Consider the following 514685-nt stretch of genomic DNA (forward strand, 5'->3'; position numbering starts at 1 on the left):
CGAAAGAACGGCCACCCTACTACGGATATAAAGGTAAAGTCACGCGTGAATGAAACGCCGCCTCTTGTGGTAATAATAATACCTAACATTGCATGCAGGCAAGATTAAATTGGTGGGGGAAAGTAGCGATTGCAAGCGGTAAAGCATATTTAGAGGGGTACCACCGCATGCTTTCGCGCCAGTTGCTGAAGAACTGTTGCTACAGTTCGTTACAGGCCTAACGAAACTACATTTAACAAATTAAATACATTTCACACACGGTTCCGAATACCTTACTTGTAATAATAACAATAAAAATATCAATCATAATAATAATAAAACAATAATACTGACAACGATGACAAAGTTCCTGCTTCAATTCTGTAGCACCGTAAAATTGTAACACAAATAATAAAAATATTCTATTTTATTTGTATCCTAAAAAATTCAGTTCCGTGTACTTCCGAGTGTCAAGTTTTGTCTTTTTTTTTTTTTTTTGGTAATTTTTTATTTATTTATTTTTTTTTGTTCTACTTCTTCTCGTCCTTCTCTTACTTATCCGTTCTCATTCGTTACCACGGACGTTAAAGCGGTAAGTCTGAGTCTTTTCGAATTTATCAAGTGACGATATAATGTAACGTAATATAATATATGTATATATATATGCAAGTTCTAATTTATTAATATGATAGATAGATACTATATGTATAATTGTATACAGTGAATTGAAGAAAGTGCTTCCGCAACAGGTTGCATATTTGTGGGTGTGATCGCGAGGTGCAGATGTGATGCAGTTTTCACTTGTGCAACACGTACGATTTCTAATGTACCTTTGGATCAATTATATGCATACCCGTCGCATAAATAACGTGTGTCTAATTAATGCGCACATTTGCTGTGCCAGGAAGTGCATTAATTATCGCGCGGCTACGTGCCAATTTCACTCAATAATCTATTTATTTATTTATTTCTCGAGTTTTATTTATTCTGAAAAATCCCCCGATGACCGGCCATAATTTAGTTCGCAAATCGTGCAATTCTTCCGCACGCCCTGCAGTAACGTAAACGTATGCGTAGAACTGAAGTAAAAAATGAACATGGAAATAACGGATAAGCGGGAAGTAGTCCAATAGATTTTTAAATCGGTCAAGAAGTAGGCGTGCGCCTAGAGAAAATGCGAAAGCTGCTGCTGCTGCGAGAGCAGTAGATGATCAATGACCTGTATAGTCGATAGATACGGACGATCGACCCAATCTGAAATCTCCGGTTATCGCGTGAATTCCATGCAGTTAACGGTGAATTTTGTATTTGTAAAAAAAGTGTCGACACCATTCGAAGCAGTCGAAAAGTTTGCGAATTTATTTTACCGAGAGATTTCTCTAATCGAAGTGATGGATAACGAATGAGGGAAGGAGAGAGGAAAAAATAATTCATTGCATTCGTGTAAGTAGAACGGTTTGGAATGATAATCGTTAAACGCGTATCTTGACGCTCTGAAATTCCAAGCGAGAATGTTTTATTAACGAGTATAAAAACCGGATGAGCAATAAAATGGAATAATCTGTTTGCGAGGTGAATGAACGTTGTTTTGACTACTCACGATATATCAACGTGGTCAGTGTACGGATAACTTTTATTTTTTTCATCTAACTTTCATTCGGCAAAACACTAATTTTAATACTGCACTCGACGGCGGGAAGATTGTTCTTAATTCGCGATGCTATGTTTTATATTAATATACATTACCAATGCCGTTTCTAGCAACTTTCCGTTGTCGAGTTTTGCGAGCGAGTATAACAATTACTGTTCTTAAAAATTCGACAATCGTAATCGCGGTCAAGCGGCGCGAAAAAAAATTTTAATTAAAAAGAATATCACCTTTTAATTAAGTTAAAAAAATATAATTAAAGAAACGAAAAGAGTAGGTTAAATTTTTTCACCTAATTAGATAAAAACTTGAGGAGAAATTCTTTTTTATTTTCTTCATCCGCAACGATAAGTCGACAGATTTCCGTGCACAATTTAATTCGGCAAACGCGTTAACTTGAAAAATTTCAGTCTCCAACACTTTTCGTCCCACTTCATTCTCTACGTTATACCTTTCCCAATTCCATTGAGATCCGTGTTGCATTTTGCGAAGGTTATAAATATGAGAAACTAATTGATTTCACGATCGTATCGACGACGAATGCACCATGCAAACGTCGATCGAGCGAACGTGCGAGCAAACGAAAGGATTCTCGTGCATGCTTTACGCTATGGTGTAGAAATGTAAACGCACGTGCACACATATACATGCATGAAATGTGTATTAAGCAGCCGGTGAATGCGAGTGGAAGCAATTAAATTTATCAGCAGTTCCGTTCATTAAAACTCAAGACGAGCTCAAGAGCGGATCGTTTCGACTGTGAAAAAAAAGTAACACCTACGTGCAAGCGTTTGATAGCGAATTATTTGCATGGTCGAAATTATAGAAAAAATTCATTAATTATAACAGCAATAATTATAGGGATAAAATGTTGAAATCCTATATAATATATATATATATATATATATATACACACACACTACACAGGAAATAGGAAATTGTACGTAATATCAGAGTATCAAACTCCCTGCGGTAAAATATACCAGATATAAAGATTTATGTATATTATTGGTGAGGAAAAAAAAAAATGTACGCCAATGGATATCTCGGTTCCCGCCCAGAAAAAGTAGTACGAATTGAAAAAACGACGTGGAAGAAAATATCGTATGCCTTGCTATACTGTAACATTTCGAAAATTGACGTAATTGGTAATGATTTTGGTGACTATTTTTGAAAAAAAGAATAATCAATGTGTCGATTCGGTAGTTGTACACGTTAAGAAATGATACAATTTATGAGGATGAAGAATGCGGTATGTATTATAAAACAGCCTAACGAGTGCGATAAAACCACTATTACAGGCAAGTAGAGTGTTGAGTTTAAAAATAAACCGGTGGGTCAGGTGATCAAAATTATGTAACGCGGTAACAATGTATGTGCGGTTTTTCTTTTATTTTTACCTTTTTCCGTCTTTCGTCATATCATTCATAATAGAAATTTGACCGTTTAACATCATCGTCGTATATTCTCTCTGTTTTTTTTTTCAATCCTTCTTCCACGTTGACACGATGTGTCAAAACTACCTAGAGGCATGACGAATGGCTGTTTAGGATTATACACAAGAATAAGAAAAAAAATAATGCGAGGAGAAAACGAACTTGAGCAGAGGCTGCATCGTTTAAACGGCAATGAAGAGACTCGAAATGATAATAACAGCAACAGCGATTCGTATAATGAGGACACAAAACGTTAAGTGAAAATACACGGTAGCTCCGGCTATAATTGCTGTAAATATTTGCAAACTCCCGGCGTGCATTAGAAACGGTTCGTTTGACTCGCGCCTAGACTACCGAAAAAAAAAACGCTACTTTTTTCACACAACAAACCATGTAAGGCTGTGCGACTGCAGATAATATCATATTTAATAAGGTGAAATAGTGGCATGATAGGATAATGGAATTTCATTGTTACTTATCACTGTTGCATTATCTCATACGTATATTACACGTATATTACATACGTATTATTACAACTGTCGTCAGGAGGTTTGGAGGAGAATATTTATCGTTAATCTTTGCAGCGGTGTACATACATGGCCTTGTCACTGCATACGTACGGCAGTGAGAAATTTGACGAAACTTTTAATGATTCGCCTGCAGAATTATGAAATAGCAAAGCATATACTTAACCCTTTGAGTCAAAGTGTCCGTTTTTTTGTATATTTAAAGAACTTTTCAACATACTTCTTTGCGGTCTTTTCCTATTTCTGATGGTGTAATAATGGGTTTTCAATACTCGAGAGTAATTATGGCAATGTAATGTAAATTATTATTGTTAGAAACAAATTGATTGATAAAAGTCGTGAAAATTGAAGTAATGAGAATAAAGAAAGTTACCTTTCTACACTTATACATGTTTTACAGAAATTACAAATTTTTGGAGCCGCTGATTTGGATTCTGAAATCTTGTTTTCAAAATTCAAGATGGCGGACCAAAATTTCACATTTAATCGAAGCCAGAAAAAAAACTCTATCCAATGGTTTTTCGGTTCGCTGATTACGAATCTGACATCAGATTTGGAAAACCTAGTGTGACGAATCAAATTAGTAGCCCCGAAAATCTCTGCGTAAGGTTTTTTGACCGTATTCGATCAAGTTTGAAATTTTCATCCACCATATTGAATTTTGGTAAAACAAGATTTCAGATTTCAAATCAACGACTCCAAAAATCACGCAAAATACTATCTCGTTATAAAAGTTGACTCAAAGGATTAAAAGTGTTTCAAATTCCTAGTTACTTTTTTCTCCCGTGTAATTATTGCTAAAAAATGAAAACTTGTGGTGAAATAATGAAAAGCCGAAAATAAGTTATAAAATGAGAACCGCGGGCCGATAATTGACTCCTGTAAATACAGCGTATAATAATGGATAAAACTGATCGTCACGATTTCAAAATCGACTGCAAATGCCTAAATTATACAAAGTGCACGAAATCTCGACGGTTTGTAAAATATTTAAAGAGAAAAGAGTAGGGTTAGTAAAATACGAAATAAATAAATAAGGCGTCTCTTCGGTCGGAATAAAAGGAAGTCCGCCGGTAAAAACACCCCTGCGCGTATGGTGCAACCCTTGCCAACGGTGCCATCTGGCGGTAGAAACGATCGATAGGAAAAAAAGCGAGCGTGCACCTGCCGGAGCCGACAAAGGAGGGCAAAGGAAGGCAAAGGAAGGAACGAACCCCACCCCTCGGCAACAAAATTTCTACCCCCTATTCGACAGGCAGTGAGTGTACCGGGGGCCGTTGGAGCCGCGTGTGACGGTCGGACTCGAATTGACTAGAGCGTAAAGTAGGCAAATTTTACGCCAAAGAAACGATCGCTCGGAGTAAGTAATAGATTGCAATCGTAATTCGGTGGCTCAGTCGAATTTCACGTACGTAAGGGAGTGAACTCGGGGGTGGACAAGCCGATACATAAGGGGCAGAGAATGTCGGAGCGAAAGACCGACGAAGAAAGGCTCGAGTGTGGAAGGGAGGGTAAAAACTGATCCGTACTATCGTGAGTATGATTTATACGTGTTACACGGCGGGGATAAAGAAAGGTAGAAAAATAAGGGACGGAGAGTGTGATGAATTTTCAAACCAACTTCATACAGACACTTTGCGGAATCGGGATTAATTCTTCGCGCCAATGTTTAACCGCGGCGTGGTAAAACGTGCGGATAGAACGGTTAATTCGTGCAAGTTGAAGAGACCGAGAGAGGAAATACCTGTAGAGCTTTGTCGCTTCGGATGCAGTCTATCAAGTGTTGCAAAACTTTGTCGTTGCGTTGCGTAACGTATCCGATTCGTTTTGTTTGCTTGTTTTGCTTTGACGAAACTTTGGCGTTTGGTGAAATTATTATTGCAGTTGGATAAAAAGAATATCGCCCAGTCTGATCGTTATTTTGCATCGTAAGATTGATAAAAAGAATCGTCCTACTCGGCAGTTACCGAATTTCATGCCTAACAATATTTCCTATGTTTCGTTCGAGTACATAACAATTGAGTCTGCAATCGCTTCGCGAGACGCGAAGAAGCTCGGCATCAGCTGATTTATAAGATACTTACTGACGTATATTGCAGATCGTCCGGTGTTTCAAATTCTGCATGGATATTCAATGCACGAGTCTTACGTCGCGGACCAAATAGCCGCAATTAGGACAAAAATAATCGAGTAGGGCTAACTTTTGCGATTCGTTGAAGCAGGAGAAACAGTTTCATTCGCGTGTATAACGTGTGCCTACTTGTTAGTGGGAAAATCTGTTTTCAAACCAAACGGCCAGTTGCTGCAACGGCGCGATTATCGAGCAAACAAAACCGACCATCCTTCACAACCGACGTGGTAACAAAATTTCGGAGATAAGCTGGAAACATGAGACCAACGCGGGTGGGACGAACTCGACTTATCGAAGGATTGATCCGCTATTTCGTTTGGTAGACATTTATTTTTAAAAATCTGCTCTAAAACTTGGACTACGCAGAGTGTAAAAGTAAGGCGACGAGCCTCCAGAGAAATGTCAACGATTCGTTTGGGATGAGAAATCTTAGAACTGGTTCAATTTAAGGAAATAACGAAAAATCTAGTCGTCAAGTTTCGATAATTTAGAATAACGATCTTCCTTCTCTTCGTCCGCACTTTCAGTTCGGCACGAACGTTTCGTCGAGTATCCGTACACGTGTGTATCGATATACCTCTAATCTGCATCTGTAACAAGACGGATGAAAAACGGAATTAAAGAAGAGCTACACATTTGGCAACTCTGTAAGCGCTTTAGAAAACTCAAGTTAAATTTTCCTTCTTAAAAATAATTCCATCCCGACGTAATCCGGATCGACCCGTGACCTTATTGTCGTGTAGTTCCTCCTCGTGTCCTTATAAAATGAAGAAAAATCTCCAACCGCGTCTAACATTATCATCAGGCATGTAATACGGAGTGAAGACGATAACGCGGAAATTGAACGATCCAGTCCAGAATAGCGGTTTAAAATGAAATATGTAGGTCTGCACTTTGTCAAGGAATATACCGCATCGTTTACATTTTAAAACAGTTACTTAAATCGAATTTCTATCATGTATACCTCGGCACGCATGCGTATTAAAAATCCGTTCAACTTATTAGCTGCGTAATATCTGCGCAAATTGTACCGCGCGTATTAAAATTGTAGTAGAAAAAGAACACGCGTGCTCGTATTACGAACCCTGCAATATATCTTTGTCAACGACCGTACTTACGTATATAATACACGTATATAGGCACCTTACAATACACGAGGGAGACGGAACGAGGCGTAAGTCTATGGAAATTGAAATATACATTATAAAAAAAAAAAAAAAACAAATCATAAATTCCACCAAACCGTATTACCCTGATAGGTATACATTAGATCTCCAATTTTACAATCAACGTATCAATATTGTCTGGTAGGTAATTTAACGCACAGTTCAAATCGATTTTTATTCACTTTAATTGACCCCGAGTTTTCATGCACGTTCAAATCACATAAGAATCCTCTTTTTTATATTACAGTAAGTATTATTTTGGTTTATTTTATTTAACATTACAGCCTCTGCAGAATCATAATTTTCACGTCACATGGTATAAAAATGTTCGACGATATTTTTGGTTCGATATTCTTGTACACGTGCGATAATAAATACACTGACAAACAAACACACACACACACACACACACGCGCGCGTGATACACTTTCGCAAGCACGCCTATTTACCCAGCTGTGGCCATGCTTTTTACGACGATATTATACGATCTGCTCTTATTCCTCATATATATGTATACAATATACATATATACACGTACATACGTACATATACGTACGACGAACTTTACGAGAGCGTAATTTCGCCGTTATACATATCACTTATGTAATGATACATTGGTACGGGTCGGTTTGTTGGCTCTACGTGTTACTACAATCGAAAACACTCGCTTTGATAGCCTGACCGAGAAAATTCAACGAACTTTATGATGTGGATATACCTAGGATATAAATGTGCAGTGATCGTAAATCGCAATTCGAAGGCGATGATTACCGTATTACGAGAAACGATACACATAGCGATTGTGCGAGCGATGAATAAAAAGATTTATGGAGAACCGAACCGTGCGTGCAGTGCAGAAATTAACGATCTTGTTTGTTTGTTTTTCTTTTTTATGAATTTATTAATTTTTTTTTTTTTTTTTTTTATTCACACATTTCTCATTCGTATTACAAGAAGATCATTGCTCGTACGATGAAACGTTGACTTTCAAACGAACTCGTACAAATTCTTTCACGAGAATTATACACGACAGAAATTCTAATAGGGTGTAATTGAACCACCCGTCCGATTCAGCCTTGTACTTATTATAACTTGTTGAAACTGATTGTGAGCTATGAGAAACGTGCGGTCATGATTTTATGTATTTGAGAAACGAATAGCAAGTCTTTTTATATACACAATTACACATTGACGCTCAACGACTAACACTCGAGTGGTTGTATACATATTTATACACATAATCACGATGTTAATGAGGGTGAAATTCGGACATTACAAGCCTGCGTATCGGTTAAATTGTTCGATTCGGTAATTGTTAGAAATATATTCCAATCCTAAAATAGTCACAATTGATACGAATCGTTTACCAAGGTGACAATATATACATGTATACGACGATTATGCAACTATTTTTGGCAATAGGTATAGTATAACAAATTCCCGTTACAACACTGTTCTATAAACCTAATGTAGATGTATAGATGAAATGTGTATTTGTAGCAGCGCGAATCGTGGCAACCCAAGGTATAATTCTCAATTTATTGTAAACAACATAATATCGTCATTTTCACAAACAGCTCGCCAGGACGATAAAATATATTATATTACGAACTGAATAAATTTTGTTTTTGTTCCTCAGTCTTTGAATCCCGAGCAACGAAGGATAAAATTAATTTTTTTTAAATATCGTCATCACACGTAGAGGAATGATTGCACACACAGACATATGTTGTACAGGATTTTGCGTCACAGAAATTTCGGGCGAAATTTACTTATCCTCCGCGTTTCTGTTTCTGTAACTGTGAGAATTCAAAGACCTGAATTGGATTCCCTAAATTCGTCGCAAGTCGTTAATTACGCAGATCAGCAGCTGGAATAAAATAAACTAAAAATTCATTGCGTTCGTTATCAAATTTTCATCCGCGTAGCTATCGCAACAGCCGTTACTAAGATACGAAAAATAGTTAGGTGGTATAAAGTAAAAAATACAAAGTGAAGCAGTCGTATAATGCGAGCCGTCTAGTGTTAAGACTTTAACGGATAGACCAAGGTTTTCTCTATTCCTAATCGATACAGGCTTATACTTCAGGTATATTGTAATACACATACGTCGCGTGTATAATACTGCGCGAGTTTAAATTCATACGAACACACTTATGCTCGAGTTTAGTGATCTCTCGATAACGCTGATGTGAAATAGGTGTGTTTCCACGATGGATCAAAGGATAAAAATATGATAAGAATCATCACATTTGCTGTAAAATTTTGTTTCAACCGTTCAACGCGAATAAGTTTAATCGTTGCAGTTATTATAAAGGTATAATATGAACGTTGGGTACCCAATTTACTGATAATTCTCACGTTATTATAATCAGCGTCATCATCAACATCGTTCGCTATAAAAGTTTACAGCAATTGCAGCAAACTTCGTCCTGTAACACGATTCATTGAAACAAATGTCTGTATATTTTTTCTGCCAATGATCCAATGATCCAGATCCATATCGTTGAAGATTTCATCCAAAATCTATGAAACATAAATTCGTCGAAAAGACGTCTAAAAGATATCTTATGCGGCATTTTCTGACGCCTAACATGAAAGATGTCCTTGGGGCCTTACGGACGTTAGAAAATGAGGCTTAGGACATCCTTTAGACGTCTTTTCGACGAATTTGACTTTGGTGCTGCCTGGGTACCTACGTGTATATGTAAATAAACAATGGCGATCCGAAGTACCGCACAGATCCGTTTACATCGTGATAGCCAAAGAAACGTCCTCCAGCTCAAACGTCCTCCAGCAAGCAATGCGCGATGAAAAAAAAACGTTCAGTTAACGTGGGATATAAGAAAGAATAAAGTCATTAGGGTAAGGTTCAGGGAAAAACGGTGATTTCGCATTTTGTTGCGGCGTTATAGAGTGCGTTCCTGACAATTGACGTACACGTGGATAAAACTGAGCACACCAAAGCAGCCGCAGATAACTTATCTTTGTGATTTCATACGATTACGCGAGAAAATTAACAACCGCGACGTTGTTACCGACACAAGATTTACAACGAGAAAAAAAAGGTAGAGGAAAAAAAAAGAAAAAAATGGCACGAGAATGTTGACGAACCAAATTATAACTTGCATTTCATGTATACGTGTATTTTACCGCGTGTTTATAAAGCTCTGTTCTTCTTTTGTATCCTCAATTTTATCAAACCTACGCTACAGGCATGTATAGCTATAGCTGATCATCGGATTTTCTTTAAAGCCAGAGTTTCTCTCGAAAAGTTAAAACGAGCTGAAAAACGAAGGTGTAAGTAGTCGTTTGAAAATTCAATACGCCGCAATCTTCAGCCCCCGACTTTTCCTCCTTTGTATTGCTATGTATTAAATATTGAGATGATTTCTCTCTCGGACTCGATTCTGCAATCAAGGAATAAAATATTTCGTAAGAGTTTCGAACGGAAAGATAAAAAAAGAAAAAAAAACGAATAAAGATTCGCAAGCTCATTTCATTATGCATACGACGAGTCTTCGATTCGTCGTCTAAGACGTTCTTACATACACATTGACGTATCGTGAAACTTTTATCCATCCATAAATAATAAGCCGATTGAATTTCATTTCTTTCATCATAAACAAAAAAAAAAAACCAGTTCTCTGAACAAAATGAAAATGAGTTTATTGCGGTAGCTATTATTAGAAAACTTAGTACACATATATTACTTTTCCATTCAATTACGGCTATACCCGTGATGAATATATTTTATGGAACAATTGCGACAATTTGATGCAATAATGAAATAATAAACCAACGTTAAGGCCTTGTTTGACTGAAAAAATTTGGTAAACCAAACGAATATATTCAAGATTGAAATAGTCACCAGAAACTCTAATATCGACGACTAAGTGTGTAATTACAGGAAATAGTTAGTCTCGTACACACTTCCAACTAATATTTAGACAGTCACTGAAACAGCGTCGATTTAGCAAAAAACCTACCAACTATACAACAAATGAAATTTCTCTTTCGATATAAAAATCCAACTCCGATTATTATTTAATGCTGCAACGCGCGACTCTTCGCCGAGTCTATCGCACGCGTGTAAGTTTATCGCTCGTGACGAATTCTGTACACAAGGGAAATTTGTGCCGATATCGAAGTAACGAAAAGGTTTTCAAAACGGGTTTAAGGCGAGCTAGTCCCACGACATAGACTCGCAGACCATGCCTAGTTCGCGTCGTTAGCGAGAAACGAAGTCACCCACTTGCAGGATTGGAGCAACGGGGTATCGCCGAGTTGCCGCTCGTGCTATCATTTATATTAACGGACGGATCGATTCTCTTATGCCTATCTATCAGGTTTTACCCACCACGGCGCGAAGGCTACGTAGATAGATAGACATGCGAAGGCTGGTGGCAGCCTACGCTGTATGAATAGTGAATACGTATTATTATTTCACATATATCCCCCGAACTTCGCAATGCCGCGTGACGATTCCACGATGAGAAGTACAGACTGTTCTTCACATCGACCGACGTCCAAATTTCTCTGTTTTGCAAAAATTAGGTCAACCCCTCGCGTTATTGCGAGATTGAAAAATTAGTAACGTTAGCGTCTGTCGATGCAGGTTTATGGAAAATGTTGTGTTTTCGCGTAATAAAGCAGAACGTGCTCGTACGTTGCCAATTTCTATTTTTCTATTCTTCTTGATGGAAACAGACGACGCTAACAAACGACGGTAAAAAGGATGAGTAATAAAAAAGGGGAAGAAAATATAAAAAGCCAACTTCAGCCCACACAATCTACCCCCCTGTTACACATACGAATGATAACAAATGCCGGTGTAAATATCGCGTCGATTAGACGTTATTTATAATGCATGCCTGTAATCTTGACATTTCTTCGAGATCGTTGAAAGAAGAGGTTAAAAGCGTCGAGAAAAAGAGAGACTGACACGAGAGTAAAGAGAATTTGTAAGGTGCAGCTTTCTTCCGCCTTACTGTACTCGTTACACGTACGTATTCGCATATCTACGTACAGCTGACAATGACACGTAGCTCGAGGTGTTCGACCAGCAGCATTCTTACGTTCATCCCGTTCCTCCGCATCTTCCCTGCATGTAACTAAACTCGGTCAATGCACCGTTGCGTTACAGCGGTTGCGGCAGTGACCGGCATCTGCTGAACGGTACATTGGAGAGTGAAAATAAGATGGGAACGACAAACGCGGACACCGAGACGGGGCATCAAAACGACGAGGCGAGCGTGGCGGGAGGCTCGATCGAGTCCTTCTTCGCAAACGCGGTGATCCTTGTAACCGGAGCGACCGGCTTCCTGGGCAAAGCGCTGCTCGAGAAGCTGCTGAGATCCTGTCCTCGACTCGGCACAATTTACGTCCTTATACGCGCGAAGAAAGGACAATCCGTCGAACAGAGGCACCAGGAGCTCATGGACAACCCGGTAAGAATTATCCTGTATATTCCTGTTTTTTCCCCTTTTTTCCTTTCCTTCTTTTTTACTCTTTTTTTTTTTTTATTCCTGCAGCAAACAGAGATCGTCGTCGTGCACCGTTGTGGGTAATTTTACGTTTATAGATAGAAATGAAAAACTGATAATTTTCTAACCGTTATATTACACCTCGGCCTCAAGGTTTATTCTTTACACAGGTATACATGTAATTATTTGCAAGTAATCTAAGGTGTACGCGCAGAAAAACAAACGTACATATTTTATACACTACTACGTATGACTAATCGATAATTATACGTCGTATTAAAAGAAATTAAAAGACAAAAATAAAAACATAAATAATTATAATTCCACGTACCGTAACACGACTTTTCTCGGCTACAGAATTCCTCGTTAGCTGGGCGGGGGTGAAATTTTTCCCGGGGACGAATCAAGTATTTGCGAAATTTTCAATTCGACGAATTTACCATTCTTTCAACGTTGGCGAAATTTTTAAGAACGAGTCGAATTTCGCCATACATTTTCAATGTATCCTACCAATTGCCACATTATACCTGTATCTTATAACATACATAAGATAAATAAATTGGCAAAGTTTCACTTTTCCATGGCAATTTGTAAAATCATAAAAATTTCTTAAAAGGTTACAACGCGATGTATGAAGAAATTCTTGGAAAGAATGGCGTTTTAAGTGAAAATAACGAGTAAATTTGCATTTGAAAAAATCCCTTCCACATAAATCGTCCCGTGATTTGCATATACGTTCTTTGGAAAGTAGTTCATCAAGAATGAAACCGCATGGAATGCAAAGTTTCTTGGTTAGTAATAACGAAAAGAATTGTATGTGTGATTTGCATAGTCGCGAAGGAAAAAGAATAAGCAATAAAAAAAAAAAAAAAAAAAACTTGTTTAGTGAACGAATATCTTTAGCGAACGCGTTTATTTTATTGCCGCGAGAGTATTTAGATTCCAAATGAAAGCGGTACTGACAAAATGCCGATCGTGTAACATCTATACTATACGTCGTACAATGAAACTTTGTGTACATTATACTTTTTAAACCGGCTGTACAAGGTAGGCGAAGAGTCGAACCCACTGATGACTGGGTGTAATAATTGATCAATTGAGGGAGAGAGAGAGAGAGAGAGAGAGGGGGGAGAGAAAGATAAAATGAGAGAAAGAAACGAATAAAAGTGGAAATATAGGTATGTCTTTCACTTCGATTACGAGGAGGAGTGTGGAACGTCGCTCAAGGACGAAATCCACACGCGTCATCGTTGAAGAATTATTACACTGTTACAATTTATTGCGTGCAGCTATATTGTTGAATAAAATTAAGATTCAACAAGTTATATAACATTGAGCAACGTTGCAACTTTCCCCCAATAATTTTGACACACGCGCGTACCACCAGGTATAATACACGTATGTGTATATTATTTTTTAACAAATTGTACACGGGCACCTATGTACGTATAAAAATGTACCGTAACGATCGGGACACGTGATCGATACGACGGGATAAAAGGAACTTGATGTCGTGAACGACGGCTGATCTTCCTCCATAGGTGTACAATATATCGAGATTCCAAAATCGTACTTCAGATTATTCGCTCTCTTAAGACGATAAAAATTCTTTCCATCTTACATGTCTAATTCCGACTCCACGTGGTGGCAACCTACTTATTCGTGTTATAAATATTACGTCCGTTGCCGATCACTCTCGTAGCGCGCGTGTGATAATCATCGACCTGAATTCATTGCAGTAAGGAAAAGCAATATTATACGTAGAGTGAAAGATCGTCCTAGAGTCGAGGAGTCCTGAGGTTTCCAATGACAAATATCGATAAACGATCCTGCCTCGACGATTTGAAAAATTGAATAAACGAAAACCGATAAAATCAGAAGAAACTACTAACTTCTTCTCTTTCCTCGACGTGACCGACAGGTTTTCAACAGAATACGATGGGAGTATCCCGGCAACATCGGCAAAGTGATACCGGTCAAGGGTGACGTCGCAATGCCGGATCTCGGTCTCAGCCCCGAAGACAGAGCGATGCTGACCCAGAGGGTGACCATAGTTTTTCACAGCGCGGCTACGGTCAGATTTGACGAGCCCTTAAAAGTAGCCGTCAACCTCAATACGCGAGGCACCGAGCGAATGGTAGAGCTCTGCAAGTCCATGGAGAATTTGGTCAGCTTCGTCCACGTCAGTACCGCCTACAGTAACGCTGATCAAAAGCGTATCCGAGAAGCGGTTTACACGTAAGTTTCACCGAGGAGAAGACGAGGAGTGGAGAGATGAGTAAAAGGAAAAATATTGGGAATGAAAATATGGCGTTGCGACATGAGAATGTGATCCGAGTCAATCTCTACGATTTAATTTTGTTTCTTTTTTTTTTTTTTGTAATATGTTATATTAGATTAAAAACTAAGCGACACGTATTTTTTTTTTCGTACGCCATTGAATAATTTAAGAAGATGAAAACATCCTGCAAAGTCAGGCATGTCAAGGGGCGATTTGGTAATTTTTTTTTTTTTTTCTTAATTGAGAAAATTATATTTTTCATGTCTCGTTACGAGAAAACTTTTCCAGCTGGATTGGTTAAAAAAATATTACGTTCTTGTGGTTGAAACTGCCAAATCACCCCTTGACATGGCTTAGTTTGGAAGTTTCACCCATTTAAAGTGTTTAATGGCAGCTGAAAAAAAATACGTATCGCTTAGCTTTTAGTCTACTATAACATATTGCAAAAGAAATCAAATTGGAGAGATCGAGCTGAGATACCTTCCTTGCGAGTGTCCCGTATTTAATTTTTAGATACCTTTTTCGTCGTATTTTTTTCGGGGAATTTGTTGAACAACTCAAGCTTCACAGCTTGCACCAGACTTCTCGTACTTTCGTATTCGCGTACAAGTGACCTAAAACAATTTGCTAATAGCCCAGTTCTCGCGGCAATATTGCTCAGCCACGCCCCCGACCTTCATATACAGCAGAACCTCCGTTATCCGAACTAATTTGTGACTAAGTCTCGTTCGGATAATCAAAAGATTGGGTAACCGAAATGCAGTTTTTACCTTAAGGTATAACGATATTTACAACACAAATTTAAATCGACAAACAGTCCGTACTTGGCGTTCGGATAAATCAAGTCACGTGTCGGATAATTGAGGTTTCGGATAATCGAGGTTCTACGTTACCCAGGGAATCGATCTCCCAATAAAAAACCGTCTTTTACACTCCAGCACGAGAATTCTACCCCAGGCGATGATCGAGATGTGCGAAAACCTCGACGACGAGACGTTGGCGCTCCTGGAGAAGAGGCTAATCGGCAAGCATCCGAACACGTACACACTGACGAAAGGACTCGCCGAACAAATCGTCTCGACGAAGGGCGTCGGCTTGCCAATAGCCATAGTCAGGCCCAGCATAGTGTGCGCGGCTTATCAGGAACCGTTTCCCGGATGGGTCGACAACGTCTGCGGAATCACGGGTGAGCGCGACACCTCTCGACCCCTCGACCATTCGTCTCAACCTTCATCTTTCCGCACGCACCTTCAAAGGTGGAAATTCGCGAGTATTCTTCTCATTCGGATTCGAACGAATCTTCGCATCGATCGATCATTTCGAGTCAGATCTGCACGTGTACGTCATAGCCCGTCCTAAAATAAATTTCCGGCAAAAGGGTGCGGGAACCCTGGAGGAGTTCCACCCTCGATTCATCCGATTCTTCATCGGGGCTACATAAAGGGATCGTAGGGTGAGACACGCGTCCTTGAAATTGAGAAAACTTCTTGGTGCTGCTGTAGTATACGATTATCTCTTTCCTCTACGTGACCGGCAGCGAAACTGGGTTACAAAATTGGGTGAAAGTACTTATACCGCGTGCCTACATCGGCTCTAGCCATGAAAAGCTATAAGGATCTCAAGATATCACGTTTCAAACTATCGACGGCTTAGCCGACTCAAGCGAGCGACGTATCGTTGGAAACCTTTCAATGACAGTCGGTTGAGGGGCTGCGAGATAATCACGAAAGATGCTCGTCCCAGTGTACGGATACGATTAGCAACCTCTTACCGTGCGTCGTCTCAAATCCGTGTAAAACGATAGGTTCCTTTCCAGCGATCGGTATGTAATAAAATCCCGTATTGTGAGTAATAATAAAAAATAATAACAATAGTAGTAATAACAGAATCTCGCGTCCTTCGCCAAGCCGCGATTATCGCGTTAATTACTTGTCCGAGACCCGTTTATACCCGTTTCACCAAAGTATCGAGGTTGTGAAAAAAATTCACGAAACTCTGCTTAGATCATGCAGTTGCGCAAGTCGATAGTTATTATATTACACCTAGGCATTGCACACACTTGGAATATATGCAAATTCTAACAAGCGAAACCGCATAATCGCACACAGGAATAATGATGGAAATTGGCCGAGGAACGATACGGAGTATCGTTTGCAACGCTGATCTGATCGTCGATGTCGTCCCGGTCGATCAAGTCGTCAACACCCTGATATCAGCAGCTTGGCACAACGTCATGTGCAGACCGAAATCACTTCAGATCTACAACTGTACGAGCGGATCGTTAAATCCGATCAGGTACCAAACCAAATCTCCCCCCCACCCCCCCCCCCCCCCTCTCCCTTTTTCCGATTCCCCGTGATTTCGAGGGAGAAAAAAAGCTCGTTTTTTATCGTCTTTCCACGTGTTCCGAATCGCTGTACGTTTCTCCCGTACGCACGATCAATGTTCGATGGTTTTGGCGGACGTTGTATATAATTTATCGTTTCAGGTGGTCGGAATTTGGAAGTCTGACGAGGAAGCACGCTATCGATTCACCGACGAAATACGTCATGTGGTATCCGGGATTTACCTTCAGGACAAATAAATTCATCCACAAGCTATTGGTCGGAATTTTACACTTTTTACCAGCGTTTATAATCGACCTTGTCCTCAGATGCCAAGGTGGAAAGCCCATGTGAGTAATGCGACAAAAATATACTTATATATTGTATTTTACCAATAGATCACCGATTCCTCAACCTAATCAGATTAACTTGTGATTCTTTATCATATTTTTATCCGAAGTTCATTCAACCTGAGACAGATGTTTTCATTGATAGTTTCGCCAAATCGATACACGCGATAACGACTATCGGATATACATTGATGTAATACTATTATACGCAATGCCAGATCGGCAACTTATGGGACAAATTGTTCGATCATAAACCTCGTTGTAAACTTATTGTAATCGTACATTGACATTCGACAACGTTCAAGGAGATATCAATAGAAATTCATTTCGTACCGCAATGAATCATCATTGAATCAAAGATACCGTCCCTCTATTTCGGTTGTTCAAAATATCTTTGATCGTTACTTTTCCCCTTCAACAAATTTCTCACTTCATCCTGTATAAGTTGTGATAAAACAACAACTTGCAAATCCTCTGGAATGATTTGCAATTTTTCGTCTATACACAGAATGATGAAGATAACGCGAAGGTTTGAGAAAGCGGCGAAAACCGGTGAATTTTTTGCTGTAAACGAATGGCTATTCGAGGCTGATAATATGAAGAATTTAGTCAAAGACGTGAAAATGACGAGTGACGCGAACGAGTTCAACGTCGACATGACCTACATGGATTGGGATGCCTACGTTCATCAGTACATGCTTGGAATTAGAAAATACATATTAAAAGACAGTCCGGACACCCTAACCAAGGCTAGAAGCCGGCTTCTGAAGTGAGTATACGAGTGCTTTGTTTTATAAATCATTTTCTTGTTGCGTGTAACGTCAGTGGTGATATTGATTTTCTTTCGTGTTATTTTATTCATTTATGCATTTATCTTTTCTTCTTTTTTCAGACTCTACTGGGCTCACAGAATAACGCAGGCGTTCAGTGTCATCGTTGTCATAAAAATGATAGCTAGTTTTGGTCGGTGATGTTTGTGAAACGGAGCAAAACGAGAGAAAAAAAGGGGGAAAAAATTATTCTTATTTCGGTCTGTCGATGTTCTGTGAAAAAAATATTTATTCGCTTTTTTTTTTTTTTTTCTTTCGATTTCATTTTTTCATATAATCATCATTACGCACCTCAACTATTGCCACGTGAGGTTTCCGAACGAGGAATCTGACGGAAAAAAGGGAGGGGGGCAAAGAATGAAAGAAGTAAAAAAAGGAACAAAAGTACTTTATAAGATAGCGTTATCATACTAAGATAGCCTTGTAGATGTACATACATTACGATGCCGTTTACTGTTTTATTATATTTACTGTTCCACAATGTATTATCTACGATAATGTGAGGAAGTTACATTCGGAGACCGGACGATGTATTATACGACACGTAACATGCAGTTATACGCGAAAATATTATTTAATTATACGGATTGATGTGGAGATTAAAAAGTAACGTGTTTAATTTAATTTTTGCATATTTTTTTCCTTTACTTTCTCTTTCTCACTCTCAACTTTAATCTATTCCTCACGTGTTTTCTCTTTTAACCTCTGATTCGTCATTCAATTCTACCGTTAACATTACAGGCATTTCAGTATACCTAAATGCTTATACGTGCTTAAACGCCACGCGACAAAGGACCAAGTGCATACCAAAGAATATTTTCCAATAACGAAGAGAAAGATACGAAAATACCGTCACTATTGAAGAATTGTCTGTAGTAATTCGAGTGTTTTTTATTCAATTTATTTGAGGACAGTGTTAATTAAACGCGGCGTTACTAACGCGATAAGAATCGTAAAAATGATCACGAAAATGACGATGGTATGATTATACTGGTACAACTCTCAAGTATACATGTATAAATATTTTATACTACTTTTTTGAAAGTCAAAAAAAAATGTGGAAGATTAATATTACTCTTGGAATACGGATGAATGTTTCATCAATTCTCATGTGGATCGTGGCTTTTCGACTGCGTGATAAATTATTAATTGTACATAAACATATACATAATAGGTAAATGTATGCCGTTGAATTATACAGTTTTATTACTTATACGGCGCGCGCTGTGCGTGTGATGTAGAAAATGATCAACTTCGTGTATAATTTTGCATTTTTTATTTTAATTTTTATATGGTAATTTTTCTTTGTCTTACTAGGACCAAAACCTAACTGTTCCATTATAGATATAATAATAAACATAAATATACATTACATATTTAGGGTAATCAAACATTTGTAAAAAATAGTTTTTTAACGACACAATGAGTAATAAACATTTATTCTTAGCTCAAGCATTCCGTGAGGTGCTGCGTTACACTCGGAGTATTAAAATTAATCACGCGATTTTTTATTCATAATTTATAAACAAGTAACGTATTATTTGAAAAAGAAAAAACAATTAGAAAGCAGAAAAAAAAATCAAAACCCGTATTTTATCATATTATTTATTATAGAAATATGAATAGCCAAAATACGACAACGATCATCAATATGCACACGATACATTCGGTAGGCCCAGTTTTCGTATTTTCAAATACGGCTGTACGTGCTAAGGATCTTGTACTGCGTCGGTAAATTCGAATTCGGGTTGCTAAAATAAGTGGCACGTGTTTAAATATCGTACACAGGAGTAACATACGATGTAAAGACGACTCTTTAATGTAATGCTAATATTCCACGTGAAGATCACGTATAATTTTCGAAATACCTACATATCTAAAACCTGGCCATATTCAACATTGAAATAAAATAGACATATCCAACGAAAGATGGTGAATAGGACCAATTGAAAAAAAATGATCTATTTGCATTTATATGCATAACGTTGTTTACAGATATCGATCTGGACCATTATCGCGCTTCATGTATACACGTAACTTGTCATAGTTGTGCATATTTTTTCAGTATGTACAGCAATGAGGCCTTTTGACGTTATATAGTAATAGACGAATACTAACATATTGAATACAATATAGATATATGGCATCTACATTCCGCGCCCAAATAGTTTTCTTACTTATGCATTAGTGATATGTTATACATTGTTTCATTGTGAATAATATTTTTGTGTAATATATTCGGAAAATGTGAATATCGTGTAATTTTTAATCATGTTATAAGCTTTAAATATATAAATTTACACACAAGTTATATCTCTCAATTTCTTTAACCCATGCAATATCCTACTTTACCATAGAAAATTTTACACGGCAAAGAAATATTGAAAAAGTATGTACTTCAAAGAAGAAATGTCAATAAGGCTTTCGGTAGCGAGAGCAGATGTCGCTAATTTTCTCCGTTAAGTCAATCCTTTTGATTGAATTCCTTCAAACCGACATGAGAAAGTTTGTTCCTAGCAATAAAATATTTTACTGTCCCATCGATGACGAATTGTTGGAAAATTTTGGATAACACTCAGACAATCAATATTGAAGCAAATAAGCGCGTCCCTTCCTTTCCAAAAATCAAAGATAAAAACGCCTGTTGGCATGCACGCAAAAATCGTTGATATATCACCGGTTGTCTACTAAACGGGCGTTTTATACAGCCGAGTCGGCAAATCCTTCAAATTTCACACACGGGTGGAAATCGAAGTCATTTATCTGCGATATGTCGTTGTTATCAAAGGTTTGCTGCATCGGAGAAAGTAAAATTCAAAAACCGTTCAATTACAGTAATAAAATAATACCAATTTAGGTATTTCAAATTTATCCGACAAATACGTTTGAAAGACAAACGTATGATCTGAAGCGTTTCATAGTTCACAGAATGAGAACCCCTGCACTTGTCAATTTGTTCTCATTCAAGAATGACGTGCAGCGGCCGACGAACGGTACTTTGCGTATTTTTCTATTGAAAAAGCAATGCTCGCGGCTATTGGGATTCCATAAATATAATGAGCACATGGAAATTAGTGCAGAGGCGGTGTTATGACCTCCTATCCAATAAATATTCACTCCTCGTTATTTTAGTCGCATTCACCTGTATTTTCATCGGCATCGTACACTTCGGAGAGGTTAGAAAATTATTACCAAATGTTTATTTATTCACCATATGTCTGTCTCTCTATCCACTCAATTTTAATACCAGAACTATTCACTACGAAAAAATTTCACACATGCTATTCAGAGTACAGTCACGCTATTTAATCCAGTCAAACATGTCTCGTAAGATATTCCGCATCACTTAATTTTTTATTTTTTTTATGAGATATGTGTATTTTACAATGAGGGATAAAATGTTAGACATGATATTTGATGAGGAAAGATTTTCAGCCCCTCTATTATTAACTTCGTCTCATGAAACGCTATTTAGGTCTGGCTGGAATGGAGTAAAGAAAAGTACGAAGCGGTATTTCACTCGTTCAATGACAATATACTCGGCACGTCGTTTCAAAAGAAGTTATGCCAGCACGTTCCCATTGACGTTGTTTACACGTGGGTGAACGGCTCAGATCCGACATTTCTTAAAAACCTTGAAAAATATGTCCCAGTGACAGATGTCAACATAGCAACGTCGCGGTTCGACGACAAAGATGAACTACGATATTCTCTCAGATCTTTAGAGATGTATGCTCCGTGGGTGCGGCACGTCTACGTCGTTACCAACGGCCAAATACCGAGCTGGCTAGACATGGATAATCCAAGACTCACCCTAATTGCCCACGAAGATATATTTGTAAACCGTGACGATTTACCGACCTTCTCTAGTCCAGCTATCGAAAGCCATATTCATAGGTATTTAACAACAGAAATGAAAAAAGTTTCCCAAGACATTATTCACTTTGTTACTTTTTTCCCTTTAAAGAATTCCTGGACTGTCCGACAAATTTTTGTACTTCAACGATGACGTTTTACTTGGTGCCGACGTTTGGCCCGAAGACTTTGTGACCAAGGCAGGTGGACAGAAGGTCTATCTCGCCTGGTGGGTTCCAGATTGTTCGGATATTTGCCCCTGGGCTTGGGTAGGTGATGGAGCATGCGATCCGGCGTGTAATACAACAATGTGTGAATTTGACGGTATGTTTTATTTTAAAACTTTAAATATGTGATTATCGAACAAAAAGAAAGGAAACTCTGTCTGCCTTTTTCCAAAAAAATTTTGTGTACACATTAAAGAGATAAAATTGAATTTCAATGATTATTGTAACAGGTGGCGATTGTGAACCATCTCTTACGCCAACTGAGAGCGAACAGATGGATGAAGGGAACGACTACCCTTATAAATTTCTACCAGAAAATCAGATAAGAAATAGAGATGCTGTTAAAATTTTAAATATTTTAAAGAGGAGAAGTAACGAACCAGGTGAAATCTTGGTGAACAGAACGATGACTAGATCTCTGAAGTACTATGATTACAATGTAGAAAATAATAAGGCAGAAATGTTAAAAAGTAACAATGAACATTTATTCACTAGCAATGAGGCTTTAAGTGACCCAAAAAATGTGCTCACACAAAGACTGTATAAACCAAAGAGTAATGAAAGAAGATTAATTGAGTCTTCGAGCAGAACTGTATTTCCTGTGTCACATTCTACTACCAAAGCACATATAGAAAGTTCAAATTCAACGACTAACTCTATGATGAGTTTAGAAACTGTTGGTTCTGGGCCATTGCAATCAGCCCGATATGTTGACAGAATAAATCTACGTAGGCTTTTGTCAGGAAATATTGGAAACATGAGCACAGCAACTGATAGAATTGCACCAAAAAACTCTAGTCATGTAAATATAAGCTCAACCAAAAATTTGAATCAATTGGAGCGACGAAACCAATTACAACGTTACCTGAACGACAATATAATAAATTTGGTTCATTTCAATAATTCAAATAAGTCATATCAAAACAGAAACATGGAGTCCGAAACTGAATACGAGGATAGTGACACCCAAGCAATGCAATGGAAACACAAATCGAGGAAGTTGGATACATACGCTGAATCATTGTTATATGTAAATAGAATATATAATTCGGTGTATGGTTTCGAAAGGCGGAGAGTGCCGGCGCACATGCCTCATTTATTCGATAAGTTCATCATTCAAGATATGCAAGTGAAATTTGATAAGGAATTCAAAAAAACCTCTAGTCACAGAGTGAGAGACCGGGAAGATATGCAGTTCGCGTTTTCCTACTTTTACTTCCTCACAAGTGAAAAATTCAATGTCTCTATCGAAACAATATTCGATATGTACGACACAGATAAATCGGGGTAATAAAAATTAGATGTTTTTCTGCATGAAAGTTTATTTCTTAATTCTTGGACAGCGATAACAATAAAATGAAAATAATGTTTTTACTCTCATTGCAGAACCTGGTCTGATCGAGAAATCAGAACCCTCCTATCACGGATATATCCATTGCCGTTGGACTACGGTTTGGTTATGGAGTTTGAAAATCAAATTTCGAATTGTTCAAAATACGTAGACGTTTCGAATGCTCCACAACCACCACCCGGAGAAAGATATCTCGACTCGACTCTTGTAAGCAGACTCTTAATCTTCAATTATTGCCAGCTAAATATCCTCTAAAATAAAAACTCTTACGTATCTCCATAACTTTCACGCAATGTACCACAACTATGATTTTCAGCCAGTCGTCACGAAAAAGTTAATCGCTAAATGCGACTCGATAGCTAAAAAACTTCTTGCCAAGTTCGGCACAAGAAAGCGCTATAAACATGAGCACTTCAAAGGCGATAGGAGTGAGGTTTTTAAAATGTTGACTAGTAACATTTCAGTGACCGTCCAATTTCTGGACGAACTTCGAAAGGAACCCAAGTAAGTTTTCAAATATTATTCTATGCAAGTATGTACTTTTCTTCATTTTTTTTGAAACTTGAATAACGAAGATTATTAATCATAAAATCACACGGTTATTTCAGAAAATTTGTGTGCCTAAATGACAATATGGATTCAGCTCGACAGCCGGAAAACGAAGTGGTTAAAGCTTTACTTGGAGATTTTTATCGCTCACTGTATCCTTTGAGAAGTAGCTTTGAATTACCTGCTCAATATCGTAATCGTTTTTCTCATCGCCATGAACTTGTAGAATGGAGAGAACGTCGAACTAAAGCTAGAAATCTGCTACTCTGTTTTTTGACTTTATTGCTAGTTTTAACAGTCTATAATTTGTTTTACCATCAAGCAAGAAGGTTGTTACGCTTTCGATCAACGTCGATACTTCTTGTGTAAAACGGTATTGTTAGAAAACTTTTATCTACGTATATTTTTTTTTCGAGAATTGTTCGGGAACACAATTTTTTTATTTGTATCCAATTTATCATATCACCGTATTCTCAAGACCGTAACATTCGTACATGATACGTATCCCCAGGTATAAAAACGATTGTCTAAATGAGGCTCAGTTGAAAAGAATTATACAGACACATGTATAATAATGTATTGTAATTTTGTATTTATACAAGTGTGTACATCAGGCGTATCGCGCGTAATTTTTATCATTACTAGTCAAATAGATATCATTCACGTATACTTATTAACATAGCAGCACAAAGTGCAGTAAGTTACCTTCTTCATATAGCAAGAATGCGTGGGAGTCAGATTAGAAATATCTAAAGAAATCACCAGTCCTACAGTAAATCAGTATATATTTTATGTACACGCTTTTAGTTGAGTCTTTGTAAGCAGTTCCCATCCATGAATTTTTTTCGATATTACAATTGAGAGTATTATTTACAAAAGATTGGCATAGCAAGAATATCGATTGAATTACGTAGAATATTATTTTGGTGCCTTTACTAGTTTATAATGAAGTAAAAAATTAAGTACGACTTGCAATCAAAGATTTTTCAAGCATCAAAGCTTTGATTTATTTGTCCTGAAGAGACAGCTGGTTTTTAATTACTGATATAAAGTACCCATATCAAGTGACACCGTAAATACTCTAAAACAAATGAATGAGCAAACTTTATATTACTCCAGATGAAAGAATAAACTTTCCTATCAAATTAAACTGGTTTATCAGTGATATTTAGTGGCATAAGTTATTTAGACCTACACAATGTATATCTATGCTATGGATGATATTTAACCACTAGATTTACAAACAATGAATTACTGCAAAAATTTCTCATTATACGTATGTACAGAACAGTTGAAGCTCGATAGTATAACTCGACATTTTTCTAAGAGTTAGTCATATGGTGTGTAATATATTTTTTCTTTTACCCAATACTTACTTTTTGCGTGGGTACGTCGTACAATAAATGAAATTGTATAGATATCTGAATAAAATTCATTTGAATAACAATGCAAATCATCTTTCAGATCGTTTCGCAATTCCTCAAGAAAAATGGTCGAACTATCATGTAGTAATTCAAGCCCGTTTCAAACGAGGCTAAAATTATAATACCTACGCAGCTCAGACAATTCCCTACTCATTACCTACGAAAAGAGAATTTCGACCAACAAACTAAAAGTCTCATTCAATTCGTAACCGAAAGTAGATCGTGTAGTTAGGATATTCACCGATGCGTGGGCAGGCTTATGAATTATGACAATTGGCAAGGATTTATTTTTTTGGCTGCAGTTCAGGATAATCGAGAGACGGACATTGAAAGTGGCGAAGATTTCGCGGACCTACCATACCTTCCTGGAGTCTGGCACATTCGCTCAACCATATACTCACAGTTGCTACATGCTCTGATGTCAAATAAGGTCCGATACCTAGAGCGAATAAAGATTAAATGATTTCCCTAAGATATGACAAAATATTCCCAGTTTTTCTAAACCAAATTACATTCTGATGAAGAAGTATACTGGCCTGGTACTTTCAGATGCCGTGATAACGAAGGTTTACGTTTTCCTTCTTTTGGTTTCAAATCCGATTTTGTTTCTAATTTCTCCAAAACAACCGGGGCAGCTATATCACTCTTACCGGAATCGTCTTCGCTATCCTTATGGCGGGATTCTATCGAGGAGCTTTCATTGTCTACATTGTCAATGTGATTGAGGAATAAATTCATCAGCACTCCATCGTGCCATAATTAACCAACAAAGAAATGATCAAACTAATCAGGGCGACCGTTAATCAACTTACCCTGTTTCATTATTTCTGACGAATGTACATTGAAAGAAATTTCATCCGCGCCATCGCACTGTAGAGCAGCGAGATAACTGAAATAATGGAACAACGAATTTTTGTAGATGATTACGAGTCCATATTGTAACTAGCTGAGCACTTAAGACCTTTGCAGTAAAACAATTTGTTATGTTTTACCTATAAATTTCCATGAACAATTTTAGCGGTATCATTGCTGAGCCCCCTTCTGGCTCATGTGTAAACAGTTCACAAATCATTATCATAGTTTCGTGCAAACTATTTCCCAGGAGCCCGACGCCGATACTAAGAAATTTTTTCACCTGACACTTGTTGTGAAATTCTCCGACGGACATAATTAATTCCAGATCTTTATGATCCAAGCAAAGTCCATCCCAACGCCGAGTAATCGACTCGATGGTCAAGCTTTTATTGTAATCTGAGATCGTGGATAAAAAGATTTTTCAATGATAAAATGAGACAAGTACTTTATCAGAAGTATGAAAATGATGTACCTCCGAATTGGCGAAGCAAAACTTTTAAAAATCCTAGAGTCAGTCCAGATTCGGTACTAGGTGGCGGGTATTCTAGCCTCAGCTTGATCGGTGGCTCTTCGCCATCGGCTAAGGCTCGAAAATATGTACTGGACCACTTTAGTAAATCGTAAGGCTGTGTGCGTATCGCAGCTTTGCAAAATTGTTTTAAGATGGTCGGTAACGTTGGCGGAATGTTTATTTGCTGAGTGCAATATAATTGCTCCGCGAGAGGCATGATTATATATGATTTGTTATTTACCACATAGGTGGAATACTTTATTCAATCACTTAGAGAAACAAAGAGAATGTTGCAAGAATATTTTTGCAACAATCGCCCATGCATTGATCAAATTTTGCAGAGCTGGTCAAAGCACAAAGTCTGTCTAACTGCTTCAATGTCAGGCTTCTATTGTTTATGCTGGTGTCTCTATGGCGACGACATTGAACGTACCAAGTACTGTACTATACTGTTATGTGTACTACGATATAATACACGTATTGGGTCTATCAAACATGTTTTATTTGGTAATTGGTGAACAAATTTGAAACCCAAATACCAAATGTGCACGAAGTGATCAATAATGAAAAATTATAGGACCAATGGCGTATCAATAGTCTGATACAGAAAACCTCGATCAAAACCTACAAGTGCTTTCTAACAAATTGCTACCCGTGGTATTTTCTGGAAAGCGACATATTCAGTTCTATATTATTGTTGTTGGATTAAAAAATTATGGCGATTTCAATAAACTTGTTAAAATGCGAAAATCATCAATTTATGTACAAAGTCCTTGATTAATCTCATTGAGATTCCTCGTTATTTATTGAGACATTCATTATTCCCGTAATCCTCGATAAATGCCTTGAACAACGATATTTGACAAAGAGAGGGAAAATATGGGTACTTGTGATATTTCCAAGCACAGCGTCCCATCTTATCGAAACATTTTGTGGAACATTTAGCCCAATCGGGCCGTTGAACGATAGCTTTGCACAATACATTTCAGAAGTTTCACAATGAACTAGCAATATAGAGAATATGATATTAATTCCACAATCAAATACCGAATGAAATTGCCCAATATAATTAAATTATATTATGATGCATGAGATCATTTCTTAATATTATTTGTATCACATGCGCTTGACTACAATGTAATCTTCAGCATTCACTATAACTGGCATATTTGGCTAACCAACTAATATTTGAGTAAATGAAAACAATCGAGGCGCACATGCCGCGTTGTTTCATTCGTTTGTAAGCGCCCTATAATTAAACTCTACTTATACTAAAACCCAAATTTCACAAACTTCCAAAAACTTTCAAGCAATTTTAATAAGTCATGGAACGACGCTTAAGGTTAATCCGTCGCTGAAAAGAAATGGGAGGAACGCAGACATGTAAGTACAAAATTCCGAGAACTTACAGTGCCGGTGATACACAAGGGTTGTTTACGATCTGTACTGCAGATGTGGGCCTCGACCTTGATTGAATTGTATCACACTTCGTACCGGTCCGAGAGCCTTGAAAAAACTGGCTAGTAGGTCACGAATGTTTTCGACAGAACTCGATAATCTTACGCCGGAAAATCACATAAAATAAACTACCATCGTAGGCGAATAAATTCTCGAATATTAAAGTTATGTAAATACGACAAACACATCTTTGTCGCGATATTTGTGATTTCCTGCAGCCACAGTAACTCGTTTTTCACTGCACCAATTATTCACTGCACAAACTTTAGTTACCGAGTATTTCGATAGAAAAGCACTCATCATATCACACATGAATATTCTTCAGTCAACGGATCACACGTTACATTCACCGCGAATAACAAGATTTTAAACACCGCGATGTTCTACCGCAAGTGATGCTGGGACCTCGAACACGGCAGGCGTGAAAAATTTGCGCATGCGCAGTGACGGATTAGTGTAAACCAAGTTGCCAGTTCTCAACGCGACAGGCGGAAGTTTGAATTCGTATCTTTGGGAAGAATAAAATAATTTGAAGATAAAATTTATGAGCTAGAGTTTGCTGCTTATAATTTGCAATAAACTCTTTCCCTCCGCGGATAAATCCGTCGTACTCCTTGTTTCTTTTTCTATACATCATAACATTCGGTCGATAAGTTATCTTTCTCTGTAAATGTGTTACGGGTTACCATCAAATTGTTATTCAAAAGGTATTGACGAAAAATAGAAACACCGATAACCGAAACAACAGTTCTTTTCTTCAAATATACCGAGACCGGTGAGACTGGTACGCTTAATCGGTAAAGAAGAAACGCGATGGTAAGGTGAAAAAATTGATCGCGAGCCCGATGATGTGTACGATTTTTTTCATTTCTCATACTTGCTCGACAGCCCCACCATCCAGGCAAAGATTTCTTTCACCGTAGGTAGCGACCGGTGAGAATGCGATCCGACCGATTAAAGAGTTCCCTGCACACATGCTGATGACATCTAACCAGTTGCTGTTCCAACTAGCATTTTTTATTCGACACACGGGCTTCCGCAAGTGAACTAGTGTGGGATCGAGAAGCAAAGAAGGTTTATTCCCTGCGTTCGAGCGAAGATCGACACGCACATGACCATCCAAATAAACTTCCGAGGTCACGTGACTCGACGGTGACGGACAAGTGTGTTTGCCGCAGGAGGCTTTAGTTTTGGCCCGTGTTGGGATAAGTCGCGCGCGCTGCTGCAACGTTTACCTTTTCATTCATTCTCTCCGCTGTTATTGTTGTCGCCGCGGTTATTGTTTCCCGTATTCCGACCCTTTTTGGGCCCGAGAGGTGACGTATTATAATGGTTTTTCCCGCGGCGCTTCGCGTCCACATCGCGCAACGTTGGTAGTGAAACAGTGTGCCAGTTTCGAGGGAATCTGGGGACTCGACAAAGATGTGGAACGCAGCGGACGTCGTCGCGACGAGGCAAAATGGGGCCTGGTGAACCTCGAACGCAAGCTGGGGCCCGATCGCAGGAGGCATGGACGTCATCGGGGACGAGCAGACCCTCCAGGCGATTCTTGGTAAGTGATCGCGGGGCCTGCGCGGACCGCCGTTTGCTTCTTCTCTCCGTCGCTAAATTCGAAAACCACTCGAGAGCGTCGCGCTTTCGACGATATTGCGTGCGGTTTGAAAATATTATACTCCGCGTCTCGATTTCGTTGTTCCGTTCTCATTATCCGCCTTTCCTGCTCCTTCGCGATTCCGTTTACGGTGTGGGTGCCAAAGAAGGCGATATGTGCGTACATTGACCTTATTCAGATCCAACTGTTCTTTCGCGTCGTTGAAATACTCATTCTCGCCAATGGTGTAGAGTGTACAAGCCGTGTGAATGCGATACCTACGTATAGGTACTCTTCGATGTTATTATAACCGTATTCATTATATTCGCATTACCGTCTATCTATATTACAGTGTATATGCGGTAAATGCGCACGAATCTAGGCTCCCGGTTTTCTTTCACACATTGTACATACCTGCCTTTCTGCCTCGAGCGCCGTGTTACAACAGAATAGGTAATTTTACCACGATTGTTACACCACGGCTTTCAGCTACCGGCCCATAAACTCAAGTACAGTAGTTTCAAATCGCCTAATCATACGGAGCCTGCGTAATTACCACGTTCAATTGTCATTCCGTTGGATCGTATCGACGTTGAAAAAGAAAAAAGAAGATCGCGCTGTGAAAAAACAAAACAGCAACGATATATTTATCGCCGTTAGACCCAACGGGAAAGCGACCCCGCCGTGATTTTCTTTCGCCTATAAACTTTGGTGTAAAGAAGTTGTTACATTGTCTGTACTTACACCGGCGATAACCACACCATGTAACCCACATTATCCAGTTAGTACCGCAGTGCAGCACCGAAATTGGATAATTTCAACGCACACAGTTCCGACGTGTCTGTACCCAGCTGGGACAACCCAGCAGCTAATTGATCGTACTAAAATGTTCACGTTAAGACAGCGTGGTTGGGGGTGAGATTTGATCATGAGGTGAAACAAACGCGTTTGCGCGCGCGTCCGTTATTGCTTTTGTTTTCACTTGCGAATCGTTAGCGAGATTCCTAACTTAACGACCGAGGACCAAAATTGAAATTTTTCTATGCCGTCAAATTGCGAGAAAATGCACGGCGAATAAAACCGCTATGCACGCCACCGTATTATATACGCGTACCTCATGATTCGTTGTAGGTAAATACCTCCAACTTTCTAACTCCGCTGGATGATGTTTAGCGACTAAAGTCGCAGCAAGCGTATTACATGCGTATAATAATAATTGTTTCGTGCTCGTGGCACGAAAAGAAGGAACTACAGGCCGGCCAAAGTTGAACGTCGGAAATATTCGTGGAGAATTATAAATCGTTCTTTTTATACGTCGTCAGTGATCAGGGAATTAGGGGCGCATTTCTACCGGCATCGATGGCGTAAGCTCAAGGATACCGATTCCTGCCTATTATAACCGGTGTTATTATCCTTGACGAAGCGAGTCGTCAACGGCCCTCGAATAACATTCGCGTACGCATGGCGTTAGACGTACAGGAAATCGTAAGTTACGAAAGTAATTACGAACGTCTCGTAAACGATGACGAGGAGAGAAGAAGCTCAAGTGTCAAAGTAAACATCGAAGTCGACAATCGTCCATCCAGTTCTGCCGCGTCTGAAATCGAAAATATGTAATACAAAAAAAAAAAAAAAAAACACAACGCGTATCACTACGTATTGACTGAAATTCATCTAGCCTGCATCTCTGGGCGAATCTTCTTCTTCTTTGCAGTGACATCATTATGTATGTCATATGTAATATTATGCGTTAAACTGGCTGTGAGATGCTAGATTTTTATCAGAAGTAATATATCCATACCGCGTACTTGAACATTAGACATGCAGTTGTTGAAATAGCGAACTTACATGTTCATCCGTACCAAATACCGACGATATGAGCGTCGGAGAAGTGGAACAGGAACTCTGGAACGCTGCAAGTTGCGATGTACGCGGATAATTTTTAAAGAAATTAGCGAACGGTCGGTGGTAGAGATGGTGTGAAAAGGATATTTGATTGTTTCAGCAAACTTTGGTGCGTTTGTTTGAGAGACTTTGGAGCGACGAGTCTCTGCAAAACTGTATCTACGAAACTATGTTGGATTATACAAGCGTCCCGACGACCCCCGATGATGATTTTAAGATAAATCATCGAATACCGCCTCAATCACGTAAAACGCACAATACGTCTATGACCGTTGACTGAACTGTTCGCGCGTCGCTGATCGCGAGACGCAGGTAAATACAAGGTGTTGTAACGACGATAATAAATACGGGCGAAAAAGAAGATTGTTAGATAAAAAATCCGGAAAGCAATTATTGAGTATAAAACTTTAGCCCATTATCGATGATGCAAAGATATTTAACACAGCTGCGATGTGTTGTTTTGAATTCATCCGTCCTGCATCTGCAAACGGGATTTAAATCTTGTAGAATACGTTGTATATTATTTAAAATGCGAAATAGCAATATCGTGGCTCAAAGATATATCGAGTCGCCGTCGAGCTATGATGCATTTCAGATAAAAACAACCGGCGATCATCCCTACCTCATAAATAATAACAAACAACATTATCGCGATTGCACGGGACACGTGTGTGCGTGTGTCTGTGTGTTCGTGTACATGAGTTAAAGATATGATATACGTGCCTCACACACACACACACGTGTATTTATACAAAAACCCCGCGCTCTCGGAGAAGCTCGCATATTACTTATCGGCGATCATTCGAGTCGCAATAATAGCCCCGAGGGGTAGATTCAAAATGGCCGATTCGAATCGCGAGGCGCATGCGAGGACCGCGTCTAAATCCACCCTTGAAGCCTTACTGGCTGTTGGCCACCCTCCTGAACGTAAACCCGCCTCTCCTTCTCCTCCAAGAAGGCGTCCGTCCCTCCAGTGATACGATATCACGATCGGAATCCGCGAGACATGCGCCAACGATTACTTCCTGCTAGTTATACAAACTTCGCCGCCCCCCCCCCCCCCCCCCCCCCCCCCCGCCCCCAGCCCCTGTACCAAAAGCTAAGACGAATAAACGATGAAGAAAAAGAAGCGAAAGTAGGAGAAGAAGAAAATTTACACATAGATGTACGTACGTACATAGACGGAGCCACGCATATCTACACGATTATTGTGAGTATAGTTACTATATAACAGAGTTTATAGGTATAATATAAAACACGTGCATCGGTGCTGAGCTCCTCTTATATCATAGAAATTTATCACCCTTCAAGTCGCGTTGACGTATCGTTTTATTTTCTTTGGCATCGAACCAGTTTTTGTCCTCTTTTTTGGCATACGCAACGCATACTTTTATTTATTTTGACTGAACAGGTAGGTATCACGTAGGTATACCTTGTAGCTTTACACCTGTGTATATTTTATTTTTCCGCGACGTTGCGACCTGTTTCGATGATGATAAAACGTATGTTGTATGTTATATACATATACAGCGATCCCAAATGCAATTTTATCACACATTGATAATCGTGACAAATAATTGGAACGATCAAATTTCGCGGTTTCCCAAATTAGAAATTAGCTTACGTTCTAAATCGTTTATTGTACATATATACGGTTACAGTCGACGTTTCAGTATCCATTGTATACCAAACCGTGTATGCATGAAACCAGATGAGAAGTTTTATCGCTGGAATGTCGTGAAAAGTGAAAAATCGAAGAATGTTATAGTCCTCGATGCAGAAAATCTTCTTTTTTTTTTTCAAAAATTAATCGCAGAGTTCAAAACTCTGGACGTAAAATATCCGAGAAAAGAAACAGTCAGTCCAGCACTTAACAGTAAAATATACCCACAGCCTCGCCTGTATAATTTAAACGTTTTATACCTTTCTCCAGCTGGAGATGAAGCGACGCGGTGAACGCAATATTCGCATGTTTGGGATTTGACACCTGACCCTCGATCAGGGGCGGTCACAAACCCACCTGCGTGAGAATCGACACCACGCAGGGTGCACATTACGCGTCCGATGTCCACAAACCGCCCCCAATATTTTCCCAACCGAACCCCCATAAAACGCCGACTGCATCAGCGGCCGCAGCTTTGACGAATAACATTCCCCCTGCAGCGAGAGGACGGGGAGGGGTTTGTTTAATCGATGACGACCCTGTGATCCCGATATAATATTGTACTAAACCTAACTGCAGGACCTTCGTCCTTCCGACCTCTGCAGCGTCGAATTAACGCCTTTATTATCAATGATGCAGACGAGTTTCTGAAGACGATTTCGCGACGCTTGAATTCAGGCCGATCAAGAATTGCGTCAAGAATTTATGCATACTCCCGAAACTGATTTCTTTCAAGTTGGAAAGGTTTTCACATCCGAAGTTCTTCGTGTTCTATTTTTCGGTCAGTAAGTAAGCAACATCTTTCAGCAGGTATCGGTGTAATCTGACCTAATCGTCGTGTTTATATCCGGGCGTTTATTTTCCTACCCAAATTAACGCCTATCAGCTGCACCAATTAATTCCGAGAATATGCTTTAGCATTAGGTACAAGGTATACCAGATATAATATCTAGTCTGGTTTTTGTAGAACCGCCGGCGACTTAAGTATGGTCAGTACGGAGTGATTCGTACCTACTTTATGTATGCCGAGCATGGAGTTTCCATATCTGGGAGAAGTAACGAAACACATCTACGAATTGGACATTGTTGGCAGGCGAAGACTCGAATGAAATGAAATTAAAAACTTTCGAAGATTATCATTGAGTCAGTGCTTCATTGCCTCGAACTTTCCGCGTATCTTATACGTCTACAAAATACTTTACCCACTTGCATTGCATCCAAAATTGATCACTTTTTTGTAGAATTATTCCATTCGTTCCAGCATCGTCTTGCCCTGCGGTACGGACATTTTTTCATTTTACAGAGGTTGAAAACTCACATCTTAGATTAATTGTGATATCGACATTGATTAACACAGCGATCCTTTACATGCGGGCAAAAATGGTAACGGAAATCATCATGAATAATTGATGTGTCGAACTTCAAGCTACTTTTGGTTGTATTGAATAATTACGTATAAACGGGGTTAATATGGGTCGACAGTGCGAAGATATAAACTATAGGTAAGAAAACTATGAGTAAATAAACGACCCCCTTCCGTTTCCACTTCTATAATGAACTCCGGTCTCTAGCCATAAGGAATAAGTTGTAAAATCAAGCACCGAGAGATATTTTTAGTTCCGGTTACCGCTCAGTCCTTAACTATTTTCATTTTCTACCGCAATCGAAAAATATAGTTCCAGATACAAAATGAAAATTAGTTTTCATTACTTAGATATAGTAACCGGAAAGTCTAGTATCCGTTACGATTCTTTCTCATTACGATCACTGTTGCTATATTTTCTCGTAACTGTTGCCGAAAATTAACGCTTGTGCAACAATAAATTGACGTTAAAGCCTTGTTTAACTAAAAAAGTGCAGTAAACCTCACAAACTGATTTTGCGTTGCAATTGCCAAAAAAGGATCGACAATAACGCAAAATGGTTAGGCGTACCTTGTTTTTTGTAATTCCAACAATATTCGTATAGTATTTGTTGAATAGAAAACTCAAGGTAAAAATCTCTGGGGCTCTTTCCAGAGAATTCTCTGCCTCTGCTGGGGTTCCACAGGGCTCCCATTTGGGGCCACTTCTGTTCTTATTATTCATCAACGATATAGTTTTTACCTCTTTGTCTAGCAATATCCTTTCATTCGCCGATGACATTAAACTTTTTATGAAAACTTGTAACCTATCTGACTCCATCAAGCTGCAAGACGATCTTAGTGCAATAATGAGCTGGTGCAATATGAATAAATTAGGGCTAAACCTTAGTAAATGTAAATCAATGTCCTTAGCCCGAGGCTCTTATATTGTTCATGAGTACACACTAGGTGGCTCTCATCTTTGTTCACGGGTTGATTCAATTAAGGATCTTGGGATCCTATTTGATTCTGGTCTGCCTTTTGCACCTCATATTGCTAAGATCATACGTAGGGCCGAACAGTTGTGGTTTTTTATTGTTCGCAACACACTATGTTTTAAGGACTGGGAAACCATCCGTTAGCTGTATATGACTCTCGTTAAATCTGTCCTAATGTACGGCTCCACAGTTTGGCGCCCTTACTACAAAAATGGCATTTATGTGATGGAACGTCTTCAGGTCCCCTATGCATAAGTTTGATCACGACTCCCATCGAGTTGCTGCTAAATTTAGTGTTCCTTCCATCCTCTCATCTGTGGAGATTGTTGACTTGCTGTTCGTTTTTAAGGTTATGTCCGGGAATATTCTATCTGTTGAGTTGCGAGGGCTCACACCTACTCGGTCTCAAACTTACGCGACTCGGAGTCCTGACCTTTTCTACCCTAGAGTGGGACGTGCTCGCTTTTTCGACTGTGAGCCCGTCTTTCCTATGTGTACTCTGTACAATAATTGTTCTTTCATTTTGCCCGACTTGTATGATTTTTCGTTAAGCGTTCGTCGTGTGGCGTCGTTATTGAAATCTAAGTTTTGGAATTTTTAATCTTAAGTTTTGGTTCATTCTTTTATCAAGGTTAAAATTGGTTGTAACAGCGGATATTGATCGGATTTGATTACTTATAAGTGTAATGCATATGTATCTTTTTTTTTTTCTTCTTCAAAAAGGCTGCGGCCGTATAAGAAACAAATAAATAAATAAATAAATGAATAAACAAATAAATAAATATTCAGACAGTTTTTTTAACGATACCCGTTTTACTGAATTTTCCTAGTTACTGTAGTACGCCGGTAGGTAAAGGTGTATCTGTATCCGTAATTGCATGGGTAATCTGGGCGATCGTACAGGAGGTATACCTCGTACGAGCATGGCGATGACGCGACGACGGACGCGGGTCCAATTTGCGAAATTATAGTTGCCGGAAACACGCGGTTGGTCACTTCCGCGAAAATTTTACTACCGCGTTAGATGAGGTTTAGGGGGGTCGGTGAGACCGCCTCGATTTCCCATCAAAAGCTGATATGCACGCCGAATATTTTCAACCGCTGCGGAAAAATCACCGACAAACAAAAAAAAACAACTCCATCCGGTTTCCGGCTCGTAGTTACACGAACGATGATCATTTCTGGAAATGATTGTGAACGTGAAATGCAGAGCTTGTGATCTGGACCATGACGAAGTGGAAAAAGGGAGGACAGAGATCGCGGAAAGTCCGATTGTCAGTTCGGTGTTTTTCACCAAATTAAAATTACAATGCGTGACTGACGACTCGGCTGTATAATAATAATAACAACAGTACTTTTCCACGTGTCACGTTTATAAATCTTCTTCGGTTTATTGGGTACAGCCTTTTTAATCCCGAATTCTGCCCCACCGTGCAACAAAAACCAAAATAAAAGGACAAATGCAGGGAGACAGCGTTGTAACGAAGAGAGAAACAATGAAAAATTTTCTCAAGGTAAACTCGTTCGTCAGAAGGAGAAAAAAAAATTGAAAAAAAAAAAAAAAACTAATAAAGAAGAAAAAAAAAAGAAAAGAAATAAAAAATACAAGACGTGTGCAGAAGAGAAAAGAAGAAAATATGATGAAAAGAAAACAAAAGAATAAGAAACACAAGGTTATCGGTACAAATGTCCTTTGTAACTTCTATATATTATTATCTATTAAGAGTGTATAAACGCGGACGATGTTATGCAATCGTTTTTCTAGAACTATCAACAATCCGTATATCACATACATTCTTCAATCTCTCCGCTTATTTGTGCAGTTTCTCTCTCTTTCTCTCTGTCTCTCTCGCATTCTTCTTCTATTATATTCTCATCCGCGTTGCTAACAACGATCCATACCTTGCGTATAGCGATTTGCTTCCTCATTTTCAAAGTGTCGTCGATAAATCTGCCCACTGTGGTCAATTATATTGTAATATGTTGTACGTATCTAACTTTACTTAAACACCTTGAACTTTACGCCGTGAATCTTCAGCTATAGAAAGTCTTATTAGTGGTAACAACAAGGCTTGAAATTCCGACATATATATATACGACTATCGACGCCATTTATTATACATCCATGAGTAATAATAAGCCTTTCGATTATGAATCAAATTAGATTCACGTCTATGAAATTACGTACCGAGCAAATTATCTTAATAAACGCCGGCTGAATATGTTGGGAGATTGAATCGCTGTGTGTAAAAAAAAAATTATTATGTAAACTGATGAGAAAAATCAGTTCGAGCCGGCGAAATTTCTTTAACAATTTTTACGGAACTCGCATCATTGGAGAAGCGGAATTTTTCGGCAACCTATATCGTCACGATTTCGACGAGATATAATCCGAGAAATTGTCTGGAAATAGCCAGCATAATTAACGCGATATCACGGTCAAAATAACCTCCATTAAGGGGATCATTTCCTTGAAGACGATAAGCGAATGTTCCCATTCACTATTAGTAATTCGTATAAATCTTAAAACATATCGGAACGAAGTTCCAAATAGTTTCAATACGACTAGACGATTTCTGAAAACGTCGTGCCGGTGAAATTGAAATCCAATTAAAAATCGTCTTCTGACAAACATCGCACTGTATGAATAGTACAGGTACACCTAATTGTGTGACGAGAGAAAGATCTCGTTCTATTCTCTTCTATTCATCATAAATTCTTTTCTCAGCTCGGTTCACGGGCGTCGTATGTCGAGAAAAGTGCAACGTATTTGCACACCTTATAGGTGCGTCCAGCGCAAAATGCACGGGGGGGGGGGGGGGGGGATCAAAACCAGATATAATGTACACTAGACAATGCATTCCGTAACGAGTTGTTCGGTATAAGGTTTCGGTGAACTCGTATCGGCGAAAACCGAAAAGGTTTTAGGAATACAATAGAGAGAAATATTTAGCTAACCCGTTAACTTTAAAATGAAAATATTTACTCAAAATGCTTTTTTTTTTTTTTTTTTAGTAGAGAAGCACTTTGTTTTTGTGTCTTTTTTGAAAATTTACATTTCTCTAGCAACGTCAGAATTATAATTATAACAAATGAATACCGGCAGTCATCGATTTGTCGGAAAATTTTACCCCTATTTCATATACTCGACAATTATTTAATTACGTGCAGTGATATCTCGCGAAAATTGTTGAAAAAAAAAACAACTGAAATCAATGTAGCGTACAAGAAAGCGAATGGGTTAAAAGTAGACACCTGGAATAAAATTTCGCGACAACTATGCGTAACAACGCCTTTTTTTCTACGCGTGCTGAGCTCAACTAAGATCAACTGTGCGAGAGAACAGTCAAATGAAACGTTTTTATAGTTGAAATCCGTACTATACGCTAATAGTCATGTGCCGGACATTCTTTCGCTATCAGTGCGCACTTACCGATCGTACATCGCTGAAGTTGCACACACGTTGATGGCAGATTCGTGCGTCAATGTCCGAAGCTCGACGTCACAACGACGAATCATCGTAATCATCGTTGATGGGTTCCCCTCCGGCGGAAGATGGTCGCTTCGCCGGTTGGTCGGTCGGTCGAATCCAGTTTTTCACATTCGAATTAGTTGTTATAACACACAGCTGCTACGGGTGACGGTGATCCGGAGGCTGAGACAAATCCCGGAGAATGAGGTTTAAACTAACGGTAATCGAAGACGAAAAATTTTCCGTTAACGAACTGCCGATATTTTCCTCTATTTTTCTGCATGCGCATCGAATACACGTTTCAATTGCAGAAGGAACGAATCGGTGCATTGTTGGGCGTTGCGAATGCACGCGGTAGATGATTCTATACACTGAGAAAAATTTCATTTGTTATATAGTAACTAGAAAAATTGAGTAAAACAGGTTTCGTTGAAAAAAAAAAACAGTTCGAAATCGTTGGAATTACGAAAAACGAGGTACGCCTAACCATTTTGCGCTATTCTCGATCCTTTTTTGGTAATTGCAACGCAAAATCAGTTTCTTCGGTTTATTGTACTTTTTTTAGTTAAATAAGGCTTTAACGTCAATTTATTGCAGCACAAGCATTAAATTTTTGCAACAGTTACAAGAAAATGAAGTAACAGTGATCGTAAATGAGCAAGAATAGTAACGGATACTAGAGTTTCCGGTTACTATATCTAAGTAATAAAAACTAATTTTCATTTTGTACCTAGAATTGTATCTTTCGATCGTGGTAAAAAATGAAAATAGTCAAGGACTGAGCGGTAACTGAAACTAAAAATTACTCTCGGTGTAATGTTGCACGTATTACTGCGCCTTCACTTCTTTCAGTCAACTTTTCGCTAGCATTATACCTCGTACCTCCGGTAATACGTGTGCGAGGTGTGCGTCAATTTTCAAGAACAACAACGAGGCCGCGGTCGTCTGGTGTTTGACGAGAAGATAATATTTTTTTTATAAATATCGAAATGTTTCACGGACTGTGCACATTTCACGTTGTCTTCATGTCGGAGGGACGCTTTTTTCAAAAGTCTAATACACGTAGATTATACTATATCCAATTATCGTCAGCGCCAGAGACGGTCAAACATCGACGACCGCTTGGCTACCGGTCATTGCCTATTCCCGTTTTCATCAGAAATGTCTCTATCCTCGTTCGTACGCACATCAAATTCACGACTCTAGTATCCGTTTTTATCATTTTTTGCTCTTCCTTTCATGCTCGACGCGACAAAGGCGCAACCTATCGTTTCGATTCGATTTCGTTGGATTAATATGTCATTCGGAGTATTTACAACTACCGCAACTTTATAGCCGATCGTGCAACGGTATACAGGTGTAATAAATTAAACACACTGTTCAAGTCTTGTCGAGAAGTGGGCTTTTTCTTCCTCCGATCTCTGCAGTCGTTGTCGATCCGCTGACGGACGGACGGACGGACAAAGTTTTTCCCCGGTCGTTCGTTCGCACTGGAGAAAGTTCGATATCTGTTTTATCTATGTTTTTTTTTTCGAAAGGTACAAAAGACTATAAACATCGAATTGAAGTCGATCGAAATATCCCACCAGTGCAAAACTTCAGCTTTTTTATACGTGTGTAATAGAAAATGCAGTATAAACGATTATTTTTATCGTTACCAGAGCTCTTATAGCGACAGCACGCTCTGGTTGTTCGTTGAGAAAGTTTGGGAGAAAAAGAAAAGAAAAAAGTAAAAAACACCGATAAAGGGAGAGAAAAAGAAACCTCGAACTGAAAAGAAAACGAATGAAATTAATAAATAAATTTAACAAAAAAAGAAGCAAGAAAAGAAAAAACAGGATAATTCAAATATTTTTACGAGGCGAAATGTTCTTTGTTAACAACGATTAGAGATATTATCGCTCGGTTCGTAAATCTACAGGAAGCGTAGAATCTCATGGAAAATTGTTCGCTCTACCAGATTCATCCGGTGATACTGTAATTGCATATATATATATATATATATATATACACACACACATATATATTATCTCTGCGGAAGATTTACGGCCGCATGCAATCCTTCGTGAGATTTCCATTGAAATCGTCGAGTCTGATGATTTAAAATTTGTATTGTCGGTTACGTGCGGGGTATAATATATGTAACCAGCAAAAAGCAAATTTGGAATTGTGACGCAAGTGGAAAAATAATAACGCGTGATTCCGTTCATACGTTGCCCGCACGAGCAATAAGCCAATCGATCCAAGGCCCAAAGGTGCACACGATTAATCAGTTTCGGATATTTAGCGAGCTAAACGAAGAGAATAAAAAACATCAGCAACACGAAAAGATAAAAAGAAAGAGATTATCGAGGACCGGGCGAAAATCTTGACGAATGACAGAATTTTTTTTCATCGTTGAGAAAACTCCCGTAAATTTTTCCGGATCGTATTTTATGTCTATATCGCAGCATAACGTAAAACGAGCCACTGGCTCCGTTCGCGTGTTCTCGACTTGTCGAAACGACGACGAGACGACGATGATAATAATAATTGCACTTTTCTGACTTGTTCAACCTGGTACTTTCACAGTCGTCCGGTTGGCAAGAGCCGTTTAGACTCTCCTAACCCTTCCCGATCCGAGAACCATGAATCGAGATAAGCCTTCGGATGTCTGCGTTTCGGCAACGTCTACTTTACACTTGTTCCTCGGCTCGTCGTTACGCACGTACACGCTGTGCTTACGCACACTCACACACGGTTGTGCAGGTAGGTAGAGCCATTACGTCAGGTGGGGCGGTACCCAACTACTTCCGGATCGAGAGTCAGGGTTATTGCATTGTCAACCGAGTTACAGACAAGTTTTTCATCTCTAACGCATCATCTTATCGTTTGAAGTCGGATTTTCCAAGAGTAATTGAACGAACACGTTGAGTGATACAATTATTTTCCAACGATCGACGCAATATTCGAATCGCTTGATTCGCGGGATTGAAAAGTTAAGTTTATTCACGCGTTGCGTTTTATACAAGTTGAAAAAATTGTCGGTAAATTGGTATACCGATTGTATAATCTTCTACCTACCAATTGTCATTTATCGTATTGTTTATAATATAATTGTTATTATAATATAAGGACGGGTTTAGAAACATGTCGTATCCAAAAGCAACGTTATCGGAAACCTCGTTGCGTTTTATCCCGAGATAATGACGAGGCGACGAAATTACAGTCTCTGAACAGCGCAGCGTGCGGATCGTGTTCTCGATTGAATCACGTAACCGCGGTTCATGGATCAAGTTTTATTCTTCGTTGCACAGTGTTCATGCTATGATTTGTTACACATCGACCAAATGTGAGTGTAACGCGAATGCCTTCTTGCTCGGTTAATCGCACGACGATGACGCACCTCGCGTCTCTAACAGGTATTCACAGCTTTGCAATGCTCGCCAAGCAAACGCCCGCTAAACGTGCAAATCCACGTGAGACCCAATTTCTCACAGCAAAGATACGACGGATGATAGGAGGTGAGAAACTAGAATTGGAACATCGAATTTTTATAGAGGCGAAAAGTTTATTTAAAAAATTTAAGAAACATGGAAAGTCCAAGTACAGAAAATTAAAAATACAGAAAGTCGAAATGCGAAATGACAAAATATAGGAAGGTCACAACGTAGAACGGCAAAATTGAGAATCCGTGTACGATTCTATATTATCAAGATGAATACTAACGATTTTCTACATTTCGGCATTACATGTTCTAAACTTTCGATTCTTTTACTTCTCTATACTTATACTTCTAAAGATTTTTCAATTCTATATCTTAAACTTTAGCTTCTTTAAAAATTCGACATTGTGGCCCTTCGACTTTTTCATCTTTCCATGTTTTTGCTCCCATCTCGTTGGATTCACCGAAAGTCGACAACGCCGTTTCAACACATCGTCAACTGACATTTCGTCACCACGCGTATATACGCAGCAATAAATCGTACAACTTATACTCAAAGTGCAGGGATCGAGCCGTTAATTCCTCACGCATGGGTACCAAATAAATTCCCACAACTTATAACTTGTCAAATTTGTACACCCGATGCCGTTAGCTATTTATTTGTATTTTTTTTGTAAAAATTTGCATCTCGAGAGGCACGGGCTAATGTTAATGCCGATGGCACAACAATTCTCTGTTGTGCGATTTTGCAATCCGATGGATCGGCGGATCGAGACCCGGCTAGGAATGAGCCGGTCCCGTCTTTTATTGACTAGGAACACGTCGAACCTTTCACCTGCCGCGATCGCCACGGTTCAGCGCCAATGGACGAATGCCGTGTCTGCTGTATGGGGAATGTTCGACTCAAAGTACATGCACGGAGTCGGAATAGACACTCGCCTTTGTTCTTTTCTATTTCTTATCCTACTCCCACGCAACGGAGGCGAGGAGAGAACCTTAACGGGATTCTTGGAACCTCCAACGTAACGTACGCTCTGCGATATTAATCCTACTCTCGATTCTGCTTCACAGCTTATCGATTCAACCGATGCGATGCGATCTTTATTGTCGCCAAATTCACTACTTTTCTTTGAAGACCGAGGAAAGTGACACGCGTAATGCAACGTCAGAAGAGATCGGAGAGTTTTCAGGCTCAAAGACTTTCCTTCTTTTCGAACCATTCGTCTTTGTGACTTGGGACTATCGACACGATGCGATCGATTTCTTGAAACGATTGGTTTTCGATATGATGGATAATTGACACGTAAATACCATCCAATTAAGATATTATAATTTACGGTTGGGTTTGGTCGCACGGTTCTGCCTAATGTTCATCACGTATATAGTAAACTTGCTGCAAAAGAGATAATTCTAAGCTGAGGACAGTCAAGTTGTATGTATTTCATACGTGACAAATGTTGATACAATCCTATTGATAAGAATTCAAAATAACAGGCATCAAGGCTTTGAATCTTTGTATTAAAACTTACGCATGCTGCTGAAAGAGAATAAAAAATCAGCCTGTCCTCGTATAATAAAGTTTCACGAAGTTTGATAGTCGTTCTCGATGCTTCTTTCGTGCCGCATTGTTACACGCGTTTCCAGCTCCTTCGATTCGCGATATATATCACGCATCGCGTATCGTATCTTTATCTCGAACATGACGGCGATAGCAAGACAATTTTCTCGTCTCATCCTTTATACCAGCAGATCGATATTTGCGGCTTTTTTTTCTTGATCCAAGTACATTGTCACAAGGGATACCTGGAAACAGCTATTGACCGACATTCTCAGCCTAATTTTGCAAAATGATCGTTACGTACAAACTGTTGGATTTATTTTTCTTCCAATCGTTACGTTAGTCGTATACGTTTTTCGTTCTCGCGGACTCAAGACGTCCTTCGATATGCCCTCGCTGATGTCTGGATGTCGTGTTTTCCGTTTGGTCACGCCAACATTTCCACCTCCTCTCGTCGTCGTCGTTTTTGCATGACAGGAAACTCGATCAGAGGACGACGACAGCGAAGAAGACCTCCTCGAATCGAATTCTGCATGCAGTCGTAGAAAATATACGAATATTTTATATTATACTTTAACATGCGGATTCCTCCTGTGTAAATTACGCTGCAGATACGCCTATATTTCAAACCACATACTATATACGTGAATACGTACGCATGTTACATGGATACCATGCTACGTATCTCAATTTTTATGCGCTGTCTTTTTTCGTTTCTTTCCCCCCCTCATTCCCATTTCGGCCGCGTGCGATCCTGCACTTATGTATATCTTGTTTGTTTTATCTTAAATTTAAGCCTGTCGTGCAGTATATAAATATGCATACGTGGTGTAGTATTGCGTGTAAATATTTTATAGTGTGTGTAGTTGCGTCGGAAAGTTACCGAGGTTTTCTTGTGCTCGTGGTTCAAGTTTTTTGAAACATATTTTGAAGGAAAAACTTGCATAAGATTATATCAAGAAAGTATATAATTCGAATGTACAGGGATTTTCACTGTTTGTTACAATTTACGGATCTCGGAGATTCACCTCCTAAGAAACCTTCCATCGATCGTGTGTTTGTTCATCGAATTGTATATCGAACGAATAAAAACCGAAGAATAAACTCGATCACAAACAATCATCGTGTCTGGTTATCGCAAAAGTAACGAGTATTTTCGTATCATCGGCTCACGCCTGAGGCATTGAAATTACTCACTCGTGTGACGTCACCCATATTTATAAGCTCTGTTCAAAGAAGCGGGACTTCTTATCGTGCACCTGTAATTAAGAATCGATGAAATGTAAACTTGTCGCAGATTTCCAAACTTCGTTTACGTTCAATAAACACTTGGCTTTTAGAATTTCTTACGGCAGTGCGCGTCGCGATGCCGCCAATTTTTGACCTCGATAATTTAATACCTATCCACATGTAATTTTTCATTATCTCCAGCCACCAGTCTGCCTGCACGTGGGCACAGCGATTGCGCCGCTGAAATTATTCTCCTTCGTTGCAGGGAAACGGATTTTCATATTCGGTACAATTGTCGTTCAATTAAGAGATTAATCTTCGCTATTCTTCGGAGAAGGAACGCAGGTATAATCCATGTACCTGCAACTACGAATTTATCGCAAGTGACTCGATAAAATTATCGTCATCGTCTCTGCTTTGCGTTTATTAATTGTCATTAATCGATCGTTTCTGTATACAATATATTCACTTTCAAGACTTATTAAAACGTCGATCCGATCCTTGCGTTAATTCTTGTAAATATTTTTCAACCGATTCGAAAGCCTTCGATGATAACTTCTGCTGATGCCGCTGCACACGGAAATCCTAGATTATAATATCCGTGGATCCGGGTTTGCGCCGGCGCGTCGCGACGCTGCGGAAGAAACACGCGATATATCAAACGGCGTACAGAATTTCTACTTCTTCCATAAGTTTCCCTCGAATCGATATCAAGCGGCCGGGGAATATTGCCGGTACGTTCTTTATAATTCGCCTAGAATGACGGAGGGTCGGGGGAAGAGGCTTTTGGAGCATGACGTGCAGCTCGGAAAGGATAAGAAAAATGGACGAACGGAGTACCTACCGCGATTTAGGTGCAACGTACACGTCGACAAAAGTCGCGACAGCGATCGCAGCCGCAACAATTTATTACTTCAAGTTCCGATTCTTTGACATGTACTTATAACCACAGCGTTCCAAAATGTTGAAGAAATTTTCTTTTCCATCTTTAGATTCTTTTGACGGGCACTGAGAATATTTGCATTTGTTATAGTTGCGTTAAAAATGTAGAATAACGGTTTGAATATTGTTGGTATATAACGAAAAAATGAGGTAAAATTGTACAGTTGCGAAAACGTTTCATGATTATCGCATCGTTGCAATGAATCTCCGTTTGTTTAGTCTACACTATAGATACTTTTTCATTTAAACAAGGCCTTGAAATTAAATTATCGCAATAGTTAAAAGCAAATGTAGTATCGAGTGACCATGATAAAAGAACAGCGATAATACGTACCAAAAATTTTTTTTGTCACGGCAACGCGAAATTTATTTTAAATTCACACCTATAATATAACTATATTCCATCGGTTATGCAGGTGAAGAATGAAAACAATTCATGTTTCTACGTCGACGCTGCGGTAGCAAGTTGAAGCGAACTCTGTAAGAATAACCAAAAATAATCAATTGCCGATTAAATGGATTGTTTTATCTCACAATCGGTTTTCGTTCTTTACTCCCATCAACGACGCAGTACAATATCAATTTATGTGATTAAAGTATAAATTACTATCATTGTCTTACTTACTATAAGTACCTATTTCATACAACAAGTGAAATATGAATGAATATTTTTACTTGAAATTGAAAAATATTTTGAACGAAACTTTCGTTTCATATGCAGCGTTTCAAAAAAATAGGAAACAAGCGACTAATCGTTGTAATCGATTAATTTACCGATTCAATCGAGTAGCGTTCGATTATTTTTAACTCACGATCAGCGGCCGTAGCTATAACTCTGCATCTTAAATATCATGAGCTCGAAATCGAAGAAGGATAATCGACGTACGGAGCGTGTGTTTCGAGTTCCTACGTCAATTAAAACTGTAACGAACATCGCACACGCGTAGAGTTGGCGCAGATTGATCAAATATTCGAATTACGATCGTACCAGCGAACGGACGGTGCGGCGTGACGTAGCGTACAAGATCATCCGGGCATGTGGAGTCTGTCGATCGGAGCCAGACCAGTGAGATTATCGCTCTTAATTGATCCCCGGGGAGCCTGATTCTCTCCGGGTATCGGAAATCGGCTGTTCAAAAACCTTCCTATTATTTCAATTTCAGACACAGTATATTATTCCTCGGACTCGTTGAAACAGCAGCAGCAACGACGTCGGCGGTGGTGGTGGTGGTCTTGTTGCTTGAACGATTGTCCGAACGTTTCTCCGCGTGTCAGGAGCAAATATAATCGAATATAATGAAATATATTGAAATAATATGATGAATCATCTTCAGCCGCAATGCCAGTTGCGAAAATTATTTGCCACCAAGATGAAGTTGGTAACGTTGCTGTAAACGATGCATGTTTGGGAAAAATCGTTACACTGAGGGAAATTTTTAGTTCCCCTTACCGCTCAGTCCTTGACTATTTTCATTTTTTACCACAATCGAAAAATTTAATTCTAGGTACAAAATGAAAATTAGTTTTTATTACTTAGATATGGTAACCGGAAAGTCTAGCATCCGTTACTATTCTTGCTCATTACGATCACTGTTACTACATTTTCTTGTAACTGTTGCAAAAATTTAATGCTTGTGCTGCAATAAATTGACGTTAAAGCCTTATTTAACTAAAAAAGTAGAGTAAACCGAAGAAACTGATTTGGCGTTGCAATTACCAAAAAGGGATCGACGACAGCGCAGAATGGTTAGGCGTACCTCGTTTTTCGTAATTTCAACAATATTCGAACAGTTTTTCTTAACGATACCTGTTTTACTGAATTTTTCTAGTTACTGTAACAATTGAAAATTTTCTCAGTGTACTTCGCACCTTTAAGAATGTCGAAAATTTAGTAAACCATGATAAAAAAAATAAACACTCATATTTTGCTAAGCCGACACCTCGAAAATCATAAAATTACGTGCAACAATGATTTTTCCATAGTTTTCCTCCCGATGTATAATCGTTACATTATCGTTACTAACTTCATCCTCCTAATTTACTTGCATTGTTCGTTGCATCAATTTTTCTCTATTTTCGTAAAAAATTAACGAGATTGCGAGTTAGTAACTTTCGTAAAGTCGATATGGCGTTGAATGGTTTTAGAATAAAAAAGATAAACACTATTTGGCTACTCAAAAAAATTATTTGAAACGCCGAGCTGATATTGTTTTAAACGTATCCTTTTCGAAGGATCATTCTAAGGTTTCCAAAATATCTAGGTAGGTGTAACGACTTTTTCTTCACGGTTTAGTTTACACAACTTAACAATGTATGTCTCACCTCGTGAAAGTTCAAATATGTTCCCAGATATATTATACATTTCGGTTAATTTTTTACCAACTTTTCGCCGTGTCACTGAACCCGAAATTCCATTCTATATTCAAATTACACATTTCAACCGGATCCTGCAGTTTGGTTTGCGCAAATTTACATAACGCACACGCGTGGCGTTGTAAATATGAAAATAACGAACGCATGGATAAAACTTATGTACGCACATGTGTACGCAACATAACAGCACTGCAGTGCAATGCCTTGGTGCCTCATAATCGCGACGATGAAACTCCAAACCGTTCTGCTTACACAATGCGTAACTTGATCTGTACACGAGAGACGGAGAATTAAACTTTCGAAGTCGTCGATAGTGAAGAAAAATGCCATTATTACTTGCGAAGTTTGCAGAAATATTTTAAACGGTTCATTCGTTACGTGTAATCGTTGATGTGTAAACTGCAGGGTCTGGAAAATTCACTTATAGAAATCGCAAATTACCCTTCAAACTCGTTGTATGTATTTAGAGAATGAATTTACTGCTATTGGAGTAATAAAAAAAAGAAAAAATATATGTTGATTGAGCTTAACAAACGTGACGAAAGAAACGTTTTCTGGATTGAGAAAAATGTACTTCCGCTCAGGTAACCCAGATTTATTATTATTGCGACTACCTTCTTAATCGAAGAAATGACATTTCCCCTAGTCATATTTGATAACTTCGTGTCCTTTCCCTGCGCGATTGTTATGTTAAATAAATATTTCGGTATACTTAACACGGCGTCACCACGCGGGCATTCACTGGTTGTTTTCGTCCGTGGCTAATCGCAGCCTTTATACCGAATTATCTAGGTATATATAATTGACTCGACGGCCACAAGTCTATTCTAATTCATTATGGTAACGAAAAAATATACATATAGCGTCGCGATATACGTCGAATAACTCGTATTAATTATACGTATATTTAATGTTTACTCCGGTTTCAATTGACATTCGCAAGAAACGAACGTTTTGAGAATACCAACTTCTTGGAAATATTTATCTGCAGGCATGCAGCACGGATTTCCTCGAATTACACGTATGATGAACCGAGAAGGTGAAATTTCGCTGCCCGAAATTCAGGCTCAAAAACAAACAAATAAATAAATAAATAAATAAATAAATAAATAAATAAATAAAATCTCATCGCACCTCTCAAATTTGCAGCATCTTACGCGTTGCGGTTAAAAAAAAACACCGTACACACGAACGTATTTCCACGTCTCGAAACGAGGCCTCGAATAAATTCTACCGCATCGCGTGGGGCCGCTTATGCGACATAAAAGTTCTTCGATACAGTCGCGGCAGCAGCAGCAGCAACAGCAGTCGTGTAAATGTCAAAAAATAAGTAATGCGCCGTTTAACTCTCGACCCTTAACCCTCGAGTAAATGGGGGTATTTGTCGGGCGTAAATATTTACATGTTATCATCGAGTCCCCGGAGGATCAGGGGGGCAGAAACGCGTTTACACACCCCCGCCTTTCCACGTTTGCGTGCGGCCTCCGGTTGATCCGACGACGCGCTAATGCCCGTCGATTACACGCACCGTACGTTTCTACGGGCAGGTGGAGAAAAGAGTAGGTGAGGAGGGAGGGAGGGAGGGAGGGAGGAGAACGATTCGGTTTTCGGGTGTTCGTCGCTGCCCTGACGAATTCGAAGGGGGGAGTACTTTTTTTTTTCAAGCCTTTTTTTTTATTTATTACGAGACCTGTTACGTAGAAAGTTCACGGATAAATTGTAATAATTGCGTATTTAGATTAATTAAAGTCGGGGTGCAAGTCACCGTTCAATTTCAAAGGGGTGAAATCACACGTTTTAGCCCCCTATTCTGGTCTAGTTGTCATCGTAGATAAAAGAAGCTTCAGAGCTTTCACGTGTTACCGAGCGAATAAGGTTGCTGCGTCGAAACATGTTGTTTTATTTTAAAAACAGTCTTGTTTCACAGATTTTAAACTGTAAACACGTTTTGACATTGAAACTTTTTCTTCCCCATTTTTCAATTTCGCTGCTTGTTAATTCGATACGTTAGATCATAAACCTGTTCATTTTACTCTGTAAAGCCTAGATTGAATAGTTAGTTTTCAAGTTATTTCAATGGGATACGGTTGAAAATTTTCAATACCTCATTGAAAACCATGTTGAGCGGAGTCTTCGGCGACAACTGCAAGTATTTGCTGCAATTTTGTGTGCGACCCGTGATGCAAATTTGACTTTTACGTATAAAACGAAATTCCCTTCTCTAATTACCCGGCCTTCCTGCAGCAGGTTCATTTTTTCATACCAAGAGCCACTCTGGAAAGGGAATTTCAATATTCATCTCGAATTTGATTTTCTTTAGGCACGGCCCTGAATCGAACTGGCTTTTCAGTCTTGAAACTGAAAATTATTCCCGTACAACGAAACGTTCGTGTTTGATCTATCGATCAGCGTGACTGCTGACTTTGAAAGTCTGCGATTCGTGCCTCCGAAATAATTATCACCTGCGCAAGTGTGGATCACGTGTAGTCGTTATACGTACCCTACAAATCCCGGAATACATGTAAACGAATGTTACTGTATTCAATCTGCTGAACATGTGAGAATATTGGTTACAGAACCACATATATGCGTATGCAGAATGATTTGCGCAGTCGTTTCGTTGCCGAAAGATAGATACTTCATTCGATCCGCGAAATTTGGCACGAATTATCGAAAGTTTTAGGCAAAGGCTTCTTCTCTCGGTGGAACGATGCATGTTTCGGAGTAATCGTTTCTTCCCGTCTTTAGGATCATCTGAAATTTGGTAAACCACGATATACGAAACATACTCACTCCTTAAACCTTTCCGGCGTAATTTTAACGTCATATCGGATAAGCTGATATTATACACTGGTGAAAGGTGCGTTGTTTCTCTTTGTTACCAGTGGTCCAATATTAACAAAAGTTAAAAAAACAAGACACACTTCAGCTATCGAGAAGCGAAGTTGAGGCTCCGATTCTCGCTTGCCGGGACTTATCGAAAGATCCCCTTAAAAAAAAAATAATCAAGTTGACCCGTTTTTACGTATATATGAGAAGATCGTTTCGCGATATCTTTTCTGTTCTGTCAACCGCGAGGAAAGTTTAAACAGACAAATGGCAAGTATGTTATTATGTTTAAAGCGGGATAAATTAAATGCGATTATAAATTGTCGGATAACATCTCTGAAAATTTCTTATTTCGCTCGGAGGAAGCATTCAATTATTTTACGCGGTCGTACAAGTTTTACCGTCTTATACACACATATATAGTATGTACGTACAACAATAGGGTATGAAAACGTCTAATTATAAACCATTGAAGAGAAATTTATACGTCACCAAGATCCCGAGGCATCGTCGAGGCGTCTCGTGACTGCGGAGAAATTTTATAGAAAATCCTTTGACGAACGTGCATCGAACGATTTTCCGTTTTTAATCTAACTGCATCAGATTTACACGTATAATGAGCAAACTCGAGTATGATTCTCGAGGTATTTGAAGAATTTTAAACGGCACGAGCTGCGGAGTCGGAGCACAGATAATTGCAGCAAGAAAACGTACCGGATACGGTATATAATATGGAAGAATACAGATAGGGGGAAGTAAAATTGTATAACCGCATGATAATATATTTAAGCGTTACGGCAGAATTACGCGTGCTGCAATGTTCAATCTTTGATCAGATATCCGATATTCGCAGGATATTCCGGAGGACTTAATTGCTGATTGGCTGCACGGCTTGCTGCGGCGTTTGTTGCGTAATTAAAAAATGGGAAACTCTTCGACACGCGCATACCAGAAGCGATTCTATAGTCTGTCTTCTGCAGAGCCTGCTGATTTTTATATTACACGCATTATGCGGTTGAAAAGATTGCTTGGCAAAATTTTATACTTTTTATTAATTTTCTCTAAAGACAGGCCGTGAATTAAGTATTCGTGAGATTGTCGCGTTCGTGAGCTACGAAGATCTATTTTAAAATACGAAAATACATATGAAATACTGGAATCGTGAGAGTCCGGTAGGTCCTTTAGATTTCAATCCATCATGGTTCATTTAATTCGGAAGATTATTTTTTTTATAGAGTCCTACGGGAATGGATGTGTATGTTATTCAATTCTCAATTCAATATTGCTATTAGTTCACGGTTGTAATTAATATCGCTGCAACGTGTTGCGTGATCAAATATTAAACGATATCAACGTCGTGGTCAAAAAGTCTTTCAGCGAATTCGTAGCTATACTTGAAAAGTTCATTCTGAACGAAATGAATCCTCGTAGCATTGATTTTTGACTTTCTAGAATTTGTGATTTAAGATTAGGCTTCGATGTCTGTAATGCTTTTGTTTCAACGTCCAGTATTTATCATTTTTGTTTATTTAACGAGACCTACGCAACTTATCCGATACATTAAGTAACTTGATAAATCATCGACTCAATCTACGACTATCTCGCAGTGAAAATTAGTAAATAGTATCGACTATTGGCCAACCTGCAAACTCCTCAAACGAACACCGCCGACGTTTTCGTGCTCGAGACAATTGCCTGACGGATAAATAACCGATAAATCGAATCTCGAATGTAACGAACGTTACGTGATGCGCAGCCTGCTTCACAGGGCTCGGAACAACGAGGCAAACGAAACGTCCCGATGCAGCGTTTACTGTTATACAAGTTTGACAATATGCATTGTACATGCTAAATTGCAGTCAAACGAGGTCAATGAGATCTGTCAACTTATATTCATACAGAATCACTATCCATGAGACTTGATAAGTTGCGTGTTAACCCAATTTTTTCATAAACCCGATCAGCGGTCTCATGATTCCCCCGACTCGTTTGTCATTGAGAGAAATTTTTAGTTCCGGTTACCGCTCAGTCCTTAACTATTTTTATTCTTTACCGCAATCGAAAAATATAGTTCTAGGTAGAAAATGAAAATTAGTTTTCTAGCTGTTACCGGAAAGTCTAGTATCCGTTACGATTCTTTCTCATTACGATCACTGTTGCTATATTTTCTTGTAACTGTTGCGAAAATTTAACGCTCGTGCAACAATAAATCGATGTTAAAGCGTTATTTAACTAAAAAAGTAGAGTAAACCTCCGAAACTGATTTTGCGTTGCAATTACCAAAAAAGTATCGACAGTAGCGCAAAATGGTTAGGCGTACCTCGTTTTTCGTAATGTCAACAATATTGAAACAGTTTTTTTTAACGATACCTGTTTTACTCAATTTTTCTAGTTACTGTAAAAAATAAAATTTTTCTCACAATCAGTGTAGAACAGGAATTATGCGATTTTAGCTTCCAATAAGTGCATATATAATCCTCGAATCGCAATTGAAAATACAATTACGTTCAGATCGACACTTGCGGAGGTGATTAATTTACCGAGAAAAATCCAGTAATCACCAATTCGGATAGACTGTGCCAATTGAGTACGTAAAAAATAAAACTACCATATACCTACACGTCCTTAAGCGCGATCGTATTTAGGATTATTCAAGATCGATTTCCGTCCGAATAGAAACACTCGTAAAATTATTCATCGTCGAGTTGCAGTTGCACGGCAATCGTGCGCATCGAAAAAATGGCGCAATCAATATTATAACCTAGGCTTTCTGTATAATCTATTTTTTTTTTCTACGACAAATGGCTGCATTTCACGTTATGCATCGCGGACTGCGGCTCGCACGTTATTTCAAAACTATACATATACACACACCATAAACATCAGTTGATCAACCGTCTTTGAACGCAAAAGGAATGAAATGAAAGATTTTCAGCCATGCATTTGTTACACGTTATATATCAACATTATGTAACCGTGTATGGAAAGAAATATTTTCGAAACACACGAAACGGTGACTGTCGTTAAGGAGAAAAAAAGAACATGGTCGTTGTGCGTTTATTGAAACTGATAAAATCGGTCGGCCACAGATTTTTTTAATACGTTGTACGAACACGGTAAGTTTTTTTTCACGCGACAATTTTTTCCTCCTTCAACCAAGTCTATCGGCTTTCCAATATCTGCAACAAAGATCTACCGTTTGTGATTTAATGAATTTTGATAAATCTATAAAATATTCAAATACTTGTATACATTATAAATATGCATGGATGTAATAGCGTTGTACGCGGATTATATACTCAAATTAATTTCCCCTGCTGATTTATTATATCCTTTATAACTATTCAGGACTATCAGGTTACGATACAAAAATACATTGTTTAATGAGCGCATTAAGAGTTACTACCCGGAGACTGAAATCGGCATTGATTACCAATTACGGTCGGGGTTCTTAATATCAGTCATCCGACGTTTAGAAATGTCCTGCAACGACGATCGTACAAAGGCTAAAACTACTCCTAGACACGACATCTCGTGATAAATTATAACTCGTAGACATTCGTGAAATACGTATATATATATATATATATATATATATACCCAATACCTAATATAATTGACAAGTTATTACAGAGAACGGACGATCTGTACGTATGTACGTACACGTCACACCGCCGCACTTCACACATCATCAATACACATTCAATGCGTACAAGGTGTACAAACCTGCCGCAGCTAAAAAGTTTAAACAAGAAAACAATATATCCGACGAACACTTGAAACAGCCCAAGATTAGCTGTATAAGAGTAAAAAAAAAAGAAAAAACATTCCCACTCCCAGCTTTCGCAAATTCGATCACGCTGCGAGACGCGTAAGGAAAATTAGTAAAAACCTTCAACGACGCGTAGTTTTAGGCAATAAAAAGGGGTATTCCGATAAAACCTTTCGAGTTACTAGCGAGTGATGAAAATTTTTTGAAAAAAGAAGGGGTGGGGATCACCGTCGTCCCCTGGAACGATGCCTGGGGTGTAATTTGGCAACCCCATGTTCGACGACTCGAGGTTAGCGCCGCCCTCGTCGGCTCGACTCCCACCACTTTCTTCTACGTAGGTACGCCGAAGTTGGTCGGTTCCGTTGGTTGCTACAAACACTGTGTTGCACAGGTTTGTAACTGCGCGAAGGAACCGCGGCCAGGCCGACCTCTCCCACCACCTCAACCCTCCCAAGAGCTGGCATTCGATATCACCTACGACTTGAAACTAGCGGAACTTTTCTATCCTATGGTTTGACGCGAGTTATCGCTCTTGTGACGGACGATTCGAGTTCAACTGACGGTACCGTTGCTTCGTTGAAAATCCGTTGAAAATTCGTTTGTCGTTGATTGGTTGGAACGCGGAGCTGCAAAAATTTGAAATAAACATAAAACGAGAAAAACGGACATGTAACATCTCCAGAAACGTGTACGAAGTCAACCGAACACGGAACACCGAGTGCGATGAAAGGGTTTTTCGGGAACGTTCCGGAGTGAAGTGCGACTTTGCAGGACCGGGAAAACAAAACGGTAAAATCGCGCGTGGTGGTAACTTTTTTGGTGAACCTTGAGGGAAGCTTTTCGCCTGTCATTTGGCGATAATTTTCGAATCTGAGATGAACCCTGGGCCGGATGTTTCGCCGGCGGACGCTTACATGCTGCTGGACTGATTTCTTGGTCTAAAACGCTAGACAATCTGCAGCATGTAGCGGACTTTGTGAAGTGTAAAAGTGCTTGACGCGAGACACTCGTTCGTGCGAAGTGCTGAACGCGCCGTTCATCGATTTAACGACTAAAATCGTATCCGCGATGGAGTTTCCCTGGGCGATTCAGCACCATCCCGATTCTTCTCAGAGCACTCCAGGTCATCCCGTTGAACACGAGGACTCGGGCGTCATTCCGCACTCGACGACTCGACGCCTCTTGACCCAAGTTGCAGGTGAGCCGCGAAATTGGCGGGAAATTCAAAACAGACGCCAAGTTTTCGCCGACAGATGCGAAAACGAGCAGACTGATATTCGAACGAAAGAAAACGATTAATTTTCCGGTCCATCCGATTGCTTCCAAACGATTATACAGACAGACCTGATGGTTTATCCTTCCTCCAAAGTTTTCGAAAATTCATCCCAGACTCGAGAAACATCCTGGAAAACAATCTGCACGTGTTTATTGTTCCCGCGTCGTGCGTTTGATTTTGAGAAATTTGTCGGAAGGTTTTTTCTTTTCTTTGCTTTTTTTTCTTGTCATTTTCACAATAACGGCGGAAGCGTGATTATGTTTGCACAACTTGTACTCTGGTTTTTTTTTTTTTTTTCGCGGACGCGCGGAAATACCCGAGGCGTGTCCATTTGTATAGTCGGATCGAATAGGTGGGTTATGATACATTTCGGATCATCTTGTCGTCGCGCTGTGTTTGTCGCTGCATAGCGGCTCGTGCCGTACAAATGAAAGTCTGTTGTTTGTCGGGTGTTTGTATCGAGTGTTTCTGCTTTTTACACACTTTCAGTTGGACAAACACGCTCGATCTGAATATTTCGTTGAGTCTTGAACGGCCAGCCACGGACGGCAAATAAAAGAATCGAAAGCTGAAATCGGGCTAATTGCATGGGTCGTATTGAAGTGTATCTTTTTTAAAGAGAACAAATAAAAAAAAAATAATAAAAAATAAACCCAAACCGTCTAATCGCCTAAAATCGATTTAGATCCTTTTTCGACTAGCCCGTGGCCTTCAACTCCACTTTGCAATGAACTTAGAAATTTGTTTGTCCTCAGTTTACGCGGCGGCTATTTTTAACATTTTTAGTAAACATGTATTGCACGATAAAATTAAACACCCGTGGTAATTCCGCATGGGTGGTAAAATAAATTCGATCCTATAATTGCGGTATAAACGATGCTAATTTTCGAAAGTCGAATATTATGTACATACCTACACGCAAAGTCGCATAGCTATATAATTTACAACCACGTGTCCGCAGGTGTGATACGAAATTCATTTCCCACTATTAATCCGGCACGGGTGTTTCCTGTTTTACACTGTAAATGGGCTCTCGCACGTTCGACGACTGGACGAGAAGGGAAAGAGAAGAAATAAAAAAAAAAGAAAATGAAAATTACGCAATAATCGCAGTGCTAGGCCGACTTCTCGCTAATTTCTTTGCGCAACACGGCTGAATCATCCCGCAAATTCTCAAAAGTTCCGCAGCGGTTCGACGATTTCGGTTAGCCCACATTTTGTATTACATTAGGTACCTACCTACCTATATTACAAACCGCGTGCTGAGCTGCGACCCGTTTGCGATTCGTTACCGAACCATTTAGCGCATCTCGATGAAGTAGGCTTACAAGTTAGGTTGTAACTCGCGATTCGTTCCGCACGGAGTCGCGCTCAGAGAAATTTCGTGTTACATATAGACGCACACGTTTACATACATACGTACGATTCTGTATTTTTAGCAATATTATATGCCAAACACACCGCGGTCCGTGCGTTCCGGTTTTTGCAGTTCCCTCGTTTCTTGGATATTTTTCCCCCGTCACCATCAAGCGGGATCATCGCCTGCAGTATTTAATATTGATGCAGACGCGTGGATTTCATTTTTTTATTTTATTTTCAGCGTAGTACAAATTGTCACCAGGTTCAAGTAATTCGCAACTTATCGTTACTTTTCGCAAATTGAGAGATCCGGTTCGAAACTCAATGAACCGGTATATTATAAAACGAAACTTACTGATATTTTACAAACGCAGTTCTTATTCAAAGTTATTCTAACGTTGTAAAATTGTCGTTGTTTTCAATTTTTTTAATCACTTTCACGTTATACGCCGAGTTCGATCTCGTGAATTTTCATGGTCATGCCGTACATATACATATAATTGATCACTTTCGAGTGTGAGAAAAATGTGAAGATTTTTCTCATTAACTTTAATGTTTTCCGGATCGTCGGTGGCGCGTGATGATTTTTATATATATATTATACATATATCATATATTTTTATATACCCGCGAGTTTCGATGCTAGCATTCCAATTATAATCCTCACAATATCCCGCAGGGTTAAAGCTCCTGATGTTATTCTACCCCGTGCGTGCAACATTATGTATATATATATATATATACATACACACAGTGCGAAATCTAATTTTGACAATATTGAACTCGTGCAATTCAGCGGAACTTGCGTGCGAAATTATTGCGCATTTCGTTTCGTTGCCAAAAAGAACAGCGTGGATGAGTGTATAAGTAAAAGAGAGACACCGTGTCAGGCTGCTTACATTTCCTCTGCGCCTTCGCAGAATATCGCTGCGAATGGGACAATATAATTTTCGCACAGTGGTGATTCATTGACTGGAAGATCGTGATCGGCTGCGATGTAGACGTGGAATTGCGTTTTAAAAAATGATAAAAGTTTTTTCAGAATTTAGGATCGCGGCATTGTTAATTTTTAACACTATTGCAATAAAGTAGGACTGCACGATCAGGAATTCGGGAACTAGCGCGTTCCTTTGGCAGTCGAAGACTATGTCGAATATCTTCTGACCCAGATTCAAACGTTTTCCTCCGCGGTAGTCGAGCGTCTATTGTCAAATTTTTTTCCCTCTCTCTGTTTTTTCTTTATTCACTTATTTATTTATTTATTTATTTCCTCACGATCCGAGGAACGAATCACACTTTTCACACACCCGTATACCTAGGTATACGCTCCACGTTCATAACCCACTTTGAAATCGAGTCGCGTTCAACGAGTTATTCTCTTCTTCGAAACCTGGAAAGAGGAAAAAGTGAAAGAAAAAGCATGATTCTTTGTATCCGCAGCAGCAGCAGCAGCGGCGGCGGCCGGAATGGAACGGTCTCCGAGACTTTACACATTTTCTTTACCCGTTCGATAAATCGTATTGTTGTATAAACCAAGTATTGTATATCGAGTATCCACTGGTGTGACGCAAGAAAACCGCGGGATCTGCGTTTTACACTTTCTTTTGTAAGAATGTTCGAACCGTTTGTAAATATCCCGTGATTTGCGACAAAACTCGCGTCAGGATTGGCAAGGTGAGCCGCATGTCCATTTTTAATCGGGTATTTCCACGCCCGGTCCTGCAGATTCTTACCTCCAAACATTCCTGCCGACGATCACAACAAGCGCGGCGATTAATCATAACTAACGTCGTGTTGTTGTTATTATCACAAGCATAGGTATAATAATATCGGAGGAAAGATGGCAGCTAGGGGTGTTTTTGAGGGGGACAATCGGCACCTGACGCCCCCTGCAACCTGCAGCTCACATCCTTTGAACCCTCTAAATAACGATAATCGTTGAATTAGAGTTTCGTCCCCCCCCCCCCCCCCCCCCTCCCCCCCTCCCCCCACGTTTCTCTTACAATAGCTAATCGTTCGAGCACCCCGCAGACAGCCAACCCCCGGGGGCAGCTGCCGCGACTGCGGGGAGGTTTTAGTCGAACCAGTCGATTAACTTCCCTCGCTTAAATGCCGCACTTCCGGTTGTCAGTAGGTACATGATACCTCGAGGGCAGCTGCCCGGCTTCCGGAACTACGTTTTTCAATTTCAAGTAGGTACGTTACACACACACATTCACCGTCGATTAATGCGGATTGTTTGGCAACAACGTTGTCGTTGATAGGCTGCACTGGGATTAAAAATCCCCTCCGCTTTTCGATGATTTTTTTTAATATCGTTTCAACGAGGAGATCGCAAGTCCAAGATCATAGGTTATCGTTTAATACCTCAACGAATATATACTCGAAACTTTGTGCAATGAAACTTTGCCGTGCGTTTAAACGCTCTTCCTAAATTCTGAATATAATATACATATATACACATAAAACACTTGTTTTATTTCGTTTTAAATCGCAGGATGTTCCGAATATAATTAAGTGGCTAATTAAGACGGTCTGTACGAGTAGACAGGTAAAAAAGTGGTTGCAATTTGGGAATTTATATTATTATTCACTTCGATTGGGGTTTTTTTTTCATTGAAAAGTTTGTATTTCTTGTTTCGTTTAAACATTAATTTATTATTTTTTATCAGAATCACACGACAGGAAGCAATGTTTTTGATTGTTATAACAAGAAGCTTATGTATACAAACGATGCTCGATCTGCAAAAATTTAAATAAAAGAAACTTCAACCGGAATCGTGTATTTAATCGGTTGTCGAGATACATCGTAAAGTTCCAAAATTTACGAACTCTTCCAACCGCCTGTAATATAACTCGCGAGCAGATAGCAAACCTCGATGACGACGTCGACTTATCGCCCAAAAGTTTCCACTCGATGTTGGCGGACCTGCGAGCATTGAAATCTCCTGGGTCTAGGTACGAAGCACGATGCTGAAGCTAGCCGCCGATGGCGAGCCGGAGATTCGCGAAAACTTCGTACACGCAGTGATTGTCAAAGAAAGAAAAAAAAAAAAGAAAAAAAAGAAAAGAAAACCACTCGAATCAATCGCGTCTTAACGTTGCTAATACTCGTCTGCTGATTTAATTAAATAATTTGATCGTGAAAAACAACGTGTATGCCAACTTTCAGTGTGTCGGGTACCTCAGCTTTGGTTTTACGTTATAAACTGCGATTAATGGCACAGCGTTAGAAATGCTCCTAACTACAAGTTTATTAAACCTCTCTCTTACATCTGCAGCAGCGGAAATATGCCGTCAAAGAATGATGAAAGTAAACAGCGTATCGATCATTATTTGTTCATTCACAGTTACTTGTCGCCTCCGCAGCAGCAGCAGCAGCAGCAGCAGCAGCAACGACTTGTGATATCTTCGTACGTTGACTATGTTTAGAGAAAGTATAGCGAGAGTTCACTTTTTTCCTCTAATTCACAACGACACGATTATAGGTGGTACACAGAATATCTTTTAACTCCCGCTTCTTGTCCGTCCGGCCTGTGAAGAATTTTTTGCCTTTCTTTCTTCTATGCAGGTATATTATGTGGTATACGTTATACGTGCGCGGTGGAATTTAACATTGTAACACGTACGTAATAAAATATGTATGCATTATTGCATTACTCACACAATCCATGCAAATTTTATACCAGCTATCAAAACTCCGCGGTTACATTTTAAATCGACTGCACGTACCGATGATATTTTCTTGGCTCTATCGTGCACGCACACGTCGTAAACGACCAGGCCGTCAGATCTTGCTAACAAGAGAGTGAAAGCGACCGTCTAATAAAGTCTTTCCATGCCACTTGACAGCTTTATCTGCTTGATTTTTGTAAATTATATCTCTAAATAAGTCCTTGCAATTTTCGAATCATCGATCTCTGTGATATCCATTCTTATGTTGCGTTTCTGTGACAGTTTCGACGTATTTTTTCGGATGTAGGTGTAATTAATTATACACCGGAATACTTGAACTCGTGAATGGAAAGAAGTTTCAACTTATATGTACACACGATTATACGCGAAAAATTATTATTTGCGTACGATGTATTTTCAACTTGTGCAAACTTGTACGCACGATCAAGGCTGACGTTTACCGTTACGTGTGCAAATTGCTTGTATCCTTTTTTCTCGACTGACATGTGTATGAAACTTGAATGGAATCAGAATTAACGTTAACCACTGGACGAAAGTCGTCGAGTTGAATACTTTTGGATATGTATAATGGGTACGAAAAATTCTAAACATGAGAATCACACACGCGCACGTACAATAAGAATTACAACTTTGTGCATCTAGAGCACATAAGCTTGAGAAATCGCTGCGTACAGTATAAATTATGATAAAATTTTATTTCCCGACCTGCATGTATTGTAAATATAATTACATTAAATCATTCGTTAAGATCAACTTGCAATGCATCGATAGTCGCAATTGAAGCTAATATAAGATTTTATTAACACAACTTTCTCAAAGACGATATTACAAACAAATGAAAAATTATTGATTCAACGCTAAACAATTGCTTCTAACAATAAGCAACTCAATTATATATACAGAGTCGCTTTGTTTCATCAGTCACAATAAAAGTGCCGATACCTGCGTTAAATTTTGTACATAATAAAGGTAGATTTGCACCGTTTTATTATATACACGTAACGTCAAAGTCCCTAACGACGAGATTGATAATTAGCAGGTACCGTTACGCACGATTAGTTTTTCATTCCGTAGAAACGTCACATTTCGTCGTTCAAGTTACGTTATCCCAAATCAGCAAATTAGTATCAGCCATTTCAAATACGCCGATCGGTATATTACTTAAACACGTCGTAAATTTAATTAGGGTATTTGCTTTTCGCTCCGTTGACTTTGACGCACGCAATAAAATTCCAAAGCTCGCTTAACCTTATCCCAACAAACGTCGAATCCACGCGACGTCTGTTCGAAGGAACGACAATTTACGTTGCGGAATACAATTCGTGCGACGATTTCTCGTCGTATGTACCATAAATCACCCGGAAATATATGCGTTCCTGCTCCGTTTTCCGCATGCGATGCGAAGCGATGTGGGATCCGTGCAGGCATACTTTTCCCGCTCACGAATATAACGGATAATCAAACTCCAAAACGTATAGGTGATCACGTGTATTCGCTGCAGCAACGACGGCGCGAGGACGACGAGATATCATGCACGAATAAAATGCCAGGGTATAAATCTAAGGCCCGTAACACATACGGGTACCTGCCCCTCTAAAATCCATCCAATTTCTTCCTTATACCACCGTATCATCGTGTCGCCACACTCGGCTTGTGCCGGTGTCGTTTCTTTGTTTAGCAGACCGTTCTGGATTCGGGAACGCCTGTGTGTCGGAGCGTGTACTTGCAAGCTCAGTTTCGAGGAACATCGTCGTGCCCCTCGAAGAATAGAGCCTCGACCGGGGGCGGTGTTTGGTCGATAGGCCACCCCCGCAGCCTGGCAACACCCCGATTGCCCTTCAGATTTGTCACGGCGATGGCACAATCGCCGAGCCGGGTCTGACGTCAAAAGCTTCCGAACCACCCCCTGGGTGGTTTGTTTGTTTGTTTTTTTTTTGTTTTTTTTTCTCGCTTTGCACCCCGCGGTTTAGACGGCGGGTTGACCCCTCGTCCCCGCCTTGGTCAACCCCTGATTCGGGCCTCCAAGTCCCGGCCAATCGAGGCATTTAGAAGGGAGCCAATCACCAAATGATCGTAGTTTTCGGCGGTCCGGTGAAAGCACCGTTTCAACGTTTTGCGCCTTTGCGATGAACACCGGATATTCGAATGTCATTGTCAATTATTGATAATCACGAATCCATGCACTGAGAGAAATTTTTTGTCCCTGTTACCGCTCGGTCCTTAACTATTTTCGTTTTTTACCACAATTGACAAAATATAGTTCGAGGTAGAAAATGAAAATTAGTTTTCCAGCTGTTACCGAAAAGTCTAGTATCCGTTGCTATACTTTCTCGTTACGATCAATGTTGCTATGTTTTCTCGTAAATTTTGCGAAAATTTAACGCTTGTGCAGCAATAAATTGATGTTAAAGCTTTATTTAACTAAAAGAGTAGAGTAAACCAAACAAACTGATTTTGCGTCGCAATTACCAAAAAAGGATCGACGATAGCGCAAAATGTTTACGCGTACCTCGCTTTTCGCAATGCTAACAATGTTCAAACAGTTTATTTTAACGATACCTGTTTTACTCAATTTTTCTAGTTACTATAAAAAGTGAAATTTTTCTCAGTGTTTGCTTTTGAAATTCGAAGGCTCGGATGAGTCGAGGAATTTTATCTCTAGTATACATGTAAATATCAGCTGTATCCCGCTGAAACGCCTGTTCCTTGATTATGTAGCCGTGAATTATTCGGCGATTATACGTGCCAAAATTTTTGGCGCCTTTTGAAGATTTTAAACGTCTGGGCACCGCATGGTTTCAGGACGATTACGAATCGGAAATACAAACACGGCATCAGTTAGGCTTTTGTGCAAATGTGTGCAGCGGGTATAATGTACAAGGTGTTTCACGGATGGTTAACCGTAACGAATCTTGCAATCGTTATTCTTATACTTACATATTACGTACTTATACGTGTAGTGTAAGCCGCAACGTTTTGCGGCAAAAAATAAGGAGGAAAAAAGAACCTACACCGAAAAATATCATCGCGCATGATTTGCGTCGACTTTATAAGAACTTGTATTTCGGATACGAATTATACGAACGATTCGTGAGGCTTATGTAATTATCGACCCAATCCTTGACTATAATTTTCATGTTTTGTTTCTTTTTTTTTTTTTTTTGACATAACCGAAAACACAGTGATAATTAGTTGTGTATCTGTAATCGAAAAATCTACAAACATGTGTTACCGTTTTATTCCTTTTGTAACTATGATCACGCGCTAATCTTTTTTCTTGAAATTAGGTACGATAATTTGAGGTTGATACAATTACGATAAATTGATATTAAATAGACTTTTTCAGGCGAAAAAAATTTAGCGAAACAAACGAACGGATAACTAACGTTGCAATGATTAGCGGAAAATGTGGTATTGACAACTGTAATCACACTAAACACTTGCTCTCCACATATCACATTATCTCTTAACCTTTACAATACACAAACCATTCTTGTTGCCATACCCTGAATTTTGTTGTAATTTTTTTCATCAAATTTTACAAATACAATTTGCCATTCACGCGCGCCAATCACCAGACACAAGATGAAGATTTTATTTTCTTCAATTATTCCATAAAGAACGCGATAAGCTCGATTCAAAAACGACGTTATCGATACGATTGGGGTTTCGCATTTCCTTTCTTTTCCTCCACGCACGGCATATGTGCGATCCCTTCTATTTATAGAGATGGTGATTTCATGCCGATAAGCATAGAAGTATAGGCGAGCAGGTAGGTAGGGGTAGGTATGTAATGAAATGGCGATCATTGAAGCATGAAAATTGAACGCGGCATAAGAACGTATACCTATACGTATGTACGTAGACGTAAACGAGCCTGGGAACCGAGAGTCGAAGTAAAGTAGGCAGTAAAGATAATTTATTTCCGTCGGGAGTCTCGTGCATATTATTCTACGCCGGATATGCAATACGTACATGCATACGTACCTGCGATATGAATTTCTCGAATTTGAAAACAGATTTAAATTTCACTCACGTATGAATGCGGTGCGAATTGTACCCACACGGCCTTGTCGATCGAATTAAACAACGAATATCACATGCGACTGGAACATCGAAGCTTTGTCTCTGCAATTTCGTCCATTTTTCGACTTCGATCTTTACTCGCGTTTTAAAACACCATTTTCCATATTTTTCAAACATCTCGTTTCGCCCGTCGTTTCGAATGATCTTGAAAAAGTGTTCAAACATCGTTACGTAACCCTTGGTTGGCAAATGTGCAAAATAGTATCTGTGTGCAATATGACGTCAGAAATTACAGCTACGTAGTGTAAATCTATAGTGTTATCACGTCTTCGTAGAAAGAAGCGACCGGGTTTTTTTTTTTTTCTACCAACTTTTTTTCACCGTTCGCATTAGCCGTGCACAGCCTTCACACTTGGCGAACTTGTTAAAGTCCCTGGCTAAATTATCCGAACTTCCACTCTAGCTACATACACCAATGCCTGTTATAATGCGATTCACTGAAAGGTGCGCGCGGGATTTTTATTCGTTTGAAACATGTCACGGATTACATAATGGGTTTATAAATCGTGTAATCGGGCGAACAAACGTTGGAGTAACTTTCTTAATTGAACGCTACAGATTGATGTACCATATCTTTTTGCCGACCGATGTAAGCAACTTCGAATTCTTCGGGTAATCGAGATGAAGCTGCCTTACGGTATATAGTGGCAGATAAAAAGAAAAAGAAGCAAAAACCCTTTTTCCCAGGTATGTCAAACCTGTCTTCCACCTCGTCGAGTTGTTGAATAATTAAACAAGTTTCTATTATCATATAAATGTTGGCTGGGTTATTTTGATTTTTTTTTTTCAACCATATCGAGACGCCTGACAGATTACGATAAAGATGTGCAAATCAAACACTGAGGATAAATTATTCTGAATTACAACGAAACGTCGCGAGATTCGCCGCGGTATTATACATACCTATATATATATTATATATACTGATAAAAATCGTTTAAAAAAAAAATAAATCATTTTCAGCATCAAGCGCGTATATCCCTTCAGGTTTTTGTCCCACAGGCCGTTTCTAAGATCGCTCAGCTCTGCCTCTTCGTAATTATTTATCCTCCTCATAACATTCGTCTGGGTTCATATTATACATGTATTGCCTGCACGAACGGACGAACCACGGGGCGGAAATGACAAGTTATGACACTTGAGTCAGTCGCTTAAGCGTTTAAGAGACTCACCGAGTTTGAGAATAGGTCTACATTGCCTGCGGCTGCGTCGAATAACAACCTCGGGACGAGCTACCTAACAATATTTTCATTACCATTGTTATTGTGCCCTCTCGCTCGAGGAATCGTACTGATTTCTTTGCGTTACATGCCTAGGAATGCAACCGATGTTTGTACGTGAGTGTTCCCATGCATTTCCGATCCCCTGAACGCTCGTTTCGCGATTGAGCGAAAAAATATAATCGGTCTGTTGACTATAGGAACGTGTGTTTCATTGGATTTGCAACAATCATGAATTTGATTACGCCCAAATGTCAAGATAGGTGGATAGGTGATTACACTGATACAAAATTTGGTAATTGCCATGTTTATCGCAACGACTGAGAAAATCCTCTTCGGGTTGAAAAAAAATTATGCAATCTTTATACAGCGAAAAGTCGATCTCTGTCCGAAAATGAACGTTTGTCTTATCGTAGGGAGGATCGGTGCCTTGGTAAGTTCAATTCGGACACGAATCACCTTATCTTCGGAAGCATGCTCGACGCTCTGGCATTCCAAACATGCCGTCACGATCCGCGTCGACGCCTGTATAACGTAACTTTTAAATCTCGTGCGGAGAATGTGGATTTTCTCCGTATTGTTTTTTTTTTTTTCCCCGAGTGTTCGCAACGCCTATGCTTTGCGAGTCTGTATCGTACCAGGTCCGTTTTGTACATTTTATAAACTGGCATGCACCGCAGCTGCGTACAAGGCGATAGAAAAATTGTGATTAATGTTGTTGTTATTATTATTTTTACTGTCAGAGATTTGTGTAACGCCACGCGTTTGTAAAAAACGTGCAGATACGATGGATAATTTCTGCATTGTTGCACGTAAGTAGGTGTATACGTCCAACGTGGCATCTGCAATTTGTTACATTTATATCTGCATGTTTTTCCGGAACCTCGCCGAGTTTTCGCGTTAATTAATGTTCGTAGTCACAGCTTTTGTCTATTATCTAACGCAGGGAATAATTTCATATCATACGTAGGTATTATTAGTCAACAGCGCCTCCTGATCGTTGTTTACTTACCGCACTTGCACGCGCGTACCCGAGGCAATAAAATACTGCTGTACTAGGTATATACCGAATTAGTTTACGCCAATTAGTTCCAAGGAAATGGCCTCGACGGGTATTCATAGGTCACCGAATAATAGATTCGTCCGCTTCTCCAGTCGATGCGAATCTGTGAAAGGTTGTATCTGTGCACTTTATGGCAAGGCTGATCGTTCTTCGGCTCAATGAGATACTCACGATCGGTAGAAAGTGCAAGTTTTTCTTTTTTTTACTTTCGATATAGAAAATTTCACGGAATTTAAACCATGATTTTATGATGAATTATGATGAAGGGCACGCCATATTCTTTGCTAATTTTTAGTCTTCTTTTTTCCGAATTACAGGCGTAACAAAATTTTCGATCTTTTGCCGTGAATCGTTGAGCCGAATGAACAGCGTTTTGTATGTAATTGATAACGTATATTTTGATAGAAAAAAAATTCATACTGTAGAACGGATATTTTTTATCTAATGAAATCACGGTTTTTGTGTAACATGTCAGATAATTATAATGGTTGAAACATCAATCGCCTATAGCTTAATGCGTACGCAGCAATTAATCGACGTGAATTAACAGGAATAGAAATCTCCATATAACATGTATATGTCTTTCTACTTTTTATCAGTCTTCGCACGTTTTTGCAAGTATGGCCCGTCCTTGATCTTTGAAAGTATAAATTGAAGTAGGTTTGCCCGATGGAGATAACCGTTGTGGAAACTTTTTCTCGAATATCGGTATCCGGTTGCGATCAGTTTTAAATTGAAACTTTGATTCACTATTTTAAATTGCCAGCGTTGTTTAAAAGTGGTTACTACAGATCATTCGGTTAACTCGTAATTTTTTCTTTGCTTACAGGAAGGGGTGATTTTGTTGGAGGGATTGACAACGAAGCGCTGGACTTTTCACAGTTAGAGGATTTTATCAATAGCGACAGCGAGCAGACCGCCTCGTGAGTAAAATTCCGTTAAATATACCCATAAACATTTCTAGCAGAAATAACAATCCGTCAAAACTCACGAGAATTCCCGGACCACTGCAGACCAAGGATCACCAAATTCTAAAGGTTAAAGGAAGGCTCCTGTTTAAACGGATTACCAAAAACAGTGTTTTCTTCGCTCAAACCGACAGTCAATCGACACGCGTGTAAAAATCGTTCATTTCATCAGGTTTCACAGAAGTATGGATGAAGAATTACCAACAAGCCGTTGACCTTTGATCAAAGCTTATATGTTATATTATACCGTGAGAATGTGATACCTAGAAAGTCCCCGCCGCGTTTCTACCAAAGACCATTTGTTAAGATCACAGAAATTTAACCAAAATATTTTTCAATTGCAAAAGTTCATCCTATCCTGCAGTAGACATTCAACTAATATCTGATATTATAAATGCAACAAATTGTACATTGATAAAAGAGGACCCTGTAATGTATATAAATATAATCGCCAATTGACCGGGTACGTTTTTTCTTCTTCTCTTTCTACTCGTACACACAAACATTCACGATCTTCGAATATTTATTCAGTTCACGTGACAGCGAGTCCTGTAGCTCGTAGCAAATTGGCATTACACGATTGATCCCGAGCGTGTGCGGACGTTTCGAAGCATTCTAGGTCAAGCCTCCTCAGTCGCGATGGCATGTTTATTGTACGGAATGGATTTATTGGATCTCCAAGTAGTCAATTATATTGTTGTGGTCAAAAGGCAACCAGAGTTAGGTATAATAAAATTAGACCAACAGCTCGGAAGCGTGCCGGGTACAAAAGACGTTCAACCGCGTTACGTAACGGAATGGAAGCAAATGGCAGCTCATTTCTACAATAGCAATTTTTATGCTAATGCATTTTAAAACCAGTTCGCCGAGATCGGCATTTGCGGCTTCGGATAGATACACCGCTGCTGTGCGGGGAAACTCGGAATTCAGTCACGTTGTTCTCACTCGATGTTGTTGCGCTTGGCTTAGTTTGTTATACAGCGGCGATGTTCCGATAGCTCATTAACGGTACCTAAATTATGAATGGCGATTGTTCTATTCACGTATCTACGCGCGAAATTATACATATATACGGAACATTGTGTCCGTCGACTAAAAGGTGTTTTTTCTCCTTTTCTTTTTTTCTTCTTGTATCCCGCAGCCATTGACACAGTCGAGCGGCGAGTTATTCATGCATGAAACGTTTACGCGGACACGCGTTGAGGCAGGACACCCCTGAACCGAGTTCGGGCAATTATGATGATTAACAAATTTGGACAACGTGTTCGGTAGTTTTGCGTCACGGTTCGACGAACAAATTTCCTGCCTCAGACGCGCAGAGCACTGCATCTGTGTATAGCCCGGGATCGGTTGGAAAAAATTAATTATTAATTAATCTCGTGATGCGATTAGTTTTTATCTACGTATACGCCACGATTTCGAGCCTCCGCAGCACTTTAAACACCCCCAAATATCCATGCGACCCTCCTATTTCCGGTCTCGTTACTCCCGGCCTTCTACGAACAATCGCGGTGAGTAAACAAGCTTCCGTTGCAGAAAATGCAGCCCGGATCCGATGTGAAAAATGAAAAAATCACAGGTACGAATTTGGAAGTACCTGCTGCACCGTCTTGCGTGGCATCCACATCCAAGGCTCTGTCGCGTCCTGGGAATTCACTCCAGAGATTAGAAAGTCGAAAGTGTCAGGATGTCCTCTGCGATACCGATCACTGTAGGTCGTCGTAAGCATATGCTCGTGATGAATCTGGATTATACGGATAGATAGAAATAAAAAGTGCAACCGGATGTGCAGATGGAAGATGCGGGATGCTCGGTGTATAATATCGTCTAGCTACAAAAGATTTTCATCCAGCTTAAACTGGTATCGGTAGGCAAATGATGTCAGAATGCGTATCTGTGTGTACCTATGTGTGAGTAGGTTTCAATACACTCCGGTCAGAGTGATGAGGGCGACACGACTAACCACGTAATGACACTTAGTCTGGATGAAATTGATGAAATCACAGCAGGTCTCGGTACAGAGACTCATGCTTGGCGGATTGTCAAGAGAACTTGAACCCCTACGTCTTATGGGTCCTGAAATACTTTGTCCTATGAAGAATGTAACCGTGTAGAAATAAAGTTGATTTTTTTTTCTGAAACAGATTTTTATCATAGATTAGGATTGCACGACGTTTTGTGTAAAGGGTGGGGAAGAAAAATGGTACTCGGCAATATCCACACGAAGAGAAAAATTGTTTTCGAATGCCTGTTATTTAACTGAAACATACCTATAGTTAATTTGAATACGGATTTTTCTCCACCCAAAAGTTTGAAAATAACAGTTAATTTCTTATCGCGATATTCTTGATGCAACTAATATTGACCGCATATTTCGTTAAACTCATTCATTGACAAAAATCTTGTTATATTTTTATTCAGATATTTTGCACACACCCTCGCCCACAATGAGGGTGGTGTTGCACCAAATACGAGCTCCAGGGTGCAGGAAGCGACGGCGACGCAGCAGCAACCATCCAGATTGCCGTCGCCGATTACCCAAAACCCTGTTTCAGTAGCAACAACCGTCACAAACAACGTAACTTCGTCGAATTCTTACAAAGATCCACAAACCTACGTTCATCCGTAAGTACAGGGTTAAGGTTTGATAGATTAATATTTCTAAACATTCGGTGCAATCGATTTCCTCTACCAAACGAGTTGACGTTTCTGATACAATTCAATTTTGCATAACCGGAACAGTGCCTTAATGCCCAAATATAACGGATGTGGTCCTCATGTTTTTTACTCACCCCATCCGCGCATATTTTCATTTGTAATATAATTTGTTCACAGGAATCTGTTCAGAATTGTCCGATAGCTACTGATTTCCTGTGTTTTTTTTTTTAGACACTCACTTCCAGAAAGTCCACCAGATAGTGGAAGTGAACCACCTTACTCACCACCTGGACATCACGAATCTCATGTACATTCTCCACGTAAGTCAGAAAATTTTTCGTTACGAAACAAGTAATGACAATTATGAAATTTCTTTCGAAACAAAAAGTAGGTATACGCTGCCTAACTCTTGAACCATGCAGATTGATTGTGCATAAAAAGGCAATAAGCCCGAAAACCCCTGTCAAACGCTAACCATAATGTTTGAAATATTCTCAGTCCTAGATCAAAAGTCGGTAGCTCTTCAAGAGATCTTGTTACACCACCCAGGAAATGCTACAAATTACGCACCTGGCCCACTGCCACCTTCACCCAGAGCATTGGCTCCGTCCAATGATCAACTTCTTCTGACGCACCCTGTCCTTACGCCTCTCTTGGCTCCTAGCACTCCTACGCTACCTACGCAACCGCAATTAGGAGCTTCTCTCGTATCCTTGCCACATGAACACAGTCCCGGGGGCATAACAACTCTCTATTCCTCGCTGCAGTCTGGACCTAAGAAAAGAAAACTTAGTCAAGATGGACTCATCCACGTTAAGCAGGTAGCGTTGAACAATATTCCAGACTGTATCGATTCTCAATCGAACCAGCATTACAGCGGTAATCATTCGATTCGTTCAAAACAGGAGCCAGAACTTGGAACGGTGGAGCATAGCTGCAGTAGTAGCAACGCAGTATTGGATGGGGATGAAGTTTCAGGGGACAACAATTACGTAGATGCCAGTTACCAGTGCATTCGATTTCATCCGTTCCAACAAACTTCATGGCATGCTCTCTGTGACCACAACCTTAAAGAACTATCTGTACCATATTATAGAGTTGATGCGGATAAGGGGTTCAATTTCAGTAATTCAGATGACGCTTTCGTTTGTCAGAAAAAGAATCATTTCCAGGTTAGTTGGCAATTATTAACTACCTTCTTAATATGCAGTTTTACAGAAAGTATTTAATAAATTAGGAAGCTGTCAATTTTTTAGTGATTTTCGTTAGCAATCATTGTAATCAGAAAAGAGGAATTTATTAATTTCCATGAATAGCGGTATGTTACTTGCGTAACTTTTGTCCAATAATGTCATTGTCATCCATTCAAGATCACATGCCGTGCACAATTGCAAGGAGAGGCAGTATTTGTCAAAACTGGTGAAGGTTTGAAAAAGATCAGCAGTTTTCAACTACACTTTTATGGTGTTAAAGTGGAGTCTCCAACACAAACAATCAGAGTAGAACAGAGTCAAAGCGATAGGAGCAAAAAACCTTTTCATCCAGTGGTGTAAGTATAAAATGAAATCAATTGAGACATAGATATCTTTGCAATAAATGTGGCACATTATTAAAAACGATCGTTCGGTATTTAATGATGCTTGAATTGTATTTATAGCATTTGATATCTGTTACTCTATGACAATAAATGTATTTATATAATTGTTTTTATATTTTCATATAAAAATATAACTTGTGTTCGTAAGCTGGACGCAATCAGTGTGAATAAGAGTATAGGGGGAAAGATTTGATGTATTACGATTATTTAAGTATTTTTTTTTAGTGTTGCCATCAAGATCATTTGAATGGATTTACCTATACTCTTAATACAAACTACGCAATTTAGCAATTGACATTTAGGCCATTTTGTTGCAAAATTTTATTGCCTTTTTCGTTTTACTTTGTTCCCACATTACGCTAAAACAGAGCCGGTTCTAGGGTTGAATTGGGAGGTGAACGTGTCACTAAGGTGACAGTAGGTCGTCTGCACTTTAGTGAAACAACAAGCAATAACATGAGAAAGAAAGGAAAACCAAATCCAGACCAGAGGTATTTCCACTTAGTCGTTGGCTTGCATGCTCATACTGCTGATCACGCAAGCTATCAAGTTGTTGCCCATGCCTCCGAACGGATCATTGTCAGGGTAAGTGGAGTAACTTTAACTATCCCAACAGCACAATATTTTTTATAATATTAGCAACATTTTTGGTGCTCGCATGAATTCATCTTGGAGCATTGAAAATTTTTTTCCACTTCGTAATAATGTATCAATCGGCATTAAGGGACACGTACAGTTTTTGGCTATTGTACCATTTTTAGCCGTTTTTTCAAGAATCAGCTTGATATTAACACTAGTGGACTATGAATTTTGCGATCGAAACGACGAATTTGCAAGTAATAATATGCATCGAAAAAACCCAAAGGTATCGCACTGTTGTATAAAAATATTATATAATTTTCCAAGACCTGGCCAGAAATAGTACTTCTATTCTAAATTTTAAAAACATTTGGTTGACTTTCTGTTAGCACTGAAAAATGTCTTATGTGTTCGTTTCATACCGCCAAGTTGATATGGTAGTAAAATCTTTGAGTGGAACAGCTGTAAAGTCACTAGGCTTTTACGCAGGCGAGCAATCCTGGGCAATTTGAGTCTGAAGGAAGCGGTGTTGGTGCTGAGGGGGGATGGCAACGAGGTGCTGCTCCTGACAGTGTTTATCATGCTGGAAGAGTTGGAATAAACACAGACAGGCCTGACGAAGCTCTCGTAGTTCATGGGAATATGAAGGTATAACAACGACCACCCCTTATTTGGACCTGATTGAAGATTAGAATTATAAAGTTTTTAAATCGATGTTCAAATTATAGTATGAAATTAACAAGATTTACAATATACTCAGTTAACAGGACATATCGTACAACCGAGCGACGTGAGAGCGAAGCAGAATGTTGAAGAGGTTGACACAAGAGAGCAGCTAAGAAATGTCCAGCAACTACGAGTAGTTCGGTATCGTTATGCTCCTGAGTTCGCATTACATTCTGGTCTGGGAATAAAGCCTCAGGAAGATACGGGTGTCATTGCACAAGAAGTCCAACGGATTTTGCCAGAAGCTGTTTTACCCGCAGGAGATATCGTTTTGCCAAATGGGCAGAGGATAGATAATTTTTTGGTAGTTAACAAAGAGAGAATATTTATGGAAAATATCGGTGCTGTGAAAGAACTTTGCAAGGTAAAAGCTATGTCCTTACCATTGTTCAAGTTTTATCTATTTTACAAAACTTGTTACACCAACCTGATGTTATCGCCTGGATGGTTCTGTTTAAAGGTAACGGACAGCTTGGAAACCAGAATTGATCAGCTAGAAAAAATTAACAAGCGGTTAGCAAAATTAAAGAGAGGAGACAGCCTAAAAAGCTCGGTTAGTACAGTTTCGAGCATTTCAAGCAGTAAATACGCACCTTCCATTGGAGCTAAATCTACAATTCCTCGACGGTGCAGCAGGCCTGAAAGAGATGAGGAACTTCTCTGCAGCAACAAATTTATTCAAATCGTTATTGTTATACTCATTCTCATAATGGCCTTCTGGTAATTATTATTCATTAGAAATATATGTCTCATTAAACGCGATAGCGAAGATTAATCTTCACTTAAATTCTTTGTTCACAGTCTTGTAGCAATGGCCACATTATACTTTTTGGAATATCAGAAACGCAATTACAATCCGTCTCCGGCAGCAAGTGATGGCATGTTGTCTGTAGGAGCATCACGTGCACCAACCGTACCAAGTAAACCTGGATACGATCCGCAGTTCAATCCCCTTCTACATAGTACTCTACCGCCATCTCATACATCTCTTGGAATTTATACAAAAGGCTCAAGTGCCCAGACCTTCACGAAAAGCAGCATGATTTCTACGCAAGCTCCGATCACAAAACAACAGCTTTACTCAAAGGAGACTACATGGTATCCGGGACACACAAGGCCTCAACCAAGACCTGAAAAACCAAGGTATCATTTTTTACATAATTTGTATTCCCCGAACCTTGATATGGAAGTGGTTTCTCAATCCTAAAACCGACTTTAAGCTCGTTGTTTAAAATTTGTTTTCACAATTCTTTTGGCACTCTTGATCATTTAGGCCCAATCTTGATTTCTGTTCTGTACAATTATCTATTACAGTGAGTATGATAATAACTGGTTGGATAGAATTGGTCAGGGACAAGTTCCAAGCAGTGTGTATGAGAATTATTCTGCAACTGACGAGGATGCTTCGCAAATAGTCGAAAAACCTGCAGCATTAGGGAAGCCAGCAGAATGTATTTCTCGATACTCTGAACTCGACAGTCGCTGTCAGGTAAAAATATGAAAAAGTAAACATCATCAATCTTGGACACAGAAAAAAAATTTGTTTAATCTGTATCATTATTGGATAATGACAATTTCGACCTTGTATAAAAAACAAACCGTGTATAATTATGAGCTTTATTTAATCACTTTCTCTAATTGCAGGTGTACTGCTGCACATCTGAAATTCCCCAACTAAAAGCACCTGATCTCCAACAACAAAAGAAATCGCTTTGTAAGTTTAATATACTGTTTTGGAATTATCTCTGAAAAGTCATATTACGAAGACTTAGTTAATCAGCATCTACTAAATTTCAATATTGTAGTACTTTTTTGAAATTCGCAAATCGTATAAAAAATCCTGAAGCAAATCAAAAATGGTAAGGGCAAATCATTGGTCGAGTGTACATGGAATGCCCCATAGGTAGATGTAATTTTATTTGAATTTTTGATAAACAATATTTACCTGCTCTCTTTCACTAGAGAGGTTTTATATGCATACGGCTAATCTAATATTAACTTTAATATCGGCCCGACCGATATCTCATGTGAATTCAATACTGAATATCGTATCACTTGTTCTCAGCAAATCATTTAGCGCAGCCGTTGAGTATTATTCCTGAAGACAAACGAAAAAGCGGAAAAAGCTCTCAGAACAGAATTACACCATCGGACCCTGACACCCAGGTACTATTAAAAGAGGTGAAATATTTTGATATTTATAATATGTATAAAAAAAGCATGGTCATGTATGTAATGAAAAGATGACGATACTTATACTTAACGCTCCTATTGCAGAATACCTATAAGTACCTTCATTTGCGTTCGAGACGTGAAGCAGCAGGTGGTGGAGACTGGCGTGAGTTTGCAAGCAATGCTGCCGGATCAATACCACCTGAGCCAAGACCCTCACTTTATCTCATTGGAAATGGATTCAATGCTTCACTTGATCAGAGATATTGCTCTGCATTTTCACTAAACACACCAAACAATTATAGCTGCAACATACCTCTGTCTAAGTATATGCCAGACACCCAGGTCACCCTGCAGTTTGTGTATGTGTAGTCACTACATTATTCATTTTTAAATATTGAGATAATCTTTGGGATGATGTTTAAACTTATCAAAGTAGAATTTAATTACGCAAGATTTTACGAACGTCAACTTAACGTTATTTTTTATGGTAATTTTGCCTAATCTTTGATGATTTTACAACTAACTTACTCTTCATTGATTTTTGATAGCTAATTGCATGATCAAAAATTTGACAGAATTTCAATATACGTTACCAAGCCCATAAATCATTTCCACAGAGGAATTCAGCAGAATGTAGAGCAATGCCCTCCATCAGCAAACTTAGCGACTGATGAGAGTGTTGGATGCAGCTATAACACTCAACAGCAATATCCACCAACCTTAACCAATGTTGATGGTGGAACATTCTCCTTAGATGTTGCCAGCTATTTAAGGAAGACCTTGACATTCAGACTATCCAGTATGAGACCGAAAGAGGTAGAATTAAAATAAAAAATACATTCTAAACGACAGTACTCTACTATAATCAGTTTCTTGTAATATTTGGTTTCTGTTACAGAATTTATGCAACAGCCAGCATGGTGGTGATTATATGGAATTTACTTTAAACTTTTATCGTGACTGTGAAGAATGAAGTTAAAAATTTGTGCATCACATGTTTCGAAAGTGCTACGAGTTATAAATCGAGCTTGATATATTCTACGTTTCAAAGTTCGTCATAAACAAAAGACAAAGTTTTCTACATCTACATTACGTGTGTCCTCTTTCGGTTAATGATACCTAAAAAAAGATACGTAAGTTAATTTACTCAAATCTCAAAATGAGAGAATCCTGATGCAATATATTGTTGTATGTATTATAAATTGACTACGTTGGATTCAAATATATTTTTTAGATCCTACTGATCGAATCTCGAGAAATAAAATACTGACTGATGGGTGTTATTCACATGAAACGTAAAAAGAAAAACTTGATTTCGATATGTTTTATGTATTTGTTATTTTACGAACACACAATATTTTCTGCCGTCCAAGCAGTACCTAAACTGATGATTGAGTATGCAAAAATTTCATAGTTCATTGGTAAGAAAGAAACACGTGTATGTAGATGGACACATCCGTACATAGAGACTATGTAAAAATATTTCTGATATACTTGTTGAAAAATGATGGACATGAAAAATACATATTACTGGGTAGTAAGCTACAATTGATTATTCAAAGTATTTTATAGTATTTAAAAAAATCTGTTATACTATAAAATAATTAAATAGTTCCAAAAGTTATATAGTAGAAATCAAGTGTTACATAATATTATTAGAGGTTTTCATACAAAGTAGTGAAAGAACCGTTTCTCTAAGATTCATCATATTCAGAACAAAGTATATGAGTCTACTTATTCCATTTTTGTATTCTACTGTGTAGTATGAAAATATTAGAACACACATTTGTACATTTTTTCACTGTTATATAAGTTATAAGTCTTTAACTTTTAAGTTGTTTCGTGGTGTATTTATGATTTTGACCTGTGAATTAAAACTGTTCTGTTATTATTTTCATAATTATTATCATTATCATCATCGTCGTCGTCCGCATCGTCGTCATCATCATCATCATCATCATCATCGTTTTTCTATGATAAGCGATAAATATAAGGAAGTACATGTTAATTATATCTCGAACCAAACACAGTGCAAGTGCAAGTACGGTATAATCGCAATCAGTATGAATTGGAAAATTTATAAATCAGTGCTTCAATGTCTGATAGTATTCTTCAGAGACTACATGAATTATAGCCAAAAAGTTATGCAAACTGCAACTCTCAAAATTTTATAAATGCAACATAATACTTATTTGTCAAAAATATGCATTTATACATTTTCTTATTCCAAATAATTCGATATTGAATTAAAATTACCTGTGAAGAATTACAAGATGCAATTTTAGCGGATAGCTTGTTTCAACGAATCAAGTAGACCAGCAAAGCTGTGAATAAATTTGAATTTGCAGTTAGATAATATTTGTACTATTTCTCCATCATTGTGGCCCATATGTAAATTTATTATTCATTAGCAACTGAATTTGCAAACTACAAACTAACCGTAATGATAGAAATGTTTAGTCTTTAAGTTATAGACACTAGTGGTTTGTACATACACGTTAGTAATATATTACATAAATTATATGATTCAAACTGTAATATGAAGTAATTTAACAATAAGTTGAGTTAATTAAGGCTTCTGTTATTGCCTCATGTAGCATTGAAAGTATTGTATCATCTGAATTGTATAATACTTTATTACAATTTCAATATTCATTACTGTGGTAAACGATGTTTGCCCTAAATATACTTAATATACCTTCTCACACATATACTATCTCTGCCAAGATGGAAGTCAAATCCTGAATTGCCTAGTTCGTTATATAATTGGATCTCATTAAAAAATCCACATTGATCTACCTATATTATTTTACACAAACAATCTCGTTGTAAACAAATATTTTCAACCGTTAAACCAAATTAAACCGGTTACCTTTCTAAAATCTTGTACATATATTTGATCAGAGTTGCGATAACTGTAGCAAATTTTGTACCGGAGAAAGTGGATAGTCTTTTAATTGCATACATTGATTAGGTTTGATAAAGTGACATTGAAAGCAAGATACGCGTCCGATATTATTTTTGCGGATTTTTCATTATCGCCGGCTTATTTATAATAGTAATTCCGTACAATGATTCAGAGTGCTAGATTGTCTTGAAATTTGCAATCTCACGCAATTCTGTAGCGTTCTTTAGCTTAAAACTAAGTCTCAAGTGATAAATGTAATATATAAGAACGCCTGTTCCGAATTGAACACATATTTTTCGTCAAAAAAGTTCTATTAAACTTCGCTTATAACAGCACATTTCAGTGTCGTAAATTCTGAACGTTTTTTCTTATGTTCGCCAAATCATATTTACTTTGAGAATTAGTAAAAAGTATTTACCGTTACTTAAGTTGTAGCTGTAAAGTATGGATGGAAAAAATGGTTCAATTTCGTGTTATTTGAATAAGTAACAATGTGTGCTACAATCGTAGAAAGTATACGTATGAATTTATCGAACCTGATAGTTCCAATCGTAATAAACTATTCAATCACTTTCTGTAATGAATATGAATTTAAAGAAATATGTGTGAAAAATTAACGTTGTAATTTCAAAGATATTCACATTCAAGAATTAAAAATAGAAAATCTGTGGTTTGATTTTCACGGTAAATAAGTATACAAGTAAATATTGTTTTGCTCCATAATTTGATAGCACATTTAATAAAGCAACTATTGCCTTGACGCATTCGATATATTTCTAATTGATTCTCTGTAAAAAATGAAGGGTAATTTTGTTAATTTTTATACTAATCCTGTTTTACAGCAAACCGTCATTTTTTTTTATAAAAAACAAATACCTACTTTGCTAGTCTTGAAACTTCCTGTCACAGTAGATATTGAAAGGCTAATATAAATTAATGTTAACTATTATTAAGATATACAGTGTAATGTATATTTCATTATATAAATATGAATTATTATATACACACACATCCAGACATTTATATATGTGTGAGTGTGTATATATATATCTGCAAAGCAAACATATTCAGTAATATAATAATAAACATGTTATCATTACAAATCTATGATACGAAAATTGTATTATTGTACTCATAGCAGAATAAATGATACTGCTCTAGGAGTAAACATTTGTTCATTGGTTATTGCTTAATCAATCTATACTCTCCTCGCCGAATTCCACGTTATTTCCAAAATGATAGGTTAATGCTAATATCTACTACGCATTAACAACAAACTAATCATTCACAAGTCTTACGTGAAGTAAAATAATTAAGAGATCATCAACACATATATAATTTACCTTTCGGTCTAGGGATAATTCAAGCATTGAATGTCCAATACTTCGATCTCAGTATTTGCTACACATATATATATACCTATATATATAATGTGTCCATTTATTATAATTTTGGTATTGTTATCACAAAAATAACAATAAATAATGATGACTTCTATTATATCATACAAATTTATAAATAAGAGAAAATTTACATTTTGTACATAATAAGACAATTATAAAATTAATCTGGAGCATACCACTAGAATACTAAAAAAAAAATACATGAATCTGTACAATGAGTTTATCTTGTTTCATAATTCACGGTCAATGTGTATCCGCTACGTTAACTGATTCGTAAGAAAACAAGTAATAATGGAATTATTACAACTCAAATTCCATTTGTACATGGATGAAATTATCGTCATCGAGTGATGTATAAGCTTCACTCGAATATGTACCTTGCTCTCATTATAATTCTCTACTTTGTATTTCCCCTACTGGTGAATTTTTTTGTATATAGTAGACGTGGAATTAATGGGTTTCTTTTTATTTTCAATTTCGACTATGGGTCTCAAAGCACTGTACTGTTATAACTAAAAAAGTAAAGCACAGTATCAAGATTCGTTGAATTTTCGTTCACATAGGTATTTCGTTTACTTGACTTTGAATGAGTCAAATTTTTGTTCAGTTATCTTATTGCAAGTACTGATACGAGTACGAGTGTGAGAAACAAATATAATAAAAGGGTGAACCCCGGTTGGACGCCGGCATTATTCGATATCAAACCTAATTGGAAGCTGTATTGGACACCAAGATTTATTCGACACAATTCCGATTGAACACCAGCGTAGTTGTGGGTACAGCCTCCTCAGACCTCAAAAATTGAATAAATATATTTGAATGCTCGATTAATAGTGAAATTTTCAGACTTAGAAAATTAATGTTGCAGTCCCATTTTCAGACTTCAGACAGGACCGTCTTTCGTTTTCCGCATCGGTCTAAAAATGGGACGTCAGCATTACTTTTTCACGTCTGACAATTTTGGTTTTAATCAAGCATTTAAATACGTTTATTCAATCTTTGGGGCTTGATGGGGCCCTGCCCGTAACACAGCTGGTGTTCAATTGGGCTGTCTCCAATACATATCGGTATCTAATCGGTCTGTGTCCAATACGGCTTCTGCTTATTTTCGGTTTATTAATTGGAGTCCAAAGTGGCCTTTCCCTAATGGAATCACCGTAAAATATTATCCCCAAATTGAATGGCAAATCTCCATAAATAATATAAATTGCATTATGAAAACTTGCATGGCTTGGATTTCTGAGAAAGCCGTAAAGCCGTGATAGCAGCTGCAGAGATTTGTACTTGATTATGGATTGAAAACCATTCCTCAACATAAGGTTTGTAAGATAGATCAGCTGACATTTTGTGGAATGTAACTAATGTCGAATAAGCTGCTTCTAACTTAATATCAATTTGATTCACGAATCGCATCGTGTCATTTAGTTATTCAAGAGGTACAAAAACTAACAGTACATACTTTAACGGATTTTTTTTTCATTTTATAGCCTATTACAATTACAATAACAAAAGAGAATCTTGAACTTTGAGACTTTGGTTTAGTTGATGTGAATTAATGCATAGTTGTGAACTCTTTAAATAGTGAAGAAATTTGATTCGCGTCATCCTTTTTGCCAAAAATATATGAAATTTATAAATATCAAACCGCTAGCTCGTTTATCTGTAAAGCAATCTGAAATATCTCTCATTATTGAACTCTTCTTTCGGTACAACCCAAACAATAAAACTGTTAATGGTGCCCATAACTGTGACGTCACAAACGTACTCCTACGTTTCGTTTATTTAGAGTAACTGATCGTCTAGGCCAGAATCTCAAAGTACAATCGAAATGTGAGTATAAAAAAACTTGTGTTACAATCTGCAAAGAGATATACATAATCTGACCTATTTGGATATCAGAAAGATTATATAAACCATCAGACATGTATATAACATGAAAAAAAAATACAGATTATTGATCGGTGTACAGCTGCACATAATAAATGATACGCTTAATAATTGTTTTAGAAAACGTCAATTATAATGATCTTAATATTCAAATCTCTACGTATTATATACAACAGCATATGTATAGCAGGTATAGAATTCTAATTCAATTCCATAACTTTGAGTAAAACTACAAATAGGAAAACGTTATGTAATTATCTCTGATACAAACATCCCCATTCTCAACTTACGTTACATTTCACTAAGTCATTTCTGTATTCTACTTCTGACTCATCGTAAATTTGGTATACACACGTTTTAATCAAGTTTTTCGTTGAAGCTATGTCTGTAGAAACGTGAAAGTATTCTACAATATTTGAATTTAATGCTTTCATAACTAGAAGTGTGGATACTGAATTGCAAATTGCAAAAACTTCTTGTTATCGTACTGAACAGTAGTAATAAAAATAATAAAGAGTAATATTTGCTTTATTTGAATCTTATTTTTCTTTTTTACGATCCTTTTCATCGGGTGTGTCTTCACGGACAGCCAAAACCATTCGTATCATCAGTACAGCTAGTACTTTATCCAAGGGATCCATAAATCCGCGCTGAATCCACTTTGGAATTGTTGTTCGTGCATGAGCGAATCCCAGTTTTTGTAATATGTAATCAATACCGTAAGGCTCTATGCTTTTCCCAGCCCATGATAATAGTCTAGAACGTATGGTGAAGTTGAATATAAGCATGAGGTACAAAATTATACTCAGGCTAAAACTCTTTGTTACAAATCAGCTGTGTATGAACAATTGAATTAAGAAAATTGACCCCGATGATACTCACCTAACAGTAGGCTCCAAGTGCCATGTTTTGCATCTGTACGATCTCCAATCCTTAATGAACATTTCGGCAGGGTCAAATTGCTTTCGTTTTCGTTCATCTTCAGTAGTTACAGCCGATGTTGTCGAGGCATTAGAAGTATTTAAATTGGCGTTCCGTCTCTCTTGCGGGTCTGGACTGTATGCTCTGGCGCCCTGCATTGCGTGCTGGAGAAAACAATAAAAGTGGCTCATCTTGTAGATTAGAATTGTAGCTTAATTTTTTTAGACACATGCGTATTCTAATTGATTGAAATAAAATACTTACCACTCTCTCCTTTTCTTTGACGTAAGAGGTAATAAGGTCGTGTAGAAAAAAGAAGGCCTCGGCGTCAACAGTCACGAATATATGATCCTCAAATTCAGTAATGAAACTACATTCCACCAGTGGCTTCTCACCTATAAATAGATCATTCTAAGTAACAATGTTCTCGCTGTACAGTATTAACCTTTGATTTAACATACTAGTAACGCAAAACTCAAAAATGTTATTACTATAAGCAAACTACACGCAAAGCCCATTGTTATTATGCAAAATTTGTCAATTTGGCTATTACAAGATTCTACAACTATTGAATATTTTTAGGTTCTTTTTTTTATGGTTACTATAAGATGAATCTCTAGAGAATGTCAGCTTTATTTTATAGGGTCACCACGATATTAAATATCGAGTACAGCATTGCATAATTTGTATTTGTACTTGTATTTGTTAAATAGTGCTAAAATACAGCAATTTGGACTTCCAGAAAAAGGTTACTATGTAGACTGAGTGATGAAAAATAGATCGATCATTCATAGTAATTGGTATATTCATACTGATGGATGATTGCTTCATGCACAGTATCAGTTTCAAGCAATAGTCCTCGATTTACATCCATTCCAACAGCTTTAGTAATACATACATTATAAGTGGAATTCGCAACCTACTATTCTAATACTATGAATTTACTCTGATTGACACAAAGTACTTACTATACAAAATATGCTTAGGTAGTCCTAAAATATAGAGAAAAGAGAATTATATAAAAATAATATCAATGCGACCGAAAATATTCAACTTTGTTACGTACTTGTATGTACATACGGAAATATATACACAGTATGTAATCCTATTTCCAGAAAAACTTTACTGAGATTTGAAGGAAAAAAAAAATTATTCTAATTACGACATGGAGAAAAGTAATGTATGTGCTTATGCACGGTGCGAAAATTAATTTTGCCACTAAAACAATGGTTGTTCAAGTAAGTTAATTCTCTTTCAAGTTAATCATATTATGTAGAATAATGATATACAATAATGCAAGTTCAGATGCTGAAAATAACAGGATGCAGAAAGAGAAAGCGAGTGTGTCACTTCTGGTAATAGAAAATAGGTCGATTGAAATTAAATGATTCATTCTTATATATGAGCCATAAAGTAATAAGAATTATGAAACACTGATAATAAATAACTTTCATTTACCAATCACATCTGGAGTTCTAGCACTTTGCAAATGCTCAGTTTTCAGATGCAGTTGTAAGGATGGTAAGGCAAATATAACTTCCCTAGTGTGAGAATGTTCTTGCATTTTTCCAGATGTTGTTGAAGTACTTCTACCCCTTGGCGCATTATTACTTTCAGACGTACTATCGGTTCTTTCTCTTTCAACACATGGAAATCTGTCGACTCCTGTGAATAAAAATGAAATTCTCATCAGTTGAAGTAAATCTCCATGAAATAGATAATAATGATAAAATAATACTAATATTCACCATCTATTTCGCTATTGGCAAAGGCATAGTGGAACCACTCTTGTAGTGATTTAAATTGTGGAGGAAATAAAACACTGCGACTTAGTCTGCATACGGTTGCCATAGAATGATGTCTGGCATGTTGTTCTTGCTGTTGTTGGCCAAGACTTATAGTCAGCGTTTGTACAACATGTACATCGCAGGTGTCTGGTGCTGCATTTATAATAGATGTAAATCATGTTTTATCTTCATTGCATGCTATCAAACTACGTCACCTGTTGAATAATCAACTATATACTCACACTCTACATTTGGTATCTCTTGTGCTTCAGTGGCGAAGCTAATACAGGGTTCTTTCAGTGAAAACAACGCCCAACTTTTACTCTTGAAATTGATACCGTGGAAGCAGGCTAAGCTAATGTTACAACCATGTAGTTCCATTGTCCCTCCTAGAACTGTACCATTAAAAGGTAGGGAAAACCTTAAGGTCCCAAGTTGAAGACCGGCAACCTGAGATAACACACGTTGCCAGTGTCTATGATGTCGTGCATCCGATACTGCAGCTTGATTCAATGTCCATGGGCCTAGATAATATTGAAATAATCTCTATTTGTGTAGAAATTATATAAATCATATAAATGATGATCGTACCTTCAAGAGTGGTTCTCTTTTTCTGTTGCTTTCGTTTGAAACTAGTATTATTTATTCTTTGATGCCTCGGTTGCAGTGAGCTAAAAACTCTTTTACTACTCCTAAATTGTTGGCTGAAAAACTCGTCCAATTTATAGAACATTTTCAATAAATCTGCAGTTGTTGATTTACTTATTATAATTTGAAGCTGATCCCAACCCAAATCACCGTGCATGAAAATTATGGCTGGCCTAAAAATAAAACGTCAAGTTTGAGATGTTAGGTAACGTGATAACTGTCGAACTTGTGCCACGTTAAAAAAGTTTATGTATAAATTAACGATTCTCATACAAGTGCAGGTTTTTTTTATACAGAAGAACACTGACCGTCTTGTTGGCATAAAAGCATCTCCACTGTTTGTTCTATTAATCTTCCACTCATCTCTGAGCGTTACATCTAGTGACGATACTCTTGACATTAATACACTGGTCCCCATGTAGTCTAAGCGTAATTCAAGAGCAAATAATTTCAATCCGACTGTATGATCAGGTTCTGTGCCCGGTTCTTCACAAATGTGGACTGAAAATATTTATTTCAGAATTTATTTTTCATCAGTGGTGTACGCACAAATTAATATTGGATAATTTCAAGACAGCACAATTTCTATTCAATATATTACATTATAGTCTCAAAAAATGTCAAGATTCTACCGCAAACTGTGCGATATGATGATGAACTGTGTCTCATGAAAATTACTGTAACTCTAAGTTTGTCAGCTAATTTTTCAAAAAAACAGAGTTTAGAATAATTTTTATTCAAAAAAAAATATTGGCGATGTGCTGAAATTAAATCGCACAGAAAAATAAATAGAACGTTTACTTGATCGTGTCTGATCTACTACTTACTGTAAGTGTCAATTTTACTGAGTTCAATGGTACCACCAACAATTCCACCTTTTGCATCTAAGCTTGATCCTCCTAATCCCACACCAATATACAAATTTTTATGCCCAATGCTACCAATAGAGAGTCTTCCATCGCTTCGAAAATCTTTGGTCATCCACATCACGTTACCCATGACATTTCCCATATTCATATGAACATTTAATCGAGTAAAATTAACTGCAAAAAGAACCAGAGTCTCCCAGGCTGATTCTCGTAATTTAACTTCCGACGGTGTCTGTTTATCTGAATTGAAACTCCAGCCTCTACCAATATCTGAAAATAAAAATAATAATAGACAGATGTTGAAAATAAATACTAAAGTCCATACTGATATTGAACTCGACACATATAATCTGACTTACCTTTCAATCTGGATTGTTTAGGCATGTCAGCCTCTAAGCTCAGTCTTAATTTATCTCTATTCAAAGTAGGGCTTCTTTCAGGTGCTGAACGTGACAAAGTATCTCCAGCAGGCCTGTCATAGTGCCGTAATAAAGAGCTACCCATGGCAGCTTCTTCTTGATTTAGTGGGGGACTGTCGTCACCCTCAGAATATGCAGAGGCTGTACTCAGGTCACCAAGAAAGAGCCGCCTTACAATGCTACGACGATACCACGCTTTAGGGAAGGCAAGAATCTCTGTCAATCGACGCATGTCATATTTAAATGAAGCTGATCCAATGTCAACAATGGCTGTAAAATAAATGGTAGAAAATAAAATAATGGAGCTCTGATCAAGAAGATCAATTAAAATTTCAAATAGCAGTGAAATCAATGATTTCGAGATTTATAACTACTTTTCCAACTCATGTAATACATGATTTTTAGTAGGATTGAAAACATACTTGAAAACCTTATGACTGCCCTACTGGTGTCTGTGCCTTTTTTAATCTGTTCATTCGGAAAATTTAATTTTCGACTCCTGGATAAATGAAACTTCACAAACTCAACATTGATACTCAAAGAATCCTTTCGTTCGCTGTCCGATAATGGCGACCATTGAGCTTCTTTTAGTGCGGATTTTTTCCCACCACCATAAGGATGAAATATATAAACAGAAAAATCTGCAAGACAGCCAGTTACTGACAAACCGCCAATTGCTGAGCCGCTCTCTTTGCCAATTGGTTGAGTGGACGGAGATTTGTACTCTTTAAATTCAGTCAACTCTTCTTCCGCTCGTTTAGAGGAAAACACAATATCCAGAGAAGGTAATTGAAGCATACATTCTACACGAGATACTGGTAAGCATGAAAATCTGGAAAAAAATGTTGCTCAACATATTGTATTCATATTTCTGACAAATAAGTGAAGTGAAAGATATACATTCTACCTAAAAGTGGAGGGTTGCATATGGAAGTAAACGATAACATCAACCGGGAAACTTGCATAAACATAGTTTCCACTTGCAGCTGTTGCAGCCCACGAAGAACTTTCTGTATTTTCCGTAGTGAATACAGTGTTTGTTTGTCCACCTGTATGAAAACTTGTTTTGCTTGGTATAGGTTCCAAAGTTTGCTCCAGAAATTCAAGTATATGCGGGCTAATGATTGTTTCTTCTGGAATACTTTGAAGAGTCATCCATGCAAAAAGGCTGGCTTTTTTAGTACCGGATTTTCGAAGAGTGGTCGCCGATAACGGATTCAACAAGTTGTTATCCGTTGACAATCGAGGGGATATTGATTCTTCAAGAAGTGTTTTGGATTCATAATGAACCTGAAATAATAAGTGATAAAAGCTTAAACATTTTGTTACTTAATCAAACGATTAATTTTTTTTATCACTATAATCATGCTTACGACACCCTACCTTTACATCCAGTCCCGGTATATGGAATATAGTCAGGTCAACTAATGAAACATTGGTGTGTTGTAGATATCTGAGCCTTGATGCACTGGATGCAGATGATTTTTCTTTACTATTAAGATGCCGTCTACTACTGCTAGGGCTGCTTGGCTGAAATTCAAAGGTTCCGCCAGAGCAGGATCTCTCTTTCTTCATTCTGCTTAGCCTGTAATAATTGAGGATTTGTTACCTTATGCTTTGTAGGTAGTTTTTTGACATCAAGGTACAGAGTACTCTACACATATTAACACTTTGCCGTCCGCACGATTCGTAAATATTTATTCGCTTGGCGCCGGCAGCGCTTATTCGGATCACTTGACTTGTCGCCGGCCGTTCTTGACATTATCGGGAGATTATAAATTGTTAAATTTTACTAATCTCTTTGATCACTTGTAACTTATTGTTACTTATTATATTGTAACTTATTGTTACCGAAACAAAACACCAGCAGAAAGCTAAAGACACTATAGTGTTGCCACCGACCCCGAGCGATACTGTGCTCACAACACCACTGTGTTGTCGCCGGCCGTTGGCCAACAGTTGGCGCACGTCACCACTGTGTTGTCGCCGGCCGTTGGCCAACAGTTTGCGCACGTCACCACTGTGGTGTCGCCGGACGGCAAAGTGTTAATCCAATTCGAATTACTGTGCACAAAGACGAAGACATATTGACAATTTTGGCATAGCCATTTCTTCAGTACTCACAACTTTAATTCATCTTCTCTAGCAGAATCTTTGGTATGAAGTACACACTTTCCACTGTTGATAAGCACTTTTACATCAAGTTCAAAATCGATGTTCGGTTCTTGAGGTTTCTGGGATATAATATGTGGTGAGGAAGTTGACGACATTTGTTCTCTCACATATGAATCAAGGAGCGGTGCACTACAAATTGACTAAGATTAAACACAATCTCATAATATATGTCTATTCAGTCGTGTATGTAACAAAGGTGATAACATAAGTACACAGATTTTTTAAATAATATCAACATACAAAAATAAATCAAAATATTTTCAAGGATTGCATAAATAGTCAAGAATATTAGTTTCCTTTTTAGTTTAATCAAACTATATAGCGTATACCTTCCTTCCATGCTATCGTAGCTAGAAGCACAGCTTGTATCTCTGTGTTTCTTTCGTAATTCCACTTGCTCCCCTTCAATATCAATTGAATCTGGCCATTCTAAATTTCCTTCTGGTAAACTCAACTCAGAACCGGCACTTGGTAATGATGACTGTCTATCAAAAGATACAATTCTGTTCATTACACTGTGGTTTTGTTCTTCAGTTGCTGAAATGAAGTGAATAAAAGACATACCTGCACATTGTATGGGTATCACTGAAGGTAACTCTTGGACCACTGAGACCTCTAACCCTCAGCGATGCCGATCTGCGAATGAAATATGATTGTAATTTTCCAACATACACTATAACAAAATAAATGCTGGTGATAAATTAGTATTCAGTGCATTAATGATTTACCGGCTTGGACCACTTCTTGGACTGCTTTCAAAACTTGCAGAGTTAGCAGAGTTCACGTCAGCATTCAAGTCTTCGGGGCTTTCAAGTTGATGCTCAGGTGTTGGTGATGGAACAATAAATGATCGAGAACGATAAGCATTACTTTTGCTACCAAGACCTAACTTTCCTTTTATTCCTGATGCCTTCACAGACTGTCTCCTCAACTTTTGTATCATATCTCTGTGAAAATGTTAATAAGTTGAAGTTGCCTCGTATGAATACTTCGCATCATGAAATGTTTCTGTGAAACTATTTAGAATTTTTTTAGGGTATACCTTCGAAAATCTTTAAATACCATAACTTCTAGTTCCTTGAGTCTTTTCATTTCTTGTTCAATGGTACCGTGGGATGCACCTAGTGACCGTAGATCATTTATTATTTTGGCTTGTTCGTTCATTTCTTTTTCTATCAACTTGGAGCGTTTTTTCGCGTCAAGAGAGGGATCGTATACGAAAGCTGGTAGATTGTCGGTCCAATTCTTTGATTTTTTCATTAGAATGCTTTCCTGTAAATGGGAACAAGTTAAAAAATGAAGTCACCATTATTATCAAAATTGATTTAAAAAAAAAGTGAATAATTGTAACAAAGCATAATGATGAAGTAAGTTAGTTAGGTACAAGTCGTTTTTAGAAATGATATGTGAAATGATTTCAAAAAAGTAGAAACAATAGTAAAATATACTTTGGTACACATTCACATGGCATCAAGTACTCAGCAGTTATAAATTGGTTACTCAGAGAAGATTCCACATACCTAGATTGCCACTGTTAGTACATCACAAATCAAAAATAAGGAAACTAAACAAAACCATACTTTTTTTTTAACCTGGCTAGTACTGTTCTCTTGTTCATCAGCATCGTCACTATCATAATCAACAGTTATATGATTATCGTCCTCTTCCGAGCCAGTCAACATTGTCAAAGTATGACCTAATGCAGATAATTGTTGCCCCACGCTGACATCAAGATGAATATCAACACCTTCCATTTGCCATTGAACATTCAGTAGCCACTTTGCATTGTCTATAAAAATAAATTCCATTTAGCAGAATGTTCAATTACAAGTGAATCACATACATTACTCACCAGACTTATCTTGTTTTTGTGCCACAGTTCTACTGCATACTTCGTATGTTCCTTCTGACACTACGCATAAATTCATTATGCTACTATCTGTCATATCAGGTTTCCAATCATCCAAAGAAGTCTCAAAATCTTCAGCAAATCTCAAACATAAACCAACAAACCTGAACACAAAGATTTTTATTATAATTTATTATATTATACAGTGTTTGGTAATTAATCTTCATCAATGAAATATCCTACCTTCCTTTGCTGACAAGACTGCCACTACTGCATGCAGAAATACTTGTACTTTCGAGTGTTACGACAACAGCTCCACGCGACTCTCCATCATATAAGCCTCTACTCAAACCCCAATTGTTTGGTGGAAGTGAATTTAAAGGTACACAGATTCCCATATCGTCAACAGTGAGTTGTAAGAACAATGTTCCTAAATGAGGAGCACTTAATTGACTCGTCAATTGTCCAAATGGCACCTTTTCAAAAACTTGCTGAGTGGCTGTTAGCACCTCTTTATTCAAATTTGCACGTTTTTCGTTCCAATATTCATAAGCATTTTTATAATTCAACCATACAAGTATCGCTTTATCAACTGCCATTGGCTGAATGTAGATCAATGGTCGTTTTAGCGTAATTAAGACCACTTCCTTGTCTTCTCCTTGGGCCATTTCTTCTTGAAATGCGTTTCGTAAGCCAACTCTAGTATTGAAAAACGCAAACTGCTGAAATTCTGGTTCTGCCTCTTCAAACATGACATTCTTCAGTAGTTGACCCAGACTCAGATTAATATCAACCTGTGCTTTGCCAAACAATTTCATGTAAGGATTTGGCTGGGTAGCCCCAGAGACGTTCTGTACTCTATTCGATAATTGAAATTCTACAGCCCCAGTTTCTAAACGAACTGCAGAATTAGTAGGTGTTGTAGCTGTAAGTTGAATGCGCTGCAAAAGATACAATCTCTAATTTAACTGGGTGCAGACCAATTGTAATATCTTGGAATTGTGGACAAAATTTGGGTGAGCTACGTATGAGATAATAAAATGAAAGAAATAGTAGATTGTGTATCTAGGGCGGAAAGTGAACGATTGACGCGAGTGCGAGCCTCAGCTGAAACTCGCACGAGCGTACATCACTTTCCGCTCATAGTGCACATGATACTTTTTGTCCACAACCTGTACCGAAAGTTTGCTTTTGAGTGCACAAAGAATGCGACGCGTGGCGGTGCTAGGTCGTATTCGTTCGCGCGGTACACCACTTCATTTTGCGCCCGTCATTCGTCGAAGCGGGTGCAAAACATATTCTTGCGCCCGCTTACGATACGTTATTTGCGCCCGCCAGCATTTTGCGCCCGCTCATTTGTCACCGGTTGGGAAAATGGCACTTTGCGCACACTTTACATGCACGGAAAGACATACTTTGGGTGCAGGTTGGACAAAAAGTAAATTATGAAGAATTATTTAGCTGCCTTAAGCTTGCCCAAATATTTGTCCATACAATATACATTAAACTTGTTAATGAGGTATGCTTTAAAATCGAGATTATTATTTCAGAAAGTGTATGTTTGGTACAATCATAAGGTATACCTACCAAGTAACATTCAACAAGGAACATTCGAAATATAACGACTTTACCCTGATAATATTTTTTGTAAACGTGTAATACCTTTATACGAATTACCAACGAGAACAAGATTCTCTTCAAACTAGTGCTCGTCGGTTCTTCATCTTCCAGCCAGATAGGAACAGGCTTTTCACCGCCGTAAACTTTTTGAACCACTTCATTGACTTCCTTCATAAAGACTTTTTGAACAAAGACTAAGTGATTCAACAGATCCGTAGTCAAAGAATGCTCGAATATACCAATATCTGCGGTGGCACTGAGATAGCTGCCTTGTCTTAACACAACACCATCTAAAAAAACAAGAAAATTCACTTAGTCACTAGTAACAAAGCATCTCGTGCTCATTTCTTTTTGACATTATAATTGAAATCAGGACATACCAGCAATTTTACTATCGTTCAAATTGCTACTTCCATCTTGGATATATTCCGCTGATACATGAACTTTGGGTAATTCGATGCTTGCCTCAGAGGGAAGGTTAGCCTCAGTTACCTGTAGCTTTGTTGTAAAACTGAGGCTGTGATGAGGTAAGTCTATTGTAAATTTAGCCTTGCTTCCTGTTATCCCAGAACTGTTGACTTGGTCCATTTTGTACTGAGCTTGTAAAGAAGGCAATAGTGCCGCAGTTATGCTCAAGCTTTGCAAAATTATATTGAATTGCATAACAATGGGCTCCAGTAAACTAGATACTGGACGTGATTTTTCTACATCAACCGGAGGTGCTGGTGGATAATGATGAGGACTACCGGACGCACCATCTGTTTCTTCTGGTTGCTGACCTCGGGACATTCGGGACGAGGTTCTAGTAACTCTGAGTTCCTATTGGTCAAGAGAACTTATTAAGGTTGAGAACGGAGTGAATATAATAAAAAATGAATGTGTGTAATATATGCTTACCTGTAGAGTGGATGAAAGTTGTTTACTACCTCTCGTCATCATACCATGAAGCGCTACAGGGTGTTGAGGTATATCGATATTGACGGCACCAATTGTCAGTAATCCACTATTTTTATCTTTTTGTCGTCTTGTAATACTTGAATACAATGCTTGTGATTTTCCAACAGTGACTTTCACCACAGTTTGTTGATTTGGAGCAACTCCCTCTAACAATACAATCATCGTCCTACCAATTTGGCCAGTTAAACTACATTCTGAGCTAGCTGGTCTAGACTTTTTCCGACGTGTTAAACTTGCATGTAGACTGGTTATTTCTGCTTCCAGTTTCAGACCGCTCAAAGTGGCCAACAATCTGGTCCTATGTATTCTAGCTACGCCAAATATTATCAATCTTGTACGTTCACCTGTGATGAGATCTGGAAATTTTAGGTAAAAACAAGGTCAGACAATTTAAGTATTACTACAGAATCAAAAACAGTATTATTCCTACTACTCAAAGGTCAAACGTACTCAATTCTTTTGGTGGTGGAACAGGTGTAGAGCTAGGGTCTTGACTCAGTCCCTTTTCAACATCAGCATCTTTTGTTTCATTCAAATTATCCATCTTTCTGCCACTCTTCGAATTATCCGACGTATCAGCAGGTATAGAAAACCTGTGTGTGATTGTCTTGGTTTCTGGCCGTGTTGCGTACAAATCCAATAGGTAATAAATGGTCTTCCAACATTTTGGCGTCAAGTTTGAAGTATCTTTACATTTATCTGACAAAACACTGAATTTATCCAAGCCAGATCCACTCGGACTGGCTCCAAAATTAGGGGTGATTACACCCTCACTCAAATTGATATAGCCTTTCACACTTTTGCCAGTGCTCCGCAGTTTTTGTGCAAAACTTTGAGGACGAGACCTCATACTTGCTGATGGAGAAATCACTTTAGGCTGACCAGTAGTATCCAGATTACTTCCAAGTAAATTTTCGTCAGTTTTTTTACCTTGAACTAATAATTGATCTTGTAATTCGAAAGCTGTAAGCATGATAAAAAATCATCATCCGATAAACATATTATTGCATAAAGTTATATCCAGACTGGTATGAGTGATCGTCAGCAAAAATACTAACTTGAAGTAGAGCCATTCTTCGGTGCCCCGTCTATCACGTTTGCATTACCATTCCTCTTTGCTTCGGGTTGTTGCTCTTTCAACTCCATTTGTGTTTCTTTAACATTTTGGTACATGTTACTGATTTGATGCAACAATCTTAACAGCGGCATGTTAACTTGCTGACTAATGTATCTAATGTTCAGACTGAAATTCACTACTTTGCTTGTGTGTTTTTTCAGCTGTCCTCTTGAGATGTATAATACATTTTGTTTCTGAATCATATCGTCGACAGTCATATCAGCCATTTCCTTTATATCAATATCAATGCCAATTTTTTCGCATAAGAATGCAGGAGTCTCTGGAGGTATGTCAAGATAGAATTTTGTACCGGGTATTTTTTTGCCTGAATTTTTATTCCCTACAACAAGGGAATCATTATAGACTTTTACAGTTTCGCTTCCGTATAAAACATCGATCGGTAACATTTTTCTGACATATTCTATATACATAAAGTTTGTTGAAAAAAAATTTAAATCACCTTTCTTTTTATCTGACATTTTTCCGAATTCACTGACAACTATGTCAATGCGCATAGTGTCCATGCTGCCCACTAGCGATAAATTGGATCCAAGTGACTCCAAAGACGAAACATTATTTGTGTTACCAGATCCAATAGCTGAGAGCATTTGTTGGGGCATGACAGACAGAGATGATAAGAGTGGTTCAAAAATCAAATGCGCATCTAAGAGGCGAAGTGAATCTTTCATTGGATAAAGATACGTTCCACTATGGACGTCTGAATCTTCTGTATCCTCTGTTGTCATTGTATTAATTTTAGAGTCCTGAAATCATAAAGTCTAATATGATAATTCAATGATTGCTGTACAAGGTAATAACAGATCAACTGACAATATGCAATTCAACAGCATCTTGAGATATAGTAGGTATATCCTAATATGCTAACATAATACCTTTATAGTTTTTGACTCAGTGCGAAAGACCTGCAGAAATCAGATTTTTACAAGAAATTTATCTTAGTATTAAATTGACAACCTTCCAGTTCTTACAGTGCTCAAAAATTACTGATGTATATTAATGGATAATATCTATGTCTGATACGCACCCAATTTCCTTTAAGATTTCCTTTCTCGTTATCTTTAATAAAATCTTGTTGCTTAGCCATCCAGCTGTACAGGTCTTCTCCAGCACTTACAGGTCTGTTAGCATTATGACCAGAAGGTGAAGTAACTTGATCTAAGCTTCCTATACTGTGGTGACTTCCGTGACCAATGCCACCGGAGTAAATACTTGGGTTTGACCCGAGTTGATGAGAATGGGTAACTTGAATTTGTGGTGACTTTTCTTCACGTAATGCACCGTAACCTGGTAAAACAATCGCTGCCATTCAATAGAAGAAAAAGTTAAAAATATACACTTATAAAGTATATTTGCGCATTTTTAAGCAAGCTATGTATATGCATATTTGATCATTTTCATAAGCCAATACATAATCTTGAAATGATCTTAGATTTATAACGAAACATAACACAATAGTAAAATATAATACAGAATGGACAGAGTAACAAGGACTAATATTTTGAACACGGAATTAACTCATCAATTACTACCGTATGATACAAAGGGGTGTTTTGTTATTGTATTTACATTGTAGTGTTAAGGATCATGTAAGCAATAAAAGTAATCCCCTACAATTATCATTTCGTCAATAAAATTAATAATCCACCTAAGGTATCAGAAGAAACTAAACATTCCTGATATCATGCAAGGATCTACCGCGATGACTTACTAATATTGTTAGTCTCACGCGGCGGATGGAACAGCCCGCCACTTGCAAGTAATGGAAAAACAATACTTGCTCGTGTGCTCGCGGGTACTTGTGTAGGTTGCAATGATCTCCCTCTCCTAGGTGGAGCTAATGGCGGAGAGGGAGAAGTGAGTGAATCCGGACCAGGAACTGGTGTTGGCAAAGGAGTGGTATCTCGTCCCCGAGGAGAGCTTACAGGAACCGTCAAACCATCGCCACACATACCTGGTTATACCACAGCAAACCACACACTATTATTGAGAAACATTATAGGCAAACTACGAGAGCCCATAATTCCATAGAAAAAATTTTGGTCGTACGTCTCACTAGTTTTCTATTTATTCAGCGCCACTAAAGTTCCGATTTTTTTATATGTTGTGAAATAAGCAATGTACTCTACGCATTTCATAGTTATTGCAATAATTATTCACATGATAATAATATTCTGGACACCACAAGATCAACCTATATGAATCAACAAACACATTTTCTAAAATCAATGGTATAAGACATTGCACAAGCACACAGAATAGAAAGATCTTTTTTTTTTACAATATCAAAAGCTGTACATATAATTAGTGGAAGTAAAGGCGAAATCTGCTTCTCATTTTTCTGTATTTAAAGTAACCGCTTGATATGTGTTCCACTATGTCAATCTTCAAGTGTATAAATTAAAAATATTTTATAGGCCAACGATAAAACTCAAAAACACTCTGCAATGAATGGATCGTATAAACATTCACACCCAAAGCAAATGATACATGGCATTCAAAAGCCCGTCTATAAGCATAAGAATTGAAGCAAGAAATATTTGTATCTCTTATCTAAATAAATATTGTACGCTGTTGGAAGTGTAATGCGAAAATAAAAATATGAAATCTGATAAAAAGCTGATCAAGTGCGACAAATCAGTCCATGATATTATCGTCTAGTGTTCATTCAGAGATCGAAATACCTGGGCTTTTATCTTGGCCGCTCTTGATTTGTACATGTTTGTGTATGTGGTCGGCATGGATCAGCATTGCACACTCATCTGTCACTTCCTGATCGTCAACGTCTCCTGCACTACCTTCCCCATCCGTCAGCAAATTTTCCTGCGTATCAGCAAGCCTATTTTTTTTCTATGCTCTAAATTGCCTAAGTGATAATGTTTTCGTGATACCAATGATGCAGACCCTTTTATTTATGGTAACTATGTTTCTACTGTGAAAGCTTCGTTATACCATTTCCTATCATACAGCTTTGAAAAAGAATAATGAATAAGTTGATATCACTCTAACACTCTTGTGCATTGTTGCATAACTATGGTTGGGTTTTGATTACATTATTTTACCGTTTTCCTTTTCTTGTGGCAATGTTAGACTTTCTGAGAACTTTATACTTGGGTGAGGCAAAACTTAACTAAGCAGATGTTTATGGTTGTTCTAAAAGGCATTTGTTCAGCACACGAAACAATGACCGGTTATAATAAATTGTTAGTCAAATAGTGCAGCAGAAATTTTGTATATATACATACAATTATTATACAATATGTATAATGTGTACAGTATATTGAAAGTTCTTTTATATTCCACTATGGTTTTGTTCTGTGTTAACAGGCATAGGCGAAGTGAAGGATTTCTTTAGTGTATTCGTTATTTAAAAAATAACCGGTTTTGTACTGGTTCAGTATATGTGGGAAATTTAGCATATTAGTTTTGTTGAACAGAAAATATACACAATAAACATGAATATATGTAAATTATAAGCAATTAATATTAAAAGAAGCAATCTGAATTTTATTTTACCTTCTGTTTTTCAGGCAAATAAGCTACCAAATGAGAGAAAAATTTTATGTTCAGGGTGTGTTAGTCACACAAGTGGTGCACTTCACATAATAACTTCTGGTTTGAAGTCTCTCAAATATATGCACAGTGCCATATTATTCTATATTTGAATTTGAGGCAACTTGTTAATCTATAAAATGTATATATTTCGTGAATTAGATTTTATGTGAGAAGATTTTGGCAGCTAATGGATTTTCTCTGAGCCTTTTGATATCGATTTACCCCGATGTTAATTATAAGAGATTGGACCATGGTGAATGCATTTTCAATTATACAAATAGAAGTTATGCTTAGATACAATATCTATGATACACAGGGTGTTGTACATGGTAATGTATTACAGGGTGGCGACAATTTTGCTCAAATAAAATTCCCCGACTTTTCCCGTAAAAAAATTGAGAATTCCCTGATCTTTTTCCACGAAACTTAGGTAATGTTGGGTGGTTTTTATGACCAAACGCTCCAGAAATTGTGCACCTTCAATGTATAAATTTGTATTAAAAAACACATAGCATCGCTTCGTTTCATACAAATAATTAGAAATTGAAAAATACCATCTCCGAAAGTCAGCTTGGCTGAATTTACGAAGCTTAGTTGAAGTTTGAAAGCAATTTATAAAAAAAGTACGTTTTTTCTTTGCTTCATCACAATTCCCTGACTTTCCCAATAGACGAAATAATAAAATAATTCCATAACTAATCCCGTTTTTCCCAGTCTGTCGCCATCCTGTATTATGTTGGCTATGCTTCATGTCGTTGAAGGGTAGAGAGGAGTAATCATAGAAATGAAAATTAACAAGAAATTGATTAACATGATATGTAAATGTATTACACATGTACTATTAGATTAAAGATAATATTCTGATGATATTTGCATTTTATATGAAAGGAATTCAACTAAATTGATCAAAAAAGTCTAAGCACAAAGTTTACACCCATTTACATCGGAATGCAATACCTTAACCCATTTAATCAATTTTCTCTATTCAACAACATGAAAACAGCTACTGTAACCATCTCTGACATAACTCCCTATGTATAATAACAAGCAGACAGAAGACATCCCCTGTGGCACATCAATTTTAATAAAAATTAAGATAATGAATTTGGTAAATGAATTCTTACTCCTTTCTCTATCGTTTACAATCTCCTCCAGCTCCGCCTTGTTTACATACTGAACGAAGTATTCCTAAGGGATTACGCATTTTGTTAAATTTTCACTGCCAATTATACTGAATACTTCGATTGCATTAAAACCTCAATTTAAAAACAATTAGTCAATACAGATAGAAACGATGGAGGCTATGAATAATCGTCGCCAATCAATATTCTTGGACGAACCCCTAAAAACATGGAATTTTGTGCAGGGACTTTTGGTGCGTGTACTTTCCAAGTAAAAAGAAAAATCGTTTCAAATCAATATAGATTGAGGAAGCCTAATTATACATAGTTCTCATCACCCTCCATTGTTTTGCCCTTTATTTTGCATAACACAGAACTATTGTTACTTTCTTATAAATAACTACTATCGATACTGAAAAATAAAAAGACCACAAGAAAACACCCACTGATATCTCGTCGTAATGAAATTCAAGGACAAATTTTCAACAGAAGATAAGTCGGTTATTCGATTTCATGAAATAATGTGATAAGTAGACCAAACATATATAATAAAGCATACTACCTCATCAGGATCGGGTACAGCAAATGTGACGTTCAGAGGCTTGACATGCTTCATTTTGTAGTTATGCTCCAAAAGTAAAGGAGTGTAAAGTACATTTTTCCACTGTCTGCTCAACACTATAACACCCTGAAACCGGTTAGATTTATTAGACAAACCATTTAATAACCATTTCAGTTGCAACCATTACCTGACGAAGGGTAGACAGTGGAGGTAGATCTGCTGTTCTTAAGTTTGCCTCAATTGTAGAAAGATCGGACAGTAGAACGTAATTTTGTAATATACTGCCTAATTGACAAGATGGATCTTCTTGTAAAGTTTTGGCTAGTGGTGTTAATCTTCCATATCGACTCTGTGAAGTGTTTGAAATACTCGATTTGCTTGATATGTTCTACGTTCAATGGAATATACTGACATATAGTTTTTGACTAACTTTTGTTGGCATGTGGATACCCTGTACATCCAATGCTTCAGCCATGAGACAGGCCACGATGGCAGTAGACCTTCGATACATGCTTTTAACCATGTGTACAACTCTAATGGCAAATCTGTTGCTGGGATTCATCCAGGCATTTATAGCTGGGGATGCTGTGCTCAATAGATTCCAATCCAATCTAGTGTAATCGATTTTCCTAGTTATCGGAGTTCTTGGTGGAGCAGCAAAATTGAACCACACCGTTTTTAGTTCTATAATGCACGAGCTTGTATTGCCATTAGTCTCTTTGGTGACAAGGCTAGTGCATGTAGCACTGGTATTTATTTGCGTTGCATTAGAAGTATTTGTCGCACCCACATCTGGTTCTGCTGTTGCCGATGTTGAAGCTGAAATCATTTTGACGATCAAAAAATCTGCTATACTTAATTATAATGAGCAGGATACATATCAATTCAACGAAAATAAAGTAAATGAAAACTATTTAATATAAAAAAGTGGGATTAACAGACAGTATATATATACAACAATAGCCATACCAATGGTATTTTCTAGTTCATCACGGCTTTTGATGCTATCTGTACAAAAAATTTCCGTTTCTGATTTCTCATCCTCGTGCCCATTGTCACCTTTCTCAAATTGTGATCTCTTAACACATTTCAATGAAATCCCTTCCAACCCGCATTCAAACATTATAAATCCTAATTTATCCTCTCCACTGCCCACTGTGAATTCTTCAGTTGCCTGGGATGGACCGGTTTGTTTCTAAGATACGATTAGGAGTGATATTGAATTTTTGTAATTATAACATGATTTTATAAATAATACTTGTACATAGAATAACACAAGAATAAACAAGAAAATATTAAAAAGATGGCGCTAGCCACAATGATTGTTCAGTGAAAGGAAATACTTACGCAATATTTATCTTTTTCATCAACAGGTTGATGCAGGTAATAGTCAACACATTTTAAGGGCGAAGTTATCCGTGTACATGTAAACAACACTTTGGAGTAATGTACAGGTATAGCTGTTATTACTGCATCTTTCAATATTGACGATTCATTTCGGAGTCGACGTAATTGTGTATGAACCTTTCCTATGTAATCGAATCAAATAAAAATGTGATTAGACGTGCAAGTTATATTATAGGTGTATCGTTATATGTTGTTATCCAACGATTTTATCAAGTTTCGTAATTTAATTATTTAACAATATTACGTGCCCGAAATGCTGGGCACTAATGCTTCTTACCAATATTTAAAGTGACTATAGTTTCTTCTTGTTGTTTTTCTGATGTTTCAATATAAACTGGTTCTCCACCAATAATGTCAGTGACGGCAGCAGTTTGATGTGCAGGTAAAAAGGCTTTACTAATTTTATTCACCTTCTTCTGATTAGGTTGTACTGCTGGCTTATAAAATGTTTGTACTACTTCTCTTGCTTGTTTGCCAATATAAAATCTTGTCGTAACATTGTCAAAGCAAATGGCAAACAATGAAACGCAAGTCAAGTCTCGAATATTATCCAATGCAGAGAATGAAATAATCTCTTCGACAACTGATGCTTGTAACAATGTTATATTCATCTGTTCAATAAAACAGTATGGATGTTCAGTAAATAGGTATAACATTGTATGATCAAACTTAAATTCATTTCCTATTATTGCCATAATAAGATTTTAGTTACTTTCTGAATTAATCGTGATGAAAACTAGCTTGTTCATTATATTTCTTAAATTACAAAGTAAGTCACTATAAATAAGATCACCTTTGGTAAAATTATAGTACCCTGTACTTGGGTAGTAATACTTTCTTCGTAAACACTGGTTTGTAGTGCAACTTGGACTGTAAAAAAATGAATTAACAACTTTATTAACAAATGTTTGGGTAATAAATTTTATTTCGTATAGTCAATGAAAAAAATTAACAACACAAGCAAAATGGTATTGAAAATGCCAAAATTTGATACTTACCATTTCCGTTTTTTATATTCCTTTCAGCAGTTGATCGTTTGGAACTAGTTTGCACTTGGCTCCAGTAGGATAAACTCTGATCCTGTTTCAAAATATTGGCGTCTTCAACTCTCCCAAGACATTCATTGTGAAGGTGATTTAAGATTGTTAATGGATGCAAAGTAGCCAATGTTGGTATTATGGCATCAATAAAGCGCTGTAACGATTCCAATACCATTGGACTCAACATAATATCAATATCACCTTTAAGTTTCAGAATAACAGTTGTACGAGAACCGGTTTCGTGCTGAACAGTCAATAATTCTTCTTCATCATGTGCGGTATCATTGTTATCACCTGAAAAGTAATATCATTGAATTACAAAACATTTTGCAATCAGAGCGTCATACGAGCCTAAAATTAAAGAAATATCGAAGCTTATTCATATTTGTGCGTATAAAATTGACAAAAGCATCGTCCAATTATAATTTATAAGTTTACCTTCAGACTGAATCAATGCCGAACTATCCCAAATATAAGGATGCGTTGGTGTCTTGGTAGAGGAACTTGCTCTGGGTGATCCGTCAATTCTAGTAATCATCTTCAAAGATGTGAAACCATCAGTGACTGCATCGAATTTCGGCACATAACGTCCACCAATGTATACCAATCTGCCATCTTCAGTCCGTTGAAATAAGGGCGTGGTGAAAGCATCACCACTACAAGGTAATGATGATTGGACCCAGTTTGAACACCGAACCTAATATGGTATAAGCAAAAAAATAAGAGCACTAATTAATTTTCTTTTTTTAACCAACTCTATTATAGCTTTACTGGATGCCACTATAAACATATAAAACGCGAAGAGAAATTGCAGAGGCTTACCTGAGTCAGATGACTAACATAGCTTGACATCAACAGTGGAGAATCAACAATGGGTTTATTAACTTGCATGTGTAGATTCACCAATGTCATGTCCTCTTGTGATGACATAGCTGATATAAAACTTGTTGAGGATACAGAATGACTGTCAGATGTATCAATTAAGATGCCAGCTTCGTTAGTATCGACTACACTTCTGAAACTAGCATTTCTGTTCACCTTCGAACTTTTCTTAGAGTGCAAGTTTTGTGTCTTAGTTCTCTCTAAGGTATGCGCTTTTCCTACTACGGTGCGATTTGCGTTTGTAGAACTTTCAACTATCGACAAATCTGAGGAAAACTTCTTTTTCATGGTTTCACTATGATTCAAGACAGTACCAGAACCAACAATAGACTGTCGAAGGCTGGAGGTTCGGCTTCCACCTAAGCCATGACTGATGTCTTCATCCGCAGAGTAAAATGCTTCAGAATGGTTTTCAGATGACATAGATATTGTTCTCTGTACCTGAGTGTGTGAAACATTGAAAAATTACTTCTCAATACTTTTAAGTTTACTAGGGCCGCACACTTTATCATTTTCGGTTAGCCCAGAATGATGGATTAAATTTATTATCTAAATTTGTAAACATCGCACCTCTTGTCTTAAACGTTCTTCAGAATCCGATCTTGCACATAGTGAATGGTGAGACTCCGAAACATTGACACCATCTTTTTTGCTCGCTAATTTTTGTGTAGTTGGTGGAGTCTGTTCCGTTGGAACAGTTGGTAGGGATTGTGGGCTACTGCTTTGCTGCAAACACTCTCTGGCTGGTGTGTGAAAGTAATCAACAGCTAGTTTTGAATCTGAGGCACTACTTTTTGGTGCAGTTTCAATTTCAGGAACATTTAGTATTGATTTACTTCGTTCTGTATTTAATTTAGAGTCCGAATCAAGCTTTTGCGGCAGTTGTACTGTGGGACTGGCATCAACTAGGCGAGCGTATGGAACATCGTTCATGTTCGTTCCCCTATGTTGGATAAAACATAATTTGCTTCCATGATTCAAAAATTTAATTTTGATATGTAAATTAAAAATTTTTTTAAATATGCTACAACAAATATATTTAACACAGCATTTACGATATGGTACAGTCCTACAAACTCTAGAAAAATTTGACATTGAGCAAATAATAAAGAAACACAATTTTTACTGATAAATTCTGAGCACATAATGAAAATGATCATTAACATGTGATTACCGCATAGATGTGTAAGAAAATCTTCGCCCTAGGGGTTTCCTTTCTGCCACGCCGACCAACGGGCTGACCGAAGCTGTACTTAGTTTAGTACTACTGTTTCCTTCCTTACTCGAGTTTTTACTATGATCGATTGTTGATCTTGACCTCTCGAACCCTGCTTTAGGACTTTTAGCTTCGTCAGGAACAACTGTTACTTTAAGACTTGCATTTGGATAATGAACGTCTTGCAATGATACATCTTGCAGGCTGTAGGGGGGTGTGTGAAACACTAGTTGGCCTTCGTGCAAAATAGATTGTCCAAAGCCCTTTTCTTTCCCAGTTTCATAAATTCTATAATATAATTCCATAATATTACATACAGAAACACACGATGTTTAACAAAAGAGAATTGCAGTATAACATCTATTAATATCTATATCTATGCTTTTACCATGAAATCTGTCAATGTCAAAAATGTCATGTACATTATTTGACCAGTTCCAACAAATTAGATTTAGAAATTTGTACTCATTTTATGTGTTGATTTGATATTTTAAATCACAATTAGTCATGGCTGAAGAAATGGAAATTGAAGAAAATCTTGATCGTGATTTCCTCCTGTTTATGTCTCTGACAAAAACCTATTTCCCTCAAATTGTCGATCAAAGAGATATAACGCTGTGTACTCAATGGCTTTCAAAGTTGTGTGGTGAAAAGGTACAGGGTATATCTCAAAAACGGAATAGAAATTTGTATCTCTTACATTTGCTAATGAATATGCAAGAAGGAAAAATGGCTGGGCCATTCTTAAAAGCACCTGCCGATGGGCCTCTACCTACAGCAACAGGAGTGTTTGGTCCTCCACCGGCGGAGGCATCTATTATAGATGGTGGAGAAAATGTAGTAGGTATGAAAATTGAAAAGAATAGTGTAACAATGTCTTCAAGAAAAAACTTGAGTCAAAGTATCAAATATTACAGAATAGTGAGCAAGGATCAATACAATCGACTTTTTTCCCCGTAGGTAAAATAATTGAGGATTTTCAAGAGCGTTCAGCTGATGGTAGAACATATGTAGCAACACGATGTCTACCTGATAATCGAGGAACGTATGCATTTGTTGCTTTAAATATCGATAAGAAATCAGATCCAGCAGAAGATATGACAATCATACCATGTGCAACGAATAAATCCAAATTACACCATATTAAGGCTTTACATAAACTTTCAACCTTTAGCCTTGGTGATCATCCGACAGAGTCACAAATGGAAGATTTTTACATTCGGAATATTGAAGCGAAGGTTTCTGGTAAGATCTATGTAAAAATTGAAACTATTTTCATTGCGACTCTCGATTAAATAAAACTTTAAATAATAAAGATAATAACGCATGAGTGCAGAAACAGAATCACGCCTGAAAACAGTATACTTAATACCACTTCTTACAGGCGATATCGTACAACTTTATGATCAATTGAAGACTGATATGGGCAAACCATGCGGACGTAATAAGGAAGAAGTGGACTACTTTGATGTGCTTTTGAAACAAATTGACGATGAAATCAGAGGTCCGCCATCTGGAGAAAATGATTTAGTTAATTTTCTTGTCAGCAGACTGAGCCAAGATTTAAAAAAAGTTCCGAAGATGAGTCACCTTTTCAAATTGAAACCAGAACAACAACATTTGAAGATATTAGAAATCCTGAGACAAAAGCTGGTTGTCAGGTGAGAATTACCAGCAATTAATAGTACCGAGTAGTTTCAGATCCGTGTGCAGCGTAGAAAAGTCATGAGAAAATTCACCCAAAAATTTTGATTCGATTTCGGCCCTTATAGGCAAACTAATGCAGGGCATATATTCTCACTCGCTTTGCTGAATAAAAAAGTAAACAGACATACATCATAGTTCATATGGCTTTATGTCAAATTTGAAAATGGTGTTTAAATTAACCAAACTGAAACTTCACTGGCAAAAAAGTAATAATCAACATGTAATAAAAGTTTATAATTGCAACGATTACAAATTGATATCCAAGACCTCAAAATATGGTTGATCAAAAAAATGTACAATGTCCGTTCTTTAATATTTGTGGATGCTGTAAAATCTGTAAAGACAACAAGAGGAAAAACGTCGACATCTTTTGGCTGAAATGGAAGAATGTATGATGGCATCTGCTGTACCATCCGAGTCCTGTATGGGAACTTCAGGGGAAACAACAGAGTCTATGTGGAAATTAGCTGTAACACGACCACCTCCTGAAACTGATATGACCAGACTATCAGGTACATACCCTGAACAGGCCATAGCAGCTTTTCTGGATATTCTAGCAGAAGACAGGCAAGCTATTCTGATGAGAGGTAAACGAAGGGAACAAAACTTAATCGAAAGTATAAGATCAGAAGTCTATAAAGAAGTACAATTTGGAAAGGCAGAGTACAACAAAGCTCGAGCAGTTTACAGGTACATCATAGATATTCGATAATCATGTTAGTTAAAAATATTTGGCGATATGAACATAAAGATGTACATCCCAGATGCACTGGAACTAACGTATTGTACGATACCATTATCAATACAGGGAGTGGAACGAAATCCTCTCAAACGTTGAAGAGATAATGTACCTGACTACCAATGAAGTAATAGAAGATGTGCCAAAACAGAATGAACAACTTTTGGCCGACATGATAACAAATATAAAACAGACTGAGAATTTAGTTGTTGAAGAAGCCCAGCGAGGGGAAATGCTCACTGAAAAAATAGCTGATGCAAATGAATGGAAATTCTCAATCTGCGATGATGATGGAAAAAATGCCTCATGGGACATGAAGACTTTGATCGATAACATGAGGGACGAAGTAGAATCTTATAAACTATTGATTCAAAATCAAAGACAGAGAATTCAACAACTCCGTGATCAATTGGACTATCAATGAATTACAATTATCGATATTGAAAATGGCATTTTAACAACTTTTTGTGGTACTATGAAGAAAAGAAATGCAGATTTATATAGGGAAGTAAATTTTCTGTTCTCGCACTTACTACCTCGGCTACCCCTTTATAAGAAGTTCATGTGTGTCATTATTTTTATCGTTCGCACATAGTAAAATGGGTTTGTATATTCTCAATTGAAAGATCTGATTAGCTCACCTATATGCAGCGACATTGATACCATCCTGCAAATCGTGGTAACTCGGTTTAAAAAATCTTGTGCCATTTTTATTATTGCCAAAAAATGCGCAGCCACCGATGCACCCACATTTTGCTGCTTTTACACCACTTTCTACAGGCCATAAAAACCACAATCGTTTCGTTCTTTCATCGTGTATTTTTAAATATTTATTCTGCACCAAATGTAAATTGTGTTCTGGTGTCGGCAATGAAATAGCTGCTTCTATTATAACTGGACCTAAAGATACTGAGCCCGCCTCAAGCCAAATATCGGATCCATCACCTATTATTACAAGAGAAAATCATTATTTAGGTTCACAAAGCATTGAATGAGAAAATTAATGGTGGTCCATTTTTCATAATATTCTTTAGTAACCATTGCACTGAATTTTTGTTTATCAAGGTTTTGAAGAATAATTTTTTTCACCTGACATACGACTGCTTGTGTTATTATGTGATCGACCGCTTCCAGTTGTGTTTGTGTTAGTGGCATTTGCAAAATGTTCAGCTGCTGACACAAACTGGCGAACTAGTATCGCAGGTAAGACTCCAGTAACACCTGACTTCACTTGCTGGCCATGAAGATTACAAGTTGATACACGAATGGGTGACATCCAAATCTGAATGGCTGTTCCAGCTTCTTGCAGATATAAGTCAATGGCATCTAACGATACTCTTGTCATTCTATACTTTATGTCTTCTGAAGTAGGACACCTGTAGTATTCAATAGTCAATGGTTATCCAAATTAAAAATAATGTGAAAAAATAAATATTTTTGATTCAACAAATCTGTACGCAAATATTAAACATCCTGATTACCTGTAATGGTTATCTGGGTCACTGTCGGCACATTGAAATGGAGGTAGACCGTGATGACAGAAATGTGGTGTTCCAGGAGGTTTCAAATTATTCTCTGTATTTTTCACCATTAACAAAAACGTTTCCAACGTAGTGAAAAGATGATGTAATTGCGGAGAACTTATTTTACCACTCAATTTTCCTAATTGAACTTCTATCAACCAAGCATATTCTAACGTTTCTTGGTCTAAGCTTCTTCCTTCGTCACTAAACATTGCGTGTCCTCTAACTTGCAATGCACTCAGCATAAGGTGTCCTTGATTCAAATGTTTATCCTTTCCAGATCTTATTACGTTATCCGTCAATAACATAATCGCTGGAGAGAGCAATAACTGCAATTCTGTTTCCTTGTAGGTCTTTTTCATTTCAAACCCAAAGCGCTCCAACAGAATAACCGGACACGGAGGATCATTTTCATTACAGTTCTTCACAAGATGAGCTTGAATATCATGCATTGTGATCCCCACAGTGACTTCCATAGGCCTATAATCTCTGGGATCAAAGGGTTTTGATTTTGACTCTTCATCTTCTGCTGACGTCTCGATACTATTATTATGAGCATCTCTTTCTTTGGTGCGCTCATTACTCATAGTTGTAGACGAGCTACGACTTTGTTGCATATCAGTAAAAGATTGATAGTCCCCAAATATGTTTTCTTTTAAATGTACAAAATTCTTGATAAGTGAACCATATGTAATTAAAACTGATGGCCCTATTTCCAATTCTAGACTAACTTTGTCTGGCGAAAGAGATTGTGGATCAAATCTTTGGGAGCCATCCTGTGTCCAATGAAGTCCTGGAGATTTTCTACATCTAGGAATTCGCATTGGCGATAATAAAATTTCTTCTTTTTCTGGGGTAGTTATATTTGCCTGAGGAGTTGGGCCCAAGGGTGGGCAGGGATGATACGTATAATTGATGCTTAATGCAACGATAGGCACAGACCAGCAATCTACCCAACCGAATTCCTTCTGACATGCGTTTCTCCACTTCTTATTTCTATCCAAGTCTGCTAATTGACGAACCGATCCATCTCTTGCCACAATCTTTGCATTTTTATGTAGGGCTAATAGAATGTTCCGATTTGTATTTACTTCAGGTAGATAAAAAGATAAGTCTACACTTTCACCTTGTATCCAAAATCGCAGCGGTATTGTTACTGGGAGAAAATCCACGAATGGTAGATCAAACGAAAGATCGAACAAGTCTCCACAAAATGCAATGTGCGCATTTTCTTGATTCTGAGAAGAACAGTCGATCCAATTGTACTCGTTACTTATAGTTAATAATTCAAATTCTTTCAATAGTAAACTAAACTTCCATGTATATGGTACAAAATGTAAAAGATCTGGCCTCGCTTTACTGGCCCAATCATTAATCATGTCTTGAAAGAATTCTTTGTGTGAATAAACTAAATTAGCAGTTGCTTTGCAGCCAGTAAGATTTAGTACCCATTCCTGATGATCGTTCCATCTTATTGGATAATGACACTTTATTCCAAACTCCAAAGTTTCACTTTCAACTAAGCTTCTATATTGTAAACTGGTCGTCGCCTCGAGATGCAGTAACTGTCCTGTTATTTTTGTAGTATAACCATCTTGCAACACTATCCAAGGCATGGTAACTTCCAAATATGATCCAGGGCCGACGTTTATGTGAATTGCATTGGTTTCCTTGTTCTTGCTGAACAATATATCGACTGTAGCTTCGTTCAGGGTTGACAAACGAATATCAAACGACTGAACTTGTCTTTTCTCGCCAGGAACAGGTGCTTTCGTAATTTTTAATGGCTGATAATCATTGGGGAAAAAAAATCTAAATAAATGTTCTCTTTGTCTATCAGCCCATGGGCCGTAACTGAAGTCTGTACCCTTGCCACACTTTATATCAATTCCCCAAATGGGAGGCATCGCTTCAACCATGTCCCCATTTGCTAACCTAATCATTTCTGGATGCTCTGGAACTACACCTGGCTCATCCATGTAATAATAAAGTTCCATATTATTCGAACTCAGTACAACAAATCCTTCACCCATATATCTCGGCGGCTCATCCACCATTCCAGTATATTTAGGACTAGGAGCCAAAATGACTTTGAAATTTTCAGCCTTGCATTTGGTGAAATGCATGAAATGATCATATCGAGATGCAGCCGGCTTTGTAGAATATACGAAATGTGCTTCTTCAACTGTTATGGATAGAGTTGTAGGAACTAAGCGATTGCCAAACACTACTCTTCCCTGAAATATTGTTAATTGATGAAATAAGAGTTCGAATTTAATTAAGATAATTATCGGAATATAGGTACTGCATAATACAATAAGAATATCAAGTATGTAACATATGTTAAAGACTTACAGTGCAAACGTCCAACTTAATGACAGGAATTAAATCTCTCCAAGTTCTAGCAATTACATGAGCTTCCTGTCTTCTGATATTATTAACCCGCCGGGTGACGTCCATTGCATTTATTTGGTGACGGGCTTCATTTGCTACATTGCTCATAGACTCTCTATCATTATCGTCGATATTTACATTATGATTTTCTTCGTCAGGATAGACTTGGGGAGTTAATCCAAATAGTTTCTCGAGTTGAGCATAAAGCTCACAACGATTATAGACATGCAATTCAAAACCATTCAACATAACAGATAGACGAGTATCAGAATGTGACAAATCTAGAATGAAATAAACATTGTCATTATATCTTTGGCTCATTTCTTTTATAAATTAATTTTCCTTTCAGTATGTGAATAAAAATATGCAAGAACAGTCTGAACAAGTTGGTATCGTGTCAATAACTTATAGTTACCTTCAGAAACATCTTTTGGAACATAACTTCTCCACCATCGAAATATAAGCCATCCATCTTGAATTCTTACGCTGTAATCATTTGTGATGTAAACTATATCTCGGAACATTATTTTCCCACTCAATGCACTAAGAGTAAATGATCCTGAAAATAAGAATAAAAGCACGATAATTTAATCCTTAACACAAAATCAATATGAAAAGTAAACAGGCAAAAAAGTACAATTAAGTATAAACCTTTTGCATTATTATTAGGTATAATCTTCTTTGAAACCATAATTTGTCAATGTAGATAGCTTGGCTTTTCTTAGTTACAGCTTATATGCAGAGATTATTAAATTTAATCAAATGTCTCTTGAAACTTACCAACTTTAACATATCCATCACGGATGACAAATCTATTAAGCAACCTAGTAAGAACATATCCAATAACTCTGCTGTTATAATAGGCGATATAAACAATCCAGGATATAGCAGAAACTAATGAACAGAGTAACCAAATGAATTGATCATTTATTGGCATGTTGTAGATCCTCGGCCCCGGAGATGGGGTCGTACTGCCATAAATGTCTGCATCTGCCATGGTTGTAACGTAATTTTTCTCCCCAAAAGTATCGCAACGTTACATATTTCTACCAAAAAATCTGAAATAACAAATTGAAAATCATGCAATTGTTATCAAGTAATATTGTCATTCACTACAAAATAGCTCAGTGGTTGACCAATTCATATCCTCAAACTATAATTCATATCTACCTGTTGATCAAAGGGCATTGGATTTGTCATTGCTGTTTTTATTTTAGTTACATTGTTTATAACTGAATACAAAGTGCGATGGCACATAAATATAACCTGTTCCGTTAAACTATTAGTCACTAAAAAGCAAGGCAGGCGTGTCGTGGCGTTCAAAGATGTTATCGTAGGATAAGCAGTTATCTTCAATTTGATATGAAAATAAATATTGATAACATTCAATGGAGTTACAAAAGTAAATAACGACTAATAATTAAGAGCGTTTGTGACTCGTACGTAGTGTACAGTCCAATTCACAACTTTGGAACAATAACCTAGTGGAGATGATTTGATGTTAGTGCGTAACTGTCACTAGGCTTAATACAATTAGAAATCATCACGTATAATTGTCAACGTTGAGGCGTAAGCCGATGAGAGAAAAATGAAACGAAAAATTAATGGTTATTCAGCAAATTTTTGTTATTTACATATTTCATGTTTGCAACAAGCTTATAAACAATAGACGATATTTTTAAAAATGTTAGTAGCAGGACAGGCCTCTAATATGAGAGTTAAGACTGTAATATAAACTGCGTGTGCTACACGATTGTTCACTTATAGGTGTACCTTATACGTAAGTTGCATGACTCAATTGTCAGTTGTTTACATTTCGAATGTAACGTTTGTCTCTTGCAACTGATGAAAACAGCTTTTTCGACAGTACCGAAGAACTGTCACTTGATAAAATCGCCATTGATTTCGATTCTGAAGAACTACGTGTAGCCTAACATCAGATTGAGTACCACTGATCTCTGACGCATGTACCGAAGTTCAGCAGAATCGTAGATGCAGTAGTTCTCAAACAGCTGATATATTTTTTTATGTTTGAAAAAAATTTAACAGTTCATCATTTTGATGAAATAAATATATAGATAGGTATGTGCAATGAAAACACCTTCCAATTTCAACGAAATTATTATATATTTGATCATAATTTAACATCACAGTTGTGAATGCAACGCATAGAACAAATGACTGCTCTTTTATTAACCTAGAAACGTGTGAACCACCTCGTACATACAATTACCGAAACATTTACCTCATCTACTGCAATCAAAATGCAGTATGTAAATGATTCAAAATCTATCATTCGGATAAAGAGTAATTTAAAGCAATTGATTTAAAAATTATGCTTTCAGTCGAATGTAAATTCCATCTCAGCACAAGTCTCCGCTATCCATTGAAGAAGCAGTTTCATTTTTTCATTTGCCTCGTTCGTAGACTTAAAATCTTCAATTCCATTGGTCAAGCATATCGATAAATGTTTCAATATATCCTAAAATCAAGATTTTCAAAATTAATTGTTAATCAGATTACACGTAACTGTAGATCAAATAGCATATCCAAACCGTGCACAAAACTATAAGACATTAGCAAGAAATAACTGATTTTCTGGGAAAATGTAATACATAGTACTTGTGTACTTTTAAACTCTCTAGTTTACTTACTATTGGCCAATCATATCTGAACAGCATTGTACATTGATCGCTGAAAGCCTCAACATTTAAAATTTCTTCTTTCAACAGTCTTTTTATAAATTTTCCAAGGGGCAACCATACATCTGGATTTTGTGGGGTTGCCAGAAGCATAATGTTTCTTGGGCTAAGAATTCTAGACAGAATGAATTCTTTTTTCAAAAAATTTACACACTCCATTTTCCATATTCGAATTAGCTTAGCGTGAACTTCCGACACGAAAATATCCGTTCTATGTGCAGCTAAAACACAAATTACATAAACGTATGAGTCCAAATAAAAAAAAAAAAGTTTTAAAAACTGGAATGCCATTTGTTTACCTAAGAATAATGCCAAGTCAACACTCATGGAGCCAATAATTTTTTCCGGACCAAGTAACAAATCTGCTCTTTCTGTTAAAGATTTATATACATTGTCTAAAGATTGTAGAACACTTCGTAAAGTCACAGACTTTCCCTTATTCTCCAACAGTTCCCAAATTATTGACTGCAACAAATCATTCGTAAAAATGTATAATCGGACATTCATTTTCGTAACATGTGTAATAACAACACTTGTAATAATTGAAATTCTAAGGCATCGATACTCAATTTAATGAGTACATTGACTTTTATCAATTCATCATACTACTCACTCGAAGCTCAATTATCACATCAGTAGGAGATGCTGCCTCAGCATTATGAACTTTCTTCTCCAACTGAGTAGGAATACTCTTATTTTTATAAGCTTTGTCAACTTCCATTTCCATATCCTTGAAAAATAAGGATCCATCGGTAATGTGCGACTGAATCCAGTTTTTAACCCTCTCTGTTGCCATTCTAACCGCAATTTGAGAACATATCTGTTTCACAGATGGTAATGTGTCTTCTGCTAAAAGAGAGTCAATAGACTTCATAGTACGAGATTCACACATTGCCAAAATGTCTGCTTCGCAATGTGTCTTCAATTCCAATGACAAATTCGATGCAATTGACTGCATTTCCACTGTGATAGAAGACTGTAATTAAGAGTGCTATGGTTAGAAGAGGCATATTGCATGTAAACAACTGGTCTTATGATTAGTAAGATGTTTTGTTATTCAATCAAAAAAAAGTTGCTATTACAAATAAAAATTAATGATCTTTAGAATATCAACCTTGAATTTATTGATATCATCAGGTAATATACGTTGAGAAAGGACACCCTGAAACTTGACAATATTTTTTTTTCTTGCCCGTGGTAAAGCAGAGTTACAAATGTGTTTTACACAACTGGACGCAACCCGTTCAGACACAAAATCAACCGTTTTTCGTGTAGAGATTGGTTGACCATGAAAAAATGCTTCCTCCAATTGCAACTGTGAAATAAATTATCAATTTAAAGGCATTGCAGAATACGACATTCAAGACAAACTATTTATTAGGGATTCATACCTGTAACTGCTTAGTACTGGTACTACCGAATGGTTTTTCAAAACCACGTGAAACAGGTGTTATATGGCGAATTGTGGCACTGTTATTCAAGTTAGAATGATCTGCTATCAACAGCGTTTTCAGTTCGGCCAAGAATGGGCAACACACGTACAATATCCTTTCATCTATAATATCGAGACTGTCTGTGCAAGGGCCAGAGTTACTAGACTGATTGAGATCACTGCTTGTTCTTTCAATGTCTGTAGCAAGAGTGCTTTGTAAATTCTTAGCACTGAAATTGCTGATTGGTTTGAATTTTCTATGAGTTGAGGATATTCTGCAATTAAAGTATAATCTTTCTGGAAAGTTACAGAGTTCGAAAAGCCATCCAATGCTGAATTTCAACAGAATCTTTACTTTCAATGACAAAGGATTTTCAAGTCTCGAATCGTGTTTTGATTCGCAGTAAATGTAGCACAACATTTCCAACACTGTCTTGTAATATGGCAACCGTAAGGACATGGGATCCAATAAAGCCAAGTATTTGACCACCCACGGTACAGTGAGAGCTAATTTTCCATTAATTATTGCAGTTTGAAGACAATATTGTAGATTTAAAGGCGGGAGAACCTGTAATTAATAATAGATTTTATTGCACAATATTTTAGACAGTTATGTACAAAATTATAGTAATAGTATATTGCAGCAGCTGAATCACACGCCCATTCATTTCAAAATTTCATCATTTAATGTAATACTTACTTGACTTCGTAGCTCGAGTTGCGTAGTCAAGACACTTACAGGCGAGTGTGGCTCACATCTGTACGGCAAAGAAATTAGGAATCCTAATACTTTAGCAAGAAGTCTTAGACTCAAAATGCACGTAATGAAATTCTGTTTCGTCTCCTGGTCAACCATTGTTTCTACAAAATTAAAATTAAGTTATTCATAGAAAAATTTTAATATGCAGAATTGAATATCGAAGCTCTCATATAAAAACCCACCATTAACATCCCTTAATAATCATACAAATTCGAATAAAATATGATTGTATGATGGATCATAATGACAAACAAGTTTCAATAAACTACCTGTATCTTCAATTTCACTTCCCATGAATTGGGTATCATTCAGCTCCATTATCTCATGGACCAAACAATCTTGGAGATGAGCATAGAACATAGGATTTGCAGCATGCAGAATAAAATCTTTATAAAATTCTTGTACTCCAGGAAATGACGGAGGTGGAACAGGTCCTTTGGATGAAAGTGGTGTGACTAATCTTTCACGTAATCGTGTTAATTTCTCTGGGTCAACATGTTTCAATGATTTAAGAAAGTTGAAGCTTTCATCGTTTACAGGCTCCTCCTAAAATATTAGGACCAAATAGTCGTTAAAATGTGAAAACTTGATTTCTATACCTGACAACTATTTCACACGTATTGTTCAAACGATTTCTCACCAAATTACATAATGCTCACCTTAGAGTCATTTCCAATGCAGGATAACAATAACTGAGACTTGAATAGTCTTGCAAAGTGGCAATAATTTACTGCATCATTATGCAAAGATAGTAGTGTCCGAATTTTTCCGGCTAGAGCAATAGAAAACACCCACCCTGGTGCTAGATGGTGGGTTTCCCAAATTCTCAGCACATCATAAAACAAGTCACGCTGTTTTCTGAAGCTTTGAAATCCCACAAGAGAGGGAAAATTTTCACGATTGTCTGTATCGATTTGGAAGCTAACATTTGCTTCAGTGGTACTGTAAAAATAATATGCAATGTTAAAAGTGGGTCATTTGAAAATTCGAAATTTATTCAAATGGTGAATGATTAAGAGAATTCATTTTTTACCAAAGACTAAATATTAAACTTCAAAGATTTCAAATTAATAAAACTTCAACGTTTGCAGAAGAATATAGACGGTTACCTCTGTGTGAATTTTCATGACCAGTACTCAGCGGGTAAGTGAGTCTGGGGCTATAAAAAACAGTGTTAGCAATCCAGTAGTTTCTTTATCAGCAGAAGCCGTTCAACCAATAATCCCATAAGACACACGAAACCCCATTTGGGTAACCGTCTTCAACAGTTTTCAGTCAACGACTCTGACAACGAACAATTAAGAATTTGGCCTTACCTGAAAGTATTGAAGTGTTGCTTGAGTCGACTAGATTCATTCAATTTTCCTCTGTAGCACTGGCTAAGGTATTCTTGTAGATCAGGTGAAAATGTAGCAATTCTGTTATTTTCACATAGCAACTTCAATGTAGTTCTATCTAACAAACTTAACAACACTCTTTGGGTGTTCAAGAAGGAGGTTGAAAAATATATGCAGTTGTGTATGGTTTGAAAATATTCTTCATCTGGAATAGGAATTTTTTCCTTTGAAACATTCAACTGACCTTCGTATGTACAACTACTTTGTTTGCAATCCAGTGAAGACCTTCCTAATTTATCAAATACTTTATCAACTTCGATTTCCCGTTGCAATGAAACATTTTCGTCCATAGTTAAAATATTATCGTCATTTAGAACTCGACATCCAAGTTCTTCATTCAAAAATTCGATGTTTGCACACTTTTTAGAGTTTTCATGCTTATCGATCAGACAGTCATCACTCTCGTCAAGAGAGTTTTCTTTAATAATTGATCTCACTGCATTACTCCTTTCTTTTAAGCTATGATTATCTGAAACTGACCGATACTTATCATTTGCAAACGAATGTTGCAAAGTAATTAAAGATATCACAAAATTCAATTCCGTCATGGGGTTTATAACTAAATTATAATCCAACAAGCTAGAATAAATTTTGACTAATATATCCAAAGCTTGACGATTCTCAACGTATTGTAAGCTTGGAGTCAAAAGCGGTTCAGTTGAAGTTTTCACATTAGGCGTTTTTGACAATATACATGAGTCAATAACATGTTCAGCTGATGTATTGGATGTGCTTTTTTGCTGTTTCTGTCTCTCTAATCGCAACAAATCCCTTTCAATTTCGAATGGTGTTGTGTCAGGCTTATCAGCCTGCAGTATCTCCAAAAATTGAGGGTTTACTATTTGGGGTCTACTTATCGTTCCAAAAGTTTTATTCTCTCTAATTCCTGAAATGGCAAATGATATGACAAAATAGTAGTTAATTTTAGTTTTATTTCCCAAGTCAATACTATTACGAAAAACTCTGTTACCCAATTGGTAAAAACAAGTGTTTAGATTTTTTAATGTTGATCTGAAACCTAATATTCTATCAGTAAGTGAGATGTACCTTTATCATCTGATGTATCTAGTTTTGTTGGCTTGATTCTTCGCTTCCTTCTTCCACAACTCTTTCCTATCTCTGGGAAGCTATCCTCTGTTATGGATAGTTTATCTGTCACCGAGCCGTCACTATCACTACTCTTGCCTGATTGTACTCTTGTATTTGTTTTTCTCAAACTGCTTTTTTTAGAACCTCGTGAATCAATGCTTATAAAATCTCCCAGGCTGGCGTTCTGCCTAGGTGTAGATTTTAAGTTCCTTTGGATATGGTGAAAACCTTGCTTAGGACTATTATCGTTGAAATGTTGTGGACTACTTTTTGAATATTGATATCGCTCTACACTTCTGCTGTACGATAACTTAGAATTTTGCGGTGTCGTTGCATCACTGATATATAAAGGCGAGATTGGAGTTTCACAATTATTGTTAACAATCATGAAATTGTTAAGCACAACAGATTCATTTACTGTCGAATTATTTGACCCCGGAGACATATTTAAACTGTTCAAATGATGCCAGTCTTTATTACTATCGCCGAAGACTGATGTCGTATTTGATGAACTAGAATCGTTAATTCCATTTCTAGAATAACTCGTTAGCTTGTTCGTTGTTTTGAGATTTTTTGATATCGACAAACAATTCGATATATCAAAATTTTCGTTGGAATTAGTCAGATTTTCTAAAATACCAGTATAACTTCCAGGTTTTTTAGTCGATAATGTTTTCATGTCCGGGGTACTACAAAGTTGAAAATTTGCATCAGTAGTTAGACCAAGCACATCTGCTTTAGAAACGTGTTGGCTAAACCCATTGAATATTTTATTAATCTTACTCGGAGGATCAGTCTTAACTAATGGTGTGCTAGTCGTTGTTTTCTGAGGAATATGAGAACAGTCAGATGAATTTATATCAACTCTCATTTTATCTGGTGTTTTTGTACCTGTCGTAATAGACAAGCTTTGATTTTCCCCAGTCCTATGCACAGTAAACATGACCTGCCCTTCACTAATCACATCTGACTCGCGCAACTGAGATTTTTTGTTCAATTTAACAGTGTTAGTCATCGGCGACATTTCCTGTTCTGACACAGCAGAGGCTCCGTTGCGCGCATGGCCTCTCATACTCTGGAGATCCTCATTTATTGAATCGGGGTCTGAGTTCGCATCGGCATTGAATAATGAAACACCTCTATGAGGTCTTTCATTTTTTTTCTGCGATCTGTCGTTTGTTGCACCACAGCATTGAATTTCTTTGTTCGGAGTTTGTCTTGCATTATACGAGCCGTGAAGTATGCTAAGATAAAAAATCAAAAAACTTTTGGTTCTAATATTTGAAAACAAAAAAAATTAATAAATGATATTTGTAACACACAAGATTTTGAAAAATCAATGGAACAAAATAAATCAATGCCCAATTATTGGAAAAATAAAATAAATCTACCAGTGGAGAAAATAAATTAAACACAATAAATATAAATTAATTCTGCTTGGTAATAAAAGTATAATGTTATGTGAAACCTGTTGGTGACAACTTATAGAATTATCAAAAATTTGGCGATCGGAAGTCATTTTCACTGGTTATTAGAGTTCGTTCTACGTTAACTTTTCAACGATAATGTGAATGCGAAGCATATGGTTTCAGCCTGTATTTACATACGAATTTACCTTTTCGTTTGCTGCCGTAGAAAACTTAAAAAGTACAGAAGAAAGTCGCACTGCGTGCATCCAGATTTGTTGAAACTATCCCATTTCGAATTCTAAAATATAAAAGAGCTGATAAGATGCTTGTACAAATATTTACATGATTCTAGTAATCAACATAACCTCCAAAAATCTGAAAGCTTCTGTATGATCCCGTGAACTGACAGGTGTTAAGGTGAAATATAAATTACCTCAACGTCATCAGTTGTCAACCATTCTGTAATATCTTCCACGACTATTCTTCCACTTAATGCATTTGTGAGTAAAATATTCGCCATGCCAATACGTTACCAAATAATACTCTAAATAAAATGCTCCAAGTATCAAATTATGTATACGTTGCTATACGCTAGTGACGCTAATTTCATTAATATGTCATGGATGTAGAGTGGATACTGGATGTGGCGTGTGTATATCCTACCCCACTGATCTCTATGCTTCTTCTCCTTTCGTGGCCCCCCACTCCATGGATTAACCGACAGAGAGGGCGGGAGAATTATTGGGAGCTTTCCAGCAACGACACAGAGCGACACAGAGCGACACTGTGTCGAACATGGTGCTTTCCAACAACGACACAGAACGACACAGTGGACACAGCTGCGGAGCATGGCTGGACACTGTGTCGGATTCATTGCTGCCAATTTTTTAGTTAGAGATTTTATTTTTGACGCATGGTATTGTTTATATTTATTTATTAAATGCAATGATAATCTACACGCGTTTCACAAATGTTTTTTTTTTCGCTGGAGCGCTCAGTGTTTCTAGATTTTTCGTATAATGCATGAGCGGACTCTAGTGACTGAATTAAGAACGCTTATTATTCTTTATATATCCTCAGTCAACGTCTTCGGTTTCTCTGACAAACTGAATAGCGAATTATCAACGTCTATACGAGAATAGCCGGTCAGTGGCATATTTTGCAGTAGTAACCTTTTCAACTAGACATATCGACTGCAGTATTTTGTGCTTTCTTATATGACGCATTGGGTGGCTTTGACCCACTTCTTAACTTCCTACGCTCCAAAGTTTCGACTGCCGGTAGCGGCCGGTGGTCTATTCACTGAACACGATACCTATGTAGAGTTCAGTGTTTCTACGGTATCCTATCATTGACTGCTTGTCTCACGCTTGCCCGATGCAAATGTGGTGCTACATGGTGTGATAATGTCAATACTGAAAATACCTTGGATGCAGCGTTGCGGTTTTAAAAATGACCTGCACAAGCTTGGAGACTTCTTGTCACAATACGTGAAAAATGAGAGTAAAATAATGCCACCCGGTATTCGAAGGTTAAGTTACACCAGAGTAACTTACGCACTACCACCAAATAGTGTAATGAATGTTTTCAACCGTGATCATAAATTAATGCAAAGGGAACGTGCAGCTCGAGCCGAAGATGTCGAGTTATATGACTATGTAAAAGATGAGGTTGGTTACAGACTGTCAGACAGAATCTTTGACATCAAACGCAGATTTAAAAAAGCCCTCGATTTAGGTTGCGGTCGGGGCCATGTATCAAAACACATCCTCAGTGACAGCGTGGAGGAATTAATTTTGGCTGACATGTGCCCCACTTGGTTAAACCAGGCTCAAACGACCGAAGGTGTCAAAGTCGAAAAAAAGATCGTCGATGAAGAAAATATGCCTTTCGACCCCGATAGTTTAGACCTAGTTATAAGCTGTCTTAGTCTACATTGGGTCAATGATCTTCCAGGATGCTTTAGTCAAATAATACGCAGCTTAAGAAACGACGGTGTATTTATGGCTGCTGTTTTTGGTGGCGATACTCTTTACGAGCTGAGGTATTATTCTATAACATTATGACTCGGTCTATGGTTCACGAAAAGATTCAATTCAAGTGCAATGGTTTTTTTAAATATCTACTTGATAGTGTCTTGGTTTTTTCAGGTCTTCATTACAATTAGCAGAATTAGAACGAGAGGGTGGCATATCGCCTCACATCTCACCATTCACCGAGATCAGAGACATAGGCAGCTTATTAAATAGAGCAGGATTCACCATGTTGACCGTTGACACTGATGAAATAGTTGTCGGTTTTCCTACCATGTACGAATTATTGTGGGACTTGAAAGGTATATTATAACACCCTCTTTGCCATTCTAAATTTCACATTACTTAGTAATTGCAGACAACTTTTACATTACTGGCATCAATGTCATTAACTTTTCTTTAACTCCCAGGAATGGGAGAGAATAATGCAGCCCGAAATCGTAAACTTCATTTGAAACGGGATACGACACTAGCAGCAGCATCAATTTATGAAGAATTTTATGGGAAATTGAATGAGAAAGATGGGTCGAAGTATATACCAGCCACATTTCAAATAATCTATATGCTTGGATGGAAGCCTGATGTTTCTCAGCCAAAACCATTGAACAGAGGAACAGGCGAGGTATCTCTTAAGAATTTGCACCGTCTCGATCAAATAATTAAAGAAACTAAGAAAGTCAAACTTAGTGATGAAGACAAATAACTACCTTACAAATTCTATTTATTGTACGTAGGAATATAAATAATGTATAAAACAAACACAAATCTTTCTGTTTACATTTAACGTATTTTTCGATTTAGACTGATAGTCTTTGAAAAAATTTGCTAATCGGCAACCTGTGAAAGTACAAGGTAATACACTCATATTTTTCGAGGCTTAAATAACGAACAATATATGCAATAGATTTGCTGTATTTGCTCAAGCAGGTTTTTCCTCTATAAGTTTATGTTTGCTTGTCAATAACACTCGGTAAAAAAATATGCATTTTAAAATGATCACCTGTATTTACAAAATATCAATCAACGTAGAATTGCAATGTATTTTTCATAATTGTTCACTTTTTATATATTACTCATCTCCTCTGTCCTTGTAACTTATGACACCCTTCTCGATTAGGTCTGGAATTTCTACTGCTAGCCAGGGGCCCAGCTAAAATCACAAAAAATCGATTTTATCATATAAATGTCTGTAGAGCAAATGAGACTTGATAAATTCACAATTACCCCTAAAGCCATTGCGTGGGCAATACCGAACTTGGGAACATTTCTTGCCCAAAGTGGTTTAAAGTGATCCGTCAAACATATTTTGCCGCCTCTGTACATTTTTGCTGTCTTACCATCCAATTCAGGCAGCGCTATCTCTGGTGCTGTTGTAGGATAGGTAACTGGTATCTAAAAATGCATCAAACCATCAGTTGAAAGGTTTCGAGTTCCTTTTGTTCACTAAACAAGTTGTATTACTCACGTCAAATTCAACGTCGAATTCATACTTCAGAAGATTGTGCATGTACCAACATTTTCCAAACCATCGCGTTCCTTCCTTATTAGATTCCAACCGGAACCAATCGTTGTCCGAACCTTTATTGTTCTGAACATACTGTGACAGAAAATACAAATGCAGTATCTATAATTTATGAAAGAAACAATTGCCAACAGAATTTAGTACAACGGAATTTGTCGATTAGCTGTCAAACATATGGCCAGAAGATCGTACATTTGTGCATCAAAATTAGATAGTACATCGGCTGGATTGTTTACCTTTATTAAAGCTTGATATTCTTCCTTCAATCTGTTGACCCATAATTCTTTATCACGCGGCCCTGCCTTCGTACTTAGCAAAGGAATACTGCTAAGAGTTTTTCGCGTAGATTCGTCGACCATAATTACTAACCTCAATTCTGAAACTAAACCAGAATCACGAGAACTGAACAGTCTCATCTGTCTCATCACAGCTTATACCTACATATGTATATAGATATGTCCGTGAAAAGCGGTCAAGGGTAAAGCAGGAACTGATCTCGCCAACGTTCTCCACTCTTTCAAAGTTTGTGATCGGTTGAAGGTAAGGTAGTCACACTGCGGTTATCAATTACGTTCGTGACATTGCTTAGGTCCAGACTATCAACGCTGATAATAAAAACAACAAAAATGGTTCAAAGTTTAACATTGTACCGAATGACTGCATTCACTAATGTAAATGCAGTTCCCCGATGCGTGAAAGAATAATTTCATTCGGGACTTTGGTGAATGAGTAGGAAATTTGACGGTCGTTAACTTTTTTACATCATGGTATTCGAGGTTCTTGACCGGCTACTGAGTAAAAAACCTAACTCTTGAATAAGTTTCGCTATTTGACTACCGGGGAAAAAATTGATAAAATTGCTGAAATTATGATATTGTAAATAGGCGGTCCACGGAAAATCTGAGTGTTTTAAAGCAGTATTTATAATTATAAATTTAATTTCTATGCACGACGAATTGATTCTATTCCCCGTTGAGATTACTTGAGTTGATTGTAGATCAACGTCCGGCGTGCGTCACAATCTTGAAGCGCTACTGCGGCCCCCAATGCCAGGATCAGTGTCAACTGTCTAGTGTCGACGGCGTGAGTTGCTGCAAGATCACCAGAGTTAACCGCGCCTACAAACACCGGCATCCCTCCTCGGCACGCAGTTAGCGGTGAAAAATGTTATCTAAATTAATTTAGCAAAAATTCAACTTACAAGTACAAAATGGGCCAACGAGTATCGCAAACTGATTTTGAATGGGTTTATACGGAGGAGCCTCACGCTAGCAGACGAAAAATAATACTGGGTTAGTTAATATGAATACATACCTATATTGAGATATGCATATTATCATTTCGTACTCCCAGCCATAAAATCGCACCAATTTTCCTATCGCAATTGCGCTCCGCGGAGTTAAACGCGGTATTGCTATTTGCCTTCAACGATATATGGGATACACGTGACAGTTTATCGTCATTTATTCTACCCATATATATCAACCAGTCATGTGTCACCTATGCCATCCAAGTAATTACATGTGTGCTTCTCTATTTCACGTCATGATCAACCCGTCTTACATTCTTTGAGTATCGTCTTGAATATCAATTGGATGTGACACATTCAAATTGTAGTTCATCAGTGCATGTTAATCATTGTCAGTTTTGCACCAGTTCCTACATACTTTTACTGGTGCATAACAATATTCATTCATCACATTGCATTGACAGTGAATGATACAAGTGTCATAAGACGTATCCTGAATTCTTAAAAAATCCGTGCTATGTTAAAGCTTGTATATTCACAATCTTTAATTTTCTTTCACGTTATCTGTTTCAATTTCACCCAGCTAAAATAATTGCAGTAAAATGAAAATTGAATGAATTCAACTGCATCGGAAACGTTTTTGTACATTCATATGACATAATGTTTATATTGAATCACCATTCAACAGTATTTGCATATTCAATTGACCAACTCTGTTCTTTCAGGAAAAAGTCCTGTTATTTTCCCTCCACATTTCTATTAAGAATTGTTTAAATATTTTTTTTACAGAAAAATATCCACAAATAAAGAAACTTTTTGGGTACGATCCAAATTTTAAATGGGTTGTTACTGCCATGGTTCTAGTACAATTTGCATCGATGTTTATCATTAAGGATCTGAGTTACCCGATGATTTTTTTAGTGGCTTACTGTTTCGGCGGAGTAATTAATCATTCGCTTATGCTTGGTAAGTGAAATTATTTTTTTCTACTTTATACTTTTATGAACAAATAAAGGCTAATGTTTTATGTTCTGCAAAATACAATCCGTTGCCTTATATTGCCTTGATCGATCCTACTGTAACTATCTAAAATATATGCCATGTGGTTGCTTATTATCTATGGCCAAGATAATATTCATACGTGACTGTACTCACAGCTTGTTATCAACGACTATTATTTCGTAATCTTTTTCCTATATCTTGTTAGCTGGAACCAAAGTTGAGGTTTTACTGTACTGAAAACTTTGATCCTGAAATAACTGTGTGATACATCATACTTTGCTTGGTTACTAAACGTCAAATCCATTATATAAATTTAGAACCAATCCTTATCATTGTGACTAATGTCTTGCCAGCTGGTCTAGTGTAGATAATTTCTAAAAATGTTAATAAGATATTAATGTATTAAATGAGATGATCATCATGAAAGTTGAGCTTAAAAAATATGATATCGTTTGAAATAACTTCATATAAAGTTGATAGTTTACACTGTATTGATATTGATATTTATCGACTTGCAGCAATGCACATCTAATTGGTAGTGTTAGTCTAACGGTGAGATGCATAGCAATTTTTATTTGCATTAAGATTGATTGGGTTGATTGCCAAGAACACTTGACCATTGTTCAAGTGAAACTCGAGTTGTAACATACAATATTCGTGATTTTTATCGTAGATCGCTCAAACATTCTTTTGTCAGTTTTTTCCTTGCAGTTATAATCTACGTTTCTCTGTTACAGCTATACATGAAATATCACATAATCTTGCTTTTGGTCACGCTAGACCACTAGCAAATAAAATATTTGGCTTCTTTGCCAATTTGCCTATTGGAATCCCAGTCTCTATCAGCTTTAAAAAGTATCATCTTGAACATCATCGGGTGGGTTTTAATTATTGTAGAAATTTTGAATATTTTATCCAACATTGAATTGCAGGATTCTGCTGTATCAATATTTCTTTTATAAGAAAATATTCAGGTTTTCAATGAAAATAGTTTTCAAATATAACGCAACTTTCCAATTGTATAATCATATTTATTATTATTCAATTAAAACGTATTTATTTTATCAGTATCAAGGAGACGAGAAGTTGGATACTGACTTGCCTACTCTCATTGAAGCAAAACTATTCTGCACAACTTTTGGAAAGCTTTGTTGGGTGTTACTGCAACCATTTTTCTATGCCTTCAGGCCTTTGGTAACATATCCTAAGGCTCCGACGACATTGGAATATATTAACTTAGTTATTCAATTGATATTTGATGCGATTGTTTGGTACTTTTTAGGTATGTATGCGCTTTATTAACAACGTTATAATGATATCAAACACGTGAAACGTAACAGCTTTGTTATGGAATTTGCAAATCTTGATTTCTCCTTTCAAAGACTATAAAAATACCAAATTATATCTGGTGAACAAGAACTGATTTTTTTCAGGTGGTAAAGTCTTGGTCTATTTTATATTCGGTTCAGTTATGGCAATGGGGCTGCATCCAGTTGCTGGACATTTCATATCTGAACATTACATGTACAAGAAAGGATTTGAAACATATAGTTACTACGGACCACTAAACTTCATTACATTCAATGTCGGATATCACAATGAGCATCACGATTTTCCTTCAGTTCCTGGCTCTAGATTGCCTGAGGTAAAACTATAACTATGTCTTAAAATGGGGTTCTATATTATATATTAATAAGTACAAACAGTTAAGAAATCGAAGGAAAATATCCTGTAAATTGTTTTTATTATGTAAATTGTAGTCTGTTATACAAATTGTTTTCGGTAGGAGTGAGAGCATTGAAATAGTGTGCCTATATTCTTTCTATACAATTCTAGGTGAAACGCATCGCTCCTGAATTCTATGATGATCTCCCACAGCACAATTCGTGGGTTTCCGTTCTCTACGACTTTGTGATGGATCCAGAAATCGGACCATACGCTCGTATAAAGAGAAAGCATAGGGGTTTAGCGTCCTAGAGCTGAAAACTAATTAGAGGAAACATATTTTTTGAAACTATAATCAAAATCATGTTTAACGTTTATATGTACAGTACATTATACAAGAAAATTGCATACATGAATTTTTTCATAATTGTATGCTAACGACGATATTACACAAATGATTCATTGCCAGTATTAAATGACTGGAATTTCATAATTCACGATTTCCTTTGAGAGAAGGGTGAGTTTTCAAGACCGTAATGAATGAAAATATCCGCGAGATTTAATAAAAGTTGAAAATATCATAGCTCAGATGACAAATCTGTGCCCTCTCACATCATTTAATACTTTATATCAGGAAATGTTGTTAGTTGCTGGGTTTCTTCCAATATTTCGTGTAAATACATCAAGTATTTGGTAATTAGAGTTTTATGGAAAAGTCAGCAGTGTAATTCAATGAAACTAAAGAATAACAAAAAACAATGCCTTCCTATAAAATAATGCAAGATTAGGATGTGCTATAGAATTCATGCAAATCTAATTTTGGCTTATGAAAAATTGCCTAATTGAATATCAGTATCATAGTTTGAGGTCTGAACACATATATTTTCTTTGAATAGATCTAATTTTCTCCATAAATATTGTTTTGTTTATAACCTGCGGTCGAGATTCACAAAAAATTGGAGTAAGAAAAAATAGGCTCCTGGTAGTCAAGACTATATTAATTTTACGGCAACTTTCTGTCGGACGTGTAATAATATAAGCATCTGCGGAGCTTGAAGTATGCCTTGAAGTTGTAATTACAGATATTTCCGCAAATGTGATTAATAATTTAATTTAATATACTTGATAATTGGAAACTGCATGGCAATGGGATTCTTCGGCTTCTGCGCAAGTCAAGGGTGTTGCTAGTGATATTAAGTTGAATAATGCCAAGATAAACACGTGTGAAACTTTTATTTCCATATATCAGTGCCACGGGATGTTTTCCCTAGCACAGTGAGTCAATAAACGCACCAGGTGAACCTGAGGCTATAATAATATACTAATCCTGAATCACTGATATTTGTGTAAATTTATTATCCCTAAAAAATGGATACAAGATTCACTATTCAATTCACTTAATGTTCAACAACTGTTTGAATACTCATTTTTATTTGTGTAATAAATATTTTTAAGCTGGTATAATATAATAACTGACAAGCGAGTTTATAGTTTGCAGTTGAATAATTCCTAATTACCTTCCTGAATTGCTGTGAAATTACCTGTTTAGTTTTCCAGAGTTACTTATAACTAACTGAAAAAATGAATAACCGTAATAACAGATCGTCAATTTGGTGCAATATACAGAATGTTTTCAACAGTTAAAAGTTTAGGTAGGGAAAAAACCAGTGGTCTTATACTTTATTATTGCCATTCTGTTGCACGGTATACCTTTACCGTTCTACCGTCATTAATATCAATATGTTTTTAATGATAAAATAAAGGCCAATGTCTTGTCATTACAATCCATATTTTTTCAATGACAAAATAATGCCCAATAAGTATAAAAAAAAAAAAAAATTCACGGTAAAAATTAGTTTTAATTTTTCTTTAATATGGCGCACCATTACGAATCGATTGAAGTGAAATTACGTTGTATAAGAGAACATAGGACTTCTAAAACAAGAAATTTCTCATAATTTTGCTCGAAACATTATTATGCATATTCGATATTCATTATAGTTGATCTCAAGTCCTTGAGTCAATGCGTTTGTGGTGTCAGATAGCACATGAAGACTAGCTGAAGACTAGCTAGTCTTCATGCTGATAGCTTCAGAAAGCTAAACTAATCAGCGTTGCCAACACTACGCAGTTTGGTCTGATATATTCGGCGGTGCAAATGAGAAAGCGCGCGCTCGTATGGGCGTTCGTATCCAAAAGTACCTGACTTCGGATTGTTTCGTTTTCTCATGTACATGTACTCGCAGTAGATCAGCGAATTTTTTCAATAATAGTGGAAAACTCAGTTACTTAGGTTTGTTGGATCTTCTATCGCAAGTACTATTAAACATTTATAACCTCAAAACTGGTACAGATCAGATGGGCAAGTATAATTTTCAGTTTAAGTTGTGGTAAATACGTTATGCCAGATGGGCAAGTATAAACTGTACTGTGATGAAAAATCGTACCTGCTATTGAAATGTACTTTTACTTTACATCTTGTACCTAATATTTATGTTGTAACTGACTGAATGCCTCTTGTGAGAATAAAAGAAATTTTGTAACCCAAAACTAGATGTGCAGTTACTAATAAGTAGCACCGATCAATGCTACCACATGATGCACTATATCTTCAGTTTGGTATCGTAATTATGGAATGCAAGTTTCAAGTTTATCCAAAATAAGTTTCTATAAAGTATGTCAAAATGCTTTTATGAAAAGTGAAAAATATTACTCCATATAGTTAATCATTCAATACACTTTTAAGTTATGATAATTTGAATGTTTACCAGACAACGGATAAGTTTGAGGATTTCAAATTTTCCGCCCATGATTTCACGGATTTATCGACTCCCCGCTACGGATCAGCGTGAGGTTGAAGTTGGCAACGCTGCAACTAATCCGTGTCATGTTTTTTTCGAGAAGAAACCAGTATTTGATACCAGCGAGCCACATTCATATTTCGTTAGTTATCGCCTTTCATAGCGTTCCTAGTCGTCTGTGAATTTTGAATTGTAATTAAGGTGGTAGATCGTTCCTAAATGCAAGGTCAATCAATGGCCAACGGAGATGCCCAGGTTACAAACGGAAAGCCAGCTGTGCGTGGGTGATAAGTTTGAATATTTTCACGTACCAGCCATCAGCGCACGTAACCTCATACGGTTCGGTTAACATTTTCTCTTTTTCTTGAAACATCATTTTTACAGATATCGGGGCCTAAAATTAAGTACGATTGGTATCAGACCGAAACTCACGTCGTTGTGACGATTCTTGCGAAACATTCACAGGACGTAAAAGTTGAATATGGCGAGAGGACGGTGGGTCATGAATAAACAACACAGGGGGCTGAATCCATCTCAAATCATACAGGCCAGCGGACGTCATACTCCATAATTGCTCGTAACTGAAATATGTTATTCCGCGCCGAAAATAAGCGGACGCGCATATTTTATTATTATATACTAAAATAAATTTTTCACGCCTGATACAGATTTTTAAAGATTATAACGTAAATATGGGTTTTTTTCTGATATTTAACGTATTATTTTCGAAAAATAACCGCCAATTTCCCCATTTCAGAGCTTTTCTGAAAATTCGTGTTTCGGAATACGTAGAATCTCACACTCCGTCGAATCAGATATCAAAATCCACAAAATTTGCAAAAGTGCAAAAAATATAGTGATTTGAAAACAAACATAGTCGTTTTTCTGCAAAAATCCAGTTTCGATTTTTCGAAAGATTTAATAGGTTTTGGTAGGGAGTATACCATGCGAATGGCAATATCGATTTATTAAGATTTGCCGAGATATTAATTTTTTTAATTATTTTCATTTGGCTGTTGTTCTTACATGGTTAGACACTCTCCTGAGTAGTATTAGAAATAAGGAGGACTCCATTGAATATAATTTAATTCTACAGTTCCTTGCAGATGCAAATTTCTGCGAAACTACCACAATATCAGTTTTTGAATTTCGTAGAAGCATTTTTCAATGCAACATAGAACATTGTTATTTATTCTTTTCTTTGCGTTTTGATAACCAGTTTGATAATCAACTTGATAATGAATTTGATTATCAAAACACAAAGAAAATATAAAGTTTTTTATTTTGCAAAATTGGAAAGAATGATAGAATAAAATAATTATAGCAGTGAAATGTAGGCCTCGCGTGTTTGCTCAAAATATTCCGGATGAAAAATAAATTTCACACCCCAAGTAGCAAATCGATTCAAAAATACTTCTACGAAATTCAAGATCTGATATTGTTATTTTTCCAGGAATTCGCATCTACAGGGAAATGAAGAATTGAATTATATTCAATGGAGGAGGCCTTTTTATTTTTTATACTACTCAGGAGCTTATCTAACCATATATCAGAACAAACCCATATTTACCTTATAATTTTAAAAAATCATCATCTGGCGTGAAAAATTTATTTGGGTAATAATTAAATATACATCTCTGCTTATTTTGGGCGAGGCAGAACATACTTCAGTTACGAGTAATTATCGTATATGGCTTCCGCTGGCCCGCATGATTTGAGATGGATTCAACCAGAGTTTGTTTGGTTAATAACTCTGGTTTTAATCTCCCAGCTCAGTGTATCGGCAAAACTTCCATCTGGAAATGAATACAGCTTAGAGCTTGATTTGGCACATCACCTCGTCACTAAGCAATGCTCATACAAAGTTGCCCCCTCAAAAATAGAAATCAAGTTGAAGAAATGTGATGGTCTGAGATGGACAGTCCTTGAAGGTAATCCAGAAATCGAGGACACAGTTCAACCGATACCACGGGGTATGTCCTTTCCATATTTTTCTTCCTTGAATAGGAAAATGTAGGACACACGTTAATTTTATATTCTTGTAGAATTTCTACAGGCTGATCATCCTCCAAAATATCCAAGCTCAAGTAAAAAGTCCAAGGACTGGGACAAAATGGAGAAAGAAATTGCTAAACAAGAGGAGGAGGAAAAGCCTGAAGGGGAGGCTGCTCTGAACACCCTTTTTCAAAAAATTTACGGAGATGGTTCCGATGAAGTTAGACGTGCCATGAACAAGTCCTTTGTAAGTAATTTTTTGCTTCGTATTGCAATAGACGAAAAGATCAGAATATCACCCTACTATTAGTTAATATTACGCAATACTTAATTACTATAAATTTTTTCCTTTCTTCCCAATTAGCAAGAATCTGGTGGAACGGTATTAAGTACAAATTGGGAAGAGGTTGCTAAAAAACAAGTGGAAAGAAAACCTCCTGATGGCATGGAATGGAAAAAGTGGGACGATTAGATAATTCAAAAATATACTTGAAACATAAATTTAATGGACACAAAAAAAAAATACCAATGAAAGATTTCTTTGTTTTACAAAAATGGGTCGCTGCATGAGATGGGCACACAAAAAATTCAAAAATTAACAATTAAACGTATATTTAAAGTGCACATAGTTATATGCACATTTATGTTTTACGTTGCAAAATTATCCGAATTTATTTTCCAAAAGCGAATGAATTTTTATTGTTTCGAATATAAACAAAGGTTTTTTTTTGACGTTAACAGCACCTACCAGAATCGTTTTGGGCTTATACAGGGACCTGTCTAATGTTCAGGTAACTAAGACAACCTGAAATACTGTCTCAGAATTATTGGTAGCCTTATATGCGGAGTCAGCTCATACTCTGAATAATACGGTAAAAATGCTCTCTGACTTCACAAATAAGCAGCAATAATATGAATTATATCCCCTTATCTATCATTCGACTTTGTCTAGAATTATGTCATGCTAATATTTTCATATTTGTTAAAACCTGTATACCAATAACAGTGTGATATTAATAATAATAATACATTATAATACCATAAATCATAGTGAATAATTTGAAAGAAATGAAAATAAATGACTAAAATAACCCTAAACCTGTAAATGCTTATATTTTATCCTGTTCTCATAATTATAAAGTAAAATTTTGACTAGCAAAAATTGCAAGGCTGCTTGGCAATTTTATTAAAGACATGAAGTTGACAACACCATTATCTTTCTTGAACTACTGATAGAAAATCTTCAATCACGTTACTCATGATTTTCGAAAGAATTCGAGCTTATTGAATCTGAACTACGTCAACTGTCGATATAATGAATTTATTGATAATTACGCTTTTTAGGCTGATTCTGCTATAATCCCAGATTATTTTATACCAAACTTATAATAGTTTATACATATTATACAATACAGTTATAAATTAAATGCTTTGAAAATACCATGCAGGTCATTGTTAAATACTAATAAATAATATAGAACAAATTTTACACTTATATTTATTCACTACAGAAAATTTTTATGAATTTCTTGAATTTGGCTTCTGACACTTAACAGCTCATTCAAAACTATCACTTGCAGTTCAAGGTCTCATTTAAGATCTGCCTAATTGTTGCATAATGTATACGGCAAGAGCTATAGCACCAAAATAAATACCGACTGTCTTGTAGCTGTAGCTATTTGAAATTGTTACGGTATCAAAGTTGTCCTTAGTTAATTCAGCACGATTATTAGGTGTTTGAGTAGTGATGTCAGCTGTGGTTTTGGCTTGCAGCATTGACATGATTTGCGAAAATTTTTTATTCGAATCATTTTGCAAGGAATGAAAACATTGTTTGAACGTCTTGTCATTTTTCTCCTGTGCATCAGCAATAACGTTACGAACATCAGCTATTCTCCTGTTGTTATAAATCATCGAACCACTCAGGGACAATATAGCTAAAAACGCAGATGCAAGAATAGATATGTACTTGTATTTCTGAGCATTCATTGCTTGGCTGTCGTGGTATTCTTTAATAGCCGTAGCTAGCTCTGTGAAATGATCTCTTTCCTCATTTTCCAACATGTTCAATTGTAAACCGATTTTGGATTGTTCCTGCAACCCCTTGTTCTCCATTATAGTCAGCTGCACGTATTTTGGATCATCGCGTCTGGTTTGTACCAATTCGCCGTAAGTTTCTTTCAATTTCTCATTTACTATATTTGCCTGATTTGTAAGATTTCTCCGCTTGTCTTGGCACTGAAATAGTCGATTCTGCACTTCGATGACATGATGCTTTGCTATTTCAACTTTATCCATCCCTGTCAATTGCTGATACCATTGCCACCAATTGACAAGACGTTGTGGCAACGGGCTTATTGTTTGTAATTTTTGTGACGAACTTCCATCTTGAATTATCGTTGCTCCATTAACTTGCTGGAATGTAATAAATGAATGAAAGTTGCATATCACATGCATTTATGTAAAATAAATCAAACTGATGAATAAGAATTCTCGACCTCGTATGTAATCTATTATAGAATCTTGGTGATCGGTCAATTAAGAAAACGTATTTTTAGTTAAAGTTTCGACCCGGATATGAGCCCTCCTCAGAACGATTTATTTTTTAACTGTCAAGAATAACAAAAAGATTTTTTATAAAATAAATAATAGTACTAGAAGTAATCAGACTTAAATATTGTAGATGTAATACTCTTAGAGCTATTATATATTGTTGATTAGTAAGAACCTTATGATTAATTGAAAAAAGGATGTCTTACCTTTTGAATTAAGTAAGTGGACTAAGATGTAGTCGAATTCACAATTACAATTGGTGGAGACAGTGTTCTTTTGAGTGACGTTAGACAATGTCAATCTTCAAGTTATTTTATATGTGGAAGTTAATGGTTGGAAGTGATTAATTAAAAAAATTAAAGAACTATGTTTCTATAATAACTATTTTCTTTTTAACTTTTTATATATATATAACTATGTTTTAATAAAGAAGGTCTTTTGAGCAATAAAATTAATTCACAGGTGTCAAAGAAGTGGAGGTAGGCTCTTTATAATTAAGTTCCACATGTCTAACGAAATATTGTTGGTTGAACCAATTGAGTCAACAGGTGAATAACGACTGATGGGAGAAAACAATGTAATCCAGAGTGAAGGTGAACCTATTATAAACAATTATACAGAAAAACAATAAATATTTTGTAAGAAAAGTTATGTAGAAAGGACTGTATAATGGGGACAAAAAATTTTTTTGTATGTAGTTAAGGTTAAACAATATTTGTTGTGTGGGCGGAGATTAGAGGTTTGTAAATATTACTTAAATGTTCAACATCTTGTCTAAGATTAACAGAATTGGTGTGACCTACAATGTTGCACATTTCTAATAACAGTCTTCTATAATAATTGTGTTCTTCACAAAGGATGTTTGTGTTGTCGTAATTAAAAGTGTGTTGTTTATCGATACTATGTTTCGTTAGAGCTGTGTGACGTTCTTCAGTCTCATGTATGTTGCGTTGGTGTTCCCTAATTCTAGTGTTGAGATGTCGACCAGTTTGACCTATGTAGACTTGATTGCAATCATTGCATGGTATTTTATACACGACATTAGATCGTTTGCCCATGGGGATCTTGTCTTTTCCTGTATCAAAAACTAGTTGTAAATCTTTTGAATTTTTTCCAACAAACTTGACATTATATTTGGCGAATAAGCGGTTAAGTGACTCAAATAGACCAGATATATATGGGATGGGGATATATGTAGTAGCGGGTCTATTGTTATCCTCAGCGGGAGTAGAGTCAATATTATTGTCAGGTATGTTGTTGATGTAGGTGCGTCTCTTATTAATTTGTTGGTGTAATAGGCCATGAGGGTAATCATTCCATCTAAGTATATTGTATATGAGCGACAGGTTTTTTTCCTGGAACTCTGTACTGGCTAGTTTGATAGCTCGGTCAACTAGGTTAATGATGGTGCCTATTTTGAAGGACAAAGGATGGTGAGAATTAAAATTCAGGTATCTTTGTGACCAGGTTTTTTTGTGAAACCAATCTGTCTTGATATTATTATTGTTGTGTATCAACAATACGTCTAAGAAACTGATGGCGTTATTTTCTTCTGTTTCGATAGTAAATTGTAATCTTGGATGGTACCGGTTAAAAATATTAAGGGTGTGATCTATTTTTTCGTTTGGAACGGCAGTAAGAATATCATCCACGTGTCGAAAGTAGAACGGTAAATCAAAACCAAGATCATTAATGCAAGACGTTTCCAAGTCTTCCATGACCAGGTCTGACAGGATTGGGGAGAGAGGAGATCCCATAGGCAAACCAAACTGTTGTGCATAAGTATCGTTATTAAATTTAAATATTGCGGAGTCAAGACATACTTTTAAGGCTTTATCAAGTCTCCACCAATTGTAATTGTGAATTCGACTACATCTTAGTCCACTTACTTAATTCAAAAGGTAAGACATCCTTTTTTCAATTAATCATAAGGTTCTTACTAATCAACAATATATAATAGCTCTAAGAGTATTACATCTACAATATTTAAGTCTGATTACTTCTAGTACTATTATTTATTTTATAAAAAATCTTTTTGTTATTCTTGACAGTTAAAAAATAAATCGTTCTGAGGAGGGCTCATATCCGGGTCGAAACGTTAACTAAAAATACGTTTTCTTAATTGACCGATCACCAAGATTCTATAATAGTAAAAATAAATCAAAGATGAGTGTTAAATAAGAATTCATTTGTTTTTGAAAACAATGACTACATAGTTTTAGCAGAGCTGTTTTGTTTTTCCCCAAATCATACCTTAACAATGGTATTGTATTTTTCAGTAGCAATACTCTGTACGCTGGATAGTTTCACTTGGGCCCTTTCAGTAGCGTTTCCGATTGCTGAACTAGCGTTGTTCAGAATTGGCAATTTGTTAATTTTTTTAACAATTGCGTCTAAGAATCGTCGTGAATTACTCATCGTGAGTTGTGATATTTTGTACAAATATTATTTTTCAACGTTGACGTAATCAAACGTTACGTTACATTGCTAAGATCACGAAAATTCTCTCTGCTCACATAGACTCAATTCTAGGTTATATTGATTTAGGTTAGGTTTGAATTTGACTGTTTCGGGCATGGAGACTAGAGTAAAGGAGTGGACACAGCGTGCTTCAGAAATGTACACGAAATCCCGGCCTAAAACGGCGGCGCTGCGATCAAAAAGATCGTAGTCTGTCTACAGTTGAAAAGTCTAATGTAAAAAGAATCCCGGGTGTATAAGTATGTCGACAAGTGTGAAATGTGAAAATATTCAAGATTCGCAAACTATTTTCACACTGTACGTATGTATATAAACGTGAATGCCCCTAGCAAAGACGAGTTTTAATCGTTGAAAAGGATCTAAGAACGCTACAAACTTTGGTAAAACGGCGTATGGTACACGAAAAGTTTCACAGCATTTCATGGGAATAGTCATATATTCCGATTATCAAGTGAAGGTTATAGACATAAAATTTTGTTCAGCTCAACAGGATAACGAAATAGAGATATACGTAGTTATCTGTAAGTTATATTCACACCTCAGTCTTCAATGATGTTTAATCTGTTTATTTTTTGTTAATTTTCATTACAATCAACAAGTTTAGGGTAAAATATGTGAGAAAATGAGTAGAAATTTGCGCCCAAAAACATCCACTGTCATTGTTATCGATGACGAAATAGATTCAGACGATGATCTTGACGTTACCTTTGAAAGAAGAAAAGATGATTCCGATTGTGAAGTTGAATACGTATCTCCTAAGGCGTCCGGAGCATCCAGAGACATAAGAAAGCTTCTCGTGATTGATCTGGATAAACCTGCTCGTAGGGCCGTTACTAGAGACAGAAATGTAGCACCAAATGATAGCACAAATAGAACTGAGGCAAGAGCAAGGTTAGAAAGGATAAAGGAAAAGAGTGAAGTAACAATCGATGTTGAGTACAACGATGACATGAAAGGGGAAAGACAGGTTAGATCTGTCAGAGGTAGAGCAAGTAAAGAATCAAGTAAAATACTCGGTGAGAAAAAAGATCGAATTGAAGCATCTTCGTCTAGAACAAAGTGTATTACCAGTGAGACATTGGATGACGTATTCGAAATAGAAACGGAGACTAGACGCAAACGGAATGAAGCTAAATCCAAAGATTCAGATTTCGAAGTTGAGTGTATGCCTGGTAGGGCAGCGAAAGGATCGAAACATTGCGGTAAAACATCTGTAATTGATACAGATGCATTAAGTGGTAAAGCAACCAGTAAGGACAAAAGTACAGAAGGAAAGAGCATCGCTGGGAATCTGGATTTGAGGAAAAAATTATTAAACAACAAGACTGGTGCAGGACACGAGCAAACCAATGAGGATATGTACAATAATGGAGTTCAGAAGAATGTTGAACTTGAGGCGAGTATTTCTGCTGAAAACAGAAAAAGAAAAGGTTCCGATGTTTCAACTGCTGCAAAAAAGGCAAAAAAAGTTGAAAGAGCTAGCTCGAAAAAACTATCGGCTGTCAACAAGAAGGATGAATTTCTTTCCACAGACGAATCAGAGAGTAAAGGTCCTGGTCAAACTGACAATTTTGGTGAAAATGTACACACCGAATGGTCCGAGCCTGATTATCTTAGTGAGTTTAATCAAATTGACAAACAAATTGCTCAAAATCTGATATCTCTTTTCAAGGACGATAACACAATACCGTTCATAGCGAGGTACAGAAAGGAAATGACCGGTGGAATGGAACCGGAACAATTGAGAAGCATAAAGAACTCGTACGATAGTTTGAAATCAATTAAAAAACGAGGATTGCTTATTCTGAAAACTATTGATAAACTTGGAAAATGGAATCCAGAGATTCACTCTGCTGTTACAGCTGCTAAATCGTTGGCGGAACTTGAGACTATCTATGCACCTTACAAACCTGGGGCGAAACGTTCTTTGGCTGAACGAGCCAAGGAGCTGGGCTTGGCTCCGATAAGCGAGGCTGTTCTGCTGGGCAAAGTGGTGCCTAGTTTGTCTTCGTTGATAGACACGGACAGAAATGGTTTGATAAATGTGAACGAGGTGAGACAGGGCATTATGCATATCATCGCAGAGGTGATAAGTAAGGACAAAACAACCTTTGAGGGAATTCGCGAGCTGCGAAAGAAAGTGGTTATTAACATACAGTCGACAAAGTCAAAATCTGCTGGTACATTGAAAGTGGCTAATGACGTAAAACAGAAGAAAGAGGATCATCACAAATACGAAAAGTACTTTCACTTCGTAGCGTCGGAAAGGAGCATCAGAGATTATCAAATATTAGCAATAAACAGGGGTGAATCACAGAAAATTTTAAGTGTCAAGATAATCATTCCAGATTGGTTCAAGGATAGATTGAGAGAGCGCTGTTTGAGGAAGTATAACTCTATCGGAAAAGTTTCAAGTTTTCATCATGATATACTCAATGAGAGTTTCGACGATGCTTACAATAGGCTCATCAAAAAGTTTGTGACTCGTCAAGTGAGGCATGAGCTGAATGAGAAAGCAGAGAACGCTTCCGTCAACGTTTTTGCCAATAACTTGAAGAAACTACTTCTCACTCCACCTCTCAGAGGAAAAACGGTTCTCGGTATCGATCCAGGTTTTACTCACGGCTGTAAATTGGCCATGGTATCGCAGTGCGGAGACGTGTTGGAAACGGCAACCATATATCCGCATACCAGGTCTCAGAAACACTCAGTCCAGGTCCTTGTTGATCTTGTTAAGAATTACCACTGCACGGTGATAGCTGTTGGTAGTGAGACTGGTTGCAGAGAAACTGAAAAATTTTTAACCGATCTCATTCAGGCTGGAGTGTTTCATCCTATCGATGTTTCGTACACAATTGTCAACGAGTGTGGTGCCTCAATATATAGCTGTAGCACCGAGGCTAAGTCGGAGTTTCCAAACCTGGATCCGAATATAATCTCGGCTGTCTCCATAGCCCGACGATTACAGGATCCGCTCGCTGAACTTGTTAAGGTAGATCCAAAAAATCTGGGCGTTGGAATGTACCAGCACGATTTACCAGAAAAACAGCTGCAGCTCACGTTGGGCGAGGTTTGGTCTTATTCTTAATAATTAGTATCAATATTTATGAAAAAAGTTGGGGGTCATACTTTGGTGTTTGTGAAAAATCAGTGAACAGAAAAGTTAGAGGAAATTTGAGAGATTTCCTGAAAAAATCACAAAATTTTCGGAGAATTTTCCATGATTGTTGAAATATTCGAATTTTTTCTGCACTTCGCATTGTCATTTACATTTGTTCCATTCAAAAGTTTAGGAACGAGGGGCGCGAAAGAAACGTTCTGCTTAAGCTGTACAGTTATGTTATTGCATAGTATATTATTTATTTTCAAAACCAATCTTGTTATGAAATGTAACATAGTTTATTTATCAATGTTACACAAATCACGTGTTTAAGGAATTAAAAAAATATTCTGAATAAATTTTAATTGGGCTTCGAAAAATTAATGATAGTAATGATACTCATTGTCAGGTAATTTCATACCGCTTAGGTGTCAGACATTACTGGGAGTTTTCAGAGTGCATGTGAAGTTTAGATTTTACACAGCTGACTCACACATGTTCACAGACAAAATTTGATGTACAACAGTATCGATCTGTAATTCCGGAGGGAAACCTAAAAATTCATAGATCTGTAATTTTACAATGTTACAGGTGATAATGGAGACGGTGAGTTTTGTGGGTGTTGACATAAACACAGCGTCGCATTGTCTCCTGAGAAGAGTGGCTGGACTGAACGCCGCAAAGGCAACGAACATAATAAATCGTCGTAACATGTGTGGCCCGTATAAAAACCGATCAGAGCTACTGTTAGTCTCTGGTATCGGGAAAAAATCCTACGAGCAATGCGCCGGTTTTATAAGAATTTTACCTGAAACTGCACTGCTGGACGCGTCGTCGAGAAAAGATTCCTTGGTGTATTTGGACCAGACTTGGATTCATCCGGAATCTTACGATGTAGCCAAACAGTTCCTGAAGGGTTGTGGGTGCCACTTGACGGACCTGGGATCGGATGAATTCGTTCAAAAAGTCACGTCGTACGCAAACTGTGACCGGAAAACTTTGGCAAAACAATTGGACACCAACGAAACAACGCTTGATATCATTATAAACGGATTATCGATGAAGAAAGGGGAAGACATCAGAATCAGAGAAGAAGCACCGTTATTCATGAATAATTTTCGATGCATCGACGATTTATGCGTTAACACAAGGGTGAGAGGTACCGTTCGAAACGTAACTAGTTTTGGGACATTCATAGACATAGGTGTAGGCACAAACGGCCTTCTGCCAATTGGAAAGCTGAAAGGTCAAGTTCTTAGTCTGGGGGAAAGAGTCGACGTATTAGTACTATCCATAAATAAAGATCGCGGTAGAATAAGCTTGACGCTTTGATAGATTCAAGACTGGAGGGAGAATTCCTCAATCGATTTTTTTTAAACTATTGCAAATAAGTGCAGTGGCATGAAATTTATCACCTTAGGTTCGACTACTCGTTTTTACATGATTACGTACATACTGACATACCGTTTGGCAAAGCTGCGAGAGATCGCTCGATCTCCTGTTATCGTTTACAATTTTTCATCGGATACTGTCTACTATTACCTTCTTGTGTTACGTGTTAAGCAGAGGGATACGCTCCCGTACCGACGTATAATTTACGGCTAATTGGACGTAGTTGTTACGCTCCAGGCAAGAGACAGTCAAGCATACATCGGATGCGAATAATTCGTCTTTCATACATATAGACGTATTTGTTTTTATCGTATAACGGGCTGACATCGCATAACAGTTTCTCTCTCATTATATCTATAGGTATATACCTGGTATGCAGAAATACCCGACCGGTGATATTCAATCACATTTTTATTTTATTTTCATCCACTACCCCTTCTCGCATCATTTTTCGCGTGCACTCCGGTTTTAACTCGAGTGATTTTCATACATTGTAACATCGCGACTCAGAGATAATAACTATAACGAATTTCAATACAAGGGAAGAAAATACGATCAACTCATACATATTTCGATTAAGAAAGACGCGTGAAATGTTATTATTACTTGTACATTTTTTTTTATTTCTTACGTTATTACACACATATAGCCTTACGTTCATGTCAATAAAGAATATTTTGTTACTTGAACGTCTAAAATTAAGGCCCTCATTTATATCTCGCAATATTGTGTCGACAGGAATACTTATATTAGAATTAAGAAATACAATATGGAAGCCACACAGTTAAGAATAACTGCGAAACGTGACATAACTAATTGGTTTATTTTTTTTGCTATTTCTACTTTACTCTAATTTAACGACCTTTTTTCACCGCGCTTCTCTAATAAACGGCATTGATATAACGCAGCACTCCGTACATGTGATTATTTGTCAACTCGGTTCGTCTCTTGTATCCCGGAAATGACGTCACCACCGGCTCACAGTCAGCTAGTCGATACTGCACGAGGCATCTGCAGGCGATATGGGATACAGTTTTAAATATTTAAGTCGGATTAAGCGTGGAGGGGATACGCATAGTTGAATCTACGACGAGGAACGACGGAAAAATTAATAAAAATACCACAGACGAAACCGATCAGTACTTTCGCATCTGTCCGGTCGATAATCGGGAAAAAAATATTATGTATGAATAAATCGCGGTCTCTCTCTTCCCGACAAAAGTTCCTCTGCTTTATCGCCTTTCTTTTGATACGTCGCATCGCCGCTACTCTAATTAGTCGTTTGATCATAAGCGGAAAGTCCGAGCCACCGCCCGTCACTGATAGGATTATAGATAACGAGTGTATTATACGTCCGATCGTTCCTGCAAAGACCGATATCAGTGATTAATCAACGAATCCGAGTCCACATGAGAAGCTGCTTCGGTTGATTGTCACGTAACGCGTACCACTTTGTTGAATAAAAATAAATTACAGTCCCCCGTTTGAACATCCACCGCTTCACGAATAATAATAATTACTTCTGTAAAAACGTCGCGAGTCTCTTTTTAGTCGAGTTTTACTCCCGGTGTAGAGCGTCGAGCACGATGTGACAACGTAAAATTACCAGAGCTGGAGTTGCGTAACTTTGAGACGTATAACGTACGTCGGAGTTTGCATTCTACTTGTTCACTTTTCAGAGTCGTGCTTATATTTTCCGTCGAGTATCCGTCTCGCTTCCATCGATCGAAATAAGCATCGTCGGGTTACGAGTAGATGTACATACATAAACATAGGTACCGGGCATACGTGTACGAAGTAGGTATGCTTTTTTCCATCACGCTCGAAGAATCGCTGGTACGTGTGCATAAATAATTCCTCTTCGCACGGGGCAGATTGCTTTTCCCATTTCACCCGCAGTCTCATGTGGGTAAATTTTTCACCTCATTCTATAACGTTTTCCGTTTTAATGATCTTTTTTGCCAAGTTGAAGTAGCACGTCGTTTATACCACTCGTCCGCCGGTTCGATCAATGCAAAATCGTGCGAATTGATTGCGCTGCAGAATTCTTCACAGGTACCCGCATTTGTAACGAGTCTACGAGTAATTGTCACGTTCGTCGACCGATTTCGAGGCTGCAGCAGCTATTCGTTATCCGAATACCAGCTTAATTCCCAGACCCCGTCACCCTCTCCTCTGCAGGGCTCGAACTCCGTGATACGGGGTAACTCTATACACCGTAGAGGGGTAAAAAGCACGCGTCCGCACAGAGTTCATACCGGGCTGGTTTACGGTTGCGGTTCTGAATGGGACGTGGAACGTGGGGTGGAGGGAAATGAGTCATAACGCGTGAGAGATCGATAGGATTCATTCACCCTGGGAAATAATTCACGTGCTCTGGCGTCAGTGTCGTGTCATTGTCTGTCGCGGGTCTCGACGACCGCCAAGGCGTGGATTCCTCGCTGAAATGATTCAGTAATTTTTGTATTGCAAGAAATTTTAGAACGTCTATCGGTGTACACGCACAGAAGTTTCTCGTTGCCGATGAAAGGTGATTTATTGGATTGCGTTACACGTCCGTCCGTTGTACCGTAAATTCAATATCAAACCTAGCGTTCGTTACACCTGTCAGTTTAAATTACAGACGCGCTGCATCTATAAGTATAAGGATTTTTTCTCTTTTAGTGGACAGATACTTACCACCGAGACTACGACTTACATCTAAATATAAATCCCTTGGTTTTGCTTTACGTGTATGTTTTTTTTTTATTTCTCTATACCTTCATTTTATGTATACATAGTTTCTGCGCATCGCGTTTTCTCCCTCTTGTAATGACGTTCCAACGGCCGGTGTGGCGTCACGGCGTCGCGACGCTCAGGGATATCTTTATATCGACGCTCAAACTCGTGCAGGTCTGTCGCTTGAAACTGCGGCGTAAACAAAACTTATACCTGGCTGTTTAGATGCGTATAATATTCTATTCGATGTATACAAAGTTCTTGAAAATCGTGCGCAAGAACCAAAAAAACTGTAACTCCGTCTTTCCATAAATATTATAAAGAAAAGAATAATTTCAATTGTTGAGTCGTTCTCAAAAATTATAGAAAGAAATTAATTGCGACGCGTATTCACAGGCCAAGTCGGATTGTTTTTCCGCACCCTTTCGAAATTTCAGGAGTGCTTAACGATACAAATTGGACGAAATATTTACCAGTCGAGTTGAATCAGTCTGTGGCATGCATGATACATATATCTGTATAGTATAACACACGTCGCGTGCACGTTATGAGAGAGAACAAAACCACTGCTGTTAATTAGTAAGAGCTTCCACACCGGCTGTGTATACATATATATATATATATAGTTTTGATCGCGTGACAGATATAAACGGGAAATTTAGACTCGTTCTTTGAAGGGTTTTTGCATTAGCCGCAGGTATGAAGTTGCCTGTTTAAAACGCGCGTGACAAACTATCCGGATCACTGCCCAATTTTACCCTCCTTTCGTTATCGTGTCACCGTGAGCAGACAGTGAATGTTAATTTTCGGAGGAATTCCTGAATCCCGTAATACGCCAGAACTGCTGTACGGAAACAATAATTATCAACCGTCTTCCTACGTAATGATCGGTGTTCAAAATTAAAAGTGTGTATCCGAGGACCTGCTGGACCTCTGATGACGTTTGTGGAGCATAAGGTACGCGCATTTTTGATCGTTGATTGAACGTAGATGCGAGTGCAGCTGCACAATCGAGACGCAGAAAAGAAACGAGGGAATTGTTACCCTGCACTCATCCAGCCGAGAAAAGGGAATTACGCTGCAGTTCTCGACTAAAGACCACTTAAACGATCTCTGGCACAGTTTTAATTAAACAAATTATCGAACGATTACAAACCTTTGTTAGAGTTTCTGTACAGTAGGTACGTTCTACATTCAACTGCCCGAACAAAGTTTTCTATTCCGTGAATTATACACGTTGCTCGATTCAATTCCGCATTATATTTTCCGGCGTCTTTTGTGTAACCTCGAGTGCACGGCTGATTGCGAATGATTTTCAATCGAACACCGTACGATTAAACATTTTTCTACAGCAAGCCGCCCCGTATCATTAACGATGGAATTTCGAGCGCATTCGTTCGGTGATTTTTGTTTCGTTTTCTTTTCTGCATTCATCAACCGGACGAAATGAGTCGGATTTTAATTAGTGGGTATAATTAAAGCGGCTCGTAGGTCAACGCTGCGACGTTCGTGAGTCGGGTTCTATGCGCATCGGGTGTACGATGATGCAGGGTAACGATGCACCGAGTTAAGTAGGAAAGCGCTAGTTAACTTATTTATACGATTAACATTTAATGTGAATTTATCGCTCGACTTTTCAACGCTGCAGCGCGCGGAGTTGCATCTGACTTTGGTTAATATCAATTGGGCCAATGCCTCGGAGCTCAGCAGCCTCGGGGACTAAACCTGTTCGGAGTAAATATATACCAGCTTAACATAATTGGCAAAAGCTTAACCGCGCGCCGATAAAGCTAAACAATTTTCTCTCTCAACGCTGTTAACTGCGGAATATCTGTCAATTAGCCGGCCATTTGGCGTGATCGCTGTATCAGAGATGCAGGTTTAATATCGCAGCAGGGAAAGGTGAACGAGCGTATAGGAAGAGGGGATTATAATTTCGCGATTTAATTACACACGAACGGCGAAATGTGAAAAGGATGAGAATTATCTCTTATAAAATTCGACCAGCGACCAGCTTGCGTTTGGCATTTTCGAATTGCTTTACAATTTTCTCGATCAATTATTTACTTGCAGACGATTTGACCCTTATCACCGTAATGCAATATTAAACGTTAAACGCGTAACCCTGTTTCAACCCCGCGAAGTGATGCGCCGCCAATTTTCGGTCCCAATTTAATTCAATTTCGAGGCAATCATATCAAATTTAATCCCTCCGCCACTTCACTTCTAATAAATGGTTGAGTTTCATTCGAGTTTTATTAGATTAAACGAGTGGTCAATATAATAAAGCGCAACCTCGGTGTATAATTCATCTATACACATCATTTCCAGCCCCCCCCCCATAAGCCCGAATAAATTCACGCCTATACATTCGATATATATTTACACACTACACTTATATAATAAGAAATGCACCGGTAAATTACCCTCGTATCGATAAAAGATATGAAATTTTAGTACCAGGAGAGTTAGCAGCGAAAATTTTTCAAATCTTCTATTCCCGCGATGATTAGAACGTCGCTTAATTATTACAATGACGACTCTATTCAGCTCTGTATTTTAATCATTATCTCCGTGCGGAAACTCGTTCGATAAGATGTATCGATCCGCGATGCGGGTTGAATTTTGTTTGACTTTGCGCTCCGGCTGATCAACGTCTTTGCAGAAGCTGGTCAGAGGCGCAATATATCTATTGATTGGATCATCGAAACGTGAAGCAGCGACGCAGGGGAAATTCGGCTTCGTTCACACCGAGAGCATAGTACGATGGTGAAAAATTTTGCAAGAAGTGAGAGCGAGGAATTCTTATCGGCGATTTTCGTCGATTTGATGAAATATACGCGCGAACTTGCCGACGAATCGTCGCATGCCAATTTTCGCGTGAAAACCGCCCAGTGTCTAAAAAAAAATCGGATATATTCTTCAGTGTGATCGTCTCCTTACCGCCGGCGATATTTCGCTCCTTTGTTCTTATACCCGTAGCTGTTCAATAACTACCTTTATCCTCGTACGTCCGGTTCCTTTAACCAACCTCACGTCTCAACGAATTCGAATTTGATATTTTCTTTGAAGAAAACGTACCTTAGCCCGCAGCAGGCGGCGCAAATAACACGAATATCCTTCAGGCCTGGACGGTGGTTCAATCTATTATCGTCGCTGGTGGACCTGACGATAAATATAATTTAGTACATGATCTGTACGCGCGTTTATGTAGACGAATATACGTGTAACGCGTTTTGGATCATCCGGTAGGTGAATCGACGGAGTTTCGTTCTCGTAGAAGCGAAGCGAAACGCGGCGACGCCGCTGCCGATTATTTATGATTGATAACGCGACGCCGCGATGTGGTAATTCGGGTGAAAATATATGTTCGAGGATATCCTTTTTTTCGCGCTTCCCTTCCCATCTTTTATTATGATTTTTTACTCCCTCTACTTCCTCTCGAGAAGAAAGTTTCTCTCCAAATTTTGCGAAAGATTGCTCAAACGGGGGTCTCGGTGATCCTTATTAATGATGCCGTTTACACCCCGTGACATCCGAAGGCTCGAACACCGCGGCGGTTGGCCCGATCGCATTTCTTCCATAATATACCTATTTTATAAATATCACAGGTTTCGTGTCCCGAATGCGAAACACCCCTTTATGGGGTAATTTCGACCGCCGATACGGTACCTACATATATTCCCCCTGCGTCTGCGAGGACTCCGATTCGTATAAGGATATGTCTTTGTACCGTTTCGACGACGTGCAGGATGTCGCTCTGGGATTTTTTCGGGAGAAAAGTGTAAAAATCGGAAAATAAAAAACCCGCCGTAAACTTTCGATAAGAAGAAAAGAAGTAAAGGAAAAAAGAAAAAAGAAAACTAGCGAAGCGGTGCAAATTCTGTCCGTATCGTGTAATATTAGAATATATTACAAATAACTTGATAATAAAATTAAGGAATTAAAAATTTTTCAATATCGATTGACCAACCCCCCGAATCACCTCCAAATAATTTAAAAATAGTTCCTTCATTTTTACAGATTTCTACCTCAACTCTAACTCCTCCGGCCAACAAGATGGATTGCCCTTTTTGAAACACACGTGTTTCCGACACATTCTCAGTATATATTTTATTGGGAGCGTAATAATGTTCAAAAAAATCTGCAACTGCGAGGTTTTAGCGGACATTAGTGCTACTATTTGATAAAAAATTCACATCAACGTGAGACGCAATCTAGACGAATTGCACACCCTCGAAATCTATCTTTTGTTTTATTTAGAGGAAGTGCAATTCGTCTAGGTTGCCTGGTACGATGATGTGAATTTTATCTCAGATAGTAGCACCAATGCCCACTAAAATTGATATAATATTACTCCTACGATAAAATACATACTAAGATTGTGTCGGAAACACGTGTATTTTAAATGGGGAAATCCATCATGTTGGAGGGAAGGGTTAGAGTTGAGGTGAAAATCTGAAAAAATTAGGCAATTCTTTTTTAATTATTTCAAGTAGATTTGGGGGGGTAGGTCGAAAAAAAATCGTCGACACCATAAATATGATGTGTATATATATATATAACGTTCGTGGAACGTTATGTTATTATTATTAACGTTATTATTAACGTGGAACGTATAATACATATATATATATATATTTTTTTTATTTATTAACGTTCCACGTTGTGTGTATATATATACATATATATACACATATCATCTTGCAATGTTACAAGCGTGTAATATATTATTATGCGTGTGTGACACGTGCGGCGGAGAAATTGGGGCCTAAACATTCAGCGAGAGTGTAACTTGGTATTCCTATTGGCTACGATTGCATCGTTGAGCAAAATATACAATATCGGCGAGAGTAAGGTCGGATCCGGGCCACATATTGATACGCGGACTGAATTTTTCCCCGATATTTTCCCACCCCGTTCCACCGAAACAAACACACGCGCATGCATATGGCGCAAAAACTCTACGGGGCCAAGGCCTTCTTATCGTCTCATCAACGAGGGGATTTTATCATTTTTCGCCCGACTATTTCCTCCCCCGCAAAGTGTAACGCCTTTCAAACCGCAGCGCGCCACCCTTCGTCATATTTTCCGTGTGTTTTTCTCGCTGCTTGTTAATCCGGATTTTCGTCTTTTTCATCGGCTTTTGGCTTCGCGTTAACCAGATCAATCAGTTTTCATTCAGCAGCGACGAATCTTGAAGCAAGGTGAATTCACACCAGATAATGAACAAACAAACCTGCATGCAATAGCTATGCTTTCTCGTGTACTAGTCACCAGTCATCGATCGGGTGATTTTTTTTCCAATTTCAAGGCATTTGCAGCCGTGAAATAATTTCTACCGAATCTGTATTTTTTCCATTTGTCAGAGTTGACTTTTTCCCTTGCCCTTCGCTTCTCGAATCCGGGGGGTGGTTTTCACGTTACAGCTCTTTCTATCCCTTCGGCGTATTACGTTACAGCGCAGGGGTTTTCGCGGTGTGTGGGTGGAAAGGAGGTTGACAACTGGCACGTCGTTTGTCTCGCTTCTCGGCTCTGTTTACTTTTAACAAAACGAGTCCCCCGGGATTGTCTGTGAGAAACGGAGTCGGCATCAAGAGGTTTCGACGAGGAGGGTGTTGCCTTTGCGCGACTCCTCGGAGCCCGAGCAATAATCGCCTGCATTTCCGTTGCACGTTCTATGAACGTGACCAAGAGATAGAATAAATATCAGGTAGGAAAGTCGAAGCAACTTCCTTAAACAAGCTTCTGCTTCGCTGTGCAGCTTGCAAATATTCTTCCTCTTCCGAAACTTGGAGGGCAGTTTCCGTTCGGCCATTGCGAACAAAGTTCGATCGACTCCCAAGTCCTCGCAAGTTTTGCTTGTGAAATATTTCGAGCAGTTGATTCTGTCTTCGACGACAGCAGCGAACAATGATAAGTACGTCGCGGTTCTTCGGTGATCGAAATGATGTCCGGAGTCGCAACCGCGGCTTCATTTCAACCTTACGAGAGACCCGACTTCCAACAAGTCTCTTACACATTCGCTTGCTATAGCTCATCCAGTCCTCCTGGGCTCTGTTCGTTGGTTTCATCAGACTCCGTCTGTTTCTTCAAACAATGGCTCTCCGTGTGCAGAACCGTGGCAGTGATATCTGTCTGACCTTTAATGACTGCACACCGATGCTGGCTGGTATAGGTACAGACATTGGACCCACAGACAATTGGACGCTTTGCATGCGAGCCCCTCACGCAGGGTTTGAAATTCATCAACGTGAAGGCGTGTCGTTGGATTCTCCGTTTCGAAACGTCGCGTGTATAATTTTGAAATTCAAGTATGAAAAAGAGAAGCTACGCGGCACTCGACGCTGCGACGGTGAAGCGTCTTCGCAGGAGTTGGGAATCGGGTGGTATTGCTTTTTCCAAAATTGAGTGACTGCACGGTTCGAGGCGTCCATTAGACTGTAGGTTCTCATTTCCCACGGGGAATCCGAAAGGAAAAGCTTGAGAAAATCACTACGCATTCGTATTATAGGATCGTATCGCCGTACGTCGAGTCGAAAAGGTTTGGGATAAAAATTTATCGGAAAACACCGCGAGTTACATTATTTCATCTTATCGGTCCCTGCCTAGATGTAACTCTTGCATTCCAAGTAAATCGCTGAAAGTTTAACCAAGCAATCTGCGAGTTTTATCGAACTGTCTCAACACCGAGCGTATCCCGCTCGCCTTACGCACCTTGAATCTTGTTCCTAAATTTTTCACGTCCCGTGGTACACTCGGTTGCCCAGCAAGGGCGATTCGCCGGATGAACAAAATAAAAAAAAAAAATAAAAAAAAACGCGCCACCGTATATCTCAATTCGCCCCCCAGCAACGCGGAGAACTGCTTTGTGCCTCCATCCTCATGTATCTCCATACGAAACGTTATTAGAAAAGTGCGCAGCGCAGATTCGAGTCGTCGAGGTGACACCAGACGATTCGTCTCGTTTCACTTATCCCGGTATATCCAAGCACAAGAGAACATCGCAGGTAGAATGCACGATAGAATGCAGAAAATTCTCTCCAAGAACTTGAGACTATCGATTGTCGTACGGAGCTTGACTTGCGGTTGAATCAGGATGAATTTATACGCTTTACGTGTTAAAAGGGAAAAAAAAAATCCCCGTCCCCGTTTACAGACCTCAACTTGAATTATTTCAAGTGTCGCACGTGCCTCGGGACTTTTCACGCGTACAACCTACGTTTTGCGTCGAATTAAGTTAGGAAATGAAGAAATAAAAAAAGCGGCGCACCCCGCTCCGCGCTCTGTCGCCGCTTTGCCGGGGTGAAGTGACCTCTTTGCTCGTACACAGGAGAACATTTGGCACGTGTGTATTAGCACGGGGCGCGAATAATCAAAAGTTTATCTAGAAACTAGCGTGCTAGAGCCTCGCGGGGCCATAAAGTAGGCCGAGGAACGGCGAAATCGCGTTACTGGAAAACACCCGGCCGAGTCGTAACGGCGGGCTTTTACTCACCTCAAACTCGGTGTACAGGAAGATCGGGACGCGGATTTGTCGGCTTGCAGGTAACGCTGCAAGCTCGATACTCGCTGGCGCCTCGGCTCGTCGGGGGTGCGATTCGCGCTTGAAAATTTGCATTAAACTTGATCAAAGGTGTGCGCATGTGGCCGTATAAATTCCACGGCTAATTCGGCGTCCCGTCGCTTTTTCCACTTCTCGAGATAAACTTGGCGCAATTCGTACCGATAATTCCGAGCATGAATTTCTCGGGGCACGTGTAACGTGTTTAAGCAAATTTGTCCTCGATACGTCGACAGTCGAACAGATAACGACCCCCTCACCTCTAATACCCTAGCATCACGCGAACTTTTATGGCTAACGAGGTAATGAGTTATGTAAGACGGTGATTGGCCGTATACTTCCACCGTGACGAGAGGAGGTTACGGAAGGGGGAAGGTTATGGGGCCTGAAATTTTTTTTATATCCTCGTTCATCGTTATTAAGACAGCTCGCGAATAGCAAGTATATATCACGGCTTCGAAGTGACGTGAGACCCTCAGGGGAATTTATCCTGTTTAGCGCGGAGTTTATACGCTTTTTTCACCTTAACGTCTCTCTGTTAATCAGATTGTTACTCGGATTAATGATCGCGTATGCACTATGTATACATCGGTGCAATTAGCAATTAATCTTGAAGAGGTTTCGTTCGCCCTCCGCGAACCAAACGCGATCAATCGCAATTCTCTGGACCACTGGTTGAAACTCGGTGTACAATATGCATAGGCGTGCTCGACAAATATTTTATACCCTTGTAATTGAACCCAATTGCCGAGACGTTGAAGCTTTTTCCACTTCGAGTAACACCCGCTCCGTAAATTCAGCTTCATCAATTCCTTTACCAAAGGAACCCTGCATCGCTGATTGAAAAACCGAGTATGTTGATGTGTAGCTGCACAGGTATTCAGACTGCACGCTTGTTCGTTGACGTATGAAAAAGCTTTTTTCCCGGTGGTTGCGAGTAGTTCGGTATTAAGTCAGCCGAGTCCGTAGACCTAGGTCTGGGTTCGAACCTTGGCATTGAGGTTCGCTCCTTTTCCTTCCATTATTCCGCCATTCTTCCACTCTCTCTCGGCTCGATTTTCGTGCCTCTCCTTTTTCCGCTCTCTCATCTACGCCCGCATTGTCATCACAGACGCTTTGTGACTTTGGTTTCCCAGACTGTGATCATTGCACCTGTATTCGCATGCATGTACGGTGTACGTACATTCACGCGCAGTCTGCAGCATAGACCTAACCTGCCTCAACTTGAGGATCCGCTATCGTCGTATCGTTACATGTATGCATAGCTGTCGCAGCCACAGTAACGGTAACAGACTGACATATTGGAGCGGCGGCTGAAAAAAATCTTTTCATCCAGACTGAGAGCTGACGCATATTACGCGGCTCGGAGGTCGTTGTACAATTTTGAATTTCGTCTTGCGTCGTCCTGGAATCAAAATATGTCGACAAAGGTGAATTTGTTGGGGCGGGGATGAAGTTTCGAAAGAGCTTAATTTCAAATTACTTGGTGGCGAAACTTGAAGCAAAGAAATGAAAAGTTCAAGAAACAACAAAGTTTCGAGTGGTCGTAAAGCTGACGGCTCAAACTTCCGAAATGCAAGATTCCGAAAACTCAAGTTACGATAGAGCAAAGTTACGGAAAGTAAAGTTCCAATGGAGCAAAATTTCGAAAAATAAAGTTTCGAATTTCAATAGAGTGAAATTTCGAAAGTTAAAATACACCCGCACAGCTTAGTTTACTCAACGAGTGGGTGTAAAAAATCAGAATCACCAGAATTCCGAACGTAAAAATATCGAAAATCCAGAACAAAGAAAGCTCAGAGTGGTGAAATTTCACCAAATTGGAAATTCACAGAACTGAAAAACTTCGATCATTCAGAATTCGATGTTTCAGATCTTTAAATTTTCTCATTTTCTCACTTTCGGAACTTTAACCTGTCGCAGCTACGCCCTTTCGGCATTTAGTCCTTTCGGAATTTCGATGTTTCGTCAAAGTTTGATTTTTTTACTCCAAGTTTCGGCACCAAATAATTCGAATATCGGCGCTTTCGGAACTTTTCAAATTCGGAATTTCAATCCCGCCCCAATTTTTTCTTCGTTATTTTTCACACGTATATTACCGTTTCACTATTCATGGGGATATTAATTCCACCACCAGCTTTTTTACGACGTCAAGCATTATTGTATAGCTATACTCCGACACGCGATAAAGAAATTTTATTTTCCACTATCGCTTGAGTAAATATATAAGCTCGATTACTCGCGTAAAAAGTAACCGGCAAAATGCCTGAGTTCACCCTCGTTTTCTCGTACATCGGCCGTAAAGAAAAAATATTCTCCCCCCACTCCCTGTCCAAAGGTTCTTACCGCGCTCGTTAAACTACAAATCCAACCGTAACCGTAACTTTTTACAATGAACGGAAAACCCTTCTTACAGAAAACATCTCCGGCCTTTGAACAGGTTTGCTTCTTTCAACTGCTCGAATCCCATAATTGCATTGTCTAGTTTACAACATCCGTATTCATTTACGACTAATAACTCTTTCCATTCCTTTTTTTACTTCCAGCTCGTAGGCTCGCGACGTTGGAGGAACAACGCTATAATTCGAAGATCTGCAATTTCCGGGACCGCTTTGAGCAAGTGAGAAGGTTCTAAAATCGTATCGATGGCTCTTTTGACATCCGACAATGCGCATGGAAGCGTCCGGCCTAAGCAGCAAATGGGCAAGGTAGGATCCTTCGTGTACTTGATGATACATGTAAGATGATGCTCGGATTGACTAATCGCCAAACTCGTTGGCTGGAAGTCGATCGTCATCGTCGATCGGAACATTTAACCCCGTCGTCTCTCACCGCTTTTCCTTTCCATTTTCAACCGAATTTCGATCGATTTACTCAACTGGATGGGAGAATCTGGCTTATCCGTTCGCCCACTTTCGTTTCCCCGCAACCTTTCCCGAACGAACGCCAGTGACGTGATAAAAGGAAAAGATTACATTTTCGGTAAGTGGCCCGACAGTCGTAAGCTTACACAAAAGCTAACCTCGGTTAAACGACGGTGGTAACAATGCTGAGCCAAATGGTAATAACGAAGACGACGCTTTTGCGGATAAACGATCCCCGTCTCTTTTTCTGATAAAGCGAAAGCATTCCGACAAAACTACAGCGTGTCGCGTTTTTCCTCAAACTAAGACTACGCGTATAACATTCGCAAAATCATTCATTTTTTTACGTTCTGGGAATATCCTTATAATCCAATTGAACTCGACTCCATCGACTTCAGACGCAGCTTTCGAATTGTTTGTTTCGTATTTTTTCTGCTATTGCAATATTCCGCCGGGACCGTATGTCGGATGAATTCTTAATCGGCGAAACGACCCGGACATTCGTCACGGGCGTCGGTTCAATCAGAGAAATTGACAAGGACGCCTATTCCTCGGAGGATCAGTGACAGCTCTGGAGAGCAGGGCGATCCTCTTCCGCAACGCTCTCGTCATCTGAATATCTTTCTTCGCGTCGTTTTTCTACCCCATTATCCCTAAGCTCACGCGGATACGAGCCAGTGGAAGTGAAATGCCTATACCGAATATAAAGGTTCGTACGCACTATTGAAATTCGGTGTATATACTTGGCCGGAAGTGCGTATTGTACCTACACATGCCCATCCGACTTCCTTTCACCATTTAGCGCAAGTCACCAACCGCGTGCGGAGCGAGCTTTTTCCAAGTGTAAACGTCTCTCAGGCCAAAGTAGCTTTTCTCGTCTTTGCTTTCTTTTCACCCTCGAGAGCCTTAAGTCTTTCCACTGGGCGCGAACGTTACGACGCGCAAATAAAAGAGCACCAAAAATGTTTGTAAGTATTTGAGCTAACATTACGCTGCCTGCGTTGGCCCGGTGGCAAAAAAATATGAGCAACGTCTTAATTATACCTATACAAATTTATTTAAGGTTCGTTAAATAAAACAATCGAAATAAAATGGAAAAAATTATCCTGCCTCTATTGCTAATAATTGACGTTGAGTCATGCGCGACGACGCAAAAAGAAAAAAAAAAAAAAGGTACGATAAACACAATGGATTTAGAAAAAGTGATCGCACGAGAATATCGCATTTATTTTGAAAAATTCTTCAGTGCCATGAAAGTGGCCAAATAGTTTGCATCAAATTTTGCATTTCATTGGCATCCGACCGTTCGTAAATTACTACGATAGACTTCCCATTTTAATGTGTCTGCTCAACTCTTTCCTTCGATCTCTTTCTCTCTCTGGCCGGATGCCCAGACTCCTGCCAGCCGTACAATGGGTGGAAATCAAATTGTCCCGATCGGACATTTGCCCAGGGTTCATGTTTCCTGGTAAAAAAGGTCCAACAGTTTTCCAGGCGGCCGATATCGGCGCCGCAAAGTCTCTTGGCGACTGGCCCACAGCCGACTCACGTAATCCTGCTGATTATTAGATTTCAATCTCCGAACGATCAGTGAATGGAGACTGACTGTAGAGGCCGAAAGAAACCACGACTAACGATGTGTGGCGAGGAACGAATTGCCGGTTCCGTGTTGAATTGAAACCTGCGGCGTACGGACTGCGAATCCTTCGCGTTTTCCGCGGCAAAAGCGAAAGCTCCCACCCCCTCATCAGAGCCGATCTACAGGCAAGGGAAATTGCGAATTATGGGTTCCAAATATCTTCCACGTCTCGACTGCCTCTCTCCTCGAGCGATTCGCTGCGATAGGAAGTGCTGGAAAAATGTATCCATCGCGATACGTCGTATCGTCGTAAGCTAAAAGCGCAAAGCTCGAACTTGCCTGCATCATCGAGCGACGTATAAAAGCTTCCCCTTCGACTTTCCGCCGAGGAGCTGAATTTCGCCCTCCGATGCGGTGTTTCCGCATCGAAAGGTCGACCGGATTTGAACTTTTCACATTTTTGTTCGGTATTGTTTCAATTCGTCCATTTCGACTTTTGTCAGACTTGGACGATCCTCTCACGGATAGAGTGAGAAAGCAGATTTTACTCAAAACTGGAGAAAAAGAGAGACGCGTCAAGTTTTTTGGTAAAATATACTTCCACACTATAGATTCACTGAAAACTACTGTTCGCAGAGTAAAATCTGCCAACTTTTATAGTAAAAAATATAGGTGACGTGCAGTTTTCAGTAAAATCTGCTCTTTTTCATCCCTCCGTGTCGGTTAAGAATTAGACAGCGAACTAGCTGTAACTCGTAGTCGGTTGAAACTGCAGTACCACAGAATATACTTGGGGTTTCTGATGAAATTTTTTTATTTCATATTCTTGTAGATTAGAAAAAATATTTTGGACGTGTTTTTTATTTTTTCGATTGAATCAAAATTGCCATTAATCCAACACATTGAAAACTATAACATTATATATATATATATTAAAATCAGTGAAATTTAATCACCTATAACATGAAAAATTATCATTTTTAACGAAAAACAAAAAATACGTCCTCCTTATTTTGGCTTGGACCGCATTATCCACCCCTAAAATTTCATTCACATCCCCAATTACGCAAAATGCACTGAGGTACTTGGCAGATACATCGAGCTTCACACTTTCATACCAAAATTGATGGGATGCGGTACACGACGATATTTTCGCGAGTAGGTACCCGCGGTATTCCGTAACTAACAACCACGTGCGATAGTGGCTCGTGGTGACGTGGGTGCTAAACGAAGTTACGACGCCTGGCCCACGTAACGGTTGCGCCGATGGAACAATGCTACCCCATGCATCGTGCGCGCTATCAGCGCTTGTCCTTTGCTCGTCGCCGCCGTGGCAGATCGTGTCGTTTATCCGGAATCGGTTCACTCCTCGGACTCGAATCGCTTCAACTGTTTCTGGTCAAACACCCCTGCAGACGATCATATTTTGCGCATGGTCATAATTCCGCGGCCGTCCGGAGGATTTATCGCTCGAGAGTATTTTTCCCCAGTTCAATTAGCGGCAGGCCGCGGATTTCACAATCAGTCAGCCGGTATTCGGGCAGCCGACTGATTTGACGGGATTGTTTGGCTAGTCGAATCGAATTATTGAGGCGCACCGCGGCGGCCAAACTGCGCGACCGCAACTGCAACAAGCAGTTGTACTCTGACAGAAATTTACCAAAGAGATTCCTGGAGCTCCGATCAGTCTGCCTTTCGAGATCAAGACGTAATATTCACCGCAGCGTCGATTTCCCTTTATTGAAATACCCTCGTCCACTCGCACCGAATAATCGTCAACCAACGATTGCCTCCGACGTCCGTAGACTCAGAATTTTCGGGAATATCGTTGAAATTTTCATTAGCACACACCGAAAACAGGATTGGCGATTTAATCGTGCCCCGGGTCATGCTGTATTATTATACCGCTCGTGCAGTATCCGGACCCTTATAATCTCCGCGAAAGTTTGCGTTCACTTTCCATCGTCAACCGGAGCGTTACAATTTTCGCAAAAGCTTCCGTCCGTTAAATGGGAAAAAAAATTTCCACCGGTTCTTCGCGCGGCACCGCCTCTCGCGTTATAGTTAGCAGGAAATATTTTCAACCCAGTCGAACGCCATGCCAATTTGTCCAAGGAGTGTCCTAATTGATGGTAAATTATATCGGCCGTCATGCCGGTCGCCTAAATCACTCGTCCGTGTCTCAATTGCCGCAGGCTAAACATCGACGATTCGTCGACTGACCGGATCGAGTTTGCGTCGAAATTTGACCCTCTCGATTTGAGTTTTGGAGGCATCATTGGCCTTCCAATAAGGCTTGCAGATAATTTGCGACGCGATAAATTAGAAGCGTAAGTATGCGCACGGCAACCGAGGCGTTAAATGGCTGGTTACTGCAGGGTAAAAAAGTTTGCCGAGTAGGTGTAACGAAGGCTAAGCACGTAGGTACTGCCTGTTCCATTAACAAATGAAACCGAATGAAATTGCGGAAAGGTACCAAATTCGTTTTTGGTACACCGTCGCGTTTCAAGCGAAACAATAAGGTGCGGTCATTGGAACGCGTTGTTATTATACGGACAGAAGTGATCCGGATAAAAGTAGAGGAGGAAAATCGACCGGAGTGAAAGGACGAGGAACCGGGAGAGAAGCGGGAGCGAGAATGCAACCGGCGCGCCGGCACGTCTTCTGAGAAAACTCTTCAACTGCAATGCGAGTAGGTGCACGAAGCCAAGGGTTACTGGCGGTAGACGTAAGGGTCCTCTTTCCCCTTCGCATACACGCCGCGTCTCCCTTCCCTTCCTTCATCCGCCCTTTATCTTTATCTCTTTCTCTTTGCACCCCGCATTCTCTCCGTCTTTCTCTTTTTCCACCCCCTCGATCAATATGGCGCCCAGTGGCGTAGCGCGAAAAATTAACCCAACGGTCCCGGAATTCGCGCGACGCGTATCTTCGATTCGGTCTGTGCGTGTGTATCCTTTAGCGGGACATCTCCTTCCCCCTTCCTGATCCTCCCCCGATCTCCCTGCGTTTCCATCAGGATCGTCGGCGATCACTAAAATTTTTCGCGACTTGAAATCTGGAAGAATTTACGAAAATGCAAAAGGGGAAACCGGGGATATTAATTGGCAAACAAATTGGCTTAGATTTTTTCTAATTGTAAACAAATTCCTGAAGACTTGCTTTATTTATACCGACAAGTGTGTCGAAATTTTATAAAAATTCACTGGATTTCCACCCAGCGGTTCGTACTTACCGTTCGATCGTGCTTAAAACTTGTGTTATTACCCCCGTCCACGACTAGTATTCGTTCTCCGGAAGGATCGATCGAATCCCTCGGCAAATCCCATTGGATTTACAAAGCCAATGAACTTTTTCCGTTACTCCGGACTTCTCGGTCCGATGCCCGGAATTCCTTTCCTGTACCTCCGCAGAGGTTCAGCCACTAAGAAGCTCCAATATTTGATCATTTATCCATTCGTAATCCTTTAAGATGTACCAGATCGTGATAACATAGATTATGTATACATACATCACTTAAAATTTGAACAGTCAATACTTTTGTGTTTGTTAAATTTCCATTGAGCAGGAAATCGGCAAATTGCTGCGTTTGCATATTATTTCAAAATTCTATTTATTTTTTAGCACAGTATCCCAACGTGAACTGCCTGTGAAATTTTCTTTTTCTTTGGATTCGTAAAACTATAATCGTAACTCAAACTTCAGTCATCCGAATTTCCACCCTCGTGTTATTTTTAAACAACAAATGTCTGCCGGAAATGCCCCCGCGAATCAGACGAATACTTGTCCCAGATTCGAAATAATTGTCCGACCAGCGTCAACGAGAGGAAAAAGAAGTGCCGAGTCCGCGAGTGATCGTTCAGTTTCGATACCTTCTTCCTCTCTCTGTTTCAACCTCTTTTCCCATTCGCGTGGTAATGGAAAACCCGCGACAGTTGATCGGACAGGAAAGATTCCTCGGCTGTTAATCAAGCTGCGGTTTGACCCGTTTCTCTCTTCCGACTTGACATATGGACCTGGTGATACGGACAATCTCTGTTTCCGCGTCGAATCGAAGCGCCGCGGTTTGAATCACGCCGATTATACATCGACGCCCCCAATTATCGTCCCGCCGAACGCTAATTTCCAGTTTGATAACGTTATTTCGCCATTTTAGTCACGTCACTATTGTGTCCGATAATACCTGTACGCACACGATAACGATGAAAATTGCGAAACGTCAAACGAATCCCTGCAATTGTACCACTGTTGGCATTTCACGACATGCGGTGATTGGCATTTGTGCATGGAACCCCTCAATGTTGCTGAATTACACATCACTCGAGGCTAATTTAACTCATCGAATCACGGCTGTCATTCTGTCGAGGAAATTTCTGTCCGCGTTCTAATTAACTCTTGTAAAAAACTCACTCGGTTTTAGGCGTGTTGTTTAATGCAAATCCATTTCTGGATCGTCGTTTGAACGCTTGCATGATCGAGCATCCGGCTTGGCTTCGGACCCCTTAAGTTGGACTGGGATGTTAAATAAACAATACCGATAGGGTGCATTTCGGCACCTCTAGTGAATTATAGCTAAGATCGTAAAACTCCTGATACCCCATTCGTGTTTCACATATTTATACACGACTGATGATTTATTCATGATTTCCGACCGATCCCGGGGAAAGGTTCTTATTTTTCCAGAACATCATCTAGGCCCTGAAAATTTTCGTTATTTTTTGCGAAAAAAAGCAACGGTGTTGGTGGTAAAAAATTTAGGAGGGTTATCCTTGCGCGCATAATCGAATTTTGTTACTCCGTGAGTGAAGAGATGGTTGGATATTTTTAGAAACTTTCATCGACCTCTTGCTGGGACACCGATTGAGGCTTTGTTTATTCTTCTTCACGTATACATCTTCGATCTAATGCGTATGTTGTTTTAATTAGTGATTGTACGACGCACCTGGGACCGTTATCCAAATTACACCCGGGACCTCCGCTTTCAGAGGAGCAGAATTCCATTTAGTTACAATTGTGGACTTGTTATCAGGAAATCTGGAGAGTCCGCAAATACCATTGAGGGAATTTAGAACTTTGAGGGAATTCAGGAAAGCATGTAAAAGAATGCTCGCAATTTTTTGACCGGTTGACTGGTAATGATGCATAGATGGAGAGAAAAAGAAAGTGTCCAAAATGGTAATCATGCGTGTAGGCACGTTTTTTTAAAATAATTCTGTTATTTCTCGATGAATTTGGACGAAAATTGGTACGCTACCATCCTGGGGGTCGTTAAATCCGAATTTCAAAGCAGAATTGAAAAATTCGATACGACGAGTCCAAAATGGCGGCTTCAAATACCGGTAATTACGACCAGGCCTCAGCAATAAGTCTTTTGAAACTTGCTACTCGGGGGTTTTTTGGGTCGCTGATGATGAATCCGTTATCAGAATAGAATAATTGCAAAATGGAGGATTCAAAATGACGACGGCAATTCTTGAAACCCCTACAGGTATACCAAATGTCGAATTTGAATATAACAATAAAATTCCTACTCAAACTGAAGATTTACCCTGATTCAACCCTATTTTAACCTCAGGGGATGGCAAATTCAAGAAATAAGTTCTGAAATGAAATCGGGGACCCAAAAAACCCTTCGGATAGCAATTTTGCTCCAATTTGGTCGGTTGTATGTGGCTACCAGTTTTGGCACAAAAAACTGGAAAAGACTCGTCGCAGTTAGCCGGTTGAACTGCGTATCACAATTCACATACTATGTTTATTATCGTGTAGTAGGAAAATCGAGAAAAAAGAAGAGCGAGGGTCGAATTTCGGTTGTGTAAAACCTGAGAAACTTTGTGGCGGGAAATTCGGAGTCTCTTTTTTATGTCCCGATATTCTGGATAGTTTAGTTTGTTGTTCAGAGAGAACTTTAGCCAGAGTTTAGGTGAATTCCGAAATTCGGGAAAAATGCGAAAACGGTAATTCGTGGCGCATTGAACCGGCGCACGATGCCAGGAATTCGCTCGCCGTTAAATCAGGCATTTACATCGTTCCTATGCTATCCGTAATATCATAGATAAGTATGTATATTGTAATACGCGTTGCACGAACTGACGAAAAATTAACGACAATTCTTGTTTTAAAATATCGTAAATTCCTTATATAATCGCAGGCATATCATCCGAAGTTTTCGCCATTTTATCACGTAGTAAAACCCAAATTTCTCCTACTCGATGATTTACTTCGTAAACCTTAGTCATTTCTCATTTCAGCATGAAAGCCTTTATTGACATAGGAGAAAACCACGTTTCTTGAAAGAAAACAATAAATTACAATCCGCACGTAACTGAAGTTTATTCTCCCTATTTCCGGCCAAATAATCACACGCGAGAAAAGGAGAGAAAAATCATTCGTCGAATTTGCAAAATATTGGCGGAAGATAAATTTATAATACATCTTACGAATCGTTATTCCTTGAATCTGTTTTTACCGCATCAAATGACACTTCGTTGGATCAGAAAAATACTTCTTTCTTCGGCGTATCCATGCCGGAAAAAATATTCATCTCGGAATCCAGCACCAGTGTGAAAAGATGTGTCCTTTTTAAATTGCACTCCGCGTTTTCACATGCAAGGTGTGTTCAGTTGAGAGAAAAGAGACACCGTGATTACAACGCTTTCGTGATTACTTACATTTTACAGAGTGATCATGATTTTTAAGATGTCACACGATTTCTTAAAATTACTAAGAGATTTCTGTAATCCTACATTATTTCTCACAATCACTAATGATTACTAACGTAGAATTTCATTTAAAAATTGCTGATTTCCCTGTGATTTCGGAGATTAGAAAATCATTTCGAACGATATCGATAGCGAGATTCACTCGAGTGAAAGACTCCTCGGCTGACAATAAGCGAAACCACGTCCTTCGTACTCCCGATTGGTTCCATGCACATGGCGCAGGAACCGCGCGACATGTTGATCGATTCGGCCGAGAGAATCCAGTGTCTCGCTTGGGTTCTTGAATTTTCTTCCTAGTTCACGTGTCGGGTCGATGCAGTATCCGCTGCACACGGCTTGACCTCCACGTTTTCGCGGCAGGAACGTTGCGACGTCCGATCCGCGCGTAACGCCAAGATGAATAGCGATGCGGCAAAGCTTTGCAGCGTGTGTACGGGCGAAGGCATGCACTGCAGAACCGACGAAACGTCGATATTATAATCGAGCTTTCCGTCGAGTCGGAATTGCCGGAGGACGGGGAACGATAAGCGATAAATTTGGAAGACGAGCCCCATTAAATTACTTGGAAGTTGGATAGACTCGCCGGCTAGGATGTACCCACCGTTGCGGGTAGTACGTTGGTATTACTTCGAAAAGGAGTCGTCTGCAGACCTTCGGGGAAGACCGTAGAGCTCCTCTGTTATCTGCGAACTAAATTCCAGCATGAATTTATGGCGAATTATAGTACATAAGGTTCTTCTATGGCCTGCGGCTTAACGCTACCGGCTCTCAAAACGCAAACCACTTACCGCCCAGCTCTGTCGCGTTTCCTTTCCTGTCTTAACGTCCTTTACATTGTGTTGTATATTACATGCCTCCGACGCTCGGGAATATGACTCTTTGAAAACTGCTCTCAATTTTAGAGTCACTAATTTTACCCAACGACGTCACTCACCTCGGCGTTTCACCCGCTGTTGGTTCAGCTGGGCGACTCGATCTCACGTTTCCGATTCCGCTAGGTCGAGAATAAGGTCTGGGGGTCGCGGAAGTACGTTGACCGATCTGTGAATGAGAATCAACGCGGAAGAGTGGCGAAAACAGTGCCGATGAAATCAAGTAGCTCATGCGCAATTAACGCTCTCGAGGTGAGAAAACGCTCACCGTATACTATTCTGCTTCTTATTCTCTTATCTCTTTTTTGAAATTGATCTTGAAAGACCGCGGAGGAGTTCAAAGGTTCCACTTCCGCTTCTGGTAGTCTATTTTCCTGCGAGTCATCCCGGCTCTGCAGGCTGCTCGGTTATTTTAAGTAACTTTCAGCCAGCAAAGGGCAGCCTGTACACATGCACAGCGTGTTTGATGTGTACATATGAGCGCGATGTATGTTTACAACGTACGTGATGTAAATTAAGGCACGTATACACCGAGTGGCGCGAGAATATTTAATATGCAAAGTACTGGCCCGGGTGCAGACACGGTCAAAGAGAACCTGGAAAACTTGGAGAACCGGAAATGACAACGAATTTAAAAAATCGGCTAGGGAAATCAGGGAAACGTCAAGGAATTTTGTTACTGGTCATTCAAGGAATTCAACGAATTTTTTTTCTCAGTTTTGTGGTTTTTTGATCACCCTGATGGTCGTAATTTTGTGGGATAATACGATTCCTAATTTTTTTAAATCTGTCGAATAACGGAGAAATATTGTCGTATTTCCTATTTGTCGATGTTGCAATGTTCTGGTTATCTTCTTCGAGTTTCTGCGGTCTCAGTTGGTCGTAAAATCCTACGGAATCGGACTTGACGACAAACAATATTTACATCCCAAAAGTTTCAGAAATACTTGGAACATCCCTTTTTGGTTTTTGAGCAGGTTTTCACCATTTTCGTGTGTTCCACACGTCGTATCTTCGGCGCGTGTAGGTGTCTCTTTTTACCCTTCCTCACTTTTTGTACCGTGAAATAACGAGGCATAGCCATGACGCTTTGCAGCGTAAATACACTCCGTGTTCATGCAGTGCCGCTGGATATGAAAGAAGCTTATATAATCATACGTCGACACGAGTTTGACGCACGTGTTATACACGTGTATACGACATCCTGTACGCGTGGCATGTTCGATCACCACGGATTTACCGCTTGTTTGAAATCAATTATAACTGTAAGAAGTAGGTGTCCGTATCTGTGTGTGAAACTATTTTCATCGTGAAAGACGTCGACAACTTTCTCCGGTAACTAGTGTGTCTTTTTACCGTCAACTTACGGTAGTCGTGATGTTCCAAAAGTCCATGCACGATATCGTGCATAATTCATACCTGCAGGAATTAACCTGAATCGATACACTGGAAGTTGAATCCAGTGAAGGCCCAGCCCCGTCTCTTTAGAGCATTTAATTATTACGTAGCCTTCCAAAGGGCGGACAGAAAGAAGATGGCAAGGGATGAGAAAACGCTTGTGAATTCTACGTACTATGAACAAATTCGATCATTCTTGAGTGCGTAAGTTCCATATCGACCCTCATCCCCGACACGCTTCGAAGTTGCAAATTGATCGGTGAATCTCTCCGTAGTTAATGCTCGGACATGCCCATTGTCCAAGGTACGTAATCTCCCAGAGACACCGTTGTTCGACGATGGGTGACAAGGTTCGGTTTCTTTTTATCCTTCGGCTCTTTCTCCCGGTACATCGACCTGAGCTCCACCCCTGCGTGTCTGCCGAAGAAAGGAGACACAAGGAACGGATTAATTCTTCGAGTAGGAGTAGCAACAATGCCCGATTAGCATCCCGTAGTCGGTTGGCCTTCCTAGGTCGGCTGTTTCGTTCGTGTTCTCGCCTCCTCTCGTTCCCATGCTTCGTGTTCGCAGCCACGCGGTTATGTCACCTCGTTAAAGCGCATCGTTTATAACCCGAATCGGGCGGGGAGGGGTGGGTACTGTTTTTTAATGTCACTCGTTTAAAGTTATCACCACGTGGGCCGATTCCAGTCCGCCTGGCTCTCAATGCAAAGATGGCAATTCGCTTGACACTAGCGGTACGTGTTTTCACGCCCGCTGCTGGTAATTACCGCGAGAATATTCTCCCCAGCCAAGGGTATACTCATTTCCGCTCCAGATGTAAACAGAGGAGGAAATTATTGCCCTGAAATATCGTGCTTACCCGCTGCCTCGTTTTTATTCTTACGCTTTAGGCGCTCCTTTTTAACCGCAAATTATCGCACCCTACCAATTTCACAAAATTATGCAATCACTCGTTATAGAAACTATATACATATTCGTACGACCGTTTTTTACATTGATTTTCACAACGATGTAGAAATAATTTCCTCACACCTTCTTACCTACATTCAAATATAATGTGCGCCGAATCACAATGTCCATAGATTACGTGTACCTACCGTATTATACATGAACGTAGATTTTTACCTATGAAACCCGAATGCCCAGACGAACAGGAATACTTGAATTCACCTGACACGTACGGATATAATGACGTCATTAAAATCACACGCCAGGTTGACTGCGTTAATCACTTAATGGAATCATTGGTGAGTTAAATTTATTACGTTGGTACAGTGCAGCTCCTGTATGATAAACTTGACGACGTCCCCAACCGTGAGATTCTCTAGAAGATTGCTGCAATCAGCGAATGAAATTGAAATTGAAACGAAAACTCAACGTAACTGCGGTGTCTGTATCTAGATGATTCATACGTGCGTTATATTTACTTATCTCATGCGTGATTATGAGGATTTTAATCGTTCTAACAATAAGTATCGAGCCTCGATTGCATTGACCTCAGGAATACGACCGTAGAGACGTCTGACTTTGAAACGTCTTAGAAAAATCGTCGAGCTACCGGCGCGTTCTTTTTGCGATAACTCTCACGTAACGCAGTGATCAGTGAGTGCAAATAGCAGCGAAGAAATCCGCCGTGTCTGCGGTGAGATATTGTGCATCGTCAGCAAAGCTAAGTAATTGTTTTCCTTTTTATTTGTTTTTCCTATATACAGGATTGTCTAACGAGAGTGATAAAACTTGGTGACATATGTGAATGAAGATATAGAAAGAGCAGTCAAGACGAGAAAACGAAGAAGAGAAAAAACGTAAATTCCTATCGAATGAAAAAGTCTAAGAGGAATGAAAAAAAACCCAGTGTATCTCGTCCGTGTCACGGAGGGTTTCAACCGCGCCTTAATATCGATTTCGTATCAGGTTCGAGAGGCTGACGCGCAATCATTGATGCACCGAGTGCTGTTGCCGCATCACCTGAAATATGATACTTTTATAAAACCATGTGCACGGGGATTGAAAATGAAAAATTGAGTTAATTACGAGCTTTCACCTGTAATTCTATACACTCCGATGTTCGTTATAGGTCCCTGAGAAATACCGTTATCAATATTTTAACGACTCCTACACAACTATTTTATGTGAACGATAAATTGCTAAGCGTCGATCTGCACTTATTTGCTTCCACGCTTTGATCAGCAATTAACCTGAATTAATTTGAACAGACTTTCGTAAGTTCAAACTTTGGTATCCGGTAAAATCAGCTCACGCACTCGGTTGTAGGAGTATAATTTTCTGGAAGTATAGTTTTCGGGACAACTGGCATTCACCGGGAATTCGCCAGGGTGTTTGGCGATAAAGATGACGGGAAGAATGATGCCGATACCGAAACAACGAATGGCGGAAAATTGCTCGGATGTGTATAATTGCAAGCGGATGAACGTGCCCCTCGGGATATTTTGCGCGGTTCCGGAGGGTGCCAGGTGTGTTTTATTCCTCCCGAAAAATCCCGAAGGTCGTACGTTTCAATCTACGTATAGAAGCCTCGAAATTCTGGAGGTATAGAGGCGGAAACCCAGCGGCCTCCGATGGGCTCCGACTAATTTTCCAATAATCAATTAGTTAAAATTTCATTTCCATCATGTCGAGCCAAAAGCCCGAAATAATGCAACCCATCGTCCTCCGGAGAGAGAGAAAGAGAGAGAGAGAGAGAGAGAGAGAGAGAGAGAGAGAGAGAGAGAGAAAAGCGTTTATTAAAAATGTCCTGGAGCAATGTGCCCCCTAAGGACAACACAAATGCACTGAACATGTACAGCTCTCGGTGAAAGAAAAACAAAAAATAAAACAAAATAAAATAAAATAAAAATAGAATAAAATGAAATATAAATAAAATAAAGTAAAATAAAATAAAATAAAAATAAAAAATAAACATATAACAATATATAAAAAAAATATTTAAATTAAATCTGCGCTTATTAAATAGAATACACTAATCAGAGAAACCTTACCAAAACTGGTCAGCTAAAAGCTAATCCTACAAAGCATATATATACAATATGTATGAGTTATGCATTAAGTATCAATATATTAAATTATATTAGGCGAAGGTGGTATCAGTTAGCAATTAAACAGTATTACTGGTCAAATATTCCCTAAGTTTTAGCCTAAAGACATTTACGGAAGAGAGAGAGAGAGAGAGAGAGAGAGAGAAAGAATAGAATTTTATTGTACGAGGGCGGTGGCCCCAAAGTACAAATGAGTACGGAGAAAGAGGAAAAGACTATGCCTGTAACTAACTTAACTTGATTCTTTGTAGTGAGACGGATGAGAATTTAACTCACAATCAGCATGATGCGGACGTTGAAGAGCAGGAAAGAGAGAGAAATAGAAGTTTTCATCCCGTTTTCCCGAAATCAATTCTACACAAGTGGCACACGAGTGGGTGTACGAAATGTATTTGAGCGATACGTATCGTCGAGCTCTGCAACATCAGAATCGAATTGAAATTCGGTCGCGGAACGGAGGCAAGGAGGAATAAAAAAGAAAAAGGAACAAAGAAAGGAGAGGAATGGAAAGTGAGGGAAAGGGTGGGGTGGGACGGGAAAATACGTCTCACGCGGACTCCGGTCTCCGAGTCCTTTATGCAAAACGTGATCTTATTCGATTTCACTGCCCCCTTAACCCACCCCCGTCGCCCTCTCCCTGCCGGTGCAACTAAGTAACTTATTGACCCGTACAGGCGAGAATAGCCCGGCTGTCTCGCTTCCCGATGACGTACATAGGCACATAGTGCAAGCCGTTTACCACCCTCTATTACCGGTGAAAATTCAACGTCGAATGGTCCGAATCGCCCCGCGTATTCGTGATAATTTTCGCATTTTGGTCCCAGCCACGCCCTCGACGTTTTCGACCGGGAGAAAAGATATCCGACGATTGTAACCGAAGGTTATAATGGCGGTTGTAAATATAGAATTGGGTCGCGGAACGGGTATATTTCACGTGAAATTTAATAATGGCAAGCTGCGAATCCAAAAGCTCGTTGAATTCATTCGCGAGAAGCGTATAAGGCTCGGCTCGCCCCTTGCACTCTAACATTTGTTAATGCTATCGCGGCCGAGTAAGTGACTTATTTCCTCTGAAAGGAATGCGTTATCGAAAGCTTCGATTCCGACGTTAGAAATTGTTTTGGCACATTAAAGCCACCTCGCAACCGAGGGGGCGAATACTGTTCGCGGCCTCGCTTCCCTCGGGAGAATCGCCCGTAACCGATGAATGTCTTTCGTGTCTCAAGAACCGTTACCAATCCACCTCATTTGTTTTTTGAAAAAATAAAAGCAGCCGGGAAGAATACTAAATTTGTTGCCGTTAAACGCAAAGTACTGTCAAATCAAGATGAAGATCATTGATGATTTGATCACAAGTCAAAATTCATACCTGCCAAGTGAGATGCATGTTATTTTTTATACGTGTGAAAATAAAAGAAAAAAAAAAAAACAACAAGCGTGTGACCGTAGAAAAAGTGAAATTGCAGAGTTAGGGGAAACCGAGGCGTTCGAAAGAGCGTTTTCGACGCGTTCACCCTCCCCCACAGACGTAATTACGAAATGGGTGTCTGAGCGAGCAGTTTGCGTTGTTTTTGATGAAATTTCTCATCATTCTACAGGGAGGGGGATCGGGAACGTAGCGAGGTTGCATGCGGGAGAAATCTATCGAGACTTGAAAGGCTTAAAAGCTTCGAGCGCTGATTAGAAAATAACGGGAAAGCCCGCAGTGAGGGACTACCGGTAAAGCAGGTAAAATAATTTGAGCGCAGAAGGTTTTTCGGGGCCGGTCGTTATACGGCCGAGTCTATGATTCGCGACAGGTCATTTTTTCCCCCGCGTTATTACACCCACACCCCCTTATACATGATATACCTGCGGGCATCGTAGCAGTCTGAGCAAAGAAGGTCCAAGTAAAACAATTCCCCGAGGACGTTGCGCAGATTAAAGGACATAAAACTTCGGAAAGTGTAATAAACTTTTTTCTTCGACGTGGCGCGGTCGTCTTACTTCTTCCTCCTTCCTCGGCTTCGGCTCCAGTTCCGCGTCGCGACGCCACGCTGTCCGGGACGTCTCATTTCTCTCGCCGGAAGGTAAATTATCGCGGTGTCCTCCTCGCGGAAGATCGACGCCACGTTATACCTTATACCACGGGAAAACGAACAGGCGGTTATCGCAGAGCTATAAAAGATACTTTCTCATTTCTCCTTTTCTTTGCTCTGCTCGAGATTTTATCGCCGATTTAAACACACCGCGACGGCCATATTGTTCAACAGGATCAACAGTTGAACTGCCGTAGAATGAAAAATTCTACCAACAAGGGCTGAAGTTTCTAGGGATCTTTCTTGCCGAAAATATCGAACTCCCGAATTTGCACTGGATCAGGTCTTAAAAAATTCACGTCGTATAGATATCGACTCTAGAAGTTTGAGCAGAATCCACCTAATACTTAATACTCCCCTTGTAAGTTTAAGTAGCTTCCGAAAGGGCAAAATTTACCTGCAGGGTTTCACTCGATACTCTTAAGGGAGCTTTCCAGTGTGAAATTTTCAAAAAATCGATTTTTTTTTTTTTGCTTTATCGAATAGTATACACTCTTCCGAATATTCCCTGAAATTTTCATGCCGAAATTCAGATTATTTCGGTTACTGTACAGCATTTCTTGGTAGAAGGCAACGGAGCGCTACAGCTGCCGCGTCGGCCGTCTGCCCGTGCGACTGTTATTTCTATTGTCTCGTTCCTACCTGCACGTACATGAACTTGGCTCGCCAATTGTCGAAAATGTGAATTCGGACTATTGCATAATTTGCCGTTAATTAGTCGTAAATTAGTCGCGCAATTTATTTTTTTGTCGCACTCAATTTTGAAAAAAAAAAAACGGATGGCGTGCTAACTTTTCAAAAACTTAGCGCGCCATCCACCAAAATAACGCACAGCGAGCATCATTCGTAATTCTGACTTGGTTGATAATTTGCCAGAAATAAGCCGCAAATTAGTCGTCGAACTTTTGTTTTTGTCGCACTCAATTTTCAAAAACAAAAGCGGATGGCGTTCTGATTTTTCAAGAATTTAGCCCGCCAACTACCAAAATAACGCACAGCGAGCACCATGAGTGATTCTGATTAGGTTGATAATTTGCCGCAAATAAGCCGCAAATTAGTCGTCGAATTTTTGTTTTTGTCGCACTCAATTTTCAAATACAAAACCGGATGTCTTTAGAATTTAGCACGCCATCCGCTTTTTTTTTTTTAATTGGGTGCGACAAAATAATAAGGCGTGACTAATTTCCGGCTAATTGACGGCAAATTATGCAATAGTCCGATTTCATATTTTCGATAATTAGCGAGCCAAGTTCATGTACGTCCTACCTGCTCGTCGTTCAGTTCGATTTCGACATTCAAAATGGATAGATGTACGAAAGAGGAATGTGCGTGGCAGGATAGAAAAGGCTCGAGAAGCGGACATCCGCGAAATAGACGAAAAAGATCCGGTGGTTTCAAGGGAACAAATCGACACGATATCGAAACGAATCTAACGTTTGCGAGCACTTCGGCAGCAAAAATCTTGAAAAAGAGTCCAGAGTTTGAAGTCCGAATCGATCAAACGTTTAGCTACGTGATTTTGGAGTTCTTTTTGGTTTTCGGCGCTCTTCAGGAACTGTTGAAGTGCAAAAAGTGTAATAGCGACGTGAAGTTTTTTAAAAAATCGATTCGCGGATTGGGCTTTAAAATTTGTGTTCAGTGTTCGTGTCCAGATCCGGCCGAGATAGATTCTTGTCCTTTGATAAAAAATGCTTATGAAATCAATCGTCGTTTCTGCTTTGTCATGCGATTGGTCGGCATCGGCATAAATGGCATTAGAAATTTTATCGCCTTGATGGATTTAACTGCAAACTTCAATAATAACACCTATTATGGAATCGTAAAAATCCTGCAGATTGCAGCGAAATCAATATACGAGGCCGTCGTGAAAAAAGCAGGTACCGAAGAGAAGGAAAAAACTTTGGAAGCAGAAAATCGGGGCGATATTCTGACGGTGTCCGGTGATGGATCGTGGTCGAAACGCGGTTTCACGTCGCGCATGGGTATCGTGTCCGTGATTGGAAAATATACCAACAAAGTTTTGGATGTTGCTGTCAAATCAAGCTTCTGCAAGGCTTGTGTATTCTGGAAAGGACAAGAGGGAACAACCGAGTACGAGGCGTGGTCTGAGACGCATGAATCCGAATGCAACGTCAATCACGAAGGCAGCGCGGGAAAAATGGAAGTCGACGGTATAATCGAAGTATTCAAGAGATCAGAAGAATTGCACAACGCGAAATACGGTTTCTATATAGGAGACGGCGATACAAAAACATTCAAGATGTTATTAGAAGCCAAGCCGTACGGTGACGATTTGACGGTAAAAAAAAAGGAATGCGTTTTGCACGTGAAAAAGCGAGTATATAAAAGGGGAAACGAAGCAAGAAAAAGGTTAGTTCAACTAAAAAAGGCCAAAAATCAAATCGAAGACAAGGCAATGGAGAGTGAACCGAAAAAAAAAGGATCTCGTTCGAGTTCTCCGAAAACTAAAAAAAATCAAACAAAAAACACTGCTGTTGAACCGAAAAGAGCGCAATTGACGTTAAAATTATTGACAAATCTCTCGGAATATTATGGCTTGGCAGTTCGTCGAAATTCCAATTCCGTGGAAAATATGAGGAAAGCCATATGGGCTACATTTCATCACAAAAGCTCAACTGATGAAAATCCTCAGCATGAGTATTGCCCTCCGGGAGAAGATTCGTGGTGCGAATGGCGCAAGGCCGAGGCCACAGGAGAGGAGTACACCCATCCACCAGCACTCGACGAAGACGTACAACAAGTTTTAAAACCGATTTACGATGATCTAACAACGGAGGATCTCTTAGAACGATGTACGGGCGCGAACACTCAAAATAATAACGAGAGCTTCAATCACTGTGTGTGGCAACTAGCCCCAAAGCACGTATTCTGCGGCAAGCAGATAGTAGAAATCGCTACGCAGTGTGCTGTGTGCACCTTCAATGAAGGTTACGACCCAATTTTAAAAATTTTGGAGACGATGGGATGCACGATAGGGCCGAGCGCCGCAGATTTCGCCGCTAAATACAAGAATGCGCGCATCACCCAAGCAAACCGCCGGGCGTCCCTGGATAGCAAAGAGGCGAGGACAGCTCGTCGGATTGAACAATCCATTGAGCACGATCTTTTCGAAGAAGCAGAAGGGATATTGTATGGACCTGGCATCGCTGATTGACCGTAAGTAAACGATTTACCTAAAATTTCCTCACTTGAAACTTTGAACGCGTTTTTCTCGAAACAGCATTTTTCAAAACGGTGGCCAACTTGGAGGGCAGAGTTTTAAAGCTATCGAGTTGAATTTTTTACACAATATTCTTAACGTCATTGTTTATCGTGCTATGGAAGCTTTTTTTTTTTTTTTGACATCTTCCTATTTTTTTGTAAAAAAAACTGCCAAAAAAAAATGCTAAAATCGATACTTTTTGTTCAAACCGGCGCCATTTTTGCAAAAAAAAAAAAAAAGAAAAAAGCTTCCATAGCACGAAAGCCAATTATATACCGATCAATAATCTTTTTGTGTTTTTTGTCTCAGATCAAAATTGTGACCCCCAATGTGGCCACCACATCCAAGTGCATTTTCTGCAACAATTGTTTCATCATTTTTATAGATACTAATTAATAAATAAATCGATCTTTAAAAAATTGTTTTGTATTCTTCAATACCCAATTAATATACAAAAAAAAAACCAGACCGATTAGATTATTTTTTCTTTAAAAAAAAAAATCGCGAAAAACAGCGATTTTTCGGGCTGTCACACTGGAAAGCCCCCTTAATTCTGTAAACAAGGGCACGAGGAGGGTCGGGAGCTTTACGTTATTTCTTTAAAGTCCGAAGCAGCGGGCCGCAATCTCTCGCGGCTTTGATCGTAAAACAAGCAATTTTCTTATAGCGTAGGACACTAAAGTTGAATCTGTGGACGGTGAATCAGCAAATACAGTCTAACCCACTTTAGTCGTACGATGTACCAGTCGCAGTTTGAGTTCTTCGTATCGCCATCCTTAAACATACTTTACGAAGTCGTAATTTCTTGATCAATTACACCAGACTTCTACACGCCAGCTTAAACCTTTTCACTCCCATTTCTGTCTCCTATCAAATATAGATAGTATACATACATGACATGTATCATAATGTATATGTATAGTAGGCAGGATATGAGATACCGATAAAGGGACGTCTTCGATCGTACAGCTTACTCTTGAAAAGAGTAATGAAAATTGACGCAATTTGAGAAATATGGTGAGTTGGCTGATCGGTGATAAACGCAACTGAGAATAATTGTTTTCCAGTACCGCGTACATTCGTCATAAGAAAAAGAAGAAAAAAAAATGCATCGTCGGTGGATTCGAGTTTGATGTTCCAGCCGGAAGAGGGTCGCGTCTAAATGTTGAAGTACATTTTCAATCGGGATCACGTTGCAAAATTTACTGTACAAAAGTAGGTGTGTGTCGTTCGAGTGTATGAATACATCATACCGCTATTCCGAACTATACCGAACTCGATTCCGACCAGTGGCTCTCTTGCATATTAACTTTGCAACAAATTTGCAAACAGTTAGCCGTCAGGTCAGAGGGAAGCCGTGTAACTTATAAACTTGACTCAATTTCCACCTTCCATCTTTGCCCGTTCCATTACCCTCGATTCAACTTCCGATCTTCGGTAATCAGTTGTCCTTTCCCGCAGTGACCAATGCTGGATCTGACGTATTTGACGATTCAGTTTTTTGGTACCTGTAGTTATCAAAGTGCTTTGATCAGTGATCCGAAGTGAGTTTCAGAAGGCCTGAACCTTTGTTGGACTCGTTTTGATTTTTGGTCTTTCAAGCTCTGTGGCAACAATCTTTCTACCGAAACTAATTACAAGCTTACCGAGTTTGTGGATTTACACTGTATTCCTCAGAGTTTTAGCGAACGCTGCAGGCTTATTGTAACATTTAGCCGAGAGCGTGTGCATTTTCTGGCCAACTAAACTTATAACTATACAGCTGTACGAAGCTACGCCCAACCACTGGAGAGCAGGTTCAAAGCGAGTGGGAACACGTATTTGTATCACCGCGTTACACCGAGTACACGTAGCTTTCCTGTGTACACCCGACGTTACCGACCTCCGGCAGACCGGTTTTTGCACACCGGTAGACAAGCGTGGCGGAAAGCGAGTCCGTAAGCTCGGCTCTTGGTTATAACCGTGAGTTTGCGTGTTTTACCTGTGTAACAAAGCGCGCAAACACGTCCGCACTGCAAACCGACATCACCGACCCTTCTCAACGCCGTAAACGCGACCCCTGAATAGCCGTAAACCTATACTGATTATTATTTCCCCGCCTGATGAAAATCTGATCAAAGCCAGTAGCTGTTGTATCGTGAAATGAATCGAAAGTACCTCGAAGATCTTACAGAGCTCGCGGTGAACCTACCTCTGGACCGATCAACTCCGCCCGCACCGACGGTGAGACCAAACTTTGACGAATTCGTTGTTTTGGCGTACTTGTCGAGGCGATGAAACAAAGAAATCGGGCGATCTCTCGCGGCTCGGGCGTCGGACAGTTTTCAATTCAACCCCTGGTCAAGTCGCTTGCTTGGAATTCAATATCCACCCAGACAGCAATATAATAATCCAGCAGGCTTCAGTTCCACGGGTCGATATATCGATAATACGTAGCCGTTGTACGTGCTCGTAAAATCGGGACTGCGACGTGTAATCTGAAAGGGTGGGCAACTCGGGGGGGAAGGGGGTAGGAGAAAAGTCGGTTATAGACGTTCTCCGCGTGGTCCACGGTCCCGTCATCACCGCTGGATAAATATTTTCGAAGGGGGGTGATATAGGGGAGAGGATATACACGCGGCGGGGGTTAAAGAACAGCGAAGGTCGCCGAGCTCGAGGACGAGGACGTGCACTAACCTCGGTGGTGGCTGGCATTTGCCGGGGCGGCGGAGAAGCCCGAAATTCCCGGGATTAGGGGTGCTCGCCCCTCAAGACGTCGGCGCACGTGCGAACCCAACACGGCCCTGGGGACGTCGTCGTATATGTTTCAGGTGTCGCGGACCTACGCGTCTCGGCCTGGTGTGCAGGAGGCAGGTTTTTCCATCGACCGCCGTTGTAACGAATGAATGGTACCTGCCGGCATCGCGGGTATAAGGCGGAATCCGAAGGTGAGGAGAGCCAGGAAAAACGGTTCCACCCTCTGCCACCCCCTCTCTCTCTCTCTCTCTTTCTCTGTTTTTCATGGTTTTTTTTTACGCGACCCCTCGCGTAAATGGAAATTGCACCTTATCCCACAACCCATCCAGCTTCTGCAACCTGGTACATGGAATGTGAAAAAAAGACAAAGAAAGCAGACAAGGCACGGATAATTGCCTGACAATTCTTCCGGATACCGAGTTTCTGTTAGTTATACCCTCGCGAAATCATGTATAGGACAATACGATGTATAATATATAAATATACAATATAGTTTGGTGATCCGTATTTCTGCGTTCGACGAGGTCTCACAATCAGTCAGTTCGCGTTACATAGGTATCTCTGATCTCGAACATTAATTCTAGGTGTGTGTGCATAGTACGAGCGATCTATATTTCTGATATCTTGCCCTTGTTGGTAATAAATCAGGTATGAAATACTCTCCGAGAGTGGAGTGCGGGAACTGTATTCAAGACTGATTTACATCCAGTGGTTAATTCCACCAACTCGGCAAGCTTAAATTATTATTACTGCGGTGTGGGGGGTGAAGGAATCTTCCCGGTGGACTTGTAGAATTCCTGCATGCAAGGTATACGGTATTCTACGTCATTCATGTATGTATACATTGCATATACATAATATATGTATATCGTATTATATACAGACGTACGTACGGACAGGCGACACAAATTGTACGACATTCCGAGGAAGTGCTTTTCTCTGTACTTTCGATAAAAAGAAAAAGAAATCGGAAAGCAAATGGGAATTTTTCCGTCTCCCAACTTCTGTACCATAACGTGTATACCTTTATCTGGTTATCTGGGAAATGCTCAATAATTACTGTCGTGATTTCCGAGATAGGTACTCGAGAATATATCCTACGTACACCTTGATTACTACCACATTTATATAATTATTATTCGTGTAAACTGTAGGGTATACCGATAGTGTGCGTCTTTACGTTGTATATTGACTGAGAGAATTAAGTGCCTGTTGAATCTTGACCCGGGTTTCGCAGTCGCAGTTTGTTTTACTAAACAAACTCTAATTAATTATCATCCGGAGAGGGAAATTAGATATTTTATAGGCAGGGAGAATTTAAATGAAATTCTCTCCTTGAGAATTGGTAATTAAAACGAATTTCGAGTTGAAGCTCGTTCGAGATTTCGCGAGACAGAGCGAAAGAAAGAGAGATCGGAGATGAGAGCGAGGGTGAGAGAGATGCCGGTTTGCTCTGGCAAGTCGATCGATGGATTACGGACGAACGAAACGAAACGAAACGAAACGCAGAGTGAACTTTCGACGGAAGAATAATAGAAGTCGAATCGCTGCTGCGAAATTGGAGCGAATATCACAGATCGTACGTCGTGTACGAGTACCGAGGTAGACGTATACAAGACTACGGTTATAAAACTTGATCCATTTCCTTTCCGGATCCGAGACTCTGCTCTTGCCGGTTTTTATTTCCCGCACCGAGAACACCGTAAAGTTGAAATTTTCAGTCGCGATAAAAATTTTCGTGCTCCAAGAAACTCTGCAATTTCATAGAAATATCTGTAAAATAATCATTTCATGCAAATTGACCCGGAGCACAATTCGTTGACGAAAGAGAGCAGCGACTGCAGACATCTTTATTAAAATCTTTCACGAAGCGTCTCCCCTTCCGTCGTATTCTCGGCTTTTATATCGCCGCACATAGCCGGCAACGAATGGTAAATAAAAACGAGGATATAAAATAAATACTCCTTACCATTCCTGGCCAGGGCGGCGGTGCTTGCACTACTTGTAATAATCTATATCTACCTGTGCAAGCACACCTGTACCGACCGACTGGCTGGTAGCCTTCATTATCGTACAAAGATGCATTGAAATAAGTAAAGGACCCACAGGCATCCATTCCATGCAGCTTCGTCTTTCAGATTGCTCGAGTCTCCGCAATCAAAGGAAGCCAGAGATCAGAAATATCGACTTGAAAAGGAATGAGTACAGTCGCGATCTGCTTCGTTTCCTGATCCCGCGATACGTCAGGCACAGACGATGAAAGTATTCGCTGAACACGATTATACGGTGGTTTTAATCGTTGACGAAAGATTGAAACGTTTCGGCGAGAAAACCGGGGGTAATTATAACATCGCGTTATTTTTCATTGAGCTGCAAAGCGTCGAGCACCCGACATCAGTTTGTGCCTGGCGGTGTCTGCCTCTGTTCTTTTCCGCTTTCCCGCACGTCCGGGATGTCCTAGGGACGAAAAGAAAAAGTTGCTGTTGCACGAGACTATCAAGATGCGAAAGTTCGCGTTACGTAGCTCTAATAGTGGTTACACCTGCAGGGTGAAAAACAAACTTTGATAAAGTCGCGGCGTTAAAAATGCAGCCCAAGTTTTTCACGTGCTAAGGAGTAATGATAATGGCGCCGTGGAGATAAGGAATTGTTTATGAAACCGTAGCGGCGTGTGAAATACCTCACACACCGTTGCGGTAATGAATTGAAGCCAAATTAATAAGGACACTGTCTAGACGCGGTGAAAGCTCCAATTTGCAAATCGTTCAACGCTGCAGACGGCTAGCACCGCCACATTTGAAACCTATTCAAAGAATGATAATGCACAAAGATATCGGAGAACGAAAAAGGCACACATACTAACATGAATATAGAGTCATTTGTGAGTGGGAGCGAAAGAAGCGGTCAAGAGTGGCAGCATATCATGCGGGGAAAGGTGTTTGCCAACTTGCAAGTTAGCGTGAGCTGTGTCTCATTTTGCGAATAAATTTAACGCAAGGTTGTGAGAAAAATACTTGCCAGGGCGGATGATTCCGTGAGTAAATCACATGAATACTGAAGTATGAAACCCGAGTCGCTGCACTCTGTAATGCTGAGTGTCGATAAGTAAAAATGAAATGTCGATTGAAGAATGAATAAGCTGCGACGACAATGGCCGGATGATATCCGACGCACACTCTGGCTTAGGTCGAATCTTTATCGCCTCATCTCGACGTCCCCCGTGCCATGGTGTACTATCGCAGGGCCGAAATCGCTTGCATAGCTTGCGAGCGTCTCCGGATAGGCAGAGCGTTGAATTTGCAAATAAACGGCCGACCCATTGCCGGTGTGATTCGGGAAACCGAGAGCCAAAAATCTTCTCTCGAGGTTCGCGGAAACACCGATTGGGAGGATTGGCGCTTCGCGGTCCGAGATAACGCATCCAGCCTTTCAGTTTGCGGCCCGTCTTCCGCGCTTTCATGAATAAAAATACACCCATTTAACCGTCGACGCATTCCCGGCGAATATCCTCCAGCGACGTAAGCTTCGCCCGATGAAAAACGACCCCGCAGAGGTCGATCTGAGGTAAGTGTACCAGTCGTTGACCTTTTCCGGTTGTAAATGTTTGGTCCTTGGTTATAAAATTACCAAAAAATCAATTTGTAGTGTTCAACCCTCTAGCTATTGGTCTTGGTCGTCGAGAAATTCACAATTTCTGCCGTCGATTTATAATTTTGGAGAATAAAAAGGTGAATGGTTGGGTCTAAACGTATCAATAACTGGTACACTCACCTTACGAGCTTCCACCCGTGTATTACAACGGACATAGCTTCCCTGGCATTCGATACGAATGTACAAGGATTTGCAAGAAGCCGAAGAGCTTCCGCCGGCTCAGGGCGCATGTTTAACTTGCGTGACCTCTGGAGCACCAAGGCGAGAAGCCGTTCCGCAGGAGCTCGATGAATATCGACGAGTCCGAGGCGCCTGGCACACTTTGGTCACCGCAAGCCGGATTAAGTAGTCGGAAAGTGCGTGTAGACCCTCCGAGGGTACAGCCTGCTTTGTTTAGCTGCACAAGCAAACGTATCTACCAGATGAAAATCCTAGTCAACGCGAGTCAACGCGCGATTCCAGGTGAAAGCTTTTCTACGTCTGATTTTGGAACGAGTACGCTCGTTGCGTTGTACAGAGGCGAGGGTGGTGCGACACTCGGATGAAATTGCGGAGTCAGCTGGGCGTGAAAACGAAGTTATTGTAATTCAACTTCCGATAGGCTCCTGCGGTGTCCCTCGTGGTCGCACGAGCTCAACAGCTTAAACTTCGAACAAAGTTGGAACTTGTGTCCATGCGCTGATTTCAGATCCGTGAAAGTTCGCGACGCCCTCTCCGCTCCCCTTCTCAACTTAATCAATAATTTGGTATTCCGTAGGAAGGCGTAATTTCTTATTAGCAATTAAGGCAAGGTAGATTTGGGCGCCCATTAATAGCTGCCGTGGAATCTCCCTCGTGCTCAGGTCAGATGTAAGTTAAGACTCACAAATTGCGTCGGTGTTCTGGTAAATGGTAATGAGGCAGTTCCAATTCAAGTCACATCCGAAACCCTCGCCTCGCCCCGCCTCGCCTCGTCTTTGCCTTCTCGAGAACTCACCACTGCACTGGAATCTTTACCCACGTGGATTCCGGATGCTCGGGTAGTTGTTGAAAATTTTTTCGATTGGTCCGGCAAGAGGCCGTGTAAAAAGTTTTGCACTTATTATTCTTCTTCTTGTTCCTCTCCCTCTTTTTCCCGTGGAAAACAGACCATACTTTACGTTTCTCTTGACTCAATCACCGTCAAGTGTCATTCCTCTCTCCCTCTCACGCTACTCGAAGTAAAACATCCTAATCTCCACAGTTCGTACAATAATAAAAGTTACCGTTGACACGCGCGAAATTTCAGCAGAAAATAAGTTCCTTAAATGGTATTTGACTAACGGTGACGCTGCAAGAGTCATGTTAGGTCAGCCGGTCGTCGTGAAATTAGCAAAATGACTCACTTGCCGAGTGTTACGACACGTTGCGAAATACTATATAGATATAACGGCTACGCGTTGCGAAGTTCCCGAGAGAGAAATTGATGCGTTCATTTCATTCGCGGATGAGCTCATCGTCTCCTTGGCGTTGAAAATCGCGATGAAGATCCTCCAGCCGCGGGTATAATCGCACCAGCGTCAAAAAATTCCCCAAGAGCAGAGCGATTCAAAAGCTATCGGAAAGGGTGTGAAAAGTTGCGTGCTCGCGGGGTGTCGCGGTTGTCTGGCGAACAGAGGAAGGGCCCAGACACAATAATAACGCGGTGCAGTGCTCCATAATGCATACATCAACCCTGCACTCCATCGCCCCTCCTCGTGTCTCGGTAGTCACCACATCATTAAGCTCCCGACGTGATGCACTCGTATATCGTACGAGCCTCGGCGAGGTCGGCGAGACCCTCCCGCGTAGCTCTTCGTTCCCTGATGGCAAGTCCGGAGTTCGCTCGCTCTTTGCTTTAGTCTGCTGGGTTGCGCGGTTGCCGGGGTTGGCTTGGCGTCGATTTGGCGGAGGGCTCGGCGTCGCGGCGCCGCGTCCCTGCCCATCACGTGCAGCCAGCCGGTATACGTACCCGGAGCTTTTCAAACTTCCTACGAAAGTCCCCGGTTCCGACCCACCGAGGCAACCCGACGCGGCGCCTCCAAGTCTCGATTCTACTCACAATATGCTCGAGGCAATCCGACTCCTTAATTTCGTCTCGAGATGGATTTGGCAGTTACGACTCGCCCGGATTACGCTCACTGACTCTGACGCGTGTATTGCACTACCCTACACAATAACCTGCTCCTTCCGCAATTTACATACAATCTTGAAATATTGTGAAATTCAATATTGCAAATACGACTATGGCCTCGAAGTACTCTCTCCAGTTGACAGGCCGAAATAGCTGCACTTAAACGAAATGGAATTGTCAATTCGGTGACCTATAATATTGTTTGATACAATTCGGTTTGATCGAAAAATCACCACATCCGATCAGCCGTTTTAAACTGCATGATTCTATACATTACCAGTAAGCCTCAATCTGTTGTTTTTTTTTTTTTTTTTGATACAATGACAAAAATCTCGAACAGTAACCGTATACTTATCGTTAGTTCAGGGACGGTCTCAAAAATTCTCAAGCTGGAACTCTTTCGCGAATCCGATAATATTTTTTCTCTGCTGAAAATTGTAAAACTATCACGATATCTGACGTTTATGCGAGTTCAGCGGAGTTTTGAGGATATGAAAATTGAGCCGCCTATTCCATCGACGAAATGATGATCCCAGCACAAGAAACAGCGAAACGATTATTTCCTGCCTCGGTCCGGAGACTTAGCTCACCGACAGATATTACAGTCGCAGTTTATGACATCACGTATCGTTGGTACCTGGTCGGGATCAACCCGACTTTCGTTATCGCTGCACGAGCTTGCGGTAAGAACACGGAGGCTTAGTGGAGTGCGATTTTCCGGGGACGTTCGAAAAGCGGACGTCGGCGTAACGCAGCGGGAATCCTCCCCCCGCCCCGGAGAAGAGTTGGTAATCGATAAGGGGTGAAGGGTAGTGCGAGATCCTTGTCAGCGCTCGTACAGCCTCTTGACACGGTCTGGTGCATCGGTAATTTTCCACTTCTCTCTTCTACCGCGGGTTGAAAACTAGCTGGCCATCCTCCTCTCGAGATTTGCTTCCGCGCTCCTCCCACGCATGCAGTTTTTCCTCTTGAAACTATTCGAAAATCATCACCCGTTCCCCCGAAACTCCTCACACCTTGTCTTCAGCGTCGCGATGATCACATAACAGGTTTCGATGAAATCCTTGCTGTCTGTTTATCTGCACGCTTACGCGTATCGAGAGTTTGTTCATTGCGGAATTTTCTCGTCGTACTCGTTCCCGATCCGCCTCATCACAGATTCAAAGCCAACACCTCAGTCAAAGCAAAATGCGGCAGTTGTTTCCGGTTCTTTGACGTTTTCCAACAATTTCAAAAGTGACGTGCTAGAGGAGCGGAGCTTGCGGTTCTACTTTATACAAGGCGAGGCGAAGATTTCAATTTCACCTTGACTAATCGGGAACCGTTAACGCGAACCGTAATACGAAGATTATCTTGCCAACGGCTTTCATGACTCAATCATGAAATTCACGCGAAGCGGTAGTTTAATGTTAACCCGGATGACGCGTGTTGACTTGGTTGTGAGCTAACGACATTTTTATCTTCTTTGACTTTCTTTTCCGCGAGCTTGTATAACTGTTCTCACGTCATCGTATCATGTCTTTTTCTTATCAATGGAAAAGGTAATTGATGAGAGTTTGATCGCTAAGTTAAGAAGTCGAGTCAACTTATATATTATATGTATGTATGTATGTAAACGAATTTTTATCTTGATAACAAACATCGAGGTTTTTTTTTCCTCTTTTTCCGACCACATTATTTCTTCCTTCCTTTGGTCTACTTGGAGCTAAGATTTGAAATGCAAATCGTAAAACAGACTGCAGGAGATTATAACGGTAATTAATGAACGCGAATTAAACGCTCTTAACGTAGCTAGTTGCGCCGTGCGGCAATTACGTGTGTCAGATAAGCGAGAAAATTTCACTTCTGAATTTACACTTTAGCAAAATGAATTCTAACACCGTGAATTAGTCTGCAAACGTGATCAATTTCCTCTACGCTGCATCCACTTTATTAATTCACTAATAATCGCAGGAACAATATTCTTTTTATTGTGTACGAACATGTGCTTGCAAATAAATTTTTACGTTTCAACGAATCTCATTGCCAGTACAACGGTGGAAACAAAAGAAGAAACGAAACTGATATCGTTACGGAGGGGAAAAAATGATGGAATTGCAGAACTTGCGTTGATGGAGTTTCGTCATTATTATACAGATAATTTGAAACGTGACTGAGACCCGTTATTCAACTCTACTACGTCGACTTCTAAAGAAACGTAAATTCCTGACGTTTAGTAAACATAATCGTATAAAAAAATGTGAAGATAATCTAAATGTGTACTATGAAAAAAATGTGTACTGCTAACTATGAAAGTTCTATCGGATAAGGAGTTTTTATATTCAAAGAAGAGTTTAAGGTTGAACGGACTTCACCGTCAGAATCACAACTTAGAGTTAGTATTCTTTAGAAAAATTTTCAGTAACTTTTTTTGCGTCGACGTTAGTGAGCACTAATGAAATTTCTATTACACCTGAGATAGAAGGTTCTGAGCAAATACGAATAACACAAGCTTGAGATCTCAAGATTTAGAGAAAGGATTTCATAATCACAGCGTGAAAAATGATTAGAATCCGGTGTTTTTAATCCGGCTCCAAGGTTTTCGAGCCCACATATTTCGCTCACTGAGCAGATCTCCCGATATTTTCTCAAAAACATTCAAGAAATCTTATAGTTACAACGCGCAAATGTACCTAATGTTTGACTAGCGTGGCATCTGTTTTAGCGTAATTACGCAAATCTGTTTCTATCAAAAGCCCATCAGAATCACCAGAGATTAATCACATATCATAGCACTTTTTCTAAAACTGTTACCAACTTGACTAGTGTCATTCGAATTCGCACAGAATCATTTCTAACCCATTACATAGTACAGGGATCTTGTTTCGTTCGCATTTGCACTGTCATTTACGCGAGTAACATTGTTGAAGGTTTTTAGAACATTTTCTCATCCCTTTCCGTACTTTCGAATGAGATGACAGGCCCGCGTTCATCCTGAAAATCGATGCCGAAATCGGACACAAAACAAGTGTCTTTTTCGGCGGACTAGACCATCGCACATACATATTTTCGAACAGAATGTCATACCTCATAGATACCTCGAAAATCTGGGATCGTTGGAGCAATGCTGACGGCAGATTCAGATTCAGGATGTGCGAAAACAAGTGCCTGAGGAAGTTGGTTCATTCCGCCGGACAAAACACTTTTTTTGTGCGGCTGTGTAATGAGAAGAGGGATGAAAAAATTGGGGTACATTGCGCAACGGCCTCTTCACAACGACCGGTGTCCTACCGGTGATAATTATTGTTGGCAACTCGGCGAACGTCTGCGTCCGCGATATAATAACCGGTCCTGGTAACAATGAAACCGTTTGCTCCGTCCGCTCGCACGATGCGAGGCAGCGAGTCGGTCGACGGGGGTGTTATAGTAACACAGTCGGAGATTAGGGCTTGGCTGGCGTATTGTTTGCCCCGTGGCTCGGGGGGTGGGGAGGCGGGGGAAGCCTGACAAAAGGTCTACAAATCCTCGAGGGGGGGGGGGGCAGCAAGACGTACGCTCACCCCTCCAGGAAACCCGGGCGTATCACCACGGACCTGCGAACGAGATGGGAACCAGGGATGCTGGAGAGCCTTGGAACTAATGGAAGGGCGTTCCGAACGAGGCTCCGGGACACAACCGGAAGCTGAGAGTCGAAAGATGAGGGGGGGGGGAGATTTTTTTCAAGGGAGCAGAAACCTGACAAAGTCTGTATTTCGGTGCAGTTATTGGTTTCAGCCCTGATTATTGACTAACGGCTGTATTTACGGGGGTTCGGAACCTCGCGAGGTGCACGAGTTTTAAGGTATATATATAAGATTCGTTGTGCAGCAGGGCGATTTACGGTGAACTGTAAATAAGACCGCCAGCTATTTTTTGCTGCAGAGTAGCGGTGTGAGAGAATGTGTGAGTCGGGAAAGGAGAGGAAGTAAATGGAGAGAACGATAACAGTGGAGGAGGTGGAGGACGAAGTATAACTGGAGAGTATACCTGCCTATCCATTGTAAACAGAGCAGTTTGGGATGAATTTAGTCCGAGTGGAACTACGTTACTACATCTCGGGAGGTTTGTACAAATGAGAAAAACATTCTTTTCTACTTTCGAAAAGTTACGAAAGTCGGGCAAAGAAAAATATAACCCCCCTCCCCGCGCTTTCTTCGCTCCGCTACTGCACTTCCCTGCCTGCCTGAACAAATATCAGCTGTACGACAAAATATTCGAAATTTTCTTCCGCGCGTTACACACCAGCTCGTGTGTTCATACGCGAGTGAAATGAAAATATTCAATTACAAATGGAGAAGAATTTTAAGTCTGGCTCTTGCTCGTCGTCGCCTCGTTATAACCTTAATCCGATTAACTCGATGTAATTTCGGTATATCCTGTCGCGTTTTTGCGTCTCTTATTGGGGAAGACGGGTGTCTCCATTTTTTTTAATTCGTTTACTCGGCAGTCGATACACTCTTGTACAGCCTGCAGGTTGAACGTCTTGAAAATGTACAGACGCTAGTCCCACCGCAAAATGAAAGAAAATTGAAAGATTTGCAGTGAAACGTTATATCTCAAGTTTTCCCTTGGCTTCCATCGCTTCTTCTCAACAGCCGCTCGTCGGAAGTCGGGTATAGAAACGGAACGGGAGGTAGGGAAAGATTTCTTTTTTACTTGTCGTTAGCTCGAAGTTTGTACATCAATAAATCGTTTATTTCCAACACCCGCTACCACGCCGGATGGAGCTCGAGACTGTATCCTGTAGATTCTACTAAAGTTTCCAACCCCGTAAGTGCGCGGCGGAAAATTTCTTGCAAACATTAGTTCATCGAAAGTCAGAATACCGGGCGCGTGATGGTGGGGAAAAGATAGGTACCCACCTACAATATTTCTTCCCTTCACCCACGGTAAAATTCGGTTTTTTAAATCCCACCGCCGAGCAGCAAGACTCCGACTGCAAAATTCGGAGTCAAAAATGAGCGGAGGGTGAATTGGGCTCGGTTATATGCCGGAGTTCCTAAACGAAAGGTGGAGTGTCGATAACCCTTTACGTAGTGAAAACGGATAGTTGAATATCGATAGAGCCCCCAACAGTGGCGAGAGTTTTGACGAGAAAATTCCCGGGTTATCCCGCCCTCGCCTCGGTTCGAATACCGTAACGATTCCCATCTATGGCAGGTACCAAATGGTCCATAACTGTAACGGTTACGGTTACGGGCTCGCTTTTCGAGCTGATACCTTAGTTCGTACGATTCGTACATGAGTATACACACGCCGAGGGCCCGCACGGATGCAAGCTAACCGGTGATCGCGTGGCCTGCGAATCAATGGGACGCTGCATCTTTTTCCCGACTATCAAACCTTACGAGAGGCGCTACCGCTTGGTAACGAGTCGCGGTGTGAAACGTCCGCCGGAGATGTGAAACGAAACTGACAGCGCGGCCAAGGGTGAAAAGGGGCCTTTGAGGAATTCTGTGAGTGGGTGTGAAGAAGAAGGAAGGGTCATGAGGGCCCCGTCAGATCGATGGGGGTCAAACTTCCCTGGCGCAACTATCAAACTCGACCGTCGGAGGAGGGTTTCTTGACAGATCGCTGCTGGTCAATTAAATTCCACGCGTCCACGTCTCGCGGTCAACCTCAGACGAGCTTTCAATTTCAGGAGACTTTACGAAGGGTGCTGCTGTACGACGTGTGGCGTTTCTTCTCGAGCTTTCTTCCCTCGAGCTCGGGGGAGATTGACGGGCTTCGGAGAAGCGCCCCTTGTCCTCGGGAGATCTACGCACGCTGCATGGTCCGACTGGAGTTCGCTTAAATAGGTTACGTGATTAGGCTTAGAGACCCTAGGCGAGCGTTTAGCCCGGACACGATCAGCAATTTCCGATCGACCCTCGTCTACCGCGTTGTTTTCTTCTCTGTCGAACCACGGGCTGACCTGCGGGAGTCCAGATTGAATTAAACCCGTCCGGAAATGAATCCCGCATTACGGGTGCTCGAGTCGCTCCTCCTTGGTCGTCAAACAAACCCTGCAGGATTCGTATTGAAGTCCTCCAGGACCATTTCGGCGATCGACGCGACTGTCCAAGCCCAAGTTCGCCCAGAAGTGTGAATGCATGCATGAGGGGAGCCGAACACGCTTGTAACACAGGAAACGTAACCTTTTCCTCCCGATTATTCGCGTAGCGGATAGATAGGTCACGAGGGTTCCTTGGAATTGCGTTTGAAAGGTTGCGCGCCCGGAAAGGTTGCTAATAAACGTCGGTGAAGAGCTCGATCGATTGGCCGTCAATCGTGAAATCAACGCGAGTCTCGTACTGCACTTATAAGTGGCTTGATCGTGCAGACCCGCGACGCTTTTTCTTGACCCGGAAGTTATACGCCATTTTGTTTTAAACTAGTTTTAACACGATCGTTGACACGCGATTTCGTGCCTGGAAAAATCACCGAGAACAATATGCTCTCGCAAAATTTATTCCACGCGACGTTTCGTCGTCAGATGATATTCCATTGATATCATATTCATGTCGTGACAGAGGAGAACTCAGCTTAGACCAAAACTTAGCCGCTATAGCATTTGAACTCCTCGACAGGGAGAATAGCGAAATTTGGACACTTTCATATTCGGGAAAGTCAGGACCGAACACAAAGAGGAATAATTTATTGGAGCCGGTCGTACCCGGATCACATTCAAGTGTCTTATTGGCAACTCAGCTGCAATCGAGATGGGTTTGAGACCAAGAAGATTGGCTGCTTTGTTCCGGCAAAGTCGCGGCTGACTGAACGTCTGATCGGACCAAGGCGTGACCTTCCTGTCAACAACAAAGTGGATCGAGGTGAGGATGGGACTACGGTTGAGGATAGCCAGATACTTTTTAACACTTTTTCCGACGTCTCGTCACCAGCGGTGATTACGGTTCTATTAGCGCGGTGACTGACGGCTGAAAAAAAAAGTATGCAATCTCGATCCGGAGGAGATTTATGAATTCGAGGAGATCAGGCACCGCGGTATGGGTTCATCAAAGTTTAAGGGGGCTTGATTAACAGGCAGATTTTTTCCGTGCTGGATGAGGCCTCGTCAAAGAATCGCTTTATTAAATTCTTTCTTTTCCCGAAGCCATGAAGTTACTGTTACATCGCGTGATGCATAAAACATTTAATCAGAAGATTGTTATACCAAGGCGAACAAGCGCCCGAGCAGCTTCTGGCGTCGAACGACGACGAAAGGAATCTCAAAAACTCATCTCCGTATGCTAATTGACCAATAAGTCTTCGCGATTCGGCTTTTCCATTTCTCATTCCTTACGTTCCCCTTCTTCTTTTTCTTCTTCTTATTCTTATTCTTCCTATTCCTCCATTTCCCCTCCTTGGAGTTGCCTCGCAGCCCTCGTCAAATCGGAACTGGGCAACTTGGTAACTGTGGTCATAAAAAGGACTTGTATAACTTAAGTTCCGGAAGGACGCCAAACGGTGACTGGTGATCTCAGCGGGTTTCAAAACCTTCCAACTATGGGTCTCTGCCACGGCGTGCCGAGCAAGGCCAAACGCGACTCAACCCTCAGACATGACAATAACTGCGCGTCTCTTTCCTCCGTTGGCTTCTTTGGACTCCGAATGCTGCAGCGGCCAGCACTTTGTGCCTTCGTCCTGAGGGCGTTGTAAAAGTGCTTTACGGCTCTGCTGCAACCGCCTACAAAGAGGAAATGGCGGCAAAGCTCACCCTTGTCCTCTGCGGGGGTCGAGTGCGTCGCGAGTGGGTGCCATTGACGTATTAGCAGACAGAGTTAACGAGATGACGGGGTATAAAACGAACGAGGAACCGCGCCGAGAGCCGACATGACACGCTTTGGGAAGTTCATTTCCAACTTGCACACACTTTCAGTGAGTTTTGGGCTTCTCCTTTCGTCACATTTCCTTCGCCAGGATCGAGGAAAAATATTATTACTCTCAACTTGATTCCGAATCCCGGATTCCCGTAAAACGGTCCTGGAAAAAGAGAGCCTTGGAAATTGGATAGCTTTTTCTACATTCCGGTATACAGGAGGATGGATTCGATGTTGGTTAATCAGAATTTCTACCCGCAAACAGCTAACCGAGTTGGAAACTTTCGGGTTCCCTATACTCTCGTACTACATGGACATCCCTTTGGGAGTGAATCGCCGTGTTTTTTCCCCGGGGGAAGGGACGAGAAAAAACAACAAAGAACAAGTGAAAAACAATTTTCGCTGGATACGCAACGACGAAGGTACATAACAAGAAGGAAGTTCACAAAGAAAGAAACTTCTGGTTAGTTCAAATTCGCGCTCCGGACGTGCGTATTCATAAAACTCGCGAGGTGAATTTAAGATTGTGGATACCATTTCCGGTTGTCTTTTGTTCGGAAAATTTGAATCCAAACGTGTTACCGCCGACTGCATGGATACTCTGATTACTTGACGATGAAAATCAGTTTTCTTCAAATTTTATTCTCTAAATAACTGCAGCGAACACCTCCGCGTCTGGACTCGTGAATAAAATTACCCGCAAAGTCGTGAAGAACGACTTCGTTTCCCTCGATTTCCAGGTTCTCATCTTGTTACCGTCCACTTTGCAGTTCTCCTCCAGACCTACCATAACATCCAACTCCAGATATTCAGATGTAAACATTCACGAGGCATGAAGAAAAACTTTTCTCGCCTCTTTCCTTCGCCGATTCTTTTTTCTTCTTTCACGAAAACATCAAGGCTTTATCAAATGCACGCGCGTTCCTGGCTTATGAAGCGGTTTCTTTTTACCGTCGACATGCCTCTGCAAGCAGCGCGATAACGAGGTCAATTTAAAACGTGATAGTGGCTATAAATCGGCAGGCCGACACCCTGTACGCGATTGTGTTTGATAACGATCCTTCGATCGGTGTATACGAGGAGGGGAAGGAAGATCTCGACATCGGGGAGTCTGGATAAAACAGGAACTTCGCTAAGGGTGAGGAAGAAGAAAGAAAAATTACGAATCGTCGCGTACGTTTCCGATACAAAAACCCTAGAGTGGCTAATGAAAAAAATCGTCACACGTATTATCGATGTGCTTGAAGTGGTGGAATTTTCTCGACTGTAATTTCAATTCGTCTGCTGCTACAGAGTGGTGAAGAGAAGAATTGAATGCATAAGTAATTTCGATACCTCTCGATACGGAGTAAACTTGCAAATTTCTAGAAAACAAAATTTATCCGTCACACGCTGAAATTAAATGCCAGCAACAAATTCAGCTAGAGAGAAAAAAGTAATAGCGGTTAATCGTACGAGTCTGTAAAAGTATAACGCTGAAAATATTTGAAACTCCTGGTCGAAATTTATCCCCGCATATCCAAACAAGTCTACAGGTTCGACATGACGGTTCGGTTCACGGGCAGAATTGAATTTCGATATTCGCCTGTCGGCATGGAGCGTTATATTTATAAAAATAAGAAAGTATGAAAAGTGTTCTTCGATGCTGATAAATATTTGGAGTACGGAATAAAAATTTATTGCTTTCGGTCCGCTGGCCAGGAGCCAATCCAGGGACACTCGAAATGTCACAGGGATCGCTCGGCGAAACCCTCGCGAAGCATTTTCCACCCTTGTGTTCTCTCCTAGGGTTCAATATCGCCTAACAGACTGCGCCCAACGCCGTTGACCTTAACCGGGTGACCCAACCGTCAAAAATCTGGGGGCAAATGAACGGAAAGTGGAAAGGCGAAGGCGGGATTTTTCGGTCGGCGTTACGCGATAACGCTATGCTCAGAGTTAACCAGGTCATTGGTGGTTCGGGCCTAATTCCCACCTCGGAAGTTGAGTGAAAATAGACCGAATTGCGGATAAATGGAGCACGAGTAGCTGCGAGCATACCTACGTCGAACGGCAGGACTACTAACCGGGGTAAATCGGCGTGGCGCAAGATCCGGGGAAATTGCTTGGAATGAAACAGGTTTTGCAAAATAAAGTGATTTCACTCGACATTTAGTCCGTCAAATCGCTTGTGAAATCCATCTTAACGTTTCTCGTACACTCGGCCTTAACGTATATTTGCAACTTCCTAATACGGCACGTGGAGTGAAAAATGTTTTGAAACAAAAGTGAAAAAAGCACAATTGAAGCTAATCGATTGTTTGATTGTAATAGAGGAAAAAGTTCCTGCGATCCAAAGGAAAAATTTAAAACACCCTATTCCAACTGTAAATATCTCGTTATTAACAGCGTCAGAAAAATTACGATTACAGGTATACTATTATTTTATCAGCATAAAATTGGTGTAAAAGTTTGTCCGATTTGAATGACAGAAATAATTCATTTTGTTTGTAAATGTATTCCCCACAAATCGACAAGGAAAGATTTATTCTTGAGCTTGTCAGTTGGTATGAAACATCCGATGTACACAATTTTCATAATCCGTAAATTTTATAAAGCGTAAAATATACGCATTAAAACAGCATTGTTCATCAGAATACGGACAAACAATGGACGTCGATGTTTTGGTGAAAGAAAAAAAAAATGGATTTTCTTGGTGTATAATAAGCTGTTTATAATACTGGAAACATTTAATGTCCCAACATTTTTTCCTGTATAATGTAGATTTTTTAAATTAATTGTACGTGACTGCATCAGCTTTGCTGACAATTTTCGAAACTTCATTTTGTCCACTTTTTGGTTCAAAATTTTTTCAACCAGACTACGCATTCCGTTAATTCTTAAGGAAAAAAGAATATGGTAAAACTGTAAAGTTTCAGTAAACTAGAACTCCATTAAGCTCGTCGCGTGTCACGCGATGTATTTAAACTTCAGATTTTACATTGCGCACCTGTGACTGCATAAACGTTGTAACGTTATTCGCCGCAGCAGAAATACAAACGCGGATCAACTCTAGCCAACAGCGCTCTTGGGGCTAATAATTTTCCATAGACATACACTGTGTACGTGTTTAACCTGCACACAGCCTTGCAGTGCGATGGATAGAACCGATAATCGAATCGCCACTAGATAATATTATCGTTAATGTTATTGCAGCTCTCGTTCTTCTTTTCAACGTTATATAGACAGAGACCCACGTCGAGTTTATCGCCCGGTCATAACTCCACCTGGAGCGCTTTTAGATAGACGGGAACTTTGCCCCGCGTTCTATTATCGGGTACATGAAACTGCGATCATTTAACGTTTCAGAGACAGGTGAACAGATTCAAGTCCGTATGATTAAATTGAAAATCCGTGCCAGATTACCGACGGAACTGAAGCTTGAACTCAAATACTCGACGTTGAAACGGGAGGATTTCTCTGGCATCGTACAAATATTTGTTGTTAATTTTCGCCTACCGGAAGTGCCGGAAGTTTGTCTTATAATCCGCCAAGTGTATACGATCAAGGCAAAAGCTCGTCTCGAACGCGAATACGTTGTGTGTAATTTCATGAAATGCGATAATTAGTTGCAATTCCGTTTTGTCAGTAACGAAAAATCGCCGCGAAGAACGATGATAAACTTTATTTCAATTTATTGTCAGATCTTCTCCTCGACGCGACGCTGAAAGTTTCCGTGGAACCGACGAGGTCCTAAATTTCCTCAAAATGGCCTGTTTCTCCGCAGTACGGGAAACCGTAAGGTTGGCCAAAATTTCTTTGGGGAGCGGTGACCGCTTGTGGGGTTAAACCCGTATGAAAATTAATACTTCGCAGCGCAGACGCACCCCGCAATTTGCTTTCTCAAGCAATAATTATATCCCGGCGGTAGAGCTGGCCGTCGAGTTTGTTCATCCTGCATATATTCACCTCTTTCGTCGTTCTCTTGCCAGCTTCTCATGAGATTTCAGCAGGTAGTTTATCCCAGCTGCGGTTGCGCGGGTCTTCGATTACAAAACTAATTCGCAGAGACGTGGAGTAAATTTTGCTCAACCAACCAGGCTGAAGATCTATTCCAGAATCGCAGTTTTTGAATGACGAAATTATTCGAGTTACTTTTCTATTAACCCTATTGTTAGGTAAGAAAGATGCTCACGATAATTACGACGTGGAAAAAAAAAGAGAGACAAACTCGAAATGTTATTCTCTTTCTCTCCTTCACCCTTTATCTTCGATGTTTAAGATTGACTTCAACAAGCAGGCAGATCCATGGAGAATATCCTGGAATAATTAGGTACTCCTGCACGGTGAAAAAACACTTTCTCTCTATTTTTCTCTCTCTTTCTCTCTCTCTCTCTGCTCCGCTTCGCGGGCGAGATGACAAAATTGAGAAAAGTTTGAAGGCTATCGCTGTATAATGCGGCAAAAAGGCTCGGGAGGAAAAATATTATAATTGAGGGATCGAGTTTTAACGAGCGAAGGGAACCGAGGTGGGACTAGCGCGAGAGCGATGATTAACGCGGAGTAATTTAATAATTAAGTGGAACTTGTAGGCACCGAGTTATGCGGAAGTACTTTGTGCAATTGATCATGGCGCCAACGGCGTCCACGCCCCCATATGTATACCTTACTATGTGTGCTGTACCCGTTTGTTGGGTGAACGCAAAATTCCGGCTCGAATAGTTGACGGAAGTGCGACTCGCAGGTGACAAAAAGTCAAATATATGGGACATGTAAAGTCATGTATTCGTAACCCGTTAATTGCGTCAACCTTTCGCTCCTTGATATCGAAAGTTTGTCAGTTGATAATTGATCGATCGATGTCTTTCATCTCTTCACTTGGCTCTTTACTCGATAATGACTCGAATTGATTTTTCACGCTCGGAATTTCAATATCCGAGTGTTGTAGCAAATTAAAACCTCGTCTCGTAAAATTTTCAAGCCCGATTGACTGAATGCAGTATCAATTTCCTATCGCAGAAACATGAGAAAATTTATAACAGATTTTTTACGATGTTCAACTTAGCACAGGCATCCTGCGGAGAGAATCACTTTACCCAATTACTTCAACTACCCGCTCACGTCGAAGGCGCGTACATTATCCGTTATTGAATTTAAGGATTACCGCATCGTAACCTTCTTTTTTTCTTCTTCATTTGCGAGTCGATCGCGATACCGCTTTCAAATATTATTGCTTCGACAAAGTTTCGCATGTCTTGTACAATATATCCGTGAAAAAATGAAAAATCATCTTTCAAAAGAGAAGAAAAAAAAAAAAAACAACAAAATAGCAACGACACCCCCAAGACAAGGGCAGTGCAATTTGTCCAAGGATCTGAAATATCTGAAAATCTGACTTCTCGCATCTCGTCGGTACCTTCACACTCGGAGTACAAAATTGGCTCGTCTTAAAATCTAGTCTCGCAAAACGGCGAAATCTTCACTCGGAGGGTCAGACGGCTGAGTTAGCCCCGGGGCTTTGGGAGAGAGAAACAGTGAGAGATAGAGAGACAGAGATAGAGAGAGAGAGGGAGAGCGTTGTAGGTCCTCCGAGAAGCGCACTATCTTGACCTGGACCAACCTCTCAACCGCAGCGTATCTCCCGCAAAATCGCCGCAGCACGCATAAACTGCATGACGTACACACGTGCACGCACCTATACAATATACATTCTATATGTATAATACCGGGGTTCGTTCGTTCCCGGTCCTTCCATTGAACAGGCTATAATTTATTAACATGCATAGCTCTCGCGTCAAATATCTTCCCACAGGGTGTCATAAGACTTCGGGATAACGACTTTGGGGCCTCACTGCACGCTCCCCGATGCCTCACCGAAAGCTTACATTTGCTAAATAATGGGAATAATATATTACACTTCTTCTCCTCCTCCGTATCTAAAATTTGACCTCTGTGCTGCTATGTTTATCGAAATTCGTTATACCTGTTCGTTTCCAAATTCAAATCGAGATATCCAATCACGGAGATTCAGACTGATACTGACTTGGCACGTTTTCAAAAACGATTGGCGATGCGGTTTCGATAGTCACTCGTGCAGTGAGTGCATTCGAATCGAAGAACGGTTCAAGGAGTGGAGTTGTATTATTAATTCCGAATTAATTGGTGGCGAAACTTGAAGTAAAAAATCTGTTATATACGAAACAATAAGGTTTCGAATGGTCGCAAACCTGACGGCTTGAAATTCCAAAATGCATGATTTTGATAATTCAACTTACGATCGAGCAAAGTTCCAAAAAGTAAAATTCCCAAAAATTAAAGTTCCGACAGAGTAAAAAATCAGAAAAATCGAAAACCAGAACGAGCTGGATTCTGAAAGTAAAAATATCGAAAATCCACAACAAAGAAAGATCAAAGTGTTGGAATTTCACCAAGCCAGAAACTCGCAGAACTGAAAATCCCGGATCATTCCGAATTTCTATGATTCGGATCTTGAAACTTTCTCATTTTCGGACTTTCGGAACTTTGCACTTTGCGAACTTCGAGCTTCGGGTTTCGGACCGTTCGAAACTTTGACGTTTCGCCGGTTTGATTGATTTCCTAACTTTGAGTTTCAACGCAAAAAATTTCAAACTCGAAATTCCAATGCCGCCCGTGGTTCAAGTCTCGAATTTGACGCGCAAGAGAAACGTAACTTCGTTGGTTTCATTCTAGCGGGATGACGAACGGTTACTCGGTAAAACATAATAATCTTCCCCCTTTTTTGTGACCAAAATTGGTGACGGCGCGCGGCGCTCGACACCGAGCCACAGGTATTATAGTCTTATACGAGTAGAAAACGGGTCGGCTGCATAGTTTATGGAGGGTTGTGTGTCAAAATAATACCTCTAAACGCAATAACGTCACCGCGCTTGTACAGGGTTAGGCCTTCGAGGTTTACACGAGTCAGTTTTGGGCGCCTCTCATGCAGGTATAACAGTCCGTAGTTTATACGTTCCCGGCAAGTCCGTATAACGCGTTATACGTATTTACAGATGCATCGTCATGTTCCAGCGTAAAGTACCGACTGTACAGCTGTGTGTGTAATAACAAGGAAGAATGTCGAGCAAGCTTGCTGCATTTCCGGAAAGCTTAATTTTTTTCAACCCTTATTCATTGGACGCTGCACAGTTATTCTTCGTTAGCCATTCATCATACGTACATATTTGTTACAATTTCCTTCTTTCCTTTCCTTGCTTGGATTGTTTGTTTCATTTTTCCGGCTTCGTTACAGTGATACAGTATTCTATTATTAGCCCAAGTTGCAAATTTTTCGTCGTGAATTTCCTCGCATTAAACTTGCCACTATAATAACATTGCGATGGTAATAAATCATGCCCCCCCCCCTCCCATCTCTACCATATAGCCAGTTTCTTGGTGGGTGGCGAACGCGTTTGGAACGTGCAATTTTTCACTTTACACTTACACCTCCTTCCCACCCATATACATCTATACGTACAATGTACTCGCACCATCGGAACTTGGCGCGGAAGTGTATTACACCGAGTGACGAACGAGCGTTGAACAGATTCGAGCTTACGCAAAAAGGTGAGGGGAATAAAAAAAAAAAAAACAAGAAAAAAAGAACGAATGTAACAAACGAAAATCCAGTAAACGATCTCTTTCATCGTCATACGAGTCAATTTCTTATTTCACAAATTTGACCCAGCACGGTTGAAAATTAGATTTAATTCCCATTCCGTGGAGCGAAGAAGGAAAGTTGTTCAAAATTGTGCGCGTATAGAGCTGCCGCGATGTGTGCGTGCATACGTGGATGTTGATAAGGGTGGGGTAAACCAGCCCAGCCAGCAGTTAACTGGATTTGAATTGGTTTGAAATGCGAAACAACAACTGTTTAGCGAATTTGCCGTTGCTGCTGCACCGAGTTCGCGAATACATATAGCTACGTGCTTCGGCCTCTGCGCCAGCTTCACCTGCATGTGTAAAAATCAATGTGCACACTTCGCAGTTACGATTGTGTGTGCAAGGCGCGGCGGTAATTTGCGTTTCACCGTAAATGCACACGTAACACGTTATATTATAGCTGAAGAGTTTAAGGGTAATTTCCCTCGCAGAATCGTCGACGATAAGCCGGCGTACACGTACCTGTGACGGTATTCTAATCGCGATCTGTAGATCCTTCAGGATCTCTTTATCCCAGATGGCGTGTGGGAAAATTTGCATGGCTGAAAAATATGCATATGTTAACGGGGATGCTTTTTTTTCACCGCGGTGAAATAATAATTGACAAGCGTGACCGACAAAAAATGAAATTTTATTTTCAACTCCGCATCGAGGTAAAAATAAATTAAAACGAGACGTGATCGGTGTCATCCCCCCCCGGAATTTATTCCGCCGCGCGAACTCGCCGCAATCAATTCCAGTGGTCAACGAATGAAAATACACGAGGCACGTCATTTTTTATTTGACACGCGTTAAATCGCTCATCGTATTTCCCTCTGGTTTCTAACGCGAAAGACGAAAAAAAGGTAGCGAAAATCGTGAATAGTGATAATCGTGGTATAAAAATCGAAAAGTACAATGGAACCAGTCGACTCTTCGCGAGGCTACAGGAATCGGTAATTCGTCGTCAGTGAGTTAGCGTGATCGAAAACAGAAGCTGACGCAACGTGACGCGACGTAGTGAATCCGATCGGTTGGAGAACGCGAGTGAGTCATTTCGTGATGCTGTGCGATGCCCGTGACACAAGAATTCGGATATTACTGCCATACTGTAGCCTTATTAGAGAGCGAATTAAATGCAGGGAGGAAATGCGCGTAGATACCTGTAACGACTGTAACGGAGCGTCATTGTTTTCCGTGCTGTACGATGATAATTATAGACGTAGAGAGGAGACGCGTAATTTACAATCTGTGTCGGAAATTGTTGCGATGCCATCGGCCGAGCTATGTAATTAGAATTATTTGCGAGCCAATTTAAGATTAAAGTCAATTAGAGACACAAATCTTATCTCAAACCATATTTTCTCCATTCCATACCTGAAGTTCATTTCATAATTTCACCTATATTTTGTTCGATTCGTTGTTTGTGTAGTATGTAAACAGCTAAACGTCGAACGAGAATTCGGAAATTGAATATCGCGCGGTTTTGAGTCTAATATAGAAGTTGGCCGCGTTCTTTTGCAGCGATTTTTATTTCCTACTGTGAGTAGGAGTTTGAAATTTCAAAGATCCGGCTTGCGGTTTTTTTTATCTCCGTTTCTCCGCAAGTCGTTCGCGGTTTTAGCCTGCACACTCTGGAACTCTGTACCAATAGACCTCAGGAGGAGAGCCTCCTTGCAAGGTTTTAAGACGGCCTTTCGTGCGTTATTGCTTGCAGGTGGTGATGCTTAGTCCCCAATGTACGTATGCTTGTAGAGTCAGCATAATTTAATTTATTAATTTACAACTTTATCTTATATTTATTTATCTTCATTTATCTTTATTTCTATTTTCCTCGAGAGTAAGCGCGTCTTGTGCGCTCTCTTGTAAAACTTTTTATGTATGTGAAACCTTATTTTCCTTCTTATTCTTTAATACTTGTATTTACTGTTTTACTGTTTACTTTTAATTTTAAGCTTCCACGATCACCTGTAACCTTTTACTAAATTTTCTGTATCGATTTTTGCACGGTGCTCTTAGGGGACCTCAGTCCCAGAGCACGTAATAAACTGCTCTCTCTCTTTCTCCCTTTCTCTGTTTTCAGAGAAAAAATGAAGTTCTTGTGATCACAACGAAAATTAATAATTGAGATTTAACTGGAATTTCGCGTTTTGAAGTTTAGAGAATCAACTTCAATTATTTTCATTTAAATTCGCGGTGTTCGATAGGTGGAAAACAAATTAAGAACATTTAGAGTTTTACGAAAATTGGTATGTACTCGAAGGTTTGTTGAGTAGCTGATCACGAATCTGAGGTCAGATTTGCGAAATTCAAAATGGCGAATCCAATATCGTGGGAAAAAAATGTAAATTCATTTGGATTTTGGTAGAAATTAATAGGCGGAAGTTTTTTGGGTCACCGATAACGAATCCAAGGCCGGAATTCCAAAATTTTGAATGCCGGAACCATTATAGTGGTTTAAAATAAAAATACTGGTCATATTTTCATGTAATATAGTACCCGAGGGCTCTTAAATTGCTAATCACGTATTTGAACTCGTGGTTTGAAATTCGAATTGGATATTAATGTATTATTTTTTTCTGTGAATTCGGAACTTCAAAAAACGGGAAGTTCGAGGGCTGGCTCTTATTATATACATATATGTAAATTATATCTTATTATGCGAATTCTATCGATTGACTCATAAATTCCGTACTTGTAAAATAAGCAATTCTACGCATACAGCGGCGATGCTCCACACCGGTTAAATATAAATTTCACACTGTGTCCAGATTTTTCGAAAAGTTAGTCATCCCGCCGAAGATGACGTAATATTGAACGTACAAGGAATTATTTACAGGGTATAACAGCCGACAAATCTAGACGGATTCGAATCCCGGGAGAGATGAACTGCGGTCATTGCAGTTTCAGCGACAATCTTATCTCCTTGCTACACGCGAGTAACGTTATTGCAATATTCGTAGTGATATATTCTACTTCGGAGTATCTAGCGTGTGAATTTAAAATGAACCGACGTTTTTCCCAGGATGCATAATCGGATGGTCACCGCATCGTGCGATATCAAAATCGTGTTAATTCATGTCGCTTTCGTCTCCTCTACTCAAATTTTTTTTAAAACTGTATCAATCTTTCATTCATTCATTCATTCGTTTGTTGTAAAACCGGCATTTTGTGCATTTCGCGATACACATATACCTATGTGCAACTACAGTGTGTAATATAATCCAGACCCGAGAGAGTACGATTAACAAAAACGTTGCGTAAGGATACATAATGTTAAATTTATGCGTATTGTACAGCATTGTGCGTGTGTATAAAGAGTAACGGGTTGTTTTAAATTCGCCCAGCTATTGTATTCGCTTGTACTCCGAGATGCAAACCTGTTCAGTGACTCACGCTGCTGATGGAAAATGTAACGTAACGTAAAGTAACGTAATTTAAACAACGTTAGGGCCGAGATTCGCGGCTTTTGCGAGCTGGGCCCTACGTCGAATATTGGGTGAATATTTCCGAGATTTTTGGCGCGAAGTAAAAAATTCACAACACTTTTGTGATCCTTGGAGATTATTTGAATATTTTTACCGAATCTCGTTCGAATAATCCAATCTCGATGTCGACTTTCGCTCCGTAATGTAATCGTAGGAAATTTGATTCCAATTTCCCCCCCTTTTTTTGCTCACGAACTCATCAAGCGCCTTTTTCAAAAATTCTCTCCTCCGAAGACGAGACGTTAAATTTCTTCAGTTCTCGAGTGTCAAGCGCTATGCCGAAACGTGTCAAGTCATATAACTGCAGTTTCGATGAACAAATCTCACATCAGGGCGTCAAATAACGAACGAACGGAAAAAGCGAGACGTTCGTGATGCGAGACACGTCCTTGGAGGCAGCGTCGAGAATAGACCACTTCCTGTATAAGCTTTAATTTATTAACCATTCGCTGCGTGCCGTGCGCATAATCCACGCTTTCTTTACCAATGTTCGATGCTTGAGACACGATCACGCATGTATTGACTGTGAGAAGCTCGTCGTATCTCGAGCGAAATTTTCAGTCGGATGCTGCGGTGGATCTGAAATCGCGAATATAGATTAATGACTCGTAAAGAATTCCAGCGACCCCGGCTACTTCCGCCCATCGCATCTATCGCCAATTAATAGATATGTGTGCCCAGCACATGGTGCCCTTTATAATTCAACATTCTCCGGAAACGACACATTTTAAATTACCACACGTATTTTTTTTTTTTTTTGATCACGGTCAATTCGCTGCGAATCAGTAGCTGTCTAAATTCTTACAGTGTGAACGGATGTTTACGTAACGTAAGTAACTCCGGCTGGTAGTTTGATTGGACGTTCGTTGTACGTAGAAGCGGCTATATCGGAACTGCGAATATGTTTCTTTCATTTTTTTTCGATACTCGTTGCATCCGAAGTCCGAAGCTCAATATCGCGCAGAACAATAAAGATTTACAATTTTTGGTTCATACAACGATATTTTAAGAAATAAACGTTAGCATACATGCATATTTAGATGAAAATAGGTTGAAATTTTATTGTAACAAAAACGTACAACTGTTACGAATAAAAGAGACGGGTCGATTTGTAAAAATAAAAAACAAAATAAAATTGAATGTACTATTTGTGAGTGACGAATTTTCATTCAAATTACGGCATTGAATAACTTTTATACTTGACGCTTTTCGGATCGTCGAACCCTTGGTTTGTCAATCGTCATTAGCAGACGTAGTGTCGAATTTTCTGGACACATGTTACACGTATAATATATATTTTATGGCTGGACACGGGAGAGGAACATTAAAATATTATAAGCAATTCCTATATTGCATCGATGTCTAGATTGTCGGATAAACCACAGGTTTTTCTTTTCGCGGAATTTTTTCATCTTCTCGACTCTCTGACAAATTGGGCCGGATTCTTGAACGCGAAAACTGCTTTCGCGTAAAAGCTTTTCTTCTTCTCATTCTCTTCATGCCATGTCCGAACAGCTATTCTTTACATAATCAATAAAACAAAAAAAAAAAAACCAACAACAACAAAACAAATATTAAAAATGACTCTTTTTCACTTGCATTCTGTATTGATATAGATGCAATGCAAAGCTTGAAAATAAAGAACGCGTAATTGATACTTGAAAATTTCGTATATAATCATCTTCTTGAAATTTCGAAAATCAAGGGACAGAAAGTTTATAAAACTGTTTCGTACCCTCAGCATTCCCACTATAAAAAACATTTTTCTTCCTTTTCGAAAAATCTAAGAAATAATTTCTCCAGTGTGCGATTCTTGAAATATTTTTCGAGTTTCGTACAACGATATGGAGGGGAGGGAAGGGTAGATCAATTCAGACGTCTCGATCTCTCTTCTTTCCTCTAAAAATAAACAATGCGTGACAGAAAACCCGCAGCTTCTAAAAAAAAAAGAAATTAAATCAATAATGTGATAGAAGAAAAAAAATAGACAAATACGACCACTTCCGATGTATACAGGGAAAGAATTATTCTAATTTTTTTCCACCTCTTTAGCGTCGAGATCCCGTTAAACTTCGTACGATATTCCTTTCGTGTTTCTAAATTTAGGAAAACGCTGATTAAAGTTCTTCGAACTCGAGGGATCCGTTTCTTATATTATTCGGTGTGGGACGATCCCACGACAGCCGATGGCTTGTTTGTTTCCTGTATATTTCTGATGTTTCTTTTTCATATTCCTTTCTTGATTCGTTCGTCTTCTCGTTCGGGGAACGTTTATTTCTTCAAACAAAAGACGCGGTGCTTGGATACGAAGCAACGTGGGTTGCGACAGTCCTGCGTGCGACGTATAAGAGGTGGAGAATAATTTCCTTTTTCTCTTCCTTTCTTCCTCCTTTCATACTCAAGTATATACGCCTAAAAATTCAAGCGTACATTTCGAGGGAACAACGAGGAGGGTGCCGTGCCTTTCAGCGACGAAACCCCTCGTTGCCTGCGCTCTCCGGGGGATTAAAATTTGTATAATTTTTGACCGCGCCATTCAGTCGCCGAGTCCTGCAGTGCCAGGCCAGCGTGTGGAGCTGTACCTCTCGCAAGGGTCGAAGACGACGAATGAAAGGAAACAAGGCGAGAGCGCTGCGCCGACTGACTCGAGCGACGAGCTAGTTCTGCAGCGGTGGACTGATTTATGATTTCTGTTGTACAAAAAGAGGGCAAGGGTGTAATAACGAAAAAAAGACATCGTATCCTGATCGTTTTATCGGGGCTTGCAAGCCGTAATACTAACTGCGAGGTAGCGAGGGATACAAACAAACAATTACACGCCATCGGAGAGTGCTTTGTTTTCTCATCAGTCGTCTCAAAGAAAGCGTCTCCGATTACAGGTGCATCTGTGCATAACGTACACACGACGCGTAACACACTCGGAGAAACGAGGAGTCTCAAATTTCAGGTTTCATCGTTCTATTCCACACGCCGTCGCGATGCAGCGGCGGATACTCGAATAAATTACCCATGATGCGCGTGTGCCGGCTGCGGACGCCGGATCGGCAATAACAACCTTGCCGGCGTTAAGAAGGCGTCCGTCCCCCGTGAAGTGGTGCAGTTATCGATTCGAGGCAGTTAAACCGCGGTCTAGACGCGGAGGGCGGATTCGATTGTTTCGCAAAAGAAGCTCGGCGATAACGATCGATTCTCTTCCCGATCCATCCTCGTGTTCATGGAAATTCTCGAATCTTCCGCGGCGCTCAAGCGCTCCGAGTATCGTCGCGATCCGACAATTGAACCCCCTTCAGTCGATGCTCTCCGTCAACCCGTATATTATATTAGTCGAGCGATTCGCTCGCCATCAATCCGCGAGTGAGACGCCAGAGTTGTCAACCACGAACTACGCGTCGTACGAAAACGCCTCGCAGGTTGAGCGCCACTGCCGGCCAGCTGAGCCCCGGGCGTGTAGGCGGATGAGCGTAGAGGGGAAACTCGGTGGTGGGGGAAAGCGATCTTGCGAGGGGGAGATGGAGGGAGCAGTAAACACGCCGGCGCCTCAGTCGCGCCGCGTCCGTCGTGCGAGGAGCGTCGCCGCGCGTTCCTTGTTCGCGAAAAGTCTTCCTGGAGGACAAAAAAGGAGTCAGCTAACGATAAAAGATCTCCAGTTCTCGACACGCTATTTGCGAGGTTTGTTTTGTGTTTTTTTGTTTATCTTCGTTTCGCGTTTTCTCGATGACTACGGTGGGTGCGCGTTTTTGTTGTTAGTTCGGTATCTGTGCTGAAATATGGGTGCGTAAAATCGCATCGTGAAAAAGGTTGAAGAAACGTTTGTTATGTACCGGAGGTGCGCTTTAGACGGTTGAGATTTTCACACAAGAGTGAGATTTCTTTCGCGGACAGAATATCGACAAGGATTTATTCGCACTGTTAGCCAGGTGAACAGACTCGAGATCTGTGATGGATTTATGGTGACCGGTCAGTATCTCAAACGCCTTGTTCGAAATCGTTTGATTTTGTGTTTTAGTTGAGGCGAAAGGCTCAAGTTTGTTGTTCAGTTCGCGTTCTTTCGTTCGTTTGTTCTTTATACGTCAGTGAATGGAAGAAGAGAGGAGACGGAAGTTTTTACGACCTTCGCTTCGCTTGGAACAAAGACTCCCGGCTGGCTCGGCACCGTTTTATCGATTCAGCTCTCTCTCTATCTACGTAATGTGAGTTGTTGAACAGAATTACGCCAAGATGTCACCCTCCGGGTGCGCTCTTCTAGGTTCAATCTCCACATTCCACTCTTCCGGTGAAGCAACACGGGAGGAACTAATCGTTTCACTTCCTCGGCGTCTGTTGTTGTCATTTGCAGATCGCCCGACGCTCGCCGTGTCCAACACCCGACGATTTCGACGATACTTTCGTCCGTTGGAATAGGGCATAAAGTTACGCGAAATCCGCAAGTGAGCGTATTTGAGCACAACTGAGTTCTCTCTCTACACGCGCTTCCGCGTCTATGACCGATCGCGATGGATCGTCTAACCAATTTCGTAACCTCGCCCCTCGCCCATCAATCTCGCCGTGCACGCACGCTAGCCGAACGACGCGTGTTTCGTTGGCTACAATTTGTTGTTTCAAGGGATCAGAGGCGAGCGAACGATCGTTGGAACATTTACCTGTCCCGCGAGCCCGTCGCGATCGCATTACGACGTTGTTGCTCTCTTCTTTTTCTTGTTCTTATTTGTATTGTTGTTTTTTTTTTTTTTTTGATAAATATTCTTATTTTCGGTCATTTGCCTTTACGCGGAAATTATGTTAATCAATTAGTTGACTTTGAATCGATTAGACGCGATCGTTTTGCCGCTGTCATCGATGTTTCAAGAGCCAACACGCAACTGTCCTCAAATACCTGAACCGATTGCGTATCAGTCGGTCTCATTCTCCGGTGTTTATCGAAAGGCGTGACTAGGCGTAGATATCCGTGTAAGATAGCGATGCAGCGAGTATTTCATCGCTGTGACTTCGTAAAAACAAAAAAAAAATCGCTCAATGCTCTCTGCTCCGAGCGAAATTCACGTACGAATCGTTACAATGCGTAGCCTATAGGTACCCATACGATAACTGTATAAATTATGGGCACGTCAATTCGAGGGTCAGGGCCTGGATTCTAACACACCTATCATGTCTTTGCGTATTGTGCCTAGTCTCTATCCCGTAACGCTACTCTATTCTACATAGCCCCCCCCCCCCCATTCTCTCTCTCTCTCTCCCTGCATTTATAAAGCGTCAAACAAAGAGCCTGCACGTTTTCAGACCCGGAACGAGTTTCCCCATGCGTTACAAACGGACGAGAACGACTGCAGAGCAGGCGAGCGAACGATCGCCCATTATTTACCTTTTTTTTTCTCTTCGTTTTAGCATTTTCAGCGGTTATGTCTGTTGTGTCGTTTGGCTGTGCAAAAGTTGTAGGTGTTTGCACGCGGGAGGTTAGTCGCGGACTGTATAAGAGAAGTTTACACGTAAATTAAGTACATCTATCTATGTTTCAGGAATAATTTTATTATTTCTGCAAATCATCTATAATCGATGCAAAATTTCAATACGGTAATACGTATTACTGGAATTGATAATTACATTGCTTATCTATTGTAAATGATATGCAATTTTTGTGTGCGTGTAATTTAATATGATATCCGGAGAGAGAAAACAATCGAACGAAGTAAGTATATTATTATTTAATATACGACAAACTTCCTAATGTCCGAAACAGCCGAGGGGGATTGATACGATCGTTGCGTACGTATCGTGAGACCGTAGTATGCATACCTATGTCGAATCTCCATGAAATTTTAAATAACTGACAATGAAACGCGTTATCGCTATACCGTATAGTATGCACATGAGGGAAGAGGACGAGGACGTCACAACGAACCTACAGCAAGCACGTACATACATTTGTTGTATCACGTATGCATACATTATCCATAGCATGGTCGTCACCAGCAACGAGTGAAACTGCAGGTCATTGATAAGCCAGCTGCTGCCGCAGCAGTCCCACCGACACGTGCATCTAAGAACGTGCAAATTGAATAACGTATGGGCAGGCACCTAGGTGCACACACGCACTACGTGTCTCGAGTATGCGTGTATGTGTATTTAGCCTTGTGCTTGCAGGACGTACATGCATACCCAGTGCATCGCAGTGCTCCAAAAAGAATATGTAGGATACTGCTGACCCATACCCCGGGGACTCTGCTGGCCGCAAGACAGGTGGTGACGTCAATACTAACACGAGCTTGCGAGAGGCAACTACTGCTGCTTCGATTCGGTGCATGCCTTGCCTGCCTGCCTGTCTTTCTCCTTCGACTCACCTACCCTTTACCTAATACAACACACATGTACTCGTTTTGCAATTCGCTTTGTTTCTCTTTCTCCTCCTATGTACCGCGATAAGGTATACTGCACAATACTGCCGTACAGTTGTTCAATTTAAATTCACCCAACTCTCGCATATGAAAATGGATGTACATGTGTACTACGCACTGAAGATATTCCATACTCGATCAAGCCGTCTTTACATGTATGTATGTGTATAGTTAATATCGTGTGAGTATAGATGCACATAGTCACTATCTTGCCTCTCGCATTGTTAAATCGAGAATTTATCGCTCGTCCGCGGCAAACTGCAGTCTGCGTAATAACGTACAATATTATCGTAGGTGTACGTATAGGTATACTAGATCCGCTAGATAAGTGTACGAAGATTAGGATGAGTCAAGAACAACGGGCACCAGCTGTTGTGCTCTGCCTGGAGCTATATAGGTACGGAGACTTGAGAAAAGATGAAGGCTGCGGAGAGAGACGAGGGAGATGGTGCTGACCAATTCACCAGGAATGCAGCCCACCACCGTCTATCATTCTTTTTTCAAGATTCCGCGAGTGATTCGTTTTATTTTTATTTTCTTTTTTTCTTTTCGTACAGATATCCGAGCATACGTACAACGAGATCTTCTGCAAATATCGCAAGATCGTCTGAGATCCGGTCACGAATTTACGTTATAACTATAGATATATATTGCATTGTAGGTGATTATTTATTCCTTTATTATTAATATTATTATTACATTAGTTTTCAATGATGCAGGAATTCATTTCAAACTTTCAATGTTATATTCAATTCCACAAAATTATTTTATTCTCTTCATCTACCAGAAGGCTTTGTAACGTACAGTGTATGATACGTGTTTAGGAGAAAAAAAAATAATCAACTTTATCTAACATTGTACAGCTGAAAATACAGCGAAAGTTCCCTTTTTTACGCATTTCTTTTTTTTCTGCCCAATAGGGATATGAATGAAGATTCAAGATAAATAAACATTCAACCAAAATCTGGGCTATACTGTAAACAAAATCAATTTTCACGCATTGCGCTGTACGATGTAAAGCGTGAAAAGTAAAATTGATCGCGTAACGTTTATCGGTAGTAAACTGATTCGGTTCATGGAAGGACAGACCGAACACACCGGCTAGCTGCCTTTGAATAATTGATACCGAATCCCACGCGAGCCTTTTTAGAACAATTTCCTCCTACCTGAGCGTCGTCCAAGGTCTAGAAACTCTGCAGGAGTCTAGAGACCTTTATAAGCATCGCGGGGATTCCGTTGCGTGACGGCTTCGCTGTGTCTTTATTTGGAAAACACCGCAAAGTTGCGGTGCCGGATATAACGTACGGGTACGTAATAATGAAAAATGTGTGCTCAGGGGATTCTGGAAAATTCTTTTAAAAAAATATCACCGATTTTCCGTTCGGTATTACGTTCTTCTTTTTTGTCACGTATCTTTAACTGTCGCTTATTATACTCCGGCTGGGAGTAAAAATGCGGAAAGATAAGATAACAGACGAGTTAGAATATCGAATTTTCAAAGACGCGAAAACCTGTTCAATACAGTTCGAAATGTACAAAGGTTAAATTTTTTTCATCTAATTTCAAAATATCAATCGTTGAAATCAATAATAATACAGCAAGTCCAAACATACAATTGTCACTATTCTTAATACTTTGGTACTCTAAACTCAACCTCTCTGCGCGTATCTTGACTTTGCTGTATCTCGACTTCTCACATTTCAAAATATCTCTTGAAAAAAATGTTCACGTTTTCGAAACATCGGATATTACGACCCTTCCACTTCTCAATCTTTCCACATGCTTATTGCTAGCCCCACCCTCCTTATACTCTGAATTCAGATACGGCTCTACCTACCGAGTTACGAATATGATCCGCGTACCGTTTTCAACTGCGATTGAGCAGCAGCAGCAGCAGCTAGGCGGGAAATCGAAATTGAATTTATCGATGGACGAGGAGCGAAAGAAAAGTGTGTCGCGGCTCGTTGCTGCCGCAGGCGGGTGACAGTATGACTAACCGCTTTGGGGGCATTTGAAACCCCCCGGCATCCATCCGAGGCACCCTCTTGGGAATTATACGGCGGGAGGGGGGGGGGGGGGGGGGGGGGGAATATTTGGTCCGAGAATCGATTTGATACCGCCTTACACGGGGCGATCACCTCGCCTCGTCTATCTATTTAAGGTTTTCTTTTCGTTGTTTTTTTTTTTTTTTTTTTTCTTCCTCCTTCTTTCACCACATCGGCCGGAAAAATTTCTCACGGACATTAGGTATTCTCCGTAGGTACGATCCTACGTAATTATCCAATCGACTCGGAGTTGTATCGGGTGTAAAGTATAGTCTTGCAGTCGGTAATTGATGCGAAATCAATCTGGTTCTATTTGTATGTACGTATAATTATAATAATAATAATTTAACTGGATACCGATCGAAGCGAGTCAAGATTTGAATTTAAAAAAAAATGTTGTGCTGTTTCTAGTATACATTATCGTGCACGTTTCATGACGTATTACGTCGTCGAAGAGAGTGTTTAAATTTGTACGAAAGTATAAATTGCAACGTTGCGTAACGGCGGATATATTTCATCCTCTTAAAATTTCGTATTCGTAGCTAACGGAATTAGGATTATACGTAGATATGTGTTTTATATATATAGGTGGAATTTCAAGTAGTTAAAAATACATTCAAGTCGTAAATTTGTTTCCATTGAAACCGTTTATGTAACGGGCATAAATGTAGGTAATATACGCGTATACAATTGTATATTATACAATTTTGAAGATAACCGTGACGTATTACATCGATTGTTCGTGGCATTGGAATAATAATACTTTTTGAATGAATATATAATAAAATGATATATATATATATCTAGGTACTGATTCGAAGCTGGTTGCGAAGTTTCACTAATTTTACAATCCCATTTCATGCAAGACCAGTTAATTATACGTTTAGCTACAGACTTCAGATTTGAGTCGTATGTTGACACAAGATAGATATATGATGGCTATAATACCTGTGCATATTGAATTAACTATACGTGTTGAATTTTTCTTCCGACTATAATAACCAATAATAATTAATAGTGCGGTCCGAAAATAATTCAATCAGTTGTAATGATAAGATATGGAGATCCGAACAAGTTTTACTTTTAATGTTTTGAATGAATTTGAAATATTGATTGGATCGCTGCAGTGGGAACCTCGGAAAGTGTATAAATACCGGGACAGTGATGGTGATGCAGGGTGAAAATATAATCAGTGGCTCGGAATGGCTAGCCCGGTATAAGAGACGTCAATCCTGCGTATAAATAAATAATGTCCATTATGAAATCGATAGACATGAATAATTATTCGACGAACCAACGTGGAGATATCCGACTCGCCATCTTCCGCCGTAATAGTGCCGAGTGACTGACTGCTTGACGCTCATGGATTTGGACGAATGGAATGGTAGAAAACGCGCTTCAGATTGTTTATTTTTCATGAGGAACGTAGCCCGATTCAGGATATCGCTGAGCCTTAAGCAGAATCCTTGAAACAACGACGAGGATCGATGGTAAAGGAATGCAAGGAAAAATGGATATTTTTTTTAATAAAATAAAAAATATGGAAATAAAACTTGCAACGTTCTTTTCTACCGCTGGTTTTAACGTCGTAAACTAGCTGTCTATATTTGTCATTGATGTCTCTTTTATCGTGCTTTTTTTACCAGTAAACTTCGTTTCGACGATGAACAAACGACGATATTGCTTCACCCCATCTCACTGTTTCGATTAATAACGAACGTCTAATATTATCGAACATGTACAATTCACTGTTTGATTATATTTCTTCTACCGATGTATTCAATTTTTTAATAAAATCCAACGAAACTCTGCTTTGCAAAGGCAGCGGTCGAGAAAATTAAAAAACCACGATGAATTTATCGAATCGCTCAATGATTATAAATCTCTCGCGGCATGTGTGTCGCATTTGTGGTATTTTTATTTCCTACATTCTCCTGATATCGTCACGGTATTCGAACCTGGAACGCTGTAATGTTTACATACAGCGAGAATTTTCTGTTGCACGAATGACTGACTGACCGTAGTGTTATTTACCTGCGCATTAGTATTCGAGAGCACAGGATGCATGTATGTTTGTCAATCACGCAATTGCCTCTCCCGTGTGACGTAATGCTCGTTACGCTCGAAAGCGAACTTTAATAAGAAATGTAATTGGAAACTGATACGATACTTCGCTACTGCTGAACGCGTGTGCACGCAATAATGGCAAAAGGGAAAAGTGTAATGCAATGGTGGAACTTTTCATAAAAAAAAAAAAAAAAAAAGAAAGAAAAGAACAAACCGAGTCATCGAAAGGATTGGCTGGGAATATAAAATAATATTGACATTTGACGATGAAACGAAGCCTCGATGAAAAAGTTAACGGCAGATCTTAACATCGTGATCGATAATATGCTTATAATCGATTGTTCATACATTGATACGTCAAAGAACCCATGATTGTTCTGTCATTCTGTTGTAGTCACGTGTCATTGCCATAGGTATAATATATTCGTTCACGAGATGAGCCAAGAAGGAAGGCTTGGCCGGTTGTTGGCGCCTAATCGACTCGCAAACGTTATCGTCAGTCCATCGATTTTACCGAGATTGAACTTCGCCAATTATACACACGTCGCATGTATGCGTAGGTACGCAAGTTTGCATACATTGATTCTTTAACGGATAACACGGGCTTGGTCACGTCTATATCCGCGATCCAAACGTCGTCCCGGTCAATCGAAGATCTTTTTCTTTTTCTTTTTTTTTTACTTTCGTTTCTTCTTTCATTAAACATCGTTAATATTGTGCGAATTTGAATGTATGTTTCATTGATCGCTCCGAATTAAACACGGTGTGTATATTGGACGAAATTGTTATGCAAATATAACGACTCGTTTGAGGATTGGACGGAGCTCTGTAACGTCGTTTGATACCGTGCAGTAGGTACATGCAGTGCAGGTATATGTAACCGGATGGTGGGTACATGCGATACACTTCCCTCAGCGGTGGCCGATGTAGATAGATTATTCAGCGAGAGAGAGATAGATAAATAGATCAATAGATAGATGGATAGAGAGTTGTATCGATGGCTGTTACGTACTCCCATTAATAAGCAGCAGCGGCAGCTATCCGGTCCATTTTGAATTCCATTAAGCCAATTACGTCGCACCTTAAATCGATCGTTATCGTCGTTGCTGACATAACTCTGCACCGCTAACTTTTTGAAAATTTTTAATCCCTGTACATGTATGTACAATACGTGTGCTTTTTTATGCAGAGTAAAATATGATTCATATTATTCTGACACATGCGCTACGTTATAGTCCAAAATCTGTGAGTCGTAGTTACAGAAGTTGCAAACGAATTTACTCCACTCAATTCTTGCTATTCTTTTGCCAAACGTATTGTGTGTGTGTGTATATATATATATATATATATATATAATCAGGTGTACACCAAAATTGATAAATGATTAACCCCTCTCCCCGGGTGTGACGCATATGTGTATCGTTACTCGTGTTCACGTATTATCAATTTACTCACGAGTCTGGTTTAATAATCAAAAATCTTAATGATCAAAGCGAGTGTGTAAAATAATTTGGTTCGTGTGACCACTCGTCTAGAATCGAGGAGCACCAACCATACAACGACTCCACGTAGCCTAATGATGTTAACACGCTTCGGGCGGCTTCCGGAAATTACAATAATAACAATAATAATAATTGTGGCAATAATGGCGATAAGTAATATCCCACTATCGAAGAACCGCGGTTAGGTCCGTGATGAATTTTCTCATTAACTGGATCGCCGGAGTATTTTTCGAAACCAACTCACACCGCATTATCGATAAAAGTGGAAACTGACCATCCGCGCCTTGTATGTAATATCAGTTTTCTTTTTCATTCTACTATATATGCGGTAAATGGAAAATTATTACAGGTAGCTTCTATTACTGGCACACGTTGCGGGAAAGCGGAAAATCAGGAAAATCGCGTATGTGGATAATAAACCGACCGAGTCAATTATTATACTTCTTGGTACTGGTTTACGATGCGGTGCAACTATAACAAGTTGTTTCACTATGCAGGGTTAATAGCCTCCCCTGCAGTAATTTAAAATGATAAGAGACCGTTGGAACTTTTTATTATTACAGTTGTGTGACTTAACGACTGGCCGCCGCCTTACACTTACTATGTGTCTATTATCTATTATCTCTGGCAATCTCGCGTATCTCGGCTACTTCCTGTCAGACTCTCTTGCACGCAGTCACATGTGCCTGCCTGTGGTAGCTTAGGCATATCACCCACGTGGTGGTGGTGGTGGTGGTGTGCCACAGGATTTCACCATTCTCGTGTCTGCACCGAGCCGCTAACTAAGGCAGCTTGACGAATACCCCCGTTTTCTTTCTCTGATACATTTATGAAATAGTTTCCTATTATTTATATACATTATACCTGCTGCTGCCGGTTTACACAGGTGCGGTTGGAATGCATCTGCGGGTATGCCTGTACCTAGTGCATGCATGCATGCACTTTACGAATTGCATGAATTTTCTCTTTCTAAGTATCAAGTGACGAAAAATCGTCGTTTCATTGGGAAATATTGATTGCACCTGAGTAGGAAGTATTTGTATTACGGTGCTTGAGAAAAAAATAATTTGCGATTTTACACCGTGGCTCCCTCTGAGAAGTTTTTTTAGCGTAGAAGAAAGATTCTGTCCAAAGATGAGTGTTTTACGTTATGATCCTTACCTTTTTTACATTTTTTTCAAAATTATGAAGTATCGCGAATAAAAATTTCGTTCGTTGCTTACATCTATCGTAATATCAATTTACCTCACTACGAAGAAACACACTTGTAATGTTAAATCTCCGGTTGATGTTTGAGAAGTGTTTTAATTCAATCTTATAAAATAGTTATAATTTAACATGAAACTTTAATTTAGAAGGACAATATTTCCGGTTGATATATCGTGCTATGGATCGTTATCTTTGGGTTGAATATAAATGTCTGAAAAAAAAAAAACAAATAATAATAATTTTAGTGCTGCAACGTGTTTCCTCATAAATTCACAAACATGTGAAAAAAAGTAAAAAACCAAATGAGCACGATCATCCACATAACGTGGAACGCTCATCTTTTCATAGAAGCATTCTTTTGATCTGAAGAAAACTTTTCAGGGGATACGACGTTGGAAAATCGTAAATTAATTTTTTTCCGAAACACCCCAATGTCTATAGATTAAACGTATGGTCGTAAATTATTGACCAAGGACTTGTAAAATGCCGGATATTGGTCTTTGAATGTATGTCAGTTGGACGATCCGACGTACGTACAAACTGATCGTCGACTCCGCGGTTGGATCTGGCCTTAATCGTAAAGCACGACAGCTGCAACAGACACAATGACTACTTGCAGGACATTTAAGCTTGACATTCGCCGGCAAAGCGGCGCTGTAGATATTATTCGGTACGATAGAGAGAATAGTTACAATCGTTATACGGAGTGTACATTTTTGTTTTTTTATTTTTCTTTCTTTCACACTAACCGCAATATACGCAAGGTTTCTAGGAGGTTACGGGTGAGAAAAGCGAGAAATATTCCATACACATACGATGTGAACTCAGTGAGAGAAGGCCATGAATTAACGATTGTGAACGCGCGGCGCGGAAGTTAGTCAGCTCGATGTTTAAACGAGTTGACGAGACGCCAACGTTGTGTCATCATTCAGGCCACGCAAATATATGTATATTGTATGCGTACTGATTCTCTTATTCGTTATGTACTATATGTATACGCGGGATCGCTTATCTAACGTGTTACATTTATTTATTATATATTGATCCTGCCGTTTATTCCAGTTTTTCGTTGAGAAAATTATTTATTCGCGACAAAGAAAATATAAATTATTTATTTTGAAGAAGTTGTAATATTTTTTTTTTTATCTCTCGTAAAAGCTTCAAGCCTGCTTATTTTCGAAATACCTGGTTACGCGGTATATGCGTTGATTATTGCGTGATAGACTTCGTATCATTTTCTCTGTAGCTAAATTAGCACACTTCGAGTCGGTAGGGAGAGTTTATTTATTAAAATCTCGTGCGGTCGTGGTAATTACAGTTAGAGGAAATCGAATTCAACGAAATCGCGAAAAATGGCGTGGAACGACGCTGCGCTGCTAAAATCATTTCGAATCGAACATTCGTTCGGTGCGCAGCGAATTGTGAATAATTATTTTATCCGACACCGTACCGCAGTTGAATATGAAAAATGCGCACATGTTGCTGAAAATGAGCAACGAAATAAAAAGAAACGGTGAAACGCTTTTTGTACGCAAGCGATATCTAGAAACGCGTTCGGGTCGCTTAATATCGAATTATTTATTAACGCCTAGAGAGAGGATAAGAAGCGACAATTCGGACGAATTTAGTGCAGTTATACATTGGCCTGGCTGCTTACAGCTCTCTAGGCTCAGTTTTTACCGCAGTTCACTTACTCGGCACGTTTTCTTCTCGACGAGAAGAACACGAGGTCGGTATAAGCTGTTTACCCGAATGTTCTTTCAAAAATAGAGTATCTCTCTCCGTCTTTCTCTTTCTCTTTCTCTTTCCATTTCTCTCTCTAACTCGCGCGTGTAACTCACGCCTCTCCTTCTTCCGCGAACAAACTGCAGTCTTATATACGCTTTGTGTAGGTTTTAGGTACCGCACTGAAAGCTGTCGAGACGCGTCAAGCGCTCTCCGAATGCTTTTTCCTTCAACCCGATTTCTGTGCTTCCGCGTTTATTTATACATATTCTTGAAATAACCACCACCAGAGTTTTCTTAACGGTTGTATTACTTTTTTAAATCTCATTATTGTAACATCATTATTATTTTAATAAGTTCACTTGCGGAATTGGTCGAACATTGGAATTTATACCGTAAATCACGACGCGGATACGGATTCGGAGTTTAATTGTTATCGCGGCGATGATCTAAATGTTTGTGACCGGAGACGTGGCCTCGGCAGTTTGTAGTAAAATTGGGACGATGGCGTCGGAATATGTACAAAAATAGCACGGCATCGTGCAGCGTATGAATAATTCAACTTTGCTATATACATATACATACATACATATATATGTGTGTGTGTAATTGTAAATTTGCAGTTGGTAATATCGACTGCTCGATTTATCCAATCAGCGAATCCATTATCATCCTCATCTCTCGTTCTAATTCCATTATTAAATTTCTATGACAGAATTCAATTTCACGAATATAATACCTGCCTACGTACGAAAGTGGGAGCACACTCCGCAGCTCTAATCGCTGGCGAATGCAGCTGATGGGCAGGAAACCGACAATTCTTTTATGCATGCATATATATATATATATATATTTGCACATTACCGAGTACAATGAAATAGAGAGATGGAGAGACATTGATGGGATGTGAACGGAAAACAGAGCTTCGTATATGAAACTCTTGAGTTATTACACATACTCTTGAGCTGGGAAAAAGAAATTTATGAAAGCGACGGATGTTTTAAACGTCAGACCAGACACTGCTATGTAATGCCGAACGCGAGGATGAAAAAATTCATTAAATATGTAGGATACTTGTAATCTCGTCATTGCAGAGTGAAATTAAACGATTTATTTTTTTTTTAACAAACTTGAACATTTTAGACGCGATTTGAAGCAATCGCATCGTTATCCGAGCTCGTATCTGCTGTGCAAATAAATACCATTTGTCTTGGTATTTTTGAAAAAGACTCCGCAGCTTACGAATATAATAATTGCCATGGACAAATACTCGGTATACTCGTACAAGTACGATTATATCTGGTAATAAAATTGATAAAAAGTTTATACCAACCTCCTTGATGAATTATTTTCATCCACCTACAGCAGCAGCAAGCAACAGTGGCTGGCCACCTCTTGATGTTTTCTTCCGTAACCGTGGAGCCTTATTCTTCCCTTTTTACTCGAGTACCGCGTGCGCTCTATTATTATTATATACATGCACGTATCACGTATGCATTGTGCATGCAAGGTGCACTGGTTGGTTCTCAGGTTCACCTGTGCAGAGAAGGTGAGGTTTCCGCGCTCGGTCTTGCTGCCGCAAGAACTGGGTTAAACAAATAGTGGTTTCCCGATGCATGGCTCTAAATGCGCGGGGCGAAGATGAAGCGAAGCCACGCTTTTCAAAAAATTACACGCTGTCATTCGTCGTGTTGCACAAGTCGACGCTCGGCGTCTTATATAACAATAAGGGCTTACAAATATTTGGCAATAATCCGTGCCTCCGGTTTGAAGAAAATAAAATCCTTTTATCAATTGTTATCGTGCGATGTACGTGAGACATGTTCTCCAAAATTTGAATCCCATTAAACCGAGCAATTGACAATTTCATTTCGCTTTTTCATCGGTTGTGAAGAATTTTTAGGCCGTTACCGCATTTGAGTTACCTGCACATTATACTCTTGCTTAATTGAGATCACAAAAATGAGAGCGAAACGATCGGTATCTCACAAAGCGAAGACACGCGCATCGGTTCTAACATCTGGGGATAATGAGATGGCATAGTTTGTTTCTCAACATTTTTATGGTTTACAAATGTCCGTGTTAGTACGGGATTATAATAATGACATAGTAGCATGGCAGATATATTCCCCGAACGGAGAATGTTCAGAACAGTTGTGAAATTTCAAATTGGACGTTGATGTAAACTTTGCAATACGGCGATTATTTGACGAATGGTATTTACCGCATGGCAATGCCATAGCCGTAGATTGGCGCATAGGCATAGGTATAGGTATATAAGCCGTACGAAGCGGCACTGTAGGCGTGCATGGATATCCAATCGCGAGATGAACGATCAAAGGATCAAAATGCAGTTACACTCGAGCGCGTGCGTGTCTGACGGTAATTCCCACTCGAGTCTTCTCTCTCTCTCTCTCCCTCTCTCTCCGAAATATACGTATGTACCTTACGTAAATGCATAGGTTTAATAACGCTTAATTCTGGAGCTGTTGATCGACTTCAATTTTCCCGGTCCTCGAGTCTGTACAGTCGTCTCTATATGACAGGCGCAGGACAATTCCTTACGCTTAGACTATGCGAACTTCCGTATTGTGTAATTTATAGAATAATAAAAAAGTAATAAATTACTACGTAATTTGTAGATTTTTTTTTGTTGCAAGCGGGGAAAAATTGGGAGAATGCAATGTCAAGAATTCATTTCACTTTCTAGGGGCCTAATTCGTTGAAAGTTTTTACGGTGTAAAACATATCCAGTCGCAAAATCGAAGTCTTGCGTACTATCGGGTCACGTGGCTCAGCTGCACGGATTCGAATCTGTAACAACAAAAAATCTGTATGACTCTCGGGTATGACGCATAAGGTTCTCGTAGAACGTCTGTGAAAAAGCCAACTTATATGTACGACTCTATTCATTAGGTTGAAGTTAGTAACCTTAGCGTGACGATGCGTATTTAGAAGAAACTGTTTTTTGCGCACCTCTAAGATTATCTGAAATTTGTGAAAAACTTAATAGTAGCAGAACGTGCTCATATTTTTAAAAACAAACTCCTTCAAATTCATTCGAAAATTGCAAAGTAACGATTCTTTTCGTAAGGTTTAGTCAGGTTAGCGTTAATAACTTCAACGTTGTGACTATTCTTGGTTATATAGTTCAAAGGTGTAAAAATATTTTTACGCCCTGATGGAATTACTACCGCAAACCGCATGGCACAGAGGAGAACTCGAAGCGAACTCTTTCGCACGTATATATGTAATAAAAATTCCATCCCGTGACCGAGAAACCCAGATTTTTTTATTCCGGTCCCGGTCCACGTTATTATCTGTATATTATACGATGGTGAAAGTATTGCACAATATCATTTCTGTTTTTTTTTTTTTGTTTTTTTGTTTTTTTTTGTTTTACAGATTGCTTTTTCCCTCTGCTATTGCATAATTATGTTTGCGAAATTTTCGCGCTGTATATTATTACGTATAATATATTAATTTACATATATCGATGATGTTACGCGTAATAACAGCTCTATGTGAAATTACATTTCCTCATTGATCGTTGAATTTTTTTAATATCAGCGTGTTTGATGACACCGAAAATTGTTTTAAACCTGGATCGTCTGATATATTAATAACATCAGCAACACCATCCCTGAGGAGCGGGGCGAAAGATGTGTGGAAAATCGATTCTCGATTTCTATCGCTATGCTTTGCAAGACTCCAAAGTCCAAGTAAAGTCCAAGGTACGCGCGAAATCTTCAAGTTGTTTGGGCAGAAATAAAAATTCGATGTTTAGATTGTGAAACAACGTGGTTATGATTGGGTTGAAGGTAATTCAAAGAAGATCGATCTTCTTAACGTTGCAAAACATCGAAAATACAACGTCAACACATCGTACTGATTGTCCCAATCTTCATTGATTCAGACTTCGTTTAATTAGTTATTTATTTTTTTTTTTAACAATTCTCGACCCGTTGCCAAAAACAGATATGTCATTTAAATTTATATGATTGAAATTCTTGATTTTCAACAAAACGTAAGTTTGTGAATGAATTTAAATTTGTGTATACCTTAGTAATTTTTTATCGAACACTTTTTCAATAAGCTGAGATTCAACTGTGATAAAAATTCGTTTTCTATGGGGTGATTCGGAGAAAAATCATTTACAAACTAACGATGATGTAACATTTATTTTTCTAATTTTTTTTTTCGTTTTTCTCATCTCGTTTAAACTCCTTTAAACGACACTGCGATTCGGTAACAGCTTTTGAATATCTTTCACTTGAAAATGTTCGGTTTCGGCAGATCTTTCGTTCGGACTGTACGAGTCCGACACATATTCTACCCTAAGAAAAATTACCGCTCACGTCCCGAGTTGACAAGTGCGATGTACTGCAATAATGAGCAATATTATGTTCGTCATAATCGAACGTGCAGCCAAGCCGCAGCTGTCAACGCCCGGAGATCGCTGTTTCCGATTAACTAGTGAGTGCGATCGCTAATGCGATCTGCAGTGGCTCATAGATTAGAATCGAAAGCAATTGCGTGCACATTTGCACCGTGATTAGTGAACGACTCGGAATCAACGATATGTACTAATATTGCATATACCGTTATCGATTTAGTTATCATTATTTTTGTTGTTCGTTATTTTTTTTTTTTTTTTCGTCTTTACCACATCCTTACGGATTGATTGAAACAATGCTCGATAAGAATTTGAAGAAAAATAGATTGAAAAAAATTTGATTGTTATCATCATCCAGTAATTGCTTAATCGAAGACGAGTAACAGGTATTTTATCTGTTATTATCTCTAATTCGATTACAATTATTTACATGTGGTATTATATGTATAATGTGATTCTGTAAGACACAAATACGCGATGATTCGTACATAGTTTTACTAATCGTTTGATGAAAGTGAAGTAGAATGTTTTTTATTTTTTTTACTAATAGGACGAACTGAGGAGGCGAGACGAGACGTATGATTCATGGTGCCACGTTCATGCTGGCAGCTCATAAGGAAAAAACCTGGAAATCCGGGAAAATTCAGGGAATCTTTCAGTTGGTTAGGAAAAAAATTGAGTTGGAAAATTTCAAACGAACGGCATGTAAATTACTTTCCCGTACCGTTGATAGTGACAATATTTTTAAATACCTATCAATTCGTAGATTTGTTAATAAACTATTACTATATAGCATTTTAGTCGAGGAAAAAATCTGACAATGAATCTGATCGGGAAAAGTCAGGGAATTTTGTTTTTACTGTTTGTACTGTTTTTACTTGCCGCTTTTCAGTTGTCGCTATATATGTATATTTCACGAAAAACGAGAAGCTTTACTCGATGAGCGTGGCATCAACGCAGGAGGAGCAGCGGGGGCTTAAGTGCAAGTTATAAATATACGTAACATCGTCGTACAAGCTCTGCGTATGGCCGCATGTGCACGTCATACGGTGACATGCGTGTGGCGATGCATACTTTTAGCCTTTAGGCGTTTTCCATACTGGAATGAAAAAGCTGCGCCATTATGTAATAAGTTTGATCCGAACTTCCGGTCTTGTCGTCCGCTGTGTCTTGGAGGAGAACGTTACCCTCCTTTAAACACTCGTACATATTATATGCCGAATGATTATTTTACCATAGTGTGTGTGTGTGTGCGCGCGTTTGTGATTCAGGCAATAACGACGGGCCTTATATGAATACCGGGAACGTAATTACCGATATCTATAACCAGGTGATGTTGTATTTTATAAATAACACGCGTGTAAATTGCCGGCTTCGCATACGGTGGTTAAATATAGACACGTCATTTTCATAAGCCTTTTATTATACCCTGGGCCTTTCTCTCTCTCTCTCTCTCTCTCACTCTCTCGCTCTCGGTATTATGGTCGATGATTAGATCATACTTGTAATACAGTATATTCCACACAATGCTGTTGCATAGTAAGTGTAGTATTAATGAATGTACGGTATGGAGTTTGCTATTTTTAGATCAATGCGAACGTCGTTGGTTCGGGTTGGGGTAAAAAATTAAAATGATTGATTTATAGAAGCTTGCCCAAAATATCGAATTTTCAAAATTAAAATGTACAAAGTACAAGCACAGAAAATTGTAATACGGAAAGGTGAAAAATATAAAAAGGTTCAATCGTAGCACGACGAAATCTAAAATCTATATAAAATTCTACATTTTGCCATTCTATATTCTAACCTCTGTTTTTCTACACTTTCTAGATTTGTTAAAAACTGTAGAAATTAGGTTTTCGTTTCGTAAAAAGTTGTTGACCTTTCTACTTTTTCACCCCCCCCACCCGTTGGTTCCTGTTATTCTTTCTTTCTTTCTTTCTTTCTGTCTTTCTTTCCTTCATTCTTCCTTCCTAACTTGATTTCATCGAGATTATACCGCGCCCTCCACACTTGATTGACCGACTGACGGATTGATTGCAGGGCAGAGTGAAGTGCAGTAGCGATCTTCTGTCGAGGCTATTCAACCTGAACCCTTCGTACAATAACTCGATTCGCAATCGTTGCACTCCGGTTTGTGCATATAATTATTTCTCCGTCAACGCGATTGTAGAGCAAGTCACGTTGTTATATGTGCGCATGTATCCCTCCACGGTTCTATGCACCGATGAATTACAATATATTTCAATATTTATTATCTTACGTCCGTATATACCGTATTGTACAGGTATATGTGTATTACCTGTAAATTCAGATTTGTCAGACTCGTATCACGGGTGGTTAATTTTCGTACACTCGTTATTTTTATTCATTTATTTGTTCTTCTTTTCTACTTCACCGTGCGTTTCATAGTCGAATTCGCGACTTTGTATTTACTATGCAGCGGTGCAGAATTTGCAAAACAGATAAATTGTGACTGCATTCATTTGCCGACTTGGACTTTGTCTGACTGGGTAAACATCGGATGAAAACAGCGGATGAAGAGAATGATGCATTGTTCGAGAAATATCGTGCGGATTTCCCGTATGCTGAAGGGTAAAGCGAGGAAAACAAGGGAAATGCACGGCAAAGAAAACACGGCGATCAACCCGTTGTTATAAATTAATGTGATGTTGAAAAATAGTCGGGTACCTCGTTCGTACATAATTATAATATTACGTAGAACATGTACGCATGCCATTGTACATTACGTTTATCGATGGAATTTCGCATCGAAGTTCCGGCATGGAGAGCGAAAACTCGATTACCGCAACTTAAAATCGATAGTTGAAAATTATAATTCACACTTCTGACACAACGTTTTACTTCAACTGAATTATACACTTATCCTTAGTATTCGTTTGGTTGTTCGATATGTGGGTGGAACAGATTTGAAAAAAATAAAAATTAATTTACCGATATATCGTAGCATTTGTTTTGCAAAATTAAATAGCAATGCATACGCTGTATGCGATATTACAATAAACTTGAAATATATGCAAAGAAAACCTATTGTTGTTGTTGTTACGCTCTGCAATTTATTTTAAGTTTATTTCGACCAGCCGGTTTCTCTATGATTCGATTGCAATTGATTCGCCAGCTGCTCTCGTGTCTGGCCGTCATCGTATTGTATATTTACATGTATTTCGTCTAATAGATAGCAAGTGGTCTAGATATATTCAAGGGCAATTATAAGCAATTAAGGCGTATTAGGATTGATTGAATGTACGGTGAACTAATCAATCGAATACCTATTTCGCAGGGCGTGTAAAGAAAAAAAAAGTCTATTATATATTATTATACGTATGATATATTCGTTGTTGCTGCGGCGTGAAAATTTATTAGACATTTTCTTAAAACAATTATAATCTTGCACTTGATTTGCGTGTCAGAATTTTATCGGAAATAAATTGTTTTTTTTTTTTTTTATCACGCACTTTTGTTACGCTTCAAGTACGCGATTTCAGACAGAACGAATATCGTTATCGCATCACGTATTCATGGATTTGAATTTTGTGCAAAAAATCACTCGCTTTTTCGCGTCGGTGTAAATTTAAATTCTATCTGGTGCGGTGGGTTCGCCTTAATGAAACGTATCTGTTTCACCATTTTACATTCAAATGACTATATATAATATATGTATATGTATATGTATATATGTATGGATGTGTGTATGCATACGTGTAAATACGATTCGCATCAGCACCGGGTATGAAATACACGTAATGATTGCACCGTTCGTATAATTTCATTTTCGTGGAATTGTTTGAAGTTTGACTTCGCCTCAGGAATTCGACAAACCGATGACTGTGTAGGGATCGCTCGTAACGCGATGACGCGATGATGAATCAGTCGTATTTCTCTCTGATAACAGTGCGAGGAGGGGAATTTTCATTTTCGTCTTTTTTTTTTTTTTCTCTTTGATATTCGATTTTAATATCTCTGTCGAGAGCTATGCGCAGGAATTCCGGCGCCAAATGTACGATCCATGCCATTTCCGACGATGTGATCTTGTTCCAGAAACTCGCACGGACACTCTCTCTCTCTCTCTCTCCTTTTCATTCTCTCGCTCTCTCTTTTCCTCTTATTCTAAGAAACGTTTTTTGCATGACCGAACGTATACGCATATTATAACGAATGAATGAATGTTATACGAGCAATGCCCCAACCGCGCTTATGAATTAAATATGAAACGTTTGCGCGCGCTTCCGTCCATTCGGTATAAGGTATAAGGATTTGACACGTAAGTTTCGTGTTTACGACCAAAGCTGTGCTTTTTTTTTTTTTTTTATCTTCGACATCCAACTCGATCCGCTATCGCTTTGCCACAACGGATTTTACTATAACTACGGTAGGCTAGTTACATGCACGTTTATATGATATGCGAGAGCTTGTTGTTTCGTTCGATGGAATATTAATGTAGGTACAGTCTGTGACAGTTGTTTGTTACTTGTACGACAGCTGAACTGAACCGTATAAATTTTTTATATCTTTTTTATTTTAACGTCACACATGTTTCGTTTTCTTAACAACAAGTTGGTTTCTTTCGATCGTATAAACCGGCGAACGATTTTGGAATCGAATTTATTTCAAATGAAATCCGAGGAACTAGGCGAAGGGAGAAAATCGAAGCTGGAATATTATAAAGCCCCACGGACTTCCGCTTGACACGATTTAACTACGTTTGTTGGAAAATTGCTTATTCGCTGGTGCAGCCTTTACTTGTCAAACGAGCAGGTTTTATCCGAGTTGGAGAAATTGCCGCTTTCTCGCTTCGTGAATAAAAACAAATCAACAATCTTGCTTGCTCGGTATCTTCAACGTTATACGTAACTATAATAGATATTATTAAACATGTATGTATACGGTGTTTACCTATCTACGTACCTATCTAGATAACTAGAATATCAACGCGTCGTCGGACATATTGAAAATTTAATCAGTTCAACCAGTGAGAGCTACAGAGAAGAGCTGCTTGCTGCGACAACAGTTTTGACTACGGTTTTATCCTTTGTATTAATTATGCTGCCAATTTTCAAGGCTCGTTGTTATATAACATGTCCACGTATTGTTTTACCTAGTATCGCATAGTTGAAACTATCTTTCGAGAAACAAAGAAAAATATATATATGTGTGATATAATTTAATTATAAATTGACGTACGCGCCGGATTTTCGCTGTTTTATTACCGTAAAATCGCCATATTTTTCAATATCTCAATTATCCGCAATGTCAAATAACAAAAGTTTACGCGTATGTTGAAATGCGAGGTGTCTCACCGAAAGTGGTATTTATTTTATTCGTTTAGTTCTTTTCGCCGTTTGTTTATACGATGACTAAAGTTTCTACTCAAATCGTACAAGTATTGCCTACTGTGTACACGAATATTTGACCATTCGTTTATCGCTGATTCATGTACTTTTCTTTTTTTTTTCTTTTTCGCCAACTCCGCATCCTGAATGCGCTGTATTTGTTACATGTACTTTACTTTTAGGCATAGGGAAGATATGCCTACACGCTTGTCACGAGCACTTTTCGTCGGTTATCTTACTCGCATGGCTTCGCGACTAATTATGCTTAAATAATTTCTACCTGTTCAAGGATAATTATATGCTTGTTCATAAAGCTTTCAGAGCTTCTCGTTAATACACTGCGAGGCATGTACCATTCTCTCTCTCTCTCTCTCTCTCTCTCTCTCTCTCTCTCTCTCTCTTTCCCTCTTTCTCTGTCTCGCGCTTTCTTCCCTCGCTGTATAAGACAGTCGTTGTTCTCTCTTCCTCGTATCGCGAGTACCGAGTCTATAAAGCGAGAGCAGACATGCGACAACCGCCTTCTTAGGGATATGAAATTAGTCGAGTCGAGTCGAGTCAAGACGAGAGCTACTTTAGTCAGAGAATAGCCGGTGCTGCTCTAAGGCTAGGCATCACGTACGATGACGACTTTGCCACTTATATACATATAATTTTACCACCTCGACATCGCACATGTTTAGTAACCCCATCGCGAGTTTCTCCTACATATATTCATCTTCTTCCAATTCCGTTCTCACTCGCTTTTCTACTTTTCACATATTACATATTGTATGTATACATATATTACACGTATAGAAAAGAACGTCTTCGACTCGTCTCCAAGTTTTATTGCTTTTGACCTACAGCTTTGACGACTGTATTTATTTATGCACAGGTATATGGTATACGCCTGTGTGTAACTTCGCATGGGGCAAAGGGATCAACCGGGAAGAAAAAACTACTCCCGGCGTAACCGCTGCGGTTCAATCCGAATTATATAAAAATACATTAAATAATTCGCCTCTCTTGAATTCAGCTTGCCAAGACTCTTTCCATCCGGCAATTTCTTCTTCCCAACTTTGCAGCGTGCTTATTAATATTTTCACAGTTCAAATCTATGTTTATTGCGTCATTTTGTTCGATGAATGGAAACGACTAAAAATTTAAAAAAAAGTGTTGCCTGTCGAACGAAGCTGAGAGACGTGCAAAGACGCGTGTATGTACGCACGTTCAACGGATCGCCGATGAAACGAGGAAATGAGACGCTTGGTATTAGAAAGGTAGAGAAACGAGTGGCACGAGAGGCGTTACAAACGTGTCCGTGTACTCTCTTGCGTTTAACGCGGTGTAAAACGAACCTTGGAACAATGCAAGGAACTAGCGGCAGCTATCACAACCTTAGAGAGAGGGTATTGTACCGGATGTCTGAGACTTTATACGCGGACCAAGGCACGAAGGCATAAAGTGCGTTCGTGCAGCTGGTGTGCGTACATGTGGGAGGTGTATTATATGTGGAATTGTGTATACACATATCCCTTACTGTATATCCTCATCATACTCGCTGTAGAGAGAGGAAACTGATATATAAAGTATTCCTTTGATATAATTGCGGTGCGTTCGTTGCAGTCGCAGTCCGTGCGTGTGTGTGTGTGTCAATATTTCACGTATATGTTGGATTTTACATAATGTATTCGTAATACCGCGAACACTCGGATATTATGTATACGTATAACGTATTCGGGGAGGAACGAGAGGGACGTGAGGTGAATTTGGGACCTGTCCTTCTAACTGCGATTCGTAACCGGACCACAGTTGCTTCAATCTGTTCTCAATTGTGTGTAAAAAGTGTAATTTGACACGCGATAGAAATATTTTATAAAAGAATTACAGCATTACGTACGGTTTTGATTAATGTGTCGTTTGGCAAAAGATTTATGTAATAATTTATTTACGACGTATGCGTTTATGTTGTTCCATTACGATACTTGAGAATATTCTTCTTCTTTCTCACGTGGCTCATATTTTGACAAAAAAACATTAGTTGAATTATTTTTCTAGTGTTTTTAGGTTGTTGGAATATTATCATCGCGGTTAATTCATGTTTGTGCAATGCCGGTGAAATGTGTGCGACGATGCGTTAAATGATACGAAATTTGGAAACGAACGTATCTTCAATGCGGTGGAATAAAATATCGAGAATGTGGAAAATTAACAGAGCAACTGTGTGATTGGAACTTTTTCATCGTCGAACTATTTTAACCGTTGAACTGTATATTATCTTAATTACTTCTCACCTCGGTTTACGACTGACGGGTACCTAAGATAAATAATAAAATTCAAATCAATTATGATTCAAGTTTTAATTTCATATCGTACTAATAATTCAATTGTCAATATATATTCATTTGTTTTTTTTTTGAAAGGGGTTTTGAGTTTCTTTTTCTTCAACTTTACGTAACGGGATTAATTTCTCACGCGTATCGCATACCTGTACGTATATATGAAACTTTGGCGGGGATTGATGATTCTTGAACGGTGAACCGAAATAAACCGCAAAGAGTTTCACCTCATCCGGAGATATTTGCGAATAAAGTACTTACGCAGCCGCAAACGACATACCTCGGACCCCTTGATGGAGGTTTTAGGGTAATTGATGTACCTACCTACCCTCGCGGTCTCGCCAAATTCCCTCCGTCGAGTCCGTTGTGCCAAACGCATGCCGAACCCTTGCTGCATAATCGGCTTACTTCGGTAAGGGCGTGTCCTTCTTCGTGTAACATTTTTTTCTTGCTTCTTTTTTCTTTCTCACGTGTACCTTTACCACACGCCTATACGAAATCTGCCAATCCTATTCACGCGATTTCAAGTCTTTACGAAATATCGTTTCGATGTCGATAAACAATTTGGAAAATTATTTTTCTATGTATCATACCGCTAAGTCGTTTATTATATACTTCGGTCAATTAAGGTGAATTAACAATATGCTGAAAATAATAAACTGTACGTGTATGAAAAAATAAGAAAGGAATCGAAAACGTGCCGCAAATCTATAGCGGGTCACAAAACAGGGTCAGCAAATTTCTGCTTTCGAACTATCATTTTCCTCGGGGGTAACGTAATACTCAAAGATCTATCGGTCCCGTGCGCTTACGGGGATCGAAGATGAATTTATTATACGACGATCTTCTCGCCGCTGATACTCCGGCAAATTTTTCTCGATGTGTAAAAGAGATAATTTTTTTTTTTGCGGAGACTATCTAAATATATGCGACCGATTTATGATCTTCCGTATTTTTTGCGGAGAAAAATGGCCGGCTTTGAGTTCGTTTGGATTTGCAGTTTCGTTGGGTCGCAGAGTTTGTAACGTGAAGTAATACACATGGATCGGAAATATTTTGCAACGGTGTGAAAAAAATTGGAATTGAGAAATTTTTGCGACCTTTATTTATCGCTTGATAACCGGAATGCGGACGTCCAGAATCATTTGTATAGACTGTTTGATCGGCTTTTTGTTTTTTTTTTTTTTTTTCTCCTTGGCTATTCGTTTTATGAAATAACGTTCAACTTTGATTACGTACGCCTCTGCTTTCGAGATATTCTCTTCTCGGCTGCAGCTGAGCTGAAAATCCGGTTGCGGACCGCGGAGAGATCCAAGTTGGGGGGGTGGGGAAAAAACTGCATCGAATGATGATAAAAATCCCAGGAGTCGGAGCTGAGATGGTATACACGTGTGCAGTCTGCTTGGTTGGTTGGAGTTTTTTTGCTCGTGTTGCAAACCGACGGGGATTTTTGCCGGCAAGGCCACGAAGGAAATGTAATTATAAAGCGAACAACGCCTACCACGTACCTCGTGTACTATAAACCTTACGCATACGAGGATTATATACGTAAAATCTCGGACGACGACGCGAGTCCGCGTCTGCATCTGCATCTCTAACTGCGCGCATGTGCAAGAAAGTAAAGGAGGAATTTTCTCTTTTCGTATTCAATGAAACTGGATACCTTTTATTCGTATACACGGAGAGAAAAATCTGAGAAAAATTACCCTGCTGTTACTGTAATCGTGATGCAAAAGACACCTAATGCGGTTTTTATTGATGCGTGTTACAAAAATTATGGGTTTTTATGAAAAAAAATTACTACCTTGCTTAGAAACTATGTATTTCGGCGGCACAAAATTTAAAATGTGACGACGCATTTTTCTGATGCAGCACGGTAAAAACTGCGTTAGGTGTCTTTTACATCACGATTATAGTAACAGCAGGGTAATTTTTTTCAAATTTTTCTCTCCGTGTATTACGCGGTGGGAATAAAATATGTTTTGAATTATCCAACTTCGCACGTTTTATTTCCATTCTGATTGTGAGCCACTTTTTCGTACGCATACTTGTATAGGTGCGTAACGATGATAATCGATGCTCGTTCGAAATATCATGATACCCATTTTACAACGAATATATTGTTACGTTATATTTATACCGAATCTATGTATACTTTATATTGATATTTCTCTTTTTTTTGTTGCAGATGATCGGATACCGCAGTATAATCGTACCTTGGTGAAAACTGGTGCGTGATATTATGTTATTCAATTCGATCACTTTCACTTGTTGTACCGTCAATTGAGAGGCGTAGAGAAAAAGTACAATACTGTCAAAACAGATACATCTACGATGTATAATTATAATTATACCTACACGTATGTTCAAGTTTCCGACATTAAGATCTACCCTACAATATATCAATATATGAAAATGTTTGTCAAATACACGCGGCACGTTGGTAAAACAGAGTAAGGAACGAAATATGTCTCGCCTATGCATAAACGTATCAATATATGATAGATATACATATATATATATATGTGTGTGTGTGTGTGTGTACTATCTGTAATAGAGACGCTTACGAATATTATTATATACAACGATCCGTGTACCACGTACCGCGTGCCTTATTTTATGTAGTACATACCCACTTGAATGTTATATTTTTTTTTTTTTCAATTTTCCACGCCATATTTCCGGAACGGTCTACGTACGACGTTCAACTTGGTGTGTCATACCGCGCGTACGTTTTCTTCTCCCCTTTCACACCCTATACTTATACACCTTATGCATACACTGAGAAAAATTTCATTTGACACAGTAACTAGAAAAATTGATTAAAATAGGTATCGTTAAAAAAACTGTTTGAATATTGTTGGAATAAAGAAAAACGAGGTACGCCTAACCATTTTGCGCTATTGTCCATCCTTTTTTGGTTATTGCAACGCAAAATCAGTTTGCGAGGCTTACTCTACTTTTTTAGTTAAACAAGGCTTTAACGTCAATTTATTGCCGCACGAGCATTAAATTTTCGCAACAGTTACAAGAAAATTTAGCAACAGTGATCGTAACGAGAGAGAATAGCAACGGATAGTAGACTTTCCGGTAACAGCTAGAAAACTAGTTTTCATTTTCTACCTAGAACTATATTTTTCGATTGTGGTAAAAAACGAAAATAATCAAGGACCGAGCGGTAACGGGAACTAAAAATTTCTCTCAGTGTACCTATAATATTCCGCACACTTTTCGCGAACCATCATAAACAGGCATGCGCGGTGCCTCGGAAAAATCTTGTATTTTAGGGGTCGCTCGGTTTGCGTGCGCATAGATGGCGTGTCTACCTACGCATACGATATACGTGTATGTGCATACATAACTGCAATAATTACTCTGTGTGTGGGTGGTTGCAGAGGGGGAGCATCGCGTCTCTATACGTATACAAACGCCGGCCTGCTGCTCGAATATAGTGTGGATTGTGCAGCAGCCCTTGCTTGGGATTTCGAGGGGCATTGGGGGTGGCTAGAAACGCGTATCTGAAATTCTCTTCACGGTCCTCAAGACTCGCGCGCGGTCCCTCGAGGCCACTTTGCACCAAAGGCTTCTGGCTGCTCTGTAGCTGCACAGGGATTCGGATCTTTTCACGTTTCCTTCCCTCGTTTTCACAGCGCCAGACGTTATGGCGCATTTTATTTGTCTGCAGTTTGTAATGATATTAATTGTAAAATATTCAGCTTTCCGACACACGGTGAAATATGAACCTTGAGGGCGGGGGTACAACTTTTTTGGACGGTCTAAAATCATACCTACTTTGATTTTTGCTCCTTTTGTTTTTAATGAAAACACTTGGAGCATTGTGAGTTCGAAGGGTTTATTATTTATAGTTTTCAAGAACGTTTCGGAAGTTTTTCATCGCATTTAAGTAGCGAACGAACGCACGTTTTCAATCCAGTAGCGCAGATTCTCCGTCAATTTTTAGACGATCGACATGAAATTTTCACACGATGTATGAAATTTCTTTGTCGATTTGAGCTTATGGCTAAATTTTAGAATTTTAGTTCCAAAATTTTTTTATACAAATTGTTTTAGACATTTTTTCTTGGTCGATAAACGAAATCTCGTTGATAATCGTAAATGTTTGAAGTTTTTTTTTTTTTTTTCAACATTTGCGTTACGAACTTGAACCCGTAAACATGTTTTTAACTGAAAATTTTTCTTCTATCTGTTATAAGTTGGTCAGTGATGTCAGGAAACGTCACCACAAAATCCCTCGAGTTCGGAGTCGTTTGTTACTTATATGTGCGTAATTGGAAAATGTTCTACTCCAAGTGTGATTTTAGACCGTCCAAGCTGTATCCCTTCTCAACAGATGAAGAAGAAGAAAAAGAAAGAGGAAAGATACGAACAAAACACTCTTCAAGGCATAAAGACAGGAATAATTTAACAATCCTTAATTCGGTAACTATTGCATACCTTATATTTGCATACATATATACATGCAGATACGCTTTTTCAATCCAGTCAACAGTGTTATCGTTACAAATTCGCATAAGATGAGGAATTTTTTTTTTCTCTTAGCCACATCATTTTTTTTTACTTCCTATTTAACATATTTATATTTAACAAATGCGTGGATAATGCGCAGGAGTAAAATTTTGTTCAGTCTCACTGCTCTGCGAGAATTTATCACAATTATGAATTATTGGAACGTTTTAAATCAAAGCTTTTTATTTTTCATTCTTCAATTTGCACTGCTAGTTACATTAATTTGGGTTTATATTACACCGATAAAACGGAACTTTGGAATTTACTTAGCAAAGCATCATTGAATTTATACGCCTTACCGCAATTCGTGCGTTGCTTTTATTACAAAAATATATATTCCAAATTGCACCGTCGATCAACCTTCGACAACATTCAACAAGTCTAATCAACTTTCTCCGTATTATAATAGATATTACTATTTAATAAGTCGTGTCAACTTGCGACGAAGATTAATTTTCTGCAGAATGTTAACGCGGCGGAACTTCTGTAACAAAGTATATTAAACGTATAATTATAAAGAATAATTTATCAATGATTTTCCGAATATCTTTTTTTCCGTTGGTCGTGTCGCGAAGCGTGCTGCAGTTTGCAAATTTCTCCGCAAGGATCCTTGAGAAGCGAATTAATTAAGGCGGATTTTAATTTCCGCCTTATTTAGCCCGTTATAATTTCTGTCTATTTCGCGAAATTTAATCGAGTCAAGTTTCTCTTTATACCTGCAGCGTTGTCTTACAGATACGCTCATTGTCAGTCTTCTCGCGGATTCGAGGTCTCCCTGCAGTTGAGAACCACTGCCTGCATGCATATGCATACGTGCATATATATATGTCTGTATTTGCGCGGCGGAAGGGCGAGGCGAGAAGAAGAAGTCGCGGTTCCTTGCAAAGGGGATCTCGTTTCCTGATTCCCTCCGTCGACTCGTCGTTGCGTCGTCCTTTTTTAATAAACCAATCGAGTTTCGATTTTTTCTCTCCTCGAATCCGTAAGAAAATAATTGATATAAATTTCTAGTAATACGATGAGGCTTTGAGGCAAGTTTTATCTCAGCTCAATTGAGTCCGATCCTGCGCCAATAATATCGCGCATCTTGAACCTTCGTTTTTGTCCCATCTGATTCAATTTTTCAAATTCGGACTATTAAATTGTGGAAAACAAATTTCACATCACTTATGTTTTACTAAAATGGCTTGGAAAAATTGTCGGTTGATTTTTTTTTTAATGCCGAAGGTATTATATATATATATATATATACGTTTTCTGTTTGAGTTTAAAATCAAGAAATCGTAAGTGGGATTGGAGTATAAACACTTGGGAAAAATAATCTGAAAAAATTAATGCAATTCAAGTTTGAGTAACGATGGTTATTTAGGGGTTAAAAAATCATCAAATGTCAAATCCAAAATGAACAGAGTTGGACGTTGTTAATCCAGTTAGCATGGAATTTTGATTCTTGTATTACATGTGTGTATATCCGCGTAATGCGGGATGATCCGACATTTATACTATTTTCAGAACAAAAATTGAGTTGTACCATGATTGTCAAACGTGAGAATTCGTAGCTCATGTAACTCGGATTACAAACCACATTTACCCGCACAAATCTTGATCCTCCACCGCCTTCCGATACGACGTGTAATTTATAATACATGTATATCATATTTACGTATGCATTACAGCTACCGCGTAACAAAATTCAATATTTAAAAGGATTTTTCGAATAATATAGACAAAACACTAATACCACTTACCCATGTGTATTAAATATATGGTGCGGAATTAAAATATAAATATGACACAGATAAAATATAATGGTTGCATGGGAGAGGGGGGAATGAATGTATGATTTTATCCATACGGCGCACGTACGCAACAAGTTTTACGCGAACGTGAAGGCATATCGACTTTCGCGACAGACGGATCCGTATATCCGTGTATAAGCTCCAAAGCGCATTGAAAGATTGAAGAAAGACTTTAACGTCTCTCTTTTTCGACGACACCGTGAGGAGACGATGCGATGCGATTCAACCATTTCGATCGACAGTTTCCTCACGTTTGCCAATTTACAGAAAAAGAAGACCTCGGATAAAACTTGTGATTTTTCGTATAACGGAGTTTTGAATGATCGACTGTTTTTTGATTTTTTTTTTTTTTCCCCCATTCACATCGCTTACGCGTCCCATCGGTGAGTCTCGTAGCTTGTACGTATACATTGCGCTACTGGAAGTGTGCAACTTCCGCTTTTACGATGAGATAAAATCCCCGAGCCAAGGTTTACTTGGGAATTAAAATCCGGTCTGTCAAGCTTTGTTGCTCTTGACGCCGTCACAAAGGGTCGTCGCATCCTGTCTTCTTCTTCTTCCGTGTAAACTACTCTCTCTCTCTCTCTCTCTCTCCTCTCTCCTCTCTCCTCTCTCCACTCTCCTCTCTCTTCTCTTAGCTAAGAGGAACTCCACAGCGCGTAGTACTAGCTACTATATTCTGGTTTTATACTCTTTTGTTGAAGAAAAATGTCCCCCCCCTCCCCCCCCCCCCCCGCGTTGTTGGTTCTCTGAGGTATAAAAGATACTCGGAATCGCGACTTGCAGGATCCAGTTTCTTCTCGCGTCAACGCCGCGAACATTTGACTCTTGAAAACGAAGGCCATCCTTCTCTTTTGTCAATTTTTCACGCATATAACTGACCAACCTCGAGAACGCCGGAGCTCCGAGTTTGCCAAATTTCGTAACAATCCGGTCAAGATCAAACCGCCTACTCCGCGTAAATTTGGGACGGAATTCGGAGGCTGCGCAATTTTCAATGGAAATTATGTACCCTTTTTTTTCTTTCCCGTCAAAACTTAACGCACTCCAGGGTTAATTTAACCCTTTTGGTAATTCGGCGGCGTTGGATCGCGGGATCGTTGAAAACTGGATGGGGGGGGGGGGGGGGGGGGGGGGGCGAGAAAAATCTCTATCCGAGTATAAGAGTATTAAAAAATTAAAGCCTTCAAGTTTTAGCTTCTTAGCTCGACGGCTTTCGAGCTCATCAGCTGAATTTCCGCTGGGTGCAATATTCGCCTCGGGTTGTTAGGTAGACTTTTCAGAAAGTTGGATAAAAATGAAAAAAGAATGAAAAAAAAAAGAAATTAAGCGTAAAGAGAGGAGAAAAAACTTTCAAATATCCGGAATATCGTATATATATATGTGTATATATATATACACACACACACACATATATATAGATATATATATACATCCTATACTCCATTGTATACTCTTTGTACCCTGCTCGGTATAACGAACCTCGGCAATTTTCCATGCCCTTTCGTCGAAGATGATTCTTCTACAAAGTCTAGACGCTGTTATACCGACTTCCTTTTAATTTGGCCACCTATAAAAAGAAGAACAAGTAGAAGGTATAGAATGGAAAGGAAAAAGAAACTTTTCAGTCAATATTTTTCATCCAAACGATTTCTGCTATATCTATAGAATATTGGTTGGATAATACAACGATACTTGCCCACCTTCGAGAAAAATAATAATTCCGGCAGTATTAAATAACCCTGTGAATATCGTGTGTTTAATCGATTCTCGATTACATCAAGGCGTTTCGCACTCGAACTGATTCTCCCCATTTTCAATTTCCCGCGAATCTTTTCCCCTCCTTGTTGAATATCGTTGCATGGGACTGTGTTTCGAACAACCGTGTGGATTCGGTTAATTCTTTTGCAACCGTGGAATTACAATACCTTCAATATCGTCGGATATTGAAATCCTCAAATGTTAGTATGGGAAAAAAATAAACGAGTAGTCGCTAATTGTAAGTTGAACGCCGACTGACTTAAGGTACGCGAAGGTAGAAGAGACCGGGGCAAAGTGTGCACGTCAGAAAAAAAGAATCTAAACCGTGTTGATAATTTTTTTTATCGATGTAAAGTCTTTTCCTCATTTCATAATATCACCACGTCCGGAGAGAGTCGTCACATACGAATAAACGCTGTTACGCGCAAAGGTTCGCTTCAACCTTTGCGTTTACGTCCCAAGTTCTCAGTCATATTATCGAATGACGGAAATATAAAAATTACAAATTAAATGACACAGAATGGTCGAGGCATAAGAAATAATTTTTTATAATAAAATAAAAATCTAACATTTTGGGATATTTTTTTTTTTTTGTATTCCGTGTCGACCACTTCGCACCTGTATGTATAATCCTTTTAACGAAGAACGAGCGGAAGGAAGTTATTAATTACCGTCAAACTCTCCTCGGGGTAATCGGCAGGCAGCGAACGCATCTCCTTATTATACCTTCCCTCCCTCCCTCCCACTCGGCCCTTAATTAAGCTCCACCTCGGCTCATAGGTGGTCGTCAGGCCTTCCGCCGCTTGCAGGCAGGCTGTGCAATTATCGTCTCTTCCACTATAGGTAACACCATGGACACCTACGAAGTTATGCACTCTGTAATACCGGCGTTGTCGTAGGATAGCATTGTTCGAAAGGGGGTTCAACTCCCGGCTGACTGCGTACGACCAAAGACAATGAAACTGCTGATAACAATACCCGCTGCGCAGTTGTTGCTCGTGTTCCAACATCTCGCAAATGCATCTCGTGTTTGGCGACATTACCAGCGCTTCTCTGTCCTTCGCATTCTCCTTAAAACGTCTATAGTGTCGCCTGTCTAATGGCATAATGTCGTAAGCGCCATTCTACGATTTGAATTGAAAAAGACAAGAGGGCGTGTATTTTTTTTTTTTTTTTATCGCATCTAGGCTTTGAACGTGAAAATATGATCAGAAACGTTGAAATTGAATATCGGTTCAATTGAGAACGAAAGGTCGTATGTACTGGTAGATTATAATGAACAATTTTTTTTTCCACTTCTCTTGGGCTCAAGTATAAATTCATAGGCTAATGGTAAAAGGTCGTATGTGCTGTAGATGCGACCTTTTGGTTGTGATGAAAAATGAAAACATTATCTACCGTGGTAATTGCATAAGGGTGTAACCACCAAGAAATTATTATTGTTATTCCTATCGTTCCGATAATTAACGATTTGGATTATCAACGTTCAGAAAATGGATATCGTCACTATATAACTTTGTTAGTTTCAATTTTTTTATGCGTTTTAGTAATCTTTAAGGCGTTTGGAAAAAAAAAAATAATAATCGACGGTTACGACCTTTCGTTTATATCTTCGAAAATTTTATTTTAACATTTCTCTATATTTGCAGATTTCGATTTATCTATGCGCTTCAATGATTGTTAGAGGAAAAAAAAACTACGGTTACGGCTTTCTGTTTTGATCTTTTTTTTTGGTGGTTACGACCTTATGCCATCAGACACGCATATTATTTGACATATTTTAACGCACGTTGCGCGTGACTACCGATTCTCTCCGACAGCATAACATCGGACTCTTATTATCGTAATGTCGTCGTCTGTTCTCTTTGTACGAGCATTTGCAGATAACGCGTCTGCACTTTTCTTTTAATTATAATGAAATTTTCCCTTTACCAACCTTTTACTCTTTCTTTAATACGCTAAATTCCTGCAGAAGTATTTAATTCAACCACGTTCAAAGCGGTGTGATAAAACACCAGCAAGCTTGTAATATGCAGCCGTTGGTGAGAATTTCCGCCACGTCGTTTTCAGAATTACTTTCCTACGCTGCGGTAATTCGATCAGTTTGCTTCGGAGTGTGTCATCTGAAATTTTTCTCAAGTGTATTTCATTCGTCAACTCGATTAACGTCGTTGTACAAATCTTCTGGAAATATCCTCCGAATGGACAAGTCTCGATTGAGATCCTTTTCAACGTCTTTTTTAATCTTCCGATATCACTGTGGAGTCGTTTGAATTACAAAAGCTCGCATGTCATTTATCCAATCCTTTAATATCACACCGAACCTCTGTTTCTAGGCAAAATTATGGACGGCATAAGGTATTTCGGCAAGTTTTCACCCTACGAAAAACTCTGTGCGGATCTTACATACATGTACATACATACATCATTTTGCACTGTGTATCGATACCGTACAGAGAAATTTGTAGTTTTTTAATCGAGATGTACGCATATCGTATACGATATCGTGCCATCGGTAGCACCTCGATCCATTGACCTGATATTTGTAAATGCGCTTTTACAATCGCACGGTTCAACGGCTGTTACACATCCCCATCTTTATCACCACATACCTACATGTTTAAATAGTATCCGAAGAAAAATCGAACGATTTGATTCATCATAGCCGGAGTGGCAGTGAAAGTCAACGCGAAGCTTTCTGCTTATTATAATTCGTGTAATTTATACGTAGGGTTGTTGGTAAGCGTAATATTGACTTTTAGCCAAGGATTTTATCTCGTAATAAAAAGTAGTTCGTAGGCGTTGAAAGCTTTTCGCAATTTCACGGATACGGATGAATTTTGAAGGCCGTTTGCCAGCCGCTCCTTCTTCGCCATTTTTCAAACCATAGTTCCGGTGGCCGCTCGGCGACGAGGGCCGGCAGCAACAGCGACAGTAACAGCTTTATTACGAGAAGCGTTATCGGCATCTGTTGTGACGTAACGGGGCGAGGGGTTGTTCCCTCCCACACCCTTTCGCTCCTTTGGTTCGCGCGTTATCTCGGTCCGAGGTTGGTCGCTCGGGTGGGTGAAACCCTGTTTTGCAACGACACCCGAGGGCTGCGCCGACCGCCGACAATGCCTCTTGAAACGTATTCGCGCGGAGCTTTTTGCCTCGAAACAAAATCTGCTTCCATTTCACGCCGGAGAAACCTTCTCACCCGCTTATAAGTATAATATACACGTGTATACGTGCGTATGTATGTATTCGTACGCGTATACCGTATACCCTGTATATATATGTATATATGCGGGGGGTGAACCTTCCGAATTACATCCCCGTTTCCGTTGTTGCCATTCTTACTGAGAGATATCGCGAAACTGAGTCTTTCCCCGCAGTTTTATACACCTCCGAAACAACAGAAGTTTATTATTCTTTGCGAACGGTCAAAAGTATCGTTATATAGTATATTGTTATTTAATTTTTATCGTATCTACTTGCAGCTTGGTTACCGTATCGGTTTTCAGTCTTGCTCTCCGGATGTTGAAAGCAACTTTGATAAAAATTGAACGTTCGCTGTATGTTGATGAACGACGTAAAACTCATTGGGTAATCGGAAAATTTCATTTTTACATTATTTTATACCTCTATTATATTCTTTTCACGATTTTCTTTTGTTCAATTTTTCTTTTTTGTTTCTTAGTTTTTGGTTCTGTCGGCACGTTTTAGTCTTCCGCTACGTATAACTGCAGTGTTTCGTAAGGAAATGAAACCAAGAGAGAAAAGTTTTATCCACATGTTCAGGGGAACGTTCTCGCACCGCGCGCAAATGACACGCTACAAAATCCCCCCCCCCCCCCCCCCCCCCCCCTCGCAGGTGCGAATAACGCAAAGCTACTCACCGACACACATTTGCGGGATGAGAGAATTAAGGGGAGAAGAAAAACTTTTGTGTTTATATGAAAATTGTCTGCGGAACTCCGGGGTAAAAACGGGGAGACAACTGGAATTCCTGCACCCCTACGCAACAGAGAAACCGGGTCAAATTCACTCGTGATTTCGAATCCCCACGCGGATGTCGATGATAACGTTGATTTATCGTTGAATTAAATTATTTCAATGCAATATCCTAGGTTGATTACGATTATTATATTACACGTTATTATTATTATATTACACACACACACACACACACACACACATATATATATATATATACCTTTTTATGCATTGAAGAATATCCGACGTCTAGACGAACCAGAGATTAAATCCGATGAGCGTCAGAATTTCGTCCTCCGGCGAGTTTATACAAATCGTAATGCCTTTGAGTGTAATTAAAATTCTCGTTTACTAGATAATTGCAATAACCCTTTTCGTTATAATATTCACAGCCTGCGAAGTGTGTGAAAGATGCGAAGGTTAAGTTCCGGCCGGAAAAACCAGCCTGGGGAAAAAGTCTTATTCGAAGTTATAGCCGCAAAGAGAAATGGAAGTAGGGGTTGAAGGAGATGAGGGAAAAAAAGAAAGAAAATGAGAGAGAGAGAGAGAGAGAGAAAGAGAGAGGGAGAAGAGCGGGGTAAGAAATAAAATGTACCCCTAGTCGTGGTTCTATCGTTCTTCTTTTCCGTCAGTTCTCCATGCAGTGGAAGTAAGATGCTGCTAGTAAAAAATTGGGTTTATTTTGCCGCTCGCTCTTCTCTCTGACTCTCTTTCTCTCTCTCTCTAATTTGCACCACGCCTCAACTTAGCCCGGGTCTGGCGCTCTGCAGTTCTAATTTCCTTGGCACACCCTTTCCAAAGCTTGGATATTTTCTCGTTATTAACGGTGAAAGTTTGAAAAAAAAAGAAAAAAATAGTTAAACGGTTATTTTATCGGACTTTTGCATAGCTGTTAGATACACTTGAAACACAATAAAGGAGCTTGCTAATTTTCGAACAGGTTTCGCGTCGGCTCTGATAAAACGATTCTATTCACCATCGAATAATATGCGAAAATCTCGATATCCACACAAGGCGTTTCGGATGAAAATTCAAACCAACTTCGATAAGGGAGAAGAAAAAATTAGGCCTCTATCCTCAAATCTTACGGTATTATGTTACGATACTTGAGTGTTTACTTCGTTCTTGTTTTCTTGAAGATTATTGGAACGAGCCAAAATTAACTTGCACTCAGGCGGGAAGGGCACGATCACTTTTCGTTGCCCAAGAGTATCCGGTGAGTACTACGTATTTTCAGTGATAACGAGAACCACCTTCGCATCAGATCGCATTTCCTGGTGACCAGAGATAACGAGTCCCCCTCGGCACTTCCGGTCCGTCATCCCGCCTCCGTTGCCATTCGAGGCGGAAAGTTCTTCCTTTCTTATAGTCCGGCGACGTGGCGACAAAGACGACAATAGAATAAAGGAACGAGATAGGCACTAGATAAGTTACTCATGCGATAGTCCCCGACCGACCTCACGTGCAACGGGCTGTAGAACTATTTTTTTATTTCCTCTCTACCGTTCCCGATCGTCTCTCCCTGTGGTTTTTTTTTTTCTTAAATTTTTTTTTTTCTTAAATTTTTTTTTTACTGAACTTGGCCAAAAATCATGACATTTATTAATTATGTACAATCAGTTCATTTTTTTACACGATTGAGTATTTGTAAAGTGATTATATTCGTGAGATACGGAGATTCCTTTAAATACACAGTAATAGAAACTGTATATTAGGATTATTGCGAACGAAAGAGTTTAGATATCGATGCCGCGGTTCAAATCTGTTATTCGAAATTTTTCTTAAATCTAGTGAAATCGTCCGATTTTACTCTACGACGATTCATTTTATTCATAGTATGATTTTCTTATTCGTTGATCCTTATCAATATCGGTGCAACCTTGTGAAATCAAATAATTAACGATGGCGATATGATAAAAAAAAACTTGCGTTTTGGTGAACTTGTGGAAAATAGTTTTCTAAACAAAATGAAACATCGTAGAGTGAAATCAAACAAATTTACTTCATTTTTAATCATTTCGAAGTGATTTAAGACAATCCAGCATTTTCCGGTTTTGTATTATTATTATTATTATTATTATTATTATTTTCTTATATTAGAGATCATCTAAACTAACGAATACAATAATTCGATAAATACTCAGTGTATGAATATCCCGGAATAAAATTGACGAATACTATTGTTTTTCAATCAACCAGCTAATCTCCGTAATTTAAGTGCATGCATATGTCGGGGAGTTTTTTTTTTTTGTTTTTTTTTAAATCTATTACACATATTTTTGTATAACCATTTATGAACTTCGAGTGATGTAGGATGAAAATGAAGAATCTGAAAAGTGGAAAATTGTCTTCCGTTTCTACCGGTGTTTTATTTTTAGTCGCAGATTATCTAGGATAACCGTAATTATAAGTGTTTTTGCTAATATCGGATACCGGGAAAAGTCCCTCGGGTGGAAATTGCTAAATCGATCTCTACGTTAGATTCGGATTTAAAGGAAAAAACCTTGGCGCGATGTGAGTAATACAAAAAGTTGTTACAATTCTGCAGAAAGTTGGCACAATAGGCGCGGCTTATTTCCTACGCTTTACAACAGATACCTGATCCATACAGAGAATGCCGGTGAAATCCAATTCTGCAGAGAAGCAACCTGAGGCGGGTATAAAATAGTAAAGTTTGGGGTCCGGGTAACGCGAGTTTCACTACGAAACCGGAGGGGGATCAGCGATATTTATTTAAGGGTTTGATCTTGGGTTTCGGCGGGGCTCCTTAATTTACCCAGATAAATCCCTTCGCGGTGCCTCGTTGAGCCAGCCACCCTCCGCCTTATCTCCCTTCTTGGTTTCGCCATGGCCCTACTACCTATAAGCCATTCTCTTCGTTACGCCGTGGGTATACGGAAATTCGGAAGTACGCCTGTCATTCTATTTACACTCTACAGCTGTACTGCGCGTAATATACACGATATTCGAGTTTCGAGTTCCTTTTTTCACTGTCAAAGAAAAATGTCTGCCGATGCAATCGGCATAAGCTTCTGTTGTAATATAAACGCCGTGCCAAGTATGGCCAAGTATGGCCAAGTATGGCTGCATCATATAATATTCTACACTTGCGCACAACGATCTGATGTACGGAAGCATTTCAGGCAGGCATGTATAAACACGCACACACAGGCATATCCGGGATATTGGTTGACAGTTAAAAAGTGTACGTACGTATCTGTTGACCACTTCCGCATCAGCGTAATTTATATGCCTTGCACAGAGATTTTCCGTTCGCTGTATAGGCAACTTTCGATGTCACATTGCACGCGATTATACGGTATATTTTAATTATCACGTTCTATCCGGTTTGCGCGACGTTTTTAAAATTAACGCTGTTGTATAATTCTTATAAATTTTGGGGGAAAAATTCAGCGGATCAGAGAGACTAATATTTTACAGTAAATGTATATGCACCAGTATGGATAAGAGACGAGACGTTAAAATAAGAGTGTGGAAAAATTGCGGCATTTCTTTGTTGCTAATCGTCGAGTCTTACGTTCGTATACGAGTTGCACGTAGAGTATACTTGGTGAGTTATAACAAGCACGCGCGTAAAGAATTGCAACATTTCAGTAAAACTATTATCCCCACCGGTGTTCCGCGTGGCAAGGTACATCATAAGTGCAATGTGCAGAGAAGATATGGATGTTGTGCCTATACCAAACACGCGTTTAGAGCAAAGTTTAAACTTGACGCCGTACTTCACCGCCATGTTGGTGTGTGCGGTGCAGTGATCGCGTTTGTGTGCGTGCGTCTGTGTGTCCGTGTACGCGGGTATGAAATTACATTTTAATCTAAAACGCGTCTGCCTCGCATAATTCAACCTGACAGACGCTGCCTGGCTGCAGGCTTAATAATACGAGAAAGTCGGGGGGGCAGGAAACGAATCCCATTTTTCCCTGCAACAGCTCTTTCTGCATGCATACTACAATCGCACAGCCTGCGTGTGTATTCTCTCTAATCGTAGTAGTATCTTGTGTGTCTCTTTTCAGGGACAGATCGGGGCCACGTATATTTTTTACGTCGATTTCATCGAAACTTGAAAAATAATTTGGAAAAAACGAGATGGTGGAAAAGAAATAAAATTGTGTAGGAAACAAAACTCACATTTACAAGTGTTACAACCGAGAAAATGAACTTTTTTGTTTTTAACGAGGTGAAATTGTATTTTCGCATTTTTATCACTATGTGGCTTACGTAGTTTTCTGATCTTTAAGCTCCGGATTTAAAGTTCTCCTATCATATTGTATATATATATATATATATATATTTTTTTTAACCAAGAATGTACGCCCGGACGACGAAAGTTAAGTGATAACGATGTATTTATAAATATATATGGGTATATCTAAAATGAATCACGCGGTGGAATTCGTCGTGTTTCTGTAATACATACATTTTTAACATTCTAATTTTAATCACATCATTAGCAGAAAACCGTAAATATAAACGTGGAACCTGAAGCGAGAAACTGAATAGCATTAACGATCTGATAAGAATTTATTTTTACAAAGGGTCGAAAAAGAGGCAGCAAATATTCGTGCATATTACTGAAGTCTCTGCAGTGTTTTACGGGTACGCGTTGTAGTTTATCTTGAAAAAAACTCCACAGTGGAATTGGATCGGAGACTTTTTTTTTTTTTTCTGCCCTTTATTTCTCTATAGGTTCGTTTGCGCGGAACCCGATAACGAGCAGCAAAAGAATGGTTGAAAATATGGAGGATGTAACATCGCGATAAACGAGCTAACCACACACTTACGATATTCTTTTGTTTCAATATTACCGCAATATTCTCGTCAACGAAACATGTATTAAAAACCTTTTTGTAACACCTGCGTGGGAAATTCAACTTTGCGCACCGAAAAGTATGCGCGAAGCGCCCGATTTTCATACACTTTAATTACGATACAGTTTTCAGAGCTAAACTAGCACCATCGGACACGATGAGTCGTGACTACGATCCCGTCCACTGTGTTGCAGCAACGTGTCTACTTTTAGATTAGACTACCACGGTTTCAATTTTCTCGAGTCGAACTTCCCATTACATGTGTTATAAAAAATAGTGTACGTTACGCGTGCGCAAAGTGTGTGATTCTTGCACTTGTATCGTAATATACCTATTCTCGCTCGCTCGTTAGGTCGAACCGCAATAACATGTATATTTTATGTACGACACAGATTACAGTTATTGGTAGTTACAGTCGTCCTCGGATAACTTTATAATTAAATCAATTAACATATTGTTTCATTCCATATTCAACGTGTAATTTTTCTGCATGAAACACGGGGGAAATTTCGAATTTAAATTCGCAATTGTATTGTTAGATTGACGTCGAATAACCGTTATATCGTCACACATGCACAGAGATGTCTGCAATGTGAATACGTTTTGAGAAAAATGAACAAAGCTTCACGTTAATTTTACATATGTATAGTTACGCTTTTGAAATTCTATCTCGATGAAAATGAAAAAAAAAAAAAAAAAAATTTTGACGACGTTTACAGCTTACGATTAACAGAAATTGAGCGAAGAACAGCGCGATGTACAATTGTTACGGCTTGCGTCGTATATCCACCAAGTTCAATCGCATTTCTAAAAACACTTGTTCCGACTACAACATTATTTTATTTCGTAATTATTCCTGCGGTGTGGATTAGGCGAAAAACCGCAACCACGGATTGCCTTTCCCCCGTTCTTCGTTTAATATAAAGCCTATTATTCCTTGGAACAGTAATTTCACCATCTAACAGTTTATGAAGTCATCGAGTATATCTGCCTATAATTAAACCTCGTGCAATTTTTTTATGTGTACATTAGACAGTATCAAAAAAATCGACGATTTTCTTTTTTCGAAATTCCAAACGACGATCAAAAGTGCTGTCCAAGTTTCAGCTCTTTATATTAATATTTAGAGATGCCTCATCGCGATTTTCTATTTCCTATTCAAATAACCTGGGAAATTTTTTTTTTAAGTTTGGAATTTTATAACTCATCAACGCATTATTGTACTGATAAGACCAGGATTCATTTTTTTAGAGAACGAAACGCTCTGCGAAAAGGCTCTCTTATAATATAATGATAAATCTACTCTTTCAAATGTTACTTACGGCCCGTGTTGGCCTTTGACTTTAAATATTTAAATGGGAAATAGAAAATCGCGACGAGGCATCTCTGAATATTAATATTAAGAGCTGAAACTTGGACAGCATCTTTTTATCGTCATTTGAAACAATATTTTCGACTAGAATTTTGAAATAAATAGTCGTTTGTTTTTTTATTTTTCATACAGTCTAATGTACATACATGTGTATGTATACCTATGACGTGACACCAGGTTGTAAATTTTTCCCCATGTTAGAAACTCGATCAGGCCTTTCCCTCGAGTTTGATCAGGACACCGCAGTAAACCCGCAACAGCCACCGAATGGCAGATGATAAAATATCGACCCTCACGTTAAGCGTATCCATCAACCTTGATCCCCATTGAGATGTCAGCTTGCCAGAACTCTCGCCTTCGTCCGTGGACTACAGTATCTTCCAATACGAGCGATATATATCCTCGCGGAATTATTTTCTTCCCCCCCCCCCCCTTTTTTTTCTTCTTTTTCCGTAGATTTTACGAAAACGACCGTGATACAGCGAGATGCGTAAATAAAATAAGATATGCCAAGATTTTCAACGTTTGAAGTTTTTTAATTTGATGCGTCAAGTTCTTCGAACGACATTTATTATACATTTAGGATCGAAACTGCATGCACTCCACGATTCTTTCTCCCCGTAAAGTCTAGACCGCGTAATGTATTCCTATTCGTTGGGCTGTTTTGTTCTTTCGTTCGGGCCAATTTTGTATTTTTTTTATTCTTCTTTCCCACCCCACGCTGAACTGCAGACCAAATATTCCAGTGACAATTCCGTGTTTCGATTGCGGCGCGAGTAGGTACATTAATTATTTCGGACTAGTCTTTATGCCCTATACAAACTACCTATATGCATAGTTGCGCAAACTTGCAAAACTCCACCTTTGTATGTCGTTGGTTAAAAATAGCTTATGTAGACACGTAGGTATACAGATACTTTATAACGCAGAGTGTCAAAGTTTACTCGATTTTTATATTCTTCTCGGACGGTAGGTAGAAGGTGCCTGCCTCATTCCCCATGTAGCCTCACCATCTGTCCCCGTGTTGTAAAACCGTCGTGATACAACACACGAGGAAGTAAAGTAATTCTTTCGTATTCCCCGGAGAATATGTTACCGAAGATTGTTTGTATGTATTAAGGTGTACACAGTGATACGGTGGAAAAACTTTGGTACTCCTAAACAATTCCAATTTTTTTCGTTGAAATAAAATTTTCTCATTTCTTTCATTGCATGGAAGAACGCGGTGCGCTCGCCTTGAATAATATTACGACAAAAATACTTTATCATTGTTTGTTTTTTTGTTGGTTTTTTTTTTTTCTTTATCTCGGTAATCAATATTTATATCGTAAGACAAATTTTTATCGGTCGTATAATTTATCGACGAATGTTCCCATCCCGCGTTCGCAATTTTTCATATTACAAACTGAATGTGGAAAAATTTTTAGTACAGCTTTCAACGAAAATATACCGTAGTCAATGTTTGTACTGTTTCTGGTTATTTCGAATCTCTCGAAGATTGCGCGATCGGATTTAAGATGAGAATTGGTCGACGCTGTTCAGGGATACGAAATATCGAAGAAGTTGCTCGGTTGTGATACGATAAATATTGAAGAAGCCTCAATATACGCCATCGCATTATAAATATATATATATATATATATATATATATATATATATATATGTGTATATACCTGCAGTACAGCGTTCGATAGAAAACAGCTCATCTATATGCGAACTCAACCTCTAACTGCCGGTCGGTTGCTGCCAGAGAACCGAGTATGTACGTACTTTATTCTAAACTCTATAACCGGGCTTCTTTCTCTCTCGTAAATTTATTCGCCTAAGGGAGCCTGAAATTCGTCGGGGGTTGGAAGGAAAGAAAGAAACCAACAGAATTCACTGGTCTCTTGTATTTCGCTGAAAATTCACCTATTACGTACACGCATGCCATACGTTGCGAGGACTTTGAGACGCGTTTTAGGAATAGCGAAACTCGTTGGTAATAAATTCGTTATTCCTAGTTTAATATATAAAAAAAAACAAAAAAGAAATAATTTATGTACGTGTACGTAAACAAGAAGTATGCGAATAGCTGAAATTTCCTTTTCCATCTCTCGGGAACGGTGAACTCGATGTTTTCCAGGGCTGCAACGTAACCCAAAACCAGAATCGAGTTCTTCCTTCTTTCGTACTTTCTTCCTTCGTTCCTTCCTTCCTTCCTTCCTTATTTGCTTCCTTCCTTCTGGTTTCTCTTCGTCCTCGACGACGCGTCCCGGGTGTCAATGGATTATGGCCGCCACGTTGCAGTTCCCGGTTCCCAATTTTATGGCCCGGAGCCAAGATGTTGCCCAACATTTTCGGGACGCCGGTTAAGCCACGGCCGCACTTCAGCTCCGTATCCGAAACGTACGGAACTCGAATCGTACGTCATATATTTCTACTGACACGCGCATATAAGCTTCTCGAGAGTTTAGGATCAGCCGGTATTAAACCCGTCGAAACCCACGAGCCTTATTTTCCTCTTTCCTCTTCTCACAAACCGTTTTCAAAAATTATTATCGATAAATGTAATCGTTCTTGCAAGACTTGTTTATCTGCGAAATTAATTTACGCGAACGTTAACGCGGCTAATTGGATCGAAATACGACTCGAATGTATTCCTGAAAAAATTCACTCCGTCAACTGCCACGATGTTGTAATAATAATACGTCTGCGAATCAGTTGAACCCCGCCGCGCGGGAACAATTAGGAAAACATTGCGTGACAATTTAGATAGCGAACTGCAAAAGGTTGTGGGTGTATTTTTTATTTATTTTTTTTCACCCACCTTTCTCTCTTATTCTATATTGGTTTATTTTTTTTCTTCGCCTCTCTTTCTCGCCGTTTATCAGGGATAACCGTCAAACCTGCGTGATTGATGGTTTCGTGAAGCGATGCATTAGACGGAGGCCCCGGTGTGTGTTTGGGCTCGTGGTTATTGCGTTCTTTCATTAGATTACTCAATTATTTATACATACGCACACGTACACACGTATGTAGGCATACGACGTACCGGCTCTTCAATAACTTACGGCTGTCCGTTATTAATTATCAACAAGCTTGCAACTATGTGAAAATAAATTGCGATCCGGAAGTGCGTACGACTCGTTGTGTCGTGCATGGAACTTCAAAGAAATCGATATGCCGCGGCAAACGTAGAATGACATTCATTATGAGAAAATAATGACGTATACGACCCGTTCGAATCAATTGTGTATAATATATACGTATAACGTACCAAGGATACGTCGCGGTATTCCTCGAATATGTGTGAAAATTTTCGCAATACCCTAAATACGTCGCGAATAATGTACAGTAGGTTGTCTCTGACGTCAGGGCTTAAGGGCACTCGAGACGCCCCCCTTCACGGTTATTCCACGATGAAAATCGGAACAGGAAGTCCTCCGGGATAAAGTGGCTTAGCTAAGAAAGCGTTTTCGATTACCTACCTCGGATCTCGAGTTCATCCTCTGCATCTTCACGAACGTGACGTATATAAAAGGAAATCCGGACAGAGGTAGAGAGAGAGAGAGAGAGAGAGAGAGAGAAAGAGAGAAATGAAATATTGTTTTCTTGCCTCTTCAGCTCTGCAGCGCAGGCTTTCAGAGACGAAGAGAAATTCGAAAGACATCATCTGAAACTAAGTAAAAAATTTCATCTCTTCTCAAGTTTCAGAATGGATTTTCAAAAACGCTGTCAACTTTGATATGAATCTCACGCAAATCTTGAATCACGATCCGTACGACGATGTGGGTGTATAAATTTGTTCCCGTCACACTGCAGAGAACGCGAGACGCGGCCGGAATTTTATGCCCTAGTAAGAAGCGTTTCTCTTCAATCGATCCACACGTTTTTTTCATTTATTAATAAAAACTTGAGCCGTTTGTCACGAAGTGTGTATTTCAAACGCCCGTCACGATCTGCGATCAATCATATCATTGCTTTCCAAACTTTACGCACACGGCGGCTTGTGTTTCTGCAAACACACAAGCGGTTCGCCCTTCTGTCGAAGTACGCCCTATTTATTAGACGTGATGCGAAGAATGGAAAGAGATATCACACGTAAAGTGCTGAAAAATTCTAAACTCATCGAGGGGTCATCAGAGGTTGACAAATATTTGATTATTTACTTCGAATGTTATCGCAGCGTTGACAAACATTAACCAGCTTGTATAACAAATTGTCCGACAATAGTCAATATTTGGCTGGGATATTATTATCGAGCAGACGTATTGTACATGCATGTACATATGTATACGGCTGTGTAAAACTGTGATGTACAGCTGACAAACGATATCAACGAATTATCTCCAGTCATGTGTAATAAATATATATTAATGTAAACCGAGCATGATCAATTACAATCTCTTCGACTCCTTCAACATTTTACAATATTATTATTATTATTATTATTATTATTATTATTATTATTAATTTCTTTTTTTCGTTATTTGCTGTCACTTCAACACGGTTGCTTTATACTTATTTCACTGATGCATCTGAGAGATGAGCATAAATTGCACAGATATAATTCAATTCTGCTTTCCACTCGATGAATGATCTTTCAGTTTCATTGTCAGTTTTATTACTTTGCCGGCCAATCACGCGCATAATGATTTTTTTTTTTTTTTCGTTGAACACTTGTATCTTGCAAGATTTTTTTCGTGCATATTAAAAACTTGGTAGAATGAATCAATTGAATGGACAAAGTGTTCGGGTTTTTTAATTTTTGTTTTTTTTTTATCCGAGACTGGCGTACAGAGTTTCAGTCCGATCCTTTAACAATACGATCGTATTTTTTTTTTTTTTTTAAACATCCATTGATTTTGAAATTTTTCGTCTGCTTCAGACACGAGGAGCAAGCAGCCAGCTTTTCGAGAACCGCATCTGCGACCATCAAAAATCGAGGTAAGTTGAAGATTACGGCTGTGCATCTACTACAGCGAATCATAGGCGATAAAAAATCATGACCGCATACTTGTTATATCATAGTTTTAAGCTGGCTAACGCTGAAAGTGTCTAACAAAATTTTAACAAAAAATCTCATTCGCACCATATCAACGTGTAAATCGGCGCCGCTTAATTTTGCCAAGCAAAACCTGTTTGCTGCCAACTATGTGCATCTATATATATTCTTTATAAGCTTGTATCAGTGTATACCTCTCTCTCTCTCTTTTTCTTTCTTTCTTTCTTTCTCTCCTTCTCGACCCGCATCCCTTCTTTAAAATCCACGATGCGCCGAGCACCTTCATATATCTTACTACTGTACGATCGTATAGTAAGGCGACGTAACCAGTATAATAAACGCAAACACACACACACACACACACACACCCGCCGATTTACATATGCTTGTCTGACTTTTACATTAGTCGCTTTATCGCAACAAATATTATATTTCGCACAATCAACTACATGCGAAATAATTATTGCACTCTCAACTCGTATCTTGAGATTATAAAATACAGAAGCATTAAAATTACAGGTATCTAATTGCATGTAAGAATAGGAAAAAAAAAAAATAATTGGAACAGTTCATCATTCTTTACGTGAAATCAGTCTCCCTGTTTTGCGACGCCAGCATAAAATTTTTACCGGTACGTCGTTCGTTCCTAAATATATAATTTATGCACTGACGGTAGAAGAGATTTGTCAAATGGGTTATGTAACAGTTAAAAAAGAAAAAAAAATAAAGTCATCGGCTAACGGCTCGTGACTGGCTTTTATGGCGACAGCGTGTATTGTATAATAATGCGTGCAATATGGATATCGAGTTCAAAAAACTCGGGACGGAGAGATCGAGACGCAGGGTAAGGAATCGTCCCTTCCGCGACCTCGTTTACTCTCGTTTGCTCTCATTTTTTCCCTCCCAGCGAGTAGCTGTGTGTGTGTATAGTGCGTGCACAGGTTACGTCACGAGGCGATGCGAATCGATCCTCGCATCTTTCGTATGGCGCTTGAGTATCTGCCCTTTCGACCCTTCGCTAATCTCCAGGGGACTTTTGGTCTCGGGTCACAGTTTAGGGTCGACAATTAAACGTGTGCGGTGTCGCCGCGTGGGTTTTGTGCGCTCGGTCCGTCATGGGCTTGATTTCCTTAATATAAGATTGAAAACGAACGTCGGCGGTCGGCCAGAGAGCGTCGAGCTCGTTGTTATAAACTCAACGATTGCGAAGCGCGAAGACTCGGTTCGAGACGACGACACCGTTTCAATGAAAAAATACCATGCATGTACGAATGTGGAGAGGGGCGATTATCAAAATCTTAAAGAATCGCGGATTTTGCCATATTTGTTTGTTTCTTTCTTCTCGCTCTTGTTGCCTAATTTCGACATCGCGTGTCCTCGACCGATTTTTCTTCCTACTTTTCGTTTTTATTTTAGCTCACAAAGAGACAAAGGTAAAGAAAATTAACGAAATCGTCGTTTCGTGAATCTTATGCAGATTTTATGAAAATTAACACTTTGATACATCGCATGGGTTATACTTGACAGTGAAATTTATGTCACCGTAGGTGTAGAGTAAACTTTTGAACTACGTAACAAATTCACCATTGAACGAATATATTGAAAAACTAAAAAAAAGAAAAAAAAAAAAAAAGTTCGCAGGCATTGACTGTGTCGCTATGTACGTTTATCCCAATCGTATTTAAAAAACAAACACTTGAATTCCCACGAATTCAATTTCAAAAAAATTTTTCTTCATATAATCAACAGAAATTTATCTTGACACATTTTTTACACGAAATAGGTGTACAGATACCTATTTATGTACGTGTAATACACGGCATACTCAAATTTACTCATATTTACAGTATACTGTCCTGTAACGCGACTACCTCCAAACGTATGTACATGCGTAATACGTTATATACCTGTACGTATATTTATACATACACATGTATGTAATACAAAGTTTTGTGGGTGGAAAGTTGGCTCCGTGTATGTTTTGTTCGTCGTCGATTCATCGTCAATAAGACAGAGATGTAGTATGATCTATGGAAGAAGAGAAATAGGAGGGAAACGTTAATGTAATACAGATGCAAGGGAGCTTTCATAGAATTGAAAGTGTGTCGCGACGACGGTGTAACGACCCACACGGCACGAAATATGTCAGAAATATTTCCGAAATGTTACAACATTTCAGATTCATTACATAATTTCAGGAATATTTCTGAAATGTTTCTGAAATATGTCAATTGCAATATAACATTCCCAATATTTCGGAAACCTTTCAGAAATATTTCAAATGCAATATAACATCACTGGTACCTTCGAAACGTTTCAGAAATATTTCAAATGCAATATAACATTTTCGATATTATAAATATATTTCAGAAATATTTCAAATGTAATATAACATTTTCGATATCATAAATATATTTCAGAAATATTTCAAATGCAATATAACATCACTGGTACCTTTAAAACGTTTCAGAAATATTTCAAATGCAATATAACATTTTCGATATTACAAATATATTTCAGAAATATTTCACATGCAATATAACATTCTCGATATTATAAATACATTTCAGAAATATTCCAAGCGCAATATAACATCACCGGTACTTTCGAAACGTTTCAGAAATATTTCAAATGCAATATAACATCACTGGTACCTTCGAAACGTTTCAGAAATATTTTAAATGCAATATAACATTTTTGATATTATAAATATATTTCAGAAATATTTCAAGCGCAATATAACATCACCCGAACTTTCGAAACGTTTCAGTAATATTTCCGTTTATGTGTGTATACATAAGTATTTTTCATAAAATTTGTCATTTTTCAAATTTTCCATAATGGACACGTGCATAAAGTTTTTCAATATTTATACCTTTCATAAAGTTATGGATCTTTAATGATTATGCATACTGAGCTACGTCCAGTCAAGAAGACCGAAGTGAAGATTTTTTGACGGAATACGAATTGGGCGTCATAATTCTCATTTGTCTTGTTGAATCTACCAATTTTCTCGAACAATATCTCTTAAGGGACAACACCACTGTGACGGCTTCAAAAAATCGATTTTTTGAAAACCATCTCGAAAAATCTAGAATACATTTAAGAATAGAATGCCGTTGGTCCCAGGTCGAAAAAATAATTATTTTGGGAGATATAGGAGATATGGGAGATGCCAAAGGGACTCGTGAGAACGGGTCCGAAAGTGTGGTCCACACCGAATGCGTGTTTACTTTAAAACCAGTATAACATTGACCAGATACTTCCAAATTCCAATGTTTAGAATATTCAAGTATTGGACGTGGTGGTTTCGAACGCCTTAAACGGATACATATAAATATTCGTTATTTACGTCTGAACTATATAAGAATAAACAAGCAGTGTTTATATTTTAACTAAACAATTCATCAACAATTAACATTCCTTTTTGATTCCTGGGTGACCGGTTTACACTAATTGTAATATTATAATATTTATTCACATTCTTATTCTACGTATATGTTTATTAAAATTACCGTCGTACTTATATTAATTCAAATTAACGCGCCTTATTTATTCGCGTTTTATCCGCGAGTAAGCGCTGAAAAACCCTAAAAATATGGCATCACGTCGCATACTCGAGCGCGAGTGTCGAGCGTCGCGCGCCAATTTTTCGCGCATCACCGTCGCGCAGCGTCGTGCACTCTTCCATCCTTCATTCTCGAGCTTTCTTGTTCTTTCGCACCGCGTTTCACAGGTCGTTAGATACCACGGATCTCTTGAGAAAATTACAGAAACCCACGTGGCAAGAAAAGTGGATATTTGGTAAGTAAATGTTTAATTTCCAATAAAAGTGTAGAGGATTAGACCAAAAAATATCCTCAGCTACTTGGCATAATTACATATTTACGTGCATATTTGCTATGTACGCGGTTCTGCAGTTTGCTTGCTAAATCGGCTATCCTTGGCCGCCACGTGTTGAATGGTATGCAATTGAAATACCGGCTTATGTGTGAACAGAAAGTACTATACTGCTTATAATTTTTTGTCAAGCTGTGAATTAAATAAAATAATTACGATCGTTGACTTCCCAACTATGAAACATCTATAATATTAAATCTTTTTATAGTTTACTCAACAAGGTTATTTCCTAACCGCAGTTGACCTCTCACGAGTGAGTACTCGTTTGCTTTTCCACAGAATTGAAAAAATCATGCTACGTATTTGAAGGATAACTTTTTGTCAGAATAACTTTTCCTTTGGAGAATCATTGTGATCTGGATGAACTAAGAGTGTTTGACCAAATATTTAGAAAAAGTCAGAAATAGTGGAAATTGTGTGTGGAAATTTCTGGTTTTTTTCTCATATTTTTTGGTTAACAGATCTTCGTTTATCCAAATCAGAATGATTCACCAAAGAAAAATTCGTCCTGATAATTATCCTTCAAATTGCATAATGATTTTCCCCCTTGATGGAAAATCACACGATACGGCATAATTGCCTTATGCAGTATTAAATTATGCATATTCCGATATTCGTATAGTGTCGCGATTTATTAATAAAGGCTAATTTTAATTTATACTAAATTGTTGATCAATTGAAACTTGAAGATACGCCGACCGTTATCAAACTTCGGTTTACTTTTCACTAGTTAATTACTGATTGAGGCCTGTATATTCAAAACTGTACGTTTTTAACATTTTAACTATAATTATTATAGGATATTATTATGCATTATAATTATTTTTCACGCTATACATATAGACGGGCCCTAATGAAACACTTAGTGTATCTCGCTGGCCCAAATAGAACAAGGCTATTTCATAAAAAGCTGTATAAGGCATGTACAGAGCTCTGTATATACGTCCTATGTCAGCTTCAGTTTTATGCACATTCCTATCATTGTTGATTATAAAATAGCAGAATATACTCTCACAAAACATTCTGCTTATACGTTATTTCAATCTGGCGTATACCACCTTGAGCCTCGTGTAATCTAGCTTTAGTTAGAAAGATATCAGGCTAGGTGGAGACCGCCGATCAGTAATTACATGTTATTTGCTTTGAATCACACTCACGTATTTACAACTAAATCTTGAAACATCTGTAATAATTGCAGGAAAAGGTTGAGCAGCTGACAGTCAACTGTGTATTCGAAATATACAACATACGTTTTAGGTAAGACTATTATTAACCAATCATTTAGTTTATGTTTGATCAAATGATTGGGTAACCAGCTACCATTCGATTGGCAATCACACTAATCTAATATCAATAGTGGCATGACGTCCATATTTTCAGTGTATATTTTATGTTAAACAACTTAACTTTGCAGTCAACTGTATAGTAGACCCTGACAAACATTAGTTCTCAGACTGTTTTCAGAATAAACTTTTATTTTCCTGCACATCAAATGAGAAATTATTGACTGACCTTTTGTTATTCAAAGTTTTATGTTTGCAACATTGAATATTATACTTTATTATACTTGTATTATTTATGATATTTGATTTCAGAAAATGACACGTAAAAGAAAAAGTAACGACTGCTATTCAGATAGACATAAACGTCGACTCGTTGAACAACAAACTAAATTAAGTATTATTAGAATGAAGCACGTTAAGCACGTATAGTACGAAATGTAAAGTCGTGAACCAAACGCTTTTTTTAAAATATACATGAAAATAAGTATAGTTTTTTCTCGATTTAAACTTATTATTATAATATTATAATAATTAAATTATTTTTAAATCAATAATGCATATGAAAATATAGGTTATAATAATTAAGCTGATACAGGGCAGTATTTTGCTATACACCATATTTACTAGTATAGTAGTAACTATACGTAGTAACATGTACTACGTGTATTACGTAACATTTCTTCGTAAATATTGTGCAGAGCAAAAGACTGCCCTATATCAGCTTAATTATTATAGCCTATATTTTCATATGCATTATTGTTTCCAAAATAATATAAACATAATAATATAATAATAAGTTTATATTGAGAAAAAGACTATACTTACTTTCACGTATATTTCGAAAGAAGCCTTTGGTTCACGACTTTACATTTCGTACTACGCACTAGTATAGTATGTGTAGTAGGGTGGGCCAAAAAAAATGAGTATTTTTTTTTTTACTTTATACTCTGAAAATCGGTTGCTAGATACCTCTAAAGAATTCTCACCAAATATGAGCTCTTAATTTTGATAACAAGGTCCTCCGCTTTACAATTTTGCATTTTTTCCTGAGTATTAGAAACAAAAATTCATATCTCTTTGACAACTGTTCGTTAAAAAATATCTCCCCTCATATTCTTGTAGGAAATCGAACGCTCTACAAAAAAGGTCTCTTACAATTTTTTCGTAAACCTTACCGTTTAAAAGATATCAAAGCTTAAAGTTTGATTATTTTGAGAGAAATTTCTGTTTTGCTTATGAATTTTTTAACTCGCTTACAAAAAATTTTGATGAATTGCACAACTCATAGTTTTGTAGGAAATTAACTGCTCTACAAAAATGGTGTCTTATGATTTGTCGATTAAGTTAAGCGTTTAAAAGATATTCATCGTCAAACTTCGATGCATACTAATTTTAACAGTTTTTGATGAATAATTCGAAAAATTTCAATTTAATTTATAAGTTTCATGAAAATTTATTCCAATGTGAGTTCCTAAGAAAAGAGAAATGTTTTAAACTATTTTTCTTTAATTTTTTTAGTTCTATATAATATATATTTTTTAATTTTCAATTTTTAATATATATTTTTATACTATTTTTCTTTTATTTTTTTAGTTCTATATAATATATGTAACTATATATATATTATAATATATAGAACTAAAAAAATAAAAGAAAAATAGTTTAAAACATTTCTCTTTTCTTAGGAACTCACATTGGAATAAATTTTCATGAAGCTTATAAATTAAATTGAAATTTTTCGAATTATTCATCAAAAACTGTTAAAATTAGTATGCATTGAAGTTTGACGATGAATATCTTTTAAACGCTTAACTTAATCGACAAATCATAAGACACCATTTTTGTAGAGCAGTTAATTTCCTACAAAACTATGAGTTGTGCAATTCATCAAAATTTTTTGTAAGCGAGTTAAAAAATTCATAAGCAAAACAGAAATTTCTCTCAAAATAATCAAACTTTAAGCTTTGATATCTTTTAAACGGTAAGGTTTACGAAAAAATTGTAAGAGACCTTTTTTGTAGAGCGTTCGATTTCCTACAAGAATATGAGGGGAGATATTTTTTAACGAGCAGTTGTCAAAGAGATATGAATTTTTGTTTCTAATACTCAGGAAAAAATGGAAAATTGCAAAGCGGAGGACCTTGTTATCAAAATTAAGAGCTCATATTTGGTGAGAATTCTTTAGAGGTATCTAGCAACCGATTTTCAGAGTATGAAGTAAAAAAAAAAATACTCATTTTTTTTGGCCCACCCTAATGTGTAGTAACATTTACTACGTGTGTTACGTAACATTTCTTTGTAAATATTGTGTAAAGCAAAAAACTGCCCTATATCAGCTTAATTATTGAAACCTATATTTTCATATGCATTATTGTTCCCAAAATAATATAATTATAATAATATAACGATAAGTTTATATTGAGAAGAAGACTATACTTACTTTCATGTATATTTCAAAAGAAGCCTTCGATTCACGACTTAATATGGACATGAGTCTGTACGATTTTATAATGTATTTGAAAATAAATAACTTTGTAAGATACCTATATAATTAATCATTTTACTCAGATTCAGGACTTTCTTTATTACCTGAAAGATTTTTGAAATGTATTGTGGAATATATCAGAAATATTTTCACTATATCTTTCGGAAATGTTTCAGCAATATATCAGTCACCATTTTCAGATATATCGCTGAAAAATTTCTGAAATATATCGCGGAAATATTTCTGACATATTACCGAAATGTTTCTGACATATTTTTGACATATGTCAGCTATAAAACGTTAGTTATATATGCGGACATGGACATATTTCTGAAATGTTGCAATGGAACATAACATGTTTCTGATAAGACATTTCTGAAACATTTCTGAAATATATCGCGGATATATTTCTGACATATTACCGTAATGTTCCTGACATATTTCTGACATATGTCAGCTATAAAACGTTAGTTATATATGCGGACATGGACATATCTCTGACATATTTCTGAAATGTTGCAATGGAATATAACATGTTTCTGATAAGACATTTCTGAAACATTTCTGAAACATATTGTGCTGTGTGGGGAGACGATAAACCCCGAGGCCTGCGAGGTGCTTGCAGTGTTCTATACGTATTATACATACCTACGCTCATGTTTTCAACGATCGAATCCGAGGACGAGAAACATTCTAACGCCATGCTGTAGGTAACGTACCTTTGTACGTACGATACGTTGATCAATAATGTAAGAGAAGACGAGAAGTGAGACGATAACGCGACTATTCCTCGGCCGTCGCTTAAATACAATCCTCCTTCGTCACGCTTTGCAAGCACCGACGTTCAACCTCGATTCTCCATCTTTTATGCCCACCTACACTCGGAGCCTTACGTCGAATTGATAAAGTCGAATGACTGTGAATCGTCGCGTCATCGGTAAATAGGTCGGGAAGATATTTCGTATCCCACGTATAACACCTTGTTACATACATATGTCCCAATGAAACGTCGCGAATATATGGGTTTAAACCCGCGGGCGTTACGCTGTGACGACGAGAGCTAATTATTCGCCGTCGTTGAAATTTCCGTTGAAATAAAAGAATCCGTTGAATTGGGACAACGAATTGGACTGAAAATTGTACGAATTGGAACGTTTGTCGATGTTCCTGCTGATCGTAGGTTTATCTGCTATGCGAGTTATTGAAAGTATCGTAACGACACGTCGGGTGCCTACGTATCGCTTCGAGAATTTTAAGTTAGTTCTAAACTCGTTTCACCCGTATTCTCCCCGAGATTCAGCCAACTTTCAAGTTGTATGCGTGATGGAAAAAAAAAAAATAAAAAAAAAAAAAAACTAAAATAATCATAAACAGCAAGGAAACGCGAAAGAAACTGAAACCTTTCCGTAGTTTTCGATCTACAGCTGTAGCAACGGCGTTGAATATTTTGACACTGCGAATGCAGTCGTTTACGTTGTCGGTCTTGTGTTCTTCGAGCATTATACGGGTATGTAAAGAAAGAGAAGAAATTTGAACGAAATTGGAGTTAAAATATCGAAAAGTTTTTCAACTCAATATCTTGTTTCGCTGAGTGCAAAGTCAGGCTGAAGTCTGCATGTCGTATACGTATAAGCAAATATATGCAGAGTTTTATGAAAAGGGAAAAATATCGTTGAACACGGTCGATACCCAGGTTCTTTTGTACTTTTATCTCACTTCTTTCACTTACTGTATTTGATTTTATTTTATTTATTTATTTTGTGAAAAACTTTCGAGTGCCGTTACGGCAACTCACCTCCTCGAAATTTCCTTTCTTCTTCCTTTCTTTGTCGATGTAAAATCCCGCAAAAAAAAAAAAATTCGTTGAACCGCATCGTGCGTTTCGTGTTTGACTTCAAGTATTATCAGTTATTTGATTTATTTCTTTTTTTTTTTTTAATCTATTTATATACTTATTTTGATTCCTTACTTCAAGTTTAATTTATTTCTTCCTCTTCCTCGCTTTTTTGCAAAACAAAGGGGATTTCTCTGGTTTTAATTTTTTTTTTTTTAACTAATTACCTCATATCAAAGACCGTATTATTTTAAAACACGATCGCGGTGTGTATGATTATAATTCTGTTAACTGTCTAATTGACTACCGCGGTTTCGGTATACTGCATGAATTTGTTTTCCGAACTTCATCCCGGCTTTGCTTCCCTCCGGCCCGAGTTAATTAACCAATTTCGTCAACTTTCCAAGGGTCGAAACTTTCCTCACGTCCGGTGGTTTCTGTACGAAATAAATGAAGGGGATGTACGTACGTATAAAATCCACGCGCCGCGACGACGCGTCCTGAGTACAAAATGCTTGATTTTCGTGTAAGTAATATTTCGAAGATGAATTACAATTTTTCCCTGAATTTCTTTCCGAAATTAATGATTTTACGATTTTTGATTCGCCCGTATGGATTTAAATTTGTTGAAAACGATCTGTCCGAAACTTTCGACGCTCGCTTGGTTATCTGCCCGCCCCTATTTTCCGTGTGATTATACCTATACAATCCTCCCCTTCCCGCACGTTTTCTCCATCTCTTTCTGCACGCGTTTCATTTCCAAAGCCGCATTTCTTTTTTGTACAGTATTTATATATTTATATTATATATCCATGCATCGTTCATGACGCCAATAATTGTGAATTTTACATATGAAAACGCATTAATGATGGCGTGTAATCAGTATTTCTCGTCTTGCTTATCTCTCATGGAAACTCAATTGTATGGGTTAAAAGTGGAAAATATCGTTATTTTCAAAACAGGATCGGCTGGAATTTGAATTTAAACGGATTATTATATACCAACCTAGTTACGACTTATCCGAAAGATTCGCAATCTATTCCCATGTATACATATGCATGTATATATAAATAATCTTCTCCCTGATTACGAGCTCGCCAAATTATTTCTCCAATTACCAGGCTAATCTAAATCTCCTCACCGCGCGGGGGGAATAAAGCTCTTCTATCCACCAGACTGTTCTCTTCATCCATCCCACGACGACGACGCTCCAACCTATTTCCTAGGGCTGCCGCGCTCGCCTTCCTCCCTTACCTTCCTAGGAGCTCCTGCATCCATCCACCGCTCTAATACACCTTATACCTGTGCTATCCAGCCGCCTTCTGCGTAGCTAGATGTAACACCGCCTGGCCAACAACAGTCTGCAACCACTAATGAAACGTGTTTGCGGTCTCATCCAACCAAACCCCGCCTTTGCAGGGTGAAACCGGGTCAGCTTAAGTCAGGCCTTGACTCATACCCCCCGTAATAAATTCCTCCGGAAAACCTTCATGTATAACCGTATATCTCTCTCTCTCTCTCTCTCTGCCGGGTCATGCAGGTGCAGAAATTTATATCTGTCTAAATTTGATCTATTAATCGTGGGCGGGGATCTGGGTTACGTTATACGTAATAATATAAGGCCCCATCAAAAATCTCGATGAATCGTTCCGTAACAAGGCCGAATTGCTGCATTGAGGAGATGTACGAACGTATATGTACAAGCCACTGATACGTTACACGTGTCAATGCGACACGTACGTGAGCATCGGGTCGGTCGGTCGGTGGGCGGATAGACGGCTAATAAAATTTGTGTTTTGCAACAACCGGAATTCGATATCGTTGGATCGCGCTACGTACACAGCTTCGCCTACGCTGCTAAACTACTACAACTATTTTAATGGTACTATAAATTTTCTACCGGCACTGCGGTCTAAAGGTAAAGTTATGTAAGCGTAATGCTATACGTATACTACACGTATACACGCTTATGTGTAACGTATTTCCATCTCGCCTAACAGACAGGTTCACTTGGCGTCGAGATACGTACAACCCGTCCATTCTACGTAATATGCACCTTCAGGTTTCGTCTTGAAGCAGGTTGCCCCGTTTGTCGGAGTGCACGTATCGAGTTGTAAATCAGACGGAATCTATTAGTTATACGGCGCAATGGAAGATGGACGATATTTCTCGTACACGGAACGTGTTGCCGGCGATGGGGTGTGCTTCTTGATAATCGTTTGTGTTTCATAGGGTGGCCGCACATCTGGAAAATCTGGAAAACATGGAAATTTAGAAGGATTTTTAATTTGGTTGCGGAAATACCTGAAAATATCAGTTTTCTGACGTGGAAATAGTGTCTGAATTATTTCCGATTTTTAGCCGGATTGGAAAGAGTCCCAATATCAATTTGAAATTTAAAAAAAAGAACTTAATTTTTTAATAAAAAACAAGAAAACTGTTGGTTTATTTGTTTTATTTGGTCAGTGAAAAGGGAGAGAGACATAGAATGACAAAAAACGAAGTATTTTCAGCAGATAAACGTATTTGATGATGCTTTTATCACATTCCAACGTTATACGGACTATATTTGTTTTACATCAAATGCTCTATGATACAAACGTTGTAACATATCATAAGTCATTAATGGGTGCGAAAATAGTTGTAACAAAAAAAAAAAATGCAGCGCGGTAGGTTCTAAAACACTTTTCGTTTGTCAAATCGTTTTCGGCACCCTTTCCAATCAAACTAAAAATCAGAAATAATTCAAACTTTGTTTCTTCGTCATTATTCATCGACTCCAGGAGTGTCAAGTATGTGTCGGAAATTAACGACCAACCTAAATTAAACGTGTAGTCCGAGCCTAACTCTCGAAATTTCGGAGACAATAATTCATTTCGGATCCTGGTGCTGAAAATAACGAACTAATGGTAAATATAGATAGAAAAAAAAATTCAATCATATTATTCAAATTGACCTTTTAATTGTTAACCGATAAGAATGATATTTCTCCGCTATAAAGAAGTATAATTAAAAACAGCAAATTTCAAGCAGATAAAACAAGGAACTCTAATCTTAATAATGTTAATAATTCTTACAGCTTTTTCATTTCAACGCTTAAAGCAGATTGAGATACCGCTGAAGCGGTTTAAAGCGCGATGAAAGGTGGCTAATGCGCGACTACTTCTAAGGTGCAATCTAATCAGTGCGAGAATTAACTTGAAGCACATTTGGGGGGGGACTTGAACGTCTATAGCGAAGACGGGTATATACTTGTATATATATCTATATGTATATATATATATATATATATATATATATATATATATATATACACGTATATGCACAGATGTGGGTGAATGAAAGCTTCACCGCGAGGAAAATCTCGATAACTTAACCTTTCACTCAACGCGTATGCGCGAGCTCAAGAGGATCGTTGACGGAGAATTGTCCCTGATAATCAACGAAAGGGTTCTTAAATATGTATATGTATAAAAATCGATAACCCGACACCGCTTCCAGTTCTTGAAACGTCTAAATTCACGACCGAATTGCCCCATTCCTCGGAGTTCTTCGCTCTTTTCCTTGTCTGCGGAATGATCAGGAAAGCAAAAAAATAAAAATAAGTTCTCCCAGCTCTGCTTCCGAATGCTTCATCGATTCTGTTCAATTTGCAAAAAATTTCGCGGCTGAATATTGGTTATGGGTATAACGTGGTTACTGATTGTGAGTATTCGTTTCTCGTCTTTCGAAGAATCGTCTGCACAGTCTTTCACCGCTGATAACTATATACTTGGTGTATTTCCTCTTCCGCGCAGCTCCTCGAAATATAGGTATATATATATATATATATATGTGTGTGTACCTCGTTTGTACAAATCTCTCTTAGATTCTTTTTCCAACGATCTCTCTTCGTCTCTTCCTCTCTCCCTCTCTTTCTCTCTTTTTTCTCTCCAAAGCTCAAAGCGTTTCGTGTGTAAATATAGAATACTTTATTTTCAGTATCCCCCATACGCGCACACTGCACTGCGGGCAGGTTAAACCAGCAACCAGAATCGGAAACTCGGACCCTGCCGTCTTACGCCACGTTGCCTACCACTCGGATTTTCTATGAGGTTGAAGCTAGCAACGTTAACGTAACGACGATTGGCTAGGAAAAATAATTTTTTTCGCAACTCATGGATTTTCCGAAACCTCCGAAACCGATGACAAACCGCAATGAAGCGTAACGTGCTCGTTATACTTTGAAAAGCAAACTCGTTCCAAACCATTTTAAAATTCCAAAGTAATGACGGTTTTTTTTTTTTATCTAATGTTTTGCTACGCGTCAACGTTACAAAATTAACATCGTGATTTTCTTACGTTAACCAAACTCCGAGTATCGTTCAATATCCGAAAGACGCCAATTTATTATGTCATTTCCCATTACCTGAAATATGCCGAAACTTTTTAAGCGAACCGATAAAAAGAGGTTAAACTTTTCCATTGTATGTATATGTAATGACTTAAGACATATGAGTGTAAAAAAAAATATTACGTAAACATTGGTCCATTCGTATAAACAGCGTTTCGCTTAAAATTATCCTGAAATTCTTTCATCTCTACATATACCTAATATACTACAATTCTTTACTGACTCGATGAGATGCTTCGCGCGTAAGTTCAACAGGATGAGCATGGTATTAACATAGTTTTGCGATAAATTTTCTAATTTTACACACCGCCGCCCACTCCTCCGGCATTCAACTTTCGCTGTATACGCGACGGCTCTTTCTGTAAACTCGCGTTTTCACAGGCAAATTATATTCCGTTCGTTTGCCGCAGCACTCCTCCAGGCGATACGTGTAACGCCTCGACGTGATCAATTTTTTTAGTAAAAATCTTCAAGTACCTGTAATTATTTTGTAAACTTGATTTTTGATGGGAAAAACTTTCACGCAAATCCCGAGGAAATATCAAATTCAGCTCTTATTATTATACACGTACGTAACTGCGGGAACGTGCTTTCGTATGTTTCTTTCCTCCTTTCGAATCAGAAAAATACCGTGTTTAGCCAACGTATTTTCACGTGTTAAGAAAAATATTACATTTGCCGCGAGACTGTTTGAAGTCTACTTTGCGGTGATGCACGCTTGACGTTCGTTTGCGACCGGTGTGTTTTGTCAGCTCGTTTTGTACACACGTGCAAACAAGTCTTCCTAATCAAAATATGAGCAGCAAACGGGATCCGCAAATTTTAGCTGCTGCACTTTTCACTCCTCGATTATCAATCGTCGTACGATTTGCAATTATTTATCGCTATGCAAGCGGATGATTTTGCCTCGAGTAAAAGCTTTCGCGCAGGGCGGAGACAGCAAATTCGTTTCATTGTCAGCGCAATAATTCAACGAGCAACTCGAGCAGTCCTGAAATTCGTCTGATTAATTCTTCAGCGAGGGTTATTTGGTAAATAAACAACCGGGAGGAAGATGAGGAGGAGGCGCGAGTATAATTAATTGTAGAATCGCGTCCTCCGTATCGCACAGCTGTTCGCGTAAACGGAAATTCCTGCTTGTTTAATCCCCTCACGTTTTCCGTGTATTATTATATTGTATGTATGTGATAGTGGAAGGATAACCGTGAAGGAGGGAATATTATTCTAGTCTCTCGCTATTTCTGCAGACATATCCTGCCTGCGCTCTGCACACGGCTATAACGTGAACTCGAAGGGGTTGATTAAGTTCTCTGATCTTTGAACGAAGCCATTTGCCCAACCGACCGAGTGTATGGACCTCTGTGGAAACGAGTCGCCCACCCATCCACCTTCCTTCCTACCTACCTACCACCCACCACTCCAACCACTACAAAGATTAACGCCCGCGGAATCAATTAGTCTGCCCAACAAACCGTCTAATTGGTCCATCTCACCTCACCGCGCTCTGATTCCGTTTTCCTAGTCTTGAACAACTTGCAGAGACGGAATTAAATAACCTCGCGAGATCCACCTTACCGGGCGACCGAAATCCTTAACCTCGGGATAAATTTTCATCCTCTTCTTTATTCTCTCGCGGCGAATGGAAAATTGTTATTTTTTACTTCGAGTTTCGATAGATTATAAACTTGATCGATAATATCCTTTAACACAGCAAATGGAATTATACGGATCAATGCATCAATATTTATCCATCGTCATTCTACCGTTTCTCACATTCTCAAATAGCTGATGAGATTTCTCTCACTCATTCTATCCTGAAGATATAAGAGAGAAATTTAACCATCGGAAATTGGAAGTGGAAATTTAAGTTTTCCGTCAAGTTTTCGCGCTTGCGATCCGAACGAGTACAAAGGCAGATTTACTACCACAGATTCGTAGGTCGGATGAAATTCTTACTTTTCCAACTTCTTACGTCGTCGCGACTACACCGTATAGGTATATGCATACACAGATCGTCCAACGAGTTTCAAAGAGAATTCTCTTTCTTCGCTCTTTGAAACGTTACGCCAACGTAATATTCGTTTAACGAACCTCTCTCGAGATTTATACACTTTTAATACACTCACGGTGGTCAAGTTTCCGCGGAAAAGAAACTCCGACGATATCCTTCGAATGATTTAATGCGTTTCTGCAACTTCGCGAATCTACCTATGTAAGTCAGACTTACATATGTAACCAACCGAAGTACAAACTGCGGGTTTAGCGATGGTCCACTCGTGCATTGAGGAATTAAACACGATTTTTTTTTATCTCGCTTGCACGCAGTCGAATATTGAATTTTGCGAAAATATAGCGACGCTGCATGCCTGTATAAGCATAGCGTACGTAGCAATTTTGCAGGCCGTTAAACGCAAGGGTATGATAAAAGAAATATCGCGAATGATGATGGATTTTCGCGTCTCGTGCTTTATTTTGCACGTATAATGACTCGCGAAATTTCTTAGCATTGTATAATTCGATTCCCGGTAAATCCGATCCTCGTACCTACGGTTTTAATCGGAAGAAACGGCTCCGTGGGAACTTGGTTAAGAAAATCGATACACCCGCTTACGAAGGGCTAATCCGCAATTTCGTCGGTGCAATTAACGAGTTGAGTGTAACAAGGATAGCGCCACTCTACGCCACGCGAAACCTCCGGAAAAGTTCAAAAGGTCAAGACCGGAATTTCACGGTAGAGGTCTCTGCCGTGTTTTTAATGAAAAGGTTGCCGATACGTTCTCGCTACAACGACTGTTTACTTTGGACGGGTTTTTAAAAGACCCAAAAGCCATGGGTCGAGGATGCAAGTATAAAGAGACAAAGAGGGAGAAAATTTTATCCCTTGAGACCTTTCGCAATCGCCGAGGGTTTGACATTTTTATACGAGGATAAGAAAAAAAAAAAAAAGGGTGGAGCGAAAAAACGGGCACTCAACAGGGTCGAACGGTGGATAAATGCGACCTAAGGATATAGGCAGAATAATAATAACAACTTTGGAGGTAAAAATAAAACAATCTTCATTGTCTCCTTGTATATCCACATTTGTCCTTTCCAGCCTAAACTATGTCTAGGGTGTTTTACAAATGACAATTAACTTGTAAATATTTATTAACGAAAAACCGTTCTACCGAAGCATCGATAATTTCAAGGACTAAAGCTTAGTTTTCCCGATTGCTCTTCTAGCATTTACAGCGATGACAAAAAGGCGAAGAAATCTTGCGACGATTAAATTCGCTTTTTCCTGTAATTTCATTCAGAGATAGATAATTTCCGCACGAGCCGTTTCTTAAATCTTAGTGTATAAATGGTGCGCGATTATTTTTACGTTACGAGGCGGATTAGTCGTGAAACAAACTAGTCCGATAGCATTTGCGGCAAACTCGGTAGCTTAAGTAATTCGTGCAGGACTTTACCAATGGAACGAGTGCAGCGAATTGCAAAACGCGTATAACGAGCTTTTCTCTCTCATTCTCAGCCTACCTGCGCGATTTGCATCGTTATTTTAATGATCTCGGAGTAGGTACATGACTTCACACCGCTACGACTTCTGGGTCGCGTTCGCTTCGCTCGCTCGCTCGCTCGTTTTGTACTTGTGTCTGTTGCAACAGCTGGGTCATGTACGAATCAATATTTACGTACCCGCGTATGCAGATTTATCGAGTGTACAGACAATACTTATTTTCATCCATTAATCCTGTCGTGATCGGGAATGATTTTTCCCCCGCTCTCTTTCATCTAATAGAATATCCACCGTGTAACTGATCTACTAGTTACACATTTTCAAACGAAGTGAGAAAGAAAATTTGTCCAAAGTATTAGAGAAAAATATGGATGATTGATTAATAATCTTGTCGATTTTAATTTACAATCTATCTATGAATTTATTCGTCACATGATTTCGATAAATGTTGAAAATATGATACGTTTATATTGCGAGTTCAGAAGTTTCAGCCATAAATCATACCGCAAAGATAATATAAGCGGTCCATGTGTAGGTGTACGTATATTCCTCATGCGGAGGGTAATTAAATTTAATTGAAACAAATGTGGACACGTATTACAAGGCGTAGTATCTGCGCCGTTAAACAAGAAATTAATATCCGAGAGTGTAATAGTATAGGTATATGTATAACTCCAGGTAAATGCTGTACATGGAATTATTATAATATGTATGCAGTGCACATTCACACGATAATAGAGAATCGCGGAAAGTTGTGGTGAAATTGAAATATCTAATATCTGCTCCGTGACAAAAGTATTAATTAGACACACAGTGTGGTATATTATTACAATCTAAATTAATTCTTCTTCGTATAGTACACTGAAAAAAAAAAAGTAGTTGAAACCGAAATAATGTTTATTTCAATCGTCCTTAGCGGATAATTTATTTATTCAAAGAAAAATGTTTGATTGTTCCAATGAAAATAATTCTATTTGAAACGAATTTTTCCTACTGCAAGTAAATAACCATTTATAAATGATTGAATGTCCGATTGAAGACTGTTGAAATAAATATTATCTTGGATTCAACGATTTTCACCATCAGTGTATTATACGACAACCGTGCGGTCGAAAATTATACTGAAATATACAGGTGTACCTACTGTTATACACACCGAATAAATAGCCTCTCCCTGCGGTTAATAAAATTGACGCATAATACTTTGCCCAAGTAATCACAAATTTTATTAACAAACATTCGTTTCAGCTTCCTGAATCTATGTAAAAAAAAAATTTATTAGTCAAACCGACATCGCGGTTTCAACATATGTGTGTGTACATATACACGCATACACACACACACGGACACGTATGTTTTAAAATCGTCGATAATTTAAAAAGATGATATATATATATATGTATATGCAAGTATTCAAATGAGACGATTAATTGATACGACGACGAGGGAGAAAAAAAAAAGAAATTAAAAAAAAACTTGACGGTCAATTCAAATCGATCAAGTATTATTTATTTGCCATATTAATCACCGAGTTTTATTGCACAGACGCACATGTGCCGCGCGTTCGTTATACACGCACACTTGCCACTTTTGATCGTATTAATTCCTGACAGCGGTTCGCTGTACCCCGCAACATCGCTAATTGGTACTCGTAATCAGTTGTCTCAACGATATAGATTGTAGCAAATTAGTTTGCTGCTGCAGCGGCCGGTTTTGTGCATACAATGCATCCGCACGAGACGCACATGTTCGTTACACGCGTCAATTTGTCGTTTTCCCCTATATATGCATATGTATATACAGACGATTAGAGGCAAAGAACAATAATGAAATATGATTGATGAATAAAATAATAACTGTAGACTCGTCAATTCTCGCGTCTTACTATATAAATTTATATTGTGTACAATGCCACTCGTTGTGCTGGATTATTAAGGCTTGACGAGCAAGACTGCTCTGCTGGGCGACTTTGCTTGTAGTAATTGGATTAGCCTAAGTCTGGTTATTAGTGTGCCGTACTTGAAACGCCTGCTTGCGTAACGTTCTTTTTACAAACGTACGTCGAGGTATCTTGGGGAGAAAAAAAAAAAAAAAATATACCAATATATAGCGTTAAATCGACGGATGGATCGAATTATACGAACGAATGGTGAAAGGATAATTTATACGTATATACCTGTATATCTACATGTTATGTACAAAGAGAATCTCGAAAGGCTGCATGCGAGTATCGCGTGGTGTAATAAAAATTCTCTCATCGCATATTTATGGTAGGAATGGTCAATTTGATTTGAAATTAATTGCAGCTGTTCATTAATCTTGCTCAGCTTAAGCCGAAGCGTGCAGCGGTAATCGTCGCGTGTAAACTTTACACGTACCTTGCGATGCTCCAGAGAGTCGCGTTCTTTGCAGCTTTTCAAGCCATTCAGGCGCCACTCCGTTCGCACCTAATAAATTCTTTCCTTAAGCTCATTAATCGCAATTAAACACGAGCGTCTCATTCACGCATTGTCAGTCGGCCGCTAAAGCGAATGACTCACGTTTCAAGTGTTTCCGTTTAATACGTCTAAGCGCACGTTTATCGTTTGACGCGAAATTTATTCGCACAATACGTGCATTTTACCGTGTCATTTGATCATATGCGTCCATCTTTACGTTACTTGGGTATAATGTACATGTGAATGTAGATCATGATTACCGATAATTTCTTCTTCAGACTTTCATTCTTAATTATTATCAATTAGCGCATCTGCACCCTGACCAATTTCAATTCACGCTACACGATCGTCTATACACTTATTCGTGGTTGAGAAATAATTATTCGCCTCCCGTTCGCAAATTGCACGTAATGCAAACCGCGTGGTTTTTCCCGTTAAATTTCTCCTCTTTCTTTATCCCTAGATTAACGATAATTTTTTTTTTTTTTTTTTTACTAGTTTTATCTCATCTTACTCACCCGAAACCATTACCGCTGCAATCACTCGAGTCGAACGACTAAATACTTGGCCTTCGTACTTCACCTGCATTGCGGATAGACGTGCCCCCTGCATTTCGCAGCTCCCGTGGCTTCTCCGATACGTATAGTTTAAATCGCTGCTGCAGCGGTGCTGCTTTTTTTTCTCGTTTTCGCCTCGTTCTTTTCTATTTTCAAATGGGCGCAGCGTGTCTCGACGGAAACCCGTCTCGCGTACGGTTATAGATCGAAACCATCGTTTATATTCCCGAATTGCATTCGCTTCTCCCCCCCCCCCCACCCCCCCCCCACCCAAAAAAAAGTCTCCAAGAATGGCCCCGACTATCGTGAGAAGTAGAATAACTAGTTCTGGGATAAACGGTTGATAAGGACCTGCTAACTTTCGGAAAGGCGTGAGCGATCGATCTATTTTTGTTGGTGATTTTTCACATGCAGCGATAAATAAATTTTAGCAAAAGTTCCGACAACAACGAGAAGACAAAGTGTCGTTTTACGTATACCTACATTTACGGACGGAGTGGAGCTACGCCTTTCAAAGTCACATTTCCTTACGCACTACGTCGTGAAACAGCGTAGTTATACGTATAGGTATAATATACATATATCATTATACAAATGCATGCATTTTAGTTTTCCGCGTGTCTTTGTCAACGTCTTTATCATACCATATGATATTCACACCGGCGAGCCAAACTCTTTACCTTCCTTAGAATTCTGCGAGTAGGTACGTACATCCACTTCGAGCTGCCACCTTCTCAAATCCTTAACAACTTTCATTCAGCTAGCGCTTTATTGTAGGACTAGTTCGTTAAAATTTCACGCCGCGACGCTGCTGCGTGTATAACGAATGCATGAAAACAACAAAACGTCATAGGATCAACTCTTTTTTCCTGTGCGGATGACTGCGTTGTATAATTCTATAACAGCGTGATTCATTTTTCATCTTCAGTGTCGAAAGTAAGTAACGTATGTGTGGTATATGAGTGTTGGAGAGTTTTGCAGATTCGACGGTGCGCCAAATCGAGAGTCGTTTAAAATTCGGTCGCATATGAATTTGACGAAGTAATCTATGCGATTAATCTTAACACCGGATCGAACTATCAAGTCAAGCCGTTGGATTGCGACAACCTCTGGCCAAAACATCATCTCGACAAATTGAAATACGTAGGAACGGTTCGCGTGAAAGGATCAAAAGACACGTGACCCCCGGAGTAAATTAGGTGGTGGTTCCCCTATGCGTACGCACACCAAAGAGGATAAATTAGCCTACAGTTGACGTAGTAAGAAGCGTAAGTTTGGTCGTGTTCGGGGGATTAAATTCGGTGGCGAAAAAAAGGTTCCTCATTGCCTAAACCTTACGATCAGCGGGTGTGAAGGTTCACTATTCGATCAAGTAACGGTGCCGAGCTGACAGGAGGAACCGACAATCGATTCGAGGAGCGAGACGACGCGAACGAATCTAACAGTCTTTAAGACCTTTATAACGGATCGAGGGATCAGGCAGACATGCAGTGAGATCGTGTCTCTCGTTTCTTTCCTATGCGTCTGGTCCTTACATACGACCAGAGGCGGTTGCGAGATTTATCAACGATTACGGGGATTAATCACGGACCGGTATTATTACGATATTACTTCTTATCCGCGTCGTGGATACGAGGCGCTACAAGATCGTTCGCACTGCACCGTTAACTCCTTATCTGTGGGAAGAAATTTACCAGAGATATCTTTCGTCATCCGAGGTTCGTTTTTCTACGGACACCTTTATTGGCAATCAAGAAAACCGCTCTGTATATCTCACAGGGTCGCAATGTTTGTCCGTTGTATCATCGACTGGTTTACATACCACGATACGTCGACCGTAAAAAGTGTCGCGATATGATATCGATGGCTCATCGTTAGTGGAGTAGGTACGGAGGTCGGTCAAAGGTCGAATAAAGGTTGACCTTCGTCTAACGGTAAATAACATTTTTCTCACCCGACGTCACCGGCAGCGGTGGCAAAGGACGAATTATGAACCTGCGTTAAGCCAAAGAGAAACGGAACTTTTGGTTCCATTGCACGAAGTTAAAGAAAGGGGGTTCAAAGGGGTTTACAGGGCATCTCCTCTTTAACGCGAAGGCCCCAGCAGCACTTCCGTTTTCCCATATTTCCGCAATCAATTACAGTTATTCCAGATTTTGCCGTCAATGGAAATTTAACCTGCGATTGGACAAGTTTCAGTCCATCGCGTTTCGATTATCTTCCGGAAGAATAGATTTTACAGAAACAAATAAATCGTCACTTTGCAGTGAAATTATAATTCTATTATCATCGTCGTGTTACAAGTACAATAATTGGGCTGTACTTTTTTCTAAATATCTTTAATGCGAAAGATGCTTCGACGGCATTTTCACTGGTGAACATAACGCATGAAAGATGATAAAATTCTTATCTGAAGAAACAGGTATAGAGATCGCGAATTTCATTATTTATACAACGGAATAATTTTGCTGAAATAATGTTACCTGACTCGTTCTATTCTTATACGCATCCGGCATCAATCATTGGTCATCGGTAGTACGTACGTTACGTGGAGCCTGACAAATAGAAAAAAGAAGGAAAGAAAGAAATCAAAAGACCTTGCGCTAAATTGGAATGGTCAGTATTTCAATATACCTTGAGTGATTCCTTACAGGCGAAATGCTTATGACCCATACACGACGAATGTATTGAAATTGAAACTGCGAACAAAATTTATTCGCAAACGGTCAACTGTTCACGCGAGTGGAGAAAATGTATTTATAAAATAAAGATGCGTAGCGTGTAAATGGCGTAGTCGTAGGCGATGATCGTGTAGGATATAAAACTACACAACGAGGCAGAGAGACACGCTGCTCTGCTGCAGCCTCCTCCTCGCCTGCCAATTGCACTGAAACAGACTGGCTGATCCGGCTATAAGACGCCATCTTTGTCTCATGATCGTAAAACATATGCGAAAAGAACCCGCAACGCTGGTCGTTCTCTTCTTGCAGCTTGGAGGAGATTTTATCCCCTACGCGGAATAATATTCCCGCCGATGTCGCAAAGTCTATAGTCGTTGGACGACGGAGTTATTCTTGCTTATGCCCTTTCCGTCGGAACTCTTTCAGATACTACCACGTATGTAAAGTTTATCCAAACTTGGAAAGAATGTAATTGTTAAAAATTTACGCGTTATGCAAAATTTATCATTCATTGTATGCGTGTAACACGTTTTATCGATTTTATCTTTAGTCGTTATTATGGTTACAAAAAAGTAGACATTCTTTGGATATTCGTGCATAACATTATACCGATATGTATGTATGGTACGCCATACTGGCAGAGTCTGTGGCTGCGATTAACGTTTGTGGAAAAATAACAACGATACTTGAACCGTAATCACTGCACAGCCTACGTCTTCATTTGCCATAGATTTCTTTTTTCTTCTCTTCTTATTTCACATCCGTGCCGTTATAAATTACTGAGAATATATAGGTATATATATATATCAAAGGTTGTTTTTGCACGCATTCTAGAGAACGCGCCCGGCGTCTGCAAAACAGTTTGTTTCTGGCTCAGCAATCGGTTTATACTCGTTCGCTAGCTTATTCGCCAGCTGTAGATGCTGCGCATTTATATTCGTGTGTATAATACGGTATGTTAGAAGCTACGAAAGCAAGGAAGAAATCGTATTATAGTGAGATATATGTGAACAAAAAACCTGCAGGAAGCAAGAAAATTTCCCCTGTGACTAGAGATCACGCGATTCTACAGGATCGTTTTATTTTTCTATTTTTTTTTTTTTTTGTTTTTTATTTTTTTATTTCCTTTTTTTATTTTTTTTTTTTTTTATCATCTTTTCTCTCACACTTTCTCTGGTTCACGGTTACACGCTAAAAACCAGAAGGATAAGTCGCGGTGTAAGATAATCGCGTGTAAAGCGTCGAAAACACTTTTTTGTCCGTTGTACACTTTGCGTTCGGTTGCACGCTGGGATGATTGTCACTTGACATATTTTCAGCGTTTCGATATTATCGGTCAAACCTACTTTTCGAAAGTCAGATATTCCGCCATGAATTTATCGGCTTATCAGTCGCAAACGAAGTACGAACAACGATTGCCCCGCATAGATATATGTATGTATAGTTCAATCGAATGGGATTGTGTTTGACAAACGTCGAGTCGGCTCGCTGTGCCTCCGCAGTCACTTCCTTTTCTCCCTTCAGTTTCTGGGCTTCCCTTTCTTATCACACCGCGGTATCGTTAGGCTTGTCATTGTCATTGTTATCGTTATTGCCTCCCCCTCCGGTCTTCTCTTCCTGTCGTTATTTCCTATTGTTGCCCAGTTTTCGCGATCCATTCTGCTTTCACGTCGGACGTGGCTGCGGCTATATGCGGTGATATATACCTACGTACATACATACATACATACATACATACATACATACATACATACATACATACATACATACATACATACATACATACGTACGTACGTATATACAGAGCACGCACCTCGGTAGAAAAGTAATTCAATCTTCTGTACGGTCGGCACCGGATACCTACACGTGTTTCCTCGCATCCGTTGTTTTTTTTTTTTTTTTTACCACCCCACCGTCTTTCTTTCTACTCATCTCATCCCTTGTCCAGGTCGTGATTAGAGCGGAAGCGTGACGACTAAAGGGGTTACAATTAAGCTTCGCTACGAATTAACTCCGACTCCGCCATTTCATCTCCGAGCAAATTCCGTGCTCCACTGTACACACAAAAGGGTTTTCTCTGCACACCTAAAGGTAATTGCGATCGATGAAAAAAAAAAAAAACAAACAAAAGTAACGAACCAGAAGCTTTTCGGCGATGAAAACTATACGGATATGCCGAATCGGTGACAAAATTTTTCCGAGTGAAATTCGGTTTATGCTGCATCCCGCTCAAAAATTAATCACACCGTAGGTACCCAGTAGCCGTGGACTTTCTTCCTCCAGGCTCCGGAAACTCGCTAATTGACAATTATTTACTCTTTTGTTTTCACTACCAAAGTTATCCGGGAATCTCGTTCCCCCTTGAAGGAGGGGGGAGGGGGGCTAACCAACGACGTCAATTCACCAAAGGACGACTGGGATTAGCCATCCTCTGCCTCCTCTTACCACCGATTTATTTCCAAGTCGAACACTCTCGAAAGCAAAGGGCACACCCCCGGTTAACGAAACGATCAGATAAACGACCCAGAAGCTAATAAAATACAGCCAGCCTATTTTTTTTTTATTTCGTCTCCACTGACGGACGTGGCGCGGATTCACAGCATATTTATCTGTACGAACGGTTCTTATCGTGATTTATTTCAACTCACCGCCATTGGTCATTACAGTATGTTAAATATTATTACCTACAGCGGAGTAGGCTGTACAAAGACGTGTGTATAGGTGAAGAAATACGTTCTGCGAAAATTCAGTGAGAAGCATACAAGGTAATATGAAAATTGAAACAATTTTTAGATAAATTACGTTTTAATCTGTACGAAAAATTTGAGCCACGTTAATTTTGTGAAAAAAAAAATGTCTACGAGGTTGAAGTTAGCAGCCAGAATTAGCGGCCAAACATTCTAGTCTTCATTCGAATTAGGTAGTGAAGTCTGAAAATCAAAATTTTGTGAAATACCTTGAACCTTCAATACTTTTATGGAATTATGATGATAAAACTGAACTTCGTTTTAAGTTATACACGCTCAACACGTTTGTTTGCCAAATCTGGCTTCTAGTTTCAGATTTATAAACTGTCTCCGATTGCCAGATCGCTAGCAAAAATCAAGAAACTCGGTTAATTCTGACGCTGACAATGAGTATAGGTTATATTTCTGATCCATCCTAATTTCTGGCGCTTTATTTAGTAGAAATTGAAAGACACGCTTACGGACGCATCCTGTAGAAATACGTATATATCTACCCTGGTGAAAAGCTTGCGAAGAAAATTGGCAGAGTCATTCTTGTTCGAGGTTCGCGAGACTCGAAGGCAGATTATAGGCGCTTCTCGAGGAGCAATCTGACCCGAGGCTTGTGCTGACCTGCTTCAAACAGGAATAAGTTGTTGCGCCGCTGGCCAACCTGCCAAATATGGTGACCAGTAACGCGTATGACTACTGGGTGCCACTGCCACTGCAGCGTTTCGCGTTTAAACGAGCAAATGGAAACCGATGTATGCTCGTCGTAGGAGCAGACAAACCGAGGCTTGAGTTTGCGCACCTTGCGTAACGAATTTGTCCTTCGTTTAGTCCTTTCGCTCGACGCGAGGATTGGAAAACCGCGATGATCGTACGGCTCGGTGTCCCCGTCGCTTGTACGACTCCAATTAATCCGGATTTACCTCAAAAGGTATAAATTTTCCAACTTGGATTTAACTACCGACGAGCGTAAGCCCCGCGTACCTACTTCTCGTTTAACAGACGGAAATCGCCGAGTTGAACTTACTTTGCAATTAGGCAGTTTTCAATTTTACACCGTAAAAACCGACCAATTTACCAGCGAAATTAATTATGGCAGATAATGAGAATTGGAATTGTGAGTAAGAACGGAATATTCAACGATAAAGCGTATCTTATACTCGCAGCGCAAGTTTCGGAGTCACTTTTGCTAGTTGATTATACGCAATTTTAAACCTTATCCAAACGTCGCGCCACTCTGTTAAAGTCTACGACGCCTCAATTTGCTTTTCACCGACTCCGCGGTGCGTAGGATTCGGAGCTTGTACGATGCTTTGTTAAACTTTAAATTCACTTTGGAACCAATGGCAGTTGTCAGGCACATCGTGTCGGTTCGCCATTTCATCTTGTCGGAATTTCTTGTGTTCCGGATTACCGAAGCACCGTCACAAACACCATTTCAGATCAATTTGCGGGAAAATTGAGCTCTGTCAGAAATTCGTGAACTTGCAGATAGAGAAGAGGAAAAAAAAAGAGTATTTTTGTATCCCTCCCACATCCTCGTCTACACTCTCGCAGATTTGCTTGGAACAAAGGTTTTCACGTCGGTTGATTAATTAACTCGTTTGTGAACTGTGACGCTGGTATAATAAGGTGTAAATATATGAAATATACTTCGGAAGGCGAGACGGATTAACAGCAATTCCCACGAGAAAATATATCCAGTGGAGATGCGGAAGCATATGGGCTATTCCGCGTCAACCGGATCAGTCATCTCTCAGATATTTTTTTAATTTGGCATGTGGATTGTGTAAGGGGAGTTAGATTTTTGTGCCAAAGCGCGAATCTCATAATGCAAAATTCGATTTTTTATTAACAATAACAAATTAGACTCCCATTTTTTTCAAAAATTCATAACTTCGGCAACAAATTAGATACAATTTTTTTTTTTTTTTCAAATTACGCGGAAAGCTCCATAGAATTTAAAAAAAAATACGAAATGGTAAAAAAAAGTTGTTATCAATTGTTTATTTAACAATTAATTTTTCAAAGATTTTTAAAACAGTGACCGACACGATCAAAAAATTTTTTTAAAATTCTGACATGTTCCTTGAACTGTACTACAACCTGTGAATTAATTCCAGAGGGGTGTTTTTCTTCGTTTTCGAGTAAAAAATCATTAAAGGTGTCGATGCGCATGAAATTGCGGCGCGTCGAGTCTCTACGTAATGGCGGGCGGCCGGTTGCCGTCCACCGCTACCCCGCGGCGGCGTCGCGGCGTTATTTTAGAGTCATTTTCACGATGTAGGACATGATTGAAAAATCTGAAAAAAATACTGTACCTTCACAAGGCCTGCTCAAAGCGATAAGTGAAGTTTCAAGAATGTGTTTTTCACCGTTTTTTTATTACAGAGATTCAAAATAACAGTTACGCACCATGAGAGTGCACATAAATGATAATAATTACATAACTTGCTACTTATTTTAGTACTTATAATCACCCCCGAAGATATGTGGAAGCTGCGAAATGAACGCACTTACAATTATATATTTCATACAAATAAATCGCTTATTCTATGGATACAATCTATTAATCTTTGATCAAACTGGGCATTAAACTTAGAAATGTGAGCAAAGGTTTTCGTCATAACTTACATGGCTATCTTAGCGCATAGATTTACGGGTAAATGACTCATCAGAGGAAGAGTAAACCCTACATTCTACAGTTTTTATAGATAGAGGTAAAAATGAATGGAATCGTCGAGTGCCTTCAACCGTTATTGCTTGGTTCAATCGCGGCTTCAATAATTTTTCATGTTCTTCGTGTTCGCTGTTGCTGCAGAAGTCAAATGCGATATTTTTTAATGCACTCACACTCCATTCGAATAATTGCCTTGGAGTCAAAATAAGATTTTCATTGGGCCGCTGTAGGCTTGCACGTGCAGCAAATCTTTTCACAGTTCCACCAATGCCATCACATGGACTTTTTCCATGTGACGTTGCAAAGAAATGCCATTCAGCCTCGACATTGAAGTCGTCAAAATGATGAGTCAAATTAATGAAGTTGCTTTTATTTTTATATTGTGCACTAGCACCGTCAGTAAAATAAATCATTTTCTTGATAACTTCACTACCGAAGAACTCAAAAAGCTTACCGATTAGTTTCTTCTGAAACAGATGGACCGCGACTGTATTATGTTGTAGATTTTCTGATATGATAACGAAGCTTTTATGCTTTAAGTCCTCATTTTCAACATAATACACAACAAAAGGATGGATGGTAGCTTGATTGTTATTCCAGTGGAAGCTTTGAATTTCATCTTGAACAACAAATGCATAGTTTTCAGCAAAGTCACCCAAAACTAAGAACTCCCCTGGTTGTAGACGATGTTTTCTGTCTTTCAAATATGCACTTTGCTGTTTAGCAATGAAATCATGTTTCTTGAGGGCTATCGTCTGTTCCTTTAGCGTCTCGAGGAACGTTTCCGTTTCTTGCGTGATCGTTTCTAAAACAGATCGATCCGTATGAGTCCACCGTTTGTAGCTAATACTTTCTACGAAATTATCGTCGAATAAACTTTCCATTTCGTGTGTAACCATATCAAAACTTGGACAACTACTACAATCACCGAGATAGCACAAAGGATTTGGAGAGTCACACGATATCTGTTTTATCAAATCGTGGTACGTTCTTTTGAATGTCTGACAAATTGAGCTAACCGCCACCAACATAAGTTTCACATTCTGGTGAATTTTGCAAACACAAACTGTATGTGTTCCTGTTGGTCCAGCTAAAATACACTGCTTTGGGCGGAGTTCCGCGAATTTTGTAAATCCAATTTTATCATTCGGATGCTGTTGCTTGAACGCGGCGTAAGCTTCCTTCAGATCACACAAAACAAGTCGTTTTTGGACTTGATGTTTTGAACCATCCACATCGCGAAGAGTGACAAAATCTTTCCGACCAGGCATGATCCGACTTATTTCATCAGAACAGTAAAATTCCACTACATGAGAGACAACATCATCACAAAGAGTGCGAGATGGTCTTGGATCTGGGGAGGATCCAAATCCACGCTCACTTTGCAATATTTTAGCTTTACGAGCCATTCTATATGAACAATCAAATTGTAACTCCAATTCTCTGATGGACCAACTACGAGGAGTCATTGTGAGATATTTAATTTTGTCCGCGACACACTTCGCGTTGATAAACAATTCTTTCACATCACACAACAATTCTTGCCCGATATCATTCTCAAGAAACATTTCCACACTGCTCTGTTCACTAATTGGTGAAGGTGAAACAAGATCGTCACCACTCGCATAATTATGATTCATATCACTTACCTCGTTTTTATCAGATGGAGTAATTGTGTTGCATTTGTACAATTTTATTCGACAATCCATGCACACATATTCTCCTAGGTCCGGAAACTTTTTCCGTAATGCTGGTGTCACTGGCTTTACCAAATTTCGCACCCAATTATGGCCAACTCTTTGGAAAGGATTACAGCACCGTTTCACATCTGTTGTAGACATTGCTTTCAGAAATGAATTACTTGTGTGAAGAATGAGACGATGTATTGCACTGATCGCTACACTGGTATTCGATTGAATGTTATGCATTTTGAAATGCTCGAAATTTATACTCGTTCAGAATAGTGCTTCACCCACCCAACAACTCTTCTGATTGGTTGAATTCCACCAATGGGGCTAACATAATGAAGGTGCATTTCAATGTACCTGACTTTAGCCAAATGACCCCTTCGCGGAATCGAGGTGGTGACCCGGACTACCTGGATAATGAAGGATTTAGGTGACGCATGCACAGGTGGACGTATTCCATATCCTGGAATATAGTGCTTCACCCACCCAACGACTCTTCTAATTGCTTGAATTCCACCAATGGGGCTAACATAATGCAGGTGCAATTCAATGTACCTGACTTTAGCCAAATGACCCCTTCGCGGAATCGAGGTGGTGACCCTACCTGGACTACCTGGATAGTGAAGGATTTAGGTGACGCATGCACAGGTGCAGGTATTCCATATCCTGGAACAACACTTGACCTGTGTTCGTAATTCATGTTTGAATCATAATGCGTCATAACAAATTTCGAATCTCTGTAATAAAAAAACGGTGAAAAACACATTCTTGAAACTTCACTTATCGCTTTGAGCAGGCCTTGTGAAGGTACAGTATTTTTTTCAGATTTTTCAATCATGTCCTACATCGTGAAAATGACTCTAAAATAACGCCGCGACGCCGCCGCGGGGTAGCGGTGGACGGCAACCGGCCGCCCGCCATTACGTAGAGACTCGACGCGCCGCAATTTCATGCGCATCGACACCTTTAATGATTTTTTACTCGAAAACGAAGAAAAACACCCCTCTGGAATTAATTCACAGGTTGTAGTACAGTTCAAGGAACATGTCAGAATTTTAAAAAAATTTTTTGATCGTGTCGGTCACTGTTTTAAAAATCTTTGAAAAATTAATTGTTAAATAAACAATTGATAACAACTTTTTTTTACCATTTCGTATTTTTTTTTAAATTCTATGGAGCTTTCCGCGTAATTTGAAAAAAAAAAAAAAATTGTATCTAATTTGTTGCCGAAGTTATGAATTTTTGAAAAAAATGGGAGTCTAATTTGTTATTGTTAATAAAAAATCGAATTTTGCATTATGAGATTCGCGCTTTGGCACAAAAATCTAACTCCCCTTACACAATCCACATGCCAAATTAAAAAAATATCTGAGAGATGACTGATCCGGTTGACGCGGAATAGCCCATATACGAAGCTCGGAATATTGTCGAGGAGAAACAAGCCCTCGTTAAAGTCATTAGGGAAATCTGTTGAGTGCCTCCCGTGCGGCGGCACAATGTTCGTGTGAATTTCTTATATCATATGGAATACCCACGTTTAACCAGAAAATATGAAAGTCTGTTCCGTATCATATTAACGATCGTGTTTTCTGCTTTTTCATTTTTTTTTTTTAACTGTAAATTGTATATAATACGTAGATGGACATTGATGTCTCGAGTTTCTTCTATCAACCGCTCTCATTCTTTTCCTTGAAACGAAAACGCAACCGTTAAATTTATGTTCGAATTCAACACGTTTATACGCGCGTTAAAGATGAAAGATGACTTTTGTAATTTCGCAAAGTTTTTTCTCCGAGATAAACGAGAAATTACACTTTCCTATGTTTGAAAATATATAGCGCGAAAATTAGGTATGGTAGGTGGATATTACAAGCGAAGGTAAGAAGAAAAAAGATTCAAACTTTTTTACAACGAGGCAAAAACTTGCGGATATTTTTTTTTCCTTCGTCTTTTTTACTTTCATTTTACAAGGTCACGGCGGTATGGAATATTAATACAGAAAAGTTAAATCCTTTGCAAATTTTGAAAACATCATCCCTCCGTACATGTGATCCGAATTACCGTTTATCCAATCATCAAACCATTGTTTGCGAAAACGCGAAAGTATAATTTTCCGTCGCTCGACGTTGCATCCTAGCTTGTTTAAATTCTTACTTTAACTGCTAATATTATGCTCGTGAAAATTAACTCATACAACCCTTGATCGTTCTTCGCAAGATCACACATCGTTCGCACCTACGTAATTCAGTTAGACTCAATCTGATCCATGGCGGTAACAATAGGGCGCAAAACAATGTGGCAAAATGGAAGATCCATCGGTTTGTTCCAACTACTTGTTAATAAGAGATTATTCTCCGGTAAAAGCGCAGACGCAGTTTATCTGAATCTTCGCCGCTCGATTGGGGAACTGATTTACCTATGTTACCCTCCGACACCCGTCGTGTCAAACAAAAGTCATATTCTTACTGTTCGATGGAAATCGTGTATGTTGCCAAGGCGTTGCTACATGCCTAGCCTCGCAATTTTCAAAGACACCGTCTGTCTCTTCCGACTTCAGGGTAACCGAGACTGGAACTCAATTTTATCATACAGAACTCATCAATAGTTGTATACAGTACCAAGAGCACGCTGTGTAGACTGTGTAAATCGAATGTTCGGGAATTGTTCTCGTAATTCCATCTGAAGAGCTATGCGACTGCTGTCTTGCGATCAGAAATTGAAAAAAGTAATTGTACGTTTGAGAAAAGTCACATCCCATTCAAATCTCAGGTACTCCAAATCCCAGATCCTTAACTCTGAACGATATCGATTTTTCCCTCTCAAATTATCCAGTAGACTCCTTTTCCTTTTACGCATAAGTACTTATAGGGCGTGTTCGTACTTGCGGAGGCGATAAGTTGCCATATCCATCAAGCAACCAGATCTACAACTCCCTGCGTTGAAGTTCCACTTAATCTTCTGTTTCAGTCAGGATGCAGGGGCGTCGATCACAGAAGTGTCCCAAGTCGAGGCGATGACTTGTCCGGATGGAGACCGACGAAGGTGCGGAGCCCCCTGGGGCTTGGATCAACTTCCTGTTTCCTGCCAACATGTTAACGGACCGACGAGACGCGCCACTTGAATCCTAACTTAAACTTAAAGTTCAGCATCGATTCGCCCTCGAACACGTGTCCCAGCGAATTGATTTAAACGGGACGAACCCAGATGACCTACTTCTGGTGCATGGCCGACGAAATTTCCTCAAATTCATTTATTTCCGGCGGAATCGAACCGTGAAACGAATTCGATCGAAATTGTCGACGTACCAACGTCACTTCAAAGGATAACTGAAAACTGGTTTTGCTTCAGACGGTGATTAAAAAGGGATAAAGAAAAAAATATACGTACGAGTTGATTCGAGAGATCACTTACTATACATTACATCGATATGTAATACATCGTCAAACTACGAGTTGTATTTTTAAAGGATCGGAGAAGTGATCGGTTTCTCAGTGTCACCACAAGCGAATAATTACTTTTCAAAGAAAAGTTTCTGAAATTTCAGCGAGTATCAATATTTGCCAATATTACATCTAAAACCATTGAAACTAATTCCCCCCGAAAAATGGCGGCTCCGGTGATCGAAAAGAAGCGTTTCTTCTGTCGAGAATGGGCCTTCATGAAGTTGTCACACTGCTTGGAGCAACGACCGGCCTCGAAGACATGCGGTGCTCTGATCGTCGGCGGTCCCGGAAGCGGAAAAACCGCACTCTGTGCAGAATTGGCGTGGCCATCGTCCGGTGCCGGCGCCCGTCACCAACGAGCGCTAAACAGAAGGCTCTTGGCCAGACATTTTTGCCAAGCGAGAAGCGAGGCGTCTCTGTCGCCGGCACAGTTCGTCAGATCGTTGGTAGCCCAGCTGTTGCAAGCCAGCACCGACGGCATCCACCTGTCGTCGCCCGCCTCGCCTACTCCCAGTACTGGAACAACGTCACTCACGTCAAGAGAAGCCGTCGCAGAATCGTACGCCGACAAGCTGCGTACAGACTCTGAAATCCAGGCGGCTCTACAGCCAGACGTTTTGGACCGCGACCCCGACGACGCCTTGAAGAAGGCTCTGCTCTTTCCTCTGCTGGAGGTCGAACCGCCAAAAAACTGCCTCTTTTTACTCGTCGACTCGATCGACGAAGGACAAGTACTGAATCCTCCCCAAACCGGGACTAGAGACTCGAGACAGGAAGGCGACAATGTCAGCAGGACGATAGCCGAACTACTCGCTAACCATCATCATTTATTTCCTCAATGGCTACTTCTTGTTTGCACAGCGAGACGACAGAGCAAGACAATCTCGCGGATGTTCACGGGATTTAGAAAAATCAGTCTTGATGATCTGAGAAAGTCGCAGGTCGTCAGGGACGTACAGCAGTACATTCTGGCGAGACTCGATCAGGAGGATGCCCTGCGGCAACATATCTCCAGGGACACGGCGGAGATGCTTAATCAATTGCACATAAAGAGTAACGGCTGTTTTCTTTACTTGGAAAAAGTTTTGGACGGCGTGGCCGAGAACTTTATCGTGCTACGGGAAGTTCGCGAAATCCCGGGAACACTCAACGGTCTTTATCTCTGGCTGTGTCAACGTTTGTTTAGCAGAAAACAATTCGCCAAGGTTCAGCCTCTCTTAAATGTGATTCTGGCTGCTAAATTGCCAGTCACTCAAGAGATTTTGTACAAGTGCGTTTGGACCGCAAACACCTCGATCACAATAGAAGACTTCAATCGACGGCTACACCTTCTTCGACGTGTTATTTCGGTTTCCAGAGCCGGTGCATTGATGCTTTTTCACCATAGCTTTGCCGAGTGGCTTTTAGACGTGAAACACTGCACCCAAAAGTACTTGTGCTCAGCTCCCGAAGGCCACGCAATGCTCTCAGCTTACTACACTCTGCGTGGTCCGGAGTTAAACTCCGACGAGATTTGCGTCCTTGGACAGCATCTTCAACGCTCCATGACAAATCTCAACGCAACAACCTGTACATTAGACGCTCACACGCTTCAAGTTTTATGGATGATCGGCAGTAGTGCACCGATTGAAAATTGTTACTTGGACAGCTCTGATTGCATCCTCTGGCCAAGGCAGGACACGAAATTGTTAAGATTACTCGTTGATGCCGGAGCTAAACCTTCGGAAAAAATCATTGAAGAGGATACGATCAGGGACGTCGTTTCTACTAGTCAGGTGAGTCCTCGAACTTCGTTGTTCGAATTCGTTACGTGTTTACGTACAGTTGACAACCCAATTTGAAATATACGTAATTCCGGTCTTCTCCGAGTCTATAGTACAATTTAGCCACTTACTAGTCATGCATCCTGGGGTCCACTCACACAAACGTATCCGATACACAGATAGCATCGAAACAATTGCAGTATGCATCGCTAATCTTCGTTCGCGATAAGATATATGGTAGGCTTAATCATTCTTCACTCTTGTCGTGTTTTGACTATCGAGCAGTTGTCTACGTAAAATGTGGTCAGTACTGTCCTGCAAGTACACTTTCTAAAGATCTTCGGACTGATTAGTGAAACAAAACTAAAAGTATCGCTCATTCTTCGATTTCATAAGTGTACTGAAATCACAAAAACTCTTCAGGGTTTATTCACAACAATGAAAGTGATGAGTTATACTACAGCAGTATCATGTGTAAGTTCTTATTACTGAATAAGACCTTGGACTCACTATTTAACACCGTGTGAGACTTATCAGTCATCGACCAAAAGTTTTATCCAACTCAATGGACAAGAATGTGCATCGTAACAGTGGCTAGTTTGCGTTAGAAATTCAATGCGAGTCAGTCATTTTTGAAACAGGATTGCAGACTTTGTACTTTAACATGTAGTTCAAGTCATCTCCTAAATCAGGACGAAAGTTTTTAAGCTAGATATTGGTGTGTTCATTGAAACGCGGAAAATGGATCTTAAAATTGAATTATCTTATTACTGTTTGAAATCGAAAAAGGTCTCGCAGGACGTTAGTCCAATGGAAGAATCTCTGGGTGAACCGTTGACCGAACTCCTTGGGGAGAGCGGGGATATCAACCAAGCAGATTCCAGTGGCCGTACCGTTTTACACACCCTAGCAGCTGATGGCAATGCGTCTCTTCTGGAACTGGCTCTTGCTGCTTGTCCACAGGTAACGATAATGTTTCTTAATTTCCTAACGACAATCATCGACTAAAGGCGTAGAACCGTATAAGAGATTGAATTCAATGCACATGCCTGTTTGTCCACACGTCAGCATCGGATCCGTCCGTCGCTCTTCCTTTACATTCGAAACACACCTACTTGAGTAATTTGGAATCACCTCGTTTTGATACCCGATCTTGTAATTGACGGTATTCTTGATGGACTTGTGCGATAAGTATTTAATATTCTCACAGGCCAAGCTCGAAGCTACAGATCGACACGGTCAGACACCTCTGAACCTTGCAGCAAGACATGGCTACGCTGATGTAGTGAGAGTTTTACTTGCAGCTGGAGCTAGCGCGGATCATGCGGACTGTGATGGCTGGACCGCCCTGAGGGCAGCCGCCTGGGGCGGGCATACCCAGGTACAACTACAGCCATGTCACTCCTCGCACATCCTCAACAGTGTTAAAAGTACCCCCGATGTAGTTAGTGTTGGTTTATTTTATTTCGTTTTTATTATTGTGGTTAATTTTTTTGTTATTTTTCTAATCACCTGACTAAACCTATTTGGTACCGGGTATTGGGTACGGAGCTCATTTTTGTCCCAACTGCGGCTGAATTCAAAATTGTGGAGATTCAAATTTCAGCTGCGTATTTATCACGAACGTGCATTTTACAAACTAATAAACTGTTATACTGTTCGAATACTCTTAGGATGGTTCAAAAAATAATTTTACCAGTGGTAAAAGCAAGGGTTTGTTTTTTACACTTCCTTTCCAATTTAAGTCTGATAAGCATTGCGAAATAAAACTGAATCGGTACAAAGTAATATGGTTTGTAGGTGCGCATGGATTCTAATTGGTATTTCCGCAATTAACGTACGACAAGTTTAATAAATAGTTGAACTAGAATTAAGATGATTATTAATCATTTTCATGCCTGCTACGTACATGCTTGTATTGACAGCTTATTGTTTATTGAAGCTTACGAATTATAACAAACCTGCATTAACATTCACACTAATGCTATTCATGTGTACGTACCAGATTATATAGATATATTTTCTAAGTTCATTAATTTTTTTAGTTCCTTTCTTCATATGCCTACAGATAATAATAAAAAATTATTTATGGTAATCGGATAATGATCAATTAATCATGATAAATTATGAAATGCATAATCAATCGGCAAGATATAGAAATAGTTGACAGTCTGTCAATCGTGTCTGTTGTGTTTTTTTTTCTATCTCCATACCTACCTGTTATTTCATGAAGCAAATTTCAAACAATCAAAATTCTCATTGACGCAGGTTGTCGAGCAGCTTCTAGACCGAGGGGCAATGGTAGATTGTGCAGATTGGGATCAGCGCACGGCTCTCCGAGCAGCTGCTTGGGGTGGTCATGAAGATATCGTCAAAGCCCTATTGCAGCATGGTGCTGATGTTAATAGAACGGATGACGAAGGCAGAACCGCCTTAATCGCAGCTGCTTACATGGGTCACAGTGAAATAGTTGAACACCTCCTTGACTTTGGTGCTGAGATTAATCATGCAGATAGCGATGGTAGAACAGCGCTCAGCGTTGCAGCCCTTTGTGTTCCAGCCAACCACGGTTATGCCAAGGTATCTAAACTTAGGATTTACCATCCGTCCAATCGAAGGTTATGAAGGAATAATCTATAGTTTCCAATTCACTTGATTTGTCATTTTCACGCAATTTTGTGACTCAGATTGTTATGTAATCGTCTAATTTTAGGTAGTAACGATACTCTTAGAGCGTGGTGCTGCGGTAGATCATCAGGATAAGGATGGCATGACCCCTTTACTAGTTGCCGCTTTCGAGGGTCACAGAGATGTTTGTGAACTACTTCTGGAATATGAAGCAGACGTAGATCACTGTGATGCGACAGGACGAACACCGCTTTGGGCAGCTGCGAGCATGGGACATGGATCAGTTGTAGCATTGCTGTTGTTTTGGGGCTGCTATGTCGACAGCATAGACAATGAAGGAAGGACAGTACTCAGTGTTGCTGCAGCTCAAGGTGGCACCGACGTAGTTAAACAGCTCCTTGATCGAGGTATCTACCGTCATTGTAATTTGAATGATTTGCTACACCTGTAGTTGGATCATTAGCAACATCTTCGTATATAGATAAGGTGAACTGTCTGTAGCATTAGATGAAAGGTTGTAAAGTTTTATCACTTCTACCAGGCTTGGATGAGCAACATAGAGACAATTCCGGGTGGACACCGTTACACTATGCTGCTTTTGAAGGACATATCGATGTCTGTGAGGCATTGTTGGAAGCTGGAGCCAAGGTCGACGAAACTGACAATGATGGCAAAGGTGCGCTAATGTTAGCAGCGCAAGAAGGACACAGCGCTCTGGTAGAAAGATTGCTACAACATCACGGTGCTCCAATAGATCAACATGCACATGACGGAAAGACTGCTTTGAGGTATTGCAATAGTAAATTTTCCGATCTATCTCTTCGATGTCGATTAATCAGTTTGAAGAAATGAAATTCCAAAAATTCCATTGTAAAATATAATAATTTGATTTAGTAACAAATGCATTGAAAATTTTTAAATAAAACTTCTAAACGTCCTTGACAGCCTAAACATCTTCAACTCTTCTATACTTACAGATTAGCTGCACTAGAAGGCCACTATGATACAGTTAGAGTATTACTAGCTCACAGTGCTGACGTTAATGCTAAAGATGCTGATGGAAGAAGTACTCTCTATATTCTTGCATTGGAAAACAGATTAGCTATGGCTAGGTTTTTATTGGAACATGCGCATGCCGATGTTGAAAGTAGAGATTCTGAGGTGAATATTATTCTAAATAATTATTTAGTTCGTATCCATCACATATTTTAACTCAACTGTACAATACGTTCTCATGTATGATATATCGTCCTACCTGTTTGAGTTATCTGCAAAAACTAATAACTGCAATCTCGTGCTTTCTTTTACAGGGAAGGACTCCATTACACGTGAGTGCATGGCAAGGTCATGTGGAGATGGTGGCTTTGCTACTAACTGAAGGCGGAGCTGGAGTTAATGCATGTGACAACGAAAGGCGAACTCCCTTACATTCTGCAGCATGGCAAGGCCATGCAGCTATTGTCAGACTTCTTCTGGAGCATGGGGCAACACCTGATCATACCTGTAATCAAGGTGCAACTGCATTAGGTCTGTCTGCTTTTATTATTATAATCTTTTTCTAAACTGTTTCAATTCCAAACTGATGCTAGCCAATATGGATTCGTTACAATGTAACCAAATATAGAGATCGCCAAAAGAAGCGTTAAAATGTTATAACTGTTCATAACAATGATATCTTTCTGTAATTGAAATATGAATCTCGTAGGTATTGCTGCGCAAGAGGGTCACGAACATTGTGTCAGAGCGCTTCTAAATCATGGCGCTGATCCAAACCATTCGGATCATTGTGGACGAAATGCTATTAAAGTAGCTGCAAAGAGTGGACATGACACAGTTGTTAGACTGCTAGAAGAACATACGGCGAGTCAAAAGAATTTGAGACCAGGAGTTAATGGAGGTCAGTAACGCTATATTATGGCAAAATTCTTTATTGGATTTATGTGACATAAGGTTGTTTTTTCCAGGTGGAAGCAGCAGTGCCACTTCAGTCACATCGAACTCCACTGCTGAAACTAAGCCATCATCAGCTATTCTCAATCCGTTATCTACCCAGTATAGCCCTGCAGAATCACCTGATTCAACCAAGAGAAGAAGTTGTGTATCACTTGGTAACAACTCAAGTAACAGCAAATCGAGTAGTAATTTAACGGGCAGTACCAAGAGTGATCAAGGAAAGTTTAGTCAGAACTCAATGGTCAACCAGGTAATTAAAGTAGGTAGCCAATCACCTCATAATTTTTATTTAATGTACGTTATTTGAATGAAATAATTATTTCTCACAAATCATCCACTGTATTACTTATTCCACATACCAATAATCTAGCCTGCATTACCCTTGAATACTTCTTCTTGCAGGCTCCGTTATCTTTTACTCAACAACTACAGCAGTGCTCTAGAGGAGCGAAAAGTCGTCCTTTAAGTAAACTATTGTCTCCGTTGAAAAGCGAGCCACAAAGTCCTATCTACGCATCTCCGCCACATTCTCCGTTAAGCGACAGTTTGATCCCATATTCACCAACTAATACGAGCCCACCCAGTGCACAAACTGCAGCGAGTGTGATACAAAGTCAATTAGGTGTATCTTTGTTGACGGCTAATCAAAGTATACAATATAAAGCTCAAGGGGGAATGTACAATCACGCAACCGCGATTTATGAGCCAATAAATATAAAAACTGAAATTATTGATAGAAACGACGGTACAAAGCCGTTTGACTTGACCAATGAAATGTTGGGCTTAAGCATTGGTAAAGATAAGAAAAATGGACATGACGAAAAACGAAATTCCGCAGATACTCATTTCACACGGGACACACACATGAGAATAATATTAGGTAATAGCGGTGCGGGAGTCGGTAGAAATGTCAAACACATACCGGAAAATACTCCTGGAAGGTGAGCTCCAACACCTTTGGAATGTCAACATGTATTTCTTTCCACGTATAGCTGGCACACTATTCTGATTAAACATTAACGTTCCCTTTCATTTTCTAGCGGCAGTAATCCGAAACCAAAACGTAATGGGCTTGTATCAAACCCGGCTATGAGGCTAGTTGCAGGTGTAAGAAATGGTATTGAAAATGCTACGAATAGAAACAAACCCATTACTACAAGAGTCAATGGATTTCAGTGGAAGGCGGAGACACGGAAAGAAACTCCATTATAGGAGCAGGTAGAGTTTTGCGGGAAGCTTATTTCTAATTTTTTTTATTTACTGTATGTATTAGGGGCTGCTTTAAAGTTTCCAGAATTAATATATTCTTTGCATTAAATTTTTTAAGTAATTTTGCATCAACTTGCTAGATACGTGCATTTGCCAGATTTGGTAACTTAGAGACACAAAATTCATGTATTCTGTGTAAAGAGTGGCAAAAATTCGCACATTTCCAAACAACAATCTTTTCTGCCAATTTCCAGTGGACAGTCATCCCTCATCCACACTGTAGCCTTAGCTTCTTCGCAGTCAGGAATTATACGTGAAGTTGTCTACAGATTTTCAAGAAGCACAAGGCATGGCATAAAAACAGTACCCGGCCAAAACATGCAGACAGCTTGGGAAAAATTTTGAAAGTTGAAGCAATAGTGTGCTTTAATTATCCGTAAGTTTCACAGTACCCCAGAAAATTACAAATGTTTATTCAAAAACCATTCTGGATGCTTTTGAGATGCCTCTATTCAACAACAATATTATAATTTTTTTAATTTCTTCAATTCAGAGAACAATAGGTAATTTTTTCTTTCCAGGCTTTTCAATTTGTGATGCCGCAACCGGGCATCACAAATCGGTACCACACCTGGAGAACATTTATCAGCAAAAAGCGAAAGTCGTTGAATAAATTCTTCTCCTTTTATTTGAGCAAAATCAAATTGTCTCAAATAAAAAGTGATGAAAATAACACGAGATGAAAAGAATAAATGGCAAATAAATATTGAGCAAATATTACCTAATACATAATACCAAATATTAAATTGCATAAGTAATTACGTATATAAAGTTAAGAAATATAATCTTACGTAAAAAAAAACTTTGTATAAAGGTAATGGTAATGAAATTCTGTACTGATCTCACTAATACTACATATTGATATCTACTAATTATATTTTGAAGAGGATAAAGAACAAACTCAAATTATATATGAAATATTGCAAAACTTTTCTTACAAACACGGGACACATCGTGAATAAATATTCGACAATTTGAAGGAAATTTGAGAATAATAAGAACCGTGAAAGAAACGAAAAACTTCTCAGCAATCAATCTTCCTGATGGAATGATTACGATGTTACGATGCAAAAGCTGCTTGAAATACGTAAAATTATGGCCTAACTCCGACACGGAACTGAGCCTATATGTAAATAAGTACAAGTTATTTATGCATTGTGCACAAAAATCGATCGTATCTATTATTACGTCACGCTGTATGTGCAATTAGAAGTAGATCAACCGAACAACTAAATTGAGAAATTTCTATTGTATAACTGTATGCACCAACGGAGAGAAAATAACACCTGAAAAATATTGAGTTGTCTATCACTGAATGGGAATGCATCTGGAGTTTTTATGCAACGTAAGTCATGCTTCACACTTTTTATTTCAGATACTTAGCTAAATACATTATTATTATTATATTACGTGTCATAACAGAATTTTGGAATTTTAAGACATCACATTAGAAAAGTTTTGCTGTGCCAATCATCTCTGTACTAAACTCAACTGGCCCTTTACAGTTCAATCTACAACCACTCTATTCTGCCTTATAGATGCTCTGATCGCGATGTCTCAACGCTGGACACTCCGCTAACTTGCTTCACATTCCACCTCAAACTAATTATGTAATCCAATTGAAATACGCGAAATAGATACTGAACCTACTTTTTACGGGAGCTAACCAAAGATTACCAACAAGATTAAGAGATTAAACGAAAAAAGCATTTAATGAATGACCCCCGAAGTAAGAAATTTTTTTTGTTAACTATCAATTATTTTTTTTACTGTTTAAGAAAAAACTCCATCTTGCCTTCATTTATAAATAAATTTAAAAAGCCTTGCGGATTGAAGATGATGAATGAAACGGAAAAATTATTGAAGAATTGAACAAAGTTTGCCTACTTGCGAATTAATAATTATTAACTTTAACAATAACGCAATAAAATTATAAACGACCTTTAGATTAACATTATATATAAATATTTCTACATTACTGTCGTAATATTAAACGTCAATTCTTTCGTGTATTAGAATCTACTCTTATATTATACCACATAAATTGGCATCCAACAAACAGGACTTTAGATCTGTGAAATCTAATAAAACTCTATTATGTAATACTGAAAAATTGCCTGAAATTAATGTCGATTTTAATACTTTCTGAATCGTAGCAATTCTCGGATCCTGCAATTTGCAAAGGATTTCTATTTTCAGAATTTAGACCCAACGCATATGTCCCATGGAACTATACATATAGAAAAATATTCCATTGCTATTGATGATATGTAAAAAATTAATTTAATAATCAATAGTACTTGAGTACATGATAATTATCGATCTGGCAAGGTTTGTACTGTTTAGAATTTAGTAGTTGTTGCTATGACATTGACATAATTTCATGGAATTGAGTTTTTATATGATCCGTACTTATAAAACCCTTACTCAGTAGTAAACATAGGTAAATTTCGTTTGCCATCAACAAGACTCAAAGTCTATGTTTGAACGGAAAAAATAATGATACGTAAAACTTTCTTCTATAAGGTTTAGAAAAATATTTTGAATGTTTAGAATATGATTTAATATCAAGAAAGTGTAAATCCAAGGCCTACATGTAATAACGAATATATATTGTATTTAATTTTTCGTAATCACATGGCAAACGATTTAATTTAGAATTAGTAAATAGAGTATTTAATATCTACTGACCGTTTCTATCGTATGTTGAGTATAGCTTTAATTACGTATAAATGTTGGTTCATGCTAATTTTAACTAAACGGGATGTTAATAAAAGTTAGCATGTACAACAAATAACTTCTGTGTGATTTTTTTTAGGTCAAGAAATGTGATTTAAATGATGCTAAATTGAGAGAGTAAAAATTTTTAGAAACGAGTTACTAAGAAGAAAATAGTATAATTAGTAAAAACCATTGTTAGCAAAGTTTAAAGTAGTTTAATAACTATTATTATGATTACTAATATTGTAAATAACTAACTAAATTATTATTAAAAGTGGTGTTCGGTTTAGCGCACCCTGTAATATGAAAATAGTAAACGGAAAATAAAACCTTGTGTTAAACTGAAAATTTGTGTTCATATAACAAACTGTAAATCGTAAATATTATCTTCAGATGAATACAACAACAGTGTTTCCGAAAGTGAAAGAATGTATTATAAAGTAAATGATAGTGATCTTCCTCACATTGTATAAATAAAAATCATTGTGCTGTTTAAATTTACTTTACCAATAATCGTGGATATATCGTTCGATATATTCAACAATTAATTGATAATATACAATAAGTAAAAGAATTATCTATTAAAAAATTGAACGTATGATGCACTAAGATTTTTTTTTACTAAATAATCATCGAATTCGTATTTGGTTCAACTCCTATCTGAAAAAATACCATGACTTAATTTTGGTAAAAAGAAATGACATATTCTTCAAGAACACATCGTTGAAATTGGGGCATTTATTCAATTGTGACTCCTACGCATAATACCTATAAAACTTATCACCCAGATTTAATGTACCAAGCTTCTGTGCTAACAAGAAAGAACCTTACAGTGTTTAACTTCAATTGCAATGAAACTGCAGGTTTGTGGGGAAGATCAAAATATTGAAGATACGTTTTTGGATACAAATTGATATTGCATTTCACTTAAATTGTTGTCTCGCTTCTTTCTAACTGTTGATGTATTGAAGAATACTTAGAATTCAAATAATTCTACTGAATAGCTTACACACAACCATGAAATCAGATATATTTAAAAAAATAGAGCTCCATAAATATTCCTCTTAACACATAAATATGCCAAGATATGGATGGGTGATGGAGTGTATGTGCAGTGAATAATTTTTGAATTGTTACTTTATACAGTGACATAACAGTACATAGATACTTTGTGACCAAATATCTCACATTCAAGATACGTGTAAATTGGTGAAAATCACATCAAAGACTCATATCTATCTTATCTGAGTTTAAAGAGGAATTTTAAAGAATTTATATCTTTATAAGTTTGTAAAATTATGAAATAATTTTCTTACAACTAACGATTAGACATATGCATCCCACTTGATGATGAATTTTAATTTTAATACAATTTACGTTTTTCGCTTGATCAAATTGCATACATCTAAAAATTTAAAAACTTGGTCAGTTTCTGTAGTGGATGTTTAAAATGACTTATGAAATGAGAAAGCATCATTGCCGCAGTGTCAGAAAATGCAGCTAATAATAAAAAAAATTGTAGGTGGTTCTAGTACTTTCACCGCTACATACATTTTGTCGTTGATCAATTAACAATTTAATTTTATCACCATGTTTTGGTGGTTAAATTAAAAACTGAGAAGGAAATTTTTCCCATTTAAATGAATCTTCTTTGCCGCCATTAATTTTTTTTATCTTATTTTTCACTAAACAATGTATTACATTGATCAATATTGATATTATTAGGTACAACAAAAGGTGCTATGTATCGCTCATTCGCATATTAACAACTGTTATTCAGTTCGTGCTCTGACAGTACTCATCATTCAAGACGAGACTGAAACCCGAAGTAGTCAATTTCAAGCTTACATATTACTTATTTTTATCCCCTATACAGACTTGTGAATATAATATAATAATTAAATTCAGGATAGTTTCAGCGAATTTCATTCTCACAAGTATGATCAATCCTTTGCTTTGAATACTGTGTTGTGTTGTGTCCCTAATTCTTTGAAAGATTCAAGATGTATTGCAGGAGTGTTTACCAAATTCACCTATGGAAGTAGGTAGTAAATGATGTAAAACAACTTGGTGCTTTGTGTGTTTGAAATCAGTGTACTTTAAGCCGATAGTATTGTTTGCAGAATTATGAAATTGTCTGCGGTGACTGAAAAAGCCTTGCAAAATCATTTATGGTCTGACTAGATTGTGTTTCGCGATATTATTGTACGCAGTGCACAGTTGAACAACTTATATTTTACAAAACGGTCAAGGTTTGATCAAGCTCTCCCATTTATATTCGAAACCAATTAATTTTTTTCGATTGTACAATGGTTGCACACTCGCAATATTAACTAAAAAGTGTTGTGATATAAAAAAAAATTAACAACATCTCGACAAAAATTTGCTTCGAAGTGCATTGAAAATACAAAATACGAGTGTCAAAACACATAGAAGTGAAAAGATGACGATCGCTAAATCATGTTTTTCTAAAAATTGGTTAACAATAGTAACTTTGGTCAGCATTTTAATAGGTGTGGGTATCGGATTGAGTTTAAAAAATTTCACCAGACAACCATGGTCAGAACGAGAAATTATGTATTTCCAATTTCCTGGAGAGTTATTCCTTAGAATGGTGAACTGTTTAATTTTACCATTAATTGTAACAAGCATTGTTAGTGCTAGTTGCAATTTGAGTAATTCAGGTAATTTTTATATTTATTCTATCTGGGAATGAACATTCTTACCATTAATATTCATGGTCCATCTCATGACCCAATTAAGATTACATAGAAATTTCTGGTCAATTCAATAAATACATATTATAGGAAGCATTGGAATCAATGCGCTCTACTACTATACAGTGACAACCACATTGGGAATAGCTCTAAGCCTGACACTTGTGGAAACTATACGACCTGGCGAATGGCAAAACGATAAGAATGTAACATTTACAGAATCTATGAGGAACTTTCTCACAACAGATACTCTACTGGATCTACTTAGGTAAATAATTATGCTCTAATAATTTTTATAAAAAAGCTGTTTATATTATTTAGCTGAAATTCGTAAATATTATTCCAGTGACCGAGTTGATCACATCTGTATAGAATTTTTGATCAATTAGATTTGAATCTATACATATTACTCGTATATAGCTACAGTCGCATGTGATCTCATTTGTGAAAAGTCTTGATTACATTCTGAGACTAGAGTTTCTTGTTATTGGCATAAGAATAGTCATTAATATTAATAATAACAATAATGTTGTGCTTTTTATTTTTATTTTTCAGAAATTTATTCCCGGACAATTTAATAAAAGCATGCCTGGCACAAGTAAGAAGCTCTTTTGTATTTTGCAGCTAATGTGACACAATTAACTACAATTCCCATCAAAATTTGATTCAAACCAGATCTTTAAGATTTATCTTAGTTGCCTACAAAGTTGCGAAGCAGTGATTTACGTAACAAAGTGAGATAAAAAATATAATATCACTGTTGACATCAGTATAAAGTAACTGGTTTATTCAAAAATATTGTTATATCCATGTCAAGATCTTTCATACCTTTGTATTTATTTCAACGATTATTTTGGTAACATTACTTTTGTACAGTATTCATCATTATCGAAACAGACTAAGTTTTAAGATGCAGATGTACATGACTAAAAAAGCGGCTGAATTTCGCAAAATCATGGTCAATGCAAAAAGATTAAAAAATGAAATCTATACACTCTACAATACCATTAAATGAACAAAAATGCATGAGTTATACCATAATTATGTATTTCTTTTTTTAGTATCGCACTGTTTTGAAGGAACCTGAGAATGATACCACAGGTTCGTATTAATTTTCTGTACACATGTACAAAAATGGTATCAATGTAAGTAACGACATGTATACACATGTGTTAAACAGTGCCTATTTCTGAGTGGGTTGTTGAGAGCGAATACACAGATGGAACCAACGTACTGGGATTAGTATCTTTCAGCTTGATACTTGGACTTGCTTTAGGAAAAATGGGGTCAAAAGGAAAGCCAGTATTAGATTTTTTTCAAACACTTTCCGAGGCCTCAATGATTATTATGAACTGGGTTGTAATGTAAGTTGTGAGAAAAGTAAAATGTAAAAAAATTCTGCAGGAGTTTCAAATTGAGAACGTATTCGAATGGGTGCATAAAATAAGTTTTTCAAATATATTTCAGGATAGCTCCAATCGCAGTGGTTTTCCTGATCCCAGGAAAAATTCTGAGCATAGAAGACTTCAAAGTAATGATTGCTCGATTGGGTATTTACGTTATGACGGTCTTTATTGGTCTAATTTTCCATGGCTTTGTTACTTTGCCACTGATTTATTTCGCGTGTACAAGAAAATCCCCGTACAAGATTATTTTAAAAATTGGACCAGCGATTGTTACTGCGTGTGGAACTTCATCGAGGTACTTATCAATTCCTCTGTTTCGAACGTCAAATATTGGATCAGCACACGTCACCTTCGATTCACCTGTGGCAAACATGTTTACGTGTATCATAATCCAAGGTTCTGAAGCTTACTCATGACTTATTGTTTCAGTACTGCCACTGTGCCAACTACAATTCAATGCCTTGACAGGATAGGGATTGATCAAAAAGTCTCCAGATTTGTTGCCCCAATTGGCGCTACGATAAATATGGATGGTATTGCACTTTACGAAGCACTTGGAGCAATCTTTATTATACAACTGAGAGGATTAAATTTTTCACTAGCCAGAATAATAGCAATCAGGTCAGAACTATATTCCTTATTGCCTATTTACAACCATCCTATAATTTTCTAATATTTTTCTAATAAGTGCTTTCCACTTAGTGTAACGTGCACAATATCATGCATTGGTGCAGCTGGTTTACCGAACGGTGGCTACGTAATGCTAGTGGTGGTATTAAATTCGGTCGGAGTACCAGCTGAGGATGTGATGCTGATCATTGCTATCGATTGTCTAGTGTAATTGTCATTACAGTACTACCGTTATCTCTTACCAAAATTGTTTCTGCTCTCAGCTACGAGTCACTCAGTTTAGGTCCTTATATCATGATAAATTCTCTCTAAAATAAGGTTGAAATATGAAATTTCAGAGATCGTTTCCGGACAGCTATCAATATTATTGGAGATGCACTGTGTGCAGGAATTATCTCACACTATAGAAAGGACACTGTGGATCATGTCGATTTACAGGATGCAGCATCTACACTCTTAGGTGTTAAGGATGTAGAAAAAAATACCAAGGATTAAAAATCATTACAAATAGCGTTATGAATTATTTCTCCAGTAGTTAGGAATAAATCACTTGTTCAAATAAATGGGAAATTTTCAGAACACATTGCATTTGTGGACATGGCCAACACGAAACTAAAGCTAATGACAGAGTGGCAGTTTATGTGTTTCATTGATTTTACGTGACGTTGGAACTTTTGTAAATTGATGATCATTGTTTTGCAGTCAATTTTCAGTTGTACATAGCTTTTCACCACTACAGTGGCACTTTGCTATGGTAAGCATGCTCTGTATTACCGACCCGCACAACCGTCCAGAATATCCATAGATTCAGTGCAGAAACCTATTTCGTGTCAGATGGAGCTGCCATTCCTCGTAAATCCTTATACCTATATCTAGGCTCCGTGCCTTATTGAATCGGCAACATGAAAAGTGCATGTGTAGGCTCTGTGAAGTATGATCTCACGTATGAACTCAGTGTAAAAGTGTGGAAACTGAACGGTGCACTGAATAAGTTTCTATTCGGCGTTTATTCTGATTTCTAAGATTATAATCTACGCTCTCACGTGGTCTAGGCTGCAGCTCAGGATATTGACCAGAGGGTAACGCCAGTGTTTTTAAGTGGTACTCTGACATTGTCAACAAAAAATTGATGTTTAGGCAGAGACGAAGAGATACGTACACATAGGTATGTAATCTGTGATTGATTGTGATAGTAGTGGTATCGACAGTAATTTAGGCTGTGACTGGCTGTGACCGCTGTGACTTCCGAAGAAATCTGTTTGTCACATCTGTTGACAGAATTACCTCCCTACATGTGGAACTTGCAAAACTAACCTATAATTTTGAGTTTACTTGCGACGCCACAACGTAGGAACGTGTTAATTCACCAAAATCAATTTGGTTGCCAAATTTTTCTATGTATGAATGAATAAGCCAACAATAAGTACATGCGATGGAGCCAGTTTCTTTGAAACGACCAAAACCAGGTGACGGAGAGGAGGAGTTATTTCATATGCAAGAAGAGTTTCTAAAGTCCAAACACGAGCCAGCAGCAAAAGTAATAAATCTTCGCCAGCAGAATAGAGTGCCCATCATTCAGACACATGAAAATCCTGTTCGTAAGCCAAGCTCAGTTTTTGCAGAATGTAGACGAAACAGATATCAAGGTAAAGAAAAAACGACATCGCAATCAAACAGTGATGTTTTAAATACTCAAGTCTCTGAAGCAGCAATTCATGATAATGTTGTACAAACGACTGTTGAATCGGCATCGAATACAACAACATTACTGTCCAACATACTTCTGGGAAATATCATAGAAAAGAAGTTTGCAAAGGTTTTTGAAACAGAATCTTGCGATACCTTGCCTTTGAATACATCTGCAACGGGTTTTCCTAAGGTTTTTGTGTCAGAGAAAATGTTACGTGTCGAGGTGAAATTCTTTTACATTATACAGTATTATTTTGTTGAATTTTATTCATTGTAAATTGAAACAAACATCATCTTCTTAACCAGAAAATCAAGTTGTCGATAATTTACTAGACAATTTTCTTTACTCACAATTTTCCCCCTTGCAGGTACCAAACAGCACAAATAGCTTGTTCCAACAACAAGTTAACAAATCCATACAACCATCCAACACGGTAAATCCTTTGGATGCAGAATTACACACCTTATCAAGTACAAATAATAGTGTATTAGTTGAAGGACCATGGGCAACAGAAATTCATACAGCTAATCTGCAAAGGCTTAATAATATGACAAAAGAAGAAATTATGAAAGAGAAAATGATATTGTACTCAACACTAGACCCTATGACGATAGAATACATAAAAAATAGAAAACAGAAAAAATTACAAGACAAAGAAATTGTAGGTAGTATGCAAGAAGAAATGGAAGTTGTACCATGTAAATCAGACACAGGGGCCTCTTCTGGCCAGCAATATGAAACTGCAAGTAAATACCATGAACAGGTTTTTTCTGAGGAAGACGATACAAATATCCCAAAACCATCGGCAGAAATTATTCAACAAGTGGAAGAGAAGGGCTGGCTTCACATGGACAGGATAGAATCAGAAAAGTTGAAATGGATGGAAGAAATGCCTGCAACATCAAATACTACCCAGCCAGAAGAACCGTACAACGCACGTTTTGACTTTAATGGTAAAAAAAAAAAAAAATTATATACTATATTCATACGCAGAAACCTTCAAAATTCTACTAAAAATATCAGCAATTGTACCTTATACAAAATCACTGCATAAAGTATAATCATGTCAAACAATAACCAAGTTTTTTCTTTTAATTCTGGTGCAGGGATGCTGCTTCCATTTACAGATGAAAATCTGACAGTGGACAAAGGTCTCCATCACCATGGAGAAGAGCCCGAACGGCCAGGTTACTCTCTCCAAGAATTATTGCAGTTGAGTAGATCCTCAACACAGCAACAACGTTGCATGGCTCTCAATACTTTGGGAAATATCATGGAAAAGAGCCGTAAAGGATGGTATGACCAGGCTCTGCAACCTCCGCCATTACCTACACTGAATGAGAGGAATATCTTCCTGCTTTTAAGATTTTCATTGGATGATTCTTCCGTTGCTATTGTTACAGCAACTTTGCAAGCACTTAGGTCGTTCCTGTTCAGTGAGGCAGATGAAATATGCTTAGACAGATTAATGGGTCTTGGAGATTACAAAGAGCCTTGTCTTACTGTACCACCAACTGATGTCAAAAATATAAGTATATTGCAAGATCATGAGTTAGCCCAGCTTGATACAGTTGCTGCAGCTCTCAGATCAGACATCATTCTGAGGATCAGGTAATGGTACAATATATTTCAAACATATCTGCCGAATCTTATCATACCATTCTTCATAGACAGAAGACTGAGATGATTAAAATAAGACAATTTCATTCGCTTCCAATACCATTTGACCGAGCTCAGATAATCAATATACATATTCAACTAAACGTAGTACATGAATGAAGAGAGTGAATATTCTGATGATGCATGGTGAATACAGAAACTGAACAGTTTGTTTTTCTTTCTTTTCTTTTCAGATATATACTTAGTGAAATGAGACCACCACCTCCTGGAGTTACAGCAGCCTTAGAAATCTTAGCTCGATTAGCAAGGTATTCTCACGAAGCTGCTGTAAGTATTGCTAGTACTCCACAACTACTGGGTACTATCACACAGCATTTTATCCCACTGACAACCGATCGTTTAGGTATTTATTTAACTTGAACCATCATTGAGCAAATTATTTTTAACATTCGTGACCCATTTTCCTGCAGTTTCAGAAGATGCAGTGAATGATGTGTATGGTGTTCCAGTACTAGCCGCTATTCGTTTTTGCCGAATTCTCGTTTGTTACGGTGGCAGATTAGTTGCGGAAAACTTGTATTTCTACAAGGTTTTAAATTCCCTACTATCATACATTACAGGTCACTCTGGGTAAGAAATGACATTCAAAACCATTTTATAACTACAAACAGTTTAATTTAAACTATAAATAATGCATTTTCAGAAAGCACAGCATTAATTTATGCATCGAAAGTCTTCGACTCTGGAAAATGTTGTTACTTCGTGGTGTGGGATTGGAAAGCGTTGGTGGTGCTCAATTCACAATATTATCCCAATTGCAAAATTTACTTAGCAACCATGATATCGGACCGGCATCTGAATTGGCATGTGAACATGCAGCTGCACTGATAACGGTCGCTGGATTCGAACCTTCTTTAAGATCGCACCTTTCGACACTGCTCTCTAAATGGAGTACGCAATTGGCAACTGTTCCATCACCGACAGTAAATATCTTTAAAAAATTGTTATACTAATTAGGATTTAGGTAAATCTTGGTTCACGACTCATTCAATTATAATTTTCCTATCATACACTTTTAGTGGGCTAGCACAAAACTTGTCGCAATGACACTAATGTCAGCAGGAGATATTTCCCTCATGAAACCATTGCTGATTTCCCAAGGATCCAATATCTTCTCTACGCTGTGGTAACTATAACGAGCAGTTATTTTTCCTCTTATCGGCACCTTCAAAAATCGTAATATGCTGTCTGAAGTGCAAAATGTAATTAAATTATATTCAGTTCCAGCTCGAACCTACTTAGCGGCCTTGTGCAAATTACGGAACGTGATCCATCATCTCTTCCTAACCTTGGAGTCCTAGGACATGAAGGTCAGCTATTGCCCGCAGTCTCGCACAATAGTTGCATACCATTTTTGGCAACGGTACTCAGCGTTCTTTCGAAATCACTCTGTAAGGCTGAAATTCAAACAATTCTGAATCAACCTCAGTTCAAGAAATATATAAATAAACTTGAATCAATTGATTGGAGTCTAGAACGGTCATGGTATACACGAATGGAATTATCCCTGGTAACCCAAATCGTTCGCTGTGGAACCCTGTTAGGGGACGAATTGAATTCTGAAACGAGAGAAAGTATTTGGAAACTATCGATAAAATTGATATCAGCCTTACCTGCTGACGCTCCATTATATGCGAGAGAAATGGTGCGGACTGCTTTGTCCCGAGAAAAATTGCAAGTAGCTTTACTCGTTAACGATCTGGATAAGTTGAAGTTTACTCAGACTGTTATAGAAGTTAATTTAGATCTTCCGGAAAATTTGGTTCGTCTCTATGAATATTTTATTAAATGTAATGGTTCCTGGGATCAACCAGCTTTACCAAAAGACTGGCTGTACTTACCACTGGTGGATTTATATTCGAAATGTCGAAATGATTATGATTATTGCGGCTTCAAACATGTCACATATTATTGTAGCGCAGATGATGGTAGACTTATTGCAATAATATTCAGTCTAGAATTAACTTTACCCGAATTAGTGGAACATTTATCGCCTAGTGTGCGATACAGTAGATTATTACTTGCATATTTATGTGATACTTTGTTTTTGGATCAAAATGTGTCACCGTTGTTGACAAAGACTATATCATGCCTTGTAAAAAGGTATTATAAAGAGTTAAATTTCAATACCGAAGTTCCAGGACTGAGTTCTTTCACAGATATGTTTACTACTTTGTGCGAACATTTTTCTGCAACATCCTATGGGAACGAAGGATTTGGAATGACTTTATTAGTACCATTAGCACAGCGGCATGATGTACATTACAGAAAATTATTATGGTCTGAACATGCTGGAGCTTTACGCTCACTCAGAACGCCATTGGAAATGTTACCAATGCCCTTACAAGAATATCTATATCCAGTCGAAGAAGATATTTCGTTGATCGAATGTTATTTAACAGCCTTGGCTAAGGGTATAGTGCGTAGAGAATGGTGCCCAGTTATGTACACTGTTGCATTACACCACACTGCCATGAATTTAAAAGAAGATAAAAGTAAAATATCTATGAAATTCAAACCAAGAGTTGAAAAACTTGGAAACATTGAATTGAAAAAAGAACTGCTAAATTATATCCCGCCCGAATATTAAATTAATAAAGTTTACTTCAGTATAAATTCCAAACGGTACTACGTACGTAAACATAATAAACGTGATAGGGATGGAATAATTTTTTATATTAATTTTAGGTCAGCCCATCCAGAATGTTGCAAATTTTTATTTTGCTGTTTTTGATAAAATTAAATACGTTTTCCAACGTATTTACTGAGATTATAGTGTAATAAAATATCACATATGTTAAACTTTACGATAGTATTACTGGTCTCTAGCTCCTTTGTCACTCCCGTTACCAAATTTATCGAACTCAAAATGAACATACACGAAATAAGCACTGGATTTTGTGTTATACAGTATTATTATTATTATTATTATTTTCAACGTACATTATATTCTCCAGTTATTGTATAATTGGTAAATGTAAAATGTGTTAGTTTAAATAGACAATAATGATCATACAAATTTGAGTAATAATAGTAAGCGTAGAGGCACTAGTTGGTCGTTGTTCATTGACTATACTGATCCTATGCAAGTACACATTACTGATCCGCGAAATTGTAGTGTGAAAAATTTCTCTGTTAGTAGTTATATGTATAAGATATGTTCAGTATACACGCAGAAATTCTCTTCCCTTCTACTGATAATAACTGTGCAGGCTACCGTAATTATTTTTTTCACATCTACATCAACGGTCATTTTACCAGGTAATAATTTCATCCTGTCTATACGATTTTCATCACCTCTTTCTAAAAACACTTTACAATTCTGTACAAAGTCCAAGTGCCAATGTGTCAGTTGCTTTATACTAATTATACGATTTCAGTTTGGTTTCAAGAATCAATTCGAAATATTTCTTAAAGCACGTTGGTTCGGATTAGAAATCTCTTGCATATATGCACAAATAAATATTTATTCTTGCTTCTTTACATAATGCATCAGACTTCACCGAGCAGGTTTATTCGCAACACATACGTATTTATACGTAGTTTTAGCACTTACCGTTTGTCTGCTAAGTTCAATATGATCGAGTCCCAACGCGTATTATTTTTCAGTAATGAGACAAACTTGTATTACACTTTTGGTGCAGCAACGCATTGGTTGAAACTTGAAAGCATAAAAATTCACTCGACAAAAAATCTTTATCTAAAATCTATGATATATATATTCCAGCTTTAAATTTTTGCGCCAATATATGTATAGAGTATGTATGTGAGGTCATTTTTGCAACGAATCATGTATAGATTGAATTATGGTGTTACTTCGCTAGTTCGCTTCTTAGAATTAGTCTTCCGAGTTTGCGTATGTCGAAAATAATGAGTAAGAAGTAAACGGTACAGTATATTCAATGTCGAGGTCAATTTGCCGGTATATCTTGAGTAACATTTTCATTGTGGTTAGTAGTTAACTTGGCAAATCCTTAGGGGAATTTCCCTCTCTCCCATATATTTCTTGCTAACTAAAAAATAAGAATTCATCCGATTTTCATGTGGCTTATCATCAAAGTGGCTCATATCAGAGACCATTCATATATTACGTCACGCTTCTAAGGAATACGGGCTTTCCCGATGTTTTGATGATCTACGCGTAATGGTACAAAGTAGTGGAGTTGCATGTTTTATAGTTACGATCATTTATGGATGTTATGGCGATGTCTTGCGCATTGCCGACGTTAAGTAAGTCTGAAAATTGCAGAGAAAATTTAACGGTACTCTGGGTATTGGTATTCCCGTTAAAAGTGAATGACTCGAAATGAATTATCGAAAACGAAGAGGTACGTATATTCTTCAATTCTTTGGCGCAGAAGTAATTTGTTCTTTTACAAATTTGAATATTCGGTGTGAATTTCACTGTCCAGCTACGAAAAAGGTGTCCAAAATATTCGAACTACCGACAGAAAATCAATCTAACCACCGTTGACACGCTTTCAATTTCATCTCGGCTATGCAATCAGTTTTAGCACTTACCGCACTTATTGAGCGATTTTTTCCGCGAAAAAAAATTAAAGCTAAAACTCTTGAGTAATAATTTAATGCTGCAACGGCAGGTTAAAATAATTCAAATAACGTGATGTAATATACAAATGTCTCGTTTGTATATATACACAATATCCGTGTACATTATTATAATAATTATATATATATATATATATATATAATATATATATGTATGTATGTATGTATATATTTCATCTGTACGATTTACCTAATTTATAAATAGAGCACAGCCCGCAATCGTACATGAGCAATTAAATCGCGAGTTTAAGGTAATAATTTAGCGGACAATAGATAATTGCGTGAAAATCCATTTTTCCCCAGAATGCTAAGAATCGATGCCCAATTTTCTGTAGGTCTCCCTGTCAACCGTTACCAATCTTCCTTCAACGCTGGAGCAATCCAGTTCTATGCAATGGAGACGCGAGCCCCACTCGCAATGGCTCTGATCATCCGCCCGGTAGTATTTTATCTGCAAGCATGTCGTCAGGTAACCGGATCCTAATACTCTCATTGCAATTTGCAGTTCCTCACGTTGTCCTCTGTTGCTGGCGACGATCCCTTCGGTATTGTGATACGCGCTGTAAGCGCAAGCTGTACCATCTCTGGCTCTTTCAACCGCTTCGATTTGCTTTCCACCGATTGTGAGTGTTCTGAAATTTTTATAACATGGTATTTCTTTTTACTGTTTCCACCTTATATGCGATCACGATGAAGCTTTAATGACACAGTTTTATCAAAACTGTACGGATTGAAATGCCTAATCAACAATCACTTGCTGTATATTGTTGGAACTAATTGATAAAAGAACTATGAAATTCTTCTCCAACGAACTATTTACAGGATGTTGCGTACACGTGTAATGCGTAGCTCAATATATTTACGAAAAGTGCAATTTGAGCCTAAGTAAACATATACTGATTGAAAGGCTGATTGGATACGCGGCAGCCTTCGTCTCGTTTTATGTTCTTTTTCGTCTTCGCGCTTGTATGGCCAAGGCGCGTATACAATAGAAAGGGTAAAATTGCGCGATTTCAGAACAACCTACTCAAATAGATGCCCTGGTCGATTTCGACGTCGACGTTATATATCTCCAAATATCGAAGCCCACGTATCTCAAACGTAAAAAAGAGCTTAACAGTCCCATTCTGTACGCAATTCTGAACAAAAGCACTTGAATACATTTTCATTCGATGCAGAAATAAATAAATGGCATGAATTCTACGTATTTACTATTGCGATTTCGTCGAAACGATGCCATTTCGTGCCTTAAAGGGGAGACTTAAGAGTCTTGTGTGGAAAATCTTATAAGCAAATGTTAATTCTGTTCCTAAAACAAGGATGCAGGAGAAGTGATCTGCCAACGTACGTTAATTTCCCACAAACCATACCGAAACCAAACTGATATCTTTATTATTTTTCTCATACTCGAATGTGTTGTATGCTACTTAATTGCTTGATTAGTAGACAATATTCGATTTATTTAATAATAAATTATCTGGTCAGAGTTCGGAGTATATAGTGTACTTCTATACACCTGTAATATTATTGATCTCTAACTCTGGCCGAACATGGGTAGGATATATTATGGTTGCAGTATTTTACTGCTGAGGAGAGGGAATGGTAAGCCCATGGAGCTGATCCCAAAGGTGAAGGGTTTTCCAGAAATTGATAAAAATGTGCTGACCTAATATTTGTGCAAACGCCCCTAGCCTGTGCGATGGTACAAGCAAGCGTATTATTTAATAATTGTAACGTTGGAAAATCTTATGTTACATAATGGACGATTGCATTCTAAATCACTAAGCTACAGTTATCTATAATTACAACTTTTATAACCGCAACTATACGTAGGTGTATAAAAAATGTTGATACCCTCGGTTTTATTTGTTATCCGAGAATAGCTCACGTCCTGACATTCAACATTTCGGGTCGACTTATTGTTAGCTTGCAGTGCTTTAGACATTGTTTTTTAAACAAGATGACAATAGAACCTAGCGGTACACGTATTCTTGTAAGTTTGGTTACGAAATTCTACATTTTTTTTATATCTATTGCGAAAAATTCGACCGCTGTCAAAAATGTAGTGCAGTGATAGTAATAACGAGAGGATTGAAGGTATTATTTAGTCACAGTCAATACTGTGATAATTGAAATCTAATCTAATGCCAATCAAACTCCCTCAATTGTAATAAATTATAATAGGTTCTTTTATAATAAACTGACGGGGTAGGATTAAATCTCCCGATGAGCTGTAGCGAATCTCTCTGCTAAGACTGTTTGTCGTTCCATCTATGTGCCGTTTGCTGCTTCGTACGCTATTGCGTATTATATAATATTCACGTATAGCTTCGTGCTACGCGCGTCACTCCGTTATCAAACAAAATTCTACCTTGCAATATTATTACAAGTATATTATGTATATTATATTATGCAAACTAGTTTTTGTTACCTTTTGTGTCTGTCGAGGTTGAACGATATTGGTACGTAAAATCCACTCTTACGAATGAGATTACTAACAAATTCAGTACACGGAAATTGTAAATTTGATTGAGTATAAGTATTTCAGTTCAAATTACCCGAAAATCGATCAGCCCGCGTCAACTTCCGAACATTTCCAGCAATAAGCTGCACATATACAACTCCCGGATCGTTATACCGATATAGATTAAGGTTGGAATTGGCACAGGGTAATGCAAACATTAAAGTAAAACGGTACATGTACACAACACGAACGGTGCTTCATTGTCATCGATTGATTGAAAACTTCAGAAACGCTTTCCGCTCGCCGGAAGACCAACAGATGCATTAAGAAAATACGGTATTTGAATCTAATAAGGCGTGTGAAGTCATCTCGCATTTCTATAATTGAACGTCTTATCATTTGCAATTATATTTCCAGTACCTACCAGAAGCGTACGTGTGCAGCGACAGATCATAGAAACGCTAAGAGAAAAGGAAAATCGACCAGACGCAGTAGATGTGGAGACTCGTGATCAGACGCAGTAGTAATAGAGACTGTGTCAGACGGACAAAGTAGCGTCGGTCCGTTTGGTCAGCCACTTTTGCCGTGTCAAAGATAGAACCGCGTTTTCCATCGAGTGTAGAAACACCCTGCGTAGAAACGAAAACTATGTATGCGAAACTAGTTACGAAATAGAGAATAGAAAATAGAAAAGAACCACGGTAACCGATTTTCTACAGGCAATCTATTATGCAGTTAGTAATCGCCTGCAGAACCGTAAAAACCGTCAATTCAGAATGAGGTGATAAGTTTTTCGTTTTTTTCTATGTTACAACGTTGATTAGAGGTTTCATGTTTTCTAATCATCTCTGTTGCGTAACCCAACACTGGTATTATATCGCTGCAAGGGGGTAGAGTGAAAAATCCGCGAATTAATCTGCCGTCCTCTGAAAACACAGTCTTGTATATCTTCCGCTGCGGAGTCGTGCGGCAAAGCTTAAAAAAAATAAACCACGTGTCAACCGGCGGCGACGGGTATCTCTTCTCTCCCTTGAACAGAGACCATCGCGCAGTAAACAGTGGCTGCATACAGCTGCTGGTGAAGCCTAATTTTAAGTCGATTGTCGCTCATGCCACCGAAGCGTGTTCGTAGCCTGTATACAATACATATAACGTGTATACAAATCGTAAGTACGAGGAAAAGTAATGTAAACTGTACGGCAATCAATTATACGGAATCGACCGCGGTGAAAATAAATCTCAGCTAGTCTGACCTAGGTATAAATAATTGCTAACTGGACCGTTTTACACATCAGCGAAGCTGGCCGAACGAATTATCATTATATTATACCATAAATTTGTGCAGCTGATGCAATTTATCGCTTTACGTCGCACGCAGAGGTAAATTCCGCTCGAAGCGTTGAACCATGGGAAATAGCTGTGTATGATAATAGTTTGAGAATGACGTTGTTACCCACTGCAATAGTTGCGGTGGCTTGAAACTGATGTCTAGCCTGTAGGTCGCCTCACAGCTCAGCTTGACGGTTTTCAACTGGCGGAATCTCGCTGACGTCTCCATTTTGCAAAACACTGGACCGGCGCCGGGTTCTCTTCTTATTGACAATGTCACCCGAAAATGTCCACCACCCCCCATCTGGCCCCATTTCAGCACTTCGTCAGCCCCCGATTGTTACACGTGCACCCAACGCCGCGGACGTCGCGACGCTTACTGAGTGACCCGCGGTGTGGTTTCTCTAGTCGGGCGCGAACCTCGATCCTGCTGACTCTCTCATTGGTGCCAAGGCCCACGGCGCCCCGGTTACTTACGACGAACGTGGACGAACTCCACGCAACTCATCGCCGACCTTGAAAGCCTTTCTAGCGGCACGTACAGGGTAATTTTCACCCTTGTGATAAAAATTATATCGATTTGCATTTAGAGATTAAGTACTTCGCGTCTCACCTTCACCCTTACAACTCTTCGACGAAACCAATGATTTCTCGGCATATCACTTCGCAGATTCACCGCAGTCTCTTAAACAGTCGTCATTGCAAAGAAATCATGATCTTGTTCGATAGACGTATAAAGTTGCTAAGGTCATTAATCGGTACATCGTCGAAAACTTTTCAGGTTTACCTACAGAAATTGTAAGAAAAACGAGATAATAAAATGTATGAATATCGCTGGATCCTTTCAAAGTGGCGTGATCGAACGGTAAAGATACCAAATTTCGACGGTATTTCTTCATACCTGGAAAGACGCTGATGATCTACCGTGGTAATGAATAAGATTGCACGAACCATTTTTTTTTGTCGTGAGTTGTTACCATCATTTGATACCAATGGAATTCTTTCCAAGATTTGGGTACATAACATACGGACGTTTTTTTGAATGACAATGATGTTACGTAAAGACGTGATTCGACTGCCTTATTAGTTTCGCGTCCTCGCTTCCCGCGTCGTATGAAACCCGTCCGAAGCATAGAATTATGAAAATAAACCTATTTGTTTGCAAATTTTCGTCACAATAGCCGTAATTTCTTGGTGCGGGAAGGGGAGCTGAAATACACGTCGCCTGCGGATGATGAGGATCCGCGCAACGATAGCATAGGTATATAATCCTCGGCCTTCGCATGCGATGCGTGTTCCAAAAACTCCTACACAGCATTCACCCTTCTCGTAACGTGCCGCAATATAGCGTGCCAAAAGGCCGCGTCTATTTCTGCAGTTACATTATAATCATATTTCAGGGTAATATATACCAAATAACGGACGGAGATGGTAGTTTGGTGAAGATTGAAATCGTAGTTGCTCCTGATCCAAAGAATCTGAGCCGAGTTACACCACGAGTGACCGCCACGCAGCAACAAGTCAGTCCACCAGCTTCCCGACACACGCTAGACCTGCTCAGGGGGAGAGCTAGATCAATACAATGCCAACAAGCACCGATACAGACTGTATAAGTAACATTCTTCGCACGCTACGGTCACAACACTGAATTGAGACCGATGATTTGACGTGACGTCCTCACCAGGTGCCAGCGACCAGTGCCGCTTCGGGGCTTCTTCTACGCTTCCGCTATACCTCTATGGATACAGGGTGATGTCTGCAAGCACCAACTTCAAAGCAGAACCCGGCTCATCGGGCGTAATGATGATGCTGTTTGAAGGACGCGCCGGAGGCGAGGAACTTGCAGGAAGAATTTTACCAGGGACTGACGGATTTCAATATATGCTGAAATTTCAAGATCGATACTAATAAGAATCACATCGGAGCATTGAAAATGGCAACCGCAGAATGCAATTTCTTACAAGAAAATTAACTGACACGGACATGACGGATTTTCACCATTCACTGTGCTATCGTACATCAAAAAACATTGGATGCATATGTTTTTGTCTGCTGATTCGGCCGTTCACAGGGTAAGAACTACCCCGAAAGTTGATCTCAAAGTTATGCGCGAAAATGGAAACTGCGCTGTACTCCCTTGCGAAACTCTGTAGAAATTTATATAATAGAACTCTCGTTGTTGGTGCAATTACGAAAAGTCGTTTTAGCGGTCGAATGAAATTGCGTCCGCTACTTGAATTCTACAGAAGCAATTTTATCACGAAGCCGCGGAGAAAGAAGAATACTGTTAAGGAATTGGAGGGTGTCGTCGTGGCTGCTTTCAACTCTATTACAATATGTACGGACTATATAAAATCTCATGTGAGTGCTAGTCTGCTAAAAAAACTAGAGCAGTAATCTTATATTTATAAAGTCAGATAATAAAAGTGAAGGTTGTATTTCCATCGATGGCACCACCGGTATCCCTCCGGACTATCTTCTCCGCCATTTATTATTGAATCGCTTCACGTACTTCCAGTAAGACATGATCCGATGTACAGTGAAAAAGTTTTGCAAATTGCATATTTATCGATTTCCAATAAACCCTTATACCTATCCGCGACTTGGACACAGTCACAGTATATTTATCTTATCTCCATCGACAACCGTACATACGGGCTTGTATATTATTGACACATGTAGAGAAATGTGATACCTACTTATGTACGTCGATATCAGTTCTCTGTTTTTCACTGCCGAAAGCTCCAAACTTTTCATTAGCACGCAACTGCATAAATGAGATTGACGTATCTGAGCAAGAAAGTTTCAGAAAACCCAATTTTCAGTTCAATATATAATTGTTACAGCTAATTCGCTGTTACTTATAAATTGATAATCTTTTGCTGTAATAATCAATGTCGATATCGAATTGATTTTATATTTCAACACATGACGTAGACAAGTTTAAGAACACAATATTTTCAGAGCGATTTCATCATTTTATTAATTCGCAGCGCCGAACGATATTCGGTTCTGTTAAAATTTCCATCGCTGCCTATAATCGGTAAAAGAATGACAAACTAATTTCTGTAACCCATTAAGACAGTATGAAATAGGCCGTTTTATGCAGTTCTGGTATTGACATATTATAGTGATATGTATCTGCATTGTCTAGAATTGCGTACGAGTAAAATGTGGCCGTGAAAACTGAAGTGTAGTATTTCTGGTCATTCAGAGCGATCAAACTCCACCATGGTCAAACTGGGAAAGGTATAACATCTACTCCATATTCATGAAGAAAAACTAGAACGATTCATTGAGTGATACGTATAACGACACCGAAGCTGTACTGTGTACCTACATAGGCATGCGGGAAATTCTGAGCACGGATCCTGTGAACCGCGGTCAAGTAATCAATCCAATTTCTCCACGAGGTATGGGGGTATAGCGTGCGGTCGGTGTGCAATCACCGGCAACCACCGAAACTGCCGACCTTCCCCAACTTCCGGGCCACCCTCTTGGAGCTGTTGGCATGGTCACGCACCTGCCGGGTGAAAACAATCGTATATGTAGATAGGAGAAAAATAAGAATGTTGAGAAACTTGTTAAAAGGTCAGATATTGAGCGAGGCTAAGGCGGGCGTGTGTGTATGTCTGTGCTGTGTATAACTCGCTCCACTGTTGAATAATTTACGTGATTATGGGTGAAAAGTGCGCGGCCATTTTCAGAAATTCATTAATGAATGTACGCATACCAAAGTCTGGAAACACTAGACTCACCGTTTGAAGAACCATGCAACTCCGAAAGTTAGGAACATTAGCAGGCTCAATGCAAAGAACACCAAGGCCTCGGTCGCGGTTCGATTATGGTAGAGGTGGAGGCCGTCCTGATCGACCTTTATGAGTTCGCCCAGCTCTATTAAGCTCATCTGAAAACTACCCCTCCTATTTGGCCAGTACTTTGTTTTCTTTCCAGATTCCGCCAATGACTCGGGTTGCACTCGAGGGTTTCTCAGTTTGTACGTATTTCCTGCACAAGTTAGCGTGTAATCAACCGCTGAATATATCTGCAGCCTGAAAATACGAATGAAGCTTGTATTGGTGTTGAAATTTTAATATCCATAGATCAAACTAAATGGGCGTCCTCATACCACTTGAGCGCGTATCCCACCCAGGAGTTTCCGGTCTTCACGAGACATCCGGTTTCGTTGTCAATCACCCAAACCGGAAGATTGTCTTCCTGGGCAAGAACGAGGGCGACAATTTCGTCGCAATGAGCGATTGTCATTCCCAGGTTGGACACGTTGCCGGGAATAAGAGACAGGCTCCCCAGATCGTCGAGCTGGACACCCTTCCGCTTGACCTTGAGCCTCAGCACCTTCCTGGTACCGAAATCGTCCTCCTCGCAAAGCAGATATAAACCCGCCTTGTCACTCTCTGCCAATCCCGCTTGCAACGATGGAGAACATCGGGACAAACGCGAAGCATCGGGCTCGGAAATAACGTGGCTCAACCAGTGCGGTGGGGACAGACTAAAAGACCAAGTCACGTTTCCAGAATAGACGGAAAGGCGTCCTTCCTGAGCGTCGCACCACGATATAGCGTTCCGACCTGGATTACCTGGACGGAAATAGAATAGCAAAAATTAGGACGGGAGTAATATCGATGTAGTTAGATTTTTTTTTAAGCTAATATTTAATATGTGTAAGTAATATGATGTAGTGTAGTAATATGTGAAACGACGTTGACTTGACTCATGTCTAGGCCAATTAACAGCAGCCAATACCTGGACAGTAGTTCTTTGCAGTTCCATTTGCCACGATGACGGAACTCCCGAAACAGACAAAGGCCGTCCACACGTTATCTTTCACGTCTAAAAGCCACACGGTATCTCCTGCGAGGGGATACAGAGCCAGGGTCCCATCGACGACACAGAGAGCAGGTCTTTTCGGTGGTCCAGCTTGAATCAGGCCGGAAGGCAGAGGTATTCTCGTCCACGGTTCGTTGCCGCTTGCAAGCCAGAGATCGTAATAATTTTTGGCGTTGATATGCCCGCCGTAAAGCCACTGGTCCCCTTTGTACGAGAAGAAAACGTGATCGAGTCGTGGCCCGGGATTCCATGTGCCAACGGTATTGAACCGTTCGTCGGATACCCAACGCCATTCTAGGTGATTGATTAATTATATTTTATCTCACCATGTTCGTCGGATACTGTTTTATCCTAGCAGTGTCACGAAAAAAATAACACACATGCAACACAGAAAAACAATATCGGATAATTCAATTCCCGCTAAAATATAAAGTCCATCACGATTCCGTTTGCAAATGTGTATTACCTAATTCATTTCTCTCATGCACTCAGTCATAAAGAATCTCATACAAATGCGCGCTGTAGGCTTGAGCGAGCTTGCTTATAGTGCAGATCTAACGAGATTTCAAGGTTCAACAGGTAGACTAACAATTAGATGACGAAGTTGATCAGAATTAATACACCCGGTAGATTTACGTTAATGCGCGTCGACACTTATTGGTACCGGACATTAAATCGAGGAGACATTGTTATAATAGGTATGAACACACACTGTCATAAGGATTATGTCAGAAATAGTAACGAATGGGCTTTCTATCTACATTAAAACAGACAGAGTAGTTCATAGTGTGCCCAAAGAGCGGTTGAGATAATTTAATGTAAGGGATAAAAAAAGATTGGGAATTAAATTACCTGTAATGAAGGCCGTTTGACCAACTCTGGTTGTAGGTGTTACGGAAAGTGACACGAGCGGCTCGGCCTGGATCGTCTTACAAAAACTCGTCTGAATAAAGATCCCAAAAAAAACTAACTGACTCGTTTGAAATCCAATCAAACAACTCCGTTCTTCAATTTTCATCCTTTATCATCGGTTCACATACCTATCTGTCATAGCACACCACTGTAGAAATAACAATTTTTGGTATTATCGTTATATTTTTCACTCGATGTATTCATTATATTAAACTCTAACCCCTACCAGTTATTGGAAAGTGCTACAATTATAATTATCTCTCACTTTAGATGAATATCGGCATTGCAAATAGCCTTTCAATTTGCACCCAAGCTACGATTGATGATGCCATTATTATGTTGTACCATTGCAAATTAACCTGTGCAATCTAAGGCATAAATTTTACATAGTGGGAATATATTTCCACTTCAACTTCACTATAAATCAGTAATGACACAGTGCAACTCTTCAAAACGACCTGAAGACTTCAATAATCCATATTTTTTTTTTTTTGTCGTTTATTAGAGAACTATAATCTGTTACATAAAGTGACAATGAATAGTTGTGATGTTCAAAGGTATATTGTGGACAATGGTTTTGTCGTTAGCGGTTGCATCCAGCGATGCACACTGCACTATTTTGGATATGATGGATTGCGTAGCAGTTTTACGGTAGGAAACAAAATATATGATATGTTTGAAGGTAATCTACGATCTATTCCCCTATTTTTCATACCTAAAAACTGATATCATCTGCATAATGTACGGGGTAGACTGATAAAATGCGTTGTATTTAAACATTTCAAAAACACACATGCGAGAAATGAATCACAATTATTTGCGGTGGTTTTGACCCGTTCGAAATATCTTCAAAGCTTCCAAAAGTTCGTTCTATCAGAGTCTATTTTTATTTCAGCATGTAGAATAACAATTACGGATGTGTCAATGTATTATAATTTTTTGTGCGCGGCCGTAAAATATACATAGGTATAATTAATCTATTATACCAGCAGTCAATAATTGATTCCTGTAATCATTTATGATTTCATCACTTATTCAATTCCGTCTGTATACGTAAATTAAAAATTTTTTAACGATACATTTGCCAACTTCAGTGGATATTTAAAAATTGCCAAACACTACCAAGTAAAAACTCGTCAAAATTTACCTTGTACTTCATCACGCATTGAACGATCCAAATACATCTACCTAACAATAAGTGTATAATTATGCGTAAAGTGCATGTAGAATGAATACTTTACCACGTGTAGTACGTATGTACATTGATAAAATAATATCCTTTACTAATCTGCTCTCTGTTTCTTTTCTTTCAAAATATCTTTCGATTGTTATTATAATATGTTACGTATTTTGATTGATATGTTATAATTTGTTATTGGTCCACATGTATTGTTAAATATTTGATAACGCGTTGAATTATTAATACCGAAACACTATTTTCATTTTTTCATCACCAAAAAGCAGAGTTTCCCAGGGGGTGTCTACGGCACATCTCACCCAGCCTCCGGGACGTTTTCAACCCTGGATACCCTCCGCAAGGCCAAATTAGCCTTGAGAATTGCTCACGCCCGGGAACCGGGGATGATGTACAGCTACTGCTATCTGGTGCCCGGAAGTCTCGCAAATCAGCTTACCTCGTGCCGGCAATGTCACAATCCGAAGCTACTGCATCAGGGTTCGAACTGTACTAACTTAGCTACCAAGGGATCGGTAAATTCAACGTGATTTATCTTTAAAAATTGTTATTTTTTTATTTTTACATGAGAAATGTAGGAATTATCATTATCATATTATCATATATACAGTTATACTGAAATATTACAGTACAGTGTGAAAAGTAATTAGTAATTACATAGATCATGATAAAAATTCTTTAAAAGTTTCAACTGCATAGCATTGCAAACACGGACAAAAATCAATACTGAACTTGACCTGAATTTTATGTATTGGATTGTCCTACGTGCATAATTATGTAATATTTCATTTCGTTACACAGAAGAATGCAGTCATTTGTCAGGCGTTCGATTAATTCTCCTTAATGGCTGACCTACTTTTATGGTCTGTCCACACTGTAACGAAAAATGAAAATCTGGCGGCGCTTCGAATAATAATACTATCGTGGATCCCATTCTGAATTCACCGAACATCTGACCCTTAGAGATGTTGGTGCAGCCCAGACTGGCATCGTCGTATCGTTTTTCTTTTGGCCATTTTTTTGCATTTGTAGCTAAAGCTAGATCACAGTAAACTTTTATGGAGCCAACATTAGTAGCTCCAACTGCTGCATAGGACATAAAGCCACCAGCCCATTCGCCGATATATACAACACGTTCATTTAGGGTAAAAAGGTCTGGCAGCCAACCAGCAATCAGTGGATTGACACTCAATAATTTGCCTAAAAATGAAGTATGAATTGTATCATGGATACGATAGACATTTTTTAATGAATGCATTATTTTTCTGGTGGTATATCTAGAAATGAATTGACCTTGGAAATGTCTGCGAAATCGTATCTGCCAATCAGTTGGACTGTGAAATCGATGGTAATCTCCAGGCGCCAGGTATATAATCAACTGGTACAGATGATTCTCGGGATTTTTCAGTAGCGATCTGAGATACTTGCAGTCCTTATCTTCAATATTTTCTAGGCTAGGGTTGGTTCGCGGCCAGTCTGGATCTCCAAGAAAATGATCAAGGCTATAAGTCACTCCCTTGACTTGTTCCACTCGGCAAGAAGTCACAGGTCCGTAGTGCAGTACCTTGCCGTCCGCGGGTGATACCTATATTTATTTATTTAACCATCAGAATTCATAGTGTCGACTATGTAAATGATGAATTTGCGATCAACTGTTGAATACTCCTCATTTGAATCTTTACGATTTTTGTCAAACTATTAACCAAACCTTGTATACTTACTATATCAACATTTTGAGCGATAGGTCGTACACCATCTTTAAGAGGTCTGACGAAAAATTCGACTAAATTAGGAAACGTGGTAAGATCCAAATCGATTTCTTCAAGATTAGCACGGAATGCCTTTGCATACAAGCCGTAGAAAGTTGGCCTGAAAATTAGTGGTACCTCTATGCTAGCAAGCCAGCCCCACAATCTACTTGTTATCCTCAATGGTAGGCAACAATAACATTTTACCTACCAAAGGAAAAGTTATATTAATAAAAGACAAGGCTCTGAATCAGTTAGTTAAACTTCCATGTACAATTCAATCTTGCCCGGAGACTCAAGAATACAAACTCAGCAGATTTCTCAGAATTTAGGATTTTTTCCAGTATAGAGACCTTACAACTCACAAAATAAAATTCACTGGCGAATCATTACCACAATTCCATTAATTGGTCCAGGCGTGCCGCGATCTTTTTCAGCATGAGAATGCCTTGAAAATAGTTTCCATTGCAGAACTGCTAGCAACGATATTCCAACTCCAACTGGGATAATCCATTTCCGCCGTTTGACAAACGAATGCCACATGCTTACCTGGCTACTTGTTGGACTAGGATTAGACGCATAATTCCTAATTTCTTTCCGACGAAACTTTGCTAAACACATCTCCGTTTGAAAACGACCACGGTATGCCGGAGCATCGCGATGAATACTGTTGAGAAAACAATTTGAGGTTAAGACTAGAGAACCTAGGAAAATGTCTGTAGATGGAATGAAACGAACCTCGCGTATCGCAGTGATCTCAGAATCCTAAAAACTGACATCCCTCACATAGATAAATGGATTTTTGTAATTGGATTTCGCGGTTAATGCGGCGAGTCAGAGGTTATGTTTGACCAAAAGTTATACCGCAGCTTATACCGCAGAGAAAAATCTGAGAGTCTAGGAAGCATCAACTGTTGACCACGGGGCTATCAAATCAAATGAACGAGCTAAAAAACTTATAGCGATTGACCATGATAAGGGGGATACCAATATGCAATAGGTAATAAAATCCACAAAGCATTCAGCTCGTTGGCCGCTCGCGCGGGAGCAACGAAAGCAGCAACTAATAATCTGAGTGATGAATACACTACATATCACACAAGTATTTGACTATTGAATTGAGTTTCTTGTCTCGGGTTTATGGTGAAATAATAATGGATATAATACTCGTCGTTTGTCGAGTCTGTGATTGAAAGAAAATACGCCAAAATTATTACACGTGTTCGATTTTCTCTATTCAAAAAATTCTGACTCGCATGTCTAACCGAAGTTTTCCGTCGGCACAATGAAAATGAATGAATTGAGCGGAGAGGATCCGCGAATCACGAACACGTGTTGTGCGAAATCGTTGTCAGTGGCTGAACGCGAAATCCGGTCTACAATTTACGATGTAACTATTTTTTATTGCCATTTCGTGGCAGAGAGACAGGTGGGTTCGGGGCATGGCGTTTCTTGCGATTACAAGAGACAAGTAAATAATTACACAAAGGTGGCCAAAAATGGTGCGTCTAGGTTGCTGCGGGGTAATATTTAGATACTCGGATAACCTTGAGATTTGAAATTGATCGCTAGTCGAGACAGTCAACTATAGCAAATGGTTTAAGGTTTTTACTATTTGTAAAATGAATATGTACATTAGACCTGTCCTTAAGAAGGGAAAAATCGAATTTTAATGGTCTTACCCCCCAAATTGATTCGAAATAATTCAAAAAAACGTCCGAATTTTTAAAAATTTTTCATTCCATATTTACCCGTGCCTAGGAAGCCTTACTTTTTCCCATAAGAAAAGCATTGGTTTTTCGGGATTTTTAATCGTTTTTTTACCGCTGCCGTAATTATCAGCTAAAAAATCGCTAATTCTCAGAAAATGTTGACAGTTGTGTTATCTTTTTGTCTAATTTTTTGTAATTCGATACAAGCATTTTTGGGCTAGATCGATTGACTTTTTTCCGCGTTTTTCGCAATATACAGAGAATAAAGATGTGATTGATCTAGCCCAAAAATGCTTGTATCGTATTCCAAAAAATTGGACAAAAAGGTAACACAACAGTAAACATTTTCTGAGAATTAGCGATTTTTTAGCTGATAATTACGGCAGCGGTAAAAAAACGATTAAAAATCCCGAAAAACCAATGCTTTTCTTATGGGAAAAAGTAAGGCTTCCTAGGCACGGGTAAATATGGAATGAAAAATTTTTAAAAATTCGGACGTTTTTTTTAAATTATTTCGAACCAATTTGGGGGGTAAGACCATTAAAATTCGATTTTGCCCTTCTTAAGAACAGGTCTAATGTATATACTTGTCAATAAATGAGATTAGAGAATGAAAGGTAACTAATATAGACATCCTGCAGTTTTATACGTGTTTATTGTACATAGATTCCGTTAACCGAACCCGTTCAACTTGGAAAAAGGGGATGACATCGAGACTAGAGTATACACGCCGATTTAATGCAGCATTTACAGTTTCTATACCGGTGTAGAAAGTTTCAGACTTGATTGCAGGTGGTGTGAAATCATCAACTCATCAAAGTTTACATTTTCAACGCTAACGAAGGGATATAATTTGAATGCAACGAACAGAGCAAACATTGATCCATATATTAGTAACTCTCAGAATGTATATCGACTTGTAAGAGGGATAATATCACCCTCCGAAAAACTTACTGCAGTGATACCTGCAAACACCTGTAACTATACATATATACCCGACAATCGTCAAGTATAAAATACGTTGAACAAGTAATGCTCGCGGTGCTTGCTGCACGATATCGAGCAAAGTTCCAGTAACCGAGCTGTTATTGAAGCATCCAGCCGCATGCGATATAGTGCATGTGCTCGTTATTTTATTTATGCGTTCATACCGAAGTGTTCAACTCGTGGTTCAACTATACGATTGAACGATGAGACGCCTATACCAACAAGTCCAACAATAAAGCGTGGACGCATGATATTATTGCCCACTCCCTCTCACCCTTGGCATCCAGGGAACTTGCTGCAGTAGATAAAGATATACTCGTAACAAGCAATATAACAGCAATTCTGTATTATCATAATGCATACGTGTGTCAGATATAAGAGAACACATGTATGCACAATACAAAATAACAATGATGAGAAAAATGTTTAAATGTGTGGGTGCGTAATTGCAGATAGCGCGTATGCACGCATATCGTGTCATTGATCCCCTGCTGCTGCATACATGTACACAATCAGATCGGAATAATTGAATAGAAAATAAATTTACACTGTTCCGATCGATTTCTAAGATTATTAATTGCCCGTGTTACAGCGTGAAAATTATACGTTGTACGCAGGCATCATCGGCCTGTAGTTTCGTCGTTTTTTGTACCTGCCTATGTTAAAATCGGGGGCGCGGAAGCACAAAAAAGGCTTCTGAAAACGAGTTTTCTGTTTCTGATGTTTAGCTGCGTGCACAGGCATGTGCGTGGACCGTCCACGATCTGCATTAAGGTGTATTGGTTTCGGAATATGAGGCTGATGAGGCACAGCGCATGGCCAGGCTTTGTCACGAGGCAGGTGCGCAGGTGCGCATCTGGTGGCTCCCCGTCGCGGCAGGTGAACACCGAACGTATCCCCCTCGGTTCCCCTCGGTTACCTTCGGCTATCCGACTCGTCATTCCATTGTTTTCTCGAGAGTTTGTGTGTACGATTCGTGGAGTTCGTACCGTTCGTACAGGGCTGCAGGTTCGTGGTGTTGGAGCGGGGTTCGGGCCAGCCGGGAGTATCGTTGATCCACAAGTGTCATAAAACTGATTAGCGAATCAATGGAGTAAAATAAGACTGAAACGGAGCGTGGTATAGGTGTCGATGTGTCGTCCGTGTCCAGTGAGGTTATTGGCAGCAATATTAGCAGCGTGATTACATCAACACAATCGCGTGCAACAATAGAGGTGAAATTATGCCACCCTCGTCACACTCGAATTGGACGAAACCGCTGCTGAAGGGTGGACAGATGATGCAGATGCAGGTAAAACGGGCCGCCGGATCGACGACCCAGAATGGTGCTTCCGGAGATCACGCTCCCCTTGATCGAAGAATTAAAGTTGTTCTCGTCGGCGACGGTGCCGTGGGGAAAACTAGCCTCGTAGTTTCATATTCGACTAATGGTTTCCCCGGCGAATACGTTCCCACGGCCTTCGATAATTACAACGGTAAGCCTTGCCACTCTCAGCTTACTTATCGCTCGTAACTGCTGTACGATTTAATCCTGTTTTTTTCACATTTTTGCAAAATTTACATCTTTTACTAATCCTCCACGATCATTCTGTCAAATATTTGTCGAGCAAGTTAATTTTAGCCTCACGTTATAAGCACGGTAATCAGGTACGTTTATATTTAAATTCTCCTTTTTTAATGCGTGCAAATCTCGATTCAAACATTGTCTGAACCTTGTCTTTTTTAAATTATTCTGCTCTTTACTTGTGTCATATAACGTTTCGAGGTAAGAAAAAAATTACCTTAAATATCAAATCATTTTGTATCAGCAGCTATCGTTGATCATTTCTTTTTCTTCCTTACATTCAATCTGCTGCAAACTTGAATAGCAGGGAAGAGTTAGGGAACTTGACCAAAAAATTGAAGTTTAACGTAACTTAAAATAAGCGCTGAACTATTGGAATATTTTTGCTACAAGCACATGCTCCAATATTATCAACATTATATTTCAGTCAAGAAGATGATGCATTTGTTTCGATGCACAGTTTTATATTGAACTTGGATATCATCGCAAAAGTTTAATTTGAAATGTATCAATTTATTTCATATGCCATCAATTAACTTTATCACGATTTTCAAAGTGAAGAAAATCTTTTAATTGAATAATCTGTACATACTTGACAATTTTGAGAGAAACATTTTTTGAACACGCTTTCATATTTGAACAAATGTGGTTCAAGTTTCGTTATAGTTGAGACCGTATTGATCGATAGTAAAAAATAAGGAAAATTATTGACATTTTTTATTACCGAATGAACATGATACATACATTGCTGTTTCACTTTATAATATAATGTGATAGCAATTAAAAGCCATGTGAGTTGTAAAGATTTTGTTTATGTGGCAGTATTTACAGCATTTTGATTAATGATTGCTAAGCTTGTATACAGTCATAAAACTTCAAAGGTTGGGTACAAAAATTTTATGACTTAAACTTTTGATCACCCTAAAATAACACAGTGAATATTGGGATCTGATAGCAATGCGCAGTTAAGTAATGTGTGACCAGTATGTAAAAACATAATTCGAACAATTAAAATTTTCAATTTGACTCTCTACTTAATTCAACAAGTATTTTGTCACTGTTTACTCATATTTATTCTACGATATCTTGTCGATTGGTTTTCAGCTGTTTCACTGGCTATGAGCGACAAAAATTATTACTTGCTCGGCTTAGAAGTTAAAGCTTCTTGACTTTGTACAAACACATGTATTTCTATATTTTTAGTTGTTGTCAATGTCGATGGACAGCCTGTGAACGTTCAGCTATGTGATACAGCAGGACAAGACGACTTCGACCCTCTGCGATCGCTATGCTATCCAGAGACGGATGTATTTCTAGTTTGCTTCAGCGTCGTAAACCCATCGTCGTATCATAGCGTTGCAACTAGATGGGCTGAAGAAGTCCGTAAGAATTGTCCTAACGCTCCAGTTATTTTGGTGAGTTACTTCACTTAAAGCTTTATGAAATGCTTATTTTTCAAGAATTATATTGACGTTGAATTTTATCCCTTTCATATTTTCAAACGGAATCGCAATACCGAATTTCGCTGACATTTTATACTAATCCTAAGTGAAAAAAGAATACAAAGCAAAAATTGTAGTTGGAAATTATTCGTGCATGTGAAATACCGAAGGATATGGTTATTTTAATTAATGAAGAGGTCAAGTAATAGAGTAAATAAATTAAAAGTTATTTAGTGTTTTTCGCGTATGAATGAGATGACTGTTCTGTGTTGTAAAACTTGTAATCTTTTGTGAAGATTACATTATATTTTGATTAGGAAATAACCTACTGATAGCGTGACAAAGAAAACTTGGACAAATACATACTCAACTATCTCATTAACAGCGGCAAATAGTAAGTATCTCTGAAACGGAGGTTTTACTTGTAAAATTGTAAGTTCGAAATGTCTGAACTATTCATTACATAAAAAATAGTTGCAGCAGAATCTGTATACCTTTTCAAATTTATGAATTGAGCTTTAGCATTAATAATAGTAAATCAGGTTTTGTAATTAATATCTTTGTCTGGAAACTTTGGTTCTTCATCAAATGCCATCACATAATTTGAAATGTACCTTCATTTGAATGCCACCTTTCTGTATAGTCCGATCATTCTGAAGAGTTGATAACCCACCATGTTACCTCGCTGATATTAAATCAGTCGATAGGAAATGTGATGTTTGGCTGTGGGAGTATATCAGAATTAGATAAAACGTAATGTCTCAATCACTGACTAGAGAGATCTACGCCATACATTTTCACGTAATAGCTTTCAATACTGGATGTATACCTACTGTGATTACATTGACATAATTTGATTGAAATATAAGTTGCTCAAAAGGGATGGCAAATCGAGTAGATTAATAATTCAATTTCTGCTTCATTCATGATAAACAGTGTACTTATTGAAGTTTGGAAAGCTTTACTTACATGTATGAATTTAATTAAATCACTTTGCAAAATTCTGACACACTTTTATATAATCGAAATTTAATATGTTAAGAATATTTCTCAAGAATGTACTTTCAAATATTTCAAAAATATTTCAATAAGATCGAAATTACTAATGTTAAATGAGTGAACCATTTATTCAAAAAATTACTGTTTTGCATCTTTGGATTGGCTTTGACTAAAATGGTAAGCATTGGTCTGGAAATACTCGGAAGTCAGAGAAAGGTTAAAAAACTGAGAAATAGTTAGGGAAGATTGGAAAAAGTCAGGAAACTTTTTAATTAGTTGGGGTATTTTCCGGTACTACAAAACGAGTTAGAAAACAAGCTTCCTTCATCAAGGGGCAAAATCTAATAATTACTTTCACATGCTCAGTTCGATAATCATTGAATAGATCACGAACTTGTCCTGAAATACAGATCGGTTTGAAGATTCATTTACTAGATACTTGATTTGGTACTATTAATTTGAGTTTTAGCCAGGGAAAGCCGAGCAAAATACAAGCAATTTCTTCGATAATTTTTAACAAGCACCCTAAATAAGTTGAGTTTTGGAAATTTGTGTACATTTTATTTAATTACACTTTACTTAAAGTCACACACTCTTAAAAATGGGTGACTACATTAACCATAAGGAATTTCAACCTCATATTTGTCCATATCTTTCATGCAAAATCTAGTCAGTAACTATTCAAATTTTCCAAGAAAATTTCAAATAAATTATTTAAACTGTCTTGACATATGAAAGTGATTCAATGGGTTGAAAGGATATTACGTACAGGGTGACCCAGAACTATCACCCCATAAGCCATCAATGTGTTCCTCGAGAAAATCTGCGACTGACACCTTTTTTACTTTTAATTTTGAAACTTGGTGTTTGCAACTCACACCAGTTTGAAATTGGCCAATCTAGTCGCATCTGCTGGCTTAGGACAGCTGCCAAGCGCAGGACATTCAAATCCCGATCCAATGTAGATTCGACGGTCAAATGACGATCAAGTGACGATCAAATGTAAATCGCAAATGACAAATTTCCCTCAAAAATAAAGAAATGTTTCAGTTGCGCGTTTTCACAAGGAACAAATGGACAGTCTATGGAGCAATAGTCTTGGATCACCCTGTACATTCAAAGACAAATAATTTCGCATTGGACGAATGATGCCAAAATAGTACCTCTATTTCTTGGTGAATGTCACATCAAAAAGATGTTCAGTCTATTGAACACAAGCAAATGCTAATTGTTGCTGAAGTATGTTTTCATCGACATTTGCTTTATATCATATTCTGTCTCATGGATATTACAATGATTATAATTCAGATCAATATGTTCAGCAATTGACAGTCTAACAGCTTAATAATTTTGTTTGTTTCAGGTGGGCACAAAAAGCGATTTAAGATCAGATGTTCAACTAATGTTACAATTAGCAAGATATGGACAGGGACCAATTACAGCAATCCAAGGTCATCAACTAGCCCAACGATTAGGTGCTGTGAGCTACGTTGAAACCTCAGCACTAACACAGCAGGAATTGAAGGAGGCCTTTGATCAAGCAATAGTTAGTGCACTGAGTACACGACGTGGTGGTGCCAATTTAGTCTACCGACGTAGAAAACCACCACCATTCTGGCGCAGATGGCTGTGTTGTTGGGAAAGACAGCGGTCTTCCGACGCGTAAAAATTTACATTTAGACTCTCTAGATTTTCACTGTGATCAACCGTGGCTGCCTTGCCGTCAGAATCGTTTTGTCTTCTTGAAATCTTTTATTGAAGTTTCGACATAGCTGAACAATTTCCAATGTATAATAGAATCAAAATATTGTTGAATAATGAGAACCATGTTGCAAAAGAAAACTCTTATGCAAAGTAGATGTAAAAACTTTATATCGAGGCAAGAAGGTTGTTTAGTTAACGAGGACGAAATGCAGCTTCAAATTTTTAGTGTTGTGAAAAAAAATAAACTTGTAACCTCAGTATCAGTTGATTCTGCATGGAATATTAAATTGTATATATAAAATTGAATGATTTCAAAGGTTAGTGATCATCGTGATATATAAATAGCTAAATTATTACCAAGAAAGGTGGATATTAAAACTAGTACTGTGTTCAAATTACGCGTTAAAAACTATTCTATATTATTCTTTGGTTGTATTTTGCTTGTAGTTCTTGATGGTTGTCTTCCAGTACCCGGATTATTATAAATTATTAGCCTCTTATTTTTATTGAATTGTTTGTTTTTCGTGTAGGTGTAAGCATTAGAGAGGTTATTGCGTGATAAAATATGAACGTGCTGTTTGAAAGAATTATTAATCAATTTTCCTATCATTTGCTACTTGTGTTACATGATGCATGTCGATCATTTATTTACCTGCATTTTATTTTGAAATTCAGGCTATTGAATTCACTAACTATTCTTGATTTTCCGACTGTAAGTATACAATATGACTATTATTTATAAGTTAGATAGCTACTGCTGAACAAAATACAGGGTTGTTATATTGAACATGTTCATCAATTTTGACATTTGTAAAGTGAGTTGTTGCAAAAACTATGAGATGTATTGTGTCAATTGATAGATGACATTGTGCAGATTCTGACGGTTGGGTTTAGGCCTCTCTTAACAATATTCCTGATGCCTGTACTGGCGTAATTTATTATTCTTGTATTACTTGTACTTTATGTATCCCCCTCCCCCCTTATTCTAGAGTATTGGCAACTCGCCGGTTGTGATTTATTTATGAATGATGCAGAGGCTATTCTTACTTCTATTGAAATAAATTCTAAAATATGTTACGTTTTTTTGACTACTGCATTATATTTAACAATGCAACGTAATTGTTATTAAATTGTAGTCACATGTTTTTCGATTACGAAGCGAGTATTTACAGTTTTTGGTTTATCTGCGCCTTTTGAATTTTTTTAATTCGTTTTTGCTAACCGAAAAATGTCAATAACCGGAATTCAATATGATAGATTACAAGATAGCCGTTTATTGACGCATAATGCCTAAAATGTCATGCAATCTTTCACAGGTATTTACACATAACTATAAAATTAAATACAGCAGTTCGGTACTGATGTATCAAATTGAACAAGACTATATGATTAAGACAGTAAACACACAAATGTTTCCAATTTTGCGATGGTCAACAAATTTTGTCTATGTGTGCATGAAATTCTATTCATGTGACTGTGACTATTGTTTTCAAAATTGCACCTTTGAGCATCTCTTTCTGTAGTATTATTAAGATTACCGATTAACTATGTGTATATTTATATATACATGTATAATACTATATCATATACATATATTATTCTTATTCTTTGATATTTAATGCTAGAAATTTTAGGAATGTAAAATATTTAAGGGAAAAATTTCAGACTGAAGAGCTGTCACAATGAATAATGCATAATGTTTAATATTAGTATGTGTCTACTCTTGATAGTAAAGCACATGGTATTTTTATAAAACTCATTATTGTTCTTTATGCATACATGCAAAAGAAGTAACCAAATCCCTATTTCAAAAATCACCTAAATTACTAAAATTCTGCAGTTCCATTGTATCAAAACAGCAAAACCAACTAAAAATTAACTCGTTATAGAAATATCCTATGGAACTTTGCATATCGTTTGCTTGGTCGTTTTTTTCACTGTCGGAAAATACATCATTGAAGAATGCCAAGACCGGATAACTGTTAAATAAAAATTAATCAATCTATGCAAAATGCAATCAAATCACTTTCGCATTGAGCTGACTGTGTCATATCGAAACATATACTACACAGAAATTCTGTGTGACCCTAATTACGATTCGTGTACGAATAGCACATCTAATTTCTCACATTTTCTAGCCTTTCATTTAATCCCCACTGTTTGACGGACTATGCAAGTCTGCTAAGTCTATTCGACTACTGATGTAATGCAATTCTATTGAACATATGCGGTTTAATTTACGGATAAAAGTGGTGCTTTTACAGCAATATCCCGGTATGTATATCGAAATTTGGCTAGATATTAGTTAAGTTAAACTGTCTTATGCGACGTATTCTTTTTTGCCATAATCGTTTACAGCATCAATTACAAAGACGGGAGAATTGTGTACGCAATTTCCAATATTTCGTACGATTCAACCGCAGCAGTTTGCATTGCGAGGAATATCGATTCTATCTTTCAGCTGTTGCGTATCGAAGATTGCGCGTACTTGTCAGTTGACACCGTTGACACATAGTGACACAATAGTGTCGTTTTTCTAACCTCCTTGACTGACGTTGCGAGAGATTTTTTATACTACGCCTAACTGCTTCTCTCATGCTCTTTTTACCGAATAAACGAAATTGAGAGACCGCGAAGGCATGAAGACTGTGGTATCCGATCCTTGGACTAATCGCGAAAACTCATGTCCTCGGTCAGATTCAGAGGGGAATCATTTCGAAGATTGTTTTGTCGAGAATAGAACCGAACAGACTAAATTACCTGATTCGGAACAATATTTGCAAAGTCTCTGTAAGTTTGTATGGTTTATTTTTATTTTAGGCTGTCACAGGTCAATGTTTTGTGGCGCAATTTTTCTACCGTTATCTTTGATTCGTAATTTGATGGGTCTTCTTTACATTTGTTTCATTAGATTCAAAACTACGAGCTGTGCAGGGTGGATCCTCCAAGAAGGACCTTGTCAAATCTTTGACAGCTGTCAAAGAGGATTGTATCGCACGAATATTGACCGAAGGTTGTCAAGCTCAGACCGAGGAGGAATCTGAGCTTGCTGCTAATCCGTTGGTACGACATATTGCTCCACATTTGCAGGTTAGTTACAAAGCTTATTGGCATTGAAAGGAGTAAAAATTGCATTGAGTAACGGTCGTTGAACTGAATATTCCGTTTTTAAATTGCACATTTTACACTTTTTCAGGCATTGACTGCTAGTGAATTGGTACAGCTACTGAAAGCAGACGTTCTTCAAACTGTAACGGATCAACAGCACGATCAAACGACTTCAGAATAAAGATTTATTACCATAAATAGACTTATCAACTTTCATCATGTCTGCGCCATTATTATCTGGTAAAGTTTTTCTCCTTGTTACTGGTGCCAGCCGGGGAATTGGTAAACAAATAACAGAGTCATTTGCTACCTTGCTGGGAAATGGATCTGTGGTATTATTAATTGCCAGAAATGAAAATGGCTTGAAAGAAACGGCGCAGAAGTTACCAAAAAGCCTAAGCGTTCATACAGCAAGTATGAATCTCAGTGTGGCAACGGCCGATGAATTAAAAGGTAAGTAATTGTAAAAAGAATCAGGGATGCATGGCCATTATAACCCCCCATCTACATCAGGGCCGGTTTTATTACTTGCAGATGTCGTTCGCAAAGCTTTGGGTTCTGAAGGTGCGACACAATTTGAGAAGGCTATAATTATTCATAACGCTGGATCACTCGGTGATGTTTCAAAGCCAACTAATGATATGAAAGATCTCACAACCTGGCGCAATTACTATGATCTTAATGTCTTTTCCCCGGCCATTTTAAATGGAGTGTTTATGGAATTCTTCAACGAAGATACAAAAGTTACAAGACTTGTTATAAATATTACATCTTTGTGTGGAATCCAACCGTCTAAATCATTGGCGTACTATTGTACTGGAAAAGCTGCAAGAGAGATGTTCTTTAAGGTATGTATTAGGATAAAATTGGTCGAGTACATAAACTATCATTTTGAAATATATATCATGCGCTAATCCATTACAAATTCTTCCAGGTTTTTGCTCTTGAAAATCCTGAAGTAAATGTGTTGAATTATTCACCAGGACCTGTCGAAACTGATATGCAACAAGTGCTACGGAAAAATCTGGGGGATGCAGACGGTAAAAAAATGTTCAATGATTTTAAAGCAAGCGGTTCAGTTTTGACGACAGAACAAACAGTAAATCGTCTTATAGAAATACTCAAGTTACAAAACTACAAGTCAGGTGATCATGTTGATTATTATGACAAGTAAGATTTGAAGCAGTAAGGTATGGGAATTATTTTACACCAGCTAAAATAACATTATGAAAGTCATGAATCGGTGAAGAATAAATATACAGTGGAGCGTCAATATTAGCCTATTCCCCTACATATTCCCATCATACGCGTCACCAGGCTTCCCTTCAACACGCAATTGGAACAACTAACGTGCATGGCATTGCCATGGTAGGGGCTCACTAGGGACGGCAGAGTCCTGTCACAGCCCTAACAGCAAGACTATGATGACGCTCCACTGTAAATGTAATAGCAAACGGTTCACCTGGAATGAAATACAATGATTAGTTGAATCTACTGGAGACAGTATTTTCCCACCAAAAAGCTAAACAATTTGATTTTAATGTGGATCTGATTTCACAGTAAGACATAATTTTGCTAATAGATAAATACCATCATTGCCGTGTCCGATACTGAAAAATAATTATAATAAATTGAATATTACTACACACCATATGATAGAAATTATTCTTAATGTCATTCTGTAAACGATGCATTACGTAAGATTGTTTCATTTGGAATGCTAATTGAATGAATTTACTAATTCCCACTTTAATTAATAATCACAGTGTTATATACCGTCGGACCTCAATTCTACGGAGTTCGATTCTCCGGACTCTCTACCCGTATCGCAAGAGTTGAAGTAGGTGAGATCTATGAAAGGGGCATGTGGTAGCGCCAAGATTTGTTCTCTGGGAACCTCGATTCTCCGGAATTCGGTCCCAAGTTGTCCGTAGAATCGAGGCCCGACTGTAAGCCTATTTTTATTTACTCCTCGATTTCTGTGGAAGTTCAGGGTCTGGAGTTCAGGAGTGGTATTCAGAATCAATTACTAGCATTATCCTTAGTGCCATTGTCGTACTTTGCTACCTTTGGGCTACCATGTATTTGATTTATTTGCGCCTGCAATGTTCATACGTTACTTGAATGTTACAGTTATTATTTCATTATTTATATTACACTATTACCAGAATTTATCCGATCTGTGAAAGCTGTTGTTTCTGCTATCGCTGGAATACAACTAGGATAGAACGCGTTATTCTACTGCTTACAGGTTCACATAAATTAGAGAAGAAATAGAAAAGTTGGATATATTTAATTCATTTTTATCCACTGTAAATTAACAAGTAAGTATTTGTTCCATGTTATAACTAACAGTTGTCATACACAGTGAAGTTTAAATATGTGTCTTTCTCTGTGCTGAAGTACATATAAATTTAAAATTAGCGAGGAACCATCATTGAATATACGTATACCTACCACAACTTTCTGTCACCTAATCCTTGACTATTATCTAACAGTTAGGTGTGATGACAATCTATTAAGTGTGTTGATATGAGATCACCTCGACAAAGTCAAGCAAACCGCTCGAGACACTCAGTGTGTTAACATAATCAATATTACTTGAATCCATATAAGTAGGCTTTAATTGTAGAAGTTACTAGAACGCACCTTAAATATTGGTATAACATGTCTGCAGCCTACTTGAGTGGAAAAGTTTTTCTTCTCATTACCGGTGCTAGTCAAGGAATCGGAAGACAAATAGCACAGTCATTTGCCCCGTTATTAGGTAATGATTCTTTAGTGTTATTAATTGCCAGAAATGCCAGAGGGCTGCAAGAAACGGCCGATAAGCTACCAAGAGGCTTAAGTGTTCATACTGCAAGCGTTGATCTGAGTACTGCTACAGCACATGAGTTAAAAGGTAACTTACAACGTGGCAATAAGCAAAATATTTCACGAATCTTATCTTACGTTATGTTTTGTTTCAGATGTAATTAATAAAGTCTTAGGTGCTGCAGGTGCAATGCAGTTTGAAAAGGCTATCGTTGTCCATAATGCAGCATCTATTGGCGACCTTACGAAGTCAACTGTAGCTATGACTGACTTTAATATTTGGCAGGAATACTACAATCTTAATGTATTTTCTCCAGCAGTTTTGAATGGCGTCTTCATGGAAATATTCAATGATTACTCAAAAGTTCTTAGACTGGTAATAAATATCTCATCATACAGCGCTGTTCAACCTTACAAGTTCATGGGATATTACTGTTCGGGAAAAGCTGCACGGGAAATGTTTTTTAAGGTATGATATGTGGCTCGACGATATTTTGATACGTGCAACTTCATTATTTGAAATAAACATTTGAGACTGTGTATCATTTGCATAAAAATTCTCCTAGGTGTTTGCTGTTGAAAATCCGAATGTGAATGTACTGAACTATTCACCGGGACCCGTAGACACTGATATGCTACATGCAGTACATACATACACAAGCGAAGCTCAGGATGAGGATACCAAAAACTTGGTAAAAAATCGCCCTGTGTTAACCACGGAGCAAACAGTTATTCGTCTCTTGGAAGTACTCAAATTACAGAAGTACAAGTCTGGTAGCCACATTGATTACTATAACAACTAAAATTCCCCAAAAAGTTATGGCATGTATGTATAATTACTTTATTTGAATTCAAGAAGGAGTAAGAAAAAAAATTTCTCATTTTCTTGGACCATCCCCTTGACCATATTTTGCTTTCAAAAATGAAACCGTGTACACAGCAAGCAAAGGAACATATTTAAACAATCGCAAGCCTGCTAATCATCTATCGATATAAGATATGTTGATGCCCGTGCACCAAGATAATGCCGAGGAAATAATTTCAAGTAAATTATAATACGGTTAATTAAATGGTGAAGTGCAATTCTCAAGGATATCTCAAGGTGACATCGTGCGTTTCGTTAATTAAGCTCCGTAGGTTGACAAATTTGTGATGACCCATTCGCCTATCACAGGTCACGTTCCCCTCTTTTGGAATACTTGTGATTATGAATAAATCTTATATAATTAGTTGATAAACCGACAAGTGCTGCAAATTTCTGCATCAGTACTGCATTCTTTTTACCGTGCACACGTTCGGAATAATTTTTTACACGGAAATTCCGCTTATAATATAATTCGTATCTATCTAAGAAGAGACATAACAATACACAAAAAATGTCTGCATCATTATTATCTGGCAAGGTTTTTCTCCTTGTTACTGGTGCGAGCAAAGGAATTGGTCGTCAGATAGCCGAATCATTTGGTTCTTTGCTAGGTGAAGGATCACTAGTGTTATTGTTAGCAAGGAATTCGAATGGATTAAAGGAGACGGCCAACAAGTTACCCAAAAGAATAAAAGTGCAAACCACAAGTGTTGATTTACGTGTTGCAGATGCGAATCATTTGAAGGGTAAGATCAATGTTATCTCAAATGTAACTTATAAAATGCTGCCATTAAACCGTTTGGCTCTTAATGACTGTTGCAAATTGCAGGTGTTTTCCAGTGTCAACATATCGTGATAACTATAAAAAATTTTTAATTCTACGATCGGTACTTTAAAATCATCCGATTACCTTTCCCGTAGATATTATCAGCAAAGCCGTGGGTCCTGCAGGTGTAACCCAATTCGAAAATGCTATAATTGTTCACAATGCAGCATCAATTGGTGATCTTTCGAAACCAACTATCGCTTTGACTGATTTTCAAACATGGCGAGACTACTACGACCTTAATGTATTCTCACCAGCTGTCTTAAACGGCGTCTTTATGCAATTGTTCAATGAAGCTTCAAAAGTAACAAGGTTCGTTATAAACGTGACATCCATTGCTGCAAATACACCTTTTGGGTCAGCAGGATATTATTGTTCAGGAAAAGCTGCAAGGACCATGTTCTTCAAGGTAGATGAATGCTATATGTATATGACGTAAATTTTTGGCACATGAACTTCTGCTATATTTATTAGCCAATACCGAATTGTCCACTCTCGTTTAGGAACATTATTATTATTAATAGAAGTATAAACTTGCCACAGTGCAAATTTAGCTGTTTTAATATTTTCCAGGTATTTGCAACAGAAAATCCCAACGTATACGTACTGAATTACTCACCTGGCTTTGTAGACACTGATATGCTGCATGCCGTGATCACCGGTATAACGGATCCATCGGCCAGAAATTTTTTCAGGGAAGTACAATCAAGTGATTTGGTGCTGACGACACAGCAAACAGTTAATCGTATGATAGAAATAATCAAATTACAGAAGTTCAATTCAGGTGATATCATCGATTATTCTGATTTATTAGAAGCTTGAAAACATGAGGAAATAGGAGTAACTATCGTTTATAATCTGTACAAATATATGTATTGGGGAAAGTGAGAATAACGGGAAATTTGAAATTATACTATGCCTAGCCACATAAAATAACGATAAGTAAATGAATTTTATAGGGATGACGTATACGACAATGTACGATAAATACGCTGTTTGGCGTAATTTTTTGCAAGACTTGCAAGGCAACAGGCACTGTACCCATTGTTTGTGTAGTGCACTGAGAAATCAAACCACTCATTGATTACCTACATATTTTAGCAGATTAACATCAAAAAGCATTACTAGTTTTGTTTGGTCGTAAATCTCAGTTTTCCATTCCAGAAAAATATTGGAGCATATAACGATATTATTGCCGCAAAAAATTATTAAAATTCGTCGAGTATTATATATATATATATGCATGCATACATAATACTCGACGTATATTTAATAATTCACATAATTACTCTTTCATATATAATACGAAGTTATAATAATACACGAAGACTAAAATTAAATAGTAACTAAGTAAAAAAAAATTTTCGCACAATAATCGCGTGAGTGTAAAAATGCGTAACAACCTAACTAGACTATTCCTTTTGAGGTGCAGCTATGTAAACTAGTTTGCGAAACCTCCTTATTAGTACTTCAGTATACACTGTGCAAACTATTAATAATGCAAACAGACTAGTTGATAAAAGAAAAACGGGCGTCGGATATATCGGCGGTAAATAATTCGAAAATATTAACGTAAATAGTGGTGCTCCGGCAAGTGGACTCATTACTTCGAGAAGCCCCGCGAGTGATAACACAGTACCTGAAAATCATAAAATTCTCCTTAGCTTGAACTCTGACTACGAGCATAATATTGTTAAATAGTTAGAAAAATCACCAATATCTTCCGCTGGCACTGATTTTGATAAGATGGAACGCATAACAGGCGCCACGATTCCTCCAAACATTGCGATTGATACCGAGAAATACATATGCCAAGCTTTCGTTGCGAAAGCTTTTACAATTGAACCAATTAGACCGGATGTGAGACCTACGACAGCTAACAGCGTGTCTGCACTCCCTGGAATTGCAATAATTCGTTAATCGGTTAGTGATATGTATAAAGAAAAAAAGTTTATACCGTCGTATTATTTATATCGAATAACTGTTACCTGCGCTATGACCGAGTAGAGAAACTCCAAACAAAGCTGTGATGTTCAGCAAGAGACCCACGCCACTTACATAAGAATATTGTGCAACATCCCAGCCCAGTCGCGCTTTTACGAAAAGAAATCCTATGCTCGTCTCTGCTGCGATAATCATTGCGCATGTTGTAAAAATGAACATCACAAGCCAAACAACGGGTCGATGAAAACCGTATCGTTTAACTATAATACTGGTAGCAAGCTTCTTCAGCAGGGCGATTTCAAACAGCCCATGCATCTGTGATTTCTGTAGAAATACTTTCATTATATCATCGTGTTTTTTTTTTTTCTTTTTTTTCTTTTTATCTGACAACGAGTACCTACCTCGGTGGCACCCTTGGCTGATTCGGGAATACTGAAGTAAATTATAAGTAGTGCCGATGCACAACACATCGCACCTATACTGAAGACTGTTGTGTAGCCACAGTTTTGAAAAATAATAGGCCCGCCAAAGACGCCTAATACCACCCCACCGAAAATTGATGCCTGAAGCCAAGCCATTAGCATCGTTCTGTCTTTTTCTGCCGTTGTATCAGATATGTAACACATTGCAGCCAATATTACGGTACCTGATCCACCCAGGATATACCCCGGAATTGAGGGAATTATCAAATACCAAGGACTGACGTCCCAACTGCAGAGTAAGGATAGCAGGCCGAACATTAATGTAAAACCTGAAATGAGGATGTAGTTAGAAAATATTGCCTGTTACATTTACAGACGAAAGAAAATTAAGGTGCCCGTTGGCAACGTCGACTTCGTCAAAACCAATACTAAATAATCAGCCGAAAGTACCCGTTGCATAATGGAAGCTTGATTTTTTATTGGCGCACGATAATACCGAAAGGTCAATACGAGACTGTTTCATGAGAAGATATATTCAATAGTAAAAACCGAAAGATAAAATAATATCTCACCTGTCAAACCTCCTAGTAAGAGAGGCTTTCTTCCACCTCGGTCACTCCAAGGACCAAGAAATAACGAAAGCACTGCCGACAGTATACTTTCGATCAATGTTTTGACCATCACAATCATACTTGCTAACGGCTCGGCTTCAGCTTCCAAAAGTCTTTCTTTTATGCTACTGTCATTTGTGTGAGCCATGCTGCAATCGTACGTGTGATTTGTTCCTAACGATATCAAGCACGTACGATAAACGATCAAATCCGTGAGAATGATACCTGCAAATCAAATTATTATTCTTCAGTTCGATTATCGTAATTTACATATAAGAGCGAGGACAATCTGTATATACATTCAACTTCTAACATATCCCTAGTAGCCTTGCCTTATGTTGCAAAAATTTAAAAAAACTATGTGGGTAGTCTTTCTACAGAGTGGAAAGACCGATTGTGAGCGAGACGGTGCCGAGAAGATTTAATGGATAATAAAATTATCTACAGTATAATCGATTAATTCCACCTTGCATTCAGGTGGGTGCTAATTTATTATTCTAAATAATTATACCTTGTGAAATAACAGAGATCGACACGAAGCAATGTTTATTAAGTACCTCGTAAATAAAATATTTTTTCATCTTTTCATCGTGTTGCGAAATATCTAATTATTCTTAAAATCATTAGATGTTATCCTTTTTCCTACGCTCGGCCAATCACTGCAGCCGTCACGCGAGCAGGTTTAGATTATAGATATTAGATACAGTAAGTTCACAGACCCGTGAATGATTGCGAAAATGTGAGCAATGCGACTGAACATCCCAGGATTAAGAACCGCCCGCGGCCCTTCGATGCTTTTTTACTTCCTCCTTCTACCGGCATTTTGTAGAATTTATCCCAGCCCCTTCTTTTTACGGGCCGATTTCGAATTATCTGTAAACAGAAGTGACGTCAAAGTTACAATATTACATGCAGGAAGATCGTTAAACTATGCGATACGTGTACGAACGCTTTGTAATAGTTTTGTAGTAATGACTGTAAGCTATTGTTACACTTTGCCATTTGCCGTATAACGAGGTGATTAAACGTGCACTCACATGCTTTGGATATTCAAGCACGTTTATCGTAACTATAAGAATACGGTATGAAGAGGGCGTACACGATTTATTAAAGAGACTTAGGAAGATATTGGCGGCTAAACGTGGGTTAAAAATTCACTGGGGTTTATGATAAGTTGAGAAAACACACGCAAACTTTTTTGATTTTCAACTTATATTTCACATTTTTGTCGACGAGAATCAGTGACATTCGTAAACAAATATTAATAACACCGGCTTGCGAAATATAACTTTTAATTTCCACCTCAAATAACACAGCTTTATTTTTAGATATTTAGGTATGTGAAAGTAAAATATATCGCTAGTTTTTTTACAGCACATCGAGATTTATTTTTATGCATTTTTGAACTATTTTTATGGAAAAAAAAATAAAATTAATATAAAACTGAATGTTTAGTTATAAAATGAACAGCAATAGGTTCAAACAAGATTTGAGAGACTAGATGAATCAAACAAACTTGTGATATCTTTTTCTACTTTCTTCAAAACTCCTTTTTAATAATGAGATGGATCGAATGGTTGGTACAAGAGAAACAGATTGAACAAGAATCTTGAAGAAAGTAGAAAAAATATTAAAAGTCTGTTTGACTTATCTTGTCTCTCAAGTCTTGTTTGAACCTAATGGTGTTCATTTTATATCTAAACATACAGTTTTATATTTATTTAATTTTTTTGAAAAATGCATAACAATGAATCTCGATGTACTGTAAAAAAACTAGCGCTTAGTTTTAATTCAACATATCTAAATACCTAAAAAGAAGCATTATTACTTGGGAGGGAAATGAAAAGTTAAATTTCGCAGGCCTGTGTAATTAAGAGAAATATAGAGTGTTCAAGACAAACGCGCGTCTCGCGCATCGCTTTCTTCTTGCCAATATTTCAAGTAGCCGCATGCAAATTTAAAAAATTCTCAAACGGTATTTCATTGAAGGGATTCGCATCCGCAGATTGAACTATAAAATTTGTGAAAAAACGTAAAAATTAAAAAAACATCGGTCGATGATTTGAGAAACACAAAAATTTTGCAACATTTATTATTATCTCGGTACAAAAATATTACTTTTTTTATACATACGTCGGTTCAATCTGTGGAGAAAATTTGTATGTTTGTTTGAAACAAAAAAAAAAAAATGATGTCATATCCTATGGCGTTGTTGCGTTATTGTGGCAAAACAACGAAGAACATTGTCTCGAAAAAGACGTGTGTAAATTGTAAATATACATACTAGTCTCGAATTTTGAACACCCGGTTGTCTTCAACGCTCAATATCTTCTTTGATTGAAAATTTCTTTTTACCATTACCATGATTCTCATTGACTAAAATGTGATAAAGAACTTGAAAACAAAAAAATGCATATGTTTTTTCAATTGTCAATAAATGCGAAGCGAATGGTTACTCCATTTCTAGCCGTCAAAGCAAAAATGTTCGTAAAATATTGTACTAATAGAATAGATCGATAACAGAAAATGATATTTCTTGAGATTTTAAGCCTTCCTAGTCCCTTCAACGCGATATTTTCTGGCTGTTGCCCAGCCTCTTCTTCTTGGTCTTCTTCCTGCTGGCTATCTCCAATTGTGGTATAATATACGAAGTTACTCGGCTTCGTCTGCCGTGAACCTCATAATCAGTACAGCTTACAGTTAGTTATACATCTGTATATATATCATCTGTTGCTACCCCGTAAAGCAGTATAACTTACACGTTACGCTTATAAATATAAGCTGTTACTACACTCTGCAAACGAAAGGGGTTCTTGGCCTTATCAAGATAATGTTTGTAACCACATAAGATCTGAATGAAACAATGAGGCGAAAGGGATTCTCGACCTTATCCAGTCAATGTTTGTAACTACATAAAATCTCCATGTACGCTCCGATGTAAATTTTGTAGTGAATGTGTAATCAAAGGCCATATTCTTAGAATGCGCCCTCGTAAAAAAGCTACTAAACGAAAGAAAAATAACACTGTAAAGCAAATAAATGATGAAATTGAGATTGTGCATCTCACGAGGAGAATGTTGAGCAACTAGACAAGTTAGATATTGACACTGAAGGATATGTTGGAGACTATTGTACGATCAAGTACACGCACGTAGACACAGATGTACCGTCACATTTTGAAACCATATATGTTAATAATGTTTCACTTGACATGGAACTAGACTCTGTAGTACGTGTTTTTGCCATTCCATTTAGACTTTATAAAAAACATTATTTACAAATACCAGTGGAGGTGTTCATAAGTAGTATTGCGCACGTATTGTCAACAAATGATGGAAATATAAGACGTAATAAACGCATCTACGAAGAAAGATATCCTAATAGAAATTAAAGATTGTATATAGTTAACCACGGAGGTAACCCAGTAATTTCACGGTGCTGGTTAAAAGCTTTAAGAATGTGGCTACTATTTAACATTAAGAACAAACAGTTGAAGGCAATTTCATGCGGTGGGGGCATAGACTGAGAGACTTTGTACTAAAAGAATTAAATTTCAACCAATTTGCATTTATTATGAAAAATATGACGTAAAGCGCGACACTTGTAGCATTCACAAAATTATTCCCACGATATGGATATCCACTACAATTGGCAAGAGACAATTTTCGGTCATTCGCATGTCAAGATATTCGAGAGTTCGCATGAAAAAAAAAATAGTATCCGTCGTATAGCATTTAACCACAACCTTAGCACAATGGCGCAGTTAAGAACTTAGTTGATACACTCGAAAGAAAAACAAAATGTATGTTGCAAACTGGCGCAAACCTTCACGAAGCAACAGAGCAATCTCTGTTGGATTATCGTACGAATTCACATACCGTGGCAAACTAAACACCAGTGAGGTTGTGTATGGGTCGAGAAATAAAAAGAAGGTTTTCAATTTTACGGTCGAACAATGTTGACGATAAGGTCTCAGCCCCGCGACAAAAACTAATGCTCGATCATGGAGGTAATAGAAAAGTTCACTTCAAAATAGGGAAAATTTCAATGCTTACAGACCATGGAAAACCGAAAATTCCGTGAATCAAAGCTAAAACGATGTACGTGAATCGATACTCAGCGGAACATCCCAGCTAGCACAAAACTTGCAAGTCGTCGAAAAGACGTCTAAGGGATGTTTTATACGTCATTTTGTGACGTCTATGAGACCTCAAGGTCTCATCGTTTAGGAATGAAGATAATTTTTGGACACAAAGATATCTTTCAGACGTCAGAAAATTGCGCGAAACGCATTCTTCAAACGTCGTTTTCACGACTTTAAATTTTTGTGCCATCTCTGGATACATCGTCGATGAAAAGACACTGTTACAAAATGCGAAATTATAATATAACTGAAATGTCAGCTATTCCTACAATTTTTTTTGCATGACCTACGCACTCGCCGCGGTATCGCAAGGTAGTTGTGAATTGCAAATACGGGAGAGATTGCTCACTTTACGTCAATCTGTAAACATACAGGTATATTATATCTATATCGCGTGGATCTCGTGAGTGGAATGTTGAGGGAACTTTGTGTTTTCAGGTGAGTAAAAATGATATCGTAAATCAAGCATATACGCGTGGTATGTATGTTTTCAAATAGTGTGGCGTTGTTGTTTTGTTATCGACGGGACGCCAGATTTCGTAGTTTATTGATGAGGATTTCATCCCGTTTTAACAAAGAGGATCACGTATTGGCGCGGGCGTAAGGATCGATCAAAGTTTGTAAAATTAAATATGCATATATCTTCATGAGTGAACGTTCGCAATCGCGTCTAATGTATGTATGCGATGCATAATTGGAATGAGTCTCGCACAAAATGCTTGTATAAGAAAGGCCTCGTTCTAAGGTGAACTTGTTGTAACCAAGAACGATCGGTATTTTATTTTTACAGAGACTTGTTTCAACGTTGCAGCAAATAAAGCGAATATCGTAAGTGCTGTAAAATCTACCCAATAACCACTATATTCATTCTACGATTTGTTTCGCTTCTTGAATTTGTGTTCATTATTGTTAAAATCAAGCTATCTTGGATAATTCTCTGTTTAGTTGCGCAAGACGTTCATTATTCGTCGGTACAATTTCGATCCAGTTTCGCGCATGTCATTTATCTCGTACGTTCATGAACTCGGTGTGAATAAATTTTTTGAAAACTTGTTCTAATTCTTCCGATAATATACGAACAGTTTCTACCGACTTCGTTCGTGTCTACAGGGTCGTTTACTGAATAATGGCTCTCTGACCGTTGATCGAGAGAGAGAGCCGCTTAAATGCAGATCTGAGGTAAAATCGGCTGCGTTAATCGCTTTCGTGACCAGTATTCCGTAAGTGACCCTGTAAAAGTATAAATTACTCCGATACGAGTTTCAACAGAAAACCTCACGATTCTTTTAAAATTCGTCAAAACGTGTCAATGAGATACTTTCAAAACCCGCCTGAATAAGTTTGCCACATATTTTTTCTACAATAATATTGAAATTCTGTTCACAATTCGTGAACCTCTCTGAATCACTTTTTAAAACACTTCGTTTTTTTCTGTAGTTACACCTGTCAAAGTACGTTTTAAAATTTTTAAGATTTACGAATCACGTACACTGAATTTTGAAGTTTGTCAAGATTTATCTAGAGAGAATTCTCATTGTTAGTTAGAAACATGAATAATATATAAGTACAATATCAGCTTCACGTTTCATTCATTTTTATTTACGTACTCACTCAGTTTTGTATGTTGAAAAATGAGTCTAGCCAGAAGTCGAATTAATTCTTCGGCTTCCGTAGTCACGAACAGAACTAACAATAAGTGTAACCGGAGTTAATCAGATTCCCGTAATACGTATCGTGCAGGTTCATTTGTATACTCATATGCGTACAACAAACTGATTACGCAGATTCACAGAACTATTTGTGAGTGAACTATACGCGGTACTTGATATTTAAAAAAATTAATAAATCAGCAAGTTGCTAATTAAAACGGGCTGAAAAATGTGTCGTGAAAATACCGCGGTGTCAGCGAACGGAAGTGTCGGGTGCTGAGCGCAACTAGCCGCTTACCCGCTTATAAAACCGAAAAGCCAAACTACTCTTGCAGCAATTTGTGTTAAGTTGGAAAACGGAAATTTTCAACCAATGACGATGTTGAAGTAAGTGGTGGAAATGGGCCAAGTATTACGTACAATGTGTAATATAATACATATTATACTTTGATGGATATAAAAATGTGCGTACACTCAAACCTCTCGTTATAAGTGACGTATTTGCTTCGATAACTTATTAATTTCACGTTTAAAGTGACAACAATCGCAGTCCGTGCGAGTCCTACGCGGACTAAAATCTATGCAATCACTGATCACTTCTAAAACGCTTTCGAATGGGTATCAAATTACGTACGAATTATCGTGGCTGACTAAATAATTCTGAATCGTGGAGCAGTCGTCCCTCATAGTCTGCAGGAGTCGCGGAAGGGGCAAAAGCATTGCCAGTTTATAAATCTTGCAATTTTATAGGCTCAGTTAGATAATTATATTCCGAGATCGAATACCAAGGTGAAAAGAATGAAGGCGGGTATACGTGCTCGTACGTATATGCGAGTATACCCACGTATGGACGTGTGTGCATACGATTTTGCGTCGTCAGAATTTTTACCCCTACTTTTTTGTTCATTCGTTCTAATGCGCAGTGAAATAAAATGTAAGAAAACTTACTCGCCGAACAATTTTCGCGTTTAAAAAAAAATTTTCCATACACGGGTAATTTGTATTTCGAATTGACTACATTCCTTGCGGAACAAATAACGAGGAGAAACTAGTACTGCTTTTTTCTTTAACGAATACTCTGGCGATACTTGGAGCGATTGCAATATTGTTGCAGTAATTAATTACAATGTAGGAAATCTCTCAATAACACGTATAATGGCCGTTATTTTTCTTATCTATACTTTTGATATACGTTTCCGAAAGGGGTAGAACTCGATTGGCCGTTATTTATACCGGCAGCATTCGAATCTTATGATGCACTCGTTCATAAACAAACCGAACAAAGTCCATCGCACTTTGCTAAAGGTTGGATCGAGTGATAGTGGAATTAATAATAAGTCACCGCTGTATATTCTAATTGAAATAAATATTCCCATTATTTTCTTCGCGATACAACAGTTCAATCTCCCGTACTATTTCAACGTAGGTATAATATGTCGGAACTCTCACTGCGTGTTACAAATTGCTAAGGAATTACGATAATTTTTTCACTCGATTTCAGAGCCACTAAAAACAACTAAACGCGCAACCATATTCATTACATACGCTCGGGTTCTTCGGTGGCTGCAAGTTATATTATGAACAAAACAGACCCAGAAATTACACCTGTAAATGTTGATACTGTATTTACGGAGAAACTGTGTCGGTGCCCTACATAATCCAATGGCTCTAACCGATATTGATTGTTCTCTACCGTATAATTGGGTCACTTAATATTAAAAAAGACTCATTAATGATTCAAACAAGGACTCATTTGCAGTTGGCAAAAAAACATATGTTGTTATTGCGAATAATTTACCGTTGAGGCGACGGAAGTTTCGGTGCGATCAACCAGACAGTATAAAGTTTTATTTGGAGCACCCAAAAAAAATTGTTCATATTATTTTCCGAGTTACGTAGAACTCACCGAGAAAAACTGTCAGTTACGGTTACCGTACAGTCTTAGACTATTTTTATTTTCTACCATGATCGTGAAGTGCGGTAAATGCAGAGTTCTAGAATAAAAATCAGTCGTCTAGCTCCGACTAGAAAATTTAGTACGCATTATTATTTTTCTTTGGGTATAGTCAGTCGTGATATATTTTCTTGTCACTGTCGTCACAATTAAATGCCGGAGCACAAGTAAACTGATTTTGAGACCTCGTTTAGCTGAAAAAATACAGTAAACTTACCAAACATTATCATATTACATATTAAAAATGATCATAGCAAATACTTACTCGTACCGCGTTGTTTTTTTTTATAATTACAACAATATTCGAAACGATGTTGTAACGATATGCAATTATAATAATTTTCTAGTAAGTTTAATAAATGTAATTTTTTTTTTTTCAACGCGGTTATCTATACGCCGATACTCGTTGAACTTGACAAGTTGCAAGATCACAGAACGTGAGTCCCTTTCAATACCACGTTGAGAACGAGCATACATTCACATTCCTCGATTAAACCCCGAGTGTAAGATTCAAAAATGAAAGGTGTATCCTATACGTGTTTTTCAAATCATTGCACCATGTGAGGCAATATCGCGTAACAAGTCCTGATTCGTTCGAATAGATTTATCGTATAGTTAACAATATTTCATAAATGCGAATTATATAATTTACTAGCTGTTAATTGTCTCTGACTCTACACGCTTGCTCCGTGATTAGTATGTAAATTTTGAATTTTCCTTTGTTCCATTAGCATCGTTCCATTAGCTCGAAGATCTCAATTCTCCACGTGCAATGGAACATCCTCAACAATCATTCACATATTTCACCGTCATTCATAGCGCAACATAATGTAACGAAGTTGCGTTCACGTCCCTCATACATCCTGGCACGACCGATGCCGGTTTAAATTCAATCGGCAAATATTTAAACATTTTTCTAATCTACGGTTACTCGGCCAACGAATATTATTGTAATAACGGTCAGTCTAGTTTTATTATTTTACTTTACTATTATTCCAAAATATAACTTTCACGATTGTAACCATGCATGTACAAGAATGGGTTAATTCTACTTTTCATCCGCTTCGTATGGAGAAACGTTAACATTTTCCGAAATTTCCATTCCAGATTGCCATGGAGTGGCATAGGAATTCACTTAATTTAGAATACGGAGTGAATTTCTAAGGATGCACATGGAAATTTTGAATGGGACAAGGCATGGATGCAATTAGGTAACCATAATTTACTGTTTAAACGTAAATTTATCCTACGTTGTCTACAAAGTGTGAATCCACACCAAACAGGCTACAGATTTCATTACACCGCGTAATGTTTGTTAGAGAAAATTTGAATAATTGCGAGCGAAAAACACAAATATTGCTTTAAATTTGTTTCCATATTTCTTAACAATATTGAAGGGTCGGTAAAAAAATCCAATAATGTATGATGAAGAATAGTGAAATGTCACCAAAAGTTCAAGACTTAAACTCACTTGATCACAGCCGGGAACTTGTTATACTCTAACCGTAGAGAGCTTACAATAGCTGCTGTTTTCCTCTTTTCTCTCGCTCTCTATCTCTCTCCCTCTATTGCTCCCTCTATGTTTATCAATAAAGTCAACATAATAAATAAACGCATTTCTTTCACTCTCTCTCTCTCTCTCTCGTTCATTAGCATTAAGTTATTTTCTAAGTCTGTTTACTCTGTACATTGCTCGTTTACACTTCAGAACGTCCACCCTGGTACAATAAATACAATCTGTTCTATTCTATTTTATTCTCTGTAATTTCTTTGCAGATTGTAACTTCTAAACAATAATCACTTGTATTTAAACTTGTTTTTAACAGGTTTCGTATATGTTGATATTATTTTAGCGTAGCGAAAAGTCGTATGCAACAGTTTATCCTTGGTTTTCTATAATTTCTGAACGTAACATTTTATCGGTTCTCGTTTTCATAAAGAAAAGTCTAAATATTGATAATCTCCAATTTAAAAGCAACAAATGTAAACCTTTATTCAAGTTATTCTTAGGGTGTGGGACAATTAAAACTCATCTATTTATTCGTGTCTCTCACATCACTCATGACTTTGATTATTGATGAATCCTACTCTTATAGGAGCAGGCAGGTGCAGACACTTGGAAACGAGATTCTTAATTGCATTTGTGAGCAAAACTTTTTTTTATCATTTATATTAGCGTACCTGCAGATCGTGGTAGAATATCAACTGACAATTAATACGGCTTTCAAATTTACATGAGTTTATTGTATGTCACAGTGATAATTTAGGGAATGAGTGGAACAAGGTTCTTGGTCACGAAGAACAACGTTTTGGAAGAATGCAATACAAATATGACCACTTACATAATATACTTAGAACGCAAGTAAATCTCTTTGGGACGATCTCTAATTTAATACGTAACGATGCAGCTTTAAATTCTCTACTCTATCTGTGAATATAGAAAGTGTTCTTCCTCTTCGAGACACAAATTTGTAAGAATGTCTGTAAGTGTTTACATTTTGGTATCTTACGCTTCTTGGTGCGAAGCTCGTAAGACAGTCAATGACCGTCTAATATTGAAATGCGGATATGCATCATCAACATTAATATTAATCACGAGGCAATATTCATTTTGTGAATCGTAAATAATTTTTGAACTACTGGTAAATTCGAAAAATTACATATCCGCATTTCAATATTAGACGGTCATTGACTGTCTTACGAGCTTCGCACCAAGAAGCGTAAGATACCAAAATGTAAACACTTACAGACATTCTTACAAATTTGTGTCTCGAAGAGGAAGAACACTTTCTATATTCACACATACTATTACAGCACAAGAAAACAAATTTGAACTTACTGGTGATGAGAGGAATTAACGACATCAGAGTCAGGGCGGCTAGGTGGTCTAGTGGAGTAAGGCTCCGGTAAAGCATCGCTAGATACCAGGTTCGATTCCTGGCTCCGTCGTTAATTTTTCGAATTTACCAGTAGTTCAAAAATTATTTACGATTCTCTACTCTATCCTACAAGATCCTGTGTATTATATAATCCTATCTCTATTTGCGGTTTTTTTTTTACATTCCTATCCGGTACGAAATGAATATAATATTTACTTTTTTCTCTACCTTGTTGTAGGTAATCGAATTCCAATATCGACGTCTACAAAATCCACATCGTCAAAGCAGCGATGAGAACTTTCAATTCTGGAAGCCAACGACCGTATGATAATTATTTTCCTGGCAAATACGCATAAAATAGTGATGTTTGGACGGGTGTAAAAAACTTCCATGAGTCAAGAAGTTTTTATATACGCGCATACCACAGGATCCTACTTTATGTGTCGTAAAAATGTTGGGATTATGTTTAACGAGGCTAGGTGTTTTAGAATCAGGTTATATTTGTTTTATTCAACACATTTATATGTCTGTAATACAATATATCTTTTGAGAAACCACGTGTATTAATTTTGTTGCGACCGTGCGCGTTACCCATTCGAAAGAAAAAGAGAGCGAGTCTTACAGAAAGGTTGTTAGGTACCACCTTACAAAAGTCTCTAGGGACCAGATACAGCGAGAAATCCCTAGTAACTTTAGTACAGCTTTATTGTCTATCTATATTTCAACAAAAAACTACAAAGTGGTCGAGTTGTTGACGAAGATAACGCAGAACAAAATGTTTGGAACCTAGATTTCGTTTCCATATCAATATGGTTCGGAGGATTGGGTGCCTGCCCGAATGGATTTCTGTCTTCGTGAAATCCAGTCCCTCGATAATGCAAAGAGACGCGTGATGTGTCGCGTAATTTTGCGTCACAATTTTGAATTGCTGGTGTAAAATAAGCGGCTGGTAAAATAAATTCGATGTTTGCGATTTCGATTTATCGCGCGCCGTTTTTGAACTCATGGTAAAAAATAAACGGGTATTTATTTTTGGGATACACGTTTTTTTCAAAAACTCGCTGAACATTCTCACCCTCCTGTATAAATTTGGCAAGTTTAATTGCGTAATTACAAGGTCGACTACATTCCTACATACGTTTCCTTTTTTCCCATCCTTTTCCAGACGTCATTACGCGTACAGCTTGTAGTTATGTGTCCAAACCAGAAGTAACTTTAATTAATTGTTATTCGTTGAACCAGTTGGATACATTATTCATAGAGTCATCGACACATCTACCGATTACATCTCCTCTTAACCCCTTGATCTACGCATAAAAATAATTAGTCACCAGTGGTTATAAATCGATGCTCGAAGAAATAATAATGGTCGTGATGAAAATTGTATTGTTAATTACTTCGCTTGCGTAAAGATGTTATCAAAGTCTTTTTATTCATATTGCGTATTGTAAGTCTGTTTGTAGGAACGTTCTTACCGGTCGAAATCTCGCGTCCAGTTGTTCCCATATTGTACTGACAATGAGTCAAGTAGTCTGTGTTTCGAAGATCGCTTGGCAAGTCAACTTTGTATGAATTGAGTTGGGCTCAGTTTATTTATTCGTTCAATTCAAATTAACTCCGTCTGACTTTAAGCAATCCACGCTCGTTCCGACTAATTTATGTTTATTCAAATGTATCAGCACCATTCAACAAAATTTATCTGTTTCATTAGCAGGTCCTATTACATTTAATGAGGAAACTAAGAGTTTGCGTCTTCCTTCACATTTATTTTTAGTCGACTCCACGTGTGGTAACGTTCATTCTGCAGACACTTAATCAGACCCACTACCTCCAAATTCTCAGATTACGACAGGTGCAACGGACTTTGACGCCGTGGAGAGCGCAATAAATTTCAAATTCAGTTAATAATTCGTATAGATTATGAGTGATGCAAGTTTGTAAAGTTTTTGCGGACACGACAGATTCTATAACGTCATTAGTGCATAATTGTATCTAGGGCCGAAACGAAGGGTTTTATCACACTTGAAATTTATAACAGGTATGAAAATTGATGTGTGGTGATCCCTTCATAAACGTATAATTCTTCCTTAAGCTTTCGCAAAATTGCAGTTGATTCGCGAAACTTAACACAAAGCCACTGCGGTAGGTAATCACCGTAATATTTACAGCCTCGGGATAAAAATGGGACTCAATATAAATTCAAAATAAAACAAACATCCTAAAAGTTACTCGCTGAACAGTGCAGTATTTTTATTAGAACTCTTATTTTGAACTCCCGTCTCTTTTATTAATAGTGGTTGGTGTCATTTATTGTTAATGTGGCCGCACCGCGGAATCGAACCTTTTATTTGTATAAGAATTAAATTGCATTACACGCAGATTTATATCGCTTCGTAAGCATCAAGATGTTAATTACCACTTTTAATATCATTAGATTTCCGAGAAATACGCAAATAAATTTTTATACTACTGTGAGAAAATGTATGAGAAAATAGACGTGCACGCGTGACTGAAGGTGTTTATACAACTGATTTATTATCTACCGCGATTTGTAAAATTTTAAATGAAATAATAATTCCCGCGATGGCTTATGGCTGTTTTAACGTCTTCGGAACTAAATAAGTGTCAACGTCAAGTGCAAAACCTGGAGTAAAATTTTCAATTCACGCCTGCAATAAGAGCAATACAGAAAAAGCACACATAAAAAATATTTTATTACTTTTGTTTGTGATTATCTGCATCTGCACATCTGTGGCGTTTACGTTACTCTTGTAACAAGCATTGAGAAAAGAGTTTATTTACCGTAAACAAACGTAGATTTCGATATGACGAGATAAATGTTTCGTTATTATTAGTAAATTTCACTTGGGCCAAATATGATTTTTTAACTATTAATAAAATTCTGTGGGTCATTATTTGGCTCAACTAAAATTTGATAATAATAACTAAAACATTTATTTCGCCATATCCAAATATACGTTTGTCAACGGTAAGTAAACTCCTTTCTCAGTGAGTCTAATTCGTGAACTGTAAGTGTACGTGATGCATAATGAAGCTTAACTATACCTGTAATCGTGGGCGTAGCCGGAGGGGGGGGGGGGGGGAGGTACTGCCCAAAAAACCGATACTTTTATTTTTTGCTTTTTATTTTTAATTAAAATAGCTTGAATGCTCGTATTAACTATTCGTTAGTTTATTGCAAGAAATAAGCATTCAACTTATTTAATAAATGACAAAAAAAAATAATAATAACAAATAAGAGCGTCAATCGGGAATTGAATTCCGCAATTGTCGCACGTAATGCCACCAAATAGTAAAATACGACACACACATGGGCGTAGCCAGTATTTTTTTCTGGGGGGGGTCCTACGAGGGGCCGGCTTAATAAAAAACTGGTTTTGTTCACAACCATGTTTTCATCAAATTAAATTTATAATACACGTAAAATATGGAACTTGCTTTAATTACACCGTCATGTTAACATTAATACTTTCGGTATGTACACTTTCATCAACACTTTCTCAGCGGGAACTTTTTTTAACAATATTATTCTCTACGCTGAGCACTGTCATGGAAGAAAATCGATCCTGAAGCATTGTACTTCTTAGCCGCGTTTTTGGCCGCCTCGTGGCAGAAAACTTCTCTCACAGCCTTTTTGTTTCACAGAAGAGTGTAAATAAGCTGGGGCAATGCTTCCTTATTAATATACTTGTTCAAATTTTCAGCATTCAATTTCTCATTTTTCAAACGAAGCATTATGTTTTTCATGTCCCTCGCTTCACCTTCTGAGGCTGATGTGCCCATTGACAAGATTTTTTTATAAATATTAATGAAATCCTCTCCGTTCTTTAGATCGAATTTCAAAAATGCTCATTTTAATTAATTTTTTCCAACTTCACTCAATAGGAATTGACCTATGTAACGCAATTCGAATCCCTTGAATTCATGTTAATTCGTATTAATTTGAATTAATTCATATTCAATTGACATGCCGATTCGACAAGTTATTTCCCCCATTGCCGTAGGTACTAACCCCCGAATTCACAAACGTCCCTTAAACGTTTGACGGGTGAAACATATAACGACCTGTACTTCAAGTATCTTCTGTTTTTATTCTTGTTGACTGTGAATTTACGCCGGTTCAACGTTTCATAAGATAACAACAATGAAAACAGAAGATTATAACGGGCCTTTACAGGCATGTTCCACCGGTAAAGCGTTAAACGGACCTCGTAATTTACGTATTGCAACACATATGTTGAAAAAAATTCTATATCACTTTTAATTTAATCATTCAAATTTTTTCGAAAGGAAAAATAAGTCACTGCTCTTTCCGAGCGGAGAAATAAAATGTCAATTATTCTTGTACTCCGTCTTTCCAATTGTACGGATCATCAAGCCTTACTATAAATAGTATTTTTGATGTCGATATAAAAAATTGTCACAAATTTCTCTCCGTGCAAAATCTCTGGGCAAATTAGCACAACAAAAAGAAAACGTGAAATGTTAACTCACCCGTAAAAACCTGTTTCTGTATTCGAAGATTCATAAACTATATCGTTAATATGAAATTGTATTGTTATGTAATAAAAAAGACACAATGGACAAATTTTACGTCGTACGTAGCACCGAAGCGAACACGTCTGGTCAGCTTTTCGCGACTGCTACGTACTCCATATCGCATACATGTGTTCAAATCGTCTTACTTTTTACTTCATAATAATGACTAGACGCGTTGACTACGTGTCTGTGTACGACAAATAATTATCTATTATTTCTCTTATTTCATAACAGTGAAATACATTGAACATATGCCTATGTGTCACGATACGTAACATAAAAATAAACGAGTAAGTAAACTCTTTGCGGCACAGCGTCACATATATGTGACACCATTTTGAATGGGTTATTTAAGATTTATATTCTATTTTTGACATATCGTGATCATTATTTTTGCATAATTGGACTTTCAAGATGCCAATGCTGACGTTTTAGAAGGGATTGTGATCTGTGCGAAAAACCAAAAGCAACACCATAAAACAAAAAGAGATATAAAGAACATAAAAAACAAAAACGGAGATGGAACTAAAATCCTGCTACGTCCTTCTCGTTAGTTCCAGATAACGCAAAGAGCGAGATTCACCCTAGCATTTTGTGCAAGGTGCACCGAATTCAATCCGCTAATTGAATTTTGTAATTCTGTCGTCGAATGCGTTTTTTCAGCGATCGCGAAAACCCCCGGATAACAAATGTCAAGCAAAAAAGATCAAGTTTTATATTTTCAGTCCGCCATATTGAATCCATCATCTTGAATTTTGGAATTCTCACATTGGATTAGTTTTCAGCGATCCCGTTAACCCTTGAAAACCCAGTTTCAAGGAATTATACTGCAAGGAAAAATGTATGCCTCAAAGGGTTAATGGTGCCATGGTCAATTCTGACGTTGAAGTATGTATCTCGAAATATCAAAGTCCACGCATCTCAAACGCAAAAATGGGCTCAACAGCCTCATTCTATACACAATTCTAAACAAAAACATTCTAACACATTTTCATTTGACGCAGAAATAAAGAAATGGCATGAATTCTAACAATTTACTATTGCGATTTCTTAGAATCCGTACCATTTCTTCATTTCTACATCGAATGCAAACGTGTTGGAGTGGTTTTTGTACGGAATTCCATATAGAACATTGCCGTTAAGCCCTTTTTCACTTTCGAGTTACGTGGACTTTGATATTTGGAGATATATAAGTCAACGTCGGAATCGACTATGGTGCCTCCTTAAATCTTGGCTTTGCGTTAAATTCTAGGAAGAAACCCTCAACGAGTTGTCAAAATTGTTATTATTATTATTGTTTTTGTTGTTGTTGTTGTTGTTGTTATTATTATTAATAATAATATTGTTATTATTATCTGTCTTCCACATGTCAAATCAAGAGTAACTTATTTTACTTAATCAACCAGAGGAATTCCAAATTGATTTTGAAAATAAATATATTGATTTGCATTGCATGTAAGATTGTTAATGCCCCTTGCGAGGGGGAAATAACTTGTCGAATTGGCGTGTCAATGGCGTGTGAATTAATTCAAAGTAATGCGGATCAACATGAATTTAACGGAATCGAATTGCATGAGCAATGAGCTGCAGCGATGTAAGGTAAACATATAGCGTGGAAGACGTTCCGATCGATTCATCAATACACATTCTGTACGCGTAGCGTGAATCATTAATAATGCAAATAAACTATGCTAAATAAGTTACTATCTATCGGTTGAACGAGACAAACAGGTGACGCTTATGTCGCCATGTAAGTTATGAGCATAGTGCTAATTCGCATAGAGGAATCAGTGTTTTCAGAAACTAGATTTGCATACCAATTAATTAAAATCTAAAAGTTAAGAGGACGAGTTGTGACACTGCATAATTTGTGCTTACCTTCCATCACTTATGATCGTAGAACATAAATATGCATTGGTTTCGGCCGAAAATGACTGTATAATGTCAACGAATCTTGTGAGCCACTTATATCGAAGACATCGGTCCGTAAATCTGCTAATTTGTCCTGACAGACTACCAGGAATAATCGCGGAAGCGGCTGAATGAAAATATCTAAAAGTATCAGTAAATCGGTACGCTATTTGATTTTGGTAAAACAATTATGCCATTAAAAGAAAAAAAAACAGAACAAGTTATTGTTTCGATTATTCATTTACAATTCGAAATACAATATGATAGTAATTTTATGTAACGTTCCATTTAGTAGGTAGATATGTTACATGCACAGGTATTTTATGTGATATTTATAAACACGAAAGGTGAAAATTATTACTAATCGAGACGTTTGAATTAAATTTCAGATCTGCTGCCTTTATCACCTGCACCATGTGTACCTTAATAACATAGAACTGCAAACTATATCTGGAGCCGTCTTCGGGACAAAAATGGCAAACAGTTTGATATCAGGAGTTTTGTAAAATTCATGACTTAACAGCGTTACCCACTCTGTTTATTTATCCTCAATAGAGTGGAAGTATTATGGTAGATTAAATTTGCATAGTGGTATAATTAAAAATACCTGAACGATAAAGATGCTCGTCAGTTCTGGAATGATATTTCAAGTGGATGTAATTTCAATAGATACATCAGTGCTATAAAAATCTCGAAACGAGTCAATATTAAAAGCTCCGTTCAAGAAGAAACGGTATAGTTTTATTTTTCTTATTTTAACTGTTAATTTTATTCGAATCTGTGATCTTGGGCCATTTGGAAATGACTTTTGTCGAAAGTGTACGCTATGCTGTTTTACAAGAATCTTTTACATTCAAATAACAAGCATGCCGAACTGCCGTATCTTGCTTCTTTTCAGATACACGCGCTTCTACCGGGTAGAACGCAACATTTTCGTGTTCAAGTTTCTCTCCTGATGATCTCGGAAACTGTGCAATGGAAAATTCTCACATGTACGGAAGTTTACATCTAAACGACAAGGTAAGAGAAATTGTTATATTCCTTTGGTTAAAACGTCCGCGACCATCTATATTATTAATTTATCTTTTCAAAGTAAAAGATGCGTTCACTCGAGTAAAAAACAGAGAACCCCACAGAACCCTTATGGAAATTGGCTCCCGGTAGAATTGGCTCGGTTTTCAGTATTTTAAGTACAAATCCTCCCGACCAAAAGTTCTCATGTATATACATATAAAGGCTTCGGAAAAAGGGTCTATGGATTTTTTTATATCTATGGATTACGCGATTTTTAAGCATTACAACACTTCAAGGGGGACTTGAAATCAAATATATCACTCAAAAACTGCACAGTCGATTCGCAGAGAGTCCGCAAACTCTTGAAATAAAAGATGTCACTTACCTTTCGTCGATTTTGATGATTAAAGCTGCGGGCGGCTCTGCGCGCTGGCCGGTGAGTGGGAAAGGTTATTAATTAAGTTAACTCACACTTGAACACAATTATTAGCTTTATTCAGTTTTCACTAAATTCAAATTATAATGTCCGAGTATTGTTATGAAAATAACATTATTCAATAGTATTAGATAATTGTTATGGGAAAATAATATTACTCACTAGTGTTAGATTTTTGATGAACTATTCCAGCTACAAGACGTTCGCGAACTGCTCTGTTAAAACATTTTTGTTAACCTGCCCTGCTCCTACTCAGTGCAACGCTTTCTAAGGATTTTGTACTTTAGCGTGCAGATTTCTAACGCGCTTCCTGATTGGTTCCTTTCATTTTTATGGAACTTGGGCCAATGAGGAACTTTCAAGTATTTATAGATACTATATTTTGGGCCTTCTTATTCGGCCTGAGCTTATACCCTTGCCCTCTGTGTCCAGCGTTGTGGGTGAGTTACGCTCACCATGGCTTTTGCCATGGTTGCAAGTAAGAATTTCCGTACTTGAATCAGGTATGTACAGGATATGTACTACAACGTACTAAAAATCCAGCAAATTCGACCGGGAGCTAATTTCCATAAGGATTCTGCGGGATCCTTTGGTGCATAAGGTAGATTTCGCAATCAGCGTAATAATGATATTGTTGTTATCAGTTTGGTACAGATTTTTTTTTACGGCGATTTGAAACATTTATAAATCTAATCTTACCATCTGATCTCAAAAAACAGTTGAATAAAATCTAACAATAATCTTGAAAGATACACAGCGTTTTACAACAACCTGAAAAATAAAAAAAAACCATACTTTGCAGAGAAAAGAAAGTATGAATGAACGACAAAAGGTTTCGATAATACTTGACGATACTTGCAGTAATTGAATTGGTTTGCAAAGCGATGAAAAGCACGATCAAAAATGTGGCTCTTATGAATTGTCTTTCTTGTTGATACTGTGCAAAAAATATAAACCAATAAAACCTGGCCGTATAATTTTAACGGCCTTCCTCTTTGCAACCTTACAAGGTCGCTGAAGGCCCCGTTTTAATGGCAGGTGTGACTTGATTCTACAACCACTTACCTATACAAGTTAGATTTTTAGAGAATACTGGAAAGCATTCTTTTAGAATAACAGTGAAGGCTCGAATTCCATCACCAAAATCATTAATGCGTCATATCACGGCGTAAAAATAATTTAATTAATAATGACAAAAAATATTTTTCATACCTTACGAAAGGTCGTATAAAATAGTTATTTTGAACGTCAATGAGCATGCACTCGACTTGCAACGCGTGTGCTGAATTTTTATTTTCATTATTAAACGTCATGTAATACTCCTACATTTTCTTGTTATGTATTACGTTGAAATTAACACAAATGTTTGCCTTCCGTGGGAAACATCGGTAAAATTGGCGAAGCGGTCAAGATTTGCTCAACAACATTTACAACCAACCATCTGTGTACACGGGCATGATTTCGTGCAAATAGCCGCGAAAAATTTCGATGTACATCTCATAATTACATTCTGATTTCAAGAATTCTCAACCGTCTCCATAATTAATTCCTCTTCATTACTGCTCCGTGTAATGAATGTAATGCAGACTTGTAAGAAAGCAAATCTAGTCTCAAATATATCAGACTGTTTGGAGCCGCCATTAGAGACCTGCGGAACCTTGATAATATGTTTGAAGAACTTTCAGATTTCCTGCGATACACAGCAGAAATTTTGAATGTTTGGCTGCGGGTATTACACTAAACACATTCATACGTTTCCGAGATTTAGCGTTATTTACAATATTTCGACGCTAGTAACGCGCAGTAATAACGAAATCCGTATTCCTATTTTGTAAATACAAAAGAGAGGATTTTTATTATTCTAACGAGACATTAACTAGATACTTACGATTACAAATAATATGAAAACAGAAGAAAATGTCCACATTATTTTCCTTATCAAGATCACAAAACTGTAATAATATTTTTGACTTATAGGTAAGAAAACAATTTGCATATTCTACTATGGCATAATACATTGTGTAAACACCTATAACTACAGTAGACTCTCTCAATAGGGCCGCTTCCCCCACTACTCCAATTGAACAAACCGTGGTTGCGGTTTTGCCATCAGATACTCTCGCGATATTATACAGCCCAGTAAATAAGTGATATGGGGTGCAAAAAATAAGAAACATGGGATAATTTCAGGACTATAATAAGTATACATAAGGCTGTGAGAAAACTTCACAAAAACTACATAAATCATTAAAAAACAGTCTATAAGTCAAGATACGTAATTATTTGTACATGCGTACATTAACTACGAACGTGGTAGAACAAAGTACAGGTTCAAGTAATTAGGTTTGGTGGTAAAAGTATTTTAGTCTTTTCAATTTTGACGTGTTGAGAACTGTCGGCATATTTTTATACATTATGTCGACTTTTCTCTTAGTACATATTGCTTCAATGGCCGTAATTACATTGTACATTTGTAAAGCCGTTTATTAAAACTTAAAGAAAACCAGGCATATTATAATGGTACATTACGTCAGAAGATGACTATCGGCTTCATTCTCGTCTCTATACTTTTGTCCCGATTTTCAGGTCAATAAACGAAGCCGTTACATCTGAGTCGGACATAAACAATATTGTACCATGCCCGTGTTTGCACTATTTTCCAAACTTACGATATTACTACATGATTAAAATTTCGTTGGTTTCGACAGTCAGTGATGTAATATTTTATTATCTTCTGACAACCTAACAATAATAATTAATTAGAGGCATTTATGTATAATAATTGTAATTGAAAGTGTTAATTGTTAAATTTATATCTGTAAAATTTATATATACATATATTATTTTTGTCTTTTTTTTTTTTAATTTTTTAAGAAACCTGATGATGGCAGGCGGGGTCCTGCCGAAACGTCGTAAATTCTCTATGAACTGCATCTTGTCATCACTGACTGTCGAAACCAACGAAATTTTAATCATACAACCAATACAGTCGCGAACTTCTAACTCATCTCAGATATTACTACAGTCCAAAAAATATGTGCACGTAAGCACTTCACCCTTCTGGTTCTATCAACTTATCGTTAAGTCGACAACGCAATCGCTAGGGGATTGAACTAAACAATTCGAAAAGAACCGCTGTCAGAGGTAACGAACTCTACCTCCAAATTTTTGCTGGACTAGAAATTTGCGCTCATCGCATAAAAATGATCATTAACCATAATATGTGTGTGCGTTTAATACTGTCAAAATCAGTCCGTCGGTAGTTTTGAAATGAGAAAATTCTATAATTCGATTCGTAGCAACGTTTTTACAGTTCGTAAATATAATAATATAGTGATGCGGTATAGATCAACACAATATATAAAGTATGCTATGTCACACTGCGTTTGATGTAACGCACAATAATTGATGAAAGAATGGTGAAACTTTTCAAACACGTGCTAGGTAAGGTGGATTTTCGAAGCGTGTCGGGCGTGCGTAATGTGCTCCATTTCTGAACGGTACGGTAAAACGACGCTGGCGCACTCGCTTACCTGAACTTCACAATTGGGTACACTCCGGCTATCTCGGCTACTGCCTACTTTGTACTCGTATTCGCGCGAACGCAGCACTTACTTTTGCGGCCCACGCTGCAAACTCCACACTCGTTGGAAATTACCCACTTTCCGCAATTGTAACAGAGTATACTATTTATTGTAACCATTGACTTTACTCCTCCTCAACCAAGGGTGCAAAATTTACATTGCGATAATTTCGGTTCACTACTGCTAAACACAATGTCAGGAATAGCAGTAGTGTGAAAAAACTAGCCGAAAGAAGAAAAACAGGTGATGGATAAATCGGTGGTAAATAATGAGAATAAATTAGCGTGTACAGTGGAGCTCCGGCCAACGGACTCAATGTTTCCAGCGACGAGGTAAGAGAAAATACTTTACCTAAAAATCTCGATATTAATCTTTTTTCCAAACGTATATTTTTATCTATCTCATGATGTAACTTAACTGGGAAATCGTGAAACTCACCAATATCTTTAGCAGGTACAGACTTTGATATGGTAGATCGCATAACTGGTCCTGTTGCTCCATTAAAAAATCCAATAAACGACGAGAGATACATGTGCCAACCTTCTGTTGCAAAGGCTTTTGTAAGTGCACCACCCAGGCATGATGTGAGTGCTATACCAGTTATTAAACTATCTGGAAAATCTGAAATTATAATTTAATTAAATCATTCGTGCAACGTTCCTCCCATATTTTCATTCTTTTTTCCACATCATTTTTCGCTTTCTTCTGATCAACCTCGTAATACAACGATGATGACTCAAGTTACCTAAAATACGACTGAACAACGAGACGCCGACAATCATACATGGGATACTCAATAGAACAGCTGTCCCACTAAAATAGGAATAACGTTGAACATCCCAGCCCAGTCGCTCTCTTGTAAAGAGAAAACTTATGCTCACTTCCCCTTCAAGAACCATTACGGACAGGGCAAGAATGCAAATTGCAAGCCAGACGACCGGTCGAAAAAAGCCATCTCGCTTCTCGACAGCGCTTGAAACAAGCTCTTGAACTGACGAGATTTTGAACAGTCCACGTATCGATTCCTGCGGTAGCATCATCACATTTAATATGAATATACGCTAACACCTTAGATAATACATAGCGATAATTAGAGAAGATATTGACCTTAGAGGTATCTTGTACTGTTTCTTGGACAAAAAAGTAAATGTAAAGTAGTGCCAGCATACAGCAGATTGCCGCTGTACTAAATACAGCAGTATAACCACTGGTTTTAAAAATCAGAGGTCCAGTAAAGATGCCAAATAAAACTCCAGTATAAACTGAGGCTTGCAGCCAAGCCAAGAGCATAGTTCTGTCTTTTTCTGCAGAAGTGTCAGCGATATGACACATCGATGCTATTATCACGGCACTTAATCCACCCAAAGCAGATGCCGGTAGCGAAGGAATCAAGAAATACCAAGGATTCATGTTCCAATTACACATGAAAGTGAGTGATATGTAGCATATGGTAAAACCTGCGGACGCAACATTGGTAATCAAATGTTATAACTATTAGCTCATAGTTTTCAGAGATACAATGCACTCAGTCTATGTTTAAAGAAAAACTTAAAGCTCACCCGCAAACCCGGATAGGAAAAGCGGCCTCCTTCCAGCTCGATCACTCCAAGGACCAAGGAATAGAGAAAGTATTGCTGGTAGCACACTTTCGATCAAAGACTTTGCCAACACAATCATGCTTACATGAGCTTCCACTTGGGCCTCTACGTCTATTGCTTCAGAACTACTCGCATTTGTGCGAAGAATACTGCACTCCGTGTGATTTGTATTTGGTGAAAATAGACACGCCCGATATACTATTAAGTCCGTCAGGACTGTACCTGTGAATTAAAATAATGTTTATCATTATGCTTCATGGTACAAAATATAAATCACATGATATCAAGCAGCCTTTGTCAGAGGTGGCATCATGGAATTGTATGAAATTTTGAACATAAGGTAAGGGAAAGAAATTGTCACTACTTAAGATGATGCTATAGTCAGCTTTTGCCGACCGAGTAAAATGTCACTTTTTTTTACAATTACCAAAGCCGATTCTACATGTGATATCTAAACCGAACAACGATGACCAGAACTTTTTTTGCTTTATGCGGTAACAAAGGCAAGAAAAGTATTCCTACAATAAGTGGTAACTCAATCACTGGAATACATTTCTTGGCATCATTGATGAGTAGGAAAAAACCTTTTTTTGGGTATTTGTATTCGGTATTGTATGTAGAAGTGGGTTGCTACGGTATTTTCACATCGGTGATGCGTAGGCTTCGGTAATAGTCAAAAAAAGTAGTAACATTTAATCTGGTCGGTTAACATTGACTCAGCATGCTTTTACGATGTTTCGAGCAGGATGTGGCTGACAAGAGTATTTACGAGAATCGGAATAATTCATTCTTGAAACTTCGAGTTGACTTGGAATTTTTCGCTCGAAGTCCACTCTGGTCAGCTTACGATAACACCGAATGAATATCTTAGTGTGCCAACTATCATCTATGTCATCTATTTATTTTGCTGCCACACAAGCTTTGAGCAATATTAATTCATATGATAATTGATCAGTCTCAATTGACTAGAGCGCACTTCCTAACATCAAAAGGATCACATCTAGAAAAAATATCAAATTGAAATAATGGGATGGATTCTTATAGCATATGCTTTTAAATCAGTCACGTGACCCCGTGCTCGAAACACCTCAACGAAAAAAAAACAGTATTTGTTGATGCTTGTTCTGAGATTTGCATTGAAAAAACGCTTGCAATATTACTCGATTGGGTCGCAGATTGGAAAAGTTTTATTACAATTATGTACATCACAAATTATCATCTTTTTACAAACATTGAGAAATAGAAAAATTAGACGGATATTCAACTTCTGTTCGCAGTAAAAAATCATCAAAGTTGCATATAAGCAACTTTGGTGGATTGAAAATCTGCCAAATAGTAGTGCCAGTTTCGGCGGCAAAAAGTGATTTTTAATCACGAGTGGTTGCAGCCAGTCGGTGCTACCGGGCGCATGTGATTGGTCACCATCTATCGTAGACGGATTTTCATTCGCTCTGAGACAAACTGCTGACAGTGAGGTCGGACGATTAACAATCAGCTATGGTCGATGGTAAATGAGACCAGCGATAAGGTCATTTGGTTGATAACTGCACGAAGTTCTGAAGCTTCAATGGACTATGACTAATGAGGATGACTTTCTTTATTGCATAAAATAATATAGTCGCTACGACTCCATCGCATCATGAAACCTGGATTCAAAAAGAATTAACCAATCGCAACAGCGTTATACAAGAATGCACCAATACGATTAATTGTAGCTCCAGGAGTATAAATCCGGAGCAGGTGCGATAGAGACGGTAGTCTGTACAGAGGCGACGTGGGAGACACGTCGAAAACAGTAGACGAGTAAAAAAAAATACAAGGCATTTTCGTCGGTATATCAGTTAACCACGCCGGCACTGCAAAACGCGCAATGTCCGACAGGCTGATTATACAGCCACAGAAACAAAAGTGTCTGATCGAGCGGACTAGACCACCAATACCTATACCGATGTCTTTAGGCAACCGAAAGTTGAATCCGGTTTCAGAATTGCTCCATCACCCCCAGATTTTTAGTTATGTCTGGGGTATGGCATTTTGATCAAGTTCTGGCTGGAGCCGAGCGATTCTGATATCGGATTCGAAATCGGCACGCCCAAAAATATGCCTATAGTGGTGGTGGTAGTCTCATCTGCCCTAGCAGACACATATTTTCTGTGGCTGTATTATTATGATGGGTGTCGCGGACCCGGATGATAACAGTTTTTAATAATCACCTAGATTGGAACGTGCCTGAAATTTTGTTTCAACGCAACGATAGCAAAGCTACGACGTATTGATATTGATATTAAATGCCAGCTGTGTTCTCAATTGCTGTATAAATTAGATCGAATTATTTTTAGAAAGGTTCTCGAAATTACAAGAGAATTATTTGCTGTACGTAGATTATTCTCAGCAGATATTCGATGACAAGTCAACGGGAGTATGAAGCGGTGGAATATAGACTTTTTGTACAGACACAGTTCGTTGTTTTCGGAAAATATAGTTATGTGTCAATGCCTAGGTAGAATACTATGCGAATCAAGGCTTGATTACAAAGTGCGGAGTGTAAGAAAAGATTTAAACAATCACAATTGTGAGATATAGGATCGGAATTTTTTGTCCGCGTCAATCATTGCGGAAGCTGTAGTTATAGAATGACCAAATCGCATCCGTGCCTACCAAGTAACGAAACCAACTTCGAAAACAAAACATTAAATTTTCAAACCTGTCAATGCATTTGAGAACATTAGTAATGTCACTGGAGGTCCCAATACGAAAAACCGGCGATGCCCTTTTACGGCAGGACCCACAATTTCTGTGTCCGCCATATCTTTGAATGTTGAATCCTTACGGACAGCGATCAGTGGAGGACCGTCTGTATTGGATCAGCTTGAAATTATCCTCAATTTGGAGTAACCTGTGTTACAGATATAACTTTTATCACCAATTTTAAACAGTTTAGATGAAAACGTGGCTGACACGTTTACAGCAACAAGCACTACTGATCGTTTGCATACCACTGGTGACTGAACGAATGATAAACGATCGCTACCAGCCGAACACAAAAGAAATCCAATATATGTGCAGTTTATTCAATACGGCGCACATGCAGTTACTTATAAGCCAGTGTTTATAAAAATGTAAACATGTATATACTTGAGCTAATTTGCAGGGGAATAAGTAACCGCAGATCCCACGTCCTTGATTTCTGAACCATTCGCATTGCCATTCTTATGTTAATTACAATTGAGACTACGTATGGTTTTTATCCCCTCCACGACCACCGCCAAACAATGTTCAACAATAAGACTTATTTTGAAACAGGTAATTTTCTTTCAGGTTATGCTATATTAATTCCTGTTTTGCTTCACTAAAACCTGTAAATTGTTTTGATCCATTCGCTCATATTTTCGTCCCTGGAGATTGAATCTATTCGCATCCAGTATTATACTGTGTAATTGCCGTTCAAATTTATTTCGCAATCGATTTATAACTTAGTAGTATCTAATACAGTTTATAGGATGAATTTCAATATTATCAGTCAATTAGTATAATTTATTACGAATATCATTCGATCGGTATTCCCTCTCGAGTCAGGCTTGTGGAAAAAAGATTGTAGTTAGACGTCAGTTCTGTTAAGGTCACATACCATATCCGGTTCTAGAGTATATATATATATATATATATATATATATATATAAATAAATAAAGGTATTAGTTGTACGCGGAGGGAGAAAATAAACAGATTCTACTCAAAAGTGCAGGAAAAGAGGGACAAATCAGGTTTTTCGGTAAAATATACTTCGTAAAATGCATAATATACCCTAAAAATCATGAAAATCACTGTGTGCGGACTAAAATCTGCTACATTTATAGTAAAAAATATAATTGACATGGGTATTTTTTACCAAAAACACTAATGCGTCCCTCGTTTCCTGTGAATTTGAGTAAAATATGCTCTTTCATTATCTCAGTGTACAGAAAATAAAAAAAAAATCTCATCAACGTGCGGTTCATATCGTCAGTGATTATTCTGGATTCTATATTTAAAATAATTATAGATAAAATTTTTAAAATAGATCACTTGTACTTCATACAGTTAGCTAGCGTATCGAAGTCCACTTGGTGAACATTTGCGTCAATCATTTATTCCATATTAGCAGTCCGTCGCGGTTCACCCCACCAATATTTTTAAATACTTCTTGTAGCAAAACTATTAGATACAGCGTTGTCTGAACTTCAGTCAACGGATATACATAGCTATATACTTTCGGGGGCTTTTTTGCAGAGCTCATCGAGATCTTGAAAACTCTCCAACGTAACTATCCTCTATCTCTAACAATAAGAGTTCAGTCAGCGTTCGCATAAGTTGCGTGATCCCGTTCTGACTTGGTTTACAGATGCAGTTATATCTCCAAAACTATTGATTTCGTTGTAACTAAACAAAGCCTAAAGTGCAAACCTATTGTGAAACAAAAATCGGTTCGGTAGTTGTGGAATTTATAAGCGACATTATACGGATAGGCAAATGGATGTTGAATTTTATATTCTTATTATTATTATTATTGATCAGAGATGACAAGAGATAGAGAAGACTTAATGCAGATACTTTTCGATAGTAAAATATTTTCTGGCGTATCTGGGACGATTAGTGGCAAAGCTAGATCACATTGTTTGTCGGGTTTTACGTCATTGCAGGGTTTACGAACTTTGATCGTCATGGCATGCGAGATGGCATGTCAGTGGCGTATAATTATCAGCTTTCGGGCAATTAATGATAATAGAGAGTGAATTTTATAGTTGCCGTATTTGTAGTTACTTGATCTCCTCCTTCTGTTACGTAGGGCGGCGCGAACAGTTTTTGGAAAAAAAATAAATAGCACAATGCACTGCGAATCGACTGGTAGTCAATGCTAATATCAGCGAACGAACGCGTCATATCTCTTTACTTCGATTGTCATCCAAACCAATGTAAAGTATATTATACAGCGCTAAAGTAGCACACTCATTCCTAAAAGTAGATACTCCGCAGTTGTAGATACGTGACAAACACATCGCAAACAAATCACGTATGTGTACGTTTTTCTAGGGTTGGTCGTATTGGTGAATGCCTGCTGATGCCTGCTGTGCAAACCGAATGGCTCGCGTACTGGCAAAAATTCAACTTACGTATCTATAGATCTGCCTGGTGACGCTTTCCAAACATACTCACGCACAGTTTTCGTTGTACGCACTACGCGAGGTGCGACATAACCTTAGTAGTGAGATCTTTTAGTTTATATTTTTGATCTCTTTCATCGAATGTAACCAAGCGTAGATAAAATCAAGCCAAGCGTAATTGTGTTAGCGACAAGTACTTATCGTCATTATTGTTATATTTGGCCATGAGTTGCAATGATGGCGAAGATGAGCGTCCAGTTACACCCCTGGAATCAGACTGTTGTGGATACGGGTGTAATCCTTGTATACATGACGTTCATCGAGATTTGATTGATAAATGGGAGAGAAGACGGATATCAAAAGCAGGGTTTTCTGTCCGAAAGAATGTTTTATCGCTTACAAAATACAAACCTTTTGTCATTTCCGAATTAAAACAAGCCTGCGCTAATTGTATTTTCATTCGATTGAACTACGGAGGTGAAAATTAATTTTTAACAAATCCGTAGTCTGCAGACTGTCCGAACTACGGAATAAGAAAGTCACTCAACAATAAAACTGTTGTTCAAGGTTTAGAAGATGCAGATACACAATTATTTTTAAGTCCTGGTCAACATGTGATACTGCGTACCTCAATCTCATCGAGACCCTACACCCAAATATCATGGACTACTAACTCGTTACTTCTCTTAGTTAAAATATATTCTAATGGAAAATTTAGCAAATCTTTAGGACAAATGAAAGTTGGCGAAGATATCGAAGTTAGAGGCCCTTATGGAGAATTTCGTTATCAGCCTAATAGGTGGGCTTTTGATTGATAGCTTTAGTTTTCTCACTACTTCAACAACTTGAGGTAAATTTTGTTTTTCAGCTTTGAAGAAATCCTTATGCTCAGTATTGGAACTGGTATAGCAGCCCTGTATCCAATTGCAAAATCAATAGTCGATGACGAATTGGAAGAAAGCAGGATACATTTGATATGCGGATTCAAGTCGCATGCTCACATCCCTTTGGCCAACGAATTGCGTGACTTATCACATTATTGGAACTTTTCTTGTACAATTAAACTATCCCAAATAGGTTGGTCCAAACATATGTCATATTTGTTCAAGTTATAATTCCAGTAGAGCAATCTAATCCATTGCTATGATTTTTTTTATTTTCAAACCATTTCAGATAGCGCTAAAAGAATAAACGGCGTTAGAATAGAGAGCGGTCACTTAGAGGAGAACACTGTAACAAGATTCTTAGAATCTCGGTCACCAAAATCTACTCTAGTGCTAATTTGTGGTACTCCAGAGTTTAATAAAGCTGCTACTCAATGGATTTCAGCTTTAAAATTTATCAATTTTCACGTTTTTGATTGATGATGAATACTCTAGGTTTATCAATTGAAATCTTATAAATTAATTTTATCTTATATATAGATGAGTATATTTTTCATAGATAATCCATTGAAGTCTTAAGGAAAATAGTATATTAACGAAAGTCACCTGACTTATTGACTTTCAAGGGAATGGGGAAGTGGATGAATACATGTTGAAAAACTGACGAGTAATGTCAGTGTCACGGTAATAAACTCTTAAATTATTGACAATTTGTGTGATGCCCTATTCTACAGGACACGATATGTTTTGCCCGCAATGTGGGCAAGCGCCATGCAGTTGATTGAATACCACTTGATTGCCAGGTATTGCTTGTAGCCACTGCAAGAAACGAGATGATAATTTTGTTAAAATCTTTTATGCTCTACAGAGAAAAATTTCCATCAAACTAAATAAATAATTTTTTCCGAATAAAAATGCTCCGTCAACTATAAATAAGGTGTAATGGCGTTTATAAGGGTACATGTTTGCGTCAAAAATTATTTAAGAAGTACTTCCATGCACCTGCAATAGGCACGCTGTATGAAACTGCTTCCGACACGTATTATTGTTGCATACTTTCTCAGGTAATTCATTGTCATTCAGTTCTAGTGAAAAACAAATGCAGCATTCCTCGTCATTGAAGAGACCACTGTCGCATTGCTTCTCATCTTTTGTCAGTGTTGCCTGAGGAAATTCTTCCAAATTTAATAGAATCCGTAAATTTTCAGATAGACTGTTGCTCGGATCCCATAACTGAAAATTTTGTTGCAGATTTGTACAAGTCTGTACTTAATCCCTTTATATTTTACAGATTCTTCAGTAAATGTACCTCAAAATTTCCTGACACTATTTCTCTGTACTTTGCTACTTCTGAATCACTACCCAATATTTTAATAGCTGGAAGACTGGTTGGCTGGAGTGGATTAATGTTTATCAGAATGGATAAAGATGAGTTAATTTTTATTCTTCGATAGACATGATGAGGCATTGGTATAAGCGGATCGATTACCCAACAATTTCTGAAAGTTAACGAAAAACAGTATTTTAGTTCAATTTCAGATCCAGTTAAATTCTGTAACATGTAGAACATACCTGTCAATATCTTTCAAATGTTCCCAAACATTTTCCAATGATTCTACTTGCTTATCAAGTTTATTTCCTGCGTCATGCAAGCTCATTGTTGCGCCAACAACAAGTTCGCATCCTTGTAACTGTGCCAGATCACTAGAAACGATTTTCCAAGTATCTGAACATTTCGCATCACGTTGTAACCTGACTCTAATATTTTTTGATACTAATTCAATGAGATTTAATCCATGACTCGTTGAAAGCCTTACGTCCTGTAATTGAATTCGGGATGTCTTAATAGAACCATTTGATAATAATTCATCAAGTCAAGATCTAATCATAAAACAAGGACTCTAAGTTGATGAATTAGACTTGAAATATTTCTCAAAGTATCAGTTATTCAAATATTTCTTCAAGACGCAAAAGCTTTATAAGAATATCAAACATATTCAAACTTCGAAAGATGTGCACTACTAAATCACGATTCCCGCTGTAAGATTAAATTTGTTCTAGTTGATGTGCATTAAATTTTTATTTATACGCACGCACGGGGAATGTGTCATGGCTTCTAGTTCAGAGATAATTGAGTGGTTGTTGATGCTTGTCAGACAAGGAAGGTGACTGTGCAAGGCTTCTCCCTAAGAAATGAAAGTGATATGCGTGTTTATACAAGGATAAAATAGGACGAGGCTAAAGTTAGTTTTCAAAATATGAGTAGGTTTCATTAATTATGGTTTACTACATTTTAGACAATCTTAAATATGCGAAGCATCAATTTTTCCTAAGCCTACATTATCATAGTAACATTACTAACTTCAACCTCATAAGACAGGTACGACTTTTACATGCAATTTTAAATATGAAACGCACAATCAATACTTGCAGCTGTTTTAAGAATGAAGTAACTGTAACTGCACTTTCTATCAGTATTCTTGATTTCCTGCTGAAATCCCTGTGGCATAAAATTTCTGGATTCTTTCCAAAGCTAAGAGTAGCCCCATTCAATGCGGGGAAATTTGGTAGAGTCAGTTTGATCCTAACTTTACTTTTCTCAGCTGCATTCACAGTGACGCTTAACATTCCCTCCCACGTTACTGGATTGTTTGAAACCAGTATTAACTCAGGATGCCGGCTAATTATTTCCGAACATTCGTGCGGATCCATTATTAGTTTCAAATTATAAAATTTTAAGAATGCCACCAGAATTGAGATTATCTTAATTTTAATGCCGTCGTATAATGATTATAACGAAGTAACTTTGCATACCGATATTGACGTTTTTAATATCATTGTAAACATTAACACGTGTGAACGAACGATGGAGCCAACAAACTCTTCAGTTTACTCGTCAGCTGATTCTAATATCGACTAATACCGTCGATATGATAACTAATACCAACTATTACGTTACGAGATCCAGCGAAAACGAGATGGGTAGTTGATGAAATCCTCTCTAGATGGCGGTTTTAACAGAAAGTGACGGGAGTGGGGAGCGAGTGGAGATCACGTGACATACGACGAGCCGCCCTGCGAGCGGCCGTAGCCAGCCATTTTGATTAGTAACATGGCGTCAGCGGAGATTAATATGGCGTCCTCAGACATAATAACCGAAGTGGAGATTCAACCAGATATCCAGGAAGTCGAAATCGAGACTATACCAGTGGAAATACCCTGTGAAACTGTAGAAACGACGATCGAAGGGGAGGATGGGCAGCCCATGATCGCATTGCAGTCTCTGCCTGAGCCAGGGCGTGAAGAAATCATATTGCAAACGCAAGAAGAAATAGTTGGTGGAGACCCACTGAGCGTTTACGATCAAATACCAGTGCCAGACAACGATATTTATGTTGAATCAAGCCCGGGACCTTCCAGGAAAGGTCCCAAAAAAGCGCGTAAGGGCGGTAATTCCAGATTTAGAGCCCCGGATCACACAATATTTGGAGACATGGGGACGGAGACGAAGGCTAGGAAGTGGGAGCAGAAACAGGTGCAGATTAAAACACTGGAAGGCGAGTTCTCCGTTACGATGTGGGCATCGGGAACCGATGACGGTAAGTTTGTTGAATATTCCTGTCATTTGAAATAATCCTCTGAAAGTAATAATCCCGAACCTGTAAAAAAAAGACCAGACGCATGGAAAATTTTCGACGCACACACGCGCGTCGCGCACTTCCGGTTTCCTGTGATCAATACCGCGTTCCTGCCACACGTGTAATTTAAAAAACTTGACAAATTCACGAACATTTTAACACCGGCGATTTTGTTGACAGTCCGTGTTGTTTGTTTTGATCGGAGGAACGCCATTATGCTGTCAGGGGGCAGCCATATTTTGAAAATGGCTTCTTTTGCTTGCATCGGCCATTTCGAGATGATGGCGGAGGAGCCATCCGGCAAATGAACAAAGGCCATAAACGGGTGAAATCTTTTTTCTCATGCCCCCTGCCCACAATGCTCAACTGTATCGATGACATTCCGTCTTAAGATTCGTGCATTTACATGTTTAGTGCGTCAAAGATTCGATTTGGAATAGAGTTTCATTTGCCTCTTAATAACATATTTTATATTAACATGTATGTCGCGGTGCACTGGGCGTCACGTTGGTAGCCATATTAACTTTTACCCAAGACACCTTGCGGGTTGGCGTTCCGAGAGGTTTAAATTTGAATCACACTATTTCCAAATTAAGCTTAAGTTTACATAGAATTCGTAATCACACTTAAACGAAAACTAGCCTGTATCTTCATGTACGCAACTCAGTTTTCCGTAGTCGAACATCTGCATTATTATTTCCAGCGTTCAAGCTTTTGTCTTTAACTTTAAATATTCCGCTTCTCCTAAACTGATTTAGTTATAAAATTACATTCAATTATGCAGAATCAAATCGCCAATTGGAAATAATCCTATTTGCTTATGGACTGGAGAAACTATGGAAGGTGGAATCGCTTGTAACAATTGCTACTTGCATGCCAATTTTGTCTTTGTATCGCAATCTATTCGATACGAATATGTTGATTGAGTTCCAAGTATGCAAAAACAGATAAAAGTATGCTCAAACGTCAAGAATAACATGCCTTATTTCTTCGTCATTTATTTGGAATTTATAATAACTACAAAACAATTTTATTACATTATGATGCCACAATGTCAGTAATTGAAATATACACAAACTTTTTGCTTGGAAAGAAAAAGTCATAACTCGGCAACCATTTTCATTGTCAATTTGGCTCTTTGATGTAATACATTAGATTTCAAAAAATCGAGAAGCATTTTAATTGTTTAACTAAAAGTTTCCCATTTTTATGAAAATACCTCAATTTTCCTTATTACAAATGAAATAGTTTTTGGGTCATTGCAATCAAATGCATTGACAAGCCATGCCAAAGTGCTAAATTTGCAGATGTGTACAATTTCAGCGTCATAAAGTTTATTTTAATCATTGATAGGTGAAATTTTCTTGCTCATTTCACCTGCACATTTCTAATTAGAACTAACAAGAAAAGAAATTTGTAAGCTTTCAAAGAATTTCAACTGTTCGTTTGACTGTTGTGATAGAAAAAATATAACTATTTGATGATAATAAAAATTATTGTGGAATCAGGATGTCTAGATATGTATGCAAAGTTTTATTGAGTTATTATAATGACATAAGAATTATGCAAAGGATGTCAGGCCATCTCCCTTGTTTCTTACGCAAAAATTTGAACAGAACGATAGCTTTTGTTTGGGTTTGCTTGTTTGTTGTTGTTAAAGGGAGTGTCCTATTAGCGTCTCACCTGGTGGATGTTCCAGATGAGGGTTCCAACCCAGAGCCCGATCCAGACTACACAGAATACATGACTGGCAAGTCTGTGGCAAAATTCAACCACTCTGGTAGTTCGGTTTCTGACGGTATGCCAGGTCTTGATCTTTCTGATCCGAAACAATTGGCAGAATTCGCACGCCCAGGCCACAAATTAAAAGTACGCAAGCCGCCCAGCATAGATGGAGTCGAACGTACTATCGCCTGCCCACACAAAGGATGTACGAAGATGTTTCGTGACAATAGCGCGATGCGCAAACACCTTCACACCCATGGCCCCAGGGTACATGTATGCGCTGAGTGCGGGAAGGCCTTTGTTGAGAGCTCCAAGTTGAAGAGACACCAACTTGTCCACACTGGGGAAAAGCCTTTTCAATGTACCTTCGAAGGATGTGGAAAACGCTTCAGTTTGGACTTTAACCTACGAACTCATGTTAGAATTCACACAGGAGATCGACCTTACGTTTGCCCTTTCGATGGATGTAGCAAAAAATTTGCTCAATCTACGAACTTAAAATCTCACATACTGACTCATGCAAAGGCTAAGTAAGTATAACTATGTGAAAATAATCTTTCACTGAAAAATTGGCTTAAAACAGTATGAAATTTAGTAGTGTAAACCCAGAATTAATACAAGTGATATCCTACTGGATTTTATGAACGCGATTACAAATAACATTAAGATAGTGCAATTGCAAATCACCAGTACAAATTAGTTGGAATAAAATGACTGTCAGCATTTATGCAACAGACAAACAAGAGTCATGACACGCAGTTATATGCTAGACGTATATTGGTAGAAAACTTTCGTTCGAAGTGCATCTATTTCCGAAAGCATGTAGTTGATATTGAGATGTTGCTGAATCAATGTTATTAAAAAATCCAATTAAATCTTCATTTTATTTTTCAGATCTCGCAATGCTATCGGTAGACAGGTATCACAGATTCAATTACAGCAACCACAATTTGTTCAGGTGGAAGTCGCTGATGTAGATAACCAACAGTTCATCGTGTATGCTGATTAGCCCCTCCAAATTCCCTATTCCCTAATGACCCCATTATAATTATCATAGCCTTTAATTATTAACCCAAACAGTGTACATATTTACAAGATGCAGCGAGTGATGAGGACAGGAGGGTACTAAAGCTATTAGCTATCTTAAAAGTTTGAATCAATTGATCAATAAATACATCTGTGCTACGATTGATTATTAAAATGAAGAAAATAAAGAATAATCACAGTAAAGGAAGCACCATAAACACAAAAAATCAATTAAATTATACTGCTGAACCAGAGTACCTATCAAAGACATACAAGATAGTTTGCATGGTAAAATATGTTTGTTTACATTTTTATTCAGAATTAGGTTTTCAGATTCAATGTCAGTCTTTATAGAAAAATTGGTAAACTGTGAGAATTTCACGAAAGTTGAAACGTAAAATATTTTCTATTTTCAGAAAGACTGCTTAGTTTAAATTTGTTCAATTAAATCATATCTATATTTATACGAATAATGTAATGAATAAATATTTTCACATATTTGACTATACAAGCCAGAATAGCTGGATTGCTTACATCTATCTCGTATGTCCCATGGTGCCATTGATCTGGGAATAAATGTTCAAAAGCTTGAATTAAAGAAATACATCATTAGTTCATTATAATTAAAACATGTGTAATGGAAAAGAGTACGTTGAGATGATGTAATTTTACACGTAGTATAAGTAGATACGAACGTCGTCTTGGTCTGAACAATTACACATGCTAATTTTTATATAAAATATCTCTATTGAAAATCTTTTCACGTTCGATGAAATGGGGTATTCAATATGAATAAGAACAGTGAGTTTTAGGTACATGATCAGGCTTGCTGAAAAGTTGAAAATAGAAAAATCAAGTTAATATTTTGTGGATTCCAGTATGAAATATTTTTAAATGCTAAGTCTACTACAATGTGAAAGTTTTTCCTGATTTGTATAATATACTCAAGTTTTTTCATATTACGTTTTGGCAATGGATTGATAATTATGTGGATTGTGCATACTTATATAATCATATCGTCTAGTTTTATGTGATTTTGTACACACACCCAGTTTTTATTACTGCCAGTTGTAAGAATAGGATGAAACACTGTGTCAATCATGTACTAGCATGCTGATGCAAATTTGATTGTTTTGTTCCTTAGTATGCACGATCCCTATAGTCGTTTATTCCGAGCTATTTGAGTAAAATATATTTGTCAGTTGAGAATAACTAATGTGATTCTTGAGGTAAAACAAAATATAATTGATTAATTATCAATAATAGAAAACAAATGCTCAGTGTTGCATTTTTGATTCATCACGATATCAAATATGCAAAAGCAGCTGGTATGTTTTACTTATTTTTGGGGATTGGTTGCTAACTATAATTCGTTTAGCAATAAATAGAAACGAAATACCAATATTAGCCTACTGATCAGATACCAGTACAAATGAAAAATAAGGTCTAAACTAATAGCAGTACTAATTGAAAATATTCTTTTTGAGATGATAAAGCTAAATCTTAATTATCGAAGTCAAGAGATTTGTGCATTTATTCTCAGTGATAATGATGCGAAACACTTTTATCATTAACAATAAATAATTAAAACCTAAAAAAGAACACATGTTAAAAAGATGGAAAGGATAAATTTTATTCTATGTAATAATATTATTACTATTAAACTTAATGATATATTTAAGTTTGTCAATTTATATGAAATGAGATGAGAAAAAGTAAATACAAAATAATGTCCGTGTTTAGTTATTATTCGTATTACATGTGTTGTATCATTTTTTGGGCATTGATTCAAATGTTATTGTTCATAGAAATTGTTGAGCAGTACCTTATTGAATAACTAATCAAACAGGTAAGAGTGTTTTAATGATGCATGTTCAATTTTATGCACGTACATGATCATATGCCCCATTACTTCTCGAATATGAGATTGAAACATTGGCCGTTGAATATCAGTATTAATTGTCTTTCAATCTCAGCCTTAGAAGAGGTATCAAAAAGCTAAAAAATACTGTACCAATTTAGATCTTATTTTACATACATAATTGATTTAAATCATATCCTTGTAGTTATTTCTACGTGCCAGTGGGAGTTAAAAATTTAATATTCACTGTCAATCAGTCGTTAATAAATGAGGGCTAGTTTTGATAGTACGAAATGAGGTAAAGGCTAAAATGGCAGATGCTTTTCAATCCAATTTTATTAAAACGAGAGTGAGCACTCGAAACAACTTTATTTCTATTATGAATACTATATATAGGTATGAACGCGTTTGCGGTAGTCAGTCAGTACTGAACTCACGTATATACGTCCCTTGGATTGTGTTTCCGATACATTGAAAGTTACCGGGTAGTCTGCTACCGCTTGTTTGACATGAACCGAGCTAAGGCATGCAATCATACGGCGGGTCCACAGAAGTGTTACGATAATTGTGCGTGTGTGTAGGCTGTCTACCAGATGTTAAACTATGTACATTGAAAGAGAACGATAAAATTGAATTAACACGCGCAGAAAATTGTGTATTATACACTCTGCACAGAGTTTCGGATAAAATGTTAAGTAACACCCGTATTCATAGTCCCTCCTTGAGGAACAAGGATTCCTTGTTCATGAAACGTGAAATGAGAAGGACCATGAATACAGGTGTAAATATCGTAATCATTGAAATTCGTACGACATTATGAAAGCCGGCCCACAGATGAAAATGATTGGTTTTCATCAGTTCAATGAATTGACACTAGGCAACCAGGCACGAATATCTTCAGGGATATATAGTCGGTGCTTTGACGTATTTTTGTGTATACGGCGAACGGCGATTGAACAAGTTGAGAGAGCGGTAAAGTTTTGCAGTGGCGTGTCACACTCTGTGCTACATTTAGTACAAATATGGCTACGTAGCAGAAAAAAATGCATGCAAAAACACTTGTCGCAATATTTATAACTTTTGATAAATCAGCAAACAGTCATAGAACTCGATATTGGTGTGGTAGGAATTATCGAAACGTATGATTGGGCATCGACGTAATTTTTAATAGTACAAATATGGAGCAAAGTACGGTTCTCTGGATGCTCGCACTGGTAATGTTATTCGGTTCATATTTGGCCGGATCTTTACCTCTAGTTGTCAACTTATCTGAGGTAAGTAAAATATCTCTCCAATCGCTTAAGTAGTCTTTTCATAATTTACGTTTTGAAGTGTCATCTGTTCACGCTGTGACATCTGTTGCACTTAGTGCCCAGCTGAAACAAAATATTTATGTCCGGATATATAAGCATTGATCGATTACTTCAGTGATTATTTTTATTTCAAGTAATGATGCTGAAACTAGCAGATAATACGTCTGTAAGGCTTTCAGGGAGTGAGCAAACGATAAAATATCAAAGAATACATTGAAAAGGGTTCCCTAAGTAATCCTGCGAAGATTGATCGTTAGATCATCCCCTGGAACCTTTCCACCTGTATTACCTGTTGACTGTTACCTGCTAGTTTCAGCGTTATTTTTAAGTATTCTCATACATTCATTATTGCGTACTACATTATTATTTATTATTTTTATTTTCATCAATTTCAGGATAAATTACAGCTTGTCTCAGTTTTGGGAGCAGGCCTACTTGTCGGAACAGCTTTAGCTGTTATTATTCCAGAAGGTGTGCGAGCTTTATTCAATGCTGGAGGTAACGAAGCCCATCAGCATGGCAGCGGTAAGACACCGTCAGATCGAGAGTGCATCAGACTGGCCAAAAATTTCTATATCCCCGTCTTGTATTTGGAATATATTCAGTTGAGGCAAAAAAAAAAAAATATATATATATAAGAATAAAACAAAATTCATTTGCTATTGTCAAGTGTTTTCTATCCGAGGCATAGGGTAATTATTACTTGATTATTGTGCATCTTATTTTTTCAGGTGACCTCCACAGCCTCATAGGTATAACACTGGTACTAGGTTTTATATTCATGCTATTAGTGGATCAGTGTTCAACCAGAAATAATGGAGAAGGTGGTAAACCTACAGAAAAAAGCCTTACAGCTACATTAGGCCTAGTAGTTCATTCCGCAGCCGATGGTGTTGCATTAGGAGCTGCTGCTACCACGTCACAAGCTGATGTCGAGATGATCGTCTTTCTAGCTATTATGTTGCACAAGGTATCTATGCTGTTTACATTTGCTTTCATATTCACAGGTGATGTAAATTCAAACAAACCTTCTTTCAACCTTACAACTGGTGGATTGTGCTATTTTTCTTTCTATGCTGTTTATTGATTTAATGTAGTCCTCTCTACTTTTTAAACAGAATAATTCAGTTCTGCAATTATTTTCGCTTGCACTCTTTTGTTACTTAATGAAACGAAGCTTGTAATGCAGCAAAATTACTTTTACAGGCACCAGCAGCTTTCGGACTTGTGTCTTTTCTATTACATGAAGGCGTGGATAGGAAAAGGATACGAAAGCATCTGCTAGTATTTTCTTTGGCAGCTCCTTGTCTTGCTTTAATTACCTTCTTTGGCATTGGAAAGGTAAGCCAACTTGATACATTCTGTTTTGATGTGAATCATAATAACAGTTCAAATTGTTTGATTTTTAGGAGGGCAAAGAAACCTTAAGCAGTGTTAACGCGACAGGCTTAGCAATGTTGTTCAGTGCAGGGACATTCCTTTATGTAGCTACTGTTCACGTTTTGCCAGAATTAATGGTGAGAGGAAGTTCTACCCATTCGCATTTACCAACTACAGAGGGTGGATCAGTCCCAGTGGGAGGACTCAAATCCAAAGAATTATTGGCTCTAGTAGTTGGCTCATTATTACCAGCTTTGATTACAACCGGACACCATCACTGACCATAAATTGACAATCTTATTGGCATGATTCCATTTAATTTTTGTTTCTTGAAATTATTTGTATCATATTACAAAAATGATATATTATCTTTAATCCACACGACTGTTCGGATATTTGTTTACTACTTATTGTTGCAATGTGTAAATTAATACATTACCGTACTGTAATTTATTACATCCAGTATCGTGCAGAATCATCGAAATTCCATACACACATCATAATTCACGCACATTGCTCAATTTTTTATTCTATATTTTAAGAACCATCAAAGTTTAAGTAGCGTACGTCGTTTAAATTTTTACTTCGATTATCAACATAGGTATACTTTATGAAAAACAGAGCGGTATTCATAATGAAGCATACGTATTCTAATTTGTATGTTTGGTTGTATGGTTCGATTTTACTTTCTTACTTATAGGTAGACTTCCTGAGATGAGCTATTATTTTTCTCAAGTAGTTTAGCGCAGGAACCAATAGGTGTTGGTTATTCAGGTTATTGGTGTAATCAGGTTTATTTATTACTTTACAATGTAATGTCTGTACAAATGTACAAACTCTTCATCTTATTTGGATATATTTTTTTTAATGCGTTTTAATTCGTTTAGTTTTTCCGTGGTAGATATAATCTCTGTACGAATATTACCACACTTACTACTCAACTGCGCAGTTGCCTGAAAGCGTTTTTGTGCATTGCGTAGATTTTGTGGAACAAGAACTCCGAACCACTTAATTGGATCTGGAATTTCTTTACCTTCATCATTATGTTTCCTATTAATTACATCAAACTGTGGAATGCTTTCCTCATCCAGTTCTGTTTGAACCTTGAACAGTGATTCAAACTGGCCTGCTTCAGTAGGTACTTGCAACATTCCAATATTTTCCATACCACGAATATATCGGGATTTTGCTAATTCAATGTGACCATCCCTTAATATCTCTTCCATCTGCAGCGTCACAGACACTTTTTCTTCCATCAACTCTAAGCTTCGCAGCGTGAATTTGTCCAAAGCTGCGCATACTTCGTCTACACTTCCATGCATATTTTTTCACCTTTTAATAGGAAAAAAAGAACATTACAGTGTCTATTTGCATAGCTCCATGTTTCAAGAAATTCTACACAGACCACTCAATGTTGACCACACAATAAACTTCAACATAAATTCTCATTTTCATTCATAAAATAATCTAAGTTTTCCAAGTAGTGACGTGAAATTTGTATGTGACGATACTCGTGTAATTCACTTTGGGTGGTGTATGTTGCATTTTTCGAGACACGGAAGAGTATATATCGGTGGGGTGAGAATATGATTCAATGAGCAACGAAGTTTCAATTAAAATACTAGAATTTGTAAATTAATTTTTTTTGCAATATCCCCAAAATATTCAAGGTTTTGTATAGTTAATATTAGCTGCTGTTCGCAAAACAAAAAATCTTGTATTCATGACGTATGTACATTTTAGTAAGAAAGAAGAATATATTGCAAGTTGTCTTAAATCGGTAGTGAAAATTCACTGAATTTTTCCTTTTACTGTAGCGCGTATCATCCATAAGCTGCCGTGGTAGTAACGTGTGCTGAGAGATATAGCACATAGTACATAGTTGTATCATGAGTGGCATAGGTAAATATTGAGATACCTGTTTGAGTTATACACATACCTAGGTATTCCCTGAGCGATGTAATAGAGATAGAGATACCCGTTTGAGCTATTTCTTTTGACTCGGCTAGTGTGCACCCCAGGTTTATTATACCTATTAGTTTAGTGTAATAGTGAAGTTCAATGGGAGCATTAGATCTCAAGTCCTACTAACGCATGTTTTCTAACCTCATTTAACCTAAGATAATTTGATCATAAAATAGCATAAATGACACAAATAAGTAAACGAGTGAAACCTGAAAGCGAAATAAAATAAAAGCTATCTAATAATTATTGAATACCAGAAATTGTGACGATCAGGGACAGACGGGCTCGTTACGATTGTTCCAAATTTTGCGAACTCGGCATTAAGTTTGATGAAGGGCATGGGTGAAAGCAGGTGATAGCTCAGTGTTGACAGTTTTCGTACACTGATATGTATGCATATCAGATTTCTTAGCTTGGCCACACTGATCTCTAGTGGCGACACACCTACCTAGTCATACCAACCATGATAATGTGGTCATTCAAAGACCGATTCTTGATCTCTGTCTGTACCACTCGTAGTACGCTATACTCTCTCTCGGCGCGTGACTACTGCAGAAGCTTATGGGTGTGTGAAGTGTTTGCGGCGCACAATCAAAGATTTTCTAAATACGACATTGAAAAATGAATGCATTTTTATCAACCAAGGGTTTGCTCTTATCAGTTGGATATCACTTCTGGATCAACTTAAAATAAAATATCTGTAAATTATTAACTCAACTGCCGCTGATCTTGCATTATTTTCTTTTCAAATTGGAGCGATTCTCGGATGTTGACAATGAGCCTTGAAAAACAGTTGTCGAAATTTTTCGAGGAGTAATCATAACAAAAAAAGCACAGCCATATTAAGTCTGAAATAAGTTAGAGCGGTATTTGTTTATTCACTCAATAGCATTTACATTATGAAAATTATTACCGAATAACAAACACTATAAACTCTTTACTTTATACATTGTCTTAAAACTACTATGCGCACATACTATTTAAGCCATATTCAGAAATAATAATAGTAAATCAGAGAATATAGGGCGTATTCATATACTTTTTATAGTATGTTCTGGCAGTGCCAAAAGCTATTTTATATTCCGCTTATTCCAGTGAGTTGTTGATGAGATGTTTTACTTCCAGTACATTTTTAGTACTGACGATGCATTGCATTATATCCCATAAATTAATTATGGCATATTAAACATACGGTGTTGGTAAAACCAAGAGTTACTACATTACCATATACGCGGTTGAATATTATTGAAACTCTGATTCAATTTTGAATATGACTGATTTGTAATAAAAATAAAATCAAACACAGTTCCTCGCTCTTGCATCAAACATGTGTCTTACACTTCTCCATTAAGCAGTTTCTTATCAAACAAAAATTCTCCAATAGGACCATAAGTGTCCATCATCTTTTGAAGAGTTGTGTATTTTCCAGCGAGATCACGCTGCCCTTTATATTGCTCATCTAGGAAATCACCAGTAAGCCAATCTACCAACTATAGAAGAAAAAATACAGTGTTATATTGACAGAAATAAATGTTTTACAGAAGAATTCTAAATATGTTACAAATCGACGATGTATATATTATATTTTCTTAGAAAAGATGCGATGACAACCAAGATCAGAGGTTAGATACAAAAAAAAATATGCTTGGGGTCTACAATGAGCACCGTGACTATGATGACAGCCTTCAATATTTCTCAACACTATCTTGTACGTGCAGTTCTGTGAGTAATGATATAAATTCTTTTACGCAAGAATCCATAATCTATTATATCGTAATTAATTGATAATTTGTACATTGTCTCTTGAAAATTTCTAGATCGATTTATAGAGATAGAAGTTGTATGTGCTATACTACGTCATTTTGTAACAATGTTGAAGTAGATTTAGCACAATAAGCAGCATTAAAAAGTATATAGCAATTTTATTTAAGATATGATACTCACATGATAATCATTCTTAGCATTTGCACCTGGATTTTCGCAGTGTTTAATTATACTTCGAATATTTGTTGTAACGTCAACTTCCGTTGCGAGAGCACTTTTAAGTGCTGCTGCTCCATCAGCCCATGTCATTGAAGACACTTGCTAAAATAGAACGGGTGAACAAAACAACGATTTTTTGTATTATCATTGAATCTATGTTTCATTATTTAATAATTCATTTTGTCAATAACTACAAACGTACCAGCGGGAATGTTAGTAGTTGTTGGAAGTTCTTGGTTACATCTCCACGCATTAACAGATATTCAATAAGTTTGATCGCATGTTCACGTTCTTCATCCGCGGCATGTGAGAAAAACTTACTGAATCCAGGTCTGCTAATACTATCGCGTGCAAAGTGAGCACTCTGTAAACAGTAAAGTGATTAGAATAAGTGGGCAGTTTTAAATGTAATAAAATAATGGAATTGGCTCATTTACCATAGCAAGATATGTCATAGATGCGGAGATTTCCAGTTGAACCTGATCCTTCAGTCTTTTCGTACACGTTCCAACCATATCCACCCATTTTATATCGATCGGTGCTTCGTTAATTGAACCTTAAAGTAAAATTGAAAAATGATTAATAAATAAATATTAAATGACTGTTCCATTGTTCAAGAAGGTTTAATCATTTTTAATTCATATCCTAAAAGCGCTCAAATTCCCAGACCTTGTTTCATGTCAACATGTTTGTGATATCAAATATTTGCAGTTCATTATCTTGTATTTGGTTATTTATTTGTCTTTATGAGCATGGGCGGTTGACTCATTAATAGTTTCCAATGAGGTTGAGGTTGGTAGAAGGTTGCTGACAAAAACTCAGCAGAAAAGAGTACATTTAAACATCATTCAACATAGTAAAAATTGAAATCTTCCAAGCGTGGAAAGGGTGTGCTTATGATTCCTGTTGGAAATTCTCTACCATTTTACACTTCATTAATTTCTGGACAATTGAATTTAGTTATAATATGAAACAGATTTGCTCAATACCTGAATCTTTCCAATAATGATGTACCTATAGTTAATAACATCAATAATAATCTGCTCTTATTTAGAGTCAAATATATTCATTAGGACATTTTTTCTCATTCAAGTGGAGAGGCAAAATCGTAAATTACATTCATTTGCACATAACATTATTTGATCTTCATAATTGGGAGAATAATGGATGTATCATAGATATACTTATAAGTAAATGAATATGTTCCATGCAAACCAAACTCAGTTTACCTATAGACGCAATTATGATGAAAATGCAATTTGATGAGATTAGATTTTAAAAGAATAATAATAACAATTTGCCACTTCAAAAACAGATTTTAATTATTTGATTTAATTTCTAAGATATAGATACTAAGTTACTTTTAATTACATGTTCAAGTGAGTGATATTTCATAATCATTGTTTTTTTTTTTTTTTTTTTTTTTTATAACCAATTCTCTTTGAATTGGCTTTTAGGTTGATACAAGATATAGTGTAGATTACACCCTCAATGATACTTTTTTCTTTAGACATCTATGATTTCGTTGATCAAAGAGCGCAACAATGAATTTTTTGGGGTGTCGTAATGACTGTTGATTCTGCAATAATGGCACGAAACATTCAAATAGTTAACTAACGTTGCTATTTTAGCAAATTTAATTTCTCATCTAATACTGGATGAACTAGCAAGATGAATAATTTAGAATTTTTGGAACATGTTGAAATACATTCGATGCATGATACGAATGAGTAATGTGAAGTACGATTGACTTCAAACTGTCCTCTAATATTTAATCATCCGATCGTATCTCTCTTCTATTTGTGTCGTACAGTTAGATCAATCAATATTAGAGTATCAGTTGCTATCACTTAACAAATTCATGACGAAAGATTCCGCAATACTTGTTGAACTATAAATTGGAGTGTTGCAGACTATATGCATTGCTCACTGTGTGGAGTTTGTACCATGGACAATATGTGTTCATAAGAGATCACGTGGAACAAACTTATCAATATTTTTCTTATCTATGTATGGGCAGACACCGTTGTCGACCAATGTGGGCGTTGTTGTCAAGTTGGTTCCAGAATAACAATAATTTATTATAATGATTTTGTACACGGGAAAAACGTCATTCACTAAGCTCCTCCCCTTATTTTAATTCCAAATTATCAACGGGGATGAATACATATACATCTTTAGTTTTTATAAAACCATATATACAAATCTGTAGTCCAATTAGTTGCACCAAGATAAAGTGCGAAAACAAAAATTTTCTGCAAAACTTGAAACATCTTTCACGGTAAAATTTTTATCATAGTGACGTCAAGTAAAACTTCACCGACAGAATCTGAATATTTTTTGCTACAATTAAAAACCACAAGTCATCCGAATAAAAATATTATAATCAAGCATTGAACACACTGGGATTTATTTTTGATTTATAATGTGATTGTCAAGTGAAAACTGCCTTTGAGAATTACAAATGTAACGTGGCACATATTTTGACTTCATCATATGCTGCACCATTATTCGTAATCATAACCAATCAGCATAAGCATTTACAGTAAATGCATGTGCACACTAACAAATCTCTGATTTCTATTGAAGTGCCTGTCCGTTACATTCTCCTAATATGTAAATACTGTAAAATAGAATGATGAAATCTATTTGGTTAAACCATAGACTTTATTATGGATGTTTGAATTGAATTGAGTAACTCAACTGCTATACATATTTCAACCGACACTAATCGGATATAATTCAGGTCAAAATTCAATGTCCTCGAGGCATACAATATCTTGGGTTTAGAAAGGGCAATTGTTATGTCCAACCTACCGTAACAAGGCGATAAGGCTACTACAGTATTGGAATGTGTTATAAAATAATCACAGATTAATGAGAAGTATGATAGATTCTATGCAGTAGTTTTTACATCCATCAACTTTTTCTTATGAACATGTATGTGAATACGATGTTGCAAAACTGACTTGAACTACTATCCTTTTAATTATAATCACTTTTGAAACTCTTCGTTCAGTATCAAAAATTCTTGTTGCATGGTAATGAATTAATTAAGTCCAGACAAGTGCTCTTGGTTTAAAAAAAAATATTATTATTATAATTCGCTTGTATTTTTCAACCTTGTTATTATATTGCTGACAATGAGACATGGTAGCATACAGAGTTAATTGACCGTTTTAATTTCAGTTGCAGATAACTGCACCGATTGGGGGGGATTTTGCAATTGGACGGTATGATCTGTAACGAGATAATGTTATCGTATTATTCAATGTCTGGCATTTGACCTAACAGTGATATGCTGGATTTTTACGGGTAGCAAAATACTGCGCCGCATTTTTCTAATCCAGCCATACGGTGAATTTAATTTTATCGTCTTATTTTATTGTTGGCACACAAGTTAGGCATATAAACAAAGTAGAAAAAAGTAGAGTAGTATAGGATGTTTAGCCCACCGGATCAAGATCGAACGTATTACGTGAATGATCAGTGAATAATCACGTAAACTGCAATAATAAGTAGCTTCGCTTCTTAGATATATCAGTACTTCAAATACGGTACAAGCGGCAACACTGCATCTCAGGGCTGTACGAAGCGTGCGAAAACGTTGCCGAACAAGGCGACAAATCGCTCACTCGGATCGGAAAAATCCGTTCATGGTTATTTTTTCTAATTATTTGAATTTTCCTGCGTTTACTTAGGTAAGAAAGAAATGGTAAATTAATTTTACTTACATACTGAGTAAACCCCAGGAGTGATGCTGAAGCAACCCAAAAGGAGTAGAAATCCGTAGATAAAATTCATCGCGTCGATGTACCTCAAGGTGCGCAAATATGTGGGTTAGGTGAGATCAAAGAATATGAGTATCTTAATCGATCGAAGCTCGTCAAACGAAGAATACCCTTATTTCGAAGCAACCTTTATACACACTGGCATAGAAGGAGGCTTCAAAGCTTGTTCAGATAATATGTGTAACTAAACTCTCGAATCAACCATCAGCGCCTTAAAAACAAAGTACACTGGTACGATACGATCCACAATGGTTCAGCATGTCATTGTTGGCTTGCACTCCAGAAATTGCTGCGCAATAAAACTGCGCATGCGCTGATATGCGAGACGACCATCCGATTTCAGGAATATTCCCCCCGATAAAGTGTTCATTGTTCAGCAGAGCGTCGAAGCGAGAGTATTCACGCTGTCAGCTGGGCACTTCACGGTTTTTAAGGTACGTTCCATTCTCGCGATTTCCAACTGTTGTGTACCGTGCAATTAATCCTTCATCGGGTTCGAGTATTACGTTGTTGAAAAAAATAAAAAATTGTCGGCATTCAATCAACACAATCGCCCCTCCGATCGTATTCCGCAGTAGAATATTTTTACACACACATGTATATTACAGTTCATGACGTACACCCAACTTCAGGGGCGTCACAAGTTGCTTTTAAATCGAGGCATACTAACGGTCGGTCGCCGTTCATATTCTACTGTTAGTTTCTTCTTGTCATTTGAATAATTCGTCTTCTTTCTTCACAAAGATAGTTTCTAATAGCATTTGAATGAACATCAACTTGGTGACATTTCTTTCATTAGAACTATAATTTTTTTTTTCGTATCGATCTTACTTTATCCTAGAAGTTTTTTTGCAACTTTGTGCTCGAAGCGAAAGGGAAGTTATTGTACGCGCCCTGATAAATACATCTTTACTTGATATCGTAACTACGAGTTTCTAAACCTCGCAAATCATTTCTGGCCTTTTTTGGATCAATGCCTGTTCCTGTGTATTTATATGTACGTAACAAATTTATTGTTCGATAATAAGTGAAGAAACGATAGACCGAAGTCTTATCTATAAAAACGAATGACTGTGTCACATGTCGTATGAGCATGTCGCAAGGGTCCATACGGATACTTATATATTTACAAGCCCATATATATATATTTTTCTATATTGCATGCAACGCAATTGTGATATTGGTTTTATTTAAAGCTTAAAGATGATTTGTGGCCTGCTGGTTTGACTTCACTTAACTTAGAACCAAATAAATTTTCAGAAAAATTGGCTGGGCTATCGGTAGGGTTTTTTTTACCAGGATAACAATCTTCAATTCTCGCCAAAAATTTTTACTTCAACAAATAACTGGAATAGTGGGAAGTTTTAGGATTGAAGCTGTTAGCCTAATGGGTTTTTCGAATTATTTCATAAACAGTAACATTTTGATTGTGAGATTAACATTTTATTGTTTCATTTTTCAGCTAATATGAAAGTTTTCGTGGTTCTTTCCACCTTGATGGTGGCTGCTTCAGCAACTTATTGTTACAGAAATGTCAATGAGATATGTAGCAAAAGTCATCACTCAAGTAACGTTACTATTTTATAATAACTTTCATTCAAACTAACTTCGTACAGAGATACAAATTTCAGTCACTACAACGATTATTTGACAGTTGTGGTAAAGAAAGACAAATAATCATGAGCTGAAACTCGATTTGCGTTATTATAATTACCTAATATATAGTTAATAAATATTATTCATATTTTCTGTTACTTATTTTGCAGGTGATGTTCCATTGAAGAATTGTAATGCCACATATGGACACTTTGATAAAATACATAGTGAGCTCGAACAATATGCCAATGCTCAGATTGAGGCAAGTTTCAAATACTTGCTGATGTCTAGTTACTTTGGAAATTTCATGAGTAATCGTGATGGATTCAAAGGTTTCTATAGAAAGTTGTCTGATCAAGCATGGGATGACGCAAAAGATCTCATCAACTTTATCACTCAGCGTGGTGGAAACATGAACTTTAATGATGAAGCTAAGTTCTGGAGCGACGATGACGAAAAGGTGAGCGAATTTTTCTCAACGAAGGTGATATTGTTACTTCAATAACTGTTACACGAGTTGTTATAATGTGGCATACTTTATTTTGCATATTTATGTTTGTAATAGGTTTTGCAGATTAAAGACAATCTGTCAGAATTTGACAGTATGAGTAATGTTTTGGATAACTACAAAAAGTTGGCAGACGAAGCTTTGAAAATACATGCAGAAACAGCAAAGCATACTGAGGCAGATGGATCCGTTGCTCATTATTTGGAAGAGAGATTCTTCAATCGGCAAGCGAAAACTGTGCACACCTTGGCTGGTTATGTTAATGATCTCAAGCGGTTCTTTTCGGCTCCTGATGCATCTCTTGCAGTATTCCTTTTCGATGAATATTTGCAGACATCCATGTAAATTTTTCCAAAATTGTAATGTCATCAATTTATTTTATTATAATATTTAGATGGTGATGATGACAATACAGATTAGTTTTTTGTTTTTTGTTCTCTGTAATATAGACTAAACAGTTTACTTCATTACATTGATTTCAGTGGATTGTAGTTGACCCAGTAACTAGGGCAACTAGCTGTGTCAAACTACATTTACACCACATATTTGTAAAAGGTACTGATGAAATGAAATAAAATAAAATTTTGTAGCTTAGCTAGTGCAAAAATCTCTATTTCTACCACCTGTCTTGACTATTGAAATAAACAGACGTCTTTCAAATTTATCAAATTTATCAAATTTATATCTTCAACAATGAAAAGTCCTCGTGATTAATGATAATGCATATCCGCATTTTAATTATTAGACGGTCATTGACTGTCTTACGGGCTTCGCATCAGAAGCGTAAGATTCCAAAATGTAAACACACTTACAGACATTCTTACAGTTGTGCTCAAGAGGAAGAACACTTTCTATTCAAACAGACGTCTTGCCTGAATGAAATGCAATGCTCCACTAACAACAAGTTATTTTGACATTGATGTCAAATTCAAATATTCTATTGTATCAATTTCATTACTACAAATTAAATTCATTATTCACCAGTAATTACATTGGATTTCATGGCTTGAAATGCCTGCTTATCTTATATGTACATAAAGTTGAGCGTTTTAAAATGATAACGTCGTATTTCTCGTCTTCCGTTACAAATAATGATTACAAAAGTTGAATTATGTTGTCTGAATTTCACAGTTGTGAAAATTTCACATAATACCCATGTGTATAAATAAACTTGAGATGTACATGACTGTATTTTCGTTCAATTGGATGGGTCGTGTCATACCGTACCTTTCCCCAATCTGTTTAATTTGCTTTCAAATTCGCCAATTGAACGAAAAAAGACGAACCAAATTATTTTTCATTAAACTACTACGGTATCTACATAACTAAACATCCACATTGAAAAAGAAAATGATAGTTTTACGCCATCGGCTAATAAAATTTTGAAATACTGTGTTCAACTGTAATATACTGTATCTTGTTTGTACAAATGTCTCGGGTGATGAGTGTTCTTTTTCTGAGCATTCAATTTTCCATTGTGATCCCTATCATTTGGATGTACCTTTTCTGTACATTGATAAGTTGAAATCTGAGAATGTCATGTTTGAGAGAACATCACTGTTTTCTGACTCGAAACTGATGGACCTGTTAATGTCCTTGATATGAGTTTATTTATTTATCTATCGCTAGCTGCTTTTGGATACCTCGACCCTAACAGTTCGTGTAGGTACCTGAGTCTAGCCAGCCATATACAACGGATTCTCTAATTATTATTATATTTTACCGTTCCTTCTGCCTAAAAATCGATGTTGAAGCATCATCTCAGGCATAAATTGCCTGAGCGCGAACAATGGACACGCGATCTCTTGTGCTGTCTCCGTAAGCTTCTCGCAGCTATTAGTAGCTTAATATGGCATATACATAGTTCAAGCATACGTCATGTATCTAATCTAGAGAATTATCGAAGAACAAATATTCTTGATCGAACTGACGATTTGGACGATATTAAAACTGGTATATTTCGGCTGTCCGTGCATCGATCGTATTGATGCAGAGTTTGAATGAAAGCTCTTCAAATCTGGAATCGTAAAAAACCTGTCGATCATCAAATTTCATCATGAAAGGGGAAAATATGTCATAATATTTTCGCCGGGGAAGTTGAAACGCTTCTCACCGCCGTTGACGGAAGAATATAAAAACAGCTGCCCTTATGGGCTTTGGTGTGACAACCGAAAATCGTCATGCGCTTGCGCCCCTTGAGATGTTCCGACGGCAGAGTTGAGAACTTATTGCAGATCATCAGAGAGTTGCCGATTTCGACATGATGCTGGCTGCATTCACCTTCCGAGCAACACAGTCTTCGCAATGGTAAGCCCAAGCCAGTACTTTGCCTGTGTTTACTTACCAACTTGTCGGTGAAACAAGAGATTAATAATGAGAATAAATTTCTTCCGAAATTCGTAGCAAATCAGTGATTTAATTAAAGTATAAGTACCCGAGAGAAGAATTTATACATAGATCATAAATAATAATGGATCAGATGTAATAATGATGTAGAGACCAAAAAGTATATATGGATATGCGGTCCATGTACGATATTGATATAGATGATCCATTTACGTTTAATACGTAATGCATACTGTAACTTTCATAATTTTCCAGGAGACAAATTATATTATCTACAATAATACGGCTATAATATGAAAATTGAAGAATTATTCATTTCGAAATAGGATTCTATTCGACACGCGCTCGATGTATTCCATAACATTAATATTCATAATTATTCCAACAACTTTTCATTTGCGCTCTCGATCTTGAATTTTCGTAGGCATAGAATCGAAACGCTGTTTTAGCTAGTGGCAAGTGAAGTATCTACGTTGGGTAGAGAAGCAGAATTGTTTTCGAAAAGTGTTCGTATAAAAAAAAGTTGAGAGTAACTGTAATACATCACGGATGCGCTAATTTTGATCGAGATGAAATGAATGCTCCGTATGTGAGACAGTATATATTTAACGCAGTCCTGATTTAAAGGCCTAAAAAGGTGATTGTAGGCGATTTTTTTTTCACAGGGAGAGAAAAAACCTCGGAAAGCACGAAGGTTCATAAAACTCCGAGTTTATTTTAACACACATTTGAAAGGTACGAGCAAAATTTTTTATCATCCAACTGTAGCAGGACGGCAGCGTTATTATTAGCTGACCCGTTAACTGAAGAATATCTTGAGTCAACGGCTGACCATCGAAGGGCCTAGCCGCTTGAGTCTGGAATCGGCAGGAAAGATAAGGTGCGCATTTCTTGTCTGAAATGTGAAAACTAAAATCATCATACATCGTACATCATACATACATAATATTAAAGTTCGAAACCAAATTTTGGATGTTGGGATGTTCAGAAAGTGACGTCACCAAAAATTTTTTCTCTCTTGATCTATATAGACGAAAATCAGTTATCCGAATTTCTCAGTCCGGAAACGACCGCGCAGTAGAGCGGACGTATGAGAATCGCGCTCCGCAAATTTTGAGTACCGGGTTCTCTACCTCCTGGATCCTGCGCTCCGGGTCCGCTTCCTGGTGCAAACTTGACTGCCAGAACAAGCGCCGCGTAGTTTCTACGCTCCAGGTCCACTTTCTGGTGAAACTCGACTCCAGGAACAAGCGTTCCGTAGTTTCTGCATTCAAGGTGCACTACCTGGTGAAACTTGATTTCCAGGACAAGCGCCCCGTAGTTTCTACGCTCCAGGTCCGCTTCCTGGTGAAACTCGACTCCAGGAACAAGCGTTCCGTAGTTTCTGCATTCAAGGTGCACTACCTGGTGAAACTTGATTTCCAGGACCAGCGCTCCGTAGTTTCTACGCTCCAGGTCCGCTTCTTGGTGAAACTCGACTCCAGGAACAAGCGCTCCGTAGGTTCTGCGCTCCAGGTCCGCTACCTGGTGAAACTCGACTTCCGGGACAAACGCTCATTTATTAGTATTCGGAGTACAACCCAAGGTGGTTAGCGGTGGTCATTGGAGGTGGTTGACGGTGTTTGGAGGTGGTCGGACGTGGTTAGGGGTGTTTGCGGCTGATCGAGGTGGACGAGGAGAACAAGGTGGACGAGGAGAACAAGGTGGACGAGGAGGACGAGGATTTTTGCACGGTGAATAAAACACTTTTATACTATTTAATGGCAATTGTATTTATATTTTATCTAAAAATTTTGACACTTGTCATGTTTTTAATGAATTATTTTAGTTCGTTATTCGCGCAAGCCTAAATTCAGTAGCTATCAATGCGCTAACAAAATTTCTTTCATTTTTTATGATTTTTTCAATCTTCTTGGTATAACGTGTCAATAAACAAATTATATTAATCCTTACACAATATTTTTGATGTGTTCTTGTACTGAAAATATTTATTACTATTCCAGGTATAACTCGAGGTGGTTATCAGTGGTTGTTGGAGGTTGTTGGCGATGGTTGGGTGTGTTCGGCGGTGGACGAGGAGGAGAACGAGAAATACGAGGACAGCAAGATGGACGAGGATGACTATTATTATAATCTTTTTTACCAGTTCATTTGTTCAGAACTTTTTTAATAGATAGAGAGATTTGATGCAGTAGGAGTAGGATCAGAAGTGAATGCAGCCAGCATTATCTCGAAATCGTCAACTCTCTGATGTTCTGCAATAAGTTCTCAACTCTACCAGTGGAACATCTCTGGGGGCGCAAGCGCACGACGATTTTCGGTTGTCACACCAAAACCCGTAAGGGGCAACTGTCTTTATATTCTTCTGTCACGCGTGAAGAAATCGATCCTCAAAATGATGGTGACGCCTGTTCGACGTCAGCTGGTGACAAAAATGTATGGCGGGTAACCTAACATTAGGGTTTGACTTTTAGGCCGCATAGATAGTGAATTTTGTGGCGTGTGTGATTGAAAATGATTAATACATTTTATCGGTCTGTAAGTTTGAAACAAAATTTCATGCCATCAATTTGAATATCTAGATTTGCACCGGTAAATAGTGTTTGCGTGCGAATTCTACAACCATCCATCGGGTGTCAGTATGGAACGTAACTTGTATAATACAGTGAACTGTAATATATTACAGTCGAGGTCACATAGCAATGCAAAAGGATGATTAAATATTAAATAATAAATCTGAATATTAAGTCAGAAAGAAAAAGTGCAACGAATATTATCTGATGCTAAAAATACGGGATATTGTGTAATGCAGTGATGATCGTGAATTGGAGGTATTACTCAAGTAATGACCTGCGTGCAGGTGCAATGCTCTTTCGCAGAACATAACATGAATAATACTCTATCATTAGTACTTGATGCGACCTGGATTAGAATGAATAAATGATTGAAAATTTGATCGTCTATCTTTGCATTTATTTCCCACACATTTTTACGGCCTTTTCGAATTTCTTTAGGGTCCAATTCGTCTACAAAGGATCATTCGAAAAAATGACGGAACGGAGAGTTTTTGGCTCCAGAAGCGCGAAAAAAAGATGGAAATTTGCGCCGTTGAAATTTTTCAGGCTGAAATTTGCCGATTTTGAGAGATGATAGAATTGGTTTGTTGATACCCTAAGTCGATGTGATCTTGCGGAAGATATCAATTGCGTATAGCCTCAAGCCGTGAAAAGCAGCAGGCCGGAAGTTACAGCCAAGAATTGGAAGATTTCCTTTGTAATTTCTCTGCTGTTGATCCCACGCTCTTTTCGCTGCGTTATCTGAGTTCCTGGGGGTCCGATTAGTCAGGAAAGGGTCATTTAGATCGAATCTGAGACCAAAAATTTTCGGCTCCAAAAATGAAGAAAAAGTAAGGCTAACCCCTTTGCATTTTTGGCGAAAATTTTCGCGATTTTGAAAAGTGCTGGAATGAATTCTTTCATGCACTATTCCGATGTAATTTAGCGAGAGGAATCGATTGGGCGCAGCCCCAATACGCTGCGATCAACGCATCATAAGTTACAGTCAAAAAACGAAAACCTGTGATTTCGACATTTTTCAGCAGGTGCTTTTTCCTTCGTATTTTCTCTCCTGTTGATCCCACGTTCTTTTCGCTGCGTTATCTGAGTTCCTAGGGGTCCGATTGGTCAGGAAAGGGTCATTTAGATCGAAACTGAGACCAGAAATTTTCGGCTCTAAAAATGAAGAAAAAGTAAGGCTAACCCCTTTGCATTTTTGGCGAAAATTTTCGCGATTTTGAAAAGTGCTGGAATGAATTCTTTCATGCACTATTCCGACGTAATTTTGCGAGAGAAATCGATCGGGCACAGCCCCAATACGCTGCGGTCAACGCATCATAAGTTACAGCCAAAAAACGAGAACCTGTGATTTCGACATTTTTCAGCAGGTGCTTTTTCCTTCGTATTTTCTCTCCTGTTGATCCCACACTCTTTTTGCTGCGTTTTCTGAGTTCCTAGGGGTCCGATTGGTCAGGAAAGGGTCATTTAGATCGAAACTGAGACCAAAAATTTTCGGCTCTAAAAATGAAGAAAAAGTAAGGCTAACCCCTTTGCATTTTTGGCGAAAATTTTCGCGATTTTGAAAAGTGCTGGAATGAATTCTTTCATGCACTATTCCGACGTAATTTTGCGAGAGAAATCGATCGGGCACAGCCCCAATACGCTGCGGTCAACGCATCATAAGTTACAGCCAAAAAACGAGAACCTGTGATTTCGACATTTTTCAGCAGGTGCTTTTTCCTTCGTATTTTCTCTCCTGTTGATCCCACACTCTTTTCGCTGCGTTTTCTGAGTTCCTAGGGGTCCGATTGGTCAGGAAAGGGTCATTTAGATCGAAACTGAGACCAGAAATTTTCGGCTCTAAAAATGAAGAAAAAGTAAGGCTAACCCCTTTGCATTTTTGGCGAAAATTTTCGCGATTTTGAAAAGTGCTGGAATGAATTCTTTCATGCACTATTCCGACGTAATTTTGCGAGAGAAATCGATCGGGCACAGCCCCAATACGCTGCGGTCAACGCATCATAAGTTACAGCCAAAAAACGAGAACCTGTGATTTCGACATTTTTCAGCAGGTGCTTTTTCCTTCGTATTTTCTCTCCTGTTGATCCCACACTCTTTTTGCTGCGTTTTCTGAGTTCCTAGGGGTCCGATTGGTCAGGAAAGGGTCATTTAGATCGAAACTGAGACCAAAAATTTTCGGCTCCAAAAATGAAGAAAAAGTAAGGCTAACCCCTTTGCATTTTTGGCGAAAATTTTCGCGATTTTGAAAAGTGCTGGAATGAATTCTTTCATGCACTATTCCGACGTAATTTTGCGAGAGAAATCGATTGGGCGCAGCCCCAATACGCTGCGATCAACGCATCATAAGTTACAGCCAAAAAACGAGAACCTGTGATTTCGACATTTTTCAGCAGGTGCTTTTTCCTTCGTATTTTCTCTCCTGTTGATCCCACACTCTTTTTGCTGCGTTTTCTGTGTTCCCAGGGGTCCGATTAGTCAGGAAAGGGTCATTTAGATCGAATCTGAGACCAGAAATTTTCGGCTCTAAAAATGAAGAAAAAGTAAGGCTAACCCCTTTGCATTTTTGGCGAAAATTTTCGCGATTTTGAAAAGTGCTGGAATGAATTCTTTCATGCACTATTCCGACGTAATTTTGCGAGAGAAATCGATCGGGCACAGCCCCAATACGCTGCGGTCAACGCATCATAAGCTACAGCCAAAAAACGAGAACCTGTGATTTCGACATTTTTCAGCAGGTGCTTTTTCCTTCGTATTTTCTCTCCTGTTGATCCCACGCTCTTTTTGCTGCGTTTTCTGAGTTCCTAGGGGTCCGGTTGGTCAGGAAAGGGTCATTTAGATCGAAACTGAGACCAAAAATTTTCGGCTCCAAAAATGAAGAAAAAGTAAGGCTAACCCCTTTGCATTTTTGGCGAAAATTTTCGCGATTTTGAAAAGTGCTGGAATGAATTCTTTCATGCACTATTCCGACGTAATTTAGCGAGAGGAATCGATTGGGCGCAGCCCCAATACGCTGCGATCAACGCATCATAAGTTACAGTCAAAAAACGAAAACCTGTGATTTCGACATTTTTCAGCAGGTGCTTTTTCCTTCGTATTTTCTCTCCTGTTGATCCCACACTCTTTTTGCTGCGTTTTCTGTGTTCCCAGGGGTCCGATTAGTCAGGAAAGGGTCATTTAGATCGAATCTGAGACCAGAAATTTTCGGCTCCAAAAATGAAGAAAAAGCAAGGCTAACCCCTTTGCATTTTTGGCGAAAATTTTCGCGATTTTGAAAAGTGCTGGGATGACTTCCTTCATGCACTATTCCGACGTAATTTTGCGAGAGAAATCGATTGGGCACAGCCCCAATACGCTGCGGTCAACGCATCATAAGTTACAGCCAAAAAACGAAAACCTGTGATTTCGACATTTTTCAGCAGGTGCTTTTTCCTTCGTATTTTCTCTCCTGTTGATCCCACGTTCTTTTCGCTGCGTTATCTGAGTTCCTGGGGGTCCGATCAGTCAGGAAAGGGTCATTTAGATCGAATCTGAGACCAGAAATTTTCGGCTCCAAAAATGAAGAAAAAGTAAGGCTAACCCCTTTGCATTTTTGGCGAAAATTTTCGCGATTTTGAAAAGTGCTGGGATGACTTCCTTCATGCACTATTCCGACGTAATTTTGCGAGAGAAATCGATTGGGCACAGCCCCAATACGCTGCGGTCAACGCATCATAAGTTACAGCCAAAAAACGAAAACCTGTGATTTCGACATTTTTCAGCAGGTGCTTTTTCCTTCGTATTTTCTCTCCTGTTGATCCCACACTCTTTTTGCTGCGTTTTCTGTGTTCCCAGGGGTCCGATTAGTCAGGAAAGGGTCATTTAGATCGAAACTGGGACCAGAAATTTTCGGCTCCAAAACTGAAGAAAAAGTAAGGCTAACCCCTATGCATTTTTGGCGAAAATTTTCGCGATTTTGAAAAGTGCTGGAATGAAATATTTCATGCACTATTCCGACGTAATTTTGCGAGAGAAATCGATTGGGCACAGCCCCAATACGCTGCGGTCAACGCATCATAAGTCACAGCCAAAAAACGAAAACCTGTGTTACGTGGGGGTGAGGGTGTACTGAGCGGTGGTAGTTAATGAATAATTGAATAATTAAGCTCATACGCAACGACAATGAATAATCATTGAAACAAAGAAAAGACCTACCTTTCGATAAGCCGGTAATTTGTAGGATCGTGTTGCTATAGTCCTGTACAGGTCTGTGAGGTTTGTTTAAATTGTTGAGGCAATTTTATAATAATAAAAATGGGAAAAAGGTCGTTCAAAATAAATTCTTTTTATTTGATTTAACTGGTAAAAGATGAAGTTTATTCTGTTTCGATTTGGTGATTGAAATGTCAGGTAACAATTAATGGTGATAATGATATAAGAGCCGAAAGTAACAATTCATAAAGTGTTCAAGTTTATACAAATCGTGTGTTATTCTATTCTAGAGGATATTATTGTTTGGTACCAGGAACATCCACTCTGAACGATGGTTAACTAGCTGGTCGTGATTATTGTATTGTATCTCTCTTTTTAGATTATCTTCAATCAATTATATATCCTATCGTTAAGTCTCGTTGGTAAATTCCTGGAATACAATAAGTATGATTTAATTGGGGGTAGTGAAGCTAGCCACCAATTCTAGACTTGCTTTTGAATGAATATTACTGAAGTAAATTTTGATTATAAAGGTGAAACTAGAATTCGTTCAATTTCGAAGATTAACACTCGGATTGACTTAGCTTTAGGTGAATCGGTCGACGAGATTGAGAGCCGTCGGATCGTGTCGGTCTGCGTCGGTAGAATTCTGGACCAGGGCCTCACCTCAAGTTTGGAAGAGTTGATCAATCGAACGATGTTGAACGTCAGTCACTTAGCCTTTGTAGATTCAGAATGATATCTTATTATTGAAAGTTTGAAAGTGTCTATTTTATGATTTTGATGTATGTTAAAAATGATTGCAATGATTATTTATTAAAAACGCTAATGTAGCTATTATTATTATCACTTAAGATTACCTGATTCGGTTGAATCAGGGCCGAACTCAATTTAATTATGGAAAATGGAATGGCATAAAAATGTCTATTCTCGAAATGATGAGATTTAGTAAAGCACATAAAAGATGGAAACGTAGAAGATAGTGAGTCTCTTGCAGCTAACAGAATAATTGAATGCTCGAATTTGACGAATTAGCGCGAGACTTTAGGTCGGTCACAACTAAGATTTTCCGAACGCTACTCTTGCTCGAGGAGTAGGAGTAGGAGTAAAAGTAGGAGTAGCAGAACGAGTAAAAGTAGAAAGAGGAGTAGGTGTAGGAGTAGAAGTAGGAGTGGGAGTAATAGGATTTTAAGTACGAGTAGGTGTAGGAGTTGGAGAAGGTGCAGGAGTAGAATTAAGAGTGGGAGTAATAGTAGTTGAAGTAGGAGTAGGTGTAGGAGTTGGAGTAAGTGTGGGAGTAGAAATAGAAGTAGGAGTAAGAGTTAGAGTGGAGTGGAAAGGGGGAGGGAGAGGAGGGGGAGGAAGTGGGGGTGGGGGTGGGGTAGGGTAGGGTAGTCCTACTCCTACTCCTACCCCTACCCCTACCCCTACCCCTACCCTACCCTACCCCCTGCCCTACCCGACCCGATCCGACCCCACCATAATCACAATCGCCATTAAATATTATGAAAATGTTTTACACACCATGCACAAATCCTCGTCCTCCTCCTTGACCACCTTCGACCACCTCCAACCACCGCCAACCACCTCCAACGACCACCGCTAACGACCTCGGGTTATACCTTGAATACTAATGAATATTTTCAGTATCAGAACACATCAAAAATATTGTGTAAGGATTAATATAATATTTTTATTGACACATTTTACCAAGAAGATTATGAGATAATTGTAAAAAATCATAGAAATTTTATTAGCGCACTGATAGCTACTGAAACTGGGCTAGCGCGAAAAATGAATTGAAATAATTCATTGTAAACATGACAAATTTAAAAAATTCAGGTCAAATATAATTACAATTGCCATTAAATATTATGAAAATGTTCTACTCACCATGCACAAATTCTCGTCCTCCTCCTGGTCCACCTCCGACCACCTCCAACCACCGCCAACCACCTCCAACGATCACCGCTAACGACTTCGGGTTATACCTCGAAGACTAATTAATATTTTTAGTATTAGAACTCATCAAACATAGTCTGTAAGGATCAATGTAATTTATTTATCGACACATTTCACCAAGAAGATTATGAGAAAATTATAAAAAATTATAGAAATAATCTATTTACATTTGAAATTCGTCGCGAAGAGACACATTTTTGACTAGTGTGTGAAGCTTGTTGGTATGTGCACACATATGCTGTATGTGGCTATTAATGTGAAATTAAATTCACTTAGCCATTTATTTTTGAACGGCGGGGCGTTCATTTTGGCGATATGAAATACGCATATCATATTTATAGCGAGAAAAATTTGCTAGAGGAGAGTACAATTTCGAAATTTTTTTTTTTTTCGAAAATTTTTCTCGCTATAAATATGATATGCGTATTTCATATCGCCAAAATGAACGCCCCGCCGTTCAAAAATAAATGGCTAAGTGAATTTAATTTCACATTAATAGCCACATACAGCATATGTGTGCACATACCAACAAGCTTCACACACTAGTCAAAAATGTGTCTCTTCGCGACGAATTTCAAATGTAAACAAATTCAATGGCACACGAAAACAAAACAATTTCGAAATACAGGTGATGAGAGAAATTAATGACAGTGTAGTCAGGGCGGCTAGGTGGTCTAGTGGAGTAAGTCTCCGGCAAAGCATCTCTAGATACCAGGTTCGATTCCTGGCTCCGTCGTTAATTTTTCAACTCACCTAAAAATTTCGAAATTGTACTCTCCTCTAAGAAATAATCTATTATAAACACAACAAGTTCAAAAAATTTTAGATAAAATATGATTACAATTACCATTCAATATTATAAAAATGTTATACTCACCGTGTACAAATAGGAACATAGCTTTTTCTTATTGGTTTACATAAAAATAATTCATTATTTGTTATTCATTCTGTACTTTTATCGTATACAAATGGTTAAAAACTGAAAGCAATCAATAATTATATAGCTAAATATTTAAGTAACGCCGAAAAAAGGTCAATAATAAAGTCAGATAATGGAGAAAAAATATTTTTCATGTCGGTTCAAAGTGAAAACCGGGTACTTTAAATGCTACTATATGAAAGATCGGGAAAAGTGCACAAAAGTTTTTTTTTTTTTTTTTTTTTAATCAATCAAATACGATAATTTCTAAGCGAAACGTTGATTGTCGGCTATTTTTTTTTAATGGGAGATAACTAACGAAGCTTTTTAAAATTTCGAGTGTATTTTAACTCACATTTCGACAGTACAAGAAAATTTTACTTATCATCAATTGTCGCAAAATGGCGAAGTTATTAGCTGGCCATTGAAGCGCCTCGCCGCTGGAATCTGGAATTGGCACGAAAGATGGAGTGCGTAATTTTTGTCTAGAATGTAAAAACTAAAATTACTTTGAATTGACATATATTTTTATCATTGATGGACTAAAAATCTCAGAAAAAAACGTTAAATCACATTCATTTTTCTTGAGAATTTTCTTGGTAAAATTTGTTACTTTTTACGTTTGAGCTAGACAAATAATATGATATCACGGTTTTTTGAGTTATTTTGGTACATCGATAATAGAATGGTGCGCGAATTAAAAATAATTAGTTTTGAAACACTTACTCGCTAAAGATCGCTCGGGGTCGGATGCCTAGTGTGACTGGTTCTTGTATCTCGTGCGCTCGCTTACTCGTTGTCAGTGTTTTACCAGATGACATAGTTGTAGGGGAGACTGGGGCATGATGACTCCCCAAAAAATTCTGGCATTCGCTTCACAGTATACAGAATGAACACTGTCTCTGTCCATGTGATTTTTTCTATATAATGCTATAAATCACGTTTACACATGCATGTAAGTATAACGTATTGTGATTTTACGACAGTAAATTTGGTCAAAAAATACCACAGAACAATCAAATAATTGTAAATGCTGACAGATTTGAAAAACTACGCATACGAATTTCAGCTGTAATTGAACGACGTTATTGTCATGTATTGCTATGTATACAATGCCAACCACTCACCAATTGCAATTTGTTGATCCTGGTCATTCGGTTTTTTTTCCGATTCAAAATGTTATCTGTAACATGCATATTGGTTTGATAGTAAAAAACGTGACGTTTTCGATAATTAAACTTGTAAACTTGAAAATTAGTCCGGAAGGTCAAGAGTCATCAGGTCAAGGACCTGGACAGTCAGAACTACGGAAAATTAGTCCTGAAGGTCAAAAGTCACCAGGTCAAGGACCTAGATAGCCAGAGCTACGCAGCGTCTGTTCTCGAAGTCGGGTTTCACCAGGTAGTGGACCTCGAGCGCAGAAACTACGGAGCGCTTGTCTTGGAAGTCGAGTTTCACCAAGTAGCGGATCTAGAGCGCAGGAGCTACGGAGCGCTTCTCCTGGAAGTCGAGTTTCACTGGATAGCGGACCTGGAGCGCAGAAACTACGGAGCGCTTGTCCTGGGGCTCGAGTTCCAGCAGTTAGTGGACCTGGAACGCAGAAACTACGCAGCACTTGGTCAAAAGTCACCAGGCCAAGAACCTGGACAGCCAGAACTACGGAGCGCTTTTCCTGGATGTCAAAATCCACCAGGTGGAGAACCTGGACAGCCAGAACTACGGAGCGCTTGTTCTGGAAGTCGAGTTTCACCAGGTAGCGGATCCGGAGCGCCGGATCCAGGAGGTAGAGAACCCGTTACTCGAAATCTGCGGAGCGCGATTTTCATACGTCCGCTTTACTGCGCGTTCGTTTCCAGACTGAGGAATTTGACTAGCTGATTTTAGATGAATGACGTCAAGAGAAAAAAAAATTTGGGTGACGTCACTTTCTGAACATCCGAACATCTAAACATTGGTTTCGAACTTTAATACTATGTATGATGTATGATGTATGATGTATGATGTATGATGTATGATGTATGATGTATGATGATGTATGATGTATGATTTATGACGAAATGATATGATGTGTAATGATTTCAGTTTTTACATGTCAGACAAGAAATACGCACGTTATTCCTGCGGATTCCAGACTCAAGCGGCTATGCCCTTCGATGGTTAACCGTTGACTAAAGATATATTCTTCAGTTATCGGGTCAGCTAATAACGCCGCCGTTCTGCGACAGTTGGATTGTAAAAATATTTGCTCGGATCTTTCAAGTGTGTGATAAAATACAGTCAAAGTTTTGAGAAGTTTCGATCTATCTCTCCCTATCAAAATAAAAAAAAATAAATAAAAAATCGCCGACAATCACCTTCTTGGGACTTTAAATCAGGACACTGCGTTAAAGACTGTCTCATATACGGAGCATCCGTTTCATCTCGATCAAGATTAGTGCATCCGTGATGTATTAGTTACTCTGAATTTTCTTCCACACGAACACTTTTCGAAAAACGATTCGGCTTCTGTACCCAACGTAGATACTTCACTTGCGACTAGCTAAAACAGCGTTTCGATTCTATGCCTACGAAAATTCAAGATCGCGAGAGCAGATGAAAAGTTGTTGGAATAATTATGAATATTTATGTTATGGAATATATCGAGACCGAGTCGAATAGAATCCCACTTCGAAAAGAATAATTCTTCTATTTTCATATTATAGACGTATTATTAGACGTAGATGATCTAGTATGTCTCCTGGAAAATTGTAAAATGTATAGTATGCATCACGTATTAACCGTAAATGGATCATATATATCAATATCGTATATGGACCGCATATACATATACACGTTTTGGTCTCCGCATCATTATTACATCTGATCTATTATCATTTATGATCTATGTATACATTCTTCTCTCGGGTACCTATACTTAGAAATTACTGTTGTGCTACGAATTTTGGACGAAATTTATTCCCATTTTTAATCTCTTGTATCACCGACAAGTTGTTGAGTACGCACAGGCTAAGTTCTGGCTTGAGCTTACCATTGCGAAGACTGTTACTGAGAAGATTAGTGCAGCCAAAGCCCATAAGGGCAACTTCTTTTTTATACTTCATTGTCAGTCAACGTTCGTGGTTATGAAGAATTTCTTTTAGCGGCGTAGATAGTTGCTTGGTTGATAATACGTGAAACTGCTAATACCTCCAGACCCGAAAAACTGTTTCGAATAATGACCCAGGGCTGTGAATCTTCATATATTTTAGTTAACATTGGAGGTAGCCCCGCGTGTGCAGAAAGTATGGCGGAGGAGTTGTCTCTCTTGCTTAACAACTTGGTTGGTCGATACGTTTCCTCTTATTTAATCAAAAGCAGAGTGAGAGAGATGGAGTGTCCAGCGTACTCTAGGGATATACATTCGGCTATCTGGAGATATATATATATCTCGCTATCGAAATCGACTAGAGCACCCCCTTAAATTCCCTAGATGAATTTGTTCCATTTTCTATAAATAATCTGTTGACTGTCAAAAATCGGGGTTGCGCTATTTAATCACACACACGATTCACAATCGATTCCCGTAAAAACAAATTCATTCGTGGCAGATGTATATGAAGCGTGTGTGGAAGCCCGTATTGACTATTTTTGAACGGAAAAAACTCCCGGGTGTTCATACTGAACGTAACCTAGCAATTTTAGCGACCTAATGAAAATTCGGTTTTATGCAGCGATGCTCGAACGCATCGTCCTAACCTCACTTCTTCGTTGACTGTATAATTGAATTCTAAAACCAGAAATTACATTCAACTGTTTGTTGGGATGAATTATGCTGGTAGGAATAGGTCCAATTACCGGGCAGTATTCAAATCTCGAACACAAAAGGATGACGATACCGAATTATCCGAGAGTGACATAATTTCAGCCAGAACGAGTGGTCAACTGAATTTATCAGCGAAAGGATTATCATCTGGTAATTCATTCAGAGATTTTGGAGTTTACCAATTATTCGTATCAGAGAAATTATGTCTGCGAGTTTTCGCGGCCTGATTAATTCTAAAATAGATGTACCAGTAGATGTTAGACAATAGAAGTAGAAAGAAACGGAGTACGATAATACATAAAAATTCGTCCAGTAAAGGTATAACGGTGGCTGACTCCAGGCTAACTCCGCGTGGCTACTGTATGAATTTGATGCTGTCACCTTGTCGAGCATATATCCATAGTTTGTTTTCAGTCTCATTTACACTTAAAAGTTTAAGAAAAAGGAACAGAGTTCTTTATGTACAGAAAATTATTAAATGTGCCATAAAACTAACATCACAATTTGTCTATAATTATGCTTGTTTGATCTAATGTTAAAGCAGTGCATTCTTCAATCATTTTAATTACAGTGCCGGCAAGAGTATGGCATTTAAATGAGCTGACGAATGAAGAACTGAAAAAGTTGGATATGACGCTAGATTGTGACGAGGGAAAGGAGCGATGGTGGGAACATGAACAATTGAAAATATTGAAATTGAGTTCAAACAGTTTGACTGAACTTGACTCACGAGTGCAGTATCTGACGGAGCTCAACGTTTTGGATGTATGTTGGATAGAATAAATGTGCAAATATATTTGTTCACAGTATTAAAACTTTTTTATTAGTAAATTCAAAAGTGATCCTTTTATAAACAGTATTCAGGATAATACAATGAATTAAATATCTTGAGAAAACGGACTTTTTAATTTTTCAGTTGCATGACAACATTATTGAAGATTTGCCGCTTGAAATTGGATACTTGAATAAATTGAGAAATTTGAATTTGGCTTCGAACAAAATACAGACTCTACCATTGAACATCTATAAGTTGTGTGAGCTTCGTTTCTTGGATATTGCAAATAATGTATTGAAAGAACTTGATCCAGGCATTGGAGATCTAGTTATGTTGGAACATCTGGTATGTGGGTTTAAACAATTTTATGGTTGGGAAGTTATGTAGAATTACTATCTCTTGTCTATCGCTAACTGTATTTATTCAGAATCTATCGTGTAACAACTTAACAACCTTACCTGTTGGAATGGGGTACCTGGTACGTTTGGTCACTCTCGATTTAAGTCACAATATGCTCAAAGAGTTGCCTCCAGACATTATGAGTATGAGAGGTGTGTTTCAAATTTACGTTGTAAATCTATTTTTCTCTTGCCATGTCAGGTTGCATCATCAGTCGATTATATAGATGTTACATTGCATGGTTTGGATTTATAGTTTTCCTACAATAAATCACTAGGTAAAAGAAACTTCGCTTAACTTGCTCAATCATGAATTTCATGAATACATCAGGCATGCGGCAATGGCATGTAACATTTCCGCAATCATTTGAGTAGAAAGACAATCTTTTTGCGCGATTTTTTCAAATAATAGCACATGCCTGAAATAGTTCCACATATGCGGAAATTGATTCTGACACAGCTAATTTCCGCATGTGTACATGTATTTTATCATTTGATCAAGAGCTGGTTGCATGATAAAACATTTTTTTATATAACATCTGTTTTCCCTTTGATGTAGTAGTAATAACCGTAGCGTTAATCAATCATAAAACTTGTGTAGAAGTAGAATTGATCATTTTTAATATTGTGACAAATTTTTGGTGTTATTGCATGTCCAGACATTTAATGTGTTACAAAAAATAATTTGTGGGTCGTTCCATGTCATCCGAGCTATGTTTTTCATATAATGATATAGCGCTTTATTGAAGAAACAAGTGCTTCGAATGACAGGAAAGCCTACGTCGCCGAATCCTCAAATATCGTCCTATCAGGCGTATAGCGTATGCAACAAAAAGAGAGAGCGAGAATTGGACTATTTATTCTGTAACCTAAATATATTTTTATACGTATATACAGCACTGAAGAAGTTGGATGTAAGTGTTAATCAATTGGAAGATGTACCGCCTATGGGTGAACTTCGCAGAATTGAAGTTCTTATGCTGCATACAAACAATCTCAGTACTTCACCAGATACAAATGGCTGCACGGCCTTGTGTGAACTCCATTTGGGTAATAACAAAATACGTGTAAGTTCCTTCTTCTGAATACTCTCATTGTCTCATTTTTTCGCCTATACCTCGTTTTTGCATATATTTTTAAGAAATATTAATAAGTTCAGTTAGTGTATTGAACACGTTTGCTTTCTTTATTGAAAGTCAACCCTTTTCAGGAGATCGATGTATTGAGTTTGGAAAGCATGGGGCATCTGAAAACACTCATTCTAGGAAACAACAAGATTGAAATGATCCCTGAAGAAATCGTGCAGCTGTGCAACCTGGAACGACTAGATTTATCCAACAACAACATTGTTAAGTATGTTTTTTACCTCTAAAGTCATACTGATTTCTCAATGAAATTCCAGTGATAGATTTTTGATTCACATTTGTTGAGTCGTGAGGTCACAACTACACATAGGGTTATTTGCAGCATCCCTAGTTGCATATGTTTTATGCCCAATCTGCATACTTTGCTGATTGATGGAAATAACATCCGCAATATTAGACGTGACGTGATTCAATGCGGAACCTCTAGGCTTTTGCGTTATCTCAGAGAAAGTATGAGCGTTCAAGACCTGGGATCTAATATGATGTATTTACCTTTTTCCAAAACTCCTGGTCAATTGCCAGACAAGTTAGTATATTACTACTTATTGAATGATTCATGATATGTAAAATATTATGAAAATTTATCTGCCTTTCAGGTATGCTTTGAAAAATGGAAAATACTTAAGTTTGGCCAATCAAAATCTAGGTGAGATACCAGATTCGATAGCACAAGATGCATTTGAAGCTGAAGTAACGAGCATTGATTTAAGTAAAAATCAGTTCAAAGAATTCCCACTAAGTTTATTCATAGTGACAACTGTTAAGGAACTAAAAGTAGCGTGTAATCGCCTACAGTGTTTGCCCGACTTGGTTGGAGATAAGTTCAAGCACTTACAATTCATGGATATCAGTAATAATCAACTTTCTTCACTACCTGAAAGTATCGCTATGCTAATTCATTTGAGAGAAATCAATATAGCTTACAATAGGTATTACCATTGATTTACCATATCATCATTAATTTCTGTATGCAGCATGTTGTTTCCTTCAAACTTTCAAAACGAACTTTCTAACAAAGTTTACTGTGATAAGATATCTAGATATCAGTTTCGTAATTCATAAGTGTCGTAAAATGATGCAAAAATAGCTAATCACTTCAAATGTATCAGGTTTGTCGATATTCCGGAGTGCATTTACGATGTTCCTGGATTAGAAATCTTAATAGCCAACAATAACAAGATTGAGAAAATTGACGTCATGCATTTGAGCAAACTCAAAAGGTTGGCGAATCTCGATCTTTCCAATAATAATATCGGAAACGTACCACCAGAACTTGGAAACCTTAAACAGCTAAAGTAAGTCATTATGTTGATGCAAGTAATCAATTCGCTTACTTTTTTGCATGCATCATAAAAAAATTCATGATATCAAATATTTCAAATGATGTATAGATATTTGGCATTATCTGGAAATTGCTTCAAGCAACCTCGACATACAACGCTCTCAAAAAGTACAGAAGAAATCCTTGCTTACCTTCGAGATCGAATTTCTACCTAACGTTATTATAATATTATAGTATTATATTCAATAGTATTTATAATTCACATAAGACGGTAGTTGTAATCACGATCGGGAAGCACTGTTTTTATACAAATTGTGTTGATCACGGTCAGCTTGCTTGCGTGATAATAAGCCATTGGTGCAGTGCGAAATAATGTTAGGTGTAAATTTGTTGAAAAAATTGTTCTTTAAAATCTTCTGTTGAGTTTTTACAAATTTTCACCTATGATATTCATCTGCATATTTTTCTACTTGATATTATCAATAGTGGAGAAACTTTACAAAAGAATTGCGGCTTACTAAATGTGAAGCCAAAAATTTAGTACAAACAGTTTTTGAAAGACAGAAGTTACGAATTAGAAACTCTATTCGAACATTTACGTAGCGCTAACTTGACTGATTGTTCGATTATTTATCAATCTAGAGAATTAAAGGAGGAAGAGTAGATTTTGTAATTCAACGCTGCAGAGTCTAAAAAAAAATGAACTTATAGTATTAAAATTACGCTAATTTCATGCCAATCTGTGTACGTGTGAGGCTGATTGAAATCAAATAAACCATGTAATCAAAATTGCGAAATACGGTCAAAGAAAGTGAATCAAGTGCATTTGAACCTTAGCTTGTACTTGTTTTTTCAGTCATACTCGAAAACTGGCAAAATTTTGATTTTCACGGATTAGGCAGCTGCGATGAGATGTACCATATGCGTAGTATTTAATTGTGTTGTTGATGGCGTCACTGACACTCGCTTTTTCAACGTAGTCACTAGTAATAAATTCTTTAGAATCCCGTGAAAGATCAGTTGTGTATGAATGTAGTAATAATTACGTCAGAATAAATTTATAATAAACTTATAGATATGCCATGAGTCAATAAATTACTGTTATTGATTTTTGTAGAAATCAAACACGATCGCTGTGAGCACGATATTATACATAGATATTACTATACTGATTGAGTTCGCGTAAGGATCTATACCGATGTAAATGTATTGTACAAAGCCTAAATAAATGTATTTTACATAATTCAATGCAATATCAATTTGTGCGATTAAAGTATCAATTATTATCATTGTCTTACATACTAAGTACTGATTTCATATAATCAGTGAAAGATAAATGTTTATTTTTTACCCGATTGAAAAATATTTTGAATGAAAGTATAAATTATTAAATACTTTTTCGGCATTAAGACTACGTACTGCATCTTTTCATACAAAAAAAACCATATAGTTCATTAATCGATTAATTTTTACCAATTCAGTGGAGTCATGTCCTACTCTTTTTTTTGGACTCAGTTAATCGATGCATCGATTATTTTTAACTTAGTTAGTGGCCATCGCTAGTACAAATGCTACAAATTCACGTGTCGAAAGAATGAAGAATTTTACTATTACTTGAAAGAATATCCTGCTATCTAAATATTTATAGGCGTAATTATATATTTGTCAGACATACTTTGTTCGTTAAATTTTTAGAATTAAGAGTCAAAATTATCTGAATGTCATGATACAACAACGGCTTTGGAATGATATTTTATCATGTGAAAGTATAAAATAGAAAATATCGGTTAATCACGAAAGAATCCTTCTGTTCACTTCTTACTCATTCCGCATCCTCAAGCGACCGTCACTTTACATATTTAAACGAATTAAATTAGTCGCAGCAATAATCAAAATAAATTAAAAATTTCAAATTTATTCAATCTACAAACTGGCTACAGTTTTTATTAAAATACAAAATGGATCAAAGAATCGAAAAGATCGTAAGCAACCTAATTACCGGGATTTTGGTGTGAAGCCGAACGAGGCTAGCCGTATCAGTAGTACATTCCGTTATATGGTCAGCCACCAACTAATTGTAAAACGACTCTAACTTGTAAGAGCAGAGCAGGGGGCGAAAGCTGGTAAGGTGTGGTCTTTCTGGTTGGTTAAAAATAATTTGCTTGAGTACTTTTTATTTGCTGTAGTAGAAAATTGCGTGCAATTTCGTAGTTAGTTTAAAAATTAAAACAGTGGGAGTAAAAAGAAAGCAGCGTCAGAAGCTAACGAATTCTTCGGCGGAGCAGATCTTGACAGGTTTAATTTGCCAAATCTATATGCAGCATAACTTTGAAAACTGGAAAATTTTTTACATAAATAAAAAATTGTCGTGCAACACTCGATGCCTCAGAGCTACTTGGTGCAATTGTCACGCCAAATGATCCGCCAGGGTCTTAATTCGACGAGTCTTAATTTGCCCATTTCCGTTCCTTTTTGACATGCCATACACTTAATGGCTGCTCTCGTTTACTTTTATCCTTCGGTTGCACATATTAGGACGACCAATTTTTGACGCGGTGATCACAAACAGCGACTTCTCCCTAGGATTTACCTACTACATTTTAGTTTAAGACAGAGCTAATTATTTTAAGATAGTTCTCATGTCGTCGTTAACAATGTCACTATTACTACACGATGATAGTAAATTGAAATAAAAAATCAGGAACAAATGTAAAATACTGTAGCCCGTATAAATTAGCGGTCATCGGTAAGTATCGAGCAGAACAGTTTCAATTATTTGAGTTTCGACTACCATGTGTACCCTTTCGCATGCGTATCGCTCGTCTGTAATTTATTGTTACCAGAATAAAGTCTTAATTAATCTCTCAAGTACCATCGCGATCTCTGACTTTGACTATCTTATTCTGTTGCCCATAATATTCAGTGTCGTACAGTATATCAGCAAAGATGCAATTAGAGTCCATCGTACCGAGTAGCTACATAGCTCAATATTCCTCTGGTTTTAGTATCGAGCGATTTTTTCCTGCTCAGAGAAGGCTCGTACAGTTAGTTTTACAGCTCAAGCTTCGCTATTGTAAAGAAGGAAGAAATTGTTGACTCAAGTATTTCATCGATTTTCTCGTCGAGCTGTTCGAAGAGCGCAATCCCTTTTGATTTTCTAAGGCGTCCTGATTAGTGGGAAGAGACCGTTAGGTAAAATTTTCACCTCGGTAAGTTGAAAACACGAAGGAGAACTCCCAGCACAGCGAATGGCATACCTATATCTCGCTTGCCGGATCGAAAGCGCGAAGCTCAGAAGTCCAAAAAATTCCGGTCAATCGTAAATACGTCCACCCTACGCATCCGTCGGTTAAAGCTTCCGGTTTTAAACAAGCATCCTGCACCCACGCTGGCGGATTCCTCGCGCGGTGGCGCAGACGCGTGGATTATAGATTTTCCCGTGGCCGGGTCTGGGTCTCCTCCAATGGACAGGACTTTTTCGACGACTTCGAAGGGTTGATAATGGGAAGTCGCGAGGGTGCGCGTAAAGCGCCGGCGGTGCAGTCGACGTTTCTCTTTCCGAGGCGGAGCGCGGGACCCGGTGAGGTGATCTTCGTGCTCGGTGAGTGAGTCTTGCGAGTTCATCGTTCCACCGAAGCACGCCAATTCAGAAATTCAAAACCCGTTCACCGAAACCCCATTCTCGCTTGTATCGAATTTCCGCGCCGCCATCCTCTCGCCCCTATCCTTATTATTCGGTAACTTGGGAGTGTATCAGACTGGATATCCTAGTGTAGTCTAGGGGCACACGTGCACTAATCATTTATTATTACCTGCAGGTACTGCATACAGAGGAGCAAATCAAGTTATGCTCATCCCTGCTGCGTGTGTTTTGTTTATCATCTCGTATTTTCCCGGGTGAAAATTAATTTCTTACAATCTCGCGATTATATGTACTGACTGTAACACATCATGGTGATCATTAACCGACGGGCACTTTGAGAATCCCCAATTGTTGAGCATGTAGCTTGGAAGTTTTACTGTCAATAACGGTGCGGAATCCTTCGATATATGTTTGTTTCTCGGGTTAACTACACAATCCTGAATCCTGCCAGAGATCAGCCATACAGTGGATTGTGCGAACGAGGACAAAGATTTGTAAGACCGTCACGAAATGGCTACTTTTTGTCAAAGTTTAGATCATTCCAATTTTCTTGACATATGCCTCTGATGAACATTTCTCTTTAGAATCGTTCGGATCTCCAATATCCCAATAAATATATGTTCACGTGTATATATTATACAGCCGCTATAAGATCACGACAATATTATTACGAATGACTATAAATGTTCTCAATTTACAGGTTATAGATTTCTAGTTAGTCAATGGTTGTTAATCTGTTAATCATTCTGCAAAATAACATTACTATCATTATTTACACACGGCTTGAGCAAGTTGAAAACATTTGTGATGATTCACTCATTCGATTGTAAGAAAGCGTAGATTTCCGTTATAGTATGTTAAAAAAAAAACTGCAAGAATAAAAAAATATTAAACCCTCTCGGAAAACCGTTGGACCGCCTTTTTATAATTATTACCTAAAAAGCAATGAAAGCGCGGACACAATTAGAATACAAACGGAAGCATATATATACAGCTTTTCATAACGCGCGATATCGACGAAGTTTTACTCGAATGAATTCACGAGATGAATTGTTGTCGGATGAGATTATTTTCACAATTAAAATTAATCTCCGCGAGTCTTCGGCTCTTTTACATTTATCATTGCTGAGTATTTCCGTGGATCCGTATTTATCTGATAAATTACGGATTCATTATATTCCACGCAAATGACCTCATTACAGATTTATGCAAAAGCGGCGTTGCGTGAGCGATCGTTTGTTTCGAGCACAAGCTTAATTCGAATCGCACTTAAACTAACGAGATAACGAAAGCTTAACGCGAGTTTCCCGGCCTGCTACACCGGTGTCCCTTAGCTAGTACTGCGAGGCTATACAGTTTGCTCAAATAAATTCCATAATATCGGTGCCACATTGCGAACTGACCTGTAGATACACGATCCCTCTTCTTGCAGAACGAACAAAGGACCAAACGTTATAGCTTGGAATAGCTTTAATGTCCTGCGAGGATAAAGCAATTATAAATAACACAAATTAGCGACCTGAAATGTGGCCATCGCATACAATTTTTACTTGACAAAGCTGGTGCACTTGAGCAGAGAATATTTTAATTAGTAATTCGTTTTTGAAAACATTCATGCTAGTTCGAGTCCTTTAAAGTCAGCGTTAAAATGCTCCTACGTGAAAAGTATACAATCGCGTGAAAGTGTGAACGGTTTCACAAAAGTATAAGAGAAAAACTTGGCGTGGCTCGCAGCTTTCTTCTCTCGGCCAGAATGGAAACTATTCCAGTAAAGAAGAACGAGCAGAAGAGGTGTCTATTTTGGAAAAAAGCCAGGATTCACACCTCCGAAGCCTTTGCTGAACTGGAATGTGACTCGGACTAGCACTTTTTCATCGATTCGGAACTCGACACCATAAGTAGTCCCATTCCGAGTGGATTAGGTACGACGGATTATAAGGTGGAAAGGGTTTTTTACAGGCAGGTTTAATGTGCCTGTGACTTAGTCGTGGGACAGCATTTTCCAAGCGTGGATAATACGCTACAGATAGAGGGAAATACACGTACAAGAGAGAAAGGATAGAAATTGGGCGCTTGAAGGATGGCGAGGTTGGATAAGTGCCGTCGTTGAGGACCCCCGACGTCATCCACTTTATCAGTGCTCAGGGATTTCGACTAACGCAGAAACTTGAGATAAAAACCTCGAGTACTGTTGCGCCTGAAAAGCATTTACAATCACGCGATTTATTCTCTACAGAACATCACTGCGAATTGTCCATCACTCAATAGCCTCGTATCCGGGTAAATGTCAGTAATGAGTTAATGACTCTGATTACATTCTGGTAATGAAAACAGTGTGAAATTTCTGTAAAACAGTATTATTGATCATCAACTTCAGTTAAATTTAGTTACAACTTTTGACACGATACTGATATTACGATTAATTATGCCTTGCAATTGTTCAACCATAATCAAACAAGATTATTAATGAGAATTGTCTGTAATCTCATTTAATCACGATCAGTTCATTATTCTTCCATTTGTACCAACGAGTGGCAAAAAAGAAATCAAGTGAATCGTTCTGCGAAAATGCAGAATTCTTACAAAATTCACCGGACACACAAGCCCGTTAAAAAAATTCTCAACGATCAGGTCCAACTGCAGGCGACATTATGTCCGTACTTTCCCGCAACCTTTCCGCCGCGGTTGCTCTGCAACTGTAGAAATCCCAGAGATTCATTGATTTCGCGAATGGAAGAGGAACATCGATTGTTATGAAGAGTCGCGCGAACGTACGCGTCGTAAAACCGCCGGTTCCACCTCCGCTCGCTACCTTTCACCAGTTCAGAAAGGAACTGCTAAAGTTCATCCCGCGTTTATTTGGAATAATGCACACGATGTTGAACTATTCACATTTATATTGCACAGTCTATTCACCTTACACTCAATCGCACACTAACAAGTTTCTGCAATTACTCTCTGCGGCAGTTTGCAAATCGTTGACGCAATACTTTCCAAACAAGCGTATAGCACATTATGCATTGGGTATATGTATTCATACGTCATGCGAGCTCATCTGTTGATCCGGCTTACATTTAGGTACGTATTCGATTGATCAGACGATCAAAAAAATACTCGACAGCTGTTAACGCTACGGGTGTGATTCGATTCGCGTTAAGTCATTCTTTCCACGGGTTATACGGAATCCCTTCACAGGCTATCGATTAATTTGACAACGATATCGCTTCGCTGTCCTGCAGGTTACTAACCTGGGCTTATCGTTGGCTACGCAATTAGCGTCGGTTGTTAGCTTCACGGTGTTAGGTGGAGGATGTACACACATTGCAGCAGGCCGGTAATATTCTTTGCCAAGATGAGTTCGGTCCGTCGTGGGCCGATATCCTGATGTAATCGCCGGTACCTCGGCGGGTTTCCCTTCCCTTGTAATCTTCAGTCGAAGAAATGAGCCCGAGTCGAGATGCAGTGGTTAGTTTAGAAACTTGAGTGCACCTTATCATGCGAGTCCAGAACGTATACTTGCACTTAATATTATGCTCACGCGAGTATTTTAGTGGAAATATAACAGTTTTCGAAACATGTGCCGCTTGAAGTACATAACAGTTCTTGCTCGGCCTTATTCCGCACTCAGATTCTACGATTCTACACCTGAATCTATAAGGAATCCGAAAATAATTATAGGGGACACCGTTTATTTATTAGTAAGTATTATACTTGTGTAAACGGTGGATCGGGATATAAAATTTATTGGTCGGTGATACGGATGTTGGGGTTGATCGCGATCATTTGTCAAACAACTCGTACGTATTTATTATACGCTACGTTTTACACGCTGATGAACACGCGTGACGTATTTTGTCGTCCAGAAAGTGACGCGATTGCGCACTGCTATATCTCTGCGATAAATATTTTCATTAAATGCTTCTACGCAATCGCAAAAAACTTGTACTCGATTTAACGTTTCCGATAAGTCTGCGAATCCGCTTTTTCCTCTCTGCTAACGTCGTTTTTATATCTCTGAAGTCTGTAAATATCCGAATGTACACTCAGGCTGCAACGTTTGTTTTACGACAGTTTTGCAAAGTGTAAAACGCGTTAGTACCTTCGGTTTATAATATTAGAATTTTAAATCTTTGAAGAAATAAGGAGCAAGAAATTCCATGCAGTGATTAGTAACCCAAGCCAAGTACGAATTTGTTGTGCTGACACCTATTCCGATTATTTGCGATATTCGTTCGTGCCTGTTTCATACGTCGTGCAACATTTTATGTTAGCAGCTGATATTAAAAATGCTAGTGATATCTTAATTACCTTCAAACAGCTCGAGTTCTTGTAAATTGTATTCTTGTAAATATAGGATGTCCATCTAATTTCGAACGTCGAAATTGCACTTTTACCTACACCTTTCTTCTAGTTTTGAAATGTGTATAAATGCCAAGTAAAGTCGGTGGTTATCCAAGCCGTTGTCTCGGGTACATTTAAGTGATTTGCACCTTAATCTAGGTAAATCGGTTCATGGTTCAAGCTGGCACAGACTTACAGCCAAGTGGCTTTACCACGCGGTCGCGTAAATCGATTAGGTGTCATTACGGATGTACCTTTACGCGTATAATGGAATTATTCTACATTTCGGAGCTTGCAATGACAGACAATGAGGCCATGATTTTTAAATCACGCATATGGTTAAGCATTGCCACTTTCCTGTCTCTGGTTACAAATTCGTACTCCGCTGTTTTCGCTCAAGGTCTACAATTATTATTTTCACACAATTATGAAAGTAGTTCGGCCCGTCGCCCGCATGTTTCACTCGTAGGTTTACACGGCATGTTTTCTGCTATCTAACAAAACTTACTGTCCTAGTTCGCTAAAGCCGGAATATAATGTCCATCTGCATACTAACTCGCAATTCTTGTGCCCGGGAATAAATTTAGAATGGGCAAGAATTTGAACGAATACCGTTTAGCAATGAATGTAACGAATGATCAGTCAAAGCGTAAATATGCATTGTCTCTCACATAATCAGAATATTAAGCGATTATTAGTTCCGCCCAGTTATTAATTTTTTTTTTTTTTCAATGAAAACCCACGGGTTTTTTGGTGGCGAAAAAAGCGTCATTGTTGTTCGCCGAGGCATGATGACAATTGTCGGTATTCTCGTAATCACGTTCTGTTACATATAATGCCGTTGATTAGACAGGTTCACGCAGAAGAAGCCTGCATACAAGTTATAAAATACGACGGAAATGTCACTCAAAAATTGTCATTGTTTTATACATCATCCTGCGTGTATATATATATATGCACTAAGAGAAAAAAGTCGTTGAATCAAGTAAATGTGCGGTCACGGGTGGCGAAATAAATATTTATTTGTGTCAATTCATTTCCTCGCCCTTGGCCGTACATTTAGTTCATTCAACGACATTTTTCTCTCAGTGTGCTGATTGCGTATTCGCCTATACCAGCATGTCCCTAATAAATACCGGTTTGCTTGTGTCTCAGTATAATTGTCGCGATCACTTACTATCGCACATATATTTAGAAATACATTCTATATTCTCATACGACAGTAAAACCCACCGGTTAACCAGTTCCTATCTACTAGTCAGTAACTCTAGACTCCGCACTGGATATAGGCTGCGGTAAATTATTTCTGCTTTATAGTCTGACTGAAAGAGCTTGAGCTTAGGATACTGCGGGAATCGTGCTTACCTGTGGTTGTTGAAAATTCAGAGAGGTTTAACGATGGAGCACGGTGTATACAATATCCCATTAATTCGCACGTTGAGTTACCGCGATGCTTGCAAGGCACGAATAAGCATTCCGAATTAGACTATATTTGTCTCATTTGCTTGATTCCGCTACCAAAACCTCGATATAACTCGCCAACAATTCGGCAATAATAACAACACATTCTTTTGGGATCGCAGTTGCCCTGCAAGCTTGTGCGATTAGACTCGCTACCGCGAATTATCCATGTCGTCGGGTGATTAAGAATTGAAAGAATTACTTCATGCCGATAACTCGCAATAAAAGTGGGTCTATATATTATGCGACATCTAATATGCGAACGGTACACGGATAAAGATGACAGTGAACAGTATCGGTAGATCGCAGTAAAAATATACCAATTACGGTGTCCTATCTCTTGTATTATCCGCGACTTACAATGTGGCCTATTAACGCCCGCTATCTGATGATATGCGCACGCACTATGTACGACAGATAAAAAAAATAAACAGAGGAAAAAAGAGAAACGACTAGTAGTATATCCGTTAAATGTATAATATCTACGTTGTTGCACAAGCTGCGTTTACAGTGCCTAGCGAATCACAGATTACTACGTGTAATTGAAAACCCTTGATCATTTTTCGAATGATATTTGTTTATCTCGATACTACGTATACATCGACTGTATACCCTTTGGGGGAAGATTCGTCGGCACGAATGGTACTTCGTAATTTAATTGTAAGCCCGCGTATGACTTTGAACGTTTAGCGCGCACGCTCTTCGCAATAACTGGACAGTGGGAGGCTTCGGGATCGCAGCAGTTACACGGAAATAGCGACTGGTGCTCACAGCGTTTCATTATTTTCTCCGACATATTCTTGACCGGCATATAATGTATACACGGGCGTTAGTCTTTCGTTAGAACGTTTAATTTCCAGTTGGGTTTTGCAAATGTTGCTTAATTGCCGCCGATGCAACGAAGAATTCACACTCTGGTAAATCGTTACAACTCTGTTACAAGTTAAACCACGCATACACGTTAATCAATTTCAATTTATATTTAGACATGTGACTATTCGTCCGGATGCCGAGTGGACTCCGCGGAGAAAACAGTGCTCACTAAATTACATAAACATATACATACAGTATGTGAAAATTTGTGCAGCTGTGGGTGGTCGCGATCCTGATATGCGTTATCGCTCGTTTATACAGCTCGCTACGTACATTCGATGTCGATCTCATTTCAGGTCCCAAATTTTCCTACCTACTTGAGTTGAAATGTCCTGTTTCAGAGCCCCTTAATGCTTATAATTATTGTTTAAATTATTCAACAAGGAAGTAGACCGCACTCAAATTATATGGGCATGTGTGTGCAGTGATTCGCGGAAAATGTGCAACACTCGGAACGACGAGTGTGGATTTTTATGATTGACAATTGGAACAATTGATCGGCAACGCGGATTTGGCATGTTGACTTACCTGAAAGTGCGTTCTCTCCTAGGTCGCGGACTTTCGCGTTGTTCACCAAATTGTTAAATTCACCGCAGATCATTACAAGAACCATGTGTGGTCCACATGCCTGTCTCGACCTTGGACTCATCGTTTGTCCACTTACAGTTATTCAATCGTTTGCTTAATCACTTTTACCGAGTGAATGCTGATCCTTCGTATCGTCTAGTTTAATCCGTCACTGGTTCACGACGTCATACTTCACATTTTCAACGGCATATGTTGTACTTTCCGATGAAACGTACACAACGAGGCTAACGATCAGGCGCATGCACATAGTCACTCTTTATAAATAACTTTCCGATACCACGTTATGTATAATAATTCGCAATCACTTCATAGTATTTAGAATCATCACATAGACTAAAAGCTCACTTCATTCGCTTGTCGCTCAAGTTCACTTTAAATTCAGGACTGCAAACAACTCTTAGCATTTCGAACAGCACCTATGAATGTACACTGCAAAAAATATCTCTAAGTCAGAACTTCTGAACCATGAGAGTTTCTTTTAACCGAGAAAAGTTCGAGATTCTTTTATTCAGTGGTCCGAACAAAATTGTGGAATCATACACACCATTATTTTATAAAATCAATACAACACTCTCTCAATTTTATTAAACCCTTCGATAGAAATAATTAATCAACAACTTGTATAGTACTTTTGTAAGTCGAGCGAAGTTGTTTGTAGACGATTGAAAATTTTTATTCAATCAATGATTCGCAGTTTGAGAAATGTCTTACTCAGCGTGAATTCATTGAATGAATATTTATTTTTTGTCAGCTTCGACGTTGTGGCCTAAGTCTGGTTATACTCTCATCTGTTACTCATCCAGTGTGCGAAGTATCTTCAAGATATTAGTTTAGGGAAATGGTCGTTAACATTAATTCTTTTTTTTAGGGATGAAAATCTACAGTTCGTCTGCGTGACGGCACGGAATAAAAATTTTCTTTTCACAAAAAATTAAAGAACCATCATGAGGTTAAAGTTTTTCCTACCTAGTTATCCGCAAGTCCTATAAAATATGAAAAGCGGTCTGAAAAACATTAAAATATTGTTTTCCCCATCGTGACAACCATATGGATGTATAAATTGGTATATGAACTGAAATCACAAGAAGTCTTGCTACGAAGCCATGAACAATGCATTCAATTTCTGATCAGTAGCTGATATTTATTCCTATTCATTGAAGGTAATTTTACTCCGCGGTGAGAAATGAACAAATAAATATTTGAAACTTTATGAAGCATGTATTCTTCGCTTCGTTTGAATTCCGACCATTGTAGGTTTATTTTTTCTTTCAACTACAACGCGTTTATATCAAACGGTCTGAGAGTCATGAAGAATTATCAGTTCGCGTATCGCAATCAGAATTCGTGTCTATCGTGGTTACTGTTCAGTCACTGGCAGGTGATAGATAGAACTTGGAACAGCTGAACGTTAGTTTCTAAAAGTCATATTGTCAATTACCAAATAAAATATACAGTTAATGACAGACGTCAGATTGTAAAAGAAAATTATTCCAAGTGGCTCGAGTTGCTGGTACACGAAACGTACCGTCATACACACTGGGAAAACGTCCACATAACATAAATTCAGATCTGCTTCGTTTCTACGAATTAACTGGTATCGTATAAAAATAATGTGGAAAATTTCGTATCCGGTAGATATTTTGATGATCCGTGCAATATCATTTTGATCAAGACCAGACAATCAGAAGAAGGCGGCCTCACTGCTTCCAATGCGTATTATTTACCGATTGTCAGTCAGCCGGGATAATAAAGCACGTGTGATCTCCGCGCACCATTGTTGATCGTGATAAATCCGAACTCCAGCTACTATACAACCAGCTGACAACGAGCCGTATAAATTATTTATAGTCAGGTTAAGAGATACGTTTTTACACCTTCGCGACGCGTGTTTGCCTCAATTAATACAAACTAGATGCAGATTAGGATCGATTGTAAGTGGTTCGGGTCCGTGTTACGTCCATTCCGCGCGAGACTTAAGATCGCGGACGAGAAGTGGCAGAGAGCTACAGCGTCAGATGATGTCGATTGTCAGTAGAATTGGAAAACGTTATTGGAATGCTGAGATTATGAGTCCGATTTGTTTTTGTGATATCGCAGTCCTTTCACAAGTCTGTCCTCATGGCCGATGGGCGTATGCAAGTAACTACGTTATTAATGCCGGTGCGTGGTGTGGGTGGGTATATCGACGATAAGATAACGGAGACCCAGTTGGCAGTGGTTTGTATCATCGTGATCCAAACGAACAGTACGATCGGTTGGTTTTTCAAATTATATTAGTCTGATTCGGTGATTTCCATCCAGGTTCTGCAGACGTGCGGTCGTTGCTGTGCCACAGACGGCGTCAATGCTTCGGCATCCTCCGATCTCGCCGAAGAAGGTGCGGCTGAAACATTGAAAGTATGACGCAAGTATCGGTATTTCATGCACGCCCGCTCGTAATCGGGCGATTCATTAATCAAGAATCAGTTGGCACCGGTCGAATTAGGAAACTTGGACCCAGGTAGCATCACTTGCCGCGGACGGCTTTCCGACATTTTCGACATACTTTTGGCGTGCGAATACTGTTTACGGTGTTGAGTGTTATTTGCATGCGGTCGCAGGTCACGATTAGAACGAAGGGACTCGTTCCGAGGGATCGGTTATCCTTATAAGCATTGAATTGTGCTGTAATTTCGAGCGATATCTTTCCTTGTTCATTTAACCATCGATGAACCAACCACCGTTGGGTGAGAACACTTGGAATTAATTATCCAAATGATGCATAACCGATTACAGCATGTTCTAGTTACATTATTGCGGTTTTTCGCACAGACATACACGCACTATAGGACAAGGTCACCTCGTGCACCAGTTAATATCGATCTTTAGCAATCGTGAGCACGGTGACATTTCTCAATGAATCTTCTACCTTATGAATATCGCGTGCAACTGATGATTAACCACACCGAACAACTTACAATGTCGATTCAAAACGGGGCACATTACAATGCGACCGTACAATGAGCGAGGCTATAAAGATTCTTTTTAAAACTTTAATACGTCAATAGACAGTTCCACATGCCGAGTGCCTGAACGTCGCCTCGTGTATATATGCCGGTCACTCGATAAAAACCGGAGATAACACCTGAGCCATACGGGTTATCTCGACGCGGAGCTTAATCTGACAATGTTGGAAAATAATTTCCCATACACGAGAACTCCTTTTTGTATACCTTGCTGACAATCAGTCCGCTCGACTCCCTCTGACGGCGGTATTAAAGAGTCGACGTAAGCTGTGAAAAGCAAATGGAAGAGATATTCCATTGATTTCAGCCTCCAGCTGAACAAATAACGTGGCAATGCGGTATCGGCATCGCCGTAACGGCGTAGGATTGGACATAGAGATTTCAGGCGTCGGTTTTGGATCCGAAAGAATACAGAGATTCTTCGGCTTTACAGATTCGCGGATTACACGAACGTCACTGAGCGTTACGGCACCGCGGGATTCTCGGTGCAGAACGTTGCGTCCCGTTGTCGTTTTGACTGGCTCATTCTTCAACTGTGACGTTTTGTACTTTTGTACAACGGTGTTTCGCGAACGGTTTTCCTCTGGCTGCACAAGCCGCTTCGCGGTCTGAACCGCGGTCGGTGTGTCATCTGAAATACGTATATCGATATAAATTTGAAACTAAAAATGCATGAGTTTAGTTGACATTTCGCAAGGCTGCAGCAAGCCGCCTTTGTTTCGTCGGCAATTACTCTAGTATCCATAATATGTACATGTACGGCGACGCTTTTAAAACGACAAACTGTTCAAATTATAGTCTTCTCCGTCTGTTTAATTGTTTTTGCAAGTGTTCGATACGCGTAGAGAAACATTTTATGTACTTACCTGTGAAAAGAGGATTGTGCACGAAATACGACGTCAGTTCTTATCGTTACGTGGTCCCGAGTCGACGTCGGCCGTTTTCTATCGAGTGCTGTGCGGTAGTACTCTTCGTCTAAAGAGTTTGCTGGGTAAAAATATTAGCCAAGTTATTTGTAAACTCGATAAATTTATTTGACGAATCAGCTGTTGCTCGGCTCATCGAATAAGATTTTCATTTTCAGTAAGACCTCAATGCGGAATGTATGTGCCAGCGACAAACTTCAGTATTTCACTTCAATCCTGTATTCTATCCTGTCCGCGTGTGTCCTGTTTCACGTACCATATGGATAAAAATATGTCGCTCTCGTTATGCCAAATGCAATAATAATACCTGCCTGATAATTATTGTTGCTGCATGGTTATGCGCAAAATTCACAAGAATATAATTTTTTATTACATTCAAAGCTGAAGCGAACACATCCCGGTTAAATCGCAATTGCTTATCGCAAGCGGAAGCAGTGGTCAGCGCTAAAACGTGGCTGCTCAGACCGTATATTACGTAAATCGAGTGTGTTCAGAGTTCAGAAATTTGCAGCGGTGAGTTGTAACGAATTTCTTCGGGCTCGAATCGCAATTTTCTACCTCATCGTCGAGATGGAATCGAAGTCGATTTAATTATGGCTGTGGCACTGAAGTAATTTATACCTTCTAATCCCTGTTTCAGACTAGCTGGATGTCGAAGAGCTAGCCGGCGAAGAAAATTACCGGCGATATTGCTCGATGCTTGAACAACATCGAGGAATGGCTGTCGGTCTGATGCGGTTTTCTTTGAAACGATGTTTTCTGTATGTGTTATGTCTCACCGTGGCGCTATTCTTCGTATTGAATGTTCGCCAGAGAGATTTTTGGCACCCCCCACGAACAGATGCTGTTCACGCGGATACACCGGCGAGGACGATACCTGACGGGTCGAAGGTATGTTCAAGGACACAGCGATTCTGCCGTCAGTCCATATATATTTTAAGGAAAGATTTTTCAAAGACCTTCTCAGCCATTCGGATTTGCTTTATTTCGGATTGTGTCGAAAGAAGAAATAATTTAAAAATAAAGTTAATTAGAGTTAACCCGTCTAATCAAAGTGATATGTGAATTGATATGAACGTATCAGCTTGACTCGATTCAATTCGATTTAACGACATTGATTCGAATTATAATTTGGTAAATGTATATCAACTGCCGAATTAATCGATTAGTCAATCGATACAATATCGGATCAACTGATAATTGGGCCACCATATGTTCATATCATGTAATTCGGCGAGAATAAACCTGACGCAGTGGAGAAGACAAAAATGTGGTAAAAATTATGCGAATTAACTCGCAAAATAAGTAAATCTTTGATACCTTGCAACGTGATTATGATACGAAATATTTTTAATATTATACATGTTAGTAGTTCTTAGAGTTTGGATATTTCCCTTTTTTTTGTACGGTCACTGTTCCTGTTCACCCCACCTCCAGTTTATAGCTCTTCCTGGATGCACGCCGTGACGTCAGGAAGAGCGTAAAGATTTTATCACTTCTAATTTGGTACAACAACTTTTTCCAGTCTGCATCGAGTTGACTGGCAGCCACGTGTCAGCCGAGCTCCTCTGTTCGTTCGTTGTGTTCTAACCCGTCTAATTATTTCAGCTATTTCATTGTATCAACGTAAAACATTATAATTATCAATCGTGTAAGTAATAGTAATGCGAATCGTTTGTTTAACGTTGTGGCTGAAATTAAGCGCCGTAATTATAAATACATGACAGTCAAAGAAGCAATAAATCGAGGACTAACAGCTTGCCACGCGTTCTATCTTCCAATTACACGCGAAAGCTCGCAGCGCTGATTGATGCAGTGGTTGCCCTGAGTTTTGTCCGCATATTGTATAATGTATGTAAGTGATTTGAATCGTGGAGTCAGAATCACTTTTAAATTGAGAAATTTGAATCGCAGATGAAACAGGTTTGGTCTACGAAGAAGAGAGTCCGTCCTAAGAGCAAAGGAAAAGAAAAGATAGCAACAGAGGTATTGTCGATAAGCAAATTTAATACGGGACTGGGACTATGTATTAGTCGTGCTTGAAAGAGCTTCGCAGAAGCAAACCCCACGGACCCTTTCCTCGATCCTTGAATTTAATGCAATATAGCATAGTCCGCCATTATCGCGTCACGTCTGCTTTATAGATTAGCTACAAGCTTAGCCCAAGCGATACAGAAACTTGAGAGTAAATTATTCAAGCACAAAATAGCCAGCCACTTACAATTAGAAATCTAGAACATCAATCCTCATCATATGTAATATCATGGTATATGGTCCTTCGAATGAAATTAAAATCACCCTTCTATCTACCTACAGATTTTCAATTTTTTCAATTCCTTATCAGCTTCGGAAACTATCACACGTGTACAACTTATTCCACACAAGTAGACTACGTACGCAAGTAAATAAATTGCTTCTGTCTCGCTGTCGCGTCATTGAACTCGTTTCAAATATATCGTGGTCTGACAGGATAGGATGAAAGACCACACCGTATTTGTTTAGCTGACAATTTCGCTAGCCAAACGCCGATAGTACCAGAGGTACGTCTTCGGTGTTACGTACTTCGGGTGTAAAAATTGCCTGCCATGTCTGTAATGAAGATGTGTGGTAATATTTTTACCGATGCGATGTAACTTGAAAATAGTCGAGACGAAACTGGAGCGCTGCCGCAGCCACGTTCTCACGCTATACCTTATAAGTTCGGGCGATTATTTCTATTGTTCAAAACTGGGGTAAGACACGAAACTATACGGAACAGTGAAAAGGTTAATTTTCCGCTGCGAGCCAGGCGTAACGTGATACGTTCGCCTCGTTACGGGAAACAGAGTTCCTCGTCACTCCGAAATGACGGGAAGGCTCACGGGAATAACACCGTTAATAATTTCGTTCGGCAGTGATGAAACGGCCACGAATTACCCTTGTATATATATTTAGTTTCCAGCATCAGCTCCTAAGATTGATGCACACTACTATTAATAGGACAAGTTTGGTCCCAAGTCACTACTTCAGACACTCGACTTATCCTGTACTTGGGGGTGATAGAATCAACGATTATTCATTCGAGGGACCAATTTTGTTTGTACATATAATACACACAACGAATGCGAACCGCGTTTTATGGGTATCCGAATAAGTGCATCACGTGTAATAAAGCTGACCTGATTTTCAAGGCGGTGAATTCATCCGCGTTGGTCAACTTGCTGGAAATATCTGAAGACGTTTGGGACCCAGCCCACAGACCGTGGTACATGAAGGATGGCCACCGATTGCCACATCCCGCACCGCGGATTCGGCGTAGTGGAAAACGAGTCGCTCGTCTCTGGCCCGAAGAGGATCCTACGGAAGATCGCATCACCAATCAGGTCGGACCTTGGCTCGTTATCATGCATTGTTTCTCACCGAAATCTAGGTCGACATTCAGGACCCGGCAAATTGGGTCGCGGTTCTCATTGTGTTCGCACGCTAATCGGCTCAAATTCCATTTTCAGCTGATGTACGTACCTCCAGAGTACAACAAGACCAGCGCAGAGCAGAAGCTGAAGAAAATATTGGTGACCAATGGGATGGGCGAGGCTAAACCTGGCCGTGAAATATTCCAGAAGCTTGGCTGCCCCGTCGACACGTGTACGATCCTACGAAGTAAGCCTGAAGAGGCCGACTTGATCTTGTTCAAAGACCACGTCAGTCATCCCGGTTCCAGGCCGCAGAACCAGGTGTGTGTCTGCGTCTTTTTTCAGCACGTTCAATTCATCAATCACGCTGAGATGATTAATCTTCTGTGATACTCGTGAATTGTCACACTGTCTTGGCTGTCGTATCACGCACTAACGATACCTTAAAACACTAGATATGGATGCTGTATTTTCTGGAGTGTCCTTACCACACGCAGACGATAAAGTTTCCTCAGATAAACTGGACGGCAACGTACAGGAGGGACAGCGACATAGTCGCTCCTTACGAAAGATGGCATTACTACGATCCGAAGATCACCCAAATTCCACAGCGCATCAATTACGCCGCCAACAAGACGAGAAAGGTCCGCCATCTTGGTTAACTATTTTACTAAACATCAAGCTTTTTCTACTACCTAATTTCCATTCCTTCCGTGTGTTCGATTCGATATCACGAACGGTTCAAAAATTTTATACCTACAGTTCTGCCGATTTCGTTCGCTCATTACCAAAAATCATTGACGACGGTGTTTCTGGTTCTGTAAAGGTTGCCTGGTTCGTATCAAACTGCCACGCGCGAAATCAGAGGCTCCAGTACGCGAGGGAACTCGGTAAATACATTCCAGTTGACATATACGGGGCCTGCGGATCCCTGAGGTGTCCACGGTCCAGGGCGCAGACATGCTTCGACATGTTGGACACTGACTACAAGTTCTACCTTGCTTTCGAGAATTCAAACTGCAAGGACTACATAACGGAAAAATTCTTCGTCAACGGTCTTGGGTATGGACAGGCTTTCTGTCTTCGACTTTCCTCATCCCACTGTTTCAGCTGTTGTCGATTTTATTGTTGGGTTTAAATTGGATAGAATTGGGTCCATTTTAAAAGAAGTTGAATGTTCTTAGCTTAATCTCTGACAACTGCAGGGCCCATCTGGGTTTCCGTAATTTCACTGAACGTCAGGTGCTTCCTGCCTGAAATGAAGATAAATAATTCCAAGTAATCACGCACTGATTTCTCATCAATCTCACAGGCACAATGTGCTGCCGATCGTGATGGGTGCCAGACCGGAAGACTACGAGCGAAGCTCTCCGTACAGGTCGTACATCCACGTGGACGAGTTCGAGTCGCCTAAGGAGTTGGCGGATTACTTGCACCGCCTTGACAAGGACGACGAGCTTTACAATTCGTACTTCCGCTGGAAGGGTACCGGGGAATTTATAAATACGTATTTTTTCTGTCGCGTATGCGCGATGCTGCACGACGAGTATCCGGTGAAATCGTACAGCGACGTGAACGTCTGGTGGCGAGGTGAAGGAGTCTGCACGCAGTCCTCCTGGCGGAAGCACAACGCGCCATCGAACGCGATTGGAAATTGAATAACTAGTTCCTCGAAACGTGTAGGCTGAAAGCTGTCGCCAATTGATCTTCGTCGCGAAGACAGAGAGAGGATATCCGGATTCCGTAAACCGGGTTTCGCGGTTGTATTTGAAAATCACGGCGCTCGCCGTGCGATTTGGTGGGACCATACGGTTCGCGGGAAATTCAAATTTGCGACGAGATTATCCACGAATTTAACTAAGCTCGTTCGCCAGAATAATACGGGTCGGTCGATATTTATAATCTGATGTTCCTTGAGGCTCATTCACGTTGATAGTTCGCGGTTCAATATTAGCCTTCGTATCTAATAATCAGGTGGAAAAGTCCGACGTGTACAGACATCGAGCAACGTTAAGAATTAACGGAGTAATGCGGAAAGCGCATCACGCATGGCAAGGGTATTCTATTTTCGATCTAACAAACGTTTTTCCCCCAAAAACAAAAAGAAAAAAAAAATAATAATCATCCGTCGCACGTACTATATTTTCAATTGAATCAGATAAGAGGCATTTTTACAATGAAGTGTTCATATATTTTGAGTGAAGAAACAAGATTTGTCTAAAACAAGTACAAGTCAATCCAAGGTTATATTTATTGTCCAAATTTCTTTTTCAATAACTTATCTCGGTGAGCACGTTTAGTGTTGTACGTCTTGTACCACTTTACGTAAAACGATTCCGGTTCGGAGACGCGAACGTACGATGGATGTATCCGAATTTCTTTTCTTCTCCCTTGATTCCCCGATTTGTAAATAAGCTCCTTCACGGCGAATCGAGGCCTACTGGTACGTTTGCAAAAAGAACGCTGTGATCTCCCACTTCGATACTCGGTGTCGAGATACGTACTTCATGACGTCCATTCGTGTGAACGATCATGTGCCTACTCAGGTAGTACAGAGTTTAAATTGATCATAGCTCTGAAATATTTGCATCGTTTGATATTGTGCGAAAAAACGAACGCCCGTATGTAATAATCAATTATGTGTTGAGTCACTATCAATTCACCATACGCAGCGTGTATTACTATACCGTATACATATTAATATTCATAGTATATCTCCTAATTGGTAATGTTACAATATTATATCAATGGCCTAATGTTATAACGTATAATATCTGTTAAGTATACGTACGATGCTTAACGGTTTTCGTTTGGTTGCTGCCTTTTTTCGTGCTGACATGAGTCTGGTTGGTATTATTATTTTCGTTTTCTCTCAATCAACGACGTAAATACGTACCGTCTCTGCGTCAAACGAATTAAAACTGATCGCGTAAATGCCGCCGCGTGCGATTAGAGCTATTCTGTTCCGAGAGCGCATGGCAAAATTTTATTTGTCTCCCAAGTGATAAGGGAGAACTCTGCATTTGTAAGAGATGAAATAGTGGCGTATTTTTTATTTCAAAAGTATAGGTCCTAGTCTGCATAAGCGTATAACACGAATGAGTATAATCGAGTTAGTCAAATATGTAGGGATGATTGTAAATATCATTTAATCACGTGAGTTATTCCTATAACGAGTGTGAGTAAAGGTGTAAAGTCGTTAGTCGTATGTTAATTACTATTAATGGTGCTGGTTATGGTGCATATAATAAATGAACGGCCGGTATCTTTCTTCGCATGTGTATGCGAAGTATTGTAAATATTTATATTATTATTTGGTATGACAGTATCAAGAGCAAAAGATTTTCGGGAAATTATTGTTATTTGTTTGTTAGTTTGATTGATTTTCTGACATCTGAAAGTGCAACGGGTCTAAAAATTGTTATCAATCGGTGACTAAATGTCAATTCTAATCTAAGCTTTTTGCCGTAAAACACTTAATACACTAAAGAGTTAAAAGTGCAGTTAAAAGGCATCAAACGCATAATGATGGCATAAAATGCAATTACGCACAGTAGTGCAACGATTAAGAAAACAAATAATAAAACTGTGACGGTTGCAAATTTTCTTGGCGAAATTAGATGACATCTTTCAATATTAAACGTTTGAATATATTTTTTGCAAATTGTATTCGAAAAGTTACGAATACATGTATATTTTTTTCCCACGAATTTCACCAGTGAAGAGATATTTCGTATTGTAGTTATATTTCTGTGATATCGGTTGAAATTTTCCTGTCGTTAATATATTGTCGCGGTAATGATCACGAAGTATAGGTGTATATTTAATAAAATACTTCGTGATGCGGAGTAGAGACAAATCAAAGTAACGAATTCGTTCGAGAAAGATGTAGAATAGAAATTTAGAATTCTAATTTTAGTTAGCGTCCGTGTTGTGTTCGTGAAAGTTTGGAACGCGTTTTTTGTTGCTGAATTGTCATTCCTGCATGAACATTCCTGTTAACATTTGTTAATCCTCATCGACATCGATTTAGTATTAGCAAAGTATTATTACGTAGGCAACCGTGAGTATTGCTGGCCGCGAAAGGGTTTATATGCTTTTAACGAATCGTAATTGGAAAATTCCAAATATCCTAGCGTGCGTAGAAATAATAAATACATGGTCAGTATTGAGATAAATGAGGAATGAGATTTCATTGATACGTAGAGTTTGTTCTTTGATGCTGAGATGGCTGAATTAGGATTGTCCTTAATTTGAATGTTCCAAATTGGGAAAAAAAGATAGAAAAAAAAAAAAAAAATGTGGCAGCATTCTAGTCTAATTGTTAACGTCTGTTATGTTTTCTTATTATTTGAATAAACGAGTGTTACTGTACAGACTCTTTACAATGTTAATTTATTCAGTTTAGCAAGCCAAAGATATGTTAGTTGCACATTACGCATGTGCGTATAATAGTATAATTTCGCGTGTATAAATTCATATGAATATTGTTTAACTACGAGTATTTTTTAATCGGTGAATGTACAATATGCAATATGAATTTGTCTTATCTCAAAATCAGAGTCCGCAATACATTTGGATAATACATGCACAGTGTGCGGTAATAACGGGTGTTGGTCAACGTTGAAAAAAAAAGAAAGACAAATATCGAAATCAAATTTATGATAATGCGCGTATGAATCGGAAAAAGAGATCGTCGCCTCGGTATGATCGTTATAAGTGATGAATTAATCGAAAAGTGATCGACGATGCGATCGCGTGGAGTTTTGCGATGACTGTAATTACTCATTCGCATATAATAAACAAGTACAACATGTTGGTTATAGATCATATAGAAATACTACATGGTTGTGACGAGAAAAGCACAATTATTATTGATTGTAAGTGGCTATTTGTAATATATTTTTGTTATATTAGACAAAATAAAAAATACATGTTACTTTGAATGAATAAAAACAACAACATTTTATCGTACCACCCACCATTTTATCAATTTTCGTATGAAAATTAAATTAATCATTAGTTTAAATCCGTCTAACGAACAAACAGCGTATGTACATTCGGTAATACACATGTATTTTGTGAGATTGAACTAGCCGCTACCGTTTTAAGTCATTATAGAAAGTGCCTAGGCTATATAGTGGATAAACTCAAAAGGAGGGTTGACCTTTTTAATTTAATAAGCCTTGGGAAATTCCTTCCGCGAATTAAGTCAAGCTGCAACGTTGATCGAATGGAAGGGCACGTTCCATGCACTGAATTACACATCAGAAATTCTAATGAAACATGCTCGTGCGGTTCGTGTTACTAGTTGGAAAAGCTCGACATTGTATCTAGATTTAGTCTCTAATGATGGTCTATTCGAGAAAAATTATCGGTACACAATATTAAAGAACCTCCCCCGTCTTCAAATGTAATTGGAAGAATTAACCTGAGTGTATTCGGGGTTGAACCACAATCTTGTGCAATCTTAATATCCGTTTTCTTTTCTTTTTTCTTGCCGCGTGCATTCGCAAACTTCGACTCGAGACATTTCCAAAACGGAATCCATTTCCTCGTTACATTTGATAATCGGATTTGTATAGAAACTATGAGGCGCAGGGTGGATGACATAGCATTAGAGGAAAAATTTCCTCTCTTGGTTCAATTATCTGGAATCGTCCTCCAAGGCAATGCGAGGATCACGATCAACTGAGAAGATTTGTTACGCTCCCGTGATATCGGGGAAGAAAACCACCCTTGATTCTCTTAAAAACTCTTCAGAACATTATTAAAGCGTTACTTGCCGTAGAAGTATATTGAAAAAGGATCTCGCAGGGTTCGTACGCACAGGTAAAACCTGGAAATCGGGGAAAAGTCAGGGAATTTCGTAAATAAAATTAGAGTTTTGAGTCCGTCGAAGAAATAAACTCGTTTTTATACGAAGTACTATCGATGTTGAGAAAAAAAAATGTACCTACAATTTTGTTCTATCGCTCCACTTCGTACATTCTACGTATATTACTCAATACCAAACTTTCTTTCGTTTTTTTCTTACGGAAAATCGCAGGCTGTTTTTTGTAAATTGATTGTCAAATAGTAAGATATTTACCAGGTAATACTCAAGGCATTAGTATTAATGTGTAGAAATATTGTTACTTTTCAATTATTTTCTGGAATACCTGGAAAAGTCAGGGAAATTCAAATTCCAAAAAGCGTACGAACCCTGTCTCGGTACCTCGACGTGTAAAATAGGTAAGTATAATCATTTGCTCATTGTTGAGTTTGTTGGCTCCGCGCGTGAACGTATACGTGAGGTAAGCACACCAGTTTCTAATAAATTTGAAACCACATTGTACTAATTAGTGTTTATAATTGACAGATATTTTACTATTTACATAAGCGCAATGGGTTCTTAATGTTTCGATGTTCAATGATTATCTGAATTCAATAGGAAATTTCATAGAAAATGTGCAAAGTATATAATTCGAGATGTATTTGCTGTGGATAATTGATCCAACTGACTCTAAATTTCTTCAAATAAGTGGCATGCAGGCCCTGTTTACTGACACAAAGAACCATGAGAGAGGGTAATTTTGACTACTATTGATTCGCCGTTTTCTGGGAAAGAGACACTTGTCTTCTGTACATAAAAAGCCTTCAGTTCGCGTTCTTGGAATATTTTAGCTAGCTTACCGAGGACTGCAGAGTTCTCTTCTCTAAGCATCGTAAATTGACGATTTATGGCTCTCCGCTCTTTCTCGTGTCACTCGCTACTTTTGCCACCCACAGGTCGAAACGTGAAGCCCTTGGGCCCTCCAAGGCGCCAGTAGATGCATACACTCATTAAACTTGAATTTTCGAAAATTGCGTAGCGTGCTTTGAATTCGTCCACTCTTCCTTAAAATTTACCACAAGCTCCTCAACTCGGACGCCAATGTGTATCAATCACGCGTTCACTTTAACCCTTCAGCGAGAAATTGATAAAGTTGAATTTCAGATTGATCTTAGTTTTTTGGTACTTTTTTCATACAGCCCTGAATATTAGAAATACAAAATAAAAAAAAACCAACGGCAGTTATAACGTCACAAGTGTTGATCGATATAATTTGTGGCAACCGGTGAAATATAATTTGCACTCGATTTTGTTGCTGCCTGAGATTCGGAGATTTATTTTTCTGGGAATCTACTGAAACTCGACTCTGACGATGGGTGTAAATTCATTTTAGTGCTCACTGTAGTTTAGTTGTAAAAGTTGTGTTCATTTAATCGAAATGATTACGCAACTTATCCACAACCAAACTTCGAAGAACTTTGACTCCGTAGTGACTTTGGCCCTGGTTTAATTACACGCGGAATTGGACTCCACGGATGTTTCTTGTATTTCATTCTGTAGAGCGTGTTTATATTTATGAATACATATATATATTTATGTATCTACATGTGTATACCTACATACGTGTCGAGGAACGAGGGATATTGGTAGCAGGAAGTTCTAACGCGAGGTCTTTCAACGGTGGTAAATCCCACTTTGATGGATGTTACGCTTTTCTGAATTGAAGGTAGGTCTGCGTCGTGAATTTTGCGGGGGTCCAACTTCTACGAACGTTTGCCACCCGAGTGCCCAACCGAGAGCTTCGCACGATAACATCGTAGGCTATGTGACGTATTAATGGGATTTACGATTCAACGCGGGGATATCATCGTCTCTCTCGAATATCCAAGTTTGGGTGCTGAAACCTACGAGGCTAAATTTCGCGAACCTTAAAGACGTGGGCAATTTAATTCGAGAGAAATAAATATTCAGCAACAAATTTCCTCTTACTTTACAGTCAGGCGACTTATGTTCCCGAGACTTTCTCTCGCGTTTTCCTCCCTCATCCACCGGCTCGGTATAAAAGTCGGCAACTTAGATCTTCGAAATCCCCAGGACTACAACGCGTAATTCTTAGAAAACCGTAAGCTACCAAGAACAGGAAACCGCTCTGCCGAGTTTCTTTGCCGAGCGGAGGCGGCTCTCGCCTTTTTTCCACTTTCCCTGCCTCCCCGTTTCTTTTCTTCTCACTTCTTTCTCTGCAGTATGTTCCTCGCCAGTTTTTCAAACTGAGGTCAAGGTAAAATAAAAATTTCCAACTCCCAGTGCTATAATCAACCTGTTTGAACGCGGGATTGAATTTCCATTAAGTCCGCACTTTCTTTCGTGTCCGCACGAAAACGGAAGTTTGGTGGTACTCGTTCAAGGAGAGGGAAAAAAAGTTTGAAGAAGGCGGAAAAAGAAATGATGAGACTACAAAAAAAAAAAAAAAAAAAACAAGATTCAGTCCTCGGTCAATAGGACGTCTAGCAACGTCGTCGGATTAAGAATTTAGTGTAGGTATCCCACCAAATAACTACTTGTCGATAGGCATGGAATTGCTGTTAAGTATATATTTATGACAGGAACAAAGGTTATGAGTTTATTGGATTTTTTCCTCAGTCTTCGTACGCTGTGAGACCGTCTAAGTAGCAATAAAGTTGACCCCGGTAAATTTTTCACGTTCGTTTGATCGTCCGTCTCCGGGAAAAAAATATTCTTATAATCTGAGACGATTCAATTTATTGATATTACACTTTCTCTCATCCGTCAGTCATGAAATCATAGCGGGTAGCTCAGCTCCGATTTATTGCGACCTGAAGGTACATACGCCGAGAAGTCTATGTCATAAATTTTCCATATCGGATAATTTTTTTTTTACTTGTTTTCAACTTACTACGTAACGTAACTAATTACGTAACTTAAGCAGATACACACTAAAACCCTCGTTCACTCCAGAAAAATAAAAGAAAGATTATTATAATTACCTGTATCTAATATAGATACGAGAATCAAGCTTATCGATTCTTCACCTTTACCAGATCGGTTCGCACCACTGTCGATGACGTGTTTACGCTTTGCTCACCCCTGCGTGTCGCGGTGTTGGATTTACAAGTTACAGATTGATTAATCACGATTACAGTCCCTTGGAAATATTGCTCGTTCTGCGTCAGAAAGTGTCGCGAAAAGAAGTAATATCGAAGGATATGGCAATGAAGAGGAAAAGAGATAGATAGAATGAATATGAAAATTAGCATCTTGATTAATTATTTCTCGCATTGTGAAGCAGGCAAGAGTGACAGCGTTTAATCGTGTATGCGAAGCACTGTCTGCAGAATTTCTGATGGTATGCAAAATACCGGCAATAAAAATGGCAGGCGCACCAAAGTAGGTACGCAAATATACATATATATTTAGTGAAGGCTGGAATTGAATTTGGTGAAAAAAATTTCTGCTATTCTTGCCTCGCCCCCCTCGCCCCCCACCCCCTTCCGTCAGACTTGGAAGACTTTGCTATCATTCTACAATGTGTTCGCAAGTGAGTAAATTTAGATTGGGATCTTTGATTCACTTTTTTCTTCCCCCGATAATTACCCGTCTTCTTTTCCTTCGTTTCTATTCGGTTCCATCACTCGGAAGGTAGAATTAATGGTAGATTAGTAATTCATCGAATGCAATTCGAGAGCCTCGTATAATGGTTCTTTCAATCGCTTCATAGAATGAGAGTGCGCAGGGAATTGAAAGACCACTGGGACATACATATTGGAAGTTGATTAGAAAAGCAATTTCAATAGGAAGTGACTCTAGGAAGTTCTTTTCCTTCCAGGCCGACGGATGCTTCCTTTTTGTCAGGCGAACGATGAAATCGTTAGAATAACGACAGGGTTAGATTGCGTATAGGTGAGCTTCTGACCTGCAGTAAGTTACACGGAATTTCAAGAGCAATCGATACGCTGCTCTCTTAAATTGATCCCACCTCGTTACCTGGTTGAACAAAAACATAAGTCTTAGCTTAAGCTGTTGCGACAAGCCGAATAAATCTCTAGTGTTCCCGATCAATATAGTTTTACAGTATAAGAATGGACCTGCCTCAAAGTCAGTCAGCAGTCGGAAATGTACGTGTGTTTCTCGTCGATTCATACTCGGCGGTATCATTTTTACTTATTACAATCACACATATGACATGCATCCCTCATTCATTATACTTGAGTGATACTTGAAAATGGGAAAGCTCGATGACTCTTCTGCGCCCACTAGCGTGTGCAATTTTAATTAATAAATACCTTTTTGCTTCCTTTTCACCGCCTAATTCTAATTAAACAGCCCGCATCAGTTGCGGCGACAAAAGCAACCGTATCCGAGCAGTTCTTGTTGACTTGGGTCATATTCACGGGGTGAAAGCGTACAGAGTTTTCCGAAGCCATCGTTTATCGCAGCGACTCTCCAAGTCAGCCTGATTTCTAAGATTCTTTGATGAGGTCAAGCGCTAGCGATGGCAACCAAGCTAAAAATAATCGAACATGACTCGATTAAATCGGGTAAAATTAATCGATAGATCGATTATTTCGTATTTTTGTGAAACGGTGCATTTGAAATCAAAATCTAATAAATTCCAGTACACAGTCTTAATGGCGGAAAGTTTTTTTTTTTATAATTTCTAGTTTCATTCGAAACATTTTTCAATTTCGGGTAAAGATATTTATTTATCTTTCACTGATTGCGAGGAAAAATAATCGATTCAATCGAAAACTGATTATTTTTGGTCATTCTTAATCAGCCGCTGCTTACGATGCTCCGGTTAACGGTCGACGTGGTCACGTTGCCGAAGGAAGAAAATTAAACTATGGCGCAGTGGTACTGGTCTGAATCCGCATTGCTTTGTGCGTCTCCGATGTTTTCTTCTCAACTGTTATTTCACCGTCTTTCGAGGCGAGATTCTCTCTCTCTCTCCGGAAAATACGAAGAGTAAGAGATTCGATCAGCGACCGCCGGATTGATGCAAGCCCCGGGAGACACTGAAACAATATTACTCGACTTCACTTCCGACCCTGCGCTGCGGTATCGTAATTCTCATACACCGGGACGTTGATACTGCTTCCGATGCAAGGGGCTACGTGTCCTGGTTCATCGCACTTTTTACCTGTAACATCAAGCTCAGACTTGTCGTAAAGTTCTTCATTCGCTCGCTTTCGTTTATTCGGAATTGAAAAATGAAACAACCGGAACAAGCAAATTTAAGTATCATCCGCACAGTGTACGCCAGAGTCGTAAACTAAACTAATTATTGGCGAATACAAAAGTTACCGTAAATTAACTGACGACAGAAGTTAGTTTAATTACGTGTCTACTACGTGAATCGTAATTTAATACAGAGCGATGCAGAGGCTGAAAATATTAACTCGTTTTCGTTTGTGAAAGCATCGCCAGTTAATTTGTAACGAATGAATATTGACCCGGAAAGTTATCGCCAACTATCGCTTCGTTCGGTACAATATACACGTGGAACTACGTGCATGCAAAATGGTAAGTATTTTAGCTTTTACGTAGACAAGTGTATCGCCGAGGACAGCTTCTACCTAGAATATTATAGATTCATTGCCATGTGTTCGGGATATATAACTTTCGGATAAGACGATACGGTGCTAAAAAAGCTTTCAAAAAATTAGGTTACATTAAACTGGCGAGCTCACCGGCTGCATCGCTGATGGAACCGATGGATGTTGAAAATTGTTCGACTCGCTCGGAATTTTCATGCACACATGCATGCGTGGATTCTGTATTTTCGCAAAGAATTTAACGTATGGCTCAAAAAAATTTTGTGGAAGCTTCTTAGTTGGTCGGAATGAAAGATACCTTCTATTTATGGGATACTCGTTATTTTTCCGTTCTTCTTGGTCATTCTAATCGTTTGAAAATCGGCAAAGTATGAAAAGGCTGATTTGTTAACTAGCATGTAATAGGGACGGGAAAAAATGAGCTTTCAATCGAAATTAGATAGGAAACATCCATCCCATTGAATGAAAATATGAATACAGTAAAAATCCAACGAATTCCGATCACTTAATAATACAAGTTTATTATTTATTCGAAACGCGTGTTTCCCACGGTTTTAAAATTACGGATGATTGGCAACTGGCACACGTGAAGGGGTGCTTGTTCACTCAGCCAATTACTTCTTTAAAAGCTTTTTTGGTACGGAAGCCGTACGCTTCCGCCCTCGCGGAAGGTACTTCAGCACTTTAGAACTCGATGATTTATGAATTTGAAGTACCTCAAACTTTCTCCAACGACCGTACTAAACGCTTTAATGTATGTATATCCGAGGCTTTTCTTGCCGTACTGCAACCTAGGGTTAAGAAGTTTCTCTATACATTCACAACGCCGTCAGTAAATAATTAAACTGTGTTATTTTTCTTATAGCGCTGTACGAGCAGTAATAAAGTCGGATTCGCCTTACGATTAGCGAGCGATTCTCACGATCTTATCGTTTGACGTTAAAAGTATATGAAACAACAGACGACAGGTTTAATGAAAAATCTGTACCTATCTAAACGGGAGAGACAGAAGAAGCGCATCGTATAAATGCGGCTGTTCGAAAAGGCACGAATAAGTCGCTTTGCTGCTTTCACAATACACGTATCTCGGCGAGACGATGCCTTTTTGCGCCGCAGTCACGACGAAATGCGTCTTTTCTATTCACATGTAATATAAATTACGCCGTGTTCATTAAAACCCTTCGATAATATCGCAAAAAATTTGTACACCAATGTATAACTCCACTTTCGCGTCTGCGAGCAGGATTCGCCTCTTTCTCTCTCGCTCTCCATCCGCAGTATCAGGGTGATAATATTACTTTAACTTTTAAATTAAAAATAAATCCTCAGAGGATCACTTTACGCAGGGATTGACTCAACTCATCGCCCCACCTCCGACACGCGGATCAATTTGCACGCCCGATTTCCTCCTGAATGCGCACTCACCCTCGCGTGTAACCAGACAACTTACCTTCACCTCCCAGCGTCACATCCCCCTGGATCTGGTTTGCGCTTTAATGCTCTAAAAACGACATGGGACTTTAACCGAATTAGCGTCTACCCGCAATGATCACCATTGCTCATATCACGTGTCGGTGGTGCCGATCACTCGTCGGTAGGTATTACTATAGCCATTCGCCTGGCCGCAACTTACTCGATGAGTAAGTTGTACAAAGGAGATAAATAAGTGCAACAGCTTTGCAGTCGAACAAATATGTATAGTATCTCCGGATTGAATAAATGGAAAAGATTTTCGGCGAATTTTCTTCAAACATCGAAGTACCGACGAATGGAAGTTCAGAGTGGAACAAAGTTGGAACAAGGTTTTTTTTTATCACACGTGCATGAAAAGTGAGGTTTTGCGTAGCAAACCAGCGAAATGAAGTTAGTCAATTTCGTCTTAGCGTTGTAAATATAGGTTCGCGCAAGCACAGTCCACAATTGCTTTACTTTCGTCCCTAGGGAGGAGAAATTGACCACTCGCATTCCGCAAAACTGCCGCGCAAAGCCTGACCACTCGTTTCATTCGTTTGTTATAAAAACTGTCCCGTGTGACTCGGTGGCAAAAGTTGGGGATCTCAACTCGTGTGATCGTTTGAGGCGCGCATTTTACACTCGTCGCAACCGTCAGCTTTCCTCCCTTGTCACACAATATACTATTGTCTCACCATACACTCGGCGTGGAGAAAAGTCACGGAGGTGGCTTTCCCATTGGTTCGCAAGTGTCTGCGCGTTACAAGTCGTACGTGATATCTGCGCGTTTGCCTGTGTTTGCGTGTGTTTATTATAGGCGACGCGGAAGGCGGGGAGTAAGGAGAGGAGTACTTCCGGTGCGCTTTCGCGTCCCTCTGGAGAGTGCTTTGATGTCGAGCATGACTGAACCGTAAGCAGCGAACGTAGCGAATCTGAGTGCAAACGGAAGGTTGAATGTCGAAATTGTGCACATCGAAGGTAAAGAATAATCAACGGGTTGGCTGGCGAGTGCGGGACAATTCGCAATTCGACGAGGTGAACGGAGCATTGAGGGTGAAATTGGTTTCTAGATTAACGCTTGAGGCCTGCCTCCCGTGTCCTCGATTACCGTCAAATTCGACTTTCAATTTATCGCGGACCGTTATTCAGCCTTGCACCATCGAAATAGCTGGCGATTTATATTTTACGGGGGACTAAGCGCAGCTCTTCGAACCCAGAGATTGTGCCCTTAAATACGTATATTCCTCGGCGAGAATGGCCATTTTACGCGTATGCAGATAAGCGGCGGCGCCGCTGCAGCTTTAGAGGAAAAGTTCTGGCTGCTGCTTTCAACGTTCGCCATTTTCCACTGTACCTACGCTATTACCACTGCATATATACGACAGATATATAGCACGAACGTTTAAAGTTTACGCGTACAGATATTATACATCGTAGATCTTTCAGCTCTCTCGTCTTCATGATTCGACGCGGCGTCAGCTGTTGCTGTAATTTCCTCACATCCCTCGGCTGCTTCGCTTGCAAGCCTTTTCGATGAAAATCCGTATTCGCGAGATATGGAAACATCGTTTTTATTTTTTATCTTTTTTTGTTACAGACGGGTGAGATTTGCCGAGTTTGGGTAGTCGGAAGTTAGTTTGAGCGAACTTCAGACTCGTGCGTTTAATTCGCGATTAGACAGGTAATCAGACATTACACCGTTGCCAACTAGTTAAATAATTCGGCATGATTTCACACGCCACTCGTCGAAGCGTGGAGTAATCAGCGGGACTTGATACGGTACGTAATTTTCCTTATCTTCCTTCATATTCGCCAACTAAAGTCTTGAGGGGTGAAGTTAATCCAGCGTTCGGGCTTTAATACCATCGCACAAGAATTTAACCAACAATATTTCAAACTCTACGACCGCAACAATAATAACACGTATAACAAGATTCTTCAGAAATCGCGCGCAAAGGATTGAAGTTCATTGCAGAGACATTGAATCCAGCGTTTCACGTAATTGCAATTCTGGATTACGGAGTGTGGCGACGTTATACGATACTCGCGATCTTATAAAGAGACGAATTGCATGCCGAAAAACCAGAGTTACTTACCTCAATCCGTTCGCAATGGTCGGTCTTCCTCCATTTGGCGTGCGGAGTCGGGGTCCGTTGATCTTAATTATCGCCCCCGTTTCCCATTTCCTCGTCTTTAGCGTTATTACAAATTGCCGACGACGAGTTCGAGATCGATCGAAGAGTTTGGCTGCGGTTGTGCTGTGCGAAAATCACTTGCGCCTTAATTAGCTCATCGGGAATTATCAATCTGGAATTTGCGTTCGGTTGGCTGAGACTCGGAACAACGGAATGCTTACGCTTTAAAGCAGCTTTAACGCGTCGACGTATAACGACCCTCGCAAGTTCACAAAGCGCGTACGGCATGTATAATATAACCAAGCGATAGTCCAGTTATAGAAACGAGTTTTCAAATGAGGCGCGATGATAATACCCTGCGCATAATGACGCCAGAAAGCAAAAAAGCGATTTATCCCCGAGGCGAGAACAACACGCCGCGTCAACGATTTTCTGAATAATTTATTACTCACGGTTACGTAAACCTTTGAAAACCGGTAATTCGGACAGATTACATAACAGGCATTCACAGCTCTATCGGTGCACCTGATTTTATTTTTCCCCATTTATTTTCAAGCGCTTTTCCGCGCTGATAAAGCTGCGGGTGGGTGGGTGCAAGTTATCTATATAAAGCTCAGAGTTCTGATAGAAAACTCTCCCAAGCACTCTCAGTGTGTGCATATACACGTGCGTAACGTATATATCTATACGCTGAACATACACGGATAAGAACAAATGATTCGGAAGGCAAAAACTGCACCTGGAGCTATGCAGGATGCACTCAGGTCGCAGGTATTCACCGGCTGCTCCCTCGTTTACCCGACGAGAACGTTACTTTGAATTTTGACGGAAACGAGCATCGATCGACTCTCTGCAGCCCAACGCGGGTTAAAGAGCTCGGTGTGTGTCGTAGAGTGAAAATATTTCCCCTACCGGAAGGGGTTAAATAAAAATGGCAGTGCGGCACGTCGCGTCGCGAAAGACGCCGTTCTCATTCGTAACTTCCGGCGCCCCGGGCCATCGGCATCCTCATTTATCATTAATAGAATTTTCACGAGAACCCGAGTCTCGGACGAGAGAACCGCATCCTGCAGCCCCTTTCTGCTCTTCATATCTCCAAAAGCTGGGACTATTCCCAGGCGGTTGTCCGTGATCAACGTCGCCTTCTAATCTTCACCCTGCTACACCTTCTACGCGTAGCCCAAACTTTCCGGCCAAAGAGCGAGAAATGGACTAGGAAACGTGACCGAGGGTGTCTGGACGTCACGGGCTTTGAGTGCCGGGATACTCGTGTCTGCTTTCGTCGATGGACAGCCGGAAGTTCACTTTTGCATAGCCAAACACCTCGGAGGATAGGCAACGACGACTGTATGATATCAATTGAATTCTCAATTATGGATATGCATTATGCATCTACGCGGGACTTCTGTATATGTACCTACGCAAGTTCAGCATAATTTTCACCGAGTAGAGCTTCTCCCATGGGGCACTTGATAAACCGAACGATTTTAATTCCCCTCTTGTAATTTTTAGTGTTGTTGAAAAAATTGTAACCGATAACGACCGTAGTCTTAGTTTGGGTTTTACATTTGTTTTCTTACAGACTATTCTAACTTACAAACGTTGAAGCCTTCTCAAACAATCATATTTTTCAAATTATTCTTAAAGATTTCATGCTTTACTCAAATCGTTTTGATATTGGTTCCATTGTCCAGCACTGGTATTTTAGTTTCAACTTTTTTCAAAGCATTTTGGTTATTTTCATCGATTCAAGTCTAGCTTAGCTTGAAAACGGAGGAAAAATTCCAAATATTCAATTCACCTTTTACGCAAAGACACAAAGTCTGTTGTATTCTTACGATGTCGAATACGATACTATATTAAAGGCTCACTGTGTTCACGTCACGAACTGTAAACTAGCTATATTAGGTGACACTTTGGGCCGGTAACTTTGTTTACGTCGACCGACTCGTTTCGTAGTTGGACCAAGACTGATCTACTTGCCATTGTACGCCTGTTCGAATTTGTTGTGAGGAAAAATTCACGACACGAGGATTGATCTCAGAGAATAAATTCTGTTATTTCCGATTACACGGATCTGATCCGATTTTAACTATGTTATATGTGTTGTATTAATCCCCGTTATTATTCTCACACCATGCCCCCGTTTTATGTTTGAAAATGGTGAAACAATGCAGATGTTACGTGATTCTGTTTTCCTTTTAGTCTAAATGACAGTTTACAGGTGCACTAAATTTTTCTTGTATCGTAAGGGTTGGTGCTGTTATAACTTTTTCTCCGCCGTCAACCATAATTCCACGGTGAAGAAATATTCAGGTTTCAAGGCTCGCGAAAATGAATTTATGAAGTCTGCGCCGTGTTTAAAGCGTAGCCTGAGGTGGGCATTATTTTATCGCGCGCGAGTCTTATTCACACCGTTTTTCTGACGTTCCGAATTCTGCTATTCGTTTTAAATTTTTAAATCCCATCATCGATTACAGTGAATAATGTGAATATCCAAGTATCGGGAAAACGGGAAAAAATTCCCTTCTTAGCTGTCTCGATCTATCTTCGTCGTTTTCTGGGTTATTGAACCTGCAGGGCGTAGATTTCTCGGTGTTGCAAGGGCGTGTAGCGGCGACTGGATGGCGTTTTGATTAGTTCGATGTATAGTCGCGATGCCATTGTGTAAAGTTTGATGTTATCTGATTTACGCTGATACAATCCTGGCGGTGGTTTTTTCAAGCGAAAGAAAACACGGCTGTTCTGCGCGTAGGTATACAGAAGGGAGAGAAAAGGGAACGGTATATATATTATATATGTATATATATTATATATATATACATATAAATTCGCAGACTGATATCGCGCCCTTAGAAAGGCACATATACTATACGAGTAAAACGAATTGTATCCAGACCATTGTGAAATATTTCGGACGAAGCGAAGTCCATAAACAGTTTGAATGTTGGTTTTTATTGCCATACCTGCCGACTGGGGTTCGATGGTTAATCTGCTGAAAGAGAAAGTAAGGTGGAAGATTTTCGCGGAGATCCGTGCAAAATTTCCTCTGCAAGCTCTGAATGATTCGCGGCGAAGTATACCTGCACCTAAACTGTAAGAGTAAACGGCGAGCCGAATACTTGAGGACTTCGTAGGTGTAAAATGAGAAAGAGCTTTTAGCTCTTTTTTACGCAACGGCTAATGCACGAGACGAACAACGGTGTTATTTAACGCGTTTCTTTGCGCAACAGGCCAACGCCGAAATGCTTGTATACATACCTATATGTACGCAGCTGTTTTGCATGTTTCGTTAATTAAGTCCGGTCTGGAATTGGCGGTATATGTTGTGCGTTATATGTTAACGATACGTCGGCTAACGACACGGCCGCGCTTCACCGCACAATATACCCGGTTGTACACACGACACGTACTTGTTATGATTAAAGATTCAACCGAGATGCTAATCGATCATTAATCGGGCTTCGACACGTGCTATACTCTCGGTAAAAATCTGTTATCTTTTGCGGAATTGCGAGTCAAAGACACGCAAAGTATGCAATGTGACAAAAATTGTTCAGCCTGAATTCAGAGAAATGTTGCAGGATCTCGAAGCGACTGGGTTCGCTCAGACTTTGCTCTGCTTATGTATAAAAGAAATATTAAGGGTACCTTATTTTTGGCTGTATCCAAAGTCAACGGACAGAAAGAAAGAAATTGCCTCGGGGAACAAATTAACTCGGCACTGTGATAAACCTACTCCATACACTCCACTTGGAGGTTTTCGATGTACATCGTACGCGCTTGAGAATACGTGTGGTTCGGAATTTATGCTGAGGAAAACAGTGCGGGAGAAACGCAAGCCGCAAATACGTTGGGATTTTCTATCAAATAGAATCTTGCGCGCGAATACTAATGCCGTCTTCCACTGTCAACCCCGTTGTGTACAAGCGATTGCAAGCTCCGCAGTTCCAATATCGGCAACATTTGTTGTTGCTGTTTCGCTAATAGGTACTCTGAATACCTATCGGATGTCTTTTCCGAATAATCGTCTCGGAAAGCTTCTCTCCTCTCTACGGCTGCGTTCGATCGAGCTTAGCTGGAACACGCAAGCGGCGAGTTTACTAGTTTACTAGAAAGGACTCTGATTAAGTTCAGTTTCCTGCTGTGCAGCTGTGCGATATTTTTGGCACGGAGTGTAACGGCGTGAAAACGCGTGATAAAAGTCTCCTTCGAAATTTTTAACCCGCACATGTGTATAATAGGCGTCTTCTTGCGAGGCTGACTCTTTGACAAGATAACCGGAGTGATTATACAAAAATAAAGTGAAACCATGAGGAAAATCGATTGAGGGATTAGGATGTTAAGTACAGACACCTGAACCGCAGGGTTAGGGGTGGTTATTCAGGGCTGCGAGGCTTAGCAGGGTTGACCAGGCACCAAGAGGCGACAACACACAGCTTTTGTCAGTAGCGGAAGTAATTCGCTTTGTGAATCATCTAACGAAGCGGTAGACATTCTGGAAACGATGTAAATACGCGGTGTCTCCTCGGTTTATTTAACCACAGCTCTTCGGCCCCTCTGCGTCTCCGCACATCTCTAACTGTCCAGATGAATCTAGTCTACATCTGTCTCCGTTTTTCCACCCTGCACCGACGGACGGAAACGCGACTGCTGGAAAGGGTGATACTAAATTCGTTGTTGAATTTAGGGGAGGTAGTGATCGGTTAGACGGTTAAAAGTAACCGTTGAAATTCCTTTGCCTCCTTCACAATTGCTTCGTTTATTTCGTTTGGTACCGTAACGTTTTTGGAATCGTCGTGAGAAAATTTGATTGTCGTCGGTGGGATTTAGAAAAGGCAATATCACGCGCAAGTGCGAAACGTCGATCCCAAGAGCGTGTGCCTAACTGATAAATCTGATAATTGACGCGAGCCATCGATGCTTACCGAATTCCTGCCAACTGTTTCAGATTCGTGAATACCAAAGCGGTTCACCTGCGGGCAACACGTCGATTGGACCAGCCGGCAGCAGAGAATGTCTGATTACGTGCCGAAGGCGGTTGTCGAGAAGTTTGAAACTTGGAGTGCAAGACGAAGATGGATCACTGTCCAAGTGATCAGACTTCTTTAAAGTACTCGTCTTGGAAAGATTCCTGGTCGTTCGAACCTCCGTTGCTTGACCCTTGACGGTCGCTGCTTAGCTGCGGTGAGCAGCGTACCTTACAAGTCCGGCGAAAGCCGGAAGTATCGATTGTCGAACGAAGGATGTCGGGTTGAAGCTCCTCCGGAGAGGAGAGCTAATAGAGCCGGACATGTCTTGAAAGTGTAACACCACTCGGCGGTGATTTATAGCGAGGGTCACTAATGAATGAACGCGAAGGATCGAGCGCGATGGTCGCAGGTCGCGGATAGCGTGATAAAGTTGCTCAGGTGTTTCATCACGATTACGTAATTATCAAATTAGAAACCCCCGAAAGGGTTAAACTTTCCCATTTTAATCTCGACGTGTCCAAACAACGGTGTTTGTATAATAACCGCGTAGAAATTAACGCCACGTAAATCTAGTCGCTAATCCAATGCAACACCTGGACCAGGGTGAAGCCGGTGAATGCGACCGCCTACTTCTCAAAAAGTTGTAAACTGCAAGCGTTTAATTAAAAGTTTGTTAGATAAATGCAAATGACGATGAAATCGGTTCCACGTTATTCTATAGATCATGTAGCCAGGTAGGATTTGAATTATTTTCGCGCGCTTTCGCCTACCCTCGCGCATTGCGTTCTTCACTCATGACCGCGCATAATGAATAAGGTTCTTCAATCGAGCGTCCCGCGGTATATCGATACTCCTTCATGAGAAAGAACGGTGTACACGATGTGATGTGAAATTGAGTGAGCTCGATGGTGGAAAATAATGCTCGGATAACCATGGCGGGCAAATCTCGCTCGAGGATAGAAGGGAGCAGGTAAAAATAGCGGCGTGCTTCTTACATACCGCCATCAGGCAAGGTGTCTGTTCGCTGATGCGAGAGTCCCTCGTGCGCCTGTGAACCTCGCTCAAGCCTGCAGCCGCCCTCCTCTCCAGATTTGGATAAATGAAAACCCAATGTTTGGGAGAAACGAGGGTGTATCCTCGGGGGCACAAAACCCTCGTCGGCCATTTTGGTGCTCACGGAGTAAATTCGACCGTCTGTAAGCGAGACGCGTTTAACGCTCGACTAGTTCCTGGAAAATCCACAGCTCTCGCTGTATCTAATTTACAGTATACGTCATCGCGTCTGAATAACTGCGAACAATAACGCTGCTTGTCTATTATACTAACGCGTGTGTACACAACTCGGCTTATCACGCGAAACGGGATATAAAGTTTGCCTGCGAAACCTAGCTTCGCCGGTTCGCCATTTTCGCTCGATGAAAAATCCACCCTAATCTGGCGGCCGGTTTTTTGCTTCCTTTGATCTTCGAGTCACTCCGCACGGCAAGGTATTATTGCGATGAGCTGTTGACTTGAATACTTGAAACTTGGGAAACTATTATACGCGGACAAATGAACTCGGAAAATTTGAAAAGCTGGTAGTTTATTGTTCCTGGTGTATATGCGCCATGAATCGAACTTAGCTTTAGCGGAATAATGGTTCGTTTTACGATGTCCTGAAACCTGAGACAAGGTGCAAGGCTGGTCTCGAATCATGTTGAAAATGAGGGAAATGGAGAAGCGTGGATGGAGTGGGGTGCCGGGGTGGCTCCCGGAGAAAAGGGAGAGTGAAACCGAACGGGGGATGCAAAACTCTCGAGATCTATCCACCCTTCGAACTACGACGATTTCTCGGAAGCCACCGCTTGAAAACGTCATACGCCTACGCAGTTACGTATAAGGTTCATCTACACCTTCGCCCATTTTGCCGAAACTTGTTAAACTCCCTTTCAGACGATTTCGATACTTCTCGCCAGGCTTTATTCTATCTTCGCAGAGAAAACGAAACCTGCAAGCTCTTATAAACAGTTACAACAACCTGCACGACGGATATGTACCGAAAAAACTGAGCACCGATCGTCATGCGCAGTCAATTCGTTATTCATCAATTTGTCCCCAATCCAATACTCAATCTATCCTACAGTGGAAATCACACTGAATAAAATTTAATCTCCATACAGATCAATCTGTGAACGAAAAAACAAAATCGTACTCGAATCCAATATCGGAGTTAGCCGTAGTTTCAACGGCAGATAGAACTGATCGAATCCGTGTGAAAATTGACGAAATATTTTTTCCACCATTGTAACATGTTGCGGTTTTAAGAATTTGAACGAGCGAATGCACACCAATTATTCACAATATTACACGCGTCACTCCGTCTGTAACTATTTAATTCACTTACGTGTGTTTCACTACCTACGCTGTGCATATTTGCATCAAGTTTTTTTAACGTCTCGTCTCAACGCCGTTTCTTCGTTAGTCCACTTCTCAAACATTAAATTCGGCTTCTTACCACGAGGCAGAAACTGTCTACGTACGAAAGAACCAAGTCTGCAGGCGTATCTACCTATAACTTGTTTAAACAGGTGGGTCTGTAGTATGTCTATGATAAAATGGAATCAGGTAGGTAATACCTTACCGATTTCTTCTCCTCAGTGCGATCATTTTTCATTTCACACACGTGACGTGTGTTTAATTTTAGTGAATAACCGTTTTCATAACCGCAATAACCATTCGGGCTGTAGAGTTATTTTGTAAAGTGGCGAAAAATTGTAAAAGTTTCGTTTCATCGGTACTTTGTATATTGTGTTACACGGGTAGCCGGAGAATTTAAGCGGACCCCTTTTTTCCCGGTAATAAAGAAAATAAGACCCCGTGTTTTTTTTTCCTCAAGGTTTCCCGTGTTCTTCTTTTCGCTTTTTTTTTTTTTTTTGTCTTTTCTTTCTTCCATATTTTCTCTTTCGCCCAGGAAAGAACGACGAGATGTTCGTAACTTTCGAGTCAGACACAGCAATCGAATGACCCGCGCCGTAAATTTTCCGAGCTTTCTATAAGTAGACTTTGCAATAAAGGCGTTCGATCGTACCGAAGCTTCTTCTCCCTTATTTTTCCCAAAGTGCTTCGCGCTCGCGAGAGTCGGGAAGACACCTTGTGTCGTTATGCAACTATAAACTTGTCGGACGAGTCGCGCAAAAAGCTGATAATATCGAAAATAAGGGGGCAGGGGAAGGGGCGGTGGGGCGCACGTGTGGCTTGACAAAAGGGTCACACACGGGGCTGCTTTACGAGGAGAAGAACAAACGCCGTTGGCGGGGGCTGCTAGAGATCTGCGAGAGAATGAGCAGCGAAAGGCGCTAACAATCCTTTGAGAGCATCTCGACCGTGCGTCCGTGTCTCTCTCGGCTCAAACCCTGCTTTGAGGGCACGGCAACCCTTGCCGTGCAGTCTGGCGGTCGCATGGTTCACCGCCTCGTAAAAAAGGCTCGCCGGTGTACGGCACACATTGTTTTTCATTCCGTATGCATGATATGGCACAGAATATACCTGATTACCCATCAGAGCCAGTGAACCGGCGCTTCGCTTATGGCAGCCCCGCATCGCCAGCTCTAACGCTTCGATACGTCGTTAGCGGCATACGCCTTGTTAACTTACCTAACCGATAATGATCAGCGGAGAAATGCACCCGATCATCTCGTCACGCGTGGCTGCCGAGAGAAACGGCTCCCCGGAAATTGACCGTTTGGAAACGGTATATCTCGCAATGAAAATATAAAATTAGGCGATTTTGGCCACCTGCTGAATGTGAACGAAATACCTCGTTTCTCAACGAATTAAGGGCTGTTGGGAATTGCCAAACAATTTTTGTCACTAGTGGGCAAAAACTGTTTGCCTTGATTTTTACGTTCGAGTTGTGAAAAAAAATTTTATCCTGTCCGTTTCGTCTGAGTTCCATGCCTGGGTATTAGAAAAAAAAATGTCATCCAACTTCAAAATTGGACGCACATTTTCGGCGAGCAACTTCTCAATTTTCAAAGTCCACGGCTTTGATCTGAAATCTCACTGAAAATTCTCCTTCCAGTTCATCATAAACGATTCCTATTTTTTGGAGCTCATTATTCGGTTGACATTTGAGCTTGGTTCTGTTTTCAGAATCAGTTAGGGTTTGTTTCCATAGCTGGGCTTGAATTAGGCTGGTGGTATTGAAGTTACATTTTTTTTTCCGATCATTGAGCGCAATGTCCTGTGAAGAATTGTCCTATCCTCCCCAGGCTATTTGGCTGTGCGGTTTATATTGCAGTGATGTCTTTCGGAGCAACAGGAGAGAGGAGAGAAAGAGAGAGAGGGAGAGAAAGAGAAAGTGTCAGTGGAAGAATGATTGATCGAGACGTTCGGAGTTAAAGCGGTTTGCGAACTGGAAGTGGTGGGATAAACCTAAATGCTCCACATTTCTGTACAACCGGGTTGTTCAAAGAGAAATATATCATACGCATTGTATACGTATGCGGTAACATCCTTGTGTTAAATTCGTTGCAAATGTGAATTTCCGCTGGTATTCCTCTTTCCTCCAAGAAATTCTCGCGAGTTTGAATAGTCTCTCAGCCGAAACTCCCACGTCCGATATCCCAACAAAGTTTTACGAATTCCGGGGAAAACGCGCTTGCAGAGTTGAAACTGCCGGCCGACTCGTGCAAAATACTCGCGATGCCTTGCATTTTCTTACACCATACAATTGTATCCATCGCCGTGTTCACCCTTGACACAAACAATCGACTTTCTGCGATTCTTGTAGTATTCTGTCTTTATGGTAAAGAAGATCAAAAAATTTAATCCCGTGAATTCATTTGCTGCGCATCAAGCTGGTACGGCTTATGTCTGCGGTTGGTATAGGTGTAAGGTACATTACGTGGCATGACTTACAATGCCGGGAATTGAAAAGTCGTTTAACGCGATTCAGAACGAATACTATACAGTCGTAGTTAAGAGAGAGTACTATTCATGGTCTCATTCATAATTCCCTTCATAAAGAACAGCCTTAACGTGATAACAATTAGCATTCTACGACTCGTTTGAGTACAGAGCTTAGTAATAATAATAATAATAATAATTATGGTTAATTTATTCAAGTCCAACTTCTTTCTTTTGTATTGAACATTTTCAGACTTGCAATAATAAACAGATGATTTGTACCAAACGTGTGTTATCTTTCGTTTCATTTTTATAAAATCAGTCAACCGAACCCGGATTCGCCATTATTCATGCTTCTGGTTTTAAGATTGGATGTGTTAATGCGGAGAACATCGAACTGAAATTTGTATAAGATTGTGAGAAATTAAAATTTGCAAAGAGTCGAGAACCTGCCGAAAGAACCGTAAGTTAAATCCGGATTATCCTCTTTTTTTGCGACGTAACGATGAAGAATTTGCGTCGTGGCTCGCAGGATGAATTCGGACAGGGGTGAATCGAGTTGAACGATCGAATCGGATATATCGAATTTCACATATGTCAGCGCCAGCTGATATCGTGATCTCGGAAGCGCTTTGCAGGAGAGCCTAGAAAAATGGGTCTCACGTATAATAAGGGTGGGTGAAAAAAGTAAAATCCGAGTGTGGAAGTGGGGCATGGAGGATAAAATAAAGAGAAAGGACGTGGGCGTGAACGCGGAGATGAAGAGAGCGCGGGTCAGGCGAAGAACGGCTGACCTTCTCGGCGACGAAAGTTTCTTTTTTGCTGAGCTCTAAATTCGCTCATCAGATAGACCGTTGCTTTTTTATTCCTTTTTCGCAAAACTTACATACGTACGTAGTTACGATGCGTACCTAAGCGTCGGCCTGGAATATCAGCTTAGAAACACGCGCTACGTGTTATAAACCTCGAGCTTTAGCGGTGAACATATTTTTCGGACGGGCATATCGCGCGGAATTAATTCGCGTTTTCGCGTTTTCGCGTTTTACTTACAACTTGACAAATTATTTCAAGACCCGACGGAAACAAACATACATCTTAGCCACGCACAGTACGATAACTTTTGCGGGAATGAACACGGGCTCCAAGCGAGATCGAGGCGAATATCGGAAAACAATTCGAATTGACATTCGTTATATTATTCATACGGTCCTCGTCGATTCCGAGGCACGATTCGATTTTCCATCACTACAGTCGCATGTGCTTTAACACAACGTGGATTGGAATCGCCGAAAAAAGGTTTGGTTTCCGGGAGTAACGGATCTCTCGATCGCTGCGGGTTAACGAGGCGAGGTAATTTGAATATTATCCAAAATCAGGGGGAATTAAGGTGGTCTTCTACACCGGGACTGTGAACAGGACAGCTGGCTGCGGCGGTAGAGGCGGATACACCCCACCTGATGAAACAGGGAAGAACCCCGAGTCATTCCGAATGCTCGTCCTGAAAATTGAGTTGGCTGCAATCAGCGTAAGCGAGTAGTCACTCGCCTGTTTTCTGACTCTGCAATCTCAATTCGGGCTTTACTCGTCTCTTGTTGACTGTTACAGCCTTTGAAGGATCAAATGTATTTCCAGAGAAACATACATAGCTTGCGCACCCGGGGCTCATCGGCGACTACCTTTGCCAACTGTACCACGTCCGCGTGTAACTTGTTCGGAATTATAAATACACAAGGGAGAAATTCAACCGAGGTTCCGATTCCGCTGTATATATATATATATATAATAATAATAATAATATAATAATATATATATACCTACGATTTTAATTGTTCTATTCGGTGATGCAATTCAATCGCCAGGTACAACCAATTGCCGACCGACCACCATAATATGCAAGAAATCTTTGCGTAATACGTGTTCATAAGAGAATGCTTCACCTCCCACGTGCGCGAGACGAGCTTTCAATATTTCATGTAACATATATTACTGGCTGCAATTTCTACGAACGGACATCGTGATGGATTACGAGTGCGGGGGATTACCTGGTACTTAGGACTATGGCCGAGACACGGTACGTTGGTTGACCCGTTTTACCAAAGAGCCTTGTTTCACTCCCACTTTCCCCGTTCGTAGAAAGAAAAAAGACAACAAAAACGAAAAGAAAAAAAGGTAAGAAAAGAAAACTCTTATGTGACCTATGAAATAGTTTTCTACTCTGCGGGGTAGGAAAAGAAGAAGAACAAGAAGAAAAAAACATGGGCTCGTGGTCACGAAACTCTTATAGGCACCTGTAGAAAATCTTACCGGCGGGATTTTCTTGTCCAATCTGTCAGACGGGACATCGATTTCTGATAGATTCTGATGGCGAACACGGGTGAAAAGATTTGAAATCGAAGCCGTGCTGAATCGAGGCACGATTTTTCATTCAAAGAAAGAACGAATTCGTAGGTACGGTGCTTTCTTCCGATATTCTCGCAGCGTTTCTGTTTCCTTTGCTAAATATAAAGGGAATAAGGTCACCGCAGTAGTTGGTTGCTCTTCGTTCCATCTCCAAACGCGTAATACAAAAGATCACGAAGGACGCTCGGCGAAGATTGACTTGTACGATCTTGAATTATACCCACTCAGCATCACATTGAGACGATGTGTTTCGACGCATGCAGCGCTTTAATGAATCAAGTATCGCTAATTGCGAGGGTTATTTCTGGGTACAATTAGGAGTTAACCACGGTGCACTTTCATCCGAATTGAATTTTGGGATGTACGCATAGACTTTCCACGTAACCGAATAATGAGGGTCAGTAATCAGCGCGCATTACGCGATCACGTTTTAGAGAACACGAAGGGGTAAGTAACGATTTTCGTGCAACACCGGGATAAGAAGAGGAGGAATATGTATTTCGAAAGCAGTAAAGAGGCGTGAAGCTCGTTTTCAGAGGACGCGATTTATTCTCCACGACATTTAGGGGTAGTAGGGTGAAAGTGGGTGAATCGATTCAATTTTTGCATACCAATATCCGCTGTCCCGCGCCCCGTCCTGCGGATCCGAAAACGAAGAGATTTGGTCTGATCGCGTCTGCGCGCCGAGGAAAAATCCCGTGGGCACCGGAGGTCACGTATAGGCTTAAACTTTAACCGAGAAACTTTCAAGGACATTTCAGTTGGCAGAAGCGGCAGCAGCTTATAAGCCGGAGCAGAAGCCGCGAGAAGCGAGGAGCACACGCTCCTGGAAGAAAATTCGAAAGATCAATAGCGGAAACGAAATAGGATGAGGAGGTGGGGGCGAGAAAGGTGAGCGGAAATGAAGTAAAAATAAATAAAAAATATCAAGGTACGAGTCGGGAATAATTCACACGTTCTTCCTCATTTTTGCAAGTGAGAAGGAGGGCTTGCGCTTCCGCGCCACTCCGTGTGTACCTAAGCTGTTTAGAGTTGTTATCTCAACAGAGAAACCAACTCCCCTACCACGTCCGAGAAGGTCTTCGAACCGAACTTGCATGGTTCGGACACCTGGCGAGGGCGAGACGAGGGCTTGGTAAGTGTTCAAGGACCCGGAGAGACGAGGAGGTATACACGCGCACTTTCGGGCTGGCGAAACAAGCGATAAAACTTGCGGAATTCTGACTAGAAACTAGTCTTTGTGTTCGTTCGAAACCGTAGCTATCGCGCTACACGATGGATAAGACGAGTTGCGGAAGCGTGGAATCGGTTTAAAGCAAGAGGGAAAATCAATGACAATAACAATTGACAACCTTGTTCGTGATTTCCATATCCCAGCATAACAGGAAGTCGGCCTTAAAGCCATCTCACTGTCAGAGTGGAAACATCTAAACTATTCTCCGGATGATTTCCAAAGAATGGCTGTCGAGTCGGACGAAAGTGTAAAATAATCCGATCACGGCACTTTGGCAATTGGTCTACAAGCTATTTCTTTATAGGTATATACGAAAGCTCGTGAAGTACCTCCAGAATCTGACTTGGTATAAATATATGTGTATATGTATACGCATAGCTATACCTGATCGGCTTTGTGTTATACGAGACACTCAACGCCTTCTCGGCTGTGTGAAAATTTGAGAGACGAAATCACGGAAATAATACCGTATACTCCTTTATGATTGCTGTATCGTAATCGGAATGATATCGAATAACGGTTCGAACGGTGGGTCACAGTCCGATTTCGCCGTGAATGAATTTCGATCGACTCTTTGCTGCAGGTATCGAGTCACATTCGACGCTCATGGTCCCTCTCGCGATCCCTCTTCTTTCTCGCAACAAGCGGGTTTCGGGACCGAAACTCCGAGTCCGTGACCTTCCGCCCCTCGCGTAGGTCCCATACGAAATTGGACCTCTCGACGAGCGCTGATAAAGAGTTTTGGCACGTGCGCTCCGAGGAACCAGCTCACTATCGACGCGTTCGAGGAGCCCAACCGGGAGTCCGTGAGGCCCGGAGGTCGCATGTAATAAAGAGATGGCAAGGATGGGCGGGGTGCGTCTGACATGCGGCGATTCAGGGGATGACTGAATAACCGGGCGAGCTGGAGTTCATTTGGTGGAAACACAAAGCGGGCCGCTTCGTTCAAACGGGGATTACGGTGGCGCGTAGGGGTTGCCGACGAGGAGGGCCACGGCGGTGAAAGCAACCTGAAGCGTCGGCGTCGGCGTCGGCGTCGGCGTCGGCGTCGACGTCGGTGGTGGCGGCGGCGGCAGCGTCGGCCACGGGTTGGGGGCGTATAGTGGAGAGGGGCGTTGGTATAATTGCGCAGGGGCGGTCGACAGGGCGCAGTATCGTCGCGCCGTCCGTCGCGTGCAGAAATTTTTCACAGTGCATCATCGGCTCTAAAATAGTGCCAGTCAGTGCTTCGGCGTAAACTGTACGTTATAATCTCGGAGCGGAAGACCACGAGCCAAGAAACTTCTCCACCGCATCGGCCCTGCCCCTAATACCCAAACGTGAGTAGGGAGTTTCAAACTCCGTTTCGCATCTCGTCGAGGAGAGGAGACGATTTATTGCGGGAAAGTTTCCTATTTTTCTCTTTCATTTTATCCTACGCTTAATGACTCCCGAATTATTCATGTGATTCCCGAGTCCCGTCTCCTTTACATTCCCATTCCCATTCCGATTCCCCGTCTCCTCTTCATCCATTTGTAATTCTTCAGCGATTCCTCAAGACTCGTGAGATTCGATCCCTCTCCCTATTGGGCGGGAATTTCGGAGATAATCAGTGCGCAACGTTTTCTACACGGGTTTAAAAGAGCCGTACTTTTCAGCCAATGAAAGCTCCCGCTCGATTAAATTGGCTCGCGATGAAACTTTGTTACGCACCCCGTTCCGCCGCCTTCGCATTTAAGCCCCGTTACCACGGTTAACAGCTTTCGTTGGAACCGTGCCCGCGTGCGTGAATTTCAACGCGAAAAGGAGTTACTCCGGCATACACGAACACAGTGTGTAACTTCCACACGGCGGCGGCGAGGTATTCGCAGCCACAGCCACCGCCGCAAAAGCATTAAGCGTACCAACACGTAAACGCAGAGTTGGAAAATGGGTCACGCCCCGCGAGAGACACGTCAAGTCGCTCGAGGCACCCTCTCCGAGTGCTCCTCTTTTGCTCCCCCCCGCCGGTAAGGCAGCCGTGCATCAATTAAAATAGTTTAATGTCGAGCCGCCGTCCCATTAATCGAGAAGCCTGCTCGTTTGTTGTATTCTCCCACCGTCGACGGTTTAACTAGCCGAAATGTATGTATACGACTCCGGTGAATGGATAAACTTTCGGGTACAAAGGGGCACGGATCCCTGCTTCTGTATCCAAACCGACGCACCAGCCCCGAAGATCCACACTAGAAGTTACATCGTCGCCTCATCTCCCTTTGACGCGGTTGGAGTTGTTAACTTTGTCCACCCGTTCAGGTAATTACACGGCCTTGAGGATCCGGCCGGACGATGATTTTGCTTAGATCTTTAATCCGACGAGACGGACGGATTTACCGGGCCACTGACTTTTACCTCGGATGCTTCTATTTCTTCCTCGTCTGCCAAATCTGGAAATATTTCGAGGCCCTCGGATTCTCCGTCTAATTTTATCGGTGCTTACTGCTTATTTATCAGACGAACGACAGACCTCGGAATTCCATTCGGATTGTCCCCGCGCGGTCCGCGGATTCCGTCTATATCCATTTATACGGCCATCCATCCATCCATCCGTCCATTCGTCCGGCCGTCCGTCTGTCCGTCCACCAGTCTGGTCGTCTGTCAGTCAATCAATCCGCCCCTCTGTCTGTATACTGTTAAATGATTCTCGCACAGAGCAGTCACGCTCACCTTGTGATCTTAGAACGCTTGAAATCACGCTCAACTATTTCTGGAAGATGATCTCCAGGCTATTCCCTCCCGACTTGCTGTTTGCACTATTAACTGATTGGAGAGGAAGCTGGGCGAGCAACAGACGCGAATCCCGCAGTTGTTTTGCACGAGACGTCGTCCACGTCTACCGTCTACTCGGAAAGTTCGTTTGTTTCACAATGTGCAGCAACAATGTCATCGGAGAGGTGGTCAATTTCTATCTCTTGTTGGCAGAATAATTTCTAGAGTAAAGTTATGACTTATATACGATAAACATTTGAGAAATCTAATTGTAAAGTTAAATTCACGCTACTACCAGTTGCACCGAAGATATTGATTTCATTGTCCTTCCAACCGCTCGCACATTTTGCTCCAGTGAACTTGATGGATGAAACTTTACTTTCCAGAATTTATAAGCCGTTGGCTTACGATTGGTACGTACAATGTATACTATAGGTATGTGAATAATGTATGCTGGAACAAATAGTGTTTCTTGGCGTATAAAGTATGGTGGCACTGCAAGTTCAAAATTGCGGTAGTGTTAATGTAAAATTGTGAGTTATAGGCTGCTCGCGTATAAATAATCAAGACTAATCATTGGCAATTATAGTGAAACACCCGGTGTAGAATTATATACATCGACATCTAATCGCGATCTATCCGCGTCGAAAAAATAATTCATTCGAACGTCGACCTATTTTGTCAGACAACTCACGTTCAACGATCGACAGTTTTTATTTCCCCGTGAATGAAAAAAAACCACCCCGTTATCCCCGGATCGTATCTACCCTCGATAAAGGCAATACACTAATTGAAGTCGATTAATTTCTCCGTGGGGAAAGCACGACTGTCTGCTTGTCAAAAAAAAAAAAAAAAAAGAACAAAGAAATTATGTTTTATCCAGTTGTGCGGTCCTGTCAAGCGGGAAAGTCATTTTTTCCTCGTGCATAGGAAAAAGGGACGTTGTACCGAACAAGCGTATTCGACGCCTCGGGAAAAGCTAAAACAATGGCATCGCAGGTACAATCGAAGTGAGGGAGCTAACGGAAGGGAAGAGAGAGAAAACTCCGTTTAGCTGAGAAGTTGGTATCGATCATGGGTAAATAAATAGAGGGGAAAGGGGGAAACGAAGTTTAGACGCGATATTAACGTTTCGGCCGCTGCTGCTGCTCCGTGCATTATTCACCGGAAAGGAACCATGACCGCATGACTTAAACCACAACACGGAGAACCGCGTCTCAATTAACCGCCCGGGTCGCCTTCCGGGTAGTATTGACGGTAAAACGAATGGCCCTATTTTCACTTAGCCGTACACAGAGCGAATTTTTTGGAAAATAAGGCGTTCCCCTTCCTTTTGCATCCTTTAGGTTTCATGGATTTTCGTCATGCGCTACGGAGAGGTCAGGGGGGTAATTTTCGATAGCATTTCGTTAATTGGTGCGTTTGTTTCCTTGAGAAATTCGCTTCGATCCGTTCAAGCGCGATCGCGTCCGAATTGGTCTTTGGAATTTCAGAAACTTGGTTGTTCGGTAACTCAAGCATGCAAACTGTCGAAATATTTTCCTGCTTCGGAAAAGAATGGAGAACGAAATAATCCAATACCAGCTCTCGCCCTCCAAGCTACCGTGAATATTAACTTGGAATTCCATTCTGCGTATGAAAGTCCGTATGCACTGGTCGTACCTCTGATTCACGTGACCGGAAATTTTTTTCATTACTCACTGTCTTCTGTCCAACACTTTTTTCTTTATTCTCATCAACTGGGGGTTATACCTACCTTGTCATGACCGTATTATTCCACGCTCAATAAGGTTTTATGACTTTGTAGCAGGTATATCATGCCCCATACTTGTCCGTCAGAATGAATTCAATATTAATCTCTGTGTGACACGAAAATTATACTGAATTGGCCAAATGATATACTACAATTCAAACTGGTATGTGACAATCGACACTTTTTAATCTTATTTATCACGTCTGTCCTGTCTGTGTTTTACTATATTCTTATCGATATTTTTTTGCGTATACGGTTTTTATATTCGATTTCAGTGATCGCACCGCAGAAGGTTAGATGACGTTAGATCAAAAATCAATTCACCTCTAATACCATTGTGCGTGTTTACTGCTCGTTCAACTGTATCAACAGTTACTGAGAATTTTAAATCGCCCAAGAATCGAATGGATAAATTGCACGTTTCTCGATTCTGAAAAACGGAAAATCACAGTGATATCAATACGTTACAAAAAATAGTTGTAGAAAAACTTGCTATTTCAGTCACCTATAAATTTCCGTGCAAACGTCTACTTCTGTTTAGCAACATCTTTGAGCATGAAATCTTGAAACTGTACTTTCAAGACGAAATAAAAACGGTGTCCGAAATTTCGCATAAACTTACGACGAACTCGAGGAAAGGGATGGAATCGTGGGTGCAGTTTGAGACGCGAAGGTGGGCCAATAGTCGAATCTAAATCGGCGAAGGCGGCCGGCTCGGGGGCAGATTGGTACCTATATTATAGGGGCATGTGTGATATCTGTGGGTTCTTGTCGGACAACGGTGAAGAGGGTCGGGACTGATAGCGAGGTGGGGTCGAATGTGGGATCCGGGCGAGCTGCCGGCGATACGTGTGCCGACGAAGAAGGCCGCCGCGCCGGCGTTCAGGCCGCTTTTCCCTGCGAGCAGAGCGAGAAGCTGCTCCCAATCCCGAGGGACGCTACGCGGGGCCACGCGTGCCTTATTTTCCGGGAGCTTTCGTCCCCGTTGTGCTTTGTTCACGGCTCGACGGTGTTGCGAAATATGCGTCGGCAGCGGGTCCGCGGTAAAGCCTAAGTATGCAGGCACGTAGGGCGCGTAGGGCGCGTCACAGGCGTCGGTAAGGTACGCGGGCAACGAACCAAATCCCAAGGCACCCCTGCAGGATCCTTTCGTATACAGTATGTACATGACGGGCGTGGCGGCTGCTGACCTTTTTATTATACGATCGCGTGCGGCTTTCGCATGCGGCGGCGGAATCCGCAGCGACAATCGTCGTGCTTTTAGAATACGAGAAATGAGAAGCATCTTATACATTCCACAGTTGGGAGGAAAATTATAGTTGAATCGGCGTTGCGTTTGTACAGTTGACGGTTAGAACGTCGTCGCTTTGGAATTAAAGATAAGAAAATTCATTTGTACAAGCGACTGTTTAGTGTAATTATAATTGTCGAAACTTTATTTATATACGATTTTGAATGTTTTCCAAAAATTTCCGTACCGTTATGGGCGATTTTAGAAGGTACAAAGTCCCATGCGATTTCAAATACTTTATACCGATTTCAAGTGATTTCAAATCCTATCTGTGGTATTTGGATACATCGCGTATCGCTGTAGGTGATGAGCGATTTCAGATGATGATTCCAAGTCCGATTTCAATTTTTCTACGATTACTTATGCCGCGATTTCAGATAATTGAAAGTTGATGACAACCTGAAGTCTACCGCAACTATTCCAGAAGCGAATAGCCCCTCCGAAATTCATCCTAAAACCAGATAAGCGGTACATTTTTTCGATATCATACATTTATTGCCACTTCATCGTATCGCGCTCTTCAATAAGTCCCATTTACAAAATCGAAAAAATGCATATTCCCGTCTGATACGCGAAAGGAATAGCAACTGTAATTCGATTAACTGCTCTTTAATTTCACCTCGCCAAGTATCTTCACTCCTTGCTTCTTTCTTTGGCAATTATTTCACGAGGCATTTTTATTCCCGATTTGTGTTTACCGTTATACATTTTCTCTCTACAGTATCAGTTATATCATGAAAAAAAAAGAGGACGAGATGAATAATTCGACAGAATTAATTTTCGAAACAGTATTTGCTGCAGGTCATATCAGTGTGTCGATAGCAAAGGTATTTCTTTGAGTGCATATTTGTAAAGTTACAAGTTGCGAAAAATATTTTCTCTGTCTATCGGTTGTAGGTGCAAGTAATGAAGGAACGAATCCCATCACGGTACTGACCCAATGGAAACGTAACATTCTGCGAGAAGAATGAAATTTAAAAAAATAATAATCCGATTTGAACAGGAAAAAATGATGAAAAGAACATTTTTTTATTTCATATTGCATGTATATACGCGAACCCACCGACGTTCAACGGGATTTTCGTAAAAGCTGAAGTTTGCAGACAGCCTAAAGCTCTACTACCAAAAGCGCTTTGATCACTGATCAAAGTGAAAAGTGAGTTTGAAAATTGATGATTCTGCGGTTACATCAGGGTTGATTTGAACGCCGATTCATTTCGGCAATTCAAAATTGAATTAATATTTCGCTGTGTATTTGTTTGTCAATTTCAATCACGAAGTGATCGGTGACATTCCGGCACTGTAATTCGCACATTATATTCTATGAGGCTTCGGCTACGCGGAACGATTTTAATTACCCGTGGTCCGTGCCTGTTAGATGCACATACACATTCGGAGAATACTGACGTATCTCTGCCAGTCTACGCAGTTCCCTATTATTACGGTGGGATACCCTGGCAGACTGCGGCATTGATTCCGCGTTCAGGAATAGAAACCGGGCCGTGACTGAAATTCCCGCTCACAATTGATTTGCATTTTCAATATAACGTAACCTGGGGCCGATGATTTGATTTTTTAATACACGTGCACAGCTTCGAACTCGTAAGTCAGACTCAAACCCGACTTGTATACAACCATTTCAGAAATACCTGAGAAGTCTTTGAAAGGACTGTTTGAGATCTGTTAAATATCGAATACGCTATATTCCTGCAGAAGGCGAGAGAAATCAAGTGGAAAAAAAAAAAGTTGTCGGAAATTTGCGCTTTCTTAGCCACGGCTTTGACGCAGTCAAACCCTCAAACGGTGCATCTTTGATCTCTTTTAATTATGTCCGGTACTTTTATATATTCTTTCCTGAAATCTCCGATGCTGAGCTTATTTTCACCGGCTGTTAGAGGAAATGGGGAATAACCGATGTTACGAAGCGTCGAAAACTGGTCAACGATATTCATGAATTCAGCGTAAATATGTAGTTCGCACTGTGCGTAAGATTGACATTGGAGAAGGTAACGTTTGTACATCGTTGCTGCTATCCCTGTCTATATAAACAGGAGAATTGGCCGATTATACTAATTCCCTGTAAATTTTCCAATGCAGTGCACATAAATTCAATCAGGATACGAGATGCAACGTAAATGAACGTTGGAAGGAAATATCTGTATATTTCCAGATGTCATTATATTAGGCCATTCGGTATCATCCGTTCGCTAAAAATCAATATTTTTCAACTGGCGTGTTTCCTGTTAGTTAACGTCAAAGGCGGTTATTATTAATCGCGTGCTCTCTACCTAAATTATTACTCGCGACAAGCGCATAACGTGGCATGAAAATGTGCGACGACGTGCTGGTCATACTGCAACTTTTAATAAATTTCCGAGACATCTGGTCCGGGTATATTATATAACGGTATTAATAATGTCGAGGATTGGAGAGACCGCGGAGCTTCGTTCTTCGTCTTCAATAGCCGTGTGTAAGTTTATATACGTATACAAACTCACACATTATACACCTGTAATATTGTACGTAAAATTTTGCAATTTAGATTCAATATCTTGTCGGGATATCATTTGCCTTATGAAATTTAATTTCGCCCAACGCATCGACCTACGGCATTAACATTAACCGTCAATTTTCACACAATTTCATTAGCATACATATACCGCGTGTATACAATGTACATTTACGCGAATGACGCAACGCCGACCTTTGGGAATATCTTTAGCGTTGGTAAATTTTCGAATTTGTACAGCTATATAAACCGCACCAGCCTTTCCTTTTATTTCAGGCATTTCGTCATTTTAAAACATTCTATTCTTATAGACTGGCCTGTTTACAGCATTAACACGGCGTACAATCCATCTGATACATTTTAAACCCACTGTTTGAACCGTCTTCCAGTATATCTGCCTATTTACTGAACAGACCGATCGTTTCTGTATCACAATCTCGTAAACTGTCAGCAATGATGCGAAAGAAACTCCAGCGGAGAAATCTTTTCCTCTGACTTAGCGTCATTAATGAAGATATTGGCTTTTTTACCTCGGCGAAGAATCTCGATGTTGTATCTATTACACCTGTACACGTGTACATATACTGTGTATATCCGTGTATATTGTATATCGGAAATCGATGCATGGAGTGGATGACATTCCCAGCGGTATAAGATTCTTCAAACTTCAAATGTTTCAACCTAGGAATAATCAATTCGCTCACGAATGCTTTTCACGGCATTGCTATAAACTTTTCAAAATAATCTGCGGCGAAAAATTGAGCGGAGTAAATTTTGCCGGCGCAGATTGATTCTCGATTCCACTCACAGTCGGCACTGCAGGCTTATCGCGCATTGACGATTATCCGACAAGGTACAATTAGGTCAATCCATGAATACCGATTTGAGGATCATGAGAACATGTGACTGAGAGATATGCACGTTGAATAAACCCTGTATCATAGATTCGACGCAGCATCGGTCAATGGGGGTGTTATACAATTATTCAGCTTTATAATTATAAGCGTCTTCGCGATCATTAATTTCGCAATGAGAAATTTTTTTACGTTAACAGAGATTATAATTGCGCGGTGGATTTGCACGCGAGGTGTACAGGCAGCATACATTTGTATGGAGGATGAACGGAAGGATGGTGCGACGTCTGCGCAGCTGCTCGTCGTCAAATAATTCACAATTGCGGATTTAATACTTGAGAGGATATTAATTTAAGCACGGAAACACTCATGGCTGTCAATCCAACTGCGAAATCAATAGATCTAAGCATTGTACTACCGGGGTTAGGGTATAAGCCTTCCACCCACCTTATTACATCCCACGGATACGTATGTTTGCCTATATGTGCGTATATTACATGTACACACAGAGGTCGTTGTATTAGGTATACGGGGATGTACCTTTGAGAAGCACATTGCAGAGAGATGCTGGAGAGCGGCCACATCTCAGGTAATTACGGGCCGGCCGGACCGAGTAAGCTGTTTTGGATGTAGGTATTGCGTACATGTAGAATGCCCCGACTTGGATGGACAACGAGAGGTAAATTGCTGCGGGAAACTCAGCTCCACCCGCGAATTGAGGTATTGCATGCGGGAAATGCGCCGACGTAAGGTGTATTAAACAAAAAAAAAGAAAAAAAAAGAAGAAAACAAACAAAAACTATTATCCGTTTTATCGCTATTTTAATCCACGAGAAATCAGAAATTTAATTTCGCCGATATATTGTCTTCAAAAATTCGGAAAATTCAAACGATTTTAATTTTGCGTTGAAAGAAATTGATTTCCAAATGTAAAATGAGCGAACAAATATGTACATTGTTTTTATTCGGTGGGAATAACGCTAATGATCGACGAACGGTATGTTATAAAGACACAAAAATTTTAGCCGCACGCAGAGCTCTGGTAGATCGGTGATTTCTAAAGGAACATGGAGAACGAGACGATGGGAAAAATTTGTATCGCATACACCGCCACCGGCTCTGTTGAGAAAGCTCAGCTTTACGACACACGCACACACACGTGCACAAGTAATAAGCGAGATTAGGGTACCGAGAAGAGAGAGAACAGAAGCTAAAAGCTGCAGTAGCTATACCGAGAAGCTCCCCTTTATAGGACAGCGGCATTATTGTTTCCCCTCTCGGTCTTCCTTCCGGTTAAACATCCCCCGTAGCATCTTCATCTAATTCTGCAGCGGTGAACGTTTATTATCACTTAGAAAGTTCTGGCGATAACTCAAGCTTGGTTCGGGAATAATTTCAGCGCCCTTACACGCATTTGCAACCGCATCGATGCAGGGAAAATATTTTATTAATATGTTATAATTAATACTAAGGATGTATGTTAACGTAATGTCAGGCCGAATAAGCAGTCGGAATGATCACCTGATAAAACAAAGGCTTAGACAAATTGCTTGAGCTAATCGAGTTTATACAGGTAACTAAAAAAGTCCTCGTGACGCGGAAGATAAAATTTAAAACCTTAATATTTTTGTATGCAAAGACGTTGTTATGTTTACAACTTCAGAGATATGACATTATTCTGTGGTTTTCTACCGCGAAAATTAATTCACATCGATCGTCCGATTCTGATTGACAATAGTTTATTTTATTCGCAAATGAATTATCCATAGATCGTCTGAGTTAGATTTTGGGTTACGATAATACGTTTATTGGCTAAATCGCAAATTTATGATCTGCATCTGAAAATTAGCAAGATTTTACACAACGGATTTTTCTTACCAGCCCACAAACTCGAGAAAAAATTGCGGACAGTGACAATTTATACTGTATAATTCATTTATGAATATAGTAGGTAATTTTTTGGTGAAATAAGTATAAGAATAATGTGATTTATCTGAGGTTATAATCACAGGGTTTTTAGAGTTGAAATTCGATGTTTAAATATTTTGCTCGAGATTGCAGAGACTTTTTTTTATAATCAGATTCAACTTAACAAGGTTTGATCAGGTTAGTTTGATTAAACTTATCAGAACCTTTGCTTGGTCACGTTTTTGCTTCGTCACAAATTTCGAGCTGACTACGTACATGCATCTACATCTCATGCATCCTTAAATTTCGCAGGATGCGCTGCCTGCACTTTGTGCCGCGAAATTACAGTTGACCCAACTATACTTTCCGCAAGTGGCGTTGCCTTGGGTCGCAACGCACATACTTCCAGACGTGCGCCCGAGGAGCAATATGCGGGCTCTGCAATATACGTACAATATGGCAACTTCAACTCCCCATGGCTGCAGCATCGCGGCGGTGCCCATCTTGAAAATCATTACTCGATCCTCCGCCGGGGTTGATGAAAAATATCGTGATTTTCACCGCCACTGATACTCGGAGAAAATCCCGTCCCCGCAAGTTTGCAGTGTTGAAAACGCGTGTTATCAAAAATCGCGTCCAAGCTTACGGTCATTCCGCGGTAAAAATTGGGTTGGTATAACGTAATTAGCTCCGATTCACGCGTCCAAATGCTTGTTCATTGGTTAAAATTTTTCTTTACGCGAGTTATGTTGAGTTGATTATCTTTATTTGTGCTCGGTTATTTTAAGCAATGTTCTGTCAAAAAACTGTTACGCGATTTTATAACGATGCATGTTTAGCAGAATGTTCACAGTGAAGTTGAATTATGACAGGGTTTACGTTGGGAAGTTAAGCATTTATGTATATGTATACAATATCCATATATGCAAGTTTTTAAAAAATCTTTTTTTTTATAAAATCGTCAGAATAACGATCCTCTTGCAGAAATAAACATGTATTGATCATTAGAAAATTTATCATGAAAGCAGCGACTCGTAACTAAGTTTCTTCCAAAAGAGCCTGCATATTTAATCCTCCCTCAATTATACATAAGTCTTATTTCACAATTGACTGGTCAAAATTCGAAAACTCATTATTGAATCATATATATATGTTCAGTTTTGCCTTAAACATCATGTATAATGCGAGAAGTTATGACTATTTTTTTTGCTCCTCAGCTTTATATTAAAAACAATGCGAAGATTTACAATAAATTTAACAATCTTCTGGGGAGCTTTTTGACAAGCGAAAAATTAAAGTAACTACTAAAAAGAAGAATCGAATTATAAAAAGTAATCTTGTACTGGTACGTCAAATTGAAATAATTAAACAGTCGAAATTTATACCGGTGAAAAAAGTCAAATCTTATTTTTTGATGAGCGTGAAAACTGACGAATTTCCCACATTGCATGTTATGTTTCTTTTCCATGGACTGTGACATGAACAACGCCGACGAGCCAACGTCGTAACGTCGAATTCACGAAGAGGAGTATCTTTGGAGCTTTAATTTAATTAAAATAAATTATTGGAGCAGTACGCGAAACGCGATGAATAAATGAGTAGCCTGCGCGATAGATAGTTGGAACACAGAAGACTACAAGGTTGTACAATGCGCGGATAGACCTACACTGCACGTGTAATCTGGAGGAAATTAACGCCGCGATTCTTTACGGCTATGAGATAAACATTCGTGACATCCAAATCACCGGTTGTTCTATTTAACGTCCCTAGAATTTAGTGTTTGCGCAATTTGATAGATGAATTTTGAATTTACGACGAGATAAACTCCCTTCGCTATTCACTCGCCATACGCGACACGTTGCAGGCACGCTCATACATACATCGCTTCGTTTGTGTGCAATAAAGTTGAGCAGAATGAAGAGAGAGAGAGAGAGAGAGAGAGAGAGAACGTATTAAAATTGAACACAAATAACGTCGGAGGACATCAGCAGCCCGGACGCTATTAAATGTGTCACGATGAAAATAGCAGAATACGGAAGTGTTTGCGTTTAATAATGCTGTACAGGTCAATACCGTACCGTTCCAGACAAATGAAACAATCCATACACAACACCGGATACAATATACAGTTGATATTTTATCACTATCATCCTGCACAAACCGGAAACGATCCGAGTATTTCCTTCGACTTCTGACTCAAAACGGTGCTTACAATAGCCGGTTATTGAATTGGCCGTTTTACCTGGGAAGTTATTGCGATAAGTTGAATGTTCAACAAATCAATCATTTGTCAACTGGGTTTAATCTCGTCTTTGATTCGAACGTTTTTTAATTTCTGCGGTAATTGAAGCATGAGTTTAACGAATCCAAGCAAGCGGGTCATTACGAACTATTAATGAATCGTAGTTTTGTGTGACAATAATCACATTGACATTATCGCTGCGTGTTGTAATTTAGTTCAAGCATTGAAACAAGCCCAAGTTTAATTTCACCATCGATGCTATAATTCTCGGTGTCAGCGGATATTGGCTTTCTAGACGGCAAGTTACCCCCTACGCATTATAGGTATGCCACGGATACAAACAGCTGGACATACCAAAACCACGTTCGAATAAACAGGGGTGGATAAATCTTCACCCCCGCACCGATAGTTGCGCAACAAAATAAATAGTCACAAGATTCATTATCGTTCCAATTGCAATAATTGTTTTAGATTGAATTAAAGGCTGCGGCACTGTCTGCGCAAACAAAGGTATACCATAAGGTGCTGTCTCTTGAAGGATGTACCGAAACAATAACATTTAAAGGTTTGAAAAAGTGCAATTTAACCTCATCGAGATAATAATAATTTTAAAAAACGTCCTCTTGGTCCAGAAAGAGATGGTCAAACATCACGTTTCAACTGTAAACTGTACCATGTCGTTGATAACAATGTCAGAAAAATCAAATTATTCTAGTATTTACTACCGGAAAATCCATGTATAGATCGTCGATGAGCAAGAGCTTATTTTATTCGTAAACGAATGAATTAGAAATCGTCGGATGTATTTTTTTTATTTTTTTTTAATTTTAGCGTTTGAAAATTTTTTTCGTTTTTCGCGATAGCGGTACAGGATATAGGTATAGCTGTGGCAGAGTTCGGTGCAACACAGAAATCGAAGCCGGAACTGAGGAGGACGGCGGTCCTTGGTTCGTGAAAGTTTGCAGCACGCGCGTTTGTCGTATCAACAGTTAACTCCGGGAAATGAATGTGCTTTGCGAAGTTGGGTCCGAGGTCGTGCATTTGACCGCGAACTAATGGCCGCCACCCGCGACGTCGGCGTCGCCTGGGAGCCGCTAACCAAGGGTGATTGATTAATCAAATAGGGGCTCGGGCCCCGATGCGGAGAGCCACGTGCACAAGACGCGAAGAGCGGGACAACAAAACGGCAAACAATATTTGCCGACCCTGTTCCAAACTTCGGCTTCCAAACTCGGCGCGTCATTAGCTCGGCAAGCTCAGGATTCTGATTGGATTTCATCTCTGCACTCGACGTGCATATCATTTTCTCCCGATTTCGCCTAGCGTCTCATGTACGTACATACGATCCTTGTCTCTGCAGCTTGGATCCATGTAAACGGGGAGTTGCTCTAGTGTTATCGTTACTGCCTAGGTGCATTGTACTTTTCGCGTCATTGTCTTCCCGGAGACAATGCGCTGTCCTTCCAGTGTATCTAATGAAACCTACCCCGCCTCTCTCTCTCTCTCTCTCTGTTCACCGTTGACCCTACAGCGAACCCTTAATTGACTCATCGAGGTTACGCCCAGCTTCGTCCGGGCGAGGTTCGCTTCATCCGAAAATTCAGGACAGTCGATCCTTGTCAATTCACCCTGTACGTCCATGGGCCATGGCTGTACTACAGTATTCCGGAATCGACGAGAGTATTAAGCAAGATTGAACGAACTACGTGCTTCTTCGTTCTTCATGTAATTCATTAACCCTTTAATTGACGCTGACACGCTCGGCGTCCCCCATTTTTTTTACAGATTTTTATTTAGCAGACTACTCTTTTGGTAACAACTGTCAAATCTTTTGGTTCCACATGGTTTCTGAAATATTTCTGATAACAAGTCTAAAAAATCATTAAATTTATTTATTTATTTATTGCAGAAGTAGCACACGTAAAAAAGTGGTCAAAATTAGTACTTTCTTACGAAAAAATCATTTTCTGCTTATCTACCATAAAAATCCGAGTCTTAATTCTTACAGAAACTTATTACTTACCAAAAATTTGTCTCCTTGTTGTTGTTGTTTGTCCGCCATATTGGGTCCACCATTTTGAATTTTAGAATTTCAAGATTATATTCGTAATCAGCGACCCCAAAAGCCCACGCATGCAAAGTTTCAAGTAAATCACATCTAAAAAAAATGTATCCACCCAAGGGTTAAATGAGACGCATGAATTTACCTTCGTGACTTCATAATTTTCGAATCTACGCGACTGTTCCCAGAATTTCTTGCATTATATCTCGACATATTTTGTATCCTCTGAGGGTTGTTTCACCGGTCTTTGATATTCGCAAATAGCTCGATTGAATACCTATAACTGTTCAACAAGCTTTGTATAAGATTTCTCTCCAAAGGGTGAAGCTGCGATTCACGTAAGCTTATGTTTATTACGCGCAGAATATTACAAGCTTTGTGTAACATCGAGTAGTTACTCTTCTTTGTTTTGAAAATAGCTCCATTCACACAGAAATTGGTAAAATTATATCCAGCATTCCAGTTCAAGGAATGGGTGAAAGTTTATAGCCTTGGCAAGGTCTTGTATTGTTCACCTGAGTCATTCTCGCGGATTTACTGTACCTATAATCACGGGGACCATTTGAATTCGGATGAAATTATACAATCATAACGAGACTTTCCCTCGTTGAGGGAACGGAAGACCGGGCGAATATTCCCTTTTGAAACTATTACTTCTTGAAGAAATCTTTTCATCTTATAAGTTCGCGGTGTTGCACCTACGTCACAATTAATCGGTACCATTGTGTATAAAGTGATGATACGTAATTCTTGATCACATGTTCTCGATTTCCCGGCACGGAATTGGGCTTCAGTGAAAATTTTTGCCGACGGGAAAATTTTCTATTTCATGCGTCGTGCGGAGTAAAAAGTTTTGGAGCATCTGCGCTGATGCGAGGATAGAATTTTTCTCGCCAAGGTAATTATAGCCGCGATAAAATGACTCAGGCAACGAGAGATGCAGGATTCTTTATCCGCCCGAGTCTTTTCAGGAGATCCTGAATAGCTGGGGATTAGAGCCACGCTTCGAGAGCTTGCATTATTTAAGTCAGACGTTTTAAACCGACTTGAGAGCGCATGAACGTGAGCATTGATTTTCGACGGTTAGAAAAACGGTCAGCTTCGTCAATAAAATACCAGCTGACGGTCCATTTCTTCGGAAGTTTATGTAGGTGCGAGCGAAACGTAGACTCTATCTATATTCGCTTCCCTTGGTGCATTTATACATATCTGTATACGTATACACGTATACGGTAGGTTTACGCATTCATCGCGTGTCTTTCGCCCTTTCACCGTTGAATTATACACCGTTATTTATTTAATATTGCACCCGCATGACAATACCTCGTAAATTGAATTCCCAAAGCGGCGTAGGTATACCGCTGCAGTAGCGGAATAATTTGCGAACGCTTGCAGGAAAAGTCGAATCTATCTCGAGACACGAGACGAGTGCCCGAGCGGCTGGTTAACTCATTCCTGTCGAACCCACTTGGCGCATTGTTCATCTCAACCGATTAATCGAGTTATCGCACGTGGATTCCAATTAGTCAGATAGACGTTCGAGTAACCGGTCTTCGAGGTGCGACATCAGCGGTGGCTTCCGCTTTTAAACTAATTACATTTCGGCGAGTCACAAGTCGTAGAAATATTAATATGAGTATAATACCTGTCACCCGGGTGTAAGAAGTCGTTCCCACTGATCGGGATAAAATTATTCTCTAGTACCGGAGCTTGCAAACTTTTTGCTCGAATCACTGAAACGTGAGAAATCTGGAAATTTCATGTAACAAGACGATTTGAACTTTTCGAAATTCGTCAATTTTGTGGGGAAAAAGAAGAAAAGAAAGTCGAATGCAACCGTCACCGAAGAATCAGTGTACGGGTGTTTTGTTCTCCGGAGACCAAAATTTACAGTAATGTTGCTACGTGGGATGATGATCTACTTTCTCTTCTGAGGCTGGTGACAGCTCGATGGATTTTCGTATGACAAACCATCCGCGTTGGCCTGAATGATTCAGTGAAAGCGGTTTCTCTCCTTTTCCATTTCCCAATTCCCACTACTCGTTTTTCTTTTTCTTTTCTTGGGGACGCAGGGAGACACCGGTGAAAAGTTAATGCGCGAAATCGTGCGTACCGTAGAAACTTTGGATCAGGATCGAGTTTACAGAGTCGCGTACTTTGAGTAAAAAAAAAAGGACGAGTATCGGTATTCTCAATTTCTATTTTCTAGATGCGCGCTGTGCATTCCATAGGTATTAATAACTGTGTAAAATATGTAACATAGATCCCGTATTTGCGCTGGATACACCTATAACGGAATAAATACACCACCGACCACACAAAGCCGAGTAACCCCATTTTCATGGGACAAAATCTACAGCTATTTTTGTTCAAATTTAATTGCCACAATATAGCTATAGGTATACGCAGGTATACTGTAGAGTTGTTGGCGTGTGTATATTGTTCGTGTATGTTTACAGGTGGGTGCGTTATATCTGTAAGCCCACGCGAAACGACGACGCACGATGAACTCGAATTAATCGAGAATGATCCGACATACGTTATGCGGGTTCATCAAACGCGTCATCCCCCGTGACTGCTGACTTACTATCTCTCGACTTGTAACGCTAATTGCGTTTGCCGCGCGTTACACCGATGTATTTAGCGCTCGGCTTCCTCATTGAGAATGCAGATGAGCTGGGCGGAAAAGACTTGCGTGCGTTAGGGTGGGTTGAACGCACACCGTGCATATTGTGTAAATTTTATAAGCGCGCGGTGGCGAGTTGAAGTAGCTGGGTAGGTACCTATGTACCTTGCATACCGCTGCAGGCTTGTAACTTTGGCCCTGGGGTGGCTGGAAAGATTTTTTTCTTTCCCGCTTCTTATTATTCTTCTTTTACTTCCGGGTTAAAAAACGTGAAGAGAAATATATAAATATATATATATATACATATATTTGCGCGTGCGGTAGATTGAAAAACTTCCCGGGTAAAACTTGAACCGCGAAATATGATCGTTTGGCAAACTCGTAAGTTTTTAAACGCCGAGTGAACACGAACGTTTTGTTTTTCTTTTTTCTATCCTAGTTCGCCACAAGACCACCCGTGCACGTTGAGAAGTTTCTAATGTATCTATTCGTTGTCAGTGTAAATTCTTAACAGCTCAATCCTCGAGTCCGATTGAATTAAACGACCGTTTCGGAAAGAAGATGAAAAATTAAAACAGAATTACAAGAGGAATATGAGGAGGATATGCGATATCTGCCATCGTGGATTGTACGATACTTTATCTCTACTGATATAACAAAGGCGGTATTCGCGTCGCAGCCGTTTATGTAGGCAATTATTATAAAATAATTTTCACCGTACAGCGTGCAATCGGATATATAAAATTTCTGCGTCGTCTCGCGGCAAGGTAAAACACGATACCCTGTAACATGTTCAGAGTCCTCGTAAAATTCATGCGTGAAAGCGCGTGTATTTATTCCCCGGCACTTTGTAACCGAGGTACGAATTGATACTCGACGAGCTCAGCAGGAGTTATTAATGATCCCGCGGAATGAGAAAAAGTTTACCGGTCCGTGTTTTATAATCATGTCATCGGTTATTTCAACGTGTGCCAGCTCGTATAACGTATAACGAAACTCGTGCTACCCACGTTCATCTAATTTTGCACGCAGATCTGACAATACAAAGGACAATTTGTGTGGGCTTAGCCGACAGTGAGAATAGAAATTTTGGCGATCACGTCACGTTGTTCGGGGATAGAGGAAGAAGAAGAGGAGAAGGTGGGGGGGGGGGGGGGAAGATTCTCGTAACGTTTACCTCATCATTTATAACTACATGTATCACAATCGACAACGGCCTCGTTCCCATGCCGGATTAACTCCGTGGATTTAACACGCGGGCAAGGAATTTATCCTTACCTTACTTCATCCTTCGTCTCGCAATGGACAAAATATCGCATAATAGCTGGTCTGTAACTAAACTAATATATCATTTCTATAATGCTTATTATTCGGTATTATGATTCCCAAGTTTCAGACCATGACGATGGGAAAAAGGGGAAAGGGGGCAGGCTTCGAACGCAGGACCGTGTTGTAATTAATGATAGTCCAATCAGCAGCTTCCATATATATATATATGATCATGTACGGAATATGTATACGACATATAGGATGCTGCAACCGGTATGATAAATTCAACGGTAAAATTAATCACAATGTGGATTACGAAATAGATTCTGGGCACTGGACGGGTTTTGTAATTATTGAAAGCGGGAAGCCGCGACCTGTCTGCAATTATTGTATATAGGCAATACTTGGACGAAATTTCCAACTATCGTATTTGAATTTTATTCACCTTGCAATGAAGAACGATGCAATTTACCGACTCGTCAATACGATCAGAGGAACGAATCCGTGCAGCGTTGTTTAATTTTGTTAGTAATTTAATCCCAAACGGATTCAGGCAGGCATGAACCGTGTTCTTTTTTTTACCTTCTCCGCCTTTCATCTTCCTCGAAGTAATTCGAATAATTAATTAAAAAGATTAACTTACGAGACAAAGAGACCAACGTTTCCAAACCGCAGGAAAATGTTTACACTCCCTTTCGAGCTCAGTATTAGTTTTCTTTAATTACATTACAAAAACAACAGCTGTGGAAGCAGAAATTAAGGAACAAGGAAAACGCTGAAGCAGGGTGCGAGCTTTTCTGCAAATTCACCTCGGTATGGGGATGGAAATTAAGTGCCGTTCTTGAGACTCGCCGCACGAAACAAAGGAATTTGATATTCGAGTAACTCAGGGAGGATCAGGTGTCGCAGGTACTAAATCATTCCAAATACCGACATGTGTCACAGCTGCAGGGAAGTAAAAATTTATAGGAACGCTTGCTAGAAATTTCCGCGGCCAATGCGCGTAGCAAAATTTACGTACATAGTGATGTCGGTATGATAATTTTGGTGCAGTTACAGCGTTTACCTTATTTTAACTTTTCGTCGCTGCGAAGGGCGTGAAGAATTACAATGCCACGGCTTTACGCGCGATTCCTAAGAGACAAAATCTTTTCCAAGTTTTCCCTCAAATCAGAGTTCCGAGAGTCAAAATACCCGGTATAATGCTAATAAGAAAACAACAATTTTCCCCCTTTTCCTTTTCACTCCTGGAAAACATTATCACACAACTCTTTACACAACATACCTAAGCGTCAAGCTTATACCTAGTTATGATTTTAACACAAATTCGAAAGCTGAAGCAGCCTTTAAGCCACGCAGCCGTATCACCGAATCAGTAGTAAGAGTCGCGCAATCGGTCTCCGCAGTGGAATAGCGGCAGTAGCGAAAGGCCGTACAGGTTCGGCAGCACTTCATTGGGCCCGCGGACGAGCCTCGGTGGAAAACGTTCTCTGCAGTGATTCTCTGCAGGGAAAAATCGAGCTATTAAACACGGGAAGGCTTGTATATGTCTTGAAGCGGGTGCCGTTGTGAGCATCCGGCTTATTTTTTATCGCTGGGACTCGCAGGCAGGCCTCTCTTCTTCTTCTTCTTCTCTCTCTCTCTCTCTTATTCGTAATTGGAATCGATTCCGCCACACGGATTCCTGTTCTGCACTCCCACCACTTTCGCCGTAAACGGCTTTACTCGAACACCGTGTAAAGCAATATCTCCTGGTGGAAGGCACCGCTGCCGCGCTGTAAGAGAGAACCGCCACCGCTTCCACAGGGTGCCCCGATGTAATATCATTCTGCAGCGATACATCGCTGTGTTGCAGTGCTGTGTTCGGAAAAACGTTTAACACGGGTGAAAATTTTTACGTTATTCTCATTGTCAGTCAAGCTGAATACTTACGTAAGCCTATCCCTCCGTGCGGGTGGAAATTGTTCTTTGTGAAATTCAAACTTTGAGTCGTTTAAAAATTTGCGGCAGAACCGCCGAGGGGTGTGCAAAATTTCAAAGACTACGTAATTAGGGACTGCAATTTTTTTTTCAAATTTCAAACAATTGGGTCAAATTTTCTCGGTTTCTACACGTATAAGAGAATATTCAAGCCACGGTTCGAACATGAATGAACATTCACAAACATAGATTAACCAAATGTTACGAACGAATTACGACGCGTATCAGTTGTATATAATGTATATTATACAGTATAAAGCGCCTTGATGAGGCTTTTACCTCTACCGAACAGCTGCTTAGACGTTACTGATGAGCCAGTCGACGCGTCCCTTCAACACCAAATCAACAGACCCGTTTTGAGCGTAACAAGCTACAGGTAGTGTCAGAGAATAATTTCTATACATATCTGTATGAATTGTTTCGGTTGAATGAAATAACCTTATTGTAATTGTAAGACTTATCTGAGTGATGGATAAGTTATTAAAATAATTGAACTACCTGAGGTGAAGCTAAAATATTGCAATGACAGATTTAGGTTGCATTGAGTAGGCTTAAAATTAGTAACAAATTTGATGATCCTCTCTATACGTGCGGAATGAGCGCATTAAAGAAGTTTGTAAGCCAAAAATTAATATCTACGTTGCGTCAATTTTACTACGACATAATACGTAATTAGCAAAGTATGATCACGTTTTCTAAAGAGATTCAGAAATGGCAAACGCTGGAAATGCAACGCGAAGCTTATGCGTTGGTTAATGATTAGCTATAAATCACTGCGAAACTATGAAAAATCTGTCAAATTCCTTCGAATTTGACATACAATTGCTCGTTACATTCTCAAAATATTTTATGACAATACTGTTGATTGTGAAACGCATTTGCGAATCGTTCTGGCATTGCTGAATATATAATTTAGCGGAATTGTACCGATACTGATTATGATAAACGAATGGCAATATGGAATTGTTGACTCAAGAGTATAAAATCTGTTTCGATGTATTTGTAGAAAATAGTCTTTTAAAGAAAACGAGCCATCGCGTAGAGTAAAATTGAACGAATCTAGGTACTAGATTTCCAACAATTTCGAAGCGGTTTGAAACAAAGCAACGATACCCCTACTTTTTTCATAATTCCAGTATTTCCTATTTTTCTATTTTAAAAGATATCTTGACAGTTTACGAATCAATGAAATTATTATAACGATTTTACGTAGGTATACTCAATGTAAGACTGGTATCTCACGATAAAGTTAAAAAGAGCGATAAACTTTTCGATCACCAAACTTCTTAAAACGTGCGGCGATCAAAACTTGCAGCACAATCGACGACCCCTGCAGCGACGTTTAACCCCTACTGTCACCCTGCGCATGGAACGGAGTATAGCTACCCGGCAATAAGGTCATTCCGGTTCAATTCGCGCCGATTGCTCCACCGTCTACTCTTATATTAGCAACAGAATTCGTTTCCGCTTCTCCTTCCGCTTTTCACACTATGAGATCGAGATCCAAGCGGCGAACAATTCGAGTTGATCTCTCAGGGACAACGTCGATCGGATCGACGGAGCTTTCGGCTTACACGGAAAATTTAAATTACCTTCAACTCTTTAGCACGCGAATGAACGCGTATTGTTAAAGTTACGCCGGGATGCTGCTCGCGCAGCATGGGAATCGGTCGTTCAAATACGAACGGATATATTTTAATGAGAAAATTCTTTCCCACCTGCACGCTTTTGTACAAATTGGTATTCCACTTGCTGTATATTCGACGGCACGTAGATTCGCCATCTTCCCAACGATTTCTGCAGCGATTTTGCCTCGATCGGTGCACGCCTGAAGTATAATCTGTAATGCGAGACTGTGTGTTTTTTATTTATTTTTTTTTTAAATCTATTATCACTTTGTATCAAACATGTTTAATAAACTCGCACACGATTTCATATACGCATATAATATAGCGGCATGAAAAATTGTCGGTATATCAGGCGCCAGCAGCGACCCTCTAGCTTTGTCCGATCATTCGATAAGCTGGCTCGCATCGCAGATGAACGATTTCAATTCGATCAACAAACGCTGACCACCTCTGATTGCCGGTAATACGACGCGCCGAGATCGGTTTCAAAGAATATCACTCCCAGCGATGTATGTACATTGTACGTTCATCGGGCATTCTATGAGGCATCGATCATGGTCGGAAGTTGAGCTTTTAGATTTGCTTCAGAATGTTTCACCTATCTGCAAATGGGTATTGATCGAAAAGCACAGCCCCATATTTTATTTTTTATATTTTTAAACACAGCTGTTTGAAACGTGATTTAATTCACGATATCCAGAGCATCCACGTGCTGAAATGTGAAAGTATTCAGAACAATCTGGTAAAATATAACAAAACACTTGAAACTTTGTCAGAAGTGGAGTTTTGCAGTGCACAAAAAGATTTGTAATTTTTAAACATAATTATTAATGGTTACAAATGATAAATATTTGATCTCACAATACAGGTACATACATTACTTTGTAATTCCCTGAATGTATTTTTTTCCACCCACATTACTGGAAACTTTTCTTTTTGATTTAATGTAAGAATTCATTTCAATTGTTGTTTCTTTAAATTCCATAATTTTTCGCAACGACATTTCGTTTGCTGTAATAATCGCTCTATTTTTGAAAAGAGCTTGAAAACGTTCTCCAAGTTTTACCATTTTTTCCTGAAATAATTCAAATTGCAGAGAATGGGCTCTTCGAAAATATCTTCCAAATTAAATCATATTTTAGACAGAAGTGGTTAAAACTTTCGTTTTTAAGTAGGGCTCTGTTTTTCAACCATTACATTCGTGTAAAAAATTCTAAATCAAATCGAAAAGCTCAACTTTCGACCTTGATAGATAATTCGTGGAATGCCCCATATACCTGCATCTACAGTCGGCAAAAGTTGCACCGGGCAAAGGAAAAACGGATAAACGAACGGTTGGACTCGCTGATAATTATAATAGGTACGTATCAATGGATGCCAGTCGCAACGAAACTTTTAACCTCGAATGATCGTTCAATTATTATTCTCGAAAGAGAAGAACCTGGCTATATAATCCGCACTAGGGAAAAGGGAATTGGCAATTCTCTTTCGACTTTGTTGAAAAGTTGCAGATACATATGTGTGTATATATACATATATATATATATATATATATATATATATATAAAGGTGGAAAAAGTTTTCGCACTTCAGATCCCTCATAAACTCCTCTCGGTGGAAAATTTAAAAGCTGGTCGCGTATCGTATTAAACTAGTTTCATTTTTGTAATTTTGTTTCCTTTTCTCTCTCTCTCTCTTCCCTCTAAAGAAATAACGTATAACTATGTATACACATTCCGAACTGTCTCTAGAATTGAATACCGGCATTAGTGTATAGTATGTATTCGTGGAATGATTATTATGGTATAATTATTACACCGCCAAAGGAGGCTCATGTTATAATTAACGTCTAGACAGATTTTTCGTCTTCTACGGGGAAAATTAGGCTCGGTCGAAAGGTTGAGGTATGTACTAATTAATGTTATTTTTGACCAGTTCGAAAATTATTCGGCGATTGTTACAAAATACGTTGATGAAATTGTTTGAACAGCAACAAAATATTTTTCGAACCATGACATTCGAGTTTTGTACGGAAAATACCTACATTTTAGAACGTGTAATAACAAATGCGTATATAGAACATAGTTTATAATATTATACCAGGTGCATTACCGCAGTTACAACGTGTCCCGAAAAAGGCTTCATCAGCGAACTTTTGTGTTTTTGATTTCGTGACGGAGGGAGGTTCTATAGACGTTGAAAATATTTGTTTCGATTCGCCCCGCTCAGCCCTTACCCAGTTTAGTTCCATCATTACATCCCCCTGAGGGTCGATCCTTAATCTGTTGCACGCAGGCACGGTGCTGCCCAGGATCGTGTTTTTCCACTAAAAGTCACGAAGTCTTGCGCCGCGTTCGTCAGAATCAGGCGTACGCTGCACAGTCTGAATCGAAAGTTCGTAAAAGAGAACGAAATCGTTTAACAAATCTCCAGCAATGTTAATTTTTCTCTTTTCCTAACTTTTCATTCCGAGTGGATTCACGCGAGTTCCGGGTGTAGTTCAAAAAGTAGAATGGCCACAGAATAAAAGGTTGAAAACATTATAATTCGTGCCGATAATTTGATTGGTAGAATTTCAGAATATATAAAAGTGTAAAAGTATGTAAAGATCAAAGCACGAAGAATTAATTCAGTCAGAGTGTAGAAAACCAAAATATGTGAAGTCGTCAGGGATTTTCGGCAGTTTGAAAACTCTGTACTTTGACCCTTCTTATTGCGTGGCTATTCTGCTCTACGACCTCCACCAGAGGGTTCTATTCATCCCTAATGAACCCCGCCGCTCGAGTATCTCGGATGAACACGCGTGAGTCACAATAAACTTCAATCAGCGAGCCTTTTCGTCGAATTACCGGCAACGCTGACTCCGTTCCGGACCATATCCGCGCCTTTTCCACTTCGGCAAGACGGAGCGCGGCAATAAGAGTAGGGGCGCAGAATTATCGAAACTAACTTCTGGGGCGTCAGGTAGCAAAATCTCCCCATTACCGTCCGGGCTGCCTGGGGCAGGTGCTCCGCCTAACCCGCCAATTAGGACAGATTAGTGCGAAGCCGTTATTTGCAAGTTACGAAGCGGAATACCGCCGAAAGTACGAGGACACCGGGATCCGGCCGAGGCGTGGGATGAATAAATGCATCCGGCTACTCGATTATCCGGATTCCAGGAGAGCGGTTTTCACTGTAGCAACGACCACCACTGAGCTAAAAACAATCGGGGCGTCGATTAATCAAGTCCGAAAGAAAAATAATCGCACAACAGTCGATTGAATTGGCAAAAATTAATCGATTCATCTGTTATTTCGAATTTTTTCGCATGTAGTTTTAATAGGGGAAAAGTTCTTTGACAATATGTAGTTTCCTTCGAAATATTGTTCAATTTCATGGGAAAATATTCACTTACCTCTCACTTATTATATAAAACAGGTACCTAATTAGTGAGTTAGACAGGGATAATAATTAGTACTTCAATCATATAAATTGATAACGTATTGCAATATCAATTGTAATAGTCGAATAATTATGTTTGGTCATTATTACGGTTCTAGCGAAACAAGGACAGTATTGGTTTCGCACCGCATTAACTGCGCACCAAAATTGCACAGCGCCTGAGAATCTTCGTGCAGCATTGCGCAACGGAATCTGAGAATCGCTCCATTGAACTGAAATCCTTCGGGACAAGGAACAATCGAGTGTAACATGGCGCCGCGTTGCCCCCTAGGTTTTTGCCAGTTTGCAAAAGATTTGTACGTGTCGCTTGCCGCGGGATAAGTCCGAAATTAATGGCCCTCTATGAAGGAGTCCTTTATACTTTTGCGCCTCGTATAATCTTCGTATTAACTTTTTCACTCTCTTATATTATACGTCCACCTACAGCTGCGCGTTGTAATATTACACGCACCGCACCCTTATGGACAAAGACAGAACACGGCTCTTCTCTCCTAGAGCTTGACGGAAAAGTAGATAAGGAAAGTAAAAAGAAATCGGGGAGAAAAATTATATACCAAACGGTTTACGCGTTGATCCATGTACGCTTGTGTCAGGTTCAGGTGCAGATAGAATACTTGGACTTTACGAAAGGCAAGAAAAACCAGAACTATCCTTATTGTTTTATCCACTTGTTTGTACGTTGTACAAAAAATACACATTGCAAAGAAGTACCGCATTTTTATTGTACAGTAAACGTACCTGAGATATTGTTTGTTATTATTCTTGTTACAGTCGAGTGCGCGGTGCAATATTATTCAGTCTATAAAACCTAACAGTCTTTCTCAGGTGTTTCGATCTTCGAGTACTCGTTTTTATCTTAGTATCGGCCTGGCTGAGTAACTTCTAAAAGCTTAACAAATGATTCGGCGGAAGCCGGTAATTTGTACGAGGGTAATACAGGCAAGCCATCATCGAGACGAAGTCGAGGCGAGGTGTGAGATAAGAAATTTCGAAAAGCTGCAGGGAGACGCGTATGAAGACAAAAATATCCACTCACGAACGATTCGAGTTCTAAATCTAAAAGTGAAAACAAAAAAAGAAAACACGAAATTCATTTATAAATTATGCTCTTCGTATGACACGAAAGTATATAAAATATATTACCTGGGTATATCGTGTATGCATGTACACATTTTCCGTAGAACCTCGGCTAAACTTTCCCCGCTTCGACATTTTACAATCAGATTTTCACCCTCGCGTGCCTGGGGGATAAAAAGGAACGTCGTTTACCGTACGCCATAAAACATTGTGTGCGTGTGCGTTTGCGTGTGTTGCGAGTATACATCGGGACGGGAGAATATTAAAATATAATGTGTAAGGAGCGTCGAAGCGGATTTTCAACACCGCTTTTCTCTCCTCACCTTTCCCCGTTATTCTATTCGGATTATTTATTCGTCTATTTTCCTTTTTCCTTTTTCTTCGCACAAAAGAAAGCCTTCGATAGAAGACGCGATAGTGTAGGTATTGACGCGGGAACAGCGCTACGTATAGTCAAAGAGCGGGAATATGGCTGACTGAAGAAGAAAGCGGGAAAGACGGCGAGGGGCGGGGGGGGGGAAGGGGGAATAGCGATAAGTAGTAACTTATTTACGACCTGCAGAACACTTTATCCAAGTTTACGGTGAAGCTGTGTACAGAAAAGCTAGGTGTTTCAACTTATGTAGCGCACTGTTATAGGTTCGAGTTCTTGCCGAGCCGCGTCGCGTTATTCAAAGAAGTTGAATCGATCCTTTGGTAGAAATCATGGAAGATGGCTTTTGTAATCGGTGTTAGAAGCTTGCGAGACCGGACGATTAGCCTTAGACCGATTCGAGAATCAGCTTCGCCGAAACTTTTCGAATAGTAATTGTCTGTACGGTCGCAACCGCGATGTGACGAGAATATTTGCAACAGAGATTAATCTTGTTAAAGCATACATTTATTACATAGAAACGTCTTTGAGTAGGTACAAGGAATATTTGTGGAAAAAAGAAAAAAAAAAAGTCGATTGAATGTAGAATAAATGAAAAGCTAGTCACTGTGTACACGCAATGTTTTACGTTAATTTTCTTCTTCCACGTGGGGGAGAAAAGAAGAGCCGAGGAGTCGCCGAAGGGTGGGCCAGAAAATAACCCGGACGTTGGCGAAAGCGTCGGGGGAGATCTTAATTCCTGGCAAGTAGAAGGAGGGGTTTTCCTCTAAGGCGCGCCGTCTCGCCAGCTCGTCAATCTTCATGTTTTGCGTCGGAACAAGGTCGCCAGCTTTCATCCACCGCCCTCCCCCTCCCCCCCCCCCCTCTCCACCCCCACCCACCATCCAACCCCTGGATTTTCGCGAGGCGAAATCCCTTTGCCTTCCCTTTTCTCATTCGCATTCCGGCGTTATAATCGCGAAATGAGTCGCGGAAGAGCGAAAAGAGCAGCGCGGGGATGGAAAAAGAACGCCAAACCACCGTGACAAAGATACGAGCAGCTATTACACCCCTGCATTTTATTTACGACACGCGACCGACCGTCGTCGGGTTCGCGAGGGCGGCCGAATCGCTCTGCAAAGATCCGATCTAATGAATGGAATTGTTCCCTCCGGTTAGCCGCTTCTCAAACACGTGTATATACGTAGGTGTAACAGTCGGTATAGTAGGGACCTCGACGAAACGAGATCATTTTCCCAATTCGCTGGTATCAAAATGCCGAGTGATACGGACGATTATACGTTACACTACGTATACCTACGTGCAAAAATGACAGCGATGAAAAAAATATTCGGCGTACTTGTTGTCCACGTACATTTACGCGATGGAGTTGCCCAGAAATTGAATGAGAAAAGGAAGAGGACGAGGAGCTACGGAGTTATGTAATGTAAAAGAATTTGCGTCATTTCATATTTCAGATATATGGTAGTAAACTACATTTGATATTTGCCCGAAGCGGTTTCAAATCCTGCAGAAGACGTAAATTGTGATAAAATTTTTCTCCTCGCGCCTCGCTTCCACAGCGCCTTTTCGCGCTGAAGTGTTGCTCTCATTTTTTTTTCCGTTCTTCTTTCTCGTTCTCCTCCCGCTATTTTTGTCCTTATTTTTTATACGTTTTACTTTTATCAGCCACCGTTCAATGCACGGCAAACTCCCTGCATTATTTCTATGGTGTACCGACTCTATTTTCCGATATTACAAAAACTCGGTGGCGATCCAACAACTCGATAATGCGGGCTAACATCGGTGAGAATTTGCTGTTCAAACTTTTATATTATAACGATATATATTTACCTGAATAACGTAATGTGCTCGAAGTGAATTTGAACGGATACGTTAATTAACTAATTAAACACGGAAAACGCTGGCTGAAAATACCGCAACGCATGAAGACGGGTCGATACTTTAGATATTTTCCCCCCCTGCGATCTTCGCGCAGAGAAAATTTCCCGATTCAGCATATAATGTCGAATTCCGCACGGTCTAATTGGCGATTTTCGATGGCTGACGGCCGAGCTTGAAATATTGGAAATTTTTAAAATATCGCTCCGCCGGATTAGCCGAAACGGTAGAAAAGAAAAAAAAACTGTTGGATAAAATTTCACAAACTTTTGGTTATTATTTTTTGGTCCTCGAATTGTTTCAACGGCTTTGACAGATCAGTCGTAATATTTTATCATACGCTGGGAGATTTATACATTTGGGGAAAACTGATTTGTGAATACGTGCAGAAATTTTCGGTAAGCATATCAAACGGCGTTATAATATATATTCGCATCCCTTATGCCGTACCGCTGCAGAAGGTTTATTCAGTGGAAATAGGAGATACGATCAAGAACCGAGTCGAGAAGTAGAAACCAGACGGTTTACACGCGTAGTTTCAAGTCTCTGTAATCAAGGTTGATTTCCATTCACAAACAGCTGGAGAAACAGAACCCAAGAAGTTTATGTTGTGCGTGGCGTATCTGTGGCAACCCGGTGAAATTTCTGCAAACCCTTTATACATATAGATATATACGTACCTATGTATAAATTCATTTATAACATTCCAGAGTATATACAATATAAATATAGCTATTCTACGGTATGCGTGGCAAAAAGTGCGGGCAGCAACGCGCAAGTGTACGATAATTCACTTACCAATCGTAGCACGTGTCTAGCGGTAGAAAAAAAAAATCAAGTCTGAAAAATAGGACAAAGAAAGTAAAATGAACGCAGTTTTCCGATATCGCGTAATTCCGAAGAGTCTGTATAATAAACGCTTCAACGTGGGTCCGCAAAATTGCAATAACCTTTTGAAAAAAACGACAAGAGCAAATAAAAAATGAATCAGTCCCAGGTGGGCACTTTGACTCGCTTCTGAACCCCGGTGAAATTTCGTTGGATGGTGTTCGATTGCAGGGTGTAAAAGCAATATTGTGCACCATGCGCATTGGGGAAAAGAATAATCGCAGTTAACCTGCAGGTTATACACAGCTACGGTAAACAGAAAAGCAAACCCCCGTGTTCGTGATTAATTTCACTAATTTCGAGTAACACCCCGTAGTTTGAGGTATACACCGCGGATCACACCTGTCTGTCATTTTGTATTTCACGCATGAAATCGGTGTCCGAATATTCTGAAACACTGAGTGCGTGTTTGTGTGTATAAACATTCGTCAATTTAGCGAGAAAATTACTCGTTCCTCATTCGTTTGCATATTATCTCTCCACCCCGTCAGTTATCACTTAGAAGTAAGTAACGACATTCGAAATCGATATTACCGCAGTTAGAATTTCTGTTCGAATCGTTAGGCCGTTATTTTAGCTCCTGAAATACAGTCGGAAGCTTGACATTTCAAACAACTGTTCTACCGCCTTTCAACGCGACGGTTGGAAAAATATCTGGTCACCGTTAATTTTTCACCCTAACAAGATCTTGGGTTTGACGTAGCTCGGTCATTAGTGTCCAAAGGTATTGTTTCTGCAGTACAGAAACGTCAACGGCTTGTTGTTTCGTTTTTTCTTCTTTTTTTTTTTCTTCTTCGTTTTTTATTTTACTGCGCGGGGTTCATTTTTTCCCCTCTCTTTTTTCACCTCTTACACTCTCCCATTTTGCCTCCCTTTTTGAATCTCATTTTTCTCTCCACCGCCAAAGCTCTTCGTACCGTGACGAACACGGAGATACGTTATACGTAAACACGTACACGCCTACGCGATACATTCTGTCTACCTGAACGGGGGTGAAGTTAATTACGCCTCGTTGTCGGGTCGGTAGAATAAAAATGAAAATCTCGAATAACGTGTTGAATAAGTCAAACGAGGGAAAATTGTTCAGAAAATTGGAAGGCAATCAAGCGTTTCGGAATTCCTGTTACAATTGTCTACATTAATAAGATTTCCCATTCGTTGAGGCGGGTCAGGTTTACCTATTATCTTTATTAATTACGAATAATGATAGTTGATTCCGTAATTCCGTAATTAACAAAGATAATAATCAAACCTGACCTACCTCGAGGAATTCAAAATTTTATTAACAAATACCATGGTCAGGAACTCAACAACAATACATTGACAAGTACATTAATCGGCCTTGTCGTGTGGATAAAAAGTTAAGAAACTAAAAAAGGGAAGTAAAAAAAACAAAAACGTGTTTCAAAAAAATCTCCAGCAATACCAATCATGTCTTACAGCCGATTTGTCCTTACGAGTGCGTGCGTTGAGAATTCGTTATCGGTAAATTTATAAAAATGAAAAATCGCTGAAAGGCTACAGCGTACCGTGAAGAAAACGTGCGGGAGGAAGAAAAATTGCAGAAACGAAAATATCGAGGTACATCTACGCTCGATCGATCTCCCCGCGGTCTGATTCCGTATACGTACTGTGAACGGATTTTCCGAACCATTTTATCATCCGGGTAAGATGAATTTTGTCCAATCTAAACTGTGACGTTTTCAGACACCCGCAAACGCGACGTGAGTCACACGTACACGTGTAACGTACATGCATTGAAAAGGCGAGGAGGAACTTTTGAGGAGTCCCTAGCCGCGATCCTCTTCAGGACGAGGACGAGGACGAGGGCGACAAGGACGACGAGGATGCGATCCGAGGATATTGTCAGGTCGGGCACGTTGCCCGTCTCTCTGTATATAACCAAGCATTCCCTGTAGGTCGGTGGTTGAGGACGGCGAAAGGTTGAAGAGGGGCGAGGAAATTTCTACAGGGGTTGGCGCCGCATGAAGGTGGCTACCCTGTCCTGGGTCGTGTTTGCAGGGTCGACGTGTGGATGGTGAATGATTCAGAGGGATCGATACGCCGGGGAGGCACTGACTTATATACCAACCGTGTACCCTGCACGCGTGTCCGATTCGAGTTTCGCATCGCTTCGTATCGCCACTCGTCAATAATTTCACCGCGTCCAGGATTTACAAGGATAAATGCGCGAGGGGGGGGGGGGGGGAAGAATTCCCTCCAAAACTCGACTCGATCGACTTTCAGGCCGCGTGCCTCCTTTTCAAATTCATCGATTCGACCCCAATCGAAGGGCGTAGGAATTAATCGAAACGATCACGAGTTCGGTTAGGTTCGGGAAAGAAGTCGATTCGACGGAAGTTATCGCCAGTTTTACCGACCCTACAACCTTTTCGAGAAATTTACCGTGTGCTGCGGGGTCTCGGATGTTTCGAAAGTCTCTGCGAAGCCTCTTGGAAATTACGGCAACGAGTTCCGGAAAGTTTTTGTAATTCATTTAAATACGAGTGGGTCTCGTAGTCGGAATGAATTATTCGGAAAGGAGAAAGTATATCTGCAAGCAATGTTATTTGCCACGATAATTATAGTGAACAAGAATGAAATGAGACGTCGCTACTGTGTGACGGCAATGAATACAATGAATATGAGCAAATTCGAATGATACATAACCTATGCAATATGAACATTTCAGAAAAGGATTTATATGTGTTTAGAACGTTCAAAATTATTAAAATCTGGTGTATTTGATCCGATTACGATACTTTGGGCTCATGTTGCTCCTTGATCAAACCTTCGAAAATTGTCCGAAGAACATTCGAGAAATCTTACGTTAGAGTGCAGTCGTGACGGTATTGATTCCATCGACTCTTACCGTAGGTGGTGCGTTATGACACCTACGCTGAAAACTTTAAATAAAATAAGAATTTGTCAGTGTTACTTTTGGTATTGATCAAGGTACGTTTGCAAGACGCGGCTTATCGCCGCTCCCCGCGAGTAAACTTCACAAAAGGCGGCGCAATTATTTCGATCAACTCTGATTACCGTCTCGAGTAAATAACTCGAAAATTGCTAATTATAATACTAGTCTAACGTGGGGACCCGCCATTTTGCTCGTGACGGTTCCCCCGTGCCGCCGACCACGCGCCTTGAGCATGGGGGATAATCAAATTATGGTAAAAACGTCGTGTAAAAGTCAAACAGCCCGAGGCCCTACTCTGCATGGCTGCACTCCCTGGCACAATGGCGTTTCGTTGCGCGCCAATAATAATGCGTATAAAATAATTAAGGCGGGACGAATTAGCGGGGCGACGGTGAAACGTAATGCGACTGAAATATCAGTTGATAATTATAAACGGTTGGTTGACCGTCTTTCCATAAGAATTATTGCATGGAAACCTGAGGGAACAAGAACCGTAGATCCCGTGATAAATTGGGGTTCAGAGAATGAGCAATAACGACAACGATAAAAAATGAAATATCTATATTCCATCCGATTCTTTCTTGCATCTGTACCAATAATCATCCGTTTTCGCAACATATGTAGACTATGGCTTGCAAAAATTTATCCGACAATTAATTTCCCGGGAATATATTCGAGCTATATACCTAAGTCGCAAGGAAAATTGCCTTTCGATCGCCTGCAATATAGACGAGGAAAAAAATGTCATCTCAGCGTCTCGCCGGGGTTCATGTCGTAGAATTCTGGATTATTGTTCATTTGAATTATTCGTACGGTTATTTGTCTGTAGTTTCGGTGAAGCGTAGAGTCGCGACTTGTTACTAAATGCATGTGACTAGGTACTATACGTGTGCGTAGCCTTCCGTGATTCACAAACACGTCGAAATACTTTCACCCCTGGTACGATTAGACGAGTACGAAAGCGGGAAAAAGTTGGCAACGAGTCGTTTAATCTGCAGTTTAAACGTCACTTTCACTCGTGCCGACCGCGACTGCGGAGATGTACACGAAACGGAAAATTCAACTAACCGAAAGTATCATAATCGAGATAATTTATTCCCCGCGGGTACTCCAGATAAAATCACAGGCCGGATTACTACCGCTGCTGTTGCGATGTTGTCCGTCACAAGAGACGAGCGAGAAAAGAATGTTTTCCCTCATTTTTTTTTTCTCATTTAAATCTTGGCTAACAAAAACTTACGAGAAACATATATTTATTTGAAGTTTGCAAATTGAATACATGCCCTGTTAAATTTTTTTTTACCGCTTGACTTTTCGCTGCTTCGGAACAGCTGTCAGCAGACAGAGTATGAATAATTCTCAAGAGACGTATCGTTACGGATTGTATGAATTTATCAACGCAAGAGGCAGAAAGTAAGCGACATTATTGCCCGAGAATCAGAATTTATAAATTGCTGATGAGCGGCGCTCTGAAAATGTACATTTTCTTGAATATTGGACAGCTCACGTCCTCTACCAGTTCTTACATTATACATATACTAAGTTGAAAATACTCTTCTCACAGTGAATTAAATATAAACCTCTGCGCGACTCTCAATTTTTTATATGCTGAATATTCCTCTGGACCATTTGTGCCAAATATACATATTACTATATAAAAAATGTTGCCTTTATCACAACGAAACGACAATCACATAAAGCGATGTTGCACATTCTCATTTCCCTGTATCACGCAATATCAAAATTATATATTACATACGAAAAAGTACGCAGGAATAATCCTGCCCTCCACAATTCCTACCCAGATTCGTGCGATCCGCAATAGTTGCCTTCTCAAAGTGAAAACTTTCCGCGCATCGGCAATACATTCGCGAAGTGCGAGAAAAAAAATGCTGAAACCACCGGAAGTGAACGATTATCTTATCCCCTGCATGTGACTGATTAATCGAAGGGTCCAACGAGATGAAAAATAGAAAAAAAAACACTTCAACGAAATGAGAGGGACCGGCACGGTACAATACAATAAAAATAAAATCAAAGCAGCGATTATGCGGATTAAACGGGCCGTGATCAGTGTACCGATATCTATACACCAGAGCCGGCTTACGAAATAATGAACGGTTACGAAATACTGACAATGAGCGGATACCACTAATTGGCTGCTTTGATTGCAGGCCGTGCCGAAGATATTTGTCCATGCAATACCGAACGAAGCGGTTAGTTCCGACGATGAGGCAAGGCTACGTTACGTAATTCGGGAGCTCCTTTCATCCCCTCAGCCCTCGGTGAAAGGGAAACCCAAAACGCGAAGAAATCCCCATCAGGTGCGTCATGGTGCAATAAATAGGGCTAACAACCCCTGCGCTACGTCCATCCGTCCTTCCTCTTTCCTCCCTCCTTTCATGCGGAGAATCGACGAGCTTCCAGGCATATTGATCGCGACACGCGTGCATAACGTTATGCATCGTACGTACATAGATACGATGACATGCATGATTCTTTGTATGCAATGCACACGTGTAACAGGTGATCACGCTCCAGTTAAGCCGCTGGGATTACAATGTTAATTTCGACAACGGCTTGCTCAGCGATGTAACAACAATGCACGCCAAAAACGGGACAAAATTTCGGTGCAGGCAAAGCTGTCGAACCTGTACGTGCTTTTTTGCTTTTTTTTTCCTTTACAGTTTTTTTTTTTTTTTTTTTATGCCTCTCCGTTTTACACTGGAAATTTCCATACTCTGATTACAGCTTTACCGCGTATCTGTAACGTAGGCACGGCCAGAGTTAGAGAAAACTTTTAGTACTTTCAACAGACTCATTTCATTAATCTGGTTTCTTTTTTGTTTTTTTTTTTTTTAGCAAATTTCATTTCGGGGGATACAATTCGTTTTTCCCTGAATAAATTACACTTATGCGTATTCGGAGTGACGATATTGATTTGGTAAACTTCATGGAATGGTACTCGGCTTACAATATGATCAAAACAATGAATTAAGCAGCCTCTGGTACATTCAAATATATTATGTTTAATCTATTCAGTGGATAAAGTATACTAAAAATATATCAGTTCATGAGAATCGTTAATTGGTTACTGCAAGCGAATAATACTTTAGACATTGAATTCTGCGGATCTGACTTCGCAATCGTAATAAAATCTCTCAGATTTTGTAACCAAACTTTTTCGTAGAACGAACTGAAATATTTTTGTTACATGTGTGAAGATAATTCGAGTAATTTTTGTTTAGTTTTTTGTTTGTTTTACTATTGCGTTCGGTGGGTTGTATATTATATGAGCCTAAAGTTTACTCACGGTAACGCAATTTTCGTTGTCAAAAGTAAACATTTTTTTAACTGCAATCCGGCGTGGCGTAAAGATCAGTGATTCAAGGTGAGATGGGCTATTTCTAGACTCTGAGTAACGGCACGATCATCTATTACGCACCCTAATTTAACTTAGACAATTTGCGATGAGCTCCGGTTCCGCGTGAACTGCATAATGAGGAACTGCTTTAAGACATTCGGCTAATAATAATTTACATTACATTTTTTTTTTTTTTTACGTTACATGTCTTAGATCTCAATGATGCAGTAAGGAAAAATGGCTGCATTAACGCCGCACGTCGAATCCGCGTCCGGATTGTACGGAACAACGTATCACCTTCAAGGCGCAGATAAATCTGTGCACGAACAAGCTCGTCAATAACTTTCCCGCTGAGAAACTTTGGCGCGGAGTGCAGACACGATATAATCCGATCGCAGATCCGAGCGCTGGTTTAATTTGCGGTGCGCGAAGAACGAGCGATTTCCGGTTTACCACGCGTGGTTTTGTTTTCCATATTAGACGTGAGCCAGCTGACGCTGAACACCAGCTGCGAGGGCTATAACGCCGAGGAAAATGAAGTGCAGGATAGTCGGAAGACTCGGTCAGGTAGTGGACGTAAATTAAACACGTGGATGGGCACACAGATATAATGTACAGACCTTCAACCGCAGATTTCCTATCTGGCAGCCTCAGCTTTTCCCTCGATCCGATGCCGCACGTCTCGCTCGTTTATCAATCGAAACAAAGAATCGCCAATATAAATGGATTGCGAGCTCTCAGGGTCCGCCGATTTTTAAACCGAGCCAAGCTTCGCTCTGCGAGATACTTTTGTCGGCATACGCGGACGCTGTCGCGATTCGAATTTGATTGGATGGGTCGCAATAAAAATTCGGCTTCGATCAAACGACTCCGCCCCATCGGCCCGCGGCCCTGCACTGATTTCAAGACAATACACTCTGTCCCTTCTATACCTACATATAACCGGATATGCTACCGGAAGAGTATATCGAACACGCCTTCGTTCAACCATTTCTCAAAGTGAACAAGCGTTTTTCGGAACAAAGATTTGTTCTACGGATTTACACAATTTTTGCCATTTTCACGGGGTTCCTGGGGCAGGGTGGAAAGTAGTTGAAACAGGTATGAGAGCGGAGTAAAGTGGCTTATAAATTATTCTCGAACTGATTTTTGTCGCGATGTACGCCCGGAAAACGTACAGAATTCATCAAAGTTCATCCAGCCAACGATTCGTTCGAAAATTTGACGATACGGTGAAATGATTCGCCGCCAGAGAAATTGCGTTGTTCAGTTTCCACGCTCCATTTTTTCAGCTCGCATGGAACCGGTAAATTGACCGTTCAATTTTGACCCGAAGCGGTAAAACCGTGAAGGTGTATTCGCAGTGAGCTATACATAATAACTAATGACGAGCAAAACTACGTCACGCGCAGGTATTTTGCAGAAATATTAATAATATATCAAAACCTCGTTCCGGAGTGTATCTATTAATTGATTAACTAGCCCTCGGCAAGAGCGGAGAAATTAACAGTTGCAGTCACGGTTCAGTTCCGTTCAATAATTGCTGATGTGATTGGTTCTCTCAACGTTGTCGTGCAGAAAATCAGTCCAGCATTTGCAAAATCCGGTGAAATAAAAACGGTGGCTTTTAAAGAAGGTGGCTTTTAAAGAAATCACCATTCGGGACATTGGATGATCTCGCGTATCGCATGTATATTGTATATGTGTACACAGGTACTGTGTGCAAGAATACCGCCTAATGGCGTATAATAAAGAGGCCAGTCTGCAGAAGCTGTAAATTATTTGGCTGACTTATACGATTCCGAGTTTCCGTTGCGGAGGGTATTAATCCATTCCCTTTAGTCGAGAATCTTCCGAAAGTGGGATACGAACACGTTTATAGATTCGTTTATAAATAGTCCACCGCAACTCAACGCGCTTTTGCAATCCGAAATTATGCACGTGTTCGTCTGCACTGTGCGCATTTTGCATGCATTGAAGGAAAGTTGTGCATCGGTGATACTTGCAAAGTTCATATTATGTAGCCTCGTAAATTTTCGTGACCCATATCGTTTCAAATCTGCAAATTGCTCTTCTAATTAGGCTCGTTTCGTTACTCGGAAAACTATCAAAGCTTATCGTGGAGGCGCGTGCATACTTATCGTTCAATTTTGGCAGAAGTTACATTGTTTTCCATTTCGCGAAGCGAATGAAGCCGCGGCCACCAAATTCGTGAAACACGATTACCACGAGCGCTGAATTACGTAATGAAGTTTATTCTTATTTTTCTGCCAATTCTATACTTTCATCGATCACGTTTTCCGTCTCTCGTATTTTTATTACACGTACATAAATATTTGTCGTATCGGTACATTCATTAGAGAAACGATCGAAAATTCTTACGTTCATTTTTTCACCCGCACAGCGTCTACCTTTAGCGTTAGGTATGCGTGAATAATATTGCGATTGAGCAGCGTTCAAATATTGGCAAAAATATTTCAACGCAAGGTTGACGAACCGCGAGATACGTATTACATTGCTCAAAGCTTTGGGCGACAAAAAACAATAACAATAACAAAAAGGATAATAATAATAACAACAATGAAAGGACCGATAACGACCCTAACAGCAATGATTACAAAGCAGAACCTGTCTTGCTTCGGCCGTTATAACGATACGTTAAACCTGTTTTCGCGAAAAATTTTCGCCAATTGAATGCACACCCGAGGGCTTGCGAATATATTTATATATTTATATTTATATATGTATATATGTGAAGAACGCGTGACACGCCGTCACTCACGCGGTTCTTCAATGCGAAATTAATTCGAACGGTGCTGCATGATACACGTGTACACGTACATCTTGTATACATATACAGGCTGTATGCGTAAAAATACCCGTTTAGTGATTTCTTCAGAAATTTTTCACGGAAGGAGTAGGATAGCGGTTTCGTTACAGAGCTGGGCCGTGTCTTTTGGTATTTTTGAAAGTACGTTTTCGTCGAGCGACTGGATTCCCAAGGCGCACGATGTCCAGTAAAATCGTACCGATCCGCAATGATTATTATAAATATATGTATAACGAGGTGGCAACAATAGCGCAGGAAAGCAGGAAATTAAGAATTTTAATCGAGTATTGAGAGTCGAGTACCCCTTTTCCGGCCGAAGTCGAGGAGGGAGACGAAATAGGTAAACAGCTTAATTTAATACATATACCAATAGCATTGTGTCGGGACGTATTAGGCTTAACATATACATGTATGTACGACACATGTGTAAGATTAATAAAAAGGGGGAATGAATACGTGGAGCGAAATACCACTCCGTCGGTATCATGTATATTACGTAGGCAAATCGGGAATGCGGTATATATGGGTACTCATACCGTAGATAAACGTATGCTAAAAAGCGACTTGAGAAATTTGAGAGGCGCGGTGGCTGGCTTGGCTTTCTTTGCATGTTATTTCCCCGCCCCCGGAGCAGCGTTATCCCTCGCGAGATTATGAATATAAATGGATGTTTACAATAGGCATACATAGGTGTATATACGTATATTGTATATATGTACAAGTTTTCCCGGTCGAAGTAATCGGCATGTAAATTCCCGTAATTTGTTTTACACGCCTCAAGTACTTTATTACGTAATTTATATCTCGTCCCGACGCGCGCGTCTTATCCTGGATTTCCTCGCAGCTCCGGGATTTGACTCGCTTCGAACTCCCAATAGGCACTATTATTCCTCTCTGTCACAGTCACTCGATCGTCATCCACAGGGAAAAATATCCCGTTTTCGCCTCGCTGAGCTTTTCCTCCGACGCGGCCGGGATCTTTTCTTTTATATTGCGCTTATTAACAAGTATACATGTATCGCATTGCAACGATCTAGGCGTTGCAGAACGAACTAATAAATATGTTCGTGAGCTTACGAAGCGAATTAATAGGAAGCGAAATTAAGAGATGCGAAAAATGCTTTTACGCATGCATGGAAAATGCGTGTTATTCGTTTAAAGTCTGACACAAGACTGTTCTTACAATAATATCGGTTGACGCAGCAACTTTACTGTTCTTTTAACACACGAAAGCCTTTATGCGTCTTTTATCTATGGTCACTACTAGATCAGAAAGGGGGGTCAAACGGTTGATTTCACCCCTTGTGACAGTACGTTACACGGTGAATTGTTCACCTTGCATCAGCGATGGTGAAAATCATCCCCTGCAGCGAACTTTTTCCTCGCTCCTTGTTTGACAGATCGACAAGAACAGGCATAAAACACACGTGCCGAAGTAACGGGTGCCGATAACGACCCAAGTTTAGCCGATGTTTGCCCACCCAGCGATCCGCACTGCAGCTGATCACGCTCCTCTGTGCTCAAAGCACATGTGTATTTTTTTTTGTCACGATTTTCCCGTTACTCCTAATTCGCAAAAATAAAAAAAAAAAAAAAAAAGGCAAAGCCCCGCGATTCTATAAGCGATATGTTACGTATGTACTTATACGAGGTTGTTTTATGCAAGGATAATACTGATTTTTTTCCATTCGTGGTTTGATCACGATCCTAGAGAATACGTTCATTACGCTTATTAGTTGCAAGTCATAAAGAACCTAACTCATTTCGGTGAGCGGAGATGGTGCGATGTAACGGCTAATGGTGTCGTGCAGTCGCATGTGGCGACTGTGTTTTGGGAAAGTTAATGTATGGGCAACTTGGTGTTTTCACACAGTCACGTATGTCAAGTCCAATTGATAATTGCCGTTGTTACGCGGAGGTTACACGTCTTTGGATAACAATGTAAGTCCTATGAGAAGAATGGAAATCTTTTGAGAATATTGCAGTTCTTGCCCTTATGGAGAGACGATGATTTCTATAATGTTAGGGTGTTGTCGACGGTTTTTCACCCGATTTGTTCTCGCTGTTTTGTACAGAATTTGTTAAAATTTCTGGATTTGTTGAAGAACATCGCTTAGGATTTTTGGAATAATAACATGATCAGGCAGGCAGAACTATCTGAAAAAATCCTTTTACCTTCGGAAGAATCTAATACAGCACACGAGGATGTGTGAAAGTCAGTCTGGCCGTGTCGAGGATGAAGAAAGAACGGAGTTGTCGTTGCTTTCTTTTCCTACTTTGAGAAGTTGCTGTTAGAAAAATAGGAACGAGGATTTGTCGTCAAGCGAATCTTTGATCAGATTGACGTGTCTTTCTCAAATTGAATATTGAATCTCTCTAAAAGTTCTGTTAATCGTAGTTCAGAGTTCTCCTTGTTGAGTAAAAAGGTTCATTATGCGTCCTACACGCAAAACTCAAAGTTCAGCAGTGATAATTGACCATTCTCCGACACATATGTATGTATGTATGTATATGTGTGTATGTACATATGAGACTTGTGTGAAAAGTCCAATACTTTGAAAGTAACATATCAGTGAATGGAAAAAAACTCAGTATTATCCTTGTATGAAACGGAAATTTTCAGAAAAAAGTAATTCTCTATTTCATCGTGGCAACCCGTAAAAACTTTTGTTTAGGTTGAAAGAAAGATTCCGAGAAAAATATGAGTATTTTACGTTTTGTTAGAGATCGCGCTCGTTTGATTTTTTTTTTTCACATTTTTTTGAATTTTTGAAGAAATATATTGTAGCAATTCAATTATTATTTCTGTCCTGACATTAACGTTCAACCCAGAGATTACGAACCATAACATAACAATATATGAACCGATAATCTTATTCTCCTAAATTGAAAGTTCAAATTAAATTATAACTGTTTTATGAGATTGAATTAATAATGAAAAGACCGTCGGATACGTTTCTCGAACATCGACTGGAGACTTAATATTACAAGTGTGGGTCTACTTAGTGACGCAAATTGATATTACGATTGATATAAGCAACAAAAAAATATTTTATTCACGATTATTCATAGATAAAAAAAAAATTTATAACGGTGATACATTAACTGAACCTGATCTTTCACGTTACATAGAATTTTCATCTTTTTCCAGAACCTTTTTTTCTAACGTAAAAAAAAACTTTTTATGAGGTGGAAAATCACAAATTATTTTCATCTGAAATGCCCTAATATATATGTATGTACATACATACCGTGTAATTATTTCCCATTTAAACAGCGTCAAGTGTTAATAAAGTATACTCGTTCCAATTACCTTCGCAAAGCTTGCCAAAATAATCGCGTGGTACGGTTCTGGCTTCGTTTTAATACAATGCCAGAACAGTTACACGTGTAAAAGGAACCGCGGTGTTACACGGTGTACGTCACGTGAATGGATAGGTATAAACGATAAATCTGACTCGTTGCGCGCAACGTGAAGTGGAAAATTAATTGGGAAGCTTATAAAGGGCAATCTCGGGTAGGTGTAGCTGGTTTAAATTCTATCTAGATAACGGCTAGAGGTAGAACAAAGGCCGGCTCTGCTTGCACTGCGATGCCCGAGGTGTTGAAGGAGAGATTTAGCTCCTCGTGATTTCTCTTCACGTAACAAATGACGCCTACCTCGAGACTTTGAGCTTCTCAGACTATCCGCCTGCCCCTCAATTATTTATCATTATGGCGTTACGTCAACCTTTCTTCCCGTAACAACAACCCCGAGTCTCGATGCTATAAACAAAAATCGCTAATAAATACAAATCGTCGCCTCGGTGCTTCCGGAAATCCCGCTCAGAATCCAATCTCAGGATGAAGAACGACGTTACTTTCGAATTACGCTGCCGTAAGGTAAACCTCGGTTTTACATTTTTCTCCCATGTTGTATTTTTATGATCGCAATAAGGGGAAAAATCTACGCTCAGAATTTGAATATAAGTACGAAATCGATTTCTAATAAAAACCCAGTAGACACTGATTTTTAGATGAATACAATATTCAATGTAAAAGGAATAATAAAAACGAAACAAGTCCATTTCTTGTATCACATTTCATAATTATGTAACGAGAATATACTCGAGTATTACACTTTACATCACCGTCAATTAACATTACCGATTCCCAATCGTTTTACGGTATAGATAATATTCAAATCGACGGGAGCAGATCGAGTAATTAGGCATGTTGCGTTTGAAGATTGCAGAATTTGAGTCGCTATTGGTGAAACTATTTGTTTTATTACTCGTAACAAATGAAATTTAATTATACACGATTTACGAAACAAGGTAGATATTTACAGTACCTAAATACGATTCCAGGATTCCACCAAAACGCGTATCTATCTCTCTTTCTATCTCTTAGTCTCTTACTTTCTCTTTCTCTCTCTCTCTCTAATGATAAGCTGTTTTTAATAACCGTAACGAACAGAAAAAAATGAAAGAATTTCCTACTGAAAATTATTCCGTGATAAATCACACAACGTTATGATCGAAATTTCGGATATATTTTATGATGCAATTCAACGCGTAAATACAACTTGATACGTAAAAAATCATACGACGAATCATTGGTTTCGGTATGTGATTTGTTATCTATTTTATCTCATAATCTATACATCATGATTCATCACGCGATTTGTTGTGTATTAATTAGTATTCACATGTTAAATTGCATGATAAAATACATTCGAATTTCGGTCATAACGTTACGTGATATATCGCAAAATAATTTTCGATAGGAAAGAGAGAATAAAAAAGAAGATGGTGGGAAAAAATTTTCCAGGGGCACCGGAGCGAAAAATTAAAACCCTGGACTAAAACTTGACTGAACGGGGAATCGAAAGTTCAACAATCTTTTCAACCTTTTTCAAACGGCGGATTGAAAATTCAGCTATTAGTTTGCTAAATTCCGATAATGAAATCGACCTAATTTCACGGATCAGCTTGCAATTCTCGAAACGAGGGGCATTATGTACTTTCTCTAATTATTACGATTCTACTGTAGCAGAGTTTTGGGGGGAAAAGATCATTCTATACGTAAACGAGCCCAAGATTCCGCCCACCTTAATTACACTTGTTACCACTAATGGACCGGCCGAAAATTTCACTGGTTAGAATCGTCGAAGATCTTATGGCCGTCTTCCTTCCACCGTGTATAATATACTGTTTTGCGTGATAGGGAACGGAGGGGCAAGAGAGGGAGACTTTGACTCGGTGGAAAATGATTTAATTTAAATTCCCCGATGGTTTCGCAAGCAGCAAGGCGGCCGGTCCCCCTGTTTTAAAAGCACGACGCCAATTGTTATACGCGCGTAGGCGGCGAAGTAAAATCTTATTTTCCAAGAACGGAAGAAGGTCTCGTCTTGGTCCCCCGTACCTGTATACTTAATGAATATACCCCCTAGTACACACGTAAGAAAGTGAAATGATAAAGAAAAATGAGCACGCGTAAAGGTAAAGGATAAAAAGGTACCTTGCCTCAAAGGGAAAGAGAAGATCGCGCATAGCTTGTGTCTGTCCACACCTATACTCTGTTCATTCTCGCCCTCACATACGTATTGTATAAATATATCCGTTCACGTGCAGTTTTTATCCATATATTATATATAATATATATATATAGGCACGAAAAAATATTACTGCAAAGCTAGACGCGCCGTGCCGACATGCATATTCATACCGAAGCGCAATCTGCAAATGACTTTACCTGTGTCAAGAATGCTCTTCGGAATATCGACCCATCCACGTCGTCTGTACACACCTATATCGGGTCTGCAGGTTGATATGTGTATAATTCGCATGCCATCAGTCCACGAGGAATACGAGAGAGAAGGGAGAGAATCTGCAGTGCTGCAATCAAATTTCGACACGTATACCACGTGTGTATGTAATGTGTGCTTTTATACATGTATATGCGCATATATATATGTGTATATATATATATATATATATATATATATATATATATATGTATATATATATACACACACGCATATATATATATAATATATACATGTCCTGACATGTGGAAACTCGATAACCGACCGGCGTCCGTGGAATCCGATCAATCAAGGTGCAGTCGTATAATTTGTAGGAAAGCAATTGATTCGTGCGTCGAATATTTGAAACGGGCCGGGGTTTCCTTATGGGTGGAATGTTCTCGATCCCATCTCGCGTCGAGGGCGTAGTTTTTATTCCCGTTTTTCTTTCGAGGCATCCCATGTATGAAGAAACGAACAAAATGTCGACGATATAACCCGAGCGATGCCCGCGAAGTCTGAACACGAGGCACCGAAGAGGCGGCGAAGGGGGAGCGAGGAGGTTGTGGAGGGGGTGGAAAAAAAGTACAGAGGCAAGTAGGGAGGAAGTGACGTCGCTCGAGTTGCCGAGTCCACGGAGGTTGCCTCGGTAGGTAATGGCATCGAAGAGATGGAACTCGAGCCGCCCTCCCTTCAAACGCCGAAAGACTTTTTATTTTCACCCTCGTAAAGAGACCTGCCTACTCTGTAATATATTTTCGTAACTCAAGATAGGTACTTCCTTTTTCGCGCCACCCCTGCACGCGTAGATCCGCTCACTATGCGTAATTTCATTTTATACTACACGATATATACAAGCGGGGACGGAAGAAAGAACACCCCGAAAAAAGCACCGTACTGGTATTGTCGTCACCGCCGCACCTACGGGCAGAAAAATGAGAAAAATATCTGCGGTCACACCCCCGGCATGCCGGACGATGTGGGAAAAAGTGCACGCGGTAATTAAATCAACCCGCAACGCGCGGATATTTTGTATCTGCACATATGGCGTCGCATGCGCGCTTTTTCCACCCGAATACGGCTGCACCTATATCGGGAAAAATCCAAGCATGACGACCCTGGATATCTGCGGGTGTATTATAATTAATGTAGAGTCGTCAGAGTTCATTAATTAATGAAACGCGCGACTACAGCGTTATATCGCGTGATCAAATTTTTATGACTACCTTTTGTGTACGGTTATGGTTGCACGAAATATTCGTTCCACATGTGTCCCGCGGTACATATTTCCTTATTATTATCCTTTGATATGGACTATTTATGCTTATCGTCTAACGATCCTCCGTTGCCTTTTCCGTTTCTATGGTTCTTTTTATTTTTCACATTAATTATATCACGATGTTGAGGATAAACTTTTTTAATATAACCTAAAAGTACCGGCAATTGAAAAGTTTTGAAGTAGCACTGTACACGCAGCCGTATTATTATATACAATATACATAATATATATATACCTATATACATATATACGCCAAGTGTAATGATGAGATATGAAGTGGGATTAAAATGAAACGAACGGTATAAATTTGCACACAGTATATTCTTCTCCACAGCAAAGGCGCGTTCGTTATAGTACATAAAAAAGAAGAAGAAAAAAAAATCACTACAGGTCACGAGGCAATTATTGTTATGAGACATGTAATACGATTCAGTCTGTTTTCATATCCTTGAATTGTCTATTATTGCAAAATACAACACTCACTCATTACGCAGGCACATTCCCCTGGCAAAGGGCGTGCTCCACACCCTGTGGTTCCAGAATTGAAAGGCACGCATCACTGCACCCATCGATCGTCCCCGCCGAATCGTTACCAATCAGCCCTTTGATAAATATGCGTTAGAATAGGTACACCAGCGAATGATAGACCGTTGGCTTGTCGTCTGGGAATTATTTCTCCGTAGTTTCAAACGGAGTTCTTTCACCAGCCTAACTGTGAGTCGATATTAGGCACACGTTTTATCTACGCCTGTCTATGCTCGGCACCGTTGGGTCCCACATGCGTATCCATCAATCGCTTGTTAGGGTTACCAGCCTTCGATGAATCACGCGGTCCCTTTTTCTTCAAGGCTCTGGACTCGCGGCACCATTCGTTCTCGGATCGCTTGGCATTTATCGATCGGATACGCTTATACATAAATAGTCTCGTTAATTTTTCATCCCTCGTTTCGGCTACGGTGGATAATGTAACAGTGATAATGATAATGGTAATGAATTCTTGTGTTGTCTGTGCGGCTTGCCTTATGCAGCAGAGCTTTAACGCGCTGGATGGAAACGAACACCGTATTGAGAGTCAATTGAGAGCCAAAATAATTAGTGGATATCCAGAAAATCTTGGACAAGCAGCCTCTCGGAGCTCGCCAGCGACGTTTGAGGTAAAAAATTTCAATCGCTTCATTTCTCAATATCCTCCAATTTCTCAACGGATGTAAACCTCCACGCTGACCTGGCAGAGCCGTTTCTTCTGAACAATTAGAGATCCAAAGGTCTACAAATCTGATCAGCCCGCGGGTTTTAATCCGATTCCTCTTGCCGCAGAACTGCATTTTCTTACCGCACTGTCTTGTCGCTATACATGGACGCAGGATATAAACTAATTAGAAAATACTACGCCCACAGCATACCTGGCTTAATGCGAGCGATTCGATATCGGAAAGCCTTACGGCTTGCTGTACAAGCCGACTGCTCGACTACTCGTCACACGAAATGCACGTCGTGAATGCATGGAAAATTGCAAGCTCTGTTTCTGAGCGACGAAAATATCTTCTCCCCAACAATCTTTCGACGCTTAACTGCGGGTAATGTTGTCCGGTCAATTTTCTCGCCGGCACGGAGTAAATCAGTGCAAGATCTACCTCGCTTTGGCGATATCATCCGGAAGCACGCGAGAGTCGTTGACAGCACGCGAGGATTGGCCGCGGCACTTGGACGAATGAAAGAATTTTGAACCCTCCGTGAGGGAGTCGAAAAGGCCAAAGATCACGCGGCACATTAGACCCGAGTAGGTGACTCATTTGTCGTGGGACCGGAAGTCGGCGCTCCCGCGTAACGGAGGTCGGAAGCTGCAGCGTTTCCCAACTCAGTCAGGCGTCTTGACCTCCTTCTTCCGCTTGCCGCAAATGCACGAATTTCCACCCCCGACAGCGTGACCTCTGCACGCGCGCCCGGAGGCGAGTCGGGGTGGAAACCATTTTCGTTGTATAAAATTGTTGAAAATTCCTGAGACTCGGGGCGATCTGGTTACCGGCAAAAGCGGGGGCGGACCCGGAGGCTGCACGGATGAAAGCTCGGGAATCCACCCTTCTGTCCTGGTTATCCCGATAGCCGGAGCCGGGGGGAAGGGAAGAGGCGGAAGAGACACAAGCGGATCAGGGATGCGAGGCGCATGGCCGCCGGTGCCGTGTGTGCGAAGGGTACGCGTTGCGGGACGGAAATGTGTAGCAGGAAGTATTGCAGCTACCTCGAAACGCAGCCGCAGTCACGTGTGGATGGATACACAACGGCGCTCCGGTTAACTGTTTTCATTTGATAATACACAACGAGCTTATTGTCGGGGGCTGCCATTATTCCAACTTGGAGTGCGGTGACAGGGGTATTAGTTTTGACCGACACGTGCGACTCGATGGCCCGGAGCTTTCACGTGTTTCCTGCGAGCTTCCGCGTCGCGTCGCCAACCTGCTCGAGGTATCACAGGTACATGCCTACGTAACGACACGCACGAAAGCTCGGCACACACGTTCGCGGAGATAACAAAAAATTCCCTTCCAGGGTCGTCAATTGTACAGGACAGAAAGGAGTCGTGCGGTTCTTCTTTGTTTCCGAAAGTTCGGCTACAATTTTACCTCTAACTCGATACAGGCCCGCCAGGCCCCCGGATACACACCTGTAAGCGTGTAGTCAAAGTTGGTCTTGCGTTCGGGAGGGACGCGTCTCGGGGTTGCACTCGAAAACCGAGTTAGTCAACCTCGAAGTTGACTCGCCCGGTCGAGCAAGATAATTCAACCCTCGCGGCAGGCAGCCGGTTGAGAAAAAAACCTCTCTCGATCCACCCTCACTTTTCTCCTGTCTTTTTCAATGCCGCGAAACGTAGTCGACGCTCTTGCTAAGGAAGTTTGCCACGTCTCGCACACCAACGGTTGGAGTCTCCGACGTTCCGTTACAGCTGTACGTTTATACTTCTCGACGGAAGGCCGTGGCCCGGATTTTGTACCCGGGGTTTATGTCCCGAGTCAAGTTCTCCCTCCGTTATCGCGTTATCGAGTTACTCTTTCATTTTACATGTCCCGCCGTTATTTGCAACACTTTCATGCCAAGTCGCATACGTCAGACTGTCAAAATGCGGGCAGCTATAGGTATACGACGTTCGAAATTCTCTCTCGAATTCACCCCGGCTATGTTTCATTATGTATGTATATACACACATACCTATACGCGTGCGGATCAGGGACTACGGGGTATCTCGACTCCGTAGAATTCCACTCCCGCAATCGGGGGAATTATACCCACGTTCTGCCCACAGTATGTGACCTTCTGGAAGTTTCCGTAACACGCCCATTTCACCTAACTCGCACCACGGACAGCCGATCATTGCATGGAAAACGGAATATGACCTGAAAAGCGAGGCGTACGTGTAACGTGAAAGTCTGCCTGAAAATAATCGTTTTCAACTATTTCACGATCCGGTTCGAAAGAAGCATGTCTCGTATAATAGCGGGGTGAAATACTGTTTTCCTTCGGGAAAAGGAGCTCAATTTTTCCGGGAACAAGCGGAAAGATTTACGCGATGTTCGGTACGTGGGCGTTGCGAGTGGGCAGATCCTCTTTACACGAATTCCAGGTGCTGAAAGCTTGAGGGGTACTTACTTGAAATGTATATCAGATTATAACAATGCGTGACAATTACAAGACAATATGTCGACGTCGCAATTGAGGCGCGTATCAAATTATTCCAAGCAGCAAGGCATTGTGGGAGAAAAATATCCCCCCGGTATAATAATGCCTCGTTGTTTACGCCCCCGTTACGACTCGCTTCCCTGTCTCTGCGGGGGGCGCGGGGGCGAAACGGGCAGGAAGGAAGAACGCGGCACTCCGGAGTACCGAGATAAATCAGAGGATGAGAGCCGTGTCCACAGCATCTAATACCACCGACTTAACTTCCAATTTGTAAAGAGAGCCGAGGAGCCTCGCAGCTTCATCAAACTTCCCGCTTCAAGCTTTAAGTGCTGTAAACGCAGAGATTCAAAAGCCGGGCGACGCGATATGTCGAAGAGGGATAATTTCGGGCCCTCTGAAAATCCGAGCTGATCACGTTATCGCCGCACGTGACTTAGAATTAGGTATACGAGACTACCGTGGTCGCAAAATCAACCCCTCCCAGTAATAGTCGGGGAGCTGTGGGACAAAAAATGCAACAGTTTTGCAAAGGCCGATGTTTTAATACCGGGTCATGTATCGCTTGTGAATAAATGGCCGACCCTCAGTCGGATAGTTTTCGGGAGAGCTGGCGCGGGGGCGGCACCGAAATTGTTAAAAAGACGTATACGTCGCAACTGATTTATAAAACCTAAAAATCAGTCTATGGATAGTAGATAAGAGCACAATTTCGAAATTTTATGGATAGTGAGACAACTAACAAACTGTGAGAACAAGAACAGTACGCGTCAGTAGCGCGCAAAGTTCATCAAGAAAGTACATAAAAAAGATTTGGTCGGTAAAAGTGTTTCGTAAAGTTAAAAATTTTCAAGTGCAAGTCGTTCATGGTATTTAAAGCAATACAAAGACGATAAAAGGGCATCCCATTTTATAAAACACATTTACCAACCAAACTTTTATAATGAATTTTTTTTATTGGTTTAGCGCGCTGCCGACGCGTACTGTTCCAATATTTTGCAGACTGACCATGTCCACATGGTTTTTTAGTTGTCTTATTATCCGCAGACTAATTTTCAGATTTTTTCAAACAGTTCGGTGCCGTTCCCGCGCCAGTTGTCCTCAAAACTGCCTGACCGATGCAGATGGTAGGCTATTGATATGTACAACCGATACATGATTGCTAATATTAAAATATCGGCCTTTATAAAACTGTTGCATTTTTTGTTCCTCAGCTCTCGGACTATAACGCTACTAAATAATTTCGAGGTAGTCATACTGGGTCTATTCGACCCAGTCAGTTTCAAAAAAAAAAACGATTCTCAGACAACTATCCGCCGATTTGGATAAAAAAAAAAAATTACGGAACGTGCTTCGAACATTATAGATTATGTACGGAAAGTTGACTTGCAAGAAATCCAATGGCAGCGTGTTAAAAAAGAAAATGATAACGAGGTAAATGCGCGAAGAGGACATTTTCACACAAAAAATCATAACTTTGTCAATTTCTATATTTTCGACTAAAATTTGGAGGTAATACTCTTTAAATGTGATACTTTTGCATAAAAATATTGTTCGTTCGGCTGTGAGCCCAGCAATGAAGCTAGAAATTCAAATGACTAACTACAGGGGAAACTTTAAACCCCAAGTATAAGGCGATTAAAGTCTCGTTTGAAGCGGGGAACTATTAGATATTTAAGCCGAAAGATGGTCGACGAGTCGATTCAACCCAGTGTGACTACCAAGGTTTAATTTTATTTATTTTGAAATTAATAGCGATACATCGGCTTCGGACTTCCGACATTTCAACGGATGAATTGTTGAGCTGATTTAGTTCATCGCGTGAAACGTTGTTTCCGTTTTTTGCACTTTCTGCTACCAGTCTCGGAAAACTAGCTTCAGAACTTACAATCTGGTTTCCTATTTCTTTTTCTTTTAGTGTTTAATATCAACCGAGACAGCTGTGCGGGACAATAAATTTTTCTTACTCTGACCAATTTGCACGAAAACTTGCAAGCCATCAGCTGTTGCGGACCAAATATGGCGAAACGTCCTCGGTCCACTCTAATACTTACAAACTACTCGAGTTTCGTAACTTTTTTTTCTTGTCAATGCACAAAATCGAGACTATTTTTATACACGCTTGTAGAGTTGAGAAATAAAATCTGGTACAGAGTGAGCTTGCCTGTAGAAAAAGCTCAACTTTCTTGACCTGGGAGCAAGGATGGGATGTACAAGATTTACTCCGCGAATGACAAAGAACAAAATTCCACGGGGCGTTCGGTCTGTGAAAAGAAATTTCGTTTTCTCAATGCGACTCGAATCGTACAGTCACCGCACTAATTTCCCATCACATCTTTCACCACTCGTTAAATTTTAGCAAATCTCATTCGTCCCGCGGGGTGTTTTAACAGTCTTTGAACCCCGGCGAGGCATAAACCGACGACGGCCTTTGTCGCACGGTGTTTTTTTCGAGGGTCAAGAACCCAAAACCCTTGACTCGCTGCTGGGCGCAAGGACAGGAGGGAACGAAGAAAGCACGCAAGGACTTGAACGCCCTGCACTTCAAAGTTCCTTTTAAAACTGGTACCTGCGACGGAATTCGCCTCCCGGCTCTTTCGATCCCCCCCAACATCGCCGTTGCACTTGTATACCTTTGTGATAAATGTACAAATATAGGTATACCCGAAAATCTCTGTATGCATACCGCCTGCAATACACGTATTTTCACCCTTCGACGAAGCGCGAGCTGGAGGGAGGTCTCTCTAAACTGATGATAAAAAATTTTTGGAATATTCGGTGCCTCCCCCCCGTAGATGAAAGGATTCGGTGAAAATTTAATTTATTTCATACATTTTTCACACTCCTTTCATTTGGAAATTGAAGTACCTATTACACGAGTACAGGAACACCCTTCAACTTGGTCAACCTGTTCGATAAACTTTATGAAACATCATCGTTGGACGATATTATCAGCACGATCATTGATTCGAAAATATCATCACGTTCAAAATGTCCCACAAATTTTTACCACTGATCACTGACGAGTGTTTTATTTTTGACGAAATCAACCGCAGCTGGAAAAACAGATCACTCCGGTAAATTTTGGTTGTAAACAACAACTATCGGGCGTGGAAATCGCATCGTGGATTGATAAAACTATGCCTGCGGTTTAACATTGACAGTTCTTGATTATTGATTATTTAACACGGCCTTGTTGGCATAACGTGTACTTCGGTTAATCTCTAGTCGAAGGAGTGCCCTCGATGTGCAGCTGGGAAATGAAGGTCGAGCAGTATTTTGACATATTAATGGAAGGGAGATGAAAAAAAGGAGACTAATAAGACTTGGTAGCGACTTGCGTGGACAGACCTCTGAAAAATACTTCTGAGTAAGAGTTTTCGTTTTTCTTCGTTTTAAGCTCGACCGATTTCGCCTCTTCGTTTCCGTTGCGGTATCTGCCCGTTGGCGAGAATAAAAAAAAGCACTTTACACATCGCTCACCCACGCCGCGGATGACGATGGATATAAGGCGATGCGTCAGGGGCGCGCATGCAGGGAGCTTTCCAGCTTTCACGGTGTGCAGAGCTTTCGTTATATTACGGACATCTGATACAGTCTTTGCGATCTTAATGTCCCCCGTATCAATCAGAGTCGAGTTGTTTGCGCGACGGGCCAATACCGTTATAGCCTTATGTCACAGGTATACGAGTTATATTATATAGCCACGCTACACCATGAATTTTCCCCACAGGTGAATGCTGATGCAGATCAATAACCAGTGGCGATATACACGTGCGACAGTTAACCCCTGACAGGCAATGAGGGTAAAATTTCCCCCCAAAAATTCTTGTTCTCTTGGAGCAAACCGTAAGGATTGAACCCAGTCAACGTTAATTTTTATTTATTTAGTTCAACTTATTTTATAAGTAATTGTTTGCACTTTAACAAGTAAAAAAAAAAAAAAACGCTCGCTAGCTTTATTGTAAGCTGAGATACTTGAAATTAATTTTCACTGGGTATTTTTTACACTCATTGCCACGAGAGGTATACATACGATTCGCCTCTCAGGGGTTAAGGTGGTTCATAAACTTGAATCAGTACTTTTCTAATTAATTTTATACGCTACAATCGCGTATTGGATATTAATGAGATTTACCTACTCGTGAGCTAAGAGAATTTCCTTTCAATATCCCGTAAAAAAATCTTAAAATTATAAGCAATAGCTTATATATGAATTTTTCATTTCAAAGTATTTTAAAGCTAAAGAAATTTCAGGAGATTCGATCGACTTCATTCTACCGTTTGACTCATTTTGTTCAGTCAACTATTTTCCAAAACTTTACTGAGACACAATTTGTTTATAATGTTTTGCTGTCCAATATTCAATTTTCTAAAATTACATGGACATCAATTTGGATCAACGAATAGCAGTATTCAACTGAGCATTGGAAAAAAAAATTAATTGTTACGATGATGTAGTAAAAAATAGTTGGCTAAACGAACTAAGCCAAGGTGCAGTGGAATCGATCGAATTTGATGGATTTTTCTTAATTGTAAAACACATTGAAATGTAAAATTCATATCTAAGCTGTTGCTTATATATTTTCCAGATTTTTCGCGCGAGAATCAAAGAAAGTTCTCTCACCTCACGAATAGATAAATGTTATCGACGTCCAATTTGCGATTATCGCGTATGGAATTGATTAGAAAAGTACCCATTCAAGCGTAAGAACCACCATAAGAACGTTTTTCTTTCAAACTGTGACAGGACAATGCGTATAATTTATTCACCGTAAGCTCAAGCAGACACCCCGCGATACTTTGCCGCAAAGCTTCTGCGCTCATTTCTTTGTCGTGGTAAATGCAGGCGAGCTTGTATAACCGCGATAATCTCTCGCCATCAAAACCCGCCGCTATATATCAAAGTGATATACAGTGAAACTTCCCTTAACGGACACACCTCCCAACAACGGATTCCTCTTAATATTGTTCCGAATCGCGGACACTCCTCAATACTGGGAAGTATCACTGTACTTATTCATGTGATTCCAGCCGTGTTTCAAATACAAACAATTGTGAAAAAACTATTACAGGTATGGTTTCGTTTTTTTCGCCCCAGCAGCGCCAAAGCTTATAGATCAACACAAACGATAATTGGCTGTTCCAAATGATTTCACTTCTCTTCGTCGACACAGTTTTCAATTTGTCGGGTATTCGATAGTGTTTTTTTTTTGTTTTTTTTTTGTTTTTGCTTGTTTCTTTTTTGGTTTGCTTTTTTCGTCTGGACATGATTCAGCGCTGTTCGTTAAAACGTCACATTGAAACGTGAGCCGGACGAACACGTGCTCAATCACCCGACCTGCAGCCAAATTTATCTGTGATCCATGCCACTTTTTTCTTTCGTTTTTTTTTCCCCCCGGTTTGCTTTTCTCTCTGTATTTCAATGTGAATAGCGAGGCTTCTAGGATAATTTGATCTCTCAATAACGCATCGGTTGACATCGGAATAGACGTGCATAGACAATATTACATGTATATTTCGAGGTATATAGGTCGGCAAGTATGATGCAAGAAACCGATTGGGAATTAGCGGTGCCTATGCAGGATAGAAAAATGTATTTATCCAACGAGTTCCCGTCAAGCAATACTCAGCTGATCATAATTGTTGCGAAATGGGAAAGTTTGGGGTAAAATCGAGTGTAATTACCGAAAGGCTTATGCCACGAAACGAAAACCGTGACGTATAACTCAGCGGTATAATCACGAAGGGTCTGTAAGTGGTTAGAAAGGCACGAGAAACGTTTACGCATTATATTACGTATATAGGTATTGTAGATATGTGTACGTAGCGGCCATATATACCGGGTATATACGTAGGGTATACGCGAAGCTGATTCGTTCGTAAAATCGATTGACAATGAGTGATTGACATCATAGCGAGGCGAAAGAAGATTAAACGTGGGTACACCGAAGCAAAACCCACTAATGGAATTGGATAGCCGAAAGAATATTTCTCCCCCAAGTCCCCCGACGTAATACCGAACGCAGTTGGCTAGAATGAGAGTAAAACTTTAAAGAGCTTTCGGAGAAACTTATTGCCAATTACGAGTAGCTCAACAGCCCAAAGTACAAACGAAGCTTTCAACCCTTCGTCCGGGATTACCTATTTCCAACGAAGCACGAACAATATAGACACATGCGTTCCATGCACATAGGTGCACAACGACATGACAAAAACATTATCCAAAAACCGTGCCGACGCCGGTGGCTCCGAAATCTGATATCTCTTATTCTCTGACCGAATCTACCTGCTGCAGCTGTTTCTCTGCATTCCAGTGACGTCCCGATGCCCGGGGCCCGGTGGACCTGAGAACTGGACAGAAGGGTGTTCCGAGGGGCGCCGTGGGGCGCCGTGGGGCGCCGCCGACCCTCGTCATCGAGCTCGGCGCCGAAGGCTTTCCCGTCGATGGGGCCCTCTTGATGCCCAATAGTGTGGCGTGCATCGCCCGACGAGCAGTGGCGATCTGCCAACCACCACCCCGTCGAAGCCGTCGAAGCCGTCGAAGCGGTCCTGCGTCCTCCACTTCACGTGGCCGCACCATTACCTGATAAGGTTGCCTTTCCAATCATACTACCTCTGCATATCTATAAGGCACGGGCGTGCGTCGGCACGATGATACCCACGCCCTGATGCACCCGAACGTGCACTCAGCTCGCTCGCATTCCCGATCCACGAATAAAATATTCACTCGTCTCGAAGAGTCTTTTTTTTTTTTCTTTCATCATTTGACGGAATTCGGAGAGAAAATATTCATCGAACTACCGCAGCTATCTACGCACGTATTCCCCATTTCTGCACGCTGAGAATATATATATAGCTGGAAATTTAATTTGACGCCGAGATTCACGAGACTTCGACTCGAAACATATTACAGTTTTATATATTCACGTTCCGTGTGCTGATCGAGGTGAAAATGATTCAATCTCACGCCATCGATAGCGGTCTCTTTACCTTCTATCTTTGAATTTTGCAATTATATATTTATGATATACGTGACAAATGCAGACGGTGGGCTTCAAGTTTCGCGACGAATATTTATAATCTGTTGTAACACAAGTTGGATACGATATGGCAGAAGTAAGGAAAGTGAGAGAAAGGAAAAACAATAAAATATCATGTAAATATATAGGTATACGCGTATGTAGGTTGCGTAGGCAAATTAGTTATACAACCGTGAAGAGGGGTTCGGGTTCGAATTGGACCCGGCTAACTTTCGGCAAATTAATCAAAGTCGCGTATAACGTTTCAAAAGTCGGAATTTCATCAAACGGAGATCTTGACGAAACAGTTTCAACACAATGCCGCCGCGCGGTGAATTTGGCGCGTTCTTTCCTCGCTCCACGGCATTTCTGACATACCCGAGGAGTTTAAACAACTTTATATTTTGAATCTCGGACGTTTTAATTCAGGTTTATTTTTCACTGAACAGGCTTGTTAGCCGCGGTATGAGAAAAGCGAATAAACGGAGAAAGTTGAAGATAAAAAAAAGAAGGGAAACATCTTGCTTGCCCGGAAAAAAGTTTAAACCGA

The 514685-nt window shown here is 39.1% G+C and overlaps 33 protein-coding genes and 5 long non-coding RNA genes across 86 annotated transcripts; 21 read left to right on the plus strand and 17 right to left on the minus strand.

The window, feature by feature from the left end:
- The first annotated feature begins 201 nt into the window (after positions 1–201).
- LOC124216265 (putative fatty acyl-CoA reductase CG5065) lies at positions 202–18782 on the plus strand. Of its 3 annotated transcripts, none has more exons than XM_046620573.2 (8): positions 202–571; positions 12034–12337; positions 14295–14611; positions 15593–15840; positions 16763–16949; positions 17143–17328; positions 17837–18097; positions 18221–18782. In XM_046620573.2, exons 2-8 carry the CDS (start codon positions 12089–12091, stop codon positions 18297–18299), a joined length of 1527 nt encoding a protein of 508 aa, XP_046476529.1. In that variant the 5' UTR covers positions 202–571; positions 12034–12088; the 3' UTR covers positions 18300–18782. The 3 variants fall into 3 exon arrangements, with proteins under 3 accessions (XP_046476529.1, XP_046476532.1, XP_046476530.1); XM_046620576.2 differs by lacking the exon at positions 202–571 and adding an exon at positions 1402–1422; XM_046620574.2 differs by lacking the exon at positions 202–571 and adding an exon at positions 4767–5123.
- A 2347-nt stretch (positions 18783–21129) lies between these two features.
- Gnptab (N-acetylglucosamine-1-phosphate transferase subunits alpha and beta) lies at positions 21130–25387 on the plus strand. Of its 2 annotated transcripts, none has more exons than XM_046620570.2 (7): positions 21130–21334; positions 21634–22055; positions 22126–22337; positions 22471–23527; positions 23627–23798; positions 23908–24095; positions 24200–25387. In XM_046620570.2, the coding sequence occupies exons 1-7, from the start codon at positions 21215–21217 to the stop codon at positions 24507–24509; spliced, it is 2481 nt and encodes an 826-aa protein (XP_046476526.1). In that variant the 5' UTR covers positions 21130–21214; the 3' UTR covers positions 24510–25387. The 2 variants fall into 2 exon arrangements, with proteins under 2 accessions (XP_046476526.1, XP_046476528.1); XM_046620572.2 differs by having other exon boundaries at positions 21224–21334; positions 21812–22055.
- On the minus strand, positions 25138–27327 carry LOC124216267 (ropporin-1-like protein). Of its 2 annotated transcripts, none has more exons than XM_046620579.2 (5): positions 26892–27327; positions 26557–26815; positions 26377–26453; positions 26101–26247; positions 25138–26003 (listed from the first exon to the last, which is right to left on the minus strand). In XM_046620579.2, exons 1-5 carry the CDS (start codon positions 27145–27147, stop codon positions 25849–25851), a joined length of 894 nt encoding a protein of 297 aa, XP_046476535.1. In that variant the 5' UTR covers positions 27148–27327; the 3' UTR covers positions 25138–25848. The 2 variants fall into 2 exon arrangements, with proteins under 2 accessions (XP_046476535.1, XP_046476534.1); XM_046620578.2 differs by having other exon boundaries at positions 26101–26268; positions 26892–27326.
- Positions 27328–29383: 2056 nt separating this feature from the next.
- Positions 29384–80090, plus strand: LOC124216856 (myelin regulatory factor-like protein). 6 transcript variants are annotated; one of them, XM_046621915.2, is made up of 18 exons: positions 29384–29940; positions 69017–69110; positions 71577–71780; positions 72045–72133; positions 72312–72634; positions 72719–72985; positions 73184–73362; positions 73779–73995; positions 74467–74637; positions 74750–75079; positions 75176–75435; positions 75517–75858; positions 76030–76204; positions 76360–76429; positions 76781–76896; positions 76993–77249; positions 77508–77706; positions 77789–80090. In XM_046621915.2, the coding sequence occupies exons 1-18, from the start codon at positions 29898–29900 to the stop codon at positions 77861–77863; spliced, it is 3411 nt and encodes a 1136-aa protein (XP_046477871.1). In that variant the 5' UTR covers positions 29384–29897; the 3' UTR covers positions 77864–80090. The 6 variants fall into 6 exon arrangements, with proteins under 6 accessions (XP_046477871.1, XP_046477867.1, XP_046477863.1 ...); XM_046621911.2 differs by lacking the exon at positions 29384–29940 and adding an exon at positions 55940–56685 and having other exon boundaries at positions 76781–76881; XM_046621907.2 differs by lacking the exon at positions 29384–29940 and adding an exon at positions 55942–56685.
- LOC124216864 (uncharacterized) lies at positions 73791–75210 on the minus strand. Its single transcript, XR_006882711.2, has 2 exons — positions 75143–75210; positions 73791–74666 (listed from the first exon to the last, which is right to left on the minus strand). It is a non-coding gene; the product is annotated as an uncharacterized lncRNA (long non-coding RNA).
- Positions 78129–113561, minus strand: tweek (transmembrane protein KIAA1109 homolog tweek). 2 transcript variants are annotated; one of them, XM_046621902.2, is made up of 51 exons: positions 113388–113561; positions 112395–112672; positions 112030–112173; positions 111576–111895; positions 109179–111457; positions 108787–109073; positions 108339–108642; positions 105210–105539; positions 104606–104978; positions 103976–104476; positions 103592–103850; positions 103112–103447; positions 102907–102983; positions 102391–102724; positions 102054–102235; positions 101676–101901; positions 101137–101525; positions 100894–101055; positions 100707–100832; positions 98153–98291; positions 97180–97422; positions 96496–96755; positions 96344–96373; positions 95911–96214; positions 95392–95790; positions 94784–95296; positions 94274–94689; positions 93757–94195; positions 93419–93666; positions 92000–92697; positions 91760–91920; positions 91488–91696; positions 90950–91179; positions 90636–90854; positions 90472–90543; positions 90237–90392; positions 89857–90036; positions 89116–89317; positions 88640–89022; positions 88155–88564; positions 87673–88002; positions 87272–87583; positions 86753–86945; positions 86388–86617; positions 86039–86320; positions 85758–85949; positions 85468–85674; positions 84978–85001; positions 84274–84404; positions 83971–84173; positions 78129–83844 (listed from the first exon to the last, which is right to left on the minus strand). In XM_046621902.2, the coding sequence occupies exons 2-51, from the start codon at positions 112609–112611 to the stop codon at positions 83628–83630; spliced, it is 15078 nt and encodes a 5025-aa protein (XP_046477858.1). In that variant the 5' UTR covers positions 112612–112672; positions 113388–113561; the 3' UTR covers positions 78129–83627. The 2 variants fall into 2 exon arrangements, with proteins under 2 accessions (XP_046477858.1, XP_068991059.1); XM_069134958.1 differs by lacking the exon at positions 84978–85001 and having other exon boundaries at positions 91500–91696; positions 95392–95775; positions 113388–113560.
- A 161-nt stretch (positions 113562–113722) lies between these two features.
- On the minus strand, positions 113723–121105 carry dlt (codanin-1 like protein dlt). Its single transcript, XM_046621904.2, has 13 exons — positions 120837–121105; positions 120610–120701; positions 118953–120238; positions 117825–118791; positions 117168–117450; positions 116778–117054; positions 116449–116609; positions 115708–116316; positions 115431–115631; positions 114930–115292; positions 114616–114781; positions 114269–114537; positions 113723–114096 (listed from the first exon to the last, which is right to left on the minus strand). The coding sequence occupies exons 1-13, from the start codon at positions 120921–120923 to the stop codon at positions 113956–113958; spliced, it is 4902 nt and encodes a 1633-aa protein (XP_046477860.1). The 5' UTR covers positions 120924–121105; the 3' UTR covers positions 113723–113955.
- A 235-nt stretch (positions 121106–121340) lies between these two features.
- On the plus strand, positions 121341–123803 carry LOC124216859 (arginine-hydroxylase NDUFAF5, mitochondrial). The gene is made up of 3 exons (XM_046621917.2): positions 121341–122447; positions 122554–122738; positions 122847–123803. Exons 1-3 carry the CDS (start codon positions 121810–121812, stop codon positions 123137–123139), a joined length of 1116 nt encoding a protein of 371 aa, XP_046477873.1. The 5' UTR covers positions 121341–121809; the 3' UTR covers positions 123140–123803.
- Positions 123240–124388, minus strand: Ufc1 (Ubiquitin-fold modifier conjugating enzyme 1). Its single transcript, XM_046621923.2, has 4 exons — positions 124195–124388; positions 123902–124033; positions 123661–123828; positions 123240–123586 (listed from the first exon to the last, which is right to left on the minus strand). The coding sequence occupies exons 1-4, from the start codon at positions 124381–124383 to the stop codon at positions 123506–123508; spliced, it is 570 nt and encodes a 189-aa protein (XP_046477879.1). The 5' UTR covers positions 124384–124388; the 3' UTR covers positions 123240–123505.
- A 551-nt stretch (positions 124389–124939) lies between these two features.
- On the plus strand, positions 124940–129213 carry ifc (delta4-sphingolipid-FADS-like protein ifc). Its single transcript, XM_046621920.2, has 6 exons — positions 124940–125250; positions 125997–126173; positions 126947–127086; positions 127278–127491; positions 127643–127854; positions 128046–129213. The coding sequence occupies exons 1-6, from the start codon at positions 125169–125171 to the stop codon at positions 128184–128186; spliced, it is 966 nt and encodes a 321-aa protein (XP_046477876.1). The 5' UTR covers positions 124940–125168; the 3' UTR covers positions 128187–129213.
- Positions 129214–130736: 1523 nt separating this feature from the next.
- Sgt1 (suppressor of G2 allele of skp1) lies at positions 130737–133243 on the plus strand. Of its 2 annotated transcripts, none has more exons than XM_046621922.2 (5): positions 130737–130955; positions 131060–131170; positions 132447–132648; positions 132721–132917; positions 133035–133243. In XM_046621922.2, exons 1-5 carry the CDS (start codon positions 130923–130925, stop codon positions 133140–133142), a joined length of 651 nt encoding a protein of 216 aa, XP_046477878.1. In that variant the 5' UTR covers positions 130737–130922; the 3' UTR covers positions 133143–133243. The 2 variants fall into 2 exon arrangements, with proteins under 2 accessions (XP_046477878.1, XP_046477877.1); XM_046621921.2 differs by having other exon boundaries at positions 130737–130951.
- Positions 133244–133404: 161 nt separating this feature from the next.
- Positions 133405–137802, minus strand: LOC124216860 (uncharacterized). Of its 2 annotated transcripts, XR_011176825.1 has the most exons (4): positions 137477–137613; positions 135430–137364; positions 135169–135279; positions 135067–135085 (listed from the first exon to the last, which is right to left on the minus strand). XR_011176825.1 is itself a non-coding variant. In XM_046621918.2 (2 exons), the coding sequence occupies exons 1-2, from the start codon at positions 137639–137641 to the stop codon at positions 134264–134266; spliced, it is 987 nt and encodes a 328-aa protein (XP_046477874.1). In that variant the 5' UTR covers positions 137642–137802; the 3' UTR covers positions 133405–134263. The 2 variants fall into 2 exon arrangements, 1 of the variants encoding a protein (XP_046477874.1); XM_046621918.2 differs by lacking the exons at positions 135169–135279; positions 135430–137364 and having other exon boundaries at positions 133405–135085; positions 137477–137802.
- Positions 137518–144886, plus strand: LOC124216858 (uncharacterized protein YdcI). Its single transcript, XM_046621916.2, has 3 exons — positions 137518–137642; positions 137771–140774; positions 141396–144886. Exons 2-3 carry the CDS (start codon positions 138327–138329, stop codon positions 142134–142136), a joined length of 3189 nt encoding a protein of 1062 aa, XP_046477872.1. The 5' UTR covers positions 137518–137642; positions 137771–138326; the 3' UTR covers positions 142137–144886.
- A 10183-nt stretch (positions 144887–155069) lies between these two features.
- LOC124218085 (ankyrin repeat domain-containing protein 50-like) lies at positions 155070–296433 on the plus strand. 10 transcript variants are annotated; one of them, XM_046624487.1, is made up of 18 exons: positions 205286–205921; positions 230922–230963; positions 251870–251928; positions 285127–287377; positions 288155–288328; positions 288576–288809; positions 289634–289945; positions 290079–290400; positions 290535–290781; positions 290971–291154; positions 291304–291520; positions 291699–291890; positions 291958–292205; positions 292349–292887; positions 292987–293164; positions 293410–293591; positions 293737–294560; positions 294655–296433. In XM_046624487.1, the coding sequence occupies exons 4-15, from the start codon at positions 285764–285766 to the stop codon at positions 293156–293158; spliced, it is 4455 nt and encodes a 1484-aa protein (XP_046480443.1). In that variant the 5' UTR covers positions 205286–205921; positions 230922–230963; positions 251870–251928; positions 285127–285763; the 3' UTR covers positions 293159–293164; positions 293410–293591; positions 293737–294560; positions 294655–296433. The 10 variants fall into 10 exon arrangements, with proteins under 10 accessions (XP_068991060.1, XP_046480443.1, XP_046480445.1 ...); XM_046624489.1 differs by having other exon boundaries at positions 294721–296433; XM_046624486.1 differs by having other exon boundaries at positions 294754–296433.
- LOC138190789 (uncharacterized) lies at positions 255632–257761 on the plus strand. Its single transcript, XR_011176860.1, has 3 exons — positions 255632–255790; positions 257085–257143; positions 257482–257761. It is a non-coding gene; the product is annotated as an uncharacterized lncRNA (long non-coding RNA).
- Positions 296434–298503: 2070 nt separating the features above from the next.
- On the plus strand, positions 298504–301200 carry LOC124218096 (excitatory amino acid transporter 3). Its single transcript, XM_046624517.1, has 8 exons — positions 298504–298921; positions 299209–299251; positions 299715–299754; positions 299834–300017; positions 300121–300354; positions 300489–300680; positions 300762–300896; positions 301028–301200. The coding sequence occupies exons 1-8, from the start codon at positions 298878–298880 to the stop codon at positions 301182–301184; spliced, it is 1029 nt and encodes a 342-aa protein (XP_046480473.1). The 5' UTR covers positions 298504–298877; the 3' UTR covers positions 301185–301200.
- Positions 301201–301338: 138 nt separating this feature from the next.
- On the plus strand, positions 301339–308600 carry LOC124218087 (RNA polymerase II-associated protein 1). 3 transcript variants are annotated; one of them, XM_046624494.2, is made up of 8 exons: positions 301339–302601; positions 302747–303332; positions 303486–303990; positions 304233–304402; positions 304470–304629; positions 304703–304982; positions 305079–305185; positions 305281–308600. In XM_046624494.2, the coding sequence occupies exons 1-8, from the start codon at positions 302122–302124 to the stop codon at positions 306647–306649; spliced, it is 3657 nt and encodes a 1218-aa protein (XP_046480450.1). In that variant the 5' UTR covers positions 301339–302121; the 3' UTR covers positions 306650–308600. The 3 variants fall into 3 exon arrangements, with proteins under 3 accessions (XP_046480450.1, XP_046480451.1, XP_068991062.1); XM_046624495.2 differs by having other exon boundaries at positions 301344–301854; XM_069134961.1 differs by having other exon boundaries at positions 302136–302335.
- Positions 306118–312815, minus strand: LOC124218105 (CB1 cannabinoid receptor-interacting protein 1). Of its 2 annotated transcripts, none has more exons than XM_046624532.2 (3): positions 312550–312815; positions 308984–309260; positions 306118–308072 (listed from the first exon to the last, which is right to left on the minus strand). In XM_046624532.2, exons 1-3 carry the CDS (start codon positions 312723–312725, stop codon positions 308034–308036), a joined length of 492 nt encoding a protein of 163 aa, XP_046480488.1. In that variant the 5' UTR covers positions 312726–312815; the 3' UTR covers positions 306118–308033. The 2 variants fall into 2 exon arrangements, with proteins under 2 accessions (XP_046480488.1, XP_068991074.1); XM_069134973.1 differs by having other exon boundaries at positions 308819–309260; positions 312550–312814.
- A 2563-nt stretch (positions 312816–315378) lies between these two features.
- Positions 315379–319746, minus strand: LOC124218088 (uncharacterized). Of its 4 annotated transcripts, none has more exons than XM_046624499.2 (6): positions 319608–319746; positions 318122–318329; positions 317186–317563; positions 316551–317019; positions 316180–316473; positions 315379–315944 (listed from the first exon to the last, which is right to left on the minus strand). In XM_046624499.2, the coding sequence occupies exons 2-6, from the start codon at positions 318285–318287 to the stop codon at positions 315806–315808; spliced, it is 1446 nt and encodes a 481-aa protein (XP_046480455.1). In that variant the 5' UTR covers positions 318288–318329; positions 319608–319746; the 3' UTR covers positions 315379–315805. The 4 variants fall into 4 exon arrangements, with proteins under 4 accessions (XP_046480455.1, XP_046480453.1, XP_046480452.1 ...); XM_046624497.2 differs by having other exon boundaries at positions 319329–319746; XM_046624496.2 differs by having other exon boundaries at positions 319423–319745.
- Positions 319747–319930: 184 nt separating this feature from the next.
- On the minus strand, positions 319931–322454 carry Pisd (phosphatidylserine decarboxylase). Of its 2 annotated transcripts, XM_069134968.1 has the most exons (6): positions 322342–322454; positions 321863–322050; positions 321518–321791; positions 321098–321331; positions 320670–320961; positions 319931–320576 (listed from the first exon to the last, which is right to left on the minus strand). In XM_069134968.1, exons 2-6 carry the CDS (start codon positions 321901–321903, stop codon positions 320188–320190), a joined length of 1230 nt encoding a protein of 409 aa, XP_068991069.1. In that variant the 5' UTR covers positions 321904–322050; positions 322342–322454; the 3' UTR covers positions 319931–320187. The 2 variants fall into 2 exon arrangements, with proteins under 2 accessions (XP_068991069.1, XP_046480465.1); XM_046624509.2 differs by having other exon boundaries at positions 321863–322454.
- Positions 322455–324748: 2294 nt separating this feature from the next.
- On the plus strand, positions 324749–331546 carry LOC138190315 (ras-related C3 botulinum toxin substrate 1). The gene is made up of 3 exons (XM_069134972.1): positions 324749–325298; positions 326591–326802; positions 329192–331546. Exons 1-3 carry the CDS (start codon positions 325046–325048, stop codon positions 329492–329494), a joined length of 768 nt encoding a protein of 255 aa, XP_068991073.1. The 5' UTR covers positions 324749–325045; the 3' UTR covers positions 329495–331546.
- Positions 331547–331676: 130 nt separating this feature from the next.
- On the plus strand, positions 331677–334291 carry LOC124218100 (sepiapterin reductase-like). 2 transcript variants are annotated; one of them, XM_046624525.2, is made up of 5 exons: positions 331677–331806; positions 332444–332622; positions 332729–333093; positions 333175–333488; positions 333575–334291. In XM_046624525.2, exons 3-5 carry the CDS (start codon positions 332859–332861, stop codon positions 333812–333814), a joined length of 789 nt encoding a protein of 262 aa, XP_046480481.1. In that variant the 5' UTR covers positions 331677–331806; positions 332444–332622; positions 332729–332858; the 3' UTR covers positions 333815–334291. The 2 variants fall into 2 exon arrangements, with proteins under 2 accessions (XP_046480481.1, XP_046480480.1); XM_046624524.2 differs by lacking the exon at positions 331677–331806 and adding an exon at positions 331999–332322.
- Positions 334292–334528: 237 nt separating this feature from the next.
- On the plus strand, positions 334529–336266 carry LOC124218101 (sepiapterin reductase-like). The gene is made up of 3 exons (XM_046624527.2): positions 334529–335542; positions 335610–335923; positions 336021–336266. Exons 1-3 carry the CDS (start codon positions 335308–335310, stop codon positions 336255–336257), a joined length of 786 nt encoding a protein of 261 aa, XP_046480483.1. The 5' UTR covers positions 334529–335307; the 3' UTR covers positions 336258–336266.
- Positions 336267–336817: 551 nt separating this feature from the next.
- LOC124218099 (sepiapterin reductase-like) lies at positions 336818–338334 on the plus strand. The gene is made up of 3 exons (XM_046624523.2): positions 336818–337065; positions 337241–337554; positions 337719–338334. The coding sequence occupies exons 1-3, from the start codon at positions 336831–336833 to the stop codon at positions 337965–337967; spliced, it is 798 nt and encodes a 265-aa protein (XP_046480479.1). The 5' UTR covers positions 336818–336830; the 3' UTR covers positions 337968–338334.
- LOC124218089 (probable peptidoglycan muropeptide transporter SLC46) lies at positions 337925–358681 on the minus strand. The gene is made up of 7 exons (XM_069134971.1): positions 358619–358681; positions 340842–340995; positions 340084–340347; positions 339491–339840; positions 339134–339413; positions 338860–339042; positions 337925–338784 (listed from the first exon to the last, which is right to left on the minus strand). The coding sequence occupies exons 2-7, from the start codon at positions 340942–340944 to the stop codon at positions 338558–338560; spliced, it is 1407 nt and encodes a 468-aa protein (XP_068991072.1). The 5' UTR covers positions 340945–340995; positions 358619–358681; the 3' UTR covers positions 337925–338557.
- A 2764-nt stretch (positions 358682–361445) lies between these two features.
- LOC124218091 (probable peptidoglycan muropeptide transporter SLC46) lies at positions 361446–369144 on the minus strand. Of its 6 annotated transcripts, XM_069134966.1 has the most exons (7): positions 368650–368961; positions 366987–367038; positions 366556–366747; positions 363813–364073; positions 363361–363710; positions 362999–363278; positions 361446–362874 (listed from the first exon to the last, which is right to left on the minus strand). In XM_069134966.1, exons 3-7 carry the CDS (start codon positions 366656–366658, stop codon positions 362378–362380), a joined length of 1491 nt encoding a protein of 496 aa, XP_068991067.1. In that variant the 5' UTR covers positions 366659–366747; positions 366987–367038; positions 368650–368961; the 3' UTR covers positions 361446–362377. The 6 variants fall into 6 exon arrangements, with proteins under 6 accessions (XP_068991067.1, XP_068991068.1, XP_068991064.1 ...); XM_069134967.1 differs by lacking the exons at positions 366987–367038; positions 368650–368961 and adding an exon at positions 369000–369144; XM_069134963.1 differs by lacking the exon at positions 366987–367038.
- A 42-nt stretch (positions 369145–369186) lies between these two features.
- Positions 369187–370584, plus strand: LOC124218097 (NADH-cytochrome b5 reductase-like). 2 transcript variants are annotated; one of them, XM_046624518.2, is made up of 4 exons: positions 369187–369467; positions 369558–369789; positions 369859–370067; positions 370164–370584. In XM_046624518.2, the coding sequence occupies exons 1-4, from the start codon at positions 369215–369217 to the stop codon at positions 370352–370354; spliced, it is 885 nt and encodes a 294-aa protein (XP_046480474.1). In that variant the 5' UTR covers positions 369187–369214; the 3' UTR covers positions 370355–370584. The 2 variants fall into 2 exon arrangements, with proteins under 2 accessions (XP_046480474.1, XP_046480477.1); XM_046624521.2 differs by having other exon boundaries at positions 370434–370584.
- Positions 370125–372591, minus strand: Fancl (E3 ubiquitin-protein ligase Fancl). 4 transcript variants are annotated; one of them, XM_069134969.1, is made up of 7 exons: positions 372469–372591; positions 372306–372374; positions 371968–372060; positions 371447–371694; positions 371184–371373; positions 370877–371107; positions 370125–370693 (listed from the first exon to the last, which is right to left on the minus strand). In XM_069134969.1, exons 1-7 carry the CDS (start codon positions 372481–372483, stop codon positions 370598–370600), a joined length of 942 nt encoding a protein of 313 aa, XP_068991070.1. In that variant the 5' UTR covers positions 372484–372591; the 3' UTR covers positions 370125–370597. The 4 variants fall into 4 exon arrangements, with proteins under 4 accessions (XP_068991070.1, XP_046480470.1, XP_046480469.1 ...); XM_046624514.1 differs by having other exon boundaries at positions 370931–371107; positions 372293–372586; XM_046624513.1 differs by having other exon boundaries at positions 372293–372586.
- A 218-nt stretch (positions 372592–372809) lies between these two features.
- Positions 372810–378399, plus strand: LOC124218093 (transcriptional repressor protein YY1). 2 transcript variants are annotated; one of them, XM_046624510.2, is made up of 3 exons: positions 372810–373473; positions 375173–375767; positions 376132–378399. In XM_046624510.2, the coding sequence occupies exons 1-3, from the start codon at positions 372987–372989 to the stop codon at positions 376244–376246; spliced, it is 1197 nt and encodes a 398-aa protein (XP_046480466.1). In that variant the 5' UTR covers positions 372810–372986; the 3' UTR covers positions 376247–378399. The 2 variants fall into 2 exon arrangements, with proteins under 2 accessions (XP_046480466.1, XP_046480467.1); XM_046624511.2 differs by having other exon boundaries at positions 375212–375767; positions 376132–378394.
- Positions 378400–378602: 203 nt separating this feature from the next.
- Zip102B (Zinc/iron regulated transporter-related protein 102B) lies at positions 378603–384140 on the plus strand. Its single transcript, XM_046624522.2, has 5 exons — positions 378603–379398; positions 379833–379962; positions 380169–380407; positions 380644–380778; positions 380847–384140. The coding sequence occupies exons 1-5, from the start codon at positions 379303–379305 to the stop codon at positions 381096–381098; spliced, it is 852 nt and encodes a 283-aa protein (XP_046480478.1). The 5' UTR covers positions 378603–379302; the 3' UTR covers positions 381099–384140.
- Positions 380948–382139, minus strand: LOC124218106 (coiled-coil domain-containing protein 115). Its single transcript, XM_046624533.2, has one exon. It carries the CDS (start codon positions 382137–382139, stop codon positions 381663–381665), a length of 477 nt encoding a protein of 158 aa, XP_046480489.1. The 3' UTR covers positions 380948–381662.
- On the minus strand, positions 383637–388780 carry LOC124218104 (ferritin heavy chain-like). Its single transcript, XM_046624529.1, has 5 exons — positions 388500–388780; positions 385203–385321; positions 384968–385129; positions 384727–384867; positions 383637–384272 (listed from the first exon to the last, which is right to left on the minus strand). Exons 1-5 carry the CDS (start codon positions 388567–388569, stop codon positions 384117–384119), a joined length of 648 nt encoding a protein of 215 aa, XP_046480485.1. The 5' UTR covers positions 388570–388780; the 3' UTR covers positions 383637–384116.
- A 66-nt stretch (positions 388781–388846) lies between these two features.
- On the plus strand, positions 388847–391254 carry LOC124218103 (ferritin light chain-like). Its single transcript, XM_046624528.2, has 4 exons — positions 388847–388990; positions 390019–390123; positions 390323–390612; positions 390718–391254. Exons 2-4 carry the CDS (start codon positions 390024–390026, stop codon positions 391003–391005), a joined length of 678 nt encoding a protein of 225 aa, XP_046480484.1. The 5' UTR covers positions 388847–388990; positions 390019–390023; the 3' UTR covers positions 391006–391254.
- Positions 391255–399937: 8683 nt separating this feature from the next.
- Positions 399938–402046, minus strand: LOC138190797 (uncharacterized). Its single transcript, XR_011176880.1, has 3 exons — positions 401664–402046; positions 401295–401400; positions 399938–400490 (listed from the first exon to the last, which is right to left on the minus strand). It is a non-coding gene; the product is annotated as an uncharacterized lncRNA (long non-coding RNA).
- Positions 402047–402941: 895 nt separating this feature from the next.
- LOC124216601 (uncharacterized) lies at positions 402942–404600 on the minus strand. Its single transcript, XR_006882641.2, has 3 exons — positions 403779–404600; positions 403378–403581; positions 402942–403136 (listed from the first exon to the last, which is right to left on the minus strand). It is a non-coding gene; the product is annotated as an uncharacterized lncRNA (long non-coding RNA).
- A 1372-nt stretch (positions 404601–405972) lies between these two features.
- Positions 405973–411380, plus strand: LOC124216600 (leucine-rich repeat-containing protein 40). 3 transcript variants are annotated; one of them, XM_046621263.2, is made up of 10 exons: positions 405985–406603; positions 407025–407218; positions 407370–407573; positions 407656–407779; positions 408524–408693; positions 408837–408979; positions 409082–409297; positions 409368–409700; positions 409881–410066; positions 410163–411380. In XM_046621263.2, exons 1-10 carry the CDS (start codon positions 406453–406455, stop codon positions 410266–410268), a joined length of 1827 nt encoding a protein of 608 aa, XP_046477219.1. In that variant the 5' UTR covers positions 405985–406452; the 3' UTR covers positions 410269–411380. The 3 variants fall into 3 exon arrangements, with proteins under 3 accessions (XP_068991263.1, XP_046477219.1, XP_046477220.1); XM_046621264.2 differs by having other exon boundaries at positions 405988–406603; positions 409094–409297; positions 410163–411377; XM_069135162.1 differs by lacking the exon at positions 410163–411380 and having other exon boundaries at positions 405973–406603; positions 409368–409621; positions 409881–410059.
- Positions 411381–413536: 2156 nt separating this feature from the next.
- Positions 413537–433256, plus strand: FucTA (glycoprotein 3-alpha-L-fucosyltransferase A). 8 transcript variants are annotated; one of them, XM_046620830.2, is made up of 9 exons: positions 413551–413654; positions 423261–423356; positions 425531–425781; positions 426805–426876; positions 428061–428252; positions 428379–428603; positions 428738–428926; positions 429109–429344; positions 429595–433256. In XM_046620830.2, exons 3-9 carry the CDS (start codon positions 425587–425589, stop codon positions 429938–429940), a joined length of 1455 nt encoding a protein of 484 aa, XP_046476786.1. In that variant the 5' UTR covers positions 413551–413654; positions 423261–423356; positions 425531–425586; the 3' UTR covers positions 429941–433256. The 8 variants fall into 8 exon arrangements, with proteins under 8 accessions (XP_046476785.1, XP_046476786.1, XP_046476789.1 ...); XM_046620829.1 differs by lacking the exon at positions 423261–423356 and having other exon boundaries at positions 413537–413654; XM_046620833.2 differs by lacking the exon at positions 413551–413654 and having other exon boundaries at positions 423196–423356.
- Positions 433257–437635: 4379 nt separating this feature from the next.
- LOC124216987 (uncharacterized) lies at positions 437636–442672 on the minus strand. The gene is made up of 3 exons (XR_006882754.2): positions 438904–442672; positions 438399–438619; positions 437636–438099 (listed from the first exon to the last, which is right to left on the minus strand). It is a non-coding gene; the product is annotated as an uncharacterized lncRNA (long non-coding RNA).
- Between the last annotated feature and the right edge of the window lie 72013 nt (positions 442673–514685).

This window comes from Neodiprion pinetum, chromosome 4 (assembly GCF_021155775.2).
Source record: "Neodiprion pinetum isolate iyNeoPine1 chromosome 4, iyNeoPine1.2, whole genome shotgun sequence".
Taxonomy (NCBI): Eukaryota; Metazoa; Arthropoda; class Insecta; order Hymenoptera; family Diprionidae; genus Neodiprion; species Neodiprion pinetum.

Bases quoted from the DNA above. Each gene is read 5' to 3' on its own strand.
- LOC124216265 (XM_046620573.2), top strand. From the start codon at position 12,089: ATGGGAACGACAAACGCGGACACCGAGACGGGGCATCAAAACGACGAG. The intron at 15,841-16,762 runs GTGAGCGCGACA...AATCGCACACAG, and splicing joins CAACGTCTGCGGAATCACGG to GAATAATGATGGAAATTGGC. The intron at 16,950-17,142 runs GTACCAAACCAA...TTATCGTTTCAG, and splicing joins GGATCGTTAAATCCGATCAG to GTGGTCGGAATTTGGAAGTC.
- Gnptab (XM_046620570.2), top strand. From the start codon at position 21,215: ATGAGCACATGGAAATTAGTGCAGAGGCGGTGTTATGACCTCCTATCC. The intron at 23,799-23,907 runs GTAAGCAGACTC...TATGATTTTCAG, and splicing joins GATATCTCGACTCGACTCTT to CCAGTCGTCACGAAAAAGTT. The intron at 24,096-24,199 runs GTAAGTTTTCAA...CGGTTATTTCAG, and splicing joins GAACTTCGAAAGGAACCCAA to AAAATTTGTGTGCCTAAATG.
- LOC124216267 (XM_046620578.2), bottom strand. From the start codon at position 27,147: ATGCCTCTCGCGGAGCAATTATATTGCACTCAGCAAATAAACATTCCG. The intron at 26,454-26,556 runs GTAAAACATAAC...CCATTATTTCAG, and splicing joins TTGTTCATGGAAATTTATAG to TTATCTCGCTGCTCTACAGT. The intron at 26,004-26,100 runs GCCAGTATACTT...TATTCGCTCTAG, and splicing joins ACGGCATCTGAAAGTACCAG to GTATCGGACCTTATTTGACA.
- LOC124216856 (XM_046621907.2), top strand. From the start codon at position 56,556: ATGGAGTTTCCCTGGGCGATTCAGCACCATCCCGATTCTTCTCAGAGC. The intron at 74,638-74,749 runs GTATAACAACGA...CAATATACTCAG, and splicing joins TAGTTCATGGGAATATGAAG to TTAACAGGACATATCGTACA. The intron at 76,430-76,780 runs GTAAGTTTAATA...ACTTGTTCTCAG, and splicing joins ACAACAAAAGAAATCGCTTT to CAAATCATTTAGCGCAGCCG.
- tweek (XM_046621902.2), bottom strand. From the start codon at position 112,611: ATGGCAGATGCAGACATTTATGGCAGTACGACCCCATCTCCGGGGCCG. The intron at 96,756-97,179 runs GTAAGTCATCGC...TTGTTTTACCAG, and splicing joins GCGTGAGACTAACAATATTA to GTTACGGTGCATTACGTGAA. The intron at 86,618-86,752 runs GTCAGTGTTCTT...TTTTATTTTTAG, and splicing joins GCTTTTATGCCAACAAGACG to GCCAGCCATAATTTTCATGC.
- dlt (XM_046621904.2), bottom strand. From the start codon at position 120,923: ATGGCGAATATTTTACTCACAAATGCATTAAGTGGAAGAATAGTCGTG. The intron at 117,055-117,167 runs GTGAGCATTATG...CTAATATTTTAG, and splicing joins GCATTGGAAATGACTCTAAG to GAGGAGCCTGTAAACGATGA. The intron at 114,097-114,268 runs GTAAGTAAACTA...TCTTGATTTTAG, and splicing joins TCAGATATGATTGGCCAATA to GATATATTGAAACATTTATC.
- LOC124216859 (XM_046621917.2), top strand. From the start codon at position 121,810: ATGTCAATACTGAAAATACCTTGGATGCAGCGTTGCGGTTTTAAAAAT. The intron at 122,448-122,553 runs GTATTATTCTAT...TGGTTTTTTCAG, and splicing joins GATACTCTTTACGAGCTGAG to GTCTTCATTACAATTAGCAG. The intron at 122,739-122,846 runs GTATATTATAAC...TTTAACTCCCAG, and splicing joins ATTATTGTGGGACTTGAAAG to GAATGGGAGAGAATAATGCA.
- Ufc1 (XM_046621923.2), bottom strand. From the start codon at position 124,383: ATGAGACAGATGAGACTGTTCAGTTCTCGTGATTCTGGTTTAGTTTCA. The intron at 124,034-124,194 runs GTAAACAATCCA...TTTCTGTCACAG, and splicing joins AATATCAAGCTTTAATAAAG to TATGTTCAGAACAATAAAGG. The intron at 123,829-123,901 runs GTGAGTAATACA...ATGCATTTTTAG, and splicing joins AATTCGACGTTGAATTTGAC to ATACCAGTTACCTATCCTAC.
- ifc (XM_046621920.2), top strand. From the start codon at position 125,169: ATGGGCCAACGAGTATCGCAAACTGATTTTGAATGGGTTTATACGGAG. The intron at 127,087-127,277 runs GTGGGTTTTAAT...TTATTTTATCAG, and splicing joins ATCATCTTGAACATCATCGG to TATCAAGGAGACGAGAAGTT. The intron at 127,492-127,642 runs GTATGTATGCGC...GATTTTTTTCAG, and splicing joins GATTGTTTGGTACTTTTTAG to GTGGTAAAGTCTTGGTCTAT.
- Sgt1 (XM_046621921.2), top strand. From the start codon at position 130,895: ATGCAAGGTCAATCAATGGCCAACGGAGATGCCCAGGTTACAAACGGA. The intron at 130,952-131,059 runs GTGCGTGGGTGA...TCATTTTTACAG, and splicing joins TTACAAACGGAAAGCCAGCT to ATATCGGGGCCTAAAATTAA. The intron at 131,171-132,446 runs GTGGGTCATGAA...TTAATCTCCCAG, and splicing joins TTGAATATGGCGAGAGGACG to CTCAGTGTATCGGCAAAACT.
- LOC124216860 (XM_046621918.2), bottom strand. From the start codon at position 137,641: ATGAGTAATTCACGACGATTCTTAGACGCAATTGTTAAAAAAATTAAC. The intron at 135,086-137,476 runs GTATGATTTGGG...ATTACATTCCAG, and splicing joins AATACAATACCATTGTTAAG to CAAGTTAATGGAGCAACGAT.
- LOC124216858 (XM_046621916.2), top strand. From the start codon at position 138,327: ATGAGTAGAAATTTGCGCCCAAAAACATCCACTGTCATTGTTATCGAT. The intron at 140,775-141,395 runs GTTTGGTCTTAT...ACAATGTTACAG, and splicing joins TGCAGCTCACGTTGGGCGAG to GTGATAATGGAGACGGTGAG.
- LOC124218085 (XM_069134959.1), top strand. From the start codon at position 285,764: ATGGCGGCTCCGGTGATCGAAAAGAAGCGTTTCTTCTGTCGAGAATGG. The intron at 291,155-291,303 runs GTGAATATTATT...TTTCTTTTACAG, and splicing joins TTGAAAGTAGAGATTCTGAG to GGAAGGACTCCATTACACGT. The intron at 291,521-291,698 runs GTCTGTCTGCTT...TGAATCTCGTAG, and splicing joins TCAAGGTGCAACTGCATTAG to GTATTGCTGCGCAAGAGGGT.
- LOC124218096 (XM_046624517.1), top strand. From the start codon at position 298,878: ATGAGGAACTTTCTCACAACAGATACTCTACTGGATCTACTTAG. The intron at 298,922-299,208 runs GTAAATAATTAT...TTTATTTTTCAG, and splicing joins ACTCTACTGGATCTACTTAG to AAATTTATTCCCGGACAATT. The intron at 299,252-299,714 runs GTAAGAAGCTCT...TTCTTTTTTTAG, and splicing joins TAAAAGCATGCCTGGCACAA to TATCGCACTGTTTTGAAGGA.
- LOC124218087 (XM_046624494.2), top strand. From the start codon at position 302,122: ATGGAGCCAGTTTCTTTGAAACGACCAAAACCAGGTGACGGAGAGGAG. The intron at 303,991-304,232 runs GTAATGGTACAA...TTTTCTTTTCAG, and splicing joins GACATCATTCTGAGGATCAG to ATATATACTTAGTGAAATGA. The intron at 305,186-305,280 runs GTAACTATAACG...AATTATATTCAG, and splicing joins AATATCTTCTCTACGCTGTG to TTCCAGCTCGAACCTACTTA.
- LOC124218105 (XM_069134973.1), bottom strand. From the start codon at position 312,725: ATGGGGGGTGGTGGACATTTTCGGGTGACATTGTCAATAAGAAGAGAA. The intron at 309,261-312,549 runs GTGGGTAACAAC...TAAAAATTTCAG, and splicing joins AAGCCACCGCAACTATTGCA to AACACTCACAATCGGTGGAA.
- LOC124218088 (XM_046624499.2), bottom strand. From the start codon at position 318,287: ATGAAAATTGAAGAACGGAGTTGTTTGATTGGATTTCAAACGAGTCAG. The intron at 317,564-318,121 runs GTAATTTAATTC...TCAATCACCTAG, and splicing joins TCAAACGGCCTTCATTACAG to AATGGCGTTGGGTATCCGAC. The intron at 317,020-317,185 runs GTATTGGCTGCT...ATTTCCGTCCAG, and splicing joins TGCAAAGAACTACTGTCCAG to GTAATCCAGGTCGGAACGCT.
- Pisd (XM_069134968.1), bottom strand. From the start codon at position 321,903: ATGTCAGTTTTTAGGATTCTGAGATCACTGCGATACGCGAG. The intron at 321,332-321,517 runs GTAATGATTCGC...TTCCTTTGGTAG, and splicing joins GACCAATTAATGGAATTGTG to GTAAAATGTTATTGTTGCCT. The intron at 320,577-320,669 runs GTCAATTCATTT...CTTCATTTTTAG, and splicing joins ATTTCGCAGACATTTCCAAG to GCAAATTATTGAGTGTCAAT.
- LOC138190315 (XM_069134972.1), top strand. From the start codon at position 325,046: ATGCCACCCTCGTCACACTCGAATTGGACGAAACCGCTGCTGAAGGGT. The intron at 325,299-326,590 runs GTAAGCCTTGCC...CTATATTTTTAG, and splicing joins GGCCTTCGATAATTACAACG to TTGTTGTCAATGTCGATGGA. The intron at 326,803-329,191 runs GTGAGTTACTTC...TGTTTGTTTCAG, and splicing joins CTAACGCTCCAGTTATTTTG to GTGGGCACAAAAAGCGATTT.
- LOC124218100 (XM_046624525.2), top strand. From the start codon at position 332,859: ATGTCTGCGCCATTATTATCTGGTAAAGTTTTTCTCCTTGTTACTGGT. The intron at 333,094-333,174 runs GTAAGTAATTGT...TATTACTTGCAG, and splicing joins AACGGCCGATGAATTAAAAG to ATGTCGTTCGCAAAGCTTTG. The intron at 333,489-333,574 runs GTATGTATTAGG...AAATTCTTCCAG, and splicing joins CAAGAGAGATGTTCTTTAAG to GTTTTTGCTCTTGAAAATCC.
- LOC124218101 (XM_046624527.2), top strand. From the start codon at position 335,308: ATGTCTGCAGCCTACTTGAGTGGAAAAGTTTTTCTTCTCATTACCGGT. The intron at 335,543-335,609 runs GTAACTTACAAC...GTTTTGTTTCAG, and splicing joins TACAGCACATGAGTTAAAAG to ATGTAATTAATAAAGTCTTA. The intron at 335,924-336,020 runs GTATGATATGTG...AAATTCTCCTAG, and splicing joins CACGGGAAATGTTTTTTAAG to GTGTTTGCTGTTGAAAATCC.
- LOC124218099 (XM_046624523.2), top strand. From the start codon at position 336,831: ATGTCTGCATCATTATTATCTGGCAAGGTTTTTCTCCTTGTTACTGGT. The intron at 337,066-337,240 runs GTAAGATCAATG...CCTTTCCCGTAG, and splicing joins AGATGCGAATCATTTGAAGG to ATATTATCAGCAAAGCCGTG. The intron at 337,555-337,718 runs GTAGATGAATGC...AATATTTTCCAG, and splicing joins CAAGGACCATGTTCTTCAAG to GTATTTGCAACAGAAAATCC.
- LOC124218089 (XM_069134971.1), bottom strand. From the start codon at position 340,944: ATGCCGGTAGAAGGAGGAAGTAAAAAAGCATCGAAGGGCCGCGGGCGG. The intron at 339,841-340,083 runs GTGAGATATTAT...TCCTCATTTCAG, and splicing joins CTTACTAGGAGGTTTGACAG to GTTTTACATTAATGTTCGGC. The intron at 339,043-339,133 runs GTAACAGTTATT...TTGCAATTCCAG, and splicing joins TCTACTCGGTCATAGCGCAG to GGAGTGCAGACACGCTGTTA.
- LOC124218091 (XM_069134967.1), bottom strand. From the start codon at position 366,658: ATGGCGGACACAGAAATTGTGGGTCCTGCCGTAAAAGGGCATCGCCGG. The intron at 364,074-366,555 runs GTTTGAAAATTT...TTTAATTCACAG, and splicing joins GTTCTCAAATGCATTGACAG to GTACAGTCCTGACGGACTTA. The intron at 363,279-363,360 runs GTCAATATCTTC...ATGCTACCGCAG, and splicing joins CAGTACAAGATACCTCTAAG to GAATCGATACGTGGACTGTT.
- LOC124218097 (XM_046624518.2), top strand. From the start codon at position 369,215: ATGAGTTGCAATGATGGCGAAGATGAGCGTCCAGTTACACCCCTGGAA. The intron at 369,790-369,858 runs GTGGGCTTTTGA...TTTGTTTTTCAG, and splicing joins TTTCGTTATCAGCCTAATAG to CTTTGAAGAAATCCTTATGC. The intron at 370,068-370,163 runs GTTGGTCCAAAC...AAACCATTTCAG, and splicing joins AATTAAACTATCCCAAATAG to ATAGCGCTAAAAGAATAAAC.
- Fancl (XM_046624513.1), bottom strand. From the start codon at position 372,586: ATGGATCCGCACGAATGTTCGGAAATAATTAGCCGGCATCCTGAGTTA. The intron at 371,695-371,967 runs GTGCGTATAAAT...ATTCAATTACAG, and splicing joins CCATGACACATTCCCCGTGC to GACGTAAGGCTTTCAACGAG. The intron at 371,108-371,183 runs GTACATTTACTG...CAAAATTTTCAG, and splicing joins TAGTGTCAGGAAATTTTGAG to TTATGGGATCCGAGCAACAG.
- LOC124218093 (XM_046624510.2), top strand. From the start codon at position 372,987: ATGGCGTCAGCGGAGATTAATATGGCGTCCTCAGACATAATAACCGAA. The intron at 373,474-375,172 runs GTAAGTTTGTTG...TTGTTGTTAAAG, and splicing joins GGCATCGGGAACCGATGACG to GGAGTGTCCTATTAGCGTCT. The intron at 375,768-376,131 runs GTAAGTATAACT...TTTATTTTTCAG, and splicing joins CTGACTCATGCAAAGGCTAA to ATCTCGCAATGCTATCGGTA.
- Zip102B (XM_046624522.2), top strand. From the start codon at position 379,303: ATGGAGCAAAGTACGGTTCTCTGGATGCTCGCACTGGTAATGTTATTC. The intron at 379,399-379,832 runs GTAAGTAAAATA...CATCAATTTCAG, and splicing joins TAGTTGTCAACTTATCTGAG to GATAAATTACAGCTTGTCTC. The intron at 379,963-380,168 runs GTAAGACACCGT...TTATTTTTTCAG, and splicing joins AGCCCATCAGCATGGCAGCG to GTGACCTCCACAGCCTCATA.
- LOC124218106 (XM_046624533.2), bottom strand. From the start codon at position 382,139: ATGCATGGAAGTGTAGACGAAGTATGCGCAGCTTTGGACAAATTCACG.
- LOC124218104 (XM_046624529.1), bottom strand. From the start codon at position 388,569: ATGAATTTTATCTACGGATTTCTACTCCTTTTGGGTTGCTTCAGCATC. The intron at 385,322-388,499 runs GTAAGTAAAATT...TTTTACTTTAAG, and splicing joins TCCTGGGGTTTACTCAGTAT to GTTCAATTAACGAAGCACCG. The intron at 384,868-384,967 runs GTACGTTTGTAG...GTTCTATTTTAG, and splicing joins AACTACTAACATTCCCGCTG to CAAGTGTCTTCAATGACATG.
- LOC124218103 (XM_046624528.2), top strand. From the start codon at position 390,024: ATGAAAGTTTTCGTGGTTCTTTCCACCTTGATGGTGGCTGCTTCAGCA. The intron at 390,124-390,322 runs GTAACGTTACTA...CTTATTTTGCAG, and splicing joins TAGCAAAAGTCATCACTCAA to GTGATGTTCCATTGAAGAAT. The intron at 390,613-390,717 runs GTGAGCGAATTT...TGTTTGTAATAG, and splicing joins GGAGCGACGATGACGAAAAG to GTTTTGCAGATTAAAGACAA.
- LOC124216600 (XM_046621263.2), top strand. From the start codon at position 406,453: ATGAATTATGCTGGTAGGAATAGGTCCAATTACCGGGCAGTATTCAAA. The intron at 407,574-407,655 runs GTATGTGGGTTT...GTATTTATTCAG, and splicing joins TAGTTATGTTGGAACATCTG to AATCTATCGTGTAACAACTT. The intron at 408,980-409,081 runs GTATGTTTTTTA...AACTACACATAG, and splicing joins TCCAACAACAACATTGTTAA to GGTTATTTGCAGCATCCCTA.
- FucTA (XM_046620829.1), top strand. From the start codon at position 425,587: ATGCTTGAACAACATCGAGGAATGGCTGTCGGTCTGATGCGGTTTTCT. The intron at 426,877-428,060 runs GTATTGTCGATA...CTGATTTTCAAG, and splicing joins AAGAAAAGATAGCAACAGAG to GCGGTGAATTCATCCGCGTT. The intron at 428,927-429,108 runs GTCCGCCATCTT...GGTTCTGTAAAG, and splicing joins CCGCCAACAAGACGAGAAAG to GTTGCCTGGTTCGTATCAAA.